Source organism: Mustela erminea, chromosome 11, assembly GCF_009829155.1.
Source record: "Mustela erminea isolate mMusErm1 chromosome 11, mMusErm1.Pri, whole genome shotgun sequence".
Classification (NCBI taxonomy): Eukaryota; Metazoa; Chordata; class Mammalia; order Carnivora; family Mustelidae; genus Mustela; species Mustela erminea.
In genome coordinates this window covers 62,122,972-62,699,687 of record NC_045624.1, presented here as the reverse complement: position 1 = coordinate 62,699,687, position 576,716 = coordinate 62,122,972, and the positions used below count along the sequence as shown (strand labels likewise).

Below are 576,716 nucleotides of genomic sequence, written 5' to 3'. Positions count from 1 at the left end.
TAATGAAAAAGAGTCAATTAAACATGAAGCCCAAATAATCCTAAACCTGTATGTATTTAATAACATAGCTTCAAAATATATATAAACATTGACAGAATTAATTGTGATTGTGCATTTGTCTATTTCTCATTTTAATCTTGTCATTTATATTCTAGATCTTGATCTTGGTAGTGATTGCATTTAACATATGTATACTGTATATGTTATACCTCAATAAAAAGTTTATTATAAAATCTCATAAAAATATGTTATGGTCCAATTATCCAGGTAAAATTTTAATATAGTATATTTATTTTCTATTTTACCAAATCCTTGAGACTGAATAATTCTATATTAGAGGTTACTAACATATTCAAATCATGTTTAATAGAGAGAAAAGGTCACAAAACATCATAATGATAAAGATATTTTGACACCAGTATATATAAGTATTCCATTATCCTAAAAACATAATAAAAATGACTTCAACTTTTAAGATATTCCTTCTTTACAAAAATTATGGAAATAGCTTATTACCATAAATGTTGCTAGACCTAGGAAAACCAGTAAATAGTGACTAAACTTTGAGGAACCCTTAGATAAGCAAGTTCTGAAATTAGTATTTATTTTCTGGCAGCGTGTTAAGACAATGCTATTAGGATAGCAGACATAATGTATTATGTTCTTTAAGATACTCCAATTTGATTCAATTCTCATAACAACTTTTTAAGATATTAATGACCAATATTTTCCATATGAAACACTTGCATTTTCTGGTAGTTAATAGCTACCATATGCTTTTTCATGGTTTTTGCTAGTGATAATAGCCATTATTTAGGCAAGAATTTGGGGAAGTCTATGAGAAATCTCTGTAGCGTGTACTTTGTTCTAAAAGTGTTTGATAAAGTGACTGTGAGTCTTAGAATCTTTTACAGTATTTATATACTTTTTTTCAGTATGTTTTGTGATAATTACTACACACTTAGGAAGCAAGTAGGGTACACTTCAGTCTGGTATATGTTGAAGCATTTCCAGGATTGGCATTGAACTTTGAGGACAGCTTGGATTTATAGGAAGAGAATGATAAAGTCGCCTAATAAAGGAATAATAACTGACCATAGTATCATCCTGAGAAAGAAAAGTGTGTGTGTGTGTGTGTGTGTGTGTGTGTGTGTGTGTGTAAAGAGATTCTTTATCTAAAGCTTAGATGTTCATGTAGAACTTATGATTTGTTGCCTAGAATCCTCTTCAAGCATGAAGAAGTTATTCCCCTAACTATAGCATATGCTGCTGACAGGCAACTCTCAGCTCTTAGCTCTTTTGGGGGATTGTTTCAGCTGAAGAAAATCATGCAGCCTAGGGTCATACCCCCTTTCAGGAAAACTGTATTCAATGACTGGTTGATGAGTTTGGATAAAGACTTGGTTCCTTTGCCCTAACACTAGACAATTCTGAGAGGGCATCCCAGCTTCAGAACACCCTGTAGGGTTTACTGAGTTCTTCACGGAGATGAGATTTTATCTATACTTCTTTTTTGTAAGAAAAAGTTTAGAAAGTTAAGAGAACTTTAAAAAGTTAAGAAAATAGTTTTTTTTTCTCTTCTCCCAATTAATACTATTAACAATAATATTGAGATTAATACTATATTAATAATATTATAAGATTTCAAATATGCTTTATAACATTTCATTCTCCTCCTTAAATAGTTTATTTTCAGTAAACTGGAAAGAGTTATTTGAGTTAGTATATACAGATAACACCATACACCAATGTTATAAAGGAGGCAAGAATGATGGGAAAGAGTAGTAGAGCCTTGAATAAATTCTCCTATTTAAGAGTGAGTTTGGGGAGAAGGCAGAGCCCTGGAATGTTAAAGGAAGTATGACAGGTATATTTCTTTTCTTTCCCCCAAGAAAATAGAGGGCATAAACCACTGTAGATAAGTACAATTCTTATAAAAAGGAATTATACTAATTAGTAGTAGGAAACGCTGTGCCAAGTTAAACGGAGAAGGCTGGGAATCATAATAAGAATGACCCATGTTGCCTCTCTGCCTGCTTGTGATCTCTCTCTCTGTGTCAAGTAAACAAATAAAATCTTAAAAAAAAAAAAAAAAGAATGACCCATGTCATTTTGTTCTCAGATTAATTGTGGCTTTTTTAACAAGGAAATTTTGCTATTCAAACATGATACAGAACATCTGGGAAATGACTACAAAATTATTTAGTAAGGGTCCAGTTGGTTCTTAGCATGGTCTTTGGCATACAGAGGAAGTAAAGGGACAGTTTCTACCTTTGAGAGGAAACCAGATTTTTTTAATAGAAAGAGTTATAGGAGAACACAGTCCAAAGTAATACACTTAGTGAAAGATGAAAAGTATGGTGATATACCATTGTAATTTATTGAGATCATAGACACTTAAATTGGGAATTAAATGCTGATATTTTATTGCCCATAAATTTTTTAATGCTTACTTCTTTCTAGGGATCACAGGGCTTTAAGATTGGCACTAGAAATTTGAACCCTGGCTCAAGGTATCTGAAGCTACTGTGCTATTAGATATCTGTTAGGTTATCTTACCCTCTACCACGTATGTCATGGAAAATTACTCTTTCTCAAGAGAAATACAGACAAGAGTTGTTATCTTTCCTTCTCATTTGAAGAGACAGATGTCAAGGTCTTGTTATTCCTGAAAGCCATGGATTAGGAAAGGTTCTTTAGTTTTTTGTTTTTAGCCTAACACCAGAGCTAGTGATTCTTTGCACTTCTCATGATTTGCACATCAGTGGCTTTTGGTCTGACACCTAAAGAGTTTGGTGTTTGTTTCAGGTCTGTAGTCTTCTCTGGGATGTTGATTCATACTCTTGATATCTGCTTCCTTTTTATTCTTTTGTCTCTAGAAGGCTATTACAGTAGTCACAGTAGAATTAATCACTATCTATAGACCTAGTTTTATAAGGATTTAAGGATCTCACTTGAATTCTCTAGAGAAACAAGAGAGATGGCCCATTATGTTCTGTACATTTTTCCTTTTCTCAAAACTCTGGACCCCAAGCTTTCCATAGTCTTTCTGGGGTTTACAGGGGATAACCCAATATTGTTTTCCAAAGTCTTTTAGCTTTGGTATTTAATTGGGTTGGTGTCCACCACAGGATAGTTTTCATTCACTAGAGGAGTACATGTATATTAAGAGTCAGAAATAAGCTTAACCATCCTATTTCTCTCTAGGACAAACATACAAGCAATTACAGGATCAGAAGAAAACTTAGCTTATTGACTATAATAAGAATAACTTTGGCATGTAAAAGGGCTCAGAATAAATCCATAAGCCTGTTTCCTTTCTTATATTAGTTAATAAAATATCTTAAACAAATTTGTATTTTTCTGCCCACAGTTCTCAGTGTATAATCATTCCTTCAGTAGTCAGAGATTTCCACATTTCCTTGAAGAGACTGAAGATTGTTCCAATTGGAAATTGAAGAGAAAGAATCAGTGGCTCTTCAGTTTTTGACTTCCAAAATAGGCTCTTAAAATCCACATCAAAATCAGTATTTTCAAAAGCCAAAGATTTTGTTTTACAAAAAGTAAATTTAATTGGAAGAAAAACAGTCTCTTGAGAATCAAAAGGAAAGACTTGGAAAAAGGCATGCATAGACATTAAGACTATAACAAATACGAAAGAAAGCAGAGACAGGTCCATTACCTCACCCTCTAGGACACTAGATGAACAATAGCTGGTGTATGACTTAGAAATTGTGTTTGGTTGCAGGTAACAGAAACCAGCCAAAGGTGCCTTAACCAAATGTGTGTTCATTTAAAAAGAAGCCCAGAAAAAAGCTGGCAAGGCTGTTCCAAGATACCAGTGTCCAGGGCTCTGTCTTTTTGCTCTGTTATCCAGTTATCTCTGGTTTTCTTATACATGGTGATTTCATGATCACAGCCCCACATCTGTGTCCTAGGTAGTCAGAAAGAAGAGGAAGGAAGCAATGAGGAGCACAGGGAAAGCAAAACATTCCCAGAAGTCTGCTAAAGTATTACAGGCCGAAGTTGGCTCTACTACACTTAGTTGCAAGAGAGTCTGGAAAAAATATATATATATTTTTTTTAAATAAAAATTTCCCAGGGAGATCATATGATAGTTGTCTTTCTGATTCACAGACCTGTACCCCTGGGGATAAAAATATATGTTTATAAAAAATAAAAAATTAATTAAAAAAAAATTTCCCAGGGAAAGACTTACATTGGGTTGCGGGTAGAGAAGTGATGAGTTGGATGGGAAATACATTAAGTGATGCTGGTGAGACCTGAGACAAAAGTCCTCCTAAGGGTACCAAATGGAGACAAGCTGAGTGAAGGTCATTGTGTTGACGCCATGAGCTTCATGTAGTCTGTGCAAAATATTCTCATTAATTTTGGGAAGGGGGGAGGAGCACAGGGAGCATTTTCCGTTAACACTTGCCCAAAGCTTTTGTAAGATGTATTTGAAGTCCTTCCTTTGGAACCTAGTTTTTCAAAGTCTAGAAACTCATAGCCTCAGAAATAGAGGATCGGTTTCATGGTGCTTAGAGATGCAAGCCAGGATAAAAGCAAAAACGAATAGCTCTTATTCTTGAGCAGGACTATGTGGGAACAAAATTTCCTCCCATTTACTCCTCTCTATAATTTATGCACAGATGTCAGAATATCTCTTCTGTGATTCAACATGTTTTCCTAAACTCCTATTAGCTCCAAAATCATTTTTAAGAAGATTCAGTGATGAAAAAATTTGGAAAAGGAATGGTGAAAAACCTTAGAGGAAATTTCAAATAAAGCTGTATCTGAGTTTAATACTGCAATAAATTCAAGAGACCTTCACCAACTATTCTCACTATAAAAGCCATTAGAAATATTCTTGGACAGCTTTTGGGAATGACCTTCATCATTGCTTTTAACCTTTGTGTCTGTATGTGCACTTCCCATTACCTTTGTTTGATTTATATTGTTATCAGAGTTGTTCTACTTCAACTATAGGGACTTTTGGTAATGGATGGTCATGTGCTTATCATTTTTTAAGAGAGTGTTGGGCAAACAAGATGTTGCCTTTCACAAACTATTGTAGGGAGATCACACTGTAAATAAGTAATGCCCCCTAAAAGAAGGGGGAAAAGAAGAAGGGAAAAGGGTAGATTTGGATAAATACAAGCCTTTTTTAAATTTTACTTCCATAGTTTCAGAAGTGAGATATTTTTTGTCCCCCTAAAATGCTTGCAGAGGTGTACGCTTTTCTTATGCTATTCATTTGATCCATGATTCATAAAGCACCTTTGTACAAAAGCTGGTTAGTGTCTAAGCCAACACACTGACTTTAAAGGTATGCTTTGGCCATATTTTTCTGTGCTCTGACTAGAGCAGTCCAGAATGCCAACAGAATTTAAACTCAGAGTTTTTTCAAAGTAAAATTTGATAAAGAGAAGCTTACCTAAAATATTGTTGGTAAAAGTAAAAGAAAGACAGTGACTGGAAAAAAGAAAGAAACAGAATTGTTCCCTTTTGGAGCTATATTTTGAAGGAAACTGGTTAATATTTTCATTGCTGGTATTAAAGCATTTTCCCCAGCTTCAGAAAAAAGAACATTATCATTGAGGGAAAGGGTGGTTAGATGTTTTATTTGTAACTGGAATCAGAATACTGTGGTTCTGATTAGTTACTGCAAGTTTTAAAATCTGAGAACCTCGTTTGAGCCAGGAGTACATATGGGCTTTTAGTGGATGGGGAGTCTGCCTGTTTATATTCTTCTTGACACAATTCCAAGAGCTGGATTCCAACAATCACAGACAACTCTGCTCTCCATTTGTTTTGATGAGCAGAGCATTTCACACAATACCAATAAATTCTTTAAATAGTTTTCCTTGTATAATGGGCTTTTACTTTCATCAGTAACAAAATCAGAGAGGTAAATAGTAGCAGTTAGAGCAGAACAAAACAATGTAGCCAAAGGGAGAACCCACTATTATTCTTAGCATTCTATCCCACTAGAGCTAAAAGCTTTAAAATGTTATTTTAGAAATCATTAAAAATTTTTCTACTAATAAACAAGGGCATCATTTGGGGGATAAGTTTCTTGGTAAGCATATATTAAAAAGCTTTAAATATCTACTAAGCTCTGAGTAAGAGCAGAAACATTTTGTGTTCAGCACAAGCAAAATTTTTTGGATAATATATTTAGAGTCTTGGTCAGTAGTTGACATTATTGGTAAAGGATAAGAAAGTAGGATCTCAAATTCTACTCTACTTTCCTGTATCCTATTAGGAAATGCTGCCTCAGCCTGTTGCCTTTTCTCTCTGTGACTCAGACACCAGGTACATGGAAATCAGTCTAGGGCCTTCTCAATTAGCATAGGATGGGAGTGGCTCTTCATTCCCTCCCCACCCCAAAATAAAATAACCACTATTTACTTATTTATTTGAGAGACAGAGGGCACAAGCAGGTGGTGGGGAGGGGCAGAGGGAGAGAGAATCTTAAGCAGGCCTCATGCCCAGTGTGAAACCAGCATGGAGCCCAACACAGAGTCCTAAGTGGAGCTGCATCTTACCACCCTGAGATCACGACCTGAGCTGAAATCAAGGCAAATTGATTTAACCCACTGACCCACCTAGGTGCCCCAATAACCACTTTGTTATTTAATTTATTTATTTTTAAAATATTTTATTTATTTGGGAGTGAGTGTGAGAGAGAGCACAGGACCAGGGGCAGAGGGAGAGGGAGTAACAGACTCCCCACTGAGCAAGAAGCCCAATGTGGTCCATCCCAGGACCCTGGGATCATGACCTGAGCTGAAGGCAGAAGGCAGATGTTTAACAGACTGAGCCACCCAAGAGTCCCCCAGTAGCCACTTTAAATAATACATACATATACGTAGGGATGCCCGGGTGGCTCAGTCAGTTAACCGTATGCCTTTGTCTCAGGTCATTATCCTGGTGTTCTGGGACTGAACCCCAAGTCAGACTCCCTGCTCTGTGGGGAGTCTGTTTCTCCCTCTCCTTTTGCCCTTGCTTGTGTGCTCTCTCTCTGCTCACTCTCTCTCTCTTTCTCAAATAAATGGATAAAGTCTTTTTAAAAAATACATATAGGTGGCATTTTCATCTTTTTATTTTTACAATACCTTATGATAATTGGAGTATGTGATACTCCTTTTCACAGATGTGTATGAGATCTTAAGGTTTGAAAATGTTAGTTAACTTACCCACAAACCTAGAACATCCTATAGCTAAGACTGGGGTGTCCTAGAGTCTGTAGTCTCTTGTTATTAATATTCAGCAGCTTTCCACACCAGCAAGATTGGGTGACCTCCAGAAATTCATCTGGGCCAATGCCCAAAATGTCAGGCCATTTGGCTTGATTTCCAGCATTGGTGGAGCCCAGCTGCTCCCTCACCAACCTGAGAGTGAGGTAGAACAACTGAAAGATAAATATCTGATTTCTGTCTGGAGTGCCACCTCTCCTTTCTACTATAGCATTGGCTGTTTAAAAGTAGGGGTTCTGTCTTGTGTGGTAGCTTTATGTCTGGCCTAGAGTTCTGGGAAGTATTCTAATGAAATACTTGCACAAGAAGAGAAAGAACTCTTTGTCTATCTCTGTAGTGCCCAGATCGTTCAGCCATGAGTAAGTAATGCCTAATTGCATGAAGATTACTATGAGATGCCACTAAATCAATTCACACATGATGCCAAAGAGCAAAGATAATGGCAACTATATAATATCCAGTTAAATGCACCATTCGGTGCATTTATTTCCCTAACCTGAAGTTGATATGTTGATAAAAATGACTGTCTGTTATTAGTGCTCATTTTATTTTATTATCATTATTATTCTTAAAGACTTTATTTATTTGAGACAGAGAGAGAGAGCACAAGTGGGGAGGAGAATCAGAGGGAGAGGGTGAAACAGACTCCCCGCTGAGTAAGGAGCACCACACAAGGCTTGATTCCAGGACCCTGAGATCATGAGCTGAGCCAAAGTCAGATGCTTAACTGACTGAGCCAGCCAGGCACCCCTAGGTTCTCCTTTCAGAAAGTAATGCTCTACATTTGGGGGTTGTTTTCCATAATATTAATGAAGTGCTAATGTATAAAAAAATTAAGAAAATCTCATTAAGATTAGTATTAGTATCTCAAAAGATAAGTATTTTACAAATAGTAATCCCATTCACATAGCATCATCTCCGAGCTGGAAGTGTCCTTGAGTAAGTTGAGTGTAGTACCATATGCATGACACTATCTCCAGCCTTTACCCAGCTCCCAACATGGACAAAGTTATTTTCTTACAACAGTCCATTTTGAGTGTTGGATTGCTGTAAATGTTATAGTTCTTTCTAATACTGAGCAGAAACTAACTTCCTCTGATATCCATCCAACTAATCTTTTTTTCCTTTCCTTTTTTTTTCTCTCTCTCTCTCTTTCCTTCCTCCCTCCCTTCCTCTCTCCGTCCCTCCCTCTCTTTTGAGTAAAATGGCTCTAAACTTGCTGGTCTGGCACTTAAAGTTTAATTGAAAAATCAATGTGTGGTGGAAGGTGTATGAGTGTTGAAATATACTTTGTGAATGATCATTAGGGCTAGGTCTTTCAAAGAATGCCAAGGGGGCAAAGAAAAAGAATGAGACTATTTCATTTTTTCCTACTTATTATTGTATTTTTAAGCACCCCAACACAATGTTTTTCTCTTCTGAGTGAAATAGGTATCTCAGTTTGGGACTGAACTGGAATTCAAATGGGAATGGACATGATTGCCCATGATTGCCTAGTGGGTGAGTCTATGAGAAGCTCATTTGTATTTAAAAAAAAAAAAAAATGAGGGGGCTGCTTAGGAAGAAAAGGTTTGGTTTGTTTGGGTCACTGATTTAAGAATTGAGACATGGAGAGTGTATAGCGTGGTGTTTGCCCGTCAGACTGTCCCTACATGAGCCTGTAGAGCTGCAGCCAGAAGATGGAGGGACTCTTTACATAAAGGACTCCAGGAAATTTGAGAAAAGTGATAGTGCTTTGGCTTCACCACGTTACAAAGTGTGAGCTAAGTCAGAGAGAGATGTTATCTCTGCATCTCTTTTGAGTCCCTGGTTGAAGAGTTTTTGGTGGTGGCACTTTTGCTCTGGAAAACTTGTGCTGATGGAGTTAAACAGGCAAAGTAAGTGATTCAAGACTCTCCTAATGGGAAAAAGGTTGAAACTCAACTGCACTGAGACAAACGGTGGGAAAGTTTTTAAACACTGAGGTGAATTAGTGGACAGTACCTGGAGGATGTGAGTGGGGAGGTTGGTCTCTAGAGTGTGAGTCCACCTGTGTTTGCTAATTGGCACTTATCAAAGTCAGGCTCCCACACTCCCACAGAGACAGGGAGATGGGTGCTTTATCTTTCTTTATCTTTATCTTTCTCCATGATTATATTTCAAAGGGATGGTTCTTGAGGAAGATGTTCCTGGATTGTAAAAACTGGCAAGAGGGAGGGAGAAGATTTATATCTCAAAGGGACAGAAAAGAATTTATAATTGCAACTTTTCCAAAGTAAATGCTCTAGGAAAAGGGGGATGGGGAGTGTAGTGGGGGGAAGGCTAGACTCAGGAAGAAGGCTGTCTAAAGTTTAGTCAGGCTGAGGGAACGGGAAGGCCATTTTGGTCAGACCTTAGTATTCTCATAGAAGTGGCCCTGAGAGGCACTGCCCTTAGGTAGTTTCAAGGTAGTGGACATCACTGAAAAGACAGGACTTGGAGACTGTCAGAGGATAGCTTGTAATAACTCATGAGACTCTTGAAACTCCCAGAAGCAAGGGGCTAAGAGTATGTGTAATGGAGGGAGAGGCAACACCAGTGAAATCTGGGTAATTGCCATTAATGCGGCAGAGTGGACTTAACACTGACACACAGCTAAAAGATCTGAGTTTAGGGGTCTTTTTTTTTTTTTTTTAATTCTACCATTATAGCTAAATGAGCTTATGTGAGTCACTCATATTTCTTTTACTTCCTTATGAGGAAATTGGTTATAATATATCTACTTCACAGGGTTGTTATCAAGATGGAATCAATGTCTATGAATAAGTATGATGCTTTTCTTTTGATCAGTAGCGTCTCATGCATTGCTTAAATACAGCCTTAATTTGATCCTAGTCAAGTCTCTTTAGGACCATTGTAACTTTTCATAATCAGGTTACTTCTCCTATTCTCTGTTTATGCAAATTTACTCCAGTTCCCATTTATTTCAGTAGCTCATAGATATTTTGACTAGATTTTTTTCTATTTCGTCTGCTATGTTTTATCTCTCTCTCAGCTCACCCAGCCTTGGATTCAGACTTGGACTCACTCCTTGTCTACATACTCTGTCTTTCAGGAGAGCTTTATGAGGAAATGGAAGTCTTGCAGCCTTGCCCCATAAACTCCCACCTGAATATATATGTTGCCATTTGCTCACCAATGTTTCAGTGTTTGGTTAGCAGTTTTTGTGTTCCTTATGCCTCTGTTGGAATCTACCTAAATTATACTGTGTAGCCATAAGCTGCTGGACACCATTATCTATACCTGATAAATGATCTACTTTAGAGAATATCTAAAGAAGATGCCAAAGAAAAATCTGTAATCTTTGATGGAAAATATGAGTATTAATTTTAAAAAATCATTATTTGATGGGAAAGTTAAACAGTTGCTTACCAGAAAAAAAAATAAATTCCTAACTTCAAAGGAATTGCTTATTTTTTCATTAAATCCTCGGGATAAAAAAATAACTATTCTGAGAGGACTGTCTAAAGATGCAGTTACAGTTACTTTGGTATTTGGCCCTTGTTCCGTAGTAATTTAGTCTGAACAAGACCCGAGTGTGTGCTATTCTTTGGCTTTATAGTCCTCTAACCATAGGCCCTGATGGCATTCATGATTATGGATTAAATAGGGCCAACTCTTGTCAGTAATTTGTCAGAAAAGTCCCACAGAGATACCTATGGTGCTGCTGAACAATGATGTTGGTAGTGTGTTATTTTGCTTTAGGAAAAGCTACAGCATTCCAACACAGGGTTCAATGCCTAGTCTTGGAAGCCTCCTCTCTATTTGATGTAAATTAAACCTTGAGCACACTCTGCCTGGTATTGCAATTAGCATCTGTGGCCTGACCAAATTCTAATGTGTACAATTGCAGATTACTTACCACTGGATAAGAAATATACTCTGTCATAGCCTCGCTTTGTTAGATAATTTTGCCTGGGGTTGTTAAATCACTGTTGCATTCTGCCACTGTGTGCAGCCAGTAGGCTTTTAGAAATTTCAGCATGAAAAGCTCTCAAGAAAACATGAAAATCTTTTAACATAAGGTTATCTCCAGGAGACTACTTTTTGGTTTAGTTATGTGATTGTTTTTGAACAAATGTATTTTTCTTTAGTTCTCCTCAGTGTTTTTTAAATTGATGGACTTTCACGACAGGTTTTCAGATCTTGTGCTTTCAATTCCTTTTTTGGGGGGAGGGGGTAGAAGTTTCAGAGTGGGATATGAAGTGTTTTGTGAGACAAATAAGTTAAAATATCTATTAGTATTTGGCTGACCTGATTTTTCCCCCCCTGGAAATACAAACAATAGAAAGCTAGTATTCTTAAGAGAAAATAAAATTTTGGGGAGGCAGCTGCCAGATAGTCTAATATTTTATTTACTGATGAAATCTTTTGCATTTCGGAGAATGTATTCATTTAGGTGCCCTTGGGTTCTTTGTGAGGTGGCAACAAAGGGCTGCTTGGTTAACACCAGAGTCAGCAAACCACGGCCCAGAAGCAAAATCCAGCCCACCACTTCTTGTAAACAAAATTTCACTGGAGCATGGCCTTGCCCATGTCTATGTATTTCCCATGTCTGCTTTTGTAGAGACTGTATGGCCTAAAATATTTACTAGATGGCCATTTCTAGAGAAAGAAACTCCTGGCCAACCCCTGCTTATGTCATTAACTTTATCTTGTAGAACCAGAGCCGAGTGTGCAGGTCCTCTAAACTATGGGAGACTCAAACCACATATTTGACAGTTTAACCTAGGCCTTTCCCTTCCCTTAAACTCTGAGCTAGACATTTGTGGCAACTTCAGGCTTCCCTTTGTCTTTCTTCTTTCTCAAGTTACTGCGCCCTAGCTTGTATTTGTAACTGTGGCACCAGTAATTTGGAGTTGATCCATGTTGGACTGAGGGTGTGTATTTTTACCTAAACCACTGGAGTTATGTTTTGAACCCAGTGGAAACATTACATGTCTTGTAGCAGCTTTGCATTTTAGGCTGCCTGTTTAGAACTGCCTTTATGCTATAGTTCCTTACACTGTAAGGTAGAAAAACATACTTCTCTTTTATTGTTGATCCAAACTGGTCACACTCTTTCCTAAAACATTACTATAGACTAATCAGAATCTATACCTGTATTCTGGAATAGGATCCCTTACCCCCACACCCCTTGGAAGAAGGATGGACACCAAGAATGCTTTTTCTCCTTTGGCTCCTGCAGAATTTTCCATTCTCTATCTGTTTTATCTTGAGCTCTCCCAGAAGTAGCACTTGATAACAAGAATACATCAAGGTAGCTATTTTGGGAAATGATGTTAGGGAACAGAAGTCAGGGGACTGGGAGTAATAACACAGAGAAGGAAGTAAAGTTAATCCAAGAGTGGCATTACTAAAGCTGAGTGTTAGTTAGTGTTATGGACAACTGGGGCTCTGTCTAGCTAAAAACTCTGCAGAACTGTGTTGTTTCATTCTCAGAATGGTTTGTTAAGACATGGAAGGGATATATATCTTCATCCTGGCTTCCAAACCTGATTGGCCAAGGATTGCCCCAGCAGCCACTCACTTCCTTGCATGTTTGAGCACGCTGCCACATGGATACACAGGCTAGTCTCATGTAGGTGTCTCACCCAAGGAAGGCCAGAGATTCCTGAGGAACAAGAGACTGCTGAGTCCAGGAGCCATTGCTGCAGGAGGTTGATATAGGAATGGCCAGAACAAAATGGTGGGCCAAGGGCATGTGAGGCAGGACATAAAAGACATATGTCTCACTGCCCTTCTTAACCTGTTCCATGCCTCCGGGGGCTTATTTCTGTGGTCTAGATCTCCTGAGCTCGCTTGACAGTTTGGTTTCTCATTGAGTTTTGGTACCAGGAGACATGGCAGGAAATCTGAAGGCAGGAGACTAGAATGTTTTTTTGGTGGGGGGGGTATTTATTTTGGTGGGGTATTTCTTTCCCCATGCTTCATTCTTTCCTGCACTGCCACTGGGTACAATTCCTATTGGGTAGGGCTGCTTCTGTGGCTCCAGCTGTCTTTGGGTTTTGGTATCACCATTCCCCAAAGCCACAGATACAACCCGGGAAGCTTTCTCCTGAAGCTATCGCTCTTTCTGGGATTTAATAACCTCTTGTCCCTCTTTTTCTTCAGGCCTAAAGTGGGTTTTAGCTTTCTGCTGCTACTGATCCTTGAACGCTTCCCAAGCCACTTTAAACAGTCCTTTCATTAAATTTTCATCTGTTTAATCCTTTATGCTTTGTTATCCACCTAAATGAAATTAAGGGTTTATTAGCAGTAAAGAAGGGGAGACATTTTGGGGTGGGCATTTAAGAGCATCCATTATTCTTGTTATAAAGACCAAGAGCAACAGAAAGCTTGCCACCAGCATAATGGTTTCCACACACTTTGAAAAATGGCATAGAGATAAAATTCTTATTCAGGAATGGTTTTCACCGTCAGTGGCCCCCACTTCCTTATTTTGGATTGTTGAACTCTGGAGGATGCTGTATTTTACATTTTCATTGAATTATTTTTTTCTTCTTATAACGTTAATGTCTTTTCAATGTAAAGGATTAAAATAATGCAAAAAGACATAAAGATAAAAGTGAAAATATCCTTTAATTCAACCTCCCACTGATAAATGTTAGCATTTTGCTCTTTACCTTCAAACATTCTTTCCCCCACCCCGCCCCCACTTAAACAACAGGAATTTATTCAGGAGGCTAGAAGTCCAAGATCAAGTTGTCCCCAGAGCTGGTTTCTTCTGAGGCCTCTCTTCTTGACTTGTAGGTGGCTGCCTTCTCCCTGTGTCCTCACATGGTCCTTCCTCTGTATGTCCGTGTCCAAATCTCATCTCCTCTTCTTCTAAGAACACCAGTCAGATTGGATTAGGACCCATTCACATGACTTCACTGTACCTCAAATATTTTTGAATGGAACTATAAAATAAATCAGCATCTCAATTTTATGTTTGGAAGGAGGATATAGTAAAAAAAAAAACAAAACTGGATAGGGCAAGAGGAAAGGAGAATTAAGTCACCTTGTTGCTGGATAAACACCAAGTTTAAATATCTCTTATTATTCAAGGATATGCAAAAAGTAAAAAAAGAAATTGAAGGAAAAAAAAGAAAACAAAAACAATAAATATTTATAATTCCCCCCCAAAACTCAAGAATCAAAGGAAGACTATGCTTTTTAAAGAACATTTGTTATGGTTGAATACTTGTGACAACTTAAATGTCTATCATGGAGTAGAGGATAAATGAATTATGGTGGATTCATTCAGTGATACTGGTTCACTACTTTGAGAACAGTGTTACTGTTCTCAAAGTAACAGTGGCTATCACATAGCCATTCTATGATGCATATGGAGTGTTTATAAACACGTTAAAAAATGTTTCTACAAATGCTATTTGTGTACTACTTTGAGAACAGTGTTATTCTATGTTAGTGGAATGAAGTAGAACATTATATGCTAACATGAAATGATCTTCAAGATATATTAAGTGAATAAAGCAAAGATTACATAAAATGATCCCATTTGTATTAACACCAGAAAACATAACTATACATTTCCATGTTCGTGTATACATAAAACATTTATGGAAGGAAATGAGAAATAATTGACAATTTTTTATTTTAGGAAAGGGGTGAATATTCAGGATGAGAGATTTGCTTTTAATTACATATATTTTTGTCATGTTTGGTTGTTTTTTCTGCTCACATATTACTTATTCAACTAGAGGAGATTTACATGAGGGAACAAAATCACATCCCAATTATGCACCCAATTAACTTCCAGAAGACACAGAATCTCTAAAATGAGAGAAAAAAGAGGACATTAAAAAAAAATGGAAAATGGGTTTCTACACTGTTGTAAGTATAAAGGGAACTGACAAGAAAGTTTAAATTGGAAAGAAATTTAAAATGTAATGAGGAAATTAAAGTATATGTTAGAGTACAGTTAACTAGGACAGATAAGAATCATTTCTTAAGAGAAGTAACAGTAACTTGAAAGACTTCTTTCAACAATTTCCCAGAATTCAGAAGATAAGAAAAAGAAGAAATTAACAAGAAAGAAGAGGACAGGTGCAAAAGGTAACAAACAGAAGTTCATCCTACAGAAAATTGGTCTTCTAGGAGAAGAGAAAAATAAGTGAGCAGAGCAAGCATCAGGAAATAATGGTGTAAAACTTTCTTGAGATGAAGAATATCCTGTGGCAGCACATAAAAACTGGGCAAAAGAAAAACAATACCTAACTATATCCTGGTGAAATTTTTTAATTTTCATAGTAAATAAAGAATTTTCTGCACAAGAAGAAAAAGTGGTGAGAACTGGCTGCTATTCATCTAGCATATTCATGACCATTAGATGTCAGTGGAGCAGTGTCTATAGAATTTTGAAGTAAGTAAAAATAATTTGAGATCTAACCAGAAATTTCCTTTTTAGTCATGGTATCATATATAAAGAGAGACTTTTTATTTAATATATATTAATGTACCAATTATGAGATTTAGAAAATATGCTCCACATATTACTCCTGATGAAAAAAATATTACTCAGATACACTTAAACTAGTCAAGATTTTTTTAAAAATATTTTATTTATTTATTTGACAGCAAGATCGCAAGTAGGCAGAGAAGCAGGCAGAGAGGCAGGCAGAGAGAGAGGGGGGAAGCAGTCTCACTGCTGAGCGGTTAGCCCAATGCAGGGCTCAATCCCAGGACCCTGAGATCATGACCTGAGCCAAAGGCAGAGGCTTAACCCACTGAGCCACCCAGGTGCCCCTAGCCCAGATTTTTAAAATTTGTTTTTAAAGAAACTCAGGACTTCTCTTGAGAGGATGAAGTAAACATGCTTTTCTTTATTCTTGCCTCTAACTACAAACAAAATCACTACACATTACATATAAAACAAACATGAGAAGAGTTTGAAAGGTGGAGAGAAGAAATTAGATTAACTGGGGTTCTTGGGACCCAAGGAATGACACGATGCTAAATTCCCTGGATTTTCATCTTTGGCTCATACATCCCAGATTTAGAACTAAAGAAGCCTGTGCTCACCAAAGCACATACCCTCCCCAATGTCCATAACCCCACCCACCTTCTCCCAACCCCCCTCCCCCCAGCAACCCTCAGTTTGTTTTGTAAGATTAAGAGTCACTTATGGTTTGTCTCCCTCCCAATCCCATCTTGTTTCATTGATTCTTCTCCTACCCACTTAAGCCCCCATGTTGCATCACCACTTCCTCATATCAGGGAGATCATATGACAGACCTGTACCCCTGGGGATAAAAATACATGTTTATAAAAAAAAAAAATTAAAAAAAAATAAATAAATTTAAAAAAAAAAAAGAAAAGAAAATGGACAATCTGAGGGTTTTGAAGGGGCAGGGGGGGTGGAAGGTTGGGGGAACCAGGTGGTGGGTATTGGAGAGGGCACGGATTGCATGGAGCACTGGGTGTGGTGCAAAAACAATGAATACTGCTGCACTGAAAATAAATTTAAAAAATTTTAAAAAAAGGGAAAGGGGCAGCCTAGAAAGACTGAAAACTTTTAGACAATAACCACTCTGCTATAGTCAAACACCTCAGAAATTTCATGACCTTACTATCGCCCATGCCAACAAAAGTTAAAGTGGGGAACCTAGACTTCTACCCCTGACAGAATGTGACAATTTGGTCAGGGTGGTGTCAGAGAAGGCTGAGTAAGGAGCCAAAACTTCCATACCTGTGGGGCAATAAGGAGGCTTCATGCACTCTGCAGTGTCAGTGGATACCATGTAGAAATCTTGGACTTCCAACTCCACCCAGCAGTAATGAGGTGCTTCTGTCCCTCCTCCTGGATTGGGGTCAGAGGACATCTAGAAGGGGGTCAAGACTTTCACCACTGTCCAGTGGTAAGAAGGCAGCTCACATTTTCCATGATGTCAGCAGAGATCAAAGTGAACAACTTTATAAACATAAATTTGATAATTTAGATGAATGGACCAATTCCTCAAAAAAATATATTACAATAATTCATCCAATATAGAACAGATAATATGAATAGCTCCGTAACTATTAAAGAAATTGAATTCATTATTTTAAAACTCCCCAAACAGAAATCTCCAGGCTTAGCTAGTTTTCCTGGAAGATTATACCAAACATTTAAGGAGGAATTCATATCAGTTGTATACAATCTCTTCTAGAAATGAGACTAGGAGGAAGTATATCCCAATTTGTTTTATGACACTAGTATTACTCTGATACAAGAAAAAAAATTAGTCAGACATTACAAAAAAAAAAAAACACTACAGACTAATATCCTTCCTGAATTTAGATGCAAATCCATAACAAAATATTAGCAAATAGAATTCAGTTAAATATAACAAGAATTATGCATCATGAGTAAGTCGGGTTTATTCCAACAATGCAAGACTATTTGATAATCAACCAATGCAATGCACCATATTTACAGGGTAGAGAAAAATATTATATGCTTATAACAAGCAATGCTGAAAAATAATTTGTCATAATTCAGTATCCATTATGTCAAAAAGCATTTCACATAATTCAATACATACTTACCACAAAGACTTTTAGTATAAATAGGAACAGAATACGATTTCCTGGCCCTCTCCTTTCCCCACAATGGCGTATGCTGGCCCATTGATATCTATGTACTCCAAAAAGGGAGAATCATCTAGCAAAAATGTTACTTTGCCTGCTGTGTTCAAGGCTCCCATTCGACCTGATATAGTGAACTTTGTCCACACCAATTTGCACAAAAACAACAGACAGGCATATGCTGTCAGTGAATTAGCAACTCATCAAACCAGTGCTAAGTCTTGGGATACTGGCAGAGCTGTAGGTCTATTCCCAGAGTTCGAGGTGGTGGGACTCACCGTTCTGGCCAGGGTGCTTTTGGAAATATGCATCGTGGGGGCACATGTTTGCACCCACCAAAACCTGGCACCATTGGCATTGCAGAGTGAACATAATACAGAAGTAATATGCCATCTGCTCTGCCCTGGCTGCCTCAGTCTTCCCAGTGCTAGTTATGTCTAAAGGTCATTGTATTGAGGAAGTTCCTGAACTTCCTTTGGTGACTGAAGATAAAGTTGAAGGCTACAAGAAGACCAAGGAGGCTGTTTTGCTACTTAAGAAACTTAAAGCCTGGGATGATATCAAAAAGGTCTATGCCTTTCAGCAAATGAGAGCTGGTAAGGGCAAAATGAGAAACCGTCATCATATCCAGTGCAGGGGACCCTGCGTCATCTACAATGAAGACAATGGTATCATCAAGGCCTTCAGAAACAACTTGGAATTACTTTACTTGATGTAAGCAAACTGAAAATTTTGAAACTTGCTCCTGGTGGGCATGTGGGATGTTTCTGCATTTGGATGGAAAGTGCTTTCCACAAGTTAGACAATCTGTATGGCACTTGGCATGAGGCTGCCTCCCTCAAGAGTAACTACAACCTTCCCATGCATAAGATGCTTAATACAGACCTTAGCAGAATCTTGAAAAATCCAGAGATCCAAAAATCCCTCTGAGCACCACGCAAGAAGATTCATCGTTGGGTCCTGAAGAAGAATCCACAGAAGAACCTGAGAATCATGTTGAAGATAAACCCATATGTGAAGACCATGTGCCGGAATACCATTCTTCATCAGGCCAAGAATCACAAACTTTGGATGGATAAAGTGGTAGCAGCTTTGGAAGCCAAATCAGGTGAGAAGGGGGTTCCAGGCAAGAAGCCTTCCCTTCCAGGGAAGAAAGGAAAGAAGGCTGCTGGTGTGAAGAAGCAGAAGAAACCTATAGTGGGGAAAAAGGCTGCAGCTACCAGGAAACCAGCAGCTGACAAGAAGCCTGCAGAAAAGAAACCCACTGCAGAGAAGCCTGCTGCCTAAAAACTTGACATTTATTCATAAAGGTCAAATAATTTTGGATAGCTAATTTTGAATAAAGACGTGATCAAAGCAAAAAAAAAAATACAACTTTCTAAATTTGATAAAGATCATCTACAAAAATCCTACAACAAATATTTTACTTAATTGTGAAAGACTGAATGCATTTCCCTAAGATTGGGAAGAAGATAAAGCAATATCTACTCTCACCAATTTTATTCAACATAGTGCTAGAAATTATAGCTAAATCAATAAGAAATTATAGCTAAATCAATAAGAAGCATATGAATTAGAATGTAAAATCAAAATTATTCCTTTAAGGAGGGCACATATTGCATGGAGCACTGGGTCTGGTGCATAAACAATGAATCTTGGAACACTGAAAAAATAAAATTAAATAAAAACAAAACAAAACAAAACCCACAAACTATTCCTGTTTTCAGATGACATAATTGTCTACAAAGAAATCCCACAGAATCTACATAAAAACTCCGAGAAGTAATAAGTGAGTTCAGTAGAGTCGTAAGATGCAAGATAGGCATAGAAAAATCAATTATATTTCTATATGCTAGCAATGGCCATATGGAAATCAAACTTAAAAACAAAATACCATTTATGGGGTACCTGGGTGGTATAGTTGGTTAACATCTGACTCTTGGTTTTGGCTCAAGTTGTGATCTTAGGGTTATGAAATGGAGCGCCAAGTCAGGCTCTGCACACAGCATGGAGTCTGCTTGAGACTCTCTTTCCTTCTCCCTCTGTGTTTCCCCCTTCTAAAATAAATAAATAAATCTTTAAAAAATTTTATATTTATTAAAAAAACCCAGAGAGAAATACTTAGGTGTAAAATTATCAAATCTACCAAAATGTGAACAAGACTTGAATACTGAAAACCACAGAATGCTGATTAAACACACACACACACACACACACACACACACACACACACACACACACAGATTATTTAAATAGACATACCATGTTCATGGATTGGAAGAATCAACATAATAAAAATGTGAATTCTCCACAGATTGATAATAGAGGTTTAATCAATTCCTTTCATAATCCCGTATATAACTTCTTGTTGATATGCACAAGGTTATTCTACTTTTTAAATGGTTAAGTCAAAAGAATTAGAATAGCTAGACAACTTGAAAAATAATAAATTAGGAGGAATCAGTCTACCCAGCTTCTATAGTATCAAAACTGTATATTATTGGCAGAAGCGTAGACACATGGATCAATGAGCAGAATAGAGAATTGAAAGTAGACCCACACAAATATGCCTGCTTGATTTTTGACAAAGGTAAAAAGCAATCTAATGGAGGGAAACTAGCCTTTTAATAAATGGTTCTAGAGCAAAGTGGACATCAGTAGAAAGCCAGAGATATATACCTTTGTAAAAACATAAGTAATCTACTAACTGAAAATAGAAATAAAACAAAAAGTATGATCAATATAGCAAAAAATGGGGAAAAAAAACAGGTATAAAAGAATAAATCTAGCAGAGGTAAATAAATAATAAAAATAAAAATATAAATATAAAATAAATAATAAATAAAAATAAAATAAATAAAAAATAAAAATAAAAAAATAAATCTAGTAGAGGGCATAAAACATATTTTATTAAAAAAAGGAATAGAGTAAGACCTATTATATATTCCATATTTATTATATATATATAACATACATATATACATATTACATACTATTATATATTACTATTATATTATTATGTATTAAATTCATATTATGATAATATATTTAAGTGGGTTAACCTTTCTAATAAGAAAATGAAGATTTTTAGGTGTTGTTAATAAGCATATATCAAATAGAAGTGTAAAACAAATTCTAAATAGTCAAGGTAAATGCTATATGAGAGATACATGAAGAAGGAAAATTTCAGAGAAAAAACTAGGAATAACATACATAAAGATGAACACAAGCAGATTAAAGTAGACAGCAACATTAACATCAAAGAAAATAAAATTCATGGCAAAACCATTAAAGGAGATCAAGAAGATATAATAGTTATTGATTTTAATGTACTGAATAAAATAACTTCAACATATATAAGCAAACACTAAAAATTTGAGATTTTGAACATCTCAGCTTTTAACTAATCAAACACAAAGAAAAGAACATCTAAATAAACCAATTAATAAGAAATTTTAATAGTATGATTTATAACATATGTATAATGTATATGATTATGCTATGTAATATTACAGTATTATAATAATAAGGTATATAAAATAATAATAGCATTTGAACAAAATAATTTATATTTCATTGGCATACTTCAAAGTCCATTACTAACAGAATATAATTTTCTGTCAGCCCACAATAAAATATTTACAAAAAATTGATAACCTATTAGTCCACAAAGAAACCAGAAAAATTCTAGAAAGCAGAATACAATAAATAGGTACATTTCTGGCTGCAATGGAAAATAAACCAGAAATTAATAATAAGGAAGCAAAATATCTCCAACTTCTTGTTTGTTGAGATTATGCAATCATTAATACAAACTAGCCGTTTGCAAACTCTTAAGTCAAAGAGATACTCAAATTGGTTATTAGAAAAAACAATGACAAGAAAGACATTAAGTAAAAACATTAATGGTATGTCATCAAAGCTGTAATCAGAAGCAAATTCATAGTTTCAAATCTTTCCATTATTAAACAAGAAAAAAATAGAGCAATTAATTCAGTAGGTTATTAAAAGTAAAACAACTAACACGAAGTTAAGCAGAACCTGTGTGTTCTGTTCAGAGCTGGGGGCCCAGGCCTGTGTCCTGAAGTGGGGACAAGCAATCAGTAAATGGCTGTTAAATCGATACGTAATAAATAAGTGACTGAATAAAAATAGAACTTGTGGAATAAAAAGAATATTAATAGAACTGAAAATCTATGACTTCCTAAGGAGACTCAGTCTGCACTCTTGAGGAGGGCTCAAGCTGTAAAAATGGACAGAACAAGTGCAAGGGCTTGTTTACAGGACCAACAGGAGGCCTGAGGGGTACAGGCGGGGAGTGCTAGAGGCCTCATGGTTCATTTCTGGAATGTTTGGCACATTTCAGGGGGAAATCTGTCACAGAGGAATTTTGCCTTGTGGCAATTTAGTGGCACTGCAGAAGAAAGCTTTCCCTTTCTGGCTGTTTACCTTTAAAATCCTTCAAACAGGTACTGAAGGCTTCCATTTCAGGCCCAAAACAAAGCCCTGCAGTAACAAAGTGACTTAGGTTTACTTTTGAGGATTGTTAGCAGTAGCAAAACCTTTTCTGAACACACAGTTTTAAATAGGCAAAGTCGTGGCACTGCTGGGTCTGAGAAACTGAAGGAGCGGGGGAGGGTTTTTTTACTGTTCTGGGAAAGAGTGTAGGATCATTAAAAACTCATTTTGATTACACACTTTCTTCTGGAAAAATAAGAGCAACAGATAGTATTCCAAGCTAATGACACATCGTGGGATATATTGACTGTAGGGAAAGTCACTTCTCATGGTTCCCTGTTTCAAATCACTCTGACTGGCTGCCTTCACTTATATAGGCAACATCCCCAAGATTCTGAAGTTGAGATGAAAGAATATATTTTTATCCACTATCAATCCTGAATCCTCAAATAATTCCTATTATTTTTATCTGTGAAAAAAAAATTAACCAAATTGAATTGAAGGTCTTCACATTCAAAATATTGAATACTTTGTAGATAATTAAAATTTGCTATCATGGCCAAGGCTAATGTCCCACTCACCTGGCTTCCCACTTACAAGAGCCCAACATACTTCTTTTAGATAGTACTTTTTAAGATCCTGCTTAGACTCCTAGTTCAACCTCCTAACTTCTCAGGTACTTCACACAGAAGACTGGTTTGTCTCTTTGCTTTTGTTTGGAAGGTCACCTTTATCAGGGCTGTAATTAATTCTTGCCAGGCTAATAGTGTTCCCTGCGAATCACACAGGTCTTGAGGGGAGAAAATTGATAATCTAATAACCATAGCAAAGTGAGACATCTTCACCTTCCAGACCAGGTATCTGGCTTTCTCTTTCTTGGCTTACAGCGTGATCTGTGGTTATGATTGCTGCTAGTGGTAGGAGAAATTAAAAAAAAAAAAAAAAAGTTTCTTGGCTTTCTGTAGTTTAGCAGCATGTCCCGGTTTTCAAGTACAAAGTCAGATTCTGAGTCAGCCCATCCCCTTACCTGGAATCAGAGGCTTTTCATGCAATAAGATACAACAGCTTAGCTTGCATGAGGTTTTTGGGAAAAAGCCAAATATTCAAAAAACCATCTGCTTGCACTGCTCATAAATCACAGAAATGATTGCCCTTGATCTGCAGCCATTCCCCATTATAGAGGATATTGGTTTCCAAAAGATGTCACAGCATATTGAAATGAGACGGTCTCTTCCAAGCAGAAAATTCCTCTTCACCATTACATTATATAGTAGAGTAGAATTATGTCATGTTAGCCCTCAAAGGCAGATAGGATCTCAGAGAAGATGCAGGTGGAGGGGTGGCTGTAAATTTTGCAACTAGCATAAAGGACAAGCCACTAAAATTGTTTATGCTTTGCTCCAGTCAAATGCTGTAAGGGTTTGAAATGATTGGGAGCCATGAGCTCTGTTTCTGAAGATGCCTTTGAACCAGGTGTCCATCTTGTCACTCGTAATGCTGTTTCCAACCAAGAGTGAAGACAACAGCCGTTGATAGAATGAGTGTAAAGACTGACTATACTGAAAATAGCCCTTGAAAGCTAGGCATGTTATTATTTAGCACTTGGGGAACCATCTGCAGAATACTTGGCATTATGCAAAGCATAAGGGATGACCAGACATCTGGCCAATGGCTTTGGTGATCTAAGAGAGACACAACCTTCTGAGGAGCTGGCATGGCTCGTGCATGCTCTGCTCATTTACCCTCTGTGGCCACAGCTAGTGAAGCCCTGGGTCCAAAACCCACAAAGCACTGGGAAATTCCTAATACATTCTTTAACACCCAGGGTTCATTCCAGCTGGGCTGATCTGACAGCATGTTTCTGGATGATCTATAGGGAGCTAGTTGTCATAACAGGCTCATATGTGGTATCTTTGTTGAGAAAACGGTTGCAATGAGGGTTCTCTCATTCTAAGTTTACTTTACCATCTGGTCTGCAATCACTCATGTGGTGTGTTCTTATCTCTACTGACATGAAAATTCTCTTGTTATTAAGTGGTGATGTATATCTCAGGTATATCTGGTATTCAGATGTCTTCATCAGGTATTCAGATGTCTTTAATAAGCACCAAGTACTATAAGTGTAACCAACTTCGACTATCTTTTTTGGTTTTAATTTGATAATCCTGTGGGGTTTTATTAACCTGTTTTAGCTCCTGAGGATGTCGGGTTATATTGTGTCTCATGCTTGGAACTGGGAAGCAGGGAAAAGGCCAGAGTGGGTGAGAAAAGGAGAAGAGAGTGGTGAGAGATTTAAGTGAAAGATTTTGGTGTTTTATAGACCTGGGCTTGTATTCCAGTTCTACTGTTTAAGGAAATACATGATGTTGAACAAGTTATCTAATCTCTCTAAAGCTGATTGTCTTCATTGATAATAATACCACTACCTCATAAGAACGTCATGAGGATTGAAAACACATAAATGTATACATGTATTATATACGCAGGTGTGTGCATGTAGAGCCTGAAGGAGTCCTCGGTACTGGGTAGCTCTTATTCCTCCCATTCAAGAAAGTAGTATTTGCAGGACGATCTCTGGCAGAATGGAGAATTTAGTGTCTGAGACAGAATGGAACAACCAGAGAGAAAATAAGGAGTAGGGCAGGATCATTTCCTTTACCACCCCCCCCCCCACCCCGGTTATGTGTTTCACCCATTTTTATGAGGAATAGATTGAAAATTCAAATTGAATTAACAGTGAACACTGTGTGAGTGTGTGTGTGTCTGTCTGTGTGTGTACCTGCATGTGCCTGTCTGTGTGTGTACATGCTTCAGGGTGTAAGGCAAATAAATAATTCCGTTACCTGAGGGGTAGAGATTTATTTCAAGGACACATGGAAAGTAAATACAGGGAGTTCTTTGCAGCTGCCCAGCACTTCAAGAGACTGCAGTGAGGTTTGCAGCTGTTTGGGCTACAGCAGCAGTTCCAGTGACTGCTGTGTGTATGAACACTCAATCATTCATCGTTTCTCGGAAACATGCCTATTACCCACGGCCACCCTGCTCTAGTGAGCACAATTGTCTTGGCTAAAGTTATACCTTTCCCTCCTTCTGTTGACTTTCAGAATAGCTCACTGTCTGCCTTCTGTTGCTTTTCTCTGTCTTGCGGGTACTACAGGGTCTCGTCTCCCTGGCATAGCGGGTTGATCCAAGAGTGGACACCTAAGCAGGGACGATATTATTCTTTCTTGCAGGAATTACAAATTCAGGATGGATAGCTAGGGAGGAGCAGTGGACTTTTGTTAACAGCCACCCTCTACAGCAGGGTTTCTCCATGTTGGCACTTTGACATTTTAGGCTGGGCAATTAGTCATGGGGAATGTCCTGTCTATGCACTGTAGGATGTTTAGCTGCTTCCCTGACTTCTACCCACTAGATGCTGGGTGCTATCTCTCCGTACTTCTCTCTCCCAATCTGCCATGGTGTGACAATCAAAAATGTATCCAGATCTTTCCCAGTGTCCCTCTGGGAGGAAAAGCACCCATGGCTCAGACCCATCACTCTATGCAGTGCTAGAAAAAGTGCGGTCTAAGGACTGGCAGCATCAGCATCAGCTGGGAGCTACTTAATAATAGAAAATGTTGGCTTTCACCTCAGAACCAATGAATCACGATCCGGTGTTTTCACAAGGTTTGCAGTGACTTTTATCCTTGCTAAATTTTGAGAGCCACTGCTGTAGAACTTTGTTGTCCTAAGTGTGATTTGAGTATCCGCAGCCTCAGATCACAGGAGAACTTGTTAGGAACACAGAACCTTGGGCCCACCCCAGACCCAGGTTCACCATCACCCGGAACTTGTTATAAACACACATCATTTCTAACCAATTGTTATGTATATCAGAAACTCTGGGATTGCAGCCCAGTGATCTGTTTTGATAAGCCTTCTAGGTGATTTTGATATAGCTAGTTTCAACAATGGCTGCCAATTGGAATCACCTCTGAGATTTTGAAAGATATTGATGCTTGGGTCCCATTCCAAAGGACTTTGATTTTACCTCATTTAGGGTATGGACTGAGTATCAGCACAGGATTTTTTAATCCTCATGTGATTTTAATGTGCAGGCAACCTTGAGAACCACCACCAAAGACAGTTTTTGATCTCTACTGCAAATGTCCCTGGAGTTTCCGTGGTTTCTTCACATCTCAAATCTTCATTGCTCAACCCCTATTTTAATTTGGGGGCCACTCCTATACTCTTCCACTAATGTTTGCAATTAAGCCGGCCAGAACCCATTTCTGTTGCTACAGCCCCAGTTACCTCAACCCAAATAGCCACCATATACGGGAGAGCTTGCAGTGGATTCTTAGGAAATGTGTAAGGCCAGGTATTTCGCATTGGTCATTGGATTGTGTGGTATGTGTGGGGACACCCCACTATATTCTGGAATAGAAAACTAGCAGCCTGTGATATACAGACATACAGTGGGCCATGAGGAACACTTCTCAGTAAGTTTCTTCCTGCCTGGAGCCATTGGGCAAGAAAAGTCATTGACCTGTAATATTCACAGCAGCTGCGGGATTGGTGCACTGGCCTGGACAAAGTCTGCGTAAGCCATCAAGAGTAGCTTCTGGGGGTGCCTGGGTGGCTCAGTGGGTTAAAACCTCTGTTTTTAGCTCAGGTCATGATCCCAGGGTCCTGGAATCGAGCCCCGCATTGGGCTTTCTGCTCGGCGGGGAGCCTGCTTCCCTCTCTCTTTCTCTGCCTGCCTCTCTGCCTACTTGTGATCTCTGTCCAAAAAAAAAAAAAAAAAAAAAAAAAAATATTAAAAAAAAAGAGTAGCTTCTATACAGGTTCATTACACTGATGATGTTAAAGTGGTAGGCCTGGGAAAACAGGAAATGGGAAATGCCCCCTGATGTTTTGGTCCAAGGGGTAGGAGGTAATGCTTACAAGAATTCTGGGGTTTGCTACTTTGACATTTCTATGGCATACATGGTTTTGAGTATGTTAGGTTATGATTTCTAAAATAAAGGACAAGTGTTTATACCTAGTGTCTCCTACATGAAGAAGGAGGCACCACACATGGCATGGCAATCCTCTTCATGTTCTGAAGACAGTTTGTATCATATTTGAAAGAAGCATGTTGTGCATTGTCTCTGACCTAGTTATTTGGCATCTAGTCGGCTTTCGTAGATTTTACTGTGTAACAAAAGCCTTGAGAATCAGAGTGGCTTGCAAAAGGAAGCATTTACTTTTCTTTCACTTGAATGACACATTGTTATGGCATGTCTACTGCACACAGCAGGGAGGGTTCAGGTCTGCTCTCTGGGTCTTTTCATTCTAGATTGCTAACCTACTAGGGATGTTCTTCTCCTGGTGTAGTGCAAGGGTATAGGAGAACAATTAATGCACATCACATCTTGAAGTCTCTTTTAGGAGCTGGTATGCTGGCATATCCACCCATATTCTACTGATCAAAGCAAGTCATATGGTGATGAAACCCAGAGTCTGTGAGACAAGAAAACATACCTGGAGTAAAACATGACAAGAAAGAAAGAGCAAGAATTGTGGATTTATCACCTCTGGATTTCTGAAAATCTCCCAGAGCAAGAGGAGCATCTTTGGCTCTTTCATAGCAAATTTGTGTTGTTCTTTACTCAACTCTAATGACCCAACAGCTCCAAAGGTACTGTTTGGAGACCAGGATGCACAATGGAGTCTGTGATAAGCCCTAATGGGACAATCCAGTCATGATCTCTAGAGTTTGAGGACAAATCATGCTCTTTGTTAGGTAACTCCTCCTTTTCAGAATAAACTTCCAGATTTTAAATGGACTCTGGTGAAGACAGATTCCCTGGTCTTAGACAGCTATAGGTCTTGAGCTATTCATAAGCTACTGATCTATTTGTTATACCTAGCTTTAACTCTGGGCATAGCTAGTAATATTCCATCATCAAACCAGATTCTGAGTGTACACAATTATTTGTACAGTCAGGTTGCCCCCACTCCCATTGTTCATGAATTTCTCAGTCTGTACCTATGGATAGCTTTATGGGGAGTTTCCTATAACCATGTGGCTAAAGATAAAACACCTGTACTGGGTTCTCTCTAAAATACTAATATGGATTGGAAGTAGTCTGTGGCATTACAGCTCCAGATAGGAGTGACCCTGAAAGACAGTGGAGAAAATTAAGCCTCCTCTTGGCCAGAAAAATCAAGTGTAACAATTTGCTATTTACTTTGCCTAAAAGGAAATTTGGCTTAAAAATCAGGATCTATATTGATTTTTAGGCAGTTGTTTTTGTCTGACCCTTGTTGGGAGACAGCAAAATTAGGATATTGTTAGCAAGATAGTTAGGGATGGTCTGGTTTGGATGGCTCTTTCAGAATCAGCCTGGAGCATGAAACCAGTTGCACCTCATGTACACCTTTCAGAAGACTTTCACTGTAGAAGAGATTCTTAGTAATCAGGTAGACAGGATGGCTGGAGATGTCGTTATTTTCTGTTATTAGTCAGTGTGCTTTTTAATCAGTGGGCTTCTGAATAAGGCCAGCATGGGGCAGAGATAGATGCTGTTCTTTCTATAGGTTCAATTTTGTGAGTTTGCCCTCACTCGATCTGACTTGCCTAGCTAGGATCATTGCCAAGCGACCAGTTTATCAAGTCATGACATCCAATCCTGAACCACAATCTGGTGCCAAACCTCAAGGGTGTCTTCTCAATACCTGGTAATTAGATCAACTAAATTGGGCCCCCTGTCATCAATGAATAAATTAGAGGTTTTTTTTTTTCTTTTTACTATCAGAATAGATCTGCATGCTCTGGACTTATATTTCTTTTTCCTCCCTTTGTACCTACACTCATCTTCTTTGAGTTTATTGAAGGTCATATACGCTGTCAGAGTAAACATATTACCTCTAAGTTCACTTCGCAACAAAAGTGGTAAGCAAGGGGATGATACCCAAGGGATTACTGGACACTATCGTATGTCCTGTCACTCAGAAAATACTGGCCTTAGAGGTTGATTCAGTGACCTAATAAAAACACAGCTGTGACATGAGCTGGCCGTTATCCAGCTCATGCGATTTTAGTAAGATGCACGATATGGTCTGTGTCTGTTTTTGGCAGATTTGTAGAGAAAAAGTCCAAGACATCCTTGGAACATCCTTATTTTGTCTTCTTTCCTTCTGAGCATAGGTTTTTTAAACTTTTCTTCACTTTTGTGAAACAGCCTAGTACCTGCCCAACCACCCAGCTTCTCCTCTCCTGCCCCAGTTTGTCAGTTGGTTTCAGTTGCTTGCAACCAAGGATTCTTACTGACTACACCCGATTACTAGAGTGTTCTTTTAAATAGCTTAAATAGTCTTCTTTTAAGTAGTTACAAGAGAATTCCCAATAATCATTTTCATTGAGGCAAATAAAATAGTTCATAGGTTTTGTTGTTGTTGTTGTTGTTTTTAAGAATATGGTGGAGATCTTAGTTGTATATCCAGTATCTATTCTCCTTGACTTTATTCCTAAAGGAAATTCTGATGTTCTTTAAGAGAGCAAGGTACCCAGTTTTAAGAAACGGCATTGCCCAGCCTCTTCTGCAGCTGGGGATGAAAAAGGGAGACACAGCTCTGGTAATAGGATGGAAGGAGATGCTGCTTTCAGGCGAGGCTTTGAAAGGAACAGTATGCCTTTTACTTCTTGCCCTTTGCACTCCCTTCTTGTTCTTGCCTGGAATGGAGAGTGAGTTGAAGTTGGAGCTGCTGTCTTGTGTACATAGGTTAACAGTGTAAAGCAGAGCCATCTGCTGAGGGGGACAGAGCAGAAGGGAGAAGTTGTTGAGACACTGATGTCATTGTGAAATCCTTGGACTAATTGTGGATGGTCAACCTCTGAACTCACTCTAATGGGCAAAGAGTCGAACCCTTTTTGATTAAACCACTGCGTTTTGGGTTCTGTTACATTTAAATGATGACAGTATTGAACTGGCTCACACAGCTTCCCTTCTTTGTATTATAGTATGGGACAGAAGAAAAACTTCCATATTTCCATATAGATGACAGAGCTATGCAGATGATTTGAGGCTATTGAAAGTACAATTTATGTCCACATTTTTTTTCTAGAGGTTGAAATAACTAATAACTTTTGTTAAGATTGCTATGATTTTAGCTGACAAAAGGATCAGAGATGAAGAATTTAGGACAAAATAACTTGTGATGTGCCAATTTCAGGCACATTTGTTTATCTTCAATTTATTTCCTAAATACAGAAATTACCTTGTTTTTTTAAAACTGCCATTTTTTTCCTGTTATCATTAAATTCTACCATTACCAGGGAATGAGTCCTTCCCTCTAGGGGTGCTGATGGGTTTGTGTTTTACCTTCAACTCTGAAGAACTCTCTCTAGATTTCCTTGAGGAATATTCACATTTGCTTCTATAAGCAGCTGCTAGTTCACTGTGAAGATTTTTTCCAGGGCTGACTCAAGGCTCTTAGCTTCTCTTGTTCTCTTTCTTACTAAATAATCTTTGGAGTTTAATACGTGACCATCTGTAGGTTTTCCATTTTAGTTATGCAGGATTTTATGTCACTGTACCAACCATGTCAAAGCATAAGAAAGTTAAGTTCAAGAACCCCAAGATTGAACTCTGGAACATTGAGGCCAAAATCTGGACAGAAGTTTGACAATCACCCATCCTAGAGCTGGAGGAGATCCTCAGGATCATGTCATTTAAATCCTGCTGTCAAAGATGCATAGACAAGGGCTATGCACCGTCCTCTTACAAGTAGAATCAGGGAGAACAGAACCCTAAATTTCTGACTTAGAGTTCTTTCTAAAGCCTTATACTACTCTTTCCTTCTCCCTTTAGGTCTTTGTCCTCGTACTTGGTTTCTCTTTGAACTTCCTCCCATGTGACCATTCCTCGCCAATGCTACTTTTTTTTTTTTTTTTTTTTTTTTTTGGACCTTTGCCCCTTAAAGCAGAAAGGATTTGCATCTGGTTGCTCAATCATGAGGTACTTTCTTTGAGCGTCTATGAAGTCAGAAAGGGGCTGACACTGTGATACCCACCCCCTCCTGACGCAGGATTGTGGAGGCTCCTTTTGTATTGACAACTCAGAGCTTTACCAAGAATTCCCTTCCTGGGCATTGCCATCGCTCCTTGTGGGTTAAGAACTTCTAACTGGCTCCCTATGGGTGCTGCAATAAAATGCCATTAACTTGTTGGCTTCAAACCACACAAACATATTCTCCAACAGTTCTGGATGCCAGAAATCTGAAATGGTTTTCACTGGACTGTAATCAAGGTGCAAGCAGAGCTGTGTGCTCTTCTGAGGCTGTAAAAGAGAATCTAGTTCCTTGTCTTTTCTCATCTCTAGTGCCTGCTTGTCTTCCTTGGTCTTGGCCCCTTCCTTCATTTTCAGAGCACATCACTCTAATCTCAGTTTCCATCTCCTCTAAATGGAATTTCCTTCCGCCTGTCTTTTTAAAGGACACTTTTGTTTCCATTAGAGTTTACTTAATAATCCTGGATAATCTTCCCATCTCAAGATCCTTAACTTAATCACGTCTGCAAAGTCACTTTGGCCATATAGGTAATGTTCAGAGGTTCCAGAGATTAGAGCCTGGGTATCTTTGAGGGTGATGATTCAGCTTACCACAATCATCCTCTCCCTTTTTGACCTTTATCTGGCCATTGGGTTGTAGTGAGCGTGGGTGTGCTTACACCTGAACACAGGTTATGGTCTAAGATTAAGGTGCCTACATACGCCATTCAAAGTATTAGCCTTCATTTTAAAATTTGTCCCTGAAAGATAATTCTGTTATTGTGCTTTACTGTCATAGGGACAGAGAAAATGATACCAGTTGAGATAGAGCTAAAGCAAGAGCAAGACTGAGAAAGACTGAAGAACACTCAGCAGAGATAGGGTGAGGGGCACCACTGTGGTCCTGCTTCTGTTCATGAACCCCAAGCCCTTCCCATAGTCTGCTGGTCAGCCCTTTCTTGATTTCTGTGAGATACCTTCAACTCTGGACAAGAGATTCCTTTTCTTTCCCATAAGTCTGCTTATGCCACTTTCAACCAAGAGTCATAAAAAAGGCAGGATGACAGAGACAGAGAGAGAATGTGGCTGTTCCCAGGGTAGAGAATGCAAGACCTGAGAAAAAGAATCTGACTTTGAGTCCCTTAATACGGGGCAGTAGGAGGGTGATGATTGGGACTGGAGACAGAGCTACCAGGATGCTCTGTTAGGGTAATATTCTGACTGTGGTAACTAGATTTCAAATGTCTAGGTGCTGTGCTGTGCTGTGCTGTGACAGCCGGTAACCTGTGCAACCAAAAAGTAGGAAGGCAGATATTTGTGACCTTGAAAAAGTAGTTGTTTTTTGATTCCCTAAAGCACTCTTACTTAATGTCTTGACGTTTCTATAGTTCAAGGTGTTCAAGCAAGAGTACAGGCATTTTATTAAGGAAAGGCTGTAGAGACGAAGGAAGGGGCGGACATAGTGAAGGTCCTAGCCTTCTTGAAAGTCCCTAGTCCTGGATAACATCCTTGGGGTTGCTTCAAAGATTTTATTTAGAACATGGAACAGCAGCTTTCTAAGGTCATATAGCAGATTTTCCTTGCTTCTCACTTTTCAGTTGCAAACCCCCTTGGAAATGGCCCCCAGTTAAGCCACCATTAATGATCTGTTAGCCGGCAGCAGCCAGCCAGCCAGCCAGCAGGAAAAGTGGAGAAGAGGTGCCTGGGAAAAGGGCGCAGGTAAAGGCGGGGGCAGTTTTGTTTGGGCCGGCCGTACTACTGACACCCATCTGGTGGAAACCCATGTGTTTTTCAACCTAATGAATAGAAATCACGCTTTCTTTATAACACGCAGAGACTTTCATTTTAGTGGGCTTGGGAGACTTCTAAATTGAAGAGGAAAACTTACATGGGACACTCAATGTAAAGTCTGGGAGGAGAGATGTCCTACCCTGTAGTTGTGTGGGGACATCCTTATACACTGCAAAACAACCTGATCTGTCAATCATTCTAACAAGCCAGGTATCTCAGGAGGAAACCAACAATTTCCACTTACTGTAGAATGAACATTTGGACACGGCAAAGTAAAAGGGATTCTCTCTCCTAGGGAACAAAAGGGTTGGAGATTACCAAGGTGCTTCCAGCAGTAAAGATGGGGAGGGGGGAAGAGAGGAGAGTAAGAGGGAGAGAGAGGGGCAGGGGGGAGGGGTACTTACATGTGTCAGTGGGGTTGCTGAATGCTGCTGGGGCCCAGCGGGGGGGAAGACATTATCAGAGTTCAGAAAGAAGTGAACAGCCTCTGAAGGAAATGGAATGACAGCACAATACCCTCTCTCCTGGAGATTATCTCCCTTGAAGCAGCGTGCCCACTTGTTTCCTGTGAGGGCTGGGGACCGCTCATTGCTAGGGTTGTATTATAAATGTTAGCTCTGCTGACATGACATCTCTTAATAAGGGGCAAGTCCTTCATGTATTTTCGATGGTGCACCAGTGACAAAATCCCTCTCGGTCTAGCAGAGAAATGCTGCAGGAGTAAATTGTCAATGACAACATCGGTGTCCTCACTCAGCTTCAGGGATGAACTGAACAACAGTCCGGCCAGGCCTTGACATGGCTTTAGGCACCTCAAAAAAAAAAAAAAAAAGAAAAGGCAACCAAATCAAAGCCACATATATGAGGGAGGGAAGCCTCTTACCCCAGCAGGGAGATACCCTTGATTAAAGCTCAGTCTGACCTTCCTGTTTCATCTCCACAGAAATCGAGACACATTTCCTAAATGGCAGGACTTTGCAGAATCATAATGAGCAAGGACCAGGATGCTTTGCGTAACATTTCCATCTTCATTCCTGGAATAGGCAAAGGTGAAAATCAGGGAGAGTCTTTGTTATTTGTTATCAAGAGAACAGTGCAGTCCTCTTTCCCCTGTTTCTTTTGTGCAAAGGCAGGGTTATCTGTGGAACAGGTAATTCACTCCTGGACACCCCAGATTGCTTTTCTGCATGGCTGAATTCTTAAGTTATTAGTGCTTAGTGGATGCCAATAGTTTGATGGGAAATCTTCTGTTTTGAGGGTGATATGTATTAGTAAAGAATTCACCCTGGGAAAGCAACCCAAGCTTCAGAGAATTTAAAACAAAAACAAAACCCAATAAAACAAATCTGTTTCATAGTTAATGAGGGTAAAATAGACCAGAGCTTTATTTTAAATTCTCTGATTTACATTACATTTACTTAAATTGCAAAATGTCCAAGTCATCTATGCAGTCAATGTGGCTTTCCTATTTTTAATTACATTAATCATGTGGGATTAAAACAATTTCTTCCAGCTTGGAAAATATATCCACTGCAGCACTGTCTTCCTATGAATTCACATAAGATTAATAAAAACAAGATTCTTACATTATTAACAGCCTCCATTTTGTTTTATTTTCTTTATGAACTATAGTACCTAGCTCCTTTTTAGTACTGAAACGATTAAAACATTGTAATGTGATATTTATATGGGAAGCAAGGTCCCAAAGAAATTGTGTAAATATCTTTCAAGCTTGGGAAACAGTACCCCTATCCATCATGTTTTCACATTAGGCAGTACATGTGGCTCTAAGATTTTGGTGAATATATACTCACCCAAGAGAGGAGGATAGATTTTTCTAAAAGTCAACAGTGCTTATTAAAGAGAGAAATTCTGCCAAGTTGTGTAGTGTTCATTGACATGATCTCAAACACCTTCTCCTCTGTCACTGTTGAGATTTAACATGCTTTTTATGCGGTGTTAGCTCTGTGTTCCTGCAAATGGCAAGCATGTGTCCAATAAAATCTCACCTGTGCCTGTATAGGAAAGGAATGTATTATGTTCACATCAGCGTTCCCAGATGAAACCAAAACACGTTTATGTGTAACAGTGATCTGCTAGGGAAAAAAGGAATCTTGACTAGAGAAGAGAATGGAAGCAAACCCCAAGCCGTGCTCTATTCAAAAATGAGGACATGCTGTCCTCTAGTGGAAACTTGTAGTGCTAGCATGTGTGGCCAGAATTGAGTGCCTTGTATTTTCCTGCAGAAATGGTTTTAAGTGGTCTACTTAATTAGGCTCTCAGAACAACATTTGGAAATTTCTAGTGGCATCCGTATACTATATTTATCTTTTTGCCTACCCTCTCGGTACAGAAGGTCACATCTAGATCCAAGGCTAGACTTAATTGTTCTTTTAAAAAATAGTTGATGTGCCTTCCTCACAAAGAGAATATCTACTCCTTTCCTTCAGCTACCTTCTCTTGGCCTCTTTGCTGTCTTCACTAATCATACCATGAAAAGACTTTACAGCTTTTTCTCTAAAATAAACTAGAGACATCTGGACATTTCAAGCCTTTTCTTTCTTTCTTTCTTTTTTTAAATAAAAGGTAATTCATGCACAAACCTGGATGAATGGTAAGCAAGGGAAAGCTAAGGAAAAGCCTGGCACCAAGCAGAAGAGATGGAAGAAAATAAAAGAAGTGGAAGAGTTTATGAAGAGCTTATCTCCACCTGTCCCTGATTGCTTTGTTCAACTGTCTATTCTCACCTCGGGCCTTGGCACACTGATTTTTCCCTTCACTCACAGAAGACAGTCTTACCTCCTACTTTGTTGAAAAAGTAGAAGACAGTACATACATCTTTCTTACAAGTTACTACTCCCCTCCTTCAGTGACCAGTATATCTGGGTCCATGTTCCAAATCCTTCCACTAACTGCCAGAACCACCTTCCCCCAGGCATACCTAATCTTTCCTCCTCTCAGGAACACACACCTCCTCCTAAAGGAGTGTTTGTGTTTTGAAGTTCTGCCCCTGTACAGACTCATTCCCAGTGACTACCTACAAACATACACATGCGTCTTCCCTATTCCAAGCATAAGGAGAAACAAGGAAACCCACTAACAAAGCAGTACAAACCACACCTGCACCCCCATCCAGTACTGTCCTCTGTCTCTGATCCTGCTTGTTTGGACTTTGCTAAAAGAAGTGTCTACACTGTGTTATATCTTTACTGTCTACTCATTGTTCAATCTCATTGAATTTCATTGTTCAATCTCATTGTTCAATCTCATTGTTCAAACTGCATTCTCAGAGAATACCCTGCTGTTGGCCCCTATATGGAAAGAGGTCCCAGGCATTTTCTCACCACCAGGCAGTTCATCATCTCCCCAAGTTCATTCCCTAAACCACTAGTTCCTTTTCTGCACAGAAGAAGATTTGAGGATTTAGTAAGTAAGTTTGGGAAGGGCCCTCATTGACTCAGAGTGAAGAGTAACACGGCTGAAGCTCTGAGAAATCCCATAGCAACCAAGTGAGATCAGTTTAATTTAACTTAGAGTTTCCTCAAACTACCTGATCGAAAAATCCTTTTTTTTTTTTTTTTTTTTTTTTTTGCTTAATACCCATCAAGCATCTGGAGAAATGTGTTTCATTGCCTCCATTTTTTACCATACAAACAAGCCTTGACTTATCCTTGAATATCCTCCTTGTGGATGTGTGTAGGTTTTTTTCCAGGTGAGACTCGGAGAGGAATGTACTGAGTCTTAGGTATATTCAGACAAGTTGTCCTTACATGTAGCTGCACCGACTTATAATGTCAATAGTATACACAAATGTATCTGTTTTCATACCATCGTCAGATCTTGGTGTTATCAAATTTTTAAATTTGATGGACAAAAAAGGAAATATTGAACTTTAGTATCTAATTATCTGGTCTTCAATGAAGTGGAGGCACCTTTATATACTTTCCCTTATCTGAAAGTTGCTGTATATATTGTTTGATTTGGGGGGGGCGGTAATTTTATTCTTTATATATATATTCTGCATTCTGGTATTTTGTCTTTATGTGTAATGGAGACATTTTTTTCACCCAAATTGTTACTTACATTTTGAATTTTATGATGCCTTTTGCAACTTAAAAAAAAAAATGACCCTTGCAAACTTTTGAATTTTGACATTGTCAAAATAATTATATTTCCCTTTATATCTTTTAAGAAGACTTCACTGTCCCCACGAAAAAAAATGTGTATTATCTTACATTTTCTGTATCCAATTTCTTAATTCAGCATTGATTCAATCCATTGATATTATCTCAGTATCAACTTGTCTTGGCACCTTTGTTCAAGTTCATAAGTGTTTATTTTATACATTTATTTTATAGTGATTTTTAAAATATGATGCATAGGAAATCTTGAGGGGTACCTGGCTGACTCAGTCAGTAGAGCGACAGACTCTTGACCTGCAGGGAGCCTGCGTTGACCTCTCCTTCTGCCTGCCACTCCCCTGCTTGTGTTCACGCTCTCTCTCTGTGTGTCAAATAAATAAAGAAAATATTTTTTTTTTTTTTAAGATTTTCTTTATTTATTTGACAGACAGAGATCAAAAGTAGGCAGAGAGGAAGGCAGAGAGAGAGGAGGAAGCAGGCTCCCTGCTGAGCAGAGAGCCTGATTCGGGGGCTCGATCCCAGGACACTGGGATCATGACCTGAGCCGAAGGCAGAGGCTTTAACCCACTGAGCCACCCAGACACCCCTAAATAAATAAAATCTTTAAAAAAAAAAATAGGCCAGGTGTTTATGCTTATATCATTGTATTCCAGATTATTGATAATGTTGCATTTCTCGATAGCATTTTTTTTTTCATTTTAGCTGTTGAAATTTATCTAAGTTTTGATTGTTCTAATTGACTGTTAGAATTGCAAATTCATGTCCTGAAATTCAGTGCAGCATTCTTGAGGATGTAACTAGCCGTTGTCTGACACCATTCATTGTTTTATATTCATGCAATCTCCCTGTTTTGCTGTTAAGGATTACAGACCACTACGGTGTTGCTGAATTCTGGAAGGGGCAGACTAAAGCATTACAGGGTTGTGTAGGGAGTGAAATAGAGTCACTAATACTTCTTCATTCAGCAAGTGAACGCCATGAAGTGATTTCTACTGATTCTTTGCACCAGCCATTCAATCTCAATTGGTGATGATTTAAAAAAAAAAAACTTTATTTATTTGTCAGAGAAAGAGCATAAGCAGGGGGAGCAGCAGGCAGAGGGAGAAGAAGACTTGCTGCTGAGCAAGGAGCCCAATACCAGACTCGATCCCAGGACTCCAGGATCATGACCTGAGCTGCAGGCAGCCGCTTAACCAAGTGAGTCACCCGGTGCCCCTCAATTAGTGATGCTTTTAATGCAAGGATAAAGACCAAGTATTAGAGACTCAGAGATATTTCTTTGTCCAGGTGCTTCAGTGCTGCTGTTAAGTTCATCTGTGGCATTCTCGAAATAACTGGAGACCTCATTCTGCTCTCAAACCAGCACTGGAAAGGGTAAAGATCCAAAGAGGAAAAGCGTAGAAAGCCACATTACACAGTGACCTGCACCCGAAGACCTGAGGACAGGTGTGGGGTACTGTTGCACAACTTCGTCTTTCTGGGATGAAAGAGTTTCTCAATTGGAAGGCCTTGCAGGGCTGAACTTTGCTTCCAGCTTTTACTGCAGCCAAAAGGAATCAGTGAAATGATTTCAGCTGTTGGGGGCTCAGAAATGGCTGAATTTAAATTCAAAGTAATTTTCTTTAGAATAGAGGTGAGTCATTCAATTAGCATAAATTAACATAGTATCTTGGGAAGAGAGGAGAGATGAAGGTACATGATCTGTCTGTCATCTTGAATTGCAGATTTGTGTCTTTGTTTCTGTGTGTTTTGTTTATATCTTTGTGTGTCCCTAATTTTCCTTGCCACATGGGTGAGCCATCACCAAGTGAAGATGATTCCAGAGTCAGAGAAAGATGGCCACTGCGAGGCTACACTGAGTCTGGTTCACCCACTGACAAGGACTGGTTCAGTGAGGATGCGGTTATGGCCTGAGAAATGCTGTGGAGAGACATGGCTAGCACAACTCAGACCCGTGACCTGAGCATGGCTGAAAACCAGCCCCGTCACAGCAGCAAGTGCCAGCTGCTGAAGCTGATGAAGACGTAATCACTGTTGACTCTGACCACATACCCTAAGTGTTGGGAAACACAGCAATGGGAGCCTTCCGGAAGTTCTCCACACAGTCTGGTTGGAAGACCAGGGTCATCTCTGCTACACTGTAAACCACCTACATTCACATTGAATTAGCTATCTCTCTCCTTCCAGAGAATGTGCTCAAGAATTAAACTGCTTCTCTATAGGTTGTAGGATACAGAACAGAGAACCCTTATGAGGGGAATTGCCCTTTTTTGGTCACCAAGTGGAATGTGTACAATGTAGTCTACTTTTCAGCTTTGGAGTCCAAATGCCTTTAGGAGAAGTCCCTGGATTCAAGCCACAGTTCAGTCTGGGAACTGTCTTAGCTGTCATCAGAATATCACAGTCTATGCCAATATGATAACCTTTCTTTATTCTCCAATTTATCTAATTTTGTTTTTATTTTGGGTGTGTGCTCCTGTCTCAGGACTTTGGCACATGCTATTCCCCCTCCTGGAATGTTTGGCCTTCACTTTCTCCTCCTTGATGTTTGTGGTCTCCTCCAGCACAGCTCCTTCTCTGCTAGACATTTTTTTGTTCATTTACCATCATCTGATATATGTATATTTTACTCACTTATAATATGCCATAGAAGGAGAGATTTTTTAAAAACATTTTATGTATTTATTAGACAGAGAGCTCAGGGGGAGGGGCAGAGGGGGAGGGTGGGAATCTCAAGCCGACTGCCTGCTGAGTGCTGAACCCAATGTGATCCCCTAACCCTGAGATTATGCCTGAGCCAAAATCAAGAGTCAGATGCTTGACTGACTGAGCCACACAGGCACTCCCAGAAACAGCGATTTTTAAACTATTTTGTTCACTGGTAAATTGCTAAAGTCTGCAAGAGTGCCGGGAAGACGGTAGATAACTCAATAAATATTTATTTTAAATTAGGAAGTAAACACACTAATCACCCTAAACAACTCACTGCTCCCCTTGCCCAGTCCACAGTGTATGAGCCATTGCTTGTGTCCAGAAGCACAAGTCCAAAGCCTATCCAGCCTTCAAAGTTTGCTCAGTGTCACCTTACTCATAGAATGTCTGTTGATTCTTCCCAGTTATAAATAATGCCACCTCTCTGGCCTCCCTAAAACTTGTACAAAAGTAACACTTTCTAAGTGGTATGGATACTTATTTATCCCTATCCCTAGACTGTAAGTAGTTTAAAGGGAAGACGTATTTCTTATTAGAATGTAGGATACTAGGGCACCCGGGTGGCTCAGTGAGTCATTGCCTTTGGTTCAGTTTCCGATCCTGGGGTCCTGGGATCAAGTCCCTCATGAAGGTCCTTGCTCAGCGGGGAGTCTGCTTCTCCCTCTGTCCCTCCCCCCACTTGTACATATGCTCTCTCTCAAATAAATAAGTAAATAAAATCTTAAAAAAAAAAAAGAATGCATGATACTATAAACTTAATGCACTGCTTTTCACATAGTATGTGTAAAGTAGACCAGAGCTTATAGCCATGAGCTTTGCAGTCAGATGACACCAGGTTCAGATGACTCTTTGTCATCGTCATAGCCACCCCTTTATTGTGGGTCCTGGGTTCCAATTTTGAAATCATGATACGTGTTGTCCAAACTCCCCACTTACTGCGTGTCGGCCCTTCACCTCCTGGTACCACTTCTCCCCTTTGAACCAGGTAATGGCTCTGGAGGCCAGTGGCCATCACTCTTTCCTTTTGACCCAACTGAGTGGCTAGGGTGTAGTAGAAATTCAAGAAATACTAGTAAAAGCAATGAAAGAGTAATTGTGAGACCTGAACTTTTAACAAATAAGTATGTTCACCCTCTAAATAGCTGCATGGCAAGCTAAAGTGTAATGATGGCAGGTATTAGAAAATGTGAGCCTGGGAGCAGCATGTTCCCTGCTCCATCACACAGAGCGACTACAGCTGAGCGTGGTGAGAGAGAAACCACAAGGAGCTCACACATGGAGTTCTCATTCAGTTACTGACTCACTGGGGGGCCTAATAAGTAATGCCATCTTTGGGGCAGGATGGGGGCACCATGAATCATTGGTAGAACAGGATTCTGGAATGCATACATTTTAGTATCACAAAAAATCTGGATTGCAGAGTGCCCGCACAGAGGCAGCCACCAGTGTTTGCTGAATGACAGAAAAATGAATGGATCACTATTAGTGGGAACAAAGGTGATGTTATTAATATAACCATTGATAGCAAATAATTACTTTTAACTGGCATGTCTGTGATTCATAGTTGAAGACATGTCAGCATTATTTTTCAAGGTTGCTTAGTTACCTCTCTTTCTTTGTGGAATATATATAATTTTTATATTTCTTAATCAAAGAAAGCAAAGTATGAAGGGGAGTGAACTATATACTGAGATTGCACATTTTTTTTAATATACCCTATTCATTTTATTTATTTATTTATTTATTTTAAATTTTTTTAAATTTATTTTCAGCATAACAGTATTCATTATTTTTGCACCACATCCAGTGCTCTATGCAATCCGTGCCCTCCATAATACCCACCACCTGGTACCCCAACCTCCCACCCGCCCCCGCCACTTCAAACCCCTCAGATTGTTTTTCATAGTCCATAGTCTCTCATGAGATTGCACATTTAATAAAAATAGAGATTTATTGTTTTTATTTCCTACGATTAGCCTGATCTATGATTATTCAGTACTTCTCCCTTGCTTGTTTATATTACCTAATTTTAGCATTTTCAACTTATTTTACCTTTTCATGGTCTTTTATCTTCTTTTTTAAATTTTTTTTTACTTATTTGACAGAGAGATCACAAGTAGGCAGAGAGGCAGGCAGAGGGACAGGGGGAAGCAGGCTCTCCGCTGAGCAGAGAGCCCAATGCGGGCTCTATCCCAGGACCCTGAGATCATGACCTAAGCCAAAGGCAGAAGTTTTAACCCAGGGAGCCACCCAGGCACCCTGGTCTTTTACCTTCTTAGTCTTTCCGGTTTTGTTCAGAAATTGTACTCAATGTTACTTGTAGCATCCCACGTCTGCCATCTAGTGGAATTAATTGGTCAAGACAGCTTTTAATAGTGATGGTTGAAAAGTCTAATAAATCAGGGGCAGTTTTGCTTGGAATAGAAATTACTCCTTTCATCAGAGTTCAAAGCAATGCGTGGACTCCAATTTATAAAATTTCTGCAGTGAAACTGAAAGTTGCATTTAATTGTTTAAAATGGATGCATGATATATAACTACATTTGCTGTTTTATTAAATTTTGCAGAGCCTCTGAAGAGTTGAGTAACCAGAGGTAGCTTTGTTATATTTGCTGTGAAAAGTGGGATGGTGATACTAATGACAAAAATGATTTTAGAATAAAGGCTAAAATTAAGAGCAGGTGTCTTTTCTTTTCTGAGGACCATCAAAGATCACAGCTGTTTTGTCGTAGGGAAAGAAAATTGTAAAAATATGTCATTAACCTCCTTATAGTAACTATATGCCATGGAAGATTTTAGGCTATAACAGATGCTCTTCAAAAGACAAAGGATACATATAGCTGTTCTATGAAACAATATAGTATCAAATGATTTTACTTATATTATTCACTTGTTTTTTTCTCATAGCTGAATGAAGAATATATTTATTTTATCATCAATCTGTGATTTTTGAAATATATTCTGTATTAAAATAGGACAGTTTCATTATAGATAACTTTTAAGATTCAGAGGTATTAATAAAACAAATAATAAAAAAGGATTCCTCTAATTTTGCTCACCAGGCAGAACCACTTTTTAATCATTTTGATGTATTTCCTTTCAGCCTTTGTTATTTCATACATGTAATATATTTATAATTTTTCTTTGACAAAATTTTCATCAGTATTGTTCCACTTTTCTTAACATTACAAGATGAACAGTTTCAGTCCTGCAATTCAAGAACACAATTTTAATGTCTACAAAATATTTTTCATAATTATATATGAATTATTTAACCAATTCTAATTATTTAAAGTATAGGGGTTTGTTTGTTTGTTTGTTTTTTGAAATATTTTGCTCTTAGATATACTGCCACCTTGATCTAACATGTACATGTTGGTGAGAATTTATTTCCTGAGGACAAATTCACTTGAAGTTTAAGAGTTCAAGATTATAAAACATTTAAAGGTTTTTGATTTAAGTAACAAAGTTACCTTTCATAGTTATAATAATCTTGTTTAGTCTAACATTGTATCAGAGGATCCTTTCAGCTCATCCATGGCAACTTAATAAATTTGTTTTAGTCAAATTTATTTGACTAAATAAAGATATAAAGAATATCTTGTTGAATAATAATTTGCCTTTCTTTGATTATTAAACACACTGAATTCTTTTACATTTGCCAGAAATCACATTTCTTATGTAATTATTTGTACTCTTTTTCTTCTGTGGCATCTTTCTTGTTGATTTGTTAGAGTTATTTGTAAAGTTAGGCTATTAACCATTTTTCATCATATGTGCTGCCAGTCATCTCCCCAGCTTGTTGTGTGTGGTTTTTTTGGTTTGTGAAGTTTTAACTTTTTTGTGTATAGTAAAATTCACTGATCTTTTCTTTCACACTCCATTTTCAGCTTTTATGTTCAGAAATGTTCCTTTCATTTTCCACCTTCATCTCTATCTTTTGCTTCTGCTTTTCCATTTCCATTTCATAGAGGCCATGTCTTTTTATATCTTTTTGAAGATATCTTTTAGAAATGAAAATCATTTTCTTTTGGTTTTTTTTTTTAATTAACCATTTTCCAATATAATTTTTTTCTCACTTAGTCTTTGGGAGTAATAAAACAGCACCTTCCATAAGTCATAATTAGTGAAAAATTTTCTCTAATTGTAGACAAGTTTTTATTAGAGTTAAGTTTTAGCACTGTTAACAAGGTTTTTTTTTTCTTTCTTTTTCTAAATTAAATTTTTAATAGGACACTGGGAGACACTGGGGTGTGAAATTCTTGCCATCCTAAACCATACATCTGTTTTATATCTTTTATTGAGTAAGGATCAGGAGAGAAGGAGAAATGAGTGAAAGCTGGGAGTTGTGGAAATTAAGATAATCCTAAATGATACTAATTCGTATCTGATACAGATGACACAGATATGGTTCCTTCTTGCTGGGATTGTGGGTCAGATTTATCCCTTTAATTAAAAAAAAATATATATGGAGTTCCGAGGAAATTTAGGCAGTCAGAACGACTGGTATTTTCATCCTAAAACATTTCTCCCACCTATACCCTCCTCAGCAATTACTGAACTGTGGCATCTCATTTCTCTCCAACCCCCACTTACTAAAGTGACAGGTAAATGGAATTGAGCAATGTGACATTTTAAGCCACAGTGTGCCCTTTCCCTGTTGTCCATCTGATAACCTGATTTTTTTTTTTGCCTTTTTGTGGTAGGAAGTCACCTTGAATAGCTTTACGGCACTGCATAGTCTGTGGTTTTATATCCTAATTCAAAATGAAGGCAAATGAAGGTAATGCCCATCGGTTATTTTTTGTTTCCTCTATTTTCTCTTCTTCCCTCCTCCAGTTTCTCCTATAATAACATCACAATCTAAAGTTTAAAAGCATTAAATAAATGGTGTTGGGAAAACTGGACAGCTACATGCAAGGGATGAAACTGGACCATTTTTTAACATTACACACAAAAATAAGCTCAACGTGGATTCAAGAACCAACTAGAGATGTGCAACCATGAAATTCCTAAAAGAAAAAAAGCAATAAACACTTAGACATCAGCCTTAACAATATTTTTCTGGATTTTCCTTGGGTTTTGGAAAACCCAAGGAAAAGGAAACGTTTGGGACTAAACCAAACTAAAAAGCTTCTGCACAGCAAAGGAAATCATTGACAAAATGAAAAAGCAATTTACTGAATGGAAGAAGATACTTGGAAATGATATATCAGATAAGGGGTTAATATCCAAAATGCATAAAGAACTAATACAACTCAACATCAATAAACAAATAATCTGATTAAGAAATTGGCAGAAGACCTAAAGAGACATTCTTCTGAGGAAGACATCCAGATGGCCAACACACACATGAAAAGATGCTCATCATCACTCGTCATCAGGGAAATGCAATTCAGAGCCACAGTGAGATGTCACCTCATACCAGTCAGAATGGTATAACAAAAAATAACAAGTGTCTTAGTGTTTGTGAGAATGTAAATTGGTACAGCCACTATGGAAAACAGAATGGAGTTTCCTCAGAAAATTAGAAATACCATAAAAACTAGCAATTCAAGGGTAAATTCCATTTACCCCTCAAAAAAACCCAGAAACACTAATTCAAAAACATATACGCACCCCAATGTTTATTGCAGCATTAATTACAACAGCCAAGATATAGAAGCAACCAAGTGTCCTCACTAGATGAATGGATAAAGGCAGTGTGACACACATATACAATGAAATATGAGTCATAAAAAACAATGATATCTTGCACTGCATAAAAAACAATGATATCTTGCAATGATATCTTGCATCCATGACAACATGAATGGGCATAGAGGGTTTTATGCTAAGTGAAATAAGTCAGAGAAAGACAAATACCAAATGATTTCACTTACGTGTAGAATCTTAAAAACAAAACAAATGAACAAGTAAAACAAAGCAGAAACAGACACATAAATACAGAGAACAAACTAGTGGTTGCCAGACTGGGGTGGGTGGGTGGGTGGTGGAGATAAGTAAAATAGGTGAGAGAGATTAAGAGATACAAACTTCCAGTTATGAAATAAAAAGCCACCAGGATGAAAAGTACAGCATAGGGAATATAGTCGGTAAGATTGTAATAACTTTGTATGGTGATAGATGGTAACTGCAGTTATTATGGTGAGCATTTTATAATGCATGTAATTGTTCAATTACTATGTTACACATCAGAAATCAATATAACAGTATATGTCAACCATGCTTCAATTAAAAATGAATAGAGGGGTGCCTGGGTGGCTCAGTGGGTTAGCGTCTTCCTTTTGCTCAGGTCATGATCCCAGGGTCCTGGAATCAAGCCTTGTGTTGGGCTCCCTGCTTAGCAGTGAGTCTGCTTCTCTCTCTCCCTCTGTGATCTCTCTTGCTTTTACTGTCTCTCAAATAAATACATAAATAAAATATTTTAAAAAATGAATATATAAAAGGGAGAAATTTATTAGTCAAAAAAAAAAAAAAAAAAAAGGCCTTGGTTAGACCACCAGGTTTGAGAGCCTGACCCACCACTACTGCCTGTGGGCAAGTCTCTCAGCTCCCACTGTGCCTCCCTTTTCTCATGCCTGGTTAGAACTCTACCTACTTTACTGAATGGTTGTGAGGATTAACTAAGATAATGCATCTAACATTTAGAGGAAAACCTGACACATAGTTAGGGCTTTAGAATGTTATTGAGTGGGTTATAGATCTGATCTTCTTTAAATCAAATACTCAGCATGTATAAGTGGGGCTTCATTACATCAAAGATAATCCATGGGATGGTAATTTTATACTCTGCCACTGTACGGCTCTATAACTGTATTGAAGTGTTAATTTGGTGGGAACAGGAAGTCAGGTGTTAGAAATTACAGGGAACTGGAGATCAGAGATACACACATTGTCTTTCTAATGATACAAATCTAAGTATTTTGGGACTGCTATTACAGTAGCCTCTTTGAACTAGCATAATTAAAAGTGGGAGAAGGGTTACTGGGGGGCCGTTGAACTCTAAAAACCAGTAGAGTTAGAGCCTTGTATGCCCGCAGGATTTCTTTTTCACTTGTCTCTGATTTACTCTTCCCTCCCTCACTGTTGACTGGCCCTCTGCTTCCCAGGCCCCATATGGTCAAAAATACTATTCCCAGTAATTCCGTGTTTTCTGGTTACTGCTTCAGCCATCAGAGCTGCAGAATGAATCAATTCTGATTCCAGTTCCAGTGCTACCCATCCCCCAGACTGATAGATGGAATTACCCTATGTGACCCTTTTTGGTGAGTCCCACCCTGTCCCATCAACTGTGACTCTTTAGTAAACATACCCACTGTGAATGCTCTACACAGAGTGTGCATGGAGGGAAGGGGGGAGACCCAGAAAGGAGGGGCCAGGAGTTAACCCAGAGAGTGTCCACTAAACGTTGGTTTAGAAATGTCTGTTGGGGCAGATAAACTAGAAGTGCAAGAGACTACAGGCAATAAAGACAGTTCAGAGGAAATGATGATAACTGCAATAACAGCACAACAACGATTCACTAATTGAGGAGTTATGACTTTACACCTTAATTCTGTCCAAACGACTGCTGGGAATAGAAAAATGCTTGATGTATGAAATTTTATTTTACAAAGTGATTTTTGGGGGGGACACATCCATTAGCAAAGCTAAATGGCATAGCTGTGGTTTGTGCCAAATCACATTCACATTTGACTATTCTTAAAATCAGTATCTACTTGTGAGTTATTAATAAAGCATTTAGAACTGACTCTTTTAAGAGACTATATTCCTTGTAGCTGATGTTCAGCAAAAGATTTTTTTATAGATTTAATTTATCCCACAACTAGACTGGGGGTTTAGAAAACTATAAATAAGATGTGTGTCTACTACAGTCAAAGATGAATGTCTGTTCTCCTCATGTAAGATCGAAAACTAAATATGAAGTTCTCTGTCCCTGGCAAACCGATTAAATAACAAAGTGTGTGTGTGTGTGTGTGTGTGTGTGTGTGTGTGTGTGTGTGTGTTTGTGTGTGCTCGCATGCACGCGTGTGTGTCGTCCAAGCTCCCTGTCTCACTTCCTGTGTCTGCCTCCACCAATTCACAGGTACCCAGTATTCTCTCATGCCTCCTTGGGGCTATCAGGATTTCCTAGAAAACTAGTTTTCAGAATTGTTGTTGAAAATATCTTCGTTTCTTTCATTCTCAAAAGTCAGGTATTATTTGAAATTACAGAAAAATAGAGATTAATAAAAGCCACTTATTTTTACCACTTAGATTTAACAAACATTAACATTTTATTACTTTGCTTGGGAATTTTCTGTGAACTGCTATAAAATTTACATATAGAGTAATGCTCTCACCTGAAGCCCAAAGTTAAATGTTTGGCATTATTTCCGTGAAACCCACACTGCAATCAAGACAGAGTATTTTTCCATTACTGTAGAAAGCTGCTTTATGCCCCCTTCCCAATTAATCACTGTCCTAAAACCCCAGAGGTAATTCTGATTTCTATCAGAATAATTAGTTGTTCTAAAATTCAGTATAGATGGGATCTTACTATAAGGATTCTATGACTTAGAATAATATTTTTGCAATCCATTCTCATTGGTCATGCATCAATAGATTATTCCTTTAAAAATTTTTCTGACTAGGGGCCTGGGTGGCTCAGTGGATTAAGCCTCTGCCTTCTGCTTAGGTCATGATCTTAGGGTCCTGGGACTGACCCCTGCATCGGACTCTCTGCTCAGCAGGGAGCCTGCTTCTCCCCCACCACCCCCGCCGCCTGCCTCTCTGACTACTTGTACTCTCGCTCTCTCTGTCAAATAAATAAGTAAGTAAATCTCTAAAAAAAAATAAAAAATTCTGAGTAGTATTCGATTATAGAAATATCCCAGGGTTTGTTTGTCCATTCTCCTATTGATGAACATTTGCGTTGTTTCAGTTTTTGGCAATTACGAATAAAGCTACCATGAACATTCTTGTACATGTCTTTTTGTGGGCATGTTCTTTCCTCTCTCTGGGTAGAATGCATAGAAGATGAATGGCTGGACTGGAGAGTAGATGTATTTGTAACATTATAAGAAACTGCCATTTCCACTGAACTGCTTTATTATCTAACCAGCGATATGTGAGAGCTCTGCATCTCCACCACTGTTGGGGGCTATCAATTTTTTGGGGGGGCTGTCAGTTTTTAAACATTTATAATTTTAGGCTTTCAGTGTTTGTAAAATAGAATCTCACTGTGGTTTTAATTTGCGCTTCCTAAATCTGTTATTTTGAGTGACTTTTCATGTGCCCATTGGCATTTTTACACCTTCCTTTGTGAAGGCCCATCCTGTCTTTTGTCCATTTGGGGAATTATTATTATTTGTTTGTATTTATTTATTTATTGTTGATGTATAATTAACATACAGTGTTACATTAGTTTCAGGTGTACAATATAATGATTCAGTAGTTCTATACATCACTCAGTGCTCATCAGGATAACGTGCTCTTAATTCCTTTTACCTATTTTACCCATCCCCCCCGCCCCCCCAAACAACCAGTTAGTTCTCTGTATTTATGAGTCTTTTTTTGTTCTGTTGTTGTTGGTGTTTTGTTTATCTCTTTTTTGTTTGTTGGTTTTGTTTCTTCCACATGTGAGCAAAAGCATATGGTATTTGCCTTTCTCTGTCTGACTTATTTCTTTTTTTTTTAATAATTTATTATTATTATTTTTTATTTTTATTTTTGATTAATTTTTTATTTTTTATAAACATATATTTTTATCCCCAGGGGTACAGGTCTGTGAATCACCAGGTTTACACAATTCACAGCACTCACCAAAGCACATACCCTCCCCAATGTCCATAATCCCACAATAATTTTTTTTTTTTTATAAACATATATTTTTATCCCCAGTGTCTGACTTATTTCACTCGGCATTTTACCCTCTAGGTTCATCCATGTTGTCACAAATGGTAAGATTTCATTGTTTTTGTGACTGAGCAATATTACACTATATATATATATATATATATGAAAGTATGGTGTGTATGTGTATGTATATATATATATGTATATACACACCATACTTTCTTCACCCATTCATCAATTGATGGATACTTGGGTTGCTTGCATATGTTGGCTATTGTACATAATGCTGCAATGAACAGCAGGGTGCGTATATCCTTCTGAATTAGTGTTTTGTTTTCTTTGGGTAAATGCCTGCAAGTGGAATTATTGGGTCATATGGTAACTCCATGTTTAATTTTCTGAGGAACGTCCATACTGTTTTCTGCAGTGGCTGTACCAATCTGCATTCCCACCAAGAGTGCACAAGCATTCCTTTTTTTCCACATTCTTGCAGACACTTGTTAATTCTTGTCTTTTTGATTCTAGCCATTCTGACCGATGTGAGGTGAGATCTCAATGTGTCTTTGATTTGCATTTCCCTGATGATAAGTGATGTTGAGCATCTTTTCATGTGTCTGTTGGCTACCCTATGTCTCCTTGGGTCTTCTGCACATTTTTTCAATTAGATTATTTGGGTTTTTTGTTTTGTTTTTGTTTTTGTCTTTTGGTGTTGAGTTGTATGAGTTCTTCATATTTTGCATATTAACCCCTTATCATAGAAGTCATTTGCAAATACTTTCTCCTATTCAGTAGGTTGCCTTTTCATTTTGCTGATGGTTTCCTTTGCTGTGAAGAAGCTTTTTAGTTTAGTGTAGTCCCAATAAAGTTTATTTTTTTTTCTTTTGTTTCCTTTGCCTGAGGAGATTTACCTAGAAAAATGTTTCTATGGCTGATGTCAAAGAAATTACTACCTATGTTTCCTTTAAGTGTTTTAGGATTTCAGATTTGCCATTAGATCTTGAATCCATTTTGAGTTTATTTTTGTGTATGGTGTAAGAAAGTGGTTCGGTTTCATTCTGTTGTGTGTAGCTGTTCAGTTTTCTCAACACCATTTATTGAAGAGACTGTCTTTTCTAAATTGTATGTTCTTGCCTCCTTTTTCATAAATTAACTAACCATATAATTGTGGATTTGTTTCTAGGCTCTTTATTCTGTTCTGCTAATCTATGTGTCTATTTTTGTACCAGTACTATAACATTTTGATTACCACAACTTTGTAGTATACCTTGAATGTGGGATTGTGATATCTCCAGCTTTGTTCTTTCTCAAGACTGCTTTGACTATTCAAGGTCTTTTTGTGTTCCATATAAATTTTAGTATTATTTTTTCTAGTTCTATAAAAAATGTTCATATTTTGATATGGATTGAATTAAATCTGTAGATTGCTTTGGGTAGTATCACATTTTTTTTTTTTAGATTTTATTTATTTATTTGAAAGACAGAAATTACAAGTAGGCAGAGAGGCAGGCAGAGAGAGAGAGAAGGAAGCAGACTCCCCGATGAGCAGAGAGCCTGATGCAGGGCTTGATCCCAGGACCCTAGGATTATTACCTGAGCTGAAGGCAGAGGCTTTAACCCACTGAGCCACCCAGGTGCCCCAGTATCACATTTTTTTTTAAAGATTTTATTATTTCTTTATTTGAGAGAGAGAGAGAGAGATTCTTGATCTCGTGACCCCAAGATCATGAGCCAAAACCAAGAGTTGGACTCTTAACTAACTGAGCCACACAGGTACCTGGGTAGAATTACATTTTAACAATTTTATTTATTTATTTTTTAATTTTTAATTTTTTATAAACATATATTTTTATCCCCAGGGGTACAGGTCTGTGAATCACCAGGTTTACACACTTCACAGCACTCACCAAAGCACATACCCTCCCCAATGTCCATAACCCCACCCCCCTTCTCCCAACCCCCCTCCCCCAGCAACCCTCAGTTTGTTTTGTGAGTGATGCAACATGGGGGCTTAAGTGGGTAGGAGAAGAATAAATGAAACAAGATGGGATTGGGAGGGAGACAAAACGTTTTAACAATTTTGATTCTTCCAGTCCATAAGCCCATTTACTTTTTTTTTTTACTTTTAATTGGATTATTCTCTTTTTCATGTTGAATTATAGTTGTTATGCATTTATTTTTACATTCTGGAAGCCAGAATTTTGTGACATAAAGATCAGAAAGGGAGAAATAAAACTGTCTCTATTTTCAGATGATGAAATTATTTATGCAGAAATTCTTATAGCAACTCTTGAAATTAGGCTGTTTTAATTTTTGAAATTTGTATTTTTCAGGTTTGTTTTGATGACTCTAAGTTCTTTGCATTTCCATGTAAGTTTTACAATCATTTTGTCAGTTACTTCAAAAAAGCCTGCTGGGATTTTAATTAGTATTAAATTAATTTGAATTAGTATTAATCAGTATAATTAGTTATAAATTAGTGTTGATTAATTTGAATTAGTATTTAATTAGTATTAGTATTAAATCAATTTTAATTAGTATTACATTGTTTTATAAATTAATTTAAAAAGAATTGATATCTGGGGTACCTGGGTGGCTCAGTGGGTTAAAGCCTCTGCCTTCAGCTCAGGTCATGATCTCGGGATCCTGGGATCAAACCCCACATCGGGCTCTCTGCTCAGCAGGGAGAGAGACTGCCACCCCCCCGCCTGCCTCTCTGCCTACTTGTGATCTCTGGCTGTCAAATAAATAAATAAATAAATAATCTTTTAAAAAATTAAAAAGACTAACTTAATAAACCATATTGATTTTTCCAATTCATAAATATAATAGCTCTCCATATAGTTACTCTTTAAAATTTCTCTCAATAATATTTTGCAGTTTTCAGTATAAAGATCTCATACATATTTCATTAAATTTATCCCCAACTATTTTTACTTTTTGATGCTATTATCAATGACATAGTTTCAAAATATTATTTTCTCTTTTTTTGCTGCTTGTATATAGAAATGCAATCAGATATTATAATTGACCTTGTATCTTGTGATCTTGTTGGATTCATTTATTAATTCTTATAGATGTTGTCTTAAACTCCCTGGGAATTTCTAGGTGAACAATTATATCATCTGAAAATAGAAACTGTTTTAATTATTTCTTTCTGGCCTTTCCATGTTTTCTTTCTCTTGGCTTATTCAGCATTTGGGTCCAATGTAACGTTGAATAGAGGGATGAACCCAGACATCCTTGCCCTGTATCTTATATTAGAAAGAAACTATTCACCATTAAGTATGCTGCTAAATGTAGGTTTCTTGTAGATGCCCTTTATCACCTTAAGGAAGTTTCCTTCTGTACTTACTTTAATGAGACTTTCTACCATAAACAGGTTTTGAATTTTGTTTAATACTTTTTCTGCATATTTTGAGATAATCATGTACATTTTCTTCTTTAGTCTGTTAATTTGGTGAATTACATTTAATTAACAATCTTAACTGATATTGCTTATTTAACAACTTATATTCATGGGATAATCTTGATTTTGCCATCATATACTGTCCTTTTTATATATTTCTGGTTTGATTTGCAACGTTTTCTGAAGATTTTATTTATTTATTTGAGAGAGAGTGAGCGAGCGAGAGAGAGAGAGTAAGAGAGCACACAGAGAGAGAGAGGGAGCAGGAGAAGCAGATTCCCAGATAAGCAGAGAGCCTGACATGGGGCTCAGTCTCAAGACACTGAGATCAAGACCAGAGCTGAGGGGCAAGCACTTAACTGACTGAGCCACTCAGGTGCAACTGATTTGCAAATTTTTCAAAAGGATTTTTATCTCTATACCAGGAAGGTTCTTGATATTGATCTTCTGCTTTCTTTACTTTCATGTTTTTCTCAGTTGTATAGGTTTAAGCTGGTTGGTTTGGCAGAAAATCATTTGGATATGTCCCATCATCATGTATCTTATTTATTTATTTATTTATTTATTTATTTATAAATATTTTATTTATTTATTTGACAGACAGAGATCACAAGTAGGCAGAGAGGCAGGCAGAGAGAGAGGAGGAAGCAGGCTCCCCGCTGAGCAGAGAGCCTGATGTGGGGCTCGATCCCAGGACCCTGGGATCATAACCTGAGCCGAAAGCAGAGGCTTTAACCCACTGAGCCACCCAGGTGCCCCATGTATCTTTTTTAGTTAGTGTTAGGTTGGTAGGTACTATTTCTTCCTGCAATATTTATGAACATTCACCAGTGACGCCATTTGAACCCAAAATTTTCTTTCTGGGTATGTTTTAAACTATAAGGTCAATTTCTTTAATCTATAGGGAGATATTTAGTTTTTCTATTTCTTCTCATGTCAGTTTTGATAACATTTGTCCTTCAAGGAATTTATTAATTTTGTTTAAGTTGTCAAATGTATTGATATCATGCTTATTATATCTCCTGATTATCCTTTCAGTGTCTAGAGGCTCTGTGGTAGTTTCCTTCCTTCATTCCTGTCATGGATAATTTGTATATGCTTGTGTTTAAAAAATTTTTTTGATCATTTGGGTTAGGCTTTAATTAATTTTATTGTTCTTTTAAAATAATTTGCTTTTGATTATTGTATTGATTTTCTCTGTCCTATTATTTATTTCTGCTCTATTCTTTATTTTTCTACTTACTTGTGATTTAGTTTATTCTTTATTATTATTTTTAGCTTTTTATGGTTCTAGTTTAGATCATTATTTGTTATCTTCCTTATTTCCTGATATTATCATTTAAACCATAAAATTTTCTCTAAAGTTCTGCTTTAGTTAAGTTCCAAGAGTTTTGACATGATGGGAAAACTTTATTTCTTCCTCTGGTGTGGTCTAAGCTCTTTGGGTAGAGTGACCCTATCCTATTTAGTATATTCTCAGCACTTACACAATGCACGATAGTGAGTAATACACAATTACTCTTACAATAAAATTATCTTTCTTTGCCATTTTCTTATCTTATTCTCTGCTCACAGGATACTTCTGACATATAAAGTTATCTGTGTGCTCTAAGAGCCTGTATTCCTTCTAGCTCATGTCCCCTCGGTTTTTCAGGACATTCTTATTCTACCTTTGCACTGTCGATCATAGCACATAAGATACCCAGCATCCCTTTCAAATCCTCAATAACAAAACAGTCTAAGAAAATGCCCATAGCTATGTAAATGAAAAATGAAAGGCAAAAACAGGTTTAAGCAGATTTAGCTCAGGGATGTTTTTTCTTTCAAAACCTATGCCTTTTGTCTTTACTTCAGAGTCCTCATTAAACCACCTCCTGAAGATGTAGACACTTGTCTTGTTCACCATAGTTAACACTTATTTTTCATACTATGGGACACAACTGACCTGTCTGAAAAAGTGGAGCAAGAAGCACATTACTCCCCTTTGGGATTTGTCTGCATTAAGGACAATCGAGAGAAACAATGAATTCTCAACATTATGTGACTATTTTTTTATTAACATATTCTGAAATCTCCTGTAGCCTTAGTTTGTAGTCTGTCGCTTTAGACAAGCTCAGCTTTATCGTGCCAAATCATGAACTCCATAAAAATGTGTATATGACAAGTTCCTTATTTTCTAGAGACACTTGATACATCTGTGACTTGCTGAGCATCATCAGACAAAGGCGCTATGGCAGTTTTATTATGAGGACCCTAAAAAGATCCTCTTGTTTTTCATTTAAGTCAATTGCACATTTTCCTGTCAAAACTACTAGGCATAACAGGCTTGGCAAGTTTATCTTAAAAACCATTTAAAGTAATTGGTGATGGAGATTGGAGACACTTCAGTTGCCTGACAGCTGCTCTGCAGTCAATCACGATGGCAGAAGTAAATTAATCCCATGGCCTTCTCTCTAGAGAAACCTTTATGCAAACAATCTTGTCAAAGAGAAATGTGATGGTTCTCAGTAATATTAAATAGAAGTTGAAGCAGGTTTTCTTTAAGGTACACAAAGCTATCTTTGATTTCTACTTTGATTTGACTACCAGCCTTACCCTCACACCTTTCTTGATTTGCTGAATCTTGTGGCTCTTAAAAGGATGAAGTTTGGAGCATGTCCACATGCAATACTTGCAGGGGTGGGGGTAGATAAAGCCAATTATGATTGTGGCTTATGAAAGAAGTTTTGCATGCAAAACATAATTTGGGGACTCTTAGGTAACTAAAAGAGGTTTGAGATTGTTTAAGACATTTGATACTATTATATGAAAGAACATGTTCTGCCGTGCTTGGTTCTCCCAGAGAATAGGAGGGAGCTCAAAATATACATTCCAAGCCATCCTGACATGGAATACAGTTTCTTGTTCTTCTCCTTCACCTTCTCTTCTTTCTACTTCGTTTTTGAATGACTTTCGATTATTCTGTGAAAACTTGACAAGAATTTTTGGAGATGGAACAAAAAAAAGCTAGGGTAGGCCAGCTTTGCTGAAATTGTACTGACTTCTCACTGAGTAAAAGAAATCGCCTAGTCTGAAAATGCCAGATATCTTTCGTTCTTTTTTTTCTTAAAGATTTTGTTTTTGAGTAATCTCTATACCCAACATGGGATTCCAACTTACATCCTCAAGATCAGGAGTCATACACTCTACTAATGAATACGGGCACCGACACCTTTGGTTCATAAAGAATACTTTTATTTTTTAAATGATCCTTTTTTTCTTCTGAGAAGCTTTATGTGAGGATAGTAGAAATTTCAGATCCAGTGCACCATGGTCTGCCTTCCAGAGCTATAGCTTAATGAACTCCAAACGGAAGTGATTCTTCTTGTGATCCTAATTACAAACAGAGGATGAAATAGAGGTGTTTAAATGCTTCACTCTGCAGATGAGTGAATCATAAATAATACCTTATATTTGCAATTATCTAATTTTCCCCAGCTTGTGAGGTAGACATGGCAGAAATTAGTATCTTCAGTTTTCTTTAGAGGACATGGTGAGGCGACTTGCTTAAAGTCAGTGTCAGTGAGTGAAAAACCAGCACTCTCAACTTGACTTTGGTGTTTATCTCTCCCAACTGCAGTTATTTCTTTTTTTTTTTTTTCCCTCCAGACCTTTCCTTTTTCCTTCTAGGAAACAGGTTCAAATATTCACTGAAGATGTTATAAAGCATTTGGACGAAGTATTCATATGTATTCATAAGTATTCCTATTCATATGGATATAATATGAGAATCATTGGGAATTGTTATATTTCCAAAAAGTGGTCATAAAAATATTTACAAGTATTCTTACTAGTTGTGTCTGCATATGAAAGGACTTCTAGTTTAACTGGTTTCAAATCTGAGATTATCCAGCTAACTTATTAAAAATCTGAGATATGAAAATTTGAGGGCACTCTGCTAAGTGAAGTCAGCCAGAGAAAAACAAATACTGTATGATCTTATTTACACGTGAGATCTAAAAAATTAATCATCAAATAGAACAAGATCAGAAAAAGTGCCGTTACCCGAGCTGAGGTGTCAGAGAGGGTGAACTGGAGGAAGGTGGTCAAAGGTACAAAATTCCGGTTATAAGTTAAGTAGGTACTGGGAAGGTAATGTATAAAAGGACTGTAGTTAACACAGCTGTGTGGTATATTCGAAAGCTGCCAAGAGGGTAGATTTTAAGAGTTCTCATCACAGAAAAAAACCCCTTTCTTCTTCCTCTTCTTTTTCTTTTTCCCACTCCCCCTCCCCCTCTCTTTCCCCCTCCCCCTCTTCTCCTCCTCCCCCTAACTCTTCCTTTTCTTCTTCTTCTCCTTCTTTTCCTTCTCCTTCTCTTCCTCCTCCTCCTCCTTCTTCTTCATCATCATCTATACAAGATGATGGATTTTATCTAAACCCATGTTAATCATTTCACAATATATGTAAGTCAAGCCATTACGTGCTACACCTAAAACTTTTACAGTGCTGTATGTCAATTATATCTCAATAAAACTGGAAAGAAAAGGAATTTTAAAATGTGAGACGTGAGCGTCAAAAAATTTGACAGTTTAAAAACAAATGATTCCTGTTAAGTTTCCATTTTGGAATTTGTAGTCATGTTGATAATATCATAATAGCTACTTACTAAGAACGTACTTTCATATAGGTGGGTATGGTAGGAACAATAATGCCCTCCCCTTCACCAGAGATATCTTCGTCCTAATCCATGGAACCTGTGAGGATATTACTCTTACATGGAAAAAGGGATATTTCACATGTGGTTTACTTAAGGATCTTGAGATAGGGAGTTTGTCCTGGACTATCTGAGTTGGCCTGATATAATCACAAGGGTCCTTACAGAAGGGAGGCAGCTGGATCAGAGCTAATGTGATGTGATGATGAAAGTGAGAGGCTAGAGTCATGTGAGGAAGGGCTATGCAGTGAGCCAGGAAAGGAATGTAGGCGGCTTTTGGAACTTGAGAAGGCAAGGAAATAGATTCTTTCTTGAAACCTCTTGAAGGAATGTAATCCTGCTGACACCTCAGTTTTAGACTTCTGATCTCCAGGACTGTAAGATAATTAATTCGTGTTGTTATAAGCCACTATGGGGTAGTTTGTTACAGCAGCAACAGGAAAGTAAAACATAGGAATTTATCTCAGTTTTTTCCCTTCAATTTAGAGCATCTTAGCCAAGCAAAAAAATATCTATTTTATTAAATTAAAGACATGCTCTTTAAACAGCATGTTCTTCCATTACCTTGTTTCATATAGATTTGTGACATTTTAATTACTGCCTCATTTTCAGTATTTTTAAAGATTTTATTTATTTATTTGAGAGAGAGAGAGAATGAGAGCAAGAGAGATCACAGAGGGAGAGAGAAAAGTGTACTTCGCTCTGAGCATGGGTCTTGATGTGGGGTTCAATCCCAGGACCCTGGGATCATGACCTGAGCAAAGGCAGACACTTAATCTACTGAGCCACCCAGGTGTCCCTCATTTTCAACTTTTATTTAACTGTAATGAATCTTTTTGAAGCAACATTTGATTTATGTTGGAGAAAAGTAGGCTCCCTGAGCAAATATTACTCAAAAGTGTATTTTTAATGAAAATTATTATGTTTTCTACTTATGAAAAAATATTAATTTTCTGTGGACACTTCAGAAAATAAAAATATATAAATAAGAAAGTTTGAGTTGTCTGTAATCCTGCCATAGTTGTGAGATGCTCTGATGTGGCATATAGTATGATTATCTCGTGAATTTTCCCTGAAAAGAGTATGTGTTTCTTCAGCTGATCATCAGAGAATGAGGGCTCAAGAAGTGTGCTTTGGGGATGCCTGGGTGGCTCAGTTGGTTGGACGACTGCCTTTGGCTCAGGTCATGATCCCGGAGTCCCGGGATCGAGTCCCGCAGCAGGCTCCCAGCTCCATGGGGAGTCTGCTTCGCTCTCTGACCTTCTCCTCGCTCATGCTCTCTCTCACTGTCTCTCTCTCAAATAAATAAATAAAATCTTAAAAAAAAAAAAAAAAGACGTGTGCTTTGGACTAGAAGGTGAGCTTGGGAAATGAGAGAAGTAACACTAACGAAGGTCAAGGGTCTGTGTGGTGTTTGCCTCAAATTGCCCTGGTGGGCCATGGGTTTGGACAGAGGACTCTGGTAAGGAGCCCTGGGGATCCAGCCAGGTTTATGCCCTCTCTGCGTAGCCACCAATAATGCTGCTCATGAACATTGCTCTTCCTCCCTTTGCCCCACATCATTCCATACGTTTAGCTGAAAATTATAGGCTGGTGTCTGTTTTGTTTTGGAGAATCAGGTGAAATTCTGCCATTGGGATAGAGTCATAGGGGTTAGCACACTTGGTTCTCCTCAGAAGTCTGGGTATTACTAGCAGTCCAAGGAAGAGTGGCTTAGTGTTTAGTGGCTTCTCCTAACACTGTGACATTCTGCCTAGCTGCTGCAGAAGCACCAAGTTCCCCTCTGAATCAAGCACTGCTACAGTAGCTCTAAAGTGTCTCCTTACACTGTCACTTACCTGCCAGGGAACAGTCCCCAGAGTCCTCTGATAGAACCTCAGGGACCATCCAACATTAGAAAGGCCCCCATGTTTGCTCCATGTAGTATCATAGAAGCAAATGCAATGGGAGAATGACTGGATGCTACCTAGACCCCAACATCCAAATTAGAGACCTAAATTATACCTTTCTTGAATTTCCTGTTTGGAGATCACACAAGACTACCCCTTTCTTCAGTCTCTTCACCCAGGAGACAGGGGCAGAAGGGAGTCTGATGTTTACCTTGTCTTCCATCTCATCTGTGGAGCAATGCATGTGCAGTATACAGTTGAGAGGTACTTGTCAGCTCCCAGGTTCACACTGTCTAACCCACTTGTGGCGGTCATTAAGTGGGGAGGCAGCAGCAAAGTGACATGATGAAGCTGGAACTGAAGAACACGAGGGACTCATTTCTAGATTATATGAGGCAGCATCATGGCAAGTGGAGATGAACTTCTGATAGGTTGGTAGTAGCTCAAGCACAATCATTTGGTCAGGGAATGTAGTGATATAATTTGGAAGCTGGGAGGGGCTTGCTTTTTACAGTAGCAAGTTGTCAAGAGCAGCCATGGGAAATCCTTGTGTCATGTAGAGCTCCAAGTTTACAGGCAGCAAGAAAACCAGAAAACCCCTGCTGGGATGACTGTCTCGGGTTTGCTCGGCACACCATACCGTCTTCCATGTACATGATTTTCCCTGGAATTCTACAGTGCAGCTCCCCTCTCACCTGACTTCTGTGTATTCAGGTATTTAAAATTCAGTGTTATATGATAATTAATTTGCTTGGGGTTGTTTGGCATTACCTGTCACACACTTCAGTATTAATACCCTCAGGTGTTTGCCGTAGTTTGCCCTAGTCTTTTTTTTTTTTTTTTAAAGATTTTATTTAATTATCAGAGGGGGGGGGGGAGAGAGCGAGCACAGGCAGACAGAATGGCAGGCAGAGGCAGAGGGAGAAGCAGGCTCCCCGCCGAGCAAGGAGCCTGATGTGGGACTCGATCCCAGCACGCTGGGATCATGACCTGAGCCGAAGGCAGCTGCTTAACCAACTGAGCCACCCAGGCATCCCAGTTTGCCCTAGTCTTAAAAGACATTTTAAGATGTCAATTTGTTTAAAGACAAGTCAACTACAGAAGTGTGTGTGTGTGTGTGTGTGTGTGTGTGTCACACACAGCATGATCAGCTCTGTTTTAGGGGTTTGGTTTCCTGAGATTCAAACAAAGATATGAAAATAAATACATGTATAATCTTCAGGATTCTCTCAATCCTATTGCCTTCAGCAAGGACCAAGCACAGAAGTCAACAATCAGAAGGTGCTAGATATGGCTCTTTTGGGAATGGTTGCAATAAATGGTTTTATGGCCCTATTTTCCTGTTAAAAAATTAAAGCATGACATTTAAATACTTCTTTTGGAAAATAGACATTCGATTTTTATGGCTATTAAAATTTCTGGATGTAGATTACATCTTGTAGTGTACATTTTGCACTCAATCATTGATTTAGAAAGAGACAACAGTACAAATAATCCCAAAGGTAAAATAACTCAAAACTGGCTTTTTTGGATGATGGGATGCAAAGTAGCAGCTTTGTGTACTTGCTCTAAGAAAGCAAGCTCATTCAGAAGCTAGGCTGTGAAGACTTCTTGCAGGAGTCAGACATTATCTGGTTTCTTCATCCTTCTTTTCACCAAATGCCTCATGCCATTTTGTACCTAGTTGACAATGGGCAACACTAACTCTTGAATGAATGGAGAACATTGTGCTGGTGAGAAAGACCACATCACCAAAGCCTAGCTTTTGCTTTAAGAATGTCCATTTTTGGAGTGCCCGGGTGGCTCAGTTGGTTAAACATCCAACTCTTGACATAGGCTCAGGTCATAATCTCAGGATTGTTCAGTCAAGCTGACATGGAGCCTCGAGCTCAGTGGGGAGTCTGCTGGAGATTCTCTCTCTCTTTCTCGCCCCCTCTCTTTCTCTGCCCCTCCCCCCACTCATGTGCTCTCACTCTCTCTCAAATAAATAAATAAATATTTTTAAAATGGCCATTCATTATCATCTTCGGCTGTTTCTACTTTAGGATCTACCCCAAAACACTGCAAATAACTAGTTCAGTTAAAAAAAGGAAGTGGACCCAGCTTCCTCTTGCCTCCCTCATTCTTCAACAACATCTACCTAAAGTTTGTTCCATGTGACTCACGTGGAATGGGAAATTTTCCAAGGCAGAGCAGCTCAGTGCAGGAGCATACTGCTTTTATACCAGGAGACTGAAGATGTGTCATTTTGGCAGTTATGCATCTACCTAGTACCCTTTAAGGGATTCCTGGCTGGGCACTAGTCCTATGTTCTTAGTCTTACTGACTCTATCTAACAGATAATTCCAGTGGTTCTATCTCTTCCCTTTTTGGGCATAGGATTTATCTTCAAGTCTCCACTGCTTATTGTTTTTTCTTTTGAGGTATAATTGATATACAGTATTATGTTCATTTCAGGTGTACAACATAATGATACAATATTTTTATAAATTACACATTGATCAGCACAATGTCTAGTTAGCATCTGTTATCATGCATAGTTACAGAATGTTTTCCTTAGATGATGACGACTTTTAATATCTATTCTCTTAGCAACTTTGAAATATGCAATGCTGTATAATTAACTACAGTGGCCCCATTGTCTCTTAGTTTGAACTCTGATTAACACAAGTGAGCATGATTTCCATAGATCCTGCAAAGTAAATACAAGCTGAATTTGGTACTGTTCGCCCCTAACTCCTTGAGCCAGACTGTGGTTATTCCCTTTAACTACTTTTCCCTTCTTTCTGAGACATGGCTGGCTAACTTGAGACTTGTGTCAGGGTGTAGTTACATGAATAAGTTCTCACTGATAAGACATGAACCTCACCAGAGACTTGGGTACCAAGAATCTGGACCCTTGATGGTAACTGAGCTAGTAACCCATTCAGTCTTGCAGGGGTCCTGGTTTCCTTCTCCGTGAAATAGTACATGGATTCACTGCTTAAGCAGCTGGAGTCAGGGTTACTTATAGCTGAAAGCATGCAAATGAATACCAAGGCCAGCTACTTCATCTCCCGTCTTCTTGTCAGGGTTTTCCCTGGAGGAAAAGTGACTGATTTATACCTTTTCAGGACTTACAAGCTTAACTCTTTTGCCAAGTGTGTTTTTAATTTAGACTGTCTCCTTCCTGCTGTTGTTTAAGCACATGTTTTATTGTCCTGTCAGTGGAGAAAAACTCTAGGTAATATACCTAGTGTCGTTTGGCAAATCTTCCCAGCCACTTCTATTCCAGTATTAATTAATCTCTAGAACTTTAAGGCTTTCTTGATAGATCTAATTTTACAACCACTTAAATTGGATCCAAAGCAGCTCATTACATTCTAGTCTAATTGATCTATTTTTCTTTCTTAAATTATTTTATAAGTTAAAACTTTGAGCATAAGCTTCAAAAACTTGGGAGTGAATAATTATTCTAATATGATTTACCAAATCTACAGCTGCCCTAAGTTAGGAACGACCCATCCGGCTTTTACAAGCAATCCTTTGGAGACCCTTCCAGCTTCTACTGCTATATGGTAGCAAAGCCAGTGTCACAAGTTTTGGCTTATCTATAGAGAGCAAACTGATGGTTACCAGAGGGGAGGTGGGTGGGGGATGGGTGAGATAGGTGATGGGAATTAAGTAGTGCAGGTGATGAGCACCAGGTGATGTATGGAACTGTTCTATTATGATATTGTATGCCTGAAATGAATATTATACATATGTCAACTAACTGGTATTTAAAACTTAAAAAAAAACAAAGTAAAAAAAAAACAACAAATTGGGCATCAACATGAAGCTTGTCATTTAGAGACCTGAATGGGTCCATCCTCTTGAGTTATTGCCTAGTTTAGAGGACCTCTTAACTACACAGTCTCCTAAACAAAAAAGGCAGATACCGATAGTGATTTCCTCCCCTTCTCTATCTTCTCCCTTTTACCAAATCTACCTAAAAATATCTCAGTTCTCTCCACCTTCCTTGCATGGTCTTACTTCATGCCCTCACATTCTCCCTCTTGGACCATTGGTACAGACTCCTTGTTGGATACCTTCCTCTAGCTCTTACTACATCCACTCCCCCAAATCTTTCCTCTCAAAGTCCATTGGATCAAGGGTGTGATCCTAGAATTGGTCATGTCACTGTACTCTTCAAATTGCTTTGGTGAAGAGGCACCTGGGTGCCTGAGTTGGTTAAGCATCTGACTCTTGATTTTGGCTCAGTCATGATCTCAGTGTTTTGGGATTGAACCCTGAGTCAGGTACTGTGCCAGTAGGTGTCTGCTTGAGGTTCTCTCTCTCTTCACCCTCTGCCCCTTCCCCACTCGCTTGCATGCACTTACATTCTCTTTCTCTTTCAAATAAATAATCTGGTTTTTTAAGCTTTTATTTACTTATCTGAGAGAGAGAGAGAGAGAGAGTGCACAAGCAGGGGTAAGAGCAGGCAGGTAAGGATCCTGATGTAAGACTCGATCCCAGGACCCTGGTATCATGACCTGAGCTGAAGGCAGTCACTTAACAGACTGAGCCACCCAGGCTTCCCAAATAAATAATCTTTAAATGGCTTTGGTGAATATTCAGCCTTAAGTTACAAAAGCCAAGCTCCATACAGAAGCCCCTGCACCTGCATCAGTGATCTAGCCTCTGTTTACTTCATTCTTTGCCTAACCAGTGGACAATATCAAACTGTTGGCCTACTTGTGCCTGTGAATTTACTCTTCCTGGGCCTCTACCTGATCTCACTCATCTCTTTACAACTTCACATCTTAAGACTTACCTCTGAACACGGGAATTCTGTTATGTCTTTGAGATCCTGGTTTCAGTTCTTTTGGATAAATGTGTAGATGTGGGTTTGATGGATCGTAGGTAGTTCTATTTTTAACTTTTTGCAGAACTTCCATATTCTTTTCCTTAGTAGTTGCACCATTTTTCATTCCTACAGGTGGCATACAAATGTTTCAGCTTATCCACATCCTCACCAATACTTGCTGCCCTGCTTTTTTATATTAATTATTCTGAAAGATATGAGGTGGTATCTTGCTGTAGTTTTGATTTGAATTTCCCTAAAAACTAGTGACATTGAGGATTTTTTTCATATACTTCTTGGCCATTTGTAACACCACTCATAACAGCCAAGTGTGGAAACAACCAAATGTCCATAAACATTACCCATAAACAGATGACTGGATACTGAAAAGGTGATATATACATACAGTGGAATTCAGCCTTTTAATAAAAGGAAATTCTGTACTATATGACAACACTAATGAGCCTTGAAGATGTGCTAAGTGAAATGAGCCACCCCTAGAAAGACAAATACAGGAGTTATATATACAAATATATGAGTTATATATTCTTTTCTTCATTCTGAGAAAGTGGATGGTGATTAATCTTTAAATGCCCTACCTAAAGATTATGTTTGTTTGGTGATTATTTCTTTTTTTAATATTTTTATGCATGCATGCAGATTTACCAATTTATGGCTTCTTATTTGTTCCAGTAGAACATGTGTATTTTTTAAATTTTTTATTTTTTTATTAAAATATAATGTATTTTTATCCCCAGGGGTACAGGTCTGTGAATCACCAGGTTTACACACTTCACAGCACTCACCATAAGCACATACCTTCCCCAATGTCTATAACTGAGCCACCCTCTCCCTATCCCCCTCCCCCCAGCAACCCTCAGTTTGTTTTGTGAGATTAAGAGTCTCTTAGAACATGTGTATTTTTATTCATCTATTTTATATTTCTGAGAAAGAAATTGAATTAATCTTTCTTGTTTTGATTAGAAAGTGCAAAAAGTCAGAGTGGGGTCCAAGATTCAACGAGAAGGAAATCTCCAATCAATTTCCACACAAGTATTTTGTCAGATAAGGTCTAAACTCGAAGTTCTTTTCTTCTTTCTATCAATTATATTGTGAAAAAGTCACAGATAAAGCACGTCACTAAATCTAAGATTCAAGGGGCAGGACATGACAGAAGGCTACTCAGATGCCTCCACCTCCTAACTGAGGGACATGTTATTAATAGAAGATTTACTAGCAGATTCAGCACCTCAAAGTTAATAGGCTATAGAAAGGGAAGTGTTCACTGTAATGAAAGGGCACAGTATGACATGCCAAAGGATTCTTGGGCCATCAATCAAGAAATGTGAGCTTCCTTACTTAGGAATAATATATTTTCTTGGTTTCCTTTCCTTTCTTCCTTGTAAAAGAATAACTGCTATTTATTGACTATGTCAACAGAAGGGAAGTGAAATGAAGTAGGGATTCAATAAGTGAACAGATATCATCAAGGAGTCTGTAGAGAGATGGGAAGCCATATGAAATACTTGGGAATTAGAAGTGGCAGGGTTTAGGAGAAGCAAAGAAAATGCTGATGTAAAAGTATTTAATCTCATATAATCGTTCTAAAAATCAATTATATGTTTGAAAATGTAGCTTTCAATTCCCTAAGTATATTTTTAGTTCCTGGCCTGCTAAATCCATGTATAATAGTGAAGAGATGTAGCATCTTATAACTATAGTCAAAGGAGCTTACAGCAACATTTTCCCTGTATATGATCAGTGTTGTTCAAAAGTTATATGATAAATATTACCAATAGGTGTTGGAGAGGGTGAATGAGGCACTAGGCTTAGAGATTCAATTGGTAAGATATTTCTGGAGAGAGATTGTCAATATAAATCAAAAGCTTTAAAAATTTGTGTATTAGATGGTCAACATCACTAACCATTAGGGAAATGCAAATGCACATATTTTGTTAATATAGTCCCAAAGTATAAAGTTATTTTTACTTAAAAAAATTATTACAATTGAAATTGTAATATAGAAAGAAATGAGAATCTTTAAGTCCTGAAACATAATCCAAAATAAATAGGCTAAGAAATCAACTGCTCATTTTTAAATTATTTTTCAATATCCCCCTAGGTTAGTACCAAAACCCAGAGGATACGAATTTCAGCTCAAGTTCTACCAGAGGTTTCTATGTATATCTCTTTCCTGCACTTTCTCACCTAAGCAGTATACTTGAGAAAATCTTATCCTTAATGTGAAGAAAATGACCACTCTTGTGCCTTCTAACAGGTAAAGGGCACAGGCCTGACTGACCCTGTAGTAAACCGGCATTCAGCAGGCTTTCCCTGGCTCCGTGAGAGACTGGTGCTCTGTACCTCAGCTCTTCCTGGTGTCCAGGTACTGCTAGAACACATCGTCTCCTACCCTGTAAGGCCAACTGACCTCTGATTTACCCACTGGCAACCGCTCAATCCTAGCTGCAGGCTGGTCGCACTGAATGGGGAGCTTCCTTGGCCTCCCAGGCCCCAGGGCTGAGAGACCAACCTAAAAGCAGAGTGGGAGCCAGCATCCAAAGGACAATGTGGTGGAAGAGGGGGATTACTTGGACTGGTGTCTCCAGGGTCCTCTCCACAGCTCTGCCCCAAGGTCTGAGTTGGTGCTCCTGCCTCTGGCTGCCTCCTGCCTGGCCATGCGGTCCTCTGGCCTGGTTCTCTGGCCTCGCAGAGGTTCTGGGAGCTACCTACAAGCCTTTAATGAGTCCCTTTCTGCAATTCTGTGATTCTGCAGAATTTTGCAATTCTGTGAGGGACAATTCTGTGATCTGCCACTAAGAATCCTAACTAAATCAACTTTTATGTTTGAAAATATATTTCTTCCCTTCTTGTCTTTGAATAATTGATTCACTGGGTATGAAATGCTAGCTTCAAGTATTTTTTCCTTCAGACTTTTTTTAGGATTCCATTTTCTTCTTGTGACTTATATCCCTGCTTCTCATTCCCCGGTAAATCTGTTTCTTCTCTCTGGAAGTTTTACCAGTCTTTTCCTTATCCTAAGTGTTCAGAAATGTGCCTTCCATTTACCTAGTGTCGCTTGATGTTTTTCCTTTGCCCTACTTAACACTCAGGGAGGCCATTCACTCTGACATTAAGTGCAGAGAAATTCTGCTCTGCTCTCCTTGGCGGGTTGCCTTCCATCTGTTCTCTCTGGTGTCTTCTGTCTCCTCCTTGACCGGTACCAGAACTTCCTCACCTATCCTACATCTTTTACAAAGTTCTTTCATACTCTTTATGACTTTATTTCATCGCTGCAGATCATGCCCTGTTGGTGTGTCGCCCAGACTTCCATGTGCGTACAAATCACCCGGGGGTCTTAGTGTCTGTGAAGATTCTGATTCCTCTCGGGCGGTGGTGCCTGAGCGTCCGCATTGCTGAGGAGCTGGCAGAGATGCCAGGGCTGTTGGTCTGCAGCTCCTGCTTGTGTAGCAAGGTCCCAGGCAACCTGGGAGGCAGTGCAGGTACTGGACTGAATGTGCACTGGGAACACAGGGAGTCGGCCATCAGCCAGCCTGGGGAGCTCCCTCCACCACTCACTAGCCATATGACCTTGGGAAAAGTGAGCTCATCTCTTTGAAAATCTGCTTTTCCCCCTATGAAATTTAGCTACTTGTCCCCATGGATTCAGTTTTCCTGCCGTGCCTAAGTGTGATATTTAGCCTGCACACACTGGGGGGGGGGGGTAGGAAGTGGACCAAGGACAACCCTGGGCTTCTGCTCTCAGGGGTAGACTTTCATCATACCAGACAGAAAGTGTCCTGGCAGCCAGGGCTGTGCCCAGTGGGGAGGGATCTATTCTCAGCTTGACCTCAGCCATGGAGTTGTTCTTTGAGTTGAAGGGATTGGAACACAACCCCCACACCTGTTTCATCCCCACCCACAGGATAGGAACAAACACACTCAATTTCAACAAAGGCAACCTTCAGGATCAGCCACACAGATACAATAAATTATTCTGTGATTAATGGGGTATATTGAAAGAATAGATTTCTGTTTAAAACATAAAGGCAATACTTCAAGTGGAAATTGTGAAAAGTCATGGACAGACAGTGAGGATAAGGGCCTGGTGTTTGGAGGTGAATCTTCTTGTGCTAAAACTATTTGACAGTTATGGCTGTTCTGAGCAGAGGGAAGGAAACAGGAAGGGAGGAAGTCACCATGCCAGACATTTTGCAAATATTATCCTGGGATCCACTGTGATAATACGGGGTTCACCACAGCTGACTTCATCTCCCTCATGGGAAAGAACAGAATGGAGTCCACAGAACATAAGTAGCCTCAAGCATCAAATGTGAGGATAAATTGACCCACACAAATGTTAAAAGTTCTTTTCCTAATATTAGAAATTTATTTATAGGAATGTGTTTGATTATAATCTTGCTGATAGCACATATACAACCAAACGTTTATAATTTTGCTGTTAAGAGGCTAATTTAATTATTGGGCTAATTTAAAGATTTAGTCTTGGTAATGACATTTTTAGAAACAGAGGTTGAATAAACCTTGTCAAACCAAATACAAAGGGAAAAGAAAAGCCAAAGATCACTAGGCTCTTGAAAGAATAAAAGTGAACTTACTTGATATTGTGTAATTTGCTAGAAAACAATTAAAAGGACTTTTTCCCAAGAATTGCTGTGTCAATATCTCCTGGAGGGTAGGTTGTAAGAAAGGGACTCCTTTCTGACTATTTCTGTCAAGAGTCAACTCTTCAGAGTAGATTGTGATATTGCGATTTTTCAAAGGAATACATATTTGGTCTTAGTCCAAGTTTCCTGGCTCACAGCTCCTAAAGCCCTTGGAATTTCCTGTGATGGAGAGTGCGAAAGGTGTCTATCATTACCTTAATGAGGTGAGTTTTGGACCCTAGCTCAGGATGGGGTTATTTGTCAGAAGAACCAACCATGTGATTGGTCCCACCCCCTGACTCTGGGGAGAGGGGTGGGGCTGGAGATTGACTCTAAGCCCTCAGTGGTCAGTGGTTTAATCAATTATACCTATGTAATGAACCCTCCATAAAAATCCAAAAGGAGGGGCTTAGGAAAGCTTCCAGATTGGTGAACTCGTGGATGTGTTAGGAGCATGAAGCCCTGGAGAGGACATGGAAGCTCCGTGCCTTTGTGCTCTTTCCTCATGCCTTGCTTTATCAACTCCAACACCTGGCTGTTCCTGAGTTTTCTCCTGTTATAATAAGTCGGTAATTTAGTAAGTAAAATGTTTCTCTGAGTTCTTTGAGCTGTTCTAACAATTTCATGGAACCCTCGGAGGACGATGCGGGCTCTCTGACTTATAGCCAGTCTGGCAGAAGTATAGGTCACAGCCTGGACTGGGAAATGGCATCTGAAGTCCAAGGAAGGAGACTTTGGAACCTCCAATTTGTAGCCGGTTGGTCAGAAGCTCAGACCATAACATGGGTTGTGACTGGCTTCTGAAAGGATGGTTAGGACTGTAGAACTGAACCCTTAAGCTGTGGAACCTGATGTTACCTCCAGTAGTTAGTGTCAGAATTGAGTTGCATTGTAGGATACTCACCTGGTTGGACAGAGAGTATTGCAAGAGTATTGCTTGTTGCTGATGCGAATCTTTCCCATATCCACCTTCAGGACTGGGTTCAGGAATCTAAAGTGGTGCGCCTGCCATGTGGGCCTCTCCTTCAGTGCCCCAGCATTCCCTGTCACCTACTTTATTTTCTCCCTGGCAATTTTCACCAAGGGGTGTATTCTATTTTCTTGCTTTTTTTTTTTTTAAAGATTTTATTTATTTATTTGACAGAGAGATATCACAAGTAGGAAGAGAGGCAGGCAGAGAAAGAGGGGGAAGCAAGCTCCCAGCTGAACTGAGAGCCCGATGCGGGGTTCAATCCCAGAACCCCGATCATGACCCGAGCTGAAGGCAGAGGCTTAACCCACTGAGCCACTCAGGTGCCCCTGCTTTTGTTTTTGTTTTTTTAATTGTCTCTTTCCACTCATGTGAATGTATGGTCAGTGAGAGCAATTTGTCTCTTCTCTTTGCCACTTCCTACCATTTCAGAGTCTAGAACGGTGCCCCGCACACAGTATTCTCAGTAATTCCCACTGCTTGTAATTTGGTGAATACTTCCATCACCTCTCATTCTGTTGGAGAGATGGTTTTAGATTGCTCACTAACCAAGTGGCCTTCTCAGATTGTCAGTTTTGTCTGCAGTTTCCTCTGTGATGTAATCTAGTTTGCCAGCAGTTAGGATATTAGCGAAGCAATTGGAGAATGTTAGAACTGTCTTTTCATTTGGCAAAATAACATTCTCATTACACCTGCCTTTGGATTGACCATTGATACTCCCTTCCCAGTGTTTTGAAATTCCTCTAACTAGCTTGGGGGTGGAAGATAAAAGCTTCTTTTGTGTTTGTTGTTTTTATTCTTCACAGACTGTTCTTCTAACAGTGCTTCAGAAAATATATAGTGATAATCCAATTAGATAAACATTTGTTCCAATATTTTTACCCAGAGGCCTCTGATACACATTTTTTTCCTTTTCCCTATTTACTTTATTAGCGTCAAAAATTGAGGCTGAATATCTAATCAGAAAGACAATTATCAGTTCTCTGTGCTTCCTAGCTGGTGTTTGATGTTTTTCTAAGTCCAGATGAGCTGCAAATGTTTTGCTCATTATCTGTTAAGCGTGGACCACTACAGAAAGAAATGGGGCTTCTTTTTCCAGCTGCTCTCCCTAATGTTGCAGAAACCTTCCTTTTCAGTTCATTAAATTTAACTTCAGGCAATAGCTAAAACACAAGATAATTCTTTTTTGTTACTTCTTTGGCATTTCTAAAGTTCAGTCTCACATTAGCAACAATGAGCCAAAAGGTTTCAAAGTTTTGTTTGTTTGTTTTGAAGTTATTTGGAATGTCGGGATTTTTAGGCAGGGAAAAAGATCTATTCCAAGTGACCACTATTTAGCATTATTTTTCCTTTCACTTCTATCAAAGGGCCCTTAATTATAATTACTTTTTAAAATAGTTATTTTTTCTTAAAATTCAGTAAACATACAATGTTTCTCGTTTCAGCGATTCAATGCAACAGTGATTCAGCAATTCTATATGTGATTCTGCTCATCATGACAAATGTACTCTTAATCCCCTTCACCTCACCCATCCACACCTGCCACCTCCCTGTCCGCCCCCCCCCCACACCCCTCCCTCCCCCGCCCAGTAACCATCTGTTTGTTCTCTGTAGTGAAGAGTCTGGCTTTTGGTTTGTCTGTAATTGCTTTTTAACTTGGTTTTTCAAATGTATGATTAGGAGGAAATGAGGCTCATACTGCACCCAAAAATCTTGACTCTGTTTTCAATCATTTATAATATTTAAAATAAATGGCTTGAAGATCATTTTCAAAGCATAATTAAGAAACATTTTGTGAGTATGTGGGTATTGTGATTTCTCACTTATTTTTGCCAGTTCTAAGTTCTGAAAAATTAAAGACAGCAGTTAGAGAATCATTCACAATCTTGCACAGTATCCTGTGTTACAAATGCACTATTACTTAAACTTTCCATTTTTTCTTTTTTTTTTTAAACTTTCCATTATTTACATCCATTCATGTTGTTGCTTCCATATGTTTGTAACTACAAATGTAATAAATATCCTTCTATCATTGTACCCAGGCTACGTATCAGTTATCTGTCTTTCCCCACAGGCACCACATGTCCTCTTCTCTGTCCTCTCTCTCTCTAGACTTTAGGATCAGCTCCTGCAAGTGGAGTAGGTCAAAGGATATGTTTATTTTTAATTAAAAAGCTGGTGTTCACATTGCCCTTCATTGACTTGAATCAATATTTTCTTCACTAGGATTAAAAAAAATATTTTTTTTACCTTTGATAAGATTGTGTATTGCTGAACTTTATTTTCTCCATGTTTTGGGTCACTGTTCTAAGTGCCATTTCTTCAACTATGAATGTTTGTGATAATCTTTTCCGTAAGTTCAGATTATTTGTATTTCCTTCTCTGTGCTGGTGCTGTTTTATCTTACCAGAAAGCGATATGGAACTTTGAACTGAGACTTTTGGTCCTTCCTTAGTTTCCTTTTCAAACAACCTGTAAAATATGCAGGATCTGATCTTTAGCAGTGATAGGAATTGCTGTTAATACTTACATGCCCAAAGGACTGTGCCTACAAGTGATTTGTAATCTAAGATAATGTACCAATTTATTGCTACATCTGCTTTGGAATGGATCCATAATTACATTTAAATGTTTCTGGCCAGAAATTGCTGATTTTTGAAAGTCAATATAGTGGTAATTCTGAAGGGAATCTTATCAAAGTCCTCTTGAGTTTTTATCCCTGAATAAACATTGACATAATCCTTCTGCAACTTGCATTATATCATGATTACTACCAGGCATAGCCTCAGTTTATCATTTTTTTTTACTTCATCATAGAAGATATATTAATTAGATTTTTCCTGTGGATTCTTACATAGAGACATTAGAATAAACATGAGCATACAAAATCAATTCTTGAAAGATCTAAGTATCTTTTATACAAATATCAGATCAAAATTCTGTATACAGGATGCCTTCTACAGCCAGGATATTTTTCTTGATTTACTTCTATAAATCAGTTTTCCCATAGGTAACAAGGTAGTATCAGCAGAAGAAAGGACTAGCAGCCCTTTGGCAAAGATAGTACAAAGTAATAAACATTAAAAAAAAAAATCCCCCAGCAGACAAATATTATAAATGAGTGAACCTTTTATAAAGATAAATTTTGGGTGGGTATGGTTATCTATCAGCCGTCAGACTAGCAGTTGGAGGGTCACTGGGGACATGGTTTGACGGGGTTTTCTTTTTATTTTTTAACATTTTATTTGTTTATTTGACAGAGAGAGATATCACAAGTAGAGAGGCAGGCAGAGAGAGAGAGGGAGAACCTGGCTCCCTGCTGAGCAGAGAGCCCGATGTGGGGCTCAATCCCAGGACCCTGAGATCATGACCTGAACCGAAGGCAGAGGCTTTAGCCCACTGAGCCACCCAGGCACCCTGTGACAGGGTTTTCACTAAAATCACTGTTTATGAAAGACTGGGACACCGGCCTATCCCTCCCCATAAGGTGTTGAGTCTCTCTTCCATGTTACTTTCTAGACTTAATGGTTGACTCCAACTTTGAAATTCCTTTTACTTTTCTGAGATATCAAAATGGTAAATGCTATAAGGAATTTAAAATGATCTATTAATGTATTTACCTGGTTGCTAAAGGTCCCCCTCTATTGTTGGAAATTGAGTTACAGGGATCAGGAAGCACTCTGAATTGTAACTTCATGTAGTCCTTTCTGGTTTATTTATTTCTTTTTTTTTAAATTTTTTATTAACATATAATATATTATTTGCCTCAGGCATACAGGTTTATGAATCATCAGGCTAACACATTTCGTAACACTCACCATAGAACATACATTCTCCAATGTCCATAAACCAACCACCATATCCCTACCCCCCCAACCCCCAGCAACTCTCAGATTGTTTCATGAGATTAAGAGTCTCTTGGGGTTTGTCTCCCTCCTTGATCCCATCTTTTTTCATCCTTTCCCTCCCTATCCCCCACAACCCCTTGCCCCACCCTGCCTCTCAAATTCCTAATATCAAGGAGATCATATGGTAATTGTCTTTCTCTGATTGACTTATTTTGCTTAGCATAATACCCTCTAGTTCCATCCATGTCATTGCAAATGCAAGATTTTTGGTTTTTTTGATGGCTGCATAGTATTCCATAGTGTTCCATTGTGTGTGTGCATGCATGTATGTATATATGTGTATGTATATATATGTGTGTATATGTGTACACACACACATATATACATGCATGCATACACACACACCACATCTTCTTTATTCATTAATTTGTTGATGGACTTCTAGGTTCTTTCCATAGTCTGGCTGTTGTGGACATTGCTGCTATAAACATTCAGATGCATGTGCCCCTTCGGATCCCTACATTTCTATCTTTAGGGTAAATGCCCAGTAGTGTGATTGCTGGGTCATAGGGTAGCTCTATTTTCAACTTTTTGAGGAACCTCCATACCATTTTCCAGAGTGGCTGCACCAGCTTGCATTCCCACCAACAGTGTAGGAGGGTTCCCCTTTCTCCACATACTCACCAACATCTGTCATTTTCTGACTTGTTAATTTTAGCCATTCTGACTGGTGTGAGATGGTATCTCATTGTGGTTTTGATTTGTATTTCCCCGATGCCAAGTGATGTTGAACACTTTTTCATGTGTCTGTTGGCCATTTGGATGTCTTCTTTGCTGAAATGTCTGTTCATGTCTTCTGCCCACTTCTTGATTGGATTATTTGTTCTTTGGGTATTGAGTTTTCTAAGTTCTTTATAGATTTTGGATACTAGCCCTTTATCTGATATGTCTTTGTGAATATCTTCTCCCATTCTGTCACCTGTCTTTTGGTTTTGTTAAGTGTTTCCTTTGCTGTGCAAAAGCTTTTGATCTTGATGAAGTCCCAATAATTCATCTTTGCCCTTGCTTCCCTTTTCTTTGGCGATGTTTCTAGGAAGATGTTGCTGCAGCTGAGGTTGAGGAGGCTGCTGCCTATGTTCTCCTTAAGGATTTTGATGGATTCCTCTGTCCCATTGAGGTCTTTCATCTATTTTCAGTCTATTTTTGTGCATGGTGTAAAGAAATGGTCCACTTTCAGTCTTCTGCATGTGGCTGTCCAATTTTCCCAACACCAATTGTTGAAGACACTGTCTTTTTTCCATTGGACATTCTGTCCTGCTTTGTCGAAGATTAGTTGACCATAGAGTTAAGGGTCTATTTCTGGGCTCTGTGTTCTGTCCCATTGATCTGTGTCTGTTTTTGTGCTAATACCATACTGTCTTGTTGATGACAGCTTTGTAATAGAGCTTGAAGTCTGGAATTGTGATGTCGCCAACTTAGGTTTTCTTTTTCAACATTCTTCTGGCTATTTGGGGTCTTTTCTGGTTCCATAGTAATTTTTGGATTATTTATTCCATTTCATGAAAAAATTGACATTATTTTGATAGAGATAGCATTAAATGTGTAGATTGCTTTAGGTAGTATTTACCTTTTCACAGTATTTGTTGTTTCAATCCATGAGCATGGAACATTTTTCCATTTCTTTGTGTCTTCCTCAATTTCTTTCATGAGTACTTTATAGTTTTCTAAGTACAGATTCTTTGCCTCTTTGGTTAGGTTTATTCCGAGATATCTGATGGTTTTTGGTGCCATTGTAAATAATTTTTACATTTTAAAATTACTTTAATTTTTCATTCTTCGGTCTTGCTGTTGGTGTATAGAAATGCAACTGATTTCTGTGCATTGCTTTTATTGCCAATTTGGATGCCTTTTATTTCTTTTTGTTGTCTGATTAGTGAGGCTAGGACTTCTAGTAATATGTTGAATACCAGTAGTGATAGTGGACAGCCCTGCCATGTTCCTGACCTTAGAAAAAGCTCTGTTTTTCCCCATTGAGAATGATGTTCACTGTGGGTTTTTCATAGATGACTTTGATGAAACTGAGGTATGTATCCTCTATCCCCACACTTTGAAGAGTTTTGATCAAAAAAGGATGCTGTACTTTGTCAAATGCTTTTTCAGCATCTATTGAGAGTATCATGTAGTTCTTGTTCTTTCTTTTATTAATGTATTGTATCACATTGATTTGTGGATGTTGAACCAACCTTGCAGCCCTGGAATAAATCTCCCTTGGTCGTGGTGAATAATCTTTTTAATGTACTATTGGATCCTATTGGCTAGTATTTTGGTGAGAATTTTGCTTCCGTGTTCATCAAAGATAATGGTCTGTAATTCTCCTTTTTGATGGGGTCTTTGGTTTGGGGATCAAGGTAATGCTGTCCTCATAAAGTGAGTTTGGAAGTTTTCCTTACATTTCTATTTTTTTGGAACAGTTTGAGGAGAATAGTATTAATTCTTCTTTAAATACTTGGTAGAATTCCCCTGGGAAGCCATCTGGCCCTGGGCTCTTATTTGTTGGGAGATTTTTGATGACTGCTTCAATCTCCTAACTGATTATGGGTCTGTTCATGTTTTCTATTTCTTCCTGGTTCAGTTTTGGTAGTTTATATGTCTCTAGAAATGCATCCTTAGAAATTCATCCATTTCTTCCAGATTGTCAATTAGCTGGTGTATAGTTGCCCATAATATGTGTTTATAACTGTATTTCTTTGGTGTTTCATTCGTGATTTTATTAATTTGGATCCTTTCTCTTTTTGATAAGTCTGGCCAGGGGTTTATCAGTCTTTTTATTCAGAACCAGCTCCTACTTTCCATTGATTTATTCTACTGTTCTTTTGGCTTCTATTTCATTGATTTCTGCTATGATCTTTATTATTTCTCTACTCCTGCTGGGTTTAGGCTTCCTCTGCTCTTCTTTCTCCAGCTCTTTAGGTGTAGGGTTAGGTTGTGTATTTGAGACCTTTCTTGTTTCTTGAGAAAGGCTTGTATGGCTATATACTTTCCTCTCAGGACTGCCTTTGCTGTGTCACACAGATTTTGAACCATTGTGTTTTCATTTTCATTTATTTCCATGAATTTTTTCAATCCTTCTTTAATTTCCTGGTTGACCCACTCATTCTTTAATAGGATGCTCTTTAGCCTCCACGTATTTGAATTCTTTCCAACTTTCTTCTTGTGCTTGAGTTCTAGCTTCAGAGCATTGTTGTGGGAAAATATGCAGGAATGATCCCCATCTTTTGGTACCAGCTGAGACCTGATTTGTGACCCAGGATGTGATCTATTCTGGAGAGTGTTTCACTAGAGAAGAATGTGTATTCTGTTGCTTTGGGATGGAATATTTTGAATATATCTGTGATGTCCATCTGGTCAAGTGTGTCATTTAAGGCCTTTGTTTCCTTGTTGATCTTTTGCTTGGATGATCTGTCCACTTCAGTGAGGGGGGTGTTAACGTTCCCTACTATTATTGTATTACTGTCAATGTGTTTTTTTGATTTTGTTATTAATTGGTTTATATAGTTGGCCGCTCCCATGTTAGGGGTATAGATACTTAAAATTATTAGCTCTTCTTGTTGGACAGACCCTTTAAGTATGATATAGTGTCCCTCCTCATCTTTTATTATAGTCTTTGGTAAAATCTAATTTATCTAATATGAGGATCCTTCTTTTGGTGCCCATTAGCATGGTAAATGGTTTTATACCCTTCACTTTAAATCTGGAGGTATCTTTGAGTTTAAAATGAGTTTCTTGTTGGGTATTGATGGGTCTTATTTTTTTTATCCTTTCTGAAACCCTGTGTCTTTTGATTAGGGCATTGAGCCCATTTACATTCGGGGTAACTAATGAAAGATATGAATTTAGTACCATTATATTGCCTGCAAGGTGACTGTTACTGTATAATTGTCTCTGTTCTTTTCTGGTCTATTACTTTTAGGGTCTCTCTTTGTTTAGAGGACCCCTTTCAGTATTTCCTGTAGGGCTGGTTTAGTGTTTTGTCTTATGGTATCACTTATCTCTCAAATTCTCCCCTCGTGGTCCAGTAGTTTTTTGTCTCTCTTTTACTAAACATCTTTATTCTCTGTTATTTGGTCTTCTTTATCACTAATTCTCTATTCTGCGTCATTTATACTAGCTGTAAGAGCTTCCATTTTTTTAAATTGCACCTCATTACTACCTTTTTGATTTCAACTTGGTTAGATTTTAGTTCTTTCATTTTTCCAGAAAGGGATTTTATTTCTCCAGAAAAGGATTCTTTAATATATTCCATTCTTTTTTCGAGCCAAGCTAGCACCTTGATAATCATCATTCTGAACTCTCATTCTGACATCTTACTAATATCCAAATGATTAGGTCCCTAGCTGTCGGTACTGCCTCTCTCTCTCTCTCTCTTTTTTTTTTTCTTTTGTGGTGAGTTTTTTTTACCTTGTCATTTAATCCAGATAAAAATAGATGAATGAGAACAAAATAGTAAAAGAGTAGCAATGACCCCAGAAAAATAAACACTAACCAAATAGGAAGACCTGAAACCAGGGGGAGAAAAAAGGGAGGAGGGGAATATATATGACTGGTGAATAGAACAGAGCCACACACTTGATTCTGGGTGTATTTTGGTCTGTTAGAAGAAACTACCTCCCAAAATTTTAAAGAAAGAAAAACATACACACACACACACACATACACACACACACACACACAAATAAGGGTAAACATGATGAAGGGATGGACTATGACTGTAGAGATGAAAATTTGAAAAGATACTAAAAAAGGAATTGGTAAGAAGTTGGTTGAAAAGGAAAAAAAAAAGAGGAAAGAATGTGATCAGGCTGGAAACTAGACCAAAGCCATGTGCTAGATTTAGGGTATATTTTGATCTATTAGAAGAAATTGTATCCCAAAATTTTAAAGGAAAAAAAAAAGTATATGTATACAAAAAATAAGGTTAAAGACAATGTAAGGATAAATAAGACTATAACAATGAAAATTTAAAAAGATTTTTAAAAAGGTATTGATTAAAATAGTTTAAAAATACTAAAATAGGAAAGAGGAATTTTTTTTTAAAGTAGCATAAGAAAAATATTTAAAAACTTTAACTTTGAAAGACTAAAAGATCATTGGGGAAAAAAAAGACAGTGAATTTATATGTTGTGTTCCCCTAGCTCTGGAGTTCTGCAGTTCTCATTGATCAGTAAACTTGGTCTTGTCTGGATGTTCCTGCTGATCTTCTGTGGGAGGAGGCTATTGCAGTGATTCTCAGATGTCTTTGCCTGAGGCAGAATTGCACCACCCTAGCCAGGCGCCAGGCTAAGCAATCTTCTCAGGTTTGCTCTCTGGAGCTTTTGTTCCCTGAGTGCTTTCCGTACTGCTTTGGAGGATGGGAATGAAAATGGTGGCCTCCCAACCTCTCCTTCCCACCCACCCCAGGAGCTGAGAGGTCAGGGCCCCATTCCTCAATGCACCCTCAGAGAAAAGCAGTCAGTCCTTCTCATCTTCTTGGTCTCTGGCTGCACTCCGTGCTCACCCGGCCTGTGACTGAGCATTTCTATCTCTGGTGCATGGCCCTGTTTGGAGTCTCCAAACCCAGCAGATTCCTGCAGCACACTCCCACACTGCTCCTCCCAGAGGCAGAAGGAGGGGTGTCTCTCCGGATCTGCCACTTATGGGGTCCTTGCTAGAAGAAGTGGCCTGACTGTGCCTTGGATCATGGTTAAGATAATCCTGAGCTGAGAGCACCCCCCCCACCCCAGCAGCTGGCTTACCCGCTCCAATACCTGGGAGCTCTGCCACACTCAGACACCCCTGGTCTTTTGGTGACCCTGCAGGTCCTAAGACCACACTTTCCCCATGAGGGCTCCATCCCATATGCAGCCTCTGGAATGAGTGAGTGAGTGGGTGAGTCTCCAGTGGAGCAGACTTCTAAGAGTTCAGAAAGTTCCAATTTTGTGCTCTGCTGCTCTTTCATTGGCCGGAAGCCTCACCCCGTTTCCCCCACCAATCTATCTTCCCGTATGTTGCCTCAGATTCACTTCTCCACACATCCTACCTTCTGGAAAGTGACCAGTTTTCTGTTCCTAGAATTGATGCTCTTTGTCTCTACTATCTCCTGTTGAATTTGTAGCTGTTCAGAGTGGTTTGATAACTACCTAGCTGAACTCCTAGGACATGATGATATTTAGGTCTCCTACTCCCCCACCATCTTGCTCCTCTGACCTGGTTTATTTCTGCTTTAAAGCAAATGGCATTTCATTAGGCTATTTTTGATACCATAAAATACCATGCAATTGCTCTTTTCTTACTCAGCTTTCCTGCCTTGTTTTCCAGTATTCCCAGCTCCTTCTTATAATTGATATATTCTCAGCTGTCACTCATTTGTGATGTGAGGCCCAGTCATGACTGTTTTTATTTCTTCAACTGCTCTGTTCTGGTTCTGTCCTATGTCACAACATCATGACTTCTGAAGAGTTTACATGAACATACTTCTGGTGAGTGAAATGAATATGAAATGTCTTCATGATGGGAGACTGACTAGTTTAAGCTTTGGATGAATTTGTTGGTTTCTTTCTTTCTTTCTTTCTTTCTTTCTTTTTTTTTTTTGCTAATTCGTTGGTTTCTTTACTGGCCTCTTTGTCGTTGATCTGCTATCTAATCTTAATTACTGTTTGCCCATAAACCTTGCAGTTCACTAATTCTTTTGTTAATTTATTCATCCAACAAGAACTCATTATTCTTACTATGTGTTGGGCTAATTCCAGGCAAGAAACAAAGCACAGACCTGGCCTCTCTCATGTGTGAGAAAACATTAAAAAAAAAAAATCACCCCACACTAAAAAGATAGTGTTATATCAGGTGCTATTAAAACAAACAAGTGAACAAAACAAAACAAAAAACTAAGGAAACCTTGGTGTACCAGTCAGTTATGTGTCTGCCTTCTGCTCAGGTCATGATCCCAGAGTCCTGGGATAGAGCCCAGCCTGGGGCTCCTGCTCAGCAGGGAGTCTGCTTCTCCCTCTCCCTCTGCCTGTAGGCTCTTGTGCTCTCTTTCTCTCTCTCTCTCTCTCAAATAAATATAAAATCTTTAAACTAAAGGATAGGAGTACAGAGAATGACCGGGTAGTCAAGGAAGGCTTCCTAGAGGAGGTGGCATCTGAGCACCCACCTGTACAATGTAAGGGAGCAGCCTAGTCTATATTGAAAGAAAAAAGTATCCCAGGTACAAGTAGTAGTAGTAAGGGCACAGGTTTGAGAAAAGTATGTGATTTTAGTTGAAGATTGGGATCCAGCTTCACCACCATGTGACTGTGTCCTTGAGGGTTAGCATGAGATGGGGGTGAACATGCTCAGTATCTAGCAGAGAGCTGGGGGCGGTGAGGTGGCAGAGCCCATTATAAGAGCATCTCTGCCTGAGATAAATAAACTATGGAGGATTAAAATCCAGAAAGCTCTCTTTTCTTTACTGAAAAGGTAAAATTGTTGATGGCCTAAAATAAACTAGAATTGTCATTTAAAAATAACATGTAGTAGAGGACTGAATCCAATGTGAAAAGATAAAAAGTTGATCAAATTTTCTAGTAATCAAGAAAGTGGAAGCAATGAGAGAGAGGAGAGTGATATTTCATTTTAGTCTGATTTGGACATTGGGAAAAAAAAAAAAGGCATTGTTGACACACCAGGTTACATTAGTTTCAGGTGTATGAAATAGTGATTTGACAACTCTGTATGTTATGCTATGTTCACAAGTACAGCTACCATTAGCCCCCATTCAAACTATTACAATATCTTTGACTATATTCCCTATGCTGTATCTTTTATCCCTGTTACTTATTCCATAACTGGAAGCCCATACCTTCCCCTCCCCTTCACCCATTTTGCCCATCCCTCCTAGCTCCCCTGTTCTGGCAACCATGAATTTGTTCTATGTATTTATTGGTCTGTTTCTAATTTCTGTTTGTTTTTTAGATTTCACATATAAGTGATACCCTATATTTGTCTTTTTCTGATTTAGTTCACTTAGCTTAATACCCTCTAAGTCCATCCCTATTCTTGCAAATGACAAGATCTCCTTATTTTATAGACAAATAGTATTCCATCATATATGTATATATACCACACCTTCTTTCTTCATTCATCTGTTGATGGATAAGAGTTGCTTCCATATCTTGGTTATCATAAATAATATTTTAATAAACATAAGGGTTCACACATCTTTTTGAATTAGTGTTTCCCTTTTCTCTGGGTACATAGCCAATAGTGGAATTACTGGGTTGTATGGTATTTCTATTTTTGATTTTTGAAGAATCTTTGTACTGTTTACCACATTAGCGACACCAATTTACATTCCCAGCAATAGTGTGTGAGGGTTTCTTTTTCTCCCTTCCTCACCAATACTTGTTATTTTTTGAGTCTATCCATTCTGACAGGTACAAGATGATATCTCATTGTGGTTTTGATTTGCATTTTATTTATTTATTTATTTATTTATTTTTTAAAAAGATTTTATTTATTTATTTGTCAGAGAGCGAGTGAGAGCGAGCACAGGCAGACAGAGTGGAAGGCAGAGTCAGAGGGAGAAGCAGGCTCCCTGCGGAGCAAGGAGCCCGATGTGGGACTCGATCCCAGGACGCTGGGATCATGACCTGAGCCGAAGGCAGCTGCTTAACCAACTGAGCCACCCAGGTGTCCCTTGATTTGCATTTTCTTGATGATTAGTTGTATTGAGCATCTTTTCATGTTTGTGCCATTTGTGTATCTTCTTTGGAAAAATGTTTATTCGGGTCCTCTGTCTATTTAAATCAGATTATATTTTGTTTTGAGTTGTATAAGTTAATTATATAGTTTCAATATTAATCCCTTATTGAATATAACTTTTACAAATATCTTCACCCATTCAGTAGGTCAACTTGTTGTTTTATTGATAATTTCCTTCTCTGTGCAAAAGTTTTTTATTTTGGTGTAGTCTCAATAGTTTAATTTTGCCTTTGTTTCCCTTGCCTCAGGAGACATATATAGAAAAATATTACTAAGGCCAATGTGAGGAAATTACTGCATATGTTTTAGAGTTTCATGGTTTCAGGTTTCACATCTAGGTATTTTTTTTAACATCTTTGTTTTTTGTTTTTTTTCAGTATTTCAAGATTCATTGTTTATGCACCACACCCAGTACTCCATGCAACACATGCCCTCCTTAATACCCACCACCAGGCTCACCCATCCCCCACCCTCTCCCCTCCAAAACCCTCAGTTTGTTTCTCAGAGTTCACAGTCTCTCCTGCTTCGTCTCCCCACTCTGATTTCCCCCAGTTCACTTTTTCTTTCCTTCTCCTAATGTCCTTCATGTTATTCCTTATGCTCCACAATTAAGTGAAACCATGTGATAATTGACTGTCTCTGCTTGACTTATGTCATTCAGCATAATCTCCTCCAGTCCTATCCATGTTGATACAAAAGTTGGGGATTCATCCTTTCTGATGGCTGTGTAATATTCCATTGTATATATGTACCATATTTTCATTCTCCACTCATCTATTGAAGGACATCTTGGCTCTTTCCACAGTTTGGTGATTGTGGTCATTGCTGCTATGAACATTGGGGTACACATGGCCTATCTTTTCACTACATCTGTATCTTTGGCGCAAATACCCAGTAGTGCAATTTCAGGGCTGTAGGGTAGCTCTATTTTTCATTTTTTGAGGACTCTCCACACTGTTTTCCAGAGTTGGCTGCACCAACTTGCATTGTGGAGAAAGAGGGTTCCCCTTTCTCCACATGCTCTCCAACACTTGTTGTTTCCTGTCCTGTTAATTTTGGCCATTTTAACTGGTGTAAGGTAGTATCTCAGTGCAGTTTTGATTGGAATTTCCATGGTGGCTAATTATGATGAACATTTTTTCATGTATCTGTTAGCCATTTGTGTGTCGTCTTTGGAGAAGTGTCTGTTCATGTCTTCCGCTTATTTTCTGACATGATTATATGTTTTTTGGTTGTTAAGTGTGAGGAGTTCTTTATAATCTTGGATATCAGCCCTTTGTCTGTATTGTCATTTACGAGTATCTTCTCACATTCCGTTGGTTGCCTCTTTGTTGACTATTTGCTTTGCTGTGCAGAAGCTTTTGATTTTTTTGTTTTTAAGATTTTGTTTATTTATTTGACAGACAGAGATCACAAGTAGGCAGGGAGACAGGCAGAGAGGGAGTGAGGGGGAAGCAAGCTTCCAACTGAGCAGGGAGCCTGATGTGGGACTCAATCCCAGGACCCTGAGATCATGACCTGAGCTGAAGGCAGAGGCCTTAACCCACTCAACCCAGGTGCCCCAGAAACTTTTGATCTTGATGAAGAGCTTAAAGTTCGTTTTTGCTTTTGTTTCCTTTGCCTTTCGAGATGTTTCTTGAAAGAATTTGCTGTGGCCAATGTCAAAGAGGTTACTACCTATGTTCTCCTCTAGGATTTTGATAGATTCCTGCCTCACATTGAGGTCTTTCATCCATCTTGAGTTTATCTTTGTATATGGTGTGAGAGAATGGTCGAGTTTCATTCTTCTATACATAGCTGTCCAATTTTCCCAGCACCATTTATTGAAGAGACTGTCTTTTCTTCACTGTATATTTTTTTTCCTGCTTTGTTGAAGATTTGCCTATAGAATGGAGGGTCCATATCTGGGCTCTCTACTCCGTTCCACTGGTCTATGTGTCTGTTTTTGTGCCAGTACCATGCTGTCTTGGTGATCACAGCTTTGTAGTAAAGCTTGAAATCAGGCAATGTGATGCCCCCAACTTTTTCTTTTTCAACATTTCCTTAGCGATTTGGGGTATTTGCTGGTTCCAAACCAATTTTAGGATTGTTTGTTCCAGTACTTTGAAAAATGCCCATGGAATTTTGATCAGGATGGCTTTGAAAATCTAGATTGTTCTGGGAAATATAGACATTTTAACAATGTTTATTCTTTGGTTCCATAGGCATGGAATGCTTTTCCATCTTTTTGTGTCTTCAGTTTCTTTCATGAGTGTGCTGTAGTTCCTCAAGTACAGATTTTTTACCTCTTTGGTTAGATTTATTCCATGGTTCTTGGTGCTATAGTAAATGGAATCAATTCTCTAATTACCCTTTCTATATTTTCATTGTTAGTGTATAAGAAAGCAACTGATTTCTGTACATTGATTTTGTATCCTGCCACATTACTGAATTGCTGTATGAGTTCTAGTAGTTTGGGGGTGGAGTCTTTGAGTTTTCCATACAAAGTATCTTGTCATCTGCGAAGAGAGAGAGTTTGACTTCTTTTTTTGCCAGTTTGAATACCTTTTATTTCTTTTTGTTGTCTGATTGCTGTTGCCAGGACTTCTAGTACTATGTTGAACAACAGTGGTGAGAGTGGACATCCTTGTCGTGTTCCTGATCTCAATGGGAAGGCTGTCAGCTTTTCCTCATTGAGAATGATCTTCACTGTGGGTTTTTCATAGGTAGATTTTATGAAGTTGAGGAATGTTCCCTCTATCCCTATACTGTGAAGAGTTTTAATCAGGAACAGATGCTGTATTTTGTCAAATGCTTTTTCTGCATCAGTTGAGAGGACCATGTGGTTCTTCTCTCTTCTCTTATTGATTTGTTCTATCACATTGATTGATTTGCAAATGTTGAATCACACTTGCATCCCAGGGATCAATCCCACCTGGTCATGATGGATAAACTTTTTAATGTACTGTTCTATCCTATTAGCTAGAATCCTGTTGAGAACTTGGTATCCATATTCGTCAGGGATCTTGGTCTGAAATTCTCCTTTTCAATGGGGTCTTTGCCTGGTTTCAGGATCAGGGTAATGCTGGCTTCATATAAGGAGTCCAGAAGTTTCCTTTTGTTTCTATTTTTTGAAACAGCTTCAGGAGAATAGGTATTACTGCTTCTTTCAATGTTTGGTAGAATTCCCCAGGGAATCCTTCAGATCCTGGCCTCTTGTTTTTTGGGAGGTTTTTGATCACTGCTTTAATCTCATTACTAGGTACTGGTCTCTTCACTTGTCAGTTTCTTTCTGTTTTGAGGAAGTTTATAGGTTTCGAGGAATGCATTCATTTCTTCTAGGTTGCTTAACTTATTGGCATATAGTTGTTGGTAATAATTTCTGATGATTGTTTCTATTTCCTTGGTGTTAGTCGTGATTCTCCCTTTACATGCATAATCTTATTAATTTAGGTCCTCTCTCTTTTCTTTTGGATTAGTTTGGCCGGTGGTTTATTGATCTTATTGATTCTTTCAAGGAACCAGCTTCTAGTTTCATTGATGTGTTCTACTATATCTCTAGTTTCTAACTCATTGATCTCAGCTCTAATCTTAATTATTTCCCTTCTTGTGCATGGGGTTGGCTTAATTTTTTGTTGATTTTTCCAGTTCTTTATGGTGTAAAGAGGTTTAGTGTATTTGGGATTTTTCAGTTTTTTTGAGTGAGGCTTGGATGGTTATGTATTTCCTCCTTAGGAATCCTTTGCCATATCCCATAGGTTTCAAACAATGTGTCTTCATTCTTATTGGTTTCCATGAATTGTTTAAGTTCTTTGATTTTTTGGTTGATCCAAACATTCTTGAGCAGGATGGTCTTTAGCTTCCAAGTATTTTAATTCCTTCCAAACTTTTTCTTATGGTTGAGTTCTAGTTTCAAAGCATTGTGGTCTGAGAATATGCAGGGAATAATCCCAGTCTTTTGGTATCAGCTGAGCTCTGATTTGTGACCCAGTATTTGGTCTATTCTGGAGAAAGTTCCAGGTGTGCTTGAGAAGAATGAGTATTCTGTTGTTTTAGGGTGGAATGTTCTGTATACATCTACGAGGTCCATCTGGTCAAATGTGTCATTCAAAGCTCTTGTTTCTTTGTTGATTTTTCTGCTTAGATAATCTATTGCTGAGAGTGGCGTGTTGATATCTCCTACAATTAATGTATTCATATCAATATGACTCTTTATTTTGTGTAACGGTTGGCTTATGTAGTCAGGTGCTCCCATGTTGGGGACATAAATATTTACAATTGTTAGATCTTCTTGGTAGATAGATCATTTAAGAATGATATAGTGCCCTCCTCCACTGTTGGTGGGAATGCAAGCTGGTGCAGCCACTCTGGAAAACAGCATGGAGGTTCCTCAGAATGTTGAAAATAGAACTGCCCTATGACCCAGCAATTGCACTATTGGGTATTTACCCTAAAGATACAAACGTAGTGATCCAAAGGGGCACGTGCACCCGAATGTTTATAGCAGCAATGTCCACAATAGCCAAACTATGGAAAGAACCTAGATTTCCATCAACAGATGAATGGATTAAGAAGATGTGGTATATATACACAATGGAATACTATGCAGCCATCAAAAGAAATGAAATCTTGCCATTTGCGACAACATGGATGGAACTAGAGCGTATCATGCTTAGCAAAATAAGTCAAGCAGAGAAAGACAACTATCATATGATCTCCCTGATATGAGGAAGTGGTGATGCAACATGGGGGCTTAAGTGGGTTGAAGAAGAATCAATGAAACAAGATGGAATTGGGAGGGAGACAAACCATAAGTGACTCTTAATCTCACAAAACAAACTGAGCGTTGCTGGGGGGAGGGGGCTTGGGAGAAGGGGGTGGGATTATGGACATTGGGGAGGGTATGTGCTTTGGTGAGTGCTGTGAAGTGTGTAAACCTGGTGATTCACAGACCTGTACCCCTGGGGATAGAAATACGTGTTTATAAAAAATAAAAAATTAAAAAAAAAAAAAGAATGATATAGTGTCCTTCTGTATCTCTGACTACAGTCTTTAGCTTAAAATTTAATTTATCTGATATGAGACTCACTACTCCAGCTTTCTTTTGAGGCCCATTGGCATGAAAGATGTTCACCATCCCTTCACTTTCAGTCTGGATGTATCTTTAGGTTCAAAATGTATCTCTTGTAGACAGCATATGGACAGATTCTGTCATTTTATCCAGTCTGCAACCCTGTGCTGTTTTATGAGAGCATTTAGGCCATTCACATTAAGTGTGATTATTGAAAGATAAGTTTTTATTGACATCATGTTGCCTGTGAAGTCCTTGTGTCTCTGTAAATTTTGTATATTGTCTCTGTAAATTTCTGGTCTATGTCAGTCTTGGGTTATTTCTTCTTTTATAGAACCGCTCAATATTTCTTATAGTGCTATCTTGGTGGTCAAATAATCTTTTAAACCTTGCTGGTCTTGGAAGTGCTTTATCTCTCTGTCCATTCTGAATGTCAGCCTTGCTGGATAAAATATTCGTGGCTGCATGTTCTTCTCACTTAGTGCCCTGAATATGTCTTGCCAGCCTTTTCTGACTTACCATGTTTCTGTGAACAGGTCTGACAAATTCTGATGGTCCTTCCTCTGTATGTAAGGAATCTCTTCCCCCTAGCTGCCCTTATGACCTCCTGTCTGAATTTGATTCGTGAATTTCATAGTTCAGTGTCTGGATGTCTTTCTAGACTTGTTGATCTTGGGGGATGTCCTCTCTGCCTCTAGGACACAAACATTTGTTCCATTCCCCAGATTAGGGAAATTTTCATTCAGTATTTTCTTAACTATATCTTCTAGTCTTCTATCTCCACCTCCTCAGGGACCCAATAATTCTGACACTGGAACATTTCATGGCATCATTTATTTCCCTAATTCTGTTTTCATGGCTTCTAAGCTGTTTGTCCCAGGCCTCCTCCTGATCCTTCTTTTTTATTCAGTTTGTGTTCTGCCTCGTTACACTAGCTGTTAGAGTATTTAGATTAGATTTGATCTAATTGATAGCATTTTTAATGTCTGCCAGATCAGCTCTCCCTTCCTCCCTTAGAGATTCTCTGTTGCCACTAATGGTCTTCTCCAACCTAGCCATTGCCTGGATAATTCTTGCCCTGAATTCCATTTCTGACATGTTGTTTATGTCCATATCCAATACTTCTGTTGCAGAGGTCACAGTCTCTGAATTATTCCTCTGTTAGGTGTTCCTCCTCCTAGTCATTTTGGTGAGGGGTGTTTGAAGGGATGTATAGCTGAAAATATCAACCACGATCCAGTCAAGGTGTCCCTTGGAAAGTTTCAGAGCAATGGAAGTCACCACCAAAAAGAGATAAAAAAGAAAAAAAGAGAGAGAAAAAGAGGGGAAAAAAACCGCCAGCCAAAATGAGCCCCAAAAGTAAGATTTATAAGGTCATAAACAAAAACAATCAAGAATACTAACAAAATTAAAAGACAAGAAAGAAAAAAATCCCAGCTAAAATGAACCTCAAGAATAAGATTTATATAGTACAAAAACTAATACACAGAAACACTGACAGAAAAATAAGATGGGAAGGTGGTTTAAACCCTCAATGTGGGGAGGAAGGTTATTTCAGTTCTTCCTGGGTGTATCTTATTATCTTTGTTAAAAGATTCAACTTTCCAGAGATACAGGGAAATTATAACTGGTTTACGTATAGGGGTAGTATTGGATAGAGAAAAAGGATTACCTTGAAGCTTATATCTATATATATTAAAAAGAAAAAAAGAAACAGGTATATTTATGCAAAAAGTTCAAGTTAAAAAGTTATTATGTAATATGTTTTATTAAACATCTAGTGGTAGTGGTAAGTAGGTTAAAAAGTAAAAGAAGAATTGTGAGAATGAATTTTTTTTTTAAAGTTGTATCTATGAAATATACAGGTTTGGGACAATACCGGGAATTGTTTTCCCGTGATGTTGGTGTTTTACAGTTTTATGGGGACTCTGCTGTGGTTGTCCTGGCATTCTTTTTGGCTTATCTTTTGGGGGAGGGGCCTGCTGAGTTGGTTTTCACCCAGTCTTGCCTGGGCTGAGTGGCCTTGTTGTACTCTGTGGAAACCAGTTTTTCAGGCTTTTGTTCTCTGGAGGTTTTTGTTCTTTGGTGACTTTTTGCGGCTTTTCTTTTCAGAAGGTCAGAGCAAAGTAAACTTTCTGCACCCAGACCTCTGCCTCAGAGAGAAGCCTCAGTCTGTTCCCCTCTGGGTGGTCCAGAACACACAGATTCCCTCTCTGCAAACTCCACTGAACATCACAGCCTCCCATCGGTGGTGCACACCCCCAGCCACCATCTCAGTTGGCATCTGAGGCTCCCGCTTGTTTCTGCACCCCCGTGCTACTAAAACCATGAGCGATATTGGTCCTGGGAGCCTGATACTGGTGGCTGTCATTGCCGGGACTGAAGTCTGGAGTCCGGGCCCACACTAGGTGCACTCACCCCTGGCAACAGTGGTGGCGCAGGTTGTAGAAGGCTGTGGACCCAGGGACCTTGGGTAGGAGCCTGCGCCGGGCTCTCTGAGGCATGGAGGGGGATGCGCCCAGCCCCAGCGGTGGTGAAAGCAGTGGAAAGGGACCTTTCTACTCAGGGACCACTGACTGGGGCCCCCTGCTGGGCTCTCTCAGGCTCAGGTGGTCACCAGTTGTGACCACCCTGGGACCTTGGGCTTAGGTCTGTGCCTGTGGGCACCTGATTCTACCACTTGCCCCTTAAGACCCTTTGTTCTTTTTGAGTGCTTTTGACCAGACTCCAAGTTAATGGTGGTCCCAAGCACAGGGCACTTTCATATTGGGGTATTACTTCCCAATGGGTCGCTCCTGGTGGCTCCCTCCCTCTTCTATTTATCCTGCAATATCAGTCTGAGCACTCCCAATCCACTCTACCACTCCACTGATGATCTCCTGCCCCTGTAGAGATCCAGAAGTGTATAATTTTATATCTCGGGCTGATTTCATGGGTGTTCATAGTATTCTGATGGATATTTAGCTCACTTCAGTCACATGTAGGTCTTGAATCTTTTTTGTGTGTGTGTCTAGTGTAAGGAGTAGTCCAGTTTCCTTCTTTCCTTCCTGTCCAGTTTTCCCCCATATATATATTGAAGGGACTGTCTTTTGCCCATTGTATCTTCTTGCCTCCTTTGTCATGATTAATTGGTCATTTAAGTGTGGGCTTATTTCTGGGTTCCCTATTCTGTTTCATTGATCTACAAATCTGTTCTTGTGCCAGTACCATATTATTTTGATTATAGCTTTGTAGTACATCTTAAATCTGGGATTTTGATACCTCCAACTTTGTTCTTTCTCAGGATTGCTTGGGCTATTTGAGGTCTTTTGTGGTTCCATACACATTTTAGGATTGTTCTAGTTCTGTGGAAAATGCTGTTGATATTTTGATAGAAATTGCATGCAATCTGTAGATTGCTTTAAGTAGTATGGACATTTTATCAACATTAATTTTTCTGACCTGTGAGTATTGAATATCCATTTGTATCATCTTCAATTTCTTTTATCAATGTTTTTTGGTCTTCAGAATGTAGGTCTTTTCACTTCTTTGGTTTATTTTTAGGTATTTTATTCTTTGTGAAATTATAAATGGAATTATTTTCTTAATCTCTCAGTTATTTTGTGTATAGAAACACAATGGATTTCTGTATGTTTTGTATCCTGCAACTTTACTGAATTCATTTATAATTTCTAATAGTTTTTTTTGGGGCATCTTTAGTGTTTTCTATGGGATTGGGGCTTTTCAAAACTCCAGTTGTGACCAAAATGCTGTGGGATTTGCCTTAGGTATTGCTGAGGTTTGGGAAAGGGGCAAAGGCCATTTTACTTGTTTGAAAACAGCAATACACACAAGAAAAAACAACAACAACAACAATTTTCTGGTGTATCTAGTAATTCAGTCCATTTTTCTCTTTTCCTCTCTCCCCCTCCCCATCCCCAGGATGTTTATAAGATCATATGATGATGGAGAAAAATATCCTTGTTAACATCCTTGTTAAACTGAGATTTTAAACTGAGATCTCAACTGAGATTGTTAAACTGAGCTGCCTTGGCAGAGAGATGCTGTGGGGTAAGGTAGAGAGGGGAAAGGGAAGTCATCTGGAAACAAAAACAAAAACAACCCTGCAATATTGGAAAGCCTGACTGCATTTACATGTTTTGTATGTATTTCCTTTCTTTTGAGACTAATTGACACTGATGAAAACTGTACATTGAAGTGTATGTCGGCTTTTCTTTCAATATGTTCAGAGTTTCATGACAGAGATCACTAGAAACTCAGAAGAAGCAAATATATAGATTGGTCATGTTCCTATTTGGGTTTGCAGGACATAAATTGGCAGTTGCAAAATAAAAACTGGAGTTTTTAATTAGTAATTAAAGTTAGTAACTTGAGTATCTACAGATATATAAGGAATAATTTGGGTGATATATTTTAAACATTTGTTCATCTAGATTCACTTGTAATGAACAATATAGAATGCATTTTTCATCCAGCATTTATGGCTAGCTGCATATTTTGAGGAGGTTCATATACTAAGTGTTTAAAGGGTTCTCTGCTTAGTTATATTTCAGCAAACAGCTATTTCAGAAAATGCGCTAAGCCCAAGCTACACGGGCAGTAATTTATCTAATTTGTGCATCCCTTTCTGAATTTGTGCATCTTAATTATGGGGAATTGAGGGAATCTTAATTTCTTAATGTGTGAGCTCCTACCTCGTTTTTAGGTTTGCTCTTTCATTGGTCAGCAGAAAGTAGGGAGAAGGGACAGGAAGAGGCCTGCCTTCTGACTGAGGGGGCAAGAAGAGCTGGGCTCTGTTCCAGGGTGTCTTACTATCCTCTGCTGGTGCTCTTTTGACTGGGAACTAAGAGGTCATTTGTCCATAATGATTAATGTGGTGGCCTCAGCAGACTTGTAAAGTTAAGGTTTGCATCTCTCAAACTTTCTCAGTTGAAGTTGTTTAAAAAAAAAAAAAGAAAAAAAAGAAAAGAAAAAGACTAAGGAACAGGCAATACAGTAGAAAAAGGTTTGGATAATCACTGAAGTTTTTTTTTTTTTTAAACCCATGTATGAACAGCAAATAATGCAAATTTAAAAAGTACACATGAATAGAATGAAAATGACTTCCATGTTTATGTTTGTCAGCAACATAGTTATTTACAAATAACCCATATGAAAATGTAAAAAAAGCATATTACATCTTCACATGCCATCTGTATTAACTGAATAAAGCTTAGTGACGTTTTCAAATCTGTAGTTAATTGTACATAGACATTTTGTGCGTTAAAAAAGAAATGTACATAATTTAAAATAAATTACATTACACAATTTACAAAGTAATATTAACAAAAACTTCTTAGACAGCTGCCTCCTAACTTAAACAAAATAAATATTCAGGTAATTAAATTAAAAAACCACATTTAGGGGATTATAATTTATATAAAGACATATTGCAAATTTAATAAAGTTATATTTTACAATGACCAATACTGATCTCTTCAAATCTCTGTGCTACAAAGAGTCAGGAAAAAGTACCAGAAAGGGAATCATAATGTTTAATTTTTAAAAATAAACCTAGATAGACTGCTGAAAAATAGTTGTGAAAATTTCATTGAGGGTTCAAAGTAGATGCTCTAGAAACTACTGACTTAAAAAAAAAAAAAGTCTACAAAACACAATAAGACTGACAGTTATATTCTAAATAGACTAGAGATTTTGACCGCTGAAAACATGACTGCCACAAACTAAAAGTCTTCATATACTGCCCGTTTTAAGACCTGGCTTGGTAGAAGCATGAAAACCTAAAACTACAAAGTTAACTCTAGCCACTTAGGATTTGTTTTACTCATTTAATAATGTAGACCTAACCATTTCCAGTGTTCTGCTGATACAGAATTACCGTTAATCACACTGCAAAACATCCTTTTTCTAAAGAGTCAGGTTTGCTAGGCCCACACTCCAGCTTCAGACCCTGAAATCCTCTTCAGTCACGGCCACCTGAAGGGAAGGAGGGGGTGGGACAGGCAGGTGTTTTTGTTCTCACATTAGCCCCAGGAAAACTCACTTTTTGACAAGATGCTTCACAGATTTGTTCCTATCCTGCTCTCCTTTCAACACCCTCAGTCTCAGTGGGGAAAATATCACACGAAACATATTTGAATTTGGTAATACTTTACAAATAGATCTCAGATCATTTTGGAGGCATGATTCTTGGGAATCTATTCAAACTCCAAATAAGTCTGGGAACAGGCTGTCCTTCCTACAAGGTACAGGCCTGCCTTACTGTCCTTTAGGGTGGGTCATGAATACAGAAGCAAGGTGGAGGTAGGAGCATACGGAGTCCTACTAAATAGAGTATAAAAATGGGCATATTTACAGAAGGTCTTTTTTTGAGGGGGGCATGTCTTCTACATCTTTCCTTACCTTTTTACTCATGTCTGTAAGCAGTACATTTAGTTTAAATCAAGATGTTCACACTCCTAGTGACACTTTACTAAAGGTAAGTAATATAGACCTTCATCTTCCCCGCCCCCCCACCACCTTATTTAAAAATTTGAGCATGTTTAGTAGAAGCTAGTTCTGAGAGAAGTCAGTAAGATTAAGTTGTAAGCAGACTAGAGACCAGAGGACATCATTATAAAGAAGCAAAAGTATGATTTGGAGGAGGTAAAAGAAATAAACGAAACTGAGAGGTGTTAATCCCTGTAAGAAGTTCTGGGTAAGTGACTTTATCTTGAAAAGCCCGGGAACGTAGCAGGGTTCTGGTTCAGCCACAGTGAACGTTGCTACCTCCCTTGGGTGGAGGAGGATTACAGCAAAGCCTAAGAGCATAGCCTGAGACACGGACGTTCCATCAGGAAAAATACCACACTGGAAGCAAATCCAGAGTGGAGTGATTTAAGTGCTTTCTTTACTGACGAAACATTTTCCCTTCTTCTGAGTATCTGAGATATGTAGGTATACAAAAGCCATGAGTAACTGTATTACAGTGCCCAGCAGAGGGTCTTACATATGATCATTCCAAGAAATATGTCATGTTATGAGTAACTTGTGCTTTGTTATAAGTAATTAAGAACATGCTTTTATGCACTGCTTTTCAAATCTGCTTTAAGGTACATGGTAGTGTCCTCAAAAAGGCTTTCAAATAAGAATTATGGTCCATATCTTAGATTAGGTACTGATAAATCAACTCCTTTCAAGAGAGATCAGTTGTGCCAATTCTATGTGGTTTATACTGAAATAGTCCAACAAAATAGCATATAAAACTGTGTCATTATTTTCCTTTTCTTCTTTTTTTAACCAAGTCAACCTTCATATTTATAGAGCAGTAGTTCTAAATCTTTTGGGGCTCGCAGGCCATTTTGATAAGGCAAAAGTGTCAACAGACCAGTTACTACTATATTCCCCTCCTGAATTGTCAGAATGAACAGGAGGAATAAGGTTTTGATGAAATTCCAGTAACGTACTTATTATTGACTGATGCCAGGAACAAAAATAAGGCTATTATCATGTTCTAAACATGAATAAAGTAACCTTCATTTGTCCAAAATAGCTAGCTGGCTACATGCCCTTCCTTTTATTTTTCTAATAAGAGGGTACCTGGTATCTATCCTCGTGGTGAACTTCCAGTATGTTCCCTAGTTTTAGGTCCCATTGAACCTAGTTTCCTCTGGGTATGTAGTATTATAAAATTTAATTCACTTATGAACAAAACATGTATTTTCATAAAATTTTATTTTGATCAATTCATTCTTACGGGACGGGTTGGATGATACTGATCTGCCTTCTGAATTAATGACATTTTACAGTATCCTAAGTATAGCTTTTGTAGCAACAATATATTATTCAGTAATTTCAAAGTTATTAGGTTTTACATACTGTTAGCTAAATTCTTCAAGTAATTACAAAAGATTCTCAACTATTTTGGACAAATGGAGTTCATTTTATTCACAGAGACCAACTTGAGGATATCTGAAAGACCCCTGAGTACATAGACTAGCAATCACAGTTTTAGAGCAACGGTATTATTTTTGTCTTCCTCTTCAATAAGACCGATGCAATGGAGTTTGCTTTTATGCTTCGCCTTGTTTAAATCCTTGGTTTAAAGTAAAATTCTCCTCTTTGTGACCACCTGTTTGCTTTGAAATGATTGCTTTGCCTAATACAGTGAGTAAGGCATGCATGCTTTCCACATTTAATTTATATTAATTAATTCAGGGAGAAATCTGTTCGTTTTGGGGGCAAAGACCTATCCTAATCAGATGCCTTTTTGTAAACTTTGCAAATACTTTAATGAACAGCAGGGGGAGTCCAAACTCTACTTGAAGGTAAAACACCCTCTAGTCTAAACCAGTTTTATAGCAACACAGCTGTTTAAGATAGAGTAGCTTATTACATTATTTTTTAAAGGACCTGAAAACTTAATGTCCTCCCCTCTACCAAAGCTTGTTGCAGTAAATGTTGCCTGAAAAATGGAATTGCTTTTTAATGGCACCATTTGATTTTTTTTTCCATGAAGTTTGCCAAATTAGATAGTATTTCACTGTGCCATTCCCAGGGCTACATGTGTGAAAAATATAACTACTTAAAAAACAGTGATAAAGTTTAATGACAATTTTTCACCTTTGAAATTAAACACTGATGGCATTCTAAGGGTGAATGAATGAAAGCAAAAGATACAACAGAGAGGTAAGCACTGAGAAAACTACTAGACCAGTGGTTTGCAAAGCACAACCTGCAAATGTAGCATGTTGACTGTTGTCACCGAGGTTCACTGGAAAACAGCCATGCACATTCTTCTTTGTATCGTGTATTGTCTACACTTGCCTCCTTACGATGATGGAACTGAGCAGGTGCAACACAGACCTGGCGGAAAATACCTACTATCTGGCCCTTCACGGAAAAAGTTCGCCACCCTTGGTCTAGATAGTTAATGAAGCCCCACGCACACTATTTACTCTTTTTTGAACATTTAAAGTTTTAAAATCCTACAAAGACTGCTTCAAATTTTACCAGTGAGAAAGACCAAATGATGGATACATTTGATGCGAAACTAGGAAAAACAAATCTGGGAAAAAGAAAAATCACAGGATTTTGAGTTGTTTTAGTTAAAAAAATGATCAGGATGTTATTTTCTCCATCTGCTCAAAATTAAAAAGACAACTGGCTCCTTTTTTTCTTTTCTTTTCTTTTTTTAACAAAGGTAACAAATATAAAAATCTAGTTGTAAACTGCCTTCAAAGTACAATTAAAAACCAACTAGAGGGATCCATCTTTTGAAGGGTTAATGAGTTCGGGATTAGAACATTGAAATCACCGCCACGTTGTTGATTTCACAATGGCTGCAGCAATGAGGAAGAGCATAGACAGCAGGTGTAATAGCTATTTCCATCCTGTAGCCATTCAAACTGAACTTTAATCTCTTCCGGATGTAAGAACTTGAAAATGGCTCCATGACACTCTTAGCACAGGTGTCTTCATCCCATATGAAAAGAGGCAGTTTCTATGGCAATCCTGGTTAAGTGCCTATCATGCTGCACTAATATAGTGCAAAAATGTGCCTTCCATAGAGCAAAGGAGATGCAGTCAACCAGTTTGAAAATTAGGGAAAGTAGAAATGTATTAACACAAGCAAATTAGTTTTCCAGACAATAACCACTATAAAATACTGAACTTGAGGACTTTTTTTTTTTTTTCTCTAAGATACTAGTACATGTCCAGCATTCGTACTTTGGAGAAATACAAGAGTTAAGTCTTATAAAAGAGTCTTTGCCTCTGAAACGCAGGTTAATGAAAGCTACCATCAACCACCAAGATGCTGAACTTACTCAATGGATTCTCTGCTCAGCTTAGAGCTTATCTCTTATTCACCATTAAAACTGCTTATTAACAAGTACATAGTCTGACATAGTAATGTGTATCATTCAATTGAGTATACATGTTGTTATGTTGACTATAATATTGTAGAGATCTTGGTATAAACTCTTCATGCTAAAATGTTACTATGGGTTAACACTGCCGACAGAGGCTTGCATCAGGTGTTCTAACTGACCAATTCCACAACCGTATTTTAGAGATGAAAGTGAATGGTCAGTTGGTAGATTTCTGAAAAGATCACAAAAAAACTCTCAGAATGCAGCCTGTAGTCAACTGAATCTCCTAGAATTCTCATCGCTGATTTTTTATTTTTACATAAGTGGTACTATCTTGATATCTCCATTGGCACTGATTTTCACTCTTTGATGCTCTTTTAAAAAGTTACAATGCATTTGAATTCACACAGTATGAAGAGCTTTGTGGCTGCTGGATGTCTACTGCAAAGTCAGAAAGCTGAAACTGGTTGTTGCCCGGGTAAGTTCTATTCTACATATCTGCATCTCCATCGTAGGCTAAGGTTAAAGGTTTCAGTCGGTTGTTTTGCCTTCTTTGGGGTTTCTTTGGCTTTTTGCTGTAGATAATAATAAAAATAATTGGAGAAGGAAAATCAATCTCTCATTGTAAATTTTACTGTCTTAAATGAAAAATGCAAGCTATATTGATAAAGTTGCCTAACTGCCTAATGACCTAAATTCAACCTTAAAGTTTGATTTTCTGGTATCTTTGATTTTCTTACTTAATGCTCTGAATAAACCTGAAATAGAACCCATCAAATATTTTATTATCCTGCAAAAGAATTATCAAAGGAAATTTCTCACTAACAATGGAAATAATACTATAGTAAAATCATTAATATTTGACCAGAAGTCTTTGTAAATAATACACAATTTATAATACATGTTTAAAAAGATAGAGGAGTAAAATTAGGTATCACCATAATATCTTTCTCCAGTAGTAATTCAGTATCAAACTTCATAGTTCACGATAAGCATACAAAGCAGTTTATCTTGTATAACCAAGGACAACATACTTGAGATGACCTGGAGCAGCTCTGGCTCATCTTCAGATAGTAAATGGCTCAGATTTGGTAGTTTTTAGAATATTTATGACTAAAGCTATTTTTATTTCTAATTTCAGATAAGCATATTAAATAAGTGTGGAATACTTATTTGAGACAAATTACTGTTTTTGTATTATAGTCAACTGACAGTGTTTTTGCTGAAATAGATATGTATCCCCTTAGATTTTGAAATATTTAATCACTCACCAAGCTAGATAAATCATGGAGACAATAAAGATGAGTAACACAAATGCCCCAGCTGCTACACCGTAAACCCAGGTCTTTAGTCTCCCATCTAAGAAGAATGGATATTAGTTATTAATTTACATTAGTCTGGGGTGTGTGTGTGTATATATATATATATGACAGTCTTTAACTATGACCAATGACCAGTCACCTACGGCCAAATCCTTTCAAAACAAAGAGTTATTGCTTAGGCACAGTTAATGATTAATGCAAAGCTGCTATTATGAGTTAGATGCTGCTTCATTAAAGGTAAATTATCAATGAGAATTAATGGGAAAGAAATAATATTTTCAATTTGCATTCAGATTTCAAGTTCATACTCCTAAATTTTTGTAGCTTCTTATCTAAATTTTACTTCAAATTCAGTGTATGTGTAATGCTAACTAAGCATTTTCTTATTTTTATTCTGAGAATGGCAATTATAAGAAGAAAAGTAATGCAATTTCAATAAAGTCCTATATCTTAGCGTTAATGCAGACAGGTTTGTGAACATAAATTTTGTTATTTTAACCTTTTTTTCTGAGATGAATTAAAGTGAATATATTTAACTTTGGGGGGGAATTAATCTTTTATCTGATTTACACTTAACCCTGTCCTTTAGAGTTCAGTCAACAATATCCTTTGTAAAAATAGTCAATAAAAAAAAAAAAATAAAATAATTAAAGTGTGTTAAAAAAAAAAAAATAGTCAAGTTTGATAATAACTTTTTAGCTCCAAATAACATTTTTCTAACTTTTTATTATATGGAATTAGGCAAGGTAAGAACTTTTCTAATTTGATTTTCTAGTCTCACTTTCTTTGAGGTTCTTAGTTTTGTGTTCAGAATAAACTTCAATTAGATGATAGTATTAATGACTTTGCCTAACTTGATCATTACATCAACTTGTATTTTCTTTTGCATAGATACATTATATTACTGCTAAAATTACTGCAAAATTTTTAGATTACTGCTAAAATTATAGACTGGGCAAATTGACTCCATAGACACTGTTTTATTCAATATTTGGAAGGCATCAAAAACAAATCGGTACTGTGAAAGTTTTTCTGCTTAGAGCTCAATCAACTTAGGGGTCCATTTAATATTCTAAATATAATTCTTTTCAATTCTATGGTTTTTAAAAATTAGAGACTGGGTTTAAAATCAACCATTCTTGGGTTCATCTGCCTTGAGAGTTGTTTTTCAACAAATGTTCTTGGAGTTTTTAAAAAACCAAGAACAAAGTCTAAATGTACTTTTTAAGAACATATATCTTTTTAATATATTAAAATATTCATTTTAGGGAGGGTATATACTTAAAATGACAATATTCTCTTTTTAAACTTTTTTTTTTTTTTTTAGTTTTGATGTGAGAAGGTCTTCTTGGATTCTTAGTTGAAGTCAAGATTGCTAATAGTCATTTGCAGCTCCACTATCTTGAACACTGAAAGGAGTTTGCCAGGTCTGCACAAACAAGTCAACTTTGCAAAATAAATTATATTTTCAGCTAACAGCCATATGAAGGCAGGAACAATGTGGTTAAATCACAGTGTTTGGGTTAAATCATCCAAATACTGAAGATACTTAAAATTCTTTTAGTGATTCTCTAATAAGGGAAAGTGTTTTGACTTAATGCATTAGAAATAGAGATGTGCTGTGCAGATTCCCTCCTTTCTCATATTTCTAACAATAGTAAAGTAGACTATGCCTGGCTTTGCCTGGATATTTCCTTTGGCCATTAACTAGTAATCCCTCTTGGTGTGGGGAAAAAACACCATGATCTGCACTACCTTACAGCCCTTGCAGCACGATTTTAAGCACCAGCTTTAGTTCCAGGACTAAGCATACAGTTCATTCCACCTGGGGAGACTGTGTGAACAGGGTAGGGCCAGCACTGGATTAGGCCTTCAAGCTTTTGCCTGTGTTGGCTTCAAGTCCATTACTAGACACATTAAGGGTGTCTGTTTAATATGACAAGGATCTGGTAAGTCTCCAAACTTAAATCATCCCATTTAGACAGGAAGGCTCCATCCTTGCCCTGCTGTATCTGGCGCTAGTACAGATTCTGATTATCTGAACTTACCAAATCTAGGGGCTGATAGAAAATGGGCTGGCTACCAAGGACTGCCCCTCCCCCGGTCCTGTCCTGGTATAGCACTGCATTACTGATATTCCTACTTTTAGGTTCAAATTATTACCGGTCTGTGGTCAAATGAAAAATTCTTGAATGCCTTTAGAGTTTTACTTACTTCAGTTCTGAGTGACAATATACTTTATTCCTAATTAATATTTCATTGTTAGATTTCTTTGTTCAATGTGAATATAATTGTACTTGTAAATTTAGGTCTGAGATCAAAATAACTAATATCTTAAATTTTTTTCCAGAAGAAAGTAATTTCATTTCTCTGAACTTTGAGCATGAGTGCCTTTTCCCTAATAACAAAAACATTATGCTGTATGGCAATATCAGAATAAATGAGTACAGATGAAATGATAACTCCTGAGAAAATGCTTATTTTTTTTAACCCTTTGACATTGGTTAAATGTATAATTAAAGGATTCTACATTAACACTGTCTAGTCACTTCACCTGGCCCAAATGGCTGTAGAAACCAGGTCCTTCCCCGTCCTGTTGGGTTACTGGAGGATTGGGTGGGATGTACTGCCCGGCTGGTTTTCACATCTCCTCTTTTGTCCTCCACAGTGGGTATCACCACCACAGGGATAAGTGTGCACTGCTCAAGTGTACCATTAGAAGACATGACTTCAGTGTACCCTTCTTCACAACTGCATGTCCTCATCTGCAGAAGAACAAGAGGATTTCTACTGTACACAGAAGGGGATCTTTGAGAGCATAATAGATCTAACTTGAAGAGAAGGCTTTAAGGAATGCTGTTTGGGGAATTTACTATGTGTAATTTCTGTCTCAACTGCATAAAAACACATTTTTTGTACTGTCTACAAATTATTTTAACAGTAGAAACAGTAAAAACATTCAGAATATTCATAGTGATAAAAGGAGAGATCTAGAAATAAGGCTTTAAGGCCCCAAGACATGCTTTTTCTGGGGGTGGGCAAATGGACTTTTAAGAGGTGGTGAGATGACAAATAATGAAGTTGGCTTGTCCTTCCTAATGAAGTCACACCTACCTCACTACAGTATGAGTGGGGTTGACTACACGGTGGGTTACAAGACCTGTCAGCATCAGGCTGGCGCACCACCAAGCAGCCCCCTGCAGAACAGAAAATCATACATTGACAAGTAGCATCTCTTGCAGTGAGAGAAACACACTGTTGTATAGACTTGTCTTTGAATCCTGAGCCACTTTGGGAACCCCCGTGGATTCTTCTGGGGGTGACTAACTGTTAACTATTTGGTTAGCCTGGACTACTTCGTACAGGAACTTGAGGCCCTTCTTATTCAGAGGAGATAGCACAGTGCCCGGCACTCAGCAGGAGCTCCACAAGCACTTACTTGTTTAGTTGCTCCTTCGAACACGCTAATTGCACACCAGCTATTTCTGTCCTTGTCCCCAGTTCCCCCTATTGGTCCAGTCCAACATTAAAAAGCAGATTGAATTTTTCTTTGAAGTTAAATTTCTTTCTTGGCTAGTCAGAGAAACCATTTTCATGTCCCTTGAGTCACATAATTTATGTGACTATCATATAAATGTGTGTTTTTTTTTTAATAATGCATAGTTCTTAGAGAACAATCACAATTCCTACCAGTTCAGGATTTTTGTGGGTATAGGAAAGAAAACATTTGTAGCTACTAAGTGATGTATTCCCTTCTTGTTTAACTTGATATTGCAGCTCTCTGGTTTTCCTTCCTTCTCTTTCTTCTTTTTAAGTGTAGTACCAAGTGTGCCTAAGTTGTTACAAGTGAGGTTTCAAGATAAGAATTGGTGTCCTAGAGAAACAATATTGGTGATGTGGAGGGAACTTGAGTTTCAAACCATATTTGCTCAGTTGAATAGAATTTTAAGAAAGTGAAGTTTTTCCTTTACTTATTGAATTGATGATCCTTTGGAATTTAATCAGAGATACCTACTGTTAATTCTTTGCTGTCTCTATCAATAATATAACTTATTCATCAAAAAATTGTGATGGGAAAGCAGTTAGTCACTGAAACGCAATTGCAGTTAAAAGGCCATTATTAAGGTTATTATCATGAAACACATGAAGAAAAAGGAAGACAACATCTTGATTTCTAATAAGGACGACTTCATAAAACTAAAGCAATTGATCAGGATAGGTAATATACTTTACATGCTTGTGTATTTCTCATAAAGAATCCCATTTCTCCTAAAAGATGGAAGAAGAATGCATATAGAGTTTATTACATATCATTTACACACTGGCCTTTTTGGTTTCAGAGTATCAGAAAGAAATACACTGGGTACTTCAATGGATTAAAAAGAAGGTGAACACATGATGTCTACAGGTAAGCCTTTTAAAACTGGACTTACCTTTGTATTGCATTGAGGAGTATCCCCAAATTTAGTGGAAAAAGAACTTTTAACATGTAGAATAAACAGCAGATGAATATTACTTGCACCCATATTTGGGGAGGAAAAAAAAAAAAAACCATGAAAAGTAATAGGACCCTCTGGGAAAACTCCAGTGTTCCCTCTGAATAGCTTCAAGAAGAATGTAGACCTTCATTTTCAACACTTGAGTTGAATGGACCATCTCTATAAGTGCCTTCAAATTCAGAAAAACTATGCTTCCCTTCCTAGGGTGCTTTCCCCCCTTAGGCCTCTTACAGTGGTGTGGTTGGAAGAGATCCGCTCCCCCCCCCCCCCCCCCCCCGCCGTAAATAATATTGTGAGAGAGAAAAGTTTCCTGGTAGGTGTCTCTTCTTTCTTATATATGTGTCCACTGGGAATTGCTGTTATCAATGGTTTCTTGATATAGATTTCTCATGTATACAATCTTACCTTCCCAAGAATATAATTTGATATCCTGTTCCAGCTTTCATAGGAAATAAGTAAATTAGGTTTAAATAAATCCAGGTAATTTAAAATCTAATATAAAAATTGATGCTTTCCAAAAAGCATATTGATCTCTGTTCCTGTTATCTTACTGTATATATTACAGCTAAATTTATAAATGGACATTACTAACAGGCACCCAGATGCACATTACTTTTTATCTCTGCCAGAGGGCCAAAACAATGGCAGTAAGTCAGCAGGTCCCCCTGAAGAGTCGCTCTCAAAATTTTTGCTACTGGTACACTATGAAGATTTCTATAGATTAGATCTACAAAAATGTTAAAGGAGAGACATTAGATCTTTGGGTCATGTGCTTAAGGTTGAGCTTCTTGTTCTGACCTTGATTTCTTCCTAGGAAATTTACAAGGTACATATCTGGAACCAAGTTTCTCTCCACTTCACAGGGTCCTTAAGAACTCTGGCATTTACTGAGTTTAGGTAAGGAAACTTTCAGTAATCACAGATTAGAGAAGCTCTTTGGTATATTTGGGTCAATTTCAGAAAAATTTCTCATTTGGGTTTCTTGACTATATAATTTTTGAGTGGGGATAGAGTAGGTTAACTACCCAGATACTCTCGGCTTGAGATCTAATACTCTTACCTATTAATTAATTTAAAAAAAACCTGAATTATAGATTTCTGAATTCAAGCAAGATAATTCAAGACATTTAGCTTTGTATAATTACATTCCCTTGATAATATTTTTGGCCTTCATCTGTATTGTTTTTGAGGTACAGAAAGAGATATAGTCAACAAAATACTGATTTTTTTTTTTTTGAGAACATGGTGAGTTATTCACATAAAATTTTTAGGGAAGGCAATTTGAGGATAATTTATTGGAATTACAGAGTATGTTAACTAAGTTCTAGCTAGATTGTCTAAAATGGCTGGATGAGGGAGAATTTAATTGAAATAATAAAAAATAAAACAATTACTGGTTACATTAGTACAGCCTAGAAACTGAATCCCAAACATGTGCTAAATAGTGAAAGAATATCTTTCACTATTTTGTTGAACCAACTGAATGTGTGTTACAGGAAGACTTTTAAAAAACAGAGAAATTGGAAGTTTACCTGTTACATTATTTTGTTGAACCAACTGTATGTGTGTTACAGGAAGACTTTTAAAAAACAGAGAAATTGGAAGTTTACCTGTTACATTTATACCATCTGACCTTTGACACCAGACTGTTCGGGAAGAACCCTTCCAGGCACTGGCCATCCATTTATACTCATAACACTGTCCATCTGCAGGGACACAATAAACATGAACAGAAGCATTCTGCTGTCTAGAAGGACAATCATGGGGAAAGAATATTAAGAAATATTTATAAACAATTGTAAAAGTGGTAAGTTCATCTCAAAAATTATTCAAATGTTATTTTCTTGGAATTGCCATATAGATGTTGTAAAATTGTTATAAAAATTCCTGATCTATTCCTAAATCTTTTTTTTTTGCCATGGTTTTTATTCTTTTAATGATAATACAGTACAGTTGATCCTTGAACAACATGGGGATTTGGGGCATGTACCCCTATGCAGTCTAAAATCTGTGCATAACTTTTGACTCTCCCAAAACTTAACTACTAACATCCTACTGTTGACTAGAAGCCTTATTGATAACACAAAATCTGAGTTAATTGTGTTATATGTTACATACTATATGCTTATAATAATGTAAGCTAGAAAAAAATATTACTAAGAAAACCATATGGAATGGAAAATATTTTATACTGTATTTATTATTTTTTAAAAGATTTTATTTGTCAGAGAGAGAGAGAGAGCACTAGGAAGGGAGGGCATTGCAGAGGGAGAAGCTCCCTGCTGAGCAAGGAGCCTGATGCAGGACTTGATCCCAGGACCCTGGGATCATGACCTGAGCTGAAGGCAGATGTTTAACCTACTGAGGCACCCAGGAGTCCCTGTATTCTATTTATATTTTAAAAAAAACCTCTCATGTAAGTGGATCTGGGCAATTCAAACCTTCAGTTCAAGGGTCAACTGTATTATTAAAAGTTTTAAGAAGTATCATTACTCTATGTATCATTCTGAATTATACAGATGAAATATTTGTTTTTTTTAATGTAGCTATAGTACATTTATTTTAACTGCTATATAGAATTCCACTGTACTAAATGGCACTTTTTTTTTTTTCCTTTTAAGGTATTTCCTCTGAATGGCCTTTTAGGTTGTTTTCAACTTTTGCTGTTAGAGCAATGCCTCTGTGGTCAATCTTGTGCAACTCTCTTCCTCTCTTCATTCTCCTTTAAGGTAAATGTCTAGAAGACAAATTTCTGGGTATCACTATAGGGATGGCTGAAACTTTACTAAGTCTTTATTTTTTCCTCTAAAAAGTGACAATCCGCATATCCACCAGCAGCAAATAAAGGTTATCATTGTTTGAGCCTTCACGAACATTTATAATTGCCAGATTTAAAATTTTTGGTTAGTCTAGTGGGTGTGGAAGCTCTATCATCATTTTAAATTGTAGTTCTTTATTAATGCTATTAAAGAGTAACAAATGTTTGGGGGTATTTAGACGACTTCTTATGAGTGTTGCTTCTTTATATCTTGTGGCCATTTTTTTTATCCTCCTGAAATCTATGCCTTTTCTTATTGAATTGTGGGAATTACTCTAGAATAGCAGTTCTCAAAGTAGGGTCCAGAGAACCTGGGAGACTTAGACATTCTTTCAGACTTTGTGTGTGTGTGTGTGTGTGTGTGTGTGTGTGTGTGTATTTCCCTTTTTTTCAACTACACATCTGTGTGAGTAGAGCTGGATTTTCTTCGTATACATAAACTAAACTAAGACTACAAGAGATTGAGTCTAGAAACAGAGATGAGAATCCAGCTGTCTTCCTCTAAGGCAGACATTATATATTTGCAAATATGTAAAACAAGACCATGTTTATCAAAGTTATTGTTTTTATTTTGCAAAGTAGCTATTTTTCAGGAAGTATTATTGTTACATAAAATTGGTTTTTGGTTATTTAAATCTCATTTTTAATATAAACTTTTGTGTATATATAACTCACAAAAGAAAATTTGGTGTCCTCATACAATTTTAAGAATATAAAATTAGACCAAAAAGTTATAAAACTGTTGTTCTAGATACTAATCCTTGGAAATTAACTGACTTCACAAATACCTTTTCTAAGTCTTTGGCTTCTCTGCTAACCTTGTTTAGGATCTATTACTATGTAGAAGATTTAATTTTTCATCTTTCCCATTTTTGTGTTTGTCCTGTCATTTAGGAAATTCTTCTCTACCTTGAGTTCATAATGATATTCTCCTATATTTCCTTCAAGTGTTTGACAGTTATGCTCTTCACCTTTTGGGTTTATAATTTATTTAGTTTATTAATTTATCAGTTTTGTATATGTGTGAGCTTACAGATAATTTTAAAAACATTCTGTAGATAAAAAAGTATTTCAACATTTACCTACCATTATCCTACTGAGTTTCAGTTCTGTTATGTACTTATATATTAAAATATGTTCCTGGGATCCTCTGTTTATTAGTCTAATTGCTTTATTGTTGACTGGTCATTTTTTTTTTCAATTATTAGTGCTATAGAATAAATCTTGAATAAAGCCATGAAAGCTCTTTGACCTCTTCCATTTTCTCTTCTTGAAATTCTGGACTTTAATAATTCTGAATCTTCTTGGTCTTCAACTTCTCAGATCAATTTCTCAGATTACTTGAAAATCTTTTTAAATTACAGGGAATTTATAGATAAGTTAGTATAAAATTGAAATGTAATGATATTGAGGCCTACCCATGAACATGCCTATTTTACTAATGTTTTCATTGTTTACATGCTTCAATAAGATTTCATCACTACTATTCTTATATCATTTCTATTAAATATATTTCTACTTGTAGTTTTATTTTGATTCAAATTTTTTCTAATTAAATTTTGTACCTGAGTCTTACTGGTAAAAGATTTTATTTTTTTATTCAAGTATAGTTGACAAAGTATTCATTTCAGATATATAACCAGTGTTGCAACAATTACATACATTATAAAACACTCACCATAGTAAGTTTAGTTACCATCTGTCACCACACAAAGTTATTACAATTTTACTGACCACATGCCCTGTGATGTTATTATACTTTTTATCCCTGTGACTTAATTACACTGTAACTGGAAATTTGTACCTCTTTGGTTCCCTTCATCTATTTCACCTACCCCCAGTCTGGCAGCCTAGTTAGTTCGCTGTACTTATGCTTCTGTTTCTGTGTTTGTTTTGTTCGTTCATTTTGTTTTTTAGGTTTCATATCTAAGGGAAATCATGTGGTATTTGTCTTTGTCTGACCTGTTTCACCTAACATAATGCCCTTAGGTTCCTCCATGTTGTCTCAAATGGCAAGATCACATGCTTTCGTATGGCTGAGTAATGGAATATTGTATATTCATATACAACATTTTGAGCCATTTATTGATGGACATTTAGCTTGCTTTTGTATCTTGGCTAATAATACTGTAATAAACATGGGGTGCATATATTTTTTTAAATTAGTGGGTTTTTTTTTCTTTTATTTGGGTAAATACCCAGAAGTAGAATTACTGGGTCATAAAGTAGTTTTAATTTTTTGAGGAACCTCCATACTGGTCACTATAGTGGCTGGACCCTTTGAGGTTCCTGCCAAGAATGCACGAGGGTTCCCATCGTCCACATCCTTGCCAACACTTGTCTTTTTGAAACTAGCCATCTGACTGGTATGAGGAAATTCTCACTGTGGTCTTGACTTGCATTCCCCTGATGATTAGTGATGTTGAGCATCTTTTCATTTGCTTTTTGGCCATCCGTTACCTTTCTTGAAAAAATATCTATACAGGTCCTCTGCCCATTTTTTTCATTAGATTTTGTTTGTACTGAGTTGTGTAAGTTCTTTATATAGTCTTGAGATTAACCCATTATTGGAAAAATCATTTGCAAATATCTTCTCCCATTCAGTAGGTTGCCTTGTTGTTGGTTTCCTTCTCTGTACAAGCTTTTAATTTTGGTGTAGTCCCGATAGTTTTATTTCTGCTTTTGTTTCTCTGGCCTGAGGAGACCTGTCTAAAAAAATGTTGCTAAGGCCAATGTCAAAGAAATTACTGCCTATGTTTTCTTCTCGGAGTTTTATGGTGTCAGGTATTACATTTAGGTCCTTAATTGATTTGGGGCTTATTTTTATGTGTGGCATAAGAAAGTGATCCAGTTTTATTCTTTCACATGTAGCTATCCAGTTTTCCCAGTACCATTTATTAAAGAGACTGTCTTTTCCCTGCTGTATCTTCTTGCCTTCCTTGGGGTGGATTAATTGACCATGTAAGTGTGGGTTTGTTTCTGGGCTTTATGTTCTACTGATTTAGGGGCCTATTTTTATGCCAATTCCATACTGTTTTGATTAATATAGCTTTGTAGTAAGTTTGACATCTGCAACTGTGCTACTTTCAGCTTTGTTGCTCTTTCTCAAGATTGTTTTGGCTGTTCAGTTTTTTTGATTCCATATAAATCTTATGATTATTTGTGCTAGTTCTGTAAACAAACAAACAAACAAACAAAACAAAACAAAACCTACTGGTACTTTGGTAGGGGTTATACTCATTCTTCCAATCCATGAGCATGATCTCTCTTTCCATTTATGTATGTGGTCTCTAATTTCCCTCATCAATGCCTTATGATTTTCAGTATACAGTCTTTTACTTCCTCCGTTAAGTTTATTTCTAGATATTGTATTCTTTTTGGTACAATTGTAAATGAAGTTTCTTTTTCTTCTGTTTTGTTATTAGTCTGTAGAAATGCAATGGGTTTCTATATATCAATTTTGTATCCTGCAACTTAACGTGATTCATTTTATTCTAATAGTTTTTGGGGGGAGGGTCTTCTGTGTATAATATTACATCATCTGTAAGCAGTGACAGTTTTACTTCTTCCTTACCAACTTGGATGCTTCTCATTTCTTTTTATTATCTGATAGCTCGGATTTCCAGTAGTACACTGACTACAAGTGGTGAGGGAGGATAATATCCTTGTTGTACTTCTGTCCTTAATGATGAACAATTACGAGCTGGTCTATGAAGTGTAATAATGTTAGCTGTGGGTTTGTCAAAGATGGCCTTTGCTATGCTGAGAACCACCTGTTGAGTTTTTATCATGAGCGATGTTCTATTATTTTTTTGTTTTCTGTTACAATTTTTAAGGTGAAAATCATATAGTAATCTGAATGGTTATTTCTTTGTTTTCAAGTATTGAGCTTCTGGTTGTGTTTTGGCTAGAACCTTCTTTACTAGGTTGAAAAGAAGTAGCCACAGTGAGCATCCTTGCTTTGTTACTGATTGCAAGGGAATGTCTCTTATGTTTCCCCTAATATTATGATGTATGCTGTTAGTTTTGGTACATTACATTTATCAGGTAAAATGATTTCCTTCTAGTTCAAGTTGTATTGGGAAATTTTTATTGTAAATTAATTTTGCATTATATGAACACCTTTTCAACGCATATTTAAAAATTATATGCCATTTTTTCTGTTGCTGTGAGGACTTACATTAGTTTTTCCTAATATTTAGGCATCTTTGTACTTTCAAAATCATAAGATATTAATGGTTTGGTTAGATAATACTCTTTCATGATTTGACATCTATTTTCATTGGTGAATTTATTAACTGATTTTACTGACAGGGTTGTGCTCTCATGGAGCTGGAGAGATTTTCCTCATCTTTTTTCCCCACACAACTTTATTTTTTAAGATTTCACATAAAAGGGAGTGGTTTGTTTCTTTAAATTTTGGTAAAACTCAAATATTTGATATATCTGAGTTTTTTTTAATTTTTAAAGATTTTATTTATTTATTTTCCAGAAAGAGAGAGAGAGAAAGCACACAAGCAGGCAGAGAGGCAGGCAGAGGCAGAGAAAGAGGCAGACTCCCTGCTGAGCAAGATGCCCCATGCAGGACTCGATCACAGGACCCCGGGATCATGACCTAAGTCGAAGGCAGTGGCTTAACCCAGTGAGCCATCCAGGCGTCCCAATAAATCTGAGTTTTAAATAGTTACAGACTCCATGGTGTAGATTCTCAATTATTCTTGGTATAAATTACAACAACATTCTAGATTACCTTGAAGTATTTATATTAGCAAAATTTATTCAAAAATATATTTTCAAACTCCATTCTATTTGTTGTAATATTGATTTTTATTTTTTCCCCCATTTTGCAGTATTGATTTTGCTTTTTTTTTTTTCCCCCTTGATTTTTACCTTGAGGTGGTCTATTTAGTTTTGGTCAACTATTGGTTGCTAATTATCTTGTTTTCTATCTCATGAAATTTATATTTATCTGTATTAGTTACATTCTACTTTTTCTTTAAAAAAAAATTCTCTTGAGTTTAATGCTTAGCTCATTTTAAACTTTTCTCCTTCCCATTTAGGCATTTAAGGCTTGAAGTTCTCTCCTAAGAACTTTCGTGCTGCCTCCCACAGGCCATTTGGTATGTAATGCCCTGGAAGTGTGGTTTTTAGTTTTTACCCATGTGTGTGCATGGGGAGATTTCTTTTGTAATTTTCATTAGTGACTTCTAATTTTGTTTGTCCTTTTGGTTTGAGCAAATCTTTCCCTGGGATTTATTTCATTTTCATTACTACATTGTCCTAGGACGTAAGGAATGATTTATCTGGTTGGTGAATTTGGGAAGATTCAACTGACAAGGGGGATGATTCTACCTACTTCTTAAGTCATCTAGCACATTTGGTTTTTATTCTAAGCATTGTTCCTTCACATTCTAAGCTCTCTCCTCCAACTTTTCAGTAATAACAGTAATATTTTGACTTCTATTTGCTATTAAATGTCAAACTCCCTAATTGTTTCAAAACACAAGCAGGAAGGAATGGGTTGTTCGTTGACCCTATAAATTCTTAGGTTTTCATCTAGACTGCCTCTGTGTTCCCAAACTATGACATTTTAATGTGCAGTGGTTCTTGGAAATGTCATGAATTGTGTGGCTCTATATGTACATATACATACACATATAAACCTATAAACATGTATGTTCATGTGTTATGTCAAATTCTTATCAACACTTTATCAATTTCTAAGAATACAGTGAAACCTCTCACTTTGCTGTGGATTTTTGTTTCCACTGATTTAAATAAAGGATACTGTTGTGACAAGGGTTGTCCTGGGTGTACAAATAATGTGCTCTCAGTTATTGTAGCTCATAAATAGACATTTTTTTACATCTCTTATCTAATTTATGAAAGGTGGAAAGATTTTTCTTCCTATAAGCTTTAAAATTCAGGATCATACTCCTAATTCTCAGTCTTAAGCAAGATCTTAGCAAATTACTTATTGAACAGAAAAGTCCATATCTTGTGCTTTTGTCTATCAATGTAAAAATGAATTAAAGAGATTTCATGATTTGCAGCACTCACCATTACATGATTTTGTTTCTAACATTTGCTCTGGGCACAGATGCTGATTTTCTAGTTCCTGTATAATCACAGCTCTAGAACGGACCTGTATTCCACCAAAGCCTAGGTCTTCACCATTCACACAGGTTAGCTGACACAGGCTCCACGAAGACCAGTCCTTCAGATAACAGTCACCTGCAAAACACAGGTTTTTGGTTTATACCCATACCAATAAACAGTGGCCCATAGTAATTTTACTTCTTAACCTCACTGGAAAATGTAGGACTAGCATACCAAAAAACCATGATATTTGTAAGATTTAGATAACTATTTAATATTTGTGAATTTGTAAGTGTGTATCGATGTTACTTTTGGAGTGGATGTTATTGGGTATGGAGTATGGATTGAAGGAGTTTTTCCTTGTGATTCACCTCCTCTGAAGAGACAAAAATAGTTGATTTAAAACCTACCACCACTACTCTTGTCATTATTATAAAAGGGTATATCATCTTGTAGGTACTTATAATTTCAAAAGAATTTGAACTCTGAGGCTGAGAAAACTGGCATTTATACTTTTTTTCTCCCCTATTGCTTACCAGAGGTGTGGAGGTGAGAAAGCCAATTGAGCAACTGGAGTAGTGGCAATAATGCTTGTAATTTTACCTGATCTACAGCTCAATCCACTTCTCCTTTTTTTCAATCATTTACTGAAGAATAATACACATGAAAAAATGTTGGAATTTTCTCAACGTGATTACAAAACCATGCAACCAATACTCATATCAAGCAACGGGGCATTCTCAGAAATTCAGAAGCTCTTCTTGGGTTATATCTGGAATTACACTGTACATATCTTCAACAAATATCTCACTCCTTTATGTTTGCAAGATCCACATGTATTTATGTAGTTCTAGTTTGATCATTCTTACTGCTGTACTTTGTTCCACCATATGAAGGTATTACAATATCCATTCTAGTGGTGGGTAAGTGGAGAGTTGTAAACTTTTTCTATTAGGAATACTGCTGTTTTGAACATTTTAGTATGAGTCTTTGAACTTTTATGTGCATTTCTATTGGGTTCATACCTAGGAGTGGAATTGCTGGACCCTGGTGTATCATGTGTTCAACCTCTTCAACCATTTTGAGAACAGGGAAGAGTTAATGAAATATCTTTCCCATATACCCATCCATTCTTCAGGACTGACTGATGATACTGTTCAGAGGATACAGTATTATGATAGACACAAATCCATAGGGATTCTTATCATGTTAATTATTCTAGCCATACCACATGCATAATTCATATTGCCTTACATTATGCTGCAGATGTCTAATATTAGCACAAAGTTGCCTGGAGATCTGATTAATGAAAACATGTCTTGTGTTAACAATTAAGAAATCTTGGTCAGGCATGAATTATTGACTAATAGATGTATAATAGTAAAGTGGAGTGATTTTTGTAGATCTTTATAATAGTATATCATTAATATTCAATGTCCTCCTGAAGTGCAGAAAATTCTAGTAAATTTTACAAGTGTTACAAGCATGTTTAAATACTTTTTGGTCCCCCAGTTTTTAATTACACAGGGGAAACTATTAAAATTTTAAACACTCCTCTCAAGATAAAGGTAATATAACTCTACCTCAGTTATTGCAGACTACATGGAAATAAAGCCTACTAGTAAAAAAGGTAGGTTTTATCTCTCTGCTTATAGCACTTGAAATAGTGTATTTTACAATAGAATTCAAAACATCTTTTAGTAATTGACTGTGATTTATATATTCCTCACCCCCAAAGAAGCCAGTTCAGGCTTCAGAGATTTAATAACAACAAATGAGAATGAGACATTAGCTTGTACTAAACATACTTTCATATTGTGACTGTGACCATACAAAGCATAATAATAAACTACACTATGCCTGTAAAAGACAGGACAAGTGTATGAAATGCACATCCCTACTTTAGTATTTTGCTCTTTAAAGTTTGGTAGCTCCTGTATTGCCAATTTTCAAAACCCATTATTGGAGGAAACCAGCCAAGAGAGGTACTGAGATGCATAGATTGTAATTTACCAAAAAAGAACAGCCTCCTCCTGGATATATAATTAATTTAATTAGAATGGTGTGTTTTCCCTGTTGGATATTATGGGATCTTCCTTTCCTCTGGGTCACTTAGGACAAAGTTCAATCTTGTATTTACTTATATTAGTATTAGATTTGCAACTCTCTCTTCCATTAGAAGATAAACTCAATGTGGACAGGGTATATTTGTCTCTCACTGTATCTCCAATCTTGAGCCCTCGGCAGGGCCCCCAATAACACTTGATAATAATCAAATGAATGGGTGATTGGGCTGCAGGAAGTATAATGAAAACAAGTAGGAGAAACTCCACAAGGAAGTAGACACCAATGCCTGGCGAGGAGGTCAGTGTTGTGGGTATCACAATAATCGTATTAATGGCCCTGGAGAATTGGCTTTGGAAGAGATGGGCCTTACCAACTTTTAGCTTTGGTCACCTTTCAGGGACTATGTGACCATTCAGCACATCGAAGCCCAAACGTTCCGTCGTTGGCTCTTCTCAGAGCCCTTACCTGCTACCACCGCCTGAACCTCAGTCTGTTGTGAAGCAAAATGATTTTATTAAATTTAATTGTGTGAGATATGGACTGAGATCGGGCCAGTATTGGGGGGGGCAGGAAATGGAACAGGGGAATTGCTGGATCAGGCTGTTATTAGCAAGTGTTGGAATGCCCAAGAAGCAATACTTAGCCTATGTCTAGAAAGTAAGATTTTTGAAAAGCTCTTTCTTCTCCTGAAGTAGAGGAACCCATCTGTACACACAAAACCATTACAGTTGAATATGCACAGTGAGAGGATGCTCTCAAACTCTAGCACTTAGTTCAAAGGATTGGGTTTTATCTACTGCTCTGTTTAATTTTATTCAGTTCATCTTGATAAACTATAGAAACTGCCAATATAATCTCCTCAAATAACTTACCTGCTGAAGAATAAGCAAATTAATGAGAATGAGTGAACCACCTCTATTGTCAGCTTTTTACAGTGTTTAGACACTTAATTCCATTAGAATAAACCTTTGAAAATATGTTCTCCAACTTTAAAATTTTCTTTGACTACCTAAGTAAAAAAGGTAGGATTTATTTTTGTCTCCAATATTTGTTTGCCAAATACTTTTTATCTTGGGGGAATCTTGTTGTGAAATAACACATTTCTTAAAGATATTAATATTTTTCTTATATGCAAATTGAGAGAATAAGCACTTTCCACTGAGGGTGAACTATAGGCAGTTTATTTCCAATCTTCTTCTTTCCTGGCCTACTAATAATAAAGTGTTTCCCCCATCTTTCTCAAAGCCTTCGGCTCATGTTTGACATTGAACTTACTTTGACTTCTATCTACCCTCAAGTTCTCTGCCTCAAGCCCAAATTCCTAAATATTAGCTTCTCACTGTTTGCCAATTATCTCTAAACTATCTGATATATAATATTTGCTTTCCACATTTTACTGCATGAACCCCTTGTGTCTAACTTTGAATTGGAATAATTTCTTTCAATATTTTCTTCCATACATTTTTTTCTCTTGGTGATGTAGCTGGGGATAGCACTTGAGGTTCATGACCATTTGCCATCACACTTTGCATACATTACATTGTCTTTTGGCTTTCATTGTAACTAAGAAGAATTCTTTTATAATTTTAAATGATTGCCTTCAGTTGCAAGTAATCTGGTTTTTTTCTTGATGCTTTCTAGTTATTTCTCTACATTTTATGTTTTATTTACAATATACCAATGTGCAAATTTATTATTGACTCTATTCAGGACGTAGAGTAAGCTTTCGTTATAAGGACTTAATCTTTCTTTAGCCATTATGTGTTTAGATCCTGCTTCTCTTTCTCCTGGAAGTCCTAAATTTCCTAAATGGAAATTCTGTCATACTTGTCCTGTCAAGCATGAGCCTAAGGTCTTAACTGCCATTCCCTGCAGGTGTTAAAACTCCAGGTGGGTGGATGTCAGCAGAGGCCACATGGGAGACCCAGACTTCACCCTTCCCTGGGTAATAAGGCAGTACCCCCTTCACCCACACTACAGTATCCAGTTATTGGCACAGATACTACTGAATGAGAAGAACTTGCTGACAGGACTTGAGTATCTAAATAGACACAACTTAGACTATACAACTTAGACTATCCCCCTTTCTCAACCCTGGTGCTAACAGGAAATGACCAAACTATGAATTCTGTTTTGGTATTGTTACCTGGGCAAGGCTGGGTGCAGGTGTCCTCAAGAACCATTTTTTTATTCCCATCTATGATGGGTTCAATGTCAGTACAGAATTCTTCATCCACCACTTTGCTGAAATCATCAGCTGATCCATCACTCACTACACAAGAAATGTTCCTTGTTCTGGTCCCTTCGCCACACTGGGCATCCTGAAATGCAGGAAGAAATAACTAATTAGGAAAAGAAAAATAATTCATTAGCAAGCTCATCACTTACAGTCATCTCTACACCACTGATTTTGATTTATGAGCAGTTAAAGAACCATTTGTAACCCTAGGGAAGAAGTCCTATAGGACACTAGCTATAAAGTAGACAATGAACAATCTATTTGTTTTCTAGCCAAAGACAGGCAAATAAATTTTCATTAAAATGAATCAGTCTCCAAATGATTTAAAAAACACAGGACAGGGACTGCTTATTATCAAAACTAATTAAACAGTTACAAAATGGCAAAGCATCTAAAATCTTCAGGAGGAAACATGCTGTCAGCTCTGAAAAATACTTCTGAAAACAAGTCTCTGCGGATAAAGGACACACATTTCCATACAACTTCTTGAGATCTGATTACCTGCACTTGGCATAGAGACCACTGGCCATACTGCCACTGGTAACAGGGTTTCACTGGGCAAGGCTTGGACTGTTCCATCAGGGCAGGGCATGGCCGCCCATCACCCTGAAAGGGCTGGGTCACTGTGCGTCTTCGGACCATTTTTCCTTAAAGAGATACAAAGGGATGCAACTCTAGTGACATATTTGTGCAAGCGTGTATCTTGAGAGAGGGCATCACAGACCTTTCTGCTGAGGAGACCTGAGGGGTGAGTAAGGCTCAGACGTTTTGGAGAGAAAGACACTGACTCAACCTTTCTGAAGATTATCTGGTAAGACTTAAAGCAAGAAGGATATTTTATTTCCTTTTTTTTTTTTTAAGATTTTATTTATTTATTTGACAGAGAGAGATCATAAGTAGGCAGAGAGACAGGCAGAGAGAGAGAGAGAGAGAGAGAGGAAAGCAGGCTCCCTGCTGAGCAGATAGCCTGACGCAGGACTCAATCCCAGGATCCTGAGATCATGACCCGAGCCGAAGGCAGCGGCTTAACCCACTGAGCTACCCAGGCGCCCTATTTCCTTTTCCTTGACCTTGGGTCTAATGTTAATGAAGGTACAAACCTGTGAGGCCACATGTTTGAGAACATTCTGACCAAGGAGACCAGTCGGAAAGCTGACAGTTGACCGGGCATTCCACCATGCAGGATGTGTTCATTGGCCAGTTCTTCTCCAGGCCAAGCTGCAAGGAGAGAGGCAGATCTGTTTGTCCTGAGCTGGAAGCATGGCTCAGTGCTTAGAAGAAGGGAGGAAGAGAAGTAGAGTAGTGGAGAGGAGAGGAAGAAAAAGCAAGATGTATAACAGAATAAAAAGGTACCTGGAGGTCAAACACCCACACTTAAAAATAGAAAGTGGCTCAATCAATCCAGAAGAGTGGGAGCAAAGGGCACAGGATGAGTGCTGGAGCCCATTTACTCAATGCTGTTGAACTGTTTAAGTCATGAAAAAAAGTAGCTTTAGTCTCAAAATTGGCTTAACTTCCCTAAACAAGGAATGAAGAGGTGTAAGCACAATTCCTTTCCATTAGTTAAAAACCAAGAATATCACCAATACGTAGATCTATAGTGGTATCTCTGGGATATAACTTATTTTTTCACGTGCATGTTAAACTGAAAAGCAAAAGGTTTGAAAGACAAATCACCATTCAAAACTATTATAACACACTGAAATAATACAAAATATTAGTTGTTAAGTATACTATCTCTTTCAAAAGGAAATATTGTTCAATAGAACTTTTTGTTATGACTATTTCATACGCATTTATTATTTTTTTTTACAAAGATTTTATTTTCTAAAACTGATCTCAGCAGCTAACTGTAGGATAACTCTCTTATTCTGGTTAGCCTCTCATCAGATACTAATATTGTGACATTCTGTTGGCATTGAGTTCCTTACTTAAGCATTCTACTTTTAAAATCAGAGATTTCAAACTCATTGTCTGTATACACAAACAGTTAAAAAGTCCAAGGTTCAAAGTAGCATGAAAATAGAAACATTTAAGAGCTTGTTAGAAGAGTACAATTTGGGGGGCAGGAGTAATCCTTGGGAATTTGCAAGATCTTGTTTCATTTCTGTATGGAAAGGAAGCTCAAGTGTCTAATGTACATAACAAAAGCTGGCAAAAGAAAATTTTTCTGAAATCTTGTGTTGTGGCCCAAGTATAGCTTGTGGCTCTAGGTTATCCGCTGAGAGAGGATCAGGTCATGACTGCAGGCTACATACCTCTGCAGGCACTCCCATTATATTCTCCACCAGTAATACTTGACAAAGCTGAGCATTCGGTAAAAAAGTTTTTTACTATTTTTTACCATATCCATTGAAGTCTCATAAAGTCACTTAAAGTCATGGGAGGTCGAAGAAAGACTTACAGTGATTATATGCAAAAAATGATGTGTAACATTTAAGGTAGACCATTGTTTTCAGGAGAGAAGATCTGAATCACAGAATTCAACTGTTACTGACTCATTTCACTACAGAATTGAAAAGAATGTCTGTGTATAGATGCCCTGGGCATCCAGTAGTAAGATATTTTAACCCTCTGCTCCTTTTTTTCTTATATTTATTGTGTCCTTTTTTTCCCCCTCTCTCTTACTCTCTCATCTGTCTAAACCTATGTGTCTAAGTAAATGGAATCTGTTCAGGGATCAAAGAATAGGAAAGGAGAAACCAATTACTAGATATTGGGTGAATAAAGAAAACATCAAAGGAAAAATGCTATATACATGCTAGATGGGTTTAACCCTAATTGTCCTTTTTGTTGGGTAGGAATGGCATTTTTTTTTCTTTTTGGCTGTTAGGGACACAGCAAGAGTTAGCTACTGCTGTTATGCTGAATGCAGGGTTTGCACATGTATTAGTAGGTAGGCAATCAATCCATTATTAAAAAAGATAGCCAGCTTTTCTCAGGGCTATTATATAATACTACTGCATTCATGGGGATGGATAAAATGGGATAGGAGTTGTTTATTCCAATTCCTGCAGAGAGAGCACTATTCTCCCTAAAGACAGTGTTTACTAGAATGTTATAATTTGAATCCCTAATTGTCACCACAGCATTTGAACATTATAATATTAGTGCATAAGAGTAAGTTTATCTAGACTCCTGGATAATTGAAATTAGTTATTTCTCAGGGTTTACTCATATTTCACTAAAGACATAAAGGAGTCTGGGTATCCCTCTGTCCTATAGTCATGTTTTTAAATTGGTTTTGTATGATTTGGGTTTAGCTTTCACAAAGCTCTCAGCTATTCATGGTAGATTTCATTCTGATCCAGGATGACATTTATATGTACATTTGCAAAAAAGGAGATAACATTAATTAACTAGAAGTAGATCAAAGCTCTCCAGCCAATATATGACTATAATAATGTTCATTAATACTAATGTTATTTTTATAATGATTACATTACTTTGATGTTACTAGTTTCAAAACCAAATTAATTCAGGTATAAAATTTACAATTAAAGTGTGAATACACTAAATTATGTTATAAGATGGTGGTGAGTGGAATTTATTAAGTAAACAACTTGGTTTCAGCACACTCGGGAACTCTGTTCCCATGGACAGATATAACAAAGTTGTTAGGGCCAACATGACAAAGATATCAAATGGATTAAGATATTTCCATCTAGAGTTTTTTCAGGAGCTGGAACAATTTACTATGGGCTTATATAACCCCTGGGATGTTTAGATAGAAGTTATGGTCACCGTGTTTATTGAACCCTAATGGAGTCATAAGGTCCTCTCTCTATGTCCAAGATCTATTGAAGCTCCTGCTTATCTTGGTTCATGTTTAACCCAGTGGGGCTTACATGCAGGAGAAGTTAAAACCTGTCAGGAACGTGAGTACACATTTGGTATGGGAGTCAGACAAAATCGTTACAACATGAAGTGTAGCTTCATGAAAGCTAAGAAAGACCAACAACTATGTTTCCCACATTTCATAAGGTCATACTTAGAAATGACAACATCACTTTATAAACTGGGAAATTAATAGCTGCAGTCTCTGTACCTCCGAGTTACAGTGGCAGACTTCACTCCTTTGTCTGAATTTTAAGCTCTCATCAGACCTGAGTACTTAGACTCTCACAGCTGGATATTAGATCCTAATATCAAAATCTGCTACCAAACCACATGCGATCAATGTTTAGCAACAGAGAGAATAAATGATGGCTCTTGGCAGGTGTCCCAGGCAACACAAAATTCACATGAAATTACAAAAGATGATGAGTAGTCTGATTAAGATTTATTGCCTTTATTCACCTTGATTACTTATTGTTCCCCAAGCATTTCTTTCAAAATAGGCTAATTAGCATACCTTTGGGCTCCAAGCAGAACAAAATACAGGAAATTATGTGTAGAAATCAGTACTTGGACACTGTTTCTTTACAAGAGGGTGCTTAGCAGCCTCTGAATAGCGCAGAGAAACATCTGCTGGCAATGAGCTGCACTGAGCACAGGTCACTTGGCTCAGCATGAATCGAAATTATTAGGGAAGAATTTACTCACAGATATAACACAGTATCCCCTCACCTCTTCACAATATTTCAGGTCAACCGACTTGCCATCACTTCGAACACAATCCAACATCCTGGTTTTAATGCCATTTCCACAAACTGCCTTCTCACTCAGCTGACATGTACTCCAGTCTGAAAGGAAGGGAGCCCATCAGAACAGAAGGCTACGTAGGAAACAGATTTCAAATGAAACTCTGATGACCTGAATCCCATATTTAATTCACAACTGCTTCCTAAGCCCCACAATCAATCATCCCACATGCAGAGCATATGGGTCCCGGCTTTGAACATATCAAGAGTCAAATGGAATTGCTGGGGTTGCACAAAGCTACAGGGATTATTCTTGAAGGCAGATGTCTACTTGACAATCTTCGACAGCTAGCCGTTTGGTGACATTGTGAAACTGGCTTTGGCCTGCAGATCAAATGTCACTTAAAATTTTTTTTCCCTAATAAAAGGAGAAATTTAAAACTCAACATTAGTTTTATTTTAGCAAAATCATCATAATTTTAATGGGTGCCACTTTAACTGTGTCGCTTTAGTCAAATAAAATACCATTTGGCTTACTGTTCATTCTTAGAATATTTTAAAATATATACTTATTTATTTCAAAATCACTTTTGGCCAGATCTATTTAGTACTTTTATTTCATGTCTTTTGCAAAATGATTTTTTCATCTTTCCAGAGTAGCATCGCATATCCTGGAGAACTGTGACTTCTTTATATCATCAAAGGAAACTGAAGAGAAAAACCTAAGGAAGCAAAAAGCCAATCTGACTGCTGTGTGTTATGGTACGAGGTTTGGAGTTTATTTTGGTGTGAGAATTACTCGGGAAGAATTCCCAGATAAGCTTCAGTATTGCCATGCATCATGTAAACCAACACATTCTCTTCTTTCCTAGACTCTCTGCCTTGATGGTATGGAAGGGTTATAGGAAAAAAGGGAATTCCTAATAAATCTTTTTTTCTGAATGAACAACCCATGTATCCTTTTTCATCTGTACCTTTGATAATACAGAAATATTAGTACCTTTGTCATATACTTTTTGGTAGCTCAAGATTACCGACATTTTTACATCAGACTAATTGTGCTCATAAAGTGTCTCCACACCAAGAATTGTCCCAGGATGATATAGCGATTAAACATCTCCTGAAGAGAATGTTTACCTTTCAGTAAACCTGATACTTATGGGAAAGATATATCTTTTACTTGCACCTTCCCAAAGTGGGAGGATGTCTTGAACAGGATCACTTAGGCTCTTCACAATCTGCCTTAATCCCCGCATCTCTTCACAATATTTCTCTTCACAATATTTGCAGACATCCTCTACATCTTGATGTTTATTAAAAACTATTTCTGTCTTTAAATAAAGAATTATCTCTTGGAAAGTAAGCATCATGTCCAAGAGAGCCACAGATGGGGATGAACAGTATTTACGTGGTTGCTGCTGGGCTGGAAGACGTGCGATCTGGCTTACATCTCGGGGATGAGGAGACTATGCACATACCTGTTACATTATAATCATAGTGGAAGCAGTTTTTGTTCAGGTTACAAGGTTCCTTCTCAACAGCATTAGGGCAGGCTCTTCCTTCATCAGCGGGTTGTCTGATGGGATCAGCTGACCTTTGCCGGAAACTGCTTTGACTGCAAGGCTGACAAAGAAGAAAGATAATTACTCTTCCTCAGAAAGGTGAATGAATACGCAGCCACACAAGGGCTGATATATTAGGGAGAGCACCGGAGCAGGAGGGAGACTGTTGGGGCCGCTGGCTAACATGAACAATCCCATTACAACTAGGTTTCATCATCTATGAAATCAAGGTGCTAGATGAGTTTCCGATGTCCCATCCAGCTGTAAGATGCTCAAGGGTCTGTGTGTCAGACACTCAGCTATAAACACACACACGTGATCCTATTAATTATTGCACATCACTACTATAGAACCCATAATCCGTCAATCTATCCAGTACAGTTTCTTGGACCTGAAAAACCATTTTAAGGGTGACTTTAAAAAACTAGATTTTAGTGACCTCCTTGATTTTCCTAACAGGCACACACACATGCACAGGAACACAACTCAGCAGGTAAGGAAGATGAGCCTGCCACTTGCTACTGGCACCGTCTTGTTCTGAAAACATCTGGTTTCTAAGAACAGGAACTTCAAATCGGATGCTATAGAGTTAGAACAGAAACTCATTTGCACAGCCTTGTCCAACAGTTGACTCTTTGTTGCTCTTTAACTTGTATCCAAGTCAACTGGCATCTCTGTTCTGCTCCGCTCAGTCAGCTGGCTGCCAGTCGCACCTTTAATCATGTTAACATGGAGACAGAAAATTAACTTCGCCTTGAAAACATGCATCATAAATTCTTTGAAACTATCTTATATCATATTTCAGCATATTAATTCCACATTAGATGTATTCTTCCCGTGCTTTTTGATGCCATTTTGAAATGTGCAGTTTTACAAAGATGCCCGGGCCAAGGCAAATTTCCTAAATCCTAAACAGCCAGTTCTGTTTCAAACAAGCCTTCCCAGGGTCCCGCGGAAGAGCGCCTACGGGCTGTTGAAATCTAGAAGCTCTGTGTGATTTGAAACTCTCAGCTGGCTTTGCAGCCCCACAGAGACACAGAGTCCGTGAGTGCAAAGAGATTCACTGACACACAGCTTTCTTCTTTCGATTCCCTTTTTTGCCAGCCTCCTTTGGGTTTTAGTGTCAATACTCTGGCTGCAGTATGCCCACTGTGTGGAAGATGATTCCTTCAATTTAAATAAAACGGACTGGGCAAAAAAGCAAGGGATGACACCATTAAAGTACCTTTACGAGAGCTTCCTCCTTTTTTCCCTTTACCTGGAGGGACTCATTATCACCAGTGCAGTTTTTAACATGCTGTGTACTTATAGGCCAATCTGAAGGCATTTTGTGCGGGCCCAGGAGGAGGATGGAAGAACACAGAACTTGCAAGAGGTTGAGCTGTTCTCATGTGGGTCAAAACACTGCTGACTGTAAATGGCCTGGTCACAGAATGAGGTACCAAGAAAACACCCTTGCCATGATAACTAATTTGGTAACTAATTTAGTAATTACTATTTTTTTTATTTTTCTTTTTTCTTTAGTAATTACTATTTTCTTAATAATAGCTTTAAAGCTTTAGTGGTAAGGAATTAAGTAAACGCTACTTATAAACAGTTAATCATCTCACCAAAGTGCATCGGGTCCACGGGCCCCATTCAGATATCACACAATCCTCGGGACACGGTAATTTGCACTCTCTAGAGCCCAGGGGCATTTCTTCTGGATCACAGAGGTAATCTTCTACATGGTCAGAAGGCCCATCTGCTGTGTTCTGCATGCATCTAGAAGAAAACACACTCTTCAGTGAAGGAACCAGGACACTTAGAATAAGGGCTGACCCATCGATAGATGGTTCTTCCTAAGGCATCATTATGGGGTTGGGAAGGTGGGAAGGTTTGCATTTAATAAAAAAAATTCTCCAAACATGAAGACATAAAAGGATCTCTACCTCCCACAAATACTTGCAGAGGTTCAGCATGACATAAAATGTACCCTTGCTTGTATCATCATAATCTTTTAAAATTATAGCCCCTGTGTGGGTTATAAACTCTGTATGTCTTCCTCTGAAAGAAGGGGGTCTTTTACCCTCATGGATGATGCAGCAACTAATGAGGAATGGTCCAGAGAGATTCATGGAGGGGCTACTTCTGGGAATTTGGGAATCTAATGCACTTTTTTTTCTTTAGAAGGAAATGGCGGATTCCAGAAAAGGTAGATTCATACATGAGGGAGGATGAGACACACTGAACTTTTCTGGTGAGAGGTTTCATTAAGAATTTTCAAAAGTAACTGATGGCATTTACCAAGTTATCTTGTCATTTTAAAAGTAATTTTAGCCTCCTATATGCTGATAACTTTAAAAGAAAGCCAGAAGTGAAAACACACTTATATTAGTAATAATAGCACAAATTCTCTAAATGTAGTTATTTGAATCATCCTCTATCTTGACCTTTTTTATTGTTAGTTTTCTTTCTAATAGAACAAAATCAAACATTTTATTATGTTTCATTCTTTTGTAAGCAGTCATGGACGGCTCGTTTACTCATCTCTTGGGGGTCTAATTAATGTAGCTAGTACCAGACTTCACTCTTAGAGTAGTTAATAATCTCTCCAGGCACTTTCCTAGTGGAGGAGAAAAAATTTATCCCTCGTCTATAACTCAGAGAAGGTCAACCAAAGTAATGGGTTGGGGAAGAACGTGCGTTGTTGGAGCTAAAAAGGCAGCCTTGTGTTCCTGAGCCTCTCAAACTCATGGCACTGTTTTAAACTGTCGGTTACATTACATTATCCATTATACCTGGAATCTCACCTTTCCCAGGGATTACAATCAGTGGGGACACTGCATTTTCACAAATCTACTCTGCAGAAATTCCTTTCTATATGGTTCTCCCCAATTTAAGAGGAATGTCATTTTCCTGTGGGATGCATCTAATGACTGGAAAACTGTGCTGCTGGCCATGTCTTAATTGGGTTTGGAGTCTGAAAAAATACGTCTATGAATACTTGCCTCTGCATTTTGTTGTGTGTGGTGTGAACTGGATAAAAACAGAAAAGAGCAAACACACGAATATACACAGGGAGATATTTGCTTGATTTCATCACTGAAGAAAAAATTGTAAATTTCTTTGGGACAATTTTAGTCTCTCAGAAAAGAGTTCTGTCTTCAATGGCATTTTAAAAATATTGTATTTAATACACACCACCAGGCTAAGGAGGGCACATATTGCGCGGAGCACTGGGTGTGGTATATAAACAATGACTACTGGAGCACTGAAAAAATAAAATAAAATAAAATAAAATAAAATAAAATAAAAATATTGTGTTGACAGCAGCTTTGAGAGGACATGGAGCAGCTTTGAAACAACATGCAGCAGAGTTTAAACCCAACTGAAAAGTTAGGTTTGCTGCTAAGATAAGATTATATTCATGGTAGGCACTGACACAGTGTACAAGGATTAACTTGCAAAATTACCTATTGATCCGGAGTTAAAGACAGATGTTCAATACTCTATTAAGAATTATGTACATAAAGCTACATTTTCACAGGCTTTTCTCCTTTCATTTTTTAACTATAGAGCTAATTTATTCACTTTAGGAAAATCAGAAGAAACAAAAAAAAATATGATTCTATCACTGAGAGAAAAACACTCTTTACAAATGATTCTATATAAGCATATATTTCATTTCATTAAATAGAGCAAATTTTATCGACTATTTGTACCATTAAGAAATCAATGATACATTATGAATATCTCTTCATATCATTAACTATTTTTCTAAGATATAATTTTTTTTAAGATTTATTTATTTGAGGGGGGAGGGGCTGAGGGCGAGAGAACCCAAGCCAACTCTTCACTCAGCACAGAGCCCACAGGGGGCTTGATCTCGGGAGCCCGAGGCCTGAAACGAAGATTCAGATGCTTAACCAACTGCATCACCCAGGGCGTCCCAGTGAAGATATCATTTTTAATGACTGTATTTGAATGACATCATTTCAATGTGCCACAACTGCTAAAAATGCCCTTATTGTTGATACTCAGATTATTTATATTTATTTTATTTGGCATTAATCAGTTTTTAAAATCACTCCAGAATTCAGAATAAATATTTGGATCAAGTTTTAAGCACAAAGGAAGGCACTTTAAGTTCATTTGCTTTCTTCAAATTCTTGGCATTTTTCCTTTCCATAGGACAAGGAATTATGCTGTGAGAAAACTGCACTGTGTTAGAAATACAAAGTGCAGAACCAAGCTGGAGGCAAAGGGTGGGACCAGAGGCCAGCCATAGGTATGACAATAAGGGGGTACACTCTCTGCAGAGAATTCAAAACCAACAATAAAAGTAACCAAATATGTTGCTTTTTATTGTCTCCTTTCTATTACCATCAGGCACTAGAAACTCTTAAAAAAAAAAAAATCTGTGAAAAATATCCCTTCCCCTCAGGGAAAATCACTTCTGCCACCAGCCTCTGAGGTACATACCATCCTAAAAGAGGAAGAACAACTTTGGATAAATTGGTACTGCCCTCTCACAGACCCATCTATCCTGGAATGCCACCCAATGCTTGCATATAAGCAGGACGTTCTGACCTTAATTAGCAGAGGATAAGGTTAGAGAGGCTTACTACTCAATCAGTAACAAATAGGAGCATTATTACATGATCAGAGATCACAATCGATACTGACCTTCTCTTTTCTCTATTGACATTAAAGATGTTTACTGAAAAAATAAATTGATCTCCAAAGTTACTTTGCTTTAGATGTACTTGGAAATGTTGAGAGTACTTATGAAGCAAGAAACAGCAACATCTACAAAGATCATTGAAGGGAAAGCTGAAAGAATAGTTCTTTATTATAATTTTTCTTACAAAAAGCCAACTTGATCAAACATTTTAATAGGGAAAGTATTTTTAAATTTGGAGGAGAAATTTTAAATTTGGAAGAGAATGGTGGAAAATGGAATCTCTGTCTTTTGTTTATGTTTCCCTATCCAACTTATTACCTCCTGACTCCTTATCCACCTTTATTAAGTTCCTCAGAAAAATAGCTTGAGAGTTCAGAGGGCTTGTGAAAAAAGAAATAGAGACTATCTGTAATTGGAAACAAAGTTATACAGAGTGTGCCAAAGTTTTATAATACAAATGTTAATTCACCCTACTTTTCTATTGAGAAATATAAACCTTAAATTCATGAAAAGTTAGGTCAGAGCTTGCCCACAACATGAATCGTTGAGTTCTGGATGTTTTGACACCTGTCTTTACTGTGTGTCACTCAGCAGGGTTAGAAGAAACTGGTAGAAAGAGTGACAAATCTGTCACTTTACTAGATGGGTGTTCCTGGTAAATTACTTAGTACTTCTGAATCTACTCTATAAAGTGGAGAAAATAAAACCTCATACACTTGTTCCATAGAGTTCCAGAACCCTTAAGAGTCATATGTAGGTACTATAGGGAAAATGTAATGAGTATCCAAACTGTATTAGGTGTTAGGGAATTTCTATGACTATGACAGGATTTTGGTTTGGAGAAAGTTCTAGAATTTAATAAGAATGACAGACAGTAAATGGATCTTTCCAAAAACAGTGAGAGGTATATGGGGTACTAAGAGAAACACTCCTCAACAGAACTTTCTGTGATGTGGAGAGGGTCTATACCTCTGCTGTCTGACAGAATTATCCACTTGTGGCTACGGCATAAGCACTTGAAATATGTCTCGTGTGGCTGAGGAAATGTATTTTTAATTTAATTTAACTTTAGTTTAAATTTAATATGAAATAGCCTCACGTGGCTAGTGGTTACCCTACGGGTCAGTGCACCCAAAGAACAAATGAGTAGCACTAGGTATTAGGAAGGGCTTCCTGTAGGAGAATAGAGTAGTCAAAAGTTAGCCAGTTTGAGGAAACCAAGCAGCAAGAGTTTAGAACAGTTTACCACTAAAAAGCAGCTGGAAATATTTTTGGCCTTTAAGAACAAAGTCCCTGGGGTTGAAAAACCTGCATTAGCTCAGCTTGCATTCAATATGCAGATCTTTCTACTCAGGGGCACCTTGAAGTGAGGCTTCCTGTCAGAAGCCCCCCCTCTCCCCGCCCCCGTGACCACCTGCTGCTTGAAGCAGGTCCCCTTGGAGTATTCCATGAGGGCATATTCCCTAGAAATAAAACTTAAGACAGTTTTAGGCAGGAGACTCAGGAGGAGTGAGGGCCTTACCTCACTTTCCGGGTTTGCACGCCCTCTCCGCAGTTATCTCGCATGTTGACAAAGGTCACTTTGCAGATGCTCCATGGCTCTGAGACCCATATGTACTGGCTGCAGTCACTGTGGCAAGGGACCACCTCATACACCTGAAACACACACAGCGAGTGGGAGCCCTTCACACCACAACACACACCGTATTATTGTTCGGTTATCTTCACTCCTCTCCTTTATGGCTCACTATTCTAGGAGAGGAATACAGAAAACCTCTTCAGAGTTCTAGCTGTAATGGGCAGGACCAGCTGTGCTGTATTCTCTGGATTCTTGATCCTATGTGACATTACAGTTGCGCATGTGACCTGAAGAAGTGCCCTGGACACATCGCACACTGTCCCACACTGCCCCTCACCGCACAGCATTGTAATTTCATGAGCCATCTGTCTTGTTCACGATGTTGTGGGTCTTCAATACTTAGGCCACAGTGCTCCAATGTAAGGCATTCTATAGAGATTTGCTGAATAGGTGAATGAATGAATAAGTGAATTAGAGAATTAAGTAAGCATATAAAGTAGCTGTTTTCAAAGAAATACAATTTGGCTTGTTTTCCAAACGAATGTATATCGCATAAGAATTTATATATTTTTTGCATTCCATATGTGAAACTGAACTAAACAATAAGTAAGAAGAAATAAATCCATTTTAAAACTAACCCTTAAGCATTTAGGGCTTGGAAGCAAGGTCTGAAATTGGCTTTATATTACACAGTAATAGCCCAAAGCAGGGAGGATCACATGACACAATGCCAACTGTCTTGCTCCAGTGCCCACAAAGGCAGACAGCCCCACAGTTAGGCAGGGTGTTTGGTTTCAGGAATTTTAGAACAATGAACCAATGATGCCTTTTTCTCAATGAGAAGAATGACTAAGCCAAGGAAATAAATAAACCATAATCCAATGCGCACAGCTGACTCAACCATTAAAGAAATGTATTCTAAAATAATTTCAAAATCTATGGTAATTTGACTCTATTTTCTACACCACACACACACACACACACACACACACACACACACATACACATTTTGTGTGAACTATCTAATTCCAGAAAATATATAAATAGTCCTTTGGAGCTATTCTTCCGTACAAATTTTAGTGAATAAAGTTGACCTATTCTGAGTAAGAATAAAGAATATGCACCGTTGGTATCCTTAGGGTAAATACCCAATAGTGCAATTGCTGGGTAATAAGAATCTATCATTATTGTTATCGACGATCACCTCCACATTGGGTACTGCATTAAAATAGTACAAAGTACTACCAAGTGGTAACTTGTGGGGAAGGGAAAAATTGAAGGAGAAATGCCATTTCCCCTAATCTTTCAATGGCTTTCATTTTAATCTCCTACACTGGACTGAATACAAATCAGTTCAGAGCAACTTCCTGCCACCCACCTTCAGCCCACCTGCACCTTTACCTCTCCCTCCCAGAAGCATGACAGCATTAACAAGAGATGTCACTGCCTTTTCAAGGCTGGTGAAGTGAAGCTTGTTCTCCCCACCCCTGCTCCTCAGCCCTGATATTAAAGTGAGAAAACACAGGTAGCATGCTGGGGCAGGGGCGGGGGGTGGGGGGGAGAGGAAACAGCTGCGGAACAAAAATTTTATGGAAAATGTGGTATTTTTCTCCCTGTAAAAGATAAAAGACCATAGCAGGAAAAGAAATACATTCTCTGACATCAGGAGTAAAAAGAAAACAAGCAGTACAGTATTCTGCCATGAACTGGGAGGTTTCGAAGTTCTTACCTGTGCCTGGAGTAGTGTTCAACAGGAGTGAAGAAAAGGGAGAGAAAAAAGATAAGGAAAAATGTCAGTATACTGAATGAAAAAATTCATGTTCTAAGTTAAAATATTATTTTATCCACACATAAGAGCCTACTTTTCTCTTTTTTGTTAAATTATTAGAGTATCTTTATTAAGCCTTTGGAGAGAAAAAGCAAGTCATTATTCTCTAAAGTTAAGATACACAAATGAGTATTGTAAACAACACAGTCAAGGAAAAGATTAGATGGGCAGGATGAAGAAATCTTAAAAAACTGAGTAGACCTCAAAATACATGTCATGGGGGATTGATAAATGACTGCAACTATTTTGTGATCCAAACTGTGAGTGAAATCTATCCATAGATTGATTGATTAATCTATTGATTTTAATTTAATCTATTTGATTTTAAATCTTTTTTTTTTAATTTTGTTTATTTATTTGACAGGCAGAGATCACAAGTAGGCAGAGAGGCAGGCAGAGAGAGAGAGAGAGAGGAAGAAGCAGGCTCCCTGCTAAGCAGAGAGCCCAATGCGGGGCTTGATCCCAGGACCCTGGGATCATGACCTAAGCCGAAGGCAGAGGCTTCAACCCACTGAGCCACCCAGGCGCCCCAATCTATTAGATTTTAATCCATCCATCTATCCATCTAGATTTCTTGGGAAATGAGAATTTGCTTCCTCAATTAGAAAATGGTACTTAAAAGACCATTTCCAAGTCAATGGGCCAGTAATTATTTTATTGAGGAATGTATAATTGTGGTAAAAGAAATCCTTGTGATTTACAATTTTCAAAGTTAACAGAAACCTTTGCATATTCTTTCTTAATGTTTTACTAATAAGGTCCTAGAAATTTCTATTTTTAGATGTAGAATATTTGTATTCAGATAGTCACGAATCTATTATTTCTTGTTTTAGCTTTAATTTTTAGTTTTTAATGCCTTAATATCCCACCAGTAAGATGATTAACAAGTTCCTAAATGTCCACATCAAACTCTGCATTAAATTTTATCAGAGTTGAGAGTGACAGAGAAATGGCTTAGGTAAAAGACTTTTCATAGCAAAGGCAACTTGTCAGAAGGTCCTAAACCTTTGAAAATTCACTAGTAAAAAAAAAAATGCTGAGGCAAACACAGCTTATTTTAATTGAAAGACTGACTGGCCATACACACACACACACACACACACACACACACACACACACACATTACACACACACACACACACACACACACACACCCCATACATTCATGGAGAATTTCTCTTTATTAGGACCGTGGATCAGAAGTTATTGTGATTTAAATCTACTGGTGAAAATTTAAGACTTCACAACTTGTAGAAAAATATTTCTTTGTATTATAAACCTTGCATTTCAGTTATTGTGTTTCATTAGTGTTACGTTAACTGAATTTTCTCTGCAAATATTCACTCTGGCAGGAAAACCCATTCGCCAGTAGATGGCAGCAGTGCAGCACATTAGTCACCGATGATTGAATTTAAGGGCACCTTCAGCAACTTCTCTCAGGGAAAACATCAAGATTTTTTTAGAGTAGTACTTCCTATGATGCTTAATTCTCCACCTTCTTTGTCCTTACTGTCTTTATTCAAAATGTATTTTTATTTTTTCTAGACTGTACCTTTATTTTTCTTTACTATTTTTGAAGCTTTAATTGGCTTTCTCATGTGATTCATGAATTGGGTGGCATCCCATTTAGCAGGGAGATTAGGAGCAACCTAGAGTGTATCTTTATTATCATTAAAAATTTAAGTTAATTTGTGAAGTAAAGTATGTGTACTGGTAAGCAGTTTGGAGAGTAAGTGTTTGGATATTAAAATTAGTCTATGTACGCATGAAACCTACCTGCATATTTAAGGTTGGTTCATATGTATGTTTTGGTTCATTTGTAACAATATAAATACACTTCTTAACATCTACACATACTATATTAAATTTATTCTTTGTTAATTCACATGTAGGTCAAACATGATAATAATTGCCTACATCTTCTATTACATTTGGATTAGTCATGATTCCCTCTATTAGTCTTTTTACTTTATATCTCTAATAGAACACAAGGAACAACTATTAATGAAGTGAGCGTACAAAAATCAAAGAAGGTTCCAAATAAAATTTAAAAGGTCAAAGACTATAACATGGTTAAACTGATTCTGAAGTAATCTTTATATTTTTTTCTTTTAAAATTTTACATCAAACACATTTAAATGAACAGTCAATACATATTTCTTAGTTTTATTTTTTGATTTTTTTTAGAGAGGGAGGGAGAGAGAGAGAGAGAGAAAGAATATGAAGGGAGAGAGGGAGAGAGAGAATCTTAATCAGTCTCGAAACCCACACAAACCTGTCAAGGGGCTAGAACTCACAACCCTGAGATCATGACTTGAGCTGGTATCAAGACACTCAAACAACTGAGTCACCCAGGAGACCCTCCACAACCTTTTTTTAGAGATGGAGAGGGAGAAAGAGAGAGAAAGAGAGAGAGAGAGAGAGACAGAGATTTCCTAGTTTCAAGTAGTTGGTACCTGAGGTATCTTTTCTGAGAGTCTAGGGGAATTATGATAATGGGACAATCTTGTTCTCAGCACACAGCTAGATACAATTTTATGATATTATTTTAAATGTAGGTGTCATTTTAATTTCCATTTTTCATATGCATATACATGCAGCTTACTAAATCACCTATTGCAAAGATAATATATCTCATTTGGGATTTTAAGAACATATATATATATATATATATATATATATATATATTTACTCAGGCATCCTAAGGATAAAATGGATCAGATTTCTTATTCAGAGCTATTATTTATTCTTCTCCATTTTGGAGGGAAAAAATAGATCATTGGGAATCTAAAGAATATCTTCATATTCTCAGTATTAGAATCAATGGTAGAAAGTACCTGGTTGACATGGTCCAGTTTGGGGCAAGGCCTCCCTCCATTATATGGTTTTTCACGCAACCACTTGGACCGAACCTTCACGCCGCTCCCACAGGACTTACTGCAGCGGGACCAGTTGGACCACTCGCTGAGCTTGCAGTCGGAGGGACACGGGATGATGCAGGCCTCTTCGATGTAACCTGAACAGAGACAAACCAGATGAGAGCCACCTTCTCCGCATGCCACTTGCCCACTTCCACCCATCATTCAGCTCATTCAAAGGTCCAAGTTCAACTTGACAGCCCCAGGCAAATGCAAAGACGTCTGCGTTGTTAAGGACCCAAATTAAATTCTGCAGGAAAATGACACATACATACGGCGACTCTGGTAAAATAACAGCTGAGCAGCCGCCGTATGATCTGCTTAGGATTCACGCTCTCCATATTTCAACATCTCTGCCTCTCTGACAGCTCGTGTTTAATTGACAATAACCTGTCTGCTGCTGTATCGTTCTCATGCTGTCAGAGTGATACATTAAGAAAAGGATAACAGCTTTCTCTCAAATTCCCTGTTAATGTCACACAAGTCTCAAGTGTTTGAGTCCGTGAAATGTTCTTCCTCAAGGAGAAAGCCAGACACTCTCAGTCAACATCCAGCAGGAACGGTTTAACTTAGCACCTTATGTTTCCCCTTCTTAGCAAATCAAATCTAGAGAAGAAAAATGAAGGATGTTACATAAAAAATGTCAGCATTTTTAGTGCTATCAGTTTCGAAACAGTTTCCCATCTTGCATTCAGTCGATTCTCTCGAAAATCTTCCACATGTTGTGGGCAGGTACTGACCGTCTGCTGGACAGATAGGAAAACAAACGCAGAAAGATAACTGGCAAGTGCAGGACCACACAGCAAGAGATGGGGTCTGGTCCAGGGCTCGTTCCATCGAATCACACAGCTAATTAACTTATTAGTCTACAGATGTGATTTGAGAAATGGGTGCATTTTCCTGGAACAGTCCCTTATTACCAAGTTGGCATCTTACAACATCAATTCATCACCAGTATTCTCCAGGCAACTATGTGGAAAAGGCAAAATTTCCTTTGGTTGAGAGTCAAATGCATGGTTGTTCTGTGTAATACTCTGATGTGCAGAGGGTTTGCTCTTGTAGCATTTTACATCAGCATCAAGGATTCTGTTTTGAAAGCGGTAATTATATAAGCAACTAGGAAATTCTAGGGTGGTTTATAACTTTTTTAAAAATTAAGATACAATTCCTACACAGTAAAAGTCAGCTCATGTTTTTTTTTTTAATATATTCATTGAGTCATACAATCATCACCACTATCTAATTTTAGAACATTTTCATCACCACAAAAAGAAACCCTATGTCCATTAGCAGTCATCTCCCATTTCCCCCTCCCCCATCATCTGGCAAGCACTCATCTACTTTCTGTCCTTAAGAATGCACCTATTCTGGACATTTCATAAAATGAAATTAAACATTATGTGGTCTTTTTTGATTGGCTTAATATAATGTTTTCAGGGTCCGTCTATGTTATAACATGTGTTAGTATCTCATTCCTTTTTATGACTGACTAGTGTTCCATTTATGGATAGATCATATTTTGTTAATCCATGAATCAGCTGATGGATATTTTAGCTGTTTCCCTATTTTTATGAATAATGCTGTTGTGAACATTTATGTATCAGCTTCTGTGTGAACATGTTTTTAATTCTCATGTGTGTATATCTAGGAGTGGAATTGCTGGGTCATATGGTAACTACATTTAAATTTTGAGGAATGCCAAACTGTTTTCCAAAGCACACCATTTTACAACACCACTAGCAAGGTATACTGTTCCAATTTTTACATTTGTCAAAACTTGTCTTTCTTATTTTAGTGTCCTTTGAAGAACAAAAGCTTTAACTGTCAATTGAGTCTAGTTTATCTATTTTTTCTTTGGTTGCTTGAGCTTTGGCGTCACATCTAGAAAACTATTACCTAATCTGAGGTAATTAAGATATACACTTATGTTTTTCTTCTAAGAGTTTTATAGTTCTAGCTCTAATATTTAGGTATATGATTCACTTAATTTTCATATATGTTAAAAGGTGGGGGGTACAACTTCATTCTTTTGTATGTGATTATCAAGTTATTCCAGGCCCATCTGTTGAAAAGACTATTTTTTTTCTACATTGAATTATTTTGTTGAAATCAGTTGACCATAAATGTTAAGGGTTTAAGTCTGGATTCTAAATATCATTCCATTGATCTCTGTGCCTATACCACACCATCTTGGTTACTGTAACTGTAGTAAGTTTCAGAGTCAGGATTTGTGAGTTCTCCTACTATGTTCTTATTTTTCAAGATAGTTTTGGCTTTTTTGGGTCCCTTACATTTCCATATGCATCTTGGAATCAGCTTGTCAATTTCTGCCCAAAAAGGCAGCTAAGATTAAGAGTTATTTGCTTTTTGGAGTGCCTGGGTGGCTCATTTGGTTGAGCCTCTGCCTTGGGCTCTGGTCATGATCCCAGGGTCCTGGGATGGAGCCCCACATCAGGCTCCTTGCTCGGCGGAGAGCCTGCTTCCCCCTCTCTCTCTGTCTGCTGCTCTGCCTACTTGTGCTCTTTCTCTCTCTCTCTGTGTCAACTAAATAAAAATCTTCAAAAAAATTGTTTTCTATTTCAAAGTAATAGTTTATGAAATAGAATCAAACTAGAAATGTCTAAAATTTCCAAATCAATGGCATTCTGTGACCAAACTGTTTAATGTTTGCAAAAGTATGATTTTTTAAAAAAATCCCAATTATTTTCAAGTGTTATCAATAGCTTTGGTAAAAGGACACTAGAATTTCAAAGGTAATAATTTAAGTTTTTATTTAAATTCCAGTTCATTAATATACAGTGTGATATTAATTCAAGTATACAATATAGTGATTCAACACCTTTATACAACACCCAGTACATCATCAAGTGTTCTCCTGAATCCCCATAGCCCATTTAACCAGTCTCCCCATGCACCTCCCCTCTGGTAAATATCAGTTTGTTCTTTATAGTTGAGGGTCTCTTCCTTGGTTTGCTTCTCTCTCTTCTTTTCCTTTGTTCATTAGTTTCATTTCTTAAATTTTACATATAACTGAAATCATATATTGTTTGTCTTCTCTGACTAATTTCATTTGGCATTTTACTCTCTAGGCTCCATCCAGGCTGTTACAAGATTTAATTTTTTTTTTATTATTTTTTTAATTGAGTAATATTCCAGTGTGTGTGTGTGTGTGTGTGTAACACATTTTCTTTATCTATTCACCAGTTGATGAATACAGATACTTGAATGTTTTCAAAATTTGGCTATTGTAAATAATGCTGCTATAAACAATGGAGTGCATATATCCCTTTGAATTAGTATTTTTGTATTCTTTGGGTAAATACCTAGTGGTACAACTGTTGGATTGTAAGGTAGTTTTATTTTTAAGTTTTTGAGGAACCTCTACACTGTTTTTCAGAGTGGCTGCACCAGTTTGCATCCCCACAAACAGGGCCCAGGGGTCCTTTTTCTCTATAACCTTGCCAACAGTTGTTGCTTGTGTTGTTGACTGTAGCCATTCTGACAGGTGTGAGATGAGATCTCGCTGTAGTTTTGATGTGTATTTCCCTGATCAGTGATCTTGAGCATCTTTTCATGTATCTGTTGGCCACCTATATGTATGTCTTCTTTTGAAAAATGTCTATTCATGGCTTCTGCCCACTTTTTGCGGGGAGGAAGGGCAGAGGGAGAGGAAGAGAGAATCCCAATCAGGCTCCGTGCCCAGCATGGACCCCGATGTGGAGCTTGATCCCATAACAAATTAAGTTCCTGTCTGTGTTCTCCTCTAAGATTTGTATGGTTTCAGGTCTCACCTTAGGTCTTCAAACCATTTTGAACTTATTTTCGTGTATGGTATAAGAAAGCAGTCCAGTTTCATTCTTTTGCATGTCGCTGTCCAGTTTTTCCAATACCGTTTGAAGAGGCTGTCTTTTTCCCATTGGATATTCTTTCTTGCTTTGTTGAAGATTAATTGACCATATACTTAGTTAATTTCTGAGTTTTCTATTCTGTTTCATTGATCTATGTGTCTGTTTTTGTGCCAGTACCATATTGTTTGATCACTATAGCTTTGCAATATAATTTGAAGTTCAGAATTATAATGCTTCCAGTTTCACTTTTCTTTTTCAATTGCTTTGACCCTCAGGGTCTTTGTGGTGCCATCTAAATTATAGTATTATCTGTTCTACTTTTCACAGAATACTATCAGTATTTTGATAGGCATTGCATTAAGTGTGTAGACTGCTTTGGTTGGTATAGACATTTTAATAATATTTGTTCTTCCAATCCCTGAGCAGGGAATGTCTTCCCATTTGTTTGTATCATCTTCAGTTTCTCCCCCCCAGTGTTTTATAGTTTTCAGAGTACCTGTTGTTTGACTCTTTGGTCAGATTTATTCCTAGCTATCTTACGGTTTTTAGTGCAACTGTAAATTGGATCAGTTCCTTAATTTCTCTTTCTACTGCTTCATTATTGATGTATAGAAATGCAATAGATTTCTGTACATTCATTTTGTATCCCACAACATTACTCAATTGGTGTATCAGTTCAAGCAATTTTTGATGAAGTTTTGGGTTTTCTATATAGAGTATCGTGATATCTGCAAACAGTGAAAGTTTGACTTGTTCCTTGCCAATGTGGATGCCTTTTAGTTCTTTGTGTTGTCTGATTGCTGAGGCTAGATCTTCCAGTACTGTGTTAAATAACAAGTGGTGAGAGCAGACATCCCTGTCATTTCTGACCATAGAGGAAAATTCTCAGTTTTTCTCCACTGAGGATGATATTAAACTGTGGGTTTTTCACATATGACCTTTCTTATGTTGTGCTATGTTCCCTCTATCCCTACTTTGTTGAGTTGTTTTTTTTTTGGATCATCAATTGGTGTTGTACTTTGTCAAATGCTTTTTATGTATCTATTGAGAAGATCATATTACTCTCATCCTTTATTAATGCAGTGTATCACGTTCATTTGCAAATACTGGACCACCCTTGCATCTCAGGAATACATCCCACTTGAGCGTAGTGAATGATTTTTTTTTTTTTTGTCTGTATTGTTGAATTTTGTTTGTTAGTATTTTACTGAGAATTTTTGAATCCATGTTCATCAGCAATCCTGGCCTATGGTTTTCTTTTTCAGAGGAGTCTTTATCTGGTTTGGGTATCAGGGCAACGCTGGCCTCATAGAATGAGTTTGGAAGTTTTCCTTCCTTCTCTATTTTTTGGAATAGTTTGAGAAGAATGGGGACTATCTCTTCTTTAAATTTCGGTAGAATTTGCAAAGCCAGCTGGGCCTGGGTTTTGTTTTGTGGGAGTTTTTGATTATTGATTTTTTTTTTTGCTGGTTATTGATCTGTTCAAGTTTTCTATTTCTTCCCGTTTCACTTTTGGTAGTTTATGTGTTTCTAGGAATTTATCCATTTCTTCCAGGTTGTCCAATTTGTTGACTGATGGTTTTTCATAATATTCTCTTATAACTGTACTTCTGTGGTATTGGTTGTTAGTTCTCTCTCATTTGTGATTTTATTTATTTGAGTCCTTTCTCTTTTCTTTTTGATGTGTCTGACTACAAGTGTATCTGTTTTTGTAATTTTTTCAAAGAACCAGCTCCTGGTTTCATTCATCTATTTTTTAAAAAATTTCTATATCATTTATTTCTGCTCTAATCCTTATTATTTCCTTCTTTCTGCTGGCTTTAGGCTTTGTTCTTTTTCTCGCTCCTTTGAGTATAAGGTCAGGTTGTTGAGATTTTTCTTGTTTCTTAAGGTAGACCTGTATTGCTATATACCTCCTTATCAGGACCACTTTTGCTGCACCCCAAAGGTTTTGAACCACTGTGGTTTCATTTTCACTTGTTTCTATGTTTTTTGTTTTTAAATTTCTTCTTTGGTTTCCTGGTTGACCCATTCATTGTTTAGTAGCATGTTGTTTAACCTCCATGTATTTGTGTTCTTTCCAGATTTTCTCTTGAGGTTGATCTCTAGTTTCATAGCACTGTAGTCAGAAACAGTGCATGGTATGATTTCAGCCTTTTTGTATTTGTTGTGGCCTGCTTTGTGAATGAATATGTGAGCTATTCTGGAGAATGCTTCATGTGCACTTGAAAAGAATGTGTATTGTGCTGTTTTAGGATGGAATGTTCTGACTAAATCTGTTAAGTCCATCTGGTCCAGTGTGTCATTCAAAGTCGATGTTTTCTTGTTTATTTTCTGTTTCGATGATCTGTCCATTGATGTAAGTGGGTCTTAAAGTCCCCTATGGTTATTGTTTTATTATCAATAAGTTCTTTTGTGCTTGGGTGCCCCCATATTGGGTGCATAAATATTTATAATTGTTAGATTTTCTTTTCGGATTGTCCCATTTATTATGATATAGTGCCTTTTTTATCTTTTGTTACAAAGGTAATAAATTATTGAAATATTTCTAGAAGAATTGCATTTTCCAACCTTCAAAATGACCACAAAAGTAAACTTTTAACCTTTTGTTATTTTGTACTCCTAGCTGAAAGTAGAATCACAGGATCATTCACGTCACTACTTCACAAAGTAACAGATAAATGGATATTCTTTCTTTCCATTTTATCTGTTGGAAGATTATGGCATTAGGGAGAGTTAACATGTATAACTTCAGACTGATTCACATTATATTACTTAAGTAAGCAGATATAAAACTTTTATGTCTGATCTTCCAACAGCATATTCCAGAAAACATCTCTCAAATAAAATTCAACCTATTAAATTGTTAAAAGATATAAATTAGGCACTGACATAAAGACAAACTGCAAAAGAGTGTAATGCTCAGCATTCCATTTTTATTTTCCAATGTGTAACAACACTCAATAATTGTCTGTCATGTTTATCTAGCGCAATTAAAATCCTTAATGCTACTAGTAAATTGCTAGATAAGCATTCCCTTGCCTTCTCTGCTAAGATCATTTTTGAGGGCAATTAACACCAAACAATCACAGGGGATGGAAAGACAGAAACATTTCATGCGTTTTAAGGCTAAATAAACTGCTGGCATCTTGTAGCAATTTATGCCTTCTGAAGAATGCGGGAATAAAACAAATGACTTCACAATTAGCGTGTTAAAACTTTTAGCAGTTCAACACTGAATTTGACACATGGAAAAATCAACCTCCTGACTTCTGATCATGTTTTATGTATCCCGTATCTATTCTGACCACTCTTCCAGGTTGAAATAAAAAGAAAACACTAGCAGGCTTAAAGTGGCAACTGGAGGACATACTGCTTTTGAGAGACATCCAATCACCCCATTCATTTGAATTATGAATGCACAGATAAAGCAGCTTTCTACAATCTTCACAGATACTATATTGTGTTGTTGAAAGGTGCACTGCTGATAAAGAATTCATTTTCAAAGCACATGGAAAATATTGGTTGGTTCTGATTTACAGCTGTTTGAATAAGCAACTCTGTGGCACTCTGTGAAACTTTTGGATTCATCTCAAAAGAAAACTCAAAAAATCTCTCCTACTTTAATATATATTCTATGTACATGACTGCAATCAGGAATGAGAAAAATTAGCTAGAACTTTATTACTGTCCTCATGGGTTTAAAAATGTTAAAAATATTGTTAAAAAATTCTCAAATAGAGTACTCTTTTATAATTGCATATTGAGGACTGATAACTCAATTCAGGAAAACCAAATTCCTATTTATAGCCAAATTCTTATCATCAAATGTTCTATCCAAATTCATATATTCAATGTATGAAAAGTTATGATCAACCTTGGGCATCATGTTTTTCATAGTGAAGTGTTCAGGAAAATGTAATTACAATGAAATGCTATTTTAATTTTATATTTATTGTTTTTATATACATATGAAGGCCTATCTCTTCATATCTGCTGGGTACTTAAAGATTTTCTCAGGAATTTTCAGCATCAGTATTCATGGCTATGGGATTCTGTTGCTGTTATTATTCCAATACTGGAAGTTACCCAATGAGGCACATTCAGATTCACTTAGGTACAGCTATGTACAAGTTTATTACCAAGGCCATTTCTTATTGCCAACTCTAAAACCTCCTGTTGTATAATAAGGGATTTGGCTCTTCTTTGTCTTGATTCCTGGGAGGTAGCCTTGAAGTCCTAAAATTTCCTGACTCTTTCTTATGCATGGTGGCTTCTTGGACTACAGGTGAGTTTATGTTAAAAGAGATGTCTGAAGAGGTGGGGCGGGTCATACCACAAAGACACAAGTTTAGAGGGTTTGGGTTTTAAGCCATATGATATCCACCCAATCTCTGTGTGCAGGTTGGGGAAAAGAGTGAGTTCAACTATGTGCCCAATGAATCAATTAATCATGTCTACGCAATGAGGCCCCAGTGAAAACTCTGCATAGCAAAGTTCAGGTGAGCTTTCTGGCAGATAATACACACTGATATGTAGAGAGGGCCATGCCCTCACAGACCTTGCCCATTTGTCTCTTATTTTGGTAGCTGTTTCTTCTTGTTCTTGTTCTTGTTCTGTTCTTTTCTTCCCTTTCTTTCTTTCTTTTTCTATTCCTTTTTCTTTTAAGAGAGGGAGAGAGATGATCTTAAGCAGGTTCCATGCCCAGTGCAGAGCCCGATCAAGTGAGGCTTGATCTCACAACCCTGAGATCGTTACCTGAGCCAAAATCAAGAGTCAGGTACTTAACTGAGTCACCCAGGCCCCCCTGGGTACTTCTGATTTGTATTCTTTTGCTATAATAAGACTCTAATTATAAGTCCTTGGGGGTTATGGGAAATGACTCCCTGTGCAGCTGAAAATCCTTATACAACTTTGACTCCCCCAAAACCTAACTACTAACCATCTACTGTTGACCACAAGTCTTATGGAATACATAAGGAGCTGAATAACATGCATTTTGTATATTGTATATACTATATGCTGTTTTCTTAAAATAAAGTAAGCTGGATCAAAAGAAAACATTAAGAAAATCTTAAGGAAGAGAAAATACACTTACAGTCCTGTACTATACTTACAGAAACAAATCTGTGTTCAAGTGAACCCACACAGTTAAAGTTGTATTGCTCAAGGGTCAACTGTATAGTGGTTTCTTAAGTTCTCTGAGGTGTTCCAGTAAACCCGAGGGGTGGCTGGAACCTCTAAATCTGTAGCCAGTATGTCAGTAGTAAGGGTGGCCTGGGGAGCCCTGAACCTGCCGCTGGTGTCTGAAGGGCCAAGCAGTCTGGTTGAAGACTAAGCCCTTAACTGGTGGCACTTGGCCTAACTCCAGGTAGTTAACGGCAGAGTTACACTTCACTTTCAGACATACCTTTTAATCTAAAAAGTAAATAAACTTATTTATATAAGACCCTGCATCTACAGTTCACTTATTCAACAAAAATAAAGCCTTGGGAATAATTACATACATTAAAGCATTTATGGACCTTCTCTCCAGATTTAACATTTATAATTTTAACTAATACTGTATTAAAAACAAGACATCAGTACTAAAAAGCTCACTTTGGGAATAAGGCTTTGTCAGCAATGTAAACATATTTGGTGGAAGGTTGAGACCATAAAGTAATGGGAAATAAATTCTAAATAAATTTAGAATAAAATTTATTCTAAAACTTATTACAGTGACTTATTTTTAACTTGATCCAATGTAGGACATTTTTCTTTCAATCAGTGAAAACCATATATTGTCTTAGAAGTATTTCCAAAGGATGATCTTTAAACATTAGTTTGCTGGATTTTAATAGGCATTAAGTATAATTTTAACCAAAAAAAAAAAAAAAATTCTGTGGTCAAGTTAAAAAATCACTGCATTTAAATTAAGTAGGTCTCTTTACCCTGGGCTTTCCTTTTTTTGCTAATATGAACTGTGAATCTCTAGAATGATTTGTTTGGTGCATTCCTATATTGACTTTTTTCTATAGCATCTCCTGGACCAGTAAGAAACAGATCATTCAGATAGGTTGTAATTACAATGCATTAGACTTGGATTCATATGAGCCTGGTAGAGGGTATTAAGGAGGGCACATATTGTACAGAACACTGAGTGTTATATGTAAACAGTGAATCTTGAAACACTTAAATAAATAAATAAATAAATAAAAAGCCTTGGATTCATGTTTTAAGGTGTATAGAGTTTTAATATGTAAAAAGTAGGATTTTTCGTGTCCATTTCCAGATATGGAAAAAAATGCAAAAGTGGATAAACAAATAAAAAACTTCAAACTCTCCCCAAATTAAGAAATTTTCTTTTTCTTAAATTATATTTACTTTAAAGTTCTAAGGCTCTAAAGGTCAAGCTAATGGCCAAGGGAGGGGGAAACTGTTATGTGAATAAATACCTTGAGGCTTTTTTTTTTTTTTAAATGGCTATTTAAAAAGACCCAAAGAGGAATCAAGTTTGTTTTTATGCAAGTTAACTAAAATTTCCTATAAGAGATATAGTGAATTTTAATGCAGCTATGAAGAAATGGAATAAACATGGAAAGTAAATACAAGTAAAGATTTTTCTTCAACATTTAAATTTAAAATGTCCATAAATTTGTTCGTGTGCTCTTGGGTTGCTTTTTTAGCCCACAGATAGGGCTTATGTCTAACATATAATACCTTCTTCATGTACGCATAAAAAATTCCTTATGCATAAGCCTTGTTCACTACATAACTCTTTTGATGATGTTTTGAAGAAGAAAAAGACCTACATTGAAGGAATGAGACCAGACTATTGAGTTATGGAACTTAAATACTATTTTAGATTTGCAGGGTTTTACTACTACAATAAGAATCTATATGTAGATTCACACAGGTCATTTAGTATCTTTATGAATTATGAACCTTGTGACATTATGTAAAGAATGAACAGTTCTATGGTTAAATCAACGAAATTGCCACAGATATCGGCAAGATTACCACTCTGTAATCATTTCGCTGAAAATTAGTGTTATAACTTCTCTAAAGAATAAGGGGGGATGAGGGGCCACAGGCCTATAGAAAGGATGTGAAATAAAATACAATGGCAGACGTTGTTGATTAAGGCGAAGATCAAAATTCTTTTTTTTTAATTGTTACAGATAATGAACTATTTTTAGCAGTTAAATTTACTTTAAGCCACAGAGCACTTTCTTTCTAAAAAGCTGAAAAGAAAGTCCAGTACATTTATGGGATTTATTGGAAGCTATGTTGGACAGCCTGGCCTGAGGGGCTCCGTGGAGCCCAGTCTGAAAACCATGTTATTAAGTAATAGATGAGTTGAGGTCTCCAGGACATGGAGCACATAGAATTAAATAATAACGCCAGATGTTTTTCTGTCACACACAACAGGAATGGTAGCTGCAGGAAATTTTCCAGTGAAAGTCTCTCCCTCATCACCTCTATAGTCCTCCTTCAGGGAGCCTGTTGGAGAATAATGCTGGTCTCCATACCTTATTTAAATTTGACTCGAGGCTACTGCTTTCTTTTTGTACTCAGTATCCACAGTGGCCCCTTCCTTCTTTCCCTGGCTCTTTAAACTTGCAACGATTACCTCAGGAAAAGTGTGTCCCTCAAACCCTGCCTCTCTTTTACACTTAAAAAGAAACAGATCTCAGTTGTGAATGACAACTGCAAAAGTCGTACTAGCTGTACCTGTGCTGTCAAATGTAAGATTTAAATTCTGAAATGAATCAGACATTAAACAAATACGACCAACTAAAAAAGGTTTTCACAGAACTTAGCACTCCCTTTCAGCTTGTTTACAAGACTCTATTTATTGCCTTTTCTGCCTGGTTTAATTAAACATGCTCTTCCTCAAATACCACCAACCATGATGATAAGGAAAAGTTTCTCATTCAATTTTGTTTCTAATTAACCTCTAATATTAAACTTATATAACCTTCTATAGAATCCTATTACAAAAGTAATACATTCTAGTTATACTATGGTTGAGTGGTTATGTAGGTTATCCTCAGAATCTACTGTCCCCATATTCATACTTATTTTTATCAGATGTACCCTGAATTCCACACAATATCTTAAAAGTACATGCTCTTGAACTAAAATCTATTTATAAGTTGAGTACTGATAATCATTAAATTGCCAGTATCCTTTATACAGAGCCCTGTAGACTCGTTCAGTTTGAGAATCATACCTAAATAGACATTCACCTTATGAAGACCCACCCTTGTAAATTAAAAAAAAAAATTCCTAATATTCTTTTCCTAATAAGTGGTAATCAAGTGAACAAGTAAACTATGACATGGGAGTATTGATTATTTTGCCTAAGTTAGCATATTGTGCTTCTGTAGGGGGTGATCTCCACAGGCCTTTCCTACAAAGATTTAAGTTCACATTCCTACCAAAACCTGTGAGGATATGCGCAATCCAGAAAAGTAATCCTTAAACTTTAAATGTGTGGGGTACCTGGCTGGTTCAGTTCTTAGAGCATGTAAGTCTTAATCTCAGTGTTGTGAGCTCAAGACCCATGATGGGCATGCAGCTTACTTGTAAATGAATGAATGAATAAATGCAAATTTTTAAAACGTGCAATAAAGCTTCCTGGGGATCTTGTCAAAATGCAGATTCTAACTCAGAAGGGGTCTGTAATGTGGGTTGAATTTTCACATTTCCAAGGTTTCTCTGTGAGGCTGATGCTGCTGATCTGTAGACCACTTGTGTCTTTACTTGTACAGGGAACTTTTGGTCCACAGAGCCTAAAGTATTTGCTAGCTGGAGATTTAAGAAAACATCTGGTGATAAGATGGCCACCAAATTTGACCTTTTATCAGCTTTTCCTCTCATTTTAACGCCAGAAAACATGTCCACAGGTGGAGACTTACCATACAAATGAAACCTCTGATGTATGAAGAACCATGTTCTGTCAACTGCACCATGTGCCCACTTGCCTGGGAGCCCCAGCCCCTCTGTGCTTAAGTACGTCCCCTTTCCCACCTCAGCCCCTTTAAAACATTCCCTGGCTGTCGTTCTGAGAGCCAGTCTGACACTTTCGTTAAGATGGTGTCTCCCTTTGCCTGCAGGTGCTGCCCCAATAAAGACTTGCCTGTGCCTTCAAATTTGGGGTCCAGCCTTGTTTCTCCTGTCGCTGGGTTTGAGAACCTGAGCCCAGTAACAGGTATATCATCTTTCATACAAACTTTACCACTACAAAGAATTCCAGACATAACAGAACTGTGCCTTAAGGAGAGGATATTAAAATAATGGTGACAACTTGAGAAATGGCCTAAAATAATATAATTAAACTGGTGAAAGTCCAACTATTTTATCAGTAGAATAACTGATAATATGATCCAAAGATGGACAGCACAGATAAAATAGAAACACCCTAAGGCCACTATCGAACAGGGAAGAGTTGCGTCTTTGCACTGCATACACGTGGGGATCAATTCTATGTTTAATCTGAAAGCAGAAAGAGACTTGTTCGTGAAAGCCTCTTTATCCACCATCCATGTGGAAAGCCAGTTTGGCTGAGAGAAGGCAGTGGTCACTGAGATTGTAATGTAGAGTGTGCCTCGCATAGAACACCGAAGTTAGAGTCTCCCACCAACACCATCAGAACTGATAGAACATATATAAGCAAACAAGCAATTTCCAAAGAAATCAGGCCACAGAGATTCAATTTCCTTGGATGTCACTTTGAGTAAATGTATTGGTAAATACTAAAATATCCCCCTGGACATCTACCATAGATTAGATTTAATGAGAAAGAATTGATGCTGGACAGACACAAGGAACGAAGTAGAGTCACTTACTTAGTTAAGGGTCTTAGATCCTTCCACAAGCCCCACAAAGCTCAGTGCTGTCGGGAATCTATCTTTTCTGCTTTTGTTCTAGAGTACAGTACTGTCTTCTTCATGCTTTGAGTCAACAATCCTACGGTATTAAGTTTACTGCCTTTGTTCAATTTCTATTATTTTTGTACTTTGACTTTTGTTAAGTGATTAAACATCTTTATGAGATTCATATTTTTAAGGGTTTTTTTTTTCCCCCCTAAAAATACAATTGACTGTTAAGTGGCTTACTGACACTCTCCTGCATCTAATTAACAGATCAGGATAAAAGTGAGAATATACAAAAGTCATTCTGAAAACTCAAAGGTTATGTTACAAATGATTATCTTGGTGATTCACTAGGCATAACAATTTAAAATGTGAGCAAACCCTTATAAGCTATATTCTAGGAGAAGCATATTTTTAAAAGTGATCTTCAATTTTACATTTTAATGACTAATTATGATCTTCTACATTATCATATATCTCAGAATGGCAAGTGCATTTACATTTTTCCTGGTCTCTAATCTATAGCACTGATATTATTGATACAGAAAATAAAATATCAGTTACCCTTGCACCTGTTTCTCAAAGCACACCTATTATAAATATCAAATTCCTTTTTCTTTTGTAGTTATTGTTCTAAATGCATTGACTATCTTTAAGTTAGGAATGTAGTAAACTAAATATATTAATCTGAAAATACTTATATCTAGAGCTTCAATATAATGGAGTCTCTGGGGCTATTTTTACTAGACTTTGATAATAAAGGAATTATGAGATAAGGTGAAAAAAGGGAAATGAATTTTGGAAATTTCTTTGTGGGGAGAGGTTTAAGAGATTCCAATAAATGTGTCACTGATGGTACTTCGATAGTTTATAAATAGAGATGGTCCTATTAGTTCATGTTGTTTTCTGAACCATATAATGAAACTGGAGGAGCACTGTTCCAATAGCAGAAGCTATTCCAGCAAGGTTCGAAGGTAACTGCTATGTCCCTCCCTCCTGGCAACGTAGCTCATCTTTCTGAGGTCACCTCCACGAGGAAGGTAGGAGGATCACTGCCCAGTGTTTGCAAATATATGGCATCTGTGATTCAGGCTGACCCACTGTAACCTAATCTCAGTCCAATACAAAAAGACAGATGTATTAAAATAAAAGAATAATGGAAAATATTGCTTAAGGACTACCATATTAAAATTTAGAACCAAAGAGTTTACAACATACTCTGATCAAAGATGGCCACTCTTCACAAACATCTGGCAATTTAATTATTATTACTGTGTTTGGTTTAGAAAACTAAAGAGGGCACAGTTAACTAAGAGTATGTACATTTTTCTTTTTTTTTTCTCCCTGCCACCAATTTTTTTTTTTTTTTTTTGCTAATCTTAACACAATGAGGAATAAATGAGATATTTGACTTCACACCAGTTATGACTTTCAGTCTTTCTTCTCTGCCATTTAGCGACATTTCACGCATATTTCAAATCTTGCCAGTTTGGTTATTAGAAGACTGTCTAGTTATTTGCAGATTAAATTCAAATCTCCTCCCCTCTGCCCTCTCTTGTGGCCTCGTTGGGCCTATTTGTTGGGCCTATATCTTCATCTGTACCAAGGGAAGTTTCTTGCACCATTTTTGTCTGCCCATAAGGCTTTCTTGCCACCAATTCTGGGATTTAGTTGCCAACTTCTGGACAAGACAAATGTCCCTGTGTGTCCTATCTGGTGCCCCCCAAATGCTCCATTATGGCACTATCTGTAAACCTTCATTTCCCTCCGTTCTGACCCATGTTCATTTAAACTCCACCCCCAGAGAAAGCAAACATGTAACAGTGAACAAAAATTGGATTACCATGGCTGTTACATCTGGACGTTTCCACGAGCCTGCCATTCTGGTCGTAGCATGCCATTGCTTGGTAACGATATCCTTGACCACATTCCTTGGTATCTCCTTGTGTTTTCACTCCCAGCAACAATTCCGCTTTCCCCTCTGGTAAAATGCAGTCTGACCAGTTCCCCACAGGCTGTGCATTATACTTGTCACAAGGACAGTACTGAGTCTCAATCAGGGGGTACAACTGAGAATTTTTACATTTTTCCTTCTTTTTACTTTTTCCTGTGGAGAAATTTAAGTTGGAAAATATTGTTACTCATTTCAAGCATCCCTAATTTTCTTCCTTTCCTAACTTCCTTTCTCCATTTTTAACCACATTCAACATTAGCTTACAAATAAATGCTATTTTCTCGCTCCACAGTGCTTTCTCTGGAGGCTCTTATTAATACTAGGTGCCTTGCAACAGTGAAATTTTTCTTATTTTCTCATTTTAAAATCACCATTTTGCAAAAGGTGTTCACTGTTTTGCTGCACTTTATACTCCTTGAATGATTAAAATCCTTTCAAATGATCATGGGCTTTCACTGATTAGGGGAGTTTAAGGTAATTGCATAAATCTCTCCTTTATAACATGTGCAAAAATATGAAAGAGAGAGAGTCAGTCACTGTACTGGACTGTACAGCTTTCTGTTTATTCCAAATAGATGGCATGGTTATATAGAATTATAATTCAGAAAATGAGATTTTTATATTTACTTTTCTGATTATGAGTTTGCATCTTTCATTATTTCTGAAGAGTCATCATTTTGACATACTTGGTGATTAGTGTAGTAAATAATATCCACAGTGAAGATATTGAGTGTCAGAACAAAGTGCTAGGAATGGTCTGTATGTAAATCTAAATAAATTCCCTTTTAAAATAAAAAACGAACAGTAATATGTGCTTGAAAATTAATGTATCATTATTTTAATTTAATCACATTTCTATTATGTTATGTTAAATATATATCATACTATTAGTTATATCACACACAATTAATTGCATATATTTATTTCTAACTTTCAAAATGTGCCTTATTTGGCCTTCAACAGACTTCTTTATGACGGGTGGTTCATTGTATAACTTTTAAATTCTGTATAGTCTACTGGCTATTTTTTTTTTCTTTTAGCTTTCTTTTTGCCACTGATAATATTCTTGAATGCACCAGGTTTAGCTCAGTATGATAGCTCCTGTTCTTGCTCATTATATCACCACTTTTTGTCATTGTGACTGCCTTTTAAAATGCAGTTTTCAGATACAAAATTAGTGTCATATTCCTCTTCTAGGCTATGAAAAATAATCTGAGGCTGTGACAGTGAGAATGGGTTAAGAAAATGAAGTGGCAACATTTGCTTTTGTTCTCTAAACACCTCACAGTCTGTCGGCAATCTGCCAGAAGTGTATGCTTAAACCAAAAAAATAAGCTACCTATTGTATGGGGAGCCAGCTCAATTTTCAGGGTTACTTTTCCTTTCTACTAAAAGTATATAGCACGTCTGTCACTGTCAACTTACATGAAAATACACATGCGAATCCCCTGGCGTAGTATCAGTACACCAGCAATAAGGCATATCTATATATTTTCCAAATACGTTGTCAGAACTCTGTTGGTCTAACTTTTAACATGTTTTCTAAGTTGACAGTATTGGCTTTCACATCACAATTATTCTTACCAACAATAGTGCGCTTTCTGGTCCTAACTGCACCACAGTCTCCGTTGCAAGAAGAAAACTTGGACCAGCTGGTAAACTGACAGTCATCTTGGCAGGGGATCTGGCAGGGCTGGGTGAGGGCTGGCACGGGGCCTGCGTACCAAAGGCACTCGTGGATGCCAGCCTGTCCTCCATCTTGCTTTCGACAAGTAATAGCTAAAGGAAAAGCATATAGAGCTGTTTAAAACAAATTTGAATGTCTATAATTATTCCACAATTTCAGAATTCACCAACATTTTCTTACGCAGTCAGAGGAATCCTCTTTTAATTCTTTATTTGCAGTGGAAATCTGGGAGGAGTGTTTCTAATAATCATAGTAGTCATTAAATTGATCCTGTAGTTTTTTTTTTTTTTTAAAGATTTTATTTATTTTTTGTCAGAGAGAGCGAGAGCGAGAGAACGCACACATGCAGGGGGAGAAACAGGCAGAGAAGGCAGAGGGAGAGGCAGGCTCCCAGCCGAGCAAGGAGCCCCATGTGGGACTCGATCCCAGGATCCTGGGATCATGACCTGAGCCGAAGGCAGTGGATTAATCAACTGAGCCACCCAGGCATCCTGATCCCATGGGTTTTTTAAAATAATGGATAACCCTCAGTGATTTTTTGACACAGAAAAGCACACACACACACACACACACACACACACACACACACAGGCACAGCATTTAGCCATTTTTATTACATGCTATTAAGGATTTCAAGTCCTTATTTAGAAATTAATTATTTAAGAGACAACACATGGGTTCTGATAATAGTTTATGCTGAACAAAGACTATTCATAGAGGTTCTGGGAGACACCCCATTCCTCTAATAATATTTATATATCATTGGCTGCTCTAGGATTTCTATACAGAGGGGTCTTATTAGCAACAAACTGGAAGGTTTGGGTGAGGAGGGGATGCTTATGGAATCCATCTTGTAGCTACATTTGCATGGAAAGTATGTTATTTTACATTGGAAGCTTGTTGGGATGGCTGTGGAGTGGTTAATGGGGAGAGGGGCCTGTGTCCAAGTCCCCCATTCAGCTCTGTCTACAAGTTCTTCACAAGCACAAATATCAACCATGAATTTAAAAATAAAAACAAAAATTTTAGCAATCTTTATTATATCATAACCGACATTTCCCCAATTACATATAAGCCCTAAAAAATGGTCAATTATATATATATATATATATATATATATATATACACACACACACATATATATATGAGTTCCCCCAAGATATTGTTCTACTAGATTTTTTAAAATCATGTCATATTTTTATTGCTTATTGAATGCAGTCATAAAATTGCTTTAAGGTATCATGTCTCAAAGAAAAAGAGCAAGTGATGTTTTAAAGTCCCCTTTCCCTGCAATTTTCTCCTATCATTTTAAAAATAACTTATTCATTTCTTGAGGAAGAAGATGAAACATTTAGACCTTGGTCCTAAAAGTGTCTTCCTTGAACTAGCTTACACGGCCCCAGGCACACTGATTTACGTGGCCCGTTCAGGTTTATGGTTTAGGCTGGAACTTGATCGCTTTCCTGCTCAAGATTCTATTCATCATGAAACTAAGTGAAGGAGCCTGACATTGTAATCCTAAGTTATAGTTAGGGAACCCGGGAGCCCGGGTTAGACAACACTCTCCAGATCTGTATAGTGAAACTTAACACCCAGCAGCAGGGCTGTGTGACGGAGTGTCTAAGAGGATGTAACAGTTTTCACAAGGGAAGACTTTCTCTGTGTAGGTGAATACAGCTTGTCACAGCTGGTGCAAGAAAAGTTACCTAATTGTGCTAAGGTAGGTCAGTATTCATTTAGTTTTGAGCTGAAGATACTCTTCATTTAAGGTGCACAACACTGAAACGGCCAATTTGTATGAAGAGGAGACAGGGCTCCCTGAATTTTAAATATATGAAAACCCGGTAGAGTGAACAGTGGTGGTGGTTATGAAAGTTTCATGACAGGAGACAGCAACAAGTGCCCTGAAGAGACGCTCACCACCCAGGAGAGCCGCTGTCTGCGGCACTGTGTTTATCCTGCTGGTCTACTCGCAGTTCTCATAGCAGGCTGTGGACTACCATCACCTGGAGAGCTTCTGAGAGATGTCCGTCCCCTTGCCCAACTCAAACATTCTGATTTATGGGTTGAGGACAGGGTCCTGGGCATCAGCATCTTTTTAAAACTCCTTCATGATTCAAATGCACAGCAGTGGATTCAGACCACTGCTCTGGCCAGTGATGTTTTTTCACTCGCAACAGAAACACCTGGAATATTGTGAAAGTGGAAGATTCTTGGATTCACTCCAGAACTCCTGAATGAGATTTCTGTGGGTGGAGTCAGAGATTATGTGTCTCCCCTCCAACTCCACTCCTACCCCCCAAGCTGCTCAGATGTTCCTTATGCACATTAAAGTTTGAGACCCATTCACTTGAGTAGTCAAGCCACCGGGAAGGGTCTGGCTGAGATCTGGGACTAAGAGCGGAAAGTGCCTTGGTGCTCAACCACCCTTGGCAGTGCGCCTGAGCACGTGCAGATGAGCTAAGGGAGCTTGAAAAGTGGGACTCAGGGGGACTTGCTCAGCAGTGAACCAAGGGAGCACCGACATAGCTTGGGAGGATGTTATCCATGGATCGGTGCTGGAGTGGGTGCTAATGATGTGGTTCTGCAGTCTGCTGCCACATGGAGGCAGAGCGGGTTCCTTAAACACTGTAAATTTAGTAATCTCTGATGGTTTGTGAGCCGAGCTGTCCCAAGGAAGCTCAGGAGGAAGGACTGACAAAGAGGGAGCTATTACATGATTTGTTTGTTGGGATATGTAGGAATCTGAAGAATGATTAATTTGGAAAATATGAGATTTGACCATATCAGAACTCTAGGCTGTGAAGAGGGTCCCACTGTTTATAATAAAAGAAAATTACAAAAATTATAAAACTAAATTTGGGTTCTTTGACATAAGACTACTTTTATCTACTCATCCAATCCGATTCTCTGAAACAGAGAACTGAATAGAAATCTTTTGAGAAACTAAATGAAATTGCCTTGGGTTCTCCATTAAGGCTCACTTTCTAAGGTTCTCTCACAAGTTTTGTTTCAGAATTGCTCTCTCATCACATTATGTGACGCCAAAAAACCAAGATAAAAGGAAACCACTAACAGCACAGTTCCAGAAATGAGCTAGCTTATTTTGTGCAGATCTGTATTATTTGCATAAATGTGAAGCCGTCTTCCCTGTATGTATGTATACCTTAAGTATTTCAATTAGTGGAAAAGAAAAAAAAAATGGAAATTTTCCATATCTGTTCTCAGAAACCCACGCAGCATTCTGCTGCTCTTATCTAAGATTTTAGACAGTGTACTTTGAATGAATTACTCATGTAATGTTATCTAAACACGTAACAACAGCAATATTTGCACAATATATTGAAAATTTATCATACATCTCAACTTGTTTCTGTTCTGACTTAGAGGAAACACAACAATTCAAGCACAGAAATGCAATCTGAAATGAACTTCCTGCTATTAGGGTGAGGAAAATAAAAATCTTTGAAAAGGAAACCATCTGGTCTCTCAACTTTATAAACCCTAAATGTCACCTCTAAGATACTGAAAACAGGGTGGTTTTAACTGTAGAAAAGATGCATCAGACAAAGCATGATTTCCTAGCACACCAGAGAGCTACATACACCCAGACAGCTGTCTCTGTATTTTCAGGTGGAGGGTGTGTGATGATTATGCAAGTTCTCCTTTGGGCAGAGGTCTCACGCACAAGATGGGCCAAAACCCATGCTGTCCATCTGCTTCATTCACCATGAAATCATCTTAGTGAGGTCAGCAAATATCAGAAGAATTATTATTATTTTTTTAAAGATTTTATTTATTTATTTGACAGAGAGAGATCACAAGCAGGCAGAGAGGCAGGCAGAGAAAGAGGAGGAAGCAGGCTCTCTGCTGAGCAGAGAGCCCGACGTGGGGCTCGATCCCAGGACCCCGAGATCATGACCCAAGCCGAAGGCAGCGGCTTGACCACTGAGCCACTCAGGCGCCCCTCAGAAGAATTATTTTAAGGCAAAATTCTTTAACTCCACGTTGATTTTATCCTGTTTGTTTATAATCTTATTTTACTTACATGAGGCACAGCAATTTTTATTTCTGTGTCACGGACAGGCTGCTTCCAGCAGACTCAAAGCCTGAGGGACACCCATGTGGCTGCCTTGTGGGTTATGTCTGAATTAGGGAAGGCATGCTGGGCCCATCAACATTGAGGGAATGACAGTAAGGTAAGTAAGAGAGCGAGTGTCCTGAACAAATAAATGCTCTGGAAAAGGGAGCTAGAACTGTTAGATTAAAAGTGACTCAACAAGTATTCTAACCAAATGCAGTGCAGAGACCTTTATGAACCCTGGTTTGAACAAACTAACTGTGGACATTTTTGAGAGGATGGGGGGAAATTAGACATGGTGTGAATATAGATGATATTCAAGAATTATTGTTAATTGTGTTTAGTGTTATAGTAATACTACTGGTACATTTGAAACAATAAAGTATTTATGGATGATAGACATCTTATCTGGGATTTGCTTTAAAAGATCCCAGCAAAATCTTTGTAAGAGTGTGAGAAGTGGCAGATGACCAAGAATGGCAACCTGCTAAAAGCCTGTCGAAGCCATGGAAAGGAAGACCATGCTACCAGTGCTCATTACATTAGTCTTCTTATTTCCGTGTCTCTTTGAAGCTTCCCATAAATTTAAATAAAAAAATTAATCAGTTGAATAAGTAAAGTCAATTTTAGAATGTTTTCATGATGGTTGAATTTTGAGCTATGTTTTAAAGAGGAGCATAATCAAGGTTCCAGGAATGAAAGGGAATAGATAACATTGGTTTGAGCTAAAAGGACACGGGTATCTGTGTTATGCATATATGACTATGTAAATGGAACGTTACCGACGCAGCCCTGAAGTAAATCTAATAGAATTCCAAATGCAGTTGCTCATCTTCATTTTCTTGAAGAGGAATGAAACTCCCTTATTATTCAGGATGCACAAAAGAAGAAGGAGTTCTCTCAGTCTGCAGATTACCCTTCAGCATGCAAGACCATGTCATTTCGTTTGAATAATCAGTGAAATAAATGACTAGATCTAAAATGTGTACATAGAAGTTCATTACAGGAAACAGGAGAAGATGAACGCCCCAATGCAGTGAAAGCTGCTGGACTGTATGTAAACAAAGAGTTCAAGGAGCTCTGAGACATTATTTATTAAGCTGAGTAATATTAACACGGTTTACCTCACAGCAACAGCGTCTGGGTATGTGTTCGGCGGACTGAATGCTTGGAGGAGTGATTTTTTTCCTATGATGTTAATGAAAAAAATGGCAAAATTGAGAACAAATCACGTAGAAATGAAGAAAAAAAAGCTTAATGTGAGTGAAAGCTAGTTACCAAGAGACCTAATTGTGCTTAGAAATAAGACCCAACCCATAAATAATGCAAGAGGGCCCCAGTTGTTTACTAGGCAGACGTAATGATCCCCGGCCTGCTCTGTGTGGAAGAGATTTTCACTGACAAGTTTGCCAGATGACTTTCTAATTACAACTTGTGAGTGTAGCTCTGGCAGAATGGAAAGAAATGTACTTTTCTTTTATTGATCCTAAAAGTTACCAATGATTCCCCAGTCTCATTGAGGCTGATAATATATGTGAATCTATGTGAAGGTTCTTGGATGAGGATATACTAGGAAGTAATAATCAACTCCCAGGGGAGTAGCTCAGATGAGCCACCAGAGAAGGGCTACCTGACTGCATCACTGAGAAACCAACCTGGACACAGCACAGTGTCAAGCTTATTTTATGAGCTATTTCAAAAATAGCACATTCTAATAATAATTTCATGACAGGGCCCTCGCAGAGATACAAAAACAAGACCCAAATCTCCCAATCACCTAGGATGCTCATATTCACAGGCAATTAGAGCGAAACATTTAGATTTAGAAATCATTCTGGAAATTTTTAAAAAATAGCTTTGTAACTTAAAAGGAGCATTGTAAATGTATAACAATATTGGGTGGTAACTAATATGTATTCCATCCAAAAAGTGTTAAAATCATGTCTCTGAAAAATCTCTTCAAAGCAAGTACCTTTGCTCTTTGAGTTATGCTGAGTGTAGCTCTTTCCTACCTCATTCTTTTTCCACTTTCCTTCTTTTCTTTCTCATTGCATAGTAATCTCTGAAAATCAGCACATTCGTGTGAATGACCGAAGTTAACCCAGATATTCTGGGCCTAACCTTGATAATGCTTCCAAAATGCAATCTCTTTAAAAAGAACAAAATGGGCCAGAGTTTGAGGAAAGGGATGATGCCAAGAGCGCCAGTAGAGATGAAGCCACGTAATTTAAGCACAAGATCTAAGCATATTTGCTCACAAATAAATAAATAAATACGTAAGTTAGCCTTAAGTACTTTGCACATCATTTAGATTTAATTCTGGTAGAAGAAGAATTAGAACTTCCTTTTTCCCGCTAGACTTTCCTTTTGTAAACTTTTCAACCAAACAGATGATACAGAGTGAATACTTCTGGGACCAGGGGGGTCTTAGTCATATGAGCATGGCATTAAAGTTATGTTTTTTTTTTTTTTTCCTCTTTTTGCGATCTATTTGAGAATACATCAGAATCGTATTAGCTTCCACATAAAGAGACTGATGTCAGAACTTAGTGACAGGTCAACATTCTAACAGACATTTTTTGGCAGGCAAGAATACAGAAGGAATGGGGGATTAGGATAGGCAGGGTTGACCCTGGGAATCATTAGCCATAGATCCATCGAATTCACAGGAAGTACACTTGGCAGGAGACAGCATGAAGACCAAAAAGGAACCTGAACAAGAGCCGATCTGAAGTTATTTTGTGAAACTCAGCATCTAACCTGTGATATGTTTACCTCATACTCATGGCATAAATGTGTCATAAGGTAATAAACACTGGAATAATACATATATATTTTAAATAGTAGTGACTGACATTGCCCCTTAGGACAGACATAAAGAAAAAATACATAAATTGTCGAAAACTGTCATTATCATGAGCTATATATTTAATTTGGAATACAGCTCTCATGGAAAATCTGGATGTAGCTATTATGGCCAGGTTTCAATGACACAGTCATTGACTCATATGCCATAAGTTAGCCTTCCAATGCCAACGAAACTGTAGACATGTGAGCAGAGAGAAAAGACAGCAGCAGTTACTGTTCTATTAAAAATTTATATACAAGTGACTCAAACAGTATGAAGTAAATATGAGTGTCTATTCACCTAAAAATTACACAGAATGTGAAAGTACTTTCATGTTATTTCCATTTCTTTTATTGACAATATTATAGAAAAGATGCCTTTTTCAAAGGCTCTCTAAAATTCCCCTACAATATTTAAGAATGATTCCAGGCTTAAAGTTGGCAAATCTGTTCAAATCCTTCTTTAAAGTATCTCTCCTTTATTTTTTAAATCATTGCATGAAGTTTCTTGGACGATATCATCCTCAATATTCAAAGCCTTGCTAAAATTCTTCTTTGTGTCTCATTTCCTATTGCAACAATATTCCTTCTCTCTCCTCCTCCTCTCCTGGACCCCCCTCTAGTATTTCAAACCTCCTGAGCGTGGCCCTTTGCCTCCAACTTACTCATAGGAATTATAGGCAACCTGCTCTGTTCCCTACATGTCTGGATTTTATTTTGTGCCTTTTTGCTTTTGTCATCCTAGATTTAAATGTCATTTCCTCTGTCACTATGGCCTATCAAGTGGTTACCTCTTTTGATCTTTTCTTAATTTTTAGTGGTTATTATGTATACTATTACTAATGTATTATTTAATATGCTTAACACCTGGATCACATATACCCATAGAATATGACCTACCATAAGAAATGAGTGAAAATTACTTATTATATACTGTTATTCTCTCGACAGTCTGGACCTACCACCATGTAGGCAAGAGGCAACATGGGGCATATATTCAACAAATATCTGTTTTATGAAAGAATAAATTGTGCTGAATGATATTCAGCTTTTAGGGACTGGTGTTAACCTATTCTCACAGCTTTCCCAGAGAGCTAGTATCCACAAACTTAATCTGGCTTTTAGGGACTGGTGTTAACCTATTCTCACAGCTTTCCCAGAGAGCTAGTATCCACAAACTTACAGCATGTACAGCAGAATAGGAACATTTTTCAAGACACTGACCCTTTGTTATTGCTGTGGGTTGAACTGTGTCCCTGGAAATTCATACGTTGAGGTCTGAACCCCCAATGTGATAGCACTTGGAGATGTAGCTTTCGGGAAGTAATCGGCAGAGATGAGATCATGAGGCTAGGGTCCTCACAATGAGGTTAGTGCTCTTAGAAGGAGAAACCAGAGAGCTTGCTCTCTCCCTCTCTCTGCCATGTGAGGAAAAGCAGGAAAACAATCATGGGTGAGTCAGAAAGAGAGATCTTAGCTGAATTGGAATTAGCCAGCATCCGGATTTGGACTGCCTAGACTCCAGACTGTCAGACATAAATTCCTCTGTTGCCAGTCAGTAGAGTTTTGTTACCGCAGCCTGGGAAGACTGATAAAGCTATCAACATGAAGTCTTTTTTTTTTTTTTTAAAAGATTTTATTTATTTATTTGACAGAGAGAGATCACAAGTAGGCAGAGAGGCAGGCAGAGAGAGAGAGGAGGAAGCAGGTTCCCCACCGAGCAGAAAGCCCGATGCGGGACTCGATCCCAGGACCCTGAGACCATGACCCGAGCCGAAGGCAGCGGCCCAACCCACTGAGCCACCCAGGCGCCCCTCAACATGAAGTCTTAAGCACTTATCTTATAGAGGATTTCTAATGTTTGTATAGACACACTTGATAAACTTCAGGAAACTATCCTGTTTTGTACCACAGCAGCTAATTCAATTTAGAGAAGACTGGGCAAAAATTATGTGGTTCTGCAAATGCTTGATACAAAATTTCCCTTCACCATTATTTTACTTTTCCTTCAAAATATAATGGGATTGGGTCGTAAATAAACATGTTCAAAGTTTCAGTTTGATATGTTCAGCATATCAATTTTCTTTTAAAGCTCTTTATGTTCTGATGTAAGAGTTCTGAGAGCATTTTCACATAGTTCTGAAATATAGAGAACGTAGCCTTGGTCAAAACTCCATTTCCTTGATTGGGACAGAATATTCCTATATTCTTCTATCCATGTCATTCTAACTCATTTCTGAGTAAGGTTGCTTCTCACCAATTTGCTTTATAGGGAATGTCAATGCTGGGATAGGAAGCAGTTTCAGTCACTTGTTAAAGAGACTCTGGGACCATAATTGCTTCCCATATCCTCTGCAGTGTATCAACACAGACAATACTTAATGATTGGACCAATGATGCTATTAATAGTAAACATGAAAGTCTCTCCATAACGGCCACTTTATTGTTAACAGTTTGCTAAAAGTAGGTGTAGGTGACTCGAAACGAGGAAACTTAGGGCCGCTGGCTAGTAATCTGATAAAAGGGAAATTCAGAGTTCTATTTTTCCTCGACTGTGTAAGGTTTGAGTCATTTGAGAAAATCTGAATCATAACAGGTGATCTTGTCAATGTTCCGCTGAGTGGCACATGCTATATGAGACACACAGGTTCTGTCCTTTCTCTGCATACTTGGTAAATGAACTCTTACTGTCCACTTGGGTATGATTTATCAGCTGCTGGACAGGAGAATTATGAGGGTCTTCTCGCTTGTCTTCCATCCCATGTAGTATCTGCTTTCACCTTTAATGCTTTTTTAAAAAAATTTTTTACTAATAAAGTTTTAGGGTCAAAATTTTACTTCTCACACCCCCTGAAAAAAAAAAAAACAGTACTGCAATTCATCCTAACAGTGTATATTTTACTGCTGTGACAGTGTTTAAAATCCACTGCTCTTAAAAAACTAAAATAGTTACTTTAATGTTGAATTGAATGGAAAAACTTCTTCCCAAGGGACCAGACGAACTTCAGAGGTTCTCTGATCCTACCGAGTAATGACTACTCAGTATTATTAGAAGTTGTGATTCTGTAATTGATTACCTGGCTTCAGAGTTTAGACTGCGGGTCAGCAAACTTCTTGTGTAAAGGACCAGATAGTAAATATTTTTGACTCTGTGGGTTATATGGTTTCTGTCACAACCTGCTCAACTTTGCCTCCTTCTCATGGAAGCAGCCATCGGCCATAGGTAAAGAAAAGGGTGCACCTGTGTTCCAATAACCTTTGGATGCAAAAACAAAAACAAAAACAAAAATAAAAAATACCCAAGCTGTGGGTGATATTGGGTACACAGGCCACTGTGTGCTGACAGCTGGTCTAGAACAAGAGTTTGATAAAAGCCATGTGATCAACAATTTTATCTTTAGAATCACAGAGTGGTAAAGTTAGCAATCTCATATTTTAGTTCATATGGTGTCATTTCCAACCCAAGCAAGGGTTAATAGTAATTTAAAGCTAATACCATTAAAGTTCTTTAGGTTAAAAAAAAAAAGGCTTAAAGACTACACACATGCAAACAGGTTACTGGAAAAAGAAACCTATTAATGGGAACATACAATAAGCATTTCTCCTCCTATGTACAATATATCATAGAGATCTTAGCTTCTCCCGTGGCTTCATCAAATCCTTTTATGGAAATGCTGCCCACATTTCTATCTGCTGTCCTAAGGCATCTCTAGAGTGACATTTCTCTATTTCAACACATACCTGGATATTTCCAGTTGGCTCCCATGCCATCATCTCTACTGCACAATATAAAAAAATATAATTTCTAAAATTAGTTCTTTCAGACCAAAAACTTTTCACCAATATTACAACTACTCTCAAGCAGAAAATGCTGGACTTAAAGGACCGTATAATCATCTTTGAGTCACTTATTTATATCTCTGCTTCTTCAATTTGCCACTAAGTCTTCAAATTACTTTCCTCTACTGCATGTTGAAAAACCCCTTCTTTTGCCCATTCCCCCTACTGTGGTTCAAGTCTGAGCCCCTATTACTTCAGCCTCATATTACAACAGCCCAGTGCTAGCTGGCATCCAACCCACGTGTCTTATCTTCCTAGCTTATTCTGTACATGCTGACAGATAGAAGAGTGCTTTCTTCAGGTCCTTGCTCCTACCACTTATTGAACAAGGCCGAAAATACTGATCCTGACATGTATATTCCTTCTACAAAATCACCTCTGGCTCTAGCTCACATCTCTGGAGCTTGAACCTACCCAATTTCCCGTGAACACTTTCAATGTTTTTGTTTTTCTTTCTCCAAATACTGACCTTGTATAACTGATCTTATTTTCTCTCCTTCCTACTCACTCTAATGTTACAGTACAAGTCAAGTCCCAGCCCTTCCTTTAGGTCTTTCTTCAGTGCTATGGCTTCAAATGGTTGCTTTTGCAAAGAATCAGTTTTAGTCTTTACCTCCCACTCGTTGGATGATATTACCAGTGATCTCATTTTCCTAATAGAATGTAAGCTCCCTGGCTTGATCATATGCACCCTTTGCTGACATCCGTGGCTTCTACAGAGTCTTCTGAATTCAGTCACAGCTGAATGAGTGACTGGAACGAGAAAGTCTGAGGTATGAGAGGATAGGGGGTAGCTTCTCTATAATCTTTGCTGACTGATCCTAATCCTTACCATATAATAATTTTAATCATCATCCCAAAAAAAAAAAAAAAAACAAAACCAGAACCAGTTGGCATTTTAGTCTCTGATCAGATAAGAACAAAGATGAAAATAGCAAGAATCTGACAGGTCAATCACACAGAGTTCTGAAAACAGCCAGGACCCTCAAAGGAAGAAAATTCTGTCTTTTTGCCACTAGCAAAAGATATTTCTATCCTCTTAATTCTCCTTATTTCATGTTTCTGTAGGAATACAGGCTCTAAGAAGAAGCATCTTTAATCTCCCAAGGCAACAAAGAAAAAGGCTATCTTCATATGGAAGTTGAAGGGGTTCTTCTGATTATATTTATGTAGAAATTATTTGTTAAAATGCAACTTTCTCTTCCCAGATATTCTGAGACTAGAGGAGACTGACAAGGTAGAGTTAAATACCAAGACGAGAAAACATTATTTAAGTACAGGCTGAGGAAGAGGCACCAGTAACAGGAAACTACGAAAGGAACAGTGAGAAAGGCAGGAGAAAGTAGCCTTGAGGAAGCAAGAGGAAGCTCCCCTTTTCGTGCTGGGAGTGGGTCACAGTATTAGACACTTTGAAGTAGACACCCAGGAGGAGGGATGAACAGAGGTTTTCAGATTTGGAAATGAGATGGTTGCCAGTAATCACAGAAAGAACCGTTTTTATGCAGATTATGTGTCGAAAACAAAAACACCCGTGTTAATATTGTTGCTTTTATGCCTACTGTGACCTCTGTGTACATTCCCTGGGGCCATGATCTAACAGGAAGGGGGAAGGAATTAACTCTGAAGAAATACTTAATATGTACAAAGCACTGTGGGGATCATTAGGTTCTCAGCCTCCGAGGGAGGAAATGAATGAACCACAGTTGCACAGTGGTTAAGGAATAATTTGGAACTGAAGCTCTTTTCACACTTGTGCTGCTGTTACCATATCTCAGGTTTCCTCCCATGCTATTTTATAAAAATACGGCTTTCATCTGTTTTACCTAAACTTCATTTCACACTTTGATCCCTGGGCATTATCTGCGCATAGATTGTAGAATACGGAAATTGGAAAAAACCAGCAAGATCATTTGGTCCAACCCTCTTTTCATTTCTTCATTTAAATTAACTGAGACCCAGGAAGGAGGAGGGATGAGCAAGCCTCACCCTGTGTTAGTGAAAAAACTAGACTAAAACTCGTATTTCCTGATTCCCAAACTCAAGCCTGTTGCGTTATAAACTCCGTGTAGGGCTAGAGCTGTATGCAACCGTATGCTTGACTCAGGAGGAATGAGGAAGGTGAGCAAGAAGCTCTTTTAGCAGTCAATTTCTTTCTTTCTTTTTTTTTTTTAAGTTTTTATTTATTCATTTGACAGACAGAGATCACATGTAGGCAGAGAGGCAGGCAGAGAGAGAGGAAGGGAAGCAGGCTCCTGACTGAGCAGAGAGCCAGATGCAGGGCTCGATCCCAGGACCCTGAGATCATGACCTGAGCCGAAGGCAGAGGCTTTAACCCACTGAGCCACCCAGGCGCCCCAGCACTCAATTTCTTGATGAATGGTTTGCAATGGGGAGAATGACTTTCAGTTCTAAATACCTAAGTCTCTCTAACAGTAACAGGAGATAATTATGTTCTCGCCGTAGCTGATGGTGGAGGACAAATAAGGAAAATTAAGTATATGAAATAAAATTCTAAACATCGCTAGATTGTTAATATTCTTTATAAACTAAATTTTAGGTTTTAAATAAAGGTTTCTAAAAAGATGATGATAAAAACAGAAGATGTTTACCAAAAAGCTATTTTTCTCAAGTTAGAAAAGCAACCTTTTCACTGTCAAGGATCAAAATCAACAAAAATTGGAATTTTACGTGTTCAGACTTTTGCATCATCACCACATACATAACTGCAAATGAGGGGGCAAAAAGGTTTTTATGAATTAAATTAAATACATAGCTACATTTTAAGAATATAGCAGGAACTACATGCTCAAATTCAACGTAAGTAAAAACAATCATGTTCTCTAAAGGCCGAAGTTGCTACAAGTATAAACAACATGTTCCAAAGCATGGAATGTATCATCCACAATACCTAGTAAATAACCACACTACCCAGTAAATGTTGGAAACATTTCCGTCACTCATTTCTGCAAGATTACATGTTATCTAGTAGTGCAGACAGATTGTAGTCCACATATGGCAGTAAATTTGAGTAAATAAATCTGCCATTTAAAAATCAGTACTGAATATGAACAGGAATGGGCATAGCCATGGCAACATTAGGAATGTCATTGCTGAGCATTTTTGGAAAGTTAACCAACCATAGTATGCTGTACACATGCACATAGAGAATTCCTATAGGCAAGGACGTATGGATCTCATTGAGTGTTAGGGTGACAAGCTAACTGCTCTGGAATGCCATGAAAGAAAAACTAACCAAAAAATCCCAAACAAGCTGCAGGGTACAGTATAGTCATAGCCTCCTTGAGAGTTTGCTCTGATTACCTTCTAAATACGAATGGAGGAAAAATTCAACCAGAGGAGTTACAGGCTCTGCTCAAAGAATGAAGGACACAGTTTAAAAGGATGTTTCCATGTAGCCATTTCAGGTGGACTGGGCAGAAGTGGACGGACATCTGCTGCTCTGGTCACCGAGCATGTCTTCAAAGCAACAGACTCCTCAAGCTAGTGGTTAAGTGAGTGATATGATGGAGGAATGAAAAGTGAATTAAGTGTGGAACGGAGCTTCCCACCTCTTGCCTGGCGTCCAGGCCCGCAGCCTTCCTGCGCTCCTGGGCTGTCCTGTCGCACACTCCAGGGAACCAGCTGGCACCTGCGCCATTTGTGAGTCTTCCACCTGCAAGGAAAGAACGGAAGCCCCACAGAGAGGAAGCAAAAATGCCAGGCAAACCATAGAGAGATGGAAACATGACTTTGAACACGGCAAGTGGGAATTTATTTCCCAATGCTCAGTCCTATCTAAATGTAATTTAGATCTCTATCAAGACATTGTAAAAAGCAGCATTAAATATACAGGCAGTTTCTATGGCTGTGGAGACAAGAGTTCATCATTGTCAGCTTCTATAGAAATGAACTCTATAGATGTATTTAGCCTTTTTTAAAAATATTGAAGTATAGTTAATACTTGTCACATTTTTAAATCACATCTACTATGCAGATAGTACTACAAGTGATGCATCCCATTTAAATAAGGTATGTTTATTTTATATTCAAGTTATAAAACTGTATTCAAGTCATGAACCTTTTGTATGGTATCTTTTGGGTAGCATCACAGGGGTAACTCAGAAACTGCAATTAAAATACATTTTACAAAAACAAATCTCTCAAATAAGTAAGTCTGGGGCTGACAGTTGTCAGTCACTGTTCAGAGGAAACATGCATTTATACTGTTTGTCATGTCGGAATTAAATACAGAGAAAATAAGATGGCAAATATGCCATCGTATTCATCAGATTCATCTTATTTTGTGATCACACATTCTATCAATTAATGCCATAATACATCATCTGTCAGCAGACTGCAATTATGTACTGCATCGTTTTAAGTAGGTGCTTTCTTTTAATAGTTATGAGGAAAAATTTCCCTAATAATCATCAAGATGATGTTATATAGCTTGAATAACCTGAATTTTCCTCGAGGTGGCCACAAATGAATAGCACAGACAACTTATTAGCAACACTGAAGTAAAGATGTCATTTTGTGAACCGGAATGCCAGCATTTATGAGGAACAGGTGCTCTTTAGAGCCAGGGGAGGAATGCTTAGGTTACTCCTCGACCAGGAAGAGAATCACTTAGGTGTTTCATAATTATTAACCACCTCTCTGAATTTCTTATAGTTTAGATCATCATAAGACACTTCCCCCAATCCCTGGAGCTAGTGACACAGTTTGGAAATTTACACAAGTATTTGCCTCCCTGGAGATAATTCCGGTAGGGGGCAGCTCCCCTAAAGAGGTAAGCAATGGCACACACAGCCACAACCCTTGCAAATTTCCACCGAGCCTGGGGGACCGTCCTTGGCTTTCTTTTCTCATCATGGGAAAGAAAATGGTCTTGGAGTATTTGCTCAGTGCATGGCTTACAATGGTTTTTCTTTTACCCCATTACCTGTAGCTTTGGCACACTGGAGGGGCCTCACAGACTTTCTCTTCATAGAGCGGGTCCGGGCAGTCTCTGCCTCCATTGGCTGGCAGCTGAATGATGACCCTGTGCCGAGACTGCTTTCTGACTCCGGAGTCCCCTGGAATGAGGCAGCTTTTTAACTGCTGTACCCTGCACTGATAAAACAATGTCCACATGCCAGCCCCTGTGAAGAAATTACCTTGCTTCCAGCTACATGTGCTTTGACATCCTTGAATGAGAGGCCTCATCTAGTCTCATCATTTTCCAAATTTCCAAATTCTCCAGACCCTTATATTGAGAACCCAACCAATTTATATTAAAAAATGTGAAGAACAGAGAAAACAGTTCCATATCAACTAGCCTTGCTAATGTACAGTTACAAAGTAATTGCTCTTTTGTATATTTCTTTCCCCTTGAGAAATATGACAGATCTAATTAATTTATTTTCCTCTACCTTACGCTTATTTTTATGCCATTTCACATAGTCCTGTTTACCACATGGGACTCATACAGTTCTAATGAATCTTTCTTAGGAGACTATATTCAATGCTTTAATGTGAAATTTTATTTCTTTGTTATTCACTTAATTTGAAATGCACACCTCATAAATTATTCTAGTCATTTATTATTCATGTTAAACAGCCTAAGATCTTCAATTCAGGTCACATTCTAAACATCAAGGCTGTAAGTAGTGAAACGAAAGTGGTTTCCTAGAGGCAGAATTTTTACAGAAACAGAGTAGCAATTACTGTAAGTAAATAACTCCAAATTATGTTTAAAAAAAATGGAAATAATTAAGATTTACCTTCAATGAAGATACCAACTTAACAGTATTACTCATCTAAAGATGTCCAAATATTTTCGTATTTGAAAGAGACAATGTAGAAGACTTGCCAATCTTACTAAAAGATATTCTAATTTGAAATATATACCCTTTAAGGACCAAGGCACAATCACATGACATGATTTTACTTACCTTAGAATTCCCTACAGAATTATTTTAATCCAGTTTGCATGATGCATTTACATTTTTTGCAAGATCATTAAATATTTGATATGCAGATACAAGAACAGAGAAATTTAGAAAGGTTAGCTGTCCCTAACAATGGATGTTTAATAAACAATTAAATGAGACTCTCTTAAAGTTATTGTGTTAGTAGAAAAACGTGATTTGACAATCACAACTTTCTAATAAAGGACATTGTCCCTCATGAAGTCGGGGTATCCCTTAAAATGGTCTGGGCAAGTGACTCCCAGCAATGTGGACTAAAGATTTCCATAAGAGCAGGGAGAAAGAAGCATATTAAGGATTCCTAAATGTCTGACTGTATAGGAGAATTTCTTTCAAAACCTGAAAATAAAAGTTAATAGAGATTTCTCACCCTCTACCCAGAACTACTAAGTCAGAATCTCTAAGAGCTGGATTTGGGAATCAGATTTTTACAAAGCTTGCCAGGGAACTGTGAATGAAGAGCCAGGTTTGAGATCTACTGGAATAGATGACCTTGCATATTTTATCCCAATTTAAGATTCTAGGGTTCACATGTAAGTTTTTAGGATTATTCCCATCGTGGTGAAAACCTCTACTACTAGTGATTATATTAACTATTTTAGTGAATAATTAGAATACGACAGGTAAGAAAGTAGGAGGTTAGGGGCTGGAGGTAGTGAGTAGCAGAGAATTAAAGAATGTGAAAATACTGGGGTGCCTGGGTGGCTCAGTGGGTTAGGCCTCTGCCTTCAGCTCAGGTCATGACCCCAGAGTCCTGGAATCAAGCCTCGCATTGGGCTCTCTGCTCAGCGAGGAGACTGCTTCCCCCCTCTCTCTCTGCCTGCCGCTCTGCCTACTTGTGATCTCTGTCAAGTAAATAAATAAAATCTTTAAAAAAAAAAAAGAATGTGAAAATACTGTCAAAGACTTTTTAAAAAAAAATTGTAACAATAGCAGTTTGAATACCAGTTGCAACTTTTACATATTAAATATCATCTATCTAGGAAAGATCTAAGAAACACCAAAGGGACTTCTAATAAAATTGCTAATGCTGCCTCCATCCATTATGTTGTTCCAGTGGCCCCTATTTTAAGGTCCAGGTGATAAATTCCTCTAATAATTTAGAGCTAGGAAAATTTTGTTTCCCTTGACAATCTGTTAAGACTCTTAAGGCTTCTATTTTTTGCTTTGTTCACCAGAATCTCAGGGCTAATTTCCTTCTGAATTGCAGGAGTTTACCTTAACTTTGACTTCACAGTGTGATTTTTCTCTTCCTGTCCCGTTTCCCCAACTCCATGCACTACCTGACTCCATCCTTCTTTTACACTTTCTACTATTTTTCTTTTCTTTCTATTTTTTGTTTTTTAACATTATGGTCTTTCATCTTTTTAAAAGAGTATACAAACTGCATACTCATTCTTATTATTTGGTTAGCATTGGGGGAAGGAAGGAGGTGGTTGTTTGTTTAATAGGGAAAGAAAGAAAGAACATAAGAGCATGGAGGAGTGGGTCTTTGTTTCCAGGATGGTCAAGGTTCTCAGAGTGAGTAACTCACCAACCATGTTGTCTACATGCAGGTAGACAACAGACATGGAATTGAGACCCAGGGATCTGGAACCTGGAGGAGACAATTAGTTCAGCCTCAGTGGCACCTTATACACTAAAAGCTCTGCATCACTAACTGTCACAAGGGACACAGGCAGTGCTGCTCCTGTGAGAGTTAGTTCCTGTGATAGAAGCAGCAGACAGTGTCTCAATCCTACTTCATTTTTCAACCTCAAAGCAAAAATTTCACCTCAGGTACAACTCTGAAACATTCTAGCGTCTTTTCATTGCAAAGTCCACGAGCTTGTATTTGATATATAAGATCACGATAACTCTTTTCACTTCCATAATTGATTCCACACTGGCAATCCACTTATTCTTAAAAAAGGTTCAAATACCTTGACCTCGTGTGGCCTACAGAACAGTGACTGTGAGCTGATGAAAGCAGAACAATCCAAAGCCGTAACACCTAAAGAGGAAGTTTAATGGGGTTACACAGGAAGTGTCACGATATCCGTGTTTCTATCCACTGGGAGGTGCGCTGACTCTCAGATCTCAGTTACGAAATTACTTGTATACTCAAAGAAACAGCACTGTGGAGCTCAGCCAGGTTAGAGAGCCCTCAGATCAGAATACAGACAAAGAGAGAGCTATGGCACATATTTAGAAAGAAAAGTGGAAGGTTTCTCACTAATAACTTGAGCGGGCAAACCTGGAGTTTTACAACCTTCATAGTTTCCTGTATATATTCGCACTCAGTTATTGCATGTGGTTGATAGACATCCTTAGTTTTCCATTTATCTTTGTGTCTTAGGACACAGAACACCAGTCACATATGGTAAGGATTTAATAAATATTTGCTGGGTGAGCAGACACATTTATTTCACTTCTCAAGTGGATTGTTAGGTAGCACCTTCTGTTTCTTTTTATCCACTTCTTTATAGTAGGAAGCACATGGGTACAAATTCTGTGCACTGAAAATTAATAAAAAATAAGGGATTGTTTTGTTCATTGGAAATAATAAACATGGGGAAAATAAAGAAATACACCTATTGTGCTAATAGTGAAAATATCTATCTAGGATAGAAACAGAAAAAGGAGTTAGATACTCAAAAACAATTACGTGATAATGAGGCACACAGACTCATTGGATATGCGGTCTCTCAAGTAGTTATATTATAGCATCTTACAGATTATCTAATGATAGTCAAGATAAATTTCACCAGATAATTTACTTGATGGAAGGATTTAAAGGGCAGGCAAAACCAAGATTTGTTAAGCTAGACATAGGATGGATGGCAGATTGAGCACTGGAGTGCTAGGAAATTGAAAGGGAAATGTTTCATGCAAGAAGCAAAATGTAAAGGGAGTTTTCATATCTTTGGGGGTAATTCTAGTGCCGTATTGCTTCAGGGCATCAAGGTAGACTAGACTTCTCTGCGATATCCCTTCTAGCTTTCAAGTCAATAAATGTATTAGAAAAAAGGAGTGGACAGAATTTGAAGAGTAAAATGTATTATTTAATCAAAAGTACTGATATTTTAAGATTATAGTTACAAGTACTTATAGGCATAAATGTTTCCTATTTTTTAGAAGAGTCCCGCATAAAAATTTATAAAAATCTGGAAAAAGATAACAAGTGAACTGGTTTGAGGATTAAAACTACCCTCTACTCAATACTGATCCTTATCGGCATTGATTTTTCAAGACACATCTTGAGAGAGGGCTGAATGACATTTCAAATAATTCTTTTTGTTTTTCCTGGCATGCTAAGTTATTCTAGTCCATCTTCTGCAATACTACAGTGTAATCTTACTTCTGAAAATGATTTTTAAAGGGAGGGTGGCCCCACCTTTTCTTAAGTTTAAAGCTCTAATAAGATTTAGACTTTACCTGAAGAATTAAATAAGCACTCCATCCTTGAGTTAATTTTCTGTTGCTATTATCTGTCCTTGAACATAGAACTCCATTTACTATTTTTAATTGTGTGCGGAAGTCAGTGTTATTTCAATGAAGCCTGGATTATTCCCATTTCATACCAAATAATGAAAAGAAAAAAAAAAAAAACCTAACCACATGTCATTGCTTTTTTTTCCCCCCTTACAACAATAGGCTAGTTTTCTATAACACCACTGTATTGTTATTATCAGTTAAAGCAGTCTACAGGCAAAAACAGGAAAGGCTTCTCTGGGTATACAATGCACCTTGGCACTGCTGTCCAACAGCAAACCCTTCTCTCATTCCCTTGGCTTTATTTCCTCAATACACAATTAGAGTTATTCTTTTTAAGTCTGAGTGCCTAGGTTTAGGGTTTCTGAAAGCCTTTTGTTATGTGAGACTCAATACAAAGCTTCCAAATAGAATAAGCAGGGCTGGTCTTCTGCTCCTGCTGAGATGACCTGGTTTAACCAAACACAGCCCTGCTCTCAGAGAGCCTGTCACAGGACAGCAGGTTTCTGAGCTGGCATTCTTGGACTCCTTGGCCACCACCACCCAGGAGCTCCAGGGGTGAGAACAGTATCCTAGTGGCACCGTGCATTTTAATTCACAGCGGTTACTAAATCCTTCAAGAGACAGCCAACTAAACTCATTCTATACCTCACATGTCTGTCACTCACCACAAGAAACTAGCACCACTGCCACAACCCCCTCCCGACACCCCCACATCTTCCATCACTATTTGGTCCCACAGCACTCCCTACGTGTGTAACCTGATCTTCGACTTCTCATTTTATTCCATCTTCTAATCCTCCCACCCACCCCCATTAGAACACACGGTCTCTCATCTCCTATCTCTTCTTGGAAAGTTTCCTTCACACTTTTTGCCAGTGAAGCTGATTCTACACATTTCCTAGACTTTTCTTCTCCTTTTATCTTTAAAAATCTCCAGCTCCTCTGTCACCAGCATTCCTTCAGATACCCACCTCGCAGCAGCCAGCTACTAGCATTTCATTAATTAACCACTTTAGAATGTCCCTCAATGCGATCCTTTCTCTTCCTACCCCAGCCACCACTCTGCTGGCTTTGGCAACCACATGGTTATTCCAGGCAAGGTGCTGGGCTCTGAATTACTGTACCTCCTCATCTTCAATGACCTTTTCCTCTGTTTCAAATCCATTACTAGCGCCTTCTGTTCAGCCCTTGATGTTATTATCATTAGTACTTGCATACTCTCATCCTAAAACATCTTACTTTCCTGTCATTCCTCCTAACCTTCCAGTTCAACAGATTCGGTTCTCATTTTACTAAAGTTCTTCAAACTCAGTTGAGACTGCCAGTCCACTGTCCTTATTACTTCTTCATTATCTATCATTCCTTTCATGACCTCACTTCCATCCCAACCCAACTGAGATTCCACCTTCATTATTACAACGGAGACTCCCTTGAGAACACCCTTGATTCCCTGCTCCTCTCTTTTTCCCTTGTACTCTCCTAGAAAAACCCCAATTCTAGTCAAAACCAATTATTTGGTTATACTTTTTCTGCACTCAGGCAGCTGAACATGCCTGGAGAAACAATGACAACTGCTCTGAGGAATCCCTTTTTAAACACATAACTAAGTGGGGTCTCCATGTTGCCTAGAAATTCTATGTTATTAGCTTGTCTGCTTCTGTGTTCTCCAAAATGATGGCACAACTTTTCTTCTCTCAAGACCCCCTTCACCCATGCCTTGATCCTTCATACTCATTGAGAGATTAGAACAATCATTAAATGCCCAGTCTGCCTCATACCACCAGACTATAAGCTTCTTGAGAGCAAGGAACATTGATTTCCTTGTTTACTGCTATATCATTTATATTTAAAATTTAAAATGTTAAATTTATTTGAGACATCTCCACTGAAAGGAAAAAATAGATAATTGCTTAAAATAATATTCATGATGTTTAATGACATAATGAGTATTTAAAAACAAGTATCAGTAAACATGTCAACAAATACTTAATAATGATCATTTTTTTCTTCATCACGATCTAAATACTTTTCTCACACTGATACACAAACTTCTAAGAAAGACAACATTTAGACTGCATTCACCAGAAATTAACCATATGCAGCATGAAGGTTATTTACTACAGGAACTTAAATAAAAAGAAAATATGGGATGGATGGATAGATGGATGGATAGATAGGTCAGTCAATCAATCATCAAATCAATAATAAGCTAACCAATAAATTATATGTCAGTTGGATCATGGTTCACAAAGCATAGAGCACCGTAACATACATTATCTCATTTGTGCTACAGAACCACCATAGATGTTATAAGCAAGGCCTGGTGAGCTTAAGTTTCTTGCATAAGCTTACAGGGCTGCTAAGTGGCCAAGACAGGTGTTCAAAGATTTGCTGACTTAAAGTTCATTCATTCCATTATATCATAAAACCCACTACTTATACGTATGCTCAAAAACTAAAAATTGTGTCCTGCTAGACTTAAGCCCAACTTGGTCTTCCATAACTTGTCTCTATTCTTCTTTCCAACATCACATCTTGATTTTTCTCCCTATTCTCTGGGCTCCAATGGGCTAGTTGTCTCTTTCCTCTTAAATAACATACCTTCATATGGTCACCTAAGAGTCTTCCTGGTACTTTTGATCCTCCCTTGGGATTCTTTTTTATGTTCCTGCTTTCAAAACGATTGCTTCCACCTTCAACAAGGTTTCCCCTACTATTTTTTTCCGCAATATTTCCCCCCTTCCCTTCCTTAGAGCTCTGTTTTACAACTAAATCTTATTGAATCAAGTCTTAACATTATCTGGTTTATATTGAAGAGTTTTACATTTTAGAACTCATGCTATTCTGTATTTTAAATAAAATCAAAATCTCACTGAAGTCAGGGACTGTGTCTTCTCTACAGGGCCAGTCATGTACCAGTTTTATACAGGAATCAATAAGTAAGAAATTCAGTAAGTATTTATGCATATATATACACCAATAAGTATTAATGTAATTAACATGTACATAGTATTTACAGTTTATTTCTTCATCTGCCTGCTAAGTTTAATTAAAAGGCCTAATACAAGTAATCATAGTTTGTCACATAATTTTAATAAATTATAAATGGTCAAAACAGAGAAGAGCAAATCACTTTCTTGGTACTATAAAATTCAGCAGAAATCAAAATAAAAATTATATTATTCAATTTTAAATTACAGTATTTTTATAATTAATTACATCTTTTCTGTCTTTTCCAGGCATATATCTTTTGTTCCTTCTTCCTACACTAGAAAATTCATAGGCTACTAAAATACTCTCTAATTCCTGGATATATCCTAATATCCCAAACTAATTTCAAATGAAGACCTAAAGAAATGAGAAAAACTTACCTGATTCCTCACTTTTGTGACTATCCTAGAATCAGTTTAATGGAATATTTTGTGTTCTTCAACTTTATTTCCTTGAAATACTTTAGAGCATTTCAAATTTTATTTTAAAATACTTTACCCAGTACAAGGAAGTATTTAATATAAGAAAAAGGCAAAGGTTTTTTCTTGCCTTTCATTTCATTAAAAATATTATGTTTGTGTTAGTTTATTAATTACATGATTATAAGTGTAACTGCACATTTTTGGAATTATTAAATAATTGCCTTATACTAACATGAACATTATGTATAAAAACATTAAGAATAAATTTTGAAAGCACATGAATTCCATGTAATCAATAAGCTTTTGTACTGTAGTGATGAATAACTAATATTTACCACAGAAATGTTGACTGATAAAATATCATTCTGTTGCTGATTATGACCAAGCCAGATGATATCATCTGCTATTTAGTTTTTAAGCAAATAAAAGAAGAAAATGGAAAAATTGTCAGTGACACTGGTTTATGATTAAGTTTAATGCCATTAACATTATTTTGAAAATGTTAATGCTTAAAACTTTTTACACCAAAACCGGTTTAGGTGTCTTAAAAGACTTTTAAAATAAAAATTTTATATTCTTGCTCACTTTATGGTTTAATTTTATTTGATGTTTAAAAGGTACCTAAAATTTTTTAGAAAGTGTAAAAAGGAACGCATGTTTTAACTGTATAAAATGATAATCACTCTGTAAAAACAATCCATTATTAAATTTATAATCTCATATAACATCTTAATGATTTAAATAATTTTTGGCAATTTAAAATAGTGGTTAATCTAGAAGTTGATACATCTTTTTCTTTTTAATTATTTCATTTGCTTAGAGAGAAAGAGAATAAACAGCGGGAAAAGACAGAGGGGGAGGGAGAGAGAATCTCAGACTCTGCACTGAATGTGGAACATGGACGCGGGGCTAGACCTCACCACCCTGGGATCATGACCTGAGCTGAAATCAAGAGTCAAATGCTTAACCAGCTGAACCACCCAGGCCCTTCAAGAAGTTGACTCTTAACGGAATCTCTTTAGTAAGAGTCCAGAAGCTTAAATAAAATAAAAACACAAAATAAATTTAAGAAAAACTATCAGTATTTGCTGGGAGAGTAAAATTTAAAAAAAAAATAGGAGAGTGTCACCCAGGACACAGAGAAAATTTGTTCGAGTATTCCGTAAGTCACCTGGAGGATATGGATATCCTTCTCAGCAGCAATGAGAAAGGACACTTTCTGAGAAAAAGACACTCGGTTATCAAAGTGTCTGCCATGATATTAAAGAGTCTTTGTGAGAAATAAAAACAAAACCAAACCAAACTGGGAGGAAATCCTCATCTTGCAAATGCCTCATGGCAGGTAAGTGTTAGAAGAGGTCTAATCCAGCCATTGTTCTCTTTCCTTTATTTGCAGCCTTGGGGGCTGCATAATTGAATTTTATGGTGAATCTGGGCCCATGGCTATCTATTTCTTGCCATTGAGAGGGCTGGAAGCCATGAGGACAGACAAGATTGTTGTATGTTCTTTCTGAAATACACAGGGACACTACACATTCTTTTAGAATAACGTTAAAGGAAACCTTATTAATAGAATAAAGCCTAAAATCCACTCATTTCGATCTACATCATATAGTCTTAAATCAGTTTTTGGCATAAAACTCATCTGTTTGGCTCTTGAAAGCTGGCTATTTTCTAGAAGGAATCTAGAATTTTACGGCATGCACGACAAACCAGGATTACACAGCCCCATGTGAGAAGCACAAACACTGCTCAGCCAGAAGAACCTGGAGGTCCTGCCTGGTGAGTGTGTTTTCTAGGTGAGTGATCTGCAGAACTCTTGAGCTCATACCTTCTTTACATGAGGTGGGACATGATGTCCAGTCACTATATGGCGTCACAAGACAGTCCTTCCTGCAAGGAAGGAGACAGGGCCTCACTGTTTCAGGTCGAAGGCTTTCAGGACACCTAGGAAACGCAAAGCGAAATTACTTAGCTTAGCCTCTTTGGTAACCCAGAAAACCAGGTAATTTAGTATCCTTAAATTTTTCATTACTAAAATGGCTAAACAGTCATCAACTTGTACTATTTAACTTCTAGGAGCCTGTTCATTTTTTCTAAGAACTATACAACTACATGATTCTTCCAAACTGGACCTCAGTAAAGCTTCGCAAGGCAGGATGTATAGATTTAATAACAGTAATTGTGTTACTAGAACAAAATAAATTAATTATACTGTAACTCCTTATAAAAATCTCTCCATTAATAAATCCGTATTTTCTAACATGCTCTAAAAGAAATTTGTGGAAATTCATATCACTAATTTAAGGACTAATTCTGAATCTCTGTATAATAGGCTTATTGCTGATTATAAGTTTCCAGGTTATTCTACAGTTTATTTCTATAAAATATGCGTGGCATAACATAAAATTTATAATGGAATATATTCAATATACAGTACATGCTTCAAGAGGATATTTATAGCTATATATTTTATAATAACAAAACAATAAATATATATAGATAGAGTATTATGATAAACAGTTTTTTGCTTTATTCCTAGTTTCATTTAGTGTCTCTATTCTTATTTTGTCTTCCGTTGTCCCCAGTTTCAATTTATCCTAATTATGGGATTTTAAATATATTTATAAATTAAAATTAAATATATTTATAAATTAAATTATTAAATAAATAAATTAAATATATTTATATATTTAATTTATAAATATTGGGGACAAAAAGAGTAAATATAGATAAAACAAAAATAGTCAACTAATAATTCAAAGAAAAGTAAAACACTGTGTTTTTGACAAATTATAGTAAAATTAATTAAATTATTTTCAAAAATATAGCAAACATTTATTAGGAACACAAGAGAAAGAAAATGAGAAAACACTGAAATGTCTTAATTTATATAAGAGTTTTCACTTTTTAAAAGATAACTTTAGGAAGCTGATGTATGAGCTTTGAGTACACTGTCTTATTGATTGTATATTCGAGTGATTTTTTTTTTTTAACTTTCCCAATTCTTCTCTGTATCTTCAAAATCTGACTCTACCATTTCTACTGGTCAAATATTGACCACTAGCATTTACACTAGAAGAGGGTGTATCTTAAGGACAATAAAACATAACAGCATAATTCATATGACTAAAAGTAACTTATTGTTCTGATTCCTAAGGAGTTCTCTTTTGAGGTCATATAAATTTCTGACAAAGAAGATAAGAGGCAGCGAAGAAATAAACCAACAACCACTAGTATTACTAGTTGCTGGAATAACTTGGCAAATTAGTGAAAAATGGGATTTAAAAACACTCCTGATGGCAGAAGTCAAATTTTCTGTAGATCAGGATAAATTGCTTTTTAACAAATAGATTAATCAGATTTTCACAACTGAACTATGAGTGGAAAAAAAAATCATTAATTTCCTTTCCATAATATCTTTATAGCACTTTGCTGACACTTCACTTTTTATATATTTGTATTACACTTATTTATCTACATGTTCCATCTCATACATAAATATTATGTTCTATTCAATTATACAGATACATGCTTTCCTCTTTCACTCTATAACACTAGGGTTTATTTGGAAGTATATTTGAAAAATATATTGGACTCAAGATTTCAAAAAGAAATAATCTCCCTGGTTTATGTTGAGGATAATCTTGGGTTTTCCTAATTGCTGGGACAACAAAGAAATTTAGATGGGAGTCACGGAAGTTAATGAACTGTTAGAAATAAAATTATAAATATCTAGAATTATAATGTAACCTGCATTAGCTAGAAAACATTGTATGGCAAAACCCCACATATAATACTGTTAATTATTTTGGAATTATGGAGTTATTGATTAATAATTATTACTGGAGGCACTCTTTCTCAATGAAGCAATTTTACAATTTTAATAATGGAAGAGCATTCATAGCAAACTCTTCAAATTTTAGCTCTTTATAAATCAATGGAATTTACAGTGTTATCATTGACAACCTCCAAAATTCAGTTTTAGTTTTGAAATATCCACAGCAAGATACTTGGCTGACTGTGGAGAATAAAATTACTAACAACAAAGCCGTTAAATGAACACACAAAGATAAATTATACAGGCTAGATTACATCCAATAAAATGAATTCAGACTTCCTTTGGTGAAGCAATTGGTTCAGTCAACATGCTTCTTTTCTCCTTTGTACTGTTTGTATTTAGTGTTTGTGGTTTAAATCAAGGAATTGATTTCCCCCAAAATCTTATTCAAGGTCAAATTAAACAGATGTGATAGGAGTTGAAGTTTGTTACTCGGAGGATAGATAAGATCAATAACATTGATTTTACCATTGCACAGTAATCTGTTTTATTAAGAGGAGTTTAAAACAATGTTTCTATTTGCATTTTTGTTTCAAATGCCTACCACTGAAAAGCATTCACTGTATTTAACCTAGCTGTTAGGGATAAGGGCAGTATCATTGTCTCCTGGATTCACAGTATTTGCTTAATTTTTCAGAACTTTAATGGCAAAGTAAATCCATTTAACTTGACAAATCTATACACGCATACAGGTCATTGGATAAAGGCTGCAAGGGCAAAGGAAATTTTTAATGGATTATTGTGGTGGCTGGACATGGGGCTTCAGGATAGCCTTCCTATTGAATGATTTAATGATATTCATCCATCAGGCTCTTTCACACATAGGTTTATACACATGTATATCTACTGCTTAGCAAAAACAGACTGTAACGTGGGTAAGTGATGAAAACATCAGCAGCGCTATTTGCATGTGATGAACTGTGGAACAGGAACGGAGCGAACTCACTTGTAGCAGCTCAGCATAATAACCCATAATCCTGTGCCAGGTTGGTCAGGTCACAGCCCTCCGCAGCAAGTATATCTACCTGTATGCTCATCCCAGCAAGACCCAGAATCTTCCAGGGCTTGGCACTTCTGCCCCTGCTGTTAGTGCCAGAGAATTTTAATACACTGCCCATTAACTCCCTGTGTTACATTGTTTACAACTTCAGCATTATATCTATTAAAATAGTGGTTTGGGGCTACCTATTAAGGATGTGGAATAGTTTCTCAATTTATTCCAGTCTTCCTGGCATATATTTCCTAATGTTTCAGAATTTCAAATTATATAATCAAATGAAGTATGGGGGCAAAATATCCTTAATGCCTGGAACGCTGGCCACATAATAACAACTCTTAATGGGATTATTATTTATCCCCTGAAGTTTTCCACACATCAGCTACATTATTATCATTTCCCCAAAACATTAGAAAGGATCTCAAATTTTTAAGGGAAAATAATATTTTCCCAGATTTATTGAGTGCTTATATTACTACTTTTTTAATCAAATCCTTTCAATTAACTTCGAAAACTAAGGCCAGAATCGGTTAAGGAGCATGCTTAAGGTCACACATTATACTGAAGCACCTGGCCAAGTGTTTGGAAATTTCGAGGCTGTTTTCATACCAGAGCAAAACTGACTGGTTTGACTTTCTCTGTCTTACATGGCTAAGGAGATTTGAATTCTCAAAGATTTATGCTGTCTTTTATCTCAAAAGATAAAAGTGCCCCCACCCTTAAAAGAATACGTTTTTGGAGTTGATTTATTAATTTTCTCAAATAACTGATTAGCTCAGTTATGCTGTGACATGTTTTCGTTTATATTTCTCACAGGGCACATATAATATGCCAACTCTTCCGGTTCTTTGTCCTCCCCTCCAGCAAATCGTTTGCCTTGTTATTACACTATTTGTAACCACAGTGAGAAACTGATGGTTTTTCTACTTACCATAGCACTCATCCTATCCCAAGGCTCTCTTTCAGAAGTAAATGGCTTATTCATTTAACCATTAAAAGATGTAATAAGTTTGGCTTCAGTATTTTTGATACAGTATTTTCTAGGGAAAATGAAAGGCAGATCATAGAAGGCTAGAGCCCAATTAAACCAGAGAGGCAGAGTCCATAGCCTATGGGTACACAGGAGGTCACAGACGACCTGCGCTGCTAGGACTTCATCCACTGTTGTTATTGATCAGCCAGGCCCAGAGCAAGCCCTCCTTTCACAGCCTCACTAGCCTAATAAAAGGAGAAAAGTGCTGCCGTAAAACTGAAAGTGGGCGCCACACAGAAATATTTCTATGGGGTTTACAGATCCCAGGTACAAGACTCCTTCACTGTTAGAACTTGATCAGCCGCTGACATTCAAATCAAACACATCCTGCTCTTGAGGACAGGTGTGACAAGCATCAAAGGCAAGCGAAGCCTGAGCCAATCCTCTGCATGGCTGGCCACAGGATTTACCCTCGTCATTCTAAAGCCCTTACTTTTTGGGTCCTACTTGGCCCACGTTGACCCGCACACAGATGACTTTCCTTGTCTGCATGCCAACGGAGCAAGAGGCCTCCCCGTTCCAAGTTGTGGTCGTGTTGAAGGACGACACTGAAGTGTCCTCGATGCACTGGCCCCAGGGACCGGTTTGCCAGTGGTACACGGTGCAGGCGTGCTCGTTACAGCCGCGCACCTCCTGCAAAGCACTGCTGTTTGGACAGTGAGCTCCACCTACAGAAATGAACAACAGAAGAGGATTAGCTATGGTGCTGACAGGAAGCTCACCATTCTCTCTTCTTTGAAATTAATAGTAACAATGATACCTGTCATTTGTTAGTGCATACTAAGTGGCCAGCACGCTGCTGGGAAGGCAAATTACATAGTCATCTAATACCACTTGGCATCTTCCGGCTTCAATTTTAAGCAATGTAATATGCATGATTTTTGTTTTGGGGGACTATGGAGGACCTCAAAGAGGCATTATGCTCCAGAGAAGCAGAAAATGAGGTATAAATGATGAAGGGAAACACGGGGATTGAGATTCTGTAGATGGAGAAAACCCATTGTGTTTTCACATGTTATCCCCCAAACTGAAAATCTTAAATACATGGTTTAAAGTACCACATATTTTAATGTATTGGGCTTTAGGGTGATGTGAAACGGGGGCTTAAAATCAACTGCTGCTGTCTGATCTTCCCCAGTGTTACTGGAAAAGCCATGTAGTAATGATAGTGTACCATGTTTCTTCAAATCTAGGATGTCATTGGCTGGAAGATATATTATCATTTTGTATGTCAAAGAAAGAGCGATGGCTACAAGTTAAATGATGCTACACTGTTTCTTGATCAACCCTAATTTTTACTGTACACTTACTGAAATAGATTTGTAGGATTCATTTACATGGTTTTTAAAAAATATATCACTCAATTGCACACATACAAAGGGAAGACATTCCTAAATATCCTTTACATTCAAAGTCCAAATCTTTTTTAGATTTTATTTATTAGACAGACAAAGATCGCAAGTAGGCAGAGAGGCAGGCAGAGAGAGAAGAGGAAGCAGGCTCCCTGCCAAGCAGAGAGCCCGATTCGGGGCTTGCTACCAGGACCCTGGGACCATAACCTGAGCTGAAGGCAGAGGCTTTAACCCACTGAGCCACCGAGGTGCCCCCAGAGTCCAAATCTTTTGAGTCACATTTTAACTCACACTCATCAAAGTTTGCCCTCCTATACAGAATCATCCCTGTGGTATCAAAAGTGTTGATGATGCAGGATTTTTTTTTTTTTTTTTAAGAGCTCCCTCCAGGGCTTTCTGCCAAGGTACAGGTATTCATTTCTAAGTTTTGATGTTGGCACATTTTTAATTGTACCAGAAGATGTCAATAAAAGATTTAAGCAAGCAACTGAGTAACAGTTCTTAGCTGTTTTTGTTTATTTTGGGCAGAAATATCATGGAATCACTATTGACACCAGGAATAACAATAAAATTCAGGTACTAGCAAAGATAGCTACGTTTTAATTGCTGTCTAGCTGCTGTGGTATTAAAATACAGCCCTTTTAAGATGCCATAATTACAGAGATGATTTGGTGAGTGCTGTGAAGTGTGTAAACCTGGTGATTCACAGACCTGTACCCCTGGGGATAAAAATATATGTTTATAAAAAATAAAAAATTTAATAAAAAAAAAAAGGTAAAAGGGCTGTATCTTTTAATCAAACGAATATAGTGTGAAGTTGTCACTATGGAACCATTTTTTATGGGCTAGCCCTGTTATAAATACTTTGTAGGGGGATCTCATTTTATACCCCAAACTGCATTACAAGTTAAAAATTATAAAGTAGATGAGCCAATATAACTTAAATGATATAATGGTAACAGGTCAGAATTTATGGAGCTCAGTTTCTTACCCCTATGCTATGTATAATGCCAGTTATAAAAATGAGAAGCTTTACATTGTTACAAGCAGAGTATCGGAGGAATTTATTGCTTATTCTATTGATAATTTAATCTATTTTAACTTATGTAGCCCTTGGACTTAATCTATCTGAATTTATGTAGTCTTCTGGATTTTAGGAACAGAAAATACTTGATTGTTGGAGCACCTGGGTGCCTCAGTCAGCTGGACAGCAGACTCTTGATTTTGGCTCCGGTCATGATCTCGGGGTCCACGATCTTGGAGCGCCGTATCAGCCTCCATGTTCAGCAGGGACTCTCTCTCTCTCTCTTTCCCTCTGCCCCTCCCCTTACTCTCTTTCTCTTTCTCAAATAAATACATACAATCAAAAAAGAAGAAGAAGAAGAAGAAGAAGAAGAAGAAGAAGAAGAAGAAGAGGAAGAAGAAGGAGAAAATAATACCTGGTTGTTAAACAAGAAAAGGTGATTCGACAGCTAGTGATCCTCAGACAGAAGTGGGCCCCAACTCTGAGATATGAGTAAAAGTCATAGACAAACTACCCCCCGAGATGGTCTTCATTTACCGTTTCACTTACTATTAATACACCCTCTAACTCAGCAAATACATTGGCAGGCAGTGTCTGTGAGAATTTAACTGCAATTCAGAATCATTTATACCATGTTGAGCAGGGGATCAACATCAGAATAGCAGCATTTCATTAAAGTCCCTGCTTCATGGTGGTGAAAACATCTGTCACAGATCACAGCCCGTCCTCCATCACGCAGATCACTGACCCTGGCAGCCTCTGAAAAGAAGTTTAGGATTTGAATAGGAATGGATTCTAAAACATACTAATTGGATCGGGGAGAAGTAAATGAGCGCTCTTATAACCCATTCCCTGAGGCTCTAGATTTACCCAATCTTATCTCTAAGACAAACACCTAATTATAGGCGTGAAACGTATACACTTTAGTTAATCATTTTAACCCTACCTTTATATTTATTTAATAGTAAAATTGTTGATCTTCTATGAAAAAAGCATTTATTTACCTCATTTTCACTGTGGGCATATGTATGCTGTTTTAACTGTGATTCTAAACTCTTATAATTGTTTTTGACATTGGAATTGACTCGTTGGCTTTAGAACATGTGATAGGAAAAAAAAACTTCTACAGCATCAGCATAGGGTGTCAAGGAACTGCAAGATGGCAGTTAAGTTTACAGACAGAAAGGCTATTTATTTTCTTGCCCCAATCCACATTAAAGCCACATCAGCAGTTTTGGTCTGATGTCAGGATACTCGTGCAGATAAGCCCCAAAGTGGTCTTAATTATAACAACGATATGGCAATTTCAAAAGCATGGCTTGGGTAATCAGTCATTGCAGCATCGTCCTGTCGTTTGGGGAATAATTTTACGGTATAAAAATTGATAGATAAAATATTGAATTTATTTATTATTTATGAGAAGATCTAATTCCAGAGACGTGGGAATATTTCCATAGTACTGGGGAAATTATAAAATGTCATCTATGACAAAATTTATGATAAATGGTATTTTAAAAAAATTCTCGGACCCATAAAAATATATGCTTCATACTAATGTGACTATATAGGTTTCATTCTGTGAAGTGGAAAGACTTTATAATCCTTCGACGAAATTCTACTGTATAACTTAACGTCCACACTTCTATTAAAATACCAACTATTATAATGTGAAACTTTTCTTATAAAAATGAAAAAGTGACTTTTCCTCTTCACCTCAAGCCTATAAATGCTGTCTGTGTGAACATAGAACAGAGCTGTAGTGTTTCTGTTTCCGGCACTGAAGTCCTTATAATTTAAATGAAAAGACTGAAAAGATAAAAGAACCGTGTTCAAAACATTAAGTGGAAACATGTGTACTGAGTTCTATAGTACGTGATGTTTACGGCCAATACTTCAAGAGACAGATACCTACAAGGGTTAGAAATAGTTTTTGCTGTTCTCAGGGATCTTATTTATAAAGCAGTGGGGAAAAGTAGTAGGGATGGGCAAGCATACAGATGGGTATAATTTTAGGCGGAATACAGTAATCACGTTAAAAGAGGTAGCACCATTGAGATTCAAAAGTGTTAAGATTCTGTTCATTTTGGGGCAGCTGAAGAATGCCTCTCAGTAGGAGGTACTGAGGTGAGTTTTGAAGGAGTGGGATTTTGACAAGTAGCGTTCTGGGAAGGGAGAGAAAGAAGGGAACATTTTCCTTAAGCAGAAGAGCTACTAAAAGCCAAGGCATGGCAGGCAGACGTGATGCGGGAATTAGCAATACAGATGCAGTCCACTGGAGTCCCAAGTTCACACAGAGAAACAACAGGCAATTCGGGTAAAAAAGTGGACGGGGCTCATGCTAAGAAGTGGCTATCAGTGTACTATGAATTACAGTTTTTAAAATGCTTGTAATTTTGCCTGCTTATTGCAGCCCGGATCCCCCTGACAGCAGACCACCCCTGGACAAAAAAACACACTGGCAATGGCATGATTTCGGGGAGCTGAAGGGATGAACGTTAGCCACGGAGAACCTCAGATTTCGCTGTCGCACACCATCCCTACTCCCCTCCTTCGTTATCCCATGCAGAGAGAGGAAGAAGACATTCCACTGTGGGGTCTGCATAAATCTGGTGTGGCGGTTGTGGTCATGCAGGGACAGATTGAAACAGAACTCCGTTTTCAAAGTCAAGAACGGAGGGTGAGGAAGTGACAGTACTTGTACTTGGAAGGCAGAATCCACGAGTCTGTACATATAATGGATTCTGGATTCTTCAAATCTGTCCAGGAATAAAAGGAATCCTTAGGCCCTTTATCTGTGAAAACCCAAAGTTAAAATACCAATAGTACCTCTTCAATGTTTTATATTTTAAAATATAATTTTTGAAGACTGCTAATTATGTGAGAAAAATTGGCAAAATTCTATTTCACTTTGCATCTATTTTCTGTATTTATAAAGCAGGTGCAAAGACACACTAAAATTTGGCTGATGAAGTTATAGTATCAGGTCATTTTGAACTTTCCAAAAAAAAAAAAAAAAATCCTCTCATTTCTTGCTCCTGTAAGGATAATTAACTATGTAATGAGAGCTAACAGAAGTTGTCATTATGCTTAGTGGAAAATATTTTGAAAATCAGTTTTTCTTTTTAAACATGGTTTCAAAAAATTCAGATGGCTATAAATCTAACATTAATTTTTAATTTCTTATTCAAATTCAACATACTACTATTTATATATTAAAAATATGCCAGGCTGAAGTGTTAAAAGATTGCTTCCTTTCATATCTTCCCAACACAATTTTTGTTCAGGGCCAATAACATCTGCACACTTATCCCCGCACTGTGTGGCTAGGCCTGAGACACTAACGAATCATTCTATAAAACCGAGAGGAAACAAGAGGCAATTGCAAGTCCAAGGAATAGGGTCAAGGTCGCACAGAAAGGTCACTGTTGCTAAAATGCTCCTGGCCATACACCTGAGCCACCAATGTGCGGCCAGCAAACTAGGGACCACTGAAGGCCTGGATGGTTATGTGAGTCTCAGAGGCTATAGAAAACTCTACAAAAATCCGACATGATCTCTGCATCCTCCTCCTCAAATATTTTTTAAAGTATTTTGGGACCCACCCCATAGTTTACCCAAAACAAGGAAGATTTTTACCTTGAGTTATACAATGCCAAAAAGTGAAATACCAATTTTATTTAAACATACACGCACACTCCCCCTTTTGTTTTTATAAGTTTAAAAGATATATTTTTGCTTTCTTCAGCATATTTACTATCTCTAGTTGCTACCATTTGTATTTGCTTTCCAAATGACATTTGGATAAGAATCCTTTTGTGATAATTTGTTTGTTGCTAACAATAGGTTATAAAGTGTTCCTCAAGACTGCATGAAAAGCAATTATATTCAAGCTGTTTTTTATTAATTTTTTATGTTTAAATTTTGAACCAAGCTTAAAATTATAGGAAAATTCAAAATATATTATCAATAATTTTCCTCCCTGGATCATTTGGACAAAGTTGTTGAAATGATACCTCACTACCCTAAATACTTAAATGTTTCTTTCTTATAGTCAAGGGCATTTTCCTACATAAACACATTCAATATTTGAGATCAGGAAACTAGGAAACAAACATTGACACATTATTAGTATCTACTCCTCATACCTATTCAGATTTTCCAACTGTCTCAAAATACGCTTTTTACAGTGGAAAAATCTATAACCAAGTTTTGCATTTAAGCATCATGTTTTGGTAATCTCCTTCAATCTGGAATAGTTCCCTCAGTTTTTTCTTAATTTTCATGATTAAGTGCTCCTTGGCTCTTCAGGATATTAAAGATCAGTTATTGTTTTTCGGTGTTTTAATTGGGACATTTCCTCATGATTATATTCTACAATATGCATCTTTGACAGGGACGTCACAGACCTGATGCCATTTTATCATTTCATCATACCAGGAACACATGAATTTTCTTTGCTCCACTACCACTAATTTAAATTTTGATCTTTGGGTTAAGGTGTGTCTGTAATACTTCTCCATTACAGAGATACTTGAGACTAAATAAAACGCTCTTGGTTAGATGCTCAGTTAATACATTCATTTATTTATATGAAATATGAATCCATGGTTTCCTATTTCATGTAATGGGTTATATTCTGTTATTGATATTATTTTGGCATTTACATTGTGGGCTTTGATAACCCACTCTGAACCCTGCAGACCCCCACCTGATGAGACAGATGCTCAACCACTCGACTCCACCAAATGACATTTTAGAGAAAATTGTTCAGGAGCAGAGAGTTAGAGCCCAGAAAGAAAGTGAAGAAGGAAAGGGAAAGAAAGAAAAAGTAGTATGGGGAAGAGGACGTATTATTCTGTACCCTATCATTCACATAGTAGGAACAAAGAAATCATTGATAAAAGTCCTAACATTTCAACAACTGGAGAAGCTTGGTTTATCTCCTGAATTGGGGGCATAGAGAATCATCTTTTATCATACATCTACAGAGACAGACGTAGAGATAGATGTAGACACACACACGCAGACACAGAAACCATAAGAAAACGAAGCATATCAGGGGTAAGACCAGGAGCTAGCACTCCTCTTCTCTAGCACACACTAGGATTACAGCTCCCCCACCCTGCACCATGACTGAAGTTAGGTTCAACTTCAAGCCATGATTGTATGATTTTGCTTGGTCAATGAAATGTCAGTAGGAAGGACCTAAGTCCCTTCTGTATGGAAGAACTTAATGCTGATGGTTAGAAATCACCAGACAGACTTTCCAACTAACTTCTTCCATTGACACTGGGGAGTGGGTCTTCATTTGGAGGTGCAAGCTGAGACTGCCTTGGAAAGCCACCCATAACAAAGCAACAGTTTCTCTTTTAAAAGAGAATGTTCCCATAACGAAGCAACAGTTTCTCTTTTAAAAGTTTTTAAGCTGCTGAGCTGTTAGTTACTACAAAACAACTCAATCTGCTCTTATTAATACAAGAGGTCATATAATATTCAGTATACTGTTCAACAGTGAAGTTATGCCTGAGATAAACAAAAGGTTATCTTTATTTTGTGAAGCAGCATTGACTTTGTAAATCCAGATTAGTACTTTGCACATGGATTTGTAACTTATTTCACCAGAAAGTTGTACGTCTAAACACTCAATACTTAATTTTAATAATGTCACCTTTCCCCTTAAGGTTATCACAGTAATTTTCTGATTTAGAAAATTCAGAACATGTTTGACACATACAAACATTAATTCTTGGGGAATACTAGAAAGACCTACTTTGGTGCGGAATTATAAAGTGTCATCTAATTAGCAGGGGGCCACATTTTAAAACTTCCTGCAAATGAAGTTTTTGAGTAATTTTAAGAAGAGTTCAAAATTATGAGACTTATTTTGTGAGCAAGAAAATGTTTCCATGTCCAGCGAATAATGGGTACTAAACAGTTTTTGAAACACAGATTCCTCTTTAAATATCTCCTATAATTATACCAGTTTTTATAACTGTTATTAACAGAGACAAGCAGCAGCAGATTCTCCACTGACAGCTTCCTATATGGTTTCTGTTTAAAATTATGTTTTGAATTCATGCCTTTATGATTTACTATATAAACATCTATAATTTTCCAGCACGGCCTGCTTATGATGCAGCTACTAGACTTAATTAAAAATTATCGAAGTCTCACCCTTTCAAACTAAGTGGGTGATACACATCAAAGATCAATCATAAATTTCTGCCTTTAAAGCATTTCATGACCTTTCAGTGTGAAGCATCATGTCTAGAGAAATAATGATCTGGTGGGTTCTGCAAGCATGGCAAAAATCTCTGCCATGTGACTCACGGGGCGAAAAGTCACTCATTACTAGTCACACAGCAAGTGTCTGCAGTGTATAATAGATTTATAGGAAGCAGGGTGACCACAGATCTAATTTTAATGAAGTCCAAGACATAATCTGAGCTGATAGAGTTTGAAGTCTGAATATAATCTATGCAAGGTTAGAGTTACTGTTTGACAAGACAAGGAATATAACTTTCTAAAATGTTCTAGTTCTCTATTTGGTTCCCAGATATACTTTTTTGGGGCGGAGGTACCAAATGGTTCAATTTATATTAAGGTAACCAGAAAAATATTTTGGGACACTTTTTTTTAATTTTTTATTTATTTTTAAAAATTTTATTTATTTATTTGACAGACAGAGATCACAAGTAGGCACAGAGGCAGGCAGAGAGAAAGGAAGGGAAGCAGGCTCTCTGCTGAGCAGAGAGCCCAACTCGGGGCTCAATTCCAGGACCCTGGGATCATGACCCGAGCCGAAGGCAGAGGCTTAACCCACTGAGCCACCCAGGTGCCCCCTGGGACACTTTAAAACAAAATTCTAAATTTTCCTATTGGTTGACTGTGTCAAATAAGCTAAATTTTTCTCTCAGGTCTTAAGACTAAGGTAATTACATTTTTGCATGGCTATTATATTCATAGATAGCATGTTTGACGAAATAAAAACACTATCAGGTTTCTACCACCAAAATGTTTCAGAAGTAGAAAAATAAAACTGGCAGCTTAAAAACTCCTCCACAATTTATTTTTTGGGGATATACACAGAGAAACACATGCAAATTACAAACAGACATCATTACTTACTAGTGCTAACTGTGAATGAGGAGAAGAGTCATTCAGCTTGGTAAGGTTTAAATAATATACACCTCTATTCTTGAGACAGAACATGCCTTAATGTGATAGAGCTTGATGGCTTCTATGTTTTTCTTAGTCCTGTGGTATTCTCAATAATGACAAGATTAAGTATGACATTATATCACCCAGTCACACAGAGACCAAATTAGCATTTGGATGTAAGCTTGAGAGATAATTACCAAGAGCCTTATATTTCTCGACAATAAAGCTTACACAAGTGAGGTATGAATAAATGACAAAGCATGCTTTATTCCCCCAACAGGATGAGGTGATTAAGGAGCAGCATATTTGAAAAATGAACACAATGTATGGATGAGACTTCTGGATCTTAGAGCCTATGTTCAAAAACCCGAGTGGCAGAGAAGCCATGTAATTTTCCTTCAAGTAATAATCATGCTGGTGTTTCTTTAAAAACAAAACACTTCTTTATTGAACATATATGCATGTTTATGAGAAGGCAGAATGTCATCTCAAAGGGAAAAACTGACTACTGCAATAGAGAAAAAAATAATCAAACCTGACATATCTGGAGTTTGGGAAGCCATTTTCATACCTTTGCACAGGTTTAGCATTCAAACTAGAAAGCAGTTATTAGGAGGGAGTTAAGGTAAAGCAACTACTTTTTAAAGTCTTTCTTCTTTTCTTAAAGATCTATTTTCAAGATTAATTTTGGGGAAAAAGAGAGAGTCAATTATCATATGGTTTCACTTATTTGTGGAGCATAACAAATAGCATGGAGGACATGGGGACTTAGAGTGGAGAAGGGAGTTGGGGGAAATTGGAAGGGGAGGTGAACCATGAGAGACTATGGACTCTGAAAAACAATCTGAGGGTTTTGAAGGGACGGGGGGTGGGAGGTTGGGGTACCAGGTGGTGGGTATTATAGAGGGCACGGATTGCATGGAGCACGGGGTGTGGTGCAAAAATAATGAATACTGTTATGCTGGAAATAAAAAAAAAAAAAAAAAAAGAAGTTGTTCCATATGTCAACAGATATTAAATTTCCTTGAATTGCTGGGATTCTGGAAGTAGATTTTTGTGTAGCATCACCTTAACCATGAAAGACAAAAAAAAAAAAAAAAGGAAGCCAACTTCAGAAAGGAAATCTGAATCCACTTCTGAAGCTGGGGACCAGCCTTACCTTCCTCACCGGCATAGGCCAGAATGGACCGTGCCCGTATCTGCTTCCCTTCTGTGGTTTTCCCCGAGCAGGTGTGTGAGCAGGAGGACCACAAAGACCACATGCTGAGCACACAGTCCTTTGGGCATGGGGCGTAACAGGCAACAGGGATGGGGAAGATGGCATCTCTGCACAGCTGTCTGTCAACTTCTTCTCCTGGGGAAGACATCGTCACAAACAATCTATCAGTTTTAAATAAATGTAAAATGAGCAATTGTAACCAGATGGGCACCAAGATAAATTAGGTTATTTGGTTCTTAGTTAAAAACAAAGCTAAAACAATGCCCACGACAGTCAGATGTTAAAAGAACACGAGGAATAAATATATACCCTTAACTGAAGCTTCTTTTATTATTAGAAGCTTAGGTGTATAGATCAAGCACAGTGCTAAAAGTATTTTTTACTACAGATAGCTGCCCAGTCAGTGACTTTTCTATTTATAATATTAACCTTGCAATAAAGAACATCAATGAATTATATTCCCCTTTTTATTGCATTATTGGAGATGTACCATTTACATCATCATTTACAAATAACACCTCTACCCACAGCATGTACCATATATTTTCATGAACCAACTGAGGCATCTCTGCAAACTGTCTCCCAGAGAATTTATTTTTGTATGACTGGCAACCTTTTTTTTTTTCTTTTTCATAAAAATTACTGTGTTAGTTGGAAATAGCCAAGATATGCAAATAATAGGCTAAAACATAAAACTGTCTACGTGGTCCCATTGGAAGAGGGGGAGAAAAGTGACAAGGTAAGCAAATCGCAAAAGATGGTGTCGCTCCAGCACTTAAAACTCATCAGCAGTTTCCTGTTGCTCTTAAGACAGAGATGAAAGTTCTTAAATGTTTACAAGACCTATAATGACCTGGCTCGGGATTCTCTTCCCAGCTTCATCTGACCCCACTCCCTCTCCTTGCGAGCTCCAGAGATTGGCATGCCTTTAGTATTTGTTGAATGAATACAATGAGATGTACAAAAGGCCAATGAGGAAGAAAATGTCTTTGTGATTAATGAATGCCAAAGACAGCTAAAAGGATTACAAATGACCAAAATAGAATATGAAATGAACTCTACGGCATCGCTGGTTAATGTAGGGTGTCAATGACATCAATGGAACAGAGCAAAAACAATCCAAAAACAAGCAAAAGCTGATCTATTATTTTGCCAGAAAACATGACCATAATTCTGGATAAATATATCACAAACGTGTGCCTTGGGCCATTACACCTTCAGTTGAGAAAGAGTGACTAATTATGCTACTTTTCACTGCTATTAGAAAAGCAACGCAGAGCTGTTTCTCACTGATGGAAGGCTAGGAGCATCGTGTTAATGTATGGTCCTTTATTCATACATTTGAAAAACAAGATAGAAAATCAGAAGTCAATTGAAAATGCTCTAACAGGTTAATAGTTCCTAGTTTGCAGGGCCTTGTATCATTAGACACAATCAGAAGTCAAGTGGAACATTAATAAGCCACCAGTCTGCAAGGCTTTAAATGATTAGATTTGCTTACTAGTAAGTCAGACTCACTGAAATGACGATGGACTCATCATTGTACCATTCAGTCTTTAGTTACTGTGATCTGTGGGATCTCTTTTAATTCTGCTTTTATTGGCTTTAGGCTTTGGCTTACATCCCAGGAAAACAATATGGAGATAGATTGTAGATTTATAGGTACTGAAGGTAGAATATGAAAATCATTACAGTAAAAGGTATTTAATATTTTACAATTTACGTAATAATGACTCTTCTTCCTACTAAACTTTTTTCTGAGGGCAAGAGGGGACTCGCATATGTCTTAGTTCTTTGCTGCTACTTTTAATGTTCGATCTACTCTCTTTCACTTTCATTTCTAATATCCTGTGAAAAGGAAGGCAAGTTTGGTGCTCTAGCCTATAATCAACCAGGAATTACAGTTTTATTTCTTCTCATAGTTACTTAATCATTTCTACTCAGAAAAATTTAACTCATTCTGCAGCAACTGAAAGTATGCTATGTGGGTGCTATTATAAAATTAATTTTCAAAGCAAAAGTGATGGATTTCTCTTTCTCGTAAACTGAAGGGATGTACAGTTTCAACCTTTCTTGCTTTATGACTTCTTCTTCTTCTTTTTTTTTTTTTTTCAGCCTGTGTCCCGTATCTTACGTGAGCTCTTTTCACTATCTTGTTCCGCTTAGCCCGGTGCATTTTCCGGTAGGTACGTTTGTTCTAGAACACATCTTAATCCTCTGTGGAGCTATTAAAACCCACCTTGGATTCAACCTCTAAATTCCCTTAGATGTCAGCCCTTACTGCACTCCTCCCAACGTGGCCAGGTAAGTCCCTGGCTCTGATGGCTCTGGACTGCTCAGCATTGTTCTGCATCCACATAATGGCATTATGTTCTAGCCATAATGATTTTTTTCCCCTTTTCTCCTACAGAATAATCTTATCACTGCCTCAGGGACTTGGCATTCTCCCTTCCCTTTGTATGACAATTTTAGATCTCATGGCAGACTACTTTTCTATATTCAGGTTTCGGTTCAATTGTCCCCTTCCTGGAGGAGGCTTTATTGACCATACATAATCTCACAATAACTACATTTTATTTTCATTACAGCTTTACTCACCACTGGAACCTAATGAATTGTTTATAAGTTTATCTTCTAACCCTACTACTAGATTAAAAACCCAATGAGGGCATGATCTTTCTCTTTCTTGTTATTTTATACTTAGAACCTAAAACACTGCCTGGCATATAAAAGACACTAAATAATCTTTCATTAAATGAACAAAGGAATCAATTAATTTTAACCTGTTGTATCAGGAAACAGAATGCTGGATTAGACATATATGGATTTGAGTACAGTATTTCATAAGTTGCCATGCACTCAAGTGCTCTAGGACTTGTTACTGTGTATCCAGTGGGCAGGCAGCATATGCACCAGCTGGAGTTTGCTAGAAACGCAATCTCTCAGATTCCATCCACTAAATCATTATTTGCCTTTTATAAAGGTCCCCAGGTGATCTCCACGCACATAAAATCTGAGAATCATTCCTCTAGAATTTTTCTGCCTTTCTTTTCTTGTGTTTTGAATTGGACCAGACTGCTTCTTGAATGAGTAGCTACAGATTCATCTGGACTCCATACCAGATATCAATCGTTTCTCTGTGGGACTTCCCTTTAGACTTCTCTTTATACAGGGTATACCTAGATGAAAACAATCAATGAGCAGTTACTGATTGCACATCTTTTGTCAAGCACTGTGCTATGAATATTGTATACCTCACCTCAGGTAATTGTCACTGCAGCAATTTTTTGAGGTATGACTGAAAGATAACATTAGTTTCAGGTGTACAACATAATGCTTTGATATTTGCATACATTGTGAAATAATCATAATACATCCAACTAACATTTGTTCCCATACAGAGCTACAATTTTTTTCGACTGATAGAGACTTTTAAAACTTACTCTCCTAGCAACTTTCAAATATACATTATAGAATAGTCAACTATAGCCACCATGCCTTACATTACATCCCCATGACTCGTTTATTTTATAACTGGAAGTTTGCACCTTCTACAACTTTTTGACATAGGTACTAACATCTGATTTTTACTTTAAAGGAAACTGAAGCTCAACAAGTTGAAGTTTACTGTCTCAAAGAGCAGAAATTTAAGTAAAGAAGCTAAGATTTGAACTGAGTTTTAACCAATTCCCAATCTATTTTTAATTGGCATGGTGATAGGGAGAATGCGGGATGCCAAGAGAGTTAATAATGCATGAAACTTCGCCTACGAAAAGTCCAGAGACTGAAAAGCCCAGAAGTCACTCTAAGATGTTCCTTGGGACACAGTGAAGCATAGTGGTGGCATATACTGTCTCAGATACAAAGACTAGGCATGTTGACGTGTCCAAGGTTACATGTTTTTGCTTACAGCCATTGGAAAAATGGCAACGGTTCTATGAAAACATGAAATCATTAAGATCTTTGGCTTTGCTTTTAACGGGTGCTTTAATCAACTCAATGCATTGGCCACTACCTGGAATCCTTAGGAAGTGTGCGCTTTTAAGCTAAATGTTCAGGAGCACCCCAGGCACGAGTCATCAGGGAAACAGGAGAGAAAGAAAGGCTGGGTTTACGGCTATCACAGGTTAATTCCATAATTTGTGATTTTCAACCACATTCTAGGAGTGCAACTCCTATCTTATTTTTAATATAAAAAGTGACCCTGGAAATAAAGTCTTTACCTATATGTGCTTCAGAAAATAATTTCATCCCTCTTCTTCACATTGAAAGTTGTTTTTGATTGATAAACATTATTTTAATTAGATAACTGTTTTGCATGACATTATTTCAGAAAATGTATGATAGTAAGTTAAACATGTACAAATCCAAATATCAGGTTAATTTATAGTCTTTCCATATAGAGGAATGAAAATTTAGCTGCTGAACATTTGGAAATTCCATTTTTCCATATCTATTACCCGACTGTTAGGATATTTTCAACTACCATATGTCCCCAATATAGAACCTTTTAAGACTTTGATTATCTGAATTTGCATCCAAATAAACCTGGGCTGATAAATCTAATTATCATTATAGTGAATGATGTGGTTCTACAACTCATTTAGCAACAGCTAATGCAACTTGTTTTTTTTCTTTCTTTCTTTCTTTTTTTTTCTTTAGTCTTTCTGAGGACAATTTCTTAGTTAGATCCTGGACATGATATCATAAACATTTAGAATCTACACACTTGTCATTGTATATTAAATATACCATTTTTTTGGCATACACGTTCCAACATAAAATTTTCAAAGGACTCCTTTATATTTATGACGTTTATTTTTCCCCCATAAAGCTCTAGGCATCTTAAGCAAACCTACAAAAATGTACATTTTACATGAAATATGTAACACAGAAAGAAATGAATGAACCATTGTCTACATATTACAATTTCTATCTTACTGTGAAGCCTTAATTAAAGCATATCTAGCTTAAACCTGTTTGTGACACTCCATATAAAAGGTTGAGAAATAAAATGAAAATGTTTGATTTATTTTTATGAACTCAAAACAAGATTTGAATCAGTTTAAGTTGGTGTGTTCTGATCTCTGTCTTCACATATACAATTTTAAAAATACGTTTTTAAAAATTCATCATTTAATCAGTTTAAACATGTATTTTGACATCTTTAAAGCAACCCTCCAATTTCCCTATTTGGTCTATTTCATGAACTTCACCAACTCTTTCATGAACTCTTCCAAAATATCTCCTTTCATTGTACTGTGTTTCCTATTATCAGGATAAGAGAATTGAACATCTGTTTGAAGTAATTACGCTAAAAATTCATGTCAATTTCCATAAAAATAAAACAAAATGAGAAGTGTGATCAGAGGATAGATTTCTTTTTCTTGGTAAAAGTATATGCTGAAAGTTTATTGCATTCATCGTACTGGAGCTTAAATGTAATATAAAAGATAAATCTTGGTTTATGAAGGTTTTTATAGTTTCAAGGTTTTTATAGCTTAGGAGATGAGCAAAGAACACAACATTAATACAGTAAAAATATAATTAATTGTATTTTAATGTCAGGGATATACATGCTTAGCACTGTTCCCTAAATGTTCCTTGCATTATTCTAATTTCTTTTTAGTCATAGAAATGTGCAGATTGCTATGGGTGATTTTTAACAGTCACAGTAGTAGTATGTGCAATGTACCTCCAGAAGGCAATTGAAGCACATCCGTGTAATGGAATTGAGAGCGAGGTAAAGAGAAAGGAGAAATTAAAGCAAAGAGAAACCAGATACAGAGCCAAGATTTTTAAGAAGCACTATTTAGAAAGCTCCTAGTACTGCATTTTTGGAACAGATCTCCCTCCCCAGACCTAAACAAACTCTGTAGCAATCCTGAGAATTATTGTTGATGTCTTTTGTATTCTTCAGAAATTGCCTTAAAATTTCACACTGACTCTGATAGTGGAAGCCACTTATATATTTATTTATTGACTGATAGCCAATATAAATTCAAAAAAGAATTGAGATGGGAGAAGAATGAAGTCTCATATTCACCTGGATCTTTCCAGAGAGCATTTTCATATAACCATCCTATCTGAACTTTATAAAACTGTAAGATAGTAAGTCTGGAATCACTCTCAGCTTATTGAGGTAAAAGACCCACGGATTGAGTCTTATAACTCTTTCTTCCCTCCTCTTTTCGAAGAGAAGCTTCGTATCTCTTCTTCATAAATGGCAAGTTTCCCAATAATTTTTTAATCCCTGCACTCCCTCAGCTATGACATCCAGGTAGTGAATCTGATTTATTCAATGTACCACCTCCCGCCTCCATGTTTTCTTCCAGGCTTTTGTGCACGTTTCTCCTATCCCCTGCTATCTCCCATTTCTCCTGCAGCCCTCATCCACCCTGATCCCCAAAAGTGTGTTTCTAAAGTACAAATGGAAGCATCGCAGTGTCCTTAATACCTACTAGCTGAGGGCTGGAGCCTTTATCAGGATACAGGAAATCCTCATTGTCTGTCATTGCCCATGATTTCCTACATTCTCTCCACAGAAAACCATTTGTTTTTCTATGCACTGAAATGCTGCTTTCTTACCCCTCTGCTATTTGGTGTACACTGTTCTCCATGTCTGGTTGCCCTACCTGCTTCCTAAGTACTATTTAGGACTGTGTTTTCTTCCTCTGTGAACCTTCTCTGACTTTCGGATCCCCCAAATGGAGCTGTGCTATACGTTCTCTGTTCCCAAACACTGCAGTCACATCACTGTAAAGACTTCTGATAATTGTCTGTTGACTCACTCACCTTTACCTCCATTAGCCTATGAGAACCTTCTGGCCAGAGATTTTGTCTCATTCAATATCTTCGTAGCTAAAGTCTTTGGTTCAGTTACTGTCAGAACTTAAGAATTTTGCAGTAAATTTTAGATGGATGATGGGAAAAAATTGGATTAGAAATCCCAGGACATGCCTTGCTTTTCTGAAAAAGGCTACCTCTATTTATATATTTCCAACTGTTCATTTACTAAAACCTGATCAAGATAGCCTTGATATTACCCTTAGTTTGACCAAACTTGACAGGTTTCTTCCTGTCTTTAGGCTCCTGGCCTCCCTTTTCTTAAAGCATTTATTTGAAAAACTTAAAACTGTAAATTATTTTTCTGTTCCTTTGAAACTTATGTAAATTTCTCCTAGTCACTTCTTAGTCTTCGAACCTAGGAAATATCTTTCTCAAGTAGTTGGGAACCATTTCTTTGACATGGAAACATCAAAGGAGATAGTGCCCTGACACCTCAGTCTACGTAGGATGGTAGGTCTCCAATTTCTTCAACTGATAATGGTTAGCAAACACACATGACTTAACTACTGAGAAAAATATTTGCAAACTCAGGAGTAACTCAATGTATTCTACACATCATATTGATCAATCTCACCCCTAACGTCCTCCACTGCTTTCTCACTAATTCAACCAATACTTAGAAATATTCCTGCCTTTTGTTTCCATGGAGTTAATTTCAGTGTCTATTGTAATAGTCTAGAATAAAGTCTTCCTTACTTGTGGAACTCAGTTTGGTGCCATTCTTGAAACAAACTCCTATCTAATTAATCACCTTTAGCTTAACCTTCTCTTTCTTTCCTTAAAAAAAAATCTATACATTTACCTATTGACTTTTAAATATCTTTGGGTAATCTAGAATCTTCATACTATAATTACTTTCAGGATTTCCCTGCTTTTTCATCAACTTCTTCAAAATCTTTCCATTCCCAGTAAGTATATCTCTTATGGTCTCACTATGTTATCTTCCTTCTCACCTTTGTTGTGTTACCTCAAGTCTCTATGTTTTCATTCCTTTGTGGAGCAACAAAATGAATTGGGCAAACCTGAGGTAAAAAAATGTGCTTTCCTCTTCCCAGCAGAATCCACCTTCCAACACCAGGTACTGATGTGGTCACTAACACAAACTTTAACTTTATTTTTAAGATGAATCCCATTTTAACAAAGTATAATAAATAAAATGATTTATTATAAATAAATAATGAAGATTAAGGGCTGAATCCAACCATAACTCTGCATTTCTGTGCTTCATTGAATTTAAGGTACTCCTGGTTGAAACTGCACATGTAGGCAGACAACTCTCTAATCACTACATCCATGACTTCCTTTCCTTATAAATTGGGTTGAGGATTTCACTTGGGGTTGGGCAGAAAAAAAGGGCATGTTTATACCCTGCAAAGTCTGACATCAGGCCCATGACTGGCATCCCTATTTAACGTCAATTATCATAGCACCTTTTTTTTTTTTTAAGAGAGGTAGGGGCGGAGACGGGGAGAGGGAGAGAGAGAATGCCAAGCGGGCTCCTTGCAGCGTATAGAGACTGATGTGGGGCTCAGTCTTATAACCCTGAGATCATAACCTGAACAAAAATCAAGAGTCTGATGCTTAACCAACTGAGCCACCCAGGCACCCCTATCATGGCACATTTTTATGCAAGTTCTCTATGTGTGTAATATGTTACACATATAATATGTGCATGTATATATGCATATATGTTATGCATATAATAATAAGTTATGCATATGTGATTTGGAATAAAGATGTGAGATGTAATAACTTAACTTCATTTAGCTGAAAACAGTACTTCATTTTTATGTCCCTTCCTATTTGTTTATCTGAAAGTCCCAGACTACCTGGCTTTGTTTATTTTCAGTGACTAAAAAGTAAAATGACTCATGGTTTTAAAAGCATTATGGGAGGGCGCCTGGGTGGCTCAGTGGGTTAAAGCCTCTGCCTTCAGCTCAGGTCATGATCTCAGGGTCCTGGGATCGAGCCCCGCATCGGGCTCTCTGCTCAGTGGGGAGCCTGCTTCCTCCCCTCTCTCTCTCTGCCTGCCTCTCTGCCTACTTGTGATCTGTCTGTCAAATAAATAAATAAAATCTTTAAAAAAAAAAAAGCATTATGGGAAATCCAGAAATTCAAATAATAACTTTACCTCTGGCATTATTTGAGATTAAACACAATTTTATTTGTCCTTATTTCCCCCCGATTTTTATTTTTATTTCATATTTTTATTCTTGAACAATTCTTTCTTGTGACTTCATTATTTTTTTGAGTTTGAACTTACCAACTGTTAATTTCATCTACAAATTTACTTTTTTAGTAATGAGAAGTCAAACAGCCTTGGTTCAAATTTTGGCTCTACCACTTATTAACTATGTACCCTGGAGTAAATTATTTAACTTGTTCCAAGACTCAGTTTCCTAAACTACAAAGTGGAAGCTAATAATAGTACTTATTTTATGGTACTATTATGCATATTAAATGATATTTTTTTAAAAAATTAAGTGCCTAGCTCAGTGTCTGGTGCATAGTTGAAAAACACCATCTAGTATAACAATACCATGCCTACTTTCATCACCTCCTGTCAGTGGAGGAGCTGACCATCCCTCCCTCATCATTACAGGAATGGAGGTGCACCAGTGTGTTTCAGTCAACTTGAATTAATGTGCTTAATCATGTTTTCCTAATTCTGCTTATAAGTGTGCTCACAGAAAGGTATTAGTAAAAACCATTCCACTGGTCTGATAGTATAAGCTTCATCTTTCAGTAGTGGTACACTTTTCTTTTTGTTGAAGTGCTAAGATTGTGAGAAAATACAGAAAACTCAGGAAAAGCCAATTCATATAATCATAACTGGTAAATGTTATAGTTCATATTTTGAAAATTATTTAGAGTTGTGTTATAAATACTTTTGGGCTTCAGTGAAATTTTTAATTAAAAGTTATACTACAGAATATTGAGTTTACAGTGACATGAAGAAGTACTAAGACATGTGGCATCATTTAATCCTTCTTTAGTTCCCTTTCTCTGCATGGATTAAATCATTTGACTCTGAAAAACTCTGAGTTAAACAGCTGCACCCAATTACGTTCAGTCAATGTCTTCTAGACAAGAAGAAAAAAAGCTTGCTTCTGGAAGTGCTATGATGAGGTTACACTGAACTACATTACAGTATTAAATGAAAGTAATTATGCTTCTAAATGAAAGAAATTATATAGTAGGGTCATTTTGAAGAGTTATGAATACAATCAACAAAATAGTCACATTTATTATAATTATCAGTTTAATTAATTTAACTCTCTCTTTCTCTCTCTCTCTCTTTTTTTTTTTTTTTACAGATTTATTAATTTATTTTGGAGAGCAAGGAAGTGGTAGCAGGGCAGAGGGAAAGGGAGAGGAATCCTCAAGCAGACTCCCCACTGAGCATGGCCAATATGGGGCTCAATCCAAGGACCCTGAGATCATGACCTGAACTAAAATCAAGAGTTGGCCATGCAACAGACTGAGTCAACCAGGAGCCCCAATTAATTTAACTTTAAAAACTTATGTAAATAGATAGTTCCAACCAAGTATTTCAATAGAATTCCATTTGTTCTATGATGAAATACAGCTCCTGTTTTGATCTCTCCAGGCTCATCTTCCATCACACTAACGTGTCTTGTGGGTTCTATCCCAGTCAGTTCCTCATGGAACCTTGCAGGACTTTCTCTGAATGAGGGCTCTTGGAAAGCTTTCCCTTTAGTTTTACTCCTCTCCCACACCCCCCACCCCATCCCCAACCTCAGGTCTTGGTTTCAGACCTTTCTCTGAGAGAGTCTTACATTTCCAATCAGTCCTCAAAGTATCAGCCAAATAGTCCGCTAGCCATACTGCTGTGACTACATTATACCCCCAACTAACCCCCTGTAGTTCTCCAGATCAAGCATGGCTTTGTGTCTGTTTTGTTTAAAGATATTTCACCAACTGTCCTCACTTGACGTACCTTGTCTAGCAAGTTCATTTGCCATGCTCTGGGGATAGTTGCAATAAGACTAGGCTCTGAAGACCTTATTGCCTAGAAGAGGATGACTGCACATTATCAATGTTTTAGGCCTAGGTTAAAAACCAATTTCAAGGGGCGCCTGGGTGGCTCAGTGGGTTAAGTCTCTGCCTTCAGCTCGGGTCATGATCTCAGGGTCCTGGGATCGAGCCCCACATTGGGCTCTCTGCTCAGTGGGGAGCCTGTTTCCCCTCTCTCTCTGCCTGCCTCTTTGCCTACTTGTGATCTCTCTCTCTCAAATAAATAAATAAAATCTAAAAACAAACAAACAAATCCCACCAATATCAATTCATAAATTTTCTCATTTAAAGCAATTCTTACCACCTCTCCTGCACTCCTACATTTTGGGATCTCTTATATACTCACATAAATAAAAAGAAAGTAAGTATAGTCATTCTATAGATAGTTATTTAAAGATTACAATATGCAAGTAAGCCTACAGAGTAATGACAAAACTACAAATAAGGAAACCAATGTAAACAGACATATATTTGGAGCTTAGAATGTTTCCAGGATTAAGAAGACCATAAGACTTAGAGACGCCATGTTTCTCTCATGAAATATGCACCAATAATCATAATGTAAAATTCTGGTTGCCAATAGAGACTGTGGATTGATGAGATGATTAGACATGGCACAGTTTACAAAAGGACACATTTTTGAAGGCAGTAAAATTTGAACAGAATTTTGAGGGAATAAAAGCTGAATTGGAAATGAGGAAGAGATGCAGTAAAAAATGTAGGAGTTTGGTCTATGTGGGAAGGCTTTGAAGCAGAAACTAATTCAAAGAATTAATCATCACCATTAAACTTTTCCAAGATCTGCTCTGTCCTCTGATGACCCCATGTAGAAACACTGTAAATTTGGACCATAAACAAATAGGAGGCTGAGAGCTATAGGAGAGTAAATCAAAATTTGCCCCTTTAATCTTCACGGTTGTAGTGGAATGTCTGCCAGCAAATCACAGGAAAATAATTTCAGAGAAAATGAAGTTTCAATGATGGGAAAAGTGTTAGCCTATTAATTGGTCTGCAGGCTATTTGCTTCCATATTGAAAGCCACAGACAAATTAGGAACTCCCAGCTTATTTTACTGACTGTTAACATTTATAAAATGTTGCTGAGGGCCTTTTTGGAGTTAATGTTTTTTGTTTTTTTAAACAAATGCACCCAATAAAGAGCACCACCAGTTCAACAATTGAGATAGAAAGTCTCTACTAAAATCAAATGAAAGTACATAATGATTAGTGAGTATCTGCAAGAAGAAAGCTTGAGAATTTTAGAAAAAATTCATATTGTATTGATAAAGAAGAAGTTGGTTGATCTAAGATGGGTCAAAATGGTATCTAGGAGCCAGTCAATATACGTTAAAATCAGAGGACAGTGAGAAGAGGCATTGGGAAAAGACAGAAAAAATATCCTAGCTCAGATTTCCAAATGTGGCAGAGGTTTTCTAAATGTCAGCTGCCACCAGACAACTACTCAACTGGATCTACAAAGCAAGGTCTTAGAAATTTTCATTTAAAAATGATCCTTAAGCCGGGCAGTCCAAGACAGCAACATAAGAAGATCCTGAACCGACTTCCTCCCACAGATACCCTGAATCTACAGCTACATGTAGAAAAAATTCTGAGAATGACTTGAAAGCTAGTTAAACAGATGCTTCACATCAAGCAAAAAAAAGGGGGGGCACATCAAGGTAGGTAGGAGAGGTAGAGTCTCATAAAAAATTCCACCGAGCACAAGCAACCCACAATTAGGAGGGATCTCACAAATCTGAAACCTTTCCCTGAAGAGCAATGAGTTTGTACTCTACCTCAGATTCCCCAACTATTAAATCTTGTACCTCTACATCAGATATCCCAACCCCTAAGCCAGACCCTGAAACTTTTGGCTTTGAAAACCAGTAGGGCTTTGTGTCCATGAGACCTGAGGCTGCCAAGAACTGCAAGATTGCTACTGAAGGGCTTCAGGAAGACTCAATTGCCCTAGAGCCCAGTGCAGAAGCTGCAGTTTGGAAAGCACCCAGCTTTCCAAAGGAGATTCACTTACTAATCCTAAAGCATCTACTGGAGGAGCAGGGGCCTGGTGGGATTCTCTCCAGAGATGAGAGATCTGGCGGCACCATTTTGTGCTCTCCCTCTGCCTTACGAAAGCTGGGAGCAAGTGTCCTGTATTCTTCCTGTGCGTTTTAAAGCTGGCCAGGTATACACTGTCTATAGGAGACCCAGTCAGATGTGAGGACAAGCACTGACTAAAAACGAAGGGATGGAAAAAGATGTTCCATGTAAATAGAAGCCAAAGGAAAGCTGGGGGAGCTATACTTACATCAGACAAAATAGACTTTGAAACAAAGACTGTACAGAAAACAAAAAGAGCATTACATAATGATAAAGTTGTCAGTCCAACAAGAAGATAAAAAATTCATAAATATCTATGCACTGGACATAGGAGCACCTAATATATAAAACAAATATTCACAGACCTAAAGGAAAAGACACACAGCAATACAAAAATTACAGGGGATCTTAATATCCCACTTACATCAATAGATAAATCATCCACACAAAATAATCAATAAGGAAACATTGGCCTTAAATGACACATCAGACCAGATGGCCTTAATATATACAGAACTATCCGTCCCAAACCAGCAGAATACACATTCTTCTCATGTGCACATAGAACATCCTCAAGGATAGATGGTATGTTAGAACACAAAACAAGTCTTTTTTTTTTTTTAAGATTTTATTTATTTATTTGACAGAGATCATGAGTAGGCAGAAAAGCAGGCAGAGAGAGTAGGGGAGGCAGGCTCCCTGCTGAGCAGAGAGCCGAATGCAGGGCTCGATCCCAGAACCCTGGGATCATGACTTGAGCAGAAGGCAGAGGCTTTAACCCACTGAGCCACCCAGGCACCCCCAGACATCATTTCTGAGTACAATCATATGAAACTGAAATCAACTACAAGAAAAAAACCTGGAAAAATCACAAATAGGTGGAAATTAAACAACATCTTACTGATCAAACAGTGGTTCCATTAAGAAATCAAATGAGAAATCAAAAAATATCATGAGACAATGAAGTGAAAAAATAAGATACCAAAATTTAAAGGATGCAGCAAAAGCAGTTCTGAAAGGGAAATTCGCAGAAATAAAGTCTACCCCAAGAAAGAAGAAAAATATCAATCTAACTCCACACCTCAAGCAACTATAGAAAGAACAAATGAAGCACAATGTTTGTAGAAGAGAGGAAACAACGAAGATAAGAGAGGAAATAAATGAAATAGGGACAAAAAAGACAACAGAACAAAATTAATGGAACTAGGAGCTGGTTCTTTGACAAGAACAGAATGGACATATCTTTAGCTAGAATGACCAAGAGAAAAAGATCAAATAAGAAATGAAAGAGGTGCTTCAACTGACAATACAGAATTACCCAGGATCCTGAGAGACTGTTAAGAATGATTACGTGCCAACCAACTGAACAACCTAGAAGAAATGGGCACGTTCTTCAACATATACAATCTTCCAAGACTGAACTGTGAAGAAATAGGAAATATATGAATAGACCAGTGACTTTAAGGAGATTGAATCAGTCATCAAAAACCTCCCTACAAGCAAAAGTCCAGGACCAGATGCTTCGCTGCATTCTGTCAAACATTTTAAAAAGTAATACCAATCCTTTTCAAACCCTTCCACAAAAATGAAAAACAGGGAATGTCTCCAAACTCATTTTATGAGGCCAGCATTACTGACACCAAAACCAAACAAGGATACCACACACATAAAAGGAAATAACAGGCCAATTTCCCTGATGAGCATAGATGCAAAAATTCTCAACAAAATATTAGTAAACCAAAATCAGCAATACATTAAAAAGATCATACACTATGATCCTGAGGTATTTATTCCGGTGATGAAAGGAAGCTTCAATACCTGTAATTAAGTCTACATGACATAGAATAATAATAAAATGAAGGGGAAAAAAAATCACAAGATCATCTCAAAAGATGTAGGATCAGCATCTGACAAAATTCAAAATCCATTAATGATAAAAAACTCTCAACAAATTGGGTATAGAGGGAACAAACATCAGCATAATAAAGGTCATATATGACAAGCCCACATCTAACATCGTACTTAATGATGAAAAGCTAAAATCCTTTCCTGTAGGATCAGGGACCAAAGATGCCACCTTGCCACTTGCATTCAACACAGTATTGGAAGTCCTAGCCAGACCAATAAGATAGTAAGAATAAATAATAAGCATCAAAATTGGAAAGGAAGAAGTGAAAGTGTCAGTATTCATGGATGACATGATTTTACATATGGAAAATTCTTAAAGGGTTCGCCAAAAAACTGTTAGAGCTAATAAAAAAATTCAGTAGTTGCAGGATACAAAATCAAGACACAAAAATCTGTTGCATTTCTTCTACACATCAGCAAAAAACTGTCAGAAACAGAAATTTAAAAAACAATCCCATTTATAATTACATCAAAAAGAATAAAATATCTAGGAATAAATTTAACCAAAGAGATGAAAGACCTATACTCTGAAAACTGTAAGACATTCATGGAAGAAACTGAAAGAGACACAAATAAATAAAAGATGTTCCATGCTTATGGAATAGAAGAATGAATATTGTTAAAATGTGCATATAAGCTGAAGCAATCTACAGATTTAACACAATCCTGATCAAAATTTCAAAGGCATTTTCCACAGAAATAGAACTAACAATCCTAAAATGTGTATGGAACCACAGAGGGCCATGAATAGCTAAAGCAATCTTGAGAATAAAGTTGGAGGTATGGCCCCCCCGGTTGCAAACTGTATCCAGAGCTAAAATAATCAAAACAATATGGTATTGGTATAAAAACAGACACATAGATCAATGGAAGAGAACAGAGACCCCTGAAATAGACTCACACATATATGGTCAATTCATTTACAACAAAATGGGGAAGGAAAGTTTTTTTCAATCTTGTTGGGAAAACTGGATTGGCACATATGAAAGAATTAAATTAGACTACTTTCTTATATCCTATACAAACATTGACTCAAAATAGATTAAAAACTTCAGTGTAAGATCTGAAACCATAAAACTCCTAGAAGAAAACATAATCAGTCAGCTTCTTGATAGTGTTCTTGACAATAATTTTTTGGATAGGACTTCATTTTCCAAAGAAGAGAGATGGCTAACAGATGCATGAAAAGATGCTCAACATCACTCATCATCAGGGAAATACAATTCAAAACCACAAATAAATTATCTCCTTGCATCACTCAGAATGGCTAAAATCTTAAAGACAAGAAATAACAAGTGTAGAGAAAAAGGAACCCTCGTGCACTGTTGTGGTGAATATAAATTGGTATAGCCACTGTGGAAACAGCATGGAGATTCCTCAAAAAATAAAAAAAATAGGACCTCTATATGATGCAGTAGTTCCACTACTGGGTATTTAACCAAAACAAGAATAATAATTCAAAAAGACATATGCACGCTAATGTTCACTGGAGCATTATATGCAATAGCCAAGACATGGAAACAACCTAAGAGTTCACTGACAGATGAAAGGGTAAAGAAGATGTGGTACATGAAACAATGGAAATATTAGTCAGTGACAAGAGAGTAAGATCTTGTCATATGCAACAACATGGGTAGACCTTGAGGACATTATACTAAGTGACATTAGTCAGACAGAGAAAGACAGATACCGTAGGATTTCACTTACATGTAGACTCTAAAAATAGAATAAGTACATTTTAAAAAGCCCCCACAAAAAACCAAAAAACCAAGCTCAGCAATACAGAGAACAGATTGGTGGCTGCCAGAGAAGAGGGGTTTGGGGTGGGCAAAATGGGCGAAAGGGGTCCAGATGTATAAATTTCTAGTTAGAAAATAAATAAGTCATGGGAATATAATTATAGCAGGATTCAAATTAATAATATTGTATTGTATATTTGAAAGCTGCTAAGAGCATAAGTCTTAAAAGTTCTCATGACAAGAAAAAGATTTTTTTTTAAGAAAAAGATTTTTAACTATGTATAAGTTGAATGGCATCTAGACTTACTGTTCTGTTTCACAGTGTTACAAATATCCCAACATTATGTTGTATAACTGAAACTAATGTGTTACATGTCAACTATTTCCTTAGTTATGAAAAAAACCTCTAAACACCCCCATCACATATTCTAACACCTCCATCATGTCACATAATTATCATCTCTCTCTCTCTCTCTCTCTTTTTTTGGTGAGAATATGTAAGATCTACTCTCTCAGCAATTCACACAGATAGACTATTTGTAATCATAATGGTTATGATTATAGAACTTAATCACCTTCACACTGGAAGTTCAGACCTTTTGTCTAATAACTCTCTATTTCCGCCACCCCCAGTTTCTAGTAACCACCGTTCTATTCTCTGTTTCTACAAGTTCAGCTTCTTTAGATTCCACATGTAAGTGAGATCATACAGTATTTGTCTTTCTCTGTCTTACTTCACTTAAGATAACACCAGGGGGTAATTACATTGCAATATGTAAGTGAATCACATAAATACCTTATATACCTTAAAGTTACAAAATGCTATATGTCAATTATATATGGACATAGGAGGAGGGGGGATAAAAGATCCCCAAATGATTCTGACACATCCAGTGTGCAGGAGGTTTTCTCTCTACTTATTTCTGATTAAATTCCAAAATGTTGGAAGAAAGAGTTAATGGAACCAAATTCTCATAGTCTTATTTGCGACTAGAATTTATATGCACATATTTAATTAAAAAAGAAAAATTTTGGCCCATTGTACCATCTTGATTTATCTCAAAACACTTTTTGTTGTTCATCTTGAGCCTTAGTTGAAGCAATGATTTAGGTATTTTAAGGAGAGATAAGTAAATCAGAGTGGGAGCATTTATACTTCATAGTCTTCTATGAACAAAACAGTGAAGTTTTATAGTAGTGGTTTCCTAAGAGGGACTTTTGGGGGTAATATCTTGTAGTTAATAATGTTCTTTGATGAGTGTTAGGAGGATTATTTAATCATGAATCAATAAAATACAACTGCTGTGTGAAGAACACACACACACACACACAAATCGGTATATACATAAATATAATTTGATACAAAAAAAATGTAAAAGCAAGAATAGGTATACATTAGTGGGAATGTTGCTCTTATAGGAGAAAGTAAATATTTTCTAAAATTAGAAAGTAACTAGATTAGGCTAAAGATACACAATTTTCTCATGTAACTATGGTGTTCCTGTTCAGTTGACATGTGTTAGCTTGAACAGATAAAGGCGCACTGATGTTTAAAGACAAACCAACTGGTCAAGGCATCTGTTCAGGTGGGTGGGTCAGGTCTTGTACCTTGTGCTTGGAGTGTATGTTAAATATTATAAATAAAATCCTTGGGTACAATCAATGACTGATTTACAAGTCCTGTCCTCTTAATTTTCAGTGTTCTCATTGTAACTTAGAAGAAGACAGTAAAACAAATAACCTCTCCCTATATTTGAACTCAAGAGTCTTAAACTTCTTCCCAGTCTAAAACTACCTACAAGTGCACATCAAGGTAAGCTGACCTAATATATTTCTTTGATGGTCCTTTTTGTTTAAAAATATATAATAATTCCACACTGATTGTTATATCCTGGATTAAAAAAAAAAAGGAAACATCTGTAAGTATCTACTGTGTACCAAGTAAACGATTATCATAGCAAGTCAAGAGGTGAATATTTTTTTTGAAATCATATTTGCAGCATATGAAATAGAGAATCAAATGGCTCTCTGTCCCTTCTTGCTCCAAGTCATCTGCTTCTTAGTGGCAGAAGCAGGATTTCAAGCCCATTTTCCTAGACTTCAAAGCTCATGTTCTCTCCATCATAACATGATGTATTTCAGGCACAAGCATCTAGCAGGTACTTGATTAAAAACCGGTAAAATAAGTAAGCTTGCATTTTACCTACATCTACGTTTTCCAAAGGTTTCCACAACACACTGTTTTTTTGGGGCGGGCGGTCTTTTAGAACATAATCTACTCTTAAAGCATACCAGTTGTGTGTAGCAGATCTACAATCTGCAAGTTATCAATAGTATATATTTGGGAAAGGGAATAACAGTAGAGAGAAAACTTTTCAGAAATGGATATTTAATTTCTTCGGGGCTTTCTTCTTCTACATAGTGTAATTGTTTCTGTCATTTCAGCAATGCATTTATGAGTGACTTGACCTTTGATACATTTTTCAAGTTTGTAGCTTGATAAACTGCCAGAAACATTACATTCAGGAAGAGAGTTAAAAAAAAATAAAACAACCAAGATAACTCTGGCTTACAAAACAATGCTTTTTCAGATGAAATTTCATTGGATGTTTTTTTTGACTCTGAATTCATTTTGATTTCTTTTGAACACCCTCTGTGTGTATGCTGCTTTACCTTGTACCTCCATAATCTGTGGTTCAGAACATATACTAGGCAATAACTAGGTAAGTAAGCTTCAGGGAGGCATTGGCCCTAAACACCCATAAAAATAGATGTTAAATATAGCAACTGAAAAATCAAGAGAAGAAAGAAAAGAAATAAATAGCACTTATACATGTGAACTCTTTTCTAGAAATCAGCTTGAGGACTAGGGAAACCATGATCACAATCACTTACAAACCAGCAGCTCTTTTGGTCCCCAGTTCTCCAGGAGCTGTTAAACAGTATCAATGAAGACAGCATAAAAATCAGTTTGAATCCTACCTATTGTGGGACTGTATCTTCTCCCATTGTATGACAAGATAATGCTCTCTAGAAGCCATTAAAAAAATATCAAAACCGTTATTGAATTAGAGAAATCTTAAAAAGTGCTTGGCTTATGTGTACATTCGAAAGACGGAACGGAGGCTGCCTATTTGATCAAACAAGGAGAAGAGATGCAGGCAGAATGAATTCCATGGCTAATGTGCTAAGACTTTTGAAGTCTCTACCCTGAGGGTACGAATAATAAGCTACTGTGCTTGGGTTTGGATGGACTTACAAAGCCGGGGGGAAATGGATGAGATGAAATAGACAGAATCAAAATAATAGAGGATTTGGGGAGTTCAGATTTTCAGACAGGGTAAGTTACTGGAAAATCAGTGCAAAGAATAACAAAAGACACCCAAACAGGAGCATCTTGTCAGCTATTCTTCTAAGATCATAAATTTTTCAAGTGATAAAATTCTACAATGAGTCAGAAGTATAAAGAAATGCTATGCTCTTATGTGAATATCACACTTCTGATTTTCAGTCTAAAAAACATGGACATAAAATCACAATCTGGAACTCATAATTGCTGACATTTAAGAGCATCGCTATGTTTTTTAGGCACTGCTTTACAGGTTTTAACTGATCCGATTCTCCAGCAATCCTATGAGGTAGATGTGATTACTATACCCACATTCCAGAGAAGGCAACTAAGGCACGGAAGTTGAGTAATGTGGCAAAGGTTACACTGTGCTGCCTTTCTTACTAGTGGGAGTGACCTGACTGATTTAACTACTCTTTTGTGTGATTCTCCAGTGGAACACTGTTCTGTGCGTATCATCAGAGCAATGTGGAAAGCACAGCTGTGGGGGAGATCTGGTCGAAAGATAAGGAAATGAATCCCACAGAAAAGACAAGACTCACTCAAGTCAACTGTAAGCTAACGATAGAGCTGGGTTTCTAGGATTCATCCAGGGACCGATGGAGCTGCTGTCTAGGGATGCAAAATCTGTTATTTTCTCGTGCATAAGGCCATTAGAAAGATATTCCCTCACAGCATTGTGCTCGATTATCTGATGCAACAAGAAAACTCAAATAAATGACATGCTTCTTCCAAGGGCCAGATACCTGTGCTAGGTCAACTGCTTATAATAGCCTTGAGAATTGAGAAGCACAGAATTTTATCTTATTTTTACAAGTAGAGAAACAGTATGGGTCAAATATAAAAGCAGAAAATCTCACTAAAATATGCAACAAATTACAAACATACAATGGAATTTTTCGTGAAAACAACATAAAACCAAGAAATTCAGCCAGTCAAGAGCTAAACTGAAGTCAACAACTTGGGGGTGGAAAAGATACAATGTTATAGGCCTTGTAACAATCCTTGAAATTGATGAAAATAAAGGGACTGAAGCTACAATTGTGAGACTTTGTGACAGAAGACAGCAGAGGTGCCATGAATCCAGAAATTAAGTATCCAAAATAAATAATTTTTTAAAAGATTTTATTTATTTATTTATTTGACAGGCAGAGAGGACAAGGAGGCAGAGAGGCAGGCAGAAAGAGAGAGAGAGAAGCAGGCTCCCTGCTGAGCAGAGAACCCGATGGGGGACTCGATCCCAGGACCCCGAGATCATGACCTGAGCCGAAGGCAATGGCTTAACCCACTGAGCCACCCAGGCGCCCCAAAATAAATAATTTTTTAAAAATATTTTTTTTTATTTATTTGACCGAGAGAGAAAGAGCACAAGTAAGCAGAGCGGCAGGCAGAGAGAGAGAGAAGCAGGCTCTCTTCTGAGCAGGGAGCCCAATGTGGGGCTCCATCCCAGGACCCTAGAATCATGACCTGAGCCGAAGGCAAGATCCTCAACCAACTGAGCCACCCACGTGTCCCCCAAAATAAATAATTTTAAGGTGTACATATCTGCTGAGATAGGCAAGATGGTTCAGTATATCTCCTCAATTTAAAAATAACAGTATTGAGGGACACCTGAGGGGCTCAGTCAGTTAAGCATCTGGTCATGATCCCAGGGTCCTGGATCAAGTCTGGCACAGGGCTCCTTGCTCAGCAGGGAGGCTGTTCCTCCCTCCCTCACTTCCTTCCTCCGTCCCCTGCTTGAGCACTCTCTCTCTCTCTCTCTGACAAATAAGTAAATAAAATCTTAAAAAAATAAAATTAAATTAATGGTATTGTTAACAAATCACCCCATTCCATTCATCAGGAGACATTAGAAAGAAGGTGGCTCCCAAGAATGCAGTTCAGACAAATTCTGTGCCCAATCCAGCATTGCTTCAAAATTAACAGCATCCTTTTGGTAAATGCATCTTTGTAGTGTGATGTGCTTTCAATAATTTCTAATACGTACTCGCATCTTCTACTCAGAAAATGTTTACCTTTGTTTTATGTGGGAGGCCAAGAGTCAGACTGTCACAGATGCAGGTATGTTTCCGAACTCCTGACTGGGGGCCCCTCAGGCTCATTCGGTTCAATGGGCAGCTAAGTGGATTTGATGGGCATATAATTGCTTAGGAAAAGTCTTGAATTTATGAAGCTTTAGAGGATAACAAAATTCAATTATGCTTTGAAAGGAAGTAGAATTGAGTATCTTCAATACCAGAGGATTAAAATACTTTGATAAAAGAGAATAATAATTAAAATTCTGGGGCTTATTTCATCAGTTATCCTAATTCTTCTCCTTAAATTGTCTTACAAATAAATGGTCACTAATTCCAAACATCCATTTCTAATATTTGATATGAGAGTCTAATTTCCTTTTGCCTTTTCAATTTAAAGTAGCAATGATTTAAGTATTCAAAAGAACTCAGCTACAATTTGCAGTTTTGGAAACTAACATTACATTGTAAAAGAAATTTTTTCTTTTCTTTCTTTTTTTTTTTTTTTCCCAATTCAAAAGAGTTGAGTAGAAGACCTACAGGGTAGAAGGCAAAGTTTTCCTCGCACTTGAGTTGGAATAAGAAGCTCTGCCATGGATAGAAGTCTCAAAATTAAAAGTGGGTAATCTGAACATACATTTATTGCAAAAAATTAAATACACTAGATAATTTATAAAATAAAAAGGCTTAATGTCTGACTCTTGGTTTGGGCTCAGATCATGATCTCTTGGTCCTGAGACTGGGCCCCTCATAGGGCTCTGCACTCAGCCAGTGGGGAACCGGCTTGCCCCTCTCCCTCTGTTCCTTCCCCTGCTTACTCACTCTCTCTCTCATAAATAAGTAAAATCTAAAAAAATAATAAAAAAAATAGAAAGACTTAAGATTCAGAAAGAATTGTCTTTTCCCATCAGATTTTAAAAACCAGGAATTGTGTAATAGAAAATTTTGCATGTTTAAAAGTGAAGTATTGGACACCTGGGTGGCTCAGCCCTTAAGCGTCTGCCTTCGGCTCAGGTCATGATCCCAGAATCCTGGGACTGAGCCCCGAATTGGGCTCTCTGCTGAGTGGGAAGCCTGCTTCTCCCTCTCCCACTCTCCCTGCTTGTGTTTTCTCTCTTGCTTTGTCTCTCCGTCAAATAAATAAAAATAAAAAGCTTAAAAAAAAGTGAAGTAAGGATTCAGAATAATTAGGAAATCAAACATGCTAAATGAATGCCATTTGTGCAATTATTGCATTAATAGGACGTGCATTACAGCTTCAGAGTCGTCTATCTGTGGGACTTATGATCTAGTTTCTTCTCTTTGGTAGTGACTTGGCTTGATGAAATTCTAGAATTACAGGACAGAGAATCTAAGTGTGCTTTACAAAAAGTACCTGTTTTTAAAAGTACCTCTGAAACAAACTAAATAAAATTTTATGAGAACATTACAGACATAAGAAGGTCCTGGAGTGAAGGCACAGTTCCTGAAGGAGGACTGAAGCAGAGATAGCAGTATGTAAAAATAATTTAACTTCCCCAAGAGGCACTATAAAATCCAAATGTTTCGATGTTTTGATTTAAAAAAAAAAAGTTTTTCTATGAACTAGTTATTTTCTTAGCACAGAGAATGCACATTCCTACTAATTATAAGGACTCTGCTTGATTTATGTGGTTATAAATTGCATTTGGCTCATTTGTATCCTGATTATGTCATTACAGATTTGGCTCCTTTCTAGGTTCCAGCTTCTACTGTTGCTCTTCTCCACTCAGCAGCTGGAACGATCCTTTTAAAACATAATTCAGATTACATCATTTCTCTACTGAAATCTTCCAGTGGCTTCCCATTAACATGGAACTCTTCCCCAACTCCCAAAAGGCCCCCCATGATCTCGTTCTTGGCTCCCTCTATGCTTCCTCCGCCGGCTCTCTCTGCTTCAGCCATATTGGCCTTTGTGATCCATACTCCTGCAACACTCTCTCCTGGCTGGGCCCTTCCTCTGAATATAATACTTTTCTCTCGGATACTTTCTTTGCTCCTTCATGACAAGTCTCTGACCCTTCCCTGAGAAAGGCCTTGCCTGACCATTCTGACAAAAATACTCTTCTCCCCATGCACAGCTCTCCATCACTACACCTTCTTTGTTCTTTGTTTTCAGACTTTTTTTTATGGTTGTTAGCATACATTGATGCATTATATCTTTTGTTTATGTTCTGTCTCTCTCCTTTAGAATGCAATACTACCAAGTCAGGGATATTACCTGTTTCCCCTCTCACTGCTGTATCCCCAAGGATCAAAAAAGGATTGGGCACAAAGTACAAGCTTATTAAATATTTGCTGAGTACACATATGACTACGATACCTAGACACAAGGCAGTTATAATAAAGAAAAAAAGACAACCTAATTAAAAAATTTAAATTTTAATGACTAAAAAATTATTTTTACAAAAAAAGATGCAAATAGACAAGAGGACAAAGATGATGATGGGGAGGGGGAGGAAGAAGCCAGGGAGGAGGAGGAGAAGAAGAGGCATTGCTGAGGCTGTGGATACACTAACTGCTAGAAGGAATGCAAAATGGTGCAGTCTGTGAAAACTCCACAAAACTATGCAAAACAGTTTGGCTACTCCTCAAAGGGTTTAACTAGAACTACTATATGGCCCAGCAATTCCACTCCTTGGTATATTCTCAAGAGAATCGAGAACATACGCCCACACAAAAACTTGCACACTAATGTTCACAGCAGCACTATTCACAACAGTCAGGTAGAAACATCTCAAAGACCCATCAGCAGGTGAGTGGGGGATGGGGAATATTACTTGTACATTAAAAAAGGAATGAAGTACTAACACGTGCTGCAATGAAGATGAATCTTGAAAATGTCATGCTAAGTGAAAGAAGCCACACACAGGTCACATATTGTATGATTCCACTCATTGAAATATCCAGAATAGGTAAACCCGTAGAGACAGAAGGCATATTGGTGGTTACCATGGGCTGGGCAGGGGGTGGGGGTTGGCGGGTAGACAAAGAAATAGGGAGCTCCTGCTTAATAGCTACAGGTTATTCTCTTGGGGTGATGAAAACTTTTAGAGCTAGGCAGAAGTGGTGGTTGCACAACACTGTGAACGTACTAAATTTCACTAATTTATATATTTTAAAATGTTTACTTTCACATTATGTGCATTTCACCTGAACTTCACAAAATGATATTTATTTTATTTTTTTAAAGATTTCAATTATTTATTTGTCAGAGAGAGAGAATGCAAAGGTAGGGGAAGTGGCAGGTGGAAGGAGAAACAGGCTCCCTGCGGAGCAAGGAGACGGCCGCCGATTGGATCTTGGGACAGAGAACACTACCTGCGATCTTCCATATATAGCAAACACAAAAATTTTAAACAGGCCAACAGTATAATTATTTAGTAACATTTAAAAATACTAAATGTACTTAAAATAAGTTACTCACTTTCTCCTTTCAAGAATATTATTATACCTTTAGAAGAATATAGGGACATAGGGCTAAGACCACATGGAGGCTCAGAAACTAATAATTACTAACATTTGTGGGGGAACTAAGTCTTCAGTACTGTTACTCCATCCTAACTTACCAGGAAGGAGGGTTTCATGCAATCCTGAACAAGACACCAGCTGCTTCATATTTATATTCATTTAAAATTGTTTTCTTTTGCTTTGAATGGCAAAAAAATAGGTGATAAATGAATTTGTAGAAACCCTAGTGATAGAGAAAAGCTTTTACATATAATCAAGAATCACATCAGAAAGCCCATTAGAAAATATTAAAACACATGGCTTCAGTTGAAAATGGAAAAATGTTGCCATGATTTTAGTCTCTGTTCTAATAATGGGATTTGCTTGCTGGACTCTGGATCAGCCACTATCGGCCTCTGAACATTATAGTTAGTTGCTGGGCATGCAATATTTTAACTTAATGTCCACAACTCCAACAAGACTGGTATTGAGTAATCACAGGAGAGGATGATAGCAAGTTGATTTTATTTTTCAACCTGTTATTTAGTTGATATATCTCTGGTTGACCTCTCACAATTTCTACTTCACTTCACACTATGCACATCTACTTTTAGATGAAAAGAGAGAATTCCTCTTTGACCCTGTAAATGTTCAAGGCAGACAATTTAATAATTCAGAGTGCCACAAATAAGCATAAATAGCAACAATCAAATGTGATGTACCTACTTAATATGAAAATTTCATTATCTATGATCACGAAAGTAAGATATTGCTGTTGCATTGAACTGGATTCATTACCACACACAGAGTTACTGTTACAGACAAAGTCTCAAGGATCTTATCCATGATTTTAAAATTTTTTTTTAAGAGACAAACAAACCGAGCTTGGGATGAGATAAAAGCCTTGTCCAGTGTTTTACAGTAAGTACCAGAATAAGGATTAGAATTCAGTTCTCTGTAATTATATTTAAGTAACCTTTCTAATACATCTCTGGTGTTGACTTGCATGCATGATATCTTGGTTATACTATCCAGGGAGAGTATCTTACAAGGAACTGAGAAAAAAGAAGGAATACTGCTTGGGGTAAACTGAGACTTCAAAACTGTGACTGACCAAGCCCCATTAAAAGGCTATCAAAATATTTCAAGTAGCAGTATCATTCATGACTGAAGAGTATACTGTTAGTGAATGAATAACAGATGAAAATTGTTTAAACTATATAAATGTGAGAAATTTTGGTCGTGGTCATCTTTTTTAAAGTTATTTGTCAATTCCCCTCCTTAAGGATTTCTAGGGGCTACTGTTGCTATGCATTTTTATTTTAGGCTCTATTTTAGTTAAAATAAAGTTTAATATCTAATCAGCAATTTAGGAAACCTACTGAAAAGAAATTCAAATCCAAAAGTTAAGCTGACTGCACTCATAAAATACATACCTAACATAAAATATACTCATAAAGTCAGAAATTTTAAAGTAATGCATGGACCCATTTCTTGAAATAGGAAAGGCAGAATCCAAGATAAGTAGGGAGGTTAATTAAGTCTGGTTAACGTTCCTGAACCCTAGAAATAACTCTGTAAGAATTGATTCCTGGCTCTAGATGACCTACTACTGATTTGGTGGCTCTGCCAGAAGAGAAATTACTAAAGTGTACATTGCTGATATAACAGAGCTGCCCAACCCATCTTCCCATAGAATGAAGCTACCACCGGCAAGTCAACCTTGCTGGTGTGCAGAGATGACCTTGTCTAAGTGCTTAGGCCAATGTCTGGCTTCAGTTTAAATTGCTATAAATAATATTTTGGCTTTAAATTCTTAATTGTCTGCAAAACTTGTTTTTCTTAAGAAAAAGTAGGCTATTTACTGACAATATAAATCTCCATATAATGATTTATTCTTTACAGGACAGATAAGCCGAATGAAAATAGCATCTTTGAAAAATTAAATATTAATTTTTAATTGAAAATCAGCCTATACTTAAGTAATTCCCTGTACGTTTAACAATGAAATTGGATTAGGGGATATGGTGCTGATTGTACTGTAATCTCATCAGCACTTTGATAAGAGGAGGACATATGGATCCTTATTTACATTGCTGTTTTCTATCATAATTGTAGTAATGGTCATGTACATAAAGCCTTTCTGTGATGCAAAGGGACAGGAGAAAGCAACAGTATGTTTTCCCCATCCTAATAATTATTTTTAAATGTAAAATATATTGCCATCTGTCACATTCATAGAGTCATCAGTTTGAGGAGGACAAGGTAGGAATATTTCCATATAATTAAAAAAAAATCAGAAAACCACACTTCAAAACCTACTTGTACTGAGATAGTAAAAAAAGACATTTTCCCTCCTGAAACACAGCTATGTCATTAAAAATAGATGCACGGAATATAACACGTACAGGCCGTAAAGTAAAAAATAAGCACAAGGGAATCAGAGAAGAGAAAAAGAAAGAAAATCACAACATACTAAAAGATTTTGGAGTGAGCTTTTGATTGTCATTTTACCTCAAGTTCTTTTAAGGGCCTTCTATCCATTCGAGCTGTCAACAACTACACTATTTTAAATATAATTTTGTAAACGTCTTGTATAGAAAGCACATTTTGAAGATGCATACACTGAAACACAGAGAAGAAAATCTTACAGTTGGTTTATTTTTCTGAATCTTTATGAAAACAGACAGATATATCATTTCTATATGCTAATCTACCTACTTCCCATCCAGAATCAGGTGTTCTTCAGGGAAATTCAACATTTATAACTGAAGAACCAAGAGACTATTCAGATTCACAGATCCTTCTGGACCACCCCATGGAGGACACTGGGATAGGAGCTCTAAGAGCCACAGGCAGACAGGAACAGACACAGTGCTCTGGAGGCAGCATGGAGAGGTGAAAAGAGAACTGACTTTGGACCACAGGGACTTGCATTCAAATCCAAGCTTGACTGCATGTACCATGTTGGCCATGACATCTAACTTCTCAGAGCCGATGAGGCACTCTGCTCAGAGTCTAGAACACAGCTTCTTAAGCCATATTAGTGTCCATTTGCCTCTTGCTTCCCTCACATAGTCTATCTTCTTACAACTTGCGTTGGAGAGGCAGACATACGCACAACTAAGAGCAATGCAGGAGGAACATCATACAAGCTATTACAGGGATACAAAGAAATCACAACTGGAATCCCAGGGGAAAGCATTTGGTTCTGACTGGATGGAAAAAGGAAAATTGTGGCAATTGCTCAAGTGGACTTGTGAGAAATGAGTAGAATTTCAGTACAAAGAAATTGGTAGGAGAGTGCATCCTAAGCTGACAGAGAAGCACGAGAGTGCTTTTAGGACTGAATGGTTTGGTAACTGCCAAGCATCACTCATGAATGTGCTGGCACCATTTTAGGTACAGTGGGTGCACCACTGAAGAGGATAAGACAAACAAACATTCTTTTCCTGACAAAGTGAATCAATCAATTATCTTAATAGAAGCAAGGAAGAGGAAGTAGAAAAAAATAAAAACCCACAAAAATATGTATCAGATGTTTTCCCCTGAAATTGTATTACACAAGACATATTCACCCTATCTGTGCTATGTACTCGGAACTATGTTGTGGAAAATTAGCAGCCAATTAAATATGACTTGTGGTTTCCAGAAATACACAATCAAGGCCAGTGAACAAAATGAACTCACGTGAAATAGTAAACCACACTTTGCAGCACTGACTGTAAATGGAATCACAGTTAAGAATGGCAGAGGACGTAGGAACGTATTTCATTCACAGGTATTCTCTGAAGTTTCCATTTTTACCGTTCACTAATATAGACTTCCTGAGGGATCTGTTTACCAAATCTGAATATGCCCCAGGGTTTTACTAATATCTGTTCTCCCAAATGAGGATAAATCCTTCTTAGGCTTTGAGGTTAGGTAGATCTGAATTTGAATCCTTTACTTCCATTTTCCAACAAGAAGACTCATTTTTCAAAACATTTTGGTTTTACTCCTAATACTTTTATTGAAATAGACATACAACATTCTCAAAAAAAAGTACTCTGTCATTATGACAAAGCAAACATCTGGGTTATCATCCTCCAGATCACAAAATAGAGCTGTGTTAGCAGCCCCAAAGAACCCCTACTGCCTTGTGACCTTGCCAACTATTTCCCCTTCTTTCCTACCTCTTCTTCTTCTTCTTCTTCTTTTTTTTAAGATTTTATTTATTTATTTGATGGAGAGAGATAGCACAGCAGGGGGAGTGGCAGAGGAGAGGGAGAAGCAGGCTCACTGATGAAGGAGCCCGACACGGGACTCAGTCCCAGGACCCCAGGATCATGATCTGAGCTGAAGGCAGATGCTTAATGACTGAGCCACCCAGGTGCCCCAAGGAAGCACTAATGTGATTTTTGGCTCAGTCTTTTAGTTTTGCTTAGTTTTGCAAGTCATATGAATAAGTTACTAACATTCCTTACATATTTTCATGTGTTTATACATACATCTCTTTTTGGTATATACTTGGGGGTGGGATTCCTAAGTCACTGGTGTTGTGTGCATTCTTTTTGGCTAAGTAATGGGCAAACTATCACTTTTCTCCAGCTGTATTTGAGAATTCTCTTGCTCTCTATCTTCACGAACTCTTGGTATTGTCTAACCTTTTAATTTTAGCCATTCTGGTGACTGTTTGGTGGTATATCATTTTGGTTTTAGTTAGAATTTCCCAGTTACTAGTAAGAGTTATGCTTTAATATATTTATTGGCTTAGGGTGTCTCTTTTGGAAAAAAAAAAAATCTGTTCAAGTCTCCTGAACTTTCTTCCTACTGATATGACTGTGGTTTTTTTATGCATTTTTCTTATTGAAGTGCAGTGGTTCTTTACATATTCTGAATACAAAAGCTCTGTCAGCAAATGTGTTCTCGCATTCTTTCCCTTGCCTTTCTGTGATCATAATGCTTTGTGATTAATAGAATTTACTGGCTTTAGCTTATGAATCTTTTTTCCTTCAGATGTTATTAAAGACAACTTTATACAGCTTATAAAGTTAATTTCCTACATTATCTCCTAGATTAGAAACTGTATTGTTTTATCTTTTACCTTTTGATTTATAATCCAGTTGCAATTGATTCATGTGTATTGCTTGAGAGAAGGATCAAGTTTCTTTTTTTTTTTTTTTTCTTGTTATCCCATTGATCTGGTATCATTTATTGAAAAAAAAACAAAGATCTCCACCCATGCTTTGCCAGTTTTATCATATATTGTGTCCACAAACATATGGTTCTCTTGATCAACTGACCTAATCCCATACCTTGTCACAATACCACTAGGTCTTACTTAGGTTAATGAAAAGTCTTGCTCTCTGATACAGTATATATTTCCAGCTTTCTGTTTTGAGAGTGTATTGCTTATTCTTGGCCCTCTGAATTTCCATATGAATTTTAGACTTGCTCTAGATTTCCTACTGAAGGGTGACTAAACAAGTAAATAGGCTGTAATTTTTATTACAATCTTATAGTTGCTGGATATGTTTAATATACAAAATGACTTGATTTGATAATTAATTAATATGAGTGGTGATAATGTATCTTCATTGTTATTTATAGGAGAGAAAGGTTTAATATTTCACCATTAAATATGATATATATGTTTTTATTATATTATTATGAAGTTAAGGAGTTTCCTTTTATGCCTAGATTGTTACAGGGTTTTTTATTTTTTTAAACATGAATGAAAGTTAAATTTTATCAAATATTTTTCCTGAGTCTACTGAGATAATTGTATGTTTTTTTTCATCCACTGTGTAATTAATTAAATCAACTGTTTAATTTTTGAATGATAAACTGACCTCATATTCTTGGAAATGGACATCTGGTTACTAGGTATTACCCTTCTTATGTATAATTGGATATTATTTGCTAATTTTTACTTAGAATTTTTGTATCTAATTTTGATATCTAATTTTGACTTAACTTTGGTATTAATATTATGTTTGGTACCATTCAATAACTCAGGAAATGTTCATCATATTTGATTCTCTCAAAAATTTTTTATAAGATTGGCATTGTTTTTTTCCTTAATATTTTGGCAGTATTTACTAGTAAAGCCATCTGGGTCTGTGATTATCCTTATGGGAAGACATTTATTTTGGATTCAGTTTTGGTGAGTTGTATTTTTCTGGGACTCTGTTCATCTAAATTTTAAAGTGTATCAGCATGAATTGATTTATCATATCCTTTTACTATTTTTTGATGTCTAGGATCTATAATGATGTCCCACTTTTCACCCTGAAACCAGTAATCTGTGCTTTCATTTCTTTTTCTTCATTAGTCTCTGCATGGGTTTATAAATGCCATTAGTTCCTTCAGAAAACCACATTTGTGTTCATCTACCCTATCCAGTGTATGCTTTCTTGTCTTCATAAATTTTTTGCTCTTTAAAATTTTTTTCCTTCCTATTATTTTGAGTTTATATTTCTATTTTATTTATTTATTTAGAGAACATGAGGTAGGGGAGGGGCAGGGAGAGAGAGAGAGAAAGAATCTCAAGCAGGGTCCATGCCCAGCAGTGGAGCCCAATGTGAGGCTTGATCTTACAACCCTGAGATCATGACCTGAGCAAAATTCAAGGTTAATCGGAGGTTTAACCAACCGAGCCACAAAGGCACCCCTCTATTTTATTTAAGTGCATGGGAAGGATACTTAGTTCACTGATTCTTTCAGTATTCTTTACTTCTAATATATTTGTCTTAAGATTATATATTTCTCTCTACACATGGCTTTAGCTGCATCTCCTAAGTTTTGACATTATAAATCAATTCAAAATATATACTACTTTCCTTTTGTGTTCCTTTGTGTTCCTTGGGAAATGATTTCTTAACTTCCACACATACGAAGAACTTATAAAAAAACAAATTCTAGGGAGGAGTCAAGATGGCGGAGAAGTAGCAGGCTGAGACTACTTCAGCTAGCCGGAGATCAGCTAGATAGCTTATCTAAAGATTGCAAACACCTGAAAATCCATCGGCAGATCGAAGAGAAGAAGAACAGCAATTCTGGAAACAGAAAAACAACCACTTTCTGAAAGGTAGGACCGGCGGAGAAGTGAATCCAAAGCGACGGGAAGATAGACCCCGGGGGGAGGGGCTGGCTCCCGGCAAGCAGCGGAGCAACCGCGCACAAAATCAGGACTTTTAAAAGTCTGTTCCGCTGAGGGACATCGCTCCAGAGGCTAAACCGGGGCGAAGCCCACGCGGGTTCAGCGTGGCCTCAGGTCCCGCAGGGTCACAGAAGGATCGGGGGTATCTGAGTGTCGCAGACCTTGCGGGTATTGGAACAGGAAAGCCGGCTACAGAGACAGAGCCGACAGTAAGCTCGCAGCTCGGTGTTACCTTGAACTGGTCGCAGGCTCGGTGAGCTCGGAGCGCGGCCGGAGGTCAGGCAGACGGGAGTAACTGGGCGCTGTTCTCTGAGGGCGCACTGAGGAGTGCGGCCCTGGGCTCTCGGCTCCTCCGGGCCGGAGACCAGGAGGCCACGATTTGTATTCCCGTCCTCCGGAACTCTACGGAAAGCGCTCAGGGAACAAAAGCTCCTTAAGCAAAACCGAGCGGATTACTCACCCCGGCCCCGGGGAAGGGCGGTGCAATTCTGCCTGGGGCAAAGACACTTGAGAATCACTACAACAGGCCCCTCCCCCAGAAGATCATCAAGAAATCCCGCAGAGACCAAGTTCACCTACCAAGGAGTGCGGTTTCAATACCAAGGAGAGCAGCAGAATTCCAGAGGAAGAGAAAGCAAAGCACGGAACTCATGGCTTTTTCCCTGTGATTTTTTTTAGTCTTGCAGTTAATTTAATTTTTTTTCTTTTTCATTTTTTGTGTTTTTTCTCGCCTTCTGGTAAAATTTTTTTTTAACTTTTACCTTTTTCTTTTTTAACATTTTTTAACCAGTTTATCTAATATATATATTTTTTCTTTTTTATATTTTTCTTATTTTTTTTAATTCTTTTCTTTTTTTTTTCTTTTTTCTTTTTTTTTCTTTCTTCCTTTTTGAACCTCTTTTTATCCCCTTTCTCCCCCCTCACGATTTGGGATCTCTTCTAATTTGGTTAAAGCATATTTTCCTGGGGTTGTTGCCACCCTTTTAGTATTTTACTTGCTCCTTCATATACTCTTATCTGGACAAAATGACAAGACGGAAAAATTCAACATAAAAAAAAGAACAAGAGGCAGTACCGAAGGCTAGGGACCTAATCAATACAGACATTGGTAATATGTCAGATCTAGAGTTCAGAATGACAATTCTCAAGGTTCTAGCCGGGCTCGAAAAAGGCATGGAAGATATTAGAGAAACCCTCTCGAGAGATATAAAAGCCCTTTCTGGAGAAATAAAAGAACTACAATCTAACCAAGTTGAAATCAAAAAAGCTATTAATGAGGTGCAATCAAAAATGGAGGCTCTCACTGCTAGGATAAGTGAGGCAGAAGAAAGAATTAGTGATATAGAAGACCAAATGACAGAGAATAAAGAAGCTGAGCAAAAGAGGGACAAACAGCTACTGGACCACGAGGGGAGAATTCGAGAGATAAGTGACACCATAAGACGAAACAACATTAGGATAATTGGGATTCCAGAAGAAGAAGAAAGAGAGAGGGGAGCAGAAGGTATACTGGAGAGAATTATTGGGGAGAATATCCCCAATATGGCAAAGGGAACGAGCATCAAAATTCAGGAGGTTCAGAGAACGCCCCTTAAAATCAATAAGAATAGGCCCACACCCCGTCACCTAATAGTAAAATTTACAAGTCTCAGTGACAAAGAGAAAATCCTGAAAGCAGCCCGGGAAAAGAAGTCTGTAACATACAATGGTAAAAATATTAGATTGGCAGCTGACTTATCCACAGAGACCTGGCAGGCCAGAAAGAGCTGGCATGATATTTTCAGAGCACTAAACGAGAAAAACATGCAGCCAAGAATACTATATCCAGCCAGGCTATCATTGAAAATAGAAGGAGAGATTAAAAGCTTCCAGGACAAACAAAAACTGAAAGAATTTGCAAACACCAAACCAGCTCTACAGGAAATATTGAAAGGGGTCCTCTAAGCAAAGAGAGAGCCTACAAGTGGTAGATCAGAAAAGAACAGAGACCATATACAGTAACAGTCACCTTACAGGCAATACAATGGCACTAAATTCATATCTCTCCATAGTTACCCTGAATGTTAATGGGCTAAATGCCCCTGTCAAAAGACACAGGGTATCAGAATGGATAAAAAAACAAAACCCATCTATATATTGCCTCCAAGAAACTCATTTTAAGCCCGAAGACACCTCCAGATTTAAAGTGAGGGGGTGGAAAAGAATTTACCATGCTAATGGACATCAGAAGAAAGCAGGAGTGGCAATCCTTATATCAGATCAATTAGATTTTAAGCCAAAGACTATAATAAGAGATGAGGAAGGACACTATATCATACTCAAAGGGTTGTCTAACAAGAAGATCTAACAATTTTAAATATCTATGCCCCTAACGTGGGAGCAGCCAACTATATAAACCAATTAATAACAAAATCAAAGAAACACATAAACAATAATACAATAATAGTAGGGGACTTTAACACTCCCCTCACTGAAATGGACAGGTCATCCAAGCAGAAGATCAGCAAGGAAATAAAGGCCTTAAACGACACACTGGACCAGATGGACATCACAGATATATTCAGAACATTTCATCCCAAAGCAACAGAATACACATTCTTCTCTAGTGCACATGGAACATTCTCCAGAATAGATCACATCCTCGGTCCTAAATCAGGACTCAACTGGTATCAAAAGATTGGGATCATTCCCTGCATATTTTCAGACCACAATGCTCTAGAGCTAGAACTCAACCACAAAAGGAAGTTTGGAAAGAACCCAAATACGTGGAGACTAAACAGTATCCTTCTAAAGAATGAATGGGTCAACCGGGAAATTAAAGAAGAATTGAAAAAAATCATGGAAACAAATGATAATGAAAATACAACGGTTCGAAATCTGTGGGACACAACAAAGGCAGTCCGGAGAGGAAAGTATATAGCGGTACAAGCCTTTCTCAAGAAACAAGAAAGGTCTCAGGTACACAACTAACCCTACACCTAAAGGAGCTGGAGAAAGAACAAGAAAGAAACCCTAAGCCCAGCAGGAGAAGAGAAATCATAAAGATCAGAGCAGAAATCAATGAAATAGAAACCAAAAAAACAATAGAACAAATCAACGAAACTAGGAGCTGGTTCTTTGAAAGAATTAATAAAATTGATAAACCCCTGGCCCGACTTATCAAAAAGAAAAGAGAAAGGACCCAAATAAATAAAATCATGAATGAAAGAGGAGAGATCACAACTAACACCAAAGAAATACAAACTATTATAAGAACATACTATGAGCAACTCTACGCCAATAAATTTGACAATCTGGAAGAAATGGATGCATTCCTAGAAACATATAAACTACCACAACTGAACCAGGAAGAAATAGAAAGCCTGAACAGACCCATAACCAGTAAGGAGATTGAAACAGTCATTAAAAATCTCCAAACAAACAAAAGCCCAGGGCCAGACAGCTTCCCGGGGGAATTCTACCAAACATTTAAAGAAGAACTAATTCCTATTCTCCTGAAACTGTTCCAAAAAATAGAAATGGAAGGAAAACTTCCAAACTCATTTTATGAGGCCAGCATCACCTAGATCCCCAAACCAGACAAGGATCCCATCAAAAAAGAGAGCTATAGACCAATATCCTTGATGAACACAGATGCGAAAATACGCAACAAAATACTAGCCAATAGGATTCAACAGTACATTAAAAGGATTATTCACCACGACCAAGTGGGATTTATTCCAGGGCTGCAAGGTTGGTTCATCATCCACAAATCAGTCAATGTGATACAACACATCAATAAAAGAAAGAACAAGAACCATATGATACTCTCAATAGATGCTGAAAAAGCATTTGACAAAGTACAGCATCCCTTCCTGATCAAAACTCTTCAAAGTGTAGGCATAGAGGGCACATACCTCAATATCATCAAAGCCATCTATGAAAAACCCACCGCAAATATCATTCTCAATGGAGAAAAACTGAAAGCTTTTCCGCTAAGGTCAGGAACACGGCAGGGATGTCCATTATCACCACTGCTATTCAACATAGGACTAGAGGTCCTAGCCTCAGCAATCAGACAACAAAAGGAAATTAAAGGCATCCAAATCGGCAAAGAAGAAGTCAAATTATCACTCTTCGCAGATGATATGATACTATATGTGGAAAACCCAAAAGACTCCACTCCAAAACTGCTAGAACTTGTACAGGAATTCAGTAAAGTGTCAGGATATAAAATCAATGCACAGAAATCAGTTGCATTTCTCTACACCAACAGCAAGACAGAAGAAAGAGAAATTAGGGAGTCAATCCCATTTACAATTGCACCCAAAACCATAAGATACCTAGGAATAAACCTAACCAAAGAGGCACAGAATCTATACTCAGAAAACTATAAAGTACTCATGAAAGAAATTGAGGAAGACACAAAGAAATGAAAAAATGTTCCATGCTCCTGGATTGGAAGAATAAATATTGTGAAAATGTCTATGTTACCTAAAGCAATCTACACATTTAATGCAATTCCTATCAAAGTACCATCCATCTTTTTCAAAGAAATAGAACAAATAATTCTAAAATTTATATGGAACGAGAAAAGACCTCGAATAGCCAAAGGGATATTGAAAAAGAAAGCCAACGTTGGTGGCATCACAATTCCGGACTTCAAGCTCTATTACAAAACTGTCATCATCAAGACAGCATGGTACTGGTACAAAAACAGACACATAGATCAATGGAACAGAATAGAGAGCCCAGAAATAGACCCTCAACTCTCAGTCAACTAATCTTCGACAAAGCAGGAAAGAATGTCCAATGGAAAAAAGACAGCCTCTTCAATAAATGGTGCTGGGAAAATTGGACAGCCACATGCAGAAAAATGAAATTGGACCATTTCCTTACACCACACACAAAAATAGACTCAAAATGGAAAAAGGACCTCAATGTGCGAAAGGAATCCATCAAAATCCTTGAGGAGAACACAGGCAGCAACCTCTTCGACCTCAGCCGCAGCAATATTTTCCTAGGAACAACGCCAAAGGCAAGGGAAGCAAGGGCAAAAATGAACTATTGGGATTTCATCAAGATCAAAAGCTTCTGCACAGCAAAGGAAACAGTTAACAAAATCAAAAGACAACTGACAGAATGGGAGAAGATATTTGCAAATGATATATCAGATAAAGGACTAGTGTCCAGAATCTATAAAGAACTTAGCAAACTCAACACCCAAAGAACAAATAATCCAATCAAGAAATGCACAGAGGACATGAACAGACATTTCTGCAAAGAAGACATCTAGATGGCCAACAGACACATGAAAAAGTGCTCTATATCACTCGGCATCAGGGAAATACAAATCAAAACCACAATGAGATATCACCTCACACCAGTCAGAATGGCTAAAATCAACAAGTCAGGAAATGACATCCAAAGGGGCACGTGCACCCCAATGTTTATAGCAGCAATGTCCACAATAGCCAAACTATGGAAAGAACCTAGATGTCCATCAACAGATGAATGGATCAAGAAGATGTGGTATATATACACAATGGAATACTATGCAGCCATCAAAAGAAATGAAATCTTGCCATTTGCGACAACATGGATGGAACTCGAGAGTATCATGCTTAGCGAAATAAGTCAAGCAGAGAAAGACAACTATCATATGATCTCCCTGATATGAGGAAGTGGTGATGCAACATGGGGGCTTAAGGTGGTAGGAGAAGAATCAATGAAACAAGATGGGATTGGGAGGGAGACAAACCATAAGTGACTCTTAATCTCACAAAACAAACTGAGGGTTGCTGGGGGGAGGGGGTTTGGGAAAAGGGGGTGGGATTATGGACAATGGGGAGGGTATGTGCTTTGGTGAGTGCTGTGAAGTGTGTTAACCTGGTGATTCACAGACCTGTACCCCTGGGGATAAAAACATATGTTTATAAAAAATAATAAATTAAAAAAAAAAAACAAATTCTAACTTAACAGTTCTATGATTAGAAAACATACTCTGGGGGATGCCTGGGTGGCTCAGTTGGTTGAGCAGCTGCCTTCGGCTTGGGTCATGATCCCGGCGTCCTGGGATCAAGTCTCATATCGGGCTCCTTGCTCCGCGGGGAGCCTGCTTCTCCCTCTGACTCTGCCTGCCACTCTGTCTGCCTGTGCTCACTCTCACTCTCTCTCTCTCTGACTAAATAAATAAAATCTTAAAAAAAAAGAAAACATACTCTGGGAGCACCTGGGTGGCTTAGTCATTATGCATCTGCCTTCGGCTCGAGTCATGATCCCCAGGTCCTGGGGTTGAGCCCCACGTTAGGCTCCCTGCTTGGCCAGAAGCCTGCTTCTCCTTCTCCCACTCCCCCTGCTATGTTTCCTCTCTGGCCATCTCTCTGTCAAATAAATAAATAAAATCTTAAAAAAAAAAATCCGGGTTAATTAAAAGAAAGAAACAAAGAAAGAAAGAAAACGTACTCTAGAAGATTTATCTTTTAAATATATTGAGACTTGCTTTATGTCCCATGATATTTAAAGACCGCACATTTATTGAAAAGAGTACTCTGTAATTGTTGTAGTATTCTTTTAGTTCAAATTTACTAATTGTGCTTTTCAAATCTGAATTTTCTCAGTTTTTGAGAACAGTCTATTAAAATCTCATATAATATTTATGTATCAGGCGCCTGGGTGGCTTAGTTGGTTAAGCAACTGCCTTCAGTTCAGATCATGATCCCAGAGTCCCAGGATCCAGTCCCACATCAAGCTTCCCGCTCCGGAGCGGGGAGTCTGCTTCTCCCTCTGACCTCTTCCCATCTCATGTTCCCTCTTTCTCTCTCTCTAATAAATAAATAAAATCTTTAAAAAAAATTTATGTACTTATATCTTGTAATCCTGGACAACATAATCCAATTTTCATGACTGAAGTGATCTGAAGGTAGGCTTTAGAATCTTTGTGCATTGGTCTATATTTCATTTATCCTTCTGCTTTATCACAAGGCAGAGCGCTTTAAAGGTCCCACACCAGAAACAGATGAGTTTACTAAGGCCTTCCTTGTTTAGTGGGCCCTGGATTCTAGTTTTTGTCTCCACAGCACTCTGAAACTATTAAAAGCTCCGTGAATCTTCTCAGCCTTCTCTCCTGCAGTTGCAGATATCGCCACAGCTCCAACTATCCAAATATCGGACTTCTATTTTGGTCATTCTTCTCTCAGATCTTCGACTGTCATTCTTTACGACCTTCTTGGCTCCCCAGTGCTTTCAAACGTTCTGCAAACGTGTCCTCCCCCAGCCTCTTTTTTAGAAATACCATTAGTCCTAATGATTACTCTTCTGCCACCCATGGTGGAAGTGTTGCTAGGTATGACATTAGTAAGATGCCTTAACCTGAGTCTCGGTTCACTTTTCTATGCAACAGAAATATATTATTACCTTTAAAATTTTCTAGGACTTACTTTGCATAGTGTAGTAATTCAGACAAGAATTATACTTGGCTTCAACTATACTTTCTTTACTGAAAGATCTGATCTAGTCTGCTGGCTTTATATGTCATTATACATTTGACAAGTTGTATTTCATTTCCTGACATCTCTTTTGACGTTCTATCCTGTACTCATCATTTGCTTTTAACTTGCTTATGCTGCCAGTATCTCATATATAGAACAAATCCACCTAAATAACTCCTTTTCTCAAAGGCATTTGCTCCCATAAATTTAGATAAATCTCTTCATGGTAACATTGTTTTTTGAGTTATTTAGCCCCCAGATCTTGAAGACGTATTTGAATAAACATTCTACTTGAATTTTTCAGTCATAAAAATTTCATTAGTTCTTAAAACTCTCTCTCATCTATGGGGCACCTGGGTGGCTCAGTCAGCTAAGCGTCTGACTCTTGTTTTGGCTCAGGTCATGATCTCAGCGTCCTGCCATCAAGTCCTTCATCAGGCTCCCCACTCAGCAGGGAGTCTGCTTCTCTCCTCTTCCCCTGCCCTCTCTCTCTCTCTCCCTCAGCCCCTGCCCCATTCATGCACACACACTCTCTCAAATAAATCAATAAATCTTAAAAAAAAAAATCTCTCACCTATAATCTTAGTTCCAGTGCATGAGTATTCTGAAACCTAGCCCCTCTGTCTTTGGACTAGTTTAAATGTTTCCTAGCTCTTCTCTTTATTTCCAGATGTCCATGCATTCCTTCTATCCTGCAGTCCTGTCAGTTAATACAGTAGTTTCCATATAGCATTTGATAGTTTTATACTTTTCCTCAAAAGGCTTCAACTAAGTCTGGTGCATTCAAGAATAAATCACAAGCCATTAGGGGGCATACAACCCTTTCTATAATCTTACGTTATTGACTCTCCCTTCAGATTTATTTCCAAGTGACTTTCAGATGCAATTTCTGTACATATCAGTATATTCAATTCTTCAGGACACATGTCTTTCTGTCTTTACTCACCAACTTAAAGCCCTTTTTTCCTTCTTTCAACTTTTTGGAATCCTTCATACCATTAAATGCTAAATGAGGGGCGCTGGGTGGCTCAGTCATTAAGTGGCTACCTTTGGCTCAGGTCATGATCCCAGGGTCCTGGGACTGAGCCCCGTGTGTCAGGCTCCCTGCTCAGCAGGAAGCCTGCTTCTCCCTCTCCGGCTCCCCCTGCTTGTGTTCCCTCTTTCTCTGTGTCTCTCTCTATCAAATAAATAAATAAAATCTTAAAAAAAGAAAAAGAAATGCTAAATGAATTTGTACCATCTCTGTCAAATCTTCCTGTCCACGTTGCTGAGGACAATCTCTAACTTCTTCTGAAAATCCGTAACATCTGCGGGGATGCAATGTGGTGCTTCAAAAGACGGCAGACATTAGAGTCAAATGCAACTGGATTTTAAACTCTTTTCCAGATGCACAATCTTGAGTAACTTATGAAGTACTTGTCTGCTAAATGGATGAAGAGTTTATACTGTCTCTTCTGGAGAGCGGTTATAAAAATTATACAGGAATGATATAATAGCTGAACACAGTATAAAGAGCCTGGTATGCAATAGCTGTTAAAATAAATGAGAGATATTACCTCTATCATTACTGACAGTATGACTCATATAAAATTAATTATGTGCTATTTTTATTGTCAATTACCTTTTATGCAAATATTTCATATATGCTACTGGTTTGTAAATTTCGTTAGGAGAAGTACCATGTATGTCCCTTTGCATATCTTGCAAATAATAAGTGCTTAAAATTTTTGTTGATTATCTACATATGAGTACATATTTTTAGGAAGAGACTTGATGACTATTATTTTAGGTTGATAAAAGATGTCACAGTTGTAAAACGTCTTCAAGTTTTGGTATAATGTGACTAGAACCTGAGCCAGTGTAGCTTTCACTTAGGAAGGAAGGCACTGAAAAGTCTATAAAATCAGTGAACGTATTGATTGTGCTCAACATATTGATTGTGCTCCACAATGTAAAGCTGCCTTCTGTTGAATAATCCAATCAAATGTCATTTGGCATGAGAAAAAAGTAAGTTTGATGACAGACAAATGTCTCAAATGTGGAGGGGAAAATCAATTTTAGTCATGGAAGCAGGGGTATAAATATTCAGACCACCAGTCCACAAATACACTTTAGTTTTTATGGGAAATCAGAATGATGACTATGATCTTTTTTTTTTTTTTTTTAAGCCCACAACTACTGCTCTCCAAAATGTAATCATTTAGAATTTCTGTACTTATATTAGGGAATTTTAAGAACTTCACCCATCACGATTGGTGATCACGTAAGGAACACAGTGATAATACACACACTACACACTCAGACATTTCATACATCAGAGCACCCACACACACAGGCACACAAATACAGGAAAAGTACCCAACTTGAGCCATCCCATTAGCAATACTTTACAGTTACAAAATGTAGGTCACCTTCTAGTCTCTTTGAAATTTAAAGAGTTAAACATGTCAAGTACATAAGCATAGCCTTGTTATTTCAAAAAGCTGTGCAGGTGTATTCACTATTCTGAAAAATTCATTTGTTAATTGGCATGCGTGATCTCTAAGATAGAGCTCTCTAGAGACACTGAAGTTATAAGCTTAAATGGTGAGGTAGAGCCACATGCTTACAACTTTTCAGAGCACAATGTCTTCTTTAGGACTTTGCCTTCAAATGACTGGTTGGGAGGTGGGAGGAAAAGAGGACTGCCACACACCAGGTAGAGGCAGCCCCTGCCTTCTGAGTGGTTTACTTTAAAAATTGTAAGGCAAATGTCTAGAAATGGGAATTCTCATTAATTTTTTTAAAAGATTTATTTATTTTAGAAAGAGGGTACATGTGCTTATGCACAGTGGGGAGGGGCAGAAAGGAAGAGAATCTTAACTAGGATCCACACCCAGGATGGAGCACAATACGGGGCTTGATCTCACAATCCTGAGATCATGACCTGAGCCAACATCAAGAGTCAGACGCTTTACTAGCCCTGCATTATTCTTACGTTATCTTGACCTCCCCCGAAAGTTTTAATATGGTTTGCAACACCTATGACTTAGCTAATAGTAATTTTTAAAAATGAGAAATGTATTTACAAAGTAGAGAGAGACACTAGAGAGATGAGGTTAATAGAAGTGTTTGCGTAAATGAAATCCCATACCTTGGTTACAAGTTCTTCATAATCATTTTTAGCAATCTACACAAAGGAGGACTGATTATAAAATTTATCCAGAATTTTCAGGAGATGTAAAATTGTTTTTGAATTTTTAAACCAGTGAATCTCTTCCTACAATTTTTAAAAGGAGGTATTACCTAATTTAATGAATAAATGTTATAATAACTTCAACATGGGTTTTGTGATAGTGCTGTCAATATAGACACTATTAAGTAAAAAAAAAAAATTGAATGAAAAGGCAACTGTATAGAGAAACTCAAAATATATTTTCTGATGAAAAAAATATTATACCTAATAATTATTTTCAAAAAGGATTTCATAAACCCTTCCTGATACAGGGTTGAGTTAGATTTCTGTTATTAGCCTGGAAACTTTTAGAGTTTCTAAGCTTCTTTAGCTCCTAAATGCAAGCAAGGTGTGACTGAAATAAAGGAAAGGAAAATTAGGGCTTCATAAAGATTTTGATAAGAGGGTCTTCCATGAAACTGGGAAAAACTTGGCTGGGAGAGTGGTAAGGAAATGGCACTATTTGCCAGAGTTAGGACGTTCATAATGCTGTTATTCTTAGCACAAAATTACTACTATTTAGAAGTCCAAGACTCAGAGCCTGCTTCCCCAGTTCCTTTTAAAAGTGCATGTTTCCCCACAGGCCACTAGGCAAATGCCTAGTTGAAGTAGGTCACTTTGCCTAAATAGGAACTAGTAGAAATCAATACTATTTAAAATGTTCTTTGGATAAATATTTCATCATATTGATTTAAACCAGTTTTCTTTCACATACTCTCGTGTTTATAGATGACATTGAATACTTATATGCTATATTTCAGTATTTTGCTCATTTATCCATGGGCTTTTTGTTTCTTTAATTTTTGGTCACTACTATATCAGATAATTTGAGATAAAAATCTCTTGTTGACAGTTTAAAAATAATTTTATTCCAATAAGGACATCCTGCATTATTAAAATAAATTATAAAGACAGGATAAAATAACGATCAGATCAATGGTAAAATACTGAATATAAGAACCATATCAAGGCTGCAGAAACAATAATATAAGTGTTTTTTTAAAGTTTCTAATAGCTCATTGCTCTCACTTTTCTTATGGAAAGATATTTTGTGTGGTTAATGCTCATTTGGTTTCCACCATAATGTGAAAGTACTTGGAAAATAAAAATATCAATGTATGGCATACATTAAGTCAAAACTATCGACATGTACATACAATTCAGCTGTATGTACAGCTGTATGTTGTTCAGCTGACCCTTGAACAACATAGTGTTTAGGGGTACTAACCCCCTTCCAGTTGAAAATCCACATGTAACTATTGACAAGTAACTTTTAACTACTAATACCCTACTGTTGACCAGAAAGGAGTCTTACCGATAACATAAGCCACAGCTTAACATATATTTTGTATATGTATTATAAACTGTACTCTTACAATAATACCTCTTTCTTAACAGTTTTGGTATTTCTAGGCTATGTGATTTCTCTGCAAGTTTCTTCAATTTGTTACAAACCTCCAAAAAATTTTCCAATATATTTGTTAAAAAAAAATCCTCATATAAGTGAACCTGCTTATTTTAAACCCATGTTGTTCAAGGGTCAACTGTATTTTCCTTTTGTTAAACATACCCTGTCCCTTTCAGGATAATCTTCACTAGGTCTATTAAGGCATTTTATATATTTCTGTAGACTTTGAATGCCAAGGAAATAAAAGATTTATTATAGTTGACAAACTCAGATCAATTCTCTCAAAGCCCAAACTAGAAAGAAAAGTTACAGGATAATGGTGCTTTGCTAGTAGCAACATAAATTTTAATACAAAGTTACTTTCTTAAGATTTAAAAATATGCAACACACCATTTTTAGCTCTGTGTTGATTTTGTACTTTGGTGACTGGAAAGTTCACGAAGTTCAATACATTATATTAAAAACTACTCAGCTTCAGAGTCATAATAAAAAATGTAGCTTTCTGCTCCTTCATCTCTAAAAAAATATGCTTAAGCCACCTGAGTGGCTTAAGTGGTTAAGCAGCTGCCTTCAGCTCAGGTCATGATCCCAGGGTCATGGGATCGAGTCCTGCATCAGTGGGGAGCCTGCTTCTCCCTCTCCCTCTGCCTGCTGCTCCCCTTGCTTGTGCTCTCTGTCAAATAAATAAGTAAAATCTTAAAAAAATATATGGCTTAAGTCTTTAGTAAATTGACTTCTGCTTTTAGAAATGAGAGACATAGGTACTATGGAATGAAGTAATAACCAATAGAATAATCATATAACCCCATCTCTTCCTTTGAGAGTATCTTTGTTCTACATAACAAAACTCAAATCTCTACCAAGAAAAATAAAGGAAAACTTGACAAATCATGGAGGATTACACCAAGCTTCTTGGATGGAGAGGATGAATATGATAAAAAGATCAGATTTTCTTAAATTCATTCAAGAATTACAGAATACCAGCCAAACTATGGAAAGAACCAAGATGCCATTCACTGGACGAATGGATAAGGAAGATGTGGTCCATATACACTATGGAGTATTATGCCTCCATCAGAAAGGATGAAGACCCAACTTTTGTAGCAACATGGACAGGACTGGAAGAGATTATGCTGAGTGAAATAAGTCAAGCAGAGAGAGAGAGTCAATTATTATATGGTTTCACTTATTTGTGGAGCATAACAAATATCATGGAGGACAAGGGGTGTTAGAGAGGAGAAGGGAGTTGGGGTAAATTGGAAGGGGAGGTGAATCATGAGAGACTATGGACTCTGAAAAACAATCTGAGGGGTTTAAAGTGGCGGGGTGGGGTGGGAGGTTGGGGTACCAGGTGGTGGGTATTATAGAGGGCATGGATTGCATGGAGCACTGGGTGTGGTAAAAAAATAATGAATACTGTTTTTCTGAAAATAAATAAATAAATTTAATTTTAAAAAAAAGAATTACAGAATACCAGTCAAAAGACTGCAAAAAAAAAAAAAAGTGATTTCTATTTTGGAGAAATGACTAATCATTGAATTTTTAAAAGTTTAAGAAAGAGAAGGAAGAATGGCTTTCCTAAATATTTAAATGATCAGACTATGAAAAAGTAGTTTAGTCCTAGTGAAAGAAAGGAATAGACCAAAATAATAAAGGGGAAGATCACGGACCAGAATATACTGTATAGTCCTACTATGTAAAAGATTAGTAAAACTAATACATTTTTTCTACGCAAAGATATTTTTATATTTCTCTACTCTTTCTTGCAGTCCTTTTAGGTCTTCTTTATTGGCTACTTCTTTCTTACTTCTTTAGTAAATGTTGTATATAATTTTTTCTTTAAGAATCCACATTTAGGGGGCACCTAGATGGCTCAGTGGGTTAAGCCTCTGCCTTCGGCTCAGGTCATGGTCTCAGGGTCCTGGGATCAAGCTCCACAGCAGGCTCTCTGCTCAGCAGGGAGCTTGTTTCCTACCCTTGCACCGACTCCGCCTGGCCTACTTGTGATCTCTGTCTGTCAAATAAATAAATAAATAAAATCTTAAAAAGAAAAAAGAAGAATTCACATTAGGGGTAATAATCCTTACAGTAGATTACTAGAAGTGGTATAGACAAACATATTTGAGGTTTAGAATATCACCGTTAAACAACATTCTATAGATATAATGATTTACAGTTTCTCTCCTAAGAGTTTTATTTCATGGGACTGGGTGCCCTTTCTATTGGCTTTACAACACACAAAGAAAAAGAGATACTGTCTCGTCAATTTGCATCTTTTTGTAGCAGTGTTTATATGAATTGGTTCCTGGTTTTACGGTGGAGTTCACAATCTAGCCCTAATGAAAGGCTGAAAGCCTGTGTAGTGGAGGGCTCTAGAAGGGCACCTCTCACCTTACATTCTAGATAATGACAGTCTGCCTACAGAACTTCCCAGACGGGCTGGGGTTCCTAGGTTTGTGCCATGTTGCCCATTCCTAGTATAAGAGCACTCATGATCTTCTAGACCACTCAGCTGGAGCAGATTTGAGACATGTACTGTTTTATAAAAAGTATGAACCCCACTCATTTAGAGAAACACTTTTTAGTGTTTTAGAGGAGTTAACTGTGGAGTTAACTTTAGTGGAATTTAGTGGAGAATTACTGGAGCTCAGTGGAATAATCTTTGAATGGATTTAAGAACTTTATAAGACAAATGGATATTTAAGCTAAGTAGAAAGGTGATTTGGTTGTGAAGATGTTTTTCAATCTTTATATTTCACATGTGCCCATGCAGCCAAAAGCACAGGTCCATACAGTCTGAGCTCTCCAGGGTTGCACTGAATGGCCCCCAAACTCTATTTTCCTCCTTGTGCATATCAGAGTAACAGGGGCCACTCTACTTTATTTTTTTTTTTTATTTTTTTTTAAAGATTTTATTTATTTACTTGAGAGAGAGACAGTGAGAGAGAACATGAGCGAGGAGAAGGTCAGAGAGAGAAGCAGACTCCCCATGGAGCTGGGAGCCCGATGCGGGACTCGATCCCGGGACTCCAGGATCATGACCTGAGCCGAAGGCAGTCGTCCAACCAACTGAGCCACCCAGGCGTCCCAACTCTACTTTAAAACAATGACTGCCGTTCTCTTCAACGAGAAAGGATGAAGGTGGAAAGAAATCAAGATATACCTGATTCAGAAAGTCTGGTTAATGCATATTCTAAATCATCATGAAACAGAATGTTATAAAAGAAGAGTTCGAAAAAAGAAATGTTCCTTTTCCTGAATTTGACGAAATGATTGTGGGATTATCTTTAACAAAAGGCAGGAAACCAGCCTTGCCTTTCTTAATTTTAGTGGAAGATAAGCACTTCCACTTTCTGGGGATACAAGACACTTTCCTCATACACAGGGTCCTCTTTCTCACACTTAGCCTTTCTATTGACAGAGCTATACTTTAAACCATCAGTAAATCTATTTTGAAATGCTTTTACCAAATTACTACTCTGTGAACAAAGGTAAAGGATTCTTTTATGACTTAGATGCAACTTTGTTTTTCCCCCCAACTGTAATCAATAGATCATGCCAGAGTATAGTCTATCCAAACAGCACTAATATCACTTAATTTAAATCCACCTGCTAATAAATGTCATTACATGCATGTATTAGCAAACTATAAAATAAATATAATATTCTTCATATCAAATTGAAAATACATAAAAATGAGCTTTTTAAATAAAAGAGATAAGAACAATCACATTTTCACCATTGTTAATAAGATCTTAGATCAATTTCGGGAACGGGAAGCTTAAGAAACCTACAATGTGTAAGTAACAGAATTAATACAATTGTATTATTTTTTCAAGAATTCTCTACACATAAAATATATATTTAAAATTACAGCATTCACCAATATTATTATATCAACCTTTCATACTCCTAGGTAGATGTCAGAGGTGTGAATGCATAAAGTTCAAAAACAGATTTATCCAATAAGTATGAAAGATAGTCTTATAGCTACACTATCAGGGATCTTTAAAATAAATAAATAATAAAGTGCTCAATATAACTTCTTTTTTCATTTACTTGCTAGATTATACTCATTTGGAACACTCCTTCTTTTCATTAGCATTATGACAACCCATAAAAAGTCTTTCACATAAAACATAAATTTAAAACATATGGATTTATTTTCCCACTTTCTAAATTTAATGGGTGACAGGGAACAAGAGAACATCAACATCACGGATTAAAAACAAATTTCACTGCAATAAAATCTGCAGGGTTATGCTTAGATCAAATTTTGTTTTATAGCCAAACAGACTTCTTGGTTTAGTTTTAAAAAGAACAAGAGTGTCTGTCTCCCCGTTCCTTCCTCCCTTCTGTGGTTACAGTTCTATTTCTAAATGGTCTGATTATACCACTTCCCTAGCGGAACACTTTTGATTCCAATGGCTGTAACAGAGCCTCTTTAACTAGGCTTCTTTTATGTCTGGTATCAGCCATAAAGACTCGTCTCTTAACTTTCCAAACACAAACTCCACAGTGACGAGCCCAAATCTTTCTAGATCCCAGGTATCTCAAGTTCTTTCACATTTCTCTGTTCTTGTAAAGCTGTGCTTTTAACCTAAAATATAGTGACCTTAACAATTTTTATTTATCCTTAGAGTTAACATCATAACTCATCTCTTTTTTCTAAAGCCTTCAGTACCCCTCTAACACAGACAGCAAACTACTTGCTCTGCCCCTCAGTGCCCTGAATATATTTCTTTTTTTTTTTTCCCCGAATATATTTCAATATTAGTGTATGGGCTGTTGACATGAGCACCTGAACATATTTCTAGTTTAAAAATTATGGCACTGTTTAAACATTTTGATTATACATTTTTCCCATCTCCAAGGCTGTCATTATTAATATGAATCTCACTAGCACATATTATAATGTCTGAAAGAGAGCAGATATAATAAACGTTATGAAAGCAATGAATGAGTCAGGCTAGGTAGCAACCTTGAAAATCTAATGTATGTTCAAACCAAGTCAAATTGCTCTTGATGAAGTCAGAACTCCTCTTGAGGGTTCTAGCTCTCTCTTCAAATACAGCCATTTCCTGGGTTATGGTGCCTTCAAAAGCCCAGACTAAATATTTATAAGGCTTCCTGCATAAATTTTTTGCTTAAAGATCATGATACAGCTCTGAATCAAAGCTGGTATTTTGGAATCTTATTTTAAAAAATCAAGAAGACATTTTGTGACATGTCACTTCTATCATGATCTCAGCGACAATTTCCTGCAAAACTATGTTCTAATGTCAAAGGGGTAGAAGAGAAAAAACAATCTCATTTACAGTTGCACCAAATAAAAGAAAAATATCAGGGAATAAACTTAATCAAGGAGGTGAACATCTGTACCCTGAAAACTAAAAAAACACTGAAAAAAGTAATTAAAGATGACACAAATAACTGGGAAGGTATACTATGCCCATGGAGTCAAATAATTAATGCTATTTAAATGTTCATACTGTCCTAAGCAATCTACAGATTCAGTGAATCCCTATCAATACCAATGCCAATAGCATTTTTCACAGAGCTAGAACAAATAACACTAAAATTTGTCTGGAACCACAAAAGACCCTGAATAGCCAAAACAATCTTGAAAAAAGAAAATAAAGCTGGAAGTAGCACAATCCCAAATTCCAAGATATGTTACAAAGTTACAGTAATCAACACAGTGTGGTACAAGCAGACAAACAGATCAATGGAACAGAATAGAAAGTCCAGAAATAAACCCATGATTACCTGGTCAATTAATCTTCGACAAAGGAGTCAAGAATATGCAATGAGAAAAAGATTAATAAATGGTGTTGGGAAAACTGGACAGCTACATGCAAAAGAATGAAACTGGACCACTTTCTTATACCATACACAAAAATAAACTCAAAATGGATTAAACACTAACTGTGAGACTTAAAACCATAAAACTTTTTAGAGAAAACATAGGCAGTAATCTCCTGGATGTTGATCTTAACACCGTTTTTCTGGGTAGTCTTTTCTGACAAGAGAAACGAAAGTAAAAATAAACTATTGGGATGACACCAAAATAAAAAGCTTTAACAACAGTAAAGGAAACCATTAACAAAACAACAAGGCAACCTACTGAATAGGAGAAGATATTTGCAAATGATACAACTGCTAAAGGGTTAATATCCAAGATATCTGAAGAATTTATACAACTTTTCACCCCCCAAAAACAAATAATCCAGTTAAAAATATACAGAGGACCTAAAAAGACATGTGTCCAAAAAAGATAGAGATGGCCAAGAGACATGTGAAGAAATGCTCATTACTAATTATGAGAATTCCAAATCAAAACAATGAGATATCACTTTACACCTGTCAGAATGGCAAGCATCAGAAAGATGAGAACAGAAAGTCTTGGTGAGAATGTGGAAAGAGGGAAACCTCATGAACTGGGCACAGCCACTGTGGAAAACAGTATGGAGGGTCCTCAGAAAATTAAAAAAATAGGATTGCCATATGATGCAGTAATTCCACAACCGGTTATTTACATCCCAAATTGAAAATACTAATTTGAAAAAAATATATGCACCCCTATGGGTATTGCAGCATTATTCACAAGAGCTAAGACATGGAAGCAATCTAAGTGTCTACCAAGATGAGTGGATTAAAAAAAGGTGTGACTGATACACACACACACACACAGGAATGTTACTCTGCCATTGAAAGAATGAGATCTTGCCATTTGTGACCACATGGATGGACTCAGAGGGTGTTACACTATGTGAAATGTGCCAAGGAAAGAAAAATAAATGACTTTATTGATATATATATGTGTGTGTGTGTGTGTGTGTGTGTGTGTGTATTGTGTATATTGTGTGTATATTCTAAAATAACCCTAAAGCAAATAAGCACACAAACAAAAAACCAGAAATGAACCCAAACCCATAAATACAGAGAACTTTCTGATGGTTGCCAGAGTGGGGAGTGGTCGGGGATGGGCAAAACGGTGAAAGGAGTGGCAGATACAAGCTTCCAGTTATGGAATGATTAAGTCATGGGGATGAATGGAACAGCAAAGGGAATACAGTCAGTGGTATCATAACAATGTTGTTTGGTGACAGATGATAGCTACAGTTGTGGTGAGCATTGTATAACACAGAGTTACAGAATCACTACGCTGTACACCTAAAACTAATGTAAGATTGTCTCAATTATGCTTCAATTAAAAGATGAAACTAATGTAACATTGAGTCAACTATGCTTCAATTAAAAAATGTATTACTACCAATTTTAAAAAAGGGTGGAAGAGAATAGGAATGAAAAAAGCTTTTATAAAAATAGTAACCAAAAAAAAAAAAAGATGACTTGTGGCACTTTAGACACTCCACTACTTCTGTTGGCCTACTTCTGTTCTGGTAAGGACAATTGATGTTTTTTTAATCTAACATCAAATGCTCTGCAGAGACAAACAATTTTCTCTTCCAACCAGACTATTACCTGCATTCTTTCTAATGAGAAATCTTCTGTAAAAACTCATATGGAAGAGCTTCATTAGACCCTTTTTAGTATACTCTAGGGATTTTGCAAATGTTTTCTTAGATATATTCTTAAGGAAAAAGTGGAGTGAATACTTGTTTGGTGGTGAATTTTGGATACATCTGGGAGTACAAGCCAGCTAGTCACTCAATCAAAGCAAGGACTGTCTTCCCAGTCTTTTTTCCGTATCAGTTAGAGCTCTTTGGGCTAAAAATAATGACGAGACTTTCCTGGTTTAAAAAATGGTTTGGGTAAGGATTAAAAATGGCCTGCGGTGAAAGTAGAGCCAATAGCTCAAAACATACCAATAAACGCCTTCATCTCTCCTCTCTGCCTTTTATATTATCAATGTTATGTAGTGACACTGGCCTGTGCCAATGTTTCTTTTGGTTATTTCTGCACAAGTTCTTGGGTATTTTCTCTCTTGCTCGCCCTAGCCCAGACTGGCTCATATTCATCTTTAATGATCACTATAGCCAGGTAGATGGGATCCAACTTTGGCTGGGAGATGTGATCAATCCTAGCATGCCTTGTGAATAGGTTTAGGGAGTAGATGAATCCCCCCCCGCCAAAAAATCTGAAGACACAGCTGATGAGAGAAGAGAATGAATGAATGTTGACAAGGCAAACAACACACGATTCATATATACCTTTTAAGATTTTTCTATCAATTCAGCAATTTCTTTTGCTCAAATATTTAAAATTTTAAGATATAAGATTTAAAATTTTTACTAATTTACTTAAAATTCTTTACGCTGTTTCAGTCTATTGGCAAAATTGAAAGTCAAAAAAAAGCACTACAATGTTAGGTTTTTCATACTTCATTCCCTGTTTCAAAATAGGTGCCCCTAAGATAATAAATCTCAGATTTATCACAGCTAAGTAGCATCTTCTCGTTCACTTCCTCGTATGGATTTTGGTGACTTTGGGGGGAAGATATATTTTCTCCAGCTCCCACATAATGCAGTGCTAAGTACCAGTAGTTTTGACATTCAAATATTACTACAGAGTTCTTTTCTCATTATATTTAATTGCCATTCCATGAAAATCTTGTCTGATGTTATATAAGTAAAGTCCAATTTCTGGCTATAGTCAGTAACTTGTTATCTTGCTAAGGAAAGAAAAACTACAACTTTCTCTGTGTGACATATTTAGTGCATTTTTAACCTCATACAAATAACAAATGCACAGTCATAATCTACTTTAAAGTTAATATCAAATTGTTATAAGAATTAATTTTCAAAGTTTGATAGCACTGAAATAATCTTGGTTCTCTTCAGGAAACATTACTAGCTCAATACTAGTCTGAATCAATAATATGTGTCAAGTGGAAAAAAAAGAAACATCAATTCAGAGGTCTATGTCCTTAATTTAGGAAGCGGGTAAAAAGATTTTCTATTATGGAATTTAACAAGTGAAATAGGTGATATGATTTTCTATTATGGAATTTACCATTATTATTTTTTGATATCTAAGAGAATAAAAATTAGGCATCCATTTCTTTAAGTCAATATACAGATATACATACATATATATGCTTTGAAAATAAGTACCCTAATTTAGTGAGGGTGTTATGAAAATAAGTGAGATGGACTTTAAATCATTTGATCAATATAGGTAAGTAATAAAATTCTTATGCTTAGCCAAACAAAGAAAAAAGAAGGGTCTTTGTGCTTGGTTAACTTTTTTGCTATTGAACTAATCTCAGATGAATGATAGGTAACAGTGAATACTTAAAACAGTTTTTATTATATGTCAGGCACACTTCTTAGCACTTAACCTGTATTAACTCATGTGTACTCCACAACAATACTATGACTAGGTAATTGTACTATTTGTATCTTACAGATGAGAAAACTTAGTCACAGGGGATTTAAATTACCTGACAAAAAGAGTAACAAAGTTAGCATTTGAACCTATACTCAGTGCTTCAGTGACTGGGTTCCAGATAATTGAATCTCAACAAAAAACAGTCAAATGATAACATGCTGTGAGAGGGATCCTCAAGATTATAAGATTTTATGAACATTCTGGGTTTTTTTCTCTTATGCAAATGCAGTAGCTGTTTTGCTCTGGTGTTCTGGGACTTAAGCGTAATAGAATTTGAAGGCATATTGAGATGGTAATAGAGTGTGCAATTCGGTGTCGTGCTTTGCCTGACATCTGGTAAGCAAAGTTTGAATTTGTGGTGGGAGCAATAACAAAAATTTACTTAAGGAGAAACTGTGAGTCATTTCCTGAAAAGATACGATGTTTATGGATAAAAGAAAGCTAGAATCAGAGATTTATTGACAATCTGCAAGGTGAAACAGCACTAGGAAATCCGTATAAAAAAAGTAAATAAGGGCTGATCCCTACCCCATAGTAAGTACCAGTATAGAAGGGATAGTAGGCAACAATAAAGTATAAATCACCGAATTCTGTAAAATGTACAATGGTGTAACCAGCAGAAGGGCAGAAAAGGCAACTGGTAAAAGAGCAGGATGAGACTGAGGAGACATTCCGTCATTCCCAAAGGGCTTTGAGCTTTATGTAAAAAAGCAACACCATGGCAGCCAACAAGAGATTTTAAGCATGTAAATGGCATAATCAAGAGAGGATTTATGGTAGTAGACTTGTAATTCCAGAAGATACAAAAGCAACATGAGTTATTCTTTAAAAACACAAGTCACTTCTGACACTTGTTAGTTCACATCCTCTAACAGATTCTCATCTGAGAGTAAAAGACAAAGACAAAGGATATAACTACTTTATATCCTCTCTGACCTCATCCCTTACTATGCTTTCTCTAATCCACACTATTGCAAACACTGGCTGCCTTGTTCTCAGATTCAAAGACGTTCCTACCTCAAGGTCTTGCATTTGGTGCTCCTTAGGCCTAGAACATTATCCTCGCAGATTCTCATAGGATTTTCCTACTTTTGTGTCTCTTCACAGATGCCACTCTATCAGAACTGAGCAAATTGTGGTGCTGTGAACTAGGTTAGAAACACTGGAGGAGAAACCAACTTTGAAGGAAAGATGATGGATCTGACTTTGGTACATACGGTAGACTTTGAAATATCAGCAGGTTGCAGTTGGGGCTTCTGAATAGAGCTTAATAGCAGAAGGTCAAAAGGGAATGTTATCATTTAAGGAAGAAGCAGAGGGAAAAAAAATTTAAAAAATACACACACACACACACACACACAGATATATATATGTGAATATAAATCAAACAGAATAAGTAGCCTGTATAGATTAAATATATCTACAAATTCTGAGAACCTCCCATCAAAACATATAACTGATTCTACTATACCTTGAATCTGGCTGGCCTTCCAACGTACTTTGACCCAAAGAACATGGTAGAAGTGATTTTATGATTATCCCAGAACCCAAACATGAAGAGATCATTCATCTGTTTTGCCCTATTGGAACAGTGTCCTGAGATCACCTTGAAGAGAAGCCACTGTGCACTACCAGATGACAGAACACATGGAGAAAAAAATGAGGTAACTTCATTGATATTAAGGAGGCCAACTTAGACGTCCCAGTTACACCATCCCTCTGGCTGAACATAGCTGCACCAATGATTCCAGAACTGCCCCGCCAAGCAATAGAATTGAGAGAGAGAAAAAAATTTTAAATCATTAAGTGTAGGGTGGTATGTTACACAGCATACATATCTGACAAAAACCTTAGTACCTAGAAATGGGGTGCTGCTTTAACAAAAACTTAAATCATGTAGCAATGACTTTGAGACTTTGGGGGGGTAAAAGCTGAAAGTTGGTGAGAAGATGTTTAATGGAGGATGGAGACAGAGAATCTCGTGTCACATACTGATGAAAAAGTGGCAAAACAATTAATTACTTATGGAAACTTGTAAAGGTGGAAAATGTGTCTAATGAACCTGTGGATACAGATAAGGATATTTTCAGGAAAAATGTTAAAAATGTCCATTTAATTTTTCCTCTAGAGGATGATATGCTATAAGGAGAGAAATAAACTAAGAAGGAAAAATTCTGTGTGCAAATGGAATTTATATGCTGCCATGGTGGCTGAAATGGAAAATAGAATGGTTTTTCACCTCTAGTCATTTGGCAAAAGATTTTCAGAGTAATAAATGGCCTAAGGTAAAAATCAATTTAAGGATGTAGCTGAAAGTTCTTTGATAATACCTCAGAAATAGTTAAGTGATTCCTAGAAGACTCTCTCAGTTATACAAAAGGCTTCTAAAAATCTTAAAGTAGCCTCATCCATGGTCCAAACTAAAGAGAGGCTTTTCTCAAAAACAAATTAAATAAATTATGAAAATGGCTTTTGGGACATGGAGTGATCTCCAATGAGATTCATAAGAAACCCAAAGCATTAAGTGTTGTATTGTTAAAACACTGCCAGCTTAGTCTTCGAGAAATTGAAACAACTCAAAATGAAAGAAAGGCCCCTGGGCTCTGATTTATATGAGTGGGAGTCAGACTGAGAAAGCTCATCAGCTTCAAATAGAAGCCATATCTTATAAAAAGGGTAAGCCATCTATGGAAAATACAAGAACCCAGAGTGAAGACCAAAGAGGCAAGGAGAATGTCGGACTGGAGAACGACTTTCAGAGAACAAACACAGGCTAGGATCAAGGAATTCCCCTGTCCCTGGTAAAGAGGCAACAGGCTGGATTTCAGAACTGATGAAGACCGGACACTTCCGAATGCTTCTGATTTTTCTCATTTTTGAATGGGAATCCATTCTGATTTTCTGTTCTCTGTTATATCACTATATGTTGTATATGTGGACAGAATGAGGGGGAGATATCTTTCTAGTTAAGAGGCCTTGGATCCTAGTTAATAGACCACACCCTAGACACAAAAGAGTTCCAATTTTAATATGAAATCAGGTTATTTGTGATAGGTAACATGAACTGATTATATGAAGTCTTTATCTCAGAGGGAACTGTTTTACTTTGTGTAAAGCACCACACTAGTACAGAATAAGATCTTGAAAACATGTGTGCCTTCAATTAAGGACATAAGGGTTCTATTTTTTTTTTAATAAATTACCTGAATGGTTCAAATTTTTATGGTCTCCAGAAATTAAAGTATCTTTTAAAATGAAAGTCATATTTTCAATTTTTTGGCACCTTAAAAAATTCTGCAGACATTCAGTTAAACTCAAAGGTTCTGTAAGATTGGATTATTTTCAAGAGAAAATAAAAAGAAAGAAAAATAATAATCGAAAGACCTTTGTAAGCTCACAGGGAAGGTTTCTGGATATAGGATTTAATTAGTAGGAAGAAAATTTAAGCACCATGATAAAATACAGTTTTAGAAAACAGAAAGGACTGGAAATATACCAGTTAGGGACAAAAGCCCTTAAACACTGGTCAAAAGAATTTTAAAAGTAAGTACTCTAGTCTCATTTTCTAAAATAATAATGGTTTTCGGTGTATGTGTGTGGTACGATGTGGAAAATACAAACCACAATTCTGTTTAAGATGGCAAATTCTATAATTCTAAGTTAATCAAACAAGATTACATTAAAATATTTTATGTATTTTTTATATTGTATATTTTTTCCTAAAAAAATCTATGACTAACGGACAATATTAAGTTATTTTGAAGTGTACAGAAGAGACTTTATGATAAGTTTCCTTGTGGGGGAAAAAAATCACATGTGCAATTGATCAATCAATGAAGATAAAAGAATAGCCACACCCAACTGCTGTATCTGACAAGAGTCGTCTATATCTGAATCAGATGCAGGTCATGAAATGGTGACTGATATAACTGTATGGGAATCTTGGTGTTCTTGGGTTAGGACGGGCTGTACTTTGCCTGTGGGAGGAATGAAAACAATTGAAACAAGATGGTGGACTGTAGTAAATTAAATTTTTTGCCATAATTCTTTGTATCTCATCAGGAGATGGAGTCTATTTCTCTACCCATGAAATCTGAGTCATCACTGTGACTTGCTTTGACCAAGAGAATGTTGCAGAAGTGACAACGTGCAGCTCGAGAGTCTGCCAGCTTGTTTTTGTCCTGTCAGAGCAATGCCCCCAAACTGCCATTTAAGAAAGCTGGTCTAGGTTATAGGAGGAAGAGAGTCCAAGTGGAGAAGCACCAATGTGCCTCGGCACACAGTACCAACTCCGAAATACATGAGGGAGGCCATCTTGGACCTTCTAGTCATGCCAAACCTCCATAAATGAGCCCAGGTGAAACCTGAACTGGAAAGTCCCAGAATCATGGAAAATCTGAATTGGTTTTGTTTTCAGCCAGTGAGTTTTAAGGTGATATGTTAGCCAGTAAGAGTTAAGTGATACATGGCCTGAGAGGTAGGAAAGGAATCAGAAGAAAGTAAAATCCATGAGGTCATGGGAAGACAAAGTCTGACAGGCGATAAGAGATAAGCAGAGATGAAGAAGCAAACAAAGGATAATGTAAGGAAAGAGATGCACCTGTTGGGTTTAAAAATTCAGCTTCTGTCTAATTTGACTGAAAGTGTCCCTTCCACCCATACTGGTCTTTACTGATGCAGCTATAAGTAAACTGACTGCCTTGAGTTTTATAAAGGTGCTTGACTACCTATGATAAAGTGAAAGGCTTTTTGTCTTTATTTTTTTTTCTTATATTTCCTATTTGAAGTGATAGGTAGCACTTAGTGGGAAATTTATGTTGTATCTTATAAAGCGGTAAGTAAACTATTGCTTATTTAACTTATTTAGCCTCATCTGAGGCTTCCACTAATTCTCCCTTACTTTTAAAAAAAAGAAAATTCTTTATAAAGCTCTATTCTTTGCTAAGACATTTAACTGCAAAAGAACACTGGCTCAATCTAGATGGTTTCCTTAAAAACAAAAAATAATTTTTATTAACAATATATCAAAATAGGGCATCTGGGTGGCTTGGCTGGTTAAGTGTCTGCCTTTGGCTCAGGTCATGATCCCAGGGTCCTGGGTTCGAGCACTGCATTGGGCTCCCTGCTCAGTGGGGAACCTATTTCTCCCCTCCTCCTGGCTCATGCTCCCTCACTATCTCTGTATCTATCTCTGTCTCTCTCTCACAAATAAATAATAAAATCTTAAAAAAAAAACAAGAAAAAAAGCAGTGTATCAAAATATAATACATACATGCGTGCTCGCGCGCACACACACACACACACACACACACACACACCATGGTAGACAGATCAGGTTATCCTATGCTAGATTTTTTAAGCCAAAATAAAATTGTGGTTAGTACAAACCAACACTAAAGAATAACCTACTGCCTTAATTTTCTAAAAAGCGATAATGACTTTCATCTTTACAACAAATTAAATAAAGAATCTCAACCCAATTATAGGAAAAAACTCCTACCAACAGTGTTAGATGATCCTAATTGTAAAGTAAGAGACCTTAGATTTAAGTATAACATCCAACCTAATTATATTCCAAACACATTAAATGGCATGGCATTCTCCAGGAAGGGGAACTTCTTAGTTGATTTATTGCTTAAATTATGGAAAAACAATTCAGTTATAGGACATATTCTTGCATTTAAGAGATCGGCTTTTCCACGTAATGGCTGTGTAATTTGTGTTAAGAAGCAGATTCCAGTTCCAGATAGTGATCCTGCTTTTGAAATTGTGTTCTCATCTAGGTCTACAGACATTTGAATTGATCCGAACCTGGAATTCTCACCAAAGTTTTAGAAGTCAATCTGACTTAGGTTAGTTTCTCTTCTAAAATTACATAAATTGTAACTTAAGTTTCCCTAACTCTCACTTCTCGTCCGTCATTGATAAATAATTATGACAAAATACATCACAAAAGTTATTCTCCTGGTGGAAAGGAACAAAAATATTTATGACTAGGCTCTTTATGTTCTCAAAAAGGTAGTCTAACATCTTCAAATATTAAACAATCTCAGTATCTGTTGCTTTTTTTCAGCCTTTTGAAGTTTCATTTTTCCATTAAAATTCAAATAGAATTACTTGAATTTGGCTGGGGAATTCAGCAGCCTCTTAAGTGGCTGTATATCCTCCCTGTCTTCATTTTCTGTTGGGGTTTTCACGGAGCTAATATTTCTCCTAAAACTTCTCATTCCAAATTTTTGCCTCCATCAGTCATTCCTAGGGTGATCACTTGCTTTCAAAGCAGGATACTTAGTAGAACAATGGGGGTGGTTATTAATAATGACCTCAAGAAAATTGTACCATCCTAAAGAAACCTATTTCATACCAAAGCGTATTTCTAGTTAGCTGTGACCCTCCTCAAACTTTGTCTTCATTGAGATCATTTCTCTCACTTCTTTCAGACCCTCCTCACATCTTTTTATCAATCCCCAAGCTCCATACCTCTCTCTCCATACTGCTACAGGTAGCTTAAATATTCTATTTTATTTTGCAGAACTCAGCTCTTCTCTTGTTATTAATCAGGCAATATAAAGAGTACATATATCTGTCAACCAAAATGTCCCACCAAATCATTTCCCTAAATTGGAAAATGCGTATCCTCATGGATATTCCTCTGTAGTGGTACTAAAGACACAATCATAAGGTTTTAGGTTTGCTTAGTACACATAACATTTATAAACCCTCCCCACCATAACTGAATCTCTTCCTGGACAATATTGTTGCAGAGCTTGGAACTCCTGGGACCCTTTTTACTCCTGGATCTTTGCACCCATCTCTCAGATTCTGGGGCTAATATCTCATATTGACCTTCAGGCGAATTACCCTGGGCACTAGAGTGGTCCGACTAATAGAGAGAACTAGAAGTTTCTGGGACCCATCTTCCTCCTTCCTGCAGCAGCTGTGAGCCAACGGGTGACTAGTGCAAGTTTAAAAAGCCCAGCTTCTTTTTTCCTAAAATCACAACCTTTGTGGTTTAATTTAAACTCCAGAGTATCAGTGAGTCTGCAACTTCGCTGTTTTCCTGTGCAAAACAGTTAACCCAGCAGGCCCAAGAGTGTCACCCTTAGACAGTCTTGTTCACTAGGCTGACCCCAGGCTTGCATCTGGGAACTTAAGTTCCTGGAGGCTTCCACTATTCTCAAAATGAGAAGTGTTGATAACTGTGCTTAAAGTATTTGCACAAGCAATGTGGTTTAGGCCGGTCATGTACTTTCCTTCTGGGAGTCTAGAATATTTTTTATGAGCTTAGCAGAGGGTGACTACATGGCTGACCCCCGACATAAACCTGAACACCTAGACTCAGATGAGCTTCCCTGAAGACAATGCTGCACGTGGTCTGTCGCAATGCATTGGTGATGCCATGGGGAGAGGACCCTTGGAAACTTGTGCTTGGTTTCCTCTAGACTTTGCCCCATGTGCCTTTTCCCTTTGCTGATTCTACTTTGTATTTTCTCACACTTTGTATTTTCTCACTGTAAAAGATCATATTTCTGGGTATGACTCTGTGTTGAGTTCTATGAGTCCTTCTAGTGAATTGCAGGACCATATTGCAGTCTTGGGAATCCAACACACATTTCCTCTTCTCGATTTTGCTTCTTTACTCCCGCTCCTCTTACTGGTTTCTCCTGGGAGCATATCCTTAATAAACTGTGTGCATCATAACCCTTGACCTGGCTTATGCTTCCAAGAGAGCTTATGAATACTCTCAATTAGTCAAAATATTAGTCTCAACTATAAACTATTATAATCTCTCTTCCTATTCTTGGAATACTCTGCTCTCCATTCTTTTTTTTTTTTTTTTAAGATTTTATTTATTTATTTGACAGAGATCACAAGTAGGCAGAGAGGCAGGCAGAGAGAGGGGAAGGGAAGCAGGCTCCCTGCTGAGCAGAAAGCCCCATGCGGGGCTCTATCCCAGGACCCTGGGATCATGACCAGAGCCGAAGGCAGAAGCTTAACCCACTGAGCCACCCAGGCGCCCCAACTGCTCCCCATTCTTTAACTTCTCATTCCACATACCTCTGTCCCCCTCCACACTGTTTTCTTAATAAATACATATTTGGACAAAATAATTCCATGTTTATACAATTTATAAATTGGACACAAATTATACTACAAGGTTTAAAATAAAATAGAGCAGTACCTCACTCCATCTTTCCCTACACTGAGTCTTGCCTTCCAAAGGTTTTAAGATTTTCAATGTTTTTTAGATGTTTACTCCTGTGTTTACCTCAAGATACTGAAACGAGAGCCCCTTCCTTATATTCCTCTTAATACTGAACATGTGGGAAAAAAGAAGTATGGCATGAAGTACTTGGGAAAGAAAAGTATTCAAGTCTTTCCTTCCCTCTACTCAAGTATGGATGCACAGCTCATTCCAGAAGGAAGAAATTCGGACTATAATATTTCAGAAAGAATAAGCAGTCACGTGACAAGCCAGGGCCCTGAACATTAATATCATCATCTCCTGTTTTTTACAGCTGGCTCTTTTGGCACTTCTGATGAGATACAGAAGTGGTTCCAAAAGAGGCAGAAAAACTTACTGTAAAGGCATGCCTCACTACTAATCCCAATGTATTCTTATTCACAGGTCTTTTACAGCATTATCCAAATCAAATCAGTTTGCTCTGGTGCTGACAGTGTTTGGGTAACAGAGTTGAGCCTTGCTCCACTGAAACAATCCTTTTCTTATTGTAGTAGACTGGTTCATAAACTTCATTGTACATGGCAACAATCTAGGGAGCTGCATAAAAATGCACTTTCTGGGACTTGCCTGCACAGTCTGCATTCATTCGGTCTGTAGAAAAGAAGACTGAGGATTCTGAGTTCATAGCATACTTAAGGAGATTCTGATACTGGGGGATCCAGAACACTCTTTGCAAGAATGGATCTAGCATCTCACAGGGTAAACTGAAAAAATAGCCGAGTAAAATGAATATATACATAATGTATCTTATATCCATTTACATTATTGATGTAGTACTTCCATTTGTACATGAGGCATCTGTTGGCATACGTTCTTAATAATTCAATAATTTTTAACCAGGGTGGCATCATCCAATGGTGTGTTACAATCAAGTTTTGGGTGTACGGAAATTATTTGTTGTTAGTGACATTTCAAGTCAGCTGATTTTAACAAATCAGAGTGATTACAGGTTATCCATATAATAATGGCATTTTCATTTATTTAAATGTTGACATGACTTGTCTCACCCAATGGGAGAGGAAGAAGGTGAGCCAGAACCACAGTGCTCCGTGAATAACATGGTATACTTTGAGGGCCCTGGCTGGTCACTGCTATTTCTACTGTGCCTTTAGGAGCAATGTAATGATGAATTGTATTGATTTACTTCCACAGAAATATTGTATTTTGTTTTCATAAAATCTGTCAGGTATGAATGTGAGTCACACACGTCAATGTCAGTGGTTACATGTTAGCTTTTGCTGATGTGGAAAGACTAAGAAGTGTAGCATAAGATTGGTAGGCATTTTGAAACTGCTGAAGTTCACTGCTTATACTGTAATACCAAAACAAAATACAAAACTGTGGCTTTGACATTCTCATATCTGAAATAGAGCACATAGTAATGTGATATGGGTGGCATCATTTTTTTTCAACAGAGGAGAGGGCTATGTGCAAACAATATTTGGTTTATAGTCTCCTTAAGTAATCAATAAGACAATGGATTTTTCTCTTCCACTCTCAGCCTAAAAAGTCTTGCTTTGTTCTATCTCTAAACAACCAATTAGTTACTGTACCAACCAAGAGTCCTAAAAGTACTCTTGCCCCACCAAATTTATGCCTTTAAATAAAACACACAAATTTCACAAAAATAGAAATAGGGCAGCTTTTAGTTTTTCTTAAAAGTCCACAAAACTCCAGGATCACTCCTCTTCCCAACCACAATGTCACCATCAGACGTTTGGAATAATTCCTGTATTTGTGCTCAGAGATTGGGAACTGCTTTTCTGATGATCCTTAAATTATGGGCGATATTTTTTCTACTACACATCACATATTTATCTCTTTTTGTGGAGTCTAATTGTCCTCTGAGTTCTCTTTTGTCTCACATTTCTGTTTATACCCTCTGTCTGTCAGAGAATCTATGTAAAATTCCTCCTGAGTATTCTCAAAACCCTTCCCCAATCCTGCTTCTTGAAAGACAATTGGAAAAGTGAATAATAACCAGCAACAAATCCTAATGATCTCAGGAAGCCTGGGCAGAGGATATTTCAGGAAAAAGAAAAGAGGCTTCAAATGCTTTGAGGTCGCTAACAAAGTTGTGAATTTTGTGAGGAACGTGGGAGAGAAAAAAAAAAAAAGCCTTTTTATTATTTGCTAACATTCACAGGCTCTAATTTTTTCATTTCCCTAGTTGAGCTTTAACTTAATTATAAAACAAAATCTATAGCTGCAGCCAGGCCTAGGGGTAGAGTCTGTACAACTAATCAACTTTAATTCCCTGGGTTCGATTTAATTACAAAACAACATTTGGTGCAGCTGCTAAACACTTACCAGGTGACCACATGATAATACTGGAGTAGTATTTACAAGTCTCCAGCTTTTGCTCTGTTCTATCAGCACAATTAGGTTTCAGCATATACAAGTTTGAGCAGCCTCGAGAATTTATAATGATGAAGAACTGCCCTGATTTTATACAGCTCCGTAATTAAGCCAGTTAAAATACTGAGTTGCACCATAACAAATTCATGTCAGAAAGTAAAATTTAATGAGGAAAGACATGTCCTGATAAAGGACAATAACAACAAATTGAATATCAATAGCATACTTCTTTTCCTTAATTCACTCTTTCTGGGATATAGGCAAAGTGAGACCAGCTGAGGCATCCTGGGAGCTACCAATGCGTGTTTTAGGATATAAGGTACATTATTTTTCAAAATAACAAGACATACGTAACTCCTACCTCTGCCTGTATTTTCGTGTTTTAGCGTTCCATAAGATAATTTAGGGGGTGATTACTTGTGTCATGAAATATTTTTTAGCTGACAAAATAAAAATCAACTATGGATATTTTTAAGATAGCCAGTTCCTCTGTGTATTTAAAATACACTGAATTTGTACAAACACCCAAGAAGATCATTGATCTTCTGATTTTTCATTTAATAATATTTAGGCAGAAGTTCCATGCACAAGGAACTTTTCTATCTTATTGGAGTTTTTTTTGGTCATCTTAGTTTACTCACATACACCTTATACAATGTGTGGGATCCCCAGGTCTAGAGAAGGACATGAAAAAATTTTGAATTTAGGAAAAAAATTAGTAAGAAGTATCAGTAAGGGAGATACCAGTGATGCTGAAATAAACATGACTCATTATTTTCAAAGCAACTCAGAAAGAAGAAAACATAGATTGCCATCTAATCCAAACAAAGATTTGAGGTAGATGGATAAATGTAATTCTTTTGCTTCTTTTCCCCATTAGATGTCAATGTCCTTCTTTTCTTTCCCTTTAGAGTAGAACTGGGTAAGAGCTAAAGAGAGGATGTATCATGGGTAATTATCTATGAAAAGCAGTAAATCTAGAAAAAAACCCAGAATACATAAAATTCATCCTAAAATATCTGAAGCAATAATCCCCTTTTCTGCCTTTCCACCTCAAGTGCCGGTCTGGATTTTACCCAATGCTGTCCTGCTTGATGATGTTGGTCCCTGGACAAAGACAACACTGTACGTTTCAAAGTCGAAAGGCTAATTTCTCAGTACTAGCAGGGTCTGTCCATGTCTTACCCCAGAGAGTATCTTTCTCTACTGAACAGTGACTGAGTCACAGGAGGAAACAATTCTGCTTGCTGGAAGAAAATAGGATGGAAGGAAATATGACGGTTACCAGATGTTCCACTGCCCCTGAGGGGGCACCAGAATGTTTCTGCATATGCTATAAACCGCATAAACTGTCAAATCATGGGACCCTGGGGCTTGGTGCTCATGCTGCTCTGATGTGCAGAGTCATAGCATTCGAGAGTTGAAAGGACCCTTAGAGATGATCTTAGTCAAAGGTTTTAAACTATGTCGTGAGGAGCTCTATGTTTCCTAAGTGTAACTCAGAGATTACTGAAGCATAAGGGGATCTCCCCAAAATAGTAACAGCATTCATGGAAAGAATATAAAAAAATCTTACATCAGAGTAACAACAAGACAGTATATTTTATCAAACAAAAATCAGTTGTGAAAGTCTAAGTTAATTAAAAAAAAATTTATTATTATGATTTTTTATGGCAATTCTTATGGTTTAGGAAAGGAATCTTGTGGAAAATCACCATCGCAGTACTTCTAGGACATTCCTGGGTGGGGCTGGGGAGGTGTGGGGTGGGAGTGGGGCAGGAGTCAGAGGTTGATTCAGGAACCTAGACCACAATAGGCCATGTGCCTTAGTTGTCTGGAAATTAAATTACATCCTAAGACACGATATCAGAGCAGAAAATAAAGGCATCTTGAGTCAAGTCAACTAATTCTTGCAATCCTTCTTTGTTTAAATATTTTGGCAAATTAAAAATGCCCACTTAGAAAATGTTACCTTTCCAGGCTAATTTTTTTTTAAAGTAGGTTCCATGCCCAGGGTGGAGACTGACACAGGGTTTGAACTCACCACCCAGAAATCAAGACCTGAGCCGAGATCAAGAGTTGGATGTTCAACTAACTGAGCCACCCAGGTGCTCCTCCATGCTATTTTTAAATGGCAATTTAAAATTCATTGCCTTGATGAGGATTTAATTTTTATTCTATGTTACCTGCTTTCAAATAAAAAAATACCCTGTTATTGTTCAAAGAACCTCCTCATTGCCACCATTGGAAAGAGAGAGAGAGAGAGAGATTGAGAGGTTAAGAAACAGGGGGTAAGAAAAGAAAAAGAAACCAAAAAAAAAAAAAAAGAAGGAAGAAAAGAAAGAAGGAAAGAAAGAGAAAAAGGGAAAGAGAGAGGGAAAGCAAAAAGGAAGAAGGAAGGAAAGAAGAAAGAAAGAAGCAGCTATTTCTGCATTTGTACGGGGAGCGCATTTTGATGAAGGGACAGGAGATTTTAACTAAGTGAAGGCATAGCGCCAAGGTTGAAAAGACATTCGCCAGCAGGGCAGAGGCACCTGCCCGACTCACCGTCACTGTTGATGCACACCACCTCCTGAACTTGGGTGCCTGGGCCACACTCTTTTCCATTGTCTGGTTCACAATCTCCAAGCCTCACTGCTTTCCAGTCATAGCAGGATGGCTCTTCACAGGGAATGGCTTCCAGTAAGTGAGGGCAGTTCCCAGTGCCCCCAGAGCCTCCAGTGGGCTCATTGGTGATACGCCGCTTCCTCAGTTTGAAACCTGAATGATTGGGGAAGGACATACTTATTGTTACTGCCCTGGGCTGAATATTTCCAAAGGCTGAATGAAAACTTGAGGGAAAGCTAGATGAGGGCAGAGGGTAAAATTCATATTTGCTTTAATCACTTGTATATCCCCAAACTCTAGTTTATGTGAGCCCGTTAATCATTTATTAAGTGAATAAATGAATGAACAGAATGGCCAAGGAGGGAAGGCAAGAAAAATCATTTATCTCTTATCTCCTTCACAGGACTGGAGAGGGGTAGAGAGGCAGAAGCAGAGCAGGAAAGACAGACAGACAGACAAAGACGCACAGAGAAAATGATTTGGGTTGATTTGGAAAAGTCTGTAGTTATAAAATATTCAAAGAGACAATGAAATCTCAAGCTATTTAGAAATATTCATGACCAGAGAAAGTGCGATTACTTTGAATTTTTCAGCACTATCACATAATTAAATTTGAAAAGAAACCTCTGAGAAGTTGGATGGTCCCAGATAAAGTGTCTCTTTGAGCCTTAAGTTGATTTTTGAAGCCCTGGAAATATGAACCAGTGATGATATAAAGCATCTGGGCTCTAATGAGGTCTCTTCAGAGTCGTGCTCTGTGCTTTAATAGCACCTACGTGTTGTCCTTCTGGACAGGGTGTACCAAAATTAATAAGTCTGTTTATTGCTATGTGAACATATTAGAATCACTAGAAGACTGTCTTTGGAAGAAAATGTTTTTCATTACTAGGTCCTGTGAGAACTACCCCATCATACCACCACAAAGGAAACCACTACATTTCATCTACTCCTCTTAGATATATCATTTGCATCATAAGAGCAATAGTTTTTTTTTTTTCTCCTTTCTTGCCTTCAGAGTAATACAGTGTTTTTTTTGTTTTTGTTTTTGTTTTTTGAGGACTAGCTATGGATCAGGCACTGAATTGAGTGCTTTATGCTTATTATCTCATTGAATCTTTAGAGAAAACTTCAGTAGCAGATATTACATCCCTTTTACAGATAAGAGGACAAAGATTTAGATCATTAACTTCAGTTTTAATGTTCTGGTACCAACCTCAGAATAGGTTTATTCATCTTTTGCATTCAATACTCTTTAGCCATTCTGGAAAATACCACAGATGAATGAATAAGCACAAGTAACAGAGAGTAATAGTGACCGCGAAAGTATTTGGCACACTGATGGTATTATTTAAAATAACTCGTGTCTGACTCAACTGATGGGAGTTTTAAGCATGCCATGTTACTAGTACATACCTTTTTTGCCTTGCTGGTCATTACAGTTTTCGAAAGTACAAGGTCCCCAAGCCGACCAAGGTGACACCTCACATTCAACAGGACAGGGAATGTGGCACAGCTGTGTAGTATTAGGGACGGGGCCAGTGCATGAGTTCAAGTCCACCAGTTTTGAGGCTGTTTAGAAAAAAATACAGAGATCCCTTAAGAATTAAACAAAATGCCATGGTCAACAATACGATTTTTCTGTGTGTACAGAGAAGGACAAGTGCCACCAAGATATTATTCCACGGCTTCTTAGTTACATCCTAGAAAAAAAGGAGAGGGAGTGGGGAAAAAGCAGAATAGTGTAGTTCAAGGAAGCGGGACTAGAAATCTTGGAGACTGTTTGATCAGCAGCTTTATCACTTAGCCTGGTGATTTAATAATGCCGAGATTAACTTTCCTAAATGGTGGAACAAGCCTTAAGGTTAATTTTATCTCTACAATTCTATATTTGGATTCTAAATAAGTGGAATCCGCTTCAGAGGATTGAGCACAGTGGGAGAGGGCCTACTGCTATAACATAGATGGAAAAAGTCTCTACTGGGTGGCTTCTGGTGGAGTAGTCTCCCTTTTCTTTTGGTCCACAGAAGGGCAAGCCGTAGATATAACGAAGAGCGCATGCCACCAATGGTGCCTCTCTCTCTACCCCAGCTACATGACTCACCAGATACTTTCTAGAACTTTTACAGAATATATTATCTGCATATGTGATCCAAATCTCAGAACTGCTAAGGGGACTAATTTAGAATTATCCACGTTTCTTCATATGTTGACCAATGATGTGTGAATAAATATTGCTTGCCCTTGCTTCTCTTCTGTTTTCATGCCTGAAGTTCAGCTAGTTTGTGTGGAACCCACATTTGACACTTAATGTCAAATGCATCCAAAGTTCTGGCTAAAAATGACTAGGAGAGCTATTTGAAGCTGTATGGAAAGCAGAAGAGAATCAAGTTTAGCAGTATATTATATAATATAAAGCTATAGTTGCTTTTGTTTTAAAGATTTTAAGAAGTAAATGTCTTTGCCACTTCCTTTAATAAAAGCTAGCTGCTGTTTTCATCTGATAATTTGGAATGCTCACCCTTGTACATAAATGACTGAAATAATAGAGGTCTTAGATAATTCTCATTCTCTTTATGTGAAGAACTATCAAATTCCAATCACATGGGTTACACGTAGAAGCTCATAGAGAAATTAAGATATTTTTGGCTAAATGATCCTAACTTTTATATAAATGTACTCAATATATTTGCTTATAGTTTAAACTCTAAGGCAAACTGTAGGTATCGTGCATCTCTCAATTTTCTGCACGCACACACACAATCATAAGCGTTACCTGAAGGCTATTACATTAACCCCTCTTCCTAAAATAGTTTTTCAGTTCTGAAAAATATTCTGCAGATTTTTTTTTCTTTTTCTCCTAGGAGTACATGACTTAATCTCTCTCTTCTCCCTCCCACCCCCCATGCCAGCCACTGTAGTGAAAATAAATGGGCACTCCTAGTTTGCTTAGTCTGGACACTACCAGCATTCTCACTTAAGTTTACTGGAATTGTTGCTATTGTGCATCATAATATCAGCCATAGCCAAAAATGATTAATTTTGTTGCTTTCAACAGCGAAAGTATTTGGCACACTAATGACAGAAAATTCAGAAATAAATGCTTCACCTCTTTAAATGTAAAAAAGAAAATGATGTCAGTGATATATATTTCACATAAAATGAAAACAATTTTTAATATCCTTATAGGCTTACGAGTCTTGTGGTGGTTAATTTATATGTCAACTTGTCTGGCTAAGGGATGCCCACAAAGCTGCTAAAACGTTTCTAGGTGTGTCTGTGAGGATGTTTCTGAGAGAGACTAGCATTTGAATCAGCAGATTGAGTAAAGAAGACAGCTTTCACCAATGGGGGGGGGAACGCTATCCAATCCATTGAGAACCCAGGTAGAGATAAAAGGTGAACGAAGGTTTCACTTATTTGTGGAGCATAACAAATAACATGGAGGACATGGGGAGATGGAGAGGAGAAGGGAGTTGGGGGAAATTGGAAGGGGAGATGAACCATGAGAGACTATGGACTCTGAAAAACAACCTGAGGGTCTTGAAGGGGCAGGGGGCGGGAGGTTGGGGGAACAAGGTGGTGGGTCTTAGGGAGGGAACGTATTGCATGGAGCACTGGGTGTGGTGCAAAAACAATGAATACTGTTAAGCTGAAAAGAAAAAAAAAAAAAAAAGGTGAACGAAGGGTAAAATCTCTTTCTCTATTTTTGAGCTGTGGAATCCATCTTCCCCTGCTCTGGGACATTAGAGTTCCTGGTTCTGGAAAACTAGGAATTACACCAGTGACCCCATTTCCATAATTCTGCGAGCCAATTCCTATAATAAGTCTCTTCTTATATATATAAACATATATCGTAATGGTCTGTTTCTCTGGAGAACCTTTACTGATGTAGGGTACAATATGTAGAAAATCTCCTATAACTGCAAATTAACAAATGTAATTTCTTCACTTGTAGAGTCTTTCACACTAACATTTTAATTAACAATTGTATGTTTTATTACCTGAAAAGTCTCCATTTTTTTCTTTCAATAGATTAAAATTAACTTAAAATTTAGTGTTGTTACATTGTTTTGGAAATTACAGTTACTACAAAGAGAAGTCTACTCTTACAAAGTCTGTCTTGACCATGCAATTGTGAGGAATATATAAGGTTGAAAACGTTAGGAGGGAAACCGGTTTTATCAAGGAAACAGGTTAAAACATTCTAATACCTGGTCATTTTTTTAAAAATAAGCTTTTATATCCTGACACTTTACTGAATTCCTGTATAAGTTCTAGCAGTTTTGGAGTGGAGTCTTTTGGGTTTTCCACATATAGTATCATATCATCTGCGAAGAGTGATAATTTGACTTCTTCTTTGCCGATTTGGATGCCTTTAATTTCCTTTTGTTGTCTGATTGCTGAGGCTAGGACCTCTAGTACTATGTTGAATAGCAGTGGTGATAATGGACATCCCTGCCGTGTTCCTGACCTTAGCGGAAAAGCTTTCAGTTTTTCTCCATTGAGAATGATATTTGCGGTGGGTTTTTCATAGATGGCTTTGATGATATTGAGGTATGTGCCCTCTATCCCTACACTTTGAAGAGTTTTGATCAGGAAGGGATGCTGTACTTTGTCAAATGCTTTTTCAGCATCTATTGAGAGTATCATATGGTTCTTGTTCTTTCTTTTATTGATGTGTTGTATCACATTGACTGATTTGCGGATGTTGAACCAACCTTGCAGCCCTGGAATAAATCCCACTTGGTCGTGGTGAATAATCTTTTTAATGTACTGTTGAATCCTATTGGCTAGTATTTTGTTGAGTATTTTCGCATCTGTGTTCATCAAGGATATCAGTCTATAGCTCTCTTTTTTGGTGGGATCCTTGTCTGGTTTTAGGATCAAGGTGATGCTGGCCTCATAAAATGAGTTTGGAAGTTTTCCTTCCATTTCTATTTTTTGGAACAGTTTCAGGAGAATAGGAATTAGTTCTTCTTTAAATGTTTGGTAGAATTCCCCCGGGAAGCCGTCTGGCCCTGGGCTTTTGTTTGTTTGGAGATTTTTAATGACTGTTTCAATCTCCTTACTGGTTATGGGTCTGTTCAGGCTTTCTATTTCTTTCAAAGAAATGGAACAAATAATGCTAAAATTTATATGGAACCAGAAAAGACCTCGAATAGCCAAAGGGATATTGAATAAGAAAGCCAACATTGGTGGCATCACAATTCCGGACTTCAAGCACTATTACAAAGCTGTCGTCATCAAGACAGCATGGTACTGGCACAAAAACAGACACATAGATCAATGGAACAGACTAGAGAGCCCAGAAATAGACCCTCAACTCTATGGTCAACTAATCTTCGACAAAGCAGGAAAGAATGTCCAATGGCAAAAAGACAGCCTCTTCAATAAATGGTGCTGGGAAAATTGGACAGCCACATGCAGAAAAATGAAATTGGACCATTTCCTTACACCACACACAAAAATAGACTCAAAATGGATGAAGGACCTCAATGTGCGAAAGGAATCCATCAAAATCCTTGAGGAGAACACAGGCAGCAACCTCGTTGACCTCAACCGCAGCAACATCTTCCTAGGAACAACGCAAAAGGCAAGGGAAGCAAGGGCAAAAATGAACTATTGGGATTTCATCAAGATCAAAAGCTTTTGCACAGCAAAGGAAACAGTTAACAAAATCAAAAGACAACTGACAGAATGGGAGAAGATATTTGCAAATGACATATCAGATAAAGGACTAGTGTCCAGAATCTATAAAGAACTTAGCAAACTCAACACCCAAAGAACAAATAATCCAATCAAGAAATGGGCAGAGGACATGAACAGACATTTCTGCAAAGAAGACATCCAGATGGCCAACAGACACATGAAAAAGTGCTCCATATCACTCGGCATTAGGGAAATACAAATCAAAACCACAATGAGATATCACCTCACACCAGTCAGAATGGCTAAAATAAACAAGTCAGGAAATGACAGATGCTGGCGAGGATGCGGAGAAAGGGGAACCCTCCTACACTGTTGGTGGGAATGCAAGCTGGTGCAGCCACTCTGGAAAACAGCATGGAGGTTCCTCAAAATGTTGAAAATAGAACTGCCCTATGACCCAGCAATTGCACTATTGGGTATTTACCCTAAGGATACAAACGTAGTGATCCAAAGGGGCACATGCACCCAAATGCTTATAGCAGCAATGTCCACAATAGCCAAACTATGGAAAGAACCTAGATGTCCATCAACAGATGAATGGATCAAGAAGATGTGGTATATATACACAATGGAATACTATGCAGCCATCAAAAGAAATGAAATCTTGCCATTTGCGACAACATGGATGGAACTAGAGCGTATCATGCTTAGCGAAATAAGTCAAGCAGAGAAAGACAACTATCATATGATCTCCTTGATATGAGGAAGTGGTGATGCAACATGGGGGCTTAAGTGGGTAGGAGAAGAATAAAGGAAACAAGATGGGATTGGGAGGGAGACAAACCATAAGTGACTTTTAATCTCACAAAACAAACTGAGGGTTGCTGGGGGGAGGGGGTTTGGGAGAAGGGGGTGGGATTATGGACATTGGGGAGGGTATGTGCTTTGGTGAGTGCTGTGAAGTGTGTAAACCTGGTGATTCACAGACCTGTACCCCTGGGGATAGAGTATTATGCCTCCATCAGAAAGGATGAATACCCAACTTTTGTAGCAACATGGACGGGACTGGAAGAGATTATGCTGAGTGAAATAAGTCAAGCAGAGAGAGTCAATTATCATATGGTTTCACTTATTTGTGGAGCATAACAAATAGCATGGAGGACATGGGGACTTAGAGTGGAGAAGGGAGTTGGGGGAAATAGGAAGGGGAGGTGAACCATGAGAGACTATGGACTCTGAAAAACAATCTGAGGGTTTTGAAGGGACGGGGGGTGGGAGGTTGGGGTACCAGGTGGTGGGTATTATAGAGGGCACGGATTGCATGGAGCACGGGGTGTGGTGCAAAAATAATGAATACTGTTATGCTGGAAATAAAAAAATAAATAAAAAAAAATAAATAAAAAATAAATAAAAAAAAAAATAAGCTTTTAGCTTTTGGTATATTTTGAATGAATCAAATAGAATAACCAGTCAAAAGAATCTTCTTGAGCTATCAAAAGATAAATGTGATGAATAAAGTCTTGAGAAAATACTGCCTGAAGCAAAATACTCTTCAGATCTTCTGCTAAGCTAACTAAGTCAATAGTGAGATAATAGTTATTGAAAAATAACCTCAACTTTATAGATGTCTTTATAAAAATACATATTTTAATATATATATTTGTTGTATATGATCTATTCCTTTGGTGATTTTCATTTTAGTTTTGTTGTTGTTGGTAAATACAGTATATATTGACTGAGGTAAATCACAGATACTAGCTGAGCTCCTCAAAAACCCTAAGTCAATTCTATTTTTGCCCATGAATTATTTGGAATCACTATTGATTCAATAAATGAAATAAAGGACAGTTCAAGGAAAATTTACTGGATTCTAGTTTAATCTGTGAGACAGAATTCCTGTACTACTGTATTACAGAATGCAGTGTTTACCCATATTCTCAAATGTTGAGATTTGAAATTCTTAGAATGATCCAGTCATTACTTTTATATAATTTTATTACTTAAGAAATTATTCACCCAGTACAAGTTTCACAGAACTTCTATTAAATTTTTTTAAAGTCTTATTATTGATCTCTTAAAAATAAAGGGCACATTTTATTGTTTGCATATGATTTAAATGGTATAAATTATTTGTGCATTGCATTCTTTATGAGGCCATAAAAGAATGCACAAACTTTTCTGGACTTAATGAAACAAACAAAAAATGAGACTGGTACATTTTTGTAAGTTTGAAATATTTTTGTATTTTTATGTTTACAGCATTACAATGGGAAAAAAAGTATAGAAAGTAAACCAGATATTTGTTTCCAGCAGTGTGCCCAGTGAGATATTCTGAATACATACCCTTGAGAATAGTAAAAACATGATTTTTAAAATTTAATGTTTTATTCTGAGATAATTATAGATTCTCATGACATTGTAACTTCACAGAGATCCTATGTATCCTCTACCCAGCTTCCCCCAATAGTCAGATCTTGCAAACCTGTAGTATAATGTCACAACCAGAATACTGACACTGAAACAACCAGGGTACAGTATTGGGTTGAATAGTGTCTCCCCATGCCTCCCTTCCCCACTCAAATTCAGTCTACTAGAATTTTACAGTATGACTCGATTTGGATATAAGGTCATTGCAAATGTATTTATTTATTTATTATTATTATTTTAATTTAATTTTTTAAAATGTTTTATTTATTTATTTGACAGACAGAGATCACAAGTAGGCAGAGAGGCAGGCAGAGAGAGAGGAAAGGAAGCAAGCTCCCTGCCGAGCAGAAAGCCTGATGCGATGCGGGGCTAGATCCCAGGATCCTGGGATCATGACTTGAGCTGAAGGCTGAGGCTTTAACCTGGGCGCCCCATTGCAAACGTATTTAGCTGGTGGGGTCCCACTGGATTAGAATGAGCTTTAAATCCAGCTACTGATGTCCTTATAAGGTGGCCATGGGAAGACATACAGAGAAGAAAGCCATGGAGCCACTTGGTTACTAATCTTAGGGAAAGAATAGCTCAAGCTTGCACTACTAAGTATAATGATAGCTATACGTTTTTGTAGATGCCTTTTATCAAGCTGAGGATGTTTCTAAGCGTTTTTATTATCAGTAGGTGTTGAATTTTGTCAAATGCTTTTTCTCCATTGACTAATATTACCACTTGATTTTTTTTTTTTTAGCCTATAAAAATGGTGAATTTTTGTTGTACTGTCTTTGTCCCCTCTTCTCCTATTTTCTGGATAAAACTAATCCATTTCAGATTGAGCAAATTACGATAGGTTGTGTTTTTCCACTTTGATTTTTTGATTCCTTCCATTTAGCTACATTGTCAAATTTATGTGTATAAAGTTGTGGTGTCCCCTTATTATTTTTTTGCTGGCTGTAAGGTCTACATGACATCCCCTGTTAAACTGACATTCCCTGATGTTGGTGATTTGTGTCTTTTCTCTTTTTACTTTATCAGCCTTGCTAGAAGCTTCAATTTTAATGGTCTGTTCAAAGAATCAGCTCTTTGTTTCACTGATTTTCTCTATTGTTTTTCTGTTTTCAATTTCATTGATTTCTGTCTGTTCTTACTGTTATTATTTCCTTCCTTCTGCTGGCTGTCATCTTCTTTTGCTCTCTTTTTCCATGGTTCTTGAACTGGGAGCTCAGATTATATTGATTTCTGTCTTATCATCTTTTTTAATGTAAGCATTTAGTGTTACGAATTTCCATCTCAGCACTGCTTTGGTTATGTTACACAGATTTTGATATATTTCCATTTTCATTCAGTTCAAAGTATTTTGATTTTCCTTGAGAATTCCTTTTTCATGCATGGATTATTTAAAAGTGTGTCCTCTATTTTCTAAGTGTTTGAAGATTTGAAGAAATGTTATCGTTCTGTGACAGAATTCTAATTTGATTCCAATTGTGCTCATAGATCACACTCTGTATGATTTAAATTCTTTTAAATTTGTTAAGGTTTTATGAATCAGAATATGGTCTATCTTAGTATATGTTCTACAGACACCTGAAAAGAAGATGTATTCTATTCTTGTTGGATAGCCTGCTCTACAAATGCCTACCGGATTCTATTCAATGAGATGGTGTTCATTTCTTTGAAATCCTTGTTCATTTTCTGCCTAGTTGTTTTATTAAGTATTGGAAGTAGAATGTAGTCATCTCTGATTTTAATTGTGAATTTTCGTATTTCTCCTTTTAGTTCTATCAGCTTCTGTTCACATATTTTATAGTATATTGTTTAGGACATACAAATTTAGGATTTGTCTTCTTGGTGGGAGACAAATTATTATTATATAATGTCTTTCTCAGTTTCTATAATTTTTTTGCTTTGATATCTAATTTACCTGATTTTAATACAACTACTCCTGCTTTTCTCTGGATAATATTTTCATGATAGCTTGACTTCCATTTTTTATTTTCAACCTGGGTATATTGTTAGTTATAGCTGAGGTGAGTTTCTTGCAAAACATGTATAGTTGGGTCATATTTTGTAATACACTCTACCAATTTGTGTCTTTTTTCTCCTTAGGAGTTTACATTTTATTCTAGATACGAAATAGATTTCAATCTTAATATTGCATTAGAAGCAATTTATAACATTGCCTAAGTAGGCATTTGTTAGGGATTTTTAAAAAAAAAAATCTCCACCTGCCAGTGTTTCTGGGTTGCTGGCTTCTTTCACACCAAATCCAGGAGGCAGAAAACAACCGAGGGAACTTATGGCCTTGTTGTTTCTTGAGTGTTAAGAGCTCTAGCTTGCCTTCCTTCTCTCCAACTTTCAGAGGCGTCTTATGGTTTGTTTGCTAGGAATTATCAGGATACACATATTATTAATTTAGCAAAAGCATTAGGAAAAATGGCATTTCTTCTATCTTCCTGGAAGCAGAAGCCTATATGTTATTTTAAAAACAAAGCATTCCAATTTTACAACTGGAATTACAAGAAAGGAAAATCCTCAAAAGAGTCTCCAAATACAAAAGAGTCCTAACGCTGTCCTCTTCTTTAGGGGCATTATTGATCCCAGGTCACGTAACTTTCAGTTTAATGGCCTGGTGGGAGACCTAGAATTGCTTATTTAGAGTTCTTTAATATCAGGGATAAAGGCAGGCATTTTAAGACAGAAATGAAAACTTATCTATAGAAGACTGTCACTATTAAGGAAATTTCCAAAGAGCTTATTTCTCCTAAAAAGGAATGTGAACACAGAAGCAGGGTCTAAGATGCCAGATGGAATGGCAAAGAAAATATTCCATGTGAGTAAAAATAAATGTTGAATGTAAAAGTATAATTATAATGATTAAATAGGGGAGTGTGGTAGGTAGAATAATGGTCCTCCAAAGACTCCATGTCTTAATCTTTGGAATTGGTGAATATATTATTATTATTTTAAGATTTTACTTATTTAAGTCAATCAGAGAAAGACAACTATTATATGATCTCCCTGATATGAGGAAGTGGAGATGCAATGTGGGGGTTTGGGGGGTAGGAAAAGAATTAATGAAACAAGATGGGATCAGGAGGGAGACAAACCATGAGACTCTTAATCTCACAAAACAAACTGAGGGTTGCTTGGGGGAGGGGGATAGGGAGAGGGTGGTGGGGTTATGGACGTTGGGGAGGGTATGTGCTATGGTGAGTGCTGTGAAGTGTGTAAACCTGACGATTCACAGACCTGTACCCCTGGGGCTAATAATACATTATATGTTTATAAAAAAATTAAAAAATTGAAAAAAAATTTTACTTATTTATCTGAGAGAGTGAGAGAGAGAGATAGTAAGAGATAGCGAGAGAGAACACAAATACGTGGGAAAGGAAAGCAGGCTCCCCGCTGAGCAGGGAGCCCAACATGGAGGCTTGATTCCAGAACCCTGGGATCATGACCTGAGCTGAAGGCAGACACTTAACCTACTGAGCCACCCAGGCGCCCCATGCATATATCTTAATGGAAAAAAGGATGTGATTCAGGTTTCAAACCCTGAGATGCAGAAATCATTCTGAATTATTCAGGCGGGCCTAATATAGCCACATGAGTCCTTAAAAGCAGAAACCCTTCCTCAGATGGGTCATATAAATAAGATGGAAGGAAGAGAAGAGACCCAAAGCAAAGAGGTGCCTGATCCGCCTCTGATGACTTTGAAGAAAGTCACCGGGGGGAGAGGCAAGAAATATGGGTGTCCTGTGGAAGCTAAGAACCATTCCCAGATAGACAACCAGCAAGGAAATGGAAATCTTGGTAGTCCAGTTGCAAGGAACTGAATTCTGCCAACAACCTGAAATGAAAAAGGAAACAGGCCTTCCCCTACAGCCTCCAGAAAGGATTGCAGCTCCCCTAAGCCCTTAATTTTGGCCTGGAGAGACCCATGTCAGAGTTGTGATTTACAGAACTATAAGATAAGGTGTTAAGCTTGTGGTCATTTGCTATGGTAGCAACAGAAAACTAATACAGAGAGTTAGTTATGAATCACAAGACAGAACTAAAATATTAGACTACATAATATGAAGGTTGATGAAGGGTAATCAGAGGTGACCTAAAGTGCTTGGGAGAATAAATACATTAATTACAGATTGTATTCATTCGAGTCTTTACCTTCGTATTTTAAAGTAATCTCTTTATATAAATAGGATAGGGGATGTATAACTTCTGAACTGAGGGAAGCAATGCAATAATATTAAGTGTGGTAATAAATTCACACGGAGTCAAGAAAGGAAAAACAAAACAAAACACATAAAAGGGGGAACCAGGAGAATAAAATAAGATGGAAGAAATGACTACAAAAGACTAAACTTTTAACCAGTAAAAGCCAAAGACTACCAGACTGAATAGAAAAATAAAATCTGAAATAACATTTTATAACCACTAGTTTATCAAAAATTCGAAAGTTTGATAATCCCAAATGCTGGAGGAGATGTAAAGCAGCTAGAACAGTTAAACATTGCTGGAAAAACTCTATGTTGTTTTCGCCATTCTGGAAAATAACTTGGAATTTTAAACTATGGTTGAAGATATGAACACTATTAGGTATATACCTCGGAAAAACTATCAGCCATTTACCTCAGTAGATATTGATAGGAATTATCACTGAAGGATTGTTTGTAATTGTAAACATTCAGAAACAACTCAGATGTCCAAAAAAAAGAGAAGGAATACTAAATTATGCTTGTCCATACTATATAATGCTATAGAGAGGTGGAAATAAATGAACTAGAGCACAATTATCAATATGATTCAGCATACAAATATATCAAAAGAATGAAGAATGCAAGTTCAAGAAGAATATATACTAAATGACACCATCCGTATATAGTTATAAACAACAAGCAACAGTGTCCTGGTTTGGGACAAACACCTAAGTCTGGGAAAGAGGAGAGCGTCCACTTTTGTCTGAGAATTGGCTCGACACTTTCAACTAGGTCTTTATTGTTTCAGGAGCTGGTCTGGCACTCAGAGCTATGCCGTGGTGGTCTCCTGTTGGACATAATTTCCTAGAGCCTCACATAAGATAAGATCATTCTAGACTATGATGGAGTAAGATAAAAAATAAGACTACTTCATTTGTCTAAGTAAAAACAAGGATGCTACAAGAACCATAAAAAATATCATGCATCTCCCTCTCCCAGCTAATATGAATGAGTTCTGCTTTCTTTTTTTTTATCAATTAGAGCTTTAGCCTCCCTTCAGACCTTCCTTCTTCCCAATAATGTTTATCAAGATACTCCACCATAGAATTATCCTTCCTTCCTTACAGTATTCAATCCAGAACAAAGCCCACGTATTTAAATTCTCCTAAAAAATACTTCACGGAAACCTAAATCCTGTAAGTGCTTTCTGACACCCTTACTGAGATGCCCATGGCCACCTATGGTATGGGTTCTCCCTTGCTCAATGAGTAATAAATCCAACTTGTTCAAAATCAGGTGTGTTTCTGGTGGTCTTTGGTTAAAGAGCATAGATATGTCAATATATAAAGAAAAGCAAAGAATATTAAATATAAAATTAGAATAGGAGTTCTGCTTGTGGATAGAGTGGGATGTATTCATTTGATAACAAATGCTTATTGATATTTACTATGTGCCAAGCAATGTTACAGTATTCCAAGTACTTAACAAATACTAATTTATTTAATTCTCACAAAACCCCATGGCGGTAGAGATTTCAGTTATTCCCCATTTGGAGATAAGGAATAATTATCCCCCAAATGGGGAAACTACATAAGGAGAGGAGAGATTAAGTAACTTCCCCTAAGTCACTAAGTAAGAAAACTATAGCTTTTGGATTTATATCTAGGTGATCTGCCTCCTTCAGGTTATATTTCTAACTACTACTTGCTGTGATCTTGGAAGGATACATGAGGGAGTTTCAATAATATGTAATAAACCTATATAAATACAGACACACACACATGCAAATACATTTGAAATAGATCATAACAAATTAAAAATATAGTTAATGGAGATTATTAATATGGTGTGTGTCATTTTAATATAATAATGTAATGAGGCTGTCAAAGTAATACAACATCAACCCTGGTAGTCTATCAGTGAAAATTATTCTAACTTGTGTGTGTCACGTGGGAATGAAGACTAAATTTCTATCAAGAATATCCTGTCCAATGAAATTACTATTAAAGGGAAAGGTTTTGTAGTTATGCTGATAATAACAAGAACAGATACTTCTATTGAATTTACCAAAGTTCATTAATTCTCACAGCTATCTCATGACAAGGCTATAATCGTAATCCCAAATTTGGAGATGAGGAAACTGAGGAACAGAAAGATTAAGTAACCTGCCTAAGATCACACAGCTAATTAATGGCAGCTGGCATTAGATTTCAGAGACCATGCTCTTAGCCACTCTGCCGTACAACATTTTGGTGATTAGCAGAAGCCATGTTCTTCCTCCATTTCTTACTTCAATTCCCAGAAGTCTATAATATGAAGGGTGGTTTGACTAGAACACATAATAAGTTCTTCAAATAGCCTATTTGGTTATTATTGTGAAGGGTGACAGAAGGAAGTGGGAATATTCATATGGAAAATAAATCCTCAGTATTTTAATAAGAAACAGTTTAGATTATCATCCATTTTTAACACTGAATTTTAAGAATTAAATAATTTTTGTTCTAATGTCAAAAAATATGCCACACATGTATTTTTAACTGTTTCTCACCATGGAAATGTACATTTGGATTCTCAAAATACTTTAAATCAGAGATCATCATGCTCAGTCTAATTTTTTAGACCTATTTGTAAAATAATATGCCTTTTCTGTAGTCATTCCAAAGATACATTAAGGTTAAAGGTTGAAAAAAATGCAATAGTTGAATAATTCATTCATCCATTTATCAAAACAGCTGAGCATTTTAGGCATTCAAAACCTCCTGATGTTGCATTTATTGTCCATTGTCTTCCCTGAAAACCCACCTTTTTCTTGAAATAGCATTGTTTCTTTAACCAAGATCATTTGAGGGTTAATTCACTATTTCAAAGAAATTCTCTTGGATTTCAATCTTAATTTCTGCATAGGGACTGACAAAAAAGATCCCAAAGACTTAAAAACAAAATCAGTTATAAATTGCTTTCCTTTTCTTTGTTTTTCTGTTGTTCAGTCAGTTAAATAAATATTAAAGGTCTTTGTGTAAAGCCCTACCATTGTGTTAGGAAACATATGCCAAAGGGTGCTGCTGTAGGGCCAATGACAGTGTCAAGAGTGACTTTTTTGTTTGTTTTTCTTAATTATTACAAATGTGTGGTAGTAATTTAAGGTATATTTAACCAAAGCAGTTTTAATTCCAAGAAGGTTCTATTGATGGTTTACTCAACACCCACTTACATGTCACCTAGAGGCACCACAAATTTACTCTCAAGAATTGATGTCAAGCAAAGAAAGGCTTTATTCTTAAAATTAATGAAGATCTACAAGTAATAGTGCTTGCTTAAAGTTTTCTGAAGATGTTCTTGTATATTATTCACAGAAGTTTCTTTTATCTTTTTTAGATTGATATGTTTATGGGGACATAAACTCCATCAAGCTCCTTTTAGTAATATAGGCCATTGTTTTTAAAATAATATTCTTTAATCAATTTTGTGACTATATTCAAAACAATGGTTGAGAATTATCTCTCAATATTTAATGTGCTTCAAAACTCCCTGGTAGTCCTTTCTGGCTAGGATGAACTCAGACTGAGCTGTTGTTTTTAACTGATCTTTTCTTTATATTAACCCAAGACATTACACAGATCTTCTTTGAGGTATGGTGTTATGTGCCCAAAAAATCCAAAGTAAGTTGAAATGATCATTAAGTCATAATACATATAACCTATCAAACATCATAGCTTACTTAACCTGGGCCTACCTTCAACATTCTCACAAAATTTACATAAGCTTATCATTTATTTTATAATAAAAGTGCTGAATATCTCATGTAATTTACTGAATACTGAAAGTGAAAAACGGAATGGTTGAATGGGTACAGAATGGTTGTAGGTGTACTGCTTGTTGACCTTCATGGTCATGTGGCTGACTGGGAGCTGCAGCTCGCTGCTACTGCCCAGCATCATGAGACAATATCATAGCACATACTGTTCGCCCTGAAAAAAAAATCAAAATTCTACATTTAAAGTACATTTTCTACTGGATGTATATCACTTTCACACCACTATAAGGTCAAAAATTCTAAATTGAAACACCCCAAGGACTGTCTGTACAGTTTTCAGAAGCACATAGGATAGTTCTTGAGCTCATTTTTTCTTTCTTTTTTTTTTTTTTTTAAAGATTTTATTTACTTTTGAGAGAGAGAGAAAGCACATGAGCATAAGTGGTGGGAAGGGTCAGAGGGAGAAGCAAACTCCCCACCAAGCTGGAAGCCTGAAGTGGGACTCAACTCTAGGACCCGGGGATCATGACCTGAGCTGAAGGCAGACACTTAACTGACTGAGCCATCCAGGTGTCCACGAGCTCATGTTCTACATCATAATTAAAGTGCGTATCCAACAGACTCATTACTTCTGTGCAAGTCTTAAATCAATAGCCTTGATTTTCATTCCCAGGCTTTCCTAGTCGATCACATTTTGCTTACTCTTTGCTTATGCTTGTTGCTTGGATAACCTCTTAAACTGCATTGAGATCGCAAATCAAAACACTTGAGTGAGGTCACAAAACATAGAAAAAAAATTTTTTTTCTTATTTTAGACTGTTTCAGAGCTAAGCTGCTAGAGTGGTCCCTGTGTTTGGAATTGCAATACTTTGACATAGGCCTCTTGACTTTTCTGTTTATTCTTTGAGAGGGAAAGGTGGTGCAGGCTTGCTCCATTTTGGTTGATAGTCAAATGGAAGTTACAACAGATTCATTTCCTAAGTTTAAATGAGTTCTTCCCAGATATTCCAATCTGGATATTTAAGTCCAGATTAAAATAAGAAGAAAGTATTCCTCTTTCTTATTTCTCAATTGTATTTTCTAGTTTCAACTTCTCAAGTATGGGTGTTGAGACTGATGGTGGGGAAGAGGCTAGCACATGAACACTAGCTGTGTGGTGAAATATACAACAGTCTTCTGAGAAAACCGCCTTCTCTGTAAAGGACTGAACACACACTCCAGCTGGTTTGCTGTCTGCATGCTGCCTGTTGGCAGAGTCAGAAGGGCACTGAGTGGTGGTCTGTCTTATTGCTCTTGCCTCCAGCCTTTACTGGGTTGGGGTATGAGGCAGAGCACTGTCAGCATCTCTACCTACTTCTTTCAGAGACTCTACTCGATGTCACAGGGGCTATTCCTCTGCCTCGATGCCTCGGTTCCTTCGATCTTATATCAGTATCATCTTAGCAAACAGAAACTCCTTTAAGGGTCTAGCTTCTAGATGGGCTCTACCTCTGTTTCAAGGACTGATGCATTTTCTTCTCTATTTGTATATCCCACTGGTCATTTTAGGGACTTACAAAGAGAGGTCCATATGCCTCTGCTCACAATGCCATATTGCCTAGAAAAAAAATTATCCTTATGTCTTGACTCAAATAAAACAGAATGATGCTATCTTTTTAAAGTATTTATAGGAACAAACATATGTCATAGTTTTTCTCAGTGACCCTGATTCACATAAGACAAGAATTTTTTTTTTAAATGTGGGATTGTTCAAAATATCCATCTTCATAGCAGTCCCAATCACATAAAGATTTAAATTTCACAAACTATACCAACAGCTTGATGAGGACATCACTCTCCTACTACGGTGGGAGTGGTGGGGGGCGGTGGCGCACCATCTGTTGCAATGCTGCAAATATGGAGTCGGGTTCCCCTTCCTTTTAAAAAAACAGTATACATTGCAGCACCATCCATGTCAAACTTCTCAAAGTGAGTAATGAAAAAGAATCAAAATATCTAATCAACAAGTCTACAACCAGCTCCACATACTTGCTATAAATATTATTCTGAGGATCAAGTGTATTAGTCAGCTAGGGCTGTCATAACCAAATACCACAGCCTAGGTGGCTTAAATAGCAGAAACTTATATTCTCACAATGCTGGAGGCTTGGCATCGAAGATCAAGGTATTGCCAGAGTAGAGGTCTGGCAAGAATTACAGACAACTGCCTTGTCTCTGTGCCTTCACCTGGCCCTTTCTTTGGGCGCACACATCTCTGGTGTGTCTTCCTCTACCTGCAGGACACCAGTCCCAGTGGAGTCAGGTCCCACTCTTTTGACGTCACTTAACCTTAATTACCTCTTTAAAGGGATCTCCAAAAAATGTCACAAGGAGGATTAGGGCTTCAACATGTGATCTGGGAGAGGTGGGACACAGTTCGGTGCAGAACACTGAGCTTGATGGGATACTGAAGACAGAAATAATCCATGAATGATGACTTAAGTGTAGTCCATGTGTGACCATAATTCACTGACATATTTTAATCAACTCTTCCTTGTTCTTCTGGGGGGAAAAAATCTATGCTAAACTCGTACTCATTCAAGTTTCTCCACAGAGGATTGTTGCTCTTGTTACTAGTGTACCACACCTTATTTAGAAGCATAGGTAAATATCTCCAGTGGGAGATTTTCTGCTTTTTTCTGAAATTTTCCATTATTTTTTCAAAATCTTCATTGATAGAACTCTAGGTATAGAATCCTATTTCCTGATCATTGTGTGGACATAAGATGAACTTCCTGAAAGATATGGAGAGGTTTTATGGCTTTTTCTTCTAATGTCTTAAAAATAAAATATATTTTATTTAAAAATAAAATATGTTAAAAAATAAAATATATCCTGGAACACAGAGGCAATGGCTAAAAGCACAACGTGTGGATAGCTCTGAATCATAACATCAGAACTACTTATCCCTACAAATGAACTATTGTTGTAATGAGTTACTTGGTTCCAGGCCCACTCAGATTTTCTGGTCCATCCAGTTATTTTTGCCTGTCTCAGATTTGATTCTAATTCTAGTTAATGCTCTCTATTCAGTCCTTTATAATTATTTTTCAATTTCTCTCTCTACAATTTCAGGATCAGGTGTACTTCATGAATATTTACTTAATTAATTTACCCAACAAATTTAATTGAGCATCTACTATATACCAGGCACATACTCTAAATCTGGGTGTTTAGGATTTAGTAGACAACAAAAAAGACAAAGGTATTTGCTTTCCTACAGTTGGCAGTCTCATAAAGGGAGTGGGGAAACAGAACATGAACTGGAAGCTTAATAACTAATAACTGACTCAGTATGTATAAGGCAAAAAGTTCTATGAAAAAAGAGGGGTGTCTGAATGGCCTAGTCAGTTAGGCATCTGCCTTCGGCTCAGATCATGATTTCAAGGTCCTGGAATCAAACCCCAAATTGGGTTCCCTGCTCAGCGGGAAGCCTGCTTCCCCTTCTCTCTCTGCCTGCCTCTCTGTCTACTTGTGATCTCTCTCTCTCTTTAAAATAAATAAAATCTTTAAAAAAAAAAAAAGAGACTACTCTGCTTCTGTGTGCAGAATCAATTGTGGGAGCAACATGGGACACAGGGATATCTATCAGGAAGCTACTGCAATAATTCAGGCAAGAGATCATGGTCTGGACCAGGGGGTGGAAATGGAGATGAAGTGGTCAGATAAATATTGAACGGAGAGCCAGAAGACCCTCCTGACAAGTCAGTCTTGGGAATGAAAGAGAGAAGAACCAGAAATGACCCTAAAGATTTTGGGCAAAGCAACCAATGTCCAGCCCTGGGTTTCCACTGCATTGTTTCTCCTTGTTCTTGACCACTTAAACTGTGATCACGCTGTTCTCTCAAACTGTTCACTCAGAAGATCAGGGCTCTGTGCTCTCTGCCTTTCCATGGACAGAAATCCCCCCCATTCCTTCTCCCTGCACCTCCTGTTCTTGCCCCAATCCATTCCATCTCCAATTAATCTACACATTCCTGTAGCTGCCAGCTGACCCAGCAGGTGTGGACTAACTGTTTTGACATTTCAACAGCAGAGTTTCTGCCACTTCTAGGGTCTCTCCCTGTAGGCTATAGCGTGAGGACTGCTACTGTTCACCTCACTCATGGTAAGACACATGAAGTCAATGTTAAGACTCCTTGAAAAAAATAGCTGTAACATTTCTGGGATTTTTTAAAAGTTTAGCATGTGTTTCTCAAAAAACAAACATAAAAGGTCAAACATGAATGGGTTGCAACATCATCTGTTGGAAAATGTCAACAATGTACCCTTAGAGCTTTCTGGAATGTGACAAAGTTACTAGTTTCTCAGTTGGTGGAACAGAAATAATGATTTTTATGATCCATGCTTAACCTTATGACAGTGACTTTCTGATTTTCAGGGCATGCAACAATTACTGGTAGGGATGGGAGATGATAACAAGGTTTTGTTTTGTTTTGTTTTTGACAAGGGTTGTTTTCAGGAAGCAGATTCCTTGGATACTATCCCCAGATATTCTAATTCACTACATTTGGACTGCAACGCAGGAATAACCTAGGAATATACATTTTCAATAGGCACTTCAGTGATTCTGATGGAAGTGATGCTGGCACCACCCTTCTAGAAACATAACTATGCAGGATTAGAGCTGAAGTTAATCACAAAACGCCATAGCACCATGGCACTAAATGCTCACTTTTTAAGAAAATGTTATGCTCTTTCCAGAACATAGCTATAGACTTTGGTGAAGAATTGCTTGCTATTGTTTTTGGCCATAATAATATCAAGAATTATTTCTCCGGTGGTATTTTATTTTTACTATTGGTGACCTATTTCTTCCTGGACATTTTTCTAAGCCTAAATCCACATTTTTATTTATGGCAGTATATAAACTAAGTTTGACTATGTTTCCCCAAGCATACCTTATATTCTTTTTGAATAAAACTGCTTGGAAGAATGACACTGGAGATTCAAAAACATCTGCCATTGTAGATCTCAAATCTCACTAGGAAATCTCTCTAGGGGTTTGATACCGGTGATATTCCCAACTCGCTTTTGTGAGCTGATAAAACTGTGTCTTAGGGAAAAGGGTTGAACCATGGAAGAATCAGAGGGGGGCACTGACTGGGAAAGATTCTTAAACCAGGTTGGCTTGTATATTTTAGATATTAAACTCTTACCAAATGTGTGGTCTGCAAATATCCTCTCCCATTCTGTAAGCTACCTTTTCAGTTTGCTGAGGGTTTCTTCTGCTGCACAGAAGTGTCCTAGTTTGATGTAGTCCCACTCATTTACTTTTGCTTTTGTTGCCTCTGCTTTTAGTGCCAAATCCAAAAAATCATCACCAAGATTCATTTCAAGGAGTTACCCCCTCTGTTTTCCTCTGGGAGTTTTATGGTTTCAGGTCTTAACATTAAAGTCTTTAACTCATTTTGAGCTGAATTTTTATTCGTTATTAATGAGCCCTTTTTACATTTCATCTCACAGGTTTCAACTTTTTCATCTCAGCTTTATGTCTTTTACATTTATGTTTTTGCCGACTTCTAGCCTTCTTCAGTCACCCCAAATTTATTCATTTTATTCTTTTTCATTTTCATTTTTCATTTTAATGGAATTTTAAGTATCAAATTTATTACCTCATTACTTTTTCTCTAAATCTTTTCTTGCAATTTAAAAACTCTACTCCTAATCTCTCCTACTCTTATTTTTAAGTTTCTTGTTCTCATAGATTTCAGACTTACTTCCTCTGAACAGCAAAAATGAGAGAACCTACGGCAATGTGTGTGGGGTAAGGTCTTCTTTCACTTTGCTGACTTTCTGTATATTCCCAGAGCATCTCTGAGTGTTTTCAGAAAATGGAATGGGTGGTTTTTCACATTACGCATCACTCAAAGTTTACACGGAGAGCTACTTGTTTTAAAATTCACTGAGTCTGACACGGAGAATCACTGAATGTAGAGGAAAAACATGTCAGTATTACAACCTCAGCAAGGAGAGACTGTCGGCAAAGGGGTGTGGGAGGGTTTTAAGCTTCCGGCTTCACCTTGTGACGAGAGACCAGGTAGCATACCACCTGGAAAGAACTTTTGAAAAGATATTTGGGAGCAGATCCAAAACCAGATATCTGGTCTCACACGTATTTAGCTTGGTTCTTGTGTTCTCATGTCCAGATAATTTCTCTGTTCTTGACAGATTCATCGAAGGACCCTCTTGGCTGAGGCTTTTCTCAGTTCCCTTCTCTGGTCAGAGCAGAGTTTCCCTATGGGCTCAGCTGAGTTTCAGCTGATAAACCACACTGATTTGTGAAGACTGATATGAGATTGGTGGGCAGCAAACAGATCTGAGAACACAAATATAAGAAAGGGAAGAAGCTTGTATTTGGTTTTACTGGATAAAGCTCTTTAGATCTGAGTAAATGGTAGAGGCTCCACAGATCCTTATCACCCAAATGGAAACTGGGATGTAATTCTGGAGGAAGGTAGAGAGCTGGGCCTGAAAGCCCACACTCAGTTCCCAAGGTCTAAGCTACAATTGTGGGAATGGTTTTCCCTCACAGAACTATTACTGAATTGCACACTTCTTGATGAAGAAAAATTTCTTTTGAGTCATAGGCCTTATTTAATATTTTAGATCATATTGATTGAGGCCTTAATATATGCCTAGCATGGTTCTAAGGGTACATGGATTCTTTCATTTAAAATTTTGAAAAGTTTTGTTATTTCCATTTTATAGAGAAGGGAACAGGTTCACAAAGAGTTTAGATAATCTGTTCAGTATCACCAGCCTCAGGCATTCTATCTTCTCAACCTATATTCTAAAGTACTTGGTAATCAATTCTCTCAGCTTTTATTCTTCTGAAGATGTTAGTTTGTCATGCCTGGCTTTGACATATATATAAGCCAGCTATAGAAATTGGACAGTTGTTTTCCAGCAAAGACATGTTTGTTTTAAGCCCTAATCATTGTCTCTGATGAGATTTTAACACCAATCTGTTATCTTTTTTCACATGTATGCATCATGTGTTGTTTCCTTTTGCTGCTTTAAAAATAGTCCATCTTAATTTACAACAATTTGACCTAATGTATTTTTGTTGTTTCTTTGTATTTATCCTGCTTGGGGTTTGCTGAGCTTCTTAAATCTGTAACTTGTTGGTTTCTTTTTTAGTAAATTTGAGACATTTTTGGTCATTATTTCTTCAAACAGGTTTTCCGTTAGATTAGACTCTCTCTTCTAATATCATTAATACCTTAATATTGTTTCACCAGTCACTGAGTTTGTTTGCCTTTTCCACCTTTTAGTCTCCTTCCTTTTTGTTCTTCAGATCCAATAACTTCTAATAATGTCTTCAAGTTCATTTGGCCTTTCTTTTGCAACATCCAACTGTTAAGCCAAGTCAGTAGATTTTTTATTATAGATTTTTTTTATATTCTTGAAGTTCTATATTTTTATAATGTCTATCTCCTCAAACTTCCATCTGTTCATGTTCCAAGATAGTCTTATCCTTTAAATCCTTCAATGTATAATAGCCTTTTTTTTTTTTTTTTTTTTTTTAAACAGTCCTCACTTGCTAACTCCAACATCTGGGTCATTTTAAGATATTTTTCTATTGACTGATTTTTTCTTTTATTGTATTTCTTTATTTTTGTATTTTCTTTATCTGTTCTCTTTATTGTATTTCTTTGCACATGAGATAACTTTTTAATTACTGGACTTCATGAATGTTGTAGAGTCTGGATTATGTCATCTTCCTATTTTTTTCTATTTTACATATTCTTTTATAAGTTTTGTTATGTCATACAGTTAACTCGATTAAAAAAAAAAAATCCTCTTGATCCTTACAGGTTTGGTTTCATTTGGATTAAAGCTTTTCTGGTTCAGATTTGAGCTTGGTTGTAACACTGTGATCCTTACTCTGAAGCCATAGTCTTTTAGGGCTCAAGGTTCTTAGTGAAAATTCTTCACCCTGGTGGGGCTGGAACTCTGACATCTCCCAGAATGGCACTAGCTATATTATCACCTTTCAGCCCCTGCCTTGCAGCACAGGTCTTCTGCTACACTTTACGGAGTGTAATTCTGCACATGCGCAGCCTAGCCCGGGGCCAAGGGCCTATAGTGTATCCCCACACAGACTCCCGGACTCTGCCCAACTCCCTCCGATGCAGACTCCCCTTCTCTCTACCCTGCCCTGAAATTTCCAGTCCCTTCAGCAGTCCAGAAATTATATGTTGGATTCTTGGTTCAGCAAGTCTTGATACCATGCTTGCTTTTCATTTTTCCTTCTCTGTGTCAGGAAAGAGCCTCTAGCAGAAGACCAGGGTGATTGATTACCTCACAACTGTGATCACAGTCTACTACTGCTTGCTGTTTCATGTCTAAAAATATTTGCTTTGCATATTTTGTTCAACTGTATAGTTTTTCTTATTGAGAGAGTTACAGTTACTTGATTATGGCTGGAAGCAAAAGCCTAACATGTTTGGTTTTCTGAAGACTTAAAGTATTTACTTAGGCTGATTATTTACAGGTTTTGTGATGAGTTTCTAAATACATGACTTAGAATTTTCATCTCTGGCTATCAGAAGAAGAAATTTTACTAGAGAAACAGTAATTGGTAATCGTATGTATCAGCTCTTGGGGGTCATTACTAAGTGCACTTATTCATTTATTCAGTGAACACTTATTATATATTGCCTATTTTGTGAGTGATATTTTTCCCCTAAGTAGTTTTAAGGGATTTATATTAACACATCTATTCAAAAGATCATGCAGCTTGAACTATTTAGATATATGCACTCTGATGTTGTTCTCAAACTTTTATTTATTTTGCCATTACAAGAGTGTGTGCAGGGGAGATAAGCATATCTGAGTGTTATGATTCAAGATGTCAAAGAGAAAGATGAATATATGAGTTTGCCCCTCAGAGGAGAATTTTGGGCTAGATATACAAATTTGGGGAGGTAAATACCCTGGAGTTCCAAATAATATCACTCCGCAGTCACTTTCTCTCACATCATCCTATTTTAGTCCTCTGCATGATACTTATTGCTGCCTGATAATTTCTTATTTATTTAATTTCTTTGCTTATTCTCTCTTTCTGTAAAATGTAAACTCTGTGACAGAAGGAATTCTGTGTTAGTCACTTCTCAATTTTCAGTATTTAAACAGTGCTTACACATAGAAAGCACTCAGTAAATGTTGGTCTAATGGATGAGTGATTTTCTGCCATATAAAAATGAAACACAGGCATTTTCATACATTTGTAGTTTTATTATCATTAAATAAGAATAACCTTGGGGCGCCTGGGTGGCTCAGTGGGTTAAGCCGCTGCCTTCGGCTCGGGTCATGATCTCAGGGTCCTGGGATCGAGTCCCACATTGGGCTCTCTGCTCAGCAGGGGGCCTGCTTCCCTTCCTCTCTCTCTGCCTGCCTCTCTGCCTACTTGTGATTTCTCTCTGTCAAATAAATAAATAAAATCTTGAAAAAAAAAAAAAAAAGAATAACCTTACTAGACCACTGGCTCTGAGACCTAACTGATATTTAAAAGAAGGCACACATTCTAAAACCAGCATCACTTGGAGAAGAGTTCACTTTTTGTCCAAAATTAAACTGGCAACTGGCTTACAATTAATAACCCTAACTCAATGGCACAACGAGTTAAGATCACAAGTTTAGGAGCCAGCCATTTTGATCTACAATCCTCATTATATTTACTAGATAAGTGTCTTGATAAAATCATTTAATTTCTCTTTACCTCAACATTATATAAATATAGTACTTACTTCATAGACCTGTGGTGAGGGTCTAATAAGCAAATAAATATAAAAGAGAACAATGTCTCACATAATTTTTATACGATATTATCATTATTACTGCAAGTTAACTCATTTAAGTCCATAGATTTATTCGTGGGAGTCATTTTATCTTAAAGAAGATAATGGAAAGGTAAATTACTTCTTCTAAGAGATGGAATTATTGTTGAAGGTAGTCTCACTTGCATGTGTTTCAGAGTTTTGCTATGGTTTATGAGCTATGGAATAGATTTATGACCTTTGATTTTTCTTTATCTGTGCCTAAAGTTTTTCTTTGCCCTGCATCTAGTTTAAGTGTGGATTCATCCTTCTTTTTGAAGTGACATAATATTTTATTCAAGTTTAGGTCTTTGTCAAGCCTTTTGATTTTCCTTTAAGGACGCTAATCCTATCCTCTCCTAGATGATGACTGGAAAATGTGTCTCTGCATTTCACTGCACCTAAACAGAAACCAGAATAGCAGTACTCCAGATCCTTGTGTCAGGGGATATAAGGAACTCTCTGCTTCCCAGTATCTATCAAAGCTCCAAGAAGGGTTGCCCGAGGGAATAGCTATACATCCTTTCATTTAGATATTCTCAACTCTGTACCTGTGTTATCTCGCTTAGCAGAGACCTATAAATTTTATGACATTACACAACCCACATTGATTTCTTTTTCCTGAATTAACTTTCATATTTAAGGTAATGGCCTACATTGAGGAAAACTGCTTTAAGAAAAAGCTTCAGTATAAAACTCATTGTGGGGACGCCTGGATGGCTCAGTCGTTAAGCATCTGCCTTCAGCTCAAGTCATGATCCCAGGGTCCTGGGATCGAGCCCTGCATTGGGGAGGGTTCCTGCTCAGCAGGAAGCCTGCTTCTCCTTCTCTCACTCCCCCTGCTTGCGTTTCCTCTCTCGCTCTGTCTCTGTCAAATAAATAAGTAAAATCTTTTTAAAAAGAAAATAAATAAAACTCATTGTGATGTTTCTTATAAAAATGTTAATGAGGATATAATTTAATATAGTTACATTTTATAAGGCCTACGTGAATTTTCTTTCTAACACAGAAATTGTTGTGTTTTTCCTTTGCAAATGCTTTCTATTGTCCAATGGACACTGTGAATTTCACTATTAACATAGCATTCCTCTTTGTATCGGCTACTATAAGCTTAGAGCCAAAACCTGTGGTCTTACTTTAAGAGAATCACAGGATCCTATGGCATGTATTTTGTACATCTTCTTTATTACATTTGTTACTGGCATTCACCTATTAGTATTTTTCTTTTGCCCCACATTACTCAACAATTTATCCCTAAAATCAGTTTATGTCCTTTTACTGTTATGTACTTACATAAAACAACATTGAGGCATAGGTAAGTATTAAAAATAACACCACCGAATGCAGGAGATTCTTTTCTAACTATGCACAGAATAAAAGCTACTTGATAAATTCAAGTCACTCCCAAACCATCAATATGAGTTATTTTCCCATAAAGAATATCTACTATGGGGAAATCTACATATATTTATAGAAGAGAATCATTACTCTCTCTAAAGCATACTACATACAGCACAAATGCATACTGTTCATGTGAAAACATTGACTATAATTCATAGCCAGTAGCTGCAGGCTTGATTCTGACAATGGAAAGTCTGGGACAAAGAGCAGATCACACCAGGTGATGATACAAAACCATAAGGGTACTTACTCAGGTGAGTCATATGAAATTGCCACTAGACTATAGATCTTGACCTACAGAGTTAGCAATTTCATATGATTCAATAGAATACTGGTTCAAATAATCATTGACAGGAATCTGCATTGACCTTACAGAACCATCTCAGGAATAAACTCTGAGATGAATCCTAAAAAGACTTAAATTATGTTTAGTTTTCCTTCAATTTTTCTGTTATTGGAGGCAGGTCTCTATGGCAGTTTATTTATTTTTGTAATAGAGATAATATCAGATAATACAATCCGCTTACTTCTGTGTTTTTGATAAAGTTGTGGACAGTAATTATATCCAGCCATTTACTCTGAAGCAAATTCAAAGGGCAGAGAACTGTTACTGCAGTTTAGAAAGAACAAAATAACAAAACCAACCAACCAAACAAACAAGCAAAATGGCTTTGAATCCATCCACTATTACTTACTACCTTTGTTTGTCTAGGAAAATTATTCTCCAATTATCTACTTAATCATGTATTAATGGAAAGATATTTTCTATCACAACATTTTAGTTCTTTTTCTTACCCCTTTGCTGTGGATATATTTTTGGAAGACAGTGAGAAATGGATCAACAGCTTTCCTAGTGAAAAACAGGATTTTATTTCAAAATACTTCTGGAAATTTCTCGGGAAGTAGGTACTTAATTGATCCAAGCCTTTCTAATCAGACCTGGCTGAGAACATGTAAAACAATTACTTTTCTAAAAATTCTTTTTTCTTCATCTCCATATTATCATTATTATTATTTGGACAAGAAGAGTTAAGTACTCCAAGGCATAATGCTACCTGATCAATGTGGTTTTAGATACCTAGGAATCCTGTGTAATATAAGGGGCAGACGGACCAGAGTGGCCTTCTCAGGTTGAGCAATGGTGAAAGTGTTCTTTGTAGAGCAACCAAACAATCCCAGGTTTCCTGTGAGCATTTCCTTCAGAATCCCTGAACGACAGAGTGTCGGTTAAACTTCTCAGGGATTCGCGGTCACAAAGTAAAGGAAGCTGTAATTAATCTGCCTCTCATAACTTTAGCAGTAAAATTAGTTATATTCTTTTTAGTTTGGACTAATATAAATAAAGTCTACACTCTCCAAGAAAGGAGCAATTTCATATATAAGGTAAGAAAGCAGCAGGACCTTGGGACATATCGCAAAGAGACTCCATGAATTATACATCCTGTTATGTTTCTCAGCTACCAAGTCTGGTATGCTATTAAGTCTTTACTATATGTAAAAGGTTTAAAGTAAAACTATTTAAAATATCCCTCCCTTTTTCTCAAATTAACCAGAAAAGTAAAGATAAAAACAAAAGCAATGAATATTCATTTTGGCAAGTAGTAAGTGCAAGGCCTTATGCTAGGATGTGTTTTACATATGTTCTCATTAGGCCTCCGCAGAGGACAGGAAAACAAAGGAGGAAAAAAATGAAGTTGGTGAGACACAGAGATGAATCTAAAATGAAACTCGATGAATCAGATGCCCAGCAAATCAAGATCCTCTGACTGAAGGGTTTCCTCGGTCTTAAAATTTTTCTAAATGACACAATCAGCAAATGTACCGAGACCTCTGGTAAGAATGGTGGATATTACTGTTAACATTTAGGAAGGAAAAACACAGTGCCCTCCTCGGAAACTTGAAATATTGGGGGGCTGGCATAAGTATTCATGAGAGAATTGTAAAATAATAGAATTCTATGTAATCAAGTGGTAAATTGTGTAATATAGTATGAGAGGGCTTTCGGCTTTGGGTGAAGAGAGATCACTGAGGCCTTATAGTGTGAAAAAGATTATTTGAAATAGGAGGAGTTACTTGGATAGTTTGGGGACAATGGCTGGAGGGCTTTTACTGCAGAGAGTAGAGAAGCATCAAGAAAAAAAACGATAGAGATCCCAACTGTCTCTGTTGCAACTGATAGGTAATCCTTAGCTTCAAGAAAGTCCTTGTGTATTAGCACATAGAGCCCAGACTCTAACATTGAGGACATGTAGCTTTGTTGAACATAAAAAATATGAAATTGTAAAGAAGTACATCAAATGCATATAATTTTAAGAATATGGATGACTACTCTGAATTCCTGAATTATGTTCAGTATACAATTTTTTTTCATAAATGACTTCACCCCATAAGAGGTATTCTTAGTGGATTCCAGTTTAATAATATGACAATACGGAGTGTGTATTTTGAGTGTATTTTTGTGGGCAATAAATGGTGAAACCTTTCCAAGATGAATCTGTTGTCATGGCTTCCTTTTCCCACTGCTATTCTCCCTGGTTTATTTCCCTTTTTATTGCCCATTGCTTTTAGAAGGAATAAATATTAATGAGTTCCACCATGTAGTTTGTACTCCTCTGTTAACACTGGTGAGAGTAGCTACTCCCTATTGAGCAATCATCAGCAAGGCAGGCAACAGTCAGCCACAAACCATTTCTTTTACATTCTTAGAGAGCAGGACTGTGCTTCTGAAAAAAAAAAAATGCTATTCATTCACAAGCATGCATCCCTGAGTGCTCATTTCAAAATTCCTTCTGGTGCTATCATTCATCTACAACGGACTCAGAGAAATAAGTGCTTAAGGGTTACAAAAAGCACATGTACTACAGTCACTTGACAGTGTCAGGTTACGTGACATTCTATCCACCATCTTTCTTTCATTAAAGGAAGGTCCTTCACGAACAGCCATGGCTTTGTTCCATCTGGAGTTACAGGTATGAAGGAAGATGAAACAGTATCTGAGAGCATTACGTGTTCTTCCTCTCCAATATCCTAGCTTAACAACTAGCAAGGTTTAGTGGTTTTCTAAAGATTTGCCGCTCAGGAAGCTAAAACTAGGCTTGATGAGTGAAAATAAGACCAGTGTTAGAATTCAAAGTTCTACTTCACTTAGAATTCAAAGTTCTATTTCCCTTCTGAGGGCATACAGTGACTTCTCCCAGACATCCCGTCCTCCCCAGGCTGACCTCCAGAACCGTAGAAAACCTGTTTTCTGGACATGTATGCCTTTGTTTCTGTGTGTCATCTAAGGGCAGTGATTCTCTTTGGATCTAATAGAGACCAAAAATCTGTTTTAGGATTTGGGACAGATTTATGGAGAAACCCCAGAAGCTTAAGGTTCAGGGCCATTGTCATGCACAGTCCCTTTCTGAGAAGACTCTGGCAGAGATCTTAGTGATTTTGTATTTGGAATTCTGCTTTTAAAATAACACCACCACCACCACCACCACCAATAATAATAATAATAAGCGTCCCTTAAATTGTATAAGCTTTGAGCCTTAGTAAACCTGGAGCTTCCCTACCCCTGTCCCAGTCTCTCCCACAGTTTTGGAAAGGCTTCTAAAAAAAGGGTTCTCAAGAGCTTTGTGGTAAAATCAACTCCTGATTATAATCACAATGGTGTTTATAAAAAAGACAGAGATTCCTAAACCCATTCCAGACTTAATGGAATCACAATCTCAGTGGATAACATCTGGGAATTTTTGCATTTTCTTAAAGCATCCAGGTGATACTTAAACTACATTCTGAGGATATATGCTTTTCAGAAAAATAATTCACCCAGTGAATACGGTGAAGGTTTCTTTACTAAGGATAAACCATGGCTGTAGTGTTCTTTCAGGGCTTAAATGAAGAATCTCAAACTGTGGGGCCTCTTCATGTCAGCCTAGCGAAGGGTCAGTTCTGAAACCCCAGTAAATGAAACTATAGTTACAAAGTTACGATTAGGCTATAGGTACCCTGAAGATAGGGATCAAGTCCGCTTGTTTTAAACATTCTGTCTTCAACATCTAAATCAGTGATGAAACCTAATAATTGTTCAATAAGTATTTACTGTGTGAATGAAGGACTATCAAGTGAGATATCCAGACTTGTAGCACTTCATCAGTCAGATGGGGATGGACGTTGAGAAGAGTAACACTGTGGAGAATGGACACGAATGAGTTTAATATTAAGTCCCTGATTCCAACTGTTTCTTTCCCACATTAAGCATTTAATCTTTGCAGCAACCAAATAATTAACATAGTGTCTTAATAAATTCAATCAATACTGTTGCTGTTATCACCATCGTTATTTCTATTGTTTTCTTGTGGACTCAACACTTGGGATTTAAGATTAGGTATTTTAACGATCTCATTAGACTTCATGCTGCTGGAGAAATTCCATTGTTTCTGGCCTATTAACCTCTCTTTGTGTCATAAAAACTATTTTCCAATGTTTTATCCTGGTTAGCATAATAGTACTCACATATTTTATCAGCATACCATCTATGACTTCATTCAAGACACCAACATAGGTAATAACTTTTATCTTTTCTAGGTAATAATTCCTTTGATATGATTGTCTTTGCCTAGGTAATAATGCCCATATCATGTATCTTTCCCATTAGCAAACTGGGAAAAATGAATGACAGAAAGGGAGAAAGGTTTGAAACATGAACTTTTGGGGGTTTCTCTCCTTCAGTTTTCTGAATAATAAAATTATCCATTTAATTGATAAAACATTTAATCTTCTAAAGAGTTTTGATGCTGCTTACATACATAATTTAAGTCAATCTACATTATTTCCTAGAGAAAATAAAATTTCAACTGTACTTTATATGTACAGATTGCATTATTGCCTGGGAAATACATCATGTGTAGTCTGTGTGTTTACATATTTGCCAGCAATGGTGAATGGTGGACTGATTAATCCACACTCTTAATTTGATCACTGTGAACACTTTATAATTCAGTTGATTGGTCTCATAGATGCAGTAATAACTAAAACAAAATAATTTTCTGTAATAACCTCTGACTAAATATGACTTATATAAAAGTCATATTTCTAGATTTTTTTTTCTCTTTATTTGGTCTTAATTAGATCATCTCTGTAAGAAAAAACAAGTTTTCTCTTATTTAACATCTTATTCTCATTGAGTTGATTGAACTTTATTTAGTCCTGTTTATTTCCTTTGTTGGACTGGAGAGTATATATATAGATATATATATATATATCTATAAATATATATCTATTTTATATGATTATGTAATTATAATATTAATAATTATATTTCTACTTTGATCATTATTCTTACATTTTTAAAATACATACTGACTTAATAAAATATAAGGGAGCTCAATATCTCCCCCGAAACATACTCCTTATCGTTTCCTTCTGCCATAGATTACCAGAGTGTTTTAGTCATGTATTCATACAGTGTCATCATATCTAGACTTACTTAGATCACACAGATGGTTATCAAATTCTTTGGGCATCTTGAATTCTTCTGTTTCTGGTTTCAGTTTCCTTCATCTTAAACATTATCATTTAGAGCTCTTTCAGTGAGAGCTTCATAGAGGTAAAACCCTTTCACTTTGTCCATAGTTTTTAATGGTAGGTAGCTGGATAAATAAATCCAAGTTGACATTTATTTTCCTCTCAGCATTTTCAACATATCATTGTTGTTATTTTGCCTTTTTTGAAGCTTTTGAGAATTTCACTATAAATTGTTAATTCCTTTTTAGTTAATTTGTGCCTTTTCTTTATTCCTTTTACTTTGTCCTTATATAGCTGATGAACTAAAATCTCACTCACTATATCAAAGCATGTATATATTATCGTACTGTTTGGAAACTCTTGATTTTGTACATTCTTATCTTTTATCAAATCTACAAAATTCTCTCATCTTTTTCATACATTCTCTTATTCTGAACCTTCTTGTTTAATTCTGCATGACTTACTTCATTTTTATTCTTAACTCCTATTTTCAATGTTGCATTTTGAATAATTTCCTTACATTTGTCTTGACCTTACTAATAACTGTTAAACTCAGTCCATCTCATCAACCCATTTATTTATTTCCAATAAAAGCACTTTTCAGTTCTAGAACGTCTTTTACTTTCTTTCTTTCTTTTTTTAAAATCTGGTCTTTTTTTAATTGTGACTCACTATATTTAATGTTTTAATTTTTCCCTTTATATCTTTAGTAAGTTCTAGCACATATCTTTATGGTCTCTAACTGCTATTTCCAATATTTCCAACACTGCAAGTCTCATCTTAATGTTTGTTAGGTATTTTAAACCCTGTATAAAATGGATTATTATTCCTCACGTAGTTTGCAGTTTTGATGGCACAGTTTATCTGGGGAAATGCTGTGGCTTAGGTTAAGGTATTCGCATCTTCAGAGTTTTGGCTTTTCCTTATGTCAGGCAATCTGGAGTACCATTGACCTGATGCCATTTCTTATACTAATTTCTCAGCTTTGTGGTCTTTGGACTCATGGAAGTACCATAAATTTGAAATGTAACTAATTAGTGGTGAGTCCAAGCCCATAGTTGGAATTCTTAGGAGAGGTTTGTTCACACTGAGGTTGAGACTGACCTGCTTCCTTGCCCTTTTCCTCTATAAGTAAACTGAGTTTCTCTACTTATTTGCTGGTACAATAACCCTTTAAGGTTGATGAAATAAAGCAGTACTTCTGCTTGTACACTTTTTTTTGGTGGGGGGAGCTCTAAGTTATATGTCATACCCCTTATCTGTGTCATCCGCCCAAAATCTCTGTAATGGGTAACCCTCCCCCTGTACGTACCGTTACTGCCTGAGGGCGACCATGGAAAGCTCAACCTTCTTGATTTGTTTTGAGAAATCATTTGGTTAATCAAGACCTCAGTTCTGCACTTAAAAGCATTTAAAATAATACTGTATCCTGTTTTGTAAGGAAAGGTTTTCAGCTATTCTAATCTGCCATATTACTGGAAATGGAACAGAGGAATCATTTAATAGGTATTTTTAGGCAAATAAAGTTAAATAATGCGCATAAAGACACAAGGCCAGGCAGAAATGAAAACAAGGTTTCCTGATTATCTGTCTAGGGTTTTTTGGAAAATAGCCTTAAGATGAAAATTCACCAAAAGAGGTTTTTAAGCTGTTATGTAACTAGAAAAGAGAAATAAGATACATAAAACATGTTCTCTTAACTGACTGGCCAAACTGAGGCACAGTGCCTGAATTTTGAATTTCCTCATTTGCTCCAACTAGATCATGTTTCCCGTATTCAAAGTCAGAAGTGTGAGTAACTGTTTATTCAGGAATGAAGGGTCTGCTTGATTATAACCCCTTGCTGAAATCAGGAATTTTTTAAGTGCATTTGAAATGTTCAAAAAATAATTTTTAGACAAATTTTAAAAATTATAGCATTTTACAAGGGGAGAGTAAACATGTCAAACAAGAAATGTTTATTAAATGTCAACTAAGTCAAAGGTATTATAAGACCTTTTTCACGCCTGCGTGATTTCCAAGCTGTCTCACTTTATACATATGTATATGTATATGTATTCTTTTGATTGCTTTTTTGGTTGAGTACTTCTTGATATCTCGTTAGTAAGCTCTTCCTCTACTAAAAATTCTAAGTTACCTTGAGGGTAGACCACTGACCAGCTTAATCTAATTCCCAGCATGTTAAGTTTTTATTAGCTTCTTTTCCAGCAGCTGACACCTCTTGGCATCTTACTTTCTATTTTGTAATCTACTCACCACAAATTTGATAGAGTTAACAGTCTTTCTCTCCCACAAAATATCCTGAGAAGTAATTTCCAAGAAATATCTGACTTTTTCAGGGATACCCTATGTTTTAATTATTCTATAATTGTATCACAGTGCTTTTTACATCCAACTGCATCCTTGTAGACTGTCTCCAAAAGGCAGCCATGGTATGATTTAGTTCCTTTTTCATTTACCTTATTAAAATTAGTAGAGCACAAAGTGGTGTACTTAGAAATATGATACATTGTGAAAAGTGCTCATACTCTCATTAATTTATTTCAACAGAAGTGTTCATAACCAAATGTTATACATCTGTATATATAATTATATTATCCTACTGACATTTTTAAGCCAGCAAATTTTAAAATCTTTTTATGTTTTTCTAAAATTTACATCTATATAATGATACTGCAGAAAGTCAAGAAACAGGAAAGCACTTCCATCTCAAAATGTATCTTCGATACATTTCTAGAAAAGTAGAAAGTAAAAGTAAACTTCTATCTTTCCTGGATGGTTTAAGGATTATCTCAGGAAATGTACAGAGAATCTTTGATATGCATTTCTGATTTAAATGGCATGTAAAATGTTCTCACCTACCTGTTATTTCAAAAGTGATGGATAGGAAAGGTGCAGCACTAGACTTCGACGTACTCTGATATTTACTTTCTGAAATAACAGGGAAACAGCACCATAAGCATAGCCTTTTTTCCTCCCCCCAAATAGCTTTGACTAAAGTGGGCTAGTTCATGGAAACTATAGATAAACGACTGTAATTATAAATAATTTGCATTCCATTTAGAGATGGTGACTATTTTATTTCCCTGTTTCTTGGCAGAACATGGGAAAATAAGAATTCTTTATTCATCTCTTGCTCTACCCATTCACAGTTCAACCATCCTTCCTTCCAACCATCTTTCCACTGATCCTCCAAACTTCCTGCTGGTTTATTTTATGTCATCATATAGCCTCACTATCCAGGCTCTTTTTCTTAATAACCTCAAATTCCAAACACCTTATCCAGATTTCAGTGTGGATTTTTTGATATGTTTTCTACAAAAGAATGTTCCAAATTTTCCTAAAATACATATCACGGAAAATTTCATGGTGCTTTATAACCAATGCTCTTGGTTCCCCTCATTTAGAAACATGTTCAATCTGTATCAAAAGAAAGAATTTCTTGAATTACCATAGCTAAAATCTACTTTCATTTCACTTTGAGCTCTTTCAACAATCAATTCATGTTCATGCATCCAATGATCAGCAACATTTTTATCAGCTTTCTAGCTACTGCTAACCTCCCCAGGGGCAAGGCTTCTTCCTGTCATATTCTGATAAGGGTAGCTTTCATAAACTGAACATTCTTCACAGTCTGCTGGAATTCTGATCAGCCAGCTGAACAGAAATTGTCCAGGGTCTTACTACTAACTCCTCTCAGTAGAAACCTGTCAAAATTTTCTTCTAAAGAAGTGGGAATTTTGCTCACCTGAATATTGTAGGGCAAAGTTTGTCAGGATTGGAAGGGATACCTACGGCCTGCAGCAGTCTATGAATAAAATGTGGATACTCTCCAATATCAAGTAGATACATTTTTCCTATTGTCAATAGACATAATCACCAATTTATTGAATATTCTAATGATATAATTCAACCAACACAGGTAGGATACTAGGTTGTAAATATAATACATTATACTTTGTGACTACTTTAATAATACATATTTTGATTTTCTGGAAATTAAATATATTAGCTCCAGGGAGGAGAATTTTTGTGGTGTGGTTTGACTCTATGAGGAGTAGTGAATACACCAATGAATAAAGTGATTTAACATGGCTCTGTCCTTGTACTAAGGTGGTCATTACCATTCTTCTGTGTAATGTGATGTGCCAAGACAATAAAGGAATTTTATGTGAACTTCCTATCACTTGTTTTCAGTATTTCTGTATCGGGAAATTTTATTTTGAGTTAAAGTATATTATTTTGGGTTAAGGTATTTTTTTAATAGCTAGGTTACATGTAAAAACAAGACATTTATTCATGGAACACATAGTGAGAATTGACATAAGCAACAGCATAGACTTTGTTCTTCTTATTAACAACAATATGAATTGTTCTTGGGGTAGGCTGTTCATAGTTACACGATCAGGATTACTTGAGATCAGTACCTTCTTATTAGGATTGATTGAAGAAGTTATTTTGAGAACTTTTCCTCTCTTTATAAAGTAAGCTTTGATTCTTTCCTTTTTACTGAAGGAAAACAGAATGTGCACAATCCCCACAGCCCACAGCCTAATTATTCTCCATTCACACAAATTTATAGTCTTTACATGTCACCCTTGGGATGCTGGCGTATTGAATAATATACCTTTGGGAAATGTTAAGTGCTTCTGGGAGGAAGTTCATATAGCCTCAGTTCTGACCAAAAAAAAAAAAAAAAAGGCTGCAACTTTTAGGGATAATTAACTGTTTTTACAAAGACTACATGGATCTTACTAGTACTCTTGCTTTTATTTGAAATGAAAGGACATAAGTTCCTATATACTTATTGGTAAACATTATTTTTTGCCATATCAATTATTTCCATATCCATGGGTTTTGTTTTGGCATTTGCTTTTGTCCAAGAGACACAGCTTAACAATGATACTCTTTTTGTTTTCCTTTTACACTGTGACTTTTATTTTTGGTGCTCTTCCATGCTTTGACAGTGATAGGGAGACTCTGTGGCAAAATGATTAAAAAAGAAATACGCAGTTGCAATTCAGAATTCTGAAGGATCTTTTGAAAGTAATAACCCACAGGACATAATTGACATTCAGAAACTAAAATCTGATCTACCTCTAGCAATGAAATTATACTACTCTGAAAGGACTGCTATAATAAATCCCCCTAAGAGTGTTAAAAATGTAGCCATTAAAATGGCCAAGAAAATATTAATGTACTAACATTACATGTTTTATGCTACTTCCTTACAACCTCAAGATACATTAGGAGCAAAATGTATCCTGAGGCTAGATTCCTAAATGAGTTGACATGCTATGTAAAGTTAACAGCTACAAAACAATTAAATTTTGCAAGATGCAAATGCATAACTTCAGTGTCTGTTTCTATGAACTGCTGGTCACTGGTACTGCTCATTTTGGGAGAGGCAGAGGAGTCATCTCCTATTTTTTGAAACACCCATTTCTCTTGGTTCTTTCCCTTCTCTTCTGGTCCTCCATCAGATTGCTTCTCTGAATATTCTCATTTTTGGGGTCTTTATTCTTATTTTTTTCCTTTACCAGCGAACATATCTGCTGGGAAGTACTATTCTATCCTATTTCAACTTGCCAAATACAACATTCTCATCTTTCTTAGCAAAACTTCTCTTTTGTTTTTGCTTTTCTTTAACAGTGTGCTCTATTTATATATTTTTTTAATTTGTATTTTTAAAGATTTTATTTACTTATTTGACAGAGTGAGATGCAGCGAGAAGGGACCACAAGCAGGGGAAAAGAAGAAGCAGGCTTCCCAGTGAGCAGGGGGCCTGATGTGGGGCTCGATCCCAGGACCTTGGATCATGACTTGAGCTGAAGGCAGACACTTAACGAATGTGCCACCCAGGAGCCCCTAACGGTGTGCTTTAATACATGCTGTCCCCCCTGCCTGTAATAAACTTCCTCTTGCATTCCTGACCCACTTACTGTATGGAATGTGTGTGTTATCACTCAGCTGTGGGCCACTTCCTCTCTGTTTCTGTTTCTATGATACTCCTACCGCTATTCTAAAACTCAAGTTATATTCATATTGTAGTTCATATTGTATTATATTTGTTTGTGTGCCCTCATAATAACCAGGAGCACTTTCTTGACACGGAATTTGTACTGATATTTCCATCCTCACTACCTTACACAATTTTTGGAACTCTGCTGGCAACTAACAGATATTTATTAAACTGTCTAATGATAAAAACCCTGCTATCCTTCAAATCAAGGGAAGGTAAGAAGGTATGCTTCTAACATTGTCTAAAAATAGTCCTATTTGTGGGCACTTAAGAGTAACTAACTGAATACAAACTTGATCCAATAATGATTAGAATTTTAGAGTAATATTAATAAATACTAATATATACTTTAAGCATGGGCCATGTTGCACTCGCTTATCCTTGGCACACTTACCGAGTCTGGTCCTCACATTGAGATTCAGACCAAAAAAATGTCTAAGATATGTCTGCCAGGTCGAGGGTTTAAACAGAGGGTTTTAAAAAAATGTCATGCCTTTCAGTTATTTTTTTTTTTTTACTGTAGTTGTATTCTGCACTTATTCCATATTTATCTCATTTAAATTCACATTGAAAATTTCACTCAATACATCATTATTTCTTCAATATATTTATCTTTCAACCATATTACAAACAGCAAAAGGGGCTGTTCTTTCACAAGCAGGTTTTACATCACATTCAAGGAAATTCCCGACTTTAGAATATGTATGAGCATTCTATGTGTATATTTACATTTTGTTCTATTTTTATAATTAATTATGCCTGCTAAATTTTGACTCGGAGTTTGCATTAAGAAAATTTAGAGACTTGTCAGTAAATTAGAATTGACCAGAGACAGAATTGAATTGTTTTTTTTTTTAATGAAAATTTAAATTAGTGTTCACCATAGTGGATATCAACCATGATGTGAATAGAATCATGACTATTCATGTTCCAAATATCTATAAGTATATCTATATTTATATCTATATCTATAACTATATCTATATCTATCTTCCTGCAAGGTGATTCCATGCTCAATCTCCATGCTTAAGTCCTTAAGAAGAAGAAGACAGTTTACCTTCTTTGTCCTTGTGGGTGCTTAAGTGTGAGAGGAGGTCTTCATTGGCTTGCACGCAGTACACCTCTCGTGTCTGGACCCCTCCCCCACAGAGGGCTGTCTGGTTGCCCCGCCTCTTGTCCTGCTGACTGAGCAAAGGGTCCACACGGCACTCGGTCCACTCTGTAGTTCTCCAGCCGTACCTAAAAAAAAAGTAAAAGCTGGCAATGGCAACCATGTTTATTGAGTAAAACTTTGCTCTGCTCTTCCAATTTTTTTTTCTGAAGAAGATTAATCTAAAAAACACTTTCCTCTCGAATCAACCACAGGCTACTACATCTGTGGTGCGGACTCAGTTTCAATTTCCTCTCTTTCATCCTTAGCAGTGCTCCACTTAAAGAGGGGTTAAATTTAGGATGATCCTGTTTTAATTGCAATTACTGGAAGTTACTTGTAAATATTTTATGAAAAGAGAGCATCATGCTGAAAACATAAAATTTTATGTTCAATTAAGCTGAACTCGGGCTTGCCCTTTCTGGATGCTTATAAACAAAGGAGGAGTGACTCTGGGAATGGAAAACATTCTAAATGACGACCAACCCAAACATTTGTTTTGCCTTTAATAAAATGCATGAAAATTGCTACTTCGTACTGGATCAAAATTATAATTGTGTGTTAGGATTAAAAAATATAACAATTCCGAGTTTTCTCCTTATTGTCAAGAATGAATGTTTTTCTGTAGCACTGAGAATCCCTGATGAGTGCCTGATGAATGTTGAAAAGAGCTGACGTTTCTAATCAGCGGAACACAGGAAAGACGATCTGTGGTTCTAAATTAAAGCTCCAATCAACATTATGATGTGAAAGAAATGTAGGGGTTTGTCAGCCCAACACGTGCTTTAAGGAGATGGCCAGGGAACTATTTCCTGATGCCACTAAAGATAGAGAGTGATGGCATTTCTCTACCTCGAGGAAAATGGATATTCTAAAAGCACAATGAAAATGGCTCATGTAGCACTTTGTGTCACTCTACCCAAGAAGCTTCTTCAGTAATCAGATTAACAGCCAACACAGGTACAAATGGAGGTGCTAATGTTCATCTCAATTAGACAAAAGAGTTAAATGGGCCTTCAGATGTCCAATCTAGGTGCTTTGCTTTGTCAATGGTGAAGTTTCCTGACAGTCAACCTAACCTTCACATCCATTCTATCATTTTTATAAATGGCTCAACACAAGTGCAGGACTGGGCCATCAAGGAACAACATTCCCGACATTATGTTTATAAAGGAAGTAGAGCATTCAGGTAAATTAAAAAAAAAAAGAAAGAAAGAAAGAAAGAAAGAAAAGAAAAGAAAACACGCATAATTAATGTCTTGAGTAAGACAGCGGGGTGGGGGGGTGACAAGGAATGTCAAACCAAATAAATTATTCATAAGTTGAGTTAAAATAAAAATTTCACTTTTTATAGAATGGAGTCTGAATGTAGGCCATCCTAGGACTACACTTCTCCTGATGTAAATTGGTCATGCATGCTAAAAAAATGCTACCCTCCAAAAAGGGAGAGGAGAAAGAGATTCAGAACATCTATTTATTTTGTCAGTGGTCTTCAAATATCTGAGAGGATAAAGAATAAAACACCTAGCTTGAATCAAAAAAGGAAGAAACTCATAGGAGATAAAACACAGGAGATCTTGACAACTTCCTCCAGCCTGTTACATAGAGAGGAACACAGGGTCAGTGGGATAAGCAGAGAAGTTTGGAAGGGAACTCCCTGCAGTTTTCAGCCCCTTGTTATATCAGGAGAGAACAGACGATTCCAAAGTGCTGTGTAACTGAAGGTCTCATGTAAATCATCACCATCTTTGCTATTACTTGTTATTATTGTTTGAAGTGGTAGTGGTAGGATTAATTTTCCTCCTCACTGGCTCGTGAAGTTTGCGTTGTATGCAGGTTCTTTAAATGTTTGGAATATTCCAGAAAAGCTCTCAATGAAGCTTGTGCATATCTCTGAGAAACTAAGATTCTTTAAGTTGTCTTATAAATGACTAGGCTCAAATGTATTTATTGCTAAGATAATTCACAGTAACGTCTTGGAAATATTTTTTTAAGGATAAGAAGAATTAGGATACACCGCTAAATATTTCAGAATTGGCCTTATTTCATCGGAATTCAATAAACATTTATTGGGCACTTGCTGTGTGCCAGGCCCTGTGATATATGCTGGTGATAAAAAACAAACAAACAAACAAAAAAAACAACAACAAAAAAGGAAGTTAATAAGCACAATCCTGTCCTCCAGTAGCTTAAAGGCTCATTACTGTGCTGTAGTATTTTACCCTATTGGATAGGATTGTTATCTGTAGTCCTGAATTTTAATAGGCCTTGCTTAATAAGCAACAGGAACCTATAGTTTGAAAGTTTATTTTATGTTACAGAACGGGGGTTGACAAACTATGACCCAACGACCAAATCCAACCTGTCCACTGTTTTTATGAATAATGGCTCATTGGAACAGATCCACTCATTCGTTTATATATGATCTCCGGCTCCAATAGTACTGTTGAGTCACTGCCACTGAGACACCTGTTTTGCCCAAAGCCTAACATCTTATCTTCCCCTTTACGGAAGAAAGTTATCAATCCCTATTACAGAAATATGTCAACAGAGAATTGCTGCTAAAACTCTAGACTTCAGAGAGATTTGGAAATATAAGTCGCTAAAGACACATTTATTCTGTAAAACCAGAATTCTATAAGGACAGTGCTTGTAAAAACAGTATTTTATTTTTCTCCCACAGATTCTAAGTGGGAGAAAATAAAAATAAAAATCTCTACTTCTCAACATACTATTCATTTAGCATCAGCTGGGTAAGCGGAATGTGGGGAGACACGCAGCTTGGGGAGACGTCACGGCAGAGGAAGCCGCAGTCCTTATGTACTCACGTGGGACACGGGACGACTGCATCTCCTTGAGACGCACAGGGTTCTTTTTCTTCAAGTTCTGGACACTCTTTCTCGCTGCCAACAGGAAACTGCCTAATGATCCGCGTCCTGACACGAGTGCCTTTGGGGGATGCCGTGTCATAGCATGTTTTTGAGCAGGGACTCCATTCTGACCACTCTGACACCTGGCACTCTTTGGTGATCACACAGGACTGGAAGGTCATTGGCAGCTTCTCTTGCCGGCAGAAGCTGCAAAAGAACATTGGTATTCTCATCACAGACTAATAAGCAGTTATGAACTTTGTCTTCTATGCTCTAGAGTAAAATAAGCTTGGGCATTTTTATTTCTACTTGGAGATACAATTCCAATTTCATTGAAAATATATCAACATTTATGATGTGTAAAAGCAGTTAGACTCAAAGCTAACATTTGCATTTCCTCCTATTTTGCAAGAGTTGTTAAACTATTCATAGGAAATAGAAAATAAAGGGACGAAGCAAAATTAACTGAAACTAAGTTCACCATATTGTTCATTTCACTCATTCCAGATTTGTTTTAATTTAGAAAATGTGAAACCAAGAGCCGTTAACATGTACTTTTCATTGTTGAGTGATTTAAATAAACATTCCTGGCTTACTTAATACAATACTGTTTTAAATAGAAAATATAAGTTTAATATTATTTTTAATACCATTTGAAACTTCAGCTGCCGCTTACTATAATAATGTATGCTTATTCAAATAGATCAACTTTTCTTGTTCACACTTTGATATACAACATACATATAGGTAACTCAAATACATCAGAGTCATTAGAAATATGTCTATTCATGATTTAAAGAATACCCTCTCAATAATAGATCTCCCACATTTGCTTATCAGTAAAGTATTTATGTTCAAACTTTTCTCTCTCTACTCCTACTTGAATTAGAGGGATGTTGGATTCTGAACTGAAACATATATATACGAAGATGATGTTATGAATGTCAATGACTACGGGCATATGCACTTTGAGTGGTTTTCCTGGAATTGGATGGCCTTGTGTTGATACTCAGTTGAACTCCTGCCCATTCTGAATAACCAATAGTGCATGTTTACAAGACACAGTCAGCCTGTCGCCATGACAGAGCCATCTGTTCCAGTGGGAGAAGGCACTGATAATTCTGTCTTGTCATTCAGGTGCTATATTTAACTATGGTAATTAACCATAGGAAAGGCAGGTCCTTTCTAATGCAACAACTCACATTCAATCTTCTTAATTCTACTGGCATGTGTAGGAAAATTGCATTCCTAGGAGACAATTAGAGCTCAAAGCATCAAAGTCAATTTGTTTGAATTGAGAGGTCTGGGAAGAAGAATCATCCAAGAATTGTGGTAAAAGGGCCCTGTGAGTCAGCCCTGTTCTTCTTAGAACGAAAGAAAGGATCAAAACCCAATTTTTACTCAAATGGCATATATTGAGCATTAATAATATATTAGGTACAACACTAACTACAGAGCAAAACTTCCTCTGTAATGAGTAAGTTTTCATTCTAACACTTATGAGTTCATTCACAAAAATCAGGAAAAATAATGACCAAATCATTAACTCTACAGTGCCTCTCTTTAAAAAATTTTCCATATTTAATTTCTTCTTAGATACATTTCTTATCTTGCATGAGACTGTCTTCATATAAAAATGCATATATTATCCTCTGTGTAATACTTATTAAGTTCATGTTCCAAGTACAGGCAGAGGGATTGGCAATTCCTTTTAATCTTTTGTAGAGAATGTGACCATCACCTTACCTCTAGTTAATTACCTCTAGTTAGTTACCCTGGATATCTGATAAAAGTCAGAAAGTCAACTCTGTTACTACATCGTACTGTGATAAAATGGCCCCTTTGGATATACTCCGCCCGTACTGGGGAAGCTACAAATACGTGGTAAACAGCCACATCTTTGGGCTTCCCTGAATGTGGCAACTCTAGGAACGGGGCTTGTTTTTATAGGGACCTTGCAGGCTGTGACCATAGGTTGCTTCAAGAGATACCAGTTTCTGTGGACCATGAGATTTTTAAGTCAGGGCAGCTTTTAGATCTGTCTGATGTAGAACTTTTCTTCCAGTTGAACTATGCTGCATGGATTTCTATGAGTGTTCCTACCAGATGATGAACATCTGAAACTACTATCATGCCAAGTTCCTATTCTATATACTTCTATGCAGACCTGATGCCAAATGCAGCCTAGGCTAGTCATGTGTCTTGTGTATATGCAACTAGGTTTAAAACCTCATTTGAGACCCCCAACAATCCTTTTAAATATGTACCATTATTATTTCCATTTTATGGGGAAGGAGTCTCCAAAAGGTTAGGAACCATGTTCAAGATCATATAGCTAGTTAGTACTAGATTGGAATTTGAATTAGGATTTTTAAAAATCAGAGCCCATTTTCTCAACCAGTCCTCCCTATTGTCAGAATTTAAACTGTAAATCTCGGTATATTAGGACAAATGCTTTAGCTGAGGCCAAAGCCAAAGTTACTGGCTAATTGTCAATCCACTAGTATTGTTATTTTACTGCCCCAGGATTTGTACCATCCATGCACTTTTAAATGGCTGCTTGTCCTAAGGAGGAATTGGTGATTATGGAAAAGCCAAAACAAATATATTTCCTTGATAAATGTTAATTTTCAGAGCAGGTCCTACATATGAGAATTAGTGGCATAGACACAAAAACAGTATTGTTATATTAATATGTGACATATGTATTATTTATCCATCAATCTATTTTCTTTCTTATGATTTTCCAATACCCCAACAATTATTTCAACAAATGTGTTACCTCTACTTAATATCGGGCTTTGGGTACACAAAGTCAAGAGTAGAGTAATTAGGTGGCAAGCATATTTAAACTAGGGGGAGGCACAAAAGATTGTATGAAGTAGGAGGTCACTGTGGTGAATGTTAAACAATGTACTAGAATTTGTCAGATTAAGATAAAGACAGGTTGGGGAAAACACAGATTTTTCCTTGACCTCAATGTAAGGAGTTTGTGTTGTACAGTAGAAATAGGAGTGGAACTGAAGCATAGGTCAGATCAAGGGCAATTATGTCAATCCAGAAAAGCACCTTCTGTGCAGCAAAAAGGGCACAACGATATTTGTTTGTCTCAAGATTGGGATGGAGATCTCGAAGATTCAGAGGACCTCTCACAAGATATGGACAGAGATTTGGCAAGATTTAGATGATAACTCATGAGATGTACGTGAGATCTCCCAAGATTTGTACTGAGATCCTACAAGAATTAGATGAGATACATCATGAGATGTGATGGTGAGGTAGAGGGTGGAATATTAGGACACAAGATTGGAGGCCGGGAGACTTTGACGATGGTTATTACGATGTCACTGACATAATATGATGCACATACGAATAGAAACATATCTGAATGCTTACTATGTGCCAGGCAATGCTCAAGACAAACGGCATGAACATGAGATTAACTTTCAATGAATGTCTACTATGAGCCATGTACTGTGTTGAGTTTTACCTAGAATATCTCATTGTAATCCTCATAACTACTCTGTAAGGTGGAAGGTCATTTGTTTGTTTGTTTGTTTAAGATAAGGAAATGCAATCTAAATATCTACTCTAAGTCTAGCAAATAACAGAACTGGGATTCCAACTAAATCTTTCCGTTTATGAGGTTTATGAAGGTGCCAAGATGATTGCAATTGGAATTAAAAGGAGTTACCAACGGTAAGAAAAGAGGAGTTAGAAACCATGCAACCTGATGGATAGTTGAAAGGGTTAAAAGAGAAGGAGTCATTAAATAACTCGGACTTTTTTAACTTTGGCAATCTCGTGAGCAACACTGCATTTCTTTGAAATGGAGAGCATGGAATGGGAAGCAAGTTTCTGGCCGTTGACAAATGAGTCTAACATTAATGTCTTGATTTGATGTGGACATATCCATGACATATCCAACAGGCTAACGTTCAGTGGGGAGGTCCAGAATTAAAAGTCAAACTTTAGTTGAAAGCTCTGGATGGCTTGTATACTTTCAACAATCCTGAGCACATCAGAGTTGAAAACCAAGGCAATAGGAGCGTCTAAAGGCTCACACACTGGGGTACATTTTAGGCCTTGGTAAGCCCATTTTGTGATTGTTAGTGAGACTAAATAGGGTCACCAAATGACCCAAGGTTACTAAATTATTCAGCGGCCCCTGTACCAGTCTCTCCTTTATTCTGGCCATGCAGAAAGTTGACTCTAAGAGCTTAGGGGAACTACACATTCTGGTTCATTATGGTTTTCTGGAGAACATGCCCCTGTCAGAAAGTCCAAAGCATGGCCTATGCCATTGCAAGGGTGGCCTGGCAGAAGATGAGATGGTCACTGTGACAGTTTCCTTTTCCTTTACATGGTATATTCAGAATAGCCCAGATTCCCAGGACTTTAATGGAAAAACAGCTTGGCTTTGAGAACAAAGCAGATGTTACATAGTATACCTTATATCATATAGAAAGTAATTAGATACATATTGAAAAGAAAAGAAAAAGAAAAAGAAAAAGTGGAGAGCAGAGTTCAATACCTGTCTTTAAAGAGACTTCACTAAGATACAGCAGAGCACAGATACTTTTGACAGTTACTTTTAAGCTCTGATTATCCACATCTTTAACATTTTTAATTTCAGGTCAAGATTAAAACTGATAAATTATAATTTTCATTTTCGATAATTTGAGTTATTCAAGATACACACACACAGAAAGAATGCAACTGAGTTCAAATCTCTTTCTTCCTAGAATTATTTCTGTAGTCCATTTAATGATCATCACATCTGTGAAAAAATACTTTCTTTCTAAAGGTGGTCTCATTCATCTCCTAAAATACCATTATCATTCTTTAGCTTCTTAAATAGAAACTTCTAAACACCCTCATTTTCTTGGGAGCTAGTCCCAACTTTCCTTTCTGGTAATGAAAGCTCTCCATAAGCTGTCACTTTTTCCATTGCCCTCTCTCAGCTTGTCACTTAGCCAGAATTAACTTTCGGTCCTGCTCCCCAGTAGCTGGCAGCTCTGCCCGCTCTCCTCACTGAAACCTCACTGCCACCCTTCTAGGGGCTCAGTTCTTCTACTCACTTTTGTCTATACGATTTGCTATTTGGAATCCCATCTCCCATTTTCTTTGCTTCTCTGAAGCAAACTCTCTCCAAATCTTTATAGCACGTCCCTCATGCTCAGGAAGTCTCCAAATAGGGTCTGAAGCGCCCCCCACCCTGAATAGCACATTGGGAAAATAGTTCCTTTTCATGGGAAACAGATAAAATTCGAGACTGAAAGCATGGCATCATAAGCTCTTAGTAAGAATGTCCCTTATAAATAGGTAGGCTCAATACATAGATGAGGCAAAAAGATGGCACCTTATCACCCCCTCTGAAGCCTCTTTGTTTAAATCCTCTTTTAATCTTCTACTCTCTGCCTTTCTCCCACTCTTTTTAAAGATTTTATTCATTTATTTGAGAAAGAGAGCATGAATGGGGGAAAAAGTGGGGGAGAGGGGGAATGGAGAAGCAGACTCCCCACTGAGCAGGGAGCCTGATGCAGGGCTTGATCCTGGGACCCTGGGACCTGAGCTGAAGGCAGACGCTTAACCACTAAGCCACCCAGGCACCCCACTCTCTCCTTCTCTCCTGATAGATAAAAACAAACAAATAAAAAACAACCTTCTTCTCCTTCTGTTCCTAATAAGGGAAAAAACACAAGGACAGAGAAAAAAAGAAAAAGTTATAGTTGGATGTCACCATGGCACTTTGTTTCTTAATCCAGGGAAAGTAATAAAGTGGTCAGAAAGGCTTCTCATCATCATGTTTCAGCCTAACATTTGCAGTCTGGGGCCCAGGAGATGGAAATTGTTCCTGAAGGCTTAGAGTAATCTGGAGTTTTGCTACTCAATGTTAGGTCTGTGGACTAACCGTTATAATTAACTGGGAGCTTATTAGAGATGCGGAATCTCCGGTCCCTGGGCTGCACTCTGGAATCATAGTCAATATTTTAACAACATTCTCTGCTGTTCTATTAGCACAATAAAATGTGAGAACACTGGTCTCAAGGTAACTCCCAACCACTCTAAAAACATAAGCCACTCCATATTTATTGTTGGCAAATAAACGTTATCAGTATTAGCCCTTCTTAGGTAACAGAAACTGAGTAGATCACACAATAAGATTTATTACCAGATAGGAGATGGTTTGTAAAATAATTGGATAGGCTGGAGGAGAAGGCATCTATGCCAAGCCTTCAGGACAAATTCTAGCCCTCAGAATCACATGGCTATTTCTCTAATCCAGAAAGCTGCTTTTGTGGCTTCAGGAAGCCACTTTTCTGGCACAAACTCCCCCATGAAAAGGATACTTCTCTCTCTTCCTAAGGAGCTCAGCTCCGATTCCAAGCCCAGCTCTAACTCATTATTGGAATCTGAATCACAACCAGGCTCCAAGCAACTTCAAAAAATACAATATACTTTTCTGCCTCTGTAGCACAGAAAATCCTATAAGAACAGCTCTATTCAAAACATGGTCCACAGATGAGGGCAACTGTTTGTTAAGGGGATGCAAGGAGCTAAGCCCAGGAGTGCCAAGTACTGAGGCATTTTTAAAACATCTTGAAGTTTGCAAGACCCAAGCATGTGATCTCTGGATGCAATTCGATGACCAGGGTATACAGCCCAGTTTTGTTAATGCAGACTTCCGCGGAGAGAAGCATAGGGCATGAGCTATCTATAACCTAAACATATACAATAGAACTGTGTTACTTGATCAGTAAGAAATAAAGCAAAAACAAAAATGAAAACCAGCAACCAACATCTGATGCTTTGCTGCAGAAAGCTGGAGAAGCACCGAAATGGGGGAGTACGATGGGATGACGGATGACACAGCCCGTGTCTGGCAGCCCCTGAACCCTGCCCAATGCCTTCTTCTCCATGAGGCCTGGACAAGGTGATAAGCTCATGGGACTTTTCAGAAACATAAATTATTTTGGCACTTAAGAACACATTATCTGTAAATACGATTCACAGTACTGTATCTTTTTTAGTTCTTGTAGAGTCAATCTTAAGCACTTAAAGAACATGTTTTCTTTCTGTAAAGATGCAAATGCATTAAATAACACCATTCACGTTACAGGAGAATTTTCTATATAAAGGATTTTACCTTATAGTCTTGTAATATTAACAAGCATCTCCAAATTTTGTAATATGAAAAATTACAATTTGGTGTTCACAGTAGATTCGAATATCACTTTGTATAAAGGAAATCATATGTGTAGGCTTGTATACTGTAACAGTATCTTAAATTTTTTTTTAAGATTTCATTTATTTATTTGACAGGGAGAGATCACAAGAAGGAGGAGAGGCAGGCGGAGGTGGGGGAGGGGGAGCAGGCTCCCCCTGAGCAGAGAGACTGATATGGGTCTCGATCCCAGGACCCTGAGATCATGACCTGAGCAGAAGGCATTGGTTCAACCCACTGAACCACCCAGACACCCCCAGGCTATCTTAATTTTATTAGTTTGTTTTCCCCCCAAGAAGGAAAGTGTTTATTCCAATGCTGGCCACAAAAATGTTAAGACTGATGGGGCTTAAACCACTTATAAAGTATTACTGTAACTCTACTGAGTACCTGAGGATAAAAGGACATGCTTTCTGAGGTAGAGGCATTTCTCACATGTGCTAAGATAGCCATCAGCCAACTGACAGTCATGCCTATAGTGCCATCATTATGCTTACATACAAACAGATTTAATCTTAAAATTATATTCAGAGATGCATATAAGAACAGAATGTGCAGTATTTATTTTTCCTATCTATTGTTTGCTTTTTCAATGAAAAAAAAAAATGAATGGATCAAGTAGAATGCCCAGTTTTTCTGGGTCCCCAGTTTGCAGCAAGACAGAAAATGATGCTGTCGCTCATAATTAAGAGACCCAAGATATTCCTGAATTGCTCCTTTCAATTGCCTGCCTGATCAGGTAGAGATTACTCTGCTTCACAAATTTCCCATGTAGTGAAATTGCATTTTCCTGAAAGACCTCTCAGGTCTCTTTCTTCAATAAAATTGAAGACTCTTAAGTTTTCATAGCTTAACCAATCTAAATTCTTACCGGCTTGTGTTTTCAGACTGAATCTTTAAAAAAAAACACTTCTCCCGTCTTTAACTATATTCAAGCTGCATTCCTTTTTTAAACACGAAACCAAATTTCCCGTAATTTACCATTTATTTATCAATTTGAATGAAGAGTTTGCAAATTTTCTGAGCTAATTTCATTCTCTCAGGGTGCCCTTTCCTTTACAGAATGCAGCAAGCTAGAAGCAGTAATTCTCATGGAAGCAAAAATGCATGCACAGTCAAACCACTTTCCTTATAAAGGCAGAGGTCTTTCCCCTTGCTTTGATGTTTGAAAGTCTTTTGTTGAGCTGCTGGGGAATGTTGCCAAAGGGTGTCACCTGCCAGCTGGAGTGATCATATGCTCCCTATTAAAGCTGAGGGCCACGCTGCTGGTCAGCAGCTGAATGTGAGGCTGTCGGCGCAGCACGTATTTAGTAATGGGATAAACTGCTACAGCAACCAGGCCTCCCTGGAAGGGCCAGTACATATATTTTCCATCCTCTCACACTGTGAAGGCTTCCAGGCAGCTGCTTCCTCGTCACCCGCGCTGTTCCAGGTGGCGAACCACAGTGCCGCTTCATGGCACGATCCCAAAGCCATCGCAAGTGAAAACTCTACGTAGATGGATGAGGCACGGTAAAAACCATCGACCAGACTTCTTCTTCTTCTTCTTCTTCTTCTTTTTTTAAAATTATTTATTTATTTGACAGATAGAGAGAGAGCACAAGTAGACAGAGCAGCAAGCAGAGGGAGAAGGAGAAACAGGCTTTCTGCTGAGCTGGGAGCCCGATGTGGGGCTCGATCCCAGGACCCTGGGATCATGACCTGAGCCGAAGGTAGCCGCTTAACTGACTGAGCCACCCAGGCACCCCCATCTACCAGACTTCTAAAATGATGTTACAGGGCAGGATTGATTTTGGCAATTCTTCTCATCAAAGTCGTTCTTTAACACGAAGGAGTATTTGCCTCTTGTTTTTTAAAACTCAAACTAAGCAAAAAGAGGAGGAAAACATAACCAGGCAGGTATTTTAGGTATTATTGTGGGTTCTGCACCCAATTGCAACGTGTGGAATTGAGGGTATTTGAGGAGTACCAATGAGCCGTTTGTTCCTGGACATGAGCAAGGCTTCTGAGAATTCAGCTCCATGCCGACATTAGCTACCTGGTTCAGTCGCCCGTAAATGTCCCCAGCACCTTCTCATGCCAGTTCCAAGCCCTGGTTGTCATCTGTGCTTCTGACCAACAAGCTGTAGACCAGAAGTTCCCAAGAGCCACCACTTGGGTTTGGCAGAACTTGGGAGAAACATTTTACTTCCTAGATTACCAGTTTATTATAAAAGGACAGAACTCAGAAATAGCCAGATGGAAGAGCTGCAGAGGAAAAGGCATGGAAGAGGGGCACACAGCTTCCATGTCCCTCCCAGGTCCACCACCCTCATTCCCCCCAGCACATCCACATGTTCGCCAGCCTGGAAGCTCTCCAAACCCCATCCCTTAGGGTTTTTGTGGAGATGTCATTACATAGGTACAACTGATTAAATCACTGGCCATTAGCAACAGCCAGTGATCTAATGGCATGCCCCCTCCCCTCCTAGGAAGCAGGGAGGTGGGACTGAAAGTTCTGACCCTCTAATCACAGGGTTGGCTCCAATGGCAATCAGCCTTCTTCTCTAGGGGCTTTCCCAAAGTCACCTTATTAACATTAAAAAAAGCACCTTTCTCATTCTCAATATTTATGAAATTCCAAGTGTTTTGGGATCTGTGAGCTAGGAAATGCAGATGAAGAACAAATATATATTTTTCTTGTACATCACAATATTCTATATAAATTATTTGAAAGAATTATTGAGTATCAATTCAAATGTTAACTGTCATAATTTTCATGACAAATGGAAGAGAGAAATCAGGTCAAATATATCCAAGTTAAGGGGCAGAAGTTAGAGGCAAGAAAGCTTTGGGGCAGTGAAAATGACTGAAAAAAAGATTTTCTTAAAAGATTTTATTTAATTTTTTGAGAGGTCAAGAGCATGAGTGAGAATGCACAAGCAGGGAGGAGGGGCAGAGGGAGAAGGAGTAAGAGGAGCAGACTCCCTGCTAAGCAGAGAGCCTGACAAGGACACAGGAATCAATCCCAGAATCCTGGGATCATAAACTCAGCCAATGGCAGACGCTTAACTGAACCACCCAGGCACCCCTGGAAAATTTTTCTATGTTGACTAAGTCACAAAAATCCTATAAACGTTCACCTAACCTGCCCAATTCTCCATTTCTCCATTGCCTCGATAATCTCGTGGTCCCAGTGATTACTAAAACTAGTATAGCACTTAAAATGTAATTCATAATTCATAGAAATGTAAGAAAACCAATGCAATTATTCTAGAAGAATGCCAACTCCTGCTTTTGATAGCCAATTCTAGAATATTTCCCTGCTCTCTTTCTCTTTTCTCTGAACTTCCACTTTTAGATAAACATCCATAAGCATGACTTCCAACTAAAATGACTGTGGACACATTTCTATTTCCCTCAAATCCAACAGCCCCCAAAGAAAATTCAACATTTCCCCCTCAAACTGGCTTGCTGCATTTCCCATTCAGAATGAATTCATTCTGAATGGGAAACCCCACCCCTGCCACTCCTGTATTAACTGTCCTGCACTGCCCTATCAGAATGACTTTCCTGACAAATTTTTATTTATCTAATTTATGACCTGTTCAAGATCTCACAATGGCTGGCTTAGAGCTCACGTCGTTCAGTGGGAACCGTTCCCCAGACTTTCAAGGTTCTTCATACCATCTCTATCACCTTCTCAAGGATATGAAAATGTGGGGTGCTGATTCCATGCACCCAACTCTTCACAGCTCCTGTTTCTTTCTCATTTCTTTTGGCTATCTTAATCTTTCAAAGACCTGCTCGAGCCCATGACATTTTTATTATACTGAATTTAACAGCAGAAAATTTAGAACAATGAACTTAAATTAACAAATGATACATCTAGAATTGAGGAGACCTATGTGAATAATAATTCCTGTGACAAAGAGACAGAGCTGCTCCCTAGGAACAGTGGACCATCAGGATTGAGAGGGTGAACTGATTCAGTTCAGCAACAGGAATTCTGCTTCACATAGGGGAAGGATTATAAATATTGTTGCCGGGCGTGCAAAGAGCTGCCTAAAAAGAGATGAGGTCAGGTTGCCTGGGTGGCTCAGTGGGTTAAGTCTCTGCCTTCGGCTCAGGTCATGATCCCAGGGTCCTGGGCTCTCTGCTCAGTGGGGAGCCTGCTTCCTCCTCTCTCTCTGCCTGCTGCTCTGCCTACTTGTAATCTCTGTCAGATAAATAAATAAAATCTTAAAAAAAAAGAGAGAGATGAGGTCTGGGAGACTGGAAGCAGGGTCTAAGTGAACATCCATTAGGATGGGGCAGTGTGGCCTTAGGGAAGGAGGCTAAAGGGATTTTAGTGACAGGTACCCTTGGACCCTCACCCCCTGTTCATCCAGACATGCCTATTTAGTCTTTTCTTCTTCTTTTTTTAAAATATTGGAGCCAATGTTAAGTTTTGCTCAATTAGATGTCTGGTGCCATTTTATTTTTCTCTTTTTACAAAGGAAAAAAGAGAATTTGGCCTGGACAGAGTGGAAAGACCTGCCTACTTGTCCTTCTTCATAACATAATCTTGAGCAAATCCATGATTTTCCCCAAGTCTCTAAAGTAGAGATAGCAGCATTTGGCTTTTCTATTTGGCAGGACAGTTGTGAGAATCGTCGGAATAACGGACATGAAAACTACTTGAAAATAGTTAATTCCTACAAATGTGAGGTATGAAGATGACGGCAAAGACGAGGCAAATAGAGTTACGTATTTGAATCTAACTTCCGTATTAACTTCCCTCTCCGGAAGCTACCTCAAGTCATCCTAAAACTGTTCTCTCTGCTGGCACAGAAATGGGTATGTGATGATTTCCGTCTGGTTCACCTCTAATTTCTGGGTGTGTGATACTATAGTCTATAGTCTGCTGTACTGAAATTTAGTTTCCTTAAATTCCTTAAATGCAGCTTTATTTATTCATTTGTTTATTTTGCCTCAGTGCTGGGGAAGAAATAGTGACATACACTCAATTCATGAACCACATGATGCAGATAACCAAACAGGAAGAAATCATCGTCAACGCAGTAGGTGTAGGGAATAATGGGATTTTAAACATACTAAATCTAGAGAAGAGGTTTTACATTGGAAGATATAAAGAGTTCTTGAGAAATAGTACTTTAAAACATCCTACCCACTACTCAAAAACTCTTTAATAAATGCTTTAAATATGTAGTCTGTACGGTGAAGAACACAGTTTGCTCAGTTCTTTCAACACTGAGAGAAATGGGAAAGCTAAATCATTTAAAAGAAGATAATTCTATTTGCCATTCCATAATGCATTCCCAAAGGCTCCCAAAGGCTCAGGGAAAAAAACCAAGGCATTCAGAAATAGGACTTAAAAATCAACATCTTTAGATAAATTGCAATAAACAGGAAAAATGAAAAGTCATTATAAGTATATGGGAATTCCTGCTAGAATATTTGTTCAACTTAATGGAAAAGTACCTATTATTGGCTTCATTTTTATCTCATCATTTTTTTTTCACCACGTTCCAATATATGTACGTTATAATCTCAAAGTTATTTCTCTGTAGTGGTAGAAATCTCTTTTGTTGAATTAAAGTTACAGGGAAGAGGATGCTTAAGAGAGATTAATAAAAAGGAGAAGGCACATTCCCTGTTTAAATACCTATTTGATGTGCTATAATACATAGAAGATTTCAAGTTGTAAATTGAAGTCTGATCTGGCCTCTAATAACCAAAGTGAAAGAATCTCATGTTTCAATTTCAATTGTAAGAATTTGTCATAACTATGAGAATATGGAAAGATATTTTTCAGTTAAAATGCAAGGGTTTTTTTAAATTGCAAGTCTATTTTAAGCATTAGGGAAGATCTAACTAAATCAACATTTAATGTGTAATAAAAGAAATGAATCCAATTTTTATTTTAGAGGAGGAAGGCAATGCATTAACTACACGCAGATGGCACTTTTAAATATATAGATTTTCATTTTGGGAAAGGAGGATTGACTACAATGTTATTTTATTGTGCTACATATTCTATGATAACTGATTAATAAGCCTAGTCTTCAGAGTATATTAATTCTAATATTAATGGATAACTGTGTACTCAGACAGGAGACCTATTATATTACTTATAAAAATAATTACTGCACATTAAATGTTTACAGGGTAATAAATATTCATGATCAATTTCATTAATATTAATAATAACCATCATTATTGATGTAATGGTTTGCTAGGCATTATATCTCATTATTTGTTCAGAGAAGCTGTTATGCATACTGTATTTGTAATCAAATGCAATAAATTTATAGATTTAATAAAGTTATAACATAATTTACTGGGCTTTAAATTTCCTGACTCAAAGCAATATACAAAAACATAGGAGGGTGTTGAAGGTGGTAGGTTAATCCAGGATGCATTGCTAAGACTAGCCATAAGTTTCATAAAGGTATCATAATAATAGTAATAATACATAATAAAAGTGTACATAGATATTTGTGTGTGTGTGCTTTATATCTATATATAAACCTAGGATGATATCCCCAACTGATTTTCGATTTTTATAGGTAAGGTAACTGTGACCCAAAACTGAGAAGCAATTTGCTGAATTTGCAGAATTGCTGTCGCTAGCCCACTACTTTTATATGTGCTACCATCTTAGAGCCTGCTGAGAAACTCTGGGTCCTTCACAACAGCACCCCAGTCCCAAGCTATCATATCCTGAACGACTGAAGGGAAAGGTACTAGATTCTTGCTGCTGGGGTTCCATGCCCCTCCAGGTGGCTTTACTAATAAGCAGCATTCAAGAGGAACCCATTCTCCCTCTCTGCAGCATGGTCTTCGTGGAGGCTGTAGGATGCAGCCTTTGCCACAGTTCCTCAAAGAGTTTAGGACTTACCCCAAATGCCCCTGAGGGATAATATTCTCTTAGCACTCCCACTCTAAACTAGTCAGTCAGCCCAACCTAACTAGATTACCAGACTCCAGGAAATGGAGAGGTCCCAAGGAAAAGCCTCTTTTTAGGTGTGAGGTAAAAAGAGTAGCTCCACTTTTCAAAGAAGTAACTTCACGAATAAATCCTTCTTTCTAAGTACTTCAACTCTTTTTTATATTTGTTAAGTGCTTTTGAGAATTGAAAACTGTCAAAAAGTATTTATGTATACATATATATATTTTAAGATTTTTATTTATTTATTTATTTATTTATTTATTTTAAGTATCTTTTTTTTTTTAAGATTTTATTTATTTGACAGACAGAGATCACAAGTAGTCAGAGAAGCAGGCAGAGAGAGAGGAGGAAGCAGGCTCCCTGCTGAGCAGAGAGCCCAATGCGGGGCTCGATCCCAGGACCCTGGGATCATGACCTGAGCCAAAGGCAGAGGCTTTAACCCACTGAGCCACCCAGGCGCCCCAAGATTTTTATTTATTTATTTAACAGACAGATCACAACTAGGCAGAGAGGCAGGCCGTGTGGGGGGGGGGGAGGCAGGCTCCCCGATGAGCAGAGAGCCTGATATGGAGCTTTATTCCAGGACCCCGAGATCATGACCTGAGCTGAAGGCTGAGGCTTAACCCACTGAGCCACCCCGGCACCTCAGCATTTATGTATATTTACTTTAGAATCACATGTGTGTTTTTTAGAGATACCCTCCATGCTTGCAAACATAAGCATCCTTAAACATTCGTTCACGCTCATGTAAATACACGTATGCAATCTATCATTAAAGTATCAGAAATGATTGTAATAGAACACTTTGGTAGTATTATCAAATACTACAATATACAATCTTAATTTATATGTTGATTAGCAGTATATGAGTCCCATTTCATCAAATCCTAACCCAAACTTGATATTATAAAATTTTCATATACAGTCTTTAAAACTGAACAGATGGGGCACCTGGGTGGCTCAGTGGGTTAAAGCCTCTGCCTTCAGCTCAGGTCATGATCTTGGGGTCCTGGGATAGAGCCCCATATCGGGCTCTCTGCTTAGCGGGGAGCCTGCCTCCCCCCTCCCTGCTTGCCTCTCTGCCTACTTGTGATCTGTTTATTAAATAAATAAATAAAATCTTAATAAATAAATAAATAAATAAGACTGAGCAGGTGATAAGTGATTAACTCACTGGTGTCTTACTTTGTACTTCTCTGAGTGAGAATGAATAACTTTGTACAAATTAACTAGCTTCTTATATTTCCTCTTTGCTTTCACATGGTAAGGAGAACAGGACAGTTTCACTATTTTACGTTAGGGTTGCCACATATTTTTACGCAAGGATTTTGCTAATCTCATCACACCACAGACCATCTGTATGGATGACACATGCTCATCAATGTTTGCAATCAGAGAGTAGCAAGTCCCTGAGAGTCACTGATAAAACATCGAGCATTAGAAGTAGGAAACACCAGAGACATAAATTCAGAGGATTCCACTACAGTGAGTTTTCTGAGGGTCTAAAACCTTGGGCAGATGACCTCCAAAGTGAAAGGCTAGTTGCTGGACCCTGCTTCTGCTTACACAAAGGAAAATGCACCACGTTTAGTGGAACTCCTTGGACTACAGAGGAAACATATATAACACTCAGCTCTTTGGATCTGATGCATTTACTAGGAAAATCAAATAAATTTGGCAGTCTTGAGTGAGGCCCAAACCAAAACAAACCAAGCACTGCCAGTTCATTCAGGCTTTTACACCAGTAGCTCGGAGCTGGACTGTTAATGCTCAGTAGAATCAACAGTCATGGAAACCACAATGGAAAGTCATGCTTTTCCTTTATACCTGAACACTACCCCTGTGAATGTTCGCCATTTTCTTCCTCCAGTCTCCTCAGTGCTTGTTCATGGAAAAGGTAGACAGGCTGGCAAAGATGAGGGTTTGGATGAATTCAAAGCATGTACTTCCCTTCACCAAGTTAACTGGATGCTACCATTCTAAGTGTCTATTCTACCACTAGCAGTGAACACCCCTGAGCCCTGGGATGGCACCATATTGGGAGAATCTGTGATTGGAGACAGATTAAGACTTTAATCCTGGAAGAGGGGACAGTCTGATCTCACTGGTACAGACAATTCTTCTGGCTACAGATTTGCCTCCCTTGTTCACCGTGTTCCTGCCAGCACCACCTTCTAGAGATTGACTTGATGCCTTATCCTTAGTCATGGCAGCCTACTGCTTCTGCCCAGGAAGCTTGTTTTGCAGGAAATGAATGAAGGCAATGGAATGACCATAATGAAGTCTACTAGTCTTAACACATACCTCACCAGCCAGCAGTAATTGGCCCATGAAAGACAGAAGAGTCAAAAGAAGTTTTAGCTCAGGGGCCAATGGGGAAGTAATAGTTGGTGACGTTGGGAGGTTTTATCTGAACCAGCAGCAAATATATGGTGCTATTCTTCCCAGAGCCAAAATATATATTTCTGGGAACCCAAAGGTAGGCTAGGCATTCTCGCTTTAGGGATGTGGAGTAGTGAACAGTGAGTAGAGGCAGGGGGCCAGTGCTGGGGCTGTCCTCCAGTGGGCCTGGGTCATTCTCCCATACATCTTCCAACTATGCGGCATCCAAGCTTGCTTCTCTGGCCCTTCCAGGAATTCTGCCCTCTCCCTACTGCCTTTCTGCCTACTCCTTTCTGCTTTTAATTTCCTGCTCTCTGTTTGGTCTTTTATTATTGGCAGATAAGAAAACTGACCTGTACACTGGTTATCTAATAAATTCACTTAAGTCTGCAATTACTACTTTAGCCAACTACCACACTATATATTTCCATATATAGTGAACTCATTTTCTATTATTTGTAATTATCAGTTTTCAATTCTTTAGTTTTATCTCCTTTTTAGTCCAAAAGTACATATATTTCTTTTGGCTATCTTTTAGTTAACAGTTCTAACTGTAATATGCAATTACAGTAAATGTAGTCTGTCAGAAATGAATGGAAGAACATTAATTTAATCCAGATTTGTCTGGCCTTGCACAGTGTATTTCATCCACTGCATTATATAATTTTGAAGTCTGTGATTTTCTCCATTACTTTAATTACCTTAATGGAGGAAGTCCATCTACAAATTAGATACTTGTTTATATTTTCTTCTATTTTGCTCTATTATTTAACATTGAAAAAAATATCTCACCGGCATTTACTTTGTTATCAATGCTAGTATTAGTATTTGAAAAAACAATTCTGTCACTAAATTCTTACATATTACTTATGTCACAGTACTATTTATTGAATAAAGTTTCCTTTATCCACTGATATGATACTTCTTTTGTAATACACTACAATTAAAAAAAAAACTTAATCCCTTATTTTTTTTATGTTTCTCTGCACCAGTATAAGCACACTGCAAATCTCAGTAACTTTTGACACATTTGCTACTCCTTCCTTCTTGAAGTCATCACAGTTCTCAGTATTTTTGCTTTTCAGAGGGAAATTCAGCAGCACAAAAATGGTCCTAGAATTCAGTTCAGCATGGTGTTATGATTTCACGTCTCTCCTCTCGCTCTGTGAGACACACAATAAAATCAACTCATGGGGACACATGCGGGAACACCAGTAAGGCACGTGTCCTATCATAACAATATGGTCTGACAACTGTGATCCAAGGCTATCTCGAGAAGCCGAAGTAAATTTTGGAGAGCACTGCTTTATCTCATCCAAGAATGATGTGTTAGTTAAGAAGCATCGCCAAAGTTGAAATTTCAGTCTTTTCTCACTTTTTCTCACACATTAAAGGGAGTCCAGAAAATGCGGTTTCTATCAGCACTGATGAAGTTGCTCATTCTCTTACTCACTTAAAGCCCAGGAAAGGGCTCATTATTCAGTTCTTTCAACTTTTCCCTCTTGGTTCCTAGTACATACTTGTGCCTTACTTGGGCAAACCACTTGCAGCTCTCTCCAATATTTTGTTTCCCCATAACCCACAGACCCCACAAAAGTCTAGTTCTTTTGTTGCTCTAACTTGTTTTTCTTGAGAGGACACTCTCCTGCAGTTTTTTTCCTGTTTAACCTCAGAGGTAAAAAAGAAGGCAAAGGGGAAAGCTTTAAATAGTAAGAAGAACGGGAGAGGGCTATGAGTTCTCACAAATTATTGATGTTTATTTTCTAAAGTTACCCATTGATTTAATTTTTTAAAGGTAATTACCATCTTATTCTTCAAGGAGACTTGGGAAAAAGTTGCTGAATAAATAACATAAGCAATATTTTTAGAATTTGCAGTGATGCTATAATAGTGCTTTGTAAAGTAACTATGAGAATTTTATGCAGCTATATGTAAACAAGACATTCCATGAGCTCAAGACTTCCTCTAGCCCAAACAAATTTTCTATCGGATCCATAGTACTTTGATGTCTCTTAAATTGCTTTATAGAAAGACTGTATGCACATGTGCTCTCAATATTTACCAGCAACTGAGAGAAGAAACCAGAGTACGCACAACACACACACAGGCATACATATTTGCACACAGACATATTAAAAAAAAAACAAATCATGTTTCATTTTCTTCTATTAGCTGTTCAGGTATCTCAATCTAACTTCTGTTTTCAATCACTGTCACCAACTTCCAATGTGATTCCAAAACTTCATCTGAAATCTTCCTTCCCCTCTTCTTTCACTAATTGCATTAATGCATGTAAATACACATAGACCATTCATTCACTCATTCATTCATTCACTTAGCTTTTTTACTGTAAATCACCTCCAAGTCCTTATCAGAAGTAGACATTATAATCACTGTATATGAATACTAACATAGTCCTGAAGTAAATATATAAATCTCTAGCATTTTTATTGTTTACAAACTACACCGATACTTCACATTTCAGCATTCTACTTAGCACAGATTATCAACAATCACCAATTTCTTTGTTGTTACATTAAATACTTTTTGTTGAATGGTAATGTTTGGTCTAATTAGGAAGTGAACTAGGATAAAAGAAAATTAACCACAATGTTTTGTTTCAATGCTTAAATGATTCTTCTTTAAGTAATAGGCTATTTAAGAGATCTAGAGTTAATTGAAAATTGCCATTATCAAGAGTCTCTTTTCAATTAGCAATCAGAGAGAAAGAACACATATTACTGCATTTGAAGACCACAGATCTCATTGCCAGATCTTGAGCTCCAGTGGGATTTAACAGAAACTCTACTAACACTTTGTACTTCCTTAAACAGGTTTCAATTTGGGTAAATTCCATAATACTCAATGTTCTAAAGCCTCTCATCTTTATTTATTTTTATGACAGATCAATCTTGGATTAAAACATAGAATATGGGCACCTGGGTGGCTCAGTGGGTTAAAGCTTCTGCCTTCAGCTCAGGTCATGATCCTAGGGTCCTGGGATCAACTCCCACATTGGGCTCTCTGCTCCGCAGGGAGCCTGCTTCTCCCTCCCCCTCTGCCTGCCTCTCTGCCTACTTGTGATCTCTCTCTGTCAAATAAATAAATAAAATCTTAAAAAAACAAGAAACAAAAAGCAAAACACAACATAGAATAAATTCAAGGTTTTTGAACTATTTGCAGAACTTCCAAAGATTAAAGAGAACTCAAATGCCACCTGTTAAGTGACTCAATATTGATGGGATATTTTTTTCTGTACTAATAATTAGAAATAATTATTTCATAAACTTAAATACATCCCCTAGGAACAAAATTTGTATTGATTATTGTCCTAGTTGCAACTGCTTAGTTCATCCAACTAAAGATATAAAGCAAATGAAATAATTGACATAAATACTGGAAAAGATGAGAAAGAAATTTCTTCTGTTAATCCTATTATTATGTAATCAGAAAATTCAAGAGACTTCAATAAAACACTTTTGGAATAAAAAAAAAATTGGCAATGTAGATGGATGTAAGCTAAATATATACAAATCAAATAGTTTTACCCTTGTGAATGCACCCAGACATAGAAAGGTTAAAAAAAATTCTATGCTAGCAAGAAAAAATATCACATACAAAATAGGAACAACTGCAGCAAGAAATATCCAGGATCTATATAAAAATTCCAATATATTATTTAAAAGCATGACACATGAGAGTAGAAGAAACAGAAAACTGCAGTAAGTCTTCATAGTATTTCATGGTTATATTCAAATATAAATTATTCCAGTAAAAATTACATGGTTCATCTTAGAATTAGATTTAAAGACTTCAGTATTAGAATAGCTAGAAAACCGTGAAAAGAGGGCAGAAAGGGGAGTATTTGCTATTTCAAATGTATTATAGATTCATTTTAGAAAAGTCCAAATGGTATCATATAGAAAAAGATTAAAAAAATCAGTAATATAGTATAGAGAATCCAGAATCAGATTCTAAAAAAACGTGAGATACTGATAGCTCGATAGATGAGGAAGATATGAACTATTTAAAACCTATTTAGCAGACGGCCAAAGTAAATTAAAACAAATAAACAAACATAAAACTAAAGCCCTATCTTGTATGTACACAAGCTAAAGTCCAGAAAGAGAAGATATAAATTTAGAATTAAAACAACACAATGTAAATCTTTTAAAAAAAGATCTAGGAGACTACGTGATCTATGACTAGGAAGGACACCTTAACCTCAAAGTAACATGCAGAAGTAGGATAAAAGACACTTGATGTTTTAAAAACTCAGAACTTGTGCTAGTCAGTAGATTGATAAATGTGCAAAATCTAAAATGAATATTACAAAGGCTGAATTACTGGGACACAATCTATTACAAATTGATAAGCGAAACACAAACAGAAGAGAAATGAACGTGTATCCTGTTCATTTTATATATAGATGCACGACAGCAGAAACTCAAAAATCCATATACAAACGATAAAATGCTCAGGTCTGTTACCCAGGGAAATGAAAAATCAAGTAACAATGTTATATAACTTCAGTTTGCAGAAGATTGGTGACAAGAGCTTTTGTTCAGAGGAATTAAAGAAAAACGGTACTCCTCAACACTGGTAAGGGGAATGTTAGGTGTTAGCACCTCTTCGGAGAGCACCTAGAAAAATCTCTCAAAATGAAATTTGATCCATTCATCTGTTGATGGACATCTAGGTTCTTTCCATAGTTTGGCTATTGTGGACATTGCTGCCATAAACCTGGTGATTCACAGACCTGTACCCCTGGGGATAAAAACATATGTTTATAAAAAATAAAAAATTAAAAAAAAAAAAAAGAAATTTGACCCAGCAATCCCATACCTGGGAATATGTGCTATGAAAACAAAGATACCAATTCACATAGACATATATATAAGAGGATTCTGCATGATGGTTGGTTCCTGGTAGTCATAAACCAGAAATAAAGTTAATCTCCATCAGCAGGGAATTTAAGAACTAAAGAAAAATGGATTAGAGTTATTTCTTATAAACTGGAAAGGCCTCCACAGGGTTTTATTTATTAAATGAAGTATGTACAATATGATCCATTAAAAAACAATGAACAAAGTAAGTTAGTTATATGCATGCATAATTATAATCAATATGTGTAGGCTTATATGAATACAGCTTGTTAATATAATATACCCCACAGGGAAAGGAGATGCGCTTGATATATTAATATGATGCAAAAAAGGGGGTAGCAAATTCAGCATTCATGACACAATCCAACTTATGTAAAACTGTATGATACATTACAGATATATAATATGATACACAGCCGCCCAAATATTCATAGTGGTTACTTCAGGGTGGCTGGATTCTAGGTAGGTTTTCCCTTTGCTTTATATTTTAACATTGTGCTCTCAGTTTAAAGATATTATTATCTATATAAACAGTAAAATAAATCTATTCCCACTGTGTATGAAGAATAATAAAATATTTTTAAATAATTATATTATGCAATATTTACATGTAAACTAGAGGACCCAAGACCACAGAAATATGATCAAGAAATACTGAAAAAATAAACTGGTTTCATTTACTGTTACTGAAATACACTGGATTTTCAAAGCTTTCAGATACCAATTTCAGTGTAATTTTATAATACTTATGACTACAAAAAGTAGTACAACAAACAGTTGAATCACTTACAATCTTTGCCACCATAGCGAGTTACAAACAATGGTTTTTCAGAGATAAATTTTGATATGATTTATGATTCTATCTAAGCTTTTAATTTAAAATAGGCAGCTAAATCAAGGACTGTTTCTTTCCTTTTTGTACTTTTAGGAAGATAGGAAACATGGAGAGAGACACACAGAAATATAAGTATCAAGTGATCCTAATATCTGAGTCAGTTTAAATACTTATGATTTTCTGATTGTATAACTGATATTTAACTCTGCTGTCTTCCTAGAATAATGTGTCTATTTTATAATTATTCTTTTTGTGCCTATCTCACCTCATTTCCACCTTTATGTAAGTGGAAAATGCTGAAAGAACTGTCCCCAACAAGCACTGCTCATCTCTGACCTAAAAAAAGACTCCAGTCTGTGGTTATATACTCCTCTCTCAGGTCCAGAAACTAAGTTGGTAATGGCAAACCAAGGGGTTGACTAATATCTGATCACTTGTGTGATGATTTTCCTTAATTAAAAACTAGTCATCTAAGTAATTGATAATTATGTTTTTACTTTATACCTTTCTTCTCCTTCAAATGCTCTAAAGTTGTAATTCCAATGAACGTTCAATAATCATTTTCTTTTGTTGAAGTATATTCCACTATTAGTTTTTTGTTTTAGCCGTTATTTTTAGGAGTCTAAAATATTTTTATTCATCTTGCCACTTAAGAAGTTGCTGTACAAAACTCACTAGATTTTTTTTCAAGTTGGTGGTAGACCTATGGCATTGAAGGTTATTGTCCCAGATTAATTTGATTTACCTATACAAGAACTATCACACATTTGGGTACAAATGAAATAATAAATACAATATTTATAAAGAGATTATCCATATAAAGACATAACTGAAATCGTCACTTTAAAAATTGACACTGTCAATGTGGTCATTTGTAAAGAATGCTCAGTGCAAAACAACAGGGGCAGTTTCAGGTGCCATGTTTACTAGGTGTTAATGACAAAACCCGCCTCATCCTTTGGCAGCACCAGTGCTGGACACCTCCTCAAAGTCCTCTCACCGCAGGACAGGGGATAAGGATCTGAGAGATATTCTCAAGGAGTAGTTCACAGTCCAGCTGACAAAACACTGAACACAAATGATAGAACCTGTGCTTATTATCAAAGGCAAATTAATCTAGCAAAACCGAAGCACTTCATTTAGGCCCAAGAAGACAGACCTAGATCTTTTCCATTATTACTGTTTGTTCAACTTTTCCATCAGCCATTCTCAGAAAATGTCCCTGGCAAGCAATAAAAGCTCACTATGGACTGTTCAGCGATGTTCACAGCAACAAAATAGGACAACTGCCCCCACTTCCTACACAGTCTCAGCTTTATTTGTTCCTCTGACTCCCCTGGGCTCCACACTGTCAGCTTCATAATGAAAGTAGGTAGTAAAATGAAACTACGCAAAAATATGTCACCAGTGCGCTCTTACCAAGGAGCTCCACAAATCACGTTAGGAAATGTTTTCTTTTCAAATTGATTTATTTCACAACACTTTGTTTTGGTTGTTCAAATGCAAACAGCTTCAGAAATCAAATTTGCAAGTCTAAAATTAAGATGACACAGCAGAGCATATGCATCATTCATGATGATTTCATAGTGTTCCCTCGCCTGATTTACAGTTGTCAAAATTAACATTACATGACATGATCCATTAAGCGTTTTGCTCAACGCTGTATTAGCCAAATCACAACAAATGCAATTAAAACTAATTTCAATTCATTTCAACTCTTCCATTTTTTAGCTCCTTTCTACTCTTTCCTTTCTTTCTGCCAAGGTATCTTATAAATCTTATATGACCCATATATGATTTCTTTTTAATGATAGTTTCTTCGTAATTTCCAACATAATCTTTTTTCCATATTTTTATTTTTAATCACAGATTTGGTTTATCTCACTTTCCTTTCTTTGGTTAATCTCCTTTATTACATGGAAAACCCTACATTTTTCTGAAGTAAGTCACAGGATTCTGTCATGGAGGGGTGGTTGTAGACATAAGCCTCTGATATTTAAAGATACAAAAACATAAATAAACTCTCTCTGAATCCACCATTATTTCAAATGCAGTATCTTACAAGTCAGGAAACAAGGATGAAACAATTAAGAAATGCTGGTAATAAATGATTTTGCAAAAAAAAATCTATGATGCACTAATTCTTCAGGAAACTCTATGATGCATTTGAAGATCACAATATTTAATGATGTTGGTTGTCACATATTTGTACTGGTTTTACTGCATGTCATAAATCATGCAAAAATTATTTTTAAATATCCATATCACAATAGTAAACTTTTGGGATACCTGGGTGGCTCAGTTGGTTAATCACCTGACTCTTGATTTCTACTCAGGTCATGATCTCAAGTGTTGTGAGATTGAGCCCTGAGTCCAGCTCTCCACTGAGCATTGAGTCTGCCTAAGAGTCTCTCCCTCTGCTCCCCCTACCTGGCTCACATGCTCTCCCTCTCTCTCAAAAAAAAAAAAAAAAAAAAAAAAGTAAACTTTGACACAAAGAGAATTTTGTTTTGTGCTTAGTAGGATATATTTAAGAATAATATCCTATTAATGATATTTTGGATGTTTCTGTAATTTAAAAGACCTTCCCTGACTAGTATGAGTAGAATCCAAGATTCTATGAGCTTAGCAGAAAGACATATTCACAGTGAAATGTTATAGAGAATAAACACTTCTTAACACTGGTGTCATCCTACTATATTAAAAGTACATAGAGGCAAAAAAACGTGTTTATTTTCACTGTAAAATCAAATATATATATTGATTTTTTTCTACCTAAGGAATATAGCTGTCCTTTTGAAAGATTTTTAAAGAACCTAAGAGTAAGATAAAGTTTGTGTTCTTTTCTCCTTTTGTTTTCAATGATCTTTACCACCTAACTATTACCTCCCTCTTCCAGGGAAGATGGTGGAGAAAGAGGACCCTAGGCTCACCTCCACCCTACAGAAAAACTTCGATAACACTTTCATTAGTGCAAAATACCCAGAAAATGACCCAAAGACTGGCGGAATAAATTCTGCAAGTAAATGTAGAGGGTAGGAAGGGCAGAGACACAGTTAAGAATTAGGGGACCTCATAGGACTATCTGCAGAAGGAAAAGATGCGGCTGCTGAGGAGAGAGGAAACAAACAGACCGCTACCCTGAAGAAGATGAATCCCCACAACATTTGCCTTTGAAAACCAGAGGGGGTGAATTTCCTAAGTTCTTATAACCACCACGACATAAAGTCTGGAATTTTAAAAAATCAGCAGATTCAGAGCTGGGAGACCTGGAAGGTGAAAGAAAATGAGTCCCCACCCTTAAAGAGAGAGCACAACAACAGTCCAGAAGCAGCAGTGTGAAAGGTCCCTGGGGTATATGAGAAGGAGTTATCTACCTACCTCAGAGCACAGCCAAGGGGACAGAAATCTTTGGGGAACTCTTCCAGGAACAAAGGAATTGACAGGCTCCATCTTCTGCCCTGGTCCCCCAGCATAAACACAGGGCTTACCTGCAGGACTTGTTACATAACTTGCTAGACCACCATCCTTGCCTACACTGTGCTTTTGCCAATCCACCCCTCCTGACAGCCTGACTCTTGATTTCTACTCAGTCACAGCACTGCAGAGCCCCTTCCATAGAGAAGGGGCCATGCACAGAGCTGGATAGCACTGCTGCCTCACCACCCTGCCCACCCTCTGTGCTGTTTCCACAGATCCACCCTTTCCAATATACTCTTGACCAGAGCCCATACAGGATGACGCTAGAGACCTGACAGTACGCAAACAGCGCTTACGGTGGCAAGCAGTACTCTAAGTGGCTCTTGCCCCAGAGAGAAGAAAAGATAATCACACACATACCAGTTATATGGAGGTCCCAGCAATGGGTTGGAGGCAGATAACTAGACTGACTAAAGGGGACAACAAAGGTAAAGTGTCCTGCAGTTTGGTCACAGCATCTCTGGCAAATGCCTGGTCTGACTCAATTCAAGTATCTCCAGAATGGCCCACTAATATTAGAAGAAGCAAACACTGCCCAGGCAAAGAGAGCCATTTCAGGTGATTGGACTGAAGGAAAAGGTGGCTCAGACACAACAGCAGAGCATACAAATCACATACAGGAGGCATGCCTGAAGAGCCAGGTTCAGGTAAACACAGGACACTACAAAGCAGGGCACTACAGGACCTCTTGTTCATGAGGCCATTCATTACTTTCAATTGCAGAGGATGTAGCTATCTTTACTAACATACAGGAATAAACTAGAGAATTAGACAAAATGAGGAGAAAAAGGAATGTGTCCCAAATCAAAAAAAAGGACAAGAGACCTAAGTGAAATGGAGATAAGCAACATGTCTGCTGGAGAATTTAAAGTAATAATTATAAAAGTACAAGAAATGATCATAAAAATACTCACTGAACTTGAGAAACAAGTGAAGGACATCAGTGAGACACTTAACAATGAGATGGAGGAGGAGGGGGAGGGAGAGGGAGGAGGAGGGATGCCTGGGTGACTCAGTTGCTTAAGCATCTGCTTTTTGTTCATGTCATGATCCCAGGGTTCCAAGATCAAGTACTGCATTGGGCTCCTTGCTCAGCAGGGAGTCTGTTTCTCCTTCCCCTTGCTGCTGTCCATGCTTGTGCACTTTCTCTCTCTCTCTCATAAATAAAAGTCTTAAATAAAAAAAAAGAACCAGTCAGAGATGGAAAACATAATAAAGAAAGTTAAAAATACACTAGATGGAAAAAATAACAGACAAGATGAAACAGAAGAACAAATCAGCAACCTGGAGGAAAGAAGTATAGAAAGTAAACAAGCTGAGGTGAGAGGGAAAAAATGTGCAAAATGAGAATAGACTTAGGGAAATCAGCAAACCATCAAGTGAAATAACATTCACATTATAGGGATCCCAAAAGGAGAAGAGAAAGAAAAGGTACAAGAAAATTTATTTGACAAAATAATAGCTGAAGTCTTCCCAAATTCAGGAAAGGAAACAGAAATCCAGATACAGGAAACACAGATATCCCCCAACAAAATCAACCAGGGAGGTCCATACCAAGACACATAGTAATTAAGATGTCAAAAAGTAGTGATAAAGGGAATTTTTTTTTTAAAGATTTTATTTATTTATTTATTTGACGGAGAGAAATTGCAAGTAGATGGAGAGGCAGGCAGAGAGAGACAGAGGGAAGCAGGCTCCCCGCTGAGCAGAGAGCCTGATGCGGGACTCGATCCCAGCACCCTGAGATCATGACCTGAGCCGAAGGCAGCGGCTTAACCCACTGAGCCACCCAGGCGCCCCGATAAAGGGAATTTTTAAAGTGGCAAGAGAAAAGAAAGCAGTTACACAACAGGGGAAATCCCATGAGGTTATCAACTGAATTTTCAGCAGAAACTTTGTAGACCAGAAAGAAGTAGAATGATATATTCAAAATGCTAAAAGAGGAAAAAAAAATCTGCAGTCAAAAATACTCTATGCACCAAGGCTACCAAATAGAGTAGGGGAGACAAAGAATTTCCAAGATACACAAAAGTTAAGTGAATTCATGACCAGTAAACCAGCCCTACATGTTAAAGGGGACTCTGAGAGGAAAGGAAAGACCATAAATGAGAGTTTTAAAAAAAATAGTAGGAAGCACAAAATTACCAAAAGTAAATATATCTGTAAAAATCAGTCAACGGACTCACAAAATAAAGGAATGTTATATATGAGGCGGTGCCTGGGTGGCTCAGTCATTAAGCATCTGCCTTCAGCTCAGGTCATGAACCCAGGGTCCTGGGATTGAGCCCTGTGTCAGGCTCTCTGCTCAGAGGGAAGCCTGCTTCTCCCTCTCCCACTCCCCTGCTTGTGTTCCCTCTCTTGCTGTGTCTCTCTCTGTCAAAAAAATAAGTAAAATCTTAAAAAAAAAAAAAAAGAATGTTATATATGATACGATATACCTAAAATGGGTGGAGGAGAGAAGTAAAGAACAGGTCCAAACTTAAGTGACCATCAACCTAATATAGACTTCTATATACCAAAGGTGTTATATACAAACTGAATGGTAATGACAAATCAAAATCCAGTAATACATATGCACAAATTAAAGAAGAAAGAACACAAGTATATCACAACTAGTCAGGAAAGAAGAGAGTAAGAGAAGAACTTCAAAAACAACCATAAAACAAGAAAAAATAGCAATAAATACATACCTTTCAATAATCACTTTGAATAAAAATGGACTAAATGCTCCAATCAAAAACACAGGGTGACAGAATGGATAAAAAAACAAGACCCATCTATATGCTGCCAACAAGAGATTCACTTCAGACCTAAAGACACCTGCAGATTGAAAGTGAATGGACAGAGAAGCATTAATCATGTCAAAAGAAAGCCAAGGCAGCAATATTTACATTGGAGAAAATAGACTTTAAAACAAAGACTGTACAAGAGACAAAGAAAGATACTATATCATCATTCAGGGGTCAATCCAACAAGAACATATAATAATAGTTTAAACATTATAAATACTTTTGTACCCAATGTGGGAGCCCTCAAATACTTAAAGTAGTTAATAACAAATAAAAAGAAAGTAATTGATAGTAACAGAATAATAGCAGGGGACTTTAACACCCACTTATATCAATGAACAGATCCTCCAAACAGAAAATCAACAAGGAAACACTGGCTTTGAATGAAACCCTGGACCAAATGAATTTAGTATGTTCAGAACATTCTATCCTCAATCAGGAGAAAACACATTTTTTAAGCACATATGGAAAATTGTCCACAATATGTCACACACCAGGCCAAAAAACAAGTCTCAACAAATACAAAAAGATTGAAGTCATACCATGCATCTTTTCTGACCACAATGCTATGAAACTAGAGATCAACTACAAGAAAAAATCTAGAAAGAGTAGAAATACCTGGAGGTTAACTAACACATTGCCAAACAAAGAATGAGACAAGCAAGATATTAAAGAGGACATCAAAAAATACATGGGAACAAATGAAAGTGAAAATACAATGGTACAAAATCTCTGGGATGCAGCAAAAGAGGGAAGTTCTAAGAGGGAAGTTTACCCTAAGAAGTAAGAAAAATTTCAAACAACTCAACCTTACACCTAAGGAAATGAGAAAAAGAACAAACGAAACCCAAAACTGGTAGAAAGAAGAAAATCGTAAAGAGGAGAGCAGGAATAGAGTACAAGAAATGAAACAAACAATAGAACAGATCAATGAAACCAGGAGCTGGTTCTTTGAAAAGTTCAACAAAATTAATAAGCCTTTAAGCCAGACCCACTTAAAAAAAAAAAAAGACTCTAAACAAAATCAGAAATGAAAGAGAAGAAATCACAAATGATATCACAGAAATACAAAACATTACAAAATACTATGAAAACTTATATGCCAACAAATTGGACAACCTAGAAGAAACGGATGAATTCCAAGGAACATACAACCTCCCAAAACTGAACCACAAAGAAATAAAAATTTGAACAAGCAGATTACCGACAATGAAATTGAATCGGTAATCAAAAAACTCCCAGCAAACAGAGTCCAGGACCAAACGGCTTCACAGGTGAATTCTACCAAACCTTTGAGAAAGTATGAATACCCATTCTTCTTAAACTATTTGAAACAATAGAAGAGAAAGGAAAACTTCCAAATTTATCCTTTAGGGGACTGCATTATCCTGATACCAAAACCAGACAAAGACACTATCAAAAAATCCAAAAATATAGTCCAATATTTCAGATAAACATAGATGCAAAAATCCCCACCAAAATATTAGCACACTGAATCCAACAATCCACTTAAAAATCATTCACCGCAATCAAGTGAGATTTATTCCTGGGACTCACAAGAAACTCATTTTAAGCCTGAAGACACCTCCAGATTTAAAGTGAGGGGGTGGAAAAGAATTTACCATGCTAATGGATATCAGAAGAAAGCAGGAGTGGCAATCCTTATATCGATCAATTAGATTTTAAGCCAAAGACTATAATAAGATATGAGGAAGGACACTATATCATACTCAAAGGGTCTGTCCAACAAGAAGATCTAACAATTTTAAATATCTGTGCCCCCAACGTGGGAGCAGCCAACTATATAAACCAATTAATAACAAAATCAAAGAAACACATCAATAATAATACAATAATAGTAGGGGATTTTAACCCTCCCCTCACTGAAATGGACAGATCATCCAAGCAAAAGATCAGAAAGGAAATAAAGGCCTTAAATGACACACTGGACCAGACGGACATCACAGATATATTCAGAATATTTCATCCCAAAGCAACAGAATACACATTCTTCTCTAGTGCACATGGAACATTCTCCAGAATAGATCACATCCTGGGTCACAAATCATGTTTCAGCTGGTATCAAAAGATTGGGATCATTCCCTGCATATTTTCAGACCACAATGCTCTGAAGCTAGAACTCAACCACAAGAGGAAGTTTGGAAAGAACCCAAATACATGGAGACTAAACAGCATCCTTCTAAAGAATGAATGGGTCCCCGGGAAATTAAAGAAGAATTGAAAAAAATCATGGAAACAAATGATAATGAAAATACAACAGTTCAAAATCTGTGGGACACAACAAAGGCAGTCCTGAGAGGAAAATATATAGTGGTACAAGCCTTCCTCAAGGAACAAGGAAGGTCGCAGGTATACAACCTAACCCTACACCTAAAGGAGCTGGAGAAAGAACAAGAAAGAAACCCTAAGCCCAGCAGGAGAAGAGAAATCATAAAGATCAGAGCAGAAATCAATGAAATAGAAACCAAAAAGACAATAGAGCAAATCAACAAAACTAGGAGCTGGTTCTTTGAAAGAATTAATAAAATTGATAAACCCCTGGCCAGACTTATCAAAAAGAAAAGAGAAAGGACCCAAATAAATAAAATCATGAATGAAAGAGGAGAGATCACAACTAACACCAAAGAAATACAAACTATTATAAGAACATACTATGAGCAACTCTACGCCAACAAATTTGACAATCTGGAAGAAATGGATGCATTCCTAGAAACATAAACTACCACAACTGAACCAGAAAGAAGTAGAAAGCCTGAACAGACCCATAACCAGTAAGGAGATTGAAACAGTCATTAAAAATCTCCAAACAAACAAAAGCCCAGGGCCAGACAGCTTCCCGGGGGAATTCTACCAAACATTTAAAGAAGAGCTAATTCCTATTCTCCTGAAACTGTTCCAAAAAATAGAAATGGAAGGAAAACTTCCAAACTCATTTTATGAGGCCAGCATCACCTTGATCCCAAAACCAGACAAGGATCCCATCAAAAAAGAGAACTATAGACCAATATCCTTGATGAACACAGATGTGAAAATTCTCACCAAAATACTAGCCAATAGGATTCAACAGTACATTAAAAGGATTATTCACCACGACCAAGTGGGATTTATTCCAGGGCTGCAAGGTTGGTTCAACATCGGCAAATCAGTCAATGTGATACAACACATCAATAAAAGAAAGAACAAGAACCATATGATACTCTCAATAGATGCTGAAAAAGCATTTGACAAAGTAAAGCATCTCTTCCTGATCAAAACTCTTCAAAGTGTAGGCATAGAGGGCACATACCTCAATATCATCAAAGCCATCTATGAAAAACCCACCGCGAATATCGTTCTCAATGGAGAAAAACTGAAAGCTTTTCCGCTAAGGTCAGGAACACGGCAGGGATGTCCATTATCACCACTGCTATTCAACATAGTACTAGAAGTCCTAGCCTCAGCAATCAGACAACAAAAGGAAATTAAAGGCATCCAAATCGGCAAAGAAGTCAAATTATCACTCTTTGCAGATGATATGATACTATATGTGGAAAACCCAAAAGACTCCACTCCAAAACTGCTAGAACTTGTACAGGAATTCAGTAAAGCGTCAGGATATAAAATCAATGCACAGAAATCAGTTGCATTTCTCTACACCAACAACAAGACAGAAGAAAGAGAAATTAAGCAGTCAATCCCATTTACAATTGCACCCAAAACCATAAGATACCTAGGAATAAACCTAACCAAATAGGCAGAGAATCTATACTCAGAAAACTATAAAGGACTCATGGAAGAAATTGAGGAAGACACAAAGAAATGGAAAAATGTTCCATGCTCATGGATTGGAAGAATAAATATTGTGAAAATGTCTATGTTACCTGAAGCAATCTACACATTTAATGCAATTCCTATCAAAGTACCATCCATCTTTTTCAAAGAAATAGAACAAATAATTCTAAAATTTATATGGAACCAGAAAAGACCTCGAATAGCCAAAGGGATATTGAAAAAGAAAGCCAACGTTGGTGGCATCACAATTCCGGACTTCAAGCTCTATTACAAAGCTGTAATCAACAAGACAGCATGGTACTGGCACAAAAACAGACACATAGATCAATGGAACAGAATAGAGAGCCCAGATATAGACCCTCAACTCTATGGTCAACTAATCTTCAACAAAGCAGGAAAAACTATCCAATGGAAAAAAGACAGCCTCTTCAATAAATGGTGTTGGGAAAATTGGACAGCCACATGCAGAAAAATGAAATTGGACCATTTCCTTACACCACACACAAAAATAGACTCAAAATGGATGAAGAACCTCAATGTGCGAAAGGAATCCATCAAAATCCTTGAGGAGAACACAGGCAGCAACCTCTTCGACCTCAACCGCAGCAACATCTTCCTAGGAACATCGCCAAAGGCAAGGGAAGCAAGGGCAAAAATGAACTATTGGGATTTCATCAAGATCAAAAGCTTTTGCACAGCAAAGGAAACAGTTAACAAAATCAAAAGACAACTGACAGAATGGGAGAAGATATTTGCAAACGACATATCAGATAAAGGACTAGTGTCCAAAATCTATAAAGAACTTAGCAAACTCAACACCCAAAGAACAAATAATCCAATCAAGAAATGGGCAGAGGACATGAACAGACATTTCTGCAAAGAAGACATCCAGATGGCCAACAGACACATGAAAAAGTGCTCCATATCACTCGGCATCAGGGAAATACAAATCAAAACCACAATGAGATATCACCTCACACCAGTCAGAATGGCTAAAATCAACAAGCAGGAAATGACAGATGCTGGCGAGGATGCGGAGAAAGGGGAACCCTCCTCCACTGTTGGTGGGAATGCAAGCTGGTGCAGCCACTCTGGAAAACAGCCTGGAGGTTCCTCAAAATGTTGAAAATAGAACTGCCCTATGACCCAGCAATTGCACTATTGGGTATTTACCCTAAAGATACAAACGTAGTGATCCAAAGGGGCACGTGCACCCGAATGTTTATAGCAGCAATGTCCACAATAGCCAAACTATGGAAAGAACCTAGATGTCCATCAACAGATGAATGGATCAAGAAGATGTGGTATATATACACCATGGAATACTATGCAGCCATCAAAAGAAATGAAATCTTGCCATTTGCAACAACATGGATGGAACTAGAGCGTATCATGCTTAGCGAAATAAGTCAAGCAGAGAAAGACAACTATCATATGATCTCCCTGATATGAGGAAGTGGTGATGCAACATGGGGGCTTAAGTGGGTAGGAAATGAATCAATGAAACAAGATGGGATTGGGAGGGAGACAAACCATAAGTGACTCTTAATCTTACAAAACAAACTGAGGGTTGCTTGGGGGTGGGTGGTTGGGAGAAGGGGGGGTGGGTTGATGGACTTTGGGGAGGGTATGTATTTTTTTGAGTGCTGATTCACAGACCTGTACCCCTGGGGATAAAAATACATGTTTATAAAAAATAAAAAATTTAAAAAAAAAGATTCTACCAAAAAACTACTAGAACTGATAAGCAAATTTAGTAAGGTTGCAGGATTCAAAATCAATGTACAGAGATCTGCTGCACTTCTATACACTTAAAAATGAAGAGAAATTAGTAAGCAATTCCAGTTATAGTTGCCCCCAAAAATAATAAAGTACTTAGGAATAAACTTAAGCAAGGAGCCAAAAGACCTTTACTCTGAAAATTATAAAACACTGATGAAAGGAATTGAAGATGACACAAGCAAATGGAAAGATATTCCATGATGATGAATGAAAAAAACAAACACTGTTAAAATATCCATACTACAGAAAGCACTCTTAGATTTAATGTAATCCCTCTCAAAATACAACAGCATTTTTCACAGAACCAGAATAAATATTTTAAAATTGTATGGAACTACAAAAGACCCCAAATAGCCAAAGCAATCTTGAAAAAGAAAATCAAAGCTGGAGGTAGCACAATTTCAGATTTCAAGTTATACAACAAAGCTGTATATGACTTACGATTATATGGACAATTAATCTTTGATAAAGAGGTAAGAATATGCAGTGGTAAAAAGACAGTCTCTTCAACAAATAACACTGGAAACTTGGAAAGCTATGCAAAAGACTTAAACCAGACTACTGCCTTACACCATACAAACTCAAAATAGATTAAAGACCTAAATGTGGGACCTAAAACCATAAAACTCCTGGAAGAGAGCAGAAATGGTAATTTCTCTGACATTAGCCATAGCAATATTTTTCTAGATATGTCTCCTAAGGCAAGGGAAGCAAAAGTAAAAATTAATTACTGGGGTTTTGAGAGAGTCAAGATGGCGGAGGAGTAGCAGGCTGAGATGACATCAGGTCACAGAAATTCAGATAGATAGTTATTAAACCATTCCGAACACCTACAAACCCAACAGGCGACTGAAGAGAAAAAGAAGTAGCAATTCTAGAAACAGAAAATTGACCACTTTCTGAAAGGTAGGACGTGAGGAGAAGTTAATCCAAAGCATCAGGAAGTTAGACCGTGGGGGGAGGGGCCAGCTACGGGCAAGTGGTGGAGCAACGCAGCACAAAATCTGAACTTTTAGAAGTCTACTCCACTGAGGGACATCGCTCCAGAGGCTAAGCTGAGTTGGAGCCCTCATAAGGACAGTGTGGTCTCATGTCTCGTGGGGTCACAGATGGATTGGGGGTATCTGAGTATAGCAGAGCTCAGAGGTATCAGAGTGGGGAAGGCGACTACAGAGGCAGAGCCAAGGAGTGAGCTCTCAGCTTGGGGTTACCTTAACTGTGATCTGCAGCACAGTGGGACCACTTCTCTTTGAGCAGGGACCCCACAAGTGGCAGATCCGGGGAAACCCACCCTCCTTTGCCAGAAGAGCAGTGTAGCAGGAATGTGCAGGGGTTGCAGACTCCAAATGGGGGTGTGTGCCAGGGACAGAAATGCTCAGTCACAGGCCAGGTGAGCTCATAGTGTGGCTGGAGACAGAGAGATGGGAGTGATTGACTGCTTTTCTCTGAAGGTGCACTGAGGAGTGGGGCTCCGAGCTCTTGGCTCCTCTGGGCCAGAGATTGGGAGGCTGCCATTTTCACTCCCGTCCTCCAGAGCTCTATGGAAAGCATTCAGGGAACAAAAGCTCCTGAGAACAAACCTGAGCAGATTTCTTAGCCCAGCCCCTGGCAAGGTCGGTGCAATTCCGCTTCAAGCAAAAACATTTGAGAATCAAGGCAATAGGCCCCTCCCCCAGAAGATCAGCAAGAACATCCAGCTAAGACCAAGCTCACTGATCAAGGAGAACAAGGGAATTTCAGAGGAGGGGAAAGTAAAGCATGGAATTCATGGCTTTCTCCCCACGATTCTTTAGTCTTGCAAAGTTAATTAAGTTTTTTTAATTTTATTTTTTTCTAATTCTAATAATTTTAATGTTTCTTCTTTCCTCCTTTAATTTTTTTAACTAGTTTATCTTAACATACCTTTCTAAAAAAATCTTTTAAAACCTTTATTATTATAGTCATATTTTATCCTTCATTATATACAAGTTTATTTTTTTCTATACATATATGGTTTTTTTCTTCTAAAAACTGTTGGAATACAATTTCTTCTAATAGATCAAAATACTCCCTAAATCTAGCACAGGGCTTTGCTCTAGTCTCCAGACTAAGTAGATTATCTCCACTATCTTTTTCTTCTTTTTCCAACTAACTCATCAATTCCTTTTTTAGAATTTTTAAAAAATTTTCATCTTTACAGTCACATTATATCCTTTCATCGTGTTTACTCTTATTTTTGCATATACATAAGCTTTTCTTTCTTTAAAATTTTAGGAGGTAATTTCTTCTGAGACCAAAATACACCCAAAATTAAGAGGGTGACTTTGTTCTATTCACCAGTCTAATATATAACTAATATACATTTTTTATGTATATAAATATATATATATATAATGTTTTTTGACAGAGAGAAAGATAACGAGTAGGCAGAGAGGCAGGCAGAGAGAGAGGAGGAAGGGAAACAGCTCCTCAGAGAGCAGAGGGCCCAATGCAGGGTTTGATCCCAGGACCCTGGGATCATGACCTGAGCTGAAGGCATAAGCTTTAAACCACTGAGCCACCCAGGTGCCCCTATTTAATTTTTTTAAAATTTCTTTTTACCCCTTTTCTTCTTTCCCTGATTTGGAGTCTCTTCTGACTTGGTTAGCTTACATTTTTCTGGGGTCTTTGCCACCCTTTTCGTATTTTATTCTTCATTCATATATTAGTATCTGGATAAAATAACAAGGCTGATAAACTCACCACACACACAAACAAAAAGAACAAGAGGCGGTACCAAAGGCTAGGTACCTAATCAATACAGACATTGGTAATATGTCAGATCTACAGTTTAGAATGATGATTTTTGAGGTGCTAGCTGGGCTTGAAAAAGGCATGGAAGATATTATAGAAACCCTGTCTGGATAAATAAAAGGTCTTTCTGGAGAAATAAAAAAAAATAAAATCTAACTAAGCTGAAATTTAAAAAGCTATTAATGAGGTATAATAAAAAATCGAGGCTCTTACTGCTAGGATAAATGAGGCAGAAGATAGAACCAATGATATAGAAGACCAAATGACTGAATAAAGAACCTGAGCAAAACAGACATAAGCAACTACTGGACCATAAGGGGAGAACTATAGAGATAAGTGATACGGTAACACGAAACAACAATAGAATAATTGGGATTCCAGAAGAAGACAGAGGAGGGCAGAAGGAATATTGGAGTGAATTATAGTAGAGAATTTCCCTAATATAGCAAAGGGAACAAGCATCAAAATCCAGGAGGCACAGAGAAACCCCCTCAAAAATCAATAAAAATAGGTCCACACCCTGTCATCTAATAATAAAACTTACAAGTCTTAATGACAAAGAGAAAATCCTGAAAGCAGCCTGGGAAAAGAAGTCTGTAACATACAATGGTAAATATATTAGGTTGGCAGCAGACTTATCCACAGAGACCTGGCAGGCCAGAAAGAACTGGCATGATATATTCAGAGAACTCAATGAGAAAAACACGCAGCCAAAAACACTATATCCAGCTAGGCTATTATTGAAAATAGGAGGAGAGATAAAAAGCTTCCAGGACAAATAAAAACTAAAAGAATTTGTAAACACCAAACCATCCTTAGGAAATATTATTGAAGGGGGTCCTCTCAGCAAAGAGAGAGCCTAAAAGTAACAGACCAGAAAGGAACAGTGAAAATATACAGTAACTATCACCTTACAGGCAATACAATGGCTCTAAATTCATATCGTTCAATAGTAAACCTGAATATAAATGGGCTAAATGCCCCAATCAAAAGATACAGGGTATCAAAATGGATTAAACAACAACAACAACAACAACAACAACAACAACAACACCCATCAATATGCTGTCCACAAGAAACTCATTTTAGACCCAAAGACAGCTCCAGATTTAAAGTGAGGGAGTGGAAAATAATTTACAATGTTAATAGGCATCCAAAGAAAGCTGGGGTGGCAATCCTTATATCAGATCAATTAGATTTCAAGCCAAAGACTATAATAAGAGATGAGGAATATCATATTATAATCAAAGAATGTGTCCAACAAGAAGATCTAACAATTTTAAATATCTATGCCCCTAACATGGGAGCAACTAATTATATAAATCAATTAATAACAAAATCAAAGAGACACATTGACAATAATACAATAATAGTAGGGGACTTTAACACCTCCCTCACTGAAATGGACAGATCATCCAAGCAAAAGATCAACAAGGAGATAAAGGTCTTAAATGACACACTGGACCAGATGGACTTCACTGATATATCCAGAACATTCCATCCCAAAGCAACATAATACACATTCTTCTCTAGTGCACATGGAACATTCTCTAGAATAGATCACATCCTGGGTCACAAATCATGTTTCAGCTGGTATCAAAAGATTGGGATCATTCCCTGCATATTTTCAGACCACAATGCTCTGAAGCTAGAACTCAATCACAAGAGGAAATTTGGAAAGAACCCAAATACATGGAGACTAAAGAGCATCCTTCTAAAGAATGAATAGGTCAACCAAGAAATTAAGGAAGAATTGAAAAAATTCATGGAAACAAATAATAATGAAAACACAACTGTTCAAAATCTGTGGGACAAAGCAAAGGCAGTCCTAAGAGGAAAATATATAGCGGTACAAGCCTTTCTCAAGAAACAAGAAAGGACTGAAATACACAACCTAAACCTACACCTAAAGGAGCTAGAGAAAGAACAAAAAAGAAAGCCTAAACCCAGCAGGAGAAGAGAAATCATAAAGATAAGATCAGAAACCAATGAAATTGAAACCAAAAAAAAACAGTAGAACAAATCACAAAACTAGGAGTTGGTCCTTTGAAATAATTAATGAGATTGATAACCCCCTGGCCAGACTTACCAAAAAGAAAGTAGAAAGGACCCAAATAAATAAAATCATGAATGTAAAAGGAGAGATCAAAACCAACACCAAAGAAATATAAACAATTGTAAGAACACATTATGAGCAACTATATGCCAGCAAATTTGACAATCTAGAAGAAATGGATGCATTTCTAAAGACATATAAACTACCAAAACTGAACCAGTAAGAAATGGAAAACCTAAACAGACCCATAACCAGTAAGGAGATTGAAGCAATCATGAAAAATCTCCCAACTAACAAGAGCCCAGGGCCAGATGGCTTCCCAGGGGAATTCTACCAAACATTTAAAGAAGAATTAATACCTATTCTCCTGAAACTGTTTCAAAAAATAGAAATGGAAGGAAAACTTCCAAACTCATTTTATGAGGCCAGCATCACCTTGCTCCCAAAACCAAAGACCCCATCAAAAAAGAGAATTAGAGACCAATATCTTTGAGAACACAGATGTAAAAATTCTCACCAAAATACTAGCCAATAGGCTCCAACAGTACATTAAAAGGATTATTCACAACAACCAAGTGGGATTTATTCCTGGTTGGTTCAACATCTGCATATCAATCAATCTGATACAATACATTAATAAAAGAACAGGAACCACATGATACTCTCAATAAATGCTGAAAAAGCATTTGACAAAATACAGCATACTTTCTTGATCAAAACTCTTCAAAGTGTGGGGATAGAGGGTTCATACCTCAGTTTCATCAAAGCCATCTATGAAAAACCCACAGTGAATATCATTCTCAATGGGGAAAAACTGAGAGCTTTTCCCCTAAGGTCAGGAACATGGCAGGGCTGTCCACTATCACCACTGCTATTCAACATAGTACTAGAAGTCCTAGCCTCAGCAATCAGAGAACAAAAAGAAATTAAAGGCATCCAAATTGGCAAAGAAGTCAAACTATCACTTTTTGTAGATAATATGATACGTTATGTGGAAAACCCAAACGACACCACTCCAGAACTGCTAGAATTCACACAGGAATTCAGTAAAGTGTCAGGATATAAAAGCAATGCACAGAAATCAGTTGCATTTCTATACAACAAAAGCAAGACAGAAGAATGGAAAATTAAGGAGTCAATCCTATTTATAATGGCACCCAAAACCATAAGATATCTAGGAATAAACCTAACAAAAGAGGCAAAGAATCTGTACTCAGAAAACTATCAAGTACTCATGAAAGAAATTGAGGAAGACACAAAGAAATGGAAAAATTTTCCATGCTCATGGATTGGAACAACAAATATCATGAAAATGTCTATGATACCTAAAGCAATCTACACATTTAATGAAATCCCTATCAAAATACCATCAAGTTTTTTCATAGAAATGGAACAAATAGGGGCACCTGGGTGGCTCAGTGGGTTAAGCCCCTGCCTTCGGCTCAGGTCATGATCCCAGGGTCCTGGGATCAAGTCCCGCATCGAGCTCTCTGTTCAGCAGGAAGCCTGTTTCCTTCCCTCTCTCTCTCTCTCTCTGCCTGCCTCTCTGCCTACCTGTGATCTCTCTGTCAAATAAATAAATAAAATCTTTTAAAAAAATGGAACAAATAATCCTAAAATTTATATGGAACCAGAAACGACCCTGAATAGCCAGAGGAATGTGGAAAAAAAAAGCCAAAGTTGGTGCCATCATAATTCTAGACTTCAAGCTCTATTACAAAGCTGTCATCATCAAGACAGTATGGTACTGGCACAAAAACAGACACATAGATCAATGGAACAGAATAGAGAGCCCAGAAATGGACTCTCAAGCCTATGGTCAACTAATCTTTGACAAAGCAGGAAAGAATGTCCAGAGGGAAAAAGACAGTCTCTTCAACAAATGGTGTTGGGAACACTGGACAGCCACATGCAGAAGTATGAAACTGGACCATTTCCTTACACCACAAACAAAAATAGAATAAAAATGGATGAAGGACCTCTATGTGAGACAGGAATTCATCAAAATCCTTGAGGAGAACATAGGCAGCAACTTCTTTGACTTCAGCCGCATCAACTTCTTCCTAGAAACATCGCCAAAGGAAAGGGAAGCAAGGGCAAAAATGATGTATTGGGACTTCATCAAGATCAAAAGCTTTTGCACAGCAAAGGAAATAGTCAATAAAACCAAAAGTCAACTGAAAGAATGGGAGAAGGTATTTGCAAATGACATATCAGATAAAGGGCTAGTATCCAAAATGTATATAGAACTTATCAAACTCAACACCCAAAGAACAAAAAATCCAATCAAGAAATGAACAGACATTTCTGCAATGAAGACACCCAGATGGCCAACAGACACATGAAAAAATGCTCCACATTACTGGGCACCAGGGAAATACAAATCAAAACTACAATGAGATACTACCTCACACCAGTCAGGATGGCTAAAATTAACAAGTCAGGAAATGAGAGATGTTGGAGAGGATGCAGAGAAAGGGGAACCCTCCTACACTGTTGGTGGGAATGCAAGCTGGAGCAGCCACTCTGGAAAACAGCATGGAGGTTCCTCAAAAAGTTGAAAATAGAGCTACACTATGACCCAGCAATTGCACTACTGGGTATTTACTCTAAAGATACAAATGTAGTGATCCGAAGGGACATGTGCACCCAAATGTTTATAACAGCAATGTCTACAATAGCCAAACTATGGAAAGAGCCTAGATGTCCACCAACAGATGAATGGATAAAGAAGATGTGGTATATATATACAATGGAATACTGTGCAGCCATCAAGGAAATGAAATCTTGCCACTTGCAACAACGTGGATGGAACTAGAGGGTATTATGCTGAGTGAAATAAGTCAATTAGAGAAAGAAAATTATCATTTGATCTCCCCAATATGAGGAATTTGAGAGGCAACGTGGGTGGATTGGGGGGTTAGGGAAGGAAAAAATGAAACAAGATGGGATTGGGAGGGAGACAATAAGAGGCTCTTAATCACACACACACACACACACACACACACACACACACACAACTGACGGTTGCTGGGGGGTGGGGGATAGGGAAGGAAAAAATGAAACAAGAAGGGATTGGGAGGGAGACAAACCATAAGAGACTCTTAATCTCACAAAATAACCCCCTAAAGCTGAGGGTTGCTGGGGGGTAGGAATAGGGTGGTTGGGTTATGGACATTGGGGAGGATATATACTATGGTGACTACTGTGAAGTATGTAAGCTTGACAATTCACAGACCTGTACCCCTGGGGTAATAAGACATTATACGTTAATAAAAAAAAAAAAGAAAGAAAAGAAAAGAAAGTGAAAATTAACTATTGAGACTACATCAAAACAAGAAGCTTTGGAACAGTAAGGCAACAACCAACAAAACTAAAAACAACATACTGGATGAGAAAGGATATTTGCCAATGACATACTTGATAAAGGGTTAGTATCCAAAATATATAAGGAACTTATAAGACTCAACACCTCCCAAATTCCAATTAAAAAATGGGCAGAAGACATGAACGGACACTTTTCCAAAGACATCCAGATGGCCAACAGACTCATGAAAAGATGCTCAATATCATTCATCATCAGGGAAATGCTAAGCAAAACTACAATGAGATGTCACCTCACACCAATCAGAATGGGTAAAATAAAAAACACAAGAGGGGTGCTTGGGTGGCTCAGTCAGTTAGGCGTCTGCCTTCGGCTTGGATTGTGATCCTAGGGTCCTGGGATGGAGGGCTACATTGGGCTTCCTGCACAGCAGGGAGTCTACTTCTCCCTCTCTTGTTGCTGCTCCCCCTGCTTCTGCTCTCTCTCTCTCTCTTTCTCTCTCTCTCTCAAATAAAATAAAAAATAAATAAGTAAAACAAAAAACATAAAAAACAACAAGTGTTGGCAAGGATGTGGAGAAAAGGGAACCCTCTTGCCTTATTGATGGGAATGCAAACTAGTGCAGCCATTGTGAAAAGCAGTATGGAGTTTCCTCAAAACGATTAAAAATAGAAGTACTGTATGATACAGTAGTTCTATTACTGCGTATTTAACCAAAGAATTAAAAAACGCTAATTTGAAACGATATATGTACACCTACCTATGTCTATAGTAACATTATTTATCATAGCGAAATTATGGAAGCAGCCAAAGTGTGAATCAATAAATGGATAAAGAATATGTGGAATACACACACACATATATATACACATGTATATATGCCTATACACACACACACACACACACACACACATACACACACACACACACATATGGGGGGGAATACTGTTCAGTCATTAAAAAGAATGGTACCTTGCCATTTGCAACAACATGGATGGAACCAGACAGTATCACGCTAAATGAAATAAGTGGTTCACAGAAAGACAAATGACATATGATTTCACTATTTCACTCATATGTGAAATTTCAGAACAAAACAAAGAAAAAGAGAGAGAGACAGAGAGACAGAGAGACACAAACCCCAAAACAGACTTTATGCATTTTTAGACTCTAAACTATAGAGAACAAACTGATGGTTACAGCGGGTAGGGGGCCAGCATGAAACAGGTGATAGGGATTAAAGAGTACACTTGTTATGATCAGCACTAAGTAATGTATAGAGTTGCTGAATCTCTATATTATACATCTGAAGCTAAAATAACACTTTAACCATACTGGATTAAAATAAGAACTTAATAAAAATTTGAAAAAACACTAAAAAATTTCCCATTTTGCTCAGCCATTCTCAATTTACACAGCAATTTTACATGCCAGAAAGCTGCATTTTTAATAAAAACTGTTTGAAAATTTGTATGATATCCAAAATGTATTAGTATACCGTATCTTGGATGGAATCCAAAAGTATTCAAATATCATACTGCCGAAAATAATTTCTGAGAAATTCATAGTTATTATTTTTGACTTACAATATATGTCTTTTCCTGTCTCTACTCCTATTCACCTACCAAAAGGAGGACATGCATATTCATAAACAAGTCAGTTAGTGATCTGATTTACGGCTAAGAGCAGCTTTTTGAAAGCTTTTCTTTCTTAAACCAAAGAAGAAAATTAATGTAATCTCAGCTATCAGTAGTCACAACTGATTTTTCTTCTTCAAAAATCTGCTTGTTTTTTCCACCACACTACACTGTACATGATTGTACCAACATTGCAAGATCTTTTCAGTACAATGGCTTCTTGTATGAGGCACAGCACAGTTACTTGGCTCATTCACAATTCATTTGCTGTCCTGATAAATGTCACCACTAGTCAAAATTTCCCTGTTCACAACTTTTAAAATCTAGTATCACTGACCACATATTTATTCTAAATAGGTTAGAAAATACCTCTCAAAGACTGTGGGGGAAACAGTAGGTAATCACCCTATAATAAGATGATACAAGATTAGGAAAATAAAGAAATAGCAAAGTCCAAGTGTGAGTAGAGGGTTAAAATCATGCCTAATATGTAAGCGATAATTTTAAGAAAGTAATAAAACACACACAATGACCAATACAATATATTAGTAGATGCTAAATTAGTGAGCATATTCTTAATTAGGTTGTACAAATACTGCATTAATAATTTATTCAATTCCTTATCCTACGTGGGCTTTTTTCCCTTTGAAATCATTTCCTCCTATTTAAATCCCTTCTTGTTATATTCCAGTCTGAGGGAGTCTCAGTACTACCCACAAAGAAGTGGTAGAATTCCAGCAAATACATGAGAACAATGGGTGAGATCACAATTGCTATTAGGGAGATGCAAGGTCACTGCCCCAAACAGTACCCAGGCTGCTCAAGGGAGTGCCAGCTCACGGAAATCTGCTCTCACACAGGTCCAAGAAAGAAAGTTAAACTTAGAACAATCAAATGGAAGATATTAATAAGGCTCAGAGGAAAAGTGAGGAAATTGGGAAGAACTCTATTTAAACTTTATGTGAAGGAAGACTAAACGGTGGTATCTACAATTTGACTTACGATTGGTCCCTGGTCCCCAATATGTTCCTTTAATTTCAAGTTTTAAAACACTACCTAAGAGCTTCCTTTTGTTCACTTGCTGAATGGCAGGCCATCATTTAAACCAAAAATACTCCTGTGGGTGAGACAGAGAGCTACAGGAGAGGTGAAGAGAGCCCAGGCACGATGAGAGAGACCAATGTGCCATAGGATGAGGAAGTGACTCTGGTGGTCAGAGTGACAGGATATTCAAGAGAATGTGTTAGAAGTTTATAGGTAAACATTGACAATAGTAGCCTTTAGTTTGCCATCTTTGGTGGCAGTTACTTGATAGTTGTGACTAAACAGTTTAGTGGCTTCAAGACATAAAAACAGGAGTAAGGGACAACGTAAATAAAGATGTTTATAAACGTACCAAAGGTTAAACTAAACAGACGAATGCTCAGAAACTACTAGAGTGCATTTACGATAGCAAGGAAGATGTGATTTCTCCTTAAAAAGTTACACATTTTAGGGGCAGCTGGGTGGCTCAGTGGGTTAAGCCTCTGCCTTTGGCTCAGGTCATGATCTCACAGTCCTGGGATCGAGCCCCGCATCGGGCTCTCTGCTCAGTGGGGAGCCTGCTTCCCCCTCTCTCTCTGCCTGCCTCTCTGCACACTTGTGATCTCTGTCAAATAAATAAATAGAACCTTAACAAAAATTATACATTTTATGATTTTATATAGAAAATATATTTTATTTAATTACCTAGTAACTACTGTTCAGTGTTAATCAGGCACAGTAATAGTAAAATACATTTTCAACTTTATCTCATGAATGGAACTAATATCCATATCCTATATTCTCTTAGGTGAATAGGATTTATCTGTCCTAGCATGTTTCAGTTGCATTCTTCATAACCTGCCTAAGTGTCGGTTTTCCCAGTAGCCTCCATTATTCACCAAAAGGCTCAATTTCTAAAATGGAAAGACTCACTTTTCATACTTGAACAAACATTTACTGGGAACTGATGGTAGCCAGAAATTGTCTTAGTTGAGTGGGAGACAGAATGGCTAATATTGTGTCCCTCTTTGATGAAGTAGCTTATGTAGCAATCACCTACTGTTGTTAGATAGGATATATATATATATATATATATATATACACACACACACACACACACACACACTATGTCATATATATATATACTACTATGTCATATATATATGTATGTATGTGTTTGTATATATATATATATATATATATATATATATATATACAGTATTTCCTGACATAGTAGATACCATAACTTCCGAGAAAACTTTCCAAATACAACAAAATGTAGTTTTTAAATGAAATGTGAGGCCTGCCCTAATATAAATAATCAGTTTTGTGGTTTTAAGTGCAGCACTGAAAAGAAATCTTCTATTCAAGGAATGAAATTAGGTTGAGGCAAAGAGCAGGAGGAAATATAAATAAACTTAGGTACTACCGTAGGTAAACAGATCAGAATGGGAGGCGTGCATAAACCCAAGTGTGAATAGAAAAATGTCATGCAGTCAGTGTGGGATGCTGAATAAAGTGCAGAAGACAAGCTTTCTCTGCTTTATAAAATTTTGATGAGAGCAGCATCTCAGATTGTAATGCTGGTTTAGTGAGACTGCACATAGAGTTATTGGCATCTGCTCTGACAGTCCCATTGCTCTACTATTGTGAAGTGAATGGGAACATTTCTGGTAGGAGCATGAAAATATATGTGCTCCCTTTTTACTGATTCCAGGGAACTGTATGCTTTGCTTCTCTTTGCTTTGTAATCTAAATGGGGCACTTCCTGGGAAGATGCAAAAAAAAAAAAAAAAAAGGGGAAGACTGACATGTCTGCTATGAATCAGCCTTATTATAAAAAGGTGGGGGGGTATTTGAGATGATAATAAGATCAGATCCAAAGAAGTAGTCTCTCCTAAAACAAAAGGTTGCAAGAAGCCTATTTCAAAAATGGATGTACCTCAATTTCTGAAATATGTCCTTATCTGCTGAGAATGAGCCTAAGCTTCTTACTAGAAATGTTTTCGTGTGAACCGCCTTCTGCCAAAGCATGCAGGACAGCACATGGGGCTCGTGTACACAACAGCCAGGCCACGCTGCTCAAGTCTTCTTTGTTGCCCTCTGCTTTGGGTCTTGTCTTGGGCAAGTTACTTAAAACCTCTGATGCTCAACTTTGCCATCTATAAAACAGGAATAATAATACCTGCTTTATTTTATATACAGTGATCTTTTCAAAATATTTCCATATAAAAATTATGTTTTATTTAAGTGCAAAGTTAATTGTGTACCTGGCCAATGTTGGACATGTAGTAACTGCCTAGTTAATCACTGTTTATTGGTTAATTATAATATGCATATAACATGGTAATCCTATTCATGAAACTCCACTGACCAATATAAAAAGTATATTTTATTTATATATAAAACTACATATATTTATAAATATGTTCATATTTTGTATTAGTACATCATATAACATATATAAAATATATTTATATAAAATATATTTTTATAAAAAGTGTATATTAGACTAAAAATCACTACTGCTAATAATGCAACTCTTCATGGTTTCCCTTAAGATTTTAGGTAAAGATAATGCAAAGCCATAATGATTAACAAAATATTAGTATTGTTTCTTTATTTCTTTTTCTTATACTTAGTTTTAATTATTTATTTTTTTAAAAGATTTTATTTATTTATTTGACAGAGAGAGATCACAAGCAGGCAGAGATGCAGGCAGAGAGAAGGAGGAAGCAGGCTCCCTGCTGAGCAGAGAGCCCGATGCGGGGCTCGATCCCAGAGCCCTGAGATCATGACCTGGGCCGAAGGCAGCGGCTTAACCCACTGAGCCACCCAGGCGCCCCTTAGTTTTAATTATTATGATTTTTAGTTGTATACATACTTTTTTAACCATGCAGGAATTTATAAATAAATGTTACCTATATAGAAGTGCACTGAAAGCACTGTTTCTAATAACTGTGGAAATGGCTAATCCATAGGACATAAAATCTAAACACTTAAGCTGGACCTCCAAGATTGGCCTGGCTTTTCTTAGCTACATCTAGCTTCTCATTCCTTATAGGAAAGTCTCTCGACGTGTGATTGATCTGTGTACATCACACCAACACTCAATGAATCACTACTGATGCAAACCTCAGGGCCTTTGTTCTTGCTGTTCCTATTTCTCTTCCATTATCCTCCCCTCTCTCAGGCATATCTACTGATCCTTAAACTTAGCAGCATTTCCTCCATGAGGCCATTTCTGATCCTATCAGCCTCCTTCCAGGAAGAACTTGCCTAGATTATCACTTGTACAAACCCTCTCTATAGACATAAGATCGCACATGTAATATTTTATCGCTTTTTTGTGTCACTCTTTCCATAGCAAAGTACAGGTCCTTGAGATTAGGGTCTCTGCTTTTATATTCTTTCAATCTATATATTCCAGTACACAGAAAGTCTTGATGTCTTATACTTTGTTGAGCAGAAAAGTAAATAAAGAAATGCATATTTAATTTGTTAATACATAATAGCAGTGACAGACATAGAAGTCATTCTCTGACTCTTGACACTGTACTCTAGTATAGCTGTTACATCCATCAGGGTCAGCAGAAAACAGATTGCAAAGTCACAAGGGTTAAATGAGAAGAGTTTAATAAAAGGATTATTAACAAAAGTATGGGTAGTGTTCAGAGAAATTACCGACAGACAGTGGAGCACCCTGGGGCTAGCAAGTCTGGGAAGATTATAACCCCAAAGTGGTAAGGGACCAAGGAAAAAGATTTTACCGAAACGTGATACAGACCTAGAGCTGCAGGGCAGAGCTGCTTGAAAGGGGCCGTAGCCTTTTATGAGAAGAACTCAGTCACCAGTTGACCCAAAAAGACAGGAATATATACTCAACTCCTCTCTTCCCACTTTCTTATAACCTGTTGCTGCCTCCTATGGGTAGCATCCAACCAGAAAGAAGAGAAGCAGGAAGCTTTTTTAAGGTACCGCTCTGGGACGAGCCTCATCTAGACACAGCACATCTAGAAGGCACACAGCAGCATCTAGAAGGGCTGAGTGGCTCTCTAAGCACAAATGTATTACCAGTGCCCAGTCAGCAATTCATTTTGAGATGAGCAAAGCCATAAACCTCTGATAGCTATATACCATCTACAAAAGAAGGTGGGCACATGGACTCTATTTCTTCAGCCAGCCGCGGCCAGCAGGAAGCTGGGATGAGCTTACGAAAAACGATGGTGAGTCTCTGGCAGGCAAATCGACACTTTCAATGTTACAGAAAGTCTTTTAATCTAAAAGCCTGTTATTTATGCAAGAGAAGTAGTAATTTTATAAATGGATTCTGAATAACCTAAAAGTAATCAGTATTACTTTAAATAGTGGGCAATTTACTCCCTTCTTTTTGGTAAGGTTAGAATTAAGATTTGCAAGCTCAATGATTCCCTGGGTCGTCCTATGGGAATGGGCCCCAGGAACTCCACAGTACATGCTTGGAGAAAATACTGTGCCATTACTTTCAAGACTGAGACCTGTCCTGTTCTATATTCGTTCTGATGCTTCCATTTGACCAGATTTCTAGAACATGTCAAAATTAACTGAATTTCTGCCAAGAAAGATACATGGGATTTCATATCCACAATTCTAGGTATGGTTTTGGTTCAGAGTTCTTAGGAATCACAAAACGTGTAAGGCTTTCAGAGATATTTTGACTCCCTCCTCCCCCCACTCATCACTGACTCGCTTTACACATATTTATTCATGAGAATAAAGTTTAGATTTCTTGTTCAACATCATGAAGCCATGGATATAAAGGTTTTCCTATTTTACTACTTATTTCTCTTAATTATCTATTACTTGTTGAATTATCTCTTGTGGAATCAGCCAGGTTTTTAGGGGTTGTACTGTTTTATTTATTTATTTTACTATTATAAAGTCAGTAGCTTTATGTTCACCTTAAAGGGAAGGATGGAGTAGTGGACAGCTAGTATTCTAAAGTAAACTAAGAGTTAGGCACAAAGAGAATGTGTCGAGAGGAAATACAATTTTATCTTAACAGATATAATTTTGAAGATGAAAGGGTATGCCAGAAAAGTATGAGTTTAGAAAAAAAAAAATGCAGAGAGCCTTCTGAGCATTACTCACTACTATCTGAAGTACTAAGACTGAATTTATAGAAAGACTTAAGAAGAAAAGACAGAATTGATAACAAAATGATAGAAAAACACTCCAATGTGCCCATTTTTCTTGGGATACTAGACTATTCTCCTCTTCATATCTTAGCCAGTTGCCTTTTAAGAGTTTATTTTTTTTTAAAGAATAGTTTTAGATTTACAAGAAAATTAAGAGGAAGGTATAGAGATTTCCCACACACTCTCTGTCCCACTTGCAGAACTTTGCCATTTCACATTTGAAATCATCACTCATTTGAAAGGCACATTTTTTTACCGAGGATGCAGCTACACTTAAACACCATAATCAATCAAAATCTATGATTTAGATTATAGTTAACTTTGGGGTTGTATATTCTACCAGTTTGCATAAATATATAATGGCATATATCCATCATGATAATATCCTTCAGACTATTTTTACTCCCCTAAAGCCATCCATGCACCCCCTATTCATTTCTCTCTCCTAACACCTGGTAACACTGTGTCGATATTGGGTGGATGTAAGTTTTCAGTTCCTTTGGGTAAATGTGTAGGGGTGTAATGGCTGGATGATATGGAAGTATGTTTGGTTTTATAAGAAGCCTCCAAACTGAAGTGGCTGTACCATTTTGCATTCTCACCAGCAATATTCATTCTTGTGGCTTCACAACCTCACCAGGATCTGGTATTGCCAGTGTTCTGCATTTTTGCTATTCTACCAAGTGTGTTTTGGTATCACATTGTTTTAATATGTATTTCCCTGATGACCTACAATGTGGAGCATTTCTTCATATGCTTATTTAGCAGCTGAATTTTGTCTTTGGTGAGGTTACAGTCCTTGATCCACTTTTTAATCAAGTTGTTTTCTTATTGTTCTGTTTTAAGAGTTGTTTGTGTATTTTGGATAACAGTCTTTAATCAGATGAGTCTTCTGCAAATATATTCTCAGTCTGTGGCTTGTCATTCTCTTGACATTGTCTTTTGCAGAGCAGAAGCATTTAATTTTAATGAAGCACAATTTATCAATTATTTCTTTCACAGATCATCTTTTGTGTTGTATCTAAAAAGGTATCATCATGCCCAAGGTCATCTACATTTTCTCTTATGTTACCTTCTATAAGTTTTACGGTAGTTTTGCTTTTTGTATTAGGTCTATGATGTATTTTGAGTTCATTTTTTGAAGGTTGTTTAGGTCTGTGTCTAGACTTGTGTATGTGCATGTATTCACTTATTTCAGCACTGTTTGTGGAAGAAACTCTCGTTGCAAAATTATATTGTCTTTGTTCCTTTGTCAAAGGTCAGTTGACTGTATTTACGAGACCTAGTTATTTTTTGCCCTTATATATTTGTGCCTAAAATAAATGTCTGCTTTATTGAGTTATCTAGAAACTGCATAGGTAGATGTGCTTTTTTTTTTTTCTGTTTGTTTTTTGTTTTGGTTTAGCCAACAGAAATCTGTTTTAGATCCCAATTCTGTCTTATTCTCTCAGGAATGTACCAAGTGGAATTTCCCATACTTCCTGGCAGTGTTTCCACTGGATTTATAGTTATAATTAATTGCCTTTGTTAAGCAACACAACAAAACAAGGCATATTCAAATGGAAGATATTTTCCAAAGTAGGCATGACTTTCACTAAATGTTTCTTGCATTATTTAGAGCAGATTTATAGTTCTTCCTGAAACATGTTATGTCTTTGATATGCAGATGCAGGACTTCATTTCAGGAAGAGGTAATCTGGGACAGCTAAACTTTCCAGAAGTGAGGGAGGCTCATAGTAAAGCATTAAATCTCAGGCTTACACTGTTGCAATTTAGAGACATCTGCCTCCTCTACCTCCCTTCTTCTTCACCTCACCTTTGACAGCTTCTCTCAGTCAGGAGACCTGGGAAGTTACATTCTGGCTGAATTACTCTCCAGCTACACTTCCGCTGTGATTCTGGGGTGAGGAACTGGCTCTTAAGGGACCTTCCTCCACATTCCCCGTAGTACGTCTGCGCTTTCCTCCCACCCACCCCCCATGGCCTTGAATGAGCCTTTCAGGATTGTAGCCCAATTACTATAAAGGAATCTCTTTCATGCCTCAAGGCCTAGATTTCTTCCCCTTTCGTTTTGTTTTTTTTTTAAACCATACATAGATGTGCTTCTTTTAATGGCATTTCTGGTGAGGGCAAGACAGTGGAATAAAACTACCTTTACTCTTTCATGTTCGTTTAGAAATCGATTACTGGATTGGGCTGAATGTGTGTGTCCCCCCAAAATTCATATTTTGAAATCTGAACCCCTAATGTGATAGTATGAGAAGGTAGAGCCTTTGAGGGGGGATCAGGTCACAAGGTAAGCCCTCGTGTATGGATTAGTACCCTCATAAAGGAACCCTAGAGAGCTCTCTCTCACTCTGTGCCATGCAAGGGTACAAGGAAAAGCCAGGAGTCTACAACACAAAATAGAGTTTTCAGCAGACAGCGAATCTGCTGGAGCCTTGATCTTGGACTTCTAAGCCTTTGGGACAATGAGAAATAAATAACTGTTGTTTGTAAGTCACTATTCAATGGTAATTTGTTATAAAAGCCCTGATGCACACTTCACTGGCTAATAACTACACATTCCATACAGGGAAGTACCATGATTTAACTAGTCCTTTTATTGGTGGAATTTAGATTGTTTTGCTATATTAAATCATGCTACTGTGAGAGTTGTACATATTATCTAGAAGAAATTCATAATATCACTAACAAAGGTAATGTCTTTTTAACATTTTGATACATATTGCAAAATTATTTTTCAAATAGGTTGTATTAATTTTTGCCCCCCAAGAATATGTCTGCTTTCAATTCTTTAATATTAAATACTATTACTTTTTTTTAAAAGATTTTATTTATTTATTTGACACAGAGAGAGAGATCACAAGTAGGCAGAGTTAGGCAGACAGAGAGGGGGAAGCAGGCTCCCCGCTGAGCAGAGAGTCCAAGCTGAGCAGAGAGCCCGATACGGGGCTCGATCCCAGGACCCTGAGATCATGACCTGAGCCGAAGGGAGAAGCTTTAACCCACTGAGCCACCCAGGTGCCCCAATATGAAATACTATTATTAGTAAAATACCAAGTCTCAGACTTCTATCCTTAGAAGGACCTGCTTGCAGGGTTGGCCCTTGGCAGCATCTGGGAACTTAACTGGTAAACAGTTCTCTACACTGATAAACAATGTTCTCTAGGGGCACCTGGGTGGCTCAGTGGGTTAAGCCTCTCTTCAGCTCAGGTCATGATCCCAGGGTCTTGGGATCGAGCCCCACATCGGGCTCTCGGCTCAGCAGGGAACCTGCTTCCTCCTCTCTCTCTGCCAGCCTCTCTGCCTTCTTGTGATCTCTGCCCAATAAATAAATAAAATATTTTTAAAAAATGTTCTCTAAATGAGAAAACTGCTCTAAATGATAAAGCAGTTCATTATGCTTAATTTGTTTGTATAAACAATGTGGTTTACAGTGAATATTTGCTTTCCTTCTGGGAATTTGGGATTTTTGCATATGCTAGGCATATGCAAAACCCTAGGCATAGGGTTCCTATGTGATCAACCCTCTACCCCAATAAAAGTTTGGAACCCTGAGACTCTAATAAACTACCCTAGCAGATAATGCGTTGCACAATTTGCTGCAACTCTTCATTGGAGGGATTAAGTCTAGGCTATGAATTTCCACCTTGTGAGTACCCTGGAAGCTCCAAATTTCCAGGGGAACCTCATACCATTTCCTCCAGACTTCTCTGGCTACACATGTTTCTTTATGCTCTTGCTTTATATCCTTTCACTGTGATGAATCTCAGCCATAACTCTAACTATATGCTGAATCCTGTGAGTCCCTCTAGTGAATTATCAAAACTGGAGGCTATCTTAGTGATCCCTGACACATTATTAAACATTTTTATTTACTAATCTGATAGGTGAAAATGGGATTAAACTTTTTTTGTATTTAATTATGATTGAGGATTAGCATATTTTCCGTGAACTGAAACTATCCTTTGCTGATTTTAATCGATTTTAATTTTTAGAGCAGTTATAGGTTCACAGCAAAACTGAGGGCAAAGTACAGAGAGTTCCTATAAAACCCCTACCTTTGAATATTCAGAGCCTCCGGATCATCAACGTCACTCACTAGATGGGATCTACGTTAATACATCATTATTACTCAGAGACCTTAGTTGACACCACAGTTAACTCTTGGCATTTGATATTCTATGGCTCTGAGCAAAAGTATAAGGGCATATATCTATCACAATAACATACAGAGTCGTTTCATTGCCCTAAAAAATAATCCTTTGTGTTCCCTCTGTTCATCTCTCCCACTACCTAAGCCCTGTCAACGCTACTATTCTTTTCACTGTCTCCAGGGTTTTGCCTTTTCCAGAATGCCATACAGTTGGAATCATACAGGATGTAGCCTTTTCTTTCACTTAGCATTTAATTTCTCCCATATTTTTCCATGGCTTGATAGGTCACTGTTTTTTTTAACACTGAATAATATTCCATTATCTGAATGTGCTACAGTTTATTGATTCGTCTTCTGAAGGACCTCTTGGATGCCTTCAAGTTTTGGCAATTAGGAATAAAGCTGTTATGTAAACGTCTCTGTGTAGATATTTGTGTGGATATAAGTTTTCAGTTCCTTTAGGTAAATATCACTGAGCACAATTGCTCATATGGTAAGCAGTGCGTTTAGTGTTGTAAGAAACTGCCAAGCTAGCTTACAAAACGGCTATAACCTCTTACTCTGCTTTCCCAGCAGCAATGTACCAGCATTCCTGTTTCATTCTCCCCAGAATTCAGTGTTGCCAGTGTTTTAGATTTTGGTAACTCTAACAGGTGTGTAATAGTATCTCTCTGTTGTTTTAATGTGCATTTCCCTGATGACCTATGATATAAAGTATCTTTTCATATGCTTATTTGCCATTTGTAGATCTTCTTTGGTGAGGTGTGAAGGTCTTTGGTGGAATTAAAAATCAGGCTTTTCGTCCTTTCTGATGGAGGCATAATACTCTATCCCCAGGGGTACAGGTCTGTGAATCACCAGGTTTACACACTTCACAGCACTCACCAAAGCACATACCCTCCCCAATGTCCATAATCCCACCCCCTTCTCCCAAACCCCCTCCCCCCAGCAACCCTCAGTTTGTTTTGTGAGATTAAAAGTCACTTATGGTTTGTCTCCCTCCCAATCCCATCTTGTTTCCTTTATTCTTCTCCTACCCACTTAAGCCCCCATGTTGCATCACCACTTCCTCATATCAAGGAGATCATATGATAGTTGTCTTTCTCTGCTTGACTTATTTCGCTAAGCATGATACGCTCTAGTTCCATCCAGGTTGTCGCAAATGGCAAGATTTCATTTCTTTTGATGGCTGCATAGTATTCCATTGTGTATATATACCACATCTTCTTGATCCATTCATCTGTTGATGGACATCTAGGTTCTTTCCATAGTTTGGCTATTGTGGACATTGCTGCTATAAACATTCGGGTGCATGTGCCCCTTTGGATCACTACGTTTGTATCCTTAGGGTAAATACCCAATAGTGCAATTGCTGGGTCATAGGGCAGTTCTATTTTCAACATTTTGAGGAACCTCCATGCTGTTTTCCAGAGTGGCTGCACCAGCTTGCATTCCCACCAACAGTGTAGGAGGGTTCCCCTTTCTCCGCATCCTCGCCAGCATCTGTCATTTCCTGACTTGTTGATTTTAGCCATTCTGACTGGTGTGAGGTGATATCTCATTGTGGTTTTGATTTGTATTTCCCTGATGCCGAGTGATATGGAGCACTTTTTCATGTGTCTGTTGGCCATCTGGATATCTTCTTTGCAGAAATGTCTGTTCATGTCCTCTGCCCATTTCTTGTAGCAACATGGACGGGACTGGAAGAGATTATGCTGAGTGAAATAAGTCAAGCAGAGAGAGTCAACTATCATATGGTTTCACTTATTTGTGGAGCATAACAAATAGCATGGAGGACATGGGGACTTAGAGTGGAGAAGGGAGTTGGGGGAAATTGGAAGGGGAGGTGAACCATGAGAGACTATGGACTCTGAAAAACAATCTGAGGGTTTTGAAGGGACGGGGGGTGGGAGGTTGGGGTACCAGGTGGTGGGTATTATAGAGGGCACGGATTGCATGGAGCACGGGGTGTGGTGCAAAAATAATGAATACTGTTATGCTGGAAATAAAAATAAAAAAAAAAAAATAAAAAAAAAAAAACAATAAAACTGATATACGAGACAAATAAAGCCAAAAAAAAAAAAAAAAAAAAATCAGGCTTTTTTTAAATCAGAGTTTTAAAAGTTTTCAGTATATTTTGGATACCAGTCCTTGTATAATTTAGATTCCAGTCCTTTATCGCTTTAATCAGGTTGTTTTCTTCTTGTTGAGTTTTAAGAGTTGTTTATTTTGGGGACGCCTGGGTGGCTCAGTTGGTTAAGCAGCTGCCTTCAGCTCAGGTCATCATCCCAGCATCTTAAGATCGAGTCCCACATCGGGCTCCTTGCTCCGCAGGGAGCCTACTTCTCCCTCTGACTCTGCCTGCCACTCTGTCTGCCTGTGCTCGCTCTCGCTCACTCTCTCTCGGACAAATAAATAAATAAAATCTTTAAAAAAAAAAAAAGAGTTCTTTATTTTGAATGCCAGTCCTTTATCACAAATATTTTCTACCAGTGTGTGACTTACCTTTTCATTTTTCTTGATCCTCTGTTTATTTTCAATTAGGTTTTGACCTTTTTCTCAATATTATGACTGCTTATGTATTAAGAAAATGAGCTCTTTGCCAATTATATGCCCAAATATTTTTTCTCAGTTTGCTAACTTGGGTTTTAACTTCACTCATATTTTTCTTGAGCAAAATTTACTTTTCAAAAATATAATTATTACATGATCTCTGCATTCTGTACCCTAAAGGGTCCTTATTTAAGGTTTTAAAAATTTTAACTTTTCTTTTAATATTATAGAAACAAAATTTAAGTATTGAATATACACCAGGGCTTTGCTTTGGTATAACAAGTGTCAAAGGCATATAATTAGAGATAGATAGATAGATAGATAGATAGATAGATATAGATAGATAGATTACAGATATAGTTATATAGATATCTGTATCTTCTCATTCCTTTACATGGCAAAGCAACTGCCCCCCAAAAAAGCAAATTAATTAATTTCCCTCCAAACTGGAAATGTTCCTTCACCACAGGCAACATTTTATAGGATTTTGCAGATCTTATTTCTAGACCCCATTTTGCTTGATCTGATTATTCACGTAAGAAAATGAATTTGTTATTACTATTTTTATAGAATAAAATACATTTATCTTGGGACATTAGTGCTTTCTATTTTTATTTTTCAAAACTTTTGTGGTCTTTCTGATATGCTTATTTTTCCCTTATAAATTTTACAGTAACAATGTTGGGACAACTGGTACAGACGTACATCATTTTTATGTTTCTAAGTCTGGTGTTCTGTGCAGAACTTCTATAGTTAGGTGTATTTATAGATTTCTTTGTGTCTTTTTTAGTTTTTTAAAAAATATTTTAAAAATTTTATTTAAATTCAAGTTAGTTAACATATAGTGTTTTATTACTTTCAGGGGTAGAATTTAGTGATTCATCAGTTGCATACAACACCCAGTGCTCATTACATCAAGTGCCCTCCTTAATGCCCATCACCCATTTACCCATCCCTCTCCAGCAACCCTCAGTTTGTTCCCTATGGTTAAGGGTCTCTTATGGTCTATTGTCTTTTTAACTTTTGTAAGTGTAATATTTTAATCTTCTGTTTCCACCATTAATGTTTAACTAATTATTAAGCATCTAGGAAATATCTTGATTGTTTGATATTATTTTTGTGTCCATCCACTGCCCCCCTCATGGGTTATTTTATTGTTTTTATTTTCAATTGGTTCTCTTGAGTTTTCCAGTGCACAGTTATATATTGGGAAAAAATCTTAAGTTATCTACCTGCTTTCCAATTTTCATTTCTTTCTCTTTTCAATTACATTAACTAGTACTTAGACATTAGCGTTAGCCAAGAATGGAGTTAATGTGTTGTCCTAATTTTTGACAACAACACTAATGCTTTTAGAGTTTCCCAGTTTCAGTATTGCTCTGGTTTTCAGTCTGAGGTCTCTATGTCTTTCCTTATAATAATTATTCTACACCATCTCTTCCATGAGGACATGATTGCAACCTCTTCTAGAAGAATATGACCCATGTGCCATTTCAATCTGTGGGTTAAAGTATTAATTTCAGGAAAGTCCTCTATTACATGTTTGTTGAGGGGGGGTTGTTGTTGTTATTTGCCTTTTCTGTTATAATTTTTCTGGTCCTATCTTCAAGAACATCAGTTTCATATAATGATCTCCCTTGCTTGTTTCCATATCCATCATTTTTTTAAAAATGATGATTTACTTGGATGTTCTCAAATTGTTCTCTGTATCACTAACTCCTCTTCACAAGATATTTTCCCACATTTTATTGCTTCTAATGTAAATTCATTTCTTTTTCTTGTTTCTCATTCCTCCCCATTTCTTTTAGGAGCTTAGGCAAATCACTCATTTGATTAATGAGTTAAGATCATTCAATTTTCTTAGCTCTTCTTTCTGTTTTTGGTTCAGAAATGCCATATTTCCTTTACCATCTCTGGTTTCTTGGAGAACTGCTTGTCATTGCTTTCATATCAACTCTTGGCCTGGGGCAATATTCTACCTAAGTTTGGCTGAAACTTACTGCTTCATAGAAGAGTCCTATGTGTCATGGCATGTTACATGTAGGGATTTAGAATTCTCATCTGCTGGTCATCAAACTTTAATCCCTCAACCCATCAATCCATTTCTTGGCAGTAATGGCATAGTGAGTTTCTTGTTCAGTCTTGCCCATCATGCCATCTGTTTTCCAACTCAAAGATGCTTCAATATCCCTTTCTTTTAACACAGACCATGCCATACAAAGAGACATCATTGCCTTGGCCCTCACGAAGTCCAGGCTACTCAGAGAGTTTGAGCATTTGCAGAAGTTGCAAAGATATAACAACCTCCTAAGTTTCTTCCTTCGGTTAGGTTTAATTTCACCACATTCTCTAAATCTCTGTCATTTGTGGTTTGAGACTCTATTTCCTATTGTCAAGAAAGAACAGACTTTTCATTTGTGTTTTTCATTATTATTGATTTCAGTCTGTTCGAAAGCAAAAAAGCAGGCCAGATCTATCATCTGAAACTTGGAAGTTCTCGCAGTAATTCTGCGACAGTTATATTTATTTGCCTGTGAACTGCTTCCCTAAGATTCTTAGGTTTATTTAGCTAAATTGATTCAGTCACTCTAACAGATGTTTTTAGCCCTATTAAATGATTTTTTTTTTTTTTTTTTTTTACCCACTGACATGACAAAATTGCTTCTAAATCTGATATAAGGGGAAAGACTAAATTTGATCATCAAGTCTGTGATCTGTGGCTCTCTTCTTTGCTGGTGTTAACCATTTACTCTTTATTTCACTAGCTTCACTGACATGGTACAATGTTTGAGCAACACCTATGTCAAAATACCTGATTCTTACCTCTCTTCACTAAGCCTTTAACTGTCTTAATCATATGTATTATTATATATAATTCTTAAATGCAAGAAATATTAGCAACCAACTTAAATTTTAATCTATACTCTAATAAGTAATATTAGGTTTATTTTGAATAGAATATAAGCACGTGACAGAAGATCTACAAATCTTTAAATGTGTTTGCTTATTTCAAACAACCAAATGGGAATATTAGGCTCTATGGCTCTATGCAGTGGTAGGTACTATCCTAATTACACTTTTAATTGAGTGGTCAACATTAAATTAAATGTCTACAGCATGTTAACTCAGTGACAACAGGAGACAACTCAAGTTGCCTTGGAGGCTCATTTAATTACTTGGTGGGAGCCAAGTAACTAATATAATCATAATACTCGAGGAAAAGAGATGAGGAAATCACCAGGATGAGGATAGTCAGAAAAGAATAAAACAGGGATTGAAATGAAAACACACATGATACACAATCACGGTGAACACACACACAGACATGAAAGCTTAAGGAGTTGTAGGGAACCTGGAGGGTGAAGGCAGGAGATCAAGTAACCAACGATGAGACCAAGAAAGGAGTTGGACTGATGTTACTAAGTGAATAAAAAGCAGATTATTGTGTGGCTGAGAGAAAATACAACTGTGTAAGTACAAAGAGAGGAGGGACTAGCACATAACCTAAAAATGGTGACCGGAGCAACACTATGCTGAGAGAAATTATTGTCTAGACAAATCAATTGTTTATTTGTTTACTTATTTCTTTAAACTATATTCTTCACTAAAAAGGCTTTCAATCAGCTTTCAAAATCCACAGATGGCAAAATCACTAGGCAAGAATGAGTGAAGGAAAATCATGGTGCAAAAAAGATGAAGCAGTGGGGTATGTTAGTAAGCAACGTACTTGCCACACAGTCTAGTCATGCTCCCAGGAGCCAAACCAAACAGGCACATGTGATCTGTTTCAACATTTCCAGGGCCATAAGGAAAGCAATCCAGCTGCTCACCAGCAGCACACGGGTTGGGCCTTCAGTGAAATTTATCTTATGTGTTTTTAATCAAGAGAACAGACTGTGTGATGGAGTAGATGACACTTTCAATGTCATTTCTACAATAAAGATGATATAAAATTCTGAGTGATGTTACCATAATTTCACTCAGTTCAGTCCAAATCGTAACTGCATAAATAGTTCAGAAAAACCAATTATGCAAATGATCCAGATAAGACACTCCCAGATGGTCTGGCTTATCCAAGAGCAAAATTTAGAATATCCAGAGAACATCATATCCTTTAGATAATCCTCAATGAATAATCCTCACTGAATATTTTCACAACAAGTAAATCACACATGAGAAAGTCTTTCATAATATAGTCATTATTTACCCAGAGATCACTTGACAAATAATTTCTGTGTAGAACATGCAGCCAATTAATTACAGGTTTTCTAAACCAGACTACTCATGATTAAATAATGTCTACTTACCTTAGTTTCTTCTGGTTCCCCCCCCTCCTTTTTTTTCCTCTAGGGAGATTTATTCCATTTTATAAAAACGTGAAAGAGAATTATTCTTAGGTATAGCTCCCTGGGTTGTTGTTTAGATTTTGTTTATAGGGTAATGTTGAAAATGCTATAAACTTGGAGAGATGTGCTTCATTCTCACTAAAATAAGTATCTGACATCAAAATCCCTAGCTTCTAAGTAGGGATTCTTTTTCCCCCATTGTAGGTGGAAACTCTAGCTTCTAAGTAGGTTTTCTTTTTCCCCCATTGTAGGTGGAAACAGCACGACTGACCTAAAGAAGTAGTACCATCTCGTGGAGAAGAGCTCATGCTATAGATCTTTGACAGGAACATTTAAATGAACTCGAGGAGTACAATGTCTAACCAGGAGCAGAACAGAAACGAGGTCAGGAAACCCACAAAAGCTTAAGTGTCTTAAAGTAGATCACGTTACACTTGGGGGTAGCTCATTCTAGACTACGCACATATGAGTCTCCGGACTTAGGACAGCAGAGTCTTAAGTACTCTGTAGCCCATGCCTCGACAGAGAGATACCCCAGTTAAATGGCTATAAAACGTTACCTCAAATCAGCAGGTTTCCCCGTCTTGTTAGTGCACATAACCTCTCTGGTCTGATATCCAATCTGGATGTCCCAGTATTTGTTCTCTTGCCGGTTCTGTCTATTTCTGTTTCTCTTTTTCTTAATAAGTTCACGGGCTTCTGGATCCTTCAATCCTTTGCCTCGGTCCTTTTCCCGCTCTTTATTCTTTCCACGTCTCCTTGCTTGTCTCACTTGTCTTGAGTGGGGCATCGAGCACGAGCTCCAGGGACCCACGTGCAAGCTGTACATGTTCTCTTCCTCTTCACAGGGGCTGGACTGGCACACCTGAAACTCTGTCAAGTTTGGGCATCCAGAACCTCCAAACTGGGGGGGTGCTACCACGTGACGCGTCCGGTGCTGGAGCCCACTGCCGCACGTCTTGGAGCACTCAGACCAGGCAGAAAACTCTGACACAATGCAGTCTTGCTGGCAGGGGATGAGGCAGGCCTGTTCCAGGAGAGGTTTGGGCTCGAAGTACTCACAAATGATATCCTCTGCAGGAATGTCCTTCTCTTTCTGGATGCACATTATCTCTCTCACCTGAATGCCTTCCTCCCCCTTAATGCACTCAAGGGGTTTCTCTAGGCTTTTGGAAATCACGGGCTGACACTGATTCCAGGGTCCCAGGCTCCAGTCATACAACTCTTTGTGCCAGTCACACACTTTGAAACAGATCTGCTGGTTACTGGGTCTCTCGGCCGGCTTACAGTTAGTATGTAACGTCGTCCAGCCTTCCACGTGAGCACACCACACGGCCCGGGTCTGAATGCCTCCTGGCCCACATTCATCTCCCATGCACCGGCCCCACGGTCCTGAAAAATGAGACAAGAGTCAACAGTGCCACTGGAAGAAAGCCATAAGTTACTTCACTTTCCAGAAAGGCATCTCAAGATCTAGTACATTAACTTCCCTGAAGTGTTATAAAGTAGGTCTCTGCACACGAGTGTCGGAAAGTAATGATGCGCACTCAGTATTTTTGCAAAAGGAGAAGTGTGTCAGAGAGTCTATATAAGGTAACCACTGGGACAAGTTCATTTTGGGTCCTTTTGGGTCTTTTCTTCATTAATTTTAAATAGAGAACCCTTGCTCATAAAGGACATCAGAAATCAGCAGCAGTGAAAACACAGGACCCCCGCCTTGTAAGCATCGAATCCATGTCAGCAGCAGGCTAACCGAGTGGCCCCCTGGGCATGGAGACTGTGCACATACAAGTCTCCGGACTTAGGACAGCAGAGTCTTAAGTACTCTGTAGCCCATGGCTACTGTGCTTAAACAAAACCACAATCTTCATTTCCCACTCTAGGCACAGAATATAAAGGTACATTTATATTGGATCATCAAGTTAGCAGCAAGCTAAATGCCATTAGGTCTAAATTTCAAAATACAAGTGTCATTCAGAGTCTAAATCCCAGATGCAATTCAGGAGAATTCCTTAATATTTTATTGTTTTTCCAGTATTTGATACTAATTATGAGAGCTGACTAATGAATCAGATTAGGACTATTAAGAAAATAGGCTTTTTAAAAGTTTTAATTTAAATTCCATTTAGTTAATATAGAGTGTAATATTAGTTTCAGGAGTGCAGTTTAGTGATTCAATACTTACATATAATACTTGGTGATCATCACAACAAGTACACTCCTTAATCCTTATCACCTATTTAACCCATCCCCCCCATCCACCCCCTCTGTGGTAAGCATCAGTTTGTTCTCTAGAGTTAAGAATCTGTTTCTTGGTTTGCCTCTCTCTCTCTCTCTCCTTTTCCCTATGCTCATTTGTTTTGTTTCTTATGAAATAATACAGTATTTGTCCTTTTCTGACTTATTTCACTTAGCATAATATTCTCTAGCTCCATCCATGTTGCTGCCAATGCAAGATTTCATTCTTTTTTATGGCTAAATAATATTACATTGTAGATATACACCACATCTTCACCCATTCATCAGACAATGGCCATTTGGGCTCTTGGCGTAAACTGGCTACTGTAGATAATGCTGCTATAACCACTGGGGTTCATGTATCCCTTCAAATTGGTATTTTTGTATTCGTTGGGCAAATATCTAGTAGTTCCATTGCTGCTTTGCAGTGTAGTTCTATTTTTAACTTCTTGAGGAACCTCTACACTGTTTTCCAGAGTGGCATTCCCACCAACAGTGCAAGAGAGCTCCCCTTACTCCACTTTTTTGAAGTAAGGTTAGAGGGAAATACCTCAACAAAATAAAGGCCATATAGGAAATAACATAGCTAGTGTCACCCTCAATGGGGAAAAACTGAGAGCCTTTTCTCTACAGTCAGGAACAAGACAGTGATGTCCACTCTCACCACTGCTACTTAACATAGCTCTGGAAGTCGTAGCCACAGCAGTCAAACAACAAAAAGAAATGAAAGTCATCCAAACCAGCAAGGAAGACATCAAACATTCCCTATCTGCAAATGACAGAATACCCCATAGAGAAAACCCAAAAGACTCCACCAAAAAACCACTAGAACTGATACATGAACTCAGTAAAGTTGCAGGATATGAATCAACATATAGAAATTTCTATACATCAATAATGTATAGAAGCAGCAGAAAAAGAAATTAAGGAATCAATCCATTTTCAATTGTACCAAAAAACACAAGATACCTAGGCATCAACCTAACCAAATAGGTGAAAGACCTGTATTCTGAAAAGTGTAAAACATTGATGAAAGAAATTGAAGATGACACAAAGAAATGAAAAGGCATTCCATACACATGGCCTTGAAGAACAAATATTGTTAAAATGTCTTTACTACCGAAAACAATCTGCATATTTAATATAATCCCTATCAAAATACTGCCAGCATTCTTCACAGAACTAGAGCAAATAATCCTAAAATTTGTATGGAACCACAAAAGACCCTAAATAACAAAGCAAAGCAAAGTTGAAAAAGTTTGAAAAAGCAAAGCAAAGTTGGAGGCATCACAATTCCAGACTTCAAGTTATATTCCACAGCTGTAGTGATAAAAAAACAACATGGTACAGACACATAGATCACTGGAACAGAACAGAAAGCTTAGAAATGAACCCACAATTATATGGTCAGTTAATCTTCGACAAAGTAGGGAAGAATATCCAATGGGGGGCAGGGGAGGGTGGAGAACCAGTCTTTGACAAACAGTGTTGGGAAAACCAGACAAAAGAATGAAACTGTACCATTTTCTTACACCACACACAAAAATAAACTCAAAAAGGATTAAGACCTAAATGTGAGACTTGAAACCATAAAAGCCCTAGAGGAGAACACAGAGAGTAACTTCTTTGACAATGGTCATAGCAACTTATTACTAGAGAGGTCTCCTGAGGCAAAGGAAAGGAAAACAAAGATAAACTACTGGGAGTTCATCAAGATAAAAAGCTTCTGCACAGCAAAGGAAATAATTACCAAAAGTAAAAGGTAACCTACAAAATGGGAGAAGAGTTATGCAAATGACATACCTTATAAAGGGCTAGTATCCAAAATATATAAAGAACTTAAAAAACTCAACACCCCAAAAATGAATAATCCAGTCAAAAAATGGGCCAAAGAAATGAACACAATTTTCTCCAAAGAAGACATCCAGTTGGCCAACAGACACATGAAAAGATGCTCAACATCATTCAGCATCAGGGAAAGGCAAATCAAAACTACAATGAGATATCATCTCATACCTGTCAGAATGGCTAATATCAATGATACATGAAGCTAGGGTTTTATCCTTAAACTAAAAACAACAAAAAATTACAACAGTTATAAATTTGGCACTTAAAATATTTTATTGGACTTTTTATACAGATTTAGGTACTACTGTAAATGGGTATATTTTAACTAATTGATGAAAACTAATATTTTATTACAGAAATCTTAGAAACAAAGTGTCAAATTATTTCAAGTCTGCCTGTTATTGCTGAGTACGGAAAAGACACATACCAAAACAATCCCCCACAACTTTGAGGAACTTAACACTACATAACTATTAAGTTTGGAAATTACCCTAGAAAAGTAGTGATAAAGATATTAAGCTCTTATAAACCAAACTTTAGCCCAAACTCCAGGCTTATATCTAAGTTTATTAAAAAATAAAAGTTATGATAGTTCCTTGAAAACCCATGGTTTGCCAACACCAAATTAGGGAAATGTCCCATTTTATACATTTTCAGAATATCCTTTTGTTTCTCACATTATATTTTTCACAATTTCAACTAACTGATTGAATAACTGTTTGCCTATCATATTAGACTGACTTTCTGGCCCCTGATGTACAGAACTTTGCCTGTCTTCTGCTACCTGTTTGATCCTGTCTTAATCTTCATGGCTGGCTTTTGAATGAATTTCACCAACTATTCTTTTTTTAAAGATTTTACTTATTTATTTGACAGACAGATCACAAGCAGGCAGAGAAGCAGGCAGAGAGAAAGGGGAAAGCAGGCTCTCTGCCGAGCAGAGAGCCCAATGCAGGGCTCGATCCCAGGACCCTGAGATCATGACCTGAGCCGAAGGCCGAGGCTTAACCCACCGAGCCACCCAGGCGCCCCTCAGCAACTATTCTGCTCAGAAAAGAGAAAATTTAATTTCTAGATCTTAATATTCAAAACATTAGATAATTGATATCAATGCCAGTAGAAAAAGAAACTGAGTTCAAGGAAACTCCTATACTATTTCATATACAATGACAAAGAGCATACATTTCTAAAGTTTAGATAACTGGTAAAAACATACATTCTAAGTACAAATACAATTCCATTCCATTCCAAAAATATTATCATAGATTCCCTATTAACCAGTTATTCGTAGATAACACAGTAGTGTTTATTTTATTTCAAGTATATTTACAATGAGAACCAGAAGATAAGACATCCCAAGAAAATTCCATGGAGATCGACAAAAATACTCACTAGGTAAGGCAAAATAAAATGCATGAAGGCACCAGTGAAAGTAGAGGTGGCAATATAATCACAATTGAACCTAAAAAAACCCTCACTTTGCAGACTTTAACTGCTGTCTTATCTTTTCACTGCACCTTGGGTATTGCATGTGTGTCCAATTAACAGACCTCTTGAAAAAAATAAAGCAGATCTTTACCATTGTACACCTGATGAAGGGCTGTCTACTTCCGTCCTCTGAGCATTCTTAAAATAATCACCCACTGAACACAAAGGGGATACATCTAAAACTGCTCTTGATAGCTAAGAATTGTTAGCCCAATTAGCTACCATGTTTCAAAGAAAACAAACGTTTCAACGTTTAATTCGAAAGCACAATGTGCAAACTGTATCAAGCAAACCATGAAGTCCTCTCCCAAGCACAATATGAGAATGTGATATTTAACTCTTATGCCTTGGCATGAGTGTTAAATTTTAGATCCGCATCTCAAATTACTAGGAGTGGGAAGGGGTGGTGTTGGAAAGGTGGTGTGTGTGTGTGTGTGTGTGTGTGTGTGTAAGGATGTTTGCTTTTTAACAAGAAAAGAATTTCTCTTACTTCGTTTATTGTTCTTGCTCATGATTATATAAAGGGAACTTGGAACATAATTGCACAAAACAAAGGATGGGTAGCTTTCTACTTAAGGTCTTAGATAATATCTCTTTATGAATGGAAATGCATTCCTGCATACAGATTTGTAGGATTTGTGTTCAGTATCATGCAAAACACTGCTAGGATGTAGGTCAATAAATATATGTAGAACACTTAGCTTGAGAGATTTTATGTAAATTGAGAAATACTAGATATCGTATTCCACTAAAAAAAAGTTAAAGCAACTGTTTGCATGCCCAAAATATTTATGTAATTGATAGACTCACAATACAAATATTTTCACTTGAAACTGATGCAGAATTATGTTCTGTAAAAACAAATTTAAATGAATGCTACTTGGCTTAGTTTTTCATAGGATAGTGCTTTAAATAAAATTGTTAACTAACTTTCCAAAAATGTTGATAAAACAATGAATTTATTTTTATTCCTGCTAAGTAGGTTTTATTTTTAAAGATTTTATTTATTTATTTGACAGAGAGAACGAGTGCAAGAGAGAGAGCACAAGCAGGGGGAGGCACAGGCAGAGGGAGAAGCAGGCTCCCCGCTGAGTAGGGAGCACAAGGCATGACTCCATCTTGGAACCCCGGGATCATGACCTGATCCAAAGGCAGATGCTTAACCAACTGAGCCACCCAGGTGCCCTAGGATTTTATTTTACTTCACATTTTAAAAAACATTCACTTCTTTTAAGGGTGCATGTGTAGTTCACTAGGTTAAGCGTCTATCTTTGGCTCAGATCATGATCCCGGAGTCCCAGGATGGAATCCCGCATTAGGCACTCCGCTCAGCGGACAATTTGCTTCTCCCTCAGACCCTCCCCCATCTTGTGCTCTCTCTTTCTCTCCCACTGTCTGTCAAAAAAACCAAAATCTTTTTTAAAAAAGATTTATTTGAGAGAGAGAGAGAGAGAAAGAGAGTGTCCTCCACCAGCAGGGGGAGGGGTGGAGGAGAGAAGCCGACTCCTCATTGAGGGTGGAGTGGAAATGGGGCTCAACCTCAGGACCGTCAGATCATGGCATGAGCCAAAATCAAGAATCTGATGCCTAACCCGATGAGCCACCCAGGTGTCCCATAAGCAGGATTTTATGACATGTTTATTTTCTTCATGTCATTCAAACCCTTCTATTTTAGTCTGCAAAAAAAGGCCTTTTAAAGTTAAAATCAGTGTTTGGCCCACCATATTCAATACTACTTCTAAAACTACTATATATCAAGGGCATGAGAGCAATAAATGTTGAGTCTATAAAAGGACACATTATTGACAGGTGGCTGAGCAACTGTTCCAAAGAGCCTTATAAAAGATAAACATTATAAAAGGAGCATGAGAAAATTATGCAAACTACTTTCTGCCCTTGTTGCTATAAAACTCTCAAATGAGGCAGTTTCTTGTTTGCCTAAATATGTTTGCATCCTTCAAATGAGATAGTGTATTTTCCCTTCCGGATTTGGTGATGGAACAGCATGCCCTAGTTTACCAAGATCAAGAAATGCACGCCCAGCTTAGTAACATACTGGATTCAAGGTCATGGATGTTCACAATTCACAGAATTTTTAAAAATTCTATTTGTTCTTACTCAAGCAGATCGGTATAGAAAAACTTAGAAATTACTGCTAGTAGTAAAGATAATCTCTCATAAATTCCATGAAGTAGAGGTAACTAGTCACGTATTTGCTACTATCTTACTAGGCAATTAAAGACCTATTTAAATAAACTGGGCTCTTATATAAGTTATTTTATATTCTGTGCTTTTACTTCAGTATATGTTATATAAATAATTCCATTTCAATAGATGTGAGGGAGGTCTCAGATACACACACACACACACACACACACACACACCCCACACACACACACAGACTGAACCTACTAATTAATCTTGCTTGTTTCTCATATTTACACATTTACACTATGGTTGCACAGTATGTTTTATCAGTGTACTGTGATTTATCTAACATATTCTATTTGTGGAAATTTAGACCTTTTTTCCAATTGTTTCAAATGCTGTAAGAATGTTATGGTGAACATCTATTGTTGTAATCAGGTACCAGTCAGGCAATTCAGTCAGTTTTGCAAATGTGCAAGTTTTTGATACATCTATTATTGCAGAAGTGCCTACCAAATGTATCCATTTACCTTCTCACCAGCAATTAATGAGTTTTTCTTGTTCCTGATACAGGGAAGTCTACAGTCTACAGTTTTTCCACATTTGGACTTCAACTGGGGGAATCTTACATACTTATTTCCTCAGAGGTTCCATCCTTTGACTCTTTAAACTCTAAAGATAGTGTCCTTTAAATCTAATCATCCGAGTCCTGTGGTTTCCAGAAATATCTCACAGCTTTTGGACAATTGATATCCTTCCCCTTTTTCAGCACAGAAACACAATTCTTCTTATTTTGTACTCATTTGGTCATTTCAAAGACTTTTCATTGTGGATAACAGTAAACACATGGACTTAAGTGTCTTCAAATAGTTTCATAGATTGGTAATCCAAATTCTTGGCATACTGTACCATTCAATATCATACTATTTGATTTAATTATAAATATGCATTCTGCCTAGGAGACCCCTTTGTATAGATTATGAACACAGAAACAGTTTAATTTTTTTAAGAATTTGCTGACCTAAAAGAGGTGAAAATTTCCTTTTTAAAGGAAAACAAAAAGAGAGCTCATAGCTTCTTTGACTTGAGTTTTAATTTAATTTCATTTAATTTTAATTTAAAATATAACTCTCAAATGACAAATCAGTTTGGTGGATAAGAAGAGATCAGTGTGAAGTCAAGCTGAGCTTTCATCTTCAATAAGTAATTAAATTTTAATAAGAAATTATATAAGAATATAAAATTAAATGTACAAAATTAGAACAAGCTCTCTAAATCTGATGAGACAATGAATGAGGAATCAGTGATAGGACAGCTGATTTTACAGTTGCCAAATATAGTAATCTATATTCAGCCCCTATCATGTTTGATCTCTCTCAAGAAAATTACTTGCCTCTTTGGATCCTGGTTTCCTTCATTTGTAAAATACAGTATAAACCACGTCATTAACTTTCATCATCTTGTAACTCTACGTGAAACACAGAATAAGTTATCAATATTATGATGAGTATTCGTGATAAAGTTGTGAAATGCTTTTTCCTCCCACAAAAAGACTCTCATTTTTATGTGACTTAATATTTTTAAGTCTGCATTCATCAGTGATGGTTTCTTTAGGCTAGACTCCATTAAATTGGATAACTGGGTCAAAGGTACTGAGAATTTTAAGGTTTTTAAATACATGTTGCCCAATTGATTTTTCAGAGAAACCTGCAGAAATCTAAATCCTATCACAACACCCTTATCAGCACTGTTACTATTTTTTTTTGTACTTTAACAAATACAAATCTGTTGTTGTTTTAATTGAATTCTTATTACATATGACCGTAAGCATAATTTTTTCCTCTTCTGTAACTCATTCAATTAGTTTATTTTGCAGTGGTATTGTGGACTTTTCTTTTGATCTTGATACATTTTGTTGATGACATTAACATCTTCTATGCCCTTTAAAAATGTAGTACTGTTCTCTTTCATATTTGTTTATTTACAATGTTTTCTGTATTTTTAGTATGCAAGCTTTTCACTAACACAATCTTATGTTTCTTCCATTGCTTTTAGGCTGGGAAGTATCTTCGGGCGCCTGGGTGGCTCAGTGGGTTAGGCTGAGAAGTATCTTCAAGTACAGAGATATAAACATTATCCATAAGATTTGATAAAAATTTTATTCTCTTTATATATATATAAATATATATTTTTATACATATAAATATATATATACACACACACAAGCCCATTAAGAATTTTTTTTAGTATGTTTAAAGGCAAACTACTGAACATTTTATTTTCTCCATAGTCAGGTAATTTTAGCAAGAATACACAAAACTATTACTTTGAGGTACTCACTACCATTGAAACATGGAAATGCGAACTGCTTCAATATTGCGCCCCCAGATTTTAATGTTATATTTCATTTTATTGCTGTACTTTATTTTATTGCTATAGTTTATTTGTACAGTATACAGTGTACTTACACATAATGATCTCTTTTGATTTTCACATTGTGTTAGATATGAATAGTTTGTTGTACTATATAGTAGGCTCAATCTCTTAAGACTAGAGAAAAATATAAAGCCCTAAATGTCCCAAATATTTCTACTGTGTTATAGGACAGGTAAACATTCCAAAAAAGAAAAGTTGTATTAGCTAAATGTGAACAATCCAGATAGGGAATTCATGTCGCCATAATGAAAAGTCCCTAATTTTTGAATAATATCATATTCAATACTGATATGCCCAAACTAATTTTTTTAGAGAAAAGTATTCTTGAAGATTATAAACTTCAAAGTCAGTATTTCCCTTTCAAGCTTATAAAATTTGTTAGAACTTCCACTGCGACACAACAAGATGTTGCACCAACAGCATTACTATATATCAAAATTAAAGGAATTTGCTCTGTTGTACTGCCACTCTACAAAAAAATATTTTTTAAAAGATTTTATTTATTTATTTGAGAGACAGAGATCACAAGTAGGCAGAGAGGCAGGCAGAGAGAGAGGGGGAAGCAGGCTCCCCGCTGAGCAGAGAGCCCAATGTGGGGCTCGATCCCAGGACCCTGAAACCATGACCTGAGGCAAAAGCAGAGGTTTTAACCCACTGAGCCACCCAGGTGCCCCTACAAAACAATATTTAACTCCACTCCCCACGTCCCCAAGATAACAAAAGCAACCTTGAGATTTGTGTTACATTCTGTTACACATGTAATTGGCAAGAAAATATTTACAATATACAGATAGAAATTGTATAATATACAATTTTGTATAGTTTACAAATATGTAAACTCAACACCCTTGAAGCTATGCTAACTCATTAATGTAGTCATTCACACCTTGCTTTAGAGAGAATGGATTGAAGGTAGCAACATCAAATTTACTCAGAGTATATGCTCTCATTGTGTGAAATAGGTTTTGCTGTCCCCCCACCAAAAAAAAGAAGAAAAAGAAAGAAATAGGCTTTGCCTTATCACTGATATCAAAGCATGGCAATGCGAGCTATAAAATGATAACCTCAAAAATGTGAAATGCACAAACCTTCTAACATACCGAACTATAGATGTTTGGTTACAATTGTCTTAAAATCAGCTACCTTTCGACAATGTGTATATTCCACATTGTCCAAGGGAGCTAAGTCAATAAGGCTTTTTGGAGATAAGGGATCCCATCTCTTAAATTTCTTAATTCATCTCAGAGAAGTCTGATATAAATAGTAAACGAAGTCTTCATACAGTCAATCAAATTTGAAAGCCTGCTGTCTTGTCTTAGATTATTTCCAAAACTAGAATGTAAAACAAAAGCTTGTATGCAAGTCATTTATTTTAGAAGTGATTCCACAGAGAAGTCCATATAGAAGAGATAGTTGCAAGGGAAGCCTAGGCAACATGTTTATATAATTTACTCAGTCTTCTGGATCCATATGGGCCTGATCCCAAATACTTCATTTCTGTTGTACATGGGATTTCTACTATGCACACCCAACCAGTTTATGTGATGAGTTTCATGACAGCCAGCTCAGGATGGACAACTTCAGTTGGAGTCAACTGGTGTCCAACACACAATGTCTACTAGGACACAACAGCAAGCCAGGACCTGGGTGTGTGTGTTATGCAACCTTTTTTTTTTTTTTCTCCAGAAGGTAGCTCTCTGTAGAAAGCATGGTCTTAACTCCCAAACCTTAGGTATCTATGCTGCAATTTTCCAGTTAGGGCTAGCCAGAGATTCCACACTGTCATTCTATCAGAAATTGGACTAATAACATCAGATCTTCTGGGCCATTATGCTAAGCTAAGCTTAGCAGCTTGTACGACAGCCTGGACCTGCTGCACAGAGGTCTCTACTGTAAGATCCATTCAAAACTGGCCATCCCCAACCATTAAATAGACTGTGGCAGTATTCCCAGTTATGATATATGCTGCTTTCAGAATGCAAAGAGGCTGTAGGAGCTAGCCTCCAAAGATAGCCCCAATGACCCCTGCTTCTTGGTATTCGTGCCTTCTTCTTCTTTTTTTTTTTTTTTTTTTGTTTTTAATTTTTTTTTTTTTTTCAGTTTTGGTATTTGTGCCTTCTATCGTCCCCTCTAATACTGCATAGGGATGGCTTGTGGAACCACAAACATATTGCAGGAATACTGGTGGATGATGTACAAGTCTAGGTCAGAAAAAGATATTATGGCTTTTGACTTGCTTTCTTTTGATTAATTCTGGGAGAAGGCAGCTATGATAGCAGGAGGACAGCTGAGCAGCATTTTATAAAAGAACTGTGCTGTCCTGCCAACAGTCATGTGAGTTGAAGCCATAAATGCCTTAGAAGCAGATCCATCAGCAGAGGCCAAGCCGTCAGAAGACCGCAGGGTTGGCCAATGTCTTAACGGTAGCCTCACGAAAGACCTAGACTTAGAACTATCCAGCTAAACTGCTTCTAAACTTCTGGCACACGGCAATGGTGAGACAATAAATGTTTATTCGTTATAATCACCATTTTCAGGCAATTTGTTTTATAGCAACAATTACCTTACAGACTAGAACCTGGAAGAGGTATATTGCCACAGCAAAAATCTAAAATACGGGAGGGGTATGCTGGAGCAGCGCGGGACGAAGCTGGAAGGACAGTAAGGGAAATGTTAGTAAAAGCCAAAGGTTCACTGCAAAGACAGTTAAAAGGCAGCTTCGGGTGACTGCCAGGAAGGGCTTAGAAAGAAGTGAGGAGAGAATTATTGGAAACTGAGAGGAGTTCTTGTTACAGCATGGCAGAAAGATCAGGAGAACTGTCACCTAGAGTAATGAGTAAAGTAGAAGATATGTCTAAGGAACTGGATGATCTAAGATTTCTAGTCAGTGTACGGAGGGTGCCACCTGGTCTTTCTCATTAGGGAATCTCTAATACTTGCTGCTTTTTGCTCATCCAATCCAACACACGTGTCATGGACGCAGGGCACCAGTGTGAGAGTCTGAGGAATGTTAAGACCATCAAGGTGCCCGCCAACTAAATTTTGACAAAAGGCAGAAGTGTTAATTTGGCTCCGAATGAGGGAGTGAATGCATCTTCTGTGCATTCTCAGGTAAAAATAAAAAAAAAAAAAACAAAATACAAAAACACAAAAAATAAAACAAACAAAACCCCAGCTTTTAGTTCCTTTCGTTAATGGCATTTGAGGAAAAAAATGCCTTTGCTAGGTCAGTATCTCCATACCAAATGTCAAAAATGGTGTTGATTTGTCCTAGTTTAGATACCACATCTTCCATAACAGCTGTAGTTGGATCAAACCCTTGGTTAAGTGTATAGTGGCTTGCTTGCAGCTTCCAAGATTCACCCAGTTTTGTGTTCCTTTTCTTTCAGGGGCCATGTAGGTCAACTGGACAGGAATGTGGAATAAAACCACCTCTCCCACATCTTTTCGAATGTTTGATTTCTGAAATTCCGCCAAGGACACTATGCTAGACCCTACCAGAAAATGCTTCACCATCAACCATTCACCTCCATCTACCAAAAAATCAAGTCTTAGTAACTCTTGGTAGTAAACTATGATATACCAACCTAGCAATGAGAAAGGCAAAGATTTATTCACTTGCCCCTCTTCCTCACCAGTCACAAATGCCCCATGATCATTAAGTTCTTCACAATTTTGAGTTGCACATGAACGACTGTGGAGAGGGTTTCTGAGGGCGTCCTGCACTATTACCTCAATGTAGCTCTGGGAAAGCAGGCTGCTCAGCCAGGGCCAAGTCTGCACCTGTGTGAAGCTGGCTAGACATCTGCAAGATGAAGTCACAGGACAGACCAAGAGTGGGGATGGAGCCAAGAAGATCTGAAATGGCACATGGTAGCATCCCATGCCTAGCAAATCGTAAAGGGTCTCGTTCTGTTCTCCTTCTAAAAATGCCAAACCAGTCATCTATTTTTCCACAAACAATACACCTTTAGGACTAAATTGCTCAAGGCAGAAAATGTTTGAGTTTTTGTCATTTATTCACTCAACAGATACTTAGTATGGGCATACAACATGCTAGGCGATGTGATAGGCAAGGAAGAGAGAAAGTATTCAAATAAGAAAGCACTACAAAAGGTAGAAACAACCCAAATATCCATCGATGGGTAGATGGATAAACAAAATGTGGCATATCCATACTATTACTCAGCCTTAGAAGAAAAGGAAATTCTGATACAGACTGTAACATGCAGGAGCCTTGAAAACTAATGCCAGTGGGATGCCTGAGTAGCTCAGTCAGTTAAGTGTCTGCCTTCAGCTCCAGGCATGATCTCAGCGGGGGGCCTGCTTCTCCCTCTTCCCATTGCCCCTCCCCCTGCTTGTGTCCCTCTGACAAATAAGTAAAATCTTAAAAAAAAAAAAAAAGGGAGAACTTACACTAAGTAAAATATGCCAGACACAAAAGGACAAATATTGTATGACCCACTTATATGAGGTACCTAGAATGTTTAATAGAAACAAAAGGCAGCATGCTACCCGGGGCTGAGGGGGGCTGGGAAGAGGGGATTACTATTTGATAGGTAAAGAGTTTCAGTTTAGGATGACAAAAAAGTTCTGGAGATGGATCATGGGACGGTTGCACAATAACGTGACTATACTTAGTGTCACAGAATTGTTCTCTTGAAAGTGGTAAAATGGCCAATTTTATGTGTATGTCATGTGTCACAGGACAATAAATTCTATACAACAATTTTTTATATTCACATCTACAATCCTCTGAAATGTAGAGAAACTTTCTAGATACAACAACATGGTTCTAAGGTTCTATAAAGTTACTGCCAAGTTCAAAGCCTTGGGGGAATTCTTAAATTCCTTAGGCTTAGAAGCAATTTATTTGAGCTCTTCAGGCAAAAACAGAAGGGTCAATTATATATGTAATAGACTTTTCCTTGTTTTATTAAACAACGAAAAAAGTAGCTCAGAGAGGCCTGTCACCATCATCTTGGGTCTTGTGTTTCACGTATCCAATAGGTAGTCACCGTTAGAAATAATATATTCCAAGCTTTTTTCTCATGATGTTACATTGTTAACTGCATATAAATGCATACCTCAACAACTGGACCAATAATGTGAGATTGTGGATATGATCCACACAAAACGGAAAAATAAAAATGAAGTGAAAGTAATAACCTTTTGAAGTTTGTACTGTTCTCATTACACATCTAGAAACATTTCATTCTCTGAGTCTTTAGAACATTTTTACCCATACTCTGACCAACAGATATGTATGTGTCTATTACTTTTTATTATTTATAAAGTTCATTTTCAGTTATTACATTTTAGTATTCTCTTGCATATAATAAACCACTCCTGGGTACTGGAGTGACTCAAGTGGCTTCATTACAGGTAATTTTTAAGGACAACAAATTCTTCTTTTTATTCTCTCTCTTTTTTTTTTTTAACCTTCTTACTTAAAAAGACTGATGTTACAGAGTTAGGAAACTGAGAAGTACAACTTCTTCACAAGAGACTGTAAGCCTTCCTTCATGGTTACCCTAAATCAAGAGCCATATGTATGGTTGTATATTTTTATAATCTCCATATCATTTCTAACCCACTAAATGATGTAATTATATAGAGTTAGAAAAGAAGAAATTCAAATACCTCAAACATTAAATTTCCAGCACACTAATTGGTATGCATATGAATGTAAATGTAGATGCAAAGTATATGTAAATATTCATTTTAAATACAAATGGTTTTTGCTACCAAAATACTTCATCTGAAAATGAATATTTCATCTGAAGCCAAGTTAATCTTTCCAACTTTTGTGAGTCCAAGGATCTTGAGTTTATGGCTAAAGGTAGTTACTAGCAATATTAGTGACTCAGAAATGCATATTAAATCTTAGACTGTTATTTCCATAATGGGTAAACATCAACTGAGTTTTGTCAAGTTAAACATAAACTCAAAATTATAAGATGCTAAGAAAAACAACCAGCAGGTAATGAGTTAAAGATACGAATGTAGGGGCACCTGGGTGGCTCAGGGTCAGTTGGTTAAGCTGCTGCCTTCAGCTCAGGTCATGATCCCAGGGTCCTGGGATCAAGCCCTGCATAGGGCTCTGAGCTCAGTGGAGAACCTCTTCTCCCTCTGCCTGCTGCTCTGCCTACTTGGGCGCTCGTGCTCTCTCTCTCTCTCTCTCTCTGTCAAATAAATAAATAAAATCTTAAAAAAAAACAAAAAAGATACAGGGGCACCTGGGTGGCTCAATGGGTTAAAGCCTCTGTCTTCAGCTCAGGTCATGATCCCAGGGTACTAGGGTCAAGCCCCCACTGGGCTCTCTGCTCTGCAGGGAGCCTGCTTCCCCCTCTCTATCTGCCTGCCTCTCTGCCTACTTGTGGTCCCTACCTCTTTGTGTCAAATAAATAAATAAAATCTTAAAAAAAAAGGATACAAATGTAAATTGTTTCAATTTCTCAAAAAGTGACGAAGAATATCTTAATTTCTCAGTAGGATCTGCCCAGTTTTGATAATAAAACATAACCCACAAACTTCACAACCTTCTTAAGAAATAGATTATTTGGGGCACCTGGGTGGCTCAGTCGTTAAGTGTCTGCCTTTGGCTCAGGTCATGACCCCAGGGTCCTGGGGTTGAGCCCCTCATTGAGCCCCGCATCAGGCCCCTGTGAAGCCTGCTTCTCCCTCTCTCCCTCTCCTTGTTTGTCTTCCCTCTCTGTCTCTCTCTGTCAAATAAATGAATAAAATCTTTAACAACAACAAAAAGAAATAGATTATTTGACTGGAATTTTTCATATAGTAATTTACTTTGGGAAATACAGCATATTTAAGAAAGCCCTAAATTAGGTCATAAAATGCAAAGCTGTAACTGGATTTGATCAATGGTGAGCATTGCTAACTCTACCGAAAAGACATGTCCTCTTTTAGGAAAATCAGCAATCAGTTTTCTCTTTAAAGAAATGTCATCAATAAAGCAGTGTTGAGGGTACATGCAATTCTGTCAATTATTTTTTTTAAAAAACTGTGGAAAGTACATCTTTAATAAAATTGCCTTTTAGTTTGAAACACTAAGGTCTTACTCAAAATTATGGAGTCAGAAATGAACATCAATTTTTGGATTTCTGTTTCTATGCACATTTGTTCTGTTTTGGGTATAAATTTCTCCTTGGATACTAATTTTCCATGGCTGACAAATTTCACAAGTATTAAATAGCCATAACTTAAAAATCATATTATACTAATGGCAGTTTATGAAGCCAATCTCTACTTCAAGACACATCATTAGTCTCTTTGAAGACACGTGTTGATGTAATATTTCTTTTGCTTGATTAAAAATCACAGTAAGGATGCATTTTAAAAACATCTATCAATTGAAATTACCTCAGGGCATCGATGCACATGGTCTCACCAAGTAAATGATTCCAAGAGTATGATAGCAAATCAGCTAAAGCAGATGGTTAGATGAGGAACAGGGAGGCTGATAACTGCACATTCATGGAAATTGTAAAATTTAAAACTGACGGACACCATAGTGATAAATAGTGCCACATTTTATAGCCAATATCTTGAGGCCATTAGACGTTAAATGCAGGTTATACAGTTACTAACAAGCCAGAGGAAACCGGGTATCCTGACTTCCCAGCTCAGTACTCTCACATTCTACCTTAGGACACTGGTTCAGATGAGTAGCTCACCGTGGAACTGTATTTCTCAAATGCCAGTTAGTAAGTTATCAAAGTGATCCTAGGCTTCATAAGTAATTTACTAAATCACAAAGAAAATTTGTCATTGTCTTCGCACCTGTGATTTGTAAGGATACACAGAAACCACGTTAATGCAATCTTTCTTCCCCGTATGCTTTTTCAGCCTCGGATGGAACACTTTTGGTGATAAGAGGTTACTGTTCATTAAAGTCGCCCATTCTGGTAAGGGACAGATTTAGCTTGACATTTTCCCCCTATATGCCTATAAAACCTTCCTCTTTTAGAATTCTAATCTAACTTCTTCCTGATAGCTTTTCTAGTATTTAAACTCCATGCTAATTTTTTTTCTTATTCCAAATAATACTTTTGGTCTGATCACTATACATGTTGCTTTTTTGTGACACTGTTAATTATACGGTAATACAGAATATTACAGAATAATCTTGGAACTAGTAAAGAATATAAAAGAGTAGACAAATAATAAGTGAAATATCTGACCACATATCGTTTATTCTTATGAGATAAAACAAAAAGGGCAAATAACTTGATATCCATTTCGACATGGTTGAGTCTCACTCTACGGCTCTTTAAATACTGTTAACTCATCTCACATTCTGTCAAGCTTCAGGCTTTTTTTTTTTTTTTCAGGATTTAATTTTTTTATTTGAGAGAGAGAGAGATGGAGACAGAGAGACAGAGTACGTACAGGAGGAGAGGAAAAAGCAGGCTCCCCACTGAGCAGGGAGCCTGACTTGGGGCTCAAATCCAGGGTCCTAGGATCATGACCTGAGCACAAGGCAGACATTTAACCAACTGAGTCACCCAGGTACCCCAAGGTTCAGGCTTTCTTGATTTATGCTGAGTTGTGTTACTTGCTATGGCTATTCTTTGGTAACTGCTTGGCCAACTCAGCCCCATAAGGACAAAGGCACGTACTGAAAATCCTGTGCCCCAAAATACCTATTTCTTCGATAAATCCTATCTAGAGGGTGAGTGGAGGAAGTAGACGTATGTGTCTCATCTCTGAGCTCTTCCAGATGCCTTAATCAGCAACCCGCACTGACCCAGGTTTTTGAGATGCCATGCTTTCAGATATCACCCCCAAAATCTTTTATCTCAGAAGGCTGTAATTCCATGGCATGGTCCAGAATTGGTAACTTTTAGGTTACATTTGAAGATAAATGTTCATAATATGTATCTGTATTCTTTGACATGATTTGTATACAGTGCTATGAAGGAATAACAGTGAATGCACAGCAAATGCTTTACACATCTATATGCATCAATTTAGTATTCTTCTGGTGGAAAGAAATGAGAATTATTTAAATCAAAATTACGCTTGTAGATTTTGAAGCAATTCCAGTGCTAAAAATGTTCTGAGCATTTTATACTGAATGCTCATTATTTGCTAGAGTACAAAGGTCATAGTGGCTCACAGTTCACAGATGGTCTGTAGGCTAAATAGGACAGACCAGAGGGATAGGGAAAACTTGCATTTCGATTACCTAGCTTGTGTTCCCTACCAGAATTTAATTTTTATTTTTAAAAATTGTGTTTTATTGTGGTAAAAACACCAAATGTGAGATATCTCTCTTAACAAATTTTAAGTGTATAATACGTTACTCTTGACTCTAGGTACAAAGTTGTAAAACAGATCTCTAGAACTTACTCATCTTAACAGAAACTTTGTGCCCACTGATTCATAGCACCCTATTTTCCCCTTCCCCAGCCCCTGGAAACCACCATTCAACTCTCTGCTTCTGGGAGTTTGACTATTTTAGATATTTCCATTCTAATAATACATTTTCTTTATCCATTCTTCTGTTGATAGACATTTAGGTTTTTTCAAAATTTTGGCTACTATAAATAGTACCATCATTCCTCCAAAGAAGACATACAAATGGCCAGCAGGCACATGAAAAAATGTTCAATGTCACTATCCACCAGGCAAATGCAAATCAAAGCCATAATGAGTTATCACCTCATACCTTTCAGGAAGGTTACTGTCAAAAAAAAAAAAAAAAAAAAAGGACAATACATGTGGTGGGGATGTGGAAAAAATGGAACCAATACACACTGTTAGTGGGAATGCAAAATGGTCAGGTGCAATGGCAAACAGTATAAAGTTTCCTCAAAAAATTAAAAAAAAATTTCCATATGATTCAGCAATCCCAATTCTGGGTATTTATTTTTTAAAAAAGTGAAATAAGGATCTCAAAAGTGTATCAGCAGATGTTATTTTTAATGATAATCTTTCTGATGCATTGACTTGGCTCTAGTGTAGATCATCTATTCTTTTTTTTTTTTTTTTAAAGATTTTATTTATTTATTTGACAGAGAGATATCACAAGTAGGCAGAGAGGCAGGCAGAGAGAGAGGAAGGGAAGCAGGCTCCCTGCTGAGCAGAGCCTGATGCGGGACTGGATCCCAGGACCCTGAGATCGTGACCTGAGCCGAAGGCAGCGGCTTAACACACTGAGCCACCCAGGCGCCCCTAGATCATCTATTCTTAAAATAAGTGTGCCAATCTATCTAATTATCTAATACCTATGACCTCATTCCTATCAGTATCTGGTTAATTGAAGAATTCCATTCAATTTAACTTAATAAATATTGTGAGTGCTTATAATTTTAAGCACATAGATGTCTTTGCCCATCCAGGAATCAGTTAAAATTATTTCTCTCCTTATTTACCCATGAACTTCTCAATGTGAAAAATACCTAAAATGAGAAGTAGGTAGAATTTTCTTCATCTTATAGAAAAGTGATAATTGGAAAATTCAAGTTTTTGATACAGAATAACAAAGGATGAGCGCTGTTATCTTCTTTTTTAAAATGACAGAGAAAAGAATAATTAACTACTGATTATTCACAAGACGTTGTGAGGTAAATTCTGTGTGACCCAATTGTCAAACCTGCTATGTGGTAAATTTTATGAAGTATTGTCTTGGCATTACTTTGAAGAGTGGAAATGAGAAGACTTACAGTTGAGCAATGCAGCCTTAATAACATGCTTTAGGGGCATCTGGGTGGCTCAGTGGGTTAAAGCCTCTGCCTTTGGCTCAGGACATGGTCCCAGGGTCCAGGGATCGAGCGTCGCATCGGGCTCTTTGCTCAGCGGGAAGCCTGCTTCCTCCTCTCTCTGCCTGCCTCTCTGCCTACTTGTGATCTCTGTCTGTCAAATAAATAAATAAAATCTTTAAAAAAAATAATAATATGCTTTAAATCACAGCTCCTTGCCATGTATCACGAACTGACATGTAATAATTACAAATAGTAGAGTGAGCTTTGGGATTTCTAGTCAGAGAGGGGGAAATAAGTGCGATGAGAACCTAGAGAAGGAAAACAGTATATTTTTATTGGGGAACTCAGAGTCTGATGGAAATAATGTAATTTGAGCTGGATGGCTACAAATGGAAATGGAAAGGAACTTACGGTTGGACAGGTAGAAGTGTCGGAATAGAGAATCCCAGAATAGGGAACAGCATAAACAAAAACAGGAAATGCAGACTGAATGTATTAATAGACACGAGAAGCATAGATATGAAAAGGAAAAAGTGCTTGGAGACAGGTCAGGTAAGGTCTTGGAAACTGTAGGAGACTCCTCACTTACTATGTTATAATACCTTACTGTAGGCAAATTCTAACTTCCAATAATTGGCTTTAGTTGTACTCAGTCCGTCTCTTTCCATATTATGCAGGTTTAAGATTTCTTGCATCTATCCTACATGTTTTGACATATTGTTAAACTGCATTCTAGGGGCACCTGGGTGGCTCAGTGGGTTAAAGCCTCTGCTTTCGGTTCGGGTCATGATCTTGGAGTCCCAGGATCGAGCCCCACATAGGGCTCTCGGCTCAGCAGGGAGCCTGCTTCCTCTTCTCTCTCTGCCTGCTTTTCTGCCTACTTGTGATCTCTGCCTGTCAAATAAATAAACAAAATCTTTAAAAAAAAAAAAACTGCATTCTATACTGTTCACCCAGTATTTTGTGTATGCAAACCTATTTCTTGAGTGAGAAAAACCATTCTGGGATAGAAGCTTTGTCATATTCCTCCTGTAGTTCCTAATGTGGAAACAGACTGCTGATAAAAGTAATTATGAAAGTCCTTTCTAGAGTACATTTAAGCTATAATTGGTGTTGCTCCTTAATAAATACTTGGTGAGCTACAAGAGATAGCAGAAGATGGCTGTTCCCAGAAACTTTCAAAGGAAAGGTTCTGAATTTAAAATAAAATAGTTTGACATCCTGTATGAATTACCAAGAGACTATCAAGAGACTAGAAAATAGAGTACCTAGCTATGGAGGTCAAGGTTATATTATACTCAAAAAGTGACAGTAATGAAAGTCAAGCACTAGATAGCAATGACCACCGTGTCAGTATCAATAAGGGGCCAGCACTCAGGGAGTACAACATCAAAAAGGCATCAATCTCAGGGCTAATTGGTAAGAAAAATGAACTTATAGCTTAAAGAAATTTGTGCCTAAAAATTAATCCAAGACTCAACCAGCTGCTCAAGGACATTATACAATTAAAATATAAAGTATAGCTCTTTCTTTTTAAGATTGAACTCTTTATAATTGTTAAAGAAAAGATTTAACTCTGTAAACCTTAATATTATTATCCTTCTGGTTTATTTTCTTTTTTCCCTGAGGTTGTCATCAGAAGGATGCATGTTTATGACAAGATTTTAATTTAGATCTTTTTTTTTTGGTCACCTGATAATATGCTTGCCAATATGTTTAAGATGACTGTAAGAAGTGATGGAATTCAAATTATTTTCACCATATAGGCCTTCTTTCACTCTGATGGTGCTAATGGTTGACTCATTATTTCAATGGCATTTTCTTCAATGTCACGATGTCTCTCTGAGGGTATGTCTCATTTTTATAATTGCTATCGTCCTGAAGCACCCCAATTTCTCCAGTGACAAGCACTGCCCCTAAGATTTGAGATTCACGGCTCTCACAGGAAATCTCAGTCTCTCAGAGGGTTTTTTACTCATTTTGCCAAAGGCTGAGTTTTTTATCTGTAGATAAGCAGTTTTCAGAATTTTGTACATAAAGAAAATTCCAGTCATATGTTCTTTGATAGCTTACAGTTTTCATGACATAGGGAATTATAAAGCAGGGACTACTGGTGGTGGAATTCCTTTATCTCTGACTTTTCTGTAGCTCCTGGTAAACACGGTAATTTTTGCTTCTCTTGAAGAGAAAATAAGCACACATAAGATGTACTACTTTGTATTTCAAGATTCTTAGCACAACCCAATAGAATGCTATGTGCCTAAAACAATGAGTGGGTTAAAAAGGAAAATTATCAAGTATGAATATATATGTTTCTTAGCACTGAAAGTGCACATTTTGGAGGTATTTCCAAAGGGAAAATATATGTCATATTTTGGGTTTTGAACTCATTCAAATTAAAAAACAAAACTCATGTTTTATTAATCTCCAGCTATTCTAGTTATGACCCACTTGTCACTGATTTCCTAATTGCATAAATGCTTGATCATGAGTAACAAGGGTCCTGTTTGATTATGGTAGGTATTCATTTTTTACAGTAGCTTATTAATTTGCTAAAAGGCACTATATTCACACCTAGATCTATATTCACACCTAGAATTCAAAAACTGCAGGCCACTCATCTGTTTTCTGCCTACCTCAAATCTGTTCTCTGCAGTGAACAGCCAAAGGGACCTTTCCCACACAAAAATATGTTTATGTCACCATTTTGCTGAGATCTATTCACTACCTCCCTGTTACTCTTATGCTAAAGCAAATCTTGTTGGTATGATCTATAAATTCTACAAGGATTTGACCTGCACCTCACTCTCCAAGATTTTCTTGTATTTTGCTTGCTCTTGATAACCATGCTTTAGCCACGCATGTACCTGTACTCCATTTCCCCCAAAGAGATCCCTATTATAGCACTTAGTATGCTGCAATTACTTGTCTTTCTTTCCTATAGCTTATTAGTACCTTCAAGGGTACTGCCTTGTTATTTTCCTACCACCAATGATTAGGATAATGCATATCACATATTAACTGCTACTACAAAATACTTGTTTAATGAATACATTTACATGAATAAAAATTCCAGCTCCCTAATTAGAAAAATTTATCACTGCTAATCCATCAGTGAGGAAAAACACCCAAGAAGAGCACAATACCTTAATTCAGTTAAAACATAAATTTTCATACAAGTCCTATGTAAGAATGTGTATCTTTTATACTCAAAGTTATACAGGAACCAGCAACATTAATGGTGCTTGGGAGCTTATCAGAGTTGTAGAATCTCAGGCCCAACCCCAAAACTACTTACATAGAATCTACTTTTTTATTTTATTTTATTTTTTTAAAATATTTATTTATTTATTTATTTATTTGTCAGAGAGAGAGAGAGAGAGCAAGCGAGTGCACAAACAGGCAGAGTGACAGGCAGAGGCAGAGAGAGAAGCAGACTCCCCACTGAGCAAGGGGCCAGATGTGGGACTTGATCCCAGGACCCTGGGATCATGACCTGAGCTGAAGGCAGTGGCTTCCCAGACATTCCTACATTTTTTTTTTTTTTTTAAATAAGACTCCTGGATAATTTGTGTGTGTATTTAAGTTTCAGAAGTATAGAGCACTGACACTGATTTATTAAAGAGCTTTATATTAGAGTAGATACAGAGGCATATGCTCCTAATATATTAATTAATGAGGAGAGAGCCAATTTCTCCTAGAATAATTTATAAATTAATTTATGTTTTCAACAAACAGATCATGGGTAGCAAATGTCTGCCAAGAACTGTGTGAGGCACTGGACAGACCATGATGCTTCAAAGTAATGTAGTTCCTTCCCTAGTGCAGTGTTTTACCTGTTCGTAAGACTAACATTAAAAAAGGAAATAAAAACTATTACACTCATAATTGAAGCAAAGTCTAACAGAAAATTCAAGTTAATATAAGTCAGATCAAAATTTTAATAAGGGGTGCCTGGGTGGTTTAGTCAGTTAAGCAACTGCCTTCATTTTGAGCCCTGATCCCAGGGTTCTGGGATGGAGCCTTGCATCAGACTCCCTGCTCAGTGGGGAGCCTGCTTCTCCCTCTCCCTGCCACTCCCCCTGCTTGTGCTCTCTCTCTCTGCCAAATGAATAAGTGAAATTTTTAAAAAATTATTTTAATAAAATAATTTTAGAAGAGAAATGATTCCAAATTTCAGCTCATGTTAAAATCAACTATATCTAATATAAACATTATGAATAAAAACAATAATATTGGGACTTGTCCTACTTTAACATTAAGCTATGTTCTAATATCATAAAAAATAGAAATATGATGGCCAAGTAAGAAGAGAAGAATACCTCAGCAGGACCTAATAAAATATTTGAAAACATATATGTAAGTAAAATATGATAAAAGTGGTATTTTACATTAATAATAAAATGAAACCAAATACAAAATAAATAATAAATAACACTGAATTATTAATTAACTCTTTAACAAAAGAAGTTAAATCCATACACCTGGTAACATGCATCAAAATAAACCGCATTAGGTATAAAAGAGGTAAATATAAAAAATATGTTACCATACAAACCATAAGTGACTCTTAATCTCACAAAACAAACTGAGGGTTGCTGGGGGGAGGGGGTTTGGGAGAAGGGGGTGGGATTATGGACATTGGGGAGGGTTTGTGCTTTGGTGAGTGCTGTGAAGTGTGTAAACCTGGTGATTCACAGACCTGTACCCCTGGGGATAAAAATATATGTTTATAAAAAATAAAAAATTAAAAAAAAATATGTTACCAAAATTAAGAAAAATGTGTGTGAAAGCATTTTTAAAACAAGAGAAGTCTTCTGTTTCTGACCTTAACATAATAGCTTGTGTCAGACCAATCCTTTAATGAGAACAAGTAGAAAAGTTGGCTAAACTTAAAAAAAAAAATTGTTTGGAGACATCAAAGACAAACAGAATGAACTTGAAGAACCAAGTTCTGAGACAAAAGTGATGTGCAGTATAAGTAGTCTGACATTTGTCTTAGTTTGTATCCTTGAGCCATTTTATAATTCTTAAACTATGGCCAAGAGGAGAAGATGAGCAGAATTTTAAGCAGTTTTAGGGATCTGAAAATATGATGTCTCGGGTTGACCAGGAAGAAGAATAACAACACATCTGTTAGTTAGGATCTTCAAAAGGCTATACCTATAGACATACAAAAAAGGGGAAAAATAATAATTTTTAAAGAAAGCTAAATTCAGCTTCTAATCAACTAAATTCCAGATTAGGTGAAGGTAATCTTTTTGTAGCCTAATGTTTTAAACACAGACACAACACACACAAGTCTCATCTGGAAGAATATATCAATTACATAGAGCACCACTCCCAAACACCCACACATACATTCTTAAAATTGCAATGGCTGGTATTCAACAAAACATTGTTTAGAATACCAAAATATAAGAGAACAATATATCAGAATCATTAGAATTACACATTATAGTAACTGTGATCAATATTTTCTAGAAAACAGAAAACATGATGGAGAATTTTGACATAGACCAGAAATTTATTTTTAAATTGTCAAATGCAAAATCTAGAACTGAAAAATACAGCAACTGAATTAAGAGCTTAATAAATAGATTTAGCAGCAAGAGGACTAGTGACTAGAAGATAACTCAGTAATATATAGAATGATGCAAAGATAGAAAAAAAGAACACAGGGAACATGAAAGAAATCTTTAACATTTCAGTTAGTAGGAGAACAGAGAAAAAATGTCCAAAAAAAAAAAACCTCAGAAATTAATTAAAACAAAATGAAAATGTAAATCCAAATGAATACTGAATGTATAAAGCAACAGTAAGTGTGAGGCCCCAAAAGATTAGCCAAAGAATATATATAATTAATGGGGCATTAGGGGAACAAGAGTGATAAAAATAATTACTAAAAGAAAAGAAAGAAAAATATGTAGAAAAAAATGGGACAACAGAAAACAACAAGACTATACAGAATTATATAAGGCAAATTTATTCAAAATGCACAAAGTTCCATTAAATGCAAATTAATAAACTATAGAAATGATTTTTGAAAGTATAGTCTTCATCAAATGCAAAGTATCTCAGAAGTGGTCAGATGGGATAAAAACCAAAACCCAACTCTTGCTGCTTATAAGAGTAACACCTTAGATAAAAGGAAAGTGACTTATAGCCAAAAGATGAACCACAATTACATGGTCAATTAATCTCTGACAAAGGAGGCAAGACTATACAATGGGACAAAGTCTCTTCAACAAACAGTGTGGAAATCTGGACAGCTACAAACAATATAATGAACTGGACTACTTTCTTACACCGTACACAAAAATAAATTCAAAAGTGATTATGGACCTATGTGAGACCTGAAACCATAAAAATCCCAGAAAAGAGCATAGGTAATAATTTCTTTGGCACTGACCATAGCAATATTTTCTTAGCTTTGTGTCCTAAGGCAAGGGAAACAAAAACAAAAATAAACTATTGGGACTACATCACAATAAAAACCTTCTGCACAGCAAAGGAAACAACCAACAGAACTAAAGACAATCTACTAAATGGGAGAAGATACTTGCAAATGACATATCCAATAAAGGGTTAGTATCCAAAATATATAAAGATCATATATACAGCTAAACATCAAAACCTCCAAATAATCCAACTGAAAAAATGGGCAAAAGACATGAATAGACATTTCTCCAAAGAAGATATACAAAAGACGAGACATATGAAAAGATGCTCAACATCAGGTAAATGCAAATCAAACTACAATGAAACATCACTTAAACCTGTCAGAATGGCTAAAAGCAAAAAAACAAACAAGTGTTGATAAGGATGTGAAGAAAAAGGAATCCTTGTGCTCCATTAGTGGGAATGCATATTGATTAAGCCACAATGGTAAAGAATACAGAGATTCTTCAAAAAATTAAAAATAGAATTACCATATGATCCTTTAATTCCACTACTGGGTATTTACCCAAAGAATACAAAAGCACAAAAGATAAAGGTACCTTTATGTTTACTATGGTACTATCTACAACAACCTGATTATGGAAGCAACCCATGTCCACACACACACACACACACACACACACACACACACACACAGTGGAATATTGTGGGGATTCACAGTGTGTGGATAGATAAAATCTGGCTTGCATTTGCCTCCCTGGATGAGACTAATTGAAAAGCAAAGGATAAGTGCTCGGAGCACTGGGCCTCCTTTGAAGTTTCTTGGCTGAAAGCAACCAGATTCTTACTCCAGCTCAAGGTTCTCATCTAGGGAGTAAATATTTATAAATTGTGAAGAAAAACAGCACCCTTGGTGGTCATACACTTCACGAACTCCTTTCCTTGCACGCATGTCACCAACACTGCTTGCCCCATCACGCAGTTGCCCCACAAATTATTATCCTGATCATTAAAGCTACACATTCTCTGTTTTGTGCTTATGCTTAGTGTATTGATAAAACAATAAAAGTGGAGACAAAGCTTGGCTTGGGGCCTTTTGCCACTAGAGTGTCTGGTCCCCAGACCCTCTTCTTTCTCTTACTAGCCTGTCTGTAGTAAGCTTTTCATTTGCTGTCTCAGGGTTTGCTGGCCAAACATCATAGAATACTACTCACCCATTTAAAAAAGAGAATGAAATCTTGCCATTTGCAGCAACATGGATAGATTCTAGAGGAAATAATGTTAAGTGAAATAAATCAGAGAAAGTCAAATACCATATCATTTCACTCCTATGTGGAATTTAAGAAACAAAATTACAAAGAAAAATCAAGAGACAAAAAAACAGATTCTTAGCTATAGAGAACAAACAAATGATTACCAAAGAGATGAATGGGGGGGGGGGATGGTGAAGTAGTTGAAGGGGATTAAGAGTATACTTAACCCTGATGAGCACCAAGTAATGAATAGAACTGTTGAATCTCTATATGGTACAAGTGAAACTAATATAATACTGTACACTAATTATACTAGAATTAAATTTTTCTTAAAAGATGAAGGAAATTATGGCATGCAAACACTAATCAAAAGAAATCTGGTATAGCTATACTAATAACACACAGTGTATTTTGAGAAAAGAAACGTTAAAGGCATTTAATAGTAAAAGTATCAATCTACCAAAATGACAAAACATTTTAAAATTTGTATGTACCTAATAATATCTGGCCTCCAAATCTATAAAGTGAAAAATGGATGGAATTATAAGAAATACACAAATACAGAATCATAATAAAAGACTTTAAGACACATCTCTTATTAACTGATAGAAGTATTAAAGAAAGTACCACTAGCTCTTAAAAGATTTAGACAACACGGTTAACAAAAGCAACATAATTGACATCACATAGTGTTATGTCCAGAGCTGCAAAATAAATACGCTTTCTTTTGAATACACATAAAACACTGACCATAACTGTTTATCTGTTGACTTTAAAGCAAATTTCAATAGATCTCAAAGAACTGAGATCAGAGAGAGTATATTTTCTGACATAATGGAAGTGAGTTTCAAATCAATTTAAAAAAGAAGACAAATAGAAATTCCTGCAATACTTGAAAATTAATGATACACACTGATGAACATGAGTCAAGGAAGGAATCACATGGATATTTTAAAAAAGTAATTTGTGACAATTGAGAATAAAACTGTGACATTCAAAATTTGCGAGATGAAAGTAAAGTAATTCTTAAAGAAACTTATACCTTTAAGTGCTTAAGTTTTAAGTAATTATGGAGAAAAGGTTGAAAAAATGAAGAAGTTAGAAAAGAGCAATAAAGTAAACACAAAGACAGAAAAGGAAATAATAAGGGTAAGAGCAGACATTAATGAAATATAAATCAAATGTTCCACAGAGAAAAGTCTTTTTTTTTTAAGATTTTATTTATTTATTTGACAGACAGAGATCACAAGTAGGCAGAGAGAATGGGGGAAGAAGGCTCCCCTCTGAGCAGAGAGCCCAATGTGGGGCTCGATCCCAGGACCCTGGGATCATGACCTGAACTGAAGGCAGAGGCTTTAACCCACTGAGCTACCCAGGCACCCCGAGAAAAGTTATTTTTTAAAAGACTGATAATACTGATAAATCTCAACCAACATGAATGTATTCAAAGAGAGCATTTGCAAATGACTATTAAAAATAAAAAAAGGAGGAGACATCCTTACAGATTCTGCGGACATTAAAAAGAAATAGAATACTACGAAAATTAAATAACTTCCTAGACAAACACAAAGCTTATCAAAACTGACATTAGAGGGTGCCTGGATGGCTCAGTGGGTTAAGCCGCTGCCTTCGGCTCGGGTCATGATCTCAGGGTCCTGGGATCGAGTCCCACATCGGCCTCTCTGCTCAGCAGGGAGCCTGCTTCCTCCTCTCTCTCTCTGCCTACTTGTAATCTCTCTCTGTCAAATAAATAAATAAAATCTTAAAAAAAAAAACTGACATTAGACACAGAATATTTAAATATTGCTCTGTTCAACCCACAGTGAGAAAGTGCTCACAAAGAAACTTCAAGGCCCTAATGCCTTCACTGGTGAATGCATCCAAACATCCAAAGAAAAACAAATAAAAAATGTGACAGGGGCACCTGGGTGGCTCAGTTGTTAAGTGTCTGCCTTTGGCTTGGGTCACAATCCCATGGTCCTGAGACTGAGTCCCACATCAGGCTTCTGGCTCAGTGGGAAGCCTGCTTCCCCCCCCCCCCCACTACTTGTGTTCTTTCTCTCGCTGTGTATCTCTCTTTTAATAAATAAATAAAATCTTAAAAAATGCTGTGATAATTTGACCCCTAAAATATTCCAGAATAGAGAGAAAAGGGGAATCATCATCAGCTCATTTTGTAGAATCAGAATAGCCTTGATCCCAACATCTGACAAGGGCATTAGAGGAGAGGAAAATTACAGGCCAGTATCTCTAATGAACATAGATGTAAAAATTTAAAAAAAAAATTCACAAAGGCAATCCAATAATATATCAAAAGGATAATATATCACGACCAACTGGAGATGTTCCCAAAAATATAGATTGTTTTTAGTGTTTAAAATCAATCAGTGTAGCGGCACCTGGGTGACTCAGTGGGTTAAGCCACTGCCTTTGGCTTGGGTCATGATCCCAGGGTCCTGGGATCAAGCCCCACATCGGGCTCTCTGCTCAGTGGGGAGCCTGCTCTCTCTCTGCCTGCCTCTCTGCCTACTTGTGATCTCTGTCTGTCGAATAAATAAAATCTTAAAAAAAAAAATAAAATCAATCAGTGTAATGAGATGGGAATTTTTCAATGTATATTAAGTACAGGATGTTAGACTAAACATATAAGGAAATCAATTTTGTTGGACAAAAACATAATTGCTGAAATTTTTTTGCCTTCTAAGACAATGGATTTCAATTTTATCTTCCATTTTGATATTTTCCCTTGATTTTAAACCTGATAAATTTCCTTTAAAAATAAACATAACATGTTATGGTAAAAATACAAGTCATCCTCCTTTCTGGCCTCTTATTCTAGATGCCATTAGGACTAAAAAATGCCTTTTTATCTATGCCTTTTGTTATGTTGGTTCTCTCTGGCTTCGTCTGTAGTATAAAATCTTACTATTCATCTTTCATTGCTTTCAGTCTCCAACACCCACGGTCTTTTATGAGAAATTCAATGTATTTTTTTAATACAAGATATCTCAAGAAGGCCAATAAGTTAGATGTCAGAACAATAAAGAGGGGTTTGAAGTACCTCAAAGCATAGGTATTTTGTTCCTACTTACAACAAAACACAATCTATGACAATTCAAATAACAGAGTTCTCAGAGTGATGAATTTGAGTTCTCAGATGAATTTGAGTTTGTGGAGATGCTGGTCTTTAACTTATATTTCTCTGGATCATTTAACATTTGTAAACACTTTTACATCTATTTCCTCATTTTCCTATGGAGGATAATAACAGAACACATCTTACAGGAATGCTGCGGATATCCAATAGATCACACATTTAGTAATATGGTTGTTGAAAGGGAAAAGCCTAGAGATCAGAAATCACATATGCCTAAGGTTCAGAAATATATTTTGAAATTTTAGTTACTCAGTAATAAAGAGCAAATAGGCCCTGAAACTGATACAAGGTAGTATAGGGCTATCAGCTCTAATACTGTAAACTACTTTGCAGGGAGAAACAGAAGATAAGAGATAGGGGCTTTTTACAAAGCACTTAAATTACTACCAAGGACAGAGTTGCAGGACAGATTTTGAAGTACATGATGGTAACCTGAAAGTGCTTTTTCTAACCTCTGAATGCTGTCCCCCTTAATAGCATTTACTAAGACTCCAGTTTTCCTTGGAAACAATCTTTCTCTTTAGACTCTATCCATGGATCACCTTGAGAGCTTCTTATCTCTGTCACATTTTCGTCTTCCTTATCTCCCCTTTCAAGCACTGAATGGAATCAATAAGAGAGTGTCACTTTCAAATAAGATGGATGCAAATCAAGGAAAAGGGAAAGGGTGACAAGTATTAAACTGACGGGTCTGTTAACTTGTAGCACAATTTCACCATTCAGGAGCCATCGATACCAACTCACAGGGAAAGCAGCACCAAAGGCTTTGTCAGTGATGTCAAGCACAGTTTATGTGGCTGCTTCTTGAAGCATGTTCAGATCCCAAAGAAAGGAAGGGAAAATCCCTACTTCTCTGCATTTATAAGGTCATGAGGCAAAGCTTACTTCTAAGGAGCAAATGTGAATGTTGGAAGAGCTAACCCTCTGAACTAGTTATTATGCCATGACGCCAAAGGATTTTCTAATTTCCACTGAAACGGTTTCTGCCCATTAATGTTAATTACCAATAATTTTCAGACCCTGGCAGCCGGAACAGTTTTTCAGGCATATAAATTCAATAAATATGGTATGAGTAGAACTAATAAGTGGTAAGGTGGAAACCTAAAACCCCAGAGAAAAATAAGGCACATGTGAATCGGGTTTGTATTGTGTCCTTAACTGAACACTTCTTGATCTATTGGCCATATAAGCCCACGCTCAAAAGCCATTCTCATCCCTTCTCAAGAAAACTCTCTCTACTGTGACAATAACAAACCGTTCACAGTATTGCGATATAAGTGGTTTGAAGAACTTATCTCCTTTTGTAAACTCTGGGTGTTTTCACATGTACAAGTCCCTTTACTAGCATGAGAGCTCTCGAAGATTGGGAGGCACAGCAAAGAAAGCAGAGTCCTGACAGTTGCAAAGACAGGAGCCACTCAGGTCAGATACTTTGTAGCTGCACGACCAATTCTGGTTTTGTGGGATTCCAAACCTTTTCAACTTGGGGGCCCTCTCTAAGAAAAAAAGAATACAAAGTTACAGACTGAAAGTAAGGTCTGAGTGGATTTATAAAGAGAATGAGAAAATGAAATAGTCACAAACTGCAGATTTTTAAAAAATAACAAATATAAAAGTATATGACCACATGGAAATGTCACCAGAGCCTCTTTCCTCACTTGGGACTTTAAAAGGTATCTGCACAAGTGAGGGGCTTTATTCTCTTCAAGGAAAACTCTCCTCTAATTAGCCGGATAAAGATGACTGGCTATCTACTTCATTGACTCTCAATTAATTATTTGGACCTTAAAAGTTTGTAAGAAAACATTTTTTTTTAATTAATTTTTTATTTCATTTTTAAAATAATACATTTAGAAATTGTCCTGGGCAGTTCCTGTAGGTGTTCCATAAATGGCAAGTGATAATTAATATAAATTACATTCTTTTTTTTTTTTTTTAAAGACTTCATTTGAGAGAGGGAGTATGCACACGGATTGTGGGAGGGGCAGAGGGACAAGTAAGACTCCCTGCTGAATGGGGAACCTGATGTGGGGCTTGATCCCAGGACCCTGACAACATAACCTAAGCCAAAGTCAGATGCTTAACTGACTGAACCACCCAGGCACCCCTATAATTTATATTCTATTACACACTGCCTATTACAGTGACTGATATGTATTGGAGACCACCCAACACTTTAAATAATATCCTTTAACAAATTATTATTAAGGGACACATACTACATTTGACTGTCTAGTGGTAATGAAACAGTTTTCTAGTATTCCTTTAAAATATTACGTTATGGGATGCCTGGGTGGCTCAGTTGGTTAAGCAGCTGCCTTCAGCTCAGGTCATGATCCCAGCATCCTGGGATCGAGTCCCACATCAGGCTCCTTGCTCAGCAGGGAGCCTGCTTCTCCCTCTGCCTCTGCCTACCATTCTGTCTGCCTGTGCTTGCTCTCTCCCCCTCTCTCTCTCTGATAAATAAATAAAATCTTAAAAAAAAATAAAAAATAAAATAAAATATTACGTTATAATGCAACATGTTATTAGAAAATGTTTTATAAAACATCAAAATTAATTTAAAATATTTATTTTTATAAATATTAAGACTGACATTCCATTTTATATTAACAATCAGCTAATGATTTAGGAAAAGAAGGAATTAAAACATCTGAAATTTCATTACAGCTCACTGCGTTAATTTTTTTTCAATTTAATGCAAATATATTAAAACAATTTGGAAAAACTAAAATGTCTACTCACATCCTGTGGAATCCAGATAGTACCATCATGTTTGTTTTTTTTAAACATGTTTTATATATGTGTTAATTCTATGAAGGGTGAGAGGTCTAGTCACTGAATGTTACAGGGAAGCATTCTTAGCTTTGTCATCAATTCTTTTGCAATACTACTTCAACTTACATCACAAGTGTTTGTATTCCTTCTTATGCTCCCTTTCTTCTTAATAGTCATTATCAATCACGTACTCTTTTCTATCAAAAACTTAGCCTCCAGGGCGCCTGGATGGCTCAGTTGGTTAAGCGACTGCCTTCAGCTCAGGTCATGATCATGGAGTCCTGCATCAGGCTCCCTGCTCAACAGGGAATCTGCTTCTCCCTCTGACCCTCTTCCCTCTCATGCTCTCACTCTCTCTCTTAAGTAAATAAACAAAATCTTAAAAAAAAAAAAAGCTTATCCTCCAATCAGCAACAGCTATAGTAAATATTAAATTCATATTTAAAAAGTAAGGCAAGGTGCAGAGAAATGTATTTCTGTTCTGCAGGACAACTGCAGTGGTTGTGGATTATAGATAGTCACATGGCAATAAACATAGTCCTGAAAATGTAGTTGTCCTTTTTGGGCCCACAGTTTAAATGCCAATAAATGTTAAGGGTTAAGCTGGTATTTTGCCATCACCTATATATCTATACAGATATGTTACCATGAAAATATAAATGAATATCAATGTATGAAATTAAGAGTAATCTACAATCACCATTTTGATAACTCCCTGTGACTTTTTAACATCAACAGCAGTAAGGCATCTTCAGACCATGTGCTCTTAATATATGATACGAAGTGCTCTGAATGACACTGCCCTCTGTAGTCTTCCTCCCCAGTAACACACGACCCTAGGCTAACGACAAGAGAAACACTGGGTACAACACAATTGGAGACAATTCTACAAAATTCCTGACAAGTACTCTTGAAAACTGTCAGGGTCATCCTCAAGGAACGTTTCGGAAACTCTCACCACCAAGCATGTCCTAAGGAGCTATGACTGCTAAATGTAATGAGATTTCTGGAAGCGATCTTATAGCAGAGAAGAGAGAAGAAAATCTGAAAAAAGAATGGTCTGTAGTTAATAACAATGGCTCATCATTGGATCGCTAATTGTAACAATGTACTATAATGACATGAGATCATCATGAGGTAAGAACTTGACCTGGTCTGTTTGTGAAATCCACTATCTTTGTAAATTTTCTATAAATCTGACAGTACTTTTAAATAAAAAAAATGTATTAAACAGCCACAAAAATTTATATAAAGCAACCTTGAAAACAATCTGAAAGGAACTGCTAACTACTTTATTAAAAACACTAGGAAAAAACTCCCAGGCCATACATTAAAAGTATGAGTTGGGGGAAAAAATAACATGCACAGTTTTAATAACAGTTAAACCAAAGCATACTCTTCTAGAGTTAGAAGAGAATTCAGAGACCACTGAGCTCCAATGCTTCATTGCATGGACACTGAAACCAGAATCCTGAAGTGCTATTTCCAAGGTCAAGTTTGGAATCATGATAACAAGGGGTGCCAAGAAACAATAGGTCTCTGAAGCTGGTGCAGTGCTCTTAAGAAACAAAAATATTGTGATTTTCAACCTCACAATGTTATCAGCATAATCAAACAAGAGTAAATGAATCAAACAGAGAACACTTGTAAGCCTCAACTAGGGGTTAAAGAGCCTGCCCTTGACAGACTCAGAATTTTATGGCATCAGTAAAATTAAGTCCTAAAGTAGAGAGGTAAGGCTGGAGGAAAGTGGGAATGGAGAGCAGGACACATGTCATCTACCTTCTATCTTGAAAGGTTTGTAATCATTTCTTTAAGCTCACCTGATTTATTTGAAGTCAAATAATGAGCCTAGGCATTGCTGATTATTAAAACATAGTGTAAGTGTGTAGATTTTCCCCCAATGGATTGAGTTCTCTACCTAATCAAACTCCAGTTTCAAAAAGGTGGTTGGAATAGTATTTTTAGATCAGTGGCTATGAGCTATGTCTACAGCATAGCTCTCACCAGTTTGCCCAGAGTCAGGATCTGACGTTCTCCCCAGTACAAACTATTTGGAATTCAATATTTCTATTTCCCTAATATACATACCATTATGTATATAAAGAATATCTGCTATAGAAACGTTTCACATGGAATGTGAAAGGGCAGAATAAAATATGAATTCATTCAGTTATAACTTAAATAATTAATTTTATAGTTAATATGCATAGAAAACATTCTTTACCTGAGGAGAAAAATAACACCCATCAGTCACTTCCAACAGGAAATATTTATTATAATAGAAACACAACACCTAAAAATATGGTTTTCAGGGATGCCTGGATGGCTCAGTTGGTTAAATACCTGTCTTCAGCTCAGGTCATGATCCAAAGGTCCTGGAAATGAGTCCCACATGGGGCTCCCTGCTCAGCCGGAAGCCCGTTTCTCCCTCTGCCGGCCACTCCCCCTGTTTGTGTTCTCTCTCTCTCTCTACCACTCTCTGATAAATAAATAAATTCTTCAAAAAACATACAGAGTTTTCAAAAGTTGTTATTTTTAAGTCATAAAATTAAGATTTTCTTTCAGTTACTGTATCATGTGCAGAGATATAAAGAATAAGATGCTTTGCCTGCCCTTGAGTAACTAAGCTTTTTAAACCCCTTGGCAAGCTGAAGAATGCTGTAACATAAGAAATGCACAGAGTGTCAAGTGACCCCAAATAAATAAATGACCAACACAATTCAGGAAATTGGAGAAAAATCAGAAGCCAACTGATTTTATGGCTGTACCTTCCCTAATACTAGATAAACCATTGGTTCTTAAAAATAAATAAATAAATAAATAAAAATAAAACCTTGGTTTTTAAAAAGTCTTACATTTGGAAATTTTAGGAATATAGATGAATATACATTAATTATTAACAAGTTAGTTAATAATTAATATAAATAAGTGGGTCATAACCAGACTCTAAAGATCTGGCTTCAGAGGCACAATACCTTTACATTTATTTACTATCATTATAGTTCTGCAGAAATTAGGAAAGAGACATTGTCTCATCCCACAAATATCATCTTCCATCTGAGAGTCCACTGCCGTTAAAGACTCCTTGGGCTTCTAAACCTCTGTTGCCATATTGGAAATATATGAGCCATTTTCATTCCCAGTGACAACCTTCCCAAACTTTCTGTATCTGAGTACTGTTATATTTGTGTGTGTGTGTGTGTGTGTGTGTGTTACAAATATCAACAACATAAATTGCCATGTGTGATAGTTGACGGATCTGTCAAAAAAATAAATAAGTAAAAAAGAAAAGAAGAAACCACCCTAAGCAGAGCAAACAACCTAAAAGAGAGACAAATAGCAGAAAATCCTGGGATTTACATGTCACCAAAGAGCCCAGTTTAGCTACAATGCAGGATATAGGAAGTGGGACATGGGCTGGAAAGCTTGTTTTCATCTAGAGAGCTTTGAATGCTGGGGTAAGGATTTACACTCAAAGCTTCTGGCTTTGCAAAGCAGACAGCAGAGAGCCATTGCCACACCAAAACCTTCAATGAGCAGACAGTGGCCAAACGCCTAAGGCCCTGCGGCTGGAGAACTGGAAGGAAGACAGATGATCCAAGCATTCAGCAGGGGACAATATGAGTTTGAATTCTTAATTTGCATATATCTAGATGGCAAATATTTGTATTCAAGAGTTTGCCTTAGGGTCCTGCTAGGCAGCTGAAGAAACTGATAAATTCAATCCAGGGTTAATGGGTGAAAAGAGGATAATACATGTACTAACATGTAGGTGGCAACAAATGGACTTTTTTTTTTTTTTAAACAAACTGACTTTTACCAGAGATGATGGCTAAAATGCACATTTGCGAAATGCTGAGAGTTCAGTAATGTGATCCATTACGGTGGAGGGGCCCCATAGCAAAGCACTGCAGACAGTATTCACTTATTCAGCAAAAAAAGCATGGGACTTTATATATTTCGAAGTCCTTGGTATAAATCTGTTATTCCCAGAGATGTGGTCCCATCGTTTGAAGATGCTGGCAGGGTCCCAATCCTAAGAAAACTGGGTCCTGACACTCAAACTATCCCCAAATATCTCTACCTCTTTGGCGCTGCGATGGTTAACAAACACCTCTTGCCAGATGCTCACTTGTTCTTAAGAGAGTGGCGGCCAGCATAGCAACTGGTCTTAGAAGACGAGTCTCCCTGACTTTATAAAATAATGCTCTTCTCCGTAAGATTTAACAAGTTCATGGATGTTTCAAGTTTGATGGGAAGTTTGCAAGTGTGCAATCCTAGAGATGAAAAACAGAGAGTGAAGTGTCCTCCTGTCATATCCCCGGAACACCTCAAAGCTACAAAGTAACATTAATAGACCTTCCATGGTAAACAGTGGGAATGGAAGGTAGCAAATGCTTTTAGTTGCTTTTCTGATGCTCCCAGCACTAGAGAAATCAATCTTCAAAATGAGAGGGAAACTTAATGGCCAGCCCCTTTGATAGCCTCTCATTGTGCCCCTGGCTCTGCATGGTTTTATTTGTAAGACATTACAAAAAATCCTAGGATAAAGCAGTTTACTTTTTGGTTCCAAACATGACTCAGAGCTACAAACTGCTTATTAGTAATAATCAAATACCCCATTCTTTAAATTGCAGAAACAACAGTAAAATGATTTTATAGGCATGGAGTCTATAAGATATTCCTCTTGCTGAGAAACATCCTATATAGCTGGCCTTGTGTTCATTTATTATTCATTATAATTTGTAGCTTGCTGAATTGCTGTGAAGTCCATTTACAGCGTTACACATCCTTTTAAAAGATGGTCACATAAAACCCTTGTTGTTGTTTTTATTTCCTAAATTGCAATGCTTAGCTTTATTTGCAGGTAAATGACTAGAAAGTTACAATGCATATAATGTATTACAAAGCAGATTTACAGAAGGTCCAATTAAGAAAGCACTTTGGGATAGACAACAATCTGAGGGTTGATAGAGGGCAATGGGTGGGGAATGGGCTAAGTGGGTGATGGGTATTAGGAGGACACTTGTTATGATGAGCACTGGGTATTGTATGAAGTGATGAATCACTGAATTTGACTCCTGAAACCCATATTTCATTGTATGTTAACTGGAATTTAAAAAAAAAAAAGATCTATTTTTTTATTTGAGAGAGAGGAGAGAGCATGCATGAGTGTACCCAAGTGAAGGGCAGGGCGGAGGGAGAGGGGGAGAATCTTCAAGCAGACTCCCTGCTGAGCATGAAGCCCCACACCGGGCTTGATCCCAGAGTCCTGAGATCATGACCTGGGCCCAAATCAAGAGTTGGACGCTCAACAACTGAACCACCCAGGTGCCCAGACTAACCAGAATTTAAATTAAAAATTTGAAAAAAAAAAAATTGTGACGATGTGGATGTAACTAGAGGGTATCATGCTTAGCAAAATAAGTCAATCAAAGAAAGAAAATTATCATATGATCTTCCTGATATGAGGAAGTTGAGAGTCAATGTAGGGGGTTTGGGGGTAGGAAAAGAATAAATGAAATAAGATGGGATCGGAGGGAGACAAAACATAAGAGACTCTTAATCTCACACAAAAACTGAGGGTTGCTGGGGGGAGGGGGGTAGGGAGAGGGTGGTGGGGTTATGGACATTGGGGAGGGTATGTGCTATGGTGAGTGCTGTGAAGTGTGTAAACCTGGCAATTCACAGACCTGTACCCCTGGGGCTAATAATACATTATATGTTAATTAAAAAAAAAAAAAAAAAAGAACACACTTTGGGTTATGATGAAATCTTACTAGGACAACGTGACACCTACTTATTTCATCTGTAATACATGTAATCCAAAGAAGGATGACTGAAACTTTTCACAGTAATTTCAATTTTCTCATTCTGTGGTTGTCTAACAGATTCCTACAGGAGGAGAGTTTATCATCAGTAGTATATAGATGGTCTCATGATTAAGGGATTTTAAGAAAATATTTACTGTTCTTTCTCTTTGTTCTCTTGGCTTCATTTTTTTTTCTCTCTCACTTTTAATTTTTCTTAAAGGGTTTTTTTTTTGTTTTGTTTTTTTGTGGTTTTTTTTTTTTTTTTTTTTTTTTGAGAGAATGAGAGAAGGAGAGAGAGAGATAGAGCACAAGAGGAGGGAAGGTCAGAGGGAGAAGCAGACTCCCTGCTGATCAGGGAGCCCAAGTCAGGACTTGATCCTGGGACTCCAGGATTATGACCTGAGCTAAAGGTAGGGACTTAACCAACTGAGCCACCCAGGAGCCCTTTTTAAAATAAAATAATGCCAATTATTATGAAGAATGGAATTCAGTAACAATTTGAGACATCTAATTCCTAACTTTTACAAACTTATTCTTGTTAGTGGTTATAAAATATTACAGAATTTATGGCATACTTGATACAACAACCGTGAAGGTTTGCTTATTTTCTGGCTGTATTTCTAATTACAGAATCATTATGCTTCTTCTTTTTTCCCCCAGAAAGTCCCATGGGGGAACCATTAAAAATCCTAAAAGGATTTCCCTTTTTTTTTTCAAACTCAGGATGTTATTTCTGATTTTTCTTTTTGCTCTTTTTTGTTCTTACTGTTTCTCATCAGAGGATAGCTAGTACAACACTTTTTATTTAAATTTACTGTATTTAAAAATTTGTGGGGAGTGGGATTCCTGGGTGGCTCAGTCAGTTAAGTGCCTGCCTTCTGCTCGGGTTATGATCTCAGGCTTCTGGCTCAGAAGGGTGTTTGCTTCTCCCCCTCTCTCTCTGCCTGCCACTCCTCTGCTTGTGGTCTCTCTCTGTCAAATAAATAGCATCTTTAAAAAATACATTTTTGGCTAATCTGATATCTAGCCATTAAATATACCTTTCACCCTATTATTAAACGTCTCCCATTGGATTATGTTCTATCTTAGATTAACATTGAGGTTTTAATCATAAAGTTATGGATCATTCTGTTATTCTTCCATCTGAAGACATTTTGCATATTTCTATTTGTACTATGTGACACGTCCAAGGGCACAAATGTTAAATCTTAATTACCAACATATAATAACCATTTCTGTCTCACTTTTAATTTCTGCCAACAATTTAAATTTAATAGTGCACACATTTACTTCTGGGGAGATGGTTAAATTACTTTATAAATAAAGTCATTATATACATCACAGTGCTGTGTAGAGCCATATTGCAGCCTGAGGCAAAAGAAAATATGCAAACTCTGGTTTTAACGGAAACAAACTCATCAATCTTTTTTTCTTTTCAAAATCTACTTCTTTGCTCATCATGTTTTTGAGAAAACTGACATATTTGATGATTTCTCTCAACCAAGACACAATCTAAAATAATCTTAATTAGGTTCATTCATATTAAAATGATAATAAATTGTTTTGTGCCAATTTTTAACATAAAATATTGCTTAAACATTTGTCAATTATGATTGTGAAAAAATTACTAATTAAAAATACATAAAAACATATCTAGTGGTTTACTTTTTTTTTTTTTTGCCTCAGGTTCTTCTATGGATTCTTTATTTAAAAATTTTGATATTTTGTTCATGGTTAACTTTTTACATTAATTTTTATTTCTAAAAATATTATACTAAAATGTTATTATTTTGATTACTGAGTTTTCTTTTGACCTCCTCGCTTAAATTCTGCACCGAGACAAATGTCTTGCTTGCTTCGACCTAGCTCTAGCCTGATATATAATAAAATCACCAGATGTGAAAAAATGTGCACTAATATGCAGTTTAATGCTAAAAAAAAAAATCCATTTTGCTAGGAAGCAGAGAAGAATTTTGTATATTTAATTTCAGTATTATTTTGGTTGCAATAAGCAGAAATGATGGTCCTATGGTGGGAATACTGGTATATGACTTTAGTGATCTATAGATTAATTCTAATGGTTAAGAAATAAGAAATATACTTGCAAACAGCCTATAACCACAAATTTGTGGCAGACTTTTTTTAAAAGATTTATTTAATTTAGGATAAGAGAGTGAATATGTGAGTCAGGGGAGAGGCAGAGGGAGAGAGAGAACCTTAAGCAGACTCTCTGGTGTGCACAGAGCCTGATACGGGGCTTGATCCCAGGACCCCAAGATCATGAACTGAGCCAAAATCAAGACTTGGCTGTTCAACCTACTAAGCCATTTATGGCAGATATTCTCAAAACATTGTTGTCATTTAAATGAAAACAACAACAACAAAAAACAAAAAAAACTGAGAGAGAGTATCTTCTTTTCATCACTGAAAGGGGAAAACAAGATTAGTTTTTATTCTGAAGCTCAGGAGAGTTCCTTACACTTAACAAGTGTCTTTTTCATTTCAACTTTCAGAGTAACACTGCTTGAGACTGTTTCTCTGATCTCTAGGGAAGATTTTGGCAAACATAGAAAACTAGAATGCCAGTGATAAGCCAGACAGTAATTCAAACATTCATAGCCGGTAGATGGTCAGAATGGGTGTCAGTCCTGCCAAGCCCTGTGCTAGCAGCCAAGGAAGCTGATCTGTGTTCCCGGGGCTCAAGGCAGCCTTCCCACCTCTGCCCGTGAGTTGCAATTATCTGGAAAACTTGTAACAATACTGATTCTTGGGCCTTACACAAAGCCAATTACCACAAACCTCCTGGAGCCCCAGCATCAGTACTGTTTAAAAGCTCCGCAGATATTTTAAAGTGCAGCCTGGACTGAAACTCAGTGACTTACAGTGTAATGGAGAGAAAACCTACATCGCATACAATTGTTCACCCTTATCTTCAAAGTGAGATGATGCCATGGCAGAAAAAGGATGCTGTTTTAGAAAGGAAGAGAAAAGGTCTACGCAGGACCTTCCTGAGAGGTAAAAATTAAAGAGGAATCGAAAGGATAAGTCACCAGCTACAGAAGGGACAAGAATAAGACATTTCAGGTAGAAAAGAAAACATGAGCAGTGTTTGAATAGGAAAAGGAAGAGGTGAGTGTGCAATATTGCCGAGCAACATGGGGTGAGTGGAGGAGGGAAATGATCAGGAAGGAAAGAAGCATTTTGGGTACCTGCCCTTCATCAAGCCCACTACTCAGCCCTTGCCTTGCATTAGCCCAGTTAATTCACACTGCAGCCCTTTGAGATTTGTATAAAGGTAAGTGCAATTGTTCAAACTATAATGAAGGTTATAATACAGACTTCACTGAAATTCATGTAGGTAGAATGTAAATTTTTTTTTTTAAAATAAGTTCCCTCACCTTTCTCCTCTATTTGTTCTCTCAAGTGGAAGTAAACTTTAGTAGGCTTTCCTACTTTTTAGGGTTAATATGTGGATAAGAATTACTGAATTTTATATAATATAGAGAAAGCATTTAAGATATGACAATGTAAGCTGTGGCTATGATAGGGCTATTCCACAACAGATAAAGCTATGGAGTCTGAGCTAAAGAATTCTTTATTTGACAAATTATCTGGCCAGCAATTACAACCAAATTGGTTAAAGCTGCTAAAATGATAACTATTATGTCAGGTCAAAACACTTGCTGGTTCAATGACTGCCTTGATATCACAGTGTGCAATAAAATGCTTTTCTCTTAACTGTCATTTTCCCTAATTTGATTGAAATAAAGTAGTACCTTTTACTGGAACTGGGTTCTGATTTTGAATGGACAGTGCAGAGAGCAGATGTGACTTCTGTGACCTTGGTCTTGTCATACCATATTGAGAAAGGGTTTTGACAAGTTTTTTTGAAAGAGTCCATAACTCCTTTTTGGTCAACTGAAAATAAAATAATTTGGGGTGGGTTTTTTTTTATTCCCTTTTATCAAACCAAGTAAATGAGGCTATCCTCTTAAAAGCCATAGGTTATGTTACAGGCCATTTTTAGTCCTGCTTCTATGGTCACATTACTTTAGAAAATGGAAATGTCATTCCCAGGTGCCATTCTCCTTCAGGCGAAAAGGTTAACCCACAATTTTGAAAGATATAAGAGGTCAAACCTTTAGAAATCAATAGTAAATGAAGTGAAGATGGCTCTTTATGTACGGAATCTACTTCAATTAAGAAAGCTCTCACCCATTTGGAATGAAAGAGAAAAGGTGAGCTCTGGACAAAGACCACTAAGCATTCCTGCCAAGCTGGGCTCCAGAGATTTGTATCTGCCTGCACTACATTCAGAGCTATGGCCGTGATTAAAATGCTGCCAAACTCCAAATTTCATTTTATTTCAAGGAGAATAATATGAGACTTGCTTAGCTCACATCAAATAAAGAATTCATGTTAAATATCAAATGTGAAGCAAATAGTCACCACTGCTATATATTCTTCCCAGAATGGAGAAAACAGACAGCATTCCACATTCTCCAGAAATTCTTAAAGATCTAAGTGTTTCTTTAGTCATTGTTTCAAAGGATAAATTGTTTTCCTCTATAACTCTTATAATATATCTTATATATAATTTCCTCTTATAACTATGTATTTTTCTACATGACTTTTCAGGGCCCAAAAAGTAACCAAACTTGGTGAATACACGAGAAGCAGCACATGTATTCACTTTGGTTCAGAATGTGGAAAGTGGCCGTATATTTTGAAAGTGTTTGCTTTTTCTTAAAATAAAACTTACATGACAAATTGATATTATATGGAAAGCAAAAATATACTGTAATGAAAGCAAGAGAAAAGTCCTCAGCATGACAAAGGCAGATCAATCAGTTATCTCTCTTGTTCCCAAACTGTATTTCCTGAAACCTAGGTCTGACTGGTGGCAACAATTTATTCCACTGGTTCTCTGGTATTTTATTTCCTATCATGAAATCTGTGCTAAGCCTGGTGTTTGTGCTTTCTCTTTAGACCTATTATTTAAGCAAGTTACCCAGCATTTCAGAAGATGGAAGTTTTTGAGACAAATTTGTTTCCTTGAGGACTCTTGTAGGTATGCAGACCCATGCTAAGAGTCCTTTCGGAGATTTGTATCCTGAAGGCTAATTTATGCCACTCCCAAAATAATTTATGCTTTCTCAAATCTCCTCCTTGGGGAAAACAAGTCAACAGTTTCTTTCTTTCTTTCTTTCTTTCTTTCTTTTTTTTTAAAGTAGGAGCCTTTTTTTTAAAAAAAATTTATTTATTTATTTGACAGAGATCACAAGTAGGCAGAGAGGTAGACAGAGAGAGAGGGGAAAGCAGGCTCCCTGCTGAGCAGAGAGACTGACACGGGCCTCGATCCCAGGACCCTAAGATCATGACCTGAGCTGAAGGCAGAGGCTTAACCCACTGAGCCACCCAGGTGCCCCAAGTCAACAGTTTCTTTACAAGAATCTTTTTTAAAACAAATACCTACAGACTAAAACTATATTCATGTTTGTGCTGATACTTCTAAAGCCCCTACTTTGCTGAAATACACCCTTTTAAAATGTTGTTGAAGGGTATATTGGTGGCTCAGTCAGTTAGGTGTCTGACTTTCAACTTCAGCTCAGGTCATAATCTCAGGGTACCGGAATCGAGCCCTGGGTCGTAGGGAATCCCTGGTCAGTGAGGGTGTCTGTCTCCCTCACCCTTTGCCCCTACCCTGGCTCTCACACACAAACACTCCCTCTAAAACAAAAAGATAAACCTTAAAAAAAAAATAAAATGTCCGCTGAGTTGTATATGATTGTGTTCATATAGTGGGATACTTTGATGATGCTTTCTTTATCAATCTTTACTTTTCTTTGAAATTCTTAGTGGAATTTTCTAAATAACCAAGTGTTACCCTAAAGTAGATATGGATCAGTGATAAATTTAGGTGGAATACTGAAGTCATAAAGTCAGGCTTCTAAAGCAATTCTTCACTTAAAAAAAGGTGACAATTACATCGAATTTTTGGAAGAAATGAAGGAAGGGACACGATTTATATATGAATGAAAACATCTATGTGTTAGGTTTTCATATCCTTTAAGGTTTGGGGTGAATGTAATTGCAAACAAAGGAAATAATTTACATGCATGCATTAGTCAAACTTATTCAACACTATTTTTTGAACCTGTTAGGTCCAGCACTAGGGTAGGCACTGAGGATACAAAGAGCAGCAAAAAGAATGTTTGTCTTGGCCCTCAAAGAACAAAGAACTCACAAAGAGGAAGGCAGACATTAATCAAATATTCCTAGTAAAATGCATGGAAATTTTCAATTGTAACAAATACTATCAAAGAGAGGTATATGGTACTACAAAAACAGTGCAACAGAGGTATTTCACCTGGTCCAAGGGGTCAGTGGAAGTCTCCTCACAGAATAAGGGAAAAGGCTGAAGAGAAAAGAACCTGGCAAAAAGATGGCTCCCTTTCCACCAATTACAGTTGACTCTGGAATCCTTCCAAAGTTGATTTTCTACAAGTCCTTTTGCAAGAGTGATTTACAAATGTTATAATTCCATACGTATAACATTACATGAAAACAGTAAAGTTTTTGGGTAAGTAACAGTAAAGTATTTGGGTAAGTAAATAGGTTTAATTTCTCATATTATTGACTTTGAAGGATTTAGATAAATTTGGTGGCTTTGAAATTCTGGATATGAATAAAGGTTTTGGCATAAAAAATGATATCGAGAGAAAAAAAACATTCATGTTTCTCCAAAGCTTAGCAGCATACTATAAAACGGGAAATACTGTTCTCATGAAATGATATTTATCATTCAGACATGAAATAATTAAAAAACAAATAACTGAATATCTGAAAATCACACATGGCTACAGTAATACTCTGCCAATTAGCAGCCAGAAAAACTCAAAAATTTCTATGAACAAAAGCCCAATTACACAAAAGTCTCCTGAATGATTATCTCACATGTGTCAGGTGGAGTAACATGTGAGGTTATGAAAGGCTGTTTGGGGACAGCAAAATAAATCCAAAAGTTCTAGCTCAATAGAACCTCACGGGACCAAGAATGACAACCAAAATCTGTTGGAGTAAGAAGGTAGTAGTAGAGAAGATGGTTATAAAATTTGAAATCTGACAACAATGGAATGCTTGGATTGAGCATAATTATAGACCTAGTGTAATGGCTTCACATATTTTTAATTGAAGCATGTGCTTACAGTGGTTTTGATAATATCTAAATAAGAGGCTAATAATTTATGTAAATGGAATGGATAAGATGATGAGTCTCCATGGTTAAATGAAGAGTATATTATTTCAAGAGCAATTCTGTGTTATCCCCTGTGGGAAAATAGGACAGCTTTATTCTAGGCCATTGGTTTTAAAACTGCTGTTTGGTTTTAGTAGCTGAATATTTCTTCTAAAGGCTAAATATTAGACAGGTGTTCAATGTACGTAACAAACAAAAACAAAGCTGGACTATTTGAAGAAGATAGGACATGGGCATTAGCTAGCTCCACCCACTCATCTCTCCCATTCTGCCTCATATCCAAGGACCTCAGTATTTTTTTTTTTTTTTTAGTACCTCAGTATTCTTACAAAAATAGTTTGAAAATCACTGCTTTAGCTCAATTTAAAGACAATAACTTGGGGCACTTGGGTGGCTCAGTCAGTTAAGTGGCCCAGGCTTGACTTCGGCTCAGTTCATGATCTTGGTCATGGGATCAAGCCCTGTGTCGGGTTCTGTGATCATTGGGGGGTCTGTTTGAGATTCTCTACTTTTGCCTCTGCCCCTTCCCCTACTTGTGTTCTCTAATAATTAAATTAAATTAAATTAAATCAAATCTTTAAAAAAGTAATAAAGACAACTTTCCTTAAAATGATCTTGATGTAAACTTTTAAACATATGAAGTATGAACCCTGGAACTAATTTTTCATTATGAATTCCCAGACAAAAATATTGAACTTTGCAAATAAAGGATACTGTGGGATGTATAGCATCTTACTGAAAATAATTTAAGCCCAACTGTTGAAATTCTTCAGGGGAAGATTCTCTGATCAAAGTTGTGTCCCCCCCCAACATGCCAATACCCCTCAAGCCTCTATTTGCATCACTTCCTCAGATACTAACTTATACCTTGTAACTGAAGGGAATCTTAAGCTATTATAATTTTTCTAAGAGAATATGCTGTTGAAATATTACATGTACTCATTATAATTCTTGGTCTTTGTGCTTAAGCCTAAACCATGAATTTTCAAAACTCTAAACTGGTCAAAGTTTGTAGGAAACACTGTAAAGACAATTTAAAAACAGGAAAAATAGAATTGTACTTGATGTAGATACACACTTAAACTTTCCATGTAAGAAACATGTCTTTAAAAAGATATATACAGTTCTGTAAAATGTTATCACCTTGAAGATATACGACTATTTTAATCTAGTAAATTTATTGATCTGGAGTGCTATCAGAAACAAGTATTCCCTTTGATGGTTCATAGGATACATTTATATACTAACCAGATGGATCATCATAATTTAGTAAAGTTAGTAATAACATACATTCTCCACATACTGTAATTTTAAAATAAACTCAAACTTTGAAGTGACATGCTCAAAGTCAGCTAGAAAATGGTTGAGGTGAGACTAACATTTAGTCACGAATTCAAAATAAGTTCTGTTGACTTACCTACTCAAAACACTGAAGTTAAGTTTACCCATAATTAGGCACCACCTTGTTTCCATAATAAAAGTGTAGTAGCTTTGCTATTGACTAACTTTACTCATCTTGGGTTTCTGTTCATCTTGAAAGGAAGGACAGAATTACTTAACCGGGTTACAGTTGGAGCAAATTAGAAAATATACATGTACACAAATCAGGTTTGTGTACCATGATAAACAATAGTTGCTGTATGATTTATATTTTTATTATTTCATGTATATTTCTTGAAAAAAAATTCTGCAATACATGAGACTTGCAACTAATTTTTTTTTAAGATTATTTATTTATTTATTTGACAGAGAGAGATCACAAGTAGGCAGAGAGGCAGGCAGAGAGAGAGAGAGAGGAGGAAGCAGGCTCCCTGCTGAGCAGAGAGCCCGATGCGGGACTCGATCCCAGGACCCTGAGATCATGACCCGAGCCGAAGGCAGTGGCCTAACCCACTGAGCCACCCAGGCGCCCGAGACTTGCAACTAATTAAGACCTCTTTATTTTACTTCTCTCAGGAAAGTTTAATGAATATGTTTTTTAATAATTTATTTCATAAAACTCAGGCTAATTCTTTCACTTCTTATTTTTTCCAACATTTAAATAACTCAGGCTTTATGAGTACTCAAAGAAGTTTGCCCTTTGAGATTGTAAAATATACATGCATATAAAATGATAAATGAGTACACCTAGGGAGTTTTGCCACTCTTAACTACCTGCTTCATCATTCACTCTTGCCATGATCTCATTCCGCGGCACCTTCTGGCTATCTTCCTAAACCTGATTCCGTTGATACGTGACTTTATTTTGGACTTGTACAGTGTCACTGTTGGTACATCATTTCCAGTAATCACTGTTTGCCTCCACACATTTCAAGCAAGGGCAAAAAGTAGACCAGCTCTCTGTTCCTCCCAGGCCATGAGAAACCACAATTAGCTCAATATCCACTGGAAAAGAACAGGATTCAGAAACAGTATCCTATTTTTTATGCCTATTCCCTGTCACCCCCCACTCCCACCAAATTCAAGCTGTATTCCATCTCTATTGTAGTTTTCCAGTTAAACTGAGAGTACTCAGACACACGGCAAAATATCAATGAGAGGGCTTAAATGACAGATGTTGCCTTGCAGAGAGGGTAGCGTGATCCCACCAACTGAAAAGGAGCTAGTGAAGCTTTCATAATTTTGAGGGATTGTTCATCACACTGCTCCTGAAGTTTGTTACATACAGTTCATAGCAATTAAAAAAGAGACAAATGGGTTTCTATTTTAGTAATGTTTCTCTGAACAGCCACAATAGTTGAAATGAAATATATAATATATTTCCCATCCCAATTTTTGGACCTAACGGTATTAATCTCTTAATCAGATTTATATATCTACTCAAAGAGTGGGGATTCAAAATCTGATTCTGCAGGACTATTTCACAAAAATTTTAACATAACGGTTACATATTGCAATGATGTGATGAGTTCTGGAATATAAACCTAATGTGAAGAATCAAATATGAACCTGCTACATGCCTTACCTAGACTGTATCTTTTAATTTTAGTAAAAATCCTGTGGCCAGTTTTTATCATTCATATTTTATGGATGAGGAAACTGAGACTCAGTGAGGTTAATAAATTTCCACGATCACATAGGTGGCATCTGGGTGAAATGAGATGTTACACTGGGATTATCTGATTTTTAAAGTTCACATGTCTTTCATCACAGAATTAGGTCTGCCTGTTCATCTCTCACTGATTACAAAGTGCCTCAATTAAAGGAAAGTATTGGCAAAACAGAGAATACACCAAAAATAGGCAAATGAAGAGTCTGAGTATGAAAACCTGAGGATATTTAGCCTATAATTAATAACTTAGTTATTAATTCATTTATTCAATTAACACTTACTGAACTAAATGTGAACCAGTCTCTGGGCTAGATGCTAAGGATCCAGAAAATTATTAAGATATAATCCATATCCTCAACAACCTACTTAGAATTAAAGGGAGAGAAAAAAAATAAATGCTGATATCCATGCAGTGCTAGTTATATGCAAAATGTGCTATGGAAAAACAAAACTGGGACCTAATTCATCTCAAATGGGGTGAAACAGAATGGCTCGACCAGGGACGCATTAACTGAACTCCTATTGCAAGACCCTAGGGAATTAAGGCTCAGATGAGGTGGAAAAGGATGTTGGGAGAGCAGTTAATTGATAGATGATATGGAAAACTGAATGTACAAGAGAGACTTTGTGGGGAGGGACAGAAGGAGAGACTTTCCAGGCAGGTTCCCCCAACATGGGGCTTGACCACAGGTCCCATGATATCACAACCTGAGCCGAAACCAAGAGTCGGGTGCCTGACTGAGCCACCCGGGAGCCCCTGAATATTTTACGTTAGTTCTTTCAGCATATTTAAAACAAATAGCTATAATATTCAAGAAAATAAATTTTAACTCAGTGTAAGGATGAACTTCAAAAACACGTTCTGAAACAAGAAGCAGCTACCCCAGAAGGGAAACTCTGGGTAGTGCTCAAAGAGAGGGAAGAAAGAACTATCATGAATGTCAAACAGAGAGTTCCAGCATCTTGCAGATCAGGGTTTGCAAACTCATATCCTAGGCAAGTAGCACAAATAACCGAAGCGTGTCCAGAAGTAATATAATATGTGCTGCATGTGTCCTATCTATAATGGAAGGTGAATTCTGTTCTGATTAAAGCCACAAGAGAAAATGCACACCCCTCTATAGTTTCTGATCAGATATTCAAGAAAATAAGAATTTTGTGGGAGATATCCAGCTTTTAAATACTGGCAGTTTAGTCAGCATTTTGAACGTGGTGAGGCCAAATGGTCCTTTCTGTGGATTTGACAACGGAGTCTGACAGATCCTGCTGTGAGACTTAGGTTTCTTTCAACCTATGATCTCAAAAGAAATACTGTACTTCTCGGTGTTTTAATATATTAACAGTTTAATGTTCTCTTATATTTTTATTGGACTGTAGTATTTGCCAGTGACCACCTATCCTTTGAATTGAATCTTCCAAAACCTTACTGCATTACACTCTCTATACTTGGAATAACGTCCCCACTCTGCTCGGACTGCTGAGAGCCCCGTAACTCTTTAAGGCCCAACTCATGCCCCAAAGTTTTCCCAGATAACCTCAGGAAGAACAGAATTTTCATTTTCCTTAAGTCAGCTAACAATTTTTTTCAGGCTTGCTACATGTGGCTATATTTTTGAACTACAAACTCCTTGAGGATACTGGTGACTTATGTGATTTTATATTTTAAGTGGTATTCTGAGTAAGTTTAACAATTAGTAAATGTTTCTTTCATGAACACCAAGGCAAATCTTGAAAGATAACGCAGCAAGGTCAACATTTTATGTCAAGACTCAAGCAAGGGACATGTACAATACCTGTTGTTGAGATGTTTCTTGAACTCTCAATGATAATAATAATCATTGCTATTGATCCTTTATGGTTTATAAATTCCTTTCAAATTTCTTCTCATTAACCTTCACAAGAACTCTTCAAGATGAGAGCGGAAGTTATTGTGACTAACCTGCCACCTAGTTAAAGATATCTGTGTAGAAAACATAGGAACCTATTTAGTAAGATGACTAAATTGAAGGTCACCTCATTTCTAGACTTAGGTGCCTTCCTAGGAACTGAAATAACAGAGTTCCTCTACATAAAATCACACCAATTAAATATATGTAAATAGGCAATGCATACTGGCATCTTTTAGTAAACTACAGAGTCTCTGATATCTGGTGTTCCATCTAGGTATTAGCTGTGCAAATGCCCCCCATTGATCTGGAAGCTGTTAACTGTGTTTACCATATAATCATAACCATTAGCTTTTGATGGACTCTGACACTTAATATTTACATCCACTGGCATGTCTGACTCCACTTAACATTCTTTTCAAAAATGAAAACTTGTGGAAAATATGTATCTAAATGTGATATAATGATTATCTATCAAATATTTTCATAAAAACTTATAAATCAGAAAAAAACACAACCTGCATAGATAACATTGGTCTGATTTGGGGATCAGAAAATATGATAATGACAGATAGGAGCCTCTGGCTGTAAAGAATTTAAAAGGCAAATCTAAGAAGTGATTTTTTTTTTTCTCCATTCCCTCAAATTGCACGAGTTGGCAAATCAACAATACTGCATTTCATTTTGGTCTTCACGTAATTTATTCACTGCTGCGAGGAGACAAGACCCTCTAGGGAATGTCCCAAATCTATGTAATGTTACCTCTTACTCCATGTTCCATTTAGCTATCCAGCTGACAGATGTGACAAAATTGCAAGTAGCTGGGCATCTCCCCCAACTGGGCCAAGAGAAGCAATTCCCACAGCTGCACACAAGAAAAACTGCAAATGATTCCACACTCAGGTTAAATTATTTCAAGTTAATTTGCACTTGAAGTTCTCTCTCCAAAGACACCTTTATTTCTCAATGCATCACAGAGCTGTTCTGGGCTGATTCTATTTAGGCTCACAACAACACTTCAAGTTGGAAATCATCCAACATTGAAAGGAAGTACAAAGATTAAGGAATTTGCTGATTTCGGAAATGGTAATGTGAAAAGAGAGCCATGTTAATTATAGAAACTAACCGTTCTAATCTTTTTAAATAGGTTCCTAAAACTGGAGAATCAAATCAGGTTTTGAGTTAGCTAGATACCCCAAGTTTACTTTTTGTTTTATATAAAAACATGGCTTTTCAAAAAGAAGCACATCTATATGTAGGTCCTTGAAATGCTACTGATCATTTTGTTTTCTGCATTTACAATGCCAGGATACCTTAACATTGCTAAGAGGCAGATAGCTAATTAAGAGCCAGAAAAGCCCAATACAGCAAATTTGCAGCAAGAAAATAAATGAACCTGAGTCATACTAATAAGAGAGCATGACTTCTGCATTTGGGTGAGCTAGATGCTGACCTTGAGGCACGGAATTCCAAGTTCTATCTAAATCTAAGCACCACAGCCTCAGTCTTTAAAAGGCATTAGCTTCCCCCCACACCCCAAATAATTTCCGATGGCCATAAAGAAGAGAAAATTGAGATAAGGATATAGTATAAAGTAAAATTAAACCATATTGTGCTAGTATTGTTATACTGAAATAATGCTTTTTATTCTTTCCTGAGAAAAAACAGGTGAAAATCCACTTTCTAGAAAAAACCTTTCCATAAAAAGTACTCATTTAAGCCTGGTATCTTTCAGAACGTCTAGCTTTTAGTACCGATTCTTAATTTACGTAGCAGTTTGTTTTAGGTTTTTTTATTTCATGCCTACAAAGACTTAGTTTGATATACTTAAAGTAAAAGTGAATCTTGCATAATGCCGAAAGAATTCTTTAAAATTGAGTACATGAGTTATCCTAAAAGTTAATTACAGTGATAGAAATGTGTCCCAAATAAATAAATGTTGCATGCAGATTTATTTTTTTTAATTCCCCTTCAAACTCACTCTTAATTTTCAAATATACTAGTTTTGCTTTTTGGTGACAGTACTTCTGGGTGAAATCTGCAGCTTTCCACCTATGTTTCTAAAGTGTGACAGTTATCACCTAACTGACTTCTTGGGTCTCATGTAAATAGAATGTTATAAAATGATTGTAGTTGGTACCAAGGAATACATCAGGAAAGGCACTAAAGGTGAATATAGAGATGGTTGTTTTATTCCAAATATGCCTTGTGTTGCCCTAGATAAAAATCTAAAAATCTCAATCAGGAGCAGAATCAGAACACTAGAGAGGGAGAGCATTCTTAAAATTATGCGGAGACAATATCTATTAATTAAGTATTTTATGAACAGTTATATTCATTTGAATTATTTGTAATAATTGGAGATGTACTATTTTAATAAAGTAACTACTTTCTGAAAGCCTCAAGACATACAACATGATAAAAACATGGACTCTGTTTTACAGGAGGTCTTCCAGTTGTAGAACAGGTCAAATAGATACCACTTGTTAGATCAATTGTTGGCAGGCTTCCAACTCATGAGATAACAGATGAGAGATTGATTAAATAATGTACTCTCTTTTTCTACAGTAATAGTGCAGGAACATAGTTAATGGCACTCATTTCACATACAAATGCACCATATGATACTGGAAATGTCATAACTGTTGGAAAGTAGATGAGTTTTGTGTAATTCTGTTTTTCCTCTATTAAAAATCCACGGGGGTGCCTGTGTGGCTCAGTTGGTTGAGTCTCTGCTTTTGGCTCAGGTCATGGTCCTCGCTCGGAGTCATGGGATCGAGTCCTGCATTGGGCTCCCTGCCCTACACGGAGTCTGCTTCTCCGACCCTCTTCTCTCTCATGCTCTCTCTCACAGTCTCTCTCTCAAATAAATAAATAAAATCTTTTTTTAGAAATCCACATAAAGATAGTCAAATTTAAGATGAAGATTATTTCAAATTCACAATTTATATATATATATATATTGGCTTCCGTGGGAAAAAAATTAACAGCTCAATTTATAACCCAAACGGCAGGAACTTCACATCCAAAGTCTCTAAAAATTACCTTGTAGCTAAAACTGTAGCTGGAATGTTTTCATGTCCTTCCTGTTTACACAGCCCTTCCTGAAAGCAGATGAAGGACTAAATTGTCTCTCACAACCATTTCTGAAAATTGTAATAATTTATTTTGATCTTAATGGCAATCTCATGTTGAGATTGTTGTGGCCTGGATTTCATGGCTGTTTGCTCTCCCTGCCTTATCTACCTAATAAAATATTCCTGTACTCATGATTGCTTCACAGCCCAGGGAAAAATAACAGACTTCATCTATAAGTAATTCTAGTTTCTCATTGGGAAAAAAAAAAAATGGCAATTTTAAAGAACTGTTTGTATTTAAATGCATATGCATAGGTTGTTGCATTGTTCTCTTTAAAGAAATGGAATCTTTAATTTTATTATTAATGGTATTTTACAAGAACATGAAAAATATCTTCCCTTTTCATATTCCAGTTTGTGAACTGTTTTTGTCATTTTTATTAGTGTTAAAAATGGGTTTCTATAATTTACAATAGTGATGTCTGTCCTAAAACTTGAAAACATTATAAAATGTTTACGGGTCCCAGCTGCATGTGTCAAGACGGGCACACCACTTGAACTGTTAGAAAACACACACTGTGTTTTTTAAGGTAGGATGTTTCAGACCAAGATAAATCAGATCATGCATGTGGCATACAGTAAATGTATTCACAGGGCTTTCATATACAATTCATCCAGATTTTCAATATGCAGATCTTTCTTTAAAGATGTGTACACATCATCTGAAGATTCATGGACACGGGTTATTTATTTTTCCTTCTGGGTTCTGCAATCCATACGTTTCATTCTCTGAATTTTCCAAACAGTTTTTCTAAGCCATGTACATCATGACAAGTTGCTAGAAGGATATTAAAAATAGGAAATAAGGAAAAATATTTCAAATTCCATAAAGGTCTTTATCTCAGCTATACTCCACTTGGAAACGGAAGAAACTGTTCTATAGAAACTGTTTTCTAGTGAAGTGTTTTAAGGACTTTACTTTGCAAAGGAAATCATGTGGGATCTGGTCAGAATGCAGACTGACCGACTAGGTCTAGGGCTGGAATGGACATTCAGCATTTCCAACCACATTTTGAGTTTCAAGGCTCTCGGTGACAATGTTTATACTCTTTCGGCCTGCTTGCCCAGAAGAGCTGTCTCAACTTCATTTCTGATAGCTGGCTCACATAGTAATAGGTGGGCTGGGGAGGGATCCACTTTCTGAACCAATCCCCCCTTCCCTCTCTCTCTCTCAATTTCTCCCTCTGCCGCTCAGGCCTGAAGCACACCTGAGATCACATGCCTCCCAGGAGAGGTCTTCTCATGCCATGCTCTTGGCTATACCCAGTCACCTCCAGGCTTCAACTCTGACCGCAGCGCAGACTCACTTTCCAGGTCTGAGGTCTGTTTCATGCTTCTATGTTCTAGCTCTACAGAGCATAGCAGTTAAGATCACTACAGTCAGTAAATATATAGGACTGTATTCATTCTCCACTGCCATACAGCAAATCACCACAACGACAGCATCGTCAAACAACACCCATCTGTTTGTTCACACTTCCATAAACCTGAAGTCAAGCATGGCATGGCTGGGTTCTCTGCTCAGGGTATCAGGAGACTGAAATCAAGGGTCTGGGGAAAATCCACTACTAGGCTCATTCCAGTTATTACAGAATCAAGGTTCCCGCTGCTGCCAGTCCTTACTTTCTTGCTGGCTCTGGGTAGGAGATTACTCTCAGGTCTTTTCCCGTCTTTCCCTCTATCTTCAAGGCAGTAATGGCACCTTAAAAGCTTCCTGTGGTTTGAATCTCTGACTTCTGCCACCAGCCTGAGAAAGCCCTCTGCCTTTAAAAGGTTCATGTGATTTTGTCAGGCAGACCCACCTGGATAAATCTCCATATTTTAAAGTCAGTTGAATTTGAATTTTAATTATATCTGCAAAATCTCTTCACAGCAGTACCTACATTAGGGTTTGATTGAATAACCCATGACTGAGAATCTGGAGGAGCCGTTTTAAAATTCTGCCCAACCAAGTTAAAAAATTCTTTGTGTTTCAGTTCCTTCATCTGTAAAGGAGGATAAAATGAATATCTTACAAAATCTCTGTGACAATCAAATATTAGATCACTAGCTGTTTTATGCCAGGTACTCAATACCTATTACCTACAATTACTATTATCAATATTATGGTCATTGACATCTCTTGTTTCTTTAAACTTACTCCCGTCTCTGGTACTAGATTAGCTCCGTGTAATTTTTCTTAGCTTTTTGAGATGGAAACTTGGAACTGTGTCTGCTCTCCTTTCTGGAAACTCCGAAGAAGCAGCAGTCTGAATGGCTCAGTTTCCTCCATGTGAGCGAGCGTGTGTTCTGCACACACAAGCATTCACACTTTCAGGCAGTGTTTGAACTCTGGTGCTGAAGAGGCTAGAAACCCCTTCCCAGACGGTCTTAAAATGCCTAATTACAGAGGAGCACATCTGCGAATGATGAGACAAGGCTTCAAATGAACACACACGCACATACACACACCTGTGCTTATCATTATTCCTGCTCTGCAGCTTAGAAACTTTAGGATCCAAGAGATTTATGTCAGAATAAGATTTTATTTTGCTATAGAAACTTTATTTTACTATGCCCAATACATGGCAGCCCCAGAAGGAAAACCCGGCCAATGGAGAGTCAACGTCCCTGGCTTTTCCTGTCATGTCACTGCCTCTCTCGTTAATCGCAACAGACCAGTTGCTATTCTTCTGAAATTCATATTTGCCATTATCTGAAGTAATACAGATTTCTTAACACACGATGTCCTACTACGTACTAGGATAGTAGGTGGCTTAATGCCTTATATGCAGTTGGCATTTAATAAATTTTTGTTCAGAAAATATTAAAATTAAATATACATTGTGAAGTCTGATCGTATTTGGACTTTCTCCCTCCCTTTGATTTCACATATACCTATTATGTTGTCCTAATGTTCTGATGAAATAGACTCTGATGGACAAAAGACCTCTGGAAATGCACTGAACCAATTAACATGCTTCATATAGCATATCATTTTTGAGAGAGGAGCAAAGCTGTCAGATCTGAGAAGCTTCAGTTAAAGGCATCCCCCTCTATTTAGTGCAGTGAAGGAAGAAGAATTTCTCACACTGAAACTGGAATTAATTGGAGTATAATTGGCAACAGATACTGACTTGAGCTGAAAACAAAACAGGCTTCAGAATCATTAGATTATCACTTAATTAGTGGTATCTTTGAACTATAAACCAATCTTTACATTAATTCTATACACAGAACAAGTATTTAATTGAGAGGAACAAAGCACTGGAAACCCTCATTAGGGTCCCTAATACAAGTGGGAAAAACATAGTTTCCACCTACACTAAGTTATTTAAACTTTTAATCAACTTTAAAGCCAAACTGCAAGCAATGAATCATGGGTACACCATTACTCCTAATAACACAAGGCTGCCTGAAATCCAAAATCCTCAGCATTTTCAAGTTGAACATGGGGATAAAATAAGAAATACAATACTCTTAAGACATAGAAAGTAACAGTACATAATAGCACACCTTGAGATACCTAAATAGAGCCTACTGTTAATGGAATTCCAATGTTCTCTTCCCAGATCATGCACAAGATATAATTAAAGTGACTTAACCTTGAGGGGAACAGGGATACAGGTGGACTATCTGCACTAGAGCAATGTCTCTTTGCAGAAGGTCTTTGATGGACAAGGCGAAGAGGAGGAGGGATAGGGACCTTTAGGCTTCTCAGTGGCGTCCGGATCCTCAGAAAGATGACTACAAGGCTGGTTCTGCCTCTAACTTTGTACAGTTTCCTGACCCTCCACCTGTTTTTGCCAATTTGCTTGTTTCAGTTGAGCTTTCCTCACTTGCACCTAGAATTCCATCACCTTCACCATCCAGTCACTCCAAAGTCATGCCCTGGAGTTAAACGCCAATTTTCATACAAAATCACCAATTCCAGGGTTATGCTTTCTAAATATGATTTCATTATCCTCCAGCTGGATTGTTCAACCTTCCCCACTAAAAAACTACTTTCAACTTCATTAGAATGGTTAGTAGAATTACTGCTTTGATTTTCTCACATTTTTCCTCAACTTTTTTTTTAATATAGCACCCTAAGATTTCATTAGTGGCCCTGCCAATACCGTGGTACCTTTTTGTTGTGCATTTTCTCCACACCTACACTGGAGCTTCCCAGAATTGCTGGGAGGAAAAAAAAAACAACAACAACAAACAACCACTCACCAACCAGATTGCTTTCATTATAAGTTCATGATCATTATCTTTGTATCAATTGTGCAAATCATAACGTTTTCTCTAGTCAATCCTGGGACAAATATCCCAAAAGGATGAAAAGCATTTTAAATATTCTCCAAACTCTCATCAAACTTACCCTTTAGTTCCAGGATATCAACTTGTCTCATACTTCACAGCAGAACGGAACACCATGGCACAAATTTCACTTTTCTGCTACCAACCTACCAACCTGTCACTGATTCAATTTTTGCATAGTGATTAAGAACCTGGGCTTTGAAGATGGGCTCCTCCACTTATTAATGGATGCATTAGGCCTGTTATTTTCTGTAAGACTCAGTTCCTTCATCTACAAAATTGGAATTGAATGGTTTCTATTTTACTGAGATGTTACAATGATTAATCATGTAAAGTGCTTCATATGGGGAGTGGCACATGACAAGTTTCAATAAATAATTAAATTATTGTTATTATTACTATTTTGTGAAATGACTCTCGTTCCCTTAACTTCTGTTTCTTTCAGTAGACAAAGTTTCTCACCCACCCAAAGGCCAAAGCTTCCACACATATTCTAACTCTATCCACCTGCTTTCACTTTTGTGAACTGTGTTCAGTGTTAAGCAATCATTCATTGTGAAAGGTTTTCATAAAGGGCAGTCTTTACCAACTGTTGGAAACATTTCTACCAATCCTGCCTCCCCAGAGTGGGGATGCCGAGGCTAGCTTGGGTCCATGAATCATAGGTGAACTTTGGATGTGCTGTTTCTCCTTCCACTCTCTTCCTAGGGAAAAGGCTGACCGCTTAGTCTAGTCATGGCTCATGAACGAGAAAAGGTTAAAAAACTATTGTTCCATAGCTTCGAGACCTGTGGAGGCATAATTTGCCAAGATTTGTGGTAGTTTGGGAACTCTATTATATGGCACCATAAAGAAAGTCAAATAATTTAACATGCTTCATTTAAAATAGCTCTCCCCAGAAAAAACATACTGTCAGTGGGTACTTTACCTAAGCCAAGTTTAATGGCTGAGCCATATTTTAAATGCTAATCATTAATTGACATTTCAGAATGAAGTGACTTTAAAAAATATACTCAAGTACTATGACTGATTTAAGGAAGTGATTAATTCCCCATGCAGGGAAGGGAAGAATAAAAGCACTGTTGAGTTACTGCACATAATTTGAAAGTATTTGTCATTGCCACACTGACAGTTTGAGATATTATCAAATATTGGGAAATTAACTGCTTAAACCTATAGATATAGTGCACTAAGTAAAATAGAAAGCCTCGAGATGATTTTATTTGCTTACTAAGAATCACAGATCTAGTTAACATAAAAGCATGTTTAGGCTGCTGAGGTGAGTAAATAGCATATACAAAGCTCAAAAAGTCACTCCTGTAATTTTTTAAAATCTAATATAAAAGTGCTTCCAATTTTAAATCAGCCAGGCCTCAGTACATCGTCCGTCTACTTCTGAAAGACGATACTGTGATAGCCACATTGATTGGGTGTTGTGGTGATGCCAGCAATCCTATTTTCCTTTCAGAGGCGCACGGGACTTTGATCTTCTCTTCACTTGCCTTTCAGTCAGCCTCGGCTTACACCGTGCCCCCACTTCCTTATATCCCTTCCACATTAAAACAAAAAATAAGGGGAGACACACTCTCAGGGGGGAACTGAGAGATGCAGGAGGTTTATTACCTTTTACATTCTCCTTTATTTTTATAATAAAATGTGTTCTCCATTTGAGGTACATGTCATTGGACTTGGTTTAGTGAGCAAATACTCAGTTTCTCCTATGGAAAAATGTTTCTGGAATACAACCACCCATGACAAATTAATACCTTATCTTTCATGGTTCAAAAACCTCATCTGTATTACAAAATTATTATTATTCGGTGTTCCAAACACCTATCACACAGTAAGACTTCAAGCTGGCCCTTAATATAGACTGTGTGAATAAAATGAGCGAGCACACGTTACAACATAAGAATGCACACAATTATCCAATTATCAGCAATAGCATTTCTATTATTACGATCTCCATACTCTACAAATGGCCAGGTTATGCGTGTTACTAACAATACTCTGAAGCCACACTGATCTGGTTCTAAAAAATTTCAGAATTACCGTATTTTACGCTTGACAATCGATCTAAGAAGGTTCTTATGTAGACAGTATCTACACATAGTACCATCAGACACCATATTTACATTAAAATGTGCTAGTAACAAGGCACCACACTGCAATTTATACACACATCTCTTTTTGTTATAGCTAGAGCCACTGTGTTTCATCCCAGTGTCAACCCAAATGCTACAGTTTTGAATATAAATGCAGACTAAATATTTATAAAACTATATGCTACTTTCAATGGGGGTACAGATGACCATTTAAAAGCAGCAATTGCACAATGAACTTGTGGAAAAGCACACAAAGAGATTTTAGAGGCTGCAATTACTCAGGAATTTAAGAAGTTGCACTAATTTGCAAAAATACCCTTTGTCTTACGGTCACTACACAACCTTCTTTCATTTACAAGGTCAGTTGATTAAGACAGGACACACGTATTTTGTTTGGGTTCAGTAGTTCATTAACATCTTAAACTTTCTTCATTTAGGTTACTCTTTATAAAAATTCCTATCACTTTGGTTTTGTATAAATTTTAAAGGATGCTATTTAAAAACAAAAATATCAACCACTTAGCAGGAACATATTTGCTTCTTAAAACAAGGCTCATCAAAAACCAGGTGAAACAATATAAAAGAGAGGAAACGTGTTCTAATCACTTTCAAAGATTAAACCCAAGCTTAACAGAAAATCATTAAAATACATTTATCAGAGCCTAAAGAACTAATAACTTATTGGTAAATGAGTGATCAGTCATCTTCTTGTCACTATCTGAACACAGCAGATACCAGGCAATCCACTCAGCTCTAATTCAGGGCTTTTCAGCGTGTTCTTTGTATGCAAGAAGCGTTTATCACTGATGTGATTTCTCTTTCTTTATTTTTAAAAACATGAACCAAACAGGTAGTCTACAGTAGTCTAGAGAAAACTCTGTCCACCGAACACGCACCTGGTTTAAGAATAAAATGGAAGGAGTTTCCAAAATAATTGAACCACTGAGCTAAGGGAGTTACACTGAGCTTAGAAAATGAGGTCATTCTTTCTGTCCCTGAGGCAGGGCAACCACTTTGAAAGAGACCTCTGAATTCTCATCTCTAGCCATGACATTGTTAGTGTTTCTGCTTCCTTCCACTGCTTTCCTTTGAATTTATGCCCAAGTAGCTGTAAGTCACGGTGGAACCACAGTCGGAAGGTAATAACAGCGTTTGTCTTTAAAAGAGTTTTTAGCCCTCCTGGTTTGAATGTTGCCTCTCAGTTATGAAGCTATTAATTTTTTACAGACCTTCTGTTTACCGCCACACCTTGCTTCATATGCCAAGTATGCTGGCTGGCTGCTTGCTGAACGGGTACATGCAATTCTGTTGGGTTTAGGAACCATAAAAGTGTGGGCATTTATTATTAAGGGAAGGCCCAACTGATTTTTGTTTTGCCATTTGCTAGCTAAAATCAATACATTCTATCATCATAATCTCTGCAAAACCTCGGATTGTGTGTGCCTGGCAGGAAAAACCATCAGAGAGACTAAGATCTTCCCTAGCTGTAGAGATATCTCATTTTTATTTTTAATTAATATAAAATGCACATCGAAACCAGAGGCTTCAAGACCCAAAGGAATCTGTTCTAAAGCCTTCAGCAGCATGTGATATACTCTCATTTCCATGTCTGCATTCTTCAATGCTTATTAGATTTTTCTTTGAAATTCATTTGGCTTGGGCCACAAGAATTCTTGAAAGTGAAAGAAGCTCATATAAATAAAATACTTTATTCAAGGAACTTTTTGTTTTCTACTTATTTTTTCCTAACAGACTGTCAAATGTTTGACTATGCATATTTCATTTCTTCCCCTCCACCATGATTTCTTAAACCTAAAAATGGTGCCCATAAGTTGGTTAAGAAAACAGCACGAAGCTGAATCAAGGGGTCACTGAAATATCCCTTCCAATTTCCCCCATATTGTATTCTTTTTTACCCCATTTCTGTAAGAGAATTCCAGCTTCTTTGCCTAATCGCAATTTATTAATCTTCAAAACACCTGGCTTAAAGCCTGGACTTAAGCTAACAAACAAGATATTTGATTCATTACAGAGATAACATAGGGACAATGCTATAATTTAGTACTCAGAATTAAACATTTATGATCATTCCTGTAACTTATGTAGATATATCTGGTATAAATCAGTGGTACTTTATAATCATAGGTACCATTAAAACATATTTCATTTTTTAAAAAACATAAATGATTTTGCTCACATTTTCTACAGATTTGAGAATGTTTTCATAGGTTTGAAAAAACAAAATAACTAACAACAACCAGAAACTATAAACATGTACTGTTTGCTTCCTAGCATATGTGTCTATGGGTGTATTATATTCTATTGAGGGTACAAAAGAACAACATCCCTGGGATGTAGGAAACAACTAATAAAAACAATCAAAAATCAACTTGTGATAATAAAGTATAAATGAATATAAAGCCACATGACCTTTAAAATAAATCAATCATTTTTCAGAAACTAGGTCTTTTGGCTGATATTACAGCTGAAACTTTTGTAGATATCTTCAAATTTCACTCTAGCTCTTAACTCTTGAGCCGTTATATTTTCTCTACTTACTCTAATACAGGGACTTATGCCTTCTCTGAATTCAAAAGTTTGGGATCACTCAGCTGACAGTGTTCTATTAAGCATCATCTCTTGTATTACGGTCTAACATGTTGTATTCTAATATGCTAGTTACACAGTCATTAACAAATAGTTACCATGGGTCAACTAAACATAGTTTTTAAGGAGTTATATGACTATTAGATGGCTAGACATTGTATGTGAGCAGATAAAACACATCAACATAGGAAACATAATGGAAATCTGAGCAATACAAGATCAATGGCCCGTGAATAATTAAGAAACTTATTATAAGGAAAATTCAGAAAAAGAAGAAATTTTAACCTTGCTTTATTTAGCCTTGCTTTATCTTATGTACTAAAATCTGTATTAAGTCTGGGAAAATGAATGAATAAAATATGACCTATTGTCATGGAAATCACTAGTACAACCTGAGCTAGTCTATGGCAAAGACAAGGCTATAGGGTTTCTGAGTATTTGAGTCTTTGTTCAGAATATTTAAGTCTTTGCTTTGTTGCAGGCTCCCTGTTCAGGCTGCATGGGTTCAGTGTGACATGTATCTTTATATTCCCCAAAGCGCCCTGTACACAGTAGGCACTCAATGGAAAAATGATTGATTCTCTTTACCACATGAATTTATACCCACAAATGCCCTACTATAGCCAGATCAGCCGTAGATAATCAAAATCTGCTGGTATGATTTATACACCACCCGAGTGTCAGGGCTGCTGCACTTTCTAACTTACCAGTCTAATGATTTGGTCTGGTCAGTGAGTTATGGTGAATTGAGTCACTCGTGATACTAGTTTGATTTTATGGCCATAACTCATACATATGGAATTCATATGGAAGAAACCAGAAGGGCTCTCTTCTCTAACCATCTTCAACTGCTGGCTCTTTGGTCTATATTTCACTCTGAACCTGATATATAAAAAAGAACAAGGCCTTGATGCATATGAAGTAATTTAACTTAATTTTGAGTATAGTATATTAAATACCTTGACCTAATTTAACTTGAATATGGTGTATTAAATAACTTCAAATTTGGTATATTAAATACCTTCAATACATGGAGGCTGCAGAAAATGGCTCTTTTTTTAATCAACAGGGGAATAAACACTTAGATTGAGAAAGTAAATCATGACTGGAAAGTCACAGACAAGACAGCAAGTTCATTTGTCAGGAAATGCACTATTCTGCTAATTAAATCCTGCTAACTTTTCATGTGAGATGAAAGCTGAAAGTATCCTGGCTTCTGAACAGGATCAAAGCAAATGTGCTTTTTTATTTGGACACAACTTCCTACACCCAGGCTTGCTGGCCACTAATTATTAAAATGGCAAATAAAATATATGTGCAATCTACAAACTTCTTTAGTGTCACTGTTACCTAAAGAGTTGTGAATTTTCAGTACAAGTTTAGTTTTGTAATTTGACTCTACTGAAAACACAAATAATTGAATAAACACAGTTTAGAAAATTGAAGGGTCTGTTATATGCATCAAAGGGATGGTTTCAAAACTTTAGCAAGCATCAGAATTCCCTGGAAGCTTGTTAAAACATATATTGGTTGGCTTTACCCCAAGATTTTTTTTTTACAGATTTTATTTATTTATTTGACAGACAGAGATCACAAATAGGCAGAGAGGCAGGTAGAGAGAGAGAGGAGAAGCAGGCTCTCCAAGGAGCGGAGTACCTGATGTGGGTGGGGCTTGATCCCAGGACCCTGGGATCATGACCTGAGCAGAAGGCAGAGGCTTTAACCTACTGAGCCAACCAGGCGCCCCCCACCCCAAGATTTTTTGATTTAGTAGGTCCAGGATGAAGCCTGAGAATTTGTATTTCTAACAAGTTCCTAGGTGCTACTGATGCTGGTAGGCCATGGAACAGGACTTGAGAACTACTGCATCAATGAAAAATTAAATACATTTTACAAGAAAAAAGAAAGAAAATTTTGATGGAATTATTGCTCAGGGACATTTTAATTTCAAATACATGTACTTCCCACAACTCATCTTGTAGACCATTGGGGGAACCTGAGTTGGATTTCCAAGTTACTCTGATTTTGTTTCATCCACTCATCAAAGCTAAGTCTCAGAGATGAAATTCAGCAATGGGTAGTATAAATCTTCATCTACAGAAACATGCAAAAATTTTAACCTGCAAGTCTGAAGCAGGTGGAGGCCAGAATTACTTGAATTATTCGAGGGCAGCTATAAAATCCAGGATAGATATTCCCTGCTGAACTCTTGCATGCAGAATTAAAAAACACTTCTTCAGTTCTAATGCAGAAAAGATCTGTATGCTGACCTACTTCTCGAGAAAGCATGACTGATCAAGTTCCCAAAATGGTCTGAGGATAAGTCCTTTATTATTTCACCTAAGAAACCAAAATATGTATTTGTGTTATTAAACTTGTTTGTTACATGCCCCTATTTGTAGACTATCATCCACTTTAAATCATCAGGGTATTATGTAGGTCATATAAAAAAATGGGAAGAGAGGACAATGTATAGCTGAATGTAAGTTCTGGTTTCTAATTGCCTCATGTTGGCTATTCAAATGTTAATGGTGATTGTTACTTTATTTGATAAAATATTAAACAATTTTAAGATAGAAAACAAAATGTATGCATTAAATGGTCATAAATATGCTTATTAAGTAATGTGTGTGTTAAATAGTTTTAATTCAACAAAGATTCTTCAGTTTACTTTCTATGTAGAAAAGCTTTAGGAATATTCTAGAAGACAGAAGACTGTCTTCTTTTATTCTCCAACGACTGCTAAAAATTACTGGAAAGTTGAAAGAATATAAATCAATCAGAGAAGCAAATGTGTTCCAAGTATTCAAACACACAGGCAAAGAATTCTTGATGATTTTGTTTTTCAGTCATTTCAAACCATGGGTCTGTCCTCTACTCCATGTACTTACTATAAATGAAGGCATTTACAGAAGAACATAAAGGGCCTACTCTTGAATCACACACCCCAGAGTTCAAAGGAATCCTACTGATGAGTTGTGTCAATACCCCAGGTGAACATGACATTCATATGACCCAAGTAAAGGTTCTAAAATGCTGCTTCAATCTTAAGTATGATGTTACTTGTTTATAAGACTCTCTCTATTCTTATATTTTTTTATATTAAATTCACACTTATACTGTCATGTTTTAACACTCTCAAATTCCTCTTCAGGGAAGGGGTACTCTGCCTGGCTACCAGGTAAGACAATGATTAGGATTATGTGAAATAATGAATGTAAAGCTCTAACACATGGCACAGTGTAGGTCCTATACATGGTAATTTTTGTTAAGGAAAAATGCAAAACAAAACAAAACACTAGCTGCTTATAACCCAGTAAGAATCTGCAGAGGCCTGTGACTCCAATGACTGGCTGACAACTCTGTCACACTCTAAGTTTATTCCATGGGTAACAAATCCAAGCAAGAAAAACATGGTCAAAGGCCAAGTAATATGTGAATACCCCAGTTGAGAGAAGAACTATTTACTTAACCACCTTTGTATTCACACCAGTAAAAGCCTCAAGACTATCTGTGAGGGGTTCACTTATTTGGATTTCTCTTTTTGGTCACCAGAAGCTATCTATTTTTAATTCCTCTAGCTAGGAAAAAAAAAAAAAAAAAAAAAAAAAAAGAGAGAGAGAGAGAGAAGAAAAGATAGAAAAAAGAAAAAGAAAAAAGAAACAAACAAAATGCTCAGCTGGAATCTTCTTTTCAGTTAAGAAGTCAATACATGAAGAAAAACGTTCAAAAGAAACCCTTATACAGGAAACCATGTAAATATGGATGGGGAGAAACTTGTGTCTGTGGTATGTTTCCAGATCACCCTGCTGCTGATTACTGGGACTATTATAAATGGTACATTTAACCAGAGAGAATGATGACAGCCTCATACAAAATGACAGGTCCATTTACGTCCCTGGGTGATGGGCTGATCGGATGTATTAAACACTAATATTACAATCCACAGTGTACTACTGTAGCTAGAAATTATTCATTACTAGCTTGTGCTTGGACTTGTAAATCATAAACATGTAATCATGAATGAGGGAAAAGAAGCGGTTTCTTCCTCTCATCATACAAAATGCCATTTCACTTCAGAGTTAATAGATTATACAGATGTCACCTAACCTTTACTGAAATCATTTGCTTCTCAAAAAGGTCAATATTTTGATATGACACAAATATGATCATTAATCTAGGTATCAGACTTTAGGTGTTCCCTTTGCTCTGAAATATCACTATTTTCATTTCCTATAAGCACAGCTATTTGGTCAGATCTCAGGTATCCATGACCCAGGTGAACCTGATGCCATGATGGTGGAAGCAGAGAGTCAGACTGGCTGCATGAACATTAGACTCTATGTCTATTACTTCCAAGTGTCTTCTATTTAATCTTAACATCAAGTCCCATGACCAAGAGGAAATAAATGATAGAAGTTTCTGACTGTACGTTATTTTAGAAATAAAACCTTTTTGTTTCCCAAGTAAAATCATCAGTTTCCTTCTAAGTTTCTTAACATGTAAGTCAAGGCAAAGGGCATAATTCACACACAAAGTAAATGGTAATCCCAGAACCTAGATGAATTTAAGTCCCTTTCAAACTTGAACATTCTAAGCCTAGGAATAAGTTTCAAATTCCTCTTTCCTTTGAAGTTCCATAGCATTACATCTCTACTTGCCCCTGATCAATTATTCATCTTTGTGCGCCCATGCAAATCTAGAGAGTGACTGAACAGACAGATAATCTTCTTAACTCCTCCAAACACGGAATGCCTTCTTCTGTATCTCTAAAACGACGTTTGGCTCATCTTAACACAGTGTGCATAGCACTTTGCTCCTGAGCCAGTGAGCGGTCAGGTAAAGTCATAGTCACACAAAACTCAATTCCTGAGACAGGCATTTTGTGTTTCCCTTCCATTCCTCAAAGGGTGGAGGTTGGGGGGAGAGAGAGTGGGGGAGGGAAAAAAAAAAAAAAAAAAAACTTCTCTCACTTTTTAGTAAAAGGCGAAAGATTTATACGATCTGAAGAGAAACCAGAGCATTCTCTCACTTTTTAAAGCTCACGTTTACACTTATATTCCTTTCCTCTCCAAAAGACTTTTTCTGCTTGCCTAAGAGACACCATGTTACAGTAGTAACTGCCAGGTGTTTGTTTTTGTTTACTAAATAAATTGATGGCTGGGGCATCTAGGTGGATCAGTTTGTTAGGTGTCAGACTTTGGATTTCCACTCAGGTCATGATCTCAGGGTCATAGGATTGAGCACTGAGTTGGGCTCCAAGATGAGCAGGAGTCTGCTTGAGATTCTCTTTCCCTCTCCCTCAGTCCCTCCCAGGCAACAAAGGTGGGTATGTGCACACTATCTCTCTCTCAAATAAATAAATCTTAAAAAAAAAAAAAGAAAGATTGCTAAACTCTTTGTTATAAATAACACTCCTTTAACCCAAGTTCTGAGAATGAGGTCTGAATTTACTATCATCATGCTTCTTCAGCATACTTCATTATGCTCCTTCACCATTACTCATGAGGTCCTAAGTAAGTCTATGCAGAATATGGGCAAAATACCTGGACAAAGTAATTGATAAAATCTTATTACAGGTATCAAGAAGTGATTTTAAGAACATTGTAGGCATGGGAAATTCCAAGTTTTTTCTTCAGGATAAAGGAGAAAATGGACTTCAATATATTTTAGAGGTCAAATGATCACATTTCTCAGTCTAGTTGGCAACCTCCTAAAAATTCAACTGAAGTCAGGCATTCCCTTGTCATTTAAACTTTGTAATTCTTATTAGTGGGTCCTGAACTCTTAACATGCTTCAGATTACATTAAAGGGAATGCTGGTAATACAGTCCTTCAAACAGTGACATCCACTAGGTGGATCAAGGTCAGTCTGCCTAGAAAAGTGAATAGAACAAAACAGGGGGAAAAAAAAAAAAAAAGACTTCCAGGGAAGATGGCAGAGTCAGAGTATACTAAGCTCACCTCGTCCTACAAATATAATAAAATAATACCCATATCAGTGTAAATAACCCAGAAAACAACCTGAAGATGGCAGATTGGACTCTCCACAACTTAAATATATGTATATCTATAAAAATAAGTCAAATGAGTCACAAAATGAAATGCTGTAAAGTATGACACCATATACCTAAAATGGGGGGAAGAATATAGAATGGTTCAAACTGAAGAGACCACCAACTTAACATAAGCTGCTATATGCATAAGATGTTATGCACAAACCTAATGATAACCATAAATTAAAAACCAGTACATATATACAAAAAAATAAAGAGAAAGAAATGCAAGTATATCCCTAAAAAATAAGCATGCAAACCATGAGAGAGCAAGAGTAGAACGCATCAGAGAAGAACTATAAAAACAACCACAAAATAACAAAATGACAATAATTACATACCTATCAATAATTATTTTGAATATAAATGGACTAAACATTACCATCAAAAGACATAAGGTGACAGAACACTTAAAAAATCAAGACCCATCTATTTGCTACCTATAAGTGCTCATTTCAGACCTAAGACACATGTAGATTGAAAGAGATGGGGACTGTAAAGTATCTACCATACAAATAGAAGTAAAAAGAGGGGTGCCTGGGTGGCTCAGTGGGTTAAGGCCTCTGCCTTCAGCTCAGTTCATGATCCCAGGGTCCTGGGATCGAGCCCCGCATCCGGCTCTCTGCTCAGCAAGGAGCCTGCTTCCCCTCCTCTCTCTGCCTGCCTCTCTGCCTACCTGTGATCTCTGTCTGTCAAATAAATAAATAAAATATTTAAAAAAAAAAGAAAAGAAAAGAAACACAGGGTAGCAATACTTAACATAAAACAAAGCAGACTTTAAAAAAAAAAAGACTCTAACAAGAGATAGAGATGCAAACTTTATAGCCACAAAGAGGACAATCCAACAAGAAGATAAAACAATTGTAAATATTTATGCATTCAATATGGAAGCACTCAAATACATAAGGAAGCTAAAAATAATAATAATAAAGGAAGTAACTGACAGTAATGCAATAATAATAGCGGGTTTTAACACCCTATTTACATCACTGGACAGATTATCCAAACAGAAAAATCAAGAAAACAGTGGCTTTGCATGACACATTAGACCAGATCAATCTAATAGATATGCTCAGGACATTCCATCCTAAAATAGCAAAATGCACATTCTTTTCAAGTGCACGTGGAACATTCTCCAGAACACATGGCATATTAGGCCTCAGCAAATTCAAAAAGATCAAAGTCATACCATGCATTTTTTTCTGACCAAAACACTATGAAACTAGAAATCAACCACACACACACACAGTCTGGAAAAAACACAAATACATAGGGGTTCAGTAACATGCTACTAAACAATGAATGTGTCAATCAAGAAATCAAAGAGGAAATTAAAAAGTACATGGAGACAAATGAAAATGAAAACATTTTAGTCCCAAATCTTTGGGATGCCACAAAAGCAGTTCTAAGGGGAAAGCTTATATCTATATGGGTCTACCTCAAGAAGCAAGAACAATCTCAAATAAACAACCCAACCTTATACCTAAAGGAGCTAGAAAAACAAGAACAAACGAAAACCAGTAGAAGGAAGGAAATAATAAAGATTAGAGCAGAAATAAAAAATAAAATAAAATAAAAACTAAAAAAAAAAAAAAACCAAGACAATAGAACAGATCAATGAAACCAGAAGCTGAATCTTTCAAAAGATTAAAAAAAAAATTGATAAACCTTTAGATAGAGTCATCAAGAGACAGAGAAGACTCAAATAAACAAAATCAGAACTGAATGAAAGAGGAGAAATTATAAGCAATGCCATAGAAATATAAAGGATTATAAGAGAGGGTGCCTGGGTGGCTCAGTGGTTTAAAGCCTCTGCCTTGGCTCTCAGGTCATGATCCCAGGGTCCTGAGACTAAGCCATGCATTGGGCTCTCCACCCAGCGAGGAGCCTGCTTCCCCTCCTCTCTCTGCCTGCCTCTCTGTCTACTTGTGATCTCTGTCTGTCAAATAAATAAATAAAATCTTAAAAAAAAAAGATTATAAGAGAATATTATGAAAAACTCTAGGCCAACAAATGGAAAACCTAGATAAAATGGATAAATTTCTAGAAACATATAGCCTCCAAGAACTAAATCAGGAAGAAACAGAAAAGTTGAACAGACCAATTACCAGCAAAAAAATTGAATCAGTAATCAAAAAACTCCCAACAAACAAAATAGTCCAGAACAGATGGCTGTTCTGTTCTATAGAATTCGGTGAATTCTACCAAACATTTAAAGAAGAGTGAATACCTATTTTTCTCAAACTATTCCAAAAAATAGAAGAGAAAGGAAAACTTCCAAATTTATTCTATGAGACCAGTATTACCTTGATACCAAAACCAGATTAAGACCCTCAAAAGAGAGCACTACCTCTAATGAACACAGATGTAAGAATCCTCACTGAAATATTAGCAAACCAAATCCAACAATACATTAAAAAAAAAAATCATTCACCTCAATCAAGTGGGATTTATTCCAGGGATGCAAGTACAATTGATTAGTTGCTAACCAATCAACTTGGTGCATCACATCAATAAGAGAAAAAAGGACCATAAAATCATTTCAATGAATACAGAAAAAGCTTTTGACAAAGTACAACATCCATTCATGACAAAGGCTCTCAACAAAGGTAGGTTTAGGTGGAACAAACCTCAACATAATAAAGGCCATATATGGAAAAACTATAGCTAACATCATACTCAATTCAAAAAAATAAACTGAGAGACCTTCCCCTAAAATCAGGAACAAGACGAAGATGTCCACTCTCACCAATTTCATTCAACATAGTACTGGAAGTCTTAGCTGCAACAATCAGACAAGAAAAAGGAATAAAAGGCATCTAAATTGGTAAAGAAGAATTAAGACTTCTACCATTTGAAGAGGACACAATACTATATATATAGAAAACTTGAAAGACTCTACCAAAAACTTACTAGAACTCATAAATGAATTCAGTAAGGTCACAGGATACAAAATCGATATACAGAAATCCATTGCATTTCTACACACAAATAATGAAGCAACAAGAAAGAGAAATTAAGAAAAGAATCCCATATATAGTTTCACCAAAAAATAAAGTATCTAGGAAAAAACTTAACCAAGGAAAGATCTATACTCTAAAAATAACCGTTAACACACAGATGAAAAAAACTGAAGATGACACAAAGAAATGGAATGATATGCCATGCACATGGATTGAGAGAATATTGTTAAAATGCCCATACTACCCAAAGCAATCTACAGATTTAATGTGATCCCTATCGAAACACCAACAGCATTTTTCACATAAATAGAACAAATGATCCTAATATTTGTATGGAACCACAAAAGACCCTGAATAGCCAAAGAAATCTTGACAAAGAAAAACAAAGCTGAAGGTGTCACAATTCCAGATTTCAAGATAACACTACAAAGCTGTAGTAATCAAAAGAGTATGGTGCTGGCACAAAGAATGGATACACAGATCAATAGGCCAGAGAATACAGACATAAACCCACATTTAAAACCCAGAGAATACAGTCCATCAACAGATGAATGGATAAAGAAGATGTGGTATATATACACAATGGAATACTATGCAGCCATCAAAAGAAATGAAATCTTGCCATTTGCGACAACATGGATGGAACTAGAGCGTATCATGCTTAGTGAAATAAGTCAAGTGGAGAAAGGCAACTATCATATGATCTCCCTGATATGAGGAAGTGGTGATGCAACATGGGGGCTTAAGTGGGTAGGAGAAGAATAAATGAAACAAGATGGGATTGGGAGGGAGACAAACCATAAGTGACTCTTAATCTCACAAAACAAACTGAGGGTTGCTGGGGGGAGGGGGGTTGGGAGAAGGGGAGTGGGGTTATGGACGTTGGGGAGGGTATGTGCTTTGGTGAGTGCTGTGAAGTGTGTAAACCTGGTGATTCACAGACCTGTACCCCTGGGGATAAAAATATATGTTTATAAAAAATAAAAAATTAAAAAAAAAACAGAGAATACAGACATAAACTTTTGACAAAGGAGCAAGATTATACAATGGGGAAAAGATAGTTTCTTCAACAAATGGTATTGGGAAAACTGAATGGCTACATGCAAAAGAATAAAACTGGACCACTTTCCTATTCCAAATATAAAAATAAACTCAAAAGGATTAAAGACCTAAACATGAGACCTGAGGTCATAAAAATCCAAGAAGAGAGCAAGAGCAGCAATTTCTCTGACACGGGTCATAAAAACACTTTTCTAGATATCCTTGCTTAGGCAAGGGAAAGAAAAGTAAAGATAAACTATCAAAATAAAAATCTGCACAGCTGGGACGCCTGGGTGGCTCAGTTGGTTAAGCAGCTGCCTTCAGCTCAGGTCATGATCCCAGCGTCCTGGGATCGAGTCCCACATCGGGCTCCTTGCTCAGCAGGGAGCCTGCTTCTCCCTCTGCCTCTGCCTGCCATTCTGTCTGCCTGTGCTCGCTCTCTCCCCCTCTCTCTCTCTGACAAATAAATAAAATCTTTAAAAAAAAAAAATCTGCACAGCAAAAGAAGCAATCAACAAAACTAAAAGACAACCCACTGAATGGGAGAAGATATTTGCAAGTGACATATAGGATAAAGAATTAGTATCTAAAATATATAAAGAACTTATACAATTCAACACCAACAAAATAAATAATCCAGTTAAAATAGGCATATAAACAGACATTTGTCTAAAGACATACAGATGGTCAACAGACGAAAATGCAACTCAAAACCACAATGAGATGTCACCTCATAGTTGTCAGAATAGCTAAGATAAAAAAATACAAGCAACAATGAGTATTGGTGAGGATGTGGAGAAAAAAGAACCCTCTTGAACTGCTGGTGGGAATGTAAACTGGTGTAGCCACTGCAAAAAACAGTATGGAAGTTCCTTAAAAAATTAAAGATAAAACTATCAAATTATCCAGTAATTCTATGCTGGGTATTTACCCAAAGAATATGAAAATAGTAGTTTAAGAGTATATATGCACCCATATGTTTATTGGAGCATTAATGAAAAAGCCAAGTTATGGAAGCAGCCCAAGTGTCCATCAACAGATGAACGGATAAAAGTGATCACTCAGACAGACAGACACACACACACACACACACACACACACACACACACACACCCCAGAATATTACACAGCTATAAAAAAGAATGAAATTTTTCCATTTACAGAAACACAAATGGAGCAAGAGACTATGATGCTAAGTGAAATAACTCAGAGAAAGACAAATATCATATGATTGCACTCATATGTGGAATTTAAGAAACAAAACAAATGAACAAAGAAATAGAGACAAACCAAAACTCTTAACTATAGAGAGGAAACTGATGGTTATCAGAGGGCAGATGGATGGGGGGATAGGTAATAGGTAAAGAGGATTAAGAGTACACTTATCATTTGAACACTGAGTAATTGCTGAATCACTATGTTCCATATCTGAATCTAATATAAAACTGTATGTTAGCTATTAAAAAGGGGTAAAATGAGAATGCATCATATATGATAAGTGTTTTATTTCTTGAAACTTTTAAATTATCCATATGTGTGTATACTGAGCAAATTTTTTTAATGCAAAGTATCTTTTAATGAGGGTCACAATCAAAAAAGTTTTAAGAGCACTGATATAATAAATCCTGCAGTATTATAATCTCCAAGTACATTAACAATAACAATAATATTTTAAAGCATGTGCTTTGTGCCAGGCAACATTCATAATAATTTATGTATAGTTGAGCCTTGAATAACAGGACATATTTGAACTGTGTGTATCTACTTATACACAGATTTTTTTTGGATACAGTACAGTACTATAAATATATTTTTCATATGATTTTCTTAATGATATTTTATTTATTCTAGCTCACCTTGTTGCAAAAGTACAGCATATAATGGATATAACAGAAAATGTTAATCGACTGTTTATGTTATTGGAAGGCTTCCAATCAAGAGTAGGCCCCTGGCTAGCTCAGTTGGCTAAAGCACCCCACCCTGAATTTCGGCTCAGATCATGATCTTAGGTTGTGACAGAGAGCCCTGCGTTGGCTCTGCGCTGGGCATGGAGCCTGCTTCAGATTCTCTCACTCCCCCTCTGCCCCTCTGCCCCCTTCTCTATCTCCCTCTCTTAAAAAAAGATTAGGCTATTAGTAGTTAAGGTTTTGGGGAGTCAAATGTTATACATGGATATTTCATTGTGTAGGGGGTCAGCACCCTAATTCTTGTGTTGTTCAAGGGTCAGCTACATTTTCTCAGTTAATCCTCACATTAACTTTATGAGGTAGGTACTTTTATATTCAACTTTGTATACTTTGAGCTACTGAGATATCAGGTGTTCTTGTAATAAGAATTGATTGAATTACTATCAAGTAATGTGTTTTTAAGTGAATAAAAGATGCTGACTCTACTTCTATTAGGGAATAGCAATGGTAGAATTAAAGACAACCCTCCCCGCCCCCACTTTTAAGCAAATACATGAAAGCATTCTCTTAATTTTAAAATACCACAGAAAAAAAAGTATGTCCAGAATTACAGCCTAATAATGACTAAATTTGCCAGAAAACAGTATATCCAGAGTACTCTGTATCATTATTCTATTTGCTGCCCTTCTCCCCACTGGATCTTCTCAGACAAATTTGTAGAATTGCAAGCTTTGCAAACCACAACAGCTGGTTTGGCTTGTTTATTACTGCAAGAGGCACATCCAGGTTAGCTGAGAAAATCCAGGAATAATCCTATGAAGAAGCGGGCCAGGTGAGCACACTATTCTCATCTTCCCCCATGTTAGGCTGGGCAAGGATGGCCAAGGGATTCTAAGGTTCTCGCATTCTTTACAGCAAAAGAAGATGTGATGCAATAACTTGACTCTTCCAGATCAATAAAAATTGGGTCAGAAATTGGAGATATACATTGTTAAAGAAAAAACTGTGTCTCAAAGAAGTAGACGATGACACTTATGAAAATTATGAAAATTAAATTTTGTGTGGAAAATCATATTATTTTCTTTGGAAAGCAAAGAAACCCCTCATTAAATCACAATGAAGTTCCATTTATGAAGAAGGGGAGACTCCCAGTTTATACAACAAAGCTTATTCTAGAAGAACACTCCAAAGAAACGCACATTCGGTTTAATACTTGCTGATTAAGTAGTATAATACCAATTCCAGTAGAAAGAGAAAAAAGAACTGGTTAGAAACACATGTGTATGAAACAGAACTCATGTGCATACAACCTGCTGTTCTGATTTTTCTCTTTTCCCTCTCTCAAAGCAATAAAAGGTTGCTTTTAGAATTATTATGTCATATTATACAGTCTCTCGTTTAAAATGCAGAGTGCCGGGCGCCTGGGTGGCTCAGTGGGTTAAGCCGCTGCCTTCGGCTCAGGTCATGATCTCAGAGTCCTGGGATCGAGTCCCGCATCGGGCTCTCTGCTCAGCAGGGAGCCTGCTTCCTCCTCTCTCTCTCTCTCTGGCTGCCTCTCTGCCTACTTGTGATCTCTATCTGTCAAATAAATAAATAAAATCTTAAAAATAAATAAATAAATAAAAATAAAATGCAGAGTGCCATTAACAAAAGAAATTCTTACTTTGCTGCTAACCCAAGCTACAGCGTTATCTGAAACTAGGACGTGTGGATTTAAATTTCTGCAGAAGTCTAGGCCTGCTATCCTTATTTCACTGGCTATGAAACAGCACAAGGTGCTCTGTAGGGTCTAATTTACCACCTGCTTCCTCATCCCCAAGCCCTCCAGAGGGATGAAAAACAGCCACTGATGGACACTTTATAACATGACACGTTATAACATCTGTAAATATCTGTAAATATTTAAATCAAATTTGTTTGTTTTGTACTTCTATGAATAGAATAACATGTAACATTTTCATTAGATAGAAAATAAACTGGGGGAAACTTATGTATCCTAGAGTAGCTGAAGTGGAGTTACTGAGATTCTAGAAGGAGAACCCAGCAGGATGTGGTAAAAATCCTGGGAAGGAACCCAGAGAACACCTCTGCCTGTCTACGGCCCTCAAGCACCATAGCCAGCTAACACAGATTCTACTTTATCCCTCTCTCTAGTCATGCCTTTTGCCTTTCCAATTTCTTCTCTAAAATTCTTGCCATCCTACAACATACCATGGCTTCCATAGGCAGGGATTTACATGTGTGGTTCGCTCTACCTACAACACCCTTCCCCCAGCTCACTCCTCTCAAATGCTCTGTGACTCTTCTGGTCCTGAGGTGCCACATCTAATTCACCTCTCTACTCAGTTCACAGAAGATGATAAAATGAAGGAGGGGCTAACAGGTGAACATGAAATCACAATACTGGGTTTCGGGGAGGGTGACGTGGATGTGCAGAATGCCATGAGGAACAAAACAGAGGCAGCTAATGCTGCTCTGTGGCCTCTATAGACATCCGTGCTCTCTCAGGCCAGAGATTCCTGCTCTCCTGACTTTCTTCCCCAGTATCAGGTTTCTGGGCTTTAGGATCTCGGAACTGAGCTTGGATCCTGTAAAACTTCTAACTCGAAGTTCAATGAAACAATGACAGAATCTATTTAGTAGGTATCTTCCAACTCATTATATGCTTCATATTGTTTAATTCTTCCTTTTCTTGTTGCCTATAATCATATTTAAGCCTATATTGAGACTTTCCTGTAACATTCTTCAAACTGGTTTTTATATCTCTGATGGTTAATTTTATGGCATGAACTTGATTGGGTTATGGGAGTGCTCATGATAAGTACTATTTCTGGGTTTTTCTATATGCTGGATGAGATAAACATTTGAACTGGTGGACTCAGTAAAGCAGATTGCCCTCCCCAGTGTGGACAGACGTCATTCAGTCTGTTGAGGGCCTGACTAGAACACAGAGCAGAGGAAAGGAGACTTGTTCCCTTCTTGCCTGCCTCCTTGAGTTGGAACATCAGTCTTCTCTGGCCCTCAGATTGGAATTTATACCACCTGTAAATCTGGCTCTTGGGCCGTTGAACGTGACTGAATTTATACTACCAGGTTTCCCCAGTCTCTAGCCTGCAGATGGCAGATCATGAGATTTCCCAGCCTCCATGATCACGTAATCACATGAGTCAATTCCTCATTATAAAAACACGACGTACATCATACACACACACACACACACACGCACGCACATATACATACATTTTTTTTTTTCTGTTTCTCAGGAGAACTCTTACATTCTCCCTTCTCTTTTTTTTCACTCAATCCAATCCACTTTATGTATATGGCTGCTCTGTCTTTCTGGAAAACAAAACTCTTATATTGCTCCTATAATAATAACGATATTAATAACAAACACAATAATTATAATACAAACATAAAACACATAAACATAGAACCCAAAAAGCAAAAACACACGAAAAACCTCAGTAGGAATGAAGACCATTCATGAAATGGAATCACGTTCTCATCTTATATTCTATTATTATCAAAAACTCTTCAACTCTCTTCCCCGGAAAGACAGCATACTTCCTGATGGTCACCATTTGCTCATAATTTTTCTTATACATGAAAAAGACAGGGAGAAACTAGCACTTATTAAACATTAATCATTTGCTCATATTAACAGTCCTAACCTAAGACACAAACTGGACTTGATTCAAAAGTTCTGATTTTTAACAGCATTACAGGTGGTATCTCTCAGCTAGAGGCGGAAATGTTAAAGATGGCCTCCTAGCCGAGGCAATATTCTAGACCGTCTTTTAAATATCCACATTCACCTGAGTCTCCGCTAAGCCATCTTCATTTCTTCTATTTTTTTTTTAAGATTTTATTTATGTATTTGACAGAGAGAGATCACAAATAGGCAGAGAGGCAGGCAGAGAGAGAAGAGGAAGCAGGCTGCATGCTGAGCAGAGAGCCAGATGCAGGGCTGGATCCCAGGATCTCGAGATCATGACCTGAGCAGAAGGCAGAGGCTTAACCCACTGAGCCACCCAGGCGGCCCCATTTCTTCTATTCTTAAGGAGCACCTCCAGTCTTATTTCAGCAAGCCTTTATTTCCTATCCTCCTGCATCCATGTGGAGGAACTTTAATAATATTCCTGCCTCTCCTTACTATTCCTACTAGTACCTCACCCTTCGTTTACTCTCCCCCATGGAGGAAAGAGTGAATTTAAGGATTTGCATGACATTTTTTATTCTTTCTTGGAATCAGCCTTTCAGTAAGATGGTAAATTCTGATTTGTTCTCTGACATTAAGCCTGCCTCTATGGAGAAGTCTATCCACTGTCCAGCTGTGAATGTTACTAGGAGGAAATGTTTGTTTAATTCCACAGCAAAGTATTAGGGAGCCCACTGTGGCCATATTTCTCTTGATCCACAAAGCTGTAATTTCTATCTCCATCTGTCCTACTCTTGTCTCTTATTTGGTTCCAATCTAAAGAATGAGTATGAAGTCTATTTTTTGTTCATCTAGCTGCCTCCAACTTTCATGTCGTTAACTAACACTTATGTGCCTATGGCCCCAGATACATATCTTCATATGATTCCTATTACACTTATTTTGTGAAGCGATTGCAATCATAAGTACCTTTTTTTTTTTTTAAAGATTTTATTTATTTATTTGACAGAGAGAGATCACAAGTAGGCAGAGAGGCAGGCAGAGAGAGAGGAGGAAGCAGGCTCCCCGCTGAGCAGAGAGCCCGATGCGGGGCTCGATCCCAGGACCCTGGGATCATGACCTGAGCTGAAAGCAGAGGCTTTAACCCACTGAGCCACCCAGGCGCCCCCATAAGTACCTTTTGGATAATTTCTTTTACGGTCTTTGCCCACTGTGAACCTTCTAAAATCCACAGATTCTCTCCATAAAATCCAAGACAACTATCTTTCGCAAGATTTTGTATATCTCTGTATATTGTCAAAGATTATGAACAATGTATCTGCAATCATTACAGAAGTAGTTTACGTATGAGGAAATGTAAGTTTTTAGACCAGAGCCTAAACACAAATTTGCAAATAGCAGTTTCCATCCTCACTTGAGAGTACTTTAATTTTTTTTTATATACAGCTTACCAAATGCAAAGTTATATACATATTAGCAAGTTCGTGTTTATGCAACAAAATCTGTATGCCTCTTTGTATAAGAGCCCTTTTGATTATAGGGATGCTATAAACAACTTTATATATTTAAAACTTTGTTCCTTCCATCAAAATTGCCTAACTTACTATACAAATAATAAATAACTATATATAAATAAATTATTAAACTATAGTTGTTTCCTTCGTTATGTCTAGTCTGATGAAATAGTCAAAATATTCTCATATTTTATATGGATCTACTAAAATACCTGCAGTTTAAATGCTGGTACATTCTACAGTTTTTATGAATAGTTTAAAAGACTATATTGTGTGGAACTAACTGGTAATACATTCAAGCCAGGATCTACAAGTAAACAAAGTGCACAATTGTGACAACTATCCACATTCTTTCCCTTTAAATGAATCACCAATTTGTGCCTAAATTGCTTTAATCAATAGTTCCTGATACAGTATTAGTTTACTGAGTGCATGTGTTGAGGATAGAAATTGATTAAGGAATTAGCTGATAAGAAATCTTCCCATGACCCACAGTCCTTTTAAAGAGTAATTTATGTAGCTCCTAAGCAAATTAAAACAAAACAAATATATCCCGAAGGTATATTTTGGTCCTCATTTTGTTCAAATAATTTAAGACAAAGTAAAGTATGGGTGGGCATGTAAAACTTGAAATTTCATTGCAAGATTCCTTTTCCGCCTCAACAGGTTCTAAACATAGGTACCAATATTGAAATGGGGGAATTATGAATAGCAAACAGAGTGTCAAAAAGGCATCACACTTATTACCTTGTACTCACTGAGGAACTCTATAGCTGTTACTGAACAAAAATAAGAGTTGGATTTTATCTCTTCAAACATATCTTTGTGTGTATTCTTCCTAATGTCACATAAGAACAAATGTCACATTGTTCATTCTCCAGGAAAGGGAAGCCTTTTGGTCACTTATATAAGACCTGTATTAACAAGCTGCTTTACTCCCCCGACCTTTTTGTAGGTTCTTTCCATCTTCCTGCCGTAACTGAAACCAGGTTTGTCACTGTCCATCTCATTTTCTGCAATGTGCCTTCTCTGCAAGAATGATCTGTCTTATTTTCTGGATCCCATCCCTGATTTCTGGAGGATTTAATTCTATTGATTATCACCCATTCCAGTATCCTAATTTCATCAGCCTTTCAATATGTTCGAGATTCTTTCAACTTAATGAAGCAAAACTAAACAAAAACCGGAGCTCTCTTAATCCCATGTTGCATTTTAGTATCTGCCATAAGTCTAACATATTTATGGCAGTTTTAACTCATCCAAAATTGCTCCTCTCTATAAGCAACCTACGGCCAACGGTTCCCCACCTCCATCACTCTCCTGAAACTGTTCGCAGAATCAGGGTCATCACAGACATCTACACTGAAAAATCCAACGGACACTTCTCAGTCTTCACTTGGGGGATGCTCGGCAGCATTTGACCATCTTGACAACCTTCTCTTCTCCAAACTTTATCTTCCTCGTATGTTAGATTCTTAGTGTTCTGATTTACCAGTCTGACTTCTCCTTTTTCCTCCCTTTTTCTAGCTCCTTCTACTCCACCTATCCCCTAACTGATGGCATTATTTAGGGCCTTCTCCATTTTTGTTCTGTATGTTCTCCCTTTAGGGGATTACATCTAATCTTATGCCTTCAATTATCATGCATATGTTTATGAATTGCAAATATTTTTCTTAAGGTAAAACATTTATCTTGGGCTTCTAACAAATATACGACACTGTTAGAAAACTTCACTTTCAACTTTTTCTTTAAAGATTTTATTTATTTGAGAGAGAGAGAGCAGGGAAGGACAGAGGGGGAGACTCGAAGAAAGAACCTTAAGCAGACTCCGCAATAAGTGCAGAGCCCAACACAGGGCTCAGTCCCACAACTACAAGATCACGACCTGAACTGAAACTGAGAGTAGAACAATTAACTGACCGAGCCACCCAGGCACTCCTCCACTTTCAACTTTTAATCAACATATGCAAAACAAAACTCACCTTATCCCAAGAATCTGATTCTTCGAAAAGTCCAAAAGAATCCTGAATTAGGCCATCTCTCCTCATTCCTACTACACCGCCATAAAGCAGCCACAGGTGTCTCTCAGCTACTAACAGAGCCTCTAATGCTTCCTCACACCTAATCTCTTTAATTTACTCCCCAAGTTGCAGCCCTAGTGATCTTTCTGTACTGGAAAACTGATTTTTGCATTTTCAAATTTTATTTTACTTATGGGAGGGGGCAGATGGAGAGGGAGACAGAAATTTTTTGTTTTTGGATTTTTTAAACATTTATTTATTTGTCAGAGATAGAACACAAGTAGGGGAATTGGCAGAGGGAGAGGGAGATGGAGAAGCGGGCTCCCTGCTAGACATGGAGCTTTACGTAGAGCTCAATCTCATGACCCTGAGGTCATAACCTGAGCTGAAATCAAAAGTCAGATGCTTAACCTACTGAGCCACCCAAATGCCCCTGCATTTTTATTTAAAACCCTTTAATGATTCCCCAATGATCTGAAGTAAAAATGTAAAATCTGCATGATATTCCAGGTCTTCTGGTATCTTACCCCACTACAGCTCTTCAGCTTTATCTGGAATCTCCCTGTTACTCTCTGTGCTCCATACCTACTAAACTCTTACTATCTTTTGTTCCTAGGATCCTTTAACACACACACTCTTGTCTCTGCTTCAAAAACTTTCTCTTTGGCTGGTTTCTCTTCATGGCTTAAATTACGTTTTGTTCCAGAAGAACTTATGGGATCCTCACAATCCATTTAGGTCTTCCACCAAAGAGGACCACGTCAGTATACAGGCTCATCAGACCATTAATGAGGTTTATTTACATAGTTTTCTTTTTCATACTAATCTGTTTTCTTAGTCACACTGCAAACTCACTGAAGTCAGATAACATGCCTGTCTTCACAGATTTTCTTTGCAACTCTGTTCATGCACAAGAGAAATTCAATACATGTATTTTTTGGTAAAATAGTACATGGAATGCTAATATCTTCTGTCCCCAAACACCAGCCCCGCAAAAACAAATATGTGTCTTTAAAATATCTTAAATATGCCAAACCTCCCTTCTAATATCCATGTAATTGTTATTTTTATCATCCCTCTGAAACATCCTGGTAACATTTTTTATTATGTACAAAACAAATGCAGCAATGAAACCTGCACATTTTCCAACCCCATGAACTATTTTCTTGAAAGATTTTTATTTATTCCTTCAACAAATACTGATGATTGCATACCAGGTTTTCGGAAGGCCCCAAAGTGCTGGGCATATGGAAAATAAGAAAAGAAAAAGTCCCTGCCCTTACTGAACTTACACTCTAGTTGAGATTAAAAAACAAAAACAAAAACAAAAAACTAAATAAACAAGCAAAATAGACGCCATGTTAAACAGTAATAAGTACTAAGAAGATAAATCAGATAAGGCAAATCAGAAATGCCACTTTTATTTGTAGGCTGGTGACTGGTTTGGCAGTTTTGTTTTTTTTTTTAAGATTTTATTTATTTATTTGACAGACAGAAATCACAAGTAGGTAGAGAGAGGGGAAAGCAGGCTCCCTGCTGAGCAGAGAGCCAGATGCAGGGCTTGATCCCAGGGCCCTGGGATCATGACCTGAGTCGAAGGCAGAGGCTTTAACCCACTGAGCCACCCAGGCGCCCCTGGTTTGGCAGTTTTATTTAGAGCTCTGACCAGAGGGTTCTCATCTGAGTGAAGATGAAAGAGACAAGACAGCTGGCCATGCATATGTGGGAAAAGAGTATTTCAGCAGAATTGATAGGAAGTTCAAAGGATCTGAGGAACAAGGATGACTAAGGTATTTCAATCATAACAAGAAGGCTGGTAGGTCTGGAACAAGATGAGCAAGATTTTTAGAAAATATGGTCCAGGGGCACCTGGGTGGCTCAGTGGGTTAAAGCCTCTGCCTTCAGCTCAGGTCATGATCTCAGGGTCCTGGGATCGAGCCCCAAATTGGGCTCTCTGCTCAGTGGGGAGCCTGCTTCCTCCCTCTCTGCCTGCTGCTCTGCCTACTTGTGATCTCTGTCAAATAAATAAAGACAGTCTTCAAAAAAAAGTAAATATGGTCCAGCTAGGAGATAACTAGGCCAGACCATAGAGGTTATTAAAACATGGTGAAGGCTTTAGATTTTACTCTGAGTGAAGCAGGAAACTGTTGGAGGGTTGTGTGCCCTCTAGCTGCTGGAACTGAAAGTAGAACTAAAAGTAGCAAGGGCAGAGTTAAGGAAACCAGTTAGGAAGCTACTACAATAATCCACCCAGGCACCCCTGGAGTTGTTATTCTTAAACCTGGTAAGTCCTCACCAGAAACTACAGGCGGACTGAGCTTACAAGGAACACAGTTTCTATGATAAAGTCTTCTACCAAATAGTTTTCAAGATACTGTTTTCTGGAATGTTTTGTTGTTAAAGTTCTGAAAGACCTATTTAGCTTGTTTAGCTTTGAAGGGCAGTGTTTTTATTAAAATTCATGACTTTCTTCAAAGTTCTGTAAAGTAGTTTTACATTAGTGTAGAATCCAGGTTGGAAAATGAAATATGAATAGGGCCATAAAAAAGGAAAATGTTTCATAATTTTTAGGTTGAATTTTGTGTGGTTAGTTTTTAAAACAAGCTACGTCATATATTTGAAATAGACTTTTATTTGTGTATGTTGAGAACCTCATGGTATTTTTCCATGTTTATATACATGCATGAAATAGAAAGGCATATATATACACAATATATTTACCTAAACATCTAAAAGCACTTGCGTGACTTTGGGCCCCCAATTTTTTTGTTTTCTTTGACCCTACAGCAAGGTTTAGATTTACAGTAGTTCAAATTGTGGGTTTAGTACTTAATTGATGGGACTACTCAAGTGAATTATTTATCCTTGTGAGTCTCTGTTTTTTCATCCATAGAAGATAATAATTAATAGTGTTATAATATTAAATTTTACAATACATGTATAAATATGTTGAAAGTAACTTCAAAAAAATATTTCAAGAGAAACAAGACTCAATCATTTAAATTATTCTTCTTTCACTGTGGTGATCTTACTTGCTCACAGTTTAACCTTATTTAGAAAGAAAAAAATTACTTGTCCTTTGTGGAGAAACAAGATGATCTAAAGCAGTTTTCAGGGGAACTCAAGTAAAATCGAATTTAATATATGTACTGCCAAATACCCTATATCTCTTGGCAAAGTTGTGCAGTATTCAGCGATATAGTCCATTTTAAGCAGCTGCTACCAGAGCTCAAAAGGGAGATGTGGATAAAATATATTTTATATTTCCAATATAAAATGAACCTTCCTATTAATAATTTGACAATGACAATCCATCGTGCCTCACCTCATCTAAAGCTTCTGCCACACATCATCGTCTTAGGTCTTAGAAATAATGATTAGGTGCAGCTGTAAAACACACTGATTCAAAATGAAAGGTTCATTAGTCACATAATAAGACCAGCACCAAAGAACGGCACAATGAAATCTGGTATTTCCCTTTTGTCTACTTTTTGGTACTCAATCTGTTTTGGCCTGAGGTCTGCATGCAGACAGATGCCCAGAATTGATTTTTCTGCACCCTAATGACTCCCTTTTCCCTCTTTGCATTAAATTGATTGAGGTGGACAATGACTGTGCTGATATTCTAAATGGATTGTGGCTCCCACAAGGCACACGTGAGTCAAGGGGAAATGCAATTTGGACTATTATTTTTTTCCACGTTGCCTGTTTTTTTCTGTGAGTGCCCCAGGAATCCTGGCCAGTGTAGTAGTAGCACTGAAATTAACTTATTTCCCCCTGATATCATCTTCTATAGTCTGAAGAAAGTAGCACTGACTTGGGAATCATAAAATACCCCATGCCTAGTGAGCCTCATGTTTTCTAGATTACCTTTTCAGTCATGTAAGAATAATTCCTCACGTCCATCTCAGCATTCCTCTCTTGTAACAAACTCCAGAGGTGTGCAGCAATGCTCTTGCCAAGGCCTTCTGAGGCTCTGACAAGAGCTACAGGACACACCAACCACTGGCCGGATGACAAGGACTTCAGAGGCATCAACACTACTTTTGGATTTACATCAGATTATAGGTTCTTTCTAATAAAAATGTTGGTGACAGTTGACCAGAAGACTGTACTCTGTCATTATACTAGGAAAGCAGCAGGCAATGAATACATATTAGTGAAGTTGAGTCATCGAGATTATTATTATTTTTTTTAGATGTACTGTTAATTTTTTATTTTTTTTATAAACATATATTTTTATCCCCAGGGGTACAGGTCTGTGAATCACCAGGTTTACACACTTCACAGCACTCACCAAAGCACACCCCCTCCCCAATGTCCATATTCCCACCCCCTTCTCCCCATCCCCCTCCCCCCAGCAACCCTCAGTTTGTTTTGTGAGATTAAGAGTCACTTATGGTTTGTCTCCCTCCTAATTCCATCTTGTTTCATTGATTCTTCTTCTACCCACTTAAGACCCCATGTTGCATCACCACTTCCTCATATCAGGGAGATCATATGATAGCTGTCTTTCTCTGCTTGACTTATTTCGCTAAGCATGATACGCTCTAGTTCCATCCATGTTGTCGCAAATGGCAAGATTTCATTTCTTTTGATGGCTGCATAGTATCCCATTGTGTATATATACCACATCTTCTTGATCCATTCATCTGTTGATGGACATCTAGGTTCTTTCCATAGTTTGGCTATTGTGGACATTGCTGCTATAAACATTCAGGTGCATGTGCCCCTTTGGATCACTATGTTTGTATCTTTAGGGTAAATACCCAGTAGTGCAATTGCTGGGTTATTACCAACATCACCTGACATTAATTTTCAACTCATAAACCCGATTCATTGTTTTCCCTAAATCCCCTGGCCTTTACTCCTCTCATTGATCTTTTCTATGCCATCATGTTATCTTCCTAATTGTAGCAAGTCCCCTTCCTGTTCTCTTTTACCCTACTGAGAGAGTATGAAATCTCAGAATGGTTAACACCCATAATATGTCATAGGAGCAATTCACCACAATGATCCAATGGGGGAATAAGTTAATAAACAGATCACCCATAGAAACACCTATTATAAGGAATACCTTCCTTTACTACTTTTTATGAATTCGTTTGGAGGCCAGAATGTTAAAATAATTGACACATTATCAATTTGGCACAATGGATAGATGTGCAACACCAAAAGGAGTTTCATGCTTAAAAATATAAAAACCATCAATATAGTCTACACTATTTTGTATTTTTTCTGGTTTTTTTAGAACACCACTGGACATTTCAAGTCTTTTAAATAAATGATAGAAAAGCATCTCAAAATTATGCTCAAAATATTTCAAGATTAATATGGTGTGTTCATTCATAATACTGAAATTTATATTTCTCTTAGAATATTTCTCTTAGAATATTCTTTAATTTTTCATTTTCATGAACAATGATAACCCTTCTCACCTCACTATTCCAATAGCATACTAAGGGGTATCTCCTTTGTTGGCCCTTCAAATAAACTTGATTTTTTCTGACTCTCTTAGAAAACCCTTAAGTGACCCTCCATTGTCAACAGCTATCTTCAGACTGGAAACAAGCTTCCTAAGGTGTTTGTAAGACTGACACAAGCGTGTAGCGTCTCGTTATTCCAAGTGTCATTCAGGGACCCACAGACTGAGTCACTCAGGACCTTGTTAAAATGCAAACTCGTAAGTTCCACCCCATACTGCTTCATCAGAACTTACAGAACGCTCTCCAGGAGTTTAAGTTTTACTCTCCATATTTTTAACCTATAAATTAAGAAACATTTTAAGTTTTACTAATATTTTGTTTATAGATTGATACTGGCAGCCTCCTTCAGACCATTTGATGCACATGCTATTTTGAAAGAAGGTCAGAATTTTATTAAGCTTGGTCTTTCCTTCATTTTCACTTGTTCAACATATTGGAGATTGAAAGATTATACAATCTACTGATATGTAGCTTGAAGGATTATAGTCTACAGTAGCATAAATCAAACTTCAAAAAATACATGGCTTGCAAAGTATAGGCATGAACTGACAACAAGACAAAGTGTGAGAACACAAGTGAACAAGAAACTGACAAAGCTCATTTTACTTTTCCTATTATGAGTTTGTTTCATTCATATTGTGGTGTAAGGGAGATAACAATTTAGTCATGTCTGATAAGAAATTGACCCAACAAGAAATTACTGAGATTATTATTAGAATTGATTCATCTAAGCTAATACTAGCTGGTATAAGTGTATTTTGTACTTTAAGGATTGCATTGAACAAATTTTTTTTTTAAAGATTTTATTTATTTATTTGACAGAGAGATCACAGGTAGGCAGAGAGGCAGGCAAAGAGAGAGGGAGAAGCAGGCTCCCCGCTGAGCAGAGCGCCTGATGCGGGGCTTGATCCCAGAACCTCGGGATCATGACTTGAGCTGAAGCAGAGGCTTAACCCACTGAGCAACCCAGGCGCCCCACACTGAACAAATCTTAATCTTCCCTCAAAATATTACATGTACCAGGTAGACTGAATCTTTCAGTATCGATCTGCACACCAAATAGTATTTATTTTCTAGTATGTTCAGGTATTTTCTAGTACGTTCAGGTTTCATGGTGAGCAAGATATTCTAAAACTAAAGATTTTTATTAATAAAGACAAACCTCTGCCTGTTTTTCAGCAATGTTAAAAGTTACAATAAACCATCACGACTGATAATCAACCTTGACATAAATGTCCTAAATTTAATATTTCAAGTACTTTTTAAATTTCTGACTTAATAATGAAATACTTAAATAAATAAATGAAATTATAGCACTAGGGAAAGATAGATTCCTTCTGCTCTGTCAAAGAAAATGACAATATATGGAAAACAATTGGGTGACAACTTAAATTCCTCTGTTAGCAAACTTTTTTTTTCCTGGTAAATTCACACAGACAACATTGCTGACAAGTTGAACGAACAGGCATGTCAAATTAGTTAATTTGGAAAAGCTGTTCATGGTGGGATACAAATATTAAAGTTTCTATCCTATGTTACTTTGTGAAAAGCATAGTTTGAGATTGCAAATAAGAAGGTATATAAAGTTATGTTCTGAGCGACAGATGAACATTAAATAAAAGTGGTGTTTTGCAGTCAGGGACCACTACCTTTAAGTGTAAGTGGTAATGAAATAGATTCTAGGATAAGGTTACTAAGAGATAGCACTGCATGTGAATTTCTTTTACTGTATCCATCCTGGAAAATGGAATGCAAAAGAAAACTTAAAGCACCAAAGACCCAAAGAGCCACAGGATGTTTTAGAAGCAAGCAAGCAAACAAACAAATAAAAACAAGATCTTAGTAAATTCTTAATAATACTCTGTGGTACAGTGATAATGAATATTGTTCACACTACAGAATGCTTTGCTGGTTTTCTCATGTAAAATAATTAAAAGAATCAGATTCAAAAGTACACTGAAAACTCTTCTCCCATTAAAGAAAGAAATCTTAACTTAGTATCTTCCAGTAGGCTGTTACCTACTAGATGGTTTGGAAAAGATATAAACATTTTTAATCTGTCTTTCCAAGGCAATGGCTTAAACGAATGAAGTTCCAAAGGACATTATGCAGATTTGTAAAAAAAAATTGCTCACTTTTTAAAAAATGTTCAAAATAAACAATTTCAGTAGGCTTGAGCCCTATTTTTTCAAGTACAGGGAAAAAAAAAAAAAGCCTTCCAATTACTTGGTCAAACAACTGACTGATGTTAGTGAAGATAGAGATAAAACCAGCTAGTGAATGTTGAAATTTTCAACATCAGCACACTTTCTGTAACTACTGAGTATATTTGAAATGATCATTATTTAGTAAAAGTAAACAATGATATACTCTTTTCCTTTGAGATTTACCTTTTGTTGCAGAATCACATTCCAAGGACAGATTGCATCATATATTAGTGCAGAACCAGCATTTGAAACTTTTTTTAAAAAGATGTTATTTATTTGTCAGAGAGAGAGATTAAGCACACACAAACAGGCTCCCTGCTGAGCAAGGAGCCTGATGCAGACTCCAGCCAAGACACTTAACCAACGGAACCACCCAGGCATCTGCATTTGAAACTTTTTATTACCAAGTATTTAACTGGAATTAAATTGAATAATGAAGGATTTTTTTTAATTAATGAAAAATATTTAAATTAGTGATTAATGAAATTGAGTCACATTCTTTTAATTCCTATTTTTGTGTTTAGGATGCATAAAGTAAATAAAATAAAAATTAACGGAACCCCTGGAAGATATCAGATGTACTCTAAATTTCTCAATCTCTAATTTTTCCTTTTTAACTTATTTTTTTGTACTATAAGGTTAATGTGTTAAAATACATGTTATGTTACATAATACCTTGTAGTGTATTTTATTGTGATACAAATATTCTAAAATTACCATCTGACTATTATATTTTTCCTTTCCTAGTTCCTCACCTTTGGTTCAAAATAAGAACTAAGTACAGGATATTTCTTTCCATGACTTATCCTCCTCACGCAAACATTTCAGCTAAGTAAATATTTAACCTCTTGCACACTCGTTGGTAGCTATAACTCATGCTCCGTTACCTAATCTTTGAATCAATATGGTACTCATCTCTTGCAGCCTGTTGATCACTCATTTTGAGCCATATCTTTTGCTGAATATCCCTTTATATTTTCTTTTCTGTCTCCTGAGAATCCCTCAATCCACGGAGAGCTCTTCAGCCATTCATCTTGTAGCGCACCCACTGCCCCCCACAAGGCAATCTCAACTGACCAGTTGATGTACATTTTTCTTTCTTTCTCCTATACCAGCTCTCTAGTCCAGTAAAAACAGCCTCTCCACCTGCCCCAGGATATACCGTACATAGATAGTCTCATTTTGCAATTTGCTTTGACCATTCCATAGCCCTAAAAATGTTTTGGGTTTTTCTGCCTTTTTTTTTTTTTTCGGCCTCTCTGCCTAACCACTACATTTTCTTCAAGACAGTTCCTATTTAGCTTTGTCCTTTTCCAATGAACTTATCTATCTTCCTGAAATCTTACAATATTCCTTCCCTATGCAGATAACTTGACATTGTACTTACTACTTTGTTCTATATACATTACCATATTGTATTGTTGCTCTATTATGCACACTGGTACATTTTACTATTTAATTATTTTGTTGACTTTTACAAAAATCAGCTCTGTACCCAAGAGGTTTGAATGTCCTTGAGTGGAGAGAACTAAGAGTTCCTACCATGCTGAAGACAGAGTACATGCATCCTAATAAGTCTTATTAATTTGGGAAAGATGTATCAAGTACATAGAATGCATATGTTTATGTATAATTCATAAAACTAAGAGTTCTAACTAACTTCCATAATGTCTCAGAGTTATTAACAGAAGTAACTTGGTTGTGGTGAATTTTTCGAGTTAAAGGCTTGAGTTCAGAAATTGATCTTATTTCTGATACCTCAAGATCATTTTTTCTATTATTCTTTCAGCTCGTTGTCTACTTTATTTCATTTTTGGAGTTAGAGTAAGTTCAACTGCCTGATCTGAACAAGTAACACAAGCAATTAGCTAGGCAGCAATCAATGCACCAGTAAAAACAGAAATGTAATATGGTTGAAATGACAGAAGAAATCATGCTGTAAACTAAATCTCAGACAGCCTTTGCAAGGGAATCTAATTGTGTTCATGGAAACAGAGAAATTTTATTGAGAAAAGAATTATGACATATGGCATTCCGTTCTTCTTCAAAAATGCTATTAAAAGGTATTATATACTTGATCACCCTAATCATTATTACAAGTAATGGTACCCTAGGTCCAGCTTATTTTAGTGTTAGAATTAAAGGACACTAATGTTTTATGGTATGTTACTATGCTTTCCAGGAATTTTCATAAAATTAATAAGTACTCACACAATTAGACATATATTAAGAACAATATCACTTGTTACTTAGGGATTTTACAAAGTGTCCCTCTGGGAAAAACAATCCTCACTGCAGACATACACTTGTAGCCACAAAAAGGGGATACTGTCGTTTATTGAGCATCAAATATATTGGCCCATATTTTTTTAAAAAACATGACCACATATTTTCATTTTAATAGAAGATCTGCACAACATTTTTTGACAATCCCTTTAAAGTGATATTATGAAAATTTTACCAAGCACCACTTTAAGTGTGATAACCTGTAATCTTAAAGTGTAAGTAGATAAACCACGATCCAGAAATGTAAAGTAAAACCGTGGAAACCAGGGCAGTCAGCCATGTGGCGCCCTGCAGGACACACAATGGGAAGTGAGTGAAATCATGTTAAACATGAAATTAATTCTTATTCATGACTTTAACCCTAAAGGGATTACTCTTCCAAGCTCATATATCAGAATTCTTTCTTCTATCAAAATATTTTCAGGACATTTCAAGTCAAAGATATTTTACACTGTGCCTACATTATATAGTGATGTGTGAAACGCAAAGCACACAGGGAGCTAAGACTTTACAGTTATTTAAAAAGCAACAACAACAACAACAATGGTATGAGTAAACGTTCTTTCACCTTCATCCGTGGAGCACTGCCCAACCTCGGATCCAGAGTTAATTATCTTCATGGCTTTGAAAGTACATATAAGAGGCCTATGGCAGTGACCTTATTGTAAGATTATCAAATGGAGGTGAGGGCATATGAACCATAGCTGAAAGCCCATTTCTTCAGATGAAACATTTTCAAAGTTTATAACCTCTACTCCTCACATAGATTTTTTAAAAATGCCTTCAAAGAATGTAATTTCAAAGACACATGTACATTGGGATGACCCTATATATATTTAAGAACATCAAACTATCCTATATAAGTATAATTTTTAGTAAACATAGCCCCTTGGACATAAATATCCAACAGTATTAACTAATGTTACTCAGAACCATAATTAAATAAACTTTTATGAGGATATACTAAGAATCTCTGATATTTCTATCATCACCAACTAATAAACACATCTCATCTTCTCCACGAAGCAATTTCTTTCCATTGCTGGGTTTTGTCCTCTAATTAAAAAAAAACCTTCAGGGAATGGGCATTTTCTATGAAACTGATGCCTACAGGAGCAACTGAAAAACGGGCATGACATCATCATGTACCATAGGTATGCGTTACTCCATTTCATCCTACATCAAGATCAGCCCTGTTGTTATTCCCAATATTGAATTTTCATTTGATGGCTCTGAAAGCCAGAAATGTCATCCTGACTTATCCAATTACCCTATTTTTATCAAAGACTAAACTTACTGGACTTTCTCACTTTATGGGTATCAACATTTTTCTGTACGAAGCCCTCTGCTTCTTTAAATGGGTCTTTTTATATGTCCTGATTCTTCTTCTCGAATGCCTTCCATTCTTCAGTTGATTATATCATATGTATTTTCAGCTCAAATTCCTAGTACCCCACCGAAGTTTCCCTAAATCATTTTGAGCAGGTTTCTTCTTCTCCTTTATAGTCACAGCAATTTATCACTTATTTTGCATTTAAGAATATATTAGTTAGTGAGAGGTTTTAAAGTTTCTATGTTACTGGAACAGAACTGCTTCTGTATATTAAAGAGGGGAGGAAACAATGTATTATAATTAGTTGACTTTCAAGCACAAGTTTTACAGATAAATCCCACAATCACTTTTTTGTCTCATCTAAACAGTTAAGAAATAAACGTTGAAGCAGAGTAATACAATGCTAAAATTGTTACAATTCAGTTTTGGATGGGTAATGACACCTTGATTTGGGAGAAGACATTCAGAGCCAAGTACCTTGTTTATAAGATAAATATTTCATTTTGACATACTTAGCTATAGATGGAAAATGGACATATACATAAAAATATTTTGTACTAAAATAAAAAATATATGACCAGGAAAATGGAACCAATGCTACCTGGCTTCCTACACTAAAATGGTAGTATACTTACTCTATCAAGTGTATATTGAACCTATTTAAATATGTTATGTTTTAAACACATGATAAATGCATAGTTCTTAAGGTTCAACAATACATTTCTTAATATTCCTAATTTGCAACTAAATTTTCAGATTAATATCAAGGAAAAGAAGTACCAAATATAGTGTTTACAGACACTGAGTGAATCCTTTTCTAAAGATAAACACACAGAGAAAATAAAGATATCATTTGGTTAAAGTCATAGATACATCTAAGATATTTTGAATATAATGATGAATATAATGATAAACTAGGCCCACTTGTGATGGGAGTTAGAGCAAAGTTCTTCATCTTTCATAATATTTAATACATCTGACAGAGCATATAATTCAATTAGGACTTCATTGCTTGGGTTGTTCAAAGCTATGGTAGGAGTGCAATAGGACAGTTCTGAATATTGTTTTTATTCTTTTCGTGCCAAAATCATATAGGAAAGCCACTATTTTTCTTGATACCAAAAAGAAAAAGGTTAAATATACTGAAAATCCTATGTACAAGTGGAAAAGAAGTAGCACTAAATCCTGAAGACAAAAAGACATTCCTGGCCCTCAAAGAAGGCTAAAAAATCTACCTGAAAAATTTTCTGGTGTTTGTTTATGTTTCTGACATAATGAGGAGAAGATTTTATAAGGCAGAATCTGAGCACACTGGAAAAGTCATATCAGAGGGGGAATAGTGGCTGCTTCTGAAGACAGCAGCTGTTTGATATGCAGTGGTGATGGGGATGGAACTGGTTACACGTCCTTGTGTCTCTGCCTAAGTGGGGATGGGTAACTCACACTGACAGTACAACAGAGATATGCCATTCCTGTGTTTCAGCTGCTCCTAACGGCATGAGTGTCACATGAAATACCAATTCCCAGAAGGCTTTTTCTTCAGGGACAGGATCCTGAAGAGGAAAGAAATTGCCTCGTTGAGAAGATAAGTGGGGGTTTGGCCACCTGATGACTTGTGGGTCAGCAAGCATGGGGGCTAGAGTAAGGGAGAAGGCTGTAGTCCATGCAAGGTGGGTGTGATTACGGGCCTGGTTTTTCCCAAGACTTTACAAGGCTAAATTTACAATACTCACTCAGTACTTGCCATCAATGGATACATTCCAGAAAAATCTGTGAAAAGATACCACTTTGTGTACAGATAAGTCCAAAGCTGAAGAACACCTGAGGAAGTAGTTCACAAACTCACAAATCATGGAGAAAGCTCCATACTTTCATAGGCCACAAAACTAGAGCTTTGGGCCAAATATACCATATTTTCCAAGGAATAAGTTTCTATAGGAGCATTTGGACTAGATACAGACTATAATTTCTTCATTTTCTATGTTTAAATCAAAACCTAAGTTTAAAAATAAAAGATACTTCAAAAGATCTCCACAACTGAAGCACAGAAGTTATTTCAAACATTTTAAATCCTATAAAATAGGAAATAAAAATGATTTTCAAAGATCTTGTACCAATAAAGGCAGCCAGTATGATTATCGAGTATGACCATGTATTTAATAGCAAACAGACAACTGAAGAAACACAGCCATAACTCAACAAGAGCACAGCAATGGAGCTGGTGAAATGGACTAAGCTGCATGACTATCTCATTTTTCTCAATTATTTTAGAAATTTAAATGAATGTATACTTATGGTATTTAGATATAACAAATGGTATAGTGTGATACATTCTTATCTCCTCCATTAGATTTCCAGTTTCATGTGTGCTGGATACCATAAGAACACTCAACATACTATTTTCAGACATATGCAACAAAACAGCATCTCAACAAGCACTTGTTAATGCCATGTAATCAAAGGAATGTAAGCATTAGCGATGCCTTTCCCTGCTTTAGAGATGGCAGTATAATTTGATGGTTAGGCATTTGGTTTTAGAATTGATGGCCTTCTCCACTTACTTACTAGCTTCGTTTTCTTTGCCAAATTCCTCATTTCTCTGTGCTTCAGAGTCCTCACTAACTGCTGATATTTGTGGTAGGCAGAATGACTCCCCCCCCCACCCCAATCTCTGAGGACGTCCTTGTCCCAATTTGTGGAACCAGTAAATAGCTTATGTTACATGGCAAAGGGGAATTAAGGTACCAATAAGCTGACCTTAAAAGAGAGATTATCTTGGAATATCCAGGTGGGGCTAATATAATGACAAGGATCTTTATAGTGGAAGAGGAAAATAGAAGGAGAGGTGAGTCAAAGAGATTTGAATATGCTTTACTGTTGGTTTTGAAAGACCAAGATGGGGTCATGAACTGAGGAATGTGAGTGGTCTCTAGAAGCTGGAAATGGCAAAGAAATGTATTATTCCCAGGAGCTCAATAGTGAACAAAGTCCTGTGGTCACCTTGACTATAGCATAATGAGACCCTTTTTAGACTTCTGACCTCCAGAATTATAAGATCATAACTTTGTGCTATTTTAAATCAGTGATTTTCTGGTAATTTGTTACAACAGCAATAGGAAAATAGTGCAACAGTAATCGGTACATCATTAGAATTGAGGAATAATATATGTAAAGCATAAATAACAGGGCTTGGACCCATTGTTATTACTGAGTGGCCCAGGTTAAAATTGTATATGCTTCATGAAGAAAGTCAGCCTTGATAAATGGACATAATTTGGCTGTGGATAATGTAACAATATAAGGAAAATCCCAAGAATAAAAACACACTTTGAGCAACAAGGAGATTACAGTGTTTCAAGAGACATGACATAAATTTGGATTGCTTTAATGGGGCCAATAAATGGAGGGCCTTGAAATACAAAGGAATTCAAACTTAATATGGTGGTAAAATGAAGGATAAAAGCTTTTGAGCACTGGAATGACATATTTAGAAAAGATGGAAAATTTGGTGGAGGAAGGGAAAGAAATGAAAATAATGGAAATCATTTTGGAGACCATTTCATTCTGGCAGGTAAAAAAAATAAGGAAGGTAGCTTGGTGATGAAGAAAGAAGAAAGAGAATAATTAAATCACACTCTTGATTACCAAATACCATTCATTAGCAGTCAGTAACTTCCAATCCACCATTATCTCTTAATTCCCTAACAGGTGTATCTCTCCCTTCTCCCTATCTTAACTGGGATTTCCTAGAAAGTGAAGGTAGGATAAAAGTTTACGTGTTTCCCTTTAATTAGGAAGAGAAATCCCAAGGAAGGAGGAAAGAAGGAAAAGGTAGGTGAGGCAGGAAGGAGAAAGAACCAACAGCAGGATGCATTACAAATGCTGGCTTTGGACTGATACCCATCGCAACGGATTTCCCACTCTTTCAAGATCCCTATTTAAGAGAACCACAGGAGCTCCTCTGTCTCAAGACAATCTGTCTTGAAAACAGAGAGAAAAATCTGTCCACATGCTCTCTTCTCCTCATGGTAAAGAATCATCCTAGACTGTTAATGCCACTACAATTCCAGATCATGTTCCATGGACAGCAGTACCTTCCTACACATCTTATGCCTCCATGGCTTCAGTGAAGCCCTAGAATAGAAGGTAAGAGGTACAAAGCACCAGCATCACAAGAGGCATTACCAGGTCATGTCCACATTACGATGGAAGCCGTGGTGGCAGCGGGAAAATAGTGGTCAGCAGCCTCCAAGATAGGTGTAGCTGAAGAGTCTCTGCTGAGGCACATTAGAGGAATGTGATACACTTCTCAGCAGTGTTCACAGAGCACACGGAATGATCAGTTTAAAAGTTCAATTCACCTGTGTCAACCTCCAATAGTTCCCCACTGCATTTTTAAGACAACTCACACTCTCAACCATGACACCCAGCAGCTCTCTAACCTCATCTCTTCTTTGCCTACTTTGCTCCTGCTCCGCTGGTCTTCTTGCTGTTAATAAAACATGCCATTCAGCAGTTGGACAGCTCAGAAAGGTGTTCCCTTTGCCAGAAATACCCTTCTCTTAAGGACTCAAATGGCACTCTCAGCTCATTTGGTGTTTTCCCAATGTCATCTGAGAGACACCTTCCTTCTATTTCAATGTACCTACCTCTTCCACAGCATTTTATTTTCACATACCTATCTTTAGCTCATGTTAAAATACTCATCAATACCTGAAAGGAGAGTATGCACGCAATTATTTACTACTCTAGAATCTGCTTTTCTCCATTGGAATGTAAACTCCATAAAGTCAGAAAGTTTGTCTTGTTCCCTGCTATTTTACCAGCATCTGGAACACAGTAAGCACTTAATAAATACTTGCTAGATGAATGAATACTGTTTTTTTTTAAAGTTATTTAAAAAAAAATCCCAGTAGAAGAAAAGGAATTGCTATTTATTAAATGGACACTATATAAATTATTACTCAAATTGGGACACTGAAGAGAATGTTAACATTTACTAAGTACCTATTATGTAATTAATCATATAATTCCTTGTCCAATTTGGGAAAGTGTATAGAGGTACTATTAATAATTATACCATAATAGTAGGCATACAGTTGCTCTTGCATCCTAAATACTCTGCCAGGTGCTTTTCCTCTTCATGTATACAATATATTTCTTTTTTCTTTGTAAGATTAGTGTGCTTTGTGGTCTTGACTCAGGAAAGACCATTTTAATTCACCTTTGGTGGGAAAGTTAATCCATGCTTAAGAGATCTAAGAGAAAAACAGATTCCTCTTCATCTAAAAACATTCATGCCATGCCAAGTTCTGAGTGTATCTTTGCTCATTATCCTGTGCCCCACCCCTCCCCCACCAGTAAAATATTGAAATATACTTTAATTTTATGGGGATATATATACTATTTATGCAATGAAAAAGTAATTACTTGCAATAAGCACATGAGTTATTTTTTAGTCAAATTCCCTAATACTATCATCTTTATAACAGATGAAATATTGGGGATGCCTGGGTGGCTGAGGTGGTTAAGCATCTACCTTCAGCTCAGGCTATGATCCCAGGACTTGAGAATGAGTCCCGCATCCAGCTCCTTGCTCAAAGGGAGTCCCTTTCTCCCTCTGCCTGCCACTCCCCCTACTTGTGCTCTTTCTTGACAAATAAATTAATAAAATCTTTTAAAAATAATAATAATAATAGAGGACATATTGGATTGGTAGAGATGAAATACTGATTTCATTAAATTTCTAAGCTGTAAGCATTCACTGGTTAAAGTAAATTTGGGATAATAATTATTTTTTAAATTATAAAACCAAAACCCCTAGGATGGGAAAAGGAAAGTAAAAAGTAAAGTAATACGTATATAGTAACTAAACGAATTTTTGAGTAACTATGTTGGTGACAGAAACAAAGAATAAAGTTTTCATATCATTCCCAAACTATCTGTGCTTCAATTAATTTTGTGCTTTCCTTGGCAATGATATTGATAAAATTACCTTTAATCTGTATATGTTTACTTTTTTCAAAGCTCCATGTGCATACATTATTTCATATGGTTCTCATAAACAAAAAATATCCTTATTTTCTATAATGCAGTGTAGTCATTCTTATTTTATAGATTTAGGTGGTAATTCCTTTTTTTTTTTTTTTAAGATTTTATTTACTGATTTGACAGACAGAGATCACAAGTAGGCAGAGAGGCAGGCAGAGAGAGAGGAGGAAGCAGGCTGGCTCCCCGCCGAGCAGAGAGCCCGACGTGGAGCTCGATCCCAAGACCCTGGGATCATGACCTGAGCCGAAGGCAGAGGCTTTACTCCACTGAGCCACCCAGGTGCCCCTAGGTGCTAATTCTTAAGGACAAATGACATGGCCAAGGTCAAACAAGGCTTATATGTAGGACTTAAACACAAGCCACCTAAATTCATATTCCTTCTATTTCTTCAAAACAAGTATTTAACTTTTTACTCTAGGAGTACCAAAAAGTTGTAAAATCAAAATTGAACTGCTTCTTGCTGGTTGTGATTTTCAGAGGAAGCTGTCAAAGTCAGAGGAAGCATAAGAACAAGAGACAGAAAGACACTTAAAAATATATATATATAATTAAAAAGAAATAGGATCAGATTCAACAGTCTTTGACCCTAACAAGCAGGATGGAGAGAGAAAAACAAATTCCTTTGTTTTTTAATTATTCTTTAAAAATTTGACTCCTCTTCTAAGTGATTAAATAAGCAAAAATCAGATTTTCTTTGTGTACTGCTTCAATTTTATTTTCATTAAAGAGAAGTAAATTGAATAATGACTTTTTTCAAGAATACATACATACCTATGAACAAAATTCTCAAACCAAATCACTATACAAAGCTTGATGTGTTGAGAGCGCACACTCTTAAGAATTCATAGTCCAATAGGTGAAGGTCTCTATGGCATCACCTAGAAATTCTATATTCACTTCTTTTTTACTTTCTTTTACAGTTTTACTGAAAAATAATTGATATCTATCACTGAATAAGTTTAAGATATACAGCATGGTGGCTTGATTTACATATACTGGACAATTTTTAGAACAGACCCAGATAATATCTATCTTCCCATATAGACACAATAAAAAGAAAAGGAAAAATGTTTTTTCTCCGTGTGATGAGAACTCTTATGATTTTCTCTTTTAGCATTTTTCCTAAATATCTTACAGCAGTGTTAGTTATAGTCATCATGTTGTACACTACATCTTTGATATTTATCTTGTAACTGGAAGTTTGTACCTTTTGACCATCTTCCTCCAATTCCTCTCCTACCCCTGTCTCTGGTAACACGAAGTCTGATCTTTTCCTTCTGAGTTTTTTTTGTTTTGGTGTGTGTGTGTGTGTGTGTGTGCGTGTGTGTGTGTGTGTGTTTAGAATCCACTTACCAGTAAAATAATACAGTATTTGTCTTTCTCTTATTTCATACTTAGCATAATGCCTTCAAGGTCCATCCATACTTTCGCATATGTTAGAATTTCCTCGGGGTTTTTTTATGACTAAATAATAATTCATTGTGTGTGAGCTTTACCCTTTCATCTGTTGGTGAACACTTAAATTGTTTCCATGTCTCGGCCATCGTAAATTCTGCTGCTCTCACCATGGGAGTGCAGATATAGTTTCAAGCTAGTTTCTCTGTTAGCCGTGGATAAATACACGGAAGTGGAACTGCTGGATGAAACAGTAGTTCTATTTTTAATTTTTGAGGGTCCTTCATACTACTTTCCATAGTGACTGTACCATTTATCACCTCACCAACAGTGTAGAAGGATTGCCTCTTCTCCACAACCACACCAGCATTTGTTACCTGGTGGTTTTTTTTTTATTCTCAGAGAAAATTCACATCGTTTCAGCAGAAAAGGAAAACCTCTGTGCATGTCACTTGCACTTGCAGTGATTGCCAGGAGACTTGGATGTTGCTATTAATACGGATCCCTGCTGTTACTGCACTTCATGATTTATCTCCATCACATCTAAGCGGGAGGAGGTCAGATCAGACAGAGGAAGCCATTCATCCAAAGGTGGCATTTCTCCTTCCACAGCCAGTGCTTTAAAACAGTAATTCATACTTAATTAATGGCTGTCCTTTGTGTCATGATTTTGTTCAGTTAGGCTTGCAATACAAACTGCTACTTTCTAATATAATTCTTCAATATTATCATTAAGGTTAGAAGTGTACTTTTGCAGTGAGAAGTCTTGACTCCTTTCCCCTACTAAAGAGATCAGCTACTATGTCAAGATTTGTTCAAAAGATGAAGGCCAAGAAATTTTATGATTTAAAATACTGTGCTATGTATGATTGCCTTTCCAAATTCTAATTTATAGTCAGTGACATTTGTTTACCTATTCCCTTTCATTAACATTTATGAAAGCATACAAATATTTTATATCCCTAATAGATGAGATACTTAGCAATGCTTTATTGACTTTCATTATCTTTACAAGGCAGCTCAATAATAAATAGTTGAGGTGTTCAGAATGTAACACCAGACCTACTTTTACTGGTACTGTGTTTCCCGATCTCTTAAACCTGAAATTTATAGCAACTAGAAATAAATTTATCATCCACTGGGAATATTCATCTAGGTCTGAGAGATTAAATTTATATTCTGTATGTTCTCTAAGTATCTCATCAATTTGGGGATGGGTTCAAAGGAGAACAATGCTTCCTTGAGACTATCAATAATTAAAAATAAACATTGCCCTCCCTTTTGTAATCTAATATCATCTGTGCTGGTTTCAGAATTTATTTCCAGCTACTACATTTTAATGTATTCCTTTTAGTATAGTTTTTTTTGTTTTGTTTTGCTTTGTTTTTGATTATATAGTTTGTCCTGGAAACTGCATTTCATTCAAGACAAACTATAACAAGGTCACATGAAGACTAAGTAGAAAGTGATGTGAAAACTCACTTATTATCTGTAAAACACTCAGATTCTTAATAGATAGAGATCTGTTTAAGGCTATGCTATGGTCACCAACCAGTATCTCTATCATATGTGATATTCAAGCTTCCCATAAAGAAGTACAAGGGTCTTGTTTTTTAAAAATTCAAGTTTTACCAAGACATAGACTCTTAACTATAGAGAACAAACTGATGGTTACCAGAGAGAAGCTGGGGGAGGATGGGTTAAATAGGTGATGGGGATTAAGGAGTGTCCTTGTGATTAGCACTGCGGTGTTGTATGGAAGTACTGAAACACTAAACTGTACACCTGAAATTAATATTTCACTGTATGCTAACTAACTGGAGTTTAAATAGAAACTTTAAAAAATACACAGATCAATGGAACAGAATTGAGAACCCAGAAATGGAACCTCAATTCTAGGGTCAACTAATCTTCAACAAAGCACGGATTGCATGGAGCACGGGGTGTGGTGCAAAAATAATGAATACTGTTATGCTGGAAATAAATAAAAAAAAATAAATAAAAATAAAAAATTAAAAATTTAAAAAAAAATTAAAAAAAAAAAGAAAGAATATCCAATGGAAAAAAGATAGTCTTTTCAACAAATGGCATTGGGGAAATTAGACAGCCACATGCATAAGAATGAAATTTGACCACTTCTTTACACCATGCACAAAAATAAACTCAAAATGGATGAAAGACCTAGATGTGAGACAAGAATCCATCAAAATCCTAGAGGAGAACACAAGCAACAACCTCTTTGACCTCGACCACAGAAACTTCTTGTTAGACACATCTCCCAAGGCAAGAGAAGCGAAAGCAAAAATGAACCACTGGGACTTCATCAGGATAAAAACCTTTTGCACAGAAAAGGAAACAGTCAACAAAACTAAAAGGCAACTGATGGAATGGGAGAAGAGAGTTGCAAACATCTAACAGATAAAGGGCTAGTATCCAAAATCTATAAAGAACTTACAAAACTCAACACCAAAAAAACCAAAAAATTCAGTCAAGAACTGGACAGAAGACATGAATAGACATTTTTTTCAAAGAAGATATACACATGGCCAAAAGACACATGAGAAAATGTTCCACATCCCTAGGCATCAGGGAAATAAAAATCAAAACCACAATCAAATACCACATCACCCCAGTCAGAATGGCTAAAATTAACAACTCCGGAAACAACTCATGTTGGCGAGGATGCAGAGAAAGGGGAACCCTCTCACACTGTTGGTCGTAATGCAAACAGGTGCAGCCACTCTGAAAAACAGTATGGAGGTTCTTCAAACAGTTGAAAATAGAGCTACCCCATGACCCAGCAATTGCACTAGTAGGTATTTATTCAAAAGATACAAATATAGTGATTCAGAAGGGCAATAGTAATTGCACTCCAGTGTTTACAGCAGCAGTGTCTACAATAGCCAAACTATGGAAAGAGCCCAGATGTCCTTCAACAGATGAATGGATAAAGATGATGTGGTAAATATATACTACAATAGGATATTACTCAGCCATCAAAAAGAATGAAATCTTGCCATTTGCAAGGACGTGGATGGAACAAGAAGGTACTATGCTAAGCAAAATTAGTCAGAGAAAGACAAGTATCATGATTTCACTCATATGTGAAATTTAAGAAACAAAACACATGAACACAGAGGAAGAGAAGGAAAAATAAAATAAGACAAAACTTAAGAGGGAACCAAATCATAAGAGACACTGAACTCTAGGAAAGAAATTGAGGGTTGCTGGAGAGGAGATGGGGGGAAGGGGTAATTGGGTAATGGGCATTAAGGAGGGCACTTGATATAATGAGCACTCGTGTAATACGCACCAAATGAATCACTAAATTCTGCCTCTGAAAATAATGAAAAAAACTTCTAACAATTCAAGTTTTAGATAAAAAGAACAAATGACAGAATATTTCCTAAGTAAATAAACTTTGAGCATATTGCTAACTTTTGATGGTACCTACTACATTCTTCCCCATGCAACCACCTGAAATGTAAGCCAGTCGTCAGACATTTAATAGAGATGAGACTGACATGGCCTGATGCTAATATAGCACTTTGGAAGTTCTTAAGCTATTTCCTTCTAGAGACACCTTGATTTTTAACAAACCAAAATTAATTCACACAGATTTCACAGAAATTTAAGATCTCCTAAGTTTTCACATGCTATGTTGGGAACTGAGGATAAACATTTTTAATACAAAAATGTCCTGTTAACGATAGTCTAGAAGAAGAGGAGTAGTTTTTTTTGTCCTTAATATACCTGACCTGTTAAATTAAAATTAAGCCCTACATTTATACTGACTCATGTACCAAGGCATGTGGCAACAAACTTATAAAGTAAGTCTTCTTTAACACCCAAAGATTGTCTCATCAATGATTATGGTTTGTTTTCATTTAAAATAAACCGCTAGGTATTTGTATCAATTTTTATGATACCATATCTGCGTGACTTTTTTTTTAACTTAACCTTTTAATAAACTGAAAAGTGAATTCACTTAGTATATTCAATTGTTGTGTTTGTTCTTATATTTTGTACATAAATATTTATTTTGAATTAATTACAGAATTATAGAAAAGTTGCAAAGATTTTATTGAGAGCTCTGATACAATCTTTATGCAATTAATATCTTACATTATAATGGCACATTTGTTAAAACTAAGAAACCAATGACCCTGCAATTGCACTACAGGGTATTTACCCCAAACATACAGATGTAGTGAAAAGAAGGGCCATCTGTACCCCAATGTTTATAGCAGCAATGGCCATGGTCGCCAAACTGTGAAAAGAACCAAGATGCCCTCAATGGATGAATGGATAAGGAAGATGTGATCCAAATACACTATGGAGTATTATGCCTCCATCAGAAAGGATGAATACACAACTTTTGTATCAACATGGACGGGACTGGAAGAGATATGCTGAGTGAAATAAGTAAGGCAGAGAGAGTCAATTATCATATGGTTTCACTTATTTCTGGAGCATAACAAATAACATGGAGGACATGGGGAGATGGAGAGGAGAAGGGAGTTGAGGGAAATTGGAAGGGGAGGTGAACCATGAGATACTATGGACTCTGAAAAACAATCTGAGGGTTTTGAAGGGGTAGGAGGTGGGAGGTTGGGGGAACTAGGTGGTAGGTATTAGGGCACAGATTGCATGGAGCAGTGGGTGTGGTGCAAAAACAATGAATACTGTTATGCTGAAAAGAAATAAAAAATTAAAAAACAAACAAAACAAAACAAAACACAAAACTAAGAAACCAACATAATTATATTCTTATTAACTGAACTGCAGGCTTCACTTGGATGTCACCAGTTTTTCCACTACTGCCATTTTACTGTTTCAAGATCCAATCTAGGATTCCCTCACTGCATTTAGACGTCATGTCTCCTTAGGATACTCTAGACCACGACAGTTCTTTGGGTTGGAGTGCCTATGCATTCCAAAACGTAATCTCAACATAACATCATTAGGGATGTCCAATTTGGTCATTTGGCTACAGTAAAATCTACCAGGATTCTCCACTGTAAAGTGACTATTTCTCCTTATCCTTACTCCATTATTTGGAAATGAATCTCTAAATTCACCCCACAGGGGTGTCTGGGTGGCTCAGTTGGTTTAAGCATTTGCTTTTGGCACAGCAGGGGGCCTGCTTCTCCCCATCCCTCTGCTGCTCTCGCTGCTTATACTCTCTCTGTTAAATAAATAAATAAAACCTTTAAAAAAACTAACTAAATAAATAAAAAATAAATAAATTCACCCCATAATCTCCAGGTTAAACTCTACCTTCTGGAAGAGGGGAGTAGCAATCTAGTAAGTCATAAAGAATATTTGTCCTTTCTCTCCTGCCCTTATATTTAAATTATGTATCACCACTGCCTCATGTCATAGTGTCTACTTTCCAGAGGTGATTTTCATTCACTAACATATGAATGTATCTAATTACAAAGTAATCTGAAGCAAAAAATTTTTGATGGCATTACTAATTATTGGTTCCTTTAGCTTTCCATATGAGCAAGGAAATGTATTTTCTCCTTCTGAAATGACTAGTTTTCATATTTTAATGAAAAGAAATTCTACCTAAAAGTGAGAATCTAAAATACTTTTAGTAGACATGATTATTTCCAATGAGAAAATCACATTATTCTTATTAAATATTTTATAGTGTCTTATACCTTTAGCAATTCTTACAATCACTTTCATTAATTTTTCTTCCTTTAAAGAAACCATATGAGGTACACCTAGTGATGAATACAAAGATGTGCACTTGACCTGCTTCTTTAAGTCAAGATGAGTTTACTTATGATTTTAAACCTCTCTCCCTCTCCCTTAACTTTAAATTAAAAATAAAGAGTATTTAGCAATACTGAAATACAGAGAAATTCAGACACAAATATACTTATTATTAGAATCTAAATTAATTATGTCAATTTGGCTTCTTACATTTATTCATGTATTCTTTCATTCTGTAAGTCTTAAGTCTAACACATGCCAACCTACGTGCTAGAGATACACACAGAAAAGATGATCTCTACCTGTAAGGAAATGATCACCTAGTATAGGCAGAGAGATGCAGTAAATGAACAATAATCTTACAGTGAATACTTGCTGCTGTTAAAAACAGAAAAGGGGAGCTCATGTGGACAAAGACAGGACAGTTTAATGCCTCTGTCAGGCTGTCAAAAACATGTTGGAGAAAGTGACATATACTTGGGAGCCTTAAGGGGGGCATTAACTGGGAGAATAATGGACAAGTAGAGATTCTAGGCAAAGTACAGAAAAGTATGTATGAAATCACAATGATATCTGCAGAACAGGTCACTTTTAGGGCAATACAGATAGTTTTTAGATGACAGCTTGTGTGTGGCAGTTGGAGATAAGAGAGCTGAAGAAATGACCAGTGGCCAAATCATAAATGGACTTATGCTAGGTGAAGGAATTTATACTTAAGCTTAAAGGCTAAGAAATTCTAAGCAGGGGAAGTTTTGTTTGTTTGGGGGGGGGATTATGCTTTTATTTATTTATTTATTTAGTTAGTTGGTTAGTTAAGAGAGACAGAGGGAGGCAGACAGAGCATGAGCATGAGCAGGGCAGGGAAAAAGAGGCAGAAGCAGACTCCAGTGACCAGGGAGCCTGATGCAGAGCTTGATCCCAGGAGCCCAAGATCATGACCTGAGGCAAAGACAGATGCTTAACTGAGACACCCAGACACCTGGAGAGTTTTACATAATTTGTATTTTTAAAAACAGTCTAGCATAGTATTGAGACAGAGAATCCAGGTAGAATGTAACCACAGTACAGAAAGTAGGAGGGCCTGATTATAGCAGTGGACATGGAGGAAGGTGAGTTATTAGTTAAGCTGTTTAGAAGACAAAATGGACAGGACTTGGTGAACTGATTAAATTTCAATAGTGAAGATCAGGTTTCTCTTTAGGAAAAGGTTGGGTAGAAGGAGAATGAGATGAAGGTTTTTTCAGAGAACGGAGCTGACTGTTACAGCTATTCGTGAATATTACTAGTGGGTGACTTCAGATGAAGCTTTCCCCAGATTTATAACAGGTGATTTGCTCATGAAAACATTTTTTTAGGGCAAAGTGTAAGAAAAACTTTAAAAAGTATTTGCTATCTAATTGTTAACACACAAACAGTTAGTTAGGAAAAGCAGATATATATTCTCATTATCTCAGTATTTTAATCTTGAATCTCTCCCCTTCCATAATAAAACTCAACAAACCCAGAGAAATCATTGAAAGGCATGTAAATGATGTATATCTTTAGAGGTAAGGATGAACACATAATTTTCAAGGTCTGGTGCAAAATAAAAATTTAGACCTCTTTTGGAAATAGCAAGAAGTAACTGCTAACTAACATAAATAAAAGAGGGGACATCATACAGATCCCATGAAAAGTTAAAGTAATAATAAAAGAATACTATGAACAACTCTATGCCAACACATTTAATAATGTAGTTGAAACCAACCAATTATCTGAAAAACACAATCTGCAAAACATACACAAAAGAAATGACCTGAATGATACTTACACATTAAAGAAACTGAATGAACAAGTAAAAACTTCTCAAAAGAGAAAACACAGACCCAGATGAGTTCACAGATGAAATCAACCAAATATTTAAGAAAGAAATTATGCCAATTCTTTTTTTTTAATTTTTTAAGACTTTAACTTATTTATTTGAGAGAGAGAATGAGAGAGAGAGAGAGACAGAGCATGAGAAGAGGGAGGGTCAGAGGGAGAAGCAGACTTCCCATCAAGCAGGGAGCCTGATGTGGGACTTGATCCCAGGACTCCAGTATATGACCTGAGCTGAAGGCAGTTGCTTAACCAAATGAGCCACCCAGGTGCCCCAAAATTATGCCAATTTGATGCAATCGCATTCAGTGGAAGAGAGCAGAAGTGACACTTTCTAACTCATAATGAGTCCAACATTATTCGAATACCGAAATCAGACAAAGTTATTACAAGAACAAAAAAGTAGAGGCAAATATTGCTCATGAATACACATGCAAAAATGCTCAATAAAATGTCGGTAAATCAAATCCAAAAAGTATAAACAGATTTACATACTACAATTAAGAAGGACTTATCCCTAATATGCAAGGCTGGTTCTACACTGGAAAATCAATTAATGTAATCTATCACATTAACAACTAAAAAAGAAAGCCACATGATCATATCTATAATTCCATGAAAAGTACTAAACAAAAATTCAGCACACATTTAAGAAAAACTTTCAGGGAACTAGCTATTTAGGAAATTTTCTAAACTTGATAAAGGCTATCTATAAAAACCTACAGTTAACATCATATTTAATAGTGAGAAAGTGGAAGCTTTCCTCTCTAAGAAAAGGTACAAGGAAGGGTATCCCCATAACAGCTTTTTTACATATCATATTGGAAGTCCTTGATAATGCAATAAAGCAAGGGAAAAAAGTATATGGGTTCAGAATACAGACATAAAACTGTCTTTGTTTGCAGATGACATAATCATCTAAGGAGAAAATTTGAAAAAATAGACAAAAATATACTGAAACTAATAAGCAATTACAACAAGGTTGCAGGGTACAGGATTACAATATAGAAAATTCAATTGCTGCTCAATATACCAACAAAGAAAAAGCAGAATCTGAAATTATAAACAAAACACTGTTTATACCAGTACCCCCTGCAAAATGAAATATTTAGTTATAAATCTAACAAAATATGCAAGATCTATATAAGGAAAATATCAAACTCTAATGAACCCTATCAAAGAATTAAATAAATGGAGAAATATTGCATGTTCATGGATAGGAAGACTCAATATTAACAAGATGCTAGTTTTTCCCATCTTGATATATAGATTTTGATGCATTCTCTATCAAAATAAGCATTTTATGAGTATCTACAAAGTGATTCAAAAACTTTTATAGATGTGGTATATATACACAATGGAATACTATGCAGCCATCAAAAGAAATGAAATCTTGCCATTTGCGACAACATGGATGGAACTAGAGCGTATCATGCTTAGTGAAATAAGTCAAGCAGAGAAAGACAACTATCATATGATCTCCCTGATATGAGGAAGTGGTGATGCAACATGGGGGCTTAAGTGGGTAGGAGAAGAATAAATGAAACAAGATGGGATTGGGAGGGAGACAAACCATAAGTGACTCTTAATCTCACAAAACAAACTGAGGGTTGCTGGGGGGAGGGGGTTTGGGAGAAGGGGGTGGGATTATGGACATTGGGGAGGGTATGTGCTTTGGTGAGTGCTGTGAAGTGTGTAAACCTGGTGATTCACAGACCTGTACCCCTGGGGATAAAAATATATGTTTATAAAAAATAAAAAAAAAAAACTTTTATAGAAAAACAAAAGACACAAATGAGCCAACACAAAATTCAAAAAGAATAAAGTTAGAGGACTGATGCTACCCAATTGCAAGACTTACAGTTATCAAGATGGTATGGTATTTGTGAAAGACAGATCAATAAAACATAATAGCCCAGAAAAAGAATCCAATAAATGCAGTCAACTGATATTTGACAAAGGAGCACAAGCAATTCAGTGGAGCAAATAGAGTCTCTTCAAAATATGACCTAGGAACAACTAGATATCCACATACAGAAAAATACTAATAAAATAATAATAATAATAATAATGATAATAATCTAGATACTAATCTTATACCTTTCTCAAAAATTAACTCAAAGTGGATCAAGACCCAAGTGTAAAACAAAGAACTATAAAACTCTTAGAAGATAACATATGAGAAAACTTAGATGACCTTGAGGGTGATCACTTTAGATATAACACCAATGGCAAAATCCATTAAAAATGCTAAACTTTACACCATTAAAATTAAAATGTCTCCTGTTTCCTCTGTAAAGGACAAGGTCAAGAAGATGAGAATACAACCCACAAAGAGGGAGAAAATATTTGCAAAATACATCAGATAAATAATTGTTATCTAAAATAAACAACAACAACAAAAAAACAAAACTCAGTAATAAGAAAACAACTTGATATGCACAAGACCTTACCAGGTATCTCAAAAAAGAAGATATACATATGACAAATAAGAATATGGAATGATGCTTCACATCATATGACATAAGAAAAATGCAAAATAAAAAAACAACGAGGATACCACTACATACCTATTAGAATGGCCAAAATCTAAAACACCTTCCACACCAAATACAGGTGAGGATGTGAATCAAGGGTAACTCTCAGACATTGTTGGTGGGAATGCAAAATGCTCCCACAACTTTGGAAGACAGTTTGATTGTTACATAATTAATCATGTTTTTATCATGTGATCTAGTAAATGTGCTCCTTGGCATTTACCCAATAGTATTATACCCACACAAAAATTTGTACATGGACGTTTCTAAGTAGCCTTATTCATAATTGCCAAAGTGGGAAGCAACTGAGATGTTCTTCTGTAGGTATAAAAAACAAACAAAAATTCCGGGGAGAGAAAGATGGAGGCAGAATTTGAGGACCCAAGGCTTACCTTGTCCCAGAAACACAATGAAGTAACTATCAAATTATCCTAAATACCCCAGAAATATACCTGAAGACTGACAGAACAAACTCCACAACTAAAGGAGAGAAGAGGTCATGGAAGTGCAAAAATATAGTTTGAAATGAAACAGGTTGGGGCTATTACAGAGAGGAGGGAGCTGTGGTCAGGGAAAAGGGCAAGAGAGAGAGGAGCACATGGGGGAATACACAAGGAGAATGTTTCTCCAAATCCACTGGCATAGAATGGAAGAGGGGCTGAATTTCTGGAGTCCTTGCAACCAGCGGGGCTTAAAGCCTAGAGTTGTAAAGGTCAGCAGGCTTGGCTGGGATAGAACCTGGAGGGCACTGTGCTGCTCCTGGAGAGAGAAGGCAGGCAAATTACCTTACAGCAGACAGCATGGCAATAACAATCTGAAATGCACCCGGGGCACTCTTCTTGGAGCCCAGCACATGTCTGAGAGGCAGCTTTCATGAAATACCTCTCAGAGAACAATGGAGTTGGTTGGCACCATTTCCCTCCCCAACTCCTCAGCATAAACGTAGGAACCCCCCCAACTCCCACCACAGGTGGGTAAGCAGTGCAGTGTAGACACTGGCTACCTAACTTGCTTATACCTAGCCCCACCCATCTGGGCTCTAGTGGAATTGCCCTTCTCAGTCATGCTTGCTTCTGTCCCAGGGCAGTGGGTCCCTTCCCAGAAGACCAGCATAAAGCCTGCCCACACCATGTCTCCTGAGCAGAGTTCCACAGGGCCTCAGTTTTGTTGGAGGTGGTGACAGGTCTCATTTCACAAGCAGACCACAGCACACCTCATTAAAACTTTCACATTCAAGCCAGGGGCCAAACATTGCCTACAGCAAGCCTATGCAGATGACTAGGCTGACAGAGCAACCAAAATACAACAGCAGAACACACACAGCACATTCTGGAGACATCCCTGAAGCACCAGGCCCTGGATACTAAATGATCTCTTCATAAAATGCCTTTACTTTCAGGAGCAGGAGACATAGCTGCCTTTTCCAACACAAAGAAGAAGGCAGAGACTTGTACAAAATGTCAAAATGGAGGAATTTATCCCAAATGAAAGAATAAGATAAGGCGATGGGTAGAAAATCAAGTGAAACAGATATAAGTAACATGCTTGATGGAGAATTTAAAGCAATATCATAAGGAGACTCCCTGGGCTTGAGGTAAGAATAGAGGACATCAGAGAGACCCTTACCACAGAGATAAAGGAGTTTAAAAAAATCAATCAGAGATGAAGAATGAAATAAATGAGATTGGAAACAGGCTTGCGGCAATGAACAGGATGGAGGAAGCAAAGGAACAGATCAGTGACCTAGAAGGCAAAATAAGGGAGTAATGAAGCTGAACAAAAGAGAGAAAGAATTGCACAACATGAGAAGAGACTTAGGAATCTCAGTGACTCCATCAAATGTAATAACATTCTTATTATAGGAGTCGCAGAAGAAGAAGTGAGAGAGAAGGGGGCAGAAAATTTATTTGAAGAAATAGTAGTTGAAAACTTTCCTAATCTGGAGAAGGAAACAGAGATCCAGATCAAGGAGGCACAGAAAAGTTACAACAAAATCAACAAAAGCAGGCCAACACCAAGATATACTATAATTAAATTTGAAAAATATAGTGATTAAAAAAAAATCTTAAAAGGAGCAAGACAAAAGAAGTCATTGACTTACAAGGGAGAACCCATAAGGCTAGCTAACCAGATACTTCAAGAGAAAATTGGTAAGCCAGACAGTGGCATGATATTTTCAAAGTGCTGAATGGGAAAAATCTGCAGCCAAGAATACTGAATTCAGCAAGGCTATCCTTCAATAGAAGGAGAGAAAGTTCCCTGAACAAAAACTAGAGGAGTTCATGACCACTAAACCAGTCCTGCAAGAGAAATATTAGAGTGGAAAGGAGAGATCAAAAGTCACAAAGAATCAGAAAAAATCTCCAGAAACAACAACAAAGCAAGTAATAAACAAGTAATAAAATGGCAATAAATACATATCAATAATTACTTTGAATGTAAATGGACTAAATGCTCCAATCAAAAGACAGTGGTGTCCAAATCAATTAAAAAAAAAAAGAAAGAAAGAACAAGAACTGTCTATATGCTGCCTACAAAAGACTGATTTTATTTTTTTGAAATTTTATTTTTTTCCAAATTTTTATTTAAATTCTAGTTAATTAATACTCATTATGATATCAGTTTCAGGAGTAGAATTTAGTGATTCATCACTTACATACAACACTCAGTGTTCATCACAAAGGGTGCTCTCCTTAATATATATCACCCATCTAGCCCCTCCCACCATCCCCCTCCACCATCCCTCAGCTTGCACTCTATGGATAACAATCTCTTGTGATTTGCCACCCCCTTTCTCTTCTCTTCCCCTCCCTTCCCACAAGTTCATCTGTTTTGTTTCCTAAATTCCACATATGAGTGAAATCATATGGTATTTGTATTTCTCTGATTTATTTCTCTTAGCATAATACATTTAGATCTAAAGATACCTGAAGATTGAAAGTGAGGAGATGGAGAAACATTTAGCATGCAAATGTATGCCAAAAGAAAGTTAGAGTAGCAATATTTATATCAGACCATTAAGACTTAAAAACAAATACTGTAACAAGAGACAAAGAAAAGCATTATATAATCATAAAGGGGAAACTCTAACAAGATCTAACATTTCTAAAGATTTATGCACCCAACATGGAAGCATCCAGATATATAAAACAATGGGAAAAATAAAGGAACTAATTGATAATAATATGATAAGTCAGGGACTTTACCAGCCCACTTACATCGACAGATCATATAAACAGAAAATAAACAAGGAAACAACGGCTTTGAATGTCACAGTGAACTGACAGGACTTAACAGGTACGTTCAGAATATCCTATCCTAAACAGCAGAATACACATTCTTTTCAAGTGACATAGAATATTCTCCAGAATAAATCACATACTAGGTCACAAATCAGGCCTTAACAAATACAAAATAAATGAAATCATACCATGTACCTTTTCTGACCACAACACTATGAAACTAGAAGTCAACCACAAGAAATACTCTGGAAACACTACAAATACATGGAGGTTAAACAACATGCTGGAAAACAATGAATGGGCCAACAAGGGAACCAAGGAAGGAAGGAAGGAAAGAAGGAAGGAAGAAGTAAAATTAAAAAAAAAAAAGAAAGAAAGAAAAATAAGTAAATATTACTATATGCATGTAGCCAGACCTATCAAAAAGAAAAGGATCCAAATAAATATATCACAAATGCGAGATGAGACCTAACAACACAACAGAAATAAAAAGTTATAAGAGAATTTTATGAAAAATTGTGTGCCAACAAATTGGACAACCTGGAAGAAATGGGCTAATTCCTAGAAACATATAAACTATCAAATCTGAAACAGAAAAAAATAAAAAACTTGAACAAACTAAATCAGTAATCAAAAAAATCCCAACAAACAAAAGTCCAGGACTAGCTGGCTTCACAGGCAAATTCTACCAAACATTTACAGAAGAGTTAATACGTAGTCTTCTCAAACTACTCCAAAAAAATAGAAAAAGAGGAAAGCTTCGAAATTCATTCTATGATGCAAGCAATACCCTGATACCAAAACCAGATAAAGCCTTCACAAGAAAAGAGAATTATAGGTCAATATTCCTGATGGACATGGATGCAAAAATTCTCAATAAAATACTAGCAAACTGAATCCAACAATACATTAAAAAATAATATACTATGATCATATGGGATTTATTCATCAGTTGCAAAAGTGGTTCAATATTCACAAATCAATGTGATATACATTAATAAAAAAGGATAAGAACCATATGATCATTTCAATAGATGCTGAAAAAGCATGTGACGAAGTATAATATTCATTCATGATAAAAACCCTCAACAAAGAAGGTTTAGAGGGAACATACCTCCAGATAATAAAGGCCATATATAGAAAACCCATAGTTAATACCATCCTCAATAGAGGGAAAAAATAGAGCTTTCCTTCTGTGGTCAGAAACAAAAGAAGGATATCCATGCTCACCACTGTTATTTAACATAGGATTGGAAGTCTTAGCCAAAGCAGATAACAAAAAGAAATAAAAGGTATCCAGACTGACAAGGAACAAGTAAACTTTCACTATTTGTAGATGACACGATATTCTATACAGAAAAGCTGAAAGACTCCACCAAAAAAGTGCTAGAACTGATACACAAATTCAGTGAAGCTGCAGGATACAAAATCAATGTGCAGAAATTGGTTGCATTTCTATACACTTATAATGAAGCAGCAGAAGGAGAAATTAAGGAATCAATCCTATTTACAATTGCAATATTGAAAGCAATAAGATACCTAGGAATAAACTTAACAAAAGAAGGGAAAGACCTGTACTCCGAATGCTGGAAAACACTGATGAAAGAAATCATAGAGGACATAAAGGACTGGAAAGACATTTCATGCTCAGGGGTTGGAAGAACTAATTTTGTTAAAATGTCTATTACTACCCAAAGCAATATACACATTTAATGTAATCACTATCAAAATACCAACAGCATTTTTCACAGAAATAAACAATCCTAAAATTTGTATGGAACCACAAAAGACACCAAATAGCCAAAACAACCTTGGAAAAGAAAAGCTAAGCTGCAGGCATCCCAATTCCAGATTTCAAGCTATATTATAAAGCTGTAATCATCAGTATAGTAAGATACAGGGATAAAAATAGATACATAGATAAATAGAACATAGCAGAAAACCCAGAACTGAACTCATAACTATCTGGTAAGTTAACCTTTGACAAAGCAGGGAAGACTATCCAATGGTAAAAGACAGTCTCTTCAACAAATAGTGTGGAAAACTAGAGAGTGACATGCAGAAGAATGAAACTGGACCACTGTCCTATACCATACACACACAAAAAAAATTCAAAATGGATGAAAGACCTAAATGTGAGACCTCAAACCATAAAAATCCTAGATGATGATTTGTAGGTAGTGACTTTTTTGACTTTAACCATAGCAACTTCTTTCTAGAGGTCTCCTGAGGCAAGGGAAACAAAAGCAAAAATAAACTACTGGAACTACATCAAAATAAAAACCTTTGGCACAGTTAAGGAAACAACCAAAAAAACTAAAAGACAACCAACTGAATGAGAAAAGACATTTGCAAATGACATATCTGATAAAAGGTTAGTATCCAAAATATATTTAAAAACTTATAAAACTTGACACCCGAAAGAATTCAATTAAAAAATGGGCAGAAGACATTAATGGACATTTCTGCAAACAAGACACACAGATGGCAAACAGACACATGACAAAATGCTCAATATCATCCATCAGAATGATTAAAATCAACAACACAAGAAACAACAGGTGCTGGTGAGGATGTGGAGAAAGAGGAGCCCTCTAGCACTGCTCGTGGGAATGCAAACTGGTGTAGTCACTCTGGAAAACAGTGTGGAAGTTCCTCCACACTGGGGAAGTTCCTTTCCCCCAGAAAGCTAAAAACACAACTACCTTTGGATCCAGCAATTACACTACTTGGTAGTGTAATTTACCCAAAGAACATAAAAGCACAAATTCAAGGGGAGACATGCACACCTATGTTTATAGCAGCATTATCTACGATGGCCAAATTATGGAAACAGCCCAAGTATCCATCAACAGATGAATGGATAAAGATGTGGTATATGTATACCACACACACATATATATGCCACACACACATATACACATATATAATATACACATATATAATATTAACCACGAAAAAGGATGAAATCTTGCTATTTGCAAGAACATGGATGGAGCTAGAGAGTATTAAGGTAAGTGAAATATCAGTCAGAGGAAGACAAGTACCGTATGAATTCACTCAAATATGGAATTGAAGAAACAAAACAAATGAGCACAGGAGATAAAAGAGATAAAGGTAAACCAAGCAACACTCTTAATTATAGAGATCAAACACACAGAATGTACATCAGGTGTAAACCCTAAAGTAAATTCTGGACTTCTGGGGGCTTATGATGTGTCAGTGTAGGTTCAGTCTTGTTAACAAACATACCATTCTGATGAGTAATGTTGATAATGGGGAGGCTATGCATGTGTGGGGGCAGGGATATATGGGAAATCTCTATATTTTCATCTCAGTTTTGCTATGAACCTAAAACTGCTCTGAAAAAGTTTTCAAGTGCTGCTAAAAGTATTAAAATATAAAGCCTTCTATTCTAAAAATATTTTATTATTTATAAAATATAACTGGGGCAATCATGATGACTGAATAACATGAACTTATAAATTATAAAAATATTGTTATGTTGCAATGTTATATAATATTTTATTAATGACATCTTTATTGATATAAAAACTCATTTATTAGATCAGCATAGTTTGTTCTTTTATATACTTCATTATTCATCAATAAAACTGAAAACAATGTTGGTTGCTCTTGGACAATGTTAAATCACAAGTAACTTTTGATGATTTTTAATTCTCAGGAAGATCTTTCTTCTGATGCAACTGGTATTGAAGTTTAAGAGTATTTTATAAGATGCAACATTAGGATAAACTCTGATTATTTTGAAATATACATTTTAAAACAACTAGAACTGGTGATTACACATGCAAAAAATTTCTAGAAAGATTGAACTCCATAAAAATCAGTGGAGTATCAGTTTTAGTTTAACTGTAAATTTATACAATAGAATTTGATTGTTTCCTCTGACATTTCCTGTAACTTGTAGAAGTTGTGTATGGTGTGGGTTTAGAATGTGTACATAACTCAAAATGCCTATTTATGTAATCTTTCCTTGGTTCTTCAATTATAGAAAAAAAATATTTTAAATACTGTCTTTCTCTTTAACCAGCTCATCGAAGGCCATACGAAAACTGCATTCTTTTACACTGAATGTGATGGTCTTTAAATTTAATTTGTATTTCTAAACCTGTATTAGTTTGGCATTGATACGGTGTTTTCAGAATTAGAAATTCTAAACTTTTGTAAGAATTCTGTTAACTCCCTGATATACTTTATTGCAATGTCTACTTATAAACTATTATTTTTTAAATAACTTATTGACAAAGTTTACTGCCTGACCACCTGTTCCAGCCCTGAGGACTGTCCATGTCTAGAGAGTTCATATTTGCAGATGCTGTAGGTATGGAACTGGAATAATGGACAGGCTCCACCGGAGTCTCAGACTGCCAGCGTATGGAGTCCTTTCTGCTAAGGCTTCAGTCAGTGTTGCCATCACTGTTAATGCTGCAGCTGGCCCTGTTACCACTGTCAGTCTGGGCCTAGTTTCCAGATGAAGGAGGGGCTCATCTTGGAGCTGCACCACATTCTGGACTGCTATGAGGCATGAGACTACATATGTAAAAAAAACTCAAGAAAGTACCTCTTGGAAAAGATGAATATGCTTACAAACTCTCAGTAAAATTGATGATAGAAAGAGAGAGGGAACACAAATGACCAATATCAAGGATCAAGAGGTATCACTACAGATTTTAAGAGAATCAGATCCAGAATTTACAGAATTAGCTCATGAATATCACTAAACAAACACAGCAACGTGAACAATAGCAATCAATAGCCACAAACAGCAACTCCGTGGAGAGAAAAGACTATAATTTCCAGACTCACCACAATATATTAAATTTCCAGTTTTGAAAAAAATTATTAGAAGTTTTATAAACAAACTGGACAGTTTGGCCCACAGAGAGAAAAGAGCAATCAGTAGAAACTATCCTTGAAGAAGCCTGGATGTTGAACTTACTGGACAAAGCTTTGAAATCAATTATAAATATGTTTAAAGAAAAAAAGGAAACCATGTCTAAAGGACTACAGGAAAGTATGATAATGTCGTCTCATAAAACAGAAAGTGTCAGTAAGGAGAATGAATTTATAAAATATAGGGAGTTACTGGAACAAGGGATTCCAGGTAAGGGAATGTTATGGTGGTATAAAGACCCTGGGTTTAGTAGCCTGCACGACAATGGAAGAAAGACACACTTGAGGGACATGATGGAGTCACACAGAGGATTCAGTTAGCAACTGACAGATTAAAGGCAATGAAGTAGAGGAAACACATAGCTTTAAGACTTAGAGAATATTATGATTGGAGAAGTTAGATATTTACTACTGTACCACTTCCCAGTATGGCTCTCTCTTCAGATTCTGTCAAGATGGCCTTCTCAGAAAAGGCTTTTTGGGTGTTTTTTTTTTTTAAAGGTTTTATTTATTTATTTATTTGACACAGAGAGAGGTAACACAATCAGGGGGAGTGGGAGAAGGAAAAGCAGGCTTCCCACCAAGCAGGGACTCCAATGCCGGGCTCGATCCCAGGACCCCAGGATCATGACTACAGCTGAAGGCAGACGCTTGGCTGAGCCACCCAGGTGCCCCCAAAAGGGCTTTTTAAAATGTATTTTTATCTCTGCTTCTTTATTTTATGCCATGCAATTAATGGTGCTTGAAAAGTCAGCGAATCCTGGGGATTTTTCAAGACTTGTCTCAATGCCCATAACCTAAAACCTTTCTTGCTATTTCAGCCGCGATAGTCGTAGATGCTTGTATTTCTCAGAGCATGACTCATTCTACCTGATACTGTATTCCTACAACTGGGAATGATCTTGCCTATGAAGGGCCTTTTGGCAATATGTGGAGACATCTGACAATGTTGCAGACTGGGGAACTGTGCTTCCAGCATCCAGTGGGTAGAGGGGCAGAGATGATGCTGGGCTTCATACAACGCAAAACACAGCCTGCCCAAACAAAGAATTATCCAGCCGAAAATACTGCTAGTGTCAAGATTAAGAAACTATGGTTTAGGTACCTAATATATAACAGGCGGATGATTCACACGAATCCGGAATAAAGTTACTTCTAAAACTAGCAAGCATCCACATTTAGTTATAGTTCCAACTAAAAGCTTAGATATGAAAACTATGTGGTCATAGCCAAAAATCTTAAATCCAAGAACTCCATGATATAGGTGTGTCAGCGGGGGATTCTCCATAAGGCAGATACCGGGATGGGATCAACATGCAAGATATTCAGAGAGAAAAATGCTCATTAATGCTTATTAATTAATTGATTATTTATTATTAAAATAGTAAAATTAATTATTAATTAATCATTAATTATTAATTTAAAATGCTTTTTAATTAATTAAATGCTAATTAAGGGGAGGAACAGCAGTCATAGAGGGACTTTCAGACTCTGATGCAGTTCTCTCACCTATGATGGAGATAGGGAACAAAGGATTCGGTAGGAAAAGCCTAAATCACTGTACAATTCTAAGACAGTCTCAGTTAGACTGATGGAAAATGTTTGGACCAAAAATACCAATTAGAAGAATCCCATGTGGAGCAGAGTATCTTGGCTCCAATATCCCTGCTGTGCACAGTCACTGGCTGGGTAAAGCTCAAGAGAAGTGTGGTCTTGGCATTGACACTACAGTTGATACAAGCTTCCTGCAGCAAGTTCTCTCAGAGATCGGAGCAACAGACTTCCACAACCACCAAAATAGTTATTTGAAAATCATTCAACAGAAAATCTTTTTGCCTGTTTGTCTACCAGCTTCACCAACACAGTTCAAAGAATATTACTTAATAGCAAAATGAAAAGAGACGGTTAAGTTTAGGAAACTAGCTGTGTTATTCACTTTGAGGTTTGATCAGTAGATTTAATATTTCTGGGCTAACAAACCCATGTACTAAAGGCATATGGGTTGTGTAGCACAGCTGTTACAACAAGTTAGACAAACTTTTTAATACAAGTTTCAAAGAAATACTTTTTGAAAATATATATATAGGCATCTTCAGTTAAATAACTTGAAATAAAATAGGAAAGGGTCACTCTGCAATTGTGTATTTATAACAACTTTTACAGAACTAAAAAAAAAAAAATGTGAGATACATTTTTGAAAGCAGTCCTGAATAGATGCCATGCTCAAAATAAAATTTTGCACATGCACTTATATTTTCACATTTCGGCTAAAAATCTACTTACTGATGGTTAAAAGATACTTTACTCAACCTGTCTCAAGGCAACTTTATCATTACATAGGTCATATTCTAGTTTGTTTATTTACATAGTCAGTGTACCAGGGGATTCACGCAGGCTCCCTTGATTCCTTCCCTTGTCTCCCCTCTATATCTAGTATGTTACTAAAACCGAAAGATCCCACCTTCTTAATTATTCATAAAAGCATCTCCGCCTTTCTTTTCCTCTTGCCCCTATTTTTGTTAGGCTCTCTTTACCTTTTGCATTTATTTTACATAAAATATTAATTTCCCATTTCAAGTAGTTTCTTCTACATTTCTCTTTCATTCTTTGTACCACTGCCAAAATAATCATCTGAAAGCATATTTTATCCCTTGCAATTGCCCTTCAGAGAATCCTTTTACTGTCCAGTGCAACCATTAGCCAGCCATACATGGATGACTTCCAAATTGATATCTCCATCTATAATCTTTTCTCTTAATTCCTGAATCGTGTATTCACTATCCACTCAGTATCTCCACTTGGATATCTCATACACAACCCCAATTTAACATGACCCTTTATTTCACCCATAAAGCCTTTTTTCTCTCTAATATAAATTTCATCCTCTCAGTCACTGACTTCTTTCTCACTTTATTGCATCCTATCTTACCACGTGCTTATCAGATTTATCTTCAAACTGTATCACTTTAAATTTCTGAAAAGTAAGTATCCAACTCCTTCTATGTAGTAGATAATGTTTTAAGCATATAGGATACAGAGTCAAAAATTCCTGTACTTCTGCAGCATATATTAGACTCTTAGGAAAATCTGTAAAAAAAAGCAATGTAAGCACAGCTTTTTATGTACCTGTCCCTCAAACTAACAGCAGAGCTCCTTTACTTTCTTACTTGCCAATCCCCATTCCTGTTTTGGACACCCAGCCCCTAGATTCTATAACTTTGATGTTAGAATCTAGAGATTTCAGATTGCCAGTTTCTGAGGTTTAGATTTAATACACACTGAATGTCTGGATCTTACTCATGAGTTCAAGGAAACAACAACAACATGATGTGGAGTAGGAGGAAAGACGCTCTTAGGCTTGGACGGTAGTCAAGGTAAAATTTAATAGTGCTTATGAAATAAGAACATAGTTGAAATCATATAGCTATTAGCCATCAGACTGAAAGGAGAGGAAGGCTTTAAACATAAAAAAACATAGAATCAGAAGTAAAAACTAAGGTGTGATGCAAATAAGAAGAGCCAATTTTCGTGTTTTGTGTTTTAGTCTGTGTTAGCCTGGATTTGAATTAATCCTTTGTTCAAACAATATTGAGCTCCTTGAATATGCCAAGAACTTGCCCAAGCACTTCCCTTTTCTCCCTCTGTATTATAATGAACAAGTAATGTCCCAGTCTCATGGAACTTTATTTTAGTGGGGAGAGAAAGACACTGCACATACAGATGAATGAACAGTCATATATTAACAGACATAGGAAAGAGGAAAAAATACAAAGCAGAGTCATAGTGTAGAAAGCGATGGTACAAGGTGCAATTTTAAGTAGGGTGGCCCCTGAAGACGTCCCTGATAGAGTAACATGAAATGACAAAAACAAGGATACAGGAGGTGTAAATATTTTGAGGCAGATATGACTAAAGATTGAAATACATGGAAAGATAAGATCAGGGAATCAGATCATGTAGGTCAAATCATGTACTGGTCAAATCACACATGGTTTAAACCATTGCAGTAAGGAATCTGAATTGTTTTCTTAGATGGGAAACCACTAAAAATTGATGAGGACAATCTAATTTTTAAATAACTATATCTATTTCTTTATTGATAATAAATTCTGGGACAGGAGAAAGAGAGGCTTTACAGAAATCTAAGCTTTTACTTCCTATATTTTTCTTTTGCTCTAAATAATTACTATGTAAAACTCCCAAAATAAGTAGCTCAAGATTAGAGGTATTTTTTTAATTGGTATATTAGAAGATGTGTCTTTTGATCCTCCAGAATGTTAGTATTCATATTCCCTATGTCCATCATAAAATTTCTTATGACTTAGAGCAAATGTCTTTGATGGGCTTTTATAAAGTAGGTGTGATATGTGAATATTTAGCACTTATTTTATTATATCCAGAGGGTAGTAAAGTGTTCGATACTAATTGTTAAATTTTAGAATATGTGGAAGAGGTCAATATAACAACAACAACAACAATAACAATAACCATATATTATTTTGACTAATTGTGGGTGGGTAAGCTGCTAACATGATATACAGAGACATATTTGTTTATATATATATAAGGTTTCATTTTTTTGGTCACAAACTTCCTAGGAAAAAGGTACATTGAGTATTCTCATTTTGTGGAGATGAAATAGGGACTTACTATGGCTACATAACTAACACAAGGTCACACATAACACACACTATGGCTACATAACTAACACAATGTCACAAGGTCACATATACATAACTAACACAACTTCACAAAATGGTGAACAAATAAGCTGTGCCCAGCAGTCTGAATCCAAAGCCAGCAGCCTTAAGTTACACAAGCTTGAAGGAAGAAGTATGGCTTGGAATCATCCTTAAAAATAGGTCAAGTTTGGGACGCCTGGGTAGCTCAGTCGGTTAATCCTCTGCCTTTGGCTCAGGTCATGATTCCAGAGTCCTGGGATCAAGTCCCACATCGGTCTCCTTGCTCAGCAGGGAGCCTGCCTCCCACTCTGCCTGCTTGTGCTTTCTCTCTCTCTCTGACAAATAAATAAATAAAATCTTTAAAAAAAATAGCTCAAGTTCTATATCCGGTAATATAGGACTGATGTCTAGAGAAATTCCTTTAGTGCAGACAACTAAAAATTCTAGAAAAAAATAAAACACACACATTTTTAATGCACGACTGCACTAATAGTAAAGGTTAATTCTCAGATGCAAAAGTGATGAGAAAACATGATTATAATGAGACAAGAAGATGTGAAATTTATACTTGGCAGAAGTATCTTTTCATTCATTTTTGATAGTGTAAGGGTTTGGCTTTCAAAGTTAAAGATGTACTGGATATTTAGCAAAATCCTAAAGCAACTCAAAATGGGGAGACAAATTAAAGATCTATACAGGATGTCAGGACTCCCAACAGGTGAATCCAACAGTTGTTAAACTAAAGACAGAGAGTGAAGATAGTTTCTTTTTTTTTCTCCCTCCCTTCTTCTCTCCTTTTTCTCTCTCTCCCTTCCTTCCATTTTTTTTTTTTTTTTTTTTTTTTTTTTCAAGATAGCTTTCCATCACATCATTGTTTGGAAAGGAATAAGGAAAAATGTATCTTATCAGAATACATAACCACAAATCTTCCATTAAAGGGTCAGAGTGGAATTCATACTACCTGTATGGTCGAAAATAGTAGTTGATAAAGTTCTTCTGTAAAGAGTTTGATAGTAAATATTTCAGATTTTGTGAACCATATGATCTCTGTTGGAGCCATTCGGTTTCGCCATTACAGTAGGAAAATCACTCAAGGACAAAAATAACTATGGCTATGTTCCAATAAAACTTTATTCATCAAATCAGGCAGCAGGCTTAATTTGTTCTGCAAGCTCTAATTTACTGACCCCTGACCAAAAGTGTACTTTAAATGAAAAATGAGTTTTAAGTGATCCCATTCTAGTAATAATACAGAGACCTGGCAGAAGAAAACACAAATCATTTTTGGAGAAAATACTTCAAACCTAAGCTTCAAAGAATTCCCACAAATAATGTTCCAAGGAATAAGAGTTCAATAGGAAAGGAATAACCATAAGCAAAAGTCAATAAAACTAACACATTACAGTTAATCTGTTCAAAGACAGCAGATAATGAAATGACAATATAGGAATGCTTATTTATTTAAGAGTAACAGCATGTAGTAAAAGTTGCTGAAACAAAGAGGCTATAAAAGTGAACTCACAGAATGAAATCATTAAAATAATCCTAATAAAAGATATGCTTAAAATGAGAAATTCAGTGAGAATGTTAAAAAGATGATTAGATATAGCAGAAGAGGGAATTAAGGAAGTGAAATACTCATCTTTAGAGAACATCCACATTGTGACAGAGATAAGTGAAATATACAAGGAGAAATAATAAGTCCTAACATATCTAATCAGTGTTCTGAGAATGAGGGAAGGTGGTATGAGAAGCAATAATGACTAAGAATTTTTCAGAGTTGATAAAAGATGCCAGTTCTCAGGTTGAAGGAGTCTAGCAAATCTTTGAAATATAATTTTTAAAAGATCACACTGAGAAGCACAACACCAAAAACAAAGGAACCTATTAAATTTTCTCAAAGGGCTGAGATAAAATATCTCTTAATCTAGAATTGTGTACTATGAAAAGCATCATTTCATAATAACGGTGAACTAAACATATCTTCACGTACCCAACAATTAAGACAATTCATCAACTACACAGTCTTACTAACAGAACTTCTAAAGAATGTACTTCACAAAGAAGTCATTGAATCCACACATCTGAAAAACAGAACATGTATGGGGGTGATTTAAGCCAGTATTGACCATATAAGGAATTAATAAAAATAGCTAGTATATAAGAAATAAAAAATGCAAAGACTAAATGTGATAAACAGTATCATAGGGCGCCTGGGTAGCTCAGTAGGTTAAGCCTCTGCCTTCGGCTCAGGTCATGATCTCAGGGTCCTGGAATCGAGGCCCACATTGGTCTCTCTGCTCGGCGGGGAGCCTACTCCCCCCCACCCCCACCGCCTGCCTCTCTGCCTACTTGTGATCTGTCAAATAAATAAATAATAATTTTAAAAATTATCATAAAAACTAAGAAGGTTGCTTAGATTTAAAACATTCAAAGGTACTTATACTTTGGGGAATGAAGAAAAGGGTAATTATTAACTTTATAATCTCTTAATTTAATATTTCTGATAAAGTACTATGACCACTAAATAGTGGTAAAATGTAAAACCCAAGAGTTTTGGGTTTACACACTAGAGTATCAAAAAAAAAATTGAATGAGGTTTGGGAGATTTAGAAGATTATAGGTAAAGATAAGTACCTTTGAACATAGGCAGGGATAAATAAAACATTTGGAAAATAAGAACATCTAGTAATATTTATGGGATGATCATTGTTAAAATATCATTTTAAAATCTTTTTAAAAAGCTGAACATGAAGTGCAAAAAAAAGAAAAGACATGATAAACTTTGCATTTCATATCCAAAGAATAGTGACACAACTTGCATTACTGTTCATCATTATGTGGGCTACTAACTCAAAGTATGAGTCAACAAATGTAAACGTTGTGAAATACAATCTTCTTGTTCGCTGAGCTTCTAGAAACAATTGCAGAACACCAGCCTCACAGGAGGCCAATTACAGCAATGTAGCCTCCAGGCTCACATAATCACAACATCTGTAAAAGCCCCCTTCATGGATGGTTTACAGTAGATTTTATTACATCTTTCATGTTGTACCAGAGGTTTTAGCACATCCTGTGCTAATAATAACAAACAACCAATTAAAAACCAGGTGATAAAAATGATTACTTTTAACTGGTAATAGTTCACAAGGTTTAAATTTGTTCTAACATAATATTACCCATTTTTAAAATTTACTTAAATGTTAATTATCTACTAACTTTACATATTTTGGAATACAAAAACTACTGAACTATAGCGTTCTCATTTATAATTCTAATAAAAACTTGTCACACAGTTAAAATGGTGATAAGCTACAAACACATCTAACACAAAATTATAAATATGTCAAAGAAACAAAAATTCTTTGGGCAAGCCTGAAGGTTTAATTGCTGTTCTTAAAATCTGAGGAAAATTTAATCACATCACACAGTATTTAAGACCTTTATACTCAATTCAAAAAACAAAAAAAGCGGACACCTTTATACTCAATTCTTACAAGGTAAACCCATTTCTGAATACAAAAGTTGCCCTGAGCTTTCATTAATGAAGCATATTTCATTGTGGCTAAATAAGGTATAAAAATTAATAATTCTTAAAAAAATTAATACTTCTTCCATGGGGAAATCTAAAATCTGCTCATTTCAAGTTGAAAAAGATACAATGCGTTTGACCATTATAATTCCAGGGTCAGCTGAATATTCCTACCCTCCTGGTGACCAAGTCATCCCAGAGCCCGATACATACTGCTTTCTCTACCTCAGGTGCCTTCTCCCACCTCCATCCCCATCTATCTGACCAACTCTATTCCACTTCCATATTTCAGCTAAAATATCGCTCTTTGGGGCAATTAATGGCTGCTCTTATCTGCTACTACACTGTGCAAGGTGTTTCTTTCTTCTTGCTCATAGGAACTTTATTTTTTAAGTAGCTACACACCCAACATGGAGCCCAGCATGGAGCTTAAACTCACAACTGAGATCAAAAGTCAGACATTTAAGTGACTGAGCCATCCAGGAGCCCCAGAATTAAAAATATTTTTATAATTTGCATATGTGTACATACATAAGTATGTACGCATATGCAGGTTTATGCACATATACAGATAGATATGTATTTGCACACATTCATATATACATGGATGTTTACATACATATGTGTCTTTGTATATTTTTTAGATTTTTTTTTTTTTAATTTATCTGAAAGAGAGAGAGAGATCACAGGCAGAGGCAGGCAGAGAGAAAGGGGGAAGCAGGCTCCCGACTAAGCAGAGAGACTGATGGGGAGCTCGAGCCCAGGACCCTGAAATCATGACCTGAGCCAAAGGCAGAGGCTTAACCCACCCAGCCACCCAGGCCCCCCTGTATATTTTTAATATAAATAAAACCTAACATATAACGTAGTGCCTAAAAATAATCTACAAAAAGTCTAGTAGATGGATTAATAAGGCTTGTTAGCTCTTAAAATTTAGTTTAACAATAAAAAATCAGTTAGTTTTTACCACCTTGACTCATCCTTAGAACATAATTTCCCTTAATGAGTATAGCAATATTTATGGCTGGTCATTAAATATTGTTCCTGCCTTTCTGGGAAAAAGATGTTTCAATAATTGCTTTAGCTTCTCTCGAAGTTTATTTCTCAAAGTTATTGCTTATTTTATCAGAATTTAAAGATGATACATTTTATAAAAACGTGCGATGGAAGAATTACATAAAATTTGCTTTGTGGAGTATTTACATTAAGACTAAGATTAGTATGAAGTAGGAATAAATCAGGTTTTGCAAAACCTTCTTTTAAAGATTTTATTTATTTATTTGACAGATAGAGAGGCGCAAGCGGGGGAGAGGGAGAAGCAGGCTTCCTGTTGAGCAGGGAGCCCAGTGCAGGCTGGATCCCAGGAGCCGAGGATCATGACCTGAGCCAAAGGCAGACGCTTACTCGACTCAGCAACCCAGGGGCCCCCAAACTTTGCAAAACCCTTAAAAGAACTTAAACCATATGATCAGTCACTCACTGCATTTTTTCCTCCCTTTTCTATTTTTTCTTTCTTCTTTGCAATTGAAAATCAGAAAAAGAATATAGATAAACCCTGCAGATCCTTGTTTTAAACACTTGATTACTAATTTATTATTCTAAGAGATTTAATTTAGTACAATATGATTACTCAATCCTATCTTAAATCTCAGAAATTGAATGTTTTCTACTAAGTAAAAAAGTTATGGACCGACGTGGTCAGTATTTGACAGTATGGTTATCTTTGTTATCAAGTACCATTTGAAATTAAATGATATTTATAACTTACACTATAAAAAATGAAAAAATAAGAAAATAAAGGGAAAGGAATGAAATGACAGTAATCTTAAGCAGTTTCTCATGAAAACACTAAAAAGAATCCTTTCAATATCCTGAAACTGCATTAAAATCTAAATCTTTTATTTATTTTTTTGAAGATTTTATTTATTTATTTGGCCGAGATCACAAGTAGGCAGAGAGGCAGGCAGAGAGAGAAGAAGAAGCAGGCTCCCCGCGGAGCAGAGAGCCCTACTCGGGGTTCGATCTTAGGACTTTGGGATCATGACCCAAGCTGAAGGCAGAGGCTTAACCCACTGAGCCACCCAGGTGCCCCTAAATCCTTTTTTTTTAAAGATTTTATTTATTCATTTATTTGAGAGAGGGAGTGAGGGAGAGAGAGCATAAGCCTGGGGAGGGGCATAGGGAGATGGAGAAGCAGACTCCCCGCTGAGCAGGGAGCCTGATGCAGGACTCAATATCCCAAGACCCTGAGATCATGACCTGAGCCAAAGGCAGGTGCTTAACCAGCTGAGCCACCCAGACACCCCTTAAAATCTAAATCTTGATTTCAATACCATTTTGAGCAATTATGGGTGAATCAACGTAGTAAACTAGTAGATCATAGTCCTTAAAAGAGAATTCAAGAAGTCAGTTTATTCAACTCCAACCTCTGGCAAATATAGTATTTCTAATAAAGCCACTCAATATCAGAAAATTTAAGTAAGTTTCCCTGGATATATAGTTCATAAAAAATCTAATGTTAGAAACAATTTGAAAAATGGAACAAAAATTTCAAAAGTCTAATATGTCTAATATGTCACACCCTAATATAGGAATAAATGGAAATGATCTGAATGATAAGACTGAGAGACCATACACACCGTATAAATATATTGTACAGAAATATGTGGTTATGTAATCATTTTATCTAAAGTGGATAATGGGAAAAATCCACCCAAAACAAAAAACCCATTTTGCAATAACTGTATTTGAAAATGGGTAAATAAGGCATAGAAAAATATAGACTCATTAACAGAAAGTAGTTCAGGGACTTAATCACTAGAAGTTCACTATAAAGGAGAAAGATAAACTTTATTTTATCATTTTTTTAGCCCATACAGATAAGAACTTTTGATATCCATATGTAAATATATTTTCTTACCTTAGGACAATTCCTCATAGAATTATGAATATGCTTTAAAATTATAAAGACCCAGAAAAGACTAGCCCAGCCTTGGCATGTGTGAAACAAACCAGTCAACTGCAGTATGAACAGAACTTCTTGTCAGTCGTAGAGGCGACCAGCTGCCTATGAATAATGGCAAATTATACCAGGTCAGACCTAACAAATGTTGTACCACTTGGGAGTTATTTAAGCTAATGAATAGCTAAAATATACATGGTCTGTATAATCATTTCTATAGAAAGAATTCCAGCTACCCACCACCCTAAATTTTGGTTTTGAACTACATTTTCTTCATGTATTTTAGTCATACATTCTGTCACTAAGTGAGAATACTATATATTTCATTTGCTTTGACTCTCCTGAAGAAAGACTGGTACCCTTCATACAATGACAAAGGAGCAGTCTACTACTTTATCCCTAACCCGGTCATGACTATGGTTCTATCCCTTCTGGTCTGCACATATACTGAATATGTATGGCACCATAAGGAAATAAATTCAATTTCCCTTAGAAAAAGGCCAGAATCTGAGCAACACAAGTGAATAATAATTACCTGAGCCTGAGCACCCATCTCAAAGAATAAACAAAGATTATTTTTATCTTAGAGGGGAATCAAAACAATCTGGCTTTCTAATAGTCTAGCAAAACATTCTACCCACTGGGTAGGTAGAATAGACACCCAGTGCCTATTCAGTGACACTGGACTCTGAGTTAAGAGTTAAAAGTAAAATAAATAAATAAATAAACTACTTATGTGTGGAAGGACAATGAATTTTAAAAAAAGGTTTATGAAGTCCCATGCCCCTTGACCTTCTCTTATTACTATTGCCTGGTGAACCTTTTCAAGATGAATGGTGTATATCTTTATCTATGACAGTCCATTTAGCAATCACAATATTTCCTATAAGTTAGATAAATTGTCCAGTCACTTAACAAGAAAAGAGGCCAACATCAATTGCAGCAAAGGTCACTCAATCCAGTTTTGTTCTATATTAAATTGTCATCAGATCTGAACAGTGATTTCATCAATAACACATCTAACTAGAATGATCCAAAATTTAGAAATCAACTGCCTGCCCTAAGTGGAAAAATGAAGTAGGTAAATAAGACACAATTTTCCAAAGGAAACTCGCAGGGTATTGAACTCGGGATTATAGTCTCCCAGACATCTCATTTATCATTTAAACTAAATATGACTTTTAGAAATGACACTGTTGGTTCAACATTTGTCCTTATAGAGATTAAACAAGTGAATGTCATGTGCACTTTGTAGATGTAAGTTTAACTTTCTCTGTCAAACTAGCCAAGCAATGAATATATGAGAGAAGCAATGTATATTACAATATTGTGACCTGAATCTAAAAATGAGAAGCCTAGTGCACAGATCTAGAATGAGGGACAACTGACCTGAATTCTTTCGGAGATTTAATGCCACGAAAATAGAGGGTGGCAGCGGAGCTCCGATGGAGGGAAAATAAAGAGACAGCTCAACCAATGCAATGACTGGGCCTCGGTTTATTCAGGAAAGAACCACCACATAGCTAAAAAGAACATTTTAAGGAAAATTTGGGAAATCTGAAAATGTGGGAAAACTGAAATGGCAGTTTATTGTCTTAGTTGTGGTAATGGTAATGTGGCTTTGTAGGAGGAGGTTTTTATTTCTGGCAAATGGAAACAAATGTGGTCATGAGGTTTATACACAACTTTTCATAACTTGGCAAGACGGAACTGTGTATGCGTGCATGTGATGGGGTGTGTGTAGACTGAGCAACTGTGGAAAGAAAGTTCGTAAATCTAGGGGAAGGGTGTGCTGGTATATATTGCAGATTATTTCAACTTTTCTGGGGATTTAACACAACTTAATTTTTAAAAATCCAATGTATTCCTATGCTCAAAATCTCTAAAGGTATCCATTTTATTCAGAACTAGACCATTCTTTACAGTGAGCTGCAAGACCCAAAATGACATAGTTCCTCACCATATCTCTGTTCATTTCGCCCACAGTTGTTTCCCTCTGGTTGGTTTACTCCAGCCACACTGGCATTTCTGTTGTTTCTCAAACATAACAGGCGTGCCTTTGCACGGCCAGTTCCCTCAGCCTGAAACATCATCTGCCAAATGTACTAATTCCTTAAGGACACCTCAGCAGAACCTAATCTACCTCCATTTTTTTTAAATCGTTACTAAGATGCACACATGTAAAACCCCCATACATTTTTTAAAGATTATTTTATAGAGAGAGAGAAAGAGCACGTGTGAGCCGGGAGAGGGGCAGAGCTAAAGAGGGAGAGACTCTCAGGCGGACCTCTGCTGAGAAGAGAGCCACATCCAAGGGCCCCAAGACTAATGACCTGAGCCAAAATCAAGGGTCGAACACTCAACTGACTGAGCCACCCAGGTGCTCCTACCTCATTTTTTATATCATTTCTCAAATTGTGATACATATAATCACACTGCATTCTTTTATTGTATATACTACCCCAAAGGGAGCTCCAGGAGGGATGATCTTTGGATTTTTTTAATTCACTAAATTACTTAGAAGAGTCCCTGGCACATAACAGATTCCTAAATAATTCTTATTGAAAGCTTAATGAATGAAGAATGGTTTTTATGGCTTTCTTGGAAGTTAGAAAATGAAAGCTCTGAGTGCAGTTCTGCAGGGGAATGCAATGAGCTGGGGCAGATAAAAGCCCAAAGAGGAAACAGCTCAGTATAGGAAGAATCTGGGAGGAGATCCAAGAAATAAGAAGCTGGAATGAGAGATGACCTCAAGATGACCCGAGATATTGGGTCACTTTTACAATAGGAATGAGGAATTGAGAAGGGAGTGAAGTAAATATATGAACCAACTTCTAAATATTTTGTAACGTGAGAAAGCTCATTTGCAATCAGAACATTTAGAATATAATCCAATGAGGGGCACCTGGGTGGCTCAGTGGGTTAAGCCTCTGCCTTTAGCTCAGGTCATGATCTCAGGGTCCTGGGATCGAGCCCCACATCGGGCTCTCTGCCTATGATCTCTCTCTCTGCCTATGATCTCTCTCTCTGCTTTTGATCTCTCTCTCTGTTGAATAAATAAATAAAATCTTTAAAAAAAAAAGGAATATAATCCAATGAGATGTACATCAACTATTTTAGAAGTAATGAACCAGGGACACCTGAGTGGCTCAGTGGGTTAAGCCTCTGCCTTTAGCTCAGGTCATGATCTCAGGGTCCTGGGATCGAGCCCCACATCGGGCTCTCTGCTCAGCGGGAAGCCTGCTTCCTCCTCTCTCTCTGCCTGCCTCTCTGCCTACTTGTGATCTCTGTCTGTTAAATAAATGAATAAAATCTTTAAAAAAAAAAAAAGAAGTAGAAATGAACCAGAAATGATCAGAATTTAAATAAAAAGACCATACTTGTCAGACTATTTAGCATCCTAACCCAATGATAATACTTATGTTAATGTTGATACGTACTCCCTGTCTTCAAATCTCATCTGCAGGCACAGACCTCTATCAATACCACTTGTCCTACAATATATCAAGGGATATTGGCAAATGGAACCATATTCTTGCCATGAGGCAAAACTACCTAGTAGTAAGTTCTCTGTATTATTCAAAAGTACTAGCATCATCTGGGCAATTATAAAATGACCTTGACACCACAGGAAATATATAACCAATGACATATAATGCATATTTGTAGCAATATGGAGTCACTTAAACGGAGATGGGAGAGAGATGATTAAGAATCTTGACGTTGAGGGGCACCTGGGTGGCTCAGTTGGTTAAGCGGTTGCCATCAGCTCAGGTATGATTCCAGAGTCCTAGGACCGAGCCCCACATCAGGCTCCCTGCTTAGCGGAGAGCCTGCTTCTCTCTCTCTCCCTCTGCCTACCTCTCTCCTTATTTGTGCTACCTCTTTGTCAAATTAAAAAAAAAAAAAAAAAAAAGAATCTTGATGCTGAAAGGCATGAACTCAAAAGCCTCTTTTCGGGATATGCATTACATCGTCACTTTGCTCTTCCTGGGTACTAGTGGTATTTAGGAGATCAGTGATGGGTAAGGCCATAAGTGATTTACACTTTACCATATGATTCTGAGGTAAGGGACAGATTTCTTGAACAGAGACAATGAGATCATGGTTTCATGTAAAAAATGTTGAGAGATTTTCCACATGGTTATTATGTGTATCTTAGGGTTTTTTATTTTACAGATAAAATTAAGGATAATCCACTATGTATTGTTAATTTATAATACAGAATATTTTGCTTTTGAAGCTTTATCTAAGAACATAATATTTAAATGAAATATGTTTTTACGAACTACAATCATGTAATTTACAAGTTTTCCAGAATATAATCCCTTATGCTTTCAAATACATGGCCTATCATAATGCTTTCAATGGATTTTAAAATAATCACTTGTATAGCAGCCTAGTGTGGAAAAGTCATTTCAAACATATTTGTAACCAAACAATAGTTAATTATTAAATAATCAATTGTGGTGGTCCCTTGGTTGGAACGTAAGAAACCGAGTTCATAAGGTTATCACTAGACTGTCATTTAACCTTAACTTGTGATAATAAATGAGTTTAACTAGACATTTATCTTTTCTGTTCAGGATCCTATCCCCTAAGAAATGGTCCTTAGGGAAACTCACTTGTCCAAACAAAATTCTACTGAATATGTTTAGCTAGAACCACTTCTGGTATTTATATCTAGGCATTCACTACTCCTATATAATCCTTTCTCACCTGATTTTTTAAATTTTTTAAATTTGAGATCTTGAGTCTCTACTATTTACAGAGTACTACCTGCAGTTTTCTGTTGATTTATATCAAGTATTTCTATTTATCTCTTCACTTCTATCTACTGTATTTATCCCCAATAAATATTTGCACGTTTAGTTTTAATTGCTAGCAGTTTAGTTCTAAATTAGAAATACTTCAATGATTCTTCCTCCTAATTTTAATCTAAAAATATCTTTATGACTGCTTACCATATTCAGCAATTATTAATTTCAAGCATCTTAAAAATTAAATAATGTAAACAAGCAACATTTTTAAAACCTGGATTATTTCATTTATATTATTCTAATTTTATATTGCACTTCATTGCCACTACTGCACTTAATGCTAATATGAAATATAAGGAAATATGTCGAAAGAGCTGTTGGAAGCTGACGATGAATAGTAGTGAGTAAACATTCATATCCCTATTCCATATGTGTTCATTCTTCTTTTACATTCTGAATGAACAATTCTGTGATCTGTATGTAAATTTCAAAAACTAAGAATTTAAAAATACTTGAAGAAAAAATACATGAAATTGTTATCACAAATATTTTTATAAAATTACTCTCAATCACTTATTGGAACCCTACTTCATCATGTTCAAACAACTTATTTAATTAAGGATCAAGATTAGATCAAAGTTAATTTTAAGTCATTAGTGCTTAAATAATTAATGTTGCACTTGGCAGAAAAACTAAATATTTATTTTGCTAAGGGGAATAATAATATTCCAAGATTTATATTTTAACTGTAAATGCAATAATCTGGTTTAATCTTATGTGTGCTTTATGTCTGATATTAATGAAATCATTCTATACATAAAATTATGGAATATATATTCTGCTTTTCTAAAGTCAAGAATGTACTTTAAAGATCAAGGTTAATCTCCACGGTTACACGCATTTTACCAGTTTTCTCTGGGAAAGGGACTAATATTATTAGTTAGAAATTAACAAATCACAGTTTCATTCTAATTTCTGAACTTTGTCATTACTTAACTCTTCTATATTCTGCTCCAAGGACTAAGTACAGTATGAAAAATGAATCTTAAATAGGATTATCACAGATAATTCTAGATTGCTTGGTTTAAGTGATCTGTTTTAAACTTCTGATATTTTGAGAAAAATATGCACATCATTTCCTTTTTAAAAAATAATATTTACATACACTTTGTAAAACATAATAATACCAAGGCAAGGTCAATATTTATGGGTTAATACTTTTTATCACCAAATCTAGTGAATATAATGAAATATGTCAAGAGTTCTTGGTTAGATAAAATTATTTATGGCATATAAAAGTTCAGTTTTTGTATTATTTTTATTTTTTAATAAACAAAAATAGTTATATGTGAAAGGAAGAAATACATTTATATCTGTAAGTATGCCTAACACATACATGAACATGTAAATGTTTGTATCTTTCTTTTTAAGATATAGAAAGCTAAAAAGAAGAGATCATTTCTTCATACAGATACCCATAATACCTTTCCTTTTTAATTTTTCCCCCAGACTAATTTATCAACGCTGGAAAAAATACATACAATAACACTGACCACCAAAAGAGTCTTCATCACAATATTATGAAACATCTTTAGGATTTATACTTTAAAATCCCATAAATATATTTATAATTATTTCTCCTTAAACATAAAAATCAACAATGGCATTTTCAACTTGGTAGAAATTGGGTCCTAATTGTACTCTAAGCATTTCTAACAATAAAGATGAATAACAAAGAGTATCAATTTAATGCTCACAAGAAAAAAATATTTTAAAAGGACAGAAGACGAAGCCACTGAGGATGCTATAATACAGACAGAAAAGTCTGATGTGAAATTTAGTGTATACTTACAATAATTCAGTACAGAAACGGAAAATAAATATAGCCAATGAAAAAGAGCTTATTTAAAACATTGATGAATGAAGTGATAGTCATCAAATTTCTATCTATATTGAATTGATATTATAAAGATAGCAATTATTCTATGCAATCCAATAAAAATTCCAGTGATATTTTTTTCCTGACGTTTGGAAAAGACGCCAAAGTTCACCTGGAAGAAGAGACCAACAACAGCCAAGAGAGGCCATATCTTGTTTAAGAGATACATTTTTAAAAATTACAATTAACACTGATACTAGTCATGAAAAATCAGCAATAATATTAGCAAACTAGGGGCGCCTGGGTGGCTCAGTGGGTTAAAGCCTCTGCCTTCGGTTTAGGTCATGATCCCAGGGTCCTGGAATCAAGCAGAACATTGGGCTCTCTGCTCAGCGGGGAGCCTGCTTCCCTTCCTCTCTCTGCCTGCCTCTCTGCCTACTTGTTATCTCTGTCTGTCAAGTAAATAAATAAAATCTTTAAAAAAAAATTAGTATACTAAAATTAAGAACTTACTCTAAATAAGACTCCAAGAATTTGGTATGTAACAAGGCACTATCACGTATTTGTTGAGAATGAAAGGATGAATATTTTTAAGACATCAAAAGACACTCCCTTAGAGTCCATGGTAACCTAAAATAAATTTCACATAAATGTAGCTGTTAAATGTAAAATCAATACTAAACAATAACAGCATTAGGACCACTACTTAACAATCATTACAGACGGTGGGAAATGTTCTTCTAAATATAAAACCAATGAATTACTACACAAAGAAGAAAAGTCAAACTCATTTGATTGCATGACTTTGAATTTCAACATGGTAAAATTATTTTAAAAATTAAAATATATATTAAGAAGAAAAACTGTATATAAGGTGGTTAATAAAAAGCCTATTATTAATGCAAAAAAATCCAGAGAAAAATTAACAAATGGCATAAAGAGACCATTCTCAAGACACAAGTAACTTGTCAGAAATTATAAATAATCCAACTCTACCTAATGATAATCTGAAAATTAAAATAAAATAATATAGTGTTTTAACAATAAAATTACCCAAATTTAAGTTATCATCTTCATCATTAGCATCGGCAAGTATTTGCTGAAAATGTCACTTATATGTGGCTAGTAGGAATATACATTAGAATAATAATTAGTAAAATATTCTTTGTGAAGAATCACATAATTAGCCTTGTTTTTATGCCAGTAAATCTCTATCTAGAAATGCAATCTAAAAAAAATTAAGTAAAAGATTGTTTACTGCACTATTATTTGTAATAAAAAATGAGATTAACACATCTATTAGGATGGCTATTATTTCTAAAAAAGGAGAAAATAACAAGTGTTGGCAAGGGTGTGGAAAAATTGAAACCCTTGCTTGCGTACTGTTGATGGAATGTTAAATCACTCACTGATACACTCACTGAGGAAAACAGTATAGTGGTTCCACAAAAAATTAAAAAATAGAATTACTAGAAATGACTAGAATTGATCTAGCAATTTCACTTCTGGGTATATACCCTAAAGGAAAGCAGAGTCTTGGCAGATATTTGCATACACACGTTCATAGCAGCATTATTCACAATAGCCAAAAGGTGGAAGCAACCTGAGTGTCCATTAATGGATGAATAGATAAAGAGTAATGTATACACAAGATGGAATGTTATTCACCCTTTAAAAAAAAAAAAAAGGCAATTCTGACACATGCTACAATGTGGATGAATCTTGAAGACATTATGCTAAGTAGAATAAGGCAGCCATGAAAGGACAGTGACTAGAATTCTACTTATAGTAGATATCCAACGTAGTCAAAAGAAGAAAAAAAGTAGCACGGTGGCTGCCAGGGGCTGGGAAAGGAGGGTTACTATTAAATGCGTAAGGAGTTCCATTTTGCAAGACAAAAAATGTTCTGCAGTTGGAGGATGATATTCACTGCACAAACGTGAATATACTGTCTCAGAAATGTGCACTTAAAAATAGCGAAAATGGTAAATGTTACATTGCATATTTTACCATAGTTCTAAAAAACGAAAAAGGAATCAAACTAAATGTCCCAATAATTAATTAAAAATACCTATGAGCATTCAGATAGTTACCTATTTTCCTAATTTTTCCCCCAGAATGCCCTCACTACTGTGATTGTAAAGGTACATTTGGTAAGTAAAATAAATGCTACTGGGTATTCCTTGAAAAGGTGAGTTGATCGTGGAGCAGGCTTCCTGGGGAGACCTCTTCCAAAAGTGAAGCAGATGTTTCCTAAGACACGGTTGGCCCAAGGGAGTTGTCATTTCAATGAAGCAAACTGAAAATGAATCTCTGGATAGCTTCTACTAGGGAGAAAATATGCCTCTTTCCAGACCACTAAAGATCTGAAACACGAAAGTTAGGGCATATGTTTCATTTTCTCCTCCTGGGTAGCTAACAAATTTGTAGAAGAAGCTGTTCTAACCTCACATATGAAATTTTGCCCCAGAGACCGAATCTGCATATGAAAAATCAGTCGCAATAATGGAACACATCAAGCTGCTGTAACTACAATGCCTGGGAGGAAAATGTTGAAGGCTTTATAATTTTCAGAATTCCCTAGAGTAAAAAAAAAAAAAATAAAAAAAATAAAGAAAGAAAATTAAAAAAAAAAATCCCTTTCTTTATTATCTGGTCACTCTTCACAATCTCATTTTCTAATAGGGAGGGTGGTCCATTATAATCAGATCTCATTTTCAATTTTTTTACTTTATAGAGAAACTACTTTAAATTTATATTATAGTGGATGGGGCACCACATCATGTTTGTCTCTTTGGATTCTTCTGTGTTAATGTTTGTAATGTTGTATAAAAACTTGGGATTTTAACATTCTATTCTTCATATCCAATTTACAGTTTCTTTAAAAAATCAGCTTCTGACAATGTAGTCATTTTATCTACTGAGTGAACTGATGAAGCATTATAGAAGTATTCTACAAGAGCCAGACACAACTTGAAAATTAATAAAATTGTTTTCATATAGAGGTCCTAACACGAAGAGTGTAAAAGTATTCCAAGGCTATTTAAAATTGTGACATGCCAATCACCAGTGGTTCTCTCACATCAGGCCCAGCTTGAATTTAAGGTATCTCAGACATCATGGCAACCCCTATTAGCTTTTGAAACACTGCGGTAGATTTTGCAGCAGATTTAACATCAAAACCTTTAATCACCTTCCATTTGTTCATTTAGGCTTCATTCTGTGTGTATATTCTCAGCAGTTCTAAAGCATTAAAAATTTTTATCATTTTTGAGAATAGAAAGTGATTCTTATTTTGCATGACAGCAGATCACCGGAGATAATAATGTGCCAGGGAAAAATGCAAAGAAGGAATATAAATAGTTCAGCTCAATTTCTGAAAAACCCATCTCCTTTACAGGATGCAAATTCATAGTTGTGTCTACCAATAGAAGGGGATATTCAGTGCCATTTGGTAACATTTTCAAGAGGTTCACTACACTGTTTTTTTCCCCAAAGGAGACCAAAATTCAGTAATAATAATGCTCACATGTCCAACAACACAGAAAAAACTGAGAACCCAAAGAACAAGCAAACTGACAGGAAAGACCACCATTCTGCCATAATGGTGAAATAGAAGTTATATTTCAAATATAAATTAAATTCTCTCTCACACATGTGTATACACACACACACAATTTCGTTTGTAGCCTTGAGACAAATATGGCCAGCATCTATGGCATAGTGTATTTTATTATTATTTCAAGCCTCTACCTATATGGGCATATTATCCCCCTTACTAGCAGCTCAGAGTAGGGACACAGATGTTTCCTCGATCTTACCTATTTGTGTGTCTCCTAAATTTCCAATGTTCATCTACAGTCAGCAGTCCAATTACAAAATTGCCAACCACTTAAAGCCCATGGTTTTAAGGCAGGCATTGGTACCTTAGCTCATATATTATCATATATGTATATATAACATATATATGTGTAATTTATGTATATTTAATATAATCCTGAGTGTCATACAATAGAAGCTCTTAAAACTTTATCTGCTCTTACAAGAAAATCATTCTCTATATAGTAGATACAGTAGGGTTCCTGGGTGCTCTGATGGTTAAGTGACTGCCTTTAGCTCAGGTCATGATCCCAGAGTCCTGGGATCGAGTCCCGCATCGGGTTCCCTGCTCCCTGGGGAGTCTGCTCCCTCTGACCTTCTCCCCTTTCATGCTCTCTCTCACTGTCCCTCTCTCAAATAAATAAATAAAATCTTTAAAATATATATATAGTAGATACAGTAATAGACCTAGGGTGTCCATTTCTTGATTCGGAAAAGATAATCCACTAGGTAGATTTCTGTTCCTAAAAGATAAAAAATTCCTCCCTCGCACATTTCAACACTTGATTTGAGCATAAAACCATTCATTTTTCCTCACCAGATTAGGTTTTAGTTATGACTTACCAAGCTGTAACACCTACATAATGGGTAATGATAGTTTCACATCTGTTTTTAAAGAGTCATTCTTGGTTAATAGCATCAACAAAAATAAAGCTCAATGTATTGAATCTCTGTTTCTGAGATGGAACCAAATGGGAATTGAGAAAGGAAGATGAAAGAATAGTGAAATAAGTTTCTTAGATTATCTACCAGCTTAAAAATAAAGTTATCTTTAAAAACTAGTACTTTTAGAATCATTAAAAATGACAGTTCTATTCAGAGATCATAATTTAACCTTTAAGCCTACAGGGACGATTAAAAGAAAATAACTACACACGATATTTTCTTTCTTAGAAACTATTCCCATCTGACCAGAAATACATCACGCTGAAATCATATACTGAGAAATATGCCAATGATTCTATAAACATGTATACAAACAAAATATATCATATCTTTATTAATTTTTAAACACCATGCAGATTCTGCACTAATAATTTATAAAGCACTTCCCCATACATTATCTCGTTTTTTCTTCTACCAATCCTATGATCAGAATATTAATATTCACACACAAGTGTAAACCTAATTAGCATAATTAACTTTTTGATCTTAATGTACTGTAGAGATTTCCTAGGTTAAGTGTCTAATGGGTGTTAAAATAAGGATAAGTGAAGTTAAATGATTTGCCGAAGACCAGTCTTGCTATTTAGTACCACAGACAGGATTGACACCTGATGTAATGCCCTTTCCACTATACCAAGTTACTATAACTGCAAAAAAGCATTTACTCCCTCACTTCTATAATGCATTACCAGGAAGTATGGGATCCATCTTTAAAGAAATGTCCATGGTACCTCAACTTCATCCACCTTAACTATTCCTATTAGCACTTAATTCCCAAACGAGATCTCTAGTTAGGTACCCTCCCCCATACAACAAATTCAAGTTTGTTAACTCCTGTCTGGATATTTTTATGAGAATTTCTTGGTCTGATATATAAAAATCATGAGGATCAAAACCAGATTCATTATCTAAAAGTAGTCTTTACCTGTGTGTTTCAGTATCTTACTTAAGGTCATGTTCTTTCTAGAAATGGAGGTAAAAATTCTCAGAATCATCTGCTCTTGATGTCTCTAATTTACATCCAAGGTTTATTTATTCAACCTCGCAGGTCCTCATTCTTCTCCCACCAGTATTTACTTCTGACCCCATAAGCCTGGTCCTCATCCTCCTTTGAATGAATCATTTTATTAACTTGTTTATTGATTTCCCTACTTCTAGCCTCTTTCACGTCATCAATCAATGGGTTACGGAATTAATATAAAACAACTATATAATTTATGATCTTACTCTGTGACATACAGAAAGAAGTTAAAAACTTTGGCTAACTGTGATAAAATATCCTGTTGAAATACAGTAAGTGTGGGGACCAGAATCACAGATGCCCTAATGATCTGGTACCCTCAGGTTACTGTGTCTTCCGTAGTTTCCTCCCACACTGAACAAGGCTGACCTATCCAACTAATTAAGTACTGTGTAAATGACAGTATGTGACTTTTGTGGCTAGGCCGTAGAAAGCAGTCTGGTTTCTGCCTTGCTCTCTCTTATATCCCTGGCTCTGCTGAAAGCCAGCTGCCATTTTTGATGATACTCAAGCTGCCTTATACAGAAACCCATGTGGTGAGAAATGGAGGTCTCCAGACAACAGCCAACTCTAATGGGCTGGGTGTGTGAGCGATCCACCTTGGAAGAGGATCCTCCAGCTCTAGTCAGGCCTTCAGATAACTGCAGTTCTACCAAAAATCACGACTTCATCTCATGAGAGATCCTGTGCCAGAATCATCCAGTGAATTTACTCCTGGGATTGCTGACCTATAGAAACTGTGTCAAATAATAAATGTTTATTGTTTTAAACTACTAAATTTTAGAGTATTTTTTTATACAGCAATGGAAAATACAGTGGGAGCTTTAATTTTATGGGCATGATTATTTAAGAATAAAAAATCCAGGACAAAGAATCAAAACATGGGTATCAGGTATGAGATAGGAGAAGCGCATGTTATAAAAAACATCCTACAAGGTCAGGAGATAAAGAAAGGGAAGATCATTCTGCAACCTGTAATTCCATGTAACAATCTAATTTAACAGCTTTCCCCAGAGTCCTTTTATTCCACGTGTGTTTGCTACAAATTAAGGAGATATTATCAAAACCTAGCTTGATCCTAAATTAGAAATATCTGCCAAGCTACATGTTTCTTCTTTGTATATTTATTCGATATCTACTTGAGATACTAACAAACAACAAAAGGTAAGGTAGGATTTGGCTCTATACTGATAACACAATTCCCTTTTTAAAAAAGATTTTATTTATTTATTTATTTATTTATTTGAGAGAGAGAACAAGAGGGGTGAAGGGAAGATGGAGCAGCAGACCCCTCTGAGCAGGAAGCCCAAGGCAGGGATTGATCCCGGGACTCCAGGATCATGACTTGAGCTGAAGGCAGATGCTTAAACCACTGAGCCACCCAGGCACCCTGTACAATTCCTCCTTTCTATCTTGAAATCTAGTTGTTAAAGGTAACCATCTCCAAAAATTAACTGCAAAAATTATATCTGAATATTTTAAATAACATATTAAATTAATGTGCAAATTCTTGGAACAGAGACCAGAGTTTCCCAAGCTCTCTAACACATTCTGTGCTGCATGAGGTTTTCCTTTCTACTGTAGTATACTTAGCAATTTTGGCCTCAACTCACCAGATGCCATCAGCACCTTTCTCTTCCCTGCTCCAAGTCATGGTAATAAAAAAATGGTTACAGGCATCAACATATGTTGCCTGGGGGCCAAATCAGCCTTCTCTAAGGACCGCTGTTACAGATACAAGGATGGAATGCAATATATAAGTATTAACTGGAAAAATACTTTCATCAGCAAGTAGCCATTTTTTGATCTGTTCCGTAGCACTTCATATCCAAGGATGACCTCTTTCATAATTCCCAACTCTCTCTGCTGCATTAAACTTAATTTCTTCATCTTCTCCAAGTTAACTCCAGTTTCTATATTCACCCATATCTAATCTGCTGTTAATAGATCCCCTGAACGCTTATTTTCAATTATTACTAATTTTCATTTGTTTCTAGGCTTATTTTCTTTTCAAATACATTTGTTCTTTTCGGATAGTATCTTTTTCTCCTCTCAGACGTTTTCATTCCATATTTAATTTTTTAATCATTCCAAACATACTTATTTCATAGACGGAGGCCAATAATTTCAAGCACTGAAATTCTTGGAGTTCTAATAATGCTGTCAGTAGTTTCTCTTGAATGTTAGTCAGAAGGGTTATTTATTTGTGTGTATTGCAATTTTAGGCTGTGGGCAAATATTCAGAATACAGGAATACTGTAAATTCTGGGGGTTTGGGGGCTTTTACCATGTTTTGTAAGGGCCAAATGGGAGCGCTATTAATTAATTTCTCATTTTGTTCATTTAGTACCATTTTGAACTTTATACATATGAGATGGAGACCTGTGATCAGATCCCTCTTTATGCAGGGATTATAACTCTTTGCATGTCTCAGTTTTATGTCTCAGTTTTAGAGTGAGTCTTAACTCACTCTAGCTGCCTCCTACTCCCCCACCCCCAATAGCTTTTTCTCCTGCCCTTAGTGTCTTACAAAAATCCAAATGCACAGATCACTCATTTTATAAGCACTCTGGGTCATCCTGACTTCATTGTACAGTTAACAACTCTGGATTTCAGCATCATTTTATTTTTTACCTTTCAAATTTCCTTTTCATTCTTTTGAGCTCACCCTTAGTTTCAAAATTAGACTACATTTTATTCAGCATTTATGGTTTGTAAAGGGAGGTTTTCATGACACACAATGTTTCACACTGTGTGAAATATTATCTTATTTCATCTGGTCATTCCCATTTTTACCTGTTCTTAATCTTCATTGTTCCTGTCCTCAAATGGCTCTGGTCCCTTACACATTATGTGCCCCATTATGCTTTTATTTTCTCCATATTCACAGAATCCATGATCTATTATTAAAATAATCTTCCAATAAGCACTCTGAATAATTATTCACATATTTCACACCGTATATGCTTTTTCAATCACAAACGCTGAATATTTCCTACCCTCAACTGAACTTCACGAACAGTTGCTACCAGTTTGCCAAGCTTTAATGCAGAAAGTTATTTTGTGCTACAAAATAAGTCTCTCAAGACTCAAATGGGCTCTAAGGGCTAATTTGTAATCTCTAATTCATCTTTCACTAAATCATTGCAACATTTCTCTGCTATCCCTCCATCCCTTTTTCCCTTCCAATCTGAAGTGATTTCCTTTTTACTGGTTTATCCATTATGGAATATCTCTGCATATTAATTAATGTCATTCTTCTTTCTCAAAGAATAATTTGCATTACTTTTTATTTCACTTTCTTCCAAATCTTTAAGTTCTTTCTCCAACAGATTCTTCCTTCTGTTCTAGAGTATTCTAATTTTTATACTCATTCATCTCCTGTGACAGACCCTAGACCACCACACAAAAGCCCTAATAAATCCTATTCTCTATCATTTTCTTCTACAGCAGAGACAAGCAAACCAAATTCCTCAATTATGCATGCTCCCTTGCCATCGTAGGTAACCATGCTGCATGGTTCTGGACAAAGTAACTGAAGCAAGAAAACGGTGACAAAGAGATTCCCCATTAAAAAGGCAAGGCTTGGGGCGCCTGGGTGGCTCAGTGGGTTAAAGCCTCTACCTTCGGCTCAGGTCATGATCCCGGGGTCCTGGGATGGAACCCTGCATTGGGCTCTCAGCTTGGCGGGGAGCCTGCCTCCCTGCACCCCACCCTCCGTCTGCCTCTCCGCCTACTTGTGATCTCTCACTCTGTCAGATAAATAAATAAAATCTTTAAAAAAAAAAAAAAGGCAAGGCTTGTCAGAAGAAAGAATTCTGCTTTCTGTGCCTCCACTACTCTTTCAGCCTAGAATGCAATAGGTAAGTCTAGAAGTATAACAGCCAGCTGCCTTGCAATCCTAAGCCATAATCTTACAGAAAAAGCTAAGAAAGGTCACACACACACACACACACACACACACACACACACACACACACAATAAAAGCAGAAAGCACCTGAGAACTTGACTTATTTTTCAGGTATAGAAATCTCTAGATTCCTCATTCCAGACTTCTTAGTAATGAAATAACCAACTATCAGTTAAATAAAAGCTAGTGTAGTTTGATTTTTATTACCTGCAAGCCAGTCTATTATTTAGTATTCTGTGATCTCCCCTCCCCCAATACCAACTGACAGAAACTGAAACATTTAACAAATTATACATGTTTTCTCTCCTTATTTTTGTCATCAACCACTCATGCAAATCAGGATACCTCAGAATATACCTATGACAACTACTGAACTTGCCTCTAAATAGTTTTTACAAATTTTAAGCGAATTACCAATACTTTAGCATTGGAAAATGGTAGCTTTTTTGGATTTCTAGGCTCATCGTAACACAAAAAGATGTTATTTCAGAGCAATTCAATTATTTCCCATGCACACCTCTGCCTGCCTCTGGGTTTCCAAGAGCGTCTTGGTATTATCTGCCGCTGGGGAAATGTTTTCCCTTCAGTGTTTACACAAGCTGCAAATGTTCATACACACCATTCAGGGCCCAGAATATCTTCTGAAACTGTTATTAATTACTTAAGTTCAGACTACAAGGCATGCTTTTACCTAGACACTGGCAGAGAGGGCATTTAGTGTGAAGATTCTGGACTGTAATGGAGCTGTGGATCAACTCACAGGCTGCGAAGCCAACTTGCCTTTATTCAGATCACAATTCATTCACTCAGGTGAATTTTTAAATCTTTCTGTGTCTCGATTTCATCATCTATAAAATGGGGATAATAATATAACCAAACGCCGGTGTTCTGAAATCAACTGCATTAACACTAAGCACAGACGAAGTACCAGAAAAATACTAAGTTGGCAATGAATGTTAGCTATTATTACTATAGTCTAATGAGAAAAATCAGGCAAGCAACAAGATATTATATAAGTAGAATGATTTTCAAAGAGCAATAAGTGCTATGACGCATATTAAACTGAGTTATGCAATAGACAGTAATTCAGGGTGAGGAGACAGATTGGACGGTCAGGGAAAGTCTCTCTGAATGGGTGACACAGAGCGCTGACACGAATTACCAAGCATTCCCAGCTCCCCACAGATCCAAAAGCACATTTTTTCTAAGCAGAGAGAACAGCAAAGTGCAAAGGCCCAAAGTGGTGTGTTTGAACAAACAAAGGCCAGTGTGCCTGGAACTTTGTTGAGCAAAGGAGAAAGAGACAAGACATCAGATCAGAAAGACGGATGATTCACCAATTATGTAAGGCGCTGCAGGCCACTGTTAGGGCGTACGCTTTTATTCTAAGGAGAAAGGAGGCCCTTAGAGGATTGTAAGCAAGGGCATGTATGATCACTCTGACTGCTCTGTGGAGGCCAAGAATGGAAGAGGCAAGCCCAGTTAGGAGTTCCCTGGAGTCCACGAGGCAAGAGATTATACCACCTCGTTTCCTTTTTGAAATAGATAAATCTTCATCTTTTAAGAACCAACTCAAAAAATACCTTTGTTTTAGAGACTCTCCTGATCCTCCTTTAAATTGCCAGTTAGGGGCTCCTGGGTGGCTCAGTGAGTTAAAGCCTCTGCCTTTGGCTCAGGTCATGATCCCAGGGTACTGGGATCAAGCCCCGCATCAGGCTCTCTGCTCAGCAGGGAGCCTGCTTTCTCCTCTCTCTCTGCCTGCCTCTCTGCCTGCCTCTCTGCCTACTTGTGATCTCTGTCTGTCAAATAAATAAATAAATCTTTAAAAATAAATAAATAAATAAATAAATAAATAAATAGGTAAATTGCCAGTTACCTCTGCTTCCTTCATGGCAAGTGCTGTACAACTATTCATTTGTGTGCAAGTCTTCCTAAGTATACTCTGAGCTCTTTATGGGCAGGAATTATGTGATATGGACTTCTGGGTGTCCAATTCTGCATCATAGGTGTTTGAGAAAATAACTCTGTATGTCTAAGTTTTCCTATCTAGAATCACATACTAAAATGTTATAAAATATGAATAAAATTTGTACTGCATTGATATTTTCCTTCAATATTTATTTGAAATATTCCTTCAATATTTATTTCCTTTAATATTTATCTCCATTTATGGAGATAAAATGAGAGGAGGCAAGGAGACACAAAATGTGTATTGAGATGGAAGTTATACTTGAAGATAGTTTTTGAAGTCTGAAAGAAGCAAATTAAATATTGACTTCTCAGAGTCAAAACAAAAGCATACGTGGTTGAGCCAAAGCTGCTGAGTGTTTTACAATAAGGGTAACCAAATTGGGGTTGAAAATCAAACTGAGCAGCTCAGATACCGTATACTATACAGAAAATAAAAATAAACAAAAACAGAAAAGGGATGGTGGTATCTTATAAAATAACCAATATTGTTGAAAAAAATAAAATAATAACACATTACTTAAGGGAACTGGGTTGTAACTGAAATCCTCTGACTGGCAACATGTACAAAGAAGAAATAGTAAAAAGCCATTGGAGAGATCTGGGAAAGTCTTGTTGAGAAAAGAACAGCTAGCTCCTTCCTTTGCAGTAGAATGGTTTCATACTCAAGTCCTTCAAAGTTTTATAAGTTGGTTCTCTAAGTGCTTAAGCATAGAAAGTAGAATAAAAGTTTATAAAATAAAGCCTTCTTAATGATAGAACAAAGGAACATTTCTGCATGAGACAATTCTAAATCACATTAAAAACATGGGATTTTTTTCCTACTTAAAATTTTCCTAAAATTGTAAAAAATTCTGCTGAGGAATACTAGGCTGACAAATATTTATAAAAATATGATATATTTAATAGTCTAGAAAAGCTTTTACTGAATAATCTGCATTTCAAAATTTTAAGATTCAAATGTACAGATATACGTAGATATACATAAAAATGACACTCTAAAAAAAAGGGCTGTAGGATATTTTAAATGGAAAAAAAATGACACTCTATCATACATTTATAAAAATATAATACACAGAATAAACAGTGAACAATGGTTACTCTGACATGTTGGAGAAGCAATAGGTGTTTTTTAAAATTTCTATAGAAAAAATTTCAAACTTTTTTTTCACTTGGTTGACTACTCACAAACACCTTCCTGCTTTTATCACTGTTTTGAAAGAACACAACCAATTATAGACATCCCTCTGTATTCTACCCTAATCTGAAATTATGCTTATAACATTATGAAAAATGAAACATAGTGAGAAAGGTTGGTAATCAAGACTTGCATAATTTTCTTACGACTATACATTTTTAAGCTCAAAATAAACCTACACTTGAACCTTTTACTTTTGGGGACAATTTTAGTAACACATACTTAATTGGCCTGCTAGGACACAGATTAGTCGATACGTAAATACAGTTTTTGATTATGGCCTAAAATCTTGAACTTTGCCTGTCTCAGCAGCTTGCTCTGATTATCACTGACAGCACTCCATCCAATTTACTTGGAAACTAGTATTTGTTATCTCTTATTATAGATAGCTATGGAAATTTTGTTTGACTGCTTCTCTCTCACAGCAATAAACATGTTATTCTCCGCCACCCCATCACTTCCTTTTCCTAGCAAGTTCTGGAGTATAAGCAGGAAGATCAGACCTGTTGAACCTCTGTTAAGAATAAGGGAAACATTGTAGTTTCCCAAAGATGACTTGATTGTGACAGTTGAAGGTTTTCTGTCAAGTGTATTGCAAGGTGAGGCTTTTATCTGCTGAGAGGAAGAAAAGTTTCACAGAGAAAATTCCTTAGTAACTTACAGCACCCTAGGTATTTCCTGGTTTGTTTTTTTTTTCCCCCTTTAAGAATATATTTAGACAAAAAGCGGGAATGACCTATTTAGTCTAGCACTTTAAATCTCAAATTTTGGTGTTAAGAGCTATTTTTTTCTTTCATATAAGCAAATGAAAAATAGTTGCTACAGTCTAAGGTCACAGGGGACCACATGAAATGAGTGGAGTATATAAGGTAATGATGCATTACACCATTTCTTTTCTCTGGGTGCCTCATCATGTTCCCGTTTGCTGCCTTCCTTTCGCTGGCTAACCCTCGTTTGGGGGCCATTTCCCCTGAGGCTTTTTCTTAATTTTATTTCTCACTGGTGGCCTATCCATTTTATAACTGCACCTAAGTGTCCCACAGACACCCCCAGCCCCATGTATCTAACCATTAATGTGAACCATTAACTTCTGGTCAGGAAGCCACTCTTCTCTGTGCATTTCCTATTGTAAACACAGTTCCCAGACTAGAACCCTTAGAATTGTCTTTCTTCCTCCGCCCATTTTCACTCTTTCCATTTATCTGTCATTGCTTTTACTCTCTAAACATCATTCTGTTACCACTCCCTCATTATTACTTGACTAAAGTTTCTTACCCTTCTGCTTTGGAGTATACTGAGTCATAGCTCATCATTCTGCTGGTAATGGAAACGTTTTCTGACTTAACAAAAGAGAGCTGGGTCACAGTCAGCAACGTGATCTGTCTGCCCTAAACCACATACCTGGGTGTGATTTTCCTGCTGAAGAGTTCTTGACGGTTGCCCATTGCACCATGCCCATTGCCTATTTCAAAATAGTCTTCATGGTGTATGAATAACCTGATTCCTAACTCCAAACTCTTATCTTCCTGAGTTTGTTATTAATCCTGCTCTTCCTTAATACATCTGGGGCAAGCCTTATAGTGGGAACAATCTAATCTGGGTCTCATAACATGATGCAACCCATCCAAATACAAATTCCAGGAATGGTGCATCTGAATAAACTAGCCAAGGTTATTTGCTCAGCATGGAGTAAATGCTACATCTCCTACCTGTATCCAATGAGAAAGCTGTAATTCCAATAAAAGATACTCTAAGTTCATGGAAAGGGAAAATGGATAGGCACTCAAAAAAAAAAAAATACATAAAACAATTTTTTTTTTAATTTCCACTATACCATAGATCAGGAAACACTTTCTGTAAAGGGCCAAATAGTAAACAGTTTATGGTTTTAGTGTATATCGTCTTTGTTGTAGCTATTCACTTCCCCTTTGCAGTGCAGAGGCAGCCACAGACCATAAGTAAAGAAACGGACGTGACCGTGTGCCATAAAACTGTACTTACAGACGCAAAGCTGTGGACAAGATCTTGCCTGTGGGCTGTAGTGTTTTCATCTCTGCAATTCATCATAGCATCCTGACTCCAAAGTAAGACAGCTATCGGCCAGTTAAGGTTTTGTTGTGTTTAGTAAGTTGGCATTAGAAGCAAGAGAAAAAAAAAGTAACATAAAACTGTGTGGTGTCTCCAAATGAATAAAAGAATGCCAGTCTTTAGGCAACAGAATGGGACAACCACAGGAGAAATGAAGCTAAGAGGATACGATGGGAAAACAACAGGAAGAAAAAAATGAAGAAACTGAGAAGGAAGAAATATTTCAGGTCATCAAACTTAATGGCAGACTATTTCTCAAGCAAAACAAGCAAGAAAATATGAATATTTATATATCAAAATAATCAAAATATGATTAACTATGCCAAAACCATCCACCATATGAGAAAAACTGCAAACAATTCTTCTAGTTTGTACTAGAAAAAACATAGAGCAGTGACAAAGAGAGCCATCACACACAGAGAATGAAAATTAGATTTGGAAAAAAAACTTCTGGGGCGCCCGGGTGGTTCAGTCAGTTAAGTGTCTGCCTTGGGCTCAGGTCACGATCCCAAGGCTCACCCCTATCACCATCATCAGGTTCCCTGCTCAGCAGGCGGGCTGCCTCTACCTTGTCCCCGGTCCCTCTCCTTGTGCTCTCATGCTCTATTTGCTTCCCCATCCTGTCCTCTCAAATAAATAAATAAAATCTTTTAAAAAATTATTTTGAAAAATATTTCTGCCTCTGAGGAACAAATCAGAAAAAGTTCCACAGAAATGCAATTTAGATTTAAAAAAATAAATAAGTGAAAACTGAAGAACACAGAAATCGTGATAAGACTGTGGACTCTATTTTCTTCTTTCTAGAAACCTAATGAAATCGTCTGATAAAATGAAATCAAAGATAAAATATTTTAACATTAAAAATAAAGAAAAATGTCAACAATTATAAAAATCAAAAGGGAATATTATGTAGTCGTTAAATAAGACAACGAGGCTACACTGCATGTTTTGAGTAAAAAAAATTAGACATAAAAATTCATAAACAGAAAATTCCAACTATTTTTCTTCATTTATTCATTTTAAGTAAAACAGAATAAGGGGTGCCTGGGTGGCTCAGTCAATTAGGTATCCAACTCTTGATCTCAGCTGAGGTCTTGATCTCGGAGTCTTGATCTCAGGGTCATGAGTTCAAGCCCCACACGGGGCTGCATGCTCAACACAAAGCCCACTTCAAAAACAAAAACAAAAACAAAAAACCCAAAAACATAGAATGAAAAGACTCATACTTAATGTTAAACAGATTCCCTTGAATTTCTAATACAGGTTTGTTGTTTTTTTCATTATGTATTCCTTTCTTTTTCAAATTTTTGAAGAACTGAAATAAATGAAAACTAACAAAACATGCAGATAATTTTTCAATCTGGTGATGATATTATCCAATGAGTAATGACTTCAAATTTTGAAAGTTCCTGAAGAAAAACACAATGAATTTTAGATTTTGGTTTTAAAAACCAGTAGGAAATATGGTGGAAAAAGAAGAGAACTGGAAGAAACAGGAATTTTCAAGTGTATGAAGATTTAAGTTACATTTTCATTTACTTAACTAAATTCTAACATACATCACTTCCATAAAACCAGTAAAACACAGAGAGTAAACAATAAAGAAGCCTGTGAGATCAAGATACACGGGTATAACTCCTACCATTTTCTTCTTTAATATAACGGATATACTACACAGGTGCATAAAAAACAATTTTACTCAGAACCTGAAAAATTACAGTCATCACTTCAGAGCTTATCCAGTCACTTGTCATTGTTGCCCAGAATAATTTGAGAATTTCTTATGAAGTCAAATGGAATGGCATCCTCTTGCCTAGAATCATATACCTACTGAACTTTTGCTCAGGAACTAATGATCATTAGTGATGTCTTTCAGACCAGATAAAAAGAAAGGTGAAAATCACTTCTCTTGTACATATTCACTTGCTTCTTTCCTGCCTGCTTCTTTTATATCAGGCGATACTAAATAAGGATTTAATTCAGGTCAATCTCTTACTAATCCACAGCATGAACTGAAAAGCAGCATTGCTAAGGGGTCTGTACCAGTATTTAAGCTTGCTTAATTTTCCAGTAAGCTTTAAGATCATTGCTTAAGACCTAAGAATCAATAATGAGGGACTCATCTTCATAAAATCACTTGAAACATAAGTCTCTACCAGGGAGATATTTTTCAATATCCATCCCACTCACTCTACTATCATATAAAAACACAAACGACATCTCTGACTTCTTCGAAACAGAAGCAAATTCTTTATGTCAGAGCACTGTACCCTAGAAGTTTACTTTAAAAAAAAATGTTATATTTAGGGACAATAAAACAGAAATGGAATAGAAACAGGATTTCACTTTTTTGTGTATCAAGAATAATGAAGTGAATTATATACTTCATGAATGCTATCACTGCCTTTGGAGTTCTCTGTCTTTTAGAACAGTTTCAAATAGGTACACCACAAGTAAATCATTGTTATATCTAGAAGTGAGAGGATTTAGCAGTGTGCTGGGGGTTTTTTGTTGTTTGTTTGTTTGTTTGTTTGTTTTAATTTCATTTATTTATTTGCCAGAGACAGAGAGAGCACAGGCGGGGGGAACAGCAGGCACAGTGAGAAGCAGGCTCCCCACTGAGCAAGGAGACCAATATGAGACTCCATCCCAACAATCTGGGATCATGACCTGGAGGTTGCGGGGGGGAAGGCTGATGCCAACCAACTGAGCCACAGGCCTTCCCGCAGTGTGCTGTTTTTTAAATAGATTATACGTCAACAAAATGTTGCAAGGGTTTTTCATTGTTTGTTCTTACTGCTGCAATGCCCAACCTTGAGTTTTGCAGAACATCATAAAGATATTTAAGGAATTAAAATAGTTTCAAGAAATTACACTTTAAATTTTAAAAATATATTTAAATGTTTGCATACACACACAAGCACATCCACACACATGCACATCCACAAAATTTTTGTCTCTAGGAAGGAAAGAAAAAAAAATAATAGTAAATGTTCAAGAGCCACAGTAATATTCTAAAAATCCTAAACTCAAACCCCATTATCATTAACAAGTCATTTACAATTTGCCAGAAAATGATGTTACCCTATACATAAGAAATCATAATTAAACTCATGCTTTACAAATCCCAGATGGCCTTCATTACATTTCTGGAAGTGTCCTTATTTAAAAAAAAAAAAAAAAAAAAAAAGGAAATAAATCTAACACAATGTGTAAGCTCTAGCCATTATAGCACATCTTCTTAGTCCATAGGTTTGTTTTAGAAACTTTGACTTGAATATGGTTATATTTATAATTCCAAAATATGTCCTATCATTACAGAAAGAATGGCTATCTAATTTACAAGTAAATACAATAAATAATAAATTTGTTAAAGTGTTCTCTACTTTCCTTCCTTGTTTCCTTCCTAGAGTGTGCAATGACCTGATGGAATGAGAAGCTCTAGGAAATACGAAAGTCATTTGAGAAGGAGAGAAAAGTAAAAAACAAACTGAAAAGAAGAGTCAGCAACCAGATAACCAAGACTTCAAATTCAAAGTTTTATATGTCAACTGGGTGGCTCAGTGGGTTAAGCCTCTGCTTTTGGCTCAGGTCATGATCTCAGGGTTCTGGGATCAAGCCCCGCATCAGGCTCTCTGCTCACTGGGGAGCCTGCTTCCCCACCCACTGCCTGCCTCTCTGCCTACCTGTGTCCTCTCTCTCTGTCAAATAAATAAATAAAATCTTTAAAAATATATATGGTATATTTTCCTACTTATTCAAGTTGTGCTTAATGGTTTTCAACGGAATGTAATCACATAATCACATTTTTTTCATTAGGTCTTGCTTTCTCCTTGTTAAATTTATCCATATATATTTGATGTGTTTGTTGTTACTGTTATTTTGTTATCTTCATACATAAAAAGGCATTTTTCCCTTTTCTAGGTTTGCCCTGCTACTTTAAAAAATAATTATTAATTTGCATATATTTATCTTGCATCTAGGCACTTAGTAAACTTTCCCATTAATGTTAATATTTTGCTAAACTATGTTAGGATATGCAAGTATATAGTCAAAGCACTTGTAATATGGTTTAAAATGTATCCTGAAACAACACTGCTGAGTTTCCACACAAGATGTTATTTCAATGTAAATAACAACTCCAATGAATGGCAGAAATTTTTTTTTTAACTTCAGAGTCTAAAAACATATCCAGAAGGAACCATCTAATAAGTGACATTACTGGTGGCAAACTGTTTAAGGAAAACTCTAGTTAAACTTCAAAGACAACCTGGAAACCTCAGTTGGAACTTTTGTGCCAGTCACAGCAACTCTCTGACTAGTTAAATATTTATACCTCATATATGTTTTTATTTTTATTTTCTTACTTTTTTCTCCAGGAGAACAAAATTCTGCTCTGAAATTAACTGGCTCATCTTTAGTAATGCATGTTGACATTATTTATGGTGACACAATTAAATCACATGTTACCTGTGGCAATCTCATTTCCACATCATTCATTGTGCTTTCTCAACTTTACTAATAGCAGATGCTTGTGGAATTTCACTTTAATTAAAATACTAAATTACTTTATAAATAAAAATAGTACATCATCTCAATACTTAAGCATGTGTCACTCTCTGAATAATGCTGAAAAATAACTTTTAATGTAATTTAAAATTAAACTCAATTAACATAGTGTCATCCACTTGTATTTAATTTATAATGTTGCTGAAGAGACTAATAGTATTTTTAATAACTTATCAGAGAAAATTTAATTCAACCATCTAGACCTCCTTCGTAAACCAAATATCTGAAATAGAGTGTCAGCAACATACAGTCAGAAGTGGGTTGAGGCTAACAGCAGAGACATTTATCAGATCAAATGCAAAATTATGATTAAAAATTTGCATAATATTCATTTAACCTTTTTTGTCTTATTAAGATAAACAAAGAGGGTTTAAGTATTAGCACCATCATGTTACTACTAACATAGAAATATCTGTTATATTTTCTTGGCTTTGTAGAACTAAAACACATACAAAAATGTATATAAACCATGTGTTCTTGAATATTTATTAACTGAGCACACCTGTATCACCATTATTTAGGTGATTTGAGTAAATTTTCATTTTTTTTTAATACAACAAGGATGGGACTGACAAATATGAATATATATTTACATTATCAACGTGTGAAGTCAGTATACAACTGAAAAATCAGATGATCCTCTTAAAATCATTCATTGTAGCAAATCAAGAACACTATGTACACATATTATGACATCTGTAATTTAGGGAAATAATGCTATATGAAATAAATAATACTAAACATATCAGCAAATGATGTTAAAAAAAAAACACCCTCCCCATTTCTCTATTTAGTATACATCTATATTCTGGTCTAAATTTGAGATCCTAATTGAACAACTGTTATGATCACAGTTAAAAAGGATCATTTTTTTTTAAGCTGTAAGAATGGTTAGAATAGGCATATGGATTTAACCAGGTAAGTTCTTTAGTTTTGCATGGAAAAAATTCTACAGCACAGATGTCCTTTTTATTTGAAATGACTTTGTATGATACATGACTAAGTTGTTTTTATTTACACTGCTTTTAAACTACATTGTAAGTGCATCAGGAAAATATTAGCACTCAGTTAATAAAGCTATTCCATTTTGAATAACAAGAGAAACTAATAATGTATTTAATTAGAAAATAACTTTTTATTCTAAGAGGCATCACCAATCTTAAGCATGTCTACAGTATAAATGCACTCATACCTTAGATCATATTCCCTGTTGTCATCCTAAAACATTCAACTGCATTATGATTGGAAGTAGAAGAAACAAGCTTACCTATGGGTTTTCTTTCACATATTCTAAGTTCCTATGCATACTAAAAACAATTACTTTTCATTTAATAATCAGTTGTTTTACACAAAATGAGATCCAAATTGGTTCAATATAGGAATAGTGCTTGTTACCTAAGGGAACATTACAGAATCAGAGATTTTAAAAGCTGGGTATGAGTATAGAGAAATATACAATTCACTTGTTACAACTGTTTGGAGCTGAAGACTACACAGTAGAGAATTAGCAGAATTAAAGATTTTGATACTATAGCATACAATATAGAAATAACATTGAGTGAAGCTGTCATGGGATTATTTTGAAATATGAAAACCTTTTGAAGATGGCTAATTACCCATAAGAGTGTAAGATACTAGTTCCACTAAGTGTCTAGACCACACATAGGAGAGCTGGAATCCCAGTGGGAGAGGAGTGAGGAGTACATGTGACTGACCTAGGAGTAAAGACAGAAAAGGTATCAAAAGAGGACACTGTCCTGCAGAGGTTCAAAAAGTTATGATTCTGATATATGATGGAATATTACTCAGTCATAAAAAAAAGAATGAAATCTTGCTATTTGCAATGGTGTGAATGGAGTGAGTGTATTATGCTAAGCTAAAAAAGTCAGAGAAAGACAAGTACCATATGATTTCACTTATATGTGGAATTTAAGAAACAAAAAATAGATGAACATGGGGAAAAAATAGAGAGAAGCAAACCATAAAACAGACTCTTAACTATAGAGAACAAACTGAGGGCTCCTGGAGGGAGGCTTGTAAGGGGAAAGGTTAAATGGTGACGTGGATTAAGGAAGGTACTTGCTGTGAGGAGCACTGTGTATTATATGTAAGTGATGAATCACAAAATTCTACTACTGAAACTGATATTACAGTAAGTGTTAACTACCAGGAATTTAAATAAAAACTCAAAAAAGAAGAAAGAAGTTATGTTGCTGGAAGTGATAGTCTGTATACTGAGTCATCACCCACTGCCTTTCCTTTTTTACTGAGATCTACTCTTTTTAAGAACCAGAACTAAGTCTTTCACATACATTATTTCGCATAATGCTGACAGAAAATCTATGAGGTATAGATGAGTGAACTGAGGCATAATGAAGTAAGAAAACTGTCTGGTGGGCGCCTGGGTGGCTCAGTTGGTTAAGTAACTGCCTTTCGTTCAGGTTATGATCCTGGGTCCTGGGATCCAGTCCCACATGGGGCTCCCTGCTTAGCAGGGAGTCTGCTTCTCCCTCTGACCTCTCCCCTCTCATCCTCTCTCTCTTAAATAAATAAATAAAATCTTAAAAAAAAAAAAAGAAAGAAAGAAAGAAAGAAAAAAGAAAAAGAAAAAGAAGACTGTCTGGTAACAATGCTAGAAAGTGCCAAAGCAGATTTTAAACCAGCTGCATTTGAGTTCAGAACTTTCATCACCCCTCAAAGTATCACAGATTCTAAATTAATGCAGTCTACATTACTGAGTGAATTATAATTTTAAATAGTCATGTCTATTCATATAAAAGTTTAACACATATAACTTCAAACAGGTAAAAAGATTTTCCTAAAGAACTCAGGGGTGGGGTGGGAAGGAAGGTATAAATTCTGTTTAGATTTGGACAAGTGAGTAGCAATAAGATTTTCCTTTTGTACCAGAAAAAAAAAAATCAAATGACAACAAAAGCAGTGACAAAAATAACCACAAAAATCTGTAGGTTATAATCATGCTGTTCTAATTTGCTCAAGAGCAAGCATTTCAAAAGTCTGTGATATTATGCACACAGTATATTATTCTAATTAGGCAAAACTTACAAAATTATAATGACACATATTTAAGAATATACATGCATACTCTTATACTGCATAGCTAATAGGAATACATTTAAATCAGTTCACATAAATAATTCTAGTGTTATTTTTACAAAATAAAGATTTCTCATTTCAAAGACAGTATTTCAGTATGATTTTTAAAAGTCATTTAAATACTGCTTTTGCTATCTACCAAGCATGATGTAGTTATCTCTAACCACAGAGCTATGTTTTTTTGCAAAACTTTTTGTCTCCAATATAACAGTTCATTTTTCCAAGCCTGAAACACCTTATTTTTGAGTAGAGGAACCTTCTCAACTGTAGCAGTTTCTTGCTCTATCCCTAAAGAGCCCTTCAAAACCCATATCCTTCCCCAAATCAGAATTTGTTGGGCTTAACCTTCTCCAACACTGATACAGACATGGAGTCAGCATTATCATCACTTGGGGATTTCAAATAAATGGACCTACTTTGACCTTACCACTGTATTGTTGAATTAAAATCTTGGAGGAAGGAAAGGGGATGTGCATTTTGAACATCTTCTCATGTGCTTCTGATGCAGAAACAGAAGTTTGACAAACACCACCTGTCTGTTGGAGGTCTTGAGACTAGTCAACCTGGTATCTTGACTGTGCGATCCCTACACTGTGGGAGAAGCCAAGCAGGGACAGAGTAAAAGGGTTCTCTGGGTCCAGTACTTGTGTTAATAGTGGGAAAGCCTATTTGGATTGAGTAGTGAATAAAATATAATCGAGAAGAATAGAGGGAAAGAAGCTCAGTTAAGACTGGAGTGGGAGTTTATTTTTTCCAGTTCTGCTTCTCCCAATCTATGTACACTTCGGTAAGGTAGTCAACCTTTCTACGATTATGTTTATTAAATATTTCCAACAGTATGTATTCAATCATTCATTCACTCATTCATTCATTCATTCATTCATTCCTCCATCTATTTGACTACTATCTGCCTCCTAAAATGTGCTAAGCTCTGTACTATGCTATAAAAAAGTAAAGAGAAAATCGAGAGGTGACCTCTCTCTCCCTTTAGAAACTTTAGTATTGTGAAGAACACATATATTAATTGCTCAGATATTAAACAACTAATATAAATCTAGAAAAGGATAATTCGATGGAGCTAAAAGAATATATAATAAGGATAATCTACAGAGAGTGCAGTAAGTGTTTTCCTCAGAAATCTGAAGAAAAGTAGAAATCAAGAGACTAGGGATGGGGGTACATTTTAGAAGAGGCAAATCGATCTTGGGTCTACAATAAATGCCTATTCATTTTGGTGGCCCTGTTGGATAGGTACTGTATCTTAAATCATTACAACTCTTTACATCAAGGATTTTGATCAATGTTTTTTTAGCTGAGAAAAGTGAACCTTAAAAGATTAATTACTTAAGCAAAGTCACATGAACTACAGCAAGTAAGATACCTAAAAGCAGAAATTCTAATCAGCTTGGTTTCAAAGTCTATGAATCCTATCTCCATTTTGGCTTAAATGTATTTCAAAGTGTAAAAGATGCAAAAATGCCTCTGTAGAATTAATGGAAGGTAAATTAGATATCAGAAAGGGACTAGGTCCATTACACTGGGAGATAGGAATGAAGTGGAATATGGCTTTTTAAATATCAATAATGCCAAGAAGACAGGTTCAGTTTAGAGATATTGTATGCAGAGCAACTGGGGGATAATTATTTTATCCAGGACGCAGTTAAAGATACTGAAAATTATTAAAATTATTTTGGTTTACATTTTCTATTTCAGAAATCTAAATGAATGTATAATGACTTTTTACAACACATCTCTTTTCCATTTAAGAATTTTCTATTTTTTTTGAAGATTATATTTATTTATTTGACAGACAGAGATCACAAGCAGGCAGAGAGACAGGCAGAGGGAGAGGAAGGGAAGCAGGCTCCCTGCTGAGCAGAGAGCCCGATGTGGGGCTCGATCCCAACATGACCTGAGCCGAAGGCAGAGGCTTTAACCCCCTGAGCCACCCAGGTGCCCCAAGAATGTTCTATTATTAAATATAATTTATTTGAAATTATCATTTTATTATCACTCATAAGTTTAAATTAGTTAAATTAAATTATAAAAATATATGTTTGAGTATTCTTTCCTTTTAAACAAGATCTTTAGGCACAGTATTGTATTAAGAGAGTTCTCTTTTTATGGGTTCTTGGGTTTAAACACTAAGTATTAAGAAAAAGATTTCTATTTTTCAGAAAACATGTTCAGCTAGATTTAGTATATTTCAAAATTAGTAGTTTTCTGTAAACAACCACATGAAAAACAAGCTTCCTCACATCCATGGATGCAAAAGTAAACAAATAAACCTAGACCTAAGTATAAACTATAAACCCAACATGACTGAAATGTAGGTTACTTAAAATGCTCCTGGAGATTTGTTAAACACGCTACACAAAGGGATACATATAGTATTTCAATATGCATGGGTTAAGGGCATCTGGGTTTTAAGCCTGGATGGTTTAGTAGGTTAAGCACCTGACTTTTGGTTTCTGTTCAGGTCATGATCTCAGGGTGGTAAGATCAAGCCCCACATGGGGCTCTGTGCTTAGCACAGAGTCTGCTTGAGATTCTCTCCCTCTTCATCTACCCCTCCCCCGACTCTCTCTCTCAAATAAATACATCTTTTACAAAAATTCACCAATTAAATTGACCAAAATAATGCTTATAAGCTGATAAATTATACTTTTATGATATCACATGATCTCTAGTTCTTCATGATTAAAACTAATCTCTCTCAAAGGAAAGAGAAACCAAGATTGTACCACCTTTAACACCTTAAATATTGTGACTGAATTTTAAACACTTCCATTGTTTGCTTAATTAACTGCTTGGTACTTGTAAGTCCCCATTTGCAGGCTGAGGCCACCCTATTAATAGAACCATTTGCCTAGGATGGTGGAAAAAGAAGAGTCAGAAGATCTACCTACATTTAGTGATTCCATAAAGAGTCAGCATTAATTCCAGTAATGACATTTTCATTGTTCACTATCTTCAAGCCCTCCTCTTTTCTCCCAGGCCTGGGAATTAGGTAAAGAGTTGAAACCCCACAGTGGTTTCCTGTCATATATTTCCATAAATAAGCCAACGCCTCTCTCTTAGTCATCACATCTTCTTCTACTACTTGTCTGCACTTCTACTCACGTCCTCAAGTCTCCTAACCTTTGCCCATATATACCGACTTTTTCCTCTTATTTACTGCCGAAGCCTTCTCCATTCATGTTCCCAACTCAAGAATAGACAGATCCCTTCTCATTCCAAAAGGGATGTGAAGAAAATGGAGATGGTCTTTTTTTTTTTTTCTGTATTCCTTTAACTGAACCAACCTACAGTTATCAAAATATTAACTGAAACATTACATTGTATTTATTATTACTAGCACCAACAGAAGCACCACCATAAAGTAATGATATAATATTACCTTCATTTACTCAATAAAAGTGTATATACTTGGTATTTCACTGGTGGCTACAATTCTCTATCTGGTTACTGCAATGTTTTCAGACAAAAAAATATATATGAACAAAAATCTCCAAAGACTTCTAGTGTTCTCTATATTGTGACTAATATTCTCATTTGGAAAGTCTTTACACACCTCTCTAAAGGGTCTTTAGAGAACACAATTTCCTTGTATCATGCATAGCTGAAAAGATTTGTTGATAACTTTTACCAATTCACATTTGAGTGTGTGGTTTGAAAATGTGAACTAGTAATTTAACTATGTATTTTTACTTTCTTGTTTTTTTATTATGTTCAGTTAGCCAACATATACTACATCATTAGTTTTTGATGTAGTATTCAACGAGAACTAGCAATTTATAATGCAAAAGAAATCATTGTGATTTCAAGCTTAAGACAAATTTAAAGTCATATGCAATTTTAAAGTATTTAAAATTTCAAAAGCCATAAGCATTTTATTCATAAATAGTTTTCTGCTTACATTTGTCATCATTTATATATTGCTATTTTAAAAATATGGTGCACTTGTAAAATGTATGGGTCTGAAAATTTCACTTGTTTAGACTGAACTTAATAATTTATTTTGTGAAAAAAAAATAATTTATTTTGTGAAAGGTTAATATGAATTACAGTTGCCTTACAGGATGATTTCACATGGTTGCAAGGGTAAAATGACCAACTATTCAGTCACTATTTTTATTATGACCTTCATTCAAAAATCAAAAGCAGTGCTAACTGTCACACTTTAGTGATCCACAACACCAGCTATTTAGGTTTCCTTTGTGATAACTAGAGCACATTTAATTTTTTTAAGAAAAAAAAATGAATCTAATAACACTCTGTGATCACCTGAATACTCATGCATGTCTTCCTTACAGTGCTGACCAGCACTCTGCAGGTCAAGAACTGTGGCAGCACTCCACATCTTCAAGACATTTATTTTTAATTATGTTCAAACGTCAATTCATGCAGTAAATTCCACAAATACATTTTGTTTTAATTTCAGGAAAATAACTCAAAAATGCCTAAACAGTAAAAATCCTTACCTCAGTTTCAAAGGGTACATTAAACCTAAATCTCACTTTGTATTAGAAGTCACCAGGAATTTAAAACACTCCATATGCAAAATATAGAGCTTCTGGGACACAGACTATACAGTTCACCTTTCCAAAGAAAGGGCCAAAAAGAAATATATTAGGATTTATAAATAGAGAACTTCAATTTTAGTCCAAAGAGTTTACAAATGGTTATCAATATATAATCACTTTTTTATTTTTATAATCATTTTTTAAAAAATAGATTAGAGGGCACAGTGGGGTTTCTTATGTAAAGACTAGAGCTGCATGACTGAGTGAGAGGTGGAGTGCTGCTACAGAAGGGATCTGCCAAACAGTTCTTCGTGATCAGCTCACCACTGGTCATTCAGGACGAACAGAACAGCATTCAGGACCTGAAGGTAAGCAAGCTGAAAGGCACATGGGCATGAGGTGGTGACTGGAGACCTGGCAGAGAAGAGGTGCCCAGGATGCAACTAGGAGAACGCAGGTGCCACCCCCAAGTACTCTTCTTCCAGCTGTCTATTTGCATCTTACGTTTTCTACTTTTCCATTCCAATCGCCTTGGGTCTTTATATGTCCTTTCAACGGCCAATCTAAGGCCTCTGCCATAAGTAAGTCTTCAACAGCACTACTACTCAATGTGGTATTATTTTTAAAAGACTGAAATCAAGTAGTGTCCCTCCTTCCCTCTCTCTCTCTCTCTTCCTCCTCCCCGCTTCATCCCCCCCAGTCTGTCTCTCTTGGTCTTAGTTCCATTCACACTTTCTCAGGTGTGAGCTCAAGCGCTGTTGCTCGCTTGCACGCTCTCTCTCCCCCCCTTTTCCTCTCCCTCGAACACACATTAAAAAGACACCTTCTTCGAATTTGTTTTCTTCAAGGTTTTATGTTGACATGATATAAACCCAAGCGACCACTACAAAATGCCTTTTTATTCTGAAGTGTTTTAATAAAAGCAATGCTTCTTAGATGTATCTCTCACTTTTCTTTAAGGGGGAGGGGGGTGTAGACAGAGGAAGAGGGCCAGACAGAATCTTAAATAGGTTCCACTACCAGTGCAGAGCTCAGCATAGGGCTCGAACTCATGACCCCAAAGATTGTGACCTGAGCCAAAATCAAAAGTCCAAAGCTTAACCAACTAAGCCACACAGGCACCCCCCAACTTTTACATTTTTTCTAAGCTGGGTGTGTGAGATCTCTGTGCTACACCTTCAAGCCTTCTAAATTGCACATGGTAGCTGGCTGTGGTGACGTGGGTAGATGCCACACTCATCACATGCCACAAGCCTGGTTTAGGAAGTATGAGGGGGTGAGCTGGCGAAAGAGCAAACCAGGAACTTATGTGCATAAATATTTCAGGTTGGCCTTCAGCTATGGGTCAAGATTATAGCCTCAAATAAGTGTCTGAGGGAAAGCTATTCCCACATACTACTTATTTTGGGTATCCAGAGGACCATAATTATTTGCTACATTTTTTATCAAGTAGAAGTCTGCTTTCTTACATATATAGATATGGAAAGAAATAATAAAAGAAGGTAAAAGTCTGAAACAAGTTATCAATTTTACCACTTTTAACATTTGAAGATTTATAATACTATAAAACAACTTGGAATAGCATTAAATATTATAATTTTTAGCCCCACCCAAACACAAATTTATTTTGAATAAACCATTTTAAATGTGATTTGAATTATTCACATTACTTTATGAAAAGGATTAATACAGTATGCTTTTTATTTTTTAAGAAAAGATGTATAACACCTAAGGGTTGGTCCCAGCAGGTCACTCTCTGTTAACGTTCACCTGACAGATGACAAGAGTTAAAACTGAGAGCAATCATGGAAATTGGGGAGAATACCAATAGGGAGCTATTGTAGCCTTCATAGGTATGGAGAGAGCTTTTTAGATTCTAAAAGTCATTTAGGTTGTTAATTCACAGTTCTGTGGCTTAACCATGTGCATCCCATCATCTCTCATCTCTTACCGTTTTACTCATGCTTTCCAGACTAACTCAATTGTCCATACTTCTGGCAGGCCTTTCCTGGTCCCTCTCCTTCTCCAGCCCAGATGAATGGATCCGTTCATCTTCAGTGTCCTTAGAGCACTTCAAACACACCTGCTTAGTAGCCCCAATCACACTGACTTACAGTTACGTATGTGTACCTCTTTCAAAGATAGGAGCTTGTGAGTGCCTGAAGGACCCAGTCATATGTGTCTATGTTTCCTTATAGCAGAAGAGGATCTAAGGCATACCACGTCTTATGCTGATGTCACTAAGATGTCTTCTAAAATGGGAATGAGGAGGGTCGTCTGGGTGGCTCAGTCAGTTAAGCATCTGACTCTTGGTTTCAGCTCAAGGTCATAATCTCATGGGTTGTGAACTTGAGCTCTGCATCAGGCTTCCCACTCAGTGTGGAGTCTGCTTAGGATTCTCTCTCTGCTTCTGCCCCTCCCCCTGTTTGAGCTCTTTCTCTAAAATAAATAAATCTTTAAAAAAAAAATAGAATGGAAAAGAAGGGAGGAGAAAATCTTTGCTTGAAAGATGAGATCATACTTTATCTCCACCTCAAATTTATCTTTCCATTCTAGACCCATTAATATGACATAAAAAATAAGATATATACCAAATACATGTACATGAAGGCAAAATCACTGAAGATATTAGCATACCCCTAGAATGGTTTAATTCCAACTCTCAAAAGTGTGAATGTGAGAAGGACATATGAGCCTCTGTAAACTTTTGAATATAGAAAGTCATTCAGAAAAATATTTTTAAATATACCTTAGAAGTACAAAATTAAATGAGAAAGACTAGAACACTCAACAAATATGGTTTAATTCAGCATCCTACCAAATAAAATTTCTTGTAGTACTTCCTCATAGCTCTATTACAGCAATATGTTTTTGTTCATAATCAAGACCCTGGTGCACTTCAACGTTTTGAAGACATTTACACGTCATGATAAACTACAGATTAAATTATGTGCAGTATGATGTTAGTATTAAGTACATTTTATTGGTTTATAAGATTTTAAAACTTTGTGTAATGTCTCCTCTGTCCATTAAGCAGACTTTGGTTAAGATGCCAAATTTCCTGTGCACATTAATCAAGAGAATTATCAAATGTGCACATATGCATGTACACATGCGCACACACGTGCACACACACAAACACACACACGTGGCGATTTAAAATAAGGGCATGCACTGTATATAACAGTTATAGGAAAACTTAAAAAAACTTAAAAAAAATTACCCCAGTTCTCCTCAGGGGTAAAATTGCTGTCTGCTGGTATACTGCATACTTACAGCGCAAAATGCTTCTACAATGCTTTCATCATGCATTTAGGAGTAACTTGTCATCCCCTTTGTGACTTTAAGAGTAACTTGTCAAGAGGGACTTTTGATATAGGCCCAATATTTAGGAAGAAATGAACTTAGATCTGCACTCAAATTAAAAATCTTATCACATCCATGGTAGAAAAAACTTAGCCACATAAATCTCTGAACACTGACAGTCCTAATTTTCATCTCTTTCACCACGTGCCCTAAGATATATAGTACCTTCAGAAAAGTCATTTTTAAAGGACAAGAGACAGAATGAAAATGTTTCCAGAACCTATTTACTGTAATGTTTGCAAAGAATCTCATTAGAATAAATTTACACTAGTTCTTTTACTTTCAATAATAAATTTTAGCTCATTTCACAGCTGTATCCCTTACAGCAGTCCACACTGAATATATCGTAGTTTTGCTGCCTGTAGACAAATATAATGATGTCAGCAGGTGTTTACTTTGTCTCTTTCAGGGAAAACTACAGCTGGAATGCAAGTCTCCCCGTCCAGGACACTGCAAAAGTCAGCACTTCTACTGTCGATAATACTCCTATTTGAGAAATTTTGTCAGTTTATAAACTTGGAAAATGATCCCTTGAAATTAAAGGTAAACTGCAACGTTACAGTTAGCACAGCACAGATAGCCAGGCCTGGAAGGTGGGAAAGAGTGGAGCAAAGAGAACTTTGAGAGTGAAAAAGAAATTTGAGGCTACATAGGAGAAATAAATGAGATGTGTAAGTGTGCGTGCAAGACAGAGAAAGCACAGGAATAGGATATTTTGGGAATAGTAAAGAAAGATTTAGGATGTCTGTTATGCGGTGTTCAGTATAAACTCCTGTATTACACTGCCATGATAATCCACAGTTTAAATCTATATAACACTTTTTTTTAAAGGGGTGAAAAAGAAGAATATCATTATACTGAAACTAAATAGTGAGTTAAGACTTGAAGCAGCTCTCTATAGTTTTCAATGTTAAGACTCATTGCATCATGGAATATGAAAATGTATTTGTATTTGATTATAGGCCATAAATTGTTTAGATAAAATGTTATTCTATGTCACAAAATTGAAGAAAGCTATGAAAATCAATGTTAAAATCTCAAAACCACTGTCAAATGCTCAGTCAAGATACCAGAGTCAAAATATTTATCAAAACAAAAATATGTAATTTTTTATCTACCTATGTTTGTCTGAAAGTATTAAAACAAAATTTCTTTTATTACCTATTATCTCTTCCATATAATGCTAATTGAAATATCTGAACCTTAATCTATACAACCAAAGATTAATTTCTCTGAGCTTTCCCTATTTTACCCTCTTCAGTTAAAATACTAGTATAAATATACTAAGTATACTAATATACTTAGGATACTAAGATGTTTGTCCTTGCTGCTAGTCTTACAATAAGAGTGTGGTTGAGGTCAAATCCCTTAGCTTTAGGTACCTGAGTTTACTCTTCCATTAAAAAAAAAGTGCATTACTTCTTATCCTATATTTAAGAAGAACTTGTGAGAATTTAGTAAAAGAATATGAGATCTGAGTGCTTGGAGAACTGTAGAGTACCACAGAAACATAAGCAGGTATTGTTACTATATCCACTAAGCTGTAGAAACCAAATGGGCAACTGCTGAATGCATTAACGTCTGAATTTTTCATTAGTATCACTTTGATTCTCTGTGCATCTTAAATGATTAAATCAGCCTAAGTCATCACACCTCCTTCATCCTTACTACCTGTATTCCTTTTACTAAAAATTTCACTGTATGATCAGACTGAAAACCCAAAAGGAGGGCACATGGGTGGCTCAGTCAGTTAAGCATCTGACTCTTGAGTTCAGCTCAAGTCATGAGTCATCTCAAGTTATGAGATGGAGTCCTACCTCAGGCTTTGCGCTCAGTGGGGAGTCTGCTTTTCTCTCTCTTTCTCTCCCCTTCCCCGCTGGTGTGCTTGCGTGCTCTCCCTCTCTAAAATAAATAGATAAATATTTAAAAAACAAAACAAAACATAAACAAAAACAAAATGAGCCCCTTGTAGGTATCCTAACAAGTGTGCTCAGGACTATGTCAGCATATTTTCCTCCTAAATGTGCTTTTATTCCTATAAACTGGGTCCCTGAAATTACTTTCCTCTATTTTCTAACTACTTACCTTCTAATTGCACAATGATATCTTTATGGAAACTTCAATGGGTTTCTTGAATGACAATTACATCATAATTGAAGTTACTGGAAAACACAATGTGCATTGTACATTCAATGGGTTTCTTGAATAGCAATTACATCGTAATTGAAGTTACTGGAAAACACAATGTGCATTGTACTGTCCTGAACTTAAAAAAAAAATATGGATCAGTCTAGTGGTTCCTCAAATCATAAAATATAAAGCTACCATAAGACCTAGCAATTCCATTCCTAAGTATATATTTAAGGAAATGAAAATACATGCCTACATAGAAACGTGTACATGAGTATTCACAGCAGCATTACACATTATAGCCAAAGAGAGGAAAGAGCCCAAATATCCATCAAGTGATGAATAAAATGTGGCATATCTACAAAATGGAATATTATTCACCAGTAAAAGGAAAGGAAATACTGACACACAATACCAAACAGATGAACCCTGAAAACATGCTAAGTAAAATGAACCAGTAACAAAAAACCAAACAAGGTTTAATTCCATTTGCAAGGAATGTCCAGAATAGGCTAATCTGTAAAGACCGTAAGTAGATCAGATCAGTACCTGCCTAGGACTAGGCCTGATAGGGAAGAATTGGAGAATTCAAGTGTGAGAGACTATAGGGTTCGGAATATTCTGGGGGTAATGAGAATGTTCTAAATTGACTGTGATGATGGACACACAAGTCTTAAAACCAATCAAGCTGCTAAACATGGCTCTGTGATAGCAATTCCAATATTCGGCATATGGCCAACAAAGCTTAATCTTACTTACAATGAGAGTGCAAGAATCGCTCCTCTAATTTCCACATTTTTCATTAAATTAATTTAGCTTCTGGATGATTCAATCAGGACAGAATATTATTTAAAGAATGTTCTTGAAATCTCTGAGAACTCCCATCATGATCTGAGACATCATGATGTTCATGGTGCCGCAGCGCTTGGTCAACCAAGTTGGAAAACCCACCATGACCGCTTCATACCATGTATGCTCTTCTTGTGGAATTTTCATAGCGGAAGCAGTTCCAAGCCCATCCTTTTATAAAACAAACCAAGGGAACTGAAGAAGTTACATTACATCTTGCAGTGAGAGACAGGAAGTGAAATGGATCTTAGCAACAGTCAAAGCTTTCCTTATGGATTATTTGATGCCATAAATCCAGATCCATTTTGATGACTCTCCCATTAGAGATGTGTAGTCACCACTGCAAACTGTCAGAAGCTGTTTTATAGAGTGATTGAGCCCTATGATCTTTTGCTGCATTTCTGTGATTACCTGCACCAGCCCAGGGCAGCAGATGCCTCTCTCTGCTGGTTATGCTCATTCCACAAGGCCCCGTAACTAATGAGAACTAGCGAAGCACAGCATGGAGGAAGTGGAGGGAAATGTCAATGTTGTCCGGAAACAGGACTGTTCAGACACTTCCGTTTCATTTTGGCATTCCATATTTTCTCATGCAGTCATTCTCTAAACCTCAAAAAAGTCTCTTTTTAATATTTTCCATCTCTCTATTTAAGCATCAGCTTTTGGGAAACCTCGTAGGGCTGCCAAAGGAAAGGCTGTAAACTAGGGCCCCACAATCTGACTGTGACTCACTGGATCTTCTATGTGGTCCAGAGGGTTGTCCCTAACGATATTTTTCAAAAAGTGAATCCCGTCTCTAAATGACGGCAAATAACAGCCCCAGAGAAGGGCAAAGGAGTGGTGTTGCGTCTTTGGTGAGCCAAACCTACATAAAGAAGAGTGAGCACAACCAGCCTCTACACCCTGCCTCATCCACTTCAGTCATGCACCTTCTCTGTCACTCACCCTGCCAGAGACATACTACCACAGATGTAAGGTTTACTTCTTCACACATTAGCCTAATCAAAACAGTAGAGAAAAAAAAAAATACATCAACTCACCCTTATATGTACACCTGAAAGGAAACTCTACCTTTGAAATAATTCTGTTTAATTATCATTACCTAAAGACAGCTTTCTAATAGAAAATTTTCAAGAATTATAATAATTCATTTACAAAACTAACAATCTTCTAAAATTTATCAATTCTCATATGACTTAACATTTGCGAATATGTTGCAGCGTTTTATCCAACTAAACAGACTTGGGCTCCTAGATTTCATACATCAAACAAAAGCCAGGCTCCTTACTGTGTCCCAGTCAGTGCTGTTCTCCTATGGGCTCCTATGGGCTCTCCATACACACACCCTTCTTCCTATCCTACCCCATCCCGTTTTCTATGCCTCAGAACTTCTTACTGACTCTGAACCACATTCCATTTAATTTCTTCATACCAGCTCCACTCAGTCTAGAATTCCACCTCGCTACAGCCTTTGTCCATTCCGTAAGCTGTTTATTTGTCAAACTCATGTTTTAGGAAATCTTCCCTTTCCAGGCTCCTTATGCAAAATAGTAATCCCTTTCTCTGTTCTGCATATATATGTTTCTTATTTTTGCAATACATTACCTAGACAAGAATTACTTATTTACGCGTGACAGAGAACTTCAGGAGTGGGGTCCGTGTGATATTCACATTTACTCCCCAGCACCAAGTTTGGTGGCAAAAAAAGCACTAAGGGCTTAGAGTTTTGCATAAGCAAATTGATCGTCACAAACATGAAGAAAAAAGTAACTAACTCTGTGACTGGAGTCCCTGACGTGGCAATGACAGAGTGGCTCTGAGTGAACTACATTTCCCACAGGAAAAAAATATATACATTATATATAATACAATACCGACAGTACAAAATATATGGCTTACATAAGTGTGCATGATCTATGCACAAACACATGTATATAAAGATCTTCCTCCCTTTATGATGGAGTTACACCTCAAAAAATCTATCCTAAGTTGAAAATACTATAAGTTGAAACCACATCCAATACACTGAACCCACATATATAGAAAAAAACAACAGTTCATACCATTATTCCATCTGGGTCTGTTACCAGCACTGCCTTAATGACAGTATAATCAATGTAAACAATCCACAATGAGTATTTTATAAAAATGATGTTCGCAGATATGCTGGCACACAGATGCTCTTAGAAGAAAAGTACTTCTTGGAAATTTGTGCAGGCACTGCAGTTTGAGGATATTGTTTAGGCACCAAAATGGCAAACACAGGAAGACAGTTAGACATAAAAGGATCTTAAACTGAAGTTGCAAATTGGAGGAAGGTAATACAAGGACTTAAATATTAAAAGGCATTTTATATGAGCGAGATCTTGATGCACATAAAGTTTGAAATGAAATTTTCCAAAATAAAATATTAACATAACTTTACTTATAATTAATATTTAGCGAAAAGTATCCCTAATTGTGCACATTTTTTAAACATCGTCACTTTGGTATGCCTATAACATTTGAGGTAGTCTAATAACATCCATAGTGCCGGGCACATTATGAAGTCCTGTGTAGTCATTCAGCCATGCAGGACTATGCCACCAGCACGTGCGTGCTACGCCGCAGCTATTTATGCATCTAGGCATGGATGCATGTGTGTGCACAAGTACGCCTGGAATGATGCACTGAATCATTATTGCAATCCTATCAGAAGCTCACACATTATACACAAACTTTAGAAAATGTACACTTAAAACAGGTTGTAATGGGCATAGGAGAGTTGAATAGCACTCCTCCAAGCTGAGAAACGTTTTAGTTTCTTACAGAGGATACTGAAATCTGGAGTTGTATAAGTAGGATATTTACATATATGCATATACATATGCAGAGCATATACATCAGTCACACACACACACACACACACACACACACACACCAGCATATGTACTTTGGGAGAGGAAAGAGGACTGTGAGAGAGGATACCTCAGCACTCACTGTACACTTCCTACACCCTCTCACTCACACCATCACAGAACAAGGAAGTCTTGCCAAAAATAATCTCAGGTGTTTCCACACAAAGGAATTTTGGGACGCACAGACCCACTTAAAGAGTCACACCTCCTGCACTTCCTGCATGGCAAAAATATGCACAATCACAAGTAAAAATAAAACACGGAGGCAAAATGTCTCTGTATCTTAAAACTAGACTTTGAACAACTCTGCAGGCAGCAGAGCTGAGGACTTGGTGACTATGAGCTGGTCCTGACAGCAGGGGCAGGAGAATGAGGCCGGATACCGAGAAGCTTGATATGCGTGTGTGGATCCAAGGAAGAAGAGTGAAAATGAAGAGAAAAAAAGACTAAGATCCAGAGACAAACCAGCTCTGCGAGAAGGCCTTTGCGGTTCACACCTACAGTAAAAGATGACATCTACTGAGTACTGACACCAGCCAGACACCATCGAAGGGCTCTGCAGTTTTGTCTCAAGATCCCTTGAAAATCACATGAACAGGAGATAACTAAAGACGCTGAGATTAGAGTTCACTCTCTCAGTAAATTACAAAATGAGGTCAAGTTTCATATGTGACTCACAAGTTCATTTTGCAACATTTCATTTATTTATTACACACACAAATGTGCATAAATAAACATTTTACTACTTAGCCACCAGTACTACTTCCATTTCGAGCTACAGCTTCAATTCAACTAATCTCATTCACCATCACGGGGAAGTAACTGACCCCTCTGATGTGCATAGTTACACTCTCTGGTTTGGACAGAGTAAACAAAAATCATCTTTAAATAGTACAACCCAAAATTGAGAGAGAAAAGAAAAATAATCAGCAACCAAAGAGGCAATATAAGTGTTCAATGCCATTCTTCAGCAGGCACATTACAGCACATACTTGCAAACACTCCCATCTATAATACTCAGTATGTGCTGTTATTGCTACCACTATTACAACCCAAGGGATAACTTTTTATCCAGACAGTGTGGCACAATTAGAAAGTCCTGCATTCACCATACACCATGAGTTAAATGAGTCCCACTAATGTCCATGGGTCCCACAATCAATGCCCATGCTCCATACATTTGCTTGGGAAATTAATTTTCCATCAAGCTCTATAGAGAGTGCTAGGTTAACTACCGGGTAGTATACTGTATTTATGCACACACACACTATCCACTTTTGAGCCACTCTTCTATTCCTCCCATCCTGGGGATGCTCAACACTGTGTCGGTGGAACGGTTTGGGGGGGCAAACTAATAAACAGGAGGCTGCCTTGACAACTTGGTCAACTTAGCAGGAATTCAGAATACGAGACTTGCACCGTTTCCCAGAAGTTCAGGAGGATACTGCACATCAATTTTCTGCTAGCCTCCAGGGAAGAGCAAGGAAAAGCAGATATGCAACTACATGCTTCACTAGACCCAAGTCAGCCAGAGACCCTGCACATGTAGAGCGCACCTGAAAATCTCACAAGCTGGACGGCTCCGTTGAACCTTGAATATATTATACCATTGTCTTCCTCTTCAAGAGACTGTTATCACTTCCAAACTTGGTCCCAAGGTGTTCCCCTCTAGGTGGAACAAAAGACAAAGTGTAGAACCGTCTTCACGTATGGCTTATTATCTACTCCATTTCCATGTGTACTTTCTCTTCATAAAATACTTGTTTTTAGTAGGAATCCTTTCATCAGGTCAGCAAGTAGTGCAACACATGCAGCACAGGTTAGATTGAGGCTGCAAACTGTCACCTGAGGGTTCTGCCTGCGCTTGCTGCCACTCATAGGATGGAAAGACTGCGGATCCCTTACTGGAGAAAACATACAGATGACAAGCAGATGAAAAGATGATGTTCAACATCATAGGTCATCAGAGAGAAGGAAACACAAACAACAGTGAGATACAACTACACGCATTAAAATGGTTAGAATTCAAAATACCAACATCACCAGTAGAGACCTAGAGCAACAGCCACTCTCCTTCATTCGTGGTGGGAATGCAAATGGTACAGCCGCTCTGAAAGATGGTTTCCTCCCAAAATTAAACATTCTCTTTACCATATGATCCAGCAACTGCACTCCTTGGAAGTTACACAACAGAAACAAAAACATATCCACACAAAAACCGGCACACAGATGTTTACATCTTGGAAGCAACCGAGATGTCCTTCAATATGTAAATGGATAAACCAACTTTGTTATGTCCATCAATCAGTTTATTATTCACTGATAAAAAGAAATGAGATTACAAGTCATGAAAAGACACAGAAGAAACTTAAATGCACAATTATTAAGTGGAAGAAAAGGCTACATACTATATGGTTCCAACTATAGGAGATTCCAAAAACAAAACAAGCATGGAGACATAAGGTAAAAAGATGAGAGGTTACCAGAGATTTGGGAGGATCGAGGAATGGGGTGAGGGACAAACAGGTGAAGCACAGAGGATTTTTAGGGCTGTGAAACTACTCTGTATAATACTGTGATGGCAGATACACGTATTAGTGCATATATACCTTTGTGTATTTGTCCAAAACCATAGAATGTATGAGAGTAGTTGAAGCCTAATACAAACTATGGATTTGAAGTACAACAGTGTATCAATATCAGCTCATCAATGATACACATGTGCCACACTGATGCAAGATGTCAGTATTAGGGAGAAATGGGAGGAAGAATGAGAGATACATGGCAACTCTGTGCTTTGTGCTTAATTTTTTATAAACCTACAACTGTTAAAAAGTCAAGCCTATTAAAACTAATTCTTAAAAGACGATTTGCCTGTTTTCACCTTTCTTCCCTTGCTGTGCTGCTCTCTCTTATGTCTTACATCCTCCCCATGCCTTTATAGCCATGCATAGCTTCTTCTGAAGTTAGAGACATCACTCAGTAAGTTCTATATGGACTCTCTCTCTCTGACGGCCTTTATAGAGTCCCCTCTCCAATATTACCCACATACATGGACATTTGAAAATTACTGTCTATATAAAGAAGCACATTTGTGCCTTTCCCCCATATCTCCTTATTTCATTTATTTCCTCATAGCATAACTTTGGTACAGCAAAAATGATACCCTAGAGTTCATGATTTTACCTGGTAGACTACGCAAAATATCAGTTAGCTCCCTAGTACTTCTGGAAGTTGAAAGGACATCCTTTTGGTTAGGTCCAGTTATATATCAGAAGCAGTAGATGGATTACTTTTTAGTGTCACTGTTTTCAGTTCTGCCATGTTGCCTCTGTTCTTTCCTAACATGTTTTTAATTGTTCTATCACTTCCCCTAAATATTGTTTTTCTTATTGCTTGTGTACCCTAGGATTAAATGCAAATTCCTTTATTTTTCATCATTTCAATGAATTCTAAAGTGTCAAATATAAAGTGCTGATTTTTAAAAAAAAAAATGGAAAAAAATCTCTACCTTATGACTCATTGGCACCTCTAACTCACACTCTATGATGTTCTTGTGATATTTTCCAGATGCCACTTCCCCAGTCTTTCTTTCATTAAGGGCGATTCTAATGTGATTTTCTATGAATTCCAAGGCGCTCTTGAAATTCTAAGAGAGCCTGTTCTATATATTTACCAGACAGAGGCCTTTGCTCTCCTCTTCCCAGAGACAACTCAGTGTCCACTGTCACCAATCTGACTTACATGAGAGGTTAAGAGGTTTCATTTCCTTAGAAAAGGAGCTCAAGCACACCATGCTTCCCCAATAATCTAGTTAGAATGTCAGCATCTCATCCGACTGCCATTAGGCTGGTTTTTTATATTGTAGTCATAGGCAGGGAAGAGTCTGAGTATGTGCTATACTCCATAGCACTCAACCTCAGCCCTGACTGGGGCTTCTCTTATTTTGCAAACCAGGTTGCTAACTATAATTTGCATAACGAGTGACCTGAGTTACCACAGTCTGTTAAGATATTAAAGCTTCAAAAAACCACTTGGGCATTTCATTTGTTGATGCAAATAATCAATATGCTCTTAATGAATTTTGAACACTGTGTTATATATGCTAAGAAAAAAGGGCAGGGGAACACGATATACACAGTAGTTTTTAAAAATATATTTAAATAATCATCTAATATGTAAAATTAAAAATTGTATAAAAACAATTCTATGAAACATTTAATTTGGAAAGCACTGCTGACAAGACAATTTCAAGAACCTAAAATTTCAGATTCTTGAGAAATCCCCTGAAATACAGCACAAAATAAAGTATAAAAATTCTATTTATATAATTCACTATGAACTTGCTGCTCAAAATATTTTTATGGTCTTTGGTCCATGCTGTCTACATTTAAGTGTCAAACTAATAAGAAAGATGAGACTGTTATAAAACAACTTCTCTTCCTGGACTTGTTTTATTCGTTTTTCATGGAGCCCCTTGGTTGGAAACGACAGATAAATGTGCTGAATCTATAAAATTCCTGCTTGTTATGTCATTTTTAGGGCAGGAAAGATAAAAGAATGGGAGGAGAACATTTTCTGAATATCTACTATATTTAGGACAGTGTACTAGACCCTTTCTACATCCTACCTGTTAAAACTTTGCAAATGGCTTCACACTTCAGAATTTCTGTCACCATTTCAAGGTGAAAAAACAAAATCAGAGTTTAAGCAACTTGACCAGTTAGGTAGAGGCAGATTTAAACAACAGTTTCTGATTCCAAAGTTTGTGTTCCTTCCATTCCCCAATGCTGCCTCCCTTATAATTTGTTGGAGTATCTAGCATTATAAATGTATCAATTTGTAATTTCTATTGTATTTACCAAAAAAAAATGATTTCAAGCAAGCATATTACTGGACTTTCTCCAGTCATTATAATTAAATAACCATTGTGTTACACAACAGAATAACAGCAATAATAAAAACTGTCATTTACCGAAGTTCCCATATATATCAAACACTGCACTAGAACATTCCATATGCTACCATATTTAATTAAACCTCAGAAAACCTCTATATAATACATATTATTTATCCATATTAGAGATGAAAGAAAAAGATTCAGGGAGATGAACTAATTTGATTATATTGATAAAATACAACACTGTGATCCATGTGACTCTGGGTTGACACTGATGCCCATACTCTGTCCACTCTGCTCCATCCCTATGTTTCATTTAATGAGCAAACTACATTCCAAATTAAGTACAACTGAAGTAAAGAACACTTATTAGGATAATGCAACCCTCATGTTACTACTACCTGGAATGACATCCCTCTCTCCTTTCTTATTTAATAAATGGTAGGATTAGGATTAATATATTTTCATATGCATTACAGAATATTTTATATTAGCACAAGTACATGAAAGAAAATAAAAGGATAATACTTATTTTTATTTTATATTGAAGAAGTAAGGGATTATTTTACATACAATTAACCATGTAAAAAACACAGTGATTTAAAGTATTGCCTTGTATTGGATGAACTTACTTCAAAAGTGATTAATGTGAGAAGTAATCTCCTTGAGGAAAAACACACAACTATAAATATCCTAATCCCCTGAATTCTGAACAAGGGCTAATGTATACTTATTTCTTGCATTTCAATGTAATTTCTCTGTTATAAAATTTAACTCAATTTGGGACTATACCAAAGTTAAAATCTTTTGCATAGTGAAGGAAATCATCAGCAAAATGAAAAGCCAACCTTTGAATCACAGAAGATATTTGCAAATGATACATCTGATAAGAAGTTAATATCCAAAATACATCAAGAACTTACATAACTCAACACCAAAAACCCACAAATAACTGATTGAAATGGGCAGACAATCTGAATAAAGATTTTTCCAAAGACTTATCAAGATGGCAAACAGACACATGAAAAGATGCTCAAAGCCACTAATCATCAAGGAAATGCAAATCAAAACTACAATGAGATGCCATTTTATACCTGACAGATTGGCCAGAATCAAAAAGACAAGAAAAAATGAGTAGTAGTGAGAAGGGAGATAAAAAGGAACCCTTATGCACTGCTGGTGGAAATCTAAATTGGCGTAGCTACGGTGGAAAACAGTATGGAGATTATTCAAAAAATTAAAAATAGAACTACCACATGATCTGGCAACTCCACTACTGGGTATTTATCCAAAGAATACAGTAACATTAAATCAGATAGAAATCCCTGTGTTTACTGCAGCATTATTTACAATACCCAAAAGATGGAAGCAACTCAAGTGTCTATAAATAAAGAAGGTGTGTGTAGGTGTGTATGTAATATGTATGTGTATATAGACACACACATAATGGAATACTACTGAGCCAAAAAAAAAAGGATGAGATCTTGCCATATGCCAAAACATGGATGGACCTAGAAGGTAATATGCTAAGTGAAATAAGTCAGACAGAGAAAGACAAATACCCTATGATTTCACTTATATGTGAAATCTAAAAGAACAAGTGAATAAACAAAAACAGAAAGCAAAAACATAAATACCCATAAATACAGAGAACAAAATGATGGTTGCCAGAAGGGAGGGGGTAAATGTATGGACAAAATGGTGAAGGAGAGTGGGAGATACAAGCTTCTAGTTCTGGAATGAAAACATCACGAGAATAAAAGGTAAAGCATGGGAAGTATAGTCAATGGTATCGTAATGGCGTATGGTACAGATGGTAGCTACACTTGTGGTGAGCATACCTTAATATATAAATCTGTCAAATCACTAATATTATATACCTGAAACTAATGTAACACAATACATCAACTATACATCAATTTAAAAATAATAAATTCAATTACTTCATTAAGACCTTTCTGAAAATATGTCTGTGACAGAAATTGATAGAAGTAGAGGTATTCACTATTTTCTGTCCTACTCCTGTTAGTCAATCACATTTTATTCAGTGCATTGATAATCTCAATTTAGAATTGCCAGGTGAATATTATTAGCCATAATTATTATTGAAAAAATTCCATACTCTAGAATATTAAAGAATGAAAAGCATTTATCAGTAACCATCTTCCAATAATAAGTGCTTTACCTCTGGGTGTATGAAATAAGTTTTTCAACTATTCACACAAAGACAAGTTACCTTTCAAATAAATGTGACAAAGAAGTGTTAAAACATTTAACTTTCGTATTTAAATAAATATTTTAGATATCTGATATTCTGGGGTTTTAACTATTAAAAAACAGTAGAGTACTGACTTAAATATCCCTGAGTTATTTCACTTTATCAATATTATACATTTTCCATTACCTTGTTTGTTATTCAAATAGGTTGATAGCTCCACCAATCCAGTTAAAACATCCTTTCCCAAAACACTGTTAGGTATCTTATCAATTCTCCCTTTTACTTGATCATTTCTGAAATATTTCTTAATACCTTTCCAGTCTTTCAGAAGTGTTTCTCTTTTTGCCACCATCCCCTTCATAAAACATGTTCCATTAGCGCATATTGCCACTTTACTCAGACCTTTTCTGACCATACCTTCTCTGACTCTTCCACTCGTCTCCCACTAACAGTGGCCCTTTCAATTTCAATATACTCTGTGAAGTATCCTGGCCCTTCTTTTCAGCATTTTTCTTTTAAGGATCCCTCCAACTACCATGCTCAGTTCCAAGCCTATACTTTCAGCCTCTTTCTCCTAAGCAACCCATCCAATCACTAGTTTTCCCATTAGATTTATTCATCTGAATGGATTCTTACCTCAAGTTTAGCATAGCTAAATTAAATCGATATTCTTCTCTAACCCCAGGAAACCTGCTCATCTTTCACATTCTTGGTTTTAAGTGACTGGGTGCAGATATGATGGAGATCTTCATGGGATGAGTTCCTCCTCTCCTTGGCGAAGAGATCCCTACACCCTAAAGCAGAATAATCCTTTCTGTAGTGGGACCCCCAGCCCGCCTCTACTCACTCTTCACATCTATTCCCCTTTGCCTCTCAGTCCCTCTCCTTACCGACCTCCCAGCCTCTTCACTTCTCTCTCCGTCCTGGACAGAGACGCAAAGCTTCCAACAGCTTCCACTTGCTTAGAGGTTAAGTTCCAGACTCTTTACCAAAGTTTGAAGGTTTTCTTACAATCTTTCCCAACCCATCAAATTGGCATTATACCCATTCATTCCCACCAAAGATCCTAGACCTGAATTGCAGTACTTTGAAAACCTAAGAATGTTGTTGTGCCTTTCATTTTCATTTTCTCTCTTCCTTCTGCTTGCAGTGTACCTCCACGACTCCCAGAGAAAAAAAATTCAGCTCTTGCCCTTCAAAACCCCAATCAACATTAACTCCTCTTTAAAACTCTCCACAACCCCCTTTATCAGCTACATGACATCCCTGTTGTCCTAGTGTTTTGTTCACGAGTATGGTACACCAGGTTGTAATTGTTGGGTATTTACAGTATTGTTCGGTTGTGAATTTCTTTATTTTTTTTAAAGATTTTATTTATTTATTTGTCAGAGAGAGAGAGGGAGAGAGAGCGAGCACAGGCAGACAGAGTGGCAAGCAGAGGCATAGGGAGAAGGAGGCTCCCTGCCGAGCAAGGAGCCCGATGTGAGACTTGATCCCAGGACGCTGGGATCATGACCTGAGCCAAAGGCAGCCGCTTAACCAACTGAGCCACCCAGGCGTCCCCAGTTGTAAATTTCTAGAAGGAAGGGATGACAATATCCTAGGCAGCCTCTACCTCACTGACTTCCTGTAACACACACAATGAGTTCTCATAACTCCTTGTTTTGAGTTGACTTGAAAAAACTTTCACATAATATACACTTTAAATTTTCATATTCTATACATCAGATATCACATATCATGTATTATAGACCTTATGTATCATATACATATATATTACATGAATACATACTGGTTAATAAACTATATATACATATGCATATGTGTATTTATGGTGTAGGTATGTGCAGATGTATACATACATATTAAACATACCAAAATCAATGAAAGGCCCTTAGATATCATCTTTTCTAACCAATGAATATTACAAAATCTGAAGCGAAGAACCAAAGACATTAAATGACTTTGCCAATGCTCTGTAGTTTGTTAGCGATAGACACAGTGTTGAGAGTTCCTGTCTAGGAACTCTAGCTCCTCTTCCAGTAAACCTTTTACTACTTCTCTGCAATTCAATGATCTGACCAATAGTGTGACTCCCTATAATCTGCTGTACGAAGACCAAGTGTATTCCACTGAAATAGACATCCTGGATGGTCTCACCTCATTTTCTCTCCCAATTCTCTTCCTGACTCTTTATTTTCATCAAGTGATACATGCTTATGATTCTTTCATCTCTACATTTTCATTTCCAGTATATCCCTCTCCTTTAAATATTCCCTTGTTCTTCTGATAACAACTCTCAATCCCTTTATACAAATAAAGAGATTTTCCTTCATCCCCAGAAAAAAAAATAAAGAGGTCGTTATTTTTCTCTCCAACTTATTTCATTTTTTCCCACCAAACCAAGGACCACCATCAGAGGACTGTCATTATCATCCTCACCATGCTAGTTGATATCTGCACACGCACATGACTTTGAGATGTACAGATCACTTTCTCATAACTCACTCATTCAATCTTCATAATACTGTGAATAGTCTGAAGAAAGTATTATCACATTTATATGCTGCTGAGAAAACTAAGGGTCAAAAGTTAAGTGAACTGCCAACATTCCTAAAGCTAGCAAGAGCTGGAACTGGCACCAGAACCAAGGTCTCCATACCCTTGCTCCTGAGAGTTTTCCACTATTTTAAACAGTTTATTGGCTTGTGTTCCCACAATGACATTTATGTTGACATATATTGGCACCTCAGATGCTGCACAGTGAACGCTGCCTAGACTCTTTTTTGATCTGAATTACTGCTTGGCTTTTCTTACTCTAATAGCACAAATTTCAACCAAGCCAAGTACTATTTCTCCCAACACTTACCTAAGAAGCTCTTACCAAGCATTTAAATAATACCATTTAATGGTAAATTACAGTTTGATTACTGCTTGTTGTTATGACCAAGCTTTTGAAAAGTAAGATCATGGGTTTAGCTAAATCAGAGCAGGTCTTCAACTCTTTGTTTTAAGCTGAAACAAATTAATATGATTTCATCTGCATCCACCAATCAACTAATATTTAAACTCCAAGTGTTAACAAGAATGGCTAATGCTAACATTGCAAATGGCTTTTCTAAAAGTGTGTGTGATTTTTCTTGCAACATTTGGAGACAAATTAGGTACTTTGGCTTGTAATAAATTGTTGTTCAAGCTGCTAAGTTGCCAGATAGATGCTACTTCTTTAAAATTTCAGAATATCAGTGTAATTGTAGAGCAAACTATAATCTGTCTACAGCAGGGGGCTACAGACAGTTGAAGCCAGGAAAGATATCCATTCTGTAACTTGTTTGCAATCCCATAACAAATACATATTTTCTTTCCCTTCTATTGCAGCCTTCTCTTAATGTTTAGGCATTGCCAAGAAACTCTTAATATATCCTTACCCCTAAGCAACAGGAATAATTCTTCTTACTTCATTCCTATGAACATGTCAAGTTTCAGGTCTGCTGAAGAATTCTCCTCATCCTTTGTGGGGTGGGGGGGGGGTGGTTGGAGAAGAGCCATTGGAGAAAAGGGAGTAATTCCTCACTTGGTATTGTTTTCCTGCCTGTCACTGTCCCACCAGGACCTCTAGTCAGCACTTTGCCTGGAGGTTCTGAGGCACTATTAGTTGCTGCTTTTGTTAGTTGGTTGGAAACAAAGCAGGACAATTCTCAAGGCAGGAAAAGTTTAAACCTAAACATCCTTACAATTGTGCACTTTGAAAAAAAATCGCGCAATTCACTCGTTAAGAAGTGGTCTTTACACCCTCTCCGCGAGCTCAGTGGAGCCCCATTCGCCTTTAACTGTTAGAACTACCCTGGCTTGGCTTGTTTCCACGTGTCCCACATATCACAAAGCTATACTTAACAAATTCAACTCCATACCCACATATATCATGGCATTGAGCAAACTGCAAGACGGAATAAAGACCGGCTCTAAGCTGTGTGCCCACTCTTTGCTGGAAATATATTCAAGAAACTCCTAGTAGAACAAAAATCCAGAGGTCAAAAATGCACTTCGTTATGAAAGTGCGGTGTTGGTTGTCCTCATTAACCACAGAGCTGCGAGAGAAATATCATTCCGGTGACTCACTAATGCCTCTCAATTGTTAGGTTTTTCTTTCCTAATAGCATCGGACATGACCTAATTTGCTTCCTAGTAATCATACTTTTCCCCTTAAGGTCCCAGGACACCCAGGCTCTCAAGGGGCGCAGGGGTCCCTCCTGAAGCCCAACAGTTTTGTAACACGGATCCGGACGCGAAGCTGCGAAGAAGGGCGAACTCTGTCCCACTTACCCGTCTTCCAGAGATACAAGGTGGGCGCCTCCGCCTCGCCCTGAGCCGCAGCCCCGCAGGCTCCCGGGCGCGGCAGCAGCAGCAGGAGCAGCGGCAGCAGCTGCAGGACCCCCCGGCGCGGGCCCGCAGCGCCCGGGCTCCGGGACGCAGAGCGCCTCGCTGGCAGCCCCATGCCGCCCGCAGCCGCTCCAGGGTCCGGATCCGGAACGCGGTTGGCAGGGAATTTCTCTTTGCCCTCACACCGTCTTCCCAAGGAGTCCAGAAAGCAAAGCTCTTTCCTGCTATTGTTCGTTTCAGATGAAAAGGAGGGAAAGCGCGTTTAACACCAGGGAACAATAGCGTCCGCGGTGGCCGTGGCTGCAGCCGCCGCCGCCGCTGGCGGGGATGCTGCTGCGGCTGCCATTCCGCGCAGAGTGGCAGGTCCTAGCGGAGAGGGAGGCAGCCGTCCGCAGGGGGCCCCAGCTGACTGAGCAGGTCCTCGAGGTCTGGGAGGCAGCGCAACCCTGCCGTCGCCAGCTGGAGGGAGAGGAGGGGGGCGTGAGCCGAAAAGGAGCGAAGGGGGCTGGAGGCAGGAGGCGGGCGAGAGCGCCAGGGCAAGAAAGGAAGGAGCGGAGGGGAGAGGGGGCACCTCGATCCAACACGCCCGCCCAAAGAACTCCCTTGCACATGGTGCGATGAAATATGTTTGGAAGGATACACCAATAAAAAGAATCATCACCCGACAGGCTTCGGCATGACAAATAACAGGCATTGAAATTCATCGTCATCCAAGGAGTCACGCGCTGGATCTAGAGGCATGCTGTTCTTAGTGTGTATTTACACAAAGCATCAGTGTTTATCATTTATTTTTAAGCGATGGCTTCCGAATGACTTTATGTGGGGAGCAGTATTTATGATCAGGTTGTGAAAAACATAGGAGAAGAGCGGAGTTGTTTACTTGCTGTTGAAATGCATTTGAACACTTTCCTAAATGTTGGGTTTCTTTTTAACATAATCTGTTCTCAATAGAAATATGCACAGTACGGATGCTACTGGGACAAATCGAAGTACATTGTCTTTTAAGGTCTTTAAAATTGAAATGGGACTTTATTAGCTAGTTAGGTGGATAAAATTTTACAAAAACTAACCGTAGAATTTTATTTCAAACACGCAGTAAATAAAAGTGCTATCCCTTTATCTACTTCTGTCAAAAAAATATGCTCCTTTAAATACCCACACAGTTGTGAGTAAAATTAAAGGGGAAAATGAGTTTTCATAACTTGGGTATCTCCAAATTAGTACACTCTTTACTTAAAAATCCTGGACACTAATTTCTATGAACTCCTGCTGTAGAAAAATGTCTTTCAGAATCTAAATAATCTAATGTTTAGGGGTCTTTTGTTCTTTGTGTTTTTACTTTCTTAAACCATACACAATAAAAGAATGTGTGAGAAATCAGATAATGCTTTTTGCTCTTTCTCTCTTTCCCTCAATAATAACCTTTTATTAATTCATTTTCTAGTGAAGCTAAAATAATAAGGCATGTAGCCAATTAAAAAGTCAGCAAACAGAAAGCCAAAGAAAACTATCCACATCCGGTCAGCAATACTTGGCCAAATAAAATTTACAAAGCAGGAAAACTGCTCTTCATGACTTACTCCAACAGCACAGCCAACTCAAGAGCTTAAAATGAGGAAACTACCGTTTCTGAAAGAGGAAATCTTCCATAAAGCTCTCTGGGGACGTCTGCCGTTTTGCAGATCATTCCAGACATAGCCCTTCTGCATGCATTAGATTAAAAGCAGGTTTGATCAAATAATTCCCAGGTCCTGCCTGTTTAAGTATTCTGACATCAGAGGAAATTAGCAATGTTTAAGGTTGTAAATTTGGTCTTTGTTTACTTTCCACTCTGTTAGGCCTCTAAGAGGGAATTAAAAGCTCAGAGAGTCCTAGCTCTGTGAGTCTGTGATTAAGACAGATAAACTAGTGTGGATTGCTATTCCTTTACTGGTTTAAAAAAAGGGGGGGGGGGCAACAATGAAAAGATTACAGATTGATAAGGCATACAAAGGAAGCCTGATCTTAACAAATGTATGGTTCCCTAAAGGAGCATGTGTTTCAGCAGTTAGACCAAAGAAGAACATAGAACCTGCCATGGTTTCCTCAGTTCTGTCTTTTAAGGGCAAACTCCTAAGGATCCCTCCGCAATGGCACTGCTTTCCTATCCTGCCTGTGTTTCTTTCTCAGCTCCTGTTAGGACCTTTCCGGTTTGCCCTGAAACCCTCGAACTCCAGTGCAAGGAAGATTTCAAACTGAAGTGCTGTGTTCATAACAGCCCAATTTAAGCATTCTTAGGGAGTCCCAAACCAATTCACCAAGTAGAAACTCATTATATAACAGAAGACAGAGAATCTAAAGAGTCAAGTTAGCACAATTTAATGTGCAGGGTAATTAGCCCTTCAAGAAGCCATCAGATGCTATACTTAATAGCTTACTGTCAAAAGAAAATTTAAGAGTCTGATGTTTATATTCAACCATGATTGTATAGTAATTACTCATCTGGTCAAGAGTTTAAACATTATAGCTACAAGTTCAAACATTATGTATTAAGAGCCAGGAACCACTTCGAAGTCAAAAATTTACTGCAATTTAAAATACACGACTAAGGTGAGTGTTCTGCAGCGGTGTTTGAAAATAGCCAACAATTTGTTTCCTCCTCTAATTTCAATTTATACGAGGCTTAAGGGTCACACACAAACACATACATATGCCCCATCAGTTAGCGGTAAAGACATCTCTGGACAAGGTTACAGAAACTGAGTCACACAAGCATTTGTCTCCACAACTGCCACATATCTGTTCTGTAACAAGGCCATTATTGCACTTGAGGACAAAAAAATATGGGTCTCCGAGGAGACAAATGTGAAATATATATTCAGATACATGTTCCTTCGTGAGAGCTATCATGTCCAGTTGGATAAATCCTATCAATAAAACTGATGGACGGCAAAACATAGCAAGACATAGCAATCTTTGTTTTCTAGAATATGATATAAATAATACACAAATGTTTAATGACATGATGTCAAAATTTAGTCACGAGAAGTCTCAGGGATGCAGATTAAATTGACCATCTGTACAGCCTGCCATGAAGTAACTCATTCATCATTTTTCATGAAGAACCGTTCAAGTATTAATGAGCCAGGGCTACAAAAGTTTTCCAAACCAGTGGATGAAAAATGAAAAGCATATTTTTTTAATGTTTAGAAATGAGACAATGCTGAACCTATCCCCCCTCAAGTGGTGTCCTTTCGTCTGTCTTTATTATTTCTGTTGCCATTTCCAAACTCCAGAGAGTGAGGATGAGTACATATCTACACGTGTAAATGAAGGAATATTCACGAAACTGCTCACCGATCGGGCGTTACAGGAAAGTATCTAGGAGTATCCACTGTGAAATAAAAACTTTAAATAATTTTTTCTATATAAACGCATCTTGCCATATTTAAAAGAAAAAAAAAAATCACCCAAAGGAATTCTGTTCCTGTGGCCTCTAGGTGTCATACTAGACCAAGATTTGGGGTAGACAAAATTAATTTTGGGCTTCTTTCAATTCCCTCTTTGCCACACCCACCATTTCACTTTTGATCTTTGTAGTAAGGAGCCACAGATTTTGCTTTCTTTACCAATGCTGACCCTAGCATTCACCTTTTCTTCATAACCTCTTTTATTTCACTTGTTGCTTGGTTGATTGGTTTTTGCTGGTTTGTGTGGAGGGAGGCAGATTCTAAATTTCAGCTAGTTTTACAGAAAGATAATTAGTCCCATAGTTTCTCCATTTTACTCAAAACTAAACCTGTTTGGAAACAATATGGATATGCCACAAATAGTGAGACCCTTTGTTTTGAATATCAGGTGGACAATGTACAAAATTTGGTTCCCATCCTTCTCAGGATCCCATCCTAAGCCATGTGTGAACATCAATAGTCCTGGACACAAGGTAGTACCCAAATTGTTAAAAAAAAATTCACCAGTGAGAGTGACTTAAGAAGATGTTTCTGTAGAGAACAACCTGGCCAATACAGTGATTCAGGCATTTGAAAAGTACAGAGGAACAACATATTTAAAGCAATAGAATTGACTAGGTATCACCAATTGGGCTGATGTCCTACAGATAATTAAAAGGTACTGGCCTTAAACAAACTACTGAAAACTAAACATGAAAGTCAAGAGTCCTTAAAGAGAGACTCCTGTCTCCTGTTGCAGTACAGTAGAAAAAAAGGCAAAGTTCAAACTGGACATTTAACAGTTAAGAGCTGACAACTGCAAAGATGACTGATAAACAGGCAAGTTTGTTATGCTGAGATCAGGGTTCTGCTTGAGAACACCTAAAACCTGATGGGGGGAGGGGGTCTGTCAGGGATGAACATCTCAAAATCTTTGTCTCCAGACTCCTCTGAGTTCCCAAAGCTTTTCCAACCGGAACCCTCTCCCCCTCCCCCCATGAAAAGCGAGCACATCATCTTCCCTGCAAGACTTCCATGTTCTGGGCTCGACGCCCTCTTCTAGTCTGGAGGCTGATAACTCACTAGGGTTACATTAAGTCACCATAGAATATGCTGGGCCTGTTCAGAGTATAAAAGAAGCTACAAGAATTAGTCAGCATGTACTTGTAGGAGCCAAAAGAATGTTCACAGGCCTAGATTTTGAAAATATCTGATGAGAGGCCAGAACTTAAGATAGGGTAAGAAGGAGTTTATTAAGTTATAGAACACTTCAAGGAGATGGAATTTGACACCCTGCCACGAACTGAAAGGGCAGTGCAAACCAGTGGTTCCTAGATGCCTGGAAGATCACTGACAGAAACTGAAACACCTGAATTATCAAGGCAGACAGTGAAGGAAGGGACAGGCCAGGACAAAAACATCATGAAAGGACAAGGAAGACCCAAGAATGGATCATGCTCCTCCAAGGGGACATGCAGAGGGCACACTAATCACCAAAAACATCAGGAATGTGCTGGTGAGAGAGACAACAGTGTCATAAAATTCCTTGGTGGGTCTTTGCATGTCACTGAAGGAGAGGCGGCCACAAAGGTTTAAGTCTCTGATCTGTTGGGGTTAATGTGTGTACCTGGTTATGAAATAAGGTTCTAAATTTAGTATTTCCCACACTGATATCCAATTGTCCCACCACCATTTAAAGGATTATTTTTCTTACTGAATTGTGTCGAGGCTTTTTACCAAAAATCATTTGACCCTAAATGAAAAGGTTTATTTCTGCCCTATTGATAGATTATGTCATATGAGAATAAAGACAGGCCTATCTTGATTACCACAGCTTATAAATTTTGAAATTTAAAAATCTTAAGACCAGCAACTTTTTTCTTTCTCAAGAACACTTTGCCTATTCACAGTCCTTTGTATAACCACCCTTATTTAAGAATCAACCTCTCCTACAAGTGGAGATATACTTCTAGAAAGATGATGTGATGCGCTTGCTTTTCATGGGGGCGGGGGAGTGGTATTCCAGCTAGGAAGGCTTTGGGAACTCAGAGGAGTCTGGAGACAAAGATTTTGAGATGTCCATCCCTGACAGACCCCTCGCCCCATCAGGTTTTAGGTGTTCTCAAGCAGAACCCTGATCTCAGCATAACAAACTTGCCTGGATTTATCAGTGATCTTTGCAGTTGTCAGTTCTGCTGAGATTTCCACAGACATTGCGATCAAACTATTTATCAGTGTGAAGAGGTACTGTCTTCCAACTCATGAACATGGCACATCTCTTCTTTTACTTAGCTCTTCATAAATTATTTTCAATTTTGGGGTGCCTGTCTGGCTCATTCAGTTAAATGTCTGCCTTCAGCTAGGTTCATGATCTCAGGGTTCTGGGATTAAGCCCCGCATCGGGCTCCTTGCTCAGCAGAAGCCTGCTTTTCCCTCTCCCTCTGCCTGCTTCTCTGCCTACTTGTGCTCCCTCTGTCAAGTAAATAAATAAAATCTTAAAAAAAAAAAAAAGAATATATTATACTTTCTAGGGCACAGACTGCACTTATTTTGCTAAACTTAGACATGAGTTTTACTGGTTTTGATGTACTTGTGAGCAGAATCATTTTCTGAACTTCATTTGAGATTGTTCATTGCCAAGACAAAGAAGTCAAGTTGATTTTTCATATTGATTTTATACCCTACAATCTTGCTTAACTCTACTCTAACTTCTAATAAATATTTTCTAAATTTCAAATTTTTCAGTATATAAATTAACTGCAGGTAGACATTCTTTGTTCCTGCCTTTTTAAACTGAAAGCCTTGTTATTACGATGTTATTATAATTATTATCTTGCCTATTATCAGGGCTAAGACTTCCAGCATGATGTTAAATACAAGTGGAATACTGGCTTTGTGACTGATCTTAAAAAGAAAATACACAGTCTTTCACTATGAAGTATGATGTGAGCAGTAGATATTTTTCAAAAATGCCATTTCCACGCCTAAATTGGGAAATTGACATTAATTCTCAGATTGTTGAAAGTTTTTATCATGAATGGGTGTTGGATTTTCCTGAATGATTGTTCTACATGCTTTAACTGTTTCATTTTGTTTAAATGATCGATATAGTGTATTAATTGATTTTCTCATGTTAAATCAACCTTGTGTTCTTGGAATAAATCACACTTGGTCAGGGTGTAAATCCTTTATGTATGTCACTGAATTTGATTTTCAGATTCAGTTTAGGTTTCTCCTGTTACTCATTAAGAATACTGATTTTGAATTTATTTTTTGTTGTTGCTGTTCCTTGTGATGCTAGCTGGCTTTGGTATCAGGGTAGCTCACACTAATACACTGAGGTGTGTTCCCTCCTCTTCTTTTTTTTTTTTAATTTTTTATTTTTTTATAAACATATGTTTTTATCCCCAGGGGTACAAGGTGTTCCCTCCTCTTCTATTTTCAAAGTTTGTGAAGGACTGTATGACTTCTCCTTGAAACACTTAGTATTCACTACTTGACACCAGCTGGGCCTGGACATTGTCTCTATGAAAAAAATATTTCATTACAGTTTCAATTTCTTTACTTGTTATAGATCTCCTCAGGTTTTCAGTTTCTTCTTCCCTAAGTTTTGGTTACTTGTGTTCTAGGAATTTATTCATGTTATCCAAGCTGTTAAAGTCAATGGCAAAATTTGTTTATAATATTCAATTAAAATCCTTTAAATTTATAGAGAGCTAGTACTGATTTCTTCTCTTTCATCCTTGACTTCAGAAATTCATGTCTCTTCTTTTTTCCTTGGTCTAGCTAAAGGTCTTTAAAAAAAATTAACTTTCAACAGAACATAGTTTTCTTTTTTTTTAATTTTCTCTATTGATTTTGTGTTTTAATTCATTGATTTACACTCTAATTTTATAATTTTCTTTCTTCTGCTTGCTTTAGGTTTAATCGCTCTTTTTCCCTCATTTCTTAAGGCAGATACTTAGGGTACTGAGCCCTTGGGTTACTTAAGTACTTACCCAGGACATTTCCTTATGTAAGTTACTGAGGCCTTTCACATTTTTTGATATAAAACATAAAACCAAAAATTTCCTCCTAAGCATTGATTATCTACAATACATACATTTCAATATGTTGGGATTTATTTGCATTCAATTCAAATATAGTCTTAATTTCCTTTACGATTTACTCCTTGAACTAGAAGTTATTTCTAAACATACTATATGATTTCCATGTATTTGAAGGTTTTCCAGATCTATGGTGTGGAAGTCTAATTTATTTGTAGTAAGAAGACCTACTTTGCACGGTTTCCACATTTTGTTTCATTCGATATTATTACTGTTCGTTTGTTTCCTAGTTTGTTTATTACCTTTGTCTGGCCTTGTCTTATGATCCAGTTTACGGTTTATATTGAAGAAAGTTTCACCAGCACTTAAGAAGAAAATGTATCCATCAGACATTGGAGTTTTCTATTAAATTCAAGTTGATTGATAGTGCTGTTTAAATTTCTATATACTGGCTGTCTTTCTATATAGTTGTTTTTATCAATTATTGAGAGTGGATTATTGTTATCTCCACGTACAACTGTTAAATTGTCTATTTTTCCTATATATTTGGGAGCTCTGTTGGTAGGTGTGCATATATACACTATTATATTTTCTTCATGAATTGACCTTTCTATCATTAGGAGATATCCTTTATTGTTTCCACCAATTTTCTTACTGTGAAGTTTTTTTTATTTGTTTATTTTTGACAGCATAGTTACTTTAGCTCCCTTTTTTTTGTTGTTTTCATAGCATATGTTTTTTTCTGTCCTTTAACCTTCAATTTTTATATTTCAATTGAGGGAATATCGCTTACAGATAGAATGTAAGCTGAGTCTGTTTTTAATCTAGTCCAATGAATGTTTGCCTTGGGATTGAGGTTTTTTGTTTATTCACATATAATGTAATTACTCAAATGGTTATATTTATACTGTCATTTTATTATTATTTTTTATTTTTTAATAACAGTTTTGAAACATAGTTTATAGGCCATATAAAGTACCCATTTAGAGTGTACAATGTACAGGTTAGTCCACACAGTTTTAGTGTTATCACTGTCATGTAGTTTTAGAATATTCTCATTAAGCCGAAAAGAAATCCCAACCCCATTGTCAATTACTCCCATTCTTCCCTTCCCCCAGACTCTGGCAACCACAAACTTATCTATGAGTTGACCTATTCTGGACATTACATGTTAATGAAATCAAAGCACGTGGCCTTTTGTGAATGGTTGCTTTCACTTAGTTTAAGTTTTCAAGGTTCCTTCATGGTATATCATGAATCACTATTCCATTGTATTTCATGGTTGAATAGTATTTTGGGTGGATATACTACATTTTCTTTTATCTTTTAATCAGTTGATAGACATCTGCATTGTTTCCACCTTTTGGCTATCAAAAATAGTACTGCTATGTCTACTTACATACATCTTCTCTCTATTCCTTGGTTCCTCCTTTATGCCTTCTTTTGTGTTTTTTAGAATACTATTTAATCCCTCTGGATTTTTTAAAATAATTTTTTTAATTTAATGGTTGCTCTAAGACTACAGTATCTTTTTCACCACCTACTTCAGAACTACTCCTATAAAATGGAATTTTCCAATATATCTTGCCTATATCCTCCTTCTATGTGATCTATATATGCTATAAAACCAACAGAACAGTGTTATAAATCTTGTATAAAATTTTATATATTTTAGAGGTCAGAAGAATATGAATATATATATAGACTCTTTTATATTTAATCATACGTTTACCATTTCTGACACTTTTCATTTCTTTATGTGGTTGGAGTTACTGTCTAGTTAATTTTCTTTCAGACTGATGACCTTCCATTAGTTATCCTGTAAGGCAGGTCTGTTAAGCAATCCTCTCAGAGTCTGTTCATCTGTCACCATCTTTACTCCATATTCATTTCTGAAGGGTGGTTTTGTCAGATAAAGATTTCTTGGTCTACACTTTTGTTTTCTTCCAATGCTTTGAAGATGGCATTACAATGTCTTCTGGAAGCCACTGTTCCCGATGAAAAGTTAGCTATTGATTTTGTTGTGGTTTCTTTGTATTTGAGGAAATCTCTTTCCTCTGATGCTTTATATTTTATTATATTTGATGTGGATCTTCTATTATACTTAGGGTTTGTTGAATTCCTTAAGCGTTTAATGTTTCTCACCAAATCTGGGAAGTTTCTGAGCACTATTTCTCAACCTGTTTTTCTTCTCCCTTCTCATTTTCCTCCTGGAACTTCCAGGAAAAATTGGTTGGCATGCCTGATTTAGTTTACGTGTCTTTAAGGCTTTGCTCATTTTATTTTTTTCTCTCTATTCATCAGATCAGGTAATTTCTGCTAATCTGTGATCAAGTTTAGTGATTCAACTGTTCAACTCTCCAGGGTCTTAAGCTACTTCTATCTTTTCACTCAATGTCTCAAAATGTGTGGCCTACATGATTGCCTCTGCAGGAAAGAAGAAAGAAAGAGAGTTCTAAAGTACTATGAGATGTTTATATCACTACACTCTACATACCACTAGGCAAAATTTCACCATACAGCCACAATCTGTTTTCAAGGGAAGTTGGGAAATATGTCTCTCTGTATGACAAAGACAAAGGAAATAGAATGTGTTTAGTAAGTACATAGCAATACATATGCCATATTCCTCCATGCCTATATCAGGCAATTGTGTCACTTCGAAATCTTGCAATTTTTTTTTTGTTGTTGTTGTTGTCTGCCTACAAAGGTATCCTGACTTACATATTTTCAGGTCAAACTGTTGGGCACATCATGGCCAACAGTGAATTAATAATCACTAAAATGTAAAGACTGGAGTATGTTCTCTAGAGAGCTGGCAGTGATTAAGTTGGCATTGGTAGACCTCTCTTAGGGTTCAGCTCTAATCAAATAAGAAAAAGAACTTCACATTGGAGGCAGGTTGAGAGTGATTACTCCATAATGTGTTTAATAGAAAAGATCTCTCTGATTCATTTCCCAAACCCTACATAACAATCAATAGCAGAATTTAAAATATATGAATGCGTAAGGCCAAACAGAATAGGAGAGGGGAAAAAAACCCTGTATTTGATAAAAAGAGGTGAACAGACAGTAGTTTCCTATGTTGCACTACCCCTTTTAGCTCTATATTTGCACAGATTTTGATACAGGTTATCAAACTCCACAGTCCCTCAGACAGGACTCACATAAACTGCGATGCGAATGGCTCTCTCTGGGCTCTATCATATGACAGCCTTTCTTTACCTCACCTTCAGAATACGAGATACTTCTGACCTTTGCTGATAAACACTTTTTGCTTTACTCTCTGATACAAATAAGGTATCAGCTTCCTCCATGAAGGGGAGTTATTTTTAAAGTTTTCTTCTCACTGAATTTTTCTTGATTTTTTTTTCAAAATTTTTAGAAGTAATCTCTACACCTATCATGGGGGCTCAAACTCACAACCCCAAGATCAAGAGTCGTAAGCTCTACCAATTGAGCCAGCCAGGTACCCTCCTCAAAGTTTTCTCACACAACCCATTTTGTTGGGTTACCTCCTCTCCTTCCGTACTTGGCCTTATTCATACGTTTTAAGTTCTACTGTTGATGTTTCTGTATGGTTTGGGGATGAAGCAGAAAAACTTGTAAGCGCAACCCTCAAGTTTCATTGGGAATCATTATTTTATTTTCTATGTTTCTATTTCCTTTATATTTTCTCATCAGCTATTAAAACAAAACCTTAACATTTAATTGAGTGATGTTCATTACCTTCACAAGTTAAATGTCATTTAAAGCTTTCACATCAGATGAAATAGATGGTAAAGATACTATTACATGGCCAAAGAAAAAATAACACAGAGGTTTAACAATTTTCACATATAGTTAGTGGTATGGGTGAAAGTAGTAGGATGCCATGATTTCCCTATACACTGTGTTGTCCAAATGAGAGACAGCTTTCTAAAAATCAGTGATTAAGACTGCCTGCACTGAAAAATGTAAAGCACAAACATATGTCTAATCCAAATTCATTCCAAGTAGTATAAGGTTCATAACGGATGCACGACAATATCCATGACAAGAGGGAAATCATTTAAATAAATAATGCACATGTCTAAAATTTAAAAAGAACTATTTTGTTGGTTTTAGTAATCAGAAAGGAGGAGTAACAACTGTGCCTAAGTGTTCCAGGACTGGAACTACAGAATGAACTCAACAACAATACTTTTGCTAAGAATGAATGAATCTTGGCTCACAAGAGCACCATTAACAAATTAAAAGGCTGAAGCATGTCTTTCGGATAAAATCTAACTTCCAACATAATAGTTATGGTTCTTTTAGAAAAATGGACAATTTTTTAGTTTTGATATTGATATTTTATACTTCTGCTGAGTAGGTGGTGAGGAGAGACCAGCTGTTTAACACATCTTGGCATTCCTAGGTAGAGATGCATTCATTTTTATAGACTAAGATAAGCTTACATCTCACAGCTTGCATTATAATGCAATAAAAAACGATACTTATGCTGAATTCATTTGGCAATGAAAATCAAGCTTGGCGTAAGATGAAGATATGACACTTTGAGGGGGAAAAAAAGCAAATGTCACTAAATTAGCTCCATCCCATTGTACTACCCTGTGGTGACAGCAGACGTCACTACCAATTTTCTCAAGCTGCTGGTACACATCTGTAACTGAAAACAGTATTAAAAGCCTTCTAATTAATTGCTACTGGCAGATCTGCTACTTCCAAAAGTTTTTCCCTTGAGAAACAGATGCTAACCTGTCACAGCGTATGACAATCGCATCCTTTTATAATTTACAAAGAAAATATTTTTCTTTTATTTGCTAATCGATGGCACAGAGAATGCTCCAATAGGCCCCAGATGATAAAAAGTATTATTTTTTAATTATTTTCTTTTCTAACTTGAATAATGGGTTGAGAGCTGTCAAGTTTTGGCTGAACAATAGCTCACCATCCAATTTTACTTCACTCAACTAAAGAGAGATAAAGCTAAGCAGTTAAGCTGGGTATGAATAAAGCAGTTCTTCAAAACTCTGCCAGCAAGTAAAACTATATAAGCCACAACGTATTTCATCTACCAAATTGCTGTGAGCCCTCAACACAGGAGAGCTGGGATTGTGGCAAACTGCCTTTATAAACACAAGTTTCACTAAATGAAAAGCGATAGAAACCACATTTTGCAGCTCTTTGAATACTCTGAAATTCTTATGTTTTGAGTCCAAATTCAAAATAGGGATATAATACTGCCTTAAGAGCAATACCCTCAAAATCATACAAAGCAAAGGTTCTAGATCTAAGCTCTTCCCAGCACCTGTTGAGGCATGACCCAGATGTGGTGGTAGAAAAGTTTCGAGCCCCGTTCATCTCACCACAACTCTTACACAATCTCTGCAAGGTCTCCCAAATCAAGGAAAATTCACCCCTTAATTCAACAAAAAAAGGGACAAAGTTTAGTGAGAGCCGACCCTGTGATGAGCACTGTGTCGAGCGAGCTCTGGAAATACTGTGACTTCAACAGCTTGCATCACTCACTGAGCCTTCATGTATCCATGACATTGAGCAGGGACTTGTACGTGCTAGTCAAAGAGGCGTTTTTTGACTCTAGAGTAACGTAATAGATATATGACTGGCATTATGTAAACAAAAATGAAATGTAATATGGAGAAAAAAAAATCAAGGAAAAAACCCATTAATATAATACTAGCCAGGGTATTGTATTGGCATATAAATACCTAACAGTGGGTATTATCCTCAATCGATACTTTGCGGAGTAAGCTGCTCCAGACAGGCAGCCCCTACAGCGTGTAATGAGCAGAAACTTCCTGCTCTCTCTGTTGCCGCTGCTGATGTTTGAGTCCTGCTGTTCTCACATTCTGGGCTGCTGAGATGACTGCGCTTTCTTGGCAGCTGAAAGGAAACCTTGCTCTGGTTTCCCCCATAACAAGCAAGCAACAAAACCCATAATCCATCTTAATTTCACCCCATGTGAATTGAAAAGGCAGCGCTGGTGGGAGCAGGAAACATCACTGACAATGGCCAGTGTGAAAGAAAACAAACGATAAAAAAATATTAACTCAATGGACTTAAACCACAAGAGATTTCTCTGTAGTGAAATGGAGCACAGACCCAGACCCAATCACATTTCATTAGCTCATTATGCAATTATAGGGTCTTCTGATGGTTTAGTGTTCTTAGAAAAAATAGATTCACAGATAAAGACAGAATAAGTAGAGACTTTATTTTAAATGGGTAATGTGTTGCTGATAAAAGCACCGATGGTATTTTTTTAATGAATAAGAGCACTAATATATCTCATTATTTCAGAACATACAAGTACAGAGGAGCACCAATGCTAGTCTACTTCTCATAAATATTTTCTTAATATATTCTCATAAAATTCCAACAAGCCTCAGTTTATCTCTAACATAACATGGGTTATTTCCTTGGTATTCCATGAAATTAAAAAAGTTCCTGCATTAGGTTGCTTCATATTGGACCGTTAGCCACCATCTTCTTCGGTCATTAAAAAGAAAAGTCTTAGCCACACGATAAATAAACCTAATGTTCACCTCTAAGCAACAAAGTAATTAAAATTAATAGTAAGTATTTGCTTTACAGCATGTTTTTCCTCTCTAAACTATGATTTTTGCAACATTTCTTTAAATGGCTTTCACTTTTATTGCATTGCAAAAGTGGAATCATATTCTTTGTATGCACTTCATTATCTCATTTGATTGGGTTTTAATTCCTGCAACATACAGCAAAGGGTGATGTGTCTTTTGCAATTTGAAACAGTGGTTGCATGCTGAGAATAATTAGCTTCACTAAGGCAGAACAAATGATTTCTTTGCAAAACACCAAGTCTGTGTTTCAACAAAGATAATTGCATAATACCCAAGTTATCTGGGGTCTTCCTGTATAGTGGTTACTTTGAGTTTAATTAACATTTCTGTAATCTTAATTCCCTAATAACTATAGTGACCCAGAGATTATCATAAGGAATGTTGCTTTTGAAATCTGCAGGTGGGCTGACTTTCTTTTTTGAATTGGTTCATTTGATTTGTCAGTTTCCATTAAAATATTTATTGTATGTTGATTTTTCATTCAAAAATTACTTGTTTCTAATCATAATTTAAGAAAAATCATTTTATTCTTGGCTGTCGCTACGAGAATGGCAGTGGACAGTTCTTCCTGCCCTGTTCACATTGAAATTTTGAAGATCTTTTATTTATCTAATAGCGGAATATTGTAAGAAGCCAGATTAATTTCTTCCACATTTTTTACTGAGATATTATGAGTATGATAATTAAATTCCACCAAACTGTACTAAAGAGAAGTCACTTAGTAATAACAACAAAAAGACTACAATATCTTTATAATGAAGGGACTAATCTTTAAACCAGTAAAATCTGTAGTAAAATGTTCATTCGATTGTTAATATTTAAGAATCTTGTTGCGGTAATGATTATTGCACCACCTTGAGTGGAAATATTAATCAGTTTATTATACAGCAAAAAGGTCATGAGTGCATACTGTTCTGAAATTAAGCCTTACTTTCATATCCCTGCATAGCTAGAGGACACTTAAGATGTTGCTGCCTTAGTGAGAACCATCTAGCACCTCACAGTTCCAGACGCCAATGGTTTGACAAGTCCAATTCATGTAAGACTGCTACAAACAAATTCATTTTCTAAAATGTCTCTGGAATAATCCAGTAAAGACAACCATAAGAGTTTTAAACTTTACAGTCTGTATTTATATCTATGACATCACTTACAGATAATAAAGTTATCAAATTAACTTCCATTCTATATCTACAATTTCAATTCTGTATGTTAACAGGTTTCTGCCATTTGTGTGACTGAGAAAGGAAGAACATGTTTACGGTTCCCCTGAAAAGAATACTTTTAAAGAGAAGTGGATAGTCATGTCTGCGACAGAGAACCTCTCATTCATTTATTTATTTATTTATTTATTTATTTATTTATTTAAAGATTCATGTATTTATTTATTTGAGAGACAGGGAGCACAAGCAGGGGGCAGAAGGAGACGGAGAGAGACTCTGAAGCAGACTGCACACTGATCGCAGAGCCCTGTGCTATCTTGATCCCAGGACCCCGAGATCATGATCTCAAGAGTTAGACACTTAACTGGCTGAGCCACCTAAATGTCCCAAGAATCTCTTTTTTATAGAGTCTGGCTAAACAATGTTACAGACCTATTTTCAATTCCCAAGACCTATTCTTCAAGATTCCAAAAAACTCCAAAAAGTGATATTTCACTATGACAACATATTGATGTGTTTTATTTTCTAAAATTATATAATTTATTGACTTTTTTTTAAAAAAGGAAGAACGTATTTAAAACATAAGAAATATCCTCCTTTCCTCATTTTGAGACTCTGAAACACCAAAAAGTTTAGTACTTCTTGGAAAGTGAGTTTCATCTTCAGAATTGTGATTCTAAATGTAGTTTCTGAAGTGCTAACTGACTTTGCTGTATAGATGCTCTTCATGTATCTACACATTATTAAATTATAATGATCAGCCCAATTAGCAAATGCAGTAAAAGTAATGAAAATTCCTTGAGAACTATTGAAGCTATACTAAAAAAGAGAATTTAACAAAAGCAAAACTGAATTTAAAGAGTATGAAATTCCAAGAGTATTAAAAATTTGCCAAAGAAACTGATTTATTTTTTGTGTGTGTGTTTTTGATGTTTTGTGTTTTTTTTTTAATTTTTAAATTTTTAAATAAACATAAATGTATTTTTATCCCCAGGGGTACAGGTCTGCGAATTGCCAGGTTTACACATTTCACAGCACTCATCATAGCACACACCCTCCCCAATGTCCATAACCCTACCACCCTCTCCCATGCCCCCTCCCCCCAGCAACCCTCAGTCTGTTTTTTGAGACTGAGTCTTCTATGGTTTGTCTCCCTCCCGATCCCATCTTCTTTCATTTTTTCTTTTCCTACCCCCTAAACCCCCCACATGGCATCTCCACTTCCTCATATCAGGGAGATCATATGACAATTGTCTTTCTCTGATTGACTTATTTCGCTACTCTGCTTTATTTTTATCCAAGTTTTTAGAAATCCTATTTATCGAATAATGTGTATTCTTTACACCCCTCAAGCACCTAAGGAGGCTTCCAAATTGTTTTTCTCAATAAATGACTTGGATAAGGGTCAAAGTGATTTATCTTGGAATATTTTTAAAAATTCATGGTTTATATAGATATAGACACAGAAAACTATAAAACTGGGGCTCCTGGGTGGCTCAGTGGGTTAAAGCCTCTGCCTTCGGCTCAGGTAATGATCTCAGGGTCCTGGGATCGAGCCCCATATCAGGCTCTCCGCTCAGCAGGGAGCCTGCTTCCTCTTCTCTCTCTGCCTACTTGTGATCTCTGTCAAATAAATAAATAAAATCTTTAAAAAATCTATAAAACTTACTTCCTTCTAGTAATAGCTACCAAGTAAAGTTCTTTTTTTCTGGCAAGAATGTGACCTTGACATTTTTGCCCCCTTTACTAAAGTCCATCTCTGCCTTATACTGGTTAGATGAGGATCAAAGGCACACTTATTTAATAAATGTGAATTCAAAAGAGGTTTAAAAAACAGAAAGTATTTATTGAAATGCCCATTAGACTAAGAATAAATCTTTGTTGCAACTCAACTTTAGTTGCTTTATCAATCCTTTCATCTCAAAAGGTAAAAGTCAACTGAAGTCTATTAAGAGAATATAATTGGTTGTTGGGAGTTTTTTGATTATTGATTCAATTTCATTAGTAGTGATCAGTCTATTCAGATTTTCTATTTCTTCATGATTTAGCCTTGGAAGACTGTATGTTTCTAGGAATTTATCCATTCCTTCTAGATTATCCAGTTTTTTGGCATAATTGTTCATTGTATTCTCTTAAAATCTTTTGTATTTCAGTGGTGTTGGTTTTAACTTCTATTTCATTTCTGATTTTACTTACTGGAGTCCCCTCTCTTTCTTAATGAGTCTGGCTAAGGTTTTTCAATTTTGTTTATCTTTTCAAAGAACCAGCTCTTAGTTTCATTGACATTTTCTATTGTTTACATAAATAAAACTAACAAAAACATATTCTTCTATGAAATGGAAGAACTAATATTGTTAAAATGTCCATACCACCCAAAGTAATCTATAGATTCAATGCAATCTCTATAAAAATACCAACAGCATTTTCACAAAACTAAGACAATTCTAAAATTTGTATGGAACTACAAAGAACCCCAAACAACTGAAACAATCTTGAAAATGAACAAAGCTGGAGATATTATGCCCCTAGATTTCAAAATACACTACAAAGCTATAATGATCAAAACAATATGGTATTGGCACAAGAACACACACATGTGCAAAACAGGATATAGCCCAAAAATAAGCCCATACTTACATGGTCAGTTAATCTACAACAAAGGAGGTAAGAATACACAATGGGGAAAAGACAAGCTCTTCAATAAGTGGTGTTAGGAAAGTGGGCAGCGACATGGAAAAGAATGAAACTGGACCACTTTTATACACTATATACGAAAATAAACTCGAAATAGGTTAAAGAGAAACATATAAGACCTAAAATCATAAAACTCCTAAAAAACAAAACAAATCCCATAAATAGTAAGCTCTTGGACATTGGCCTTACTAATATATTTTTTGGATCTCCTGTCTGAGGCAAAGATAGCAAAAACAACGAATACAAACAACTGGTACTATATCAAAGCAAAAAGTTTTTGCATGTGTTGGAACCTATCCAACAGAATCCAAAGACAACCTACTGAATAAAAGAGGATATTTGCAAATCATGTATCTGATAAATGGTTAACATTCCAAGTGTGTGTATGTATGTAAATGTAAATGTGTGTATACACACACACACACACCTCTCATATACTACCACCAACAAAAATGCTATTAAGAAATTAAAAAATGGGCAGAAAACCTGAATAGATATTTTTCTGGAGATAATATACAGACAGCCAACAAACATATAAAAAGATGTTCATCATTAATTATCAGGGAAATGCAAATCAGAACCACAATGAGCTATCACTTTATACCAGTCAGAATGGCTAGTATCAAAGAGATAAAAAATAACAAGTGTTGGGGAGGATGTGAAGAGGGAGCCCTTGTGCATCACTGGTGTGAATCTAAGTTGTTGCAACCATTATGGAAAACAGTATGGAGTTTCCCCCAAAACCTAAAAACAGAAATAGCATACAATCCAGCAATTTCAGTTCTGGATGTTTACTGCGCCCCCCCCCCCCCCGCCAAAGAAAACCCAAATACATTAATTCAAGGAAATATATGCACCTCTAATGTTCACTGCAGCATATTTCCTTTATCTAAAATACAGATCTGACCTAAGGGTCTATAAGTAGAGGAATAAAGAAGACATGGTGTATATATACTATGAAAAACTATTCAGCTATAAAAAGAATAACATCTTGCCATTTGTGACAACATGGTTGGAACTAGAGGGTATTACGCTAAGTGAAGTAAGTCAAAAAAAGCCAAAACTCTAGGACTTCACTTACATGTGTAATCTAAATAACAAATGAACAACAACAACAACAACAACAAAACAGAAACAGACTCAGAAATTCAGAAAAACAACTGGTGATTGCCAGAGGTGAGGGTAGTAGATAGACGGGCCAAACAGGTGAAGGAAATTCTAACTTTTAGTTATAAATTAGTCATGAAGCTATAAAGCACAGCACTGGGGGGCACCTGGGTGGCTCAGTGGGTTAAAGCTTCTGCCTTTGGCTCAGGTCATGATCCCAAGGTCCTAGGATCAAGCCTCACATTGGGCTCTCCGCTCCGTAGAGAGCCTGCTTCCTCCTCTTTCTCTCTCTTTCTCTGCCTGCCTCTTTGCCTACCTGGGATCTCTGTCAAATATAAATAAAATCTTTAAAAAATAAAAAATAAAAATAAAGCACAGCACTGGGAACAAAGCCAATAATATTATAACAACTATTCATGATGACCAGTAATAACTAGACTTACCTACCATGTGCTCATTTTGTAATGTACATAAATGTCAAGTCACTATGTTGTACACTTAGAACTAATATTTATGTCAATTAAAAAAGGAGTCAACAAAAAAAGAATATAATTAGAAAACCATAAAAAATTTATTGAGAGTAACCATGGTGTTGAAAGAGTTTAACCATTAGTTTAGAATTACTGATACCAGTGACAAATTACAATGTTTCATACAAAAGGGTGATGGCTCCTGTTCAGAAGTACTTAAGTGACAACAAATGAAGGACTGTGTTTTTGTTTTTGTTTTTGTTTTTGTTTTAAGTGGGAAAAGAAGGTAGATCTGACTGTGCACAAGTGAAAGGATAAAGTAAACTGACCCATGAATAACATGCGTTTGGACTGTAAACAGGACTCCTTACACACAGACTTTGTTTGATAATACAGAGCAGGCAGTACTGTATTTTCTCTTCCTTTTCATTTTCTTAATGTTTTCTTTTCTCTAGTTTATTGTAAGAATACCGTATATCCTACAGAAAACATTCCAAATACATATTAATCAATTACTCATGTCATTGGTAAGGCTTCCAGTCAACAGTATACTATTAGTAAATAAGTTTCGGTGGAGTCGAAGTTATACACAAATTTTCAGCTGTGGTGGGGCTTTGACAAACCTAACCCCTGTATTGTTCAAGGATCAGCAGTATTCTAAGAATTATCATTTTATCCTCTATAAAGCAATAAATATCACCAACCTCATTTACTTTTTATGGAGTCTTTAAGGTATCCTGTCTTTCTACCATTTGAAATTAAATGAACCGACAAAAATTATATAATCATACTCTTCCCACCCCTTCCACCTGACTCAAAGAAATAAGTTTTGTTGGGGTACCTGGTTGGCTCAGTTGGTTAAGCATTTGCCTTCAGCTCAGGTCATGACCCCAGGGTCCTGGGATCAAGTCCCACATCAGGCTCTCTGCTCAGCAAGGAGCCTGCTTATCCCTCTCACTCTCCCTCTGTGTTCTCGCTCTCTCTCTCTCTCTCTAATAAATAAAATTCTAAGGAAAAAAAAAAAGAAAGAAGTTTTGTTCTGTATAAAATACAGACAAATCATACTAACCACAAAAAACAGCCTGACAGTTATTAATATGTAACTTAACATTGTATGTTTTTTTTCATTGAACCTACCACAATACAAAGACATAACAATAAAAATTAAAATACAACCAACAATAACTGCATGGAAATTTCACTAAGAAATATTGATGCAAAGTTGTGAACTAAAAATCAGCAAATTGGGGTACCTAGGTGCTCAGTTGGTTAAGCGACTAGCCAAAGGCAGTCCCAAGGGGTGAGTCCTGCATGGCGGGGGGGCAGAAGTGGGGGGTGGTCCCGACTCAGCAGGGAGTCTGCTTCTCCCTCTAACCCTCTCTACTTTCATGCTCTCTCCTCTCTCTCTCTCAAATAAATAAATAGAATCTTAAAATAAAAAATAAATAAAAATCAGCAAATTGTGTTTCCTGGCACAGCAACAGAATACCGTACTCTATTACTTAGAGTCACGTCCAGAATGCAAGAATGGTTTAAGATTAGGATTTATATTCTATATTTCTTCATATTCACAGGGAGAAAGAGATATACTTTGTGATCATAATATACTAAAAAGAAATCTGATAAAATTTGTTACGAAAAGAAAGTAAGAATGGATAAATATTCTCCTGATAAAACATGCATGGCTCTTACCACAAAGCAATTCTATTCTTCATTAAATATTTAATATATTCTCACTAAATTAGTGAACAAGATACAAATGCCATTATTACCACTAAAGTTCTATATTATTCTAGTAGCATAAGAAAATATAATTAGACAAAAGAAAAAAAATAGATAACTATTAAAAAAAGTTAAAGTGGTTAACTAAAAGCTACAATATTATATATCAGAGAAATCCAAAGTTAACAAATGAAAAATCTTTAAAAATCAGAAAAATCAGGGGCGCCTGGGTGGCTCAGTGGGTTAAGCCACTGCCTTCGGCTCAGGTCATGATCCCAGGGTCCTGGGATCGAGCCCCACATTGGGTTCTCTCTTCAGCAGGGAGCCTGCTTCCCTTCCTCTCTCTCTGCCTGCCTTTCTGCCTACTTGTGATCTCTGTCAAATAAATAAATAAAAAATCTTAAAAAAAAATCAGAAAAATCAGAAGATTAAATGTTTATATATTAAATGGTCATTAAGTTTTTGAAAATTAAGGAAGTTTAATCAGAAAATATAACTAAAAGGATTCTCATTTAGGGATGCCTGGGTCACTCAGTGGATTAAGGCTCTGCCTTCAGCTCAGGTCATGATCTCAGGGTCCTGGGATTGAGCCCCACATCGGGCTCTCTGCTCAGCGGGGAGCCTGTATCCCCCTTTCTCTCTCTGCCTGCCTCTCTACCTACTTGTGATCTCTGTCTGTCAAATAAATAAAATCTTAAAAAAAAAAAAGGATTATGATTTAGAATAAAATGAGAGAAGCTAAAAGAATTTAGGAATTAATAAGGGATATACAGGATGTATATAAAAATGTAATATGATGGGGCACCTGGGTGGCTCAATCATTAAGCATCTGCCTTCAGCTCCGGTCATGGTACCAGGGTCCTGAGATCAAGCCCCACATTGGGGTCCCTGCTCAGCGGAAAGCCTGTTTCTACCTCTCCCACTCCCCCTGCTTATGTTCCTTCTCTCACTGTGTCTCTGTCAAATAAATAGATAAAATTTAAAATTAAAAATATATATATATAAAACTTGAATTTTCTTGAGAGGTTTCCTAAAAAGAAAAAAAGGCAAAACAAAACCCACTTATTTACCTACTTAAATGCAAGCATGTAATTTTCCCTAAATTTTATATCACTTCTTACTTTAATCTATATAATTATTGAATAGTAAAATATGCAGCAGGATGTTCCTAAAACCGACAAAGGGAATCTAGCATTTATACAGAAATATACAGCTGTGTGAAACAGTCATTGTAATAAAAAGGGAATCCGCGTCTACTAGATAAATGTATCATTTTAAAAACAACATGACAACTATCATATAATCTCCCTGATACGAGGAAGTGGAGATGCAACATGGGGGATAGAAAAAGAATAAATGAAACAAGATGGGATTGGGAGGGAGACAAACCATAAGAGACTCTCAATCTTGCAGAACAAACTGAGGGTTGCTGGGGGGAGGGGGGTCAGCATAGGGGGGTGGGGTTATGGACATTGGTGGGGAGTGTGCTGTGGTGAGCGCTGTGAAGTGTGTAAACCTGGCGATTCACAGACCTGTACCCCTGGGGCTAAAAATACATTATATGTTTATTAAAAAAATTTGAAAAATTAAAAAATTAAAAATAAATAAATAAAAATAAAAACAACATGACTGTGCAGCAATTGGATACATGCAAACTGTGCACCTGCAGACAAATCACTGGACAGATGTTGTGAAACCAAAAGTTAAGTGATAGTTTAGAGTATGATAAAAGGGGTATTTCCAATCAAAGAAGAAACATTGAAGAAAATAGGAGATGTTGTTGGGACAAATCACTGGGCACTTGGAAATCACAAATAATTATTTCTCTTCACACTTTAAACTACAGATGATTCAAAGGCATATTGTGAATAAAAATGAATCTGTATAGGTGCAAAAATAGAATGTGGGAGAATATTTTTACATATTTGGGGTGAAGAGATTTTTCTTAAAAAGTCGAAAATTCAAAAGCCATAAAGATGTCATATGGCTTCATCATAATTAATTGTCTCAAATGGCAAATAAAATAAAATAAAATAACCCACCAAAAATAAGATGACATGACAAAGAAAAACTGGAAAAAGCTTTTGTCTCAAATGGCAAATAAAATAAAATAAAATAACCCACCAAAAATAAGATGACATGACAAAGAAAAACTGGAAAAAGCTTTTCCTGTACTCGTTTTCATTTTTAATAAAACCTCTAACAAATTAAGAGAAAATGTTTAATGATACTACCAGAATGTGGATAAAGCATCAAGAGGCAGTTTGCTGAAACTGACAGACAGTTGGCCCAGAGACATAATTCAACCTTATAATTAAAAAAATAAAGCAGGAAGGAAAAGTCAGTTATTTACTTATCATATCAGCCAAAATTCAATTGTTTCATATTTAAAAGAGTACCTACATTGTGTCCCTCTCGCAATCCTTCTGGTGAAGAAGCACCCTCTTCCCATTTTATAGTAACCATTATGCCTGCCCCGTATAATAGTTAACTGCTCCTACCTTCCCAGGAAATAGTTAGCTATTTCTACCTTCCCCCCATTCCAGGAGCTGCTGAATGTGATGCTGTAGACCCTCCTGTCCTGTCACACTCTGTAGATTAAATCCTGGTTAGGTACACCCTCTTCACAGTTTGACAATATCTACCAAAATTAAAAGGACAATACATCTTTTAGCACCCTTTTCAGAGACTTAGGTGTAAGATCCTTAAGACAGAAGATAAAGGGGACATTTCCTTTTTATTGTTTGTGCTCCAGTGATATTTGAATTTTATTTCAAAATAAGTACATACTATTTGTATGATAAAAATCTATTAAAAAGAAAAATGTAAAACTAAATCACTAATGGAATGAAAAATTCATATTGGAGCAGTAGGTAGCACTTAAAATGAAAACATAAAAATAGTGGTAAAGATACAAATGATACAAACATACAGATAATACCACAAAAAGTGCCCTGAGATCCAATAACCACAAATTGAGAAGTATGGTAGCTTCATGGTACAGACCCAGTGGAACTTCCTTAAGGAGGAAATACGTAACTGGAACAGTAACAACAAATCATATTTTAAAAAGGAAAAGAAAATCTCCCATAATTGAAAAAAGGAGCCTTCACATTGAAAGTCTAATTATAATTTCTCTATGATTACTGAAATGCGGTCCATTCAGAAATCAGACACATAATTAAGATCAAGAAGAAAAAACAAACAAATCAACCCTCTCAGCTTTGCCACTGAAATAAAGGAAAATGTACTACACAACACATATTTGATTATAAAGTGTAGATTCATTAACCATGGAGTGAACTTTGTACCCTATAGAAAAATACTTTTTGAGAAATACATTCCAAGTTTTTATGACAAAACCATATTCCTATTACTATTCTCCCAGTCTCCAGGAAACTGCCCTCCAGAGAAGTTAAACCAGAGAGGTGGATAGGCAGGCAAAGCGAAGTGTGGGAGTGAGGAACTGTACTGAAACAGGGAGGCTAAACAGATAGCTGCATACCGAATGGGGAAACATTCAACACCTTCCTGTCGGAGCAGCTGTCGGAATGCTAGAAAACAGGGTATACACTCACTCGTGAAAGAGACTTGAGGATACCGCTTCTCTGAAGAATCCTGCCAGTTTCAAAGAAAAGAACAAGAGATTTTTAATGAACCCCACCTATAGAGTTCCTGTAGTATCTGGTTTGATTTTCAGAACCTTATTCTTAAATGTCAACACATAAATCATAGAAAGCCTCTTTAATGAAATATACACACATAATAAAAAGGGAGAGGGGCAGCTAAAATGAAAGAAGCAAAAAAATAAAGTCGATAACAGAGATAGAAAAATCAGGACAGAAACAAGAGGTTACAAAACGGGAAAAAAAAATCAATGCACACGAAATAACACTTCAAATTTAAGAATACGGTAGTAAAAATAAAGAAAAAATTCAACATAAGTTTTACAAGACTATGGAATCGCCAAAAAAGTAAAGTAAAATAAAGATGAAAAATTTAGGTTGTAACTGGCACTTTACTAAATAGGAGAATTCTTACTTAGTCTAAGAAATTGTGATTAGTTTTAGCAAGTACAAAAGTCCTCAAAAACTAACAAGTTAGGATAAAAATTTTTTTGAATGTTCATCCTAAACATTTTTCCCAGTTTTACTGAGACATAATTGCATACATTATACTAATTTTAGATATACAGCATGATGATTTCATATAGTTCTACAAAAAACAACGTCTGAAAAGAAAGAATGGAAATTAGGAAGTTGAAAAAATACATAGGCATTGAATTTTATTTCTCTTTCAGAGAAAATTTAAAAATGTGAAAATCAAACTCCAATTCTGATGAAAAATTTTACTGAGAGATCATACAATTCCTCCTTAATAAACTTTTAAAGAAAATTTAGCTTTTATGTGACAGGATTCTGTGACTCTTTGTCTAGGTCCCTTGCTGTTAAGCTATAGCAATCAATGTCATGTTCTCCAAACTCAAGGCGTTAGTGTTATTAAACTCCAAAAATGTTGCACAAGATAAACTCCACACTTTGGAATGGAGTTTGTAATAGGTACTTGCAGTTACAACCTACATAAACACATAAAATATATGAAGCCTGAGTTTCTACATTTTTTTAAGAGATTTTTCTATTCATACCTTTATTCCAATGCTTTAGCAGCTTTAAGTCACATGCTACAAGCCTATCACAAACAGGCAGAAATGAAGCCCCACCAGTTGACAAAGACAAACCATCCTTTGATCAGGGTTTCCTATCAAAAGACTGAGGTAAAGTTGTACATGATAGAAAGAGGCAGCATTTGTATTTTAGAATTTCTCACAGTCACTAATTAGGCAGAACTCACAAAATACACAGCTGAAGAAGGGCGACACTGAAACATCCACTTTCAAAAGCAAAATCTGAATACACTGGCAGTACATACTACCTAAGACAAGCTAAACCCCTAAGAAGTCTGGGGTTAGTATCTGCTCATTTACTTTTGCAGACTATCTTGCTGCCTAGGACCTAAGCAAATCAACCAGTGAATTTCTAGACATACAAATAACAAAAAAATAGTTATAGGTCTTGTGGACTTTTGAAATTTTATTTTGCTCTACTTTATTTTTGCAGAGTAGCTTTAAATGCGCTGAATCTTTACAACTCTTAAAAAAAAAAAAATCCTCCTGGTATTAATACCACAAAGGAATTTTCTTTCTAAAAGAGGAAAAACTACATCTCTTCACATAATTACCGGTGAAAGAAGAGACAGTTGTTTTTTTTATTCAATCAGTATTTCTAAATTTCAGTTCCAACAATGTTTTCCATGAAAGTATCTACGTAACATTAAGGATTTCCAACTTCCTGCTTTTTCATTTTGGCCTTAGCAGCTCTTGTTCCCTCCCAAAGTACAAATAAAACAAATTATCATAGTATTTACCAAATACTGTTATAGCCTTTGGTTACTAGGAGAAGAGCTAGACGTTAAGGCTGGTAAAACTCAGTGTGTGCTGGTTAGACAATGTAACAAGGACCAGTTCATCCAAAGTAGGGTTTGACAAGGGTGGCTTTAAAGATTTTTATTTATTTATTATTTGACAGACAGACAGTGAGAGAGGGAACATAAGCAGGGGGAATGGGAGAGGGAGAGGGAGAAACAGACTTCCCGCCATCAGGGAGACCAACGTGGGGCTCAATCCCAGGACCCTGGAATCATGACCTGAGCCCAAGGCAGACGCTTAATGACTGAGCCACCCAGGTGCCCCACCAAGGGTGGCTTTAAAGAGGTTTCATGGGTTGTTGGGATATCTCCTGGTTGTATTTTGGAATGGGGCTAGCCATCAGACAAATAGACATTACTTGTCTCCTGGCATACTATTTTAATATTCAGAGGGAATGTTGGTAAGACAAGCAATAAAGGGGAAGATGACGCGTATCTTATTGTTTGTTGCCAATTTTTGCATAAGGACTGAGATTATAGTGTCTTCACAATTGCGTCTAAGACGATTTTCTCAAAGAAGTGAAAAATGAAAAATTTCTCTTCACAGATATACTGTCATCTACAGGGAGCTCTAACAAGATTCTCATATAACTGGCTTCCTAAATATTCTGCAATCTTGGTTATTTACATCCACTAGAAGATGTCTGTAATGATCCAGGAATATACGTTTTAGGTGCGCGTATTATATACTAAGACTGGACATTACATCTCTCACTAGTCAATGCTGAAGTATGTGAGAAAAATTAGACAATGACACTGATGATGACTAAAGAAAAAAGGTGGACTCATTGCTGGCCTAGAATGCCTACAGAGACATGGCTTTGTCGACTAGAATCATA

General features: G+C 36.9%; 1 protein-coding gene and 1 pseudogene across 3 annotated transcripts; one reads left to right on the top strand and one right to left on the bottom strand.

Moving 5' to 3' along the window:
- The first annotated feature begins 17,862 nt into the window (after positions 1 to 17,862).
- On the top strand, positions 17,863 to 19,210 carry LOC116569187 (annotated as a pseudogene).
- Positions 19,211 to 97,076: 77,866 nt separating this feature from the next.
- Positions 97,077 to 549,745, bottom strand: THSD7A (thrombospondin type 1 domain containing 7A). 3 transcript variants are annotated; one of them, XM_032303909.1, is made up of 29 exons: positions 549,102 to 549,745; positions 363,400 to 364,231; positions 301,642 to 301,890; positions 298,721 to 298,902; positions 294,504 to 294,572; positions 260,260 to 260,415; positions 258,787 to 258,999; positions 191,520 to 191,714; positions 181,257 to 181,491; positions 176,784 to 176,899; positions 167,036 to 167,168; positions 165,660 to 165,763; positions 151,220 to 151,414; positions 149,525 to 149,788; positions 133,890 to 134,068; positions 130,954 to 130,959; positions 129,168 to 129,301; positions 124,590 to 124,743; positions 122,896 to 123,040; positions 121,404 to 121,519; positions 117,935 to 118,052; positions 117,336 to 117,481; positions 116,742 to 116,916; positions 112,490 to 112,663; positions 105,222 to 105,317; positions 102,227 to 102,309; positions 101,667 to 101,877; positions 99,062 to 99,149; positions 97,077 to 98,365 (listed from the first exon to the last, which is right to left on the bottom strand). In XM_032303909.1, exons 1-29 carry the CDS (start codon positions 549,271 to 549,273, stop codon positions 98,281 to 98,283), a joined length of 5,025 nt encoding a protein of 1,674 aa, XP_032159800.1. In that variant the 5' UTR covers positions 549,274 to 549,745; the 3' UTR covers positions 97,077 to 98,280. The 3 variants fall into 3 exon arrangements, with proteins under 3 accessions (XP_032159800.1, XP_032159802.1, XP_032159801.1); XM_032303911.1 differs by lacking the exon at positions 99,062 to 99,149; XM_032303910.1 differs by lacking the exon at positions 294,504 to 294,572.
- Positions 549,746 to 576,716: the final 26,971 nt, after the last annotated feature.

What these genes read in the sequence shown, in the direction of transcription:
- THSD7A (XM_032303909.1), bottom strand. Translation starts at nt 549,273, where the DNA reads ATGGGGCTGCCAGCGAGGCGCTCTGCGTCCCGGAGCCCGGGCGCTGCG. An exon ending in GGTCTCTATGCCAAGTGCAG is followed by an intron (nt 116,917 to 117,335) that starts GTAATCAGATCT and finishes CCTGCATTTCAG; the next exon opens with GATGCCCAGTGTGGCGAAGG. An exon ending in TCTACAGCCATTTGGGCCAG is followed by an intron (nt 99,150 to 101,666) that starts GTGAAGTGACTA and finishes CATTCTTCTTAG; the next exon opens with ATGGGAGACTAAAGACCTGG.